General features: G+C 40.1%; 2 protein-coding genes across 6 annotated transcripts; both read right to left on the bottom strand.

The window, feature by feature from the left end:
- Positions 1-849: 849 nt before the first annotated feature.
- Positions 850-4,725, bottom strand: LMOD3 (leiomodin 3). The gene is made up of 2 exons (XM_004419910.3): positions 4,432-4,725; positions 850-2,268 (listed from the first exon to the last, which is right to left on the bottom strand). The coding sequence occupies exons 1-2, from the start codon at positions 4,723-4,725 to the stop codon at positions 850-852; spliced, it is 1,713 nt and encodes a 570-aa protein (XP_004419967.3).
- Positions 4,726-38,654: 33,929 nt separating this feature from the next.
- On the bottom strand, positions 38,655-351,120 carry FRMD4B (FERM domain containing 4B). Of its 5 annotated transcripts, none has more exons than XM_087431319.1 (24): positions 350,702-351,116; positions 260,076-260,203; positions 159,675-159,740; positions 157,536-157,630; positions 151,227-151,319; positions 138,488-138,572; positions 107,924-107,980; positions 107,107-107,129; positions 83,037-83,120; positions 81,215-81,280; positions 79,190-79,247; positions 77,055-77,141; positions 62,980-63,056; positions 60,687-60,825; positions 60,060-60,201; positions 59,107-59,240; positions 58,892-59,011; positions 57,279-57,507; positions 54,382-54,438; positions 53,011-53,158; positions 49,818-49,937; positions 48,118-48,929; positions 44,678-44,810; positions 38,655-40,340 (listed from the first exon to the last, which is right to left on the bottom strand). In XM_087431319.1, the coding sequence occupies exons 3-24, from the start codon at positions 159,738-159,740 to the stop codon at positions 40,220-40,222; spliced, it is 2,946 nt and encodes a 981-aa protein (XP_087287445.1). In that variant the 5' UTR covers positions 260,076-260,203; positions 350,702-351,116; the 3' UTR covers positions 38,655-40,219. The 5 variants fall into 5 exon arrangements, with proteins under 5 accessions (XP_087287445.1, XP_087287446.1, XP_087287448.1 ...); XM_087431320.1 differs by lacking the exon at positions 350,702-351,116 and adding an exon at positions 260,573-260,715; XM_087431322.1 differs by lacking the exons at positions 260,076-260,203; positions 350,702-351,116 and adding exons at positions 41,380-41,471; positions 211,940-212,101.
- Positions 351,121-535,083: the final 183,963 nt, after the last annotated feature.

Here is a 535,083-nt window from a genome sequence, read left to right on the forward strand (position 1 = left end):
TAGTAAAATATTTTAAAACTCCATTAATTCATGGAGACACTAATCTAAAATTTATCATTTGTCTGCCCATCTAAAAAGTGAAGCATATAAATACAATTGTAGGTAGTCCCTCTTCATCTACTAAAAAAGAAGCCCTCAATTATCTACAAGTGACTGGCCTATTTAGGCTTTATTCTTACTTATTCCTACAGCAGGTTCATCAAGATCTCTGACTGGTTGGGATGGTGTGAGTAAAGCTGGTGAATAAAAGCTTGACCCTGGACTCAGAACTGTAACCGAGTATGGATGTCAGCTCTATCACTTCCTAGCTATATCTCCTAGGTCTGTTATTTAACTTCTCTAAGTCTCGGTTCCTTTTTATAAAATGGGGAGAATAACAACACCTACCTTATAGAGTTAAGATGATTATATGAGTTAATTCATGTAATGAATCTGGCCTATGGTAAGTGCTCAGTAAATTTTAGCTGTTAATATTATTGTCACAGAAGATACATAGATATATGTCCTTGGGGATAACCCAGTAATTTAGATCTACTGGTAATGCTCATGGGCTTCCTCCAGTTAGTCACAGTTAGTGTGAATCTCCTTGTGTTAAAACGAACAGGGAGGGCCGGCCCCGTGGCATAGCGGTTAAGTGCGCGCACTCCACTACTGGTGGCCTGGGCTGGGATCCTGGGCGCGCACCAACACACTGCTTCTCCGGCCATGCTGAGGCCACGTCCCACGTACAGCAACTAGAAGGATGTGCAGCTATGACATACAACTATCTACTGGGGCTTTGGGGGAAAAATTAATTAAAAAAAAAAAAAAAAAGGGAATAGAGTTGGGATACATTTATTGTGGTGCTGTTCACCATTTCTCCTTCCCTCTACTTACAGGTTTAAGATAGGCGATGTTGCTGTGACGAATGTCATTCAAGAGCTGATCTCTGGGAGTGATTTCCACCAATGGGGGTGGCCTGTTTCTGGGTACTGGTTTGAGTGTTTTGATCACATCTTTGAGGTTGGTTTTCTCGGGTGGTTCTCTGGCTTCCGGCATCCGAGATTTGCGCTGGATCCTTTTCAGCTTCACCATCCGGAAGGAGTCGGGGTCTGTGCTGTGCTGAGGAGGCTGCGATGGCTTTTTCATCATTTCATTTCGTCTACTCAAGGGGACTGCTTGGGGGTTGGGAGGTCGAGGAGGAGGTTGGAGGAACTCCTGCATTCTGGAATCGGGCATTGGTCCTCCCAACATCTCCCACATCCCAGGTGGCAACCCTAATCCATTCTCCAACATGGCAATTAACTTTCTCTGCTCTTTGAGTTGCTGCTGTTTCTGTTCTTCTTGTCTTTTTTGCCTTTGTTTATCCTGATTCCTGGTGAGCAGATTGGTTACCACCATTCTGGGACCTGGAAGCTCAAAATGGTAGCCCATCTTCAGGAGAGTGTTGTTTGCCTTCAAAAGCCTGGATATTTCCATTTCAGCATGGTGGCCCAGCATGTGCCTTTGATTATGAAACCGAAGTTCAGTTAGTGTCTCATTAAATTGGAGACACCTCATGATGGCCACAATTCCTTTACCTGTGATGAAATTGGACTCGATGTTCAGAGTGGTAATACTCCTGTTTTCACGCAACATGTTAGCCAAGGCAAACGCTACATTCTCATCTGCACCCACATTTGCTAAACTGAAGGTTTTGATGTGTTTGTTTTTCTTCATGGCATTGACAAAGTCCAATAGCATTTCCTTGGGGATGTTTTCAATGTTGTTCAGGTTGAGTTCCTTCATGTCAGGATCATTTTGTCTAACTCGCTTCAAGCTCCCATCCAGGTCTGTTTGGTTTCCTGAAGGCCTTGCACTTACCTTCAAAAAACTGGTATCTAAAGCTAACTTCTTAGGATCTAATTTTGATATTTTTTTCTCACTTTTTTCTTGGGCAGCTCTTTTGTCTTTCTGTCCTTCGAATGCTTTATTAGTCACCTGGGGGCAGTTGTTCTCGCCATTTCTGATTTGCTCCTTTACTTTGCCTTCATCTTCTTTTTTTGTTTTCTCATCACTCTCCTCACTCTCCTCTTCTCCTTCATCGTCTTCATCATCTTCCTCATCTTCATCTTCTTCATCATTATCATCATCTTCATTATTATCATCATTATCCGTTTCTTGGACATTGTTGCTGCCCTTTGATTCTATTTTATACGCAGCAATTTCATTGTTGAGCTTTTCTTTTAAATACTGGGACACATTTTTGTTACCTTTGTCTATTTCTTCATGCTGCTCTTGAGCATTTTCCTAAAAGAGAGGTTTATGAGGGTTAGAATACATAGCAATGAAGAAATATGAAGTAGAGCAATATCGACCGGAGATAATAAAAAGATTTATTATTAAGTGAAAAAAGTAAGCCAATAAACTGTATGTGTACTATTCCATTTGTGTAATATATAATATATAAAATATATAAATATTTAAAATGTATAATATATAAAAGTTTATAAATGTATAGAAAAAAAGTCTATTGTAATGTTTACCAAATTAGTAGTTATCTCTGAGGAAGAGAGGTAACCATTAAGATAACTGAGGAAGGGAAGTATTTGGGATATTTTCACTTTTTACATTATATAACTCTAGAGTGTTTGAGTTTTTTTTTTTTTTTTTTAAGAAAGTACACATATTAGTTTTGTAAGCAAACACAACCAAAATAAAGATAAATTTTTATAGACACACACACACATTTTGGGGCTGTGTTTGTCTCATCCCATATATTAAAATGAAACCTGGTTAATTTTGTTTTCAGATCCTGTATTGTTTTTAAAAATAGTGTTCAATTCCAGAAGCTGTTAAAACTATTTGTTTTGAAAACCTTATGGAGTTATCTATCAATACACTGAAGTCTTTGTTTTGTATATAGCTGAATAGGCATCTTTGTATTCAATGGCCCTGGGTTACACAATAATTTCCTTATTGCCCTAACCAAAATTTACATTCCTAATATGCTTGCTAATCTAGTATAAATAATGTGTATGTGAAGTTTCCCTGAAAACATAATATATGGTGGGGAAAATGAAAGCAGTATGATATTTTGGATATACCTACTCTATGCACAGGCTCACTAAGCCAGTTTCTTTTAAAGGAAAGTGTCTAGGAGGCAGAGCCAGCTGCAAAAGGGGACAGGATTATGCAGCGATTTAGAAACAATTGCTTGGTCTGAGAAGGAAAATGGTAGTCTTCACCAATAATATTTGTTACATTCTTGCCCATCAATTAGTACACTTTCTTATACAATATCTGTACTTCATAGGCATCATTTAGAAAGCTGGTGTAGCAGTTTGAGACACAGGTTCATCCAAGCGAGAACTTGATCTCATTGCTCATAGCATAGTATAGGTTGGAATTGACAGTAATAACATCTTAACCACCTAAAGCCTTCCCCAGTTCATTTCTCATCTCTCCCAGCAGGGGGAGACAACCATTAAGCAGTTTAAATCATACCAAGGGAAGAAAAAGTGTTACAAGTACCCAATTATTTTTTTCCTGACAGTGGTCTTTATACAGAATTGGCTTTTACTACAATTGTATAATATCCGCACATTGTACCTTAAACTCTAACATGATCGAGCCAGTAACTTATTTTCTTAAGGTCAGTACGTGTTGAAACTCTCCTGACCATGAGACCAGTTTATAACTTTCCTTAACTACAGCCAGCATGATAGTAATGTGACAAGATATATCTACATCAGCAGGCATAACTAAAAGAGACTTTACCTGGGGGGATCTCTGTCTTCTTTTTGCTAAGTCATTTTTAAGTGGAACACTAAAGAAAAATTATGCTGATGTACAATAAGTTTATAGATTCAACCACAATTCTAGTTTTCATATAAAAAACATATTTAAGAAAGAATTATCTTTTAAAAAAGCTTAATAGCTATCAATTTCTCAATTCATCACTGATACACAACGCACTGTGGGAATATTGAATATTTTTGGTTTTTTGATTTGATTTAATTACAGGGTGTGTGGCTGGCCTTCAAGGGGACTGTGAGACCCTTGAAACATTGCATATGTATGCACATGCCAGAAGAAGAGGGTACAGAGCTTTCTTCGGCTTCATAAAGGGGCCTGTGAGCCAAAAAAGAGTTAAAGACAACTGTTTCTGGGTTAATGAGTTAATTCACTAAGTATCATGTCGATAGAATACAGGCTCTCCTACACAGCAAACCCAAAAGCAATTTTTTTTGAAGAGGCATTTACAAGAAAAATTACCAACTTTTCTCTTGCAACTAAACAATCTAAGTGTTTCAGAAAGTTTCAGTCTGAAATAGATTTAAATACTATGATTTAATCTTTAAGCGACGAGAAAACAACTCAAAACATGGAGTCTTGAGAAATGACAGTTACAAGACAGACACCTGCCAGCCCAGGCCGCCATTTCTCTGTCATACACAAATCCCTGGTTACCTCAGATGGTACAAAGGTGACAGGAACGCGTTCATCTTCCAGCATGCGTCTGGACGCCTTTTGCCAATACATATAATCGACGAGGGATTTATGGTCGAAGTTTCCTGTCGGTGGCTTATCGGTTTGATCTTTCTGAATCATTCCCACAGGAAGCCTGGGGTCAGGGGCCATGACTTCCATTTCAGATTGCAGTTCCCTTAGCTCTTCGGGGGACAAGTTGGCCAAGATTTTGTCTTCATCAAGCTCCTCATCAAGAAGTTCTTCTTGATCTGAATTCCTGCTGTAGTCTGACATGGTTTTTTTCTGTATTTTTGTATCTTACTAGAAAAGGAGAAATAATCAAAGATGATTAAAAAAAAAACTCTCAAGAAGATCCCCAAGTTAACAAGTGTCCCAGGTCAACACCACCTTGAGAGATTTTCCCCCAAGAACCCCAGTGGTGCTCGCTGAGTAGCTAGAAGTGACTGCAGCTAAGCTCACGCCGTATCTATATTAAGCAGGGCTTGGCTGGACAGAGTCGATTTATGGAACGACTGTGCTGCTCTCTTTTCGGCAACTTGAGTCAGCTGTGCAAATCCATCTGACATTTTAGTACCGCTGCTTAGGTCCGCCAGTGAGTAACAGGTCTATGGAATCTCTGCAGGAATAAAACGAGTTCTGTTCCTATACGCTCTCACATCATCATACACAAATCCACGCAGCCCATACACACATACCTCAATACTACAGGGGAGACGACTTTTTATTTAAATGATTAAAGCAACTTACAATATTTCCAAAAGAAAATGCAAGCAGTGACTTGAGTTCTATTGAAGTGAAAAAATCATTCGGAGATGAAAATCAAGCTCTCAGAGTTGGCCTCTTCACCACAGTGTGACTCTGAAAGCAATAAACCAGCTCGCAGCAGAGCAGAGGTCTGGCTGTGTTACTCACCTGCTCTGTAAGCTGACCCCTTGCAAGATATCCTTATTCGCATCTAGATCCTGTGATCTAACAGATGGGGACAACCAGCACTTGAATTTCCACTGTGAGTGAGGAGTTTAATATTTTAAATAATGTTTTTCTTATTAAGTATCCATTAATCCAGGATAAATTTAAATGGGTCTAAATTGAAATATAAAAAACCCCAAACCATTAAAGTACTGGAAGCATGAGAAGATTTTTTCATAACTTCAGAAGGCAATATCGCAATATTTATCCACATGGCAATATTTATCCAAATGACAAATACACATTTCCTTTGACCCAGCAGTTCCGCTTTTAGAATTTTTTATCCTACTCTTTCTAGGATTTGTTTTAGACGTTTTTATCCATTTTTTTATCCTACAGATAGTCTCACATGGGTGAAATGACAGATGTACGAGATTATTCAATAAAGCAAAGTGCAAAACAGTGTGTATTGTATACCATTATTTGTGTGATAAAGGGTAAAAATAATATATATGTATACAAATTTTATCAACATAACAGATCCTTGGAAAGATGCACAGGAAACCAATAACCTCGGATAATTTTGGAGAGAGGAATGGGTTGCCTGTGAGGGCTGGGAAAAAGATTTTGTTACTGTATACTGTTTCCTAATTGTCAATTTGAACTTTGTGAATGTAGTGTTTATTCAAAAATACACATTTACTGTACAAAAGTTAGGATAATGCATGTAGGCATAAAGAAAATAAAATTTTCCCCTTATCTCACCAGTAAGAGCTACCACTATTAACACTTTGGTTTATCATTCTGTTCCGTTCTTCTAGGCATATGAACTCAATCTTTTGTCATCTGTTTTTTTTGATTTACAGTATCAGGATTTTTTAGGCTATTGTATATTCTACTACTACATAATTTTTAATAGCTCCCTGTTAAGATTCTTTATATTGACATACCATAATTTATGTAAGAAATCCCCAGTTGTTGGATATTTGGACTGTTTTCTTTTTTTTTTAGAAATTTATTTTATTTATTTATTTATTTATTTTTTTGTGTGAGGAAGATCAGCCCTGAGCTAACATCCATGCTAATCCTCCTCTTTTTGCTGAGGAAGACCAGCTCTGAGCTAACATCTATTGCCAATCCTCCTCCTTTTTTTTTTCCCCAAAGCCCCAGTAGATAGTTGTATGTCATAGTTGCACATCCTTCTAGTTTCTGTATGTGGGACGCCGCCTCAGCATGGCCAGAGAAACAGTGCGTCCATGCGCGCCCAGGATCCGAATCCAGGCCTCTGGTAGTGGAGCGTGCGCACTTAACTGCTAAGCCATGGGGCCGGCCCTGGACTGTTTTCAATTCTCACAAGCACAAGCACTTCTTCAATAAACATACCTGTAGCTAAATATTTAAATACATGCTAGGCTATTTCCTCAGGATAAACTGAATACATTCCAAGAAGTAAAACTGCTGGGTCAAAGAATATAAAGAAATTAAAGGCTTTTCACGTGTATTGCTAAGTGACTCCCTCAATATTGTTGCAACCCATCCTCAATACATATTAAAATTATTTACAAATTATATACATTTGTTACTGTTCCAATATTATATATATAATTTATAAATATTATATGTATAATATATAATGTATATTTATTATATTTTATATATTATCAAACAATACATTCTTAAATATATTATATTCATAATATTTATAAACATTTATAAATAAATTTTAATTTTTTGGCATATGTTATGTTATATGGATGTATGCATATATACATTATATATACATATATATCACATAGATATGTATGTGAAAAAAATTAAATGTGAGAAGTTTTAAATGGACATTCTAGTATTTTCTTCCTACCTCAGTGGTTTATCTTGAACACCACAAGGTTGAGAGGCTTTTCGTATATATGGCTAAATTATTCCCCAGAAAGACATTATCACTTTACTTGATTGGTCAAGTTCTTTAAAGTAAAGAACACAGGTACATAGTGGCAACTTACCACTGGCCTCTCACCTGTCAGTTCCTCCATTAGTCTCTGTAACAGTAAGTAAGAGCTTTGCCTCAGTGGGCAGGAAGGTAAACCACTTTGCAGACAACTGCTTTTCAGACCATCATTTCATAGACTTAGTTTGCAGAATAGTGGTCTAAAGAGACTCCACTAAAAAGAGTTTTGTGTTCAAGGAGGTTTGGGAAATGTTATATTCTGCTTTTGTCTTTTAGAGATTTGTAAAGCTCATGAGATTTTAGAGACCCTGAGAAATCATACACGGAAAAAAACCATTTTTTAGCCCAGTATTCCCAATTTTATTTAGTTAATTCATGGTTTTTTTTTTTGCTTTCAAAAATCACTAATATCCTGTGCAAATAACTTTCCAAAATTCATACTTTGGGAAATACTGATCTAAATATAAAAGAGGAGGATCTAGAATCAGTCTGTTGGATTCAAGTCCCAGCTCTACTCTTTAGTAACTGCGTGATATTGGTCAGCTTAGCCCAGTCTCCTCATCTGATAAAAGGGATCTAAGAATAACACTTACATATGCAATTATTGAGAGAATTAAATGAGGTGACAGATATATAGATATACAAATTAGGTACGATGGTGCATGACACAGAGTAAGCCCTCAATAAAAGTTAAATATTACTATTCTCATATTTCATGGATAACCACAGAAACATTTAAAGAAAAGCAAAGGCAATTGTAAAATGTAACACATTTTATAAACCACTTCCGTGATAGAAATGATAGAAACCATTATATTAACGGCAATAAACAAAAAGGCTTTAAAAAAATCTTGCTGCTTTTACAGAAAGGAACTCAGAGACTTGTAGATGGAATTGCGTAGAAAGAAAATAGACAGCCACCACTTGCATGCAAATATGAAGCTCTCCCAAGAAAATAATCTGAATTCTTGCTTATAAGCTTTCAGATTCAAATTCTGTTCTGATGAATGCCTCTTGTTTTAATGTGACTAAATGTTTCTGGCGATCAAGCAGATTTAAGAATTTCTGTAAGAGGCGCTCCTTCAGCTAACTTCCATCTTGCTGAATGAGTTTAGGAAGTGAGTACATCTCTCCCAGCTGCTTCCACTGCGCATTTTATCCACATGCTGACTGGGAGGTTCTGCTGGTGTAATTAGCTTCGTTTGATACACAGATGATTTAGCTGCACTTTCTCTTAATGACGTTCTGCTGCTGCCACCTCAGCAGTTTCTCACATCAGAATCCAGCTCTGATACCCAAAGAAAGTAGCCAGCTGTAGGATAGTCAATTGAATTTTATAACCACGTAGGGCATCACAGATCAGAATCTCTGGTGGAGGTTATTAAGTACATGGATGCCCTTAGGCCCCACACAGAGGCTACTGAATCAGAATTCTCAGTTTGGGTCCAGGAATCTGTATTTTTTGAAAGCTCTCCAGGTGATTCTGATGTGTAAATAAGTGTGGGAATCACAGAGCTATCGCAAGTCACTCATTTTAGAGATCAGGCTCAGAGAGCTTAAGAAACTTTGCATTTGACGAGATTTAGAACATGCTACTCCAAAATATGGCACCTTGACATATTGCATATTTTAAGCTGAAGGAATATGAGAAATGGCAGGTGCAGGAAGGACACTCTGACCTCGCCCTCTCCCCTGAAGCAGGTCATAAAACCCTCACGTGAGAGGTGCCCTTCTTATACCCAGAGGAAAGGTGCATCCTTATCTCTAGACAGAGCGATGACGAGAAGAATCTGAATGAAAAAACCTTGCTAAGTTTCCTCTGGTTTACTAGTTTTGCTCATTCCCTTTTGTCCTGTCACGTTTTTCCATGACTTTCCACTCTTCATCAAACCTAGTATAAAAATACTCAATTTTAATGTTTCATGGGGTCTTCACTTCCTTATGAAGGCTCCTGTATCATGTAAAACTTATATTAAGTAAATTTGTATGCTTTTGTTAATCTGTCCTCTGTCAGTCCAATCTATAGGGGCCCAGTTGGAGAACCCAGGAGGCTAGTAAGAAAACAAGAATTTTTTCCTCCTCTACACTGGGCAAGTCAACCTCCATGCCTCAGTTACTTCATCTGTAAAAGTGGGATAATAAATGTACCTACTTTACAGGATTTTTGAAAATCTAAAAGACAGAATCATTGGTAAATTCTTAGTAAACATTAGTTATTATCATACTTTCACAAATCAATTGTGTGACCCTTTTCTGCTTAGGAAGTGCCTGATACCTAACAAATATTGTTCAGGACTGAAGAACAAATTTTATTTTATTTCTCAATTTTATTCTTTTCAAATTTATTGAATGTTCAATTTTACTCTTTCCAAAGTAGCATGTAGAATATATGTAAAAGAAATGTGTAAAGCTTGATACATTTAAGAAAAGTCCTGATGGTAAGAGGAAGCACTTCTTTCTTGGATCCATTTATTTTTCTATCCCACATTCGTTCAGGTTGGGGAACACCATGGATAAGCCATTTCTTTCTTCAGCCCCAAGCACTAACTGTAATGGACACACTTCCATAAATGGTGTTACTATATAAATCAGTTCTGTCCTGTTGGGGCATGCTATTTCCTTATGCAATTCCATTTGGATCACCAAGACTCTGCTCACTGGCTGCAAACTGCCTGAAGATTTTTTGAGCGTGAAATAAATGCCTCCCTCCCTCCTTGAATTTCCCTTGAGGCTGCGTTGCCTCAAGATGGGCTCTTAAATTTATGAGGCAAGTGCTTCTCCAGAGCCAAAACACCCAGTCAGTCTTGCTTTTATCAGACTGCAGAGTAACTTGAATTACAAGAGGATATTTACTATTTTGTGTTAATCGTTTTATTAGCCATCTCAAAATCCTTAAATAGATTTGATTTGATTTTGGTTTAATTTCAAAGGTAAATTAATTCTACAACTTCTGAAGGGTGTGAGGATGTTATTACACACTACTAATACTGCTCCTACACTTAATATTACTGATACTACCATTACTGCTATTACCACCACCACTACTACTATTGTTGCTACTATTATTAGTAGTAATAGTACTACGATTACTACTGCTACTATTGTTGCTACAATTACTACTACTGTTGCTACTATTATTACTATTACTGTGACAGTCTGCTGCTGCTGCTATTAATTTTAGAGCCACACTCTAACATTTTTCGAGCACTTAACATTGCTAAGCCTGTGATAAGTGCTTTATATATGATTTGTCAATTTCTTCACACAACAATCTCAAAAGATGGATACTTTTACCAACCTCCTTTTTCAGATATTAAAAGCGAGGCGTAAGCATTTGAGCTAAAGACTGATTGCCTCTAAAGTCAGTCCTCTTAATCAGTGTCCTCTATTTCTTCCTATCAGTCCAGCAGAAATGGCATCTCACATACCTAAAAGGTTGGAATCAGCACAGAATGCAATTGCTCTGCTTGTTGGTGCAAATAAAAAATGGTGAAAACTGGCAGATTGCAAGTAACATAATCATCAACAGCAGTGCTATCATCATCAAACACCTATTGAGAATGTTAAGACATTGTAAGAAGGATTCTTGGATCAAAATTCGTCTGGAAGATGCTGGGTCAAAGAAAGCTAGCAATTTTCTTAACCAAAAAGCTTTGAATATGCCAATGAGAATTGTGAATTTCTAAATTGAGAAAATAGTCAGTCTTTTCTGAATTGATGACCACAAAAAGTTTTTTACCACAGGACATATTATAAGACTAATGTTCCTCAGAACACATTTTATGAAATGTTGATCTAAGCAAGTAAAATAAAATAAAGAAAGCAATATATCTTTTGTATTTACACAGAAAAAAAGACTGGAAGGAAGTACTCTAAAATGTTACAACTCCAAGTGGAGGGAATATCAATGATTTTTTCATTTTATTTTTTGACCCAGACTTTTTTCTATTTCCAGAAAAACAAACAAATGCTGGTTACTTTTTAAAACATAGAAAATAACCCCAGATCATTTGAAGTCAATTTTAGAATAACTGCTTTAATTTTATTACTAACTTGGGCTAAGAGAATCCTGCTAAACAGGTGAAAAATAAATACAGGTCTGATCAGATTTGCAGAACAAAATGCTTTAACCCTTAAATCTTCAATGTCTTTTAAAACAACCCAGTCATAGTTTTCTATGACATTTGTAAATACAGCGGGCGCATGTCAAGTTTTTCTTTTTGGATGCCTCAGATATGACCTTTCCCAATTACTTTGACACAAGTCCATGTTCTCAAAGGCAGTGATCCGAAAATACTTAAAAACTGAGAGCAAGCCTAAGATTTCTTGAGGGTTGTCTGCAATACATTTCATCACAAGGAGATTTCTTCATCAAGCTGTGAATTCACATTTTGTTAAAAGCAAGAGTGATTGCAGACCAATGTAAATGTACTTCATACCTCTGAACTGTACATTTAAAAATGGTTAATCTCGTAAATTTTACGTGTATACCACAATAACAAAAAGCAATGGTAATGAAATATGTTTGGGTAACATATTTTATTCTGAAAGATCCTTACAACTTTAGATATTTAAAAATGCGTTCATAACATTGTTTATTATGGTGACCTGGAAACAACCTAAATGCCCAACAATATGGGCTGATCAAATAAACTGTCTTCTACTCCTACCGCCTAATACCACAAAACCTGTTTAAAAAATTCATGTAGTTATACTTATTATTATGGAATGGTATCTATAATTTATCAAGTGAAAAATGCCTGTTATTAAATGGCCTATTTTGTTAAAAAATTTAAAAACATATAAATGTAATCCATATATATATATATATTTACTTTGTATATAAGCACAAAAAAGTCTGAAAGAATCTGTATCAATATGAAACAATGATCTTTGTTTTCTGCTTTAAACATTTCGAGTCAATTGAATATTTTGCAAATGCATATATGATTTTAATGTGAGATAAACCTTAAACCATATTTTAAGTGTAGGTTAATATATAGATAATATCCTCGGAGGGATCATTTTACGTCATTAAAATGTAGGCCATTGTGTATTGGCATTATCTTGGAGAGGCTAGCATGACCTCTGTTTTACTGTCTTTAAATGAAAACTTAAGAATAGAAACAATTGTTTTTCAAGGAGAAGACAATAAGTAAATGGGTCAGAGAGTCAAATTATTTAGGGGGGGAGAAACCACAACCAGCAAAATCAGTATTTTGAACATTTGTTCCCTCCAGATGAAACTAATTTATAGACTTTAAAATAATCATACTTAAGATGTTCAGAAAATAAAGTATAATTTTTATTTAAAAAATAGATTATATTTTAGATAGATTATTAAATAATAGGTAAATGTGAAGAAATAAATGAAAAGTCTTGGAAATAAACAATATAGTTATTGAAATAAACCATGCAATGAACAGAATAAACTCTAGCTGGACAAAGAGTGCATTTTTTAATTGGAACATAGAGCTGAGATGTTCAGAATGTGGTGACGAGGCAACAGGTTGAAAAAGCAATTGAGGTATGGTGAATGATTTTTATGCTCCCACATTTGTTTGATAGGAATTCCAGAATAAGAGAGTGGAGAGAATGGTGGAGAAGCAATATTTGAAGAGAAATTATTGCTAATTTCCCAGAACTGAACAAAGACCTAAGTCCTTAGAGTGAAAGTGTTTTCTGAATACTAAGCAAAATAAATTTTAAAACATTTTAAGCCATCTGCAATTTAACAACATCTATACCTGGCCACACTTAGAGAGTTTGTAGTAAAACTGCAGAACTTCATAAGAAACTACCAGAGAGAAAAAAACATTACAGAATAACAAAAATCAGAGTGACAGCAGAGATCTTATCCAAAATAATAGAGGCAAAAGTCAATAGAATAATATAAAAACATGCATGGGCAACAGAAGCACCAAACTCAGGATAGTGGCTCTCTCTGGGCAGAGAAACAGCGGAATGAAAGGAAAAGGTAGACTAGGACTTCAACTCTCACTACAATATTTGACTCCTTCTAAAAATATTAGAAGCACTGTTGGTGGTAATGTAAAATGGTGCAGCAACTATGGAAAATGAGATGGCAAAACATTAAAAATAGAACTGCCATATCATCCAGCAATCCCACTTCTGGACATATATCCAAAAGAATTGAAAGCAGAGTGTCAAAGAGATATTTGCACATCCCTGTTCATCTCAGCATTATTCACAATAGCCAAGAGGTGGAAGCAACCCAAATGTCCATCGATGTATGAATGGACAAGCAAAACGTGGTACATACATCCAATGGAATATTATTCAGCCTTTAAAAAGAAGGAAATTCTGTCACATGCTAAACATGGATGAACCATGAGGACATTATGCTAAATGAAATAAGCCAGTCACAAAAGACAAACACTATACAATTCCACTTACATGAAATACCTAGAGTAGTCAAATTTATAGAGTCAGAAAATAAAATGGCATGGCCAGGGATTGAGGGGAGGGGAAGTGGGGAGTTGTTTGATGGGTATAGAGTTTCAGTTTTGCAAGATGAAAGTGTTCTGGAGACCCATTGCACAACAATGTTAATATACTTAACACTACTGAATTATACACTTAAAAATGGTTAAGATGATAAATTTTATGCTACTTGCTTTTTTACCGCTACAGTCATGTGCTGCATAATGATGTTTTGGTCAATGACAGACCACATATACCAAAGTGGTCCCAAAAGATTAGTGCCATATGGCCTGGTGTGTAGCAGGCTATACCATCTAGGTTTGTGTAAGTACACCCTATGATGTTCGCACAGTAACAAAATCACCTAACAACACATTTCTCAGAATGTATCCCCATCCTTAACTGAAGCACGACTGCATTTTAAAAATACTTGAAAAAAATGTTGAAATAAAAAAATTTTTGAAGCGAATAATTAGATGATAAAGCTGAATGATGTGTCTACTAGTATATATTATATAAGAGTCTATTCATTTTTTCTGAATTATTTCACAAAATAAAAAGCCACTTTTTGAAGAGTTGATGGTATTGAGTCCACTAAAAGAAGAATGGGTAAACAAATGTGGTACAGGCATGCAAGAGGAGACTACCCAACAATAAAAATGAACTACTGATATACTCAGCAACATGACTGAATTTCAAGAACATTAGGTTGAGTGAAAGAAGCCAGACACAAAAGAGTACATGCAGTAAGATTCCATTTATATGAAGATCACGAACAGGCAGAGCGATACCACGGAGATAGAAATCAAAAGAGCAGTTGCTTAGGGAGGGTGGGGATTGACTGGAAAGTTGGCACTAAGGAACTTTCTGGGGTGACAGCTATATCCTGAATGGGGTGTTGGTTACATGGGTGAATACATGTCTCACAACTTCTCTACTTGTACACCTAAGATTTAGGCATTTCACTCAATGCACATGTTACCTCAATATACAAAAAAAATTTTAAACAAAACATGAAACTAAAAAAAAAATGTAGGCCGTTCACAAGTGGAAAAAAGAACCACAACACTAGTGGCACCAAATGCCTGAGGATACAGGCAAAGGGCACGTCAGTTGGTTGAAATGCAAGGAGAAATTTGGATATCACAATTCTGTTACTCAAGAAGCACTCAGGACATTGGAGAAAAGGCCAGAGCTTCGAGAAACTGGAGAAGCAGAACCTGAAACCATGTTCAGTGTCTCAAGAATTTTATCAAATCTTACCAAAGTACAAACAAGCCTCCTCTTTGGTCCCTTTCCAAAGAAAGGGCTGGAAAATACGGTCGTTGGGAATAAGTTAATTCTTTATCTCTTTTTAAAATAAATGGATTTTAATTATATGTCATATTTGTTCATTATAGAAAAAACGGAAAATATAGATAAGCAGAAAGAAAAAAATGAAATCACAAGTTAACAGATAACCACTCTTAACATGTGGTTTTTTTTTAATGTAACTTTTTAAGATTGTTTCCTATCTTTTCAATTGTGTAAGTGAGATTCTGCAAATCTCACTTTGCAGAAACCTGCAGCTGTTTTTGTTGGGGAGGATCCAACAGTTAGATCTGTAATTAATCATATGTGCCCCTAGACTCATGGTGTGATTTTAAAATGCTTTCCTCAGTTTCTCTTTTTCTAAACATGGGTCTATTGTTGTCAAAGAGAAATTAAATTTGTCTTTCAAATGTTATCATTTCTGACTTGGAACGTGTTCTATAATTTCAAGGTAGTAGTGTTTCTCCATGAATGATTTCTTCCCACAAATATAAAAACACCATTACCCATGCTCATGTATGAAATGTGACCACAAATGGCAATAAAATATGATTTGTAAAAATGAATACATTGGAGTTTACAAATACAAATGAGCCTTTTTCTCTTCTGTAGTCTTTTTGGTAGGATGTATACTTATCCAAATGGTCTGTCATTCATCAAATCATCTTTGCAATGCCTCTTTGAAAGCCGCCTTTAGCCTACGGTGGATTCTGTTAAATAGTCTCAATTTGACTATTCTCTATTAGAATACAAACAATGTCAGATCAGAGACTGTGTTTGTCTCATTTGCTTTGTTATCCCCATTGCCTAGAAGAGATAAGGAGGGGCTCAAAAGTGATATGTTAAATAAATGAATGGTAATAAATTTTCATTCATTGAGGGTCAATAGATTGCTGAAATAATTTATATTCTCCCAAGATGACTATTCTTTTCCATCTCTCCAACCTCTCCTCTCTCTTTCCAGTGTGGCTGGGGGTTAATGAGTGAGGGTGAGAGTGATAAGGAGCAGATCTGAGGAGGTAGGCAGGGGCCAGACAAAGTAAAGCCATGCACGACATGGTAAGAGGTTCATATTTTATTCTAAATGCAACTGGAAGCCACTGCAAGAGAATTGCAAGGGAATAAAATGATTGCACGAGGAGAATAGAACTCATGGGGGCAAAAGCAGAAGCAGGGAGACATTTAGGAAGCCACTGTGGAAACCCAGAAGAGAGGAGAGGGCAATGTGAGCTACAGAGGTCATAACGGCAACGGTGAAATGTGGATTGTTTCTGAATGTCTTTTGGTGGTAGGACAGACAGGGCTCCAGGAATCTAGTTAGCAAGAACTAAGGGTGGGGAGGGGTGTGTTCCAAATGCCTCATAGAGACAAATAAATCCCTATCATTTCAGTCTTCAAATTTCTCAGTTGAAGATTCAAATTCCATCTGATGATTTTAGCTTGGATGCCTGGGAAGGGCGGAGCACCTTGACTGGCCACTCTACAAATACTCCTATCCAATGAGGAAAAGGATGGTGCCCCTAAAATTACTAGGGTGCTGTTATCAGGAGAAGAAATGGTTGCTGGATTGGCAAAAATACAATAGATATCCCTTGCATATGTGCTAAATTTATAATCACATCATTGATTCTTTTTAGAAAAAAATATCATAGCATATCATATTATTGAACACATTAATACTAGTTAATAAAGAAAGCATTACTGCAACACCCAAGTAAAATAGCAGTGTAAAAAATTTAAGATAATCCCTAATATTTTCTCCTTTACCTAAGCTAACTCCAAAATCAAATTCAAATTGGCAACATTTGCTATGTTAATTTTTAAAAATTTGAGTCCCTTCTGTTGCATTTTTAATTCTAATAGGCTTTCCAGAACTCAGATGAAAACTCCTGAGGGTTTCACTGCCAAGTTCAGTGACAAAATCATGTTTGCTTTAGAGCGTTTTAGGAGTTGCTTTCTCCATCTCGTTCTCTTCCTGTTCGCTACTCCCTTAGTCAGCATAATACAGCATTTGGTATTATGCCAGCTAAAACGAAGTGGAGGCGGCTGTGAAGTAGTAGGAAAACCACTTAGTTGGGTATCAGAAGGCTTGAGCCTGTGTCTTACAAGCTCTTTCCTGTGAGCAAATCACTGACCCTCTCTAAGTGAAGTTTCCCCATCTGTGAAATGCTATCAATGTGGATATCTTACAGATTGTTGTCGGAACCGACTGAGAACATCTGTGAAAGCACTTAGACAATTGTGAAGAACTATACAAATACAAGTCATGATTACTAATGTAGGCTATTTCAGCATTAGGAATCCTGATCTCTTTGTATTTCCTATCAAGGTGTCTGTCTCACTCTCTTTTGTTTATACATTTGACTTGGAAAATCATCTGTATCTTATTTTCCTTGCTGATCTCAATCTAAATTTCAAAAAACAGCTTAAATATCACCTCCTCCAAGAACCCTTATCTATTCTTCTCCTGTCTCTGTTAGATGCTTCCTCTTTGGACCCTCAACCACCTGTGCTACCTCTATCAGAACACTAGCACCCTGTACTATTTCATGGATGCAAGGCTCTCTCTTATTAATTCCATTTCCTTGTATTAGTTCTTCCATTTCAGGATCTTGTTGTCTTCCTCTCATGATGTTAGTTTTCTCACCTGTTTGATGATTTTTGTGTGCATTCTCATATTTGCATTTCAGATAAACTGTTAGCCTGTCATGAATGCTAATATCTGCTACTGCAGCGTGACCACAGTGATTGTGAAAAGGGCTGGATGCGCTGCTGAACAGGATAAGCCAGTAGTTAGTTCTCCAAATGGTAATGTATTCAGTTAACATATTTTTTCCCTTTCTTCACTGTGTACAAGGGAGGAGAGATGACATTCTATTGTATAAAATATAAAAGATAACTATTAGTAAAATGCTCTAAAGTTTACTTGGTTATTCCTTGCATTCTTTAGGATGAAACATTTGCCAACATCTCAAGCATCACAAAGCTTTATAAGGACAAGGGCTATATCTGTTCTTTATGTCTTCAGGGCACATAAAAGGTTATCAAGTATTTTGGTTGCATGAATGAATGAGCCACTTAGGTAGTTGGGGAGAAAAGGAAGATATGTATGGTATTTACCACAAATAGTTTGATAAATTTATGAGGTCAATAGGAACACAAAGAAAGCCACAACTCCTGTGTCCCCTTCTCTGCCCTAACATTTGAAAGTAGGCCTTCACATCAGAGTCTCTACTTTCTATTCTTGTAAGCAACAGAGCTTACAAAAGGAGATTTTGCCTCCCACCCAACCAGGACACAGATATCATCATCTTGCAATTGTGTGCAGCCTGGAGAGCAACTAGAGTATCAGTTTACATAATGAGGCTGTTGGAGGTTGTGTGACAATTTAACTAAACAACTTGAACCAAAAATAACCAATCATAGTCCAAAATAGCCAACCATACCCGTAGCTGGTCTTCAAGTTGCAACTGCAAGTCACAATCAGTTCACCTTATGAGCTCTTGTTATTCTAGATTAAATTGTGGAATTAGCAGTGAGAAAATGCCATAGATGATCAGAAGTGAATCAGAGTCCTTGTTTCTCCAGTTTTTAAGGCACAGTCAATATGCAGGACCATTTCAGAACTTTTTGGTTTCACTGGTCCATATTACATTTCTCAGTAAACCATTTCATTGGGCCATGAACACTTTTCAGCAATGGTTTTTACCATTTCGGAATTTCCTATTTGAAAACACATGTTTTCTTCCAGGAGTTCAGAAATTTGACCCATCCAGAACAGAGACACCACCACAAAACTATTAGGAGAATTAGAACTGGAGGTTGATCTGTGGTCACTCCACTACCATCGTTTTTTTTCAGTCACAATGAGGTTGTCTCCCTAATCCTGTGACCAACGTCATTCCTAATGTACTCACATACTTCCTGGGTTCTATTTTTAAATTAATGAAAGTGTCATATGGTAAACACTTCAAAACAAATTTCACACTATTGGCTTCAGTTTTTCCCCCTGATAAATATCACAAAGTGATTGATTTAACCATTGCTCACTGTCTTTGATTGCTGGACAGCCCTTGACATTGCTCAGCAAATGTTTCCATGTAACACAAACTAGCATCACTTTAAAAAATACTTGTAGGTATGATGCAGGCTTCTAAAATTGAAAAAAGTATTTATCTGCCTTGGTCCAACTGCCATCCACTGAAATGCAATCTGGGGATTATAGAGGGTCAGACGGTGCCTTTACAATAACAACCACCCAGCAACTGGAGGAATAAAAGTGCAAGGCTCTGGGAAAGAGGCGAGGCTGTAGGGATACAGTATTTGAATTTTAACAGTTGGTCTAGGCACCAATTTGGGGGAAGAAATTATTCTGCTGTAGTTTTTACTAAAATAATTTTTGAGGCTTTTTATTTGTCATGGCATGCATAATTTCTGTTAACATGATCTTCCCCTTTTTTCAAAATTTATATTTCAGGAATGAAGAGCAATAACATTCCAAAGTTTCATGAAAAAAGAAAAGAGAATCACTGGCGTATTTCGATCTAAAGTAAATTTATATCTTGCGTTCATCCTAATAGATTTTCCATCTTTCTTGGCATCAGAATATATTTTAAAAGTTTAAACACATCTTGAAAGCTCAAATATGTGTGTATAATATGTTCGTTAATCAGTTATTTAAATTAAAATACAATGTTAATTAGTGCAAAATTAGTTCTTGTACATTAGGCAAGCTAGATAAATAGCAAAACTACCCAAGTGCTACCAAGGCATCTGAATAACTTGCCAAGGCCATGACCCAGCAGAAAATTACCACTACTACCACTGGCTGAGGCTTACATTACAGATCAGGAATGACAAATGCATGGCACTTGCATCTCCACTCCCCTGTGTCATGTCCATGGCAGACACTACTAATTGACCATGGCACTCTCTCCAAAGCCCAAGAGCAACCTAAGAATCCTTCACAGAACCCCATGCCAGGCACTATCCATCAAGTAAGTGTCTGAGATGAAACCTATATTCAACCTCATTAAAACCATTTATTGAGCAAGGTGGACAAATAAGATGTCCCTCACTTGTATCTGCCCTCAATAACAGTAATTTGGCATCCATCCACAGACAAAAGTGCCTTTGTAGGAGCTTTGGGATCTAGGTAGGAGACTGTGAAACTCCCGTGCAGTCCAAGACTGAGGAGAGCTGTTTTGAGAAGGCAGGCTCACACCCAGATGGTTGACTCGCAGACCAGGGTCTTAGCCACAGACTCAGAAACAGCTCCATACCCCTGAGAACTTAGCTTAAACCCCATTTGGCTTTTGGTCTGCCACCAGCACCATATGCCAAGGGATCCAGGAGGAGTAATGCCGACCCATACGTCAAACAATAGGTCTACAGACGTCAACACCAGCTGTGGACCCCGAAGTGGACTATGAACCAGCTTCAGCCCTTCTTGGCTGCGGTCTGGGAGCCCCTGGAGTTAGGCCTGACAAACTTGGTTTGACCATAGATTCTGAAAGGGCCTTGAAATAGGGCTTCAGCCTGTCCCAGCCACAGTCTGAGCAGGCCTGCTGGATCAGGGGCCCAGCAGGAGCATTGCTATCTGTGCCACTGGAGGTCCTGAAAGACCCCTACACTTGGTTCCAGCCCCCTCACAGATACAGTCTGCCAGCAGTCAAAATCTGTCACAAGAGACAAAGGTCACTATATAAGGATAAAGGGGTTAATTCATCAAGAGCATATAACAATTGTAAATATAACACACCCAACATTGGAGTACCTAAATATTTATTTATTTATCTATCTATCTATCTATTTATCTATGTATTTATGCATGCATGCTGAGGAAGATTCGCCCTGAGCTAATGTCTGTTGCCAATCTTCCTCTTTTTGTATGTGAGCCACTGCCACAGCATGGCCACTGACAGACAAGTGGTGTAGATCGGCTCCCGGGAATCAAACCCAGGCTGCTGAAGCAGACCATGCTGAACTTAACCACTAGGCCACCTGGGCTGGCCCGTGGAGTACCTAAATATTTAAAGCAAATATTAATAGAACTGAAGGGAGAAATAGACAGCAATACAATAATAGCAGGGGACTTCAATACCCCACTTTCAATATTGGATAGATTATACAGACAGAAAATTATTAATGAAATAGTAGACTGAATAACACGATAGACCAACTGGATCTAACAGACATATATAGAACATTCCATCCAACAGCACCAGAATACACATTTTTCTCAGGCACACACAGAACATTCTCCAAGATAGATCATATGTTGGACCACAACTCAAGTCTTAATAAATTTAAGACAATTGAAAACATATCAAATATCTTTTTTTGTGTGTGAGGAAAGATTTGCCCTGAGCTAACATCTGTTGCCAATCTTCCTCTCTTTTTTTTTCCCTCCCCAAAGCCCCAGTACATAGTTGTATATTCTAGTTGTAAGTACTTCTAGTTCTTCTATGTGAGCTGCCACCACAGCATGGCTACTGACAGACAAGTGGTGTGGTTCTCCACCCAGGAACCAAACCCGGGCCTCCGAAGCAAAGCATGCCAAACTTTAACCACTAGGCCATCAGGGCTGGCTCTCAAATATCTTTTCTGATCACAGTGGTATGAAATTAGAAATCAATAACAAGAGGAAAACTGAAAAATTCACAATACATGCAAATTAAACAACACACTCCTGAACAACCCGTGGGTCAAAGAAGAAATCAAAAAGGAAATCAGAAAGTATCTTGAGACAAATGAAATTGGAAACACAACATATCAAAACTTACGGGATGCAGCCAAAGCAGTTCTAAGAAGGAAGCTAATAACAATAAATGCCTACATTAAGGGGAAAAAAAAAACCCCTCAAACAACCTAACTTTACAGCTCCAAAAGAGAAGCAAAGAATGAATAGGGCAGGTCAAGCTCTAAGGGGGCCCTAAATTAGCTTACTGATTTTATCACATTTCCTTACAAATAATAATACATCTCCTGAGTGCTTACTATGTGGCAGGCACTGTGCTAAACTTGATGTCATCATCCCATTTGATAATCCCAATGCCCCTCTGAGGAAGTTTATCAGTTAGAAATTGTATGGGTGACAGTGTACCAATCCAAGTCCCCCTGGGAAATCAGTGGCACTCTCAAGCCAGAATTGGGGGCAGGGATAAGGGAAACTGTCCAGCAGATATGATGGGTGGGTGTGGAGAGGTTCTTACACTTCTAGACCAGAGGCACAGGGAGTGGAAGTCAATGCAACCTGCAGAAAGAGCTGAAGGAGAGAATCCTCTGGCAGGAGGTGTGGCTTTTGGTGGAAGAATACATCTACTGCCCCATAGCTGGGAGGGAGGGACCTGGGGGAATAAATTCTCCAGCCTCTCTCTTTCCCTCCTTCTCTCCAATTTCCTGCTAGTGTTTCCTGTTGATTGAATCCCTTTGGAAGCCAGAGGCCTTTGTTATACTCCATGAAAGTCAGCCTCCTCTGGGGACACAGCACAGGGCACAGATAAAGCTAGAACTGGAGGGACACACAGAATACGCAGCCCGGGCATGGATATAACATTTTTGGTAAGTGAGACATACTTTTACTAAAAAAATTATCTGCCATTTATCTAAAATTAAAATCCAGTTGAACATCTTATATTTTTACTTGTTAAATCTGACAATCCTAATTTGCACACACTGCCATCCAAACAAAATTGAGGGTTTTAGTATAGAGAAGGGTGGTACAAATACTGGGTACAGAATGAGCTACAGCTGCCATAGATGAGTACTATTATTATTCCCATTTTACAGATTCAGAAGGTAAGGTTTAGAGAAAGGGAGGAATAAGGTTAAAAAGTTAATATGTGTCAAAGCTGGATTAGATTCCATTTAGGCTGAACTCAGTGTCTTTCAGCCTTTACATTATCAGCCTCCATAACTTAAGAAGCTTCAGAAAGCAAAAGAGAGGTCAGGTTAAGAGCGCTTTAACAGTGTCCACCCCACCAGTGAAATGTGGCCCGATGGAGGTCAGATCATTATCATGGAGGTCAGATCGTTACCAACCAGATTAGCAACTCCTCCTCTTAGAGCAGTGGTTCTCTATTGGGGGAGGGTTGTCCCCTCAAGGGACATTTGGCAATGTTTAGAGACATTTTCAGTTGTCATAATTGGGGAGGGGGTGCCACTGGCGTCTAGAGGGTAGAGGCCTGAAATGGTGCTAAACATCCTACAGTGCACAAGACCGTCCCCTACAGCAAAGGAGTATCTGGCTCAAAAGGTCAACAGTGCTGAGTTTGGGAAATCCTGTCCTAGAGGAAAGGATGAGTAGAGAAGTGTGGGAGAGTTCCCACCAGTACACACCCCCCAAGTACAAAGAGGGACTTGGACAAAGACCCATGCGTGAGATATCCCCTAACATCTGTCTTAGAGAACTGCTCACATGCTATTTCCCTTCTTATATTTGTACATTTAACTTTTCCTACAACACAGGAGTAAAAGTGAAGAATATGCCAGGAGAAGACGTTTTTCAACCAGAGAAACCAGGGATTTTAGAATTTGCAATTTTGAGAACAGTTATTAGCACCATAATGGAACTATTTGTTTAAAACAATTGCAGTACGTATCCACGAAATTTAATATCATTTAATTTTTAGCTAAATCCAAGCATAAGTAGTAGTAAATATTCTACTTAAAATCATATTTATAAAACCAAATAGAGATCCTGTTTAGGTTCTTTTGGATCACCAGCACTACTGCTGTCTTCTATATTGGGAAAGAATCTAGAAGATTAGAGTGCACACAAATTTGATCTTCCCAGATTGGCTTTGTTTTTGATCCAAGAACAGCCTATGAGAAAGAATGATTATTGACAAGTGTTGAATCATAGATCTATCTATTTAAATTGACATATATATCTCCTTTCACAAATTATCTTCAAAGAAGGGGAACAGTTGCTTTATTAATGTTGCTAACGGATGACTGAGGGCAGAGAGCTAGAATTGGGCCATTGTTCTACTTATTAAAAATATATTGCTGATCAGAATCTAGGGACTCTGAGTTTGGAACTATTTTCTTTCTCCTCCAAGGTTTATCTGATTATCTCACTAGTCTTACGGCATGGTAACTTTTGATACTGCCCCAACAGCGACACTGGGCTAAAGATGTCTACATCCCTTGAGATTCTTGGTAGATCTCCAGCCCAAACCTTCTTGCTCTGTTGAGACTGTGCCAGCCCTACAGTATATGCCAAGCCAACAGCTTTTGAAAGACAGATTGGACCTTCATTGCTAGTCTAGCATTATTTATGTATCAAATCTATACATCACCATTTGATTTTTGAGGTGCTTGTGTTAGCTGGATCCAGAATTTTAAATTTATTAAAGACATGAATTCCATGAGACTTTTCCACATGGGACTCTAGCCAAAGAGTATTGGTTACTTAAGTAACCAAAGAGGATGGTTGCAGAGAGGGCTCATTTCTAAAGTGGTCCAATGGCATTAATCCCAGGGAGAGGAACCAGCATGTGTAGATCATCTTCTCTGTTAAGTACTAGGCACATATATTTTCTATCCACGACAACAAATCAGCTTCCCCATTTTCATTTGAGGGATAAGGAAATGACCTTGGGCATCTAACCTAATAAGGCATCAGTTTGTTTATTTATCAAATGGGAGCAATGGTAGTACTTACCTTGGGCATATGATGTGAGGATTAAATGGGATAACACATGTGGAACTCAGCTATATGACAGGAGCTTAACCACTGTTAGGTCTTATTATCATTATTTCTACTAATAAGACCACACTAATAAGTGTGAGAAAAGGACCCCAAAGCCTTTGTTCTTTCCACCATACCTCCAAATAACAGGAGCCACAATTTTTTCAGTTATTTACATGTAATCTTAGGGATGGCTCGGATGGACCATACACAATGAGCTTTTCTGTCTCTCAAGTTTAACTTATTGCTTAATTTCCAGAACCCGTGCACCCCTTACAGTCCCTAAAAAAGAAGGAAAAAAACCCATAGATAGCAATTTGTACATGCTGTTCCCTCGTCTTAAGGTAGCCTTTCCTTCAGATTTTAAGAAAATCACAATTATTTTAGGCTGGTGTGCTTGGATTATAGCAAGATAAAGGATCCATTACAGTAAGGATGGTTCCGTAGCTATGGTTCTTGGACAGGAGGAACACATTAATTGGCTGGTGCCCAGCAATGATAATACACAAACTTCTCACTGCTGACTCTGCTCTTGGACGGCTACTACCCAATATTGCCTGAGACTTGATGATGATGATGATTACAAAAGTAATACATCCCTTTTAAAAAAAAATTTAACAAAATAACAGCAATCTTGAACACACACACACACAAACACACACGTCAGAGGTCACTTCCTTCAGGAAGCCTTCCTTGACTCTACCCTCCCCCAGCTGAGTTGACTGCCCACACCCAATTCCCTGTGTGTCCCTGATCATATCACTTTGCATTACATTACAATTACCCATGAACCTGACTGACTCTCTGATTAGACTGCAAACTACTAGGGTTGGAGCCCCTGCCTGAGACTGTGGTATTCTCATTGCCTCACGCATTATAGGGAATAATTTAATAAGATAATTAATAATTTATAAATAATTCATTTAGTAAATAAATGAAGAACACACGAAAAACCAAAATAAGAATGAATACATAGTGCATTTGCACACACTTGCAGGGTGGCACTGGAGAGAATGGGGAGAGTTTGGAATGGATGGATAGTGATCCTTGGAGATTAATTAAGCAGTAAGGTGAGCCAGAATATGTAGACCTTAAGTATTCACACGTGCTGACATGGACAGTAGAGAATCACTTTTTCCTTTTTTTGTTTATTGTGGTAAAAAACGTATTACATAAAATTTGCCATTAAGTATACAATTCAGTGGCACTAATTACATTCACAATGTAGTACAACTATCACTGCTACTTATTTCCAGAACTTTTTCATCACCCCAAACAGAAACTCTGTAACTGTTAAGCAATAACCGCCCATTCTCCCCCTCTCCCCAGCCCCTGGTAACCTCTAATCTACTTTCTGTCTCTATGAATTTGCCTATTCTAGTCATTTCACATAAGTGGAATCATACAGTATTTGTTCTTTTGTATCTGGCTTGTTTCATAGCATTTTCAAGGTTTACCCACGTAGTAGCATGAGAACCATTTTTAAGCAGAGGAGTGGACTAGAGACAGCAATATCTTGTAAAGATGGTGTTAGAATGTGCATATTAGTGAGGTGTGGACTTGTTTATTATTGTGTAGAGCCTTTAATACTTTCAGTGGCTAGAAACCTAAACATTTCACAAGTGTGTCACCTAATTGTGATCTACATATAGAACTTATATTTGCTAGGACTGAAGACACACATGGTTTACAGTGAAATCCCTCAGACAGTGATCCCTGTTACAATGACAGGGCCAAATGTGGGATACAATTGCTGGGAGGAAGGAGAGGAGTGAACGTCCAGCTGGAAGGCAAGTGAAGAGTGTGGTAACGGTGGATGCTTTTAGAGAGGAGCATCGTTATGCTGCAGTAGTGGTCATGTGGTAATTATTGCTGGCTTGTTTACATCTTGTGGAGCCTTTAATACTTTCTGGTGGCTCCCAAAAATGCTAAAATTGGAGAGTATACTATGTATACAAGAGATTTGCAAACCAACATACCTAGAGTCGTAACATGCTCACATTTTAATATGTGAAAATTCAACTCTACATGCCAGGGAGAGACAGAAGGATAGAGATAGAGAGTTAGAGAGAGACAGAGAGAAAAAGAAAGGAAAAATAACTTTAAATTGTGCAAGTGATTCTGATTGCCATTTCACTCAATGAGTGTATGCCCCAGAGTGGACACGAGCTGGGAAAAACACATCTATTTTTTCAGTCTCCACAGTGTGATCTTCTTATTGTGCAAGAACATGCATCTAGGGTTTAAAAATAAGTACTTTTCATACAATGTGGTCATGAGAGAGATGCTACTACTCCATCTGGGGCTCAAGTGAAGAAGTATCAAGGTATTGTAAAGTCAGCTGGGTTGGACTGACTGAAAGACGGTGTATCACTTTCTAAGGTGGCGCATCTCTAATAAATTGTCTGGCACCATTTTGACCAGACACAATTTTCACCTTATGGGCTGATTCTAGAACCTGACCCCTCTTCTGATTCTAGATTTGTCTTCGTTATAGGATGTGGTTGAAAAGCTATAGCATCCTGCAAGATTTCTTGAATACAGTCTGCAGTGCTATTGAGGTTTTGAGGTTGCAAGTAGCAGCAACTCACTAGAGCTAGCTTAAGCTTACAAAAAGATAAGGCATTAGCGGAGGGTATTTTATAAAAATCCGCATTTGTATATGCAGGTATGAAGATGCAAAGGTCACAATGGGTACCTTCCAAGAAGTTAGTAGATTTTCCTCTAAGTGTATCTCAAACTTTAATGTGCACCCTATAAAAAAACCATCCTTATTCAGTAGGTCTGGGATGAAGCCTGAGATTGTGTATCATTTAACAAGCTCCCAGGTGATGCTGATGCTGCTGGTCCTTCTGACAGGTGTTTGAGTAAAAAGATTCAAATGCTGCAATTTTGAGGCCGGCCCCATGGCTTAGGGGTTAAGTGCGCACGCTCCGCTGCTGGCGGCCCAGGTTCGGATCCCAGGTGCGCACCGACACACCACTTCTCCGGCCATGCTGAGGCTGAGTCTCACAGCAACTAGAAGGATATGTAGCTATGACATACAACTATCTACTGGGGCTTTAGGGGGAAAAATAGTAAATAAAATTAAAAAAAAAAAAATGCTGTAATTTTGACACCATCCAGTCTCTGAGGCTTTCACTTCCCAATTCCAGATTCCTAAGAGGGGATGTGATTGCCCTAGCTTGGGTCAGGCATGCACCCCTGGATCCATCATCTACACCTAAGGGGGGCAGGTCATGAAATAGCAAAGTTACCACCACCATCTGTAGCACATAACGAATGTTTCCTTTGGGCCTGTCGCTGTGCTATGCATTTTATACGTTATCTCCCTTAACCTGAACATTGACCCTTTGAAGTGAGGGAGAAAATGGATGCTTAGAGAAGCCAAGAGACTTTTCCAAGGTCACAGGGCTAGCAGGTGTTAGAGCTGGGCTTTGAACCCACACTGCCTGACTCTAGAGCCCCTGTGCTCTATCAACTTGAAGATTTGGTTAAGGGTGGGGTCCCTTGTGATTGTGGGGGAGTAGTTTCCAGGGGAAGAAGAAGGGCTATCACCTGAGCAGCTGTGCCCTAGAAGATTTACTATATAGGCACTACATTAGTATTCGTGAATCGGTATACAGGTGGGGACCAGTTAGGTTACTGGAGCTTTATGGTTTCTGCAATAAAAAAATACCCCTTTTCCCACTCCAGTTCAGAAAAAAGACACAGGTGTCTTACAGGAGGCCAGAGTATGTATCTATGTGTAGTAGATAAAAGCTGGGTCAGCGGGATGGTTTAGATGCCAGCTCCTTTCTACTTAAAGCGTGGGCCATGGACACGAAACATATGCATGCCCTGGGAAAGCGTTAGAAATGCCGGTTCTCAGACCCCACCCCAGATCTCCTGAATCAGAACCTCCGTGTTAGGGTAAAAAGATCCCCAGTGACACATAGGGTTTGGGTTAACCAACACTACCTGGAATTCCACGAGCAGCTGTGGACAATCGCAGGACTTGTTCTCAGCATTCCTGCTCGTAGAAACCACGGTGCTAAGTCTACCCCAGTGCCGGGGAGCTGACTGAATGTCCCCTCTCGAGAGGCAGGCAGACTGAACGAGGAGGAAGAGGATTCCCTGGTAAGGGAAGAAGTGGGGGAGAGGCCAGGTCTAGCTCAGTGGTCCTCACTCCTCACGCCGCATATAAGTATCACCTGAGGACTTAGAAAAAAAACGATTGGGTTCCCTCTCAGAGATTCTGATTTAGTTGGTCCATTCTAAGGCTCGAGCATCAGTATGTCTTTCTAAAGCTTCCTAGATGGGTGTGACATACACGACTCTAGCTGAAGTCCCTCTATGGCAACATAAGGAGTGGGAAGTGACTGTGCCTTCTTAACAATCACTTTATTCTTTCAGCTGTGAAATGAGGGGAACGCAGAGCAGGGCGTCTCAGTCTTGAATGCACCTGAGCCTCAGCTGAGGATCGTGTGCAAATACAGATTTTGATTCAGTTGGGCTGTGCTGATTCTATTCTCAAGTCAACATCCTGATCTGGTTGAGGTATCTTTACTTCAGTGTCATTATTCAGGGTGATTTTCAATGAGAATTTACCTCCCCAAATCCTTCCCTCAAGAACCTCTGCCTAGTAGGGATTTTTAAAACAACTAGAGCCTGTTAGTCTGTAATGTAAATGTTGTTTGAACCTCAAAAACACATCCTTTGGATTCAGGTGATTTTTCTTCTTCATTTGGTATGTGTTATGGGTTGAATTGTGCCTCCCAAAAAAGATACGTTGGAGTCCTTAACTCCCAGCACCTCAGAATGTAACCTTACTTGGAAATTGGGTCTTTATAGATGTAATCAAGTTTAGGTGGGCCCTACACCGATATTACTGGTGTCCTTAGAAAAGGGGGAAATTTGACACAGGGACATGCACATAGGGAGAACGCCGTGTGAAGGTGGAGGCAGAGATCTGGATGATGCTTCTGTAAGCCAAAGTACGCCCAAGATTGCCTGCAAACCTCCAGAAGCCGGGTGAGAGGCATGAAACAGATCCCCTCTCATAGCCCTCAGAGGGAACCAACCCTGCTCACACCTTGATCTCAGATTCCAAAACTATGAGACAATGTGTTTCTCTTGTTTAAGCCACACCGTTTGTGGTTCTTTGTTTACAGCAGCCCTACCAAACTTATACAGCATGTACATAACGTGGCAATTCCACAAGCACTTGCTGGATAAAGAATGGGTTTTAGATTCTAAATGGAACATATTTACATAAAACATGGTCCCTGATTTCTAAGAGCTCACAGACTAGTGGGGGAGGATAGTAAGCGTGCATGCACACACATCTCCCCTCCCCCCACAACCACCAGTAACCCAGAAATTGGCGGATTGTGTGAAGTGTTAGGTAGTGCTCTGGGAAGGATCCATTTACCTGGGAGGCATCTAGACAATTTGCACCGGGTAGGTAGGGTGTGAATTTGAAATGTTCAAATCATGCAATTTCCTAAAAATCCATTGACATGTTTTAATGATTCACTCATATAATTAAAAACCTAATTCCCCAAGTAGTACTTAAAGTTCAGGTTAGCCTTGAAATAGTTTCCCCTTCTGCAGCTGCACACAGCAACACTATTAGAAGAAATAGTTGCTGACAATATATTCAGTTTACTGAACTCCAAGGAGCTGAAATTTGCTAATGTTCCAGTTCCGGGTGGGCAACATGGTTACCAGCATTTTTAAAGAACGAATTTCATATGTTCTGAATCATTTTCATTGCACTGTGAATGTAAGCAAATCATTGGGGTTCAGAATATTGTTCTGCCAAGGAAATAATTTATGTCGCCTGGAGCTGGAGATCTCAAAATAACGAGTAATATTTGCATTTTCTTTATTTTATTTCAACTCAGGCTTGTAACTTCTTATCCCGAAGCATCTCAGTAAAGGCCAACAAAGGGCTTTGGTAAAGCCAGAGGAAGTTCAAACTTTGTCTCAGATACAAAGCCAGTTTTCTTTTTTCTTCCTTTTTTTTGGCCTTGTTACTCTATCAAAGCCATTTACTATTCCCGAACTGTGCTCAGTACCGAAATGGCAGGATTCATCCAGCAGATCTATTCCATTTTGAAATTGTGAGCTCTATTTATTAAAATGTCTGGTTGCCTTGGTGATGGGTTGGGGAGGAAGACTGTCAGATAAAATAAAAGACATACATGGGACACACACATACTAAAAATTTGTTTATCTCAACTTCAAATTTAACCGGGCATCATTTACTTATGTTTGCTAAATCTGGCAACTCTAAACACAGCACAAGTGAAATAACACTCTGGGGTAGAAACACTTGAGCCTGCCTTACTTTGTAAATGGGAGGTATGAACATGATACAAGGGTGAGACATGAGCTTTAGAAGCATTCCAGTCTGGGGTAGATTTCTGGCCCTATACTTGATTATGTGGCCCTGGGCAGTGTATCTGGGTTCCTTTCTTTCATCTGTAAAATGGGTATATATGACACTTGCCTTCTCTGGTTGTTAGGATTAAGTGTCAGCACAGGGCTATGCATCACCAGGCCATATTGGAGGCTGAGATAAAAGGAAAACTTAGTAATACTGAATCTGCTTTTATTTAAAAGTTTGATATTTTGTTAATCGTGGATTTTTTTTTGGATCTTTTGAATTTTTTAAAAGACTGCATTAACTTATTTTTTATCTTGTCAACTGGGTTTTCTCGTGCTCCCTTAAATTTTGCACCTGAGCAAGTACTTCACTCATTTCACCCTAATCCCGGCCCTGGCACTCAATGAATGTGAAATATTATTAATATTTAATATTTTAATTTTATTAATATTAAATATTAGTAATATTAACTCTTTTAAATTCCATGTCCTTTCAGTGTCACATCAGACACAATAATGACAACAAACATTTATAAGGGCTTACTGTGTCCCAGGCACTGTGCTAAGCTCCTGGAGTGCATAGTTTTATTGAATCTTTACAATTCTGTGATATTGTTACAACTATTATTTCTAGTTTTCTAGAAAATATTTTTAAAAATTCAAACAACTTCCCCAAGAAGACAAAGTTAATAAATTGAGGTGTCGGGCATTCAAAATGGAAGATTTTTTTCTGCAGAGATACCGAAACTTGTTTGTACACATGGTATTTGAATTTCGCGTTGCGGGGCCTCCCCATCAGATATCTCCTGCCTGCGATAACCCAAGAAGGCCTCTAGGTGTCCTCGTTGACCAGTTTTGTAAGCACCGGAATTCCAGGCCAGAGAAAACTATGTTCTAGGAAAGGTTTTGCATGCTCCTCCAGAAGACCTTCCACACGTTCTGTGCACGCTTACAGACCAAACTGGGCCTAACCTGGAAGGTTCCTGGTCTGAAGAAAGGCTCTGAGTGGATCAGGACCAAACTCTCCACGGACAGGGAGGCGTGACACCTGTCTCCCTAGTGCATCATCTCTAAGGCCTTCTCAAGCATCTATTATTGTCTCACCTGCCCCTGGGCAGAGGCCTGAAAGATAGAGATGCCAGGTGACCTGTATCTATGGTACATATTCTGTATTTAATGATTTTGTTTGGTGTTCCTTTCTGATTTTTTTTTCCGATAACCTACAAAAATTTAGTGGTTACAGCTATTTTACAAATTTAACTGGGCATCCTGTATTTTCATTTGCTAAATCTGGCCACTCTGCTGGCTGGCTTGTTTGCATTCTTATGCACATGAAAAGGCAGGTGCCAGTCTTGGAGCCAGCAGCAGGGCCACGCCCAGTGCCCAGGGTGAAGCCAGTAAGGCAACTAGGGCACGCAATTTAAGGCCACTCTTACGCTCCTGTAAGTGCACCTTGCCCTTGTCCAGGCCTTGCAGGAGAGCTCTGGCTGAAAGGTTGGGAAAACACCTGAATCGGTTTGACTCCTCGGGTTAAACCTTGTTGCAGCCTCGCTCCACGGTGGACTCCAGAGTGACCCAAATTCGTACTTTACAAAAGTTCTGTTTAATGCATATGGGAACTGCAATCCAGGCCTGGGTACCTTCTAGATATGTAACTTGGGCAAAATCCTTAACCTCCTCAAGCTTTATTTTGGGATTAATAATTGCAAACTTGCTGTGAGGATTAAATAACAAAATATTCCAAGTGCCCACGACACCACCTGAGGCATAATCAGTCCTCGACAATGATGAGTTGTTTCAATAGTGTTGTCATTTCAGAGGCCAAACTAAGGCAGTGCAAATCCTCAGAACCCTAACTTTCTAGATCTCGTTTAATAGTCGTCATGGCTTACCAGCTTTTTTTCAGGAAATGATTTATATTATGAAGCCCCTGCTGGGGACTAGATGTTGTGCTGAGCTGTTCACGTGCATTATCTTGTTCGGCCCACAAACTACCCTTGTGCGATGTGTACTGGAGGGGAAACTGAGGAACAGGGAGGTTAGGAAACTTACCCCAGTTCATACAACCAGCAAGTGGTGAGGCTGAGATTGATTCCAGGTCCTCCTGACTTCAAAGCCCACACATTTAACCACTGCTTTATAAAGATGGTGATGTCTGCCCAGACACCCACTGTCGACTCCCAGACAGGCTTCTTCCTCGATAATTGAAGGGCTGCTGGAAATGCCCTTCCCAGTCTTGGGCTGCCAGTATCCCTGATGAGACCTTTCTCACTCTGGCTTCCCAATCTTTGATCTCATTATGGAGCCATTTTCTTCTGAAAATGAGGAGAGGACAACATAAGGAATGGTTTTCCGGGAAAAGTTATGTGTTTGTGTTGGGAGGGAGCAGGGGTGGGAGGCTGCGATGTTAGTTTAATTCACTACATCAAGAGCCTTTGAGCACATTCCTCAAATGCCTTTACTCCTTTCCTGCACCCTTTTTGCAAAAGTAATTCCTGCCCAGCTGGCTGTTAACTGGCCCTCCATTAGGAGTATCTTCAAGCTACACCCTGACCAGAAGTGTCTGAATTATACACCTTGAAAACCCACAGACTGCAGGCTGCTCTGGACCGGCCTTTGCTCTGGTTATTTTTACCTCACTGATCTGATTTCCACCCTTCCGTTGACCCTCCCTCTTCGTTCCTCCCCACGCCGACGCTTTTGTTTGCTCCATCTCTTACCTTCTCATTTTCTTTGGTCTCCATTTAAGAGAGGTGCTTGGTGAGCAACTGCTTTTTATAATGTCATGGTTAATGAAGAGCATGAGATTTGGAGTCAGACAGACATAAGTTTGAATTTTAGCTTTACAACTTACCGCGTGGTCATGTCACCGAGGCCGTGGTAACCTTTCTGAGCCTCTTTATAGCCTTTTCTGGGATAAGACCACCTTTGTCACACAGTTGTAGGAAGGATTAAATGAAGTAATGTATGCTAGCACATAGCCCAATATTGAGACTATAGTGAAAGCTCAAAAATGGCAGCTTTCTTTCTTATTGCCTATATGGCTTTAATCCGGGCATAATATGTCCTCCTATTCTTTTAGTTTCTAAAACTGGCTAAGCTTCCGCCAGCTTTAGGGCCTTGGTGAAGGCCTTAATGCCATTCTCCCAGCCCTAGGAGAGCTTCTTTTCCTTTTTGCTTAACTGGATCTTCTCTTAGCAATCCCCAAAGGTCCCATTGTGTCCCACCAACCTAGGATATCATCCACATCCCCTTTCGTCTCTCACCACTCTTGGCTCTCATAGGACTAATGATCATGGTAAGTTATTCCAATTGTTCACTTCTGTTTCTCTCTCATTGGACTGTAAGCTTCAGGAAAACACTGCATCCTCACTGCCTAGGACAGTGACTGACTGACACATAGTTGGTGTGCTAATATTTGTTGGATATATGGTTTTTCAAATAACATACAATCTCTCCCCCATCCTCAGAACAATCATCTCCTTTGCTTCCTCCCTTCCTTCTTCTAATTGAGAAATCTCTGCTTTAAACACTGGAAGGCAGCACCCATGAGGTTGATGTAACACCTTTTCCTATATAAGTCACCCAGGGTTTCTCAATGGGGCCACTCTGGGCGGTTTGGATAGAACAACTATTTGTTGTGTGGGATCATCCCATGCCTTGCAGTATGTTTAATGTCCCTGGTTCCTAAATGCCAGTAGTATTTCCAAACCACTGTGAGATTCCAAAACATAGCAAAACATTTCCAAATGTCCCACGGGGTGGTACAGGGCCAGTTGAAAATCACAGATTCTTCATGAGCACTTCATTGGGCACTTCACGAGTGTTACAAGCATCAAGAGGAGATAATTATCTAAAACTCAGAAGTCAGGTCAACTCCCACTCCCCTCCTTGTCCCAGTACACCTGTGCTTGTCAAGGCTGCTGATATTCGAAAGAAAAAAAAATGGAGAAAATGTATTTGTGTATGTTAATATTAAGAATCAGATAAGTATTGCCAAAATAAATCTCATGCATATTTCCTATTTTCTTTTGCAGGGGAGATAGGCTCTTTTAATAAATCATCAAAGGTAGAAAGGTAGACAAGGATGGAAGTGTTTTAAGGACATTATGGTGGTGGGCTCAGATTCCAGTGAGAGATTAATCTTAGATTCACTCTTTCCAAAGAAAATCCAACTGAACCTGAGAGGACTCCTCAGGCATTGGTAGAAGGGCATATAAATTTCTTATTATCATACTGCCCTGAGCCATCAGGAATGGGGACAGATCAATAGATATTTTCAGTGTTACTGATCAATATTTAGTTCATTATGGCTATCTGTGATTGTAACAAATATATTCACTGGTGTGAGTCATTTTTTTTTTGCAAGGAAGATCAGCCCTGAGCTAACATCCATGCTAATCCTCCTCTTTTTGCTGAGGAAGACCAGCTCTGAGCTAACATCTATTGCCAATCCTCCTCCTTTTTTTCCCCAAAGTCCCAGTAGATAGTTGCATGTCATAGTTGCACATCCTTCTAGTTGCTGTATGTTGGACGCGGCCTCAGCATGGCCGGAGAAGCGGTGCGTGGGTGCGCGCCCGGGATCCAAACCCGGGCCGCCAGTAGCGGAGTGTGCGCACTTAACCGCTGAGCCACGGGGCCGGCCCTGAGACATTTTATTGAATAGAAAACAATTTAAGAGATCTTCTTGGTCCACTGATGAGCTCACATGGCAATAAATAATGCAGCCTACTGCGGAGCCACCTAAGACTAGGCAGTATCCTAGATAAGGGTTATCTTGACCTGTGTTTGCACTGAGGCCTGCTCCTTTGCCTTTCTGCCACTGGTAACTGGAAAAAAAAATTAGGTCCATTATCTTTAAGAAGTAATGAGCAAGGAAAGCTGGGCTTAGCATGTATTCACTCAATTTTCATTAATATATTTTTAAAAAATTCTTGTTTCCTTCCCCCACTGTAGAAAAATTGTTCCTGGAACAAGGTGGTAGTAGTTTAGAATTTGAAGTTTGACAAGTCAGGATCTATTTCCTGCTTTTCTCCTAATAGCTGAGTGACTTTTGGCAAATCACTTGACGTTTCTAATTCCCAGATTCTTCATCTGTAAAATGGAGATAATAGCACTACATACGTCATTGTGCTGTTTTGTGGGGATTAAATGAGCAAATAACATGTAAGGCACGTTAGCACAGTGGCCTGGCACACATTGAAGTAGAATTCTACAAATGCTAACTCATTTTTGCAGCAGGATATTCTTTTCCTTTTTCTGCTTCAGGGTGGCACAAGGATGTGGGTGGAGAGGAGGCAGAGTAGTAGGAAAAGACCTATGGGAATGCAGGAGGGGACAGGAATGGAGCGAGAAACATGAGAGAGAAGGGGCTCCACAAACTTTGAGCTGAAAGACGAGTTAAGTTTTGCATCATCTTCTGGGCTCCATGTATGTGTTAAAGGATTCTTCTCTCTGGAAATAAACTGCATCTCCATACCCTGTGGGATAACAGGGGACCACAAATGACTTGCCTTATTAACAAGCACGGATATAGCACCTCCTTTGATATAACGCCAGGTCAGTGCAACTCAAAGGGTACTCTAGAGGCTCTGTTACTGGAACTTGGGACAAGGCAAGCGCAGAGATTGAGAGTCAGTGTTTAGAAACTTTGATTGCAACTTGACAAGTAGTTTTAAGTCTCATGAATCTAATAATAAATAGGAATGTATACATATATATATTTTTTAAGTTATTTATTTTTTTTGTGAGGAAGATCAGCCCTGAGCTAACATCTGTGCTAATCCTCTTCGCTGAGGAAGACAGGCTCTGAGCTAACATCTATTGCCAATCCTCCTCCTTTCCCCCCCCACCCCCAAAGCCCCAGTAGATAGTTGTATGTCATAGTTGCACATCCTTCTAGTTGCTGTATGTGGGAGGCGGCCTCAGCATGGCTGGAGAAGCGGTGCGTTGGTGTGTGCCTGGGATCCGAACCCGAGCTGCCAGTAGCGGAGCGCACGCACTTAGCCGCTAAGCCACGGGGCCGGCCTGGAATGTATATTTTTGTATCTGTTTGTTATTTCACTTATCAATTCATTTTTTTAAATCAACTTTTTTCCTTTGGTAATTCACTTTTATTTTACTTTTTAAAACTATAGGCCCACAATGGTTGGAAATTTTAAAAACTGGGCTTTTGCCACTGATAGTTTGAAAAGCAGTATTCTAGAAAATAATCCAAACTTTTCTAGTGTACTGAAGAAAGTCATTATTCTAATTCTGAAAGCTCTTAAAGACTGACATTGGAGGAAATTCTTTAGTCTGAACCTTTGTTCCTAAGAACAGGCCAAACTACTAGTTAAAAACAATACTGGAATCTTTATTGCTTAAAACATTAAGGTTTTATGAATACAGGGAAGAATTCTGAATAATAGTCTCAATTATAGAAAAAAATTAAACATCAAGGAAGGTGAGGCAATGTCTAAAATCAACCTCGTAAAACATACATCTTTCTGAGGTAGATCAATATATATTGATATGGACTGAGGCCCAAGATGTATTAGGTGAAAAGACAAGTTATAAAACTGTACTTGTAATACGATGCTATATTTTAAACAAAATGACCATATGCACAGAAAAAATCTGAACTAACATACAAAAAATAATTTTTATATCTGGTAATGTTAGGCTTACAGGGCACAAAACTATGTTTTTATGTTATCTATTTGCTTCATGTGTGAATTTAAAATTTTTACTGTGTGTATATGATATTTTGTAATAAAAACATATCAATATGATAGATTGAAAAATTTACCTCTGTGACTTTTTGGTTATTAATAAACATACCAATAATGTGATTGAGAGATGATTTTCAAAAAAGATAGGGGGAAATCATACAGCAGGCCTGCTGCACTTCAATTTCTATATCTTCTTTTTTCCATTTGGGAGCCAAGTTCTATTTGTTCTTTCAAGGTGCACTTGCAATTCTGAGCATACCATTTCTTGAACAGGAAAACGTTCTTTTCATGTAAGGTACTTGCACGGAGATATTAAGGTCTCCCTACATTTCACTTCCCATTCCCCTCTCCCCATTGTGCGGGATAAAACAATGTCCGATGAAATAGTTTCTGGAATTTAAAAGACTTTTTGCCAGTCTGTGAAACTAGGATGAATTACTTGTTACAAATAAACAACCTTCGCAATATTACGAAGCCTAAAAATTCACGTCAGTCTTCCTCAGTGAGGCAATAAAACTACCATATTTCATCAATTCTAAGACAATTTTATAGTGAGACACAGCATTATCTTATGTCTCACTGGAAAAGAAAAAAACACTGCCAAATCAACTAGAACATGCCATCAATCAAAAGATGCACTGTGATTTCAGAGATGTAGACATGAGAAAAAATGTGCATCTTGGAATCAATAAAATACGGTAATACCATGACTAAAAATCTGCAATCTTGTCCAACATGATTATTTGAAGTAGTGCACTTTAAATTGCTTTGTATGGACCCTGAACATAAATGGAAGAATACGTAAACATTTTCAGTAGCACACCTTTAGTTTATTGACCTATGTATAAAAATAATAGGTCTTAAAAAGGCAGAACAGTAAAAGAATATGCAAAAGGGTATTTCTGTTTCTAGAAGGCTATACAAATATGCAAAAAGGAATAAGTTATCTTTTTTGCATGTCTTCTTTTGTTCCAAATTTTTTCCCCAAACTTTATTTTTAATGATACAAATGACTAAGGACCAGTTTAACAAATCATCTTTATGTATATATTACATGCTTTGGAATATAGATAGAAAATGTTCCAAAAAGGTTGTTCAGAAACTTCTCTATTCACAATATGAACAAGAAACCTGTATAAAAGGGGGGGAAGGAGCACCTTTTATGGAATTTTGAAGCAGAGTAAAGATGACAAAAACGATCAATCTGAATATGGAAATATTTGTTTAAAAAAAAAACCTACAATAAACCATAGCTAATTAGTTCTTCCAAGGAAAGTATGAGGTAGTTTTAGCCTCATAATTAAATCTACTGCAGCTTGGAGTCTTTTTTTATGAATAATCTTGTTTTCGTCACTTGGTGACTTAGAACTACCTGTGGAATCCAAACAATATGCTTAATTTTCTAACGTTCACCATTTTAAGGCACGCAATTCATCTAAAATGATGTGTTTCTGTTTTTTTGTTTGTTTTATGTTCTTTCTGTATCACCTTAAAATATTTTTTCAAACTCTTGATTATTAAACTTTCCATATCAAGTCTGCCATTTCAAATGACAGCCAAGTTGGAGAGCTACCAGCCTGAATAATAGCTCGTCATGCCACTGGTGTAGAAAGAAAAAAGGAACGCAGTGATATGTACCTTAGAAAATTCTCCAAGCAGAGTTTGTCAATTATTCAGTGGGCTGCTTCATTTTCCCCAGTCTGCTACCATAAATTTATATTACAGGATGCTACAGCAATAAGTCTTTCTGGAACCCATTTTATGGTGCTTATGAAAACCATCACTCTTTACAATATCCTAAAAACATTTACACTCATTCCAAACTTCATGAAAATCCAACTTTTCTTCAAGTAATTTTCCAATACTGTCTAAATTGTTCGTGTCTGTGTAGAAATAGCATGATATTCTTCACCAGCTCACAAATTCAAACTTGCTGATGGTGAGGAATGACTCAGGAGCTTCTAGTTTCCCTTCTCTCATCGTTCTGAATTGTGCTCTGAAATTTCCCCTCTCCTTCTTTCCTATTGGAGACCCTGAACGCACTTTTCATAGTTTTGAGGTTTGCCTTCAACAACTTTAATCCCTTAAAAAGTGCCTGCTATTGATAAAGGCCTAATCCTCCTTGGCAATGGTTCAACGTGTGGTCCAACCTTGCTTTGTTAGGTTAGCGCCTGGACTTTGAAAGGCAAGTCGTTGTTCAGGGGCTCTGTGAGGCTTAATGTGTGATTCACTTCCAGGGAGAAGTAAGTCCTCTCTTCAACCTCTGATGCCTTTGGGTTTCTAAAGACCAACAGCCTTCTGGGAAGACAAACACATTTTGCAAGGCACACTAGTGTGAGAATGCAGTGCTTGGTCAGGAGGTCCAACTGCAGTTCAGACTAATGTTCCAGGCTTTGAATCTTCATGCCAAAAGAGCCTCTGTTCACTACTCTCCAGGCTGTCTTCCAACCGGTTTCCATCTGTCCTGTCCAGTTGACCGGTCTCTGTGTACTGTCTATTAAAGGAAACCAGGAAAGTTATTACCTGTGGTCATTTTTGTTCCCAGAGTACAAAGATTACTGCACTCAAAGAAGTTAGTAGAAAGCACTGTTAAGAAAATTATCCAAAACTTGGAAATAAGGCCAAGGATGACTGCGTGTTCTTTCAATGCCATACTGGCGCATCATCCAACAGGCCCATGCAAGGATTATTTAATTCTCTAGAGAGAGATACCTTTGACTTACATTTAGCATTGGATTAGGACCCGGATTGTGTTAAGTTGCATGTTAACTTGTGGGTTTTTGTTTGGAAGAAATACAGATAACTTCTGTCTAGTACAAAAGCACAGTTTTATTGCCCTGTAGGACACTAACTGGTTTTGTATCTAATTTAGTAATCTTATTCCAGCATTTTCTCTTTGTGTTGAATTCAATCTCTTGAATTCTCTTTGAACCTGCTTTACCATTCTGTTAGTTCTCTCATTAATGAGTTAAATAAATCTGACACATGCTCATCTCCTTGTGTGAGAGCCATATTTTTAACAACTTAAAAAGTATTTTGATAGCCACATTTTAAGTATTCTTCAAATTAAGGGAATGTACCAGATGTTTTCCTCAGGGACAAATGAATATATTTAGAGGGAGGCAGGCACACCTCCAAGGATATTTTACAATCCTAGGGTGTATGGGTTATGTGTAAATTGGAAACAGCATCACATTTAAAGATCATAGGCATATTTGGATGGTATATCCAAATAAGAGCATCCTATTATACAAACCATGAGCAAAACCTCATTCTTGTAATAGTAGTTTAGGATAGGTTAGATAGTTAGTAGCCTTCTTTTTATTTTAAATTTCAATGTCTTTTTAGTTAAGGTGATAACAAGCCTTTGGAAGAAGAACTTTGGAAATAAATACTATATGAATCCAGATATTTAGTGTTTTCATCTAATATAAAAAACAAAGTCAGATTTCCTTAACTTCACACATCAGTCAGAGCAAGCAAAACTCCTGCTATGGAAGAAGCAACACACAGATTGGAGGGACTGTACTTACTACAGCTGGCTACCCTTAGCAAAAGAGAATTTAAAACTGATCTCATTTCTGGAGACACAACCATTCTCTGGGACAGAAGCCCTCGGTTTTGCCTAGTAACAGGTACAGTGAGAAAAGAAAAAGAAAGAAAAATGGAAAGCAGGAAGTGAAGAAAAAGTTATTTGAAAACCCAGTTTGCAGCAGTAGAGGCAAGAATTTGAATATATTATATACTAGATAACATAAGAGACTTCAACATTTCTAATTTTGGAGAGTTGATATCACTGACAATTATACCAAATCCTACTAGGAAAAAAATTTTTGTTGGTAAATATCTGGAGCTTTCTGTAGTATGAAGACCTGGACACTCTGGGTGAAAGGATTCTCTAAATAATATGCACTTCACTTATTTAAAAAAACACTCATCTATTGCTAAGCATTTCAAATCTTTGACTTAGGGACAGATCTAAAGTTTTTCATTTTTATCTTGGAACCCAATTCCTCTCTTGTTTTAAAAATAATGTTTTCATCAAAAATAACTTATGCAATTTTTAAGCAAATTTCTAAAGCTTTATAGATGATTGTTATTTTACTTGCCTTGTTAATAGGTCAAGTTAAATTGATCAGACTGTATTATAATGAAAAAAATCCTAAATAAACAAATGAATGGAAATAAGCACTCCCATAACTCCATGGCTGGTGGGGTAGGGGGGTAAACTGGAAAATCTTCCTGGGAAGTGTGAGTTAGAAAAAATACACTTTTCAATTTAATCCATTAATTCTACTTATTGGAATGTATCCTAATTCAGACAAATATTTTGCATAAAAGATGTTAACAGCAGCATTACTTAGAATAAAAAAAAAGAAAATCTAAAAACCACTCAAATTCAACATATAGGGAACTGTTAAGGTATGGTATATTTTTGAGTGGAATATCATAGCGATCACATAAAATAAGATTTAAAGAGATTTTTTAAAAAATATATGAACATGTTTATGTTATGATATTAAGTAAAAAAACCAGGATGTAGGGGCCAGCCCAGTGGCGCAAGCGGTTAAGTGCGCGCGCTCCGCTGCGGCGGCCCAGGGTTCGCCGGTTCGGATCCCGGGCGAGCACCAACGCACCGCTTGGCATGCCATGCTGTGGCGGCGTCCCATATAAAGTAGAGGAAGATGGGCATGGACGTTAGCCCAGGGCCAGTCTTCTTCAGCAAAAAAAGAGCAAGATTGGCAGATGTTAGCACAGGGCTGATCTCCTCTCAAAAAAAAAAAAAACAAAGCACCAGGATGTAGAATTTCATATACAACAAAAGATGTAAAATTGTATGTATGATATCATTATGACTACGTTAAAAATGAATACAGAAAGGGCCCAGTCCTGGGGCTGAGTGGTAAAGTTCCACACACTCCGCTTTGGTGGCCCGAGTTCACGGGTTCGGATCCCGGGTGCGGACCTATTCCACTCACTGGCCATGCTGTGGTGGTGTCCCATATACAAAATAGAGGAAGATAGGGACAGATGTGAGCTCAGGGCTAATCTTCCTCAAGCAAAAAAAGAGGAGGACTGGCAACAGATGTAAGCTCAGGGCGAATCTTCCTCAGCAAAAAAAATAAATGAATAAAAAAATAAAAATGGATTCAGAAAAATGGAGGAAATGTACCAAAACGTTAATAGCTGCTATCCCTAGATGGTAGAATTATGGGTAAATTATTTCCTACTTACTTATCCCTTTATTATTTTCCTAATTTTCCACAATGAGCTTATATCATATATGTGCATGCAAGTGCATGCGCGCGTGCGCGCGCACGCGCACACACACACACACACAATAGGGATGTTTAAATAGCTTCTAATTTCCTGTACATTATGCCCCCTCTGATATAGGACTCCCCTATCAAGCCGTCTTGGGCTGGCTGAAATAGATGGTCAGACTTGGTAAAAACATGTTCTCTAAAAATGTTTAGCGCTTCCTGAGTCCAATGAAAGTGGTGTTAAGGATATTAGAACTGTCTTATGCACTGAATGTTTCATATCATTTCTAAATAAGTCAACAAAAAGAAAAGTATAAAAACACAAAAACTATTAGCAAATGTTTTATGCAAAATGATGAAAAAATTGACTCAAAAAAGTTCAGCTCAAATTTTGGGCCAAAGTCATTTTAGTTCTTACTCCTAACTCATTTTCAAGCATAATTTACAGAAGTCCAAGCTATTTGATGTCCTCTGAGGTAAATTTTCATTAAAATTCTATTTTGAGCGCACCCTTTGTTGAGTTGAGACAATTGGCCTAACATTTCAAGCCAAGAAAAACTCCCACGCAATATGGAGAAGAAAAATAAGGTTTTTGGAGTTGAATATCTTCAATTTGCTTATAACACTGAGTGCTTTAATAAGAAACTAATGGCTCAAATTCACCGATACAGACACGTTTATAAGTTATAGTCTGTGTAAGTCTCCTATGCCTGAAGCAATCTGACTTAAAGAAAACAAAATTAAATTTTCTAAAAAAACCAGAAAATGTTCTACTTCTTGGCACCATGGGTGTGGATTATATTCTGTGAGAAAGCGATAGGAAGAAATGACCTCTTTAAACTTAACTCCTCTGTATACAAAAATTGAAAAACATGTCATTCAGAATTTGCAATCTTTTTTTAAATTACATTTTAACGAACTGTTCTTCTATATTTCCTCTAAATGTTTAGAGAGAACTGCTTTTACAGACAAATAGGACAGCTGGCTGAATCTGTTGCTTCTTAATGAACATAGGGTCAGACACAAAAAGGCAGCAAATGTTTGAAATCAAGCCCACCAACTGTCTGGGAGGAATCTTGGTATGAACAGCCTTTTCTGAAATAGAGATATTTTTCCTGCAAGCTTCCAGAAGAATCTTAAACGGATACATCAACAATACAGTTTTAAGTACTACAATAAAAAAAAAAAAAAAACCCTTCAAACACACAATTTAATGTACAGAACTCTAAGAACAGGGTCAAATTCGAATGAGCTAGATTAGGAGTCAACAAACTTTTTCTTAAAGGGCCAGGTATTTTTGGTTTGTTGGTCACACGGTCTCTGTTGCAACTACTCAACTCTGACCTTATAGTGTAAAAACAGCCATAGATAATATATAAATGAATGAGCAGGGTTGTTGTCCAATAAAACTTTATTTACAAAAACAGGCAGTAGCTGGTTTTGGCCTGTAGGCTATCGTTTGCCAACCCTTGAGCTAGATCACTTAGCATTCATAAAGTAAAACAGGATCCCTGAATTCTTTTGACCAAGTATAGGCTACTAGAATTCTCAAGCATTGCTTCCTCACCTGCCTGGAGAGGGCAAAGGATTGTAGATGTTGCCATAGCAGCTGGTGGAAGAAGACCGTGTAGGGGTCTCGTATTCAGATAGCCCTAGGGTTATCTGGGTCCTCCAGTTCCCAGAAGCATTTGTAGAAGACACTAGAAATAAAAATAAAAAGAGATAGAAAGTTAGTGGAAATATTCAAAGCGAAAATTGTTCAGGCCATTTAGATGTACATTATAATCAGCTGTGCGCAGAGCAGAGCTTAAGAGCCAGTGTTTGGAATCAACAGAGTTCCTATTCCAATGTGGTCACTTACTGGCCATGTGACCCTGGGCAAATAGCTTATCTTCTTTAAGCCTCAGGTTCTTCATTTTTAAAGTGGGGATAATAATATAAATATATTACGTATAGGCATGATATGAGAATTAAATAAAGTAATATATGAAAATATTTAAGCACTGTGCCTGGTACAGAGTAAGCACTCAATAAATGATAACTACTAATATTATTATTAACAGGAATAAGGTTAATTAAAAGACACGCTATAAAAAATAACCCAAAAGACAATTCAGAAAAAACAATTCTCATATATTGAGAGGATCGTCCCATTCCGGCCACGGTGGCTGGATACACAAGGCTTCAGTTGTAAAGGTAAGATGATGAGTTTGAATTTCTTGGAGGCCTTTGGGGGAAAAGCATTCCATAAGTTGACTTGTTGAGACTGGACTGTTTACTCAGCCAAAGGCAACACTGGCCACTAGTAGGATCTAGGCAAATTTTCTGCCGTTAAAAAAAAGGTGGGGAGGAGGGGAGGGTAACTAGCATAGGAAGGATTTCAGGAAGAAGAGATTTAGTCCTACTGAGGCACTGAACTGGAACAAGACAAGGGTATAATTTTGGGAGCAAAGCCCCATGAATGCCTCATTGCTGGGCGTTTGCTGTCCTCTCTATAAAACCAGTCCTGCTCCATGCCTAGGATGCACAAGGTGACCACAATGCTATGCTAGTCGTCCAAGACTCAAAAAATCAGCACCGCTCATGGATCATTCCAGCTCTCCTCCACTTCCTGTTCCTAGCAGCCAACTTCCTCCTCCTCTCTCACACCACGAAGCACTTGTGACTAGTGTGGGACAAACACATTTCAAGACTCATCTGTGGCCCTGGGATGCCATGAGGTTTTGACTCAAAGATGTAACAGTCTCACTTTGAGCTCCCAAGAACGTTTCATAACTCTAAGTCAGGGGCTGTGAGGCTTGGTGGTTAAGATGTCAGAGCTGGGACAGAATTCCCACTCCAGCACTTACTAGCTTTGGGGCAGGGTCATTTAAACCCCACAAGCCAGAATTGCGTCAGCTCCAAGATTAGGATAATACTAATAAACATAACAACAACGCTCACCATATAGAACTATTGCGTACATGAAATGAGATAGTGTATGTAAAGTGCTGGGCATGCTGTGTGGCACATAGTAAATGGCTGTCAATACTACTGAAACTGAGTCACCAAAACACTGGAAGTTACTACAAAACCCCTGACTAATTTGGCAAATAACTGGAACCTTATCTCTCCTTGCGAATGGCGCATGCCTGTTGTGATATATTTCTGTAGCCATAAAATGTAGGCAGGAATGAGGAAAATTCCAAAAGGAAATTCTGGGAACACTGATTCCATCCCTCTAATTCCTTAAAAAAAGTGATGCCTTTTGGTCAATGGGGTCAAATCCTACTGGTATCGGCAAGGATCCTACCAGGTCTGAATCAGGAAGTGTTAACTCCATTCTCCCCTTTGCCCCAGACACTGAGCCAACGGCCAGGAATGTTGAGATTGCCGAGTTACACCTGCTTTCTCCCTGGCCTCACAGTGTAACGAGGCATTACCCAGCCCCGTGCCCTGATGACCATCCACGCACATCTCAGCCTTCCTGGTTTGATTCTTTCTCTGTAGCATTATGCCCAAATTTGGTTTCTGAAAGTTGCTCATGCAACGCCCTGAACTTCAGCGTGAAGAAAGGCATTCTTAGATCAGAGCCATAAATAACCAGAAATAACTCCAGGTGCCTTTTCATACGTTAGATGTAGCAATAGATGGGAAGGCCTTATCGGAAGTCCAAAGTTCTACACAAACTTGAACCCAAATAGAAATCTCCATGGAAATGCCTCTTGTCAACAAGCTTATGAAACTTTTAAAGGTACAGTTTTCACTACTACACAATGATTCGGGAATCTCTGTGGATGTCTCACTAGGGTGTCACACTTAAAAGAGGGGACAAGACTCATGACCTCAGGTTTCAAGAATTCATTCATTTCTTAGAGCTTTACTATTGCTTAATTTTCATACCTTCCCCTGGCTGCTAACTAGACTGTGAGCTCACCAAGGCCAGGAACTGGTTCAACACTGGCTCCTCGGCATCTTGGACGTGCCTGCTTGTTTGCTGAACAAATGAAGCCATAGGCAGACATTCCTCTTATGCTCCCATTTCTCTACTTAAAGTACGTAGCACAGCTGGGGGTGTCTAGTAAGTCCTCTACAAACGTTAGTGAATTAGGGGCCAAAGTCAATGCACAAACAGAACATCTCTAATCAAAATTATCTTTGAAAATCCCTTAAATCAACTATAAAGTGGAGTATATATCGAGTCAAGACAATGCAAAGTACTTAGAACAGTAATAGGAACAGTCCTTAATAAACGCCAGCTGCTATCAGGATTATTAGAAGACTTATGCAGGTACCTGAGCATTCAAAACAGCTATTAGATGATCGAATTCCTGGTGGTGAACAGGGAAGGATGTATAACTCGAATGTTTTCTGCTTATTTGAAGGGTTTACTCTATTCTTTTTTTGTTTTGTTTTGTTTTGAGGAAGATTAGCCCTGAGCTAACATCTGCCACCAATCCTCCTTTTTTTTGCTGAGGAAGATTGGCCCTGGGCTAACATCTATGCCCTCTACTTCCTCTACTTTATATGGGACGCTGCCACAGCATGCCTTGATAAATGGTGCGTAGGTCGGCACCCGGGATCCAAACCTGTGAGCCCTGGGCCGCCGAAGCGGAGCGCACAAACTTCACCACTACGCCACCAGGCCGGCCCCTACTCTATTCTTTTAATATATCAAACCTCAATGACCTGAACGCATTTAAGAGATGTGACTGTCAATATGAGACCTGGAAAGACAAAACATGTGAAAGCCTCTAATATAGGGCAGCATACAGAGTAGGTGTCCAATAAATGTTTGTTGGATTTGAATCTACAACTTGCTTCATCAGACTCATGTGGCCCGTGTTCTTTGGAAAGCTGTAGGGAACTGTTTTTAAGTTGGTAATTCTTATTGTGGTTCCACCCAACTGCTACCACTCTCATGACCTTGGGTAATGGGTCTTATGATCCTTGAGGAGAGTGGCTTCCCGTGGACGGAGGACATGGTAAATTAAATCCAGGTATTAAGAGCCTCCGCAGTATTCTTACCTGAAGAGTAGGAAGATGCTCGACTGCTTGGAGAACAGGGTACTTGCAGCCCGGCAAACCCCAGGTATCTCTGTGAGCCCCTGTCTGAGTCAAAGCTAGTCTGTGGGCTGTGCCCCTGCTCCTTTTGCCCAGACGCCCGCTGGTACCAGCCACGTAGGTGCTCTGCAACTAATGCCTTGTGGATGTTTTTGGTGATGTGCTCCGACTTGGCAGCTGCCTTCCTTGGCAGCCGGAGAGTTGCATATGGGTTGTGGGGCGCCCGGTCAACCTCGTCTTCATGAAAGGACCTACTGTAGTCCCTTTGCCGGTCGTATCCATAGTGGGCTGAGGACCGGTAGGAAGGGTTGACACTGTACTGTCCCTCAGTGTCATTCTCATAGACATAGCCACCACTGTAGTAAAGATCACACTCTGCATACGGCGCGTACCCGGCAATATAGTAACTGGAAGAAGGCTGCTCCTGACTCTTTGAGTAGATGCCATTCCTCAAACTATCCTTTTGTGCTAGGTTTGGCATGCTTCCTGAATTTGAAGTGGTAACGTTCTGTTTCTTGGACCTTCTCCGACCCCTGGCACGAGTGTCCAGAGTCTGGGTGGTGTAATAGGGGCCGGCAACTGGCGTCACGCAGTAATACTCTGTGCTTGACTGGCTGGTGTAGGAAGACCCGTCATCGAGGATTTCTGTGCTGCTGCTTCTTTGGGATTTGGAGAGGGAGAAAAATGGCTTATCGTTGTCCATCTCAGAGAGCAGGTGGGACTGGGACTCGAGGCTTCCACTCCGCTGGCGGCAGTGCTGAGATGAAGATTCAGGTCTGAAAGAGGAGAAAGGCAAACTTGTAAAAGAGAAAGAAGGAAAGGAGCACCAAAAGGAGGAAAGAGACCACCACGCTGAATGATTTAACAGCTCTTGAACTGCAATAGGACTTTCAAGGTTTCCAAAGCTGACTGGCACAACAGAAGCCATCGGTTCACATAACCCATTGGTACACACGTAAGTTCATTACCATGGTCAAAATGAGAAAAGAACCAGGTTCCGTCAATTGTGCAATCCACATCCTTTCTTGAGGCTAGGGAAGATAAACTGATGATGTACAACCCGCACCAAAGCCTAAGAAAACCCCACACGTCTTTGGAGAGTCCTCTCTTCCACCAGGAGAGCAGGATACACAGACTAGAGTGGAGGCAGCACTGCACGGTGGAGCAGGGCCTGGGCTCCAATGTTGGAGATATCTGGGTTGAGTCATGGCTCTGCCATTTCCCAGCTGTGTGAGCTTGGGCAAGATATTTAACCTCTCTGAATCTTGCTTCCTCCTCTGTAAAATGGGGACAAACACAGTCTCTAATATCTAAAATTAGGCTTGTTGTGGGGACTAAATAGTATAGTCCCTATAAAATAGTTAGCACAGCCTTCAGCAAACACTTCAAAATGTTGCTATTGCCATTATCTCCATCTTCACCATTGAATAACGCATGGCAATGTCTGGTTGGGAAAATTAAGGTACGAAAATATCCAATATATACCCAAAAAAGTACATTTTATTTGCCGACATATTTGAAACTGTGGGTAGAAAATGTAGATCCATAAAATAGGATCCTGTTGCAGGAAGTACCTTAAAATGATTTAAAAACACAACAACGTGAAACAAAACCTTAAAGCAAAAATCAACAGAGCCAAAGCAACTGGAATGAAGGGCTCTTACTCCAAGTGGCTGCTGCTGTAGGCGTTTCGGGTAAGAACTGGTGTGGTGGGCATGCTTCGTCCTCCCTGGGGCCGCCTCTCCAGGGTTTTGTAAGGGCTGCTATGTGTTGACAGCATTTCTCTGTGACGGGAAAAAGAATTCAGGAAATGATGAGCCTCCCAACATCTCTGGCAAACTTGTCACAAGCTGATTTGAAACTTACTGGAAACTGAAGGAAAGGGAACATAGGGAGAAACTTAGGAAGGGCGACTTTGTGGTTTAGTATTTGGTATGTCCTACATGAGGTTTAGGGGAACATAAGTGGTCTGGCTCTCTGAGTCATGAAAATGAAGGAAAAAAATAAAAGACTTTAAAAATAGAGTGTACTGAATAAAATAGACTGAAAGCAAGTAGAGGAGTGGTCAGTAAACCCTTTTTCTAGAAAGAGTCTAATAGTAAATATTTTTGGCTTCGCGGGCTAGATGATCTCTGTCTCAACTACTCAACGCTGCCCTTAAAGTGCGAAAGCAGTGGAGACAATATGTGGTGAGTGGCGTGGCTGTGTGCCAATCACACTTGACTATCAACACTGAAATCCAAATTTCATATAATTTTCACATCACAAAATATTATTGCTTTTGATTTCTCCTCCAACTATTTAAAAATATAAAAACCATTCTTAGCTCATGGGCCATAGAAAAACAGGTTGCAAGACGGATTTGGCCAGTGGGCCGTCGTTTACTGGTCCCTGGACTAGAAGGAAACATTCTTAGACCACTTTGCCCACTTCCCCACACAGCAAGAACACGATTTGAAGTTAATTTTTTAATTAAAAATGACTTGAATAAATTTTTACATATTACAAAAGCATGCCAAGTTCATTGCAGAAAACAGATAAAAAAGAAAAATTTAAATGTCCATAATCTGATACCTCAGATACAGCCAGTAAATATTAAATGTTTTCAGATATTTTTCCTAAGCTGATACTTTTTTGTGTGTGTGTGAGGAAGATTAGTCCTGAGCTAACATCTGTTGCCAATCCTCCTCTTTTTGCTGAGGGAGATTGGCCCTGGGCTAACATCCTTGCCCATCTTCCTCTACTTTATATGGGACGCTGTCACAGCATGGCTTTACAAGCAGCGCGTTGGTCCTCGCCAGGATCTGAACCTGTGAACCCCGGGCAGCCAAAGTGTAGTGCGCAAACTTAATCGCTACACCACTGGGCCGGCCCCCAAGCTTATACCTTTCAACAACAAAAAATGAGATCTTACTGTATATTTTCTTTCAAACCGCACTTAAAAAAAAACAAAACTTGCATCTAACATTTCATGTTGCTTAATAGGTGTCTACAATGTTATTTTAATGACTGCATAGCATTCCATTGTAAGGACTTACCATAACTTATTTAAACAATCCACTAGTTGAGCATCTGGGTTATTTTCAATTTGTCAGTAGTATAAACCATGTTGTGATGAACATTCTGTAGTTAACTCAATGGGAAAACTTCCCATAAGTGAGATTGCTGGATCAAAGAGCAAACTCATCTTAAGCTATCAGCGATGTGGGCATAATAATTTTTAAGATAATGATTCCCAGTTATAATTCTTCCTTTTGCTGAAAAGGCTTTGTTTTCTCTAATATAATACATATGCTTGTTCAGAGCAATCTAATAGAACTTTCTTCAGTGATGGAAATGGGCTATATCTGTGCTGCCCAATCTTATAGCCACCAGCCACATGCGCCTATTAAGCACTTGAAATGTGGCTAGTATGACTCAGGAACTGAATTTTTTATTTTATTTACTTTTAATTAAATTGGACAGCACAGCTGTAGACACCTGGATCTCTACTGTTTAAGGCAACAGTTCTTAAATGCTAATCCACAAACTGGGGCTGAGAGATGATAATAGTTTTCACTGGTCTTTGACAAATTAGCAATATAAAGTGTTGGTTTTATGTTTAAAAGTGAAAAATTATTTAATCGAAATAATCTTCCTTTCTTTTGAGATTAATTTCCATCTTCACTGAGATGCGGTATAACATATTGACTAAAATTACATCACAGGTTTTGGAGTCAGGCTACCTCGGTTCAAATGCTGATTCCAAAATTTACTAGTTGATGAACCCAACAAGTCATCTGTGCTTTCTGTCCTCAGTGTACTTATATGTAAAGAGTAAGGATAGTATTCTTACCATCAGGATTGTTATGAGGATTAAATTCGTTAATATATATTAAAACACTTTGAACAGTGTCTGGCATATAGTAAGTGCTCAATAAATGTTAACTTCATGTTGTTATTATTATTATGACAATGGATGTATTTTTGATATTTAAATATTTTTTCCCCATGAAATCATGGTGCTGTTCATTCTGATTAGGCAAAGTAAACAGTTGGTAATTCTATCTTGAGTCCTATTTAAAAAAAATAGTATTAATCCATGCAGCCAAATTCTGGGAATCACTGGTCTGTCATCTTTTTTTTTTTTTTGTGAGGAAGATCAGCCCTGAGCTAACATCCGATGCCAATCTTCCTCTTTTTGCTGAGGAAGACTGGCCCTGGGCTAACATCTGTGCCCATCCTTCTCTACTTTATATGGGACACCGCCACAGCATGGCTTGACAAGCGGTGCATCAGTGTGTGCCCAGGATCTGAACCTGCGACTCCTCGGGTCGCTGAAGCGGAGCGTGCGCACTTTAATGGCTGCGCCACCGGGCCAGTCCCTCTGTCATCTTTTTAAAATCTGGTATTATTGCCCTGATAATACTTACCTGAGAAACTTGAGAAAAATGTTGTATTATCTACTTTACAGATGAAAAATGAGTTGAAGTCCCATTTTTATTTGAAAGATCAGAAGTCAGTCTGTCACTTGGTTTGGTAAAATGGTAAATAATGACCGTTTCTGGAGAGCATGCGTTATGAAACTGAATTTTGGACTCTATACCCAAATCCAGATTATAATTGATATCCCTATAATTTAACATAAATCAAACAGACTTTAAAATCAAGGAAACAGCCCAATTTTTTAAACAGAGCTCTTAAAAATACTGCCATTTGCTGTCACCAACAAATACCTGGGCTAGTTTCTATGCTTCCGTTTTACAAAATAACCCCTTCAAAAAGAATAAATAAGATAATACAAAAATGAGTTGACTATCTTGGAGCAAAGATCTGATAGCTGCGAGGCAATCACTTACTGATGAAGTGACTTCTCACCTGGACTGCCTGGTATCCACAAACTGTTCGTTGATGGACGACTTTCTGAAATGGATTCGCTCAATACCCAGAGACTTGGGGGGAAGAATTCTTGGGGAATGAGGTACTGAACTTGATCGCTGCCCAGCAAGAGTGAAGGAGTCATTGGCTAAAATAAGTAAATGAATGAATGAATGAATAAGTATGTAAATAAAGACCTTCCCAATACTTCCTAAAAAAGAAATCAGAAGATCTGGTGAATAAAGTGTTCTTCCAATGATGATGTTTTTAGAAGTACATAACTTGCAGGAAATTTATTTTTATATTGTATATACTAGAAAAAAGAAATTAATGAATACTCTTGTGGGGCCTGACCCAACTTTTGCCAATTCAATAGGTGCCCCTCTGAGCAAAGAAATCACCCAGGTGGAAAGGGTGATACTATAGCTTTTCTAAAGTTATATTACAGAAAAACCCCAGTGTGTAAAGGGCTAAGAGGAAGTTGGCCTGGATCATTTTTGTTCAACTTTCCTTTTAAAGCTCTTAGGCCTCGTTGGCTGAACAAAGGTTCATCGTATCATTGAAAGTGATGAAACTGATGTATGCTGAGTCATTAGAGACTTATGTCTCCCACTGATATTTGTATTTTCAAAGGGGAATGACAAGCATGACTAAACCTCAGCTCAAAGGAAGAATTTTCAAATGGTGGAATTTTATGCACCATAAAACTTAGGGGGAAGGTAAAACAGTAAGAGTTAGTGGCTTCCCTGAATTCTTTAAATAACAGTAGATAGGTAGCCACTCCTCTGCGTAAATGCAAGGAATTACGAGGAAATACTCTATCACTTGATATGAAATCCATTCTATCATGAAATGTGTTGAACAAACACAGGCCACCACAAAAGATATGGCCTACCTCTATGAAACCAACACAATGACATGTAACCCAATTTCTAAAATGTGTATTTCTTACTAAGGAAAATAAAATAAACTCCCGGTTATCCAGAATACAGTGATTATCAAGGTCTACACTATAATTTCCTGGTTCGATATTGGACTCCAAAAAAAATTATAAGATGTCACCATTGAGGAAAGCTGGGTGAAGGACTCTTTGTATTATTTATGCAACTCCTTATGAGTCTATAAGACTGACTTACGTTATGCTAGTCTGATTCCCTAAAGTCATGCAATTTGTAGGATACTGTATTTAATGCTAAGTTAACCTGTGGAGAAGTTAATTGTAATCTCCCTTTTCCAACCATTTTACGTAAATGTAAGTTAGTTGATTCTACTGTTCCCAAAAGAATAACCAATGGGCTTTACTTAACTAAAAAAATTATCTTAATATTTCAGAGTATATAACATTTAAACCAAAAAGGGGGAGCTACTTACGATCATCATAGGTGGTAGTGTCAGACAAGGAGCTGCTCTCTGATGGGATTATGTCTTCTGTGAATAAAAATAAGCGCCATTAGTATAACTGTGCATTTACACACCTATAGTGAGTTTAATAAAGCAATTCTCAGTGGAGCGCATCTTATTTTATTTCCATAAATGTAACTAATTACAGTGCATTAAGAATAATTAACTACTATAAGAACGAACTCATTTACTACTGAAGATATAAACATCTTACATATTGTACAAATATTACATTGGACTATTTCTTAAAATGGAACAAACCTCAAGGTAGCTTTGGTTTTTTTCGTGTGTGTGAGGAAGATCAGCCCTGAGCTAACATCTGCCAATCCTTCTCCTTTTGCTGAGGAAGACTTGCCCTGAGCTAACATCCGTGTCCATTTTCCTCCATTTTATATGGGACGCTGCTACAGCATGGCTTGACAAGCGGAGCAGCAGTGCGCGCCCGGGATCCCAACCCGGGCTGCCAGCAGCGGAGCTCGCGCCCTTAACCCTATGCCACCAGGCCGGCCCCGTAGCTTTGGTTTTCAATCTAGCTTCTACACAGAATAAAATCTTTACTCCATACATTGAGTGCTTACAACCGACAAACTGGAAAGAAAAATCATGCCATTCATGCCATAAATGCTAAATGTTATGTAAAATACACTTGAACTCTCGTTAGAGAATCTGCTGTTAGTATAACTTATTTTTTGACCCCTCTCCTGAAGCAAAGGGCCTTTTCTTAACAGAGTGTGGACACTTTGTAGTGTACGAGCTTTTCAATTAGACCAGGGTTTCTCAACAGTGGCACTACTGACATTTTGGACTGCATAATTCTTTGTTGGGGGAGCTGTCCTTTGTAACGTAGGATCTCCAGCCTCTACCCGCTGGCTATCAGCAGCACCCCCATGCTCAGTTTTGACAACCAAAAATGGCTGCAGACATTGCCAAATGTTCCCTGGGGTGCAAAATTGCCCCTGGTTAAGAACTACTGAATTAGACAGACCTGGGTTCAAATCTTGGTTTTGTCACTTATGGACTATGGGACCTTGGGAAAATCACTTCTCTCTCTGAACATCATTTGGCTCAACTCTAAAATGGGGATAAGAATAACACCTAAAATATAGTACTAAGGTGAGCATTTAATGACATAATGGACGTAAAGCCCTTAGCCCAGCTCCCAGTGCAGGACAAATGCTCAGTAAATGTCAGCTATACTTATTACTTTTATTACCCAGACACAGTGTTCTGGTGAAAGAACTCTGGTGATTGGAAATGCCCATAATGCTCTGAGTATTACTGGTGCCCAATAAATGTTAAAAAAATGTATTTAGTAAAAAGAGACATCTCAGATGTGTTGATCTGCTTTGGCAAATAATTCCATACTCTGTCAAGTACTGATAAGGTTACAGGCAAATACGACACCTCAAGGTAAGCTTCAAAGCCATTATGAAGGGACTCTCCCCCATCCGATCTCAAATGTCAGTCTCTACCAGAGCCAGGCGGACTATCTCTTAATTGGACACACAGTGGAGCTTGGAGGCGAGGTGCCAGTATACTTAGCTGTCAGGCACCCTTAAAAAAAAATCTACCCAATATATGCTCAACCGTTGGCACCATCTGCTGCCCAAATGTCAGTCACTGTAAAGGAGAACACTTGAATCTTGTACAGTTTGGGAATGAACGGGCCATAGCAAATGGTATGAAAGTTAAGTGCACTGCTAATCACCCATCTCTCTAGGTCCAAAATGTAACCACTGCCAAGGCCCACTGGATTTTGCATTCAGAGTCAAAGCCATCCTAAATTCTCCAGCTAACACTCCAGTTACTAACACTTATGTGTTGATGTCTCTGCATTCACTTTCCAAAAGTCGTATCTCTGCTTTGTAAATCATATGCCCTAAACCTGAGTGTCCTTTAAACCTAGTTGCCATATTCTGTCAAATCTAAGATGTATAATTATTTTACGTCCCAGTAAAAAAAAGAAAAAGTACTGCCAACCATAATTGTAGCACACCATCTAGTATAAGATAGTATCCCAATTTCACAGATGTTTAAATGTGGAAAAAAATTAGTCTTGGAATCAAAGAAATATAATTGTATTTCAACCAATAATCAAGGCTGAAAATCATGCTAATAAACGACGTAAAGGCCAACTGGACTTGAAATCTACCTAAATGAGATTTCTCTGCTTCTTGTCCCGAATATGCAAGTCTTAGATACATAACGTTGAGGATTTTGAAAATATAGAGAAGTATTAAAAAGAAAATTAAGCTACTTGAAATTCCACAACGATTAGTATTTTGAAATATTTCCCAACCAGTCTTTATGTGTGCATATTTATACAATGTCAAGATTATGTTGTGGTTACAATTTTGTATGCTGCCTTTCTGCATTTCATGTTATATCATGACTATTTGCCCATATCTTTAAATAGGCTCCATAAATGACAGTAGTTGGCAGAGCACTTTTCTATCCACCAATGTTGGATAGGTCCTTAAAAAAATGTATGGCCTGTTGCATTAAAAACCTTTGAGAAACTAGTGGGGAGAACCCAGCTCTTAATAACCTGTGTCGTCAAATGTATTTCTTGCAGCGACCTCAGGCCAGTTAGAGGTGAATCTGTCTTATTATGAACCAATATTTCTGTGCAAGGTCTTTCATCCTGAAAATTAAAGCAATGGAATAGTATAGTATTACAAGAGTGAGAATGACACTGAAAATCAAGTTTACGTACCCGTAACTGAAATTCCAAACTGTTTTTATCCTGGGAAACTTACTTTTAATCCTGTTCTTTCTTTTATCTCTCACCAAATGAACTGGTTTGGAAACACCACATACATCAAGAGTATCGAGTATGTGACTCAAAAACCTGACTTATTACTAACCTGGTAAAATAACTGTTGCTTTCTGGCTGGGTTTCTTTCCACATCTAATTCGGTATTCATTTATTGCATTTTCAATCTCCTGAAGCTTTTTCACTGCATCCGTGTAATCCTGCTTTCGTTTTTTCTTCACGGTTTTGCAAAGGTCTGGCTCACTGGCAAGTTTCTTTGCAGCTTCAACCAGCTTTTGCTGTATTAAGAAATTGCTCTCCAGTTCTTGCAAAGCAGGATCCTGCATTTATACAATGATACTGTTTTATTTTTATGGACACATACAGTCACTCTCACATGCACTGGATAATAAATAAAACTTCTTGTGCATTCATAGATCAGATGCTTTTTGAGAATAAAATCTTCCTAAGTTTTACTGCATAGGTATCCAAAAAACACTTTCCTAGAAGACAAGACCTCCTTTAACCATTTACTTAAATTTCTCATTAGTCCGAACCTCTTTCCTTTTCAAAGAAGGGAATGTCCTTTCATTCATTCAGTTGGTTGGGAGAAGATCATATTTTTTCAAGAAAGTATTCTTTTTTTTGTTTCTTTTTTGTGAGGAGATCAGCCCTGTGCTAACATCTGCCAATCCTCCTTTTTTTTTTTTTTTGCTGAGGAAGAACTGGCCCTGGGCTAACATCCGTGCCCATTTTCCTCCACTTTATATGGGATGCCGCCACAGCATGGCTCGCCAAGCAGTGCGTCGGTGCACGTCTGGGGTTCTGAACTGGCGAACCCCGGGCTGCCACAGCAGAGCGCGCGCACTTAACTGCTTGCGCCACCGGGCCGGCCCCTCAAGAAAGTATTCTTAACCCAAGATTCACAGATACAGAAAGTTATATTCACGTGCAAAGCTTTAGAGACAGATAAATTTGGGTTTGATTCCTCTTTCTGGTGGTTCCTGGTTGCATGACCCTGGACATACTGCTTAATTTTTTAAGGCTTCAGTTTTTTTCATTTTAAAATGGAGATAACATCTACACATTGCTTAGCTCAGAGCTAGGTATACAGTGAGTACTCAACAAACAGCAAAGCTTATTATTGATGGAAACTGCTATCATTTTCTAAAGGCAAGATGGCTAAATCTCTGCAAGAAACATGAATAGGGTCATACTGTCTGATGACATGCCAAGGAGAAAGTACACTTTATACTGGCTAACAAATCTTTTAATTTTATTATACTTGAGTGCTATACATTTATTACCCCATTGAATACTCCATGTATCCCTGAGAGGGAAGAACAATCATTACCCCCATTTTTAGATGAGGAAACTGGGATCAGAGAAATGAGACTTCAGAGAGGGTTAACTATTTGCCGAAGCCTGCTTAGTTTTAAGTGAAGAGTCTAATGGTGGAGTTCTTAATTCTTATAATAGTATTTCTCAGTTTATAAACATTTGGGGTGCATTTGATGTTCTCTATGTTCGGGGGAGTAAAGTAGCGAGAAATAACTCAATTTTAATTGGACTGTGCATGCAAGAAAGAATTCAATTTGGTCTACACTATCAATTTCAACTGGTGAGATAAAAAGGTATAAAAACCAAAGGAACAAGTCAACCACACTCAACCGACTGCTTTTTTGTCTCATTGTTAACAGAAATGCTCAGAGCTGGCGCACATACCTCTTCACTCGGCAGCAAGTTGTCATCTAATTTGAACGAGGTACCGACACGCCTTCTGATCTGAGGAGGTTTCTCACCTATGTTCAGTGGATACTCCTTTGGTATTTTGCCTGTGAGCTCCTGTAAAACAGGACGGAATCAAGGGGGGATAACTGACACTGGCCGGAGTTGTCAAACACAATTTGAAGAGTCCAAAAAAAGCAGAAGACACTCACAGCCTCCCGCAAACAGATCTTCTTAAGCTCCTCAACTTTTTTCAGGAGTTTTTCTTGCAACAGCTTTTCCTTCTTCTTGAGTTCAAGGATTTTCTCTCTCTTTTGCTCCTCACTAACTTCTGAGTCTTGAGAACCTGGGGGGATAGGAGAGGGGGCAGGGAAGGTTTATACAAAGCATGTTTCCTTCCTTTTCGAAGGACAAAGGATTTTAAAGCCAAATCTGCTATTAAATAATAGTTTATTTCTTTTCTCCTTGTTTCCGAACATAATAAAAGGAAACTGGAGAACATTTTCTCATGCTTCTGGGCATCAAACAGAGCCTAGTAATAAAACGTGCCTTTTGCATTGTGGCTCAGTCATTTTAGAAGCAATGATAAAATGCTTCATGTTTCAGACACACCCAAGGAAAAATTTCATTTTTCGGAGCAGGAGAGAAGGTAAGATGTTGCTTGAGATAGTCATCCAGAATGTTCTTTTAGAAAGCAAGCAAGCAAGGCAAAAGAACGTTCTGTGCTTGAGATGCACAAGTTGACAATGGGATTTAGATGGGAAAATTCATGTTAGTGAAGTTATACGTAGTCATAAGAGATTCCAGAATTTCTACAGAGGAAGGGCTTAGGGGCAGCCATCACACTGAGGTGTGGTGGTTCAAAGTTTGTAGTCATGTTTGACTTTATATCAAATGGAGAATTAGACAACTGTCTGTATCAAAAACTAACTATCAAGGGAAGAACCTGATGGAATTTATGGAGAGAAAATATTCTTTCATCTCTAGGCACTCACTATCTTTGCATCCAGTGTTCCTTATACAACCTGACTATTTATAATTTAATTTTCTTTACACTCTTTTTAAAATTAGTTTAAAATTTGTATTCAAAACTGCTGCATACGATAAAACAAAGTGTGAAATAAAATAAAGATTGCTTATACGTCCTCTAATCCCAAAATGTTACCTGAGGAGATTAAACTGCCATTGCTTGCCATGATAAATTGACTTTTTGCTTCCAATGTCACCGGTTTCGAGACCCTTGGTGTTCCCGTCTCTGTCAAATCCATGGCGATATCGTCCAAACTCCTGGCTGAAGGAATTTTTGCCTAACATTGAACAACATTGAAATGGAATTAATTCGATTAAACCTATTTCAAATTAATAAAAGAATTAAATTACTGTAGAATAAAAATGTCAACACAGAGGACAATTTAGAATTTTTATATAGTAAAGAGACACTCCTCAGAAAAAAAAATACAAGACAAGCCTTGCAGCTAAAATGTTTTAATAACTATGCATGATTGTCTCTCACGGTACAGCTCTATCGTTAACGTTAAAGGGTCACCAGCAACACCACCAGTGTACACACACATGCGTGCCAAAAAGTTGGTAAATCTTACAACTTTTATATCAGGCTATATATTGCCCATCTTTTAAACGGAAGAAAAATTAAAACAGTTGGTAGTAAAGTTAAAAAAAAACTCAACAAAAACCCACGTGCTTGCATCTTTTCTGAGAAAGCTTATCTTCTGAAGAGAAAGCAAACGAGGAACAGGAGTTCGTCCCTCTAGAAATGCTACTAGTTGCTTACTTTGCTTTGCTTCCGGTCCAAGTAGAACTGATGCTGACTAATTGCCATTACCCAGATGGACTTGATGAGGGAAGAGTTTGCGTACCATGTTTGCACAAAGAGGCCACTTTGCCCAAACGTTCTTCTTGACACCGAAATCCTGAAATATTAAGGAAAGTACTCAAATTATTCACCTCTGGGCCAGCGCGACCCAAAATGTACCCAGTGAGTAACGTTGTTAAAAAGCATTCTTTTTCATTGCTATTCTGCTGCCACACTCTTTCTCTATTTTTTAAAATTGAGGTCACATTGGTTTGTAACACTATATAAATTTCAGGTGTACATCATTATATTTCGATTTCTGTATATACTACATAGCGTTCACCATCCAAAGTCTAATTACCATCCGTCACCATACACATGTGTGTGCCCTTTTACCCCCTCAGCCCTCCCCGCTCCCCACTTCCCCTCTGGTAACCACCAATCTAGTCTCTCTATCTATGTGTGTGATTGTTGTTGTTTTTATCTTCCATTTATGAGTGAGATCATACAGTATTTGACTTTCTCCATCTACTCTTATGCTGACAAAGCCCAAGTTTCTGAATTTCTCCTTTTATGACAAAACCAATCACACCTAGGTAACAGCTTTCCATAAAACAAGCATATTAAAAAATGCATACATACACACTCAAAAGCAGATTAAGAATTAGTCAAATTAGAGGCTGTACTAAAAACATTTAGTTAAAAACCACAGGATGTGCAACCATCACAAAAGGTTGGGAATAAAGGTGATAATATTTTAAAAACAGAGCAATGGGGCCGGCCCTGTGGCTTGGTGGTTAAGTGCGTGCGCTCCGCTGCTGGCGGCCCAGGTTCAGATCCTGGGCGCGCACCGACGGACCACTTCTCTGGCCATGCTGAGGTCGCGTCCCATGTACAGCAACTAGAAGGATGTGCATCTATGACATACAACTATCTACTGGGGCTTTGGGGAAAAAAATAAATAAACAAAAACAAAGCAATGAAGGAGGATGAAGGAACTGGATGAAGGCGTCAAAAGGTATAGACCTCCAGTACTAAGATAAATAAATCCTGGGGATGTCAGGTACAACATGATGAGTCTAGTTGATGCTGCCGTATGGTATATTTGAAAGTTGTTAAGAGAGTAGATCCTAAAAGTTTTCATTACACACACAAAAAAGTTTTTTTCTTTTTTTTTGGTATCTGCACAAGATGATGGATGTTAGCTAAACTTATTGTGGTAATCATTTCACAACATATGTAAGTCAAGCCATAATGCTGTACACCTTAAACTTATACAGTGTTGTATGTCAGTTCTATCTCAATAAGAATGAAAGAATAAAATAAAATAAAGACAAAGCAACCAAGACCTGAGGCATCAGCACCTTCGTCAAGGTGAAAGAGCATCTCAGTTCTAGGCAGGCTTGTCGGGCTCCGAAATTATCAGAGAATAAATATAATAATATCGTCTGAAAATATGCAAGTCCAAAACTGGTCCAGAGTACTGCTAATGTACCAGATGAAAAGAGGAGAGAGGGTCAGAGGAAGAGAGAGCATGAGAGAAGGATGGGGGAGAAAGGCAGACAGACACTGTGTGTGGAGGGAGAAAGAGACCAATCAATGTTCTTTGCAGGAATTTAGCTTATCTCTTTGGGTCATCTTTTTGTCACAGCTGTTTCCCCCATCCCTCTGACCTCCAAACATCCATAAATGCATCTGAAAAGCAACCACTGAGGAGTGTTAAAGAATTCCTCTGAAGAGCTTGGAGAGACTACAATCCTGACTTCAATTCATGTTGATAACTTGGCAACTGTTTTTTTTAAGTGATCAGAAACACCAAATTTAAAAATGAGCAAAGGATCTGAGAAGACACTTCTCTAAAGAAGATATACAATGGCCAATAAGCACATGAAAAGATGCTCAGCCATCATTAGTCACGAGGGAAACGCAAATCAAAACCAGAATGAGCTACCACTTCACAGCACCAGAATGGCTATTAAAAAACACATACACACAACTAAAAATAACAAGCGTTAGAGAAGATGTGGAGACTAGAACCACATACACTGCCGGTGGGAATGTAAAATGGTATAGCCCCTTTGGAAAACAGTCTGGCAGTTCCTCAAAAGGTTAAAGAAAGAGTTACCATTTGACTCCCCACTGCTACTCTTAGGTATATACCCAAGAGAAATGAAAACACATGTCCACGCAAAAACTTGCACATGAATGTTAACAGCAGCATTATTCATATAGTCAGCAGGACCATATAGAGAAAAAAGGCTGTGATCCTCACCTCCGTGGATCATGAACTTCAACAGCAAATTTTTTCTCACGGAAGTATAAGTTCTCCAGCTGTTTCCATTGGAATAACTACGAAATTAAGAAAACAGAAAAGCCACACAGCTTTAATTAATGTTAATTTTTACTATATCTAGAAATCAGCTTAATAATCAAATAAGCAAGAAGGTACGCTAAGATTAAGCATGAATATGTGATGTGATCTTTTTACAAATCAACTACAACCTGAAACTATTTTACTCCTTCTTCTGATAGCAATTTTCCCCTCACCAATAAATCTTCCTTGAACAATAAAACCAGGCAACTGTGGGGAACATGCATACTATTTTTCCTCTGACTCAACTAAATAAAAGTTAGTAAGGAAATTCGTAGATTCCAGTAAGCACATGCCTTCTGATCAAAGATGTTGACTTCATATTTAAATGGAAAGATATTCAAAGGGATGTTTCAATGAGACCACAGATTAAATTTCAAAAGAATGCAAAGTGAAAGTAAAACAGAACCCCAAGCAGGGGTGATTCTCCGTGACACTAGTTTCCCCGCCTACAGGAGTTCCCCTAAATTAGACAGAAAACTAGCGCCAGGAATTGGAGGCAGAGGTGAGGTGGGGGTGAAATGCTGGAGCCGCCCTCTTCGTTCCTAAGCTTCCAGTTTTTGTAAATAGATCCCACTTCTATATTCGCGCTGCTAACATTCTAAAGCTGTACTCAGTGTTATTTGTCAGCTGGTTGGAAGAAACAGACTTCACTAGCAATGTCCATTTGAAAACCAAATAATTTGTAAAAAGCAGCTCATTCACAGAACTGAGTGTGCCCTGCTGTATTTTCTGGGCTTATTTGCAACCCCTTATGTGAGACCTTGTAGTAGCCCGAGCCTCAGCTTGTCTCTCAATTTGGACTTGATAGTTGAATTCCTCTTCTCTGTCTCCAGTCTTGATGATTAGGGAAATAATAGCACAATGATTTCATTCCATTACTAGACTTCGACTGGATTTTTAAAATTACGTTCAAAGAATGTTAAAAGAGCATTTTAATTGTCTAAATAATAACTTCTCTGCAATGCTCTCTCAGCAGAACCATTTCCTGAAGTACAGAAACCAAGATTTTTCACAAACATGTAAACCTCATGTAAAGGACCAGCATGAGTTTAAGGTTCCTGCACATGTGCAAGTTAGGAGACAGAAGTGTTCAAATTGGACCCCTAATCCCAAACAGAGTAAAATAAACCAGCCCTTCACGCTAAGAGCCCAGCCCTTCGTGGTCTGACATGTAACTACGACACTCACCCAGGTTGAAAGAGGACTTAGCGAAAGTTGAAAGCTACATACCGAGTTCCTAAAACGTCCGTAGACTTGAGGCTTTCATTCTTTTAATCCAGAGGTTCCAAAAATGGGACAGAAATATGAGGGAAAGCCCCACGGTTCTTCTTACCTCCCCCACTCCCAGACAGCAGCTCCGGTGAGTTCTGAATTGAGTTTCATAAGACACTTAGGTGTAACTGAATTTCACAAACCGAGCCTCCCAAGGCTGACACGCTACTGACATCAGCAACTCGATCGGGTGACACCTCCCCAGTTCCACTCCTTTCTCCGATCAGGGAGAGGAAAGCAAAGTTCTTACTAGCAGATTTTCCCAGAAGAGAGACAAATTTTTAAAGGCGGTACAGTTTGGATTCAGATGATATTTTCCTGGGAAATAAGTTGCTTTGAATCCAGGCACAAATTTCACCCAGGCTGTCTGAGGGAGACATTTCAACCCGGTGTACTCACCCTGGCCACGAACAGGTTCTACAGGAAGAGCCACAATGCAGCTCAGCTGTGTTTTCCTTTGCGTCCATTCCCACACACATAAAAACCAGGGCCGGACTTGAAACATGATCTCTGAAAGCCACCACCTCCCCCTCTTATCACTTACAAACATGCAACACTAGCGCTTTTGCCTCCATTCAGCAATGTCCCTGCATTGAGAGCAAACATGCTCCCTGCAAGCAAAAATCCTATTTAAAAGGTGAAGGGCTTCACTTTATTTAAAGAATTTGAAATAATTAGATGGCAACTGGGTTTGCAAAAGAAGTTACAGAAATAGGACTGAGTTTTTAAGTCTGAAAGGCAAAAAGCCATTTACTCACTTGATATCTTAAAAGTTTATGCAAAATGTGATTTCATTTATGTGTCTGTAACAGTATAAGTGGATTGGAATGACACAAACTTAAATTCGTGACAGTGGTTGCTGCTAGGGTGGGGATGGTAGAATGTACCAGGGGCAAGTGGAATAGAAAACTTCAACATTACCAGTAATGTTTTCTTTCTTTCTTTTTTTTTTTGAGGAAGATCAGCCCTGTGCTAACATCCACCAATCCTTCTCTTTATTTTTTGCTGAGGAAGACTGGTCCTGGGCTAACATCCGTGCCCATCTTCCTCCACTTTATATGGGACGCCGCCACAGCATGGCTTGCCAAGTGATGCATCGGTGCACGCCTGGGATCCGAACTGGCGAACCCCGGGCCGCCGCAGCGGAGCGCAAGCACTTAACTGCTGGCGCCACCGGGCCGGCCCCTCTTTCTTTTTTTTTTTTTTTTAAAGATTTTATTTATTTATTTTTTCCCCCCAAAGCCCCAGTAGACAGTTGTGTGTCACAGCTGCACATCCTTCTAGTTGCTGTATGTGGGACGCGGCCTCAGCATGGCCGGAGAAGCAGCGCGTCGGTGCGTGCCCGGGATCCGAACCCGGGTCGCCAGCAGTGGAGCGCGCTCACTTAACCACCAAGCCACGGGGCCGGCCCTGGCCCCTCTTTCTTTTGTTAATAAAAATAAAACGAAGTAAATACAACAAAATCTTAGTAATTTTCAATTTAAGTGGTTACGTGGGTGTTGTCATATTCTTGGTACTCCTGTATTATTTTAATTGCTCAAAATAAAAATCATAGAAGTTTATATAAAATGAACAAAGGTTGGTCTATTTTATAGAAGAGTGAGATTTCCACCTCCCAACCATTTGGGAGGCCTCTATTATCATTGTGATTCTTATCAATGTTTGGAGTTGCTAGGAAAATACTTCTAATTGTAGTGGCCCTTGATCTAGCTGGCAGCTGGAAATAAGCTATTAATACGTCTGAAATCATTCTTCTATTGTGCTTTTGAATTATTTTGGTGTTCTTGATCTCAGAGAGCCAGGATGAAGCTCTGAAAATGGCAATGGAGCTGAGGTGACGTGGATTCATTTACTGAAAGACCGCTCACGCAACATTCCTAGGACAGCGCCCGGCACACAGCAGGCAATTGATCAATTTTCATTCCGTTCCTTTTTGCCAGCGTTTTCCTTCAAGGATAAATGAGAGGCCCCCCTCTCATGTGGAGATTTCAGCCCAATGGAAGGAGAAGGGGAAATTGGTCAAAGAAATACCCACCAGGTGGACCTGACCTGGGATCTCTACATTAGAAAAATGGTCTGTCATATAAAGAATACTCTAAATCACCTGAAAGAAGAAAAAGAGTTGCAAAGAAGCCATTCTGCATTTGAGGAAAGATATCAAAGTTTAAAGGAAGGCAGAAAGAAGCAAAGCGTGCTTCGCATTTTCTATTATTTGGAGAACACTGAGAGACAGAGAAAACCAAATATAGGTTAGGACTATTACAGATGGGGTGTGATGTCTTATAGGGTGGGACTGTTATATAGATTATATATGTATGGGTGTGTATACACAAACACACTTGTAATTTTCATATTAAAACCGAAAAAAACTGTCCAAGCCAAAATTCTCACTCTTGAAGATGTGGAAAAAAAGAGGAGCTTTATTTGCCTTGCAACATACAGTTAGTTGAGTACAAAACTGGACTGTTTTCTAAAGTGATCATGAAACAAGCATAATAACAATCATTAACTAGCATTTATTGCTGTTTATGTGGCACTCACTAGTAGCTATGAGTTAGAAATTGTGTTGTTTTTGGAATCTATGATGTTAGTGATGAAAGGAAATACTTGTATGGTGAAAATAAAACTATATATTAGGTCTTCTGGATTTCTTTCTACTCTAGACTCATGTAGAATGATTAATTGTGCCCTTAGCATCAAAAAAAAGGAAGTAGATAGCAATAGATAAAATAATCAGATTAACTTTGAGATTGCGAAATAAATAAATAGAGAGATAAAATAGAAAAAGTAAAAGAGGAACAATATAAGCAATGATATTAACAAAAAGATAATCAAAAAATGACACAAGAAGAGAACGTATCCTAAGGTCAGTAATCATCTTGTCTTAAAAAAAAAAACAGTGTCAAAATATTTAAAAACTGACACAGAGAACCAAAGCAGAATCAAACTCTATTTTGAAAGGGAACTTGTGCAAAATATCATAATCAGAATAAATTCCCTTTCTCCTTAGACGTAAAGGAAATTGATGGTTTTAGAATAATTTGCCACACATTATTACATTTTATTTAATGAAACGCAGGGACTGAATATGTAAGCCATTTTGTTGACATCTATAATCAATATTTAGTTAAATCCAACTCACTATTATAGACTTAGAAAGCTAGAAGAAATCACCTCTTCCCCACTCCCACCCCACAATTACAATGGTTCCTAAATACCTGAGGCTACTGTCAAACTATTCCAGGAAAAAAGACTATAAGGAAAAGCAGAGGGACTTTTAGGAAACTGGGTATCACGTACTTTAGCAGCTCTTGGAGTCATTTATTCATTCCTCTTCAGTCAACAAATATCTCTTGCCCACCTTCTATGTGTGAAGTCTTATTCTTGTTGGCAAATAATGGACAGGTCCCCTCCCTCGCAGGGCTTACCTGAACCAACTGGACCAAGTCAGACTGCCTTGGTTTGCATTCTCATTCTACCACTTCTGTTTTATTTGGCAAGTTTCTTAACTTTCCTGAGTCTCAGTTTCCTCATCTGTAAAATGGGACCAACAATGCCTGCCTCAGAGGGTTGTTGAAGGGGTTCAGTGAGATCATGTTTATGAAGCACTCAGCCCAGTGCCTGGCTCAGAATAAACATTCAGTGATAAAGCTAGCTGTATTTGTTATAAAGGACTCTCGGTCCAATTCCCTGATTTTATCATGTCTCTGTGAAGATGGAGGACAGCCACTTAACAGCAGAAACAGAACTAGAAACAGCTCCCTGGATCCCACATCTGTCTTTCCACTGACAGGAAACAGTCAAGTGATTCTGTTGACACATCTGTGTTACTGAGGTTTCCAATTCCGTGTTTTAGCTGCTGTAAAAACTGCTGTATTTCTGTTGATTTCATCGGTGGTTTCCCGATGCACCCTCTAGGTAGGAAATCTGTTCTCTGTTCCAGTATCACGGAGGTCACAGACGAGGACGGACGGGCGGGTTGAGGGCACGCCCACAGGGAGACGCATGGCAGCAAGCTCCCTCCCATCTGGAGTACCCAGAAAAGAAGGAACGTGCCCCAGCACGTACAAAAATGCTGAGGAGTGTGCACCTGCCACGGGCAAGGGGGACCTCCTGGGATAATGAAAGACCAAAGGAAACTCTCAGACAGAAAGGATCAAACTGTCTCTTCGAATCTTGATGAACTGAAAGTAGATGTCACCCAAGGGTTTAACACTAGGTAAGGATAGCAGAGAGATGTCATCAGAGGCTTGTTTTTTTTCTAATAGCATTTATAATTTAGATTAATCTTTAACTGCAAATTCACCTGAAAATGACTAAATTTGGAATAGTCACAGCTGTATCGTATGACTGTACATCAAACAATGACTCACATAGAGTGATCCCCTGCTATAACCAGAAGCAGAACAAAATCATTATATTATTGATCTATTCTGTTTTCATTTTAAAAAAGTGATATTGGGGCCAGCTCAGTGGCATAGTGGTTAAGTTTGCACGCGCTGCTTCGGCAGCCCGGGCTTTGCAGGTTTGAATCCCGGGTGCGGACTGACGCACTGCTCATCAAGACATGCTGTGGTGGCATCCTACATACAAAAAAAAAGACAGAGGAGGATGGGCATGGATGTTAACTCAGCAAAATAAATAAAATAATAAAAAGTGACATTGATGAATATACTGTTAGTACCCATGAACCAGCTAGTGGATCTGTTTTGCCTTCTGAGTACCACAAAAATAAAATTTTGCAAGATTATGGGCTTTTAGAAAGCCAGATTGACCTACCTTCTATCTAGCCAGCCGTCCATCTATCCATCACATGTTTATGTGACTGAGACTGAGTCTTCTCAACAACCCCATGGGAGGTACTACTTTTAGCCCCATTTTGCAAAAGAGAAAACTGAGGCTCAGGGAGGTTTAAGTCAATTAGCCAAGGTCACACAGCTAAATATGGGCAGATCTGGGATTCATACCTAGGCACAACCAGGCTTCACATACCCCCGTGCCTAACCACAGCACACCATCCTGCCTTTCTCACCTGAGAAGAGTGCTCTATGGACATTTGCTATGTTAACCAAAAAAAAAAAAGTAAGAAAGAAGGAAAAAAGGAGCAATTCCTAGTTCTACCTCACCAGGGGAAAAAAAAAGCAGCAATTATGGCAGCCTTTTGCAGGAAAGAACTTTGAGTCCTTCACATTTTACTTAGACTAGTGGTCAACCAACAGTGATTTTGCATCACTCCCCACCCCAACCACAACCTCCAGGACATTTGGTGATGTCTAGAGACATTTTTGGTTATCACACCGGAGGGGAGGAGCTATTAGCATCTTGTGGGTGGAGACCAGGGATGCTGCTGAACATTCTATGCACAGGACAGCACCCCCCCCAACAGAGAATTATCCGGCCCAAAATGTCAATAGTGCAGAGATTGAGAAACCTTGACTTAAAGGATACTATTTGGTGATATAACTAGGCTTTGGTAGGTGGAATGTATCGAGAAGAAGATACAATTTTTGCTCTAAAATAATGAATTCTGGAGTTCTAGTCCTTTCAACTAGGTAATGCCTTTAGGAAAAACAGTTGTTTACACTGTTTTCTAAAAGCAAATGTTACCTACCAGAGGGACTTACAACAATTGATCAGACTACAAGAAGCCCTGCTAACAGTGTCAGGTGTGCTAAAGTAAAATTTCATAACATATCCAGATGGTACACACTCAGGTAGTGAAAATTACCTTTTCAGATGTGATGTCATAACCTCATGCATGTAGAACATCACATCTTAAGTGCAAGGAGTAAAACATTCTGAGTATTTTTGAAAAAGTTTAGATGAAGAAGTTCTGGGTTTCAGGAAATACAGAATATAAAAATCTGACCATCTAAGAGGATGTCATCTCACCCAAATTTCCTCTGTGGCCAAGTCTCTAACCTCCCGAGGTTGATCTAATGACTTCCTGTTAATAGAGCACCACTATGTGTATTTGGTACAACCAGGGCTGACCTGCTGCTCATGGGCACCTGCCTGGCTCTTTTTGGATGCTTACAACTGGCATCCCTTCTCATGGGCTGGTACCTAGTCTGGTTATTAACTATTTTCAATAAAATCCCTAATTTTGAATATAATTCTGTGTTTCCAGATGAACTGTCAGGTCCTTGATGACAGGGACTTGGCTTTTTCCCTAAAGGAGAAAAAGAATATAAAGTACTAGCTCAGGGCCCTTGCAAACAGAATGGGCTCAATAAATTTTTTTTTTTGGAAAAATATAAAATCAGGTACATTGCACTCTCTTGTTAGAAATTTGTTCCTGAAGCATGAATGAGTTAAAAGCAAACCAATCTTTAGCCATAAGTGCAGACTTAAGAAACCTTTACTGTTTATGTCCCTTTGTAGAACAATTTTTCACAATGCTTTGTGTACTAATTGGTTTTCTCTGCATTTGGGCTAGACCATCCTATTAAAGAGCTTTCATTTTTCTATATGTGCCAACCATTCAGCCATTTGGTAAATGCCTAAAAATACAAAGTAATAGATTAAATAATGAAATCTAACAGTTTTGCCTGTGCAGCAGCCATTTGCCTCTTCTTCAAACATCATCTTCACTTTCTACAGGGAACATCCTTACTCTTTGAGCTCTAGCGATAGTGGTCTCCTCTCAGTTTTCATAATGTGCCTACCTCCTTCCCATCAGCATACACCATTCTCTGACTAGAACATGCCAACCCATTCTTCATAAGCCTGACTCCTTCTCACCCTTCAGGTCTCAGCTTAAATGTCACCTCTGGGCCGGCCCCGTGGCTTGGTGGGTAAGTGCACACGCTCCGCTGCTGGCCGCCCGGGTTTGGATCCCGGGCGCGCACCGACGCACCGCTTCTCCGGCCATGCTGAGGTCACGTCCCATGTATAGCAACTAGAAGGATGTGCATCTATGACATATAACTATCTATTGGGGCTTTGGGGGAACAAAAATAAATAAAAAGGAAAAAAAATATAAAAAAGAAAACTGCAGGTCCTTCAGAAACACATTTCAGAAAAAAAAAAAAAAAGATGTCACCTCTCTCAGAGAAGCCTTCCCTGAACACAATATTCCCCACCCATCCCTTTATTGTCCTTCCATCTCATTTGTTTCCATCAGAGACTATTCAAAATTCATAATTATGTCTTTATTTCTTTGCTTACTTGTTTCTCACTAACCATGCCCCTAAAAGACATTAAAGGAAACCAACGTAGTGTGACAAACCGCTTATCATCCTCAAGATCTATTTTTCCTCCTTCCTTTTAGTAACACAGTACCTTGAGTTACGGCTTTGCCCCTGGCCACCCACCTAGAGCCTACACTTCCCAGCCTCCTTTGCAATTAGACTTGGTGACTTTATGAATAATAGGGCTGCCTTGGATTCTTTCCATCTGCTGCCGGTTGTGAAACAGAAATAGAGACTCATTACGCCCAACCAATTCTCTGGGAGTTCCTTGTCTTAGAAGAACTGCTTAAAATTCTATTTGTGATTAACTATAGGAGAGGAAGAGAAATACCTATGTTGTCCAGTACACTTTCTATAAACCAGAGTATGGTGTGAAGGGAAAAGTATATACTCAGTGTAAGAATTCATTAACTCATTGGGTCCTCACAACTATCTGTGAGGCAGAGTAGACAGAATTATTTGAATTTGAGAGTTGAGAAAATAAAGGCCCAAAAAGGTTGAGTGACAGCTCCAGGTCAGCCAACCAGTAAGCAGGAGTGCAGGACTGGTTCTTATTTCAAATCCATGCTATAGGATTTGAGTTTTCCTCCCACTGACCTGGCAGAAGGTTTTAACAATCAGATTGATTATTGGTGTGGCTGGAGCTTAATTATACACTTTACAAACAGGATGGACCGGTCTCTGGTTGACATTCTGTAATTTAATTTTTTTCCTCCACACCATACTTTATATTTTGTATTGATGTAGAAGGTGCGACTGGAGAGCGCACGTTCTCTTCTTCTCCTCCAGGTAACCTCATGTAGAATTTAAGCAGCGTTAGAAGTAGCATCCCAGTGGAGGTCTATGGGGATGTGGGAGTGGTGGAAAAAGCAAGGATGGGTTAGAAATGATCAAGATAGCTGTGCTTAAGCAAGTCACTGAGTTTAAACGAAATGAACCCTGTACTCTTCTGACAAGGAAACAGGAAGACTTTTGTGCTTGTTACTTAATTCACCTGGCTCTAGGCATTTGGGAATTCCAATAGTAAAGGAAAAAAAATCAGTTAACAGAAGGCTAGGAACCTTTTCCCCACCCTGAAATGCCCCGGGGTGATGTTGTGCATCACAAGACTTTCTTAGCATGTTATAATGCAGAAAGATACTAATCTTGAAAGGCATTTTATCCCACTATGGTCTCCTTATGACACCTGGACTAGCACGGCCATTTTTATTTCTCCCATCCCCAATAGGTTCATTCTGGTTTTCCCAGGTAAAATAACTTGCCAGAGGGATACAAACCAGTCATGATATATACTAATACTTTACTCAGCCACTGACCTGCTGTCTACTTCTTTGTAAGGAATAGACATTTTTCCTTGAAATACTAAATGAACAATAAAAACCTAAAGGGAACATAAGTTAGTATTTTTTTTTTTAAAGTAAAATTTCATCATTTTTAGGTTCAAATGTCCTACGATTTGAAATTGAGTTCTGGTATGTTTTCACGTTCCATAAGGAGTTTGCAATGACACATTTCATGCACAAACAGGAGATTAAAAAGAAAAACTGCTTACAACCTGAATTTTTAATATCCTGAATTTTTGTGGTTTGTAACTCAGAATGTTAAAATTTTCTCTTAATTTGCATCATGCCTTAGGGCATTATGATTAATGAATTGAGAGGGATGGAGTGCTTACCAGTGTCTGAAAATAGAAAATTTGAGTGTGAACTCTCAGATGGAACACTGGGGCTATGGGTTTGTAGCCATGTTGGGTCCTTCTCTAACCAAACAGTGATCCAAGAATACTTCTCCCACCCTTCTTTACAGTCTCTCTCCCTCACTACCAGTGAACAACTACCAGTTATCAAGCGATGACTGTGTCTCAGACACAGTGCTAAATATAATCTCATTTAATTCTTATAACTACTCTATGCAGTTGGTGGCATTACCATTGTGCAGACAAGGAAACTGAGTTTAAAGAGAGATTAAACCACACGCCCAAGGTCACACAGCAAACAGACATCAGAGACAGGCTTTAGGTTGCTTCCCAAACTCTTGCCTTGCATCATTATATTATACGGATTGAAAACAACTTGGCACCCATGACTGGCAAAAGCCTTATAGCCAAAATACACGAAGGGCACTTGCTGGGTGTTCTGGGAGGTAAAACAAATACAGTCCCCAACACTCATACGCTCCAACTGACAGACATTATGTGGCAAAGACAGAAGGCCTCAGCCTGTAGGTCTTGGACCAACCCTTTTTCAAAACAGCTTTTTGGCCTTAGTCAGTCTCTCTTATTATTGGCAAATCTTCTTCCTTCTGGCCTGTTTTTAAGCCACATAATTATAACACAGCAGGCATGTGACTCAAGAGGCTGAACATCTAGAAGGCCTCCCATTCCAGCCTTTGTTTCATTTGAGTTTGCCAATCTGACCTTCATTCCTGACCGGCAATTGGTAACTTGCTGTGTGTACAGGTCCGTGCAAACAGCTGAAGCATGATCCTCCTTTTATCAGTCAGTGCTCACAGCCTTTAAATTATGCATTCTTTCATTTATGGGACCCGGGCCAGGAGAGGGACTTGTAGAACATCCTCTCTCCAATTAAACTAAACCCTTAAGTTGCTTGGACATGAAAAAATAAAGATAGAGAAGCAAAATCCAGATTTAACGGAAGAAGACAGGAGGAGGCAGACAATGGTACAGAGTGGACACCTGCTAAAATAACCAAGAAAGAGAAGACAAGGCAGTGATAACACAGATGGCCTGTTTATGATTCTTTCTGAATTGAACAGCATGTCTTAAAACCGAAATAGGAAAACTCTGCAAACTGAAAAAAAGGAAGTGGCTTCTGACTCTTGTCTAGACTCTGGAATGAACAAGCACTTCTGATTATGATCAGTGTCAAACAATATTTACCAATTTCTATGAAACTGTGAATGTAAAGAAAGGCCTGTGAGTCATGAGCAACTGAGAGGAAATTAACTGCACTATTTACTGTGCAGATTCTGATTCACCATTATTTTGGAAGAAAGCCTGGTTGCTTCTAGTGGGTGCATTTACATTCTGTGGGAACCTCAATTTTATTAAGCTACATTAGCTAAGAAATTTCTTATGAGGGGCTGGCCCGGTGGTGTAGTGGTTAAGCGCGCATGCTCCACTTCGGTGGCCCGGGGTTCGAGGGTTCGGATCCCGGGCGTGCACCGATGCACCACTTGTCAAGCCATGCTGTGGCGGCGTCCCATACAAAGTGGAGGAAGATGGGCACAGATGTGATCCCAGGGCCAATCTTCCCCAGCAAAAACAGGAGGATTGGCATCAGATGTTAGCTCAGGGCTAATCTTCCTCACAAAGAAAAAAGAAACAACACAAATTACTTGTGAGTTGATTTAAGTTATATTTCACATGCAAGATTCAGAAAAACCAGCAAGACTCCTGAATGTTATTTATTAAAGTAAAATTCAGGGGATAAATAAATTACCAAAAACTGTTAACACAGGTGAGGTCCACCTTAAGAAAACATGATAGGCAATAATTTGATCTTACAAAATAGATAAACTAGGGGTTATTTGCCTTGGCTAGGATTCATTATGCTCCAGCCCATCCTCCCCACAATGGAAATAACCATAATGTCCATCAAAAGAGAATTGGTTAAATAAATTATATATTTCCACATAATGGAATACTAGGTAGCTTTAAAAAAAATGAAAAGAGATCTGTTTATAAGTGACCTGGACAAATATGACACGGTGTGGAATAGCGTACATAGTAAGATTTCTTTCTCTCTGTAAAAACTTAGCATATACACCGACAAAATCTAAATGAACCAGTATCATTCTCTTGACAGTGCTTATCATGCGGGAGGGGTGGGGATTGCAGAAGGACTTTCTGCCCTAATTGACATGTTTCTGTGGTATTTGGGTTTTTTTGTTTCTTTTACAATGAATATTTACAAACTTTTGATAAAAAATTAAAATATACAACTAAAATGAAAATGATTTTGAAAAATATTTGAAAAAATTATATGCCCATCATTTCTAACATTACTTACTTGGAAATTTGGTCTTAGAAGCAAATTTTCAAGTATAAACAATATTACTCATATTCCTCCTGGAAATTAAGTATTCCTGACTTCAATTGATCTTGGTCACAGGGCTTATAGAGACAGAATTTTAAGTGTATGATGACATACACACTCTCGTACTGTCCCTCACACAGATGGATCTTGGTTGTTAAAAAATGCTTTATTATTTCTATTGATAATTTCCGATTAGAAGCTTCAATGCCCAACTGGTCTGATCCAGGAGAGCTGGATTGGCAGTAGAAGGGGGCTGTGGTTTGCCCTAGGCCACCCTTTGGTGTTGTCCCTGTCTGTTTCACAACCATAAAATGGAGAGAAAAAGGGAGCTTTACTCATCTTTTTAAATCAAAGGAAGAATGTGAGCATTAATTGAAGCTGAGAGGACACTCAGAAGATGAAGAGTGCCGTGAAATGATTACAAGGACCTAACTTTACGAAAATTATGGCTGTTTTTCTAATTCACATTAAAGCAAGCGACAGGCGGAAGTGATAGGAGTTATTCAAGGCTGTGATGTCGGGGTGTGATAACAAGGGCGGCCTGACCATGCTCTGTTATTACAGGCCATCGTTTCACTGCTGTGACTCCCAGGGATGGCATCGGGCACGGGGAGGGTGGCAAAACCTACCAGCATGAGTAAGCCTTTGTATTATTATACTACTGAGTAGGCCAGGGCAGCCGGATGGTTACCAGGGCAGCTGGATGGTTATATGGACTTATCAATTCTTATATAGGTGAAAATGTATTGTATGCTTACGCCTGCATCAAGAGAAACAGCTTCATAATCAAATTTTGAATTGAACATAATGTAACATTAGCTCTGGAAAATCCAAACCCGATAGAGTGGGACCCTTTAATAAACAGCACATAACTTATTTTTCTTTACAAAAAGCAGACATGTTTAGTGTGGAAAATTGTGAAACAAAGATAAGCAAAAATAGCAGCAGTAATAGAAAGAAGATTACTCCTAATATACCACTGAGAGGTAACCAGCACCCAAAATTTTGGCTTCTGTCTTTACAATTCACCCATCTGTTTATCCATTCAATGTAAATATGTGTATGTATGTATATGTGTGTGCATGTGTATATATACTTTATATATACATAAAATTTATTAAACAAACGATATCATCATGTTCATACTAACTTCAAATAGAAACTTAATTGTATGCACTTGTAAACTATGTTGTGATCAACATACTTGCAGTTAAATCTTTGTGCATAACTTTATTTCCTCAGAATAAATGATCAGATGTGGAATTGCTGTGTAAATGTTCATGAATGAGTTATAAAAAGTATTTTACACTTAACCTGAGTCTTCTCTGAACCCATGACTTCACTAACCAAAAGTCATTTGCCCAAGACTGTTTGGTGCCCCTTAAAGCAATGTCGCCAGGTCTAGAACAGCTCAAGGTTCTCCTAAGTGTCTGAAAGGATTCACACTTACTTTCCGAGGTTTCACCTTATCTTGTAAATCATACTGGCCAATTCCTTTATAGCTGATTCCAAGCCACCAAGGAAGTCCTTGTTTATCCTGGAAGATGGAAAAGCATGTGAACCAAGACCTAATTGTTAAGTGTTCTAGAGGTGAAGTAATATTTACCAATTTCATCCTTGAACAAGTATCAGCAAGTCCAAATAAAGCTGTCTTGGTAAACAAAACATTACTTAAAAACCTAACTTGTTATTAAAATGCCTTCTTAGAGTTTCTTCAAATAAGATCTATAAGTCAAAACAGACCAATACTATTAATATGATTAAAAAGAATGAAGCATTACTGTTTTGATTAAACAGTTGGAGAGAAGAAATAAAATGTAAGTAATTCAACTAAGAATTAATCCAGAGTACAAAGCCAATTATACATTAAAAAAAAAAAAAAAGCAAGAAAAAGAAAAAAAGCTCTTTCTTTGTTCTCTTGATATGTAACCAGCTATAAAGGTCACAGAAGTTTCCAGAGAATTACACAGATGAGAAAAGTGGTTCCAAATCCTGATGTTTATAATACACTTAACCATGAACATGGACATACTGAAAAACTGTCTTGGAGAACTGTACAATTCAATGACAGGATGTTTGAATAACGACTTTCAGGTACATAAGGGGAGGGAAGGAATTTTTTTTTTTCATAAATTTATCTTTCAGGCCTTGCCAAAGCCAAGGATGTATTGACATAGAGAAAGAAAAACTTAGGCTTAAACATATACCCATATGCAAACAAATTAAGAATCAATAGAAATTAAAGTTGAATTGGTGCATATTTTTAGTTCAGGGTACCCTCAATTTGCAGGTATTTATTATCCAATTCCCCACCATTTTGAATTGCAAACATTGTCAGAACTTGAAAAATCACTCAAGATTGATCAATTATAAAATTATTCCTTTTTCAAATAAGACTTCCTTCTTTTTTTTTTAAGGTGAATCCCTCCAAATCCCTCTGCATTTTTTTTTTTTTTCACTGAGAAAGATTTGTTTTTTTTTGTTTTTTTTCCCCCCTCCCCAAAGCCCCAGTACATAATTGCATATTCTAGTTGTAAGGCCTGCTGGTTCTTCTATGTGAGCTGCCACCACAGCATGGCTACTTACAGACACGAAGTCTGGTTCCGTGACCAGGAACTGAACCTGGGCTGCTGAAGCGGACCGCGCCAAACTTTAACAACTAGGCCGTCAGGGCTGACTCAAGACTCCCTTCTTAACACTACTTTACCCCTCATCATCTCAAAGTATTTCTTAGTCAATCTCTCCCTGCTTATAAACATCTGAAAATACTTCCCAAATACAAATACAAAACATATCGACTAAAAACTAGTATTGCAAATCCTGCAGAAATTTGAGGATATTATGAAGCTGTTAAAATGACATTGGAAAGTGCACGATTCTCATACAAAGGCACCATCAAATGAATATTGGGTAGCATTACACAGGTGAACAACTGGAACAGAGAAAAATCAGCAAGAATAGCTAAAGGAATACGTGTGCCAAAAGAAAATGACCTGCATATCTTAGGACTAACAGAGGCTTTGGGAAAACATTTGGACACAGCAAGTGTTTTGCAAAAATAATGTGCTTTATAATTTGTTAAAAATGACAAGATATAATCAGGCTTTCATTTTATTTTTTTGTGAGGAAGATCAGCCCTGAGCTAACATCCATGCTAATCCTCCTCTTTTTGCTGAGGAAGACCGGCTCTGAGCTAACATCTATTGCCAATCCTCCTCCTTTTTTTTTTTTTAATCCCCAAAGGCCCAGTAGATAGTTGTATGTCATAGTCGCACATCCTTCTAGTTGCTGTATGTGGGACGCCGCCTCAGCGTGGCTGGAGAAGTGGTGTGTTGGTGCGCGCCGGGGATCTGAACTGGGGCAGCCAGTAGCAGAGCGCGCGCCACTTAACCACTAAGCCACGGGGCTGGCCCCTCAGGCTTTTATTTTTTAAGAAAATCAATCCTATTCTAACTGCTGAAATTTCTAGAGACAATTGATGTACATCAGCATATTGATTTATGTGATTTTAAAAAGCTGGTGTTGTCCACTAACTCACAATATAACACGGACGTTATGAAAACTTTGTTATGTAAAAGTATTTACCTTTACTGCATAGTAATGGACTCCATAAGTCGGTAGAGCTTCTACTATTTTCATATACCTATGGAAAATGAATACATATTATAACCTCTTATTAAAATAGTCAGAGGGTCCTTTTGGGAAAAGCGATTTCAAGAAACAGAGTTTGTATCTACTTTCCTCATTATAACCAGGACTAACGTCATTGACTAAAGTAGAAATAGAATAAATCACTCTAGGGAGGAATATATTATACTTTGTCCAAATATTAGGAGGTTGCTAACAAAATTTCGATTTTAAAAAGCTATAGGAAATGTTATTTTCTGCATATTAAGATTTCTGTGGCTTAGAAACATATTTTACTGTATTACATACCCAAATTGCAAGTACTTTTTAAACTGAGCAGCTAATGATGCAAGCAATGAGAATCAACTTTTGGGTCATGCTCATAATAAGTAAAAAATAAAGCTAGTCCATATATTGAATGTGGTAAATGCTTAGAAATGTATACTTAACTCTTAAGTCAAACCTCTTAGAAATATATACTTAAAAAGGGTGAATTTTATTGTATGTAAACCTAATTTTAAAAAATATGCCCGTCCTCAAAATAAAAATTAAAGCAATGATGTTATTTTTTGCTATTTTTAATTCAACAAGTATCTATTGCATATCTTTAAGGGTTTATGGAATGGATTAAATGGTGTAAGATTGCCTCTCTGCCCACAAGGAATTGAGGTCTCTGTTTCATACAAGAGGACTTTAAAATGACACTTTGAAGATCAATGCTCTGGACTTTGTAATCAATAATTTGATAATTTTTTAAAGTAAATGGCCTACATGTAAATGAATATAAGAGGTGCAATAAACGTGCCAAGGTCATGCAGCAATTACACTGCACAGCCAGGAGTCTAACAAAGCGAGTCAGATTCCACAGTCTAGAGTCTTAACTACCAAGCCAGACAGTCTCTTATTTGGAGCTACAATGATAACGATCAAGGGATGTAAAAGGACTCTGCATTTAAGCAACAACACGTCATAAATGCTCACTGGCCTAACCTCAAATCCTTCAGGGAAATTGTTATTCCTTTTCTTTTTTTCCCCAGTTCAGAAAACAGGCACAATGAGTTAAAATGTCAAGGATTCAACTTCAGGACTGCTAACTTCTGATTTCTGCTTTAAAGACCACAGGTGTGCTATGATAAAAAGGAGATGAGGTAGGGGTGTGGGGGAAATCTATACACTGATCAGGGCAACAGTGATCTCCAAGTCCTTATTTCAGTTCTCATATGCTCTGAGCTACATTTAACAGTTATTTTTTAACTTTCATGGTCATAAAAGTTATTCCACAATTACTATAGCAATAATGCCACATTAGTTTTTATAATCTAAAAATTTCAAATTTAGTTTTTATAATTTTAAAACATTAATATACCTTGTGAACATTTCTTAATAAATGGACGGTAACTCTGTAAGTCTAAAATGCAGAAATATATCACTACGGTCTGTTCTTGGTAGCATGAAGAAACAGATTATCCAACACCAACACTATGTGCCCAACCCAAAGTACAGTCACAAACCATGCAACCAAACACGGCCTCCACATAGGTTTGGTTGGGCTCATATTGTATTAAGATTTTCTTAAAATTACTTTGTCATGTTTAAAATTGCGATTTAAAAATCAGAATTTCCAGCTTTTCTTGGAAAATATCAGAAGATCTGGCAACATTATGCCTGAATTCTGAAGCTGAGTAGCCTTGCCTCTACCCAAAGCAAAAGCTCTCCAGTTTAGCACAGTCTCCACCATTCCCTAATGCCCTACACTTGGCTTACATTTCTCATTTCTGTTACCTGCCTGACACTGGTGGGCATCTAAATTGATGACATCAATGTATGGAATGACCCAAGACATTTTGTAATTCATGGTAAGATATTTCTAACTAGATGAAGACTATATACACACAAACTACACAACTGAAATCATTTCAGGTGACTTCTTCAGACAGAAGACGTTAAAATTATATCTAAGCAAAAGGAAAGAAAGATACTTACTGAACCACAGCTTGACCCCGAGTCAGACCCTTGATCTTCAAATAATGCTCAATTACCCTGTCCTCACTGTAAAACAAGGAAATGAAGAAGTATGGCAATCCATGATTACACGAGATAGAGACTCAATTTCAAAATTCTCAGGTGGCTACTAGAGAAACTTAAGAAAGGCCTTCACCAACTTGTTTAGGAGATAGAAGCTGGCTGGCTTTTGTTTTTGTAGGACATGGATTCCTGAACCTCAGATATTTGACTATCTTGTCACGATTTCTTAATTTATATAATATATATTAATTTTTTGTGTGTGTGAGATCAGCCCTGTGCTAATATCTGCCAATCCTCCTCATTTTTTGCTCAGAAAGACTGGCCCTGGGCTAACATCCATGCCCATCTTCCTCCACTTTATATGTGATGCCGCCACAGCACGGCTTGCCAAGAAGTGTGTTGGTGCGTGCCTGGGATCTGAACCGGCGAACCCGGGCCGCTGCAGTGGAGCGCGCGCACTTAACCACTTGTGCCATTGGGCCGGCCCCTATATTAATATTTTTAAAAACTTAATTCATTGGAAAAGGAAACATAATACCAATTTATCAAATGAAAAACTAATATCCTTTGCCATAACTGAATGGACTATACTAAATACAAAATAATACTATTAAATGCTAGTTAGAGAGCCTTGTTGGGGAAATTAAAAGGGTTAAAAAAGAAAGATTAGCAAGTGTTAGGTATTAAAGCCATTTTCCTTAAATTATTCAGAAAGATTTAGAAAGAATTAAAACCGCTTCTGAGTCTGTGTTCAATCTCAAGTACTCTATTGTCACTACTTGGGGACACACACACTGCTTTAGGTGGACCCTTCATTATTGTCCTAGGATAAAACTTGTTGACTAGAAAGGAGAGAAACTGGCTGAAGTCTGGCAACTTCTGACATCATTCAGCTATTGTACTCTACTTTCAGACAGGCAGTTCTTTTAGTCATATCTCAAGGATAACCTAAAGTAAATGTTTTTATCTCTATACAACCAGTAATCAATGGTAATTGGTGTTTACTTTTTTCTTAAACAACTATCACTTAACAATGATTCGTTTAGAAGGTTCCGGACTCAGGATGCAATGTAGCCTCAGTACTCACTTTCACTATTTATTTGGGAAATGTATTCTAACTTTCATATTAAAGCTATTAATGTTGAATATTTATTTCGTAATCAGTTTTTTAGTGGAAAGGAAAACCATCTTCAGGATTCGAAGCCTTAAACCAAAAAAATATATATTTAAAGGGAATGTAAATAATTCAAAGGGGAAAAAAGGACTTTTCTAGGAAAAATGTCATATGGAAAATGGGTAGTATGGACTCATTAAAATACAAATGAAAAATACAACTCAAAATATACAGTTTTTGGCCATAGAGAAAACCTCTGGTCATTTAGGTCATTTCTGGTCATTAAGAAAACCTCCATCCAGGGAGATCCGTATTTCATAACACTTATACTGCACTTTGCTAGATTAAGGCTGCATTATACAGTGACTGCATATACTAAGCGTTATGTTCACTTAGAAGCACACTCTACAGACCTTTTACGCACTTGAACAAGAAGGCACACAGCCACTCTTGACAAACAACTACAATCTTGGTGCGACGATCTGTAGCGTGCTTTGATAAGATCCTTTCACTGAAAGGATCAAGGTCTACTTATGGTTACTCTTACATATCTGATGGGCAATTTGATATTTTCCTCACTTATATTTCTTTTAATTTCCTGAAGAGCATGCAGTTCTCAAGGGAAGCTATGATAACGGGGTCACCCGTTATCTTGCTTTGGCTTACCAGTAAGCAAGGGATGGGTGCTCCTGAAGAGTTTTGGTTGGAAAGGCTGGTAGCGTCTTTAAATCTTTCCTGGCATTTTCATCACTAAAAAGAAGAGTAATATAGTAATGTCAGTCACTGTTATCTAAAATATTATTCAAGCTAGTCATCACACAAAATCTGAAAAATAACTATAGCACATTGAGCTCTATCAAAATGTCGTCAGCACACATAAGGCTATGGACTCTAACGACAGACAGCCCCCAATTTGACAACACCCCCAAGTCATTTGATATTTTGAAGTTTTTAAAAAGATAAAAAAATTAAAATAATAGTATTAAACTGCCATAATCCCATTTTCCTGACTCTCCTCATAAACTTACAGCCATTTTCATTGTATTTCCTGTATATATCTATTTTATTACATAATTATTATTGTAATTGTGCACATCCCATATTCTATTTCCATACAGCATTCTTCAAATTTCATTATACACTTTCTCCATGTTCCTATAGCACCTTCATAATTATCTTTAGTGGTTATGTAATATGCACCATACATTCACCATGGAATACTGGTTATCATAAAACCATTCATACAGTATCACCAACTTTTCATAATCGATATCACTGCAATAAAAAGGTTTACGTAGATCTTCCTATTACTCATCAGTTATCTGCTTACCACTCTGAAATAAAATGCACCAAGTCAGCCACCTGTGGAAATCACTTGAATAAAGATGACTTGAAAACGTGTTTCTCGTGAAACCCAAGGTACCCCTTAAAAATTGCATCAAGTGAACTAAAATGTACCTCGTGTAGTAAGGTCAGTTATTATCTAATTATCAAATGGCAAAATTCTGGTTGTCAAAAGAGGAGGGTGTGGTCTTTATGGAACTTAACAGAAGGGAGAACAGGTAATACGACCCAGTCATAGCTGGTCCTGCACTGTGTGAGAGAAAATACTCCCTCACTGACCGGAGCGTTTAAGGAGGTAGTCTGTGAGGAAATAGAAATGACTCTCTAGGGTCTATTAAAGCCTAGGATAAGTACATGAAAGAGCTACTCAAAATCCAGATCAAACTGGTGTTCATCAAACAGCATACTGGTAACTCTTTTCCTCGTACTTTCTACCTCTTTCTATCTTTATCACTAGCTACTCTTTGTTGGAGGTTACCAAGAGCCAGGCACCATGCAATGCACTTTTTGAGTATTATTTACCTGATGTAAGTTTCATCAAAACTCTTCCCTTGCGGTAGGTACTACTTTTATCCCCGCTTTACAGGTAAGAGTGTGAAGCTTAGAGAGGCTATGCCCCTTGCTCAATGTCTCAGAGCTACTATGTTGAGGAGGCAGAAGGCAAACCCAGTCTGTTTGGCTTTAAACGCCAAGACCATAACCACTGTATCCTATTACATGATTCCCTGACAGACCACCAGAGCAGTGTCCTAGAGAGTCAACACGAACATTCTCATCTCTGGCAGGGCATGGCTCTCCTTCACCCTCACCCCTAGTTACAAATGGAAACACTAAACCAATTAGTTTCAAAATCCATCATTCATGCATTTTTACATTAGCATCCCTGGGGTTTCTCCCAACATGAATCATGATAGTGAAAGAGATGAACCCTCAACTGGAGGACCAAACATTGAACTCATGGTGAATCTCCTCCCAAAACATTCATTCACCACTTATAGACCAACTATTATAGATCAAACTGGGGAACCAAGCATGGCCTGCAGGCAGGTTTTGTTTGGCCCACATTGCACTGTGCTGTATTAGAAATTGCTCACTCCTGTCATTTGATCTGGTTTGGTATAAGTGGTTCTCCTTCAGAAAGTTTGTTTCCTGGTTCCAACACTGTTTCCTGACCATGCCAGAGGGCAACCAAGTGAAAACACTGAGCAAACTATACATAAACTTACTATCGTTCACTAAGAACAGATAGAGCTGAGTGTCACCTAGGTTGGAGACACTATGATTTGCACCTGTCAACATTACATTTCAAAACCAGGTTTGTGGCCCTTCCTAAAGGCGAAAGATCCGGTTTTACAAATTACTAGAGGAAATAAAAAGTCACTTGGCTCCTGTTCTTACATAAGGACAAATCTCTCTATTCATCTGAAATCTGAGCAGGATAGCTTAACCACATTGACAATCTTGCGAAACTGGTTTGGGCTTCCTGAAAACCAAAATATACCACAATCCAATTTATTCATATTAAAGGTCACCTGTCAACTCCCAGTAATGGTATTTATTTTTCTTAATAATTTCTTTTATGCTCTGTCCTTCAAATCCCATTTCCTTTTCAAGGAAGTTGGCTTGTAAGTTTTTTATGAAGGGCAAATACATGTATATGTTCTAAAATGATAGATTAAGGACAACACTTTTTGTTATTAATCATCACCACCAACCACGTGTGTTATCTTCTGGGTCCACGTGAACTATACGCCATGTTCCAGGAACTCAGCCTAGCATTCACTTATTTCTATGGATTATAGTTAATTTTGTCACAATCAAGACCTCACTAGAGTAGAAGCTGCTGTTTACCATAAATTCATTTATTCATTTAGCAAACATGTATTAAGTATATACTGCACACCTAGCATGTAGAAGCAAGTACCATATGATAGAGTTGCTTTTAACTTATGCAAACATGGTCAGCCAAAAGACACAGGAGAGAGGAGAAAGATGGGAGAAATTTTATCCATCATTCTATTCAATAAGCTCATAGTTGAGAATAACTGTGATACGAGAGGCTTGAAGCTGCCGCCCTTAAAGACGATTTTAGTTCTTGTGTCCTCAAAGCATCAGCATCTCATAACACTGAGATTTTTCTAGCATTTAAGCATTTGATATATGTCCACTAAACACAAGCAGCATACATTTCGTGCCTAACTAAAAAAACAGCTATGTGTTTCAACTGGAGAAAAATACCACCCGTGTTGGACTTTTTGAAAGATAAACTTTGGTCTTTGACATGTCATCTTTCCAAAGGATTTTGAAGAGTAATTGTAATTATACACAATTAGAACCTACTCCAGTTATAAGATGTCATTCATCTGGAAATGGTAGCTGAATAAATCAATAAATTACCAAAGGTTAATCATGAGCCAGCATCCTAAATAACGAATATTCATTCATTAGACTTTTTTTGGGTACTAATCAATCACTGGGAAGTGACTAAAATGTGCATTAATAAGGAAGTGGCTTTAGGCATCATTTTAAGGAGAGTTTAGACTACTTTAAAAAGAGTGTACTTGAATAGGTGAAGCACAAGGGATTCTGGGGGCAGTGAAACTGCTCTGAATAATACCGTAATGATGGATACATGACATTATGCATTTGTCAAAACCTACAGAACTGTACAACCCTAATTTGACTATGCAATTTAGTTAATAATAATGTACCAATATTGATTCATTAATTGTAACAAATGTACCACACTAATGCAAGATGTCAATAATAGGGGAAACTGGGGGTTGGGGTAGAGGGGGAAGGAAAGAAGAGGTATATGGGAACTCTCGGTACTTCCTCCTCAATTTTTCTGTAAACCTAAAACTATTCCAAAAAATAGTCTATTAATTTAAAAGAAAAAAGAAATATACTTTAGATTAATGATTCTTAACATGGGCAATTTTGCTCCTCAGGGGACATTTAGCAATGTCTTCAGACATTTTTGATAGTCACAGTTGGGGAAGGAGGTGTTACTGGCATATACTGAGTAGAAGCCAGGATGCTGTTATACATCCTACAATGCACAGATCAGTCAGTCCCCAACAACAAAGAATTATCTTGCCCAAGATGTCAATAACGTCAAGGTTGAGAAACTCTGACTTGGACTATTATAAAACTCCTGATAATTCAACCCTAAAACTTCTAATTGTATCATTTAGACTTAAAGAATTTTTCTCTTGTGTGAGTCTTAGACCATAAATACTAGAATATAATTATATCTTAGGTGCAAATTCTAACAGAAGCCAAGTGAGAGAGGCATTAGAAATTCAGCTGTCTAAGCTGGCTGAAAAAAGGGAAGTCAAACTCAGCATCAGACATAGGGACACAATGTGGAATGGTGGGGACTAATGAGGAAGAGAAGAGAACATTGCCCATTTGAAGTATTACTTAGGATATAGATTTGACTGTGTGTGACAGAGATCAACATTTTAGTTAATTTCTCTTTACGTAAAAGTCAGAGCTAGAATAGCATAAAGTATTCAGGTGCCCAAACTCTTCTCTTGTTGCTTCGCCATTCCTGGGATGTTGCTATCCTCCACATGGTCCAAGACAGCCCATCACTATGTCCACATTTAAGCCATCAGGTAGGGGAAAAAGAATGAGGAAGGGCAAACCCAGTCCTTTAGCGACAGAACCTGAAAGCTGCCCACTTTCCCTAATCCCATTGGCTAGAACAATCACATGGCTATCCCAAAGTGCAAAAGACACTGGGATATGTAGTCTTTTTTTGGAAAGCCACATACCTAGCTAAAAATTCTACTAATATGGAGGAAAGGGAGATTGGATACTGGAGAACAATCACACTCCACTGCTGATAGGGAACCACCACTCAGATCCAGGTAATTTCTGCCATGTGTGGAAATGTGGATCCACTACTGCCTAATGATTGCCTTTTTACGAAAATAAGGCAAAATCCCACAGTTTTATTAAGATATCTGAATTTTAAAATATTGCCTCAACCAAAAGACAAAAAAAAAAAAACAACCCCAAAATAAAAACTAACATGTTGTGCAGGCCATATAACACATACCAACAGACCATCACCATCGCTTTGACATAAACTATTTCTGACATAATTTCTGACATAAACTATCAGTAAAGAATGGTTAAGGAGATGCCTTCTCAGCTTCTCAACTTGGTTTCCAGTTTTAGAAAATTTATTAACAGTGCAAATGCTCAGTAGTGCGTGAATAAAAGAGACATGTAAGTAATTTTGACAAATGTGGAATCTGGACCATCCCACATGATTACATTCCCAGGAAAGAACACAGCCTTATTTCTTTGTATTAGAAAGCTTTCTACTATTTCTCCAAATCTGGTCATTTGTGCTATTGTAAGACATCCTTTCCTTGTGAATACATAACATGACTTTCCTATAAGAACCCATTATTAACCCATTTCTAACAAGCCATCCCCGATATTGAGGTGACTGAGCTGGGGACCTAGCTATAACATTCAAAGAGAGAACACCAGAGGGATCCAAAAATGGCTGAGACTGGCAGCCTGGCAGAAAAGTGAGTTAAACCTTTCAATAAACAGTGCACAGAAGTGGAAATCCAAATAGCCAATAGACAGAAACAAGTGTTCAGCTTCATAAGTACTCAGGGAAATGCAAATTAAACCCTCAAAACGAATCACCATTACACACCAGACTGCCAAACTCTTAAAATTCTGACAATACCTAGTTGCCATTAAGATGCAGGGCAATAGGAACTCCTATCCCTTGCTAATGAGAATGTCAAGTGGTAAGATCATTTTGGAAATCTGCATACCCTATGACCCAGCAATCCTTTCCTGGGTATATCTCTACAGAAACTTACGCAAAAGAATAAGATTTATAGCAGCATTGTTCACAATAAGACAAACAAAGGAAACAACCCAAATACGCCAAAACAGTAGAAATGATAAAATTATAGTGTATTCATACAACGGAATACCACACAGCAAAGAAAATACTTTATAGCTTCACACAACATGATGAATCTCACAAATATTAAGCAAAAAAGCAAGACCCAAAATAATATATACATCACAATCCCATACATACAAAGTTCTAAAATAAGCAAAATGAAACTAGAGAGAATCATATCACTTTTATAGGTGATAAAAATATGAAACAAAACAACAAAATGTGTACCATAGTCAGAATGCCTCTGGGGAAAGAGAGGATTTTATTGGGGGGGGGGGCACAGGACACAATGGGGGTGAGGTGGGGCCGTGGCAACATTCCTCATTGGGTGTGGTTATATGGCTGAGCATTTTCTAATTTATTCTTTAAACCATACACAAATGTTTTATGCATTCTTCGGTGTGATATAATTCGCATCAAAAACTAAATCAACTATGGCTAGTGGGTGGAAGCAAGGGTGCTGCAGAGCAAGCCTGTTGACCTTTAGAGGGAAGTGCGGCAACACTAACACAAGAGGTTCGAACTTGCCGACCAAAAAATGAAACCACCAGGCTGTCAGAAACACCAGCACATTATTCTCAAGTTCATCCTGATCATTTTCAGTGTTTAGGACCCAGGAGGATTTCACGTCTGAGTGAACTGACAGTAGCTGAGTGTTTATTAGTTTCACCCTCCAAAGAACCCAGGCGGGGAATTTGCCTGGGAGCCGGAGGACACGTGGATCCACTGCGCTTGCAAGGGCAGCCAGGTCTGGCTTCAGCACAGAAGGCCCCTCCCAGCTGGCAGGTAGGCAGGGCAGGAGGCTCAGTTTCTATGAATCAGAATCAGCCTCAGAATCCAGAGGGAGAGCCCGAAAACATCTGGGAGGCGAGCAGGCCTGGGTGGAGATGTCTCTGCCTTTCCCCAGCAGTAAACGCACTCACCCTGTCTGGACATTCTTGACCCTAATGGCAACGGAAATGTTATTTTAAAGATGCACTTGACCAGCATTGCCAAGAGGGATTGGTCTCTCCAGGTCCTAGCCAGAGAATGCTCATAAATCAACAAGACTTGCTACTTCTCAGGGACCAAATCAGAAATTACTTTTCTTCATCATTTCAGCAGGAATTCAGATGTCACAATGAAGAAAATGCTTGGGTTTTATCTGATTATCTAGGCTGAACCCCTCCTTTAGGTATTCCAGACTCCTATTCTGACAGCTTTCTAGAAGGAAGCTGCCCATGAGCCACAATTCATCCACCGCGACTATTTTTCAGGCGATGATTCCTTTTGGCATTCTCAAGCCCCCTTTCACGGACTGTTGTTTTTCTTTACTGACCTCAAAAGCCCTGGAGGAATGTGCCAACCTCACTCATTTTTGAGAAAGCCACGTGGTTGGCAAAACCGAGGCCACCCTTTGTGTGTGCTGGAGCACTTGTGTGGAAACAGCCACCCCCAGCAAATGTGTGCACCTGTTAGCGGCTAATTGGGAACTCGCTCCCAGCAACAATCAGCCACCTGCCATTCTGAGGCTGCAGTGCAAGGGAGTGCAGGCAATTAGCAAACTGTGGGTGCTAGAGCTTCCGCGAGCAAACGAACCACTGTGTTCCCTTGAAGAGGGTAGCTGTCTATGCTTGTGTGGGGGCATCCCCAGGTTTCTAGGACAGTTTGGGGGAAAAAAAAAAAAAAACCCAAGCCCCAAACTTCCCTTTTCTTTTCGATGCTAAAGCTCTTCCATACCTGAAACCCAAAGCAAAGGTGTTTAAAAGGCACATGTTAAATATAATGACCCAGTGGAAAGGTCTATAGAAACTTCACAACATGAAGAAATAAACTAAGCTATTTAAAAAGTAACTTGGGGGCCGGCCCCGTGGCTTAGCGGTTAAGTGCTAGCGCTCCGCTGCTGAGGGCCCGGGTTCGGACCCCGGGCGTGCACCGACGCACCACTTCTCTGGCCATGCTGAGACCGCGTCCCACATACAGCAACTAGAAGGATGTGCAGCTGTGACATACAACTATCTACTGGGGCTTTGGGGGGAAAAAAATAAATAAATAAAATCTTCAAAAAGTAACTTGGGACTCGAGTCCTTTTCCCATCCACACATAAGCATAACTCAAAATCCATATTTCATAAAAATGTATATGCAAATGTAAAAAAAGCTATAGTTAGTGCCTGTTTGAACCCTCAAGATAAAGTCTACCATATAGCCTAAATATTATCAGAAATTAAATAAAGGGTTGTCGGGCTGGCCCAGCGGCTTAGCGGTTAAGTGTGCGCGCTCCGCTGCTGGCGGCCCGGGCTTGGATCCCAGGCGCGCACCGACGCACCGCTTCCCCGGCCATGCTGAGGCCACGTCCCACATACAGCAACTAGAAGGATGTGCAACTACGACATACAACTATCTACTGGGGCTTTGGGGGGAAAATAAATAAAATCTTAAAAAAATAAATTAAATAAATAAATAAATAAAGGGTTGTGAAAAGGGGCCTCCGAGAACTTGGGCAAGTTGTCACAGCTGGGAGCTCTATTTAGCACTGTGTTCCATGCAAACTAAAGATTTACTGTCCTTAGGAATTGTGCTAATTACAAACATTTGCCAGTCTTCTGGAGTTGCCTTGTACAGACCCTGGTGATAAGCCTCTTCCTTATCTACGCTTGCTAGAAACCTGTGGGGACCATCAAAGTTGTGCACTATACTGAAGGAATGGGCCATGGTGATGATTGTGACAGTTAGAAAAAGTGTATTTGCCGTCTATTAAATGGTGTAACAGGTGCCAACTTAAAACTACTAAAGCATTCGAGGTGGATCCAGTGTTCAAGGATGACAGCTTGCTTTAACCCGTCATTATTAAAAGGATCTTGGTTACTGTGTATAAACACTAATTTCCTGGACTAATCTACTGGCATTGATCAACACCTTGTGCTTAGTAGTTTAAGGTATGTTATCAGTTTACCTGGAGCAGTTTTTCACTGGCTGGATTGCCTTCAAATCACCATTTTTAATAAAAAAAATCACATTTCTCTCAGTTATCTGGGAGCTTAGCCTTCAATGATGAATGTAGTTTACTATCTCCTTGACTTAATAACTAGGGAGTTCTAACAGTAAACTTCTTTCTACCAATTCCTAGGTAAAGGAATATTAAAGATGACAAGCACAAGAAAACAACAGTTATCACAGGCCCCTGACAAGCAGCATCAGTATTGTCTGAGAACTTGTTAGAAATGCAAATTCTCGGGTCCCACTCCAGACCTACGGAATCAGAAGGGCTGTAGGTGGGACCCGGTAATCAAATGGTTTGAGAACCACTGCAATAGAATGATAGAATAAACACATCATAAAACACGGGCAGAATTTCAAGAGATAGTAACCAACAATTTAAAATAGGAAAGAAAGTCAAGGAGGCGGAGGACACCCCAGGAGGCCCGTTTCTGGAGGCTCTTGGAGGCTGACCCAGCAGCGAAGCTAAGTGAGCACTGTCATTAGGTCCCCCAAAGAAATGCTTTGAACAACAGCTCACACTTACTGGGCATTACCAGGTGGCAGAGACTGGACATAACTCCTCTCTCTACAGGTGGATTATGCTACTATCACCAGCATCCCCATTTCACAGATGTGAAAACTGTGATTAAAGGCAGATTAATTTAAACTCACACAGCAAGAAGGGAGCAGATGTGACTCCAAACCTGCACTTGAACCAGTTTGCCTCGTTCCTCCAGGATTCCACAGAGAGAGGACAGAAAATGCAGAGGGAAGGGAAGACTTTTGTCAGCTTAACTTGCGGCTTCAGAATTTATAATTATGGTGGCCACTGATGGAGTCTACTAAAACCTTTGTTTCTTGGGTGAGGACAGGCTGCTTTTTAAAACTAGATTAATCTGGATTAGCCAAAAACTGGATTAAACCGCATAAGAGATCTGAACACAGATAACAAGCCTAAATATGTGTCATCATTCAGGGTTCCTTGAATCAAACCAACTACAGTCTATAGTTGTCCTCTAACAGCAAAGATATCAAATGTAGTCTTAAATTTTTTTTTTAAAAGAGCTACAAAATCAGACCCCAGTCATCTTCAGCAGAATTATAAAACGGGGCATCCAAATTCACCTAAGTCTCACGTCAGGTGAGAAGCCCAATGCCCCAACAAAGGCTCCTTTTAAACCACACAAGGTATTCCTGATACCCAATTTTTTAAAACTGAATCAAAAAATTCACAGTAAGATCTCTACCCCTGCCGAGGCCTGGGACAACGAAATGGAGAAAGCAGGAAACCAGCTGACACTTTCATTCATAGTCAATCATATGCAAAGGCAGAAAGTTAGGGCTCAAGCCCACCCAACGTCTGATGCTCACTCCTGATTACCGCAAATAATTAGTTTAGAAAAACTGCTTGCAGACTGAGCTAATGTCATAACAGCTAAAATGAAGTGCCCTCCTCTCTTTCCACCCCTCCAGACCAAACCCCGGCAGTCCGGTAAGCGAGCTAAGTTCATCGGGTCCAACCCCTGAGTTCACAGGTAGGGAAAACACAGCCCATCGACGTTTGAAGACTTACCAGAGGCCTTGTCTGCAGGAAGGTGGCGCTGGATCCAGATGACCAGCGGCTGGTTGGCTAGTTCTCAGGACTGCAAGGCTGGAGCAGCAGAAGGTGAAGAGGAGGAAGAGGAGGTGGAGAGGAGGAGGGGGAGGAGCCGGAAAAGCCAGGCTGGCTGGGCCAGACCTCATCCCCCACCCCCGCCACTCCCAAGTCACAGGATCTTTCCATTCTTGGAATTTCCTCCCTACTCTGTTTAAACATTTCTTTTTTTTTTGGTGAGGAAGATTAGCCCTGAACTAACATCCGTTGCCAATCCTCCTCTTTTTGCTAAGGAGGATTGGCCCTGGACTAACATCTGTGCCCATCTTCCTCTACTTTATATGTGGGACGCCTGCCACAGCGTGGCTTGGTAAGCGGTGTGTAGGTCCTCGCCCAGGATCCGAACCTGTGAACCTCAGGCCGTGGAAGCAGAGTGTGTAAACTTGACCACTGTGCCACCGGGCCGGCCCCTAAACATTTCTTAATCACACCTCAAGCCAAATCAGGTTGTAGCCATTTACAGAGTGGAAAATGAGAACTGAAAGGATTATATAAGCCATTCTCCTGGTCTCCTGCTAAAGCTAGGGTTGTCTCCCACTGCTTCTGGGAAGGGGAGGGGCGGGATCTTTCATCTTGACAAAATAAAGCCCCTTCACTGGGGTTCAGGTGTGAGCACACATTTTTTTTTTTTTTTGGTGAGGAAGATCAGCCCTGAGCTAACCATCCATGCCAATCCTCTTTTTGCTGGGGAAGACCAGCCCTGAGCTAACATCTATTGCCAATCCTCCTCCTTTTTTCTTTTTTTTTTCCCCTTTTTCTCCCCAAAGCCCTAGTAGATAGCTGAATGTCATAGTTGCACATCCTTCTAGTTGCTATACGTGGGACGCTGCCTCAGCATGGCCGGACAAGTGGTGCATTGGTGCACGCCCGGGATCCGAACCCGGGCCGCCAGTAGCGGAGCGCGCGCACTTAACCTCCACGCCATGGGACCAGCCCCTGAGCACGCATTTTTAGGCTGCCTCTGCCTCTCAGCTCCTTCACAGGAAAATAAAAGATACTCTGTGGCTTTAAGGGCCAGCCTCGCCACGGTTCTGTGGCCTGGGGTTCGCAGGTTCAGATCCCGGGTGCGGACCTACTTACCACTTACCAAGCCATGCTGTGGCAGGCGTCCCATATATAAAGTAGAGGAAGATGAGCATGCAAGTTAGCCCAGGGCCAGTCTTCCTCAGCAAAAAGAGGAATATTGGCAACAGATGTTAGCTCAGGGCTAATCTTCCTCACCAAAAAAAAAGAAAGAAACTCTGTGGCTTTAAAGGAGACTGTCCTGGGCACGTGCAGTGTGGTAGAGGAGTGCTCTGCATTTTACTAATAGGAACTCATTTAATCCTCATCGCGAACCTACATGTAGGTGCTGTTTCTAATTTACAGATAAGGAAACTGAGGTTGAGAGGGGTCACTCAGCTAGCAGCCCACTGTCCCACTAGAGCTGGTACCGAGCGGCCAGGATTTAGATGCAGGCTCCTGCAAAGCTTCCACATACTTAGAAATAAATCAACCAACCAGTTGGCCCTAGACCTGTGATTTGCAGTAATGAGGTTTAAACTGAGAACTGGATTCAGTCCCAGGTCTCCAGGTCTTGTAGGAGTTTTGTGGTCTTAGATAAGCTAACCTTTATGAGCCTCGGTTTCTTCATTATAAAAATAAGAATAGTGACCTGTCTTACAGTGTTCTTGGGAAGATGACAATGGACTGCTAAAGGCATCTGCCTATATTCAATAAATGTATTCTTTCCTTTCCGCTCATGGCACATGAAACCAAAGATTTTACCAAATACTTTATTTCAGCCACTTTCGGACCAGGCTGGGAGGGGATTATTACCACTGAGAAGAATCCCCAGTGGGCGATCTAGGTTAGAGCTGCCAGAGTAAATATTTAGGACATACTTACACTAAAAGAATTATCCATTGTTTATCTAAAATTCAAATTTAAGTGGGCATCCAATATTTTTATTTGCTAAATCTGGCAACCCTAAGGGTTGGTAGTAAACCACACAGCAGAACTTTGAAAGCAACTTGCCAAGTCCCAAGTTGTAAGCAGTTTTAGGACTGGGTTCAACAGAATCCGCAGTAACTGGGAGAAGTTCAGCCTTGAAACTTGCTCTTCGATATCATGACCAATCTGTGGAATTTGTCAGACCCTGCTTATCTCAGCACTCTACCAAAGATGCAAGAAATCTGCTTGTGTTCTGGAAAACACAGTGTCCTCTCAGCTAGAATTCCTGTGCTATTAAATTTTTGTCTGTGGCCTCACTTGTAACAGAGGACAAATTATTTCGTCCATCTGCATGCCTGATAGGGATCAACTGTCAAAAACTTTTGTTTTTAAGTCTAAAGTATTTCTAATAATAATGAAAATGTTAAGAGAGATTTTTCTAAATGTTAGCCAGCTCGCTGAGGATGCCAATCCTGTCTACTTTGAACCTTCAACTCTTTTAGAAGAAATACAATCCACAAGAATGACTTAGCCTGGGAAGCAGGTTAACATGAAAATCTGTTAATATTTAAAATAAAAATATTTTACAAATTCATAGAGACAGAAAGGAGAATGGTGGTTGTCAGGAGCTGGGGGGTGGGGAAATGGGGAGCTGTTTAATGGGCATAGAGTTTCAGTTTTGTAAGATGAAGAGTTCTGAAGATTGGTTGCACAACAATATGAATATATTTAATACTACTGAACTACATGTTTAAAAATGGTTAAGATGGTAAATTTTATGTCACGCATATTTTACCACAATTTAAAAAAAATTCTCTCTCATACAAATCTAGAGTTAGAAGAAAGGGCACATGAAAAAAATAATCAATACAGACAGTGTATTCCTACAAAAGAATATAAAGTAAAAGAAATCTGTTCCTCTCCTAGGAAAGATCCTACCAGACAAGTGAAAATTATTTATGGTCAACTGGGATCCCCCAAGCTTTATCCCTTCTTCCTGCATGTGTGACTCACTGTGTCCTTCCTGATCACACAAAAACTGGATTAACCACATCAGCCATTTGAACACAGATAATAAGACTGAATATGTGTTATGTTGCCACTCAGTATTTCTTGAACCAAATCAAAAGGCACTGAAATGTGTATCAGTGAGGGAACATAGAAGTCCTCCCCCAGGGGCCAGCCCTGTGGTGTAGTGGTTAAATCCAGCGTGCTCTGCTTTGGCAGCCTGGGTTCATGGGTTCGGATCCCAGGTGTGGACCTACACCACTCATCAAGCCATGCTGTGGCAGTGACCCACATACAAAATAGAGGAAGACTGGCACAGATGTTAGCTCAGTGACAACCTTCCTCAAGCTAAAAAAAAAGAGGAAGACTGGCAACAGATGTTAGCTCAGAGTGAATCTTCCTCACAACAATAACAACAACAAAAGGCCTTCCCCAAAATGCCATCCCTTAGCTCAGGTAGACTCTGGATGCTTTGATCTTTGAGGAGTAGAAGTTCATGTCGTGTTACTTTCTATTCATACCGAATACCAAACATACAAACGTCTTAACCATCTGCTATCTGAAAAGCCTAATTAGGCTGAGTTTCATCTTAGTACCAAGTAGCAGTGATGGGCATAATTTTTATGGCTCAGTTCACTCCTGGAGAAAGAAAGTGAGAACCCAAATAGGTCAAGAGAGTTACTTCCTGCACAGGATTGATCCTCACTGTGGTGTTAGTAGCTATTTAAGATACATTAAGGTGGAACTTGGGGTTTTTTTGTTTTTATTTACTTGCATCAAGTATTTAAAGTGTGAAATGCAAAGTGTTCTGAAATGCAAAACACTTAAGCTATGAAAGGCAAAGGCCTTGATTCCTAGCCTGATTCTGCCACTAACTGGTGGATCAAGGTCTCAGTTTTCTGTAAAGTGGAGATGAAACTCCTTTCCTCACAGGGTCATCTTAAAGTCTAAACGAGATCATAGTCTGAAAATGAGCTGTGTGAACTGCTAAGAACTATCAAAACAAACAAAAGTACTGTCTTCTATTCAAACACAGGCAAAAGTTTTCTTTTCTGAAAGCTAAAGAGTAAAATAGTTTAACAGTTTGGAATACTTACAACATGCTAGGCACTGAATTAAGCATGTGATGTGGGTTACTTTACATAATCCACATGACAGTCCTTTTGCACAGGTAAGATTACCATCCCCATTTTACAGAGAGAAAAACTGAGACTTAGAGAGGTGATGAGACTTGCAGAACTCCATAACACTCCTCTAGGTTGAGATGGCATTGGAACCCAGCGTGACTCTAGGGTCTGAGCTAGTGCAGATGACATTACATTGCTGCCAGAAACAAGCCATGCAGAATCATCTGGCACGTGGGTCCCGGAGTTCCCCAGTGTCTAACTGTATTTGCATTATCAGCCCAGTCCAGTAGATACCGTTACACATCTTTGGGATTCACTTTTGAGGAATTATCTAGTGGAAAGGCAGAGTGGAAATTCTAAGGATGAGGGTTCAAATCTAAGATCCACCATACGTGGAACAGACACGTGACCTTGGCCACCAGGCCTCAGTCTCCACATCTGCAGAAGGCAGATCTCAACAGCTTCAATTTGAGGATAAAATGATATAAAGAATGTAAGAGTACCTGGCACCTAGTAGATAGTGGTAAGAGCACTGAGCATAATGATGAAGTGACAGCATGAGCCCTACTGTCAGGCCTTGGTTTGAATCCCAGCTCCACATCTTACCAGCTGTGTGACTTGGGCAAATTATGCAACTTCTCTGGGCCTCAGTTTCCTCATCTGTAAAATGAGGATAATAATACTACCTAGCTCATAGAGTTGATACAAGGATTAAGGGACTGAATACTTAGGAAGCGTTTAGAAATGAGTATTCCAGGTGCCAGGCACTGTTCCAACACCTTGACGTGCATGTTCTCTCCCGATTTTCACAACAGCCCTATGAGGTAGAGATTATGTTACTCCCCACACCTCTGACCTGGGAGATCATGCATATTGGAATCAGAAAGGGCTAAGAGATACCCAGACATATATGCAAAACAGCTGGCTTGTAGCATTCTGTGTGGTTCTACCTTTCGCAATGGAGCACCTGTTTAGACTCCTAGAAGAGGACCCCTTCTTTTAACAATGCATTCAACACCCAAGCCTCCTCAATGCCTTACGGTTTTTGACTGCCAGGACCAGCTACACAATTTGCAAGGCCCAGTGAAAAATGTAAATGTGCATCCCCTTGTTAAAAAAACCATTAAGAATTTCAAGATGGTGACAGAAGAGCATCAAACCAAGCCTGGGGCCCTTCTGAGCAGGGGACCCTGTGTGACTGCACAGGTCACATACCCACCAAGTCTGCCCTGCCAACAGCTTTTTCCCTAGTAGGTTTCTACTGTCTTAATTGCTTCCTTTCTGCCTGCCCAGCCTCGGGTGCCTGTGCCCAGAACTGAATGAGCCTGTTCACAAAGGCACACAGGCCCCTGGGAGCCAGCAGGTTCTGGACAGGGCCTCCCACATGCTGGGGGGAATCATGGGCTCGCTGCTCTGGGATGGCAGAGAAAGGCTTTAAGCCTTGGTTTGGGAAGTTGCTGTTAGGCAAAGTGAGTAGTAATCCCCGAATCTTACATTAATTCTGAAAGAGGACACAGTGTGGGAGATCTGTAAGTCACTGCGCTAAGCTCTGAGTTATTTAAAAATACAAAATAATAGTTGAAAAAATTCTGACAAAAGCACTATATTTTCATTGTTGATAAGTGAAAACACACTAACATGCCAAGAAGAAGAAAAACTGTAAACATTTCTATTACCACCATCCTCAGACAACTGTCAGTCATGACAATGATAATTGCTTAACTTTTTCTGCCCCTACCACAAACGAGGCAGTGTGCAAAGCACTATAATATTGTATTGCAGATTTGAAAGTTGTTAAGGGAGTAGATCTTAAATGTCCTCATCACAAGAAAATAAAATTGGTAACTATGTATGTGACTAATGTTAACTAGACTTAGTGTGGTGATCATTTCGCAATATATACAAATATCGAATCATTATGTTGTACACCTGAAATTAATATAATGTTATATGTCAATCATACCTCAATTGAAAAAAATAAGAACTATAATTATCCCTATTTACAGATGAGGAAACTGAGGCTTAGGGATGTTCAGTAACTTCGCTAACTAAGATTGTTCACCAGTGAGAAGCGCAATCTGGAACCAAACGCAGATTTGCCTAACTTTAGAACCCAGTCAATACAGTCTCTATGGTGGGGAGGTCTGTGCATGTGCAGAAAGAAAATATTAGAACTTCTAATGATATCTATTTGTATCCATTCCTTTGAATGTGTTGCTCTATCTCATCCCTTTTGACGTGTTATTCTTTTATGAATATTTTAAAATTTACACCATGTTGGTATAGTTCTACATATGTATAACTGTATAAATAAATAAAAGTAAACATATATTGAGAATGAATGGGGCTGTATGAACAAAAAAATTTAGAGGCCACTGCACTATGCTATAACTTACAGATCAGTTTTTATACGTGTATCATGTGTTTGAATATATTGGTATACACGTTTTTTACAAAAATTAATAATATATATTAGTAATGTTTTTTTACATTTCATATATTGTAATCATCTTTCCATGTCAATAAACATTCACCTACAACAATATTTTTAATGTAAGCACTGGACTCTTTAAGTACTAATTTTGATAGGTAAGATCTGATGATTTAGAACAAAGATTTGACGTCAGTCCTACCTTTTTATGCCTTCTCCCCACCCCTATCCCAATAAATGGTGGAATTTAACTAAGTACCTGGAAGCCAGGGACTCTTCTTAAAAAATGCATCTCTCTTCCCAAAAGAATTGAAATCAGGGTCTCAAAGAGATATTTGCATATCCACGTTCATAGCAGCATTATTCATAAGAGCCAAAAAGTGGCAGTAACCTAAGTGTTCATCCATGGATGAACGCATAAAGGAAATGTGGTCTATACATACAATGGAATATTATTCAGCCTTAAAATACAGGAAATTCTGACGCATGGTACAACATGGATGAACCTTGAGGACATTAACAAGTGAAATAAGCCAGTCATAAAAAGACAAATACCACAGCATTTTACTTATATGAGGTGCCTAGAGTACTCAGATTCATAAAGACAAGGTAGAATGGTGGTTGCTGGAGGTTGGGGGAGGACGGGAGATGTGTTATAGTTTAATGGGCACAGAGTTTCAGTTTTGCAAGACGAAAAGTTCTGGAGATGGATGGTGTTTGATGGTTGCCCAACAACGTCGATGTACTTACTACCACTGAACTGCACACTTAAAAATGGCTAAGATGGTAAAATACAACAACAAAAACGCATCTCATTCTAATGGATGGGACTTGGTGGAAAGCGGAAGCAAACTCCCAGGTACTAAGTCTCCATTATGTACCAGGCACCCTGCAAGGGGCTTTATCTCATTCAATCCTCACAACAAACCTCTTAAGGAAATGGACCTTAGGTTCAGGGGGCTTCACACTGGTTCAAGGTCACACCACCATCAGATGAATGACGGCTTGTCTCAAACTCACGCCTGCCCGTCTGAATGCAGAGCCTATGTCTTTCCCCAGTGTTTCCTATAAACGATGTAGAATGACTGTGGTTCAGTAATAAAAGGAAGACCGGAAACTCAGTCTGCCTCCCTCACCAAGCCCTTGCTTGGTCCAGCGCCTCCCTCACGGTGGGTATTTAATCTACAAGAATAAATGAGGTTGAGCAATGAGAAAAAGGCAAGGTATTCCAAGGGCATTGACGACTGAGTGCTCATTTCCTGCCTTCTCACTCTTAAGCTATCTCCTCAAGTGACTAATATTAGACTCGGGGCCAGTCCAGCGATAACACCACTTACCACAGTATTATCCCTGCTGTCCCTCACTGCCTTCTATCAGGACAGCATGTAGGCCTCCTTACACATGTGTAAGTTAAAATGGTAAATCTGAGATAGTCAGGGAGACCTGTGGACTTTAAGTCTGGTCTTGACTACCTGAATTGTCATGGATGTGTCACTTTTCAGTTCATCAGCTGTAAAATGAGGGTTTACATGCTTGATAGTGGGCAAGCTAACATTCTAGGCTTAGAGCAGATGAAAAAGTGCCCGTTGGATGGGATGGATGGTTCTTTCCAAATTCAGGGCTCTTCAGAAAAAGCAAGTTCAGAACTTGATAAATGTCTACCCTGCTTAAGAGTTAATGGAATTAAAATTGAAGGGAGTAATAAATCCGACAGGGAGTACGAAGAACAGACTTCCCCAAACTGCTTCTCTTTTAAAGACATTTTAATACTGAGCTTTCAGCAAATAAACAAACCTATACTTTACAAAGTGAAGTCCACAGAACACTGGTCTGGCAAGATGCTCACACCTAAGGGACAAATAAGTATGGGAAACACTGCTTATGTGTCTTCTTCTGGGAGATTTGCCATGCATGTGAGCAGACTGGAAACTTACCGAAAAAGACTTGAACTTTGTTTAACTTGTAACCAGGTATTTCTCATACTTATTTGCCCATGGTTCCCTGTTTGTTATTATCTTGTTTGTTTACTCAACATAACATCTCTTAACATCCAGCCAAGCCATTGGGAAATGTTATACCATAATATGGTAATACAAATACAATGCCACACAGTTTTTTAATCTCTCTGTAATGTGGGGATAATATTACACCAACCTCAGAGGGTGGAGATGACAATTAACGAGTTAATGTTTGTAAAACATGTAAAACAGCCTAACACTTAGAAGTATTTACAAATCATTAAAAATAAATAAAATATTAATGCACCAAACTGATTTACAAAGGAATTTGTCTGTATCTTTAAGTCTTAAAATAGAGTCATTTCGCAGGGAGAAAGAAAAGCCACTTCTCAACAGTTTTTTCACAAAAGCATTTTGCTGATTCATGAAAGCCCTGGCCTAAAATAAGACAGAAACATTTAACTTCTGTCAAGTCAGTCTTTATTCTGCCAGCAAGGAAGGTAATGATTCTTACAAGTTGGTCTTGGGATACAAAAAAGGAGACTCCTGATAGCTGTAAAGAGCATGAGCTTGGAGTCTTGATTCTGCTACTCTCTAGCCGTGTGACCTAGACAGTGAGCTACTTACTTGCTCCAAAGCTCAGTTTCCCTATCCGTAAAATGGGGATACTAATAGTGCTTATTGTCAAGAGTTGGTGTGAAGGTAAACATATTAATAATAATAACAATAACAATGCTACGTAATATTTATTGAGACAAAGAAACAGTTCCAGAGAGGTTAGTTACCCACAGTTACATAGCAAGTGCCTGGGCCTGGATTTGAACACATGCAGCTAAATTCCAGAGCTCCTGTCTACACTATTGCCTCCCCACTGACGCCTGTAAGTGCTCAGCACAGCCCTGGGAGCTGCTATTTTTATTACTGTAACTGATTTCAAGGGCCCTGGAAATGGAAAGATATTTTAGAGCTGTAAGTGCTCCAGAGGTGTAAGAACTAGGGGGAGAAGGTCTTCAAAGTCTTTGATTTTTTTCCCCTCCCTTCATTAACTACTCTCAGGCATCCAGAGAAGTTCCTTTCCCATGGGAAATAGCTGCATTGTGTGGCACAGCTGTAAATTGTGAATTATTCCTTCCCAATTCGAAGCTGGGTGACAATACACTCTCATTCTGACCCAGCACTGAATTGTCAATTGTAGTCACTCTTTTTCTTATAAGTAGAAGTGCCCTCATCACATAGTTACTTGGTAACTTCCACCTTCTAGGATCTTAAGGAAAAAAAAATGCTTTGCTGGTTACAAATTCATTTGTGTCTGGCTCAGTGATAAAGCCTTGCCTCCTGGACGTGTTAGCTTTCAGGAATTCTCTGCGTTTGTCTGTGTTGTGTTACCTGAGTAGCTTGTTATCTTTGCAGCTTAAGGGATGACTTGGAAATTTAGGCTGTCAACTATTTAAAGAAAATGGAAGTCCTCACTCCACTATTTTAATTAACTTTCAGAGAGCAGGGTTTCCTACTGGTTATGATAAAGTTAACTTAAAATACTCTTTAGGAAACATGGCAGGAAGCAAAATAAAAAGGGAAGGATTGTTTTTAAAGGCATTCTAGGAAGAAGAGTTTGAGCAAAGCCATGAAGGCAAAATAGTACAGGGTATGTAGAGAAAAGAGAAGAGAGGCATGAACAGATATTAAGGAGTATGAACAGTAGGGTATGGGGGATTAAAATGTATAATGCAGATTAAGTAGAGCCTTAATGCCAGGTTAGGGTGTCCGAGGGTGTGTGTCTGTGCAATGAGAAACTGTAAGAGATTTTGGGAAGTCAAGAACAATGATCAAATCTATGTCTTAGGAAGATAGCTGGGGGCTATGTGCAGGTGGTAGTGTGCGATGGAATCAGAAAAGATCTGGGAACTCAATGGCTATCTGACATGGTCTCTTTCGGCCTAAATTTTCCATCTATTTATTTGTTAAATGGCGATGATAACAATTGTGGTGGAGATTGAATGAAATCAGGCATGGACTTTTTAAATAATGTCAGAGAAAGCACTCAACCCAACAATACACACATACATACTTTTACTGTCAGGTTGAGCAGAGGGGCGTGAGGGCTGAGAAAGTGAGCATTCTGATAAAGAGAAGGAAAGAAGGGAGCTGTTTGACAGATGGAGAAAAAGGGTGAGAAGGGAAAGGGGAAATCCTCAGAAATGATTAAGAGGACGGTGACACCATTTAAGGGGAGACAGTGGAAGAGGAGCTGGTCTGGAGGCTGGGATGCAGGTGAGTTCAGCTTTGGAAATGCTAAATTGGAGAAAGAGGGAGATATTCACACGGAGGGGGTGGACCAGCGCAGCCTTAAGAATTAGGTATTCAATCACTGTTTTAATTGAAAAGCCACATTGCCCTGGTCTAGGAAGGTATCTGGGGACAGTTTTTGGTCCATATTTAAACCTCAGTGAGTAAACTCAGTGAAGTTCTAAAAGCTCAGAGCTGCAGCCATTGACACGTAAACCAACAGAAAAGTGAAATTCAGAATTGCCGCTAAGGTAGCCCTTGATAGAAAGCCAAAGCCCTGGGAAGGAAGGCCTCTGCCTACACATCTCTGCATCCTCAGTGCCTAGACTGACAGGGACACATAGCAGGCATTCAGGAGATGTCACTGAATAAAGCTATGAATTTTGTATTATTTTAATTTAGCGGTATCAAGAATGTGTCAGTTCCATTTTAGCACTTAGCACTTTGCCTCATTTAAGGAATTTCTCTTTGCTTGTTCCCACCAGAGAAAAGTCACTTAAGAAAATAATCTCAGATAACCACAATACAGACTACACAAAGATGTTCATCACAGCATTATTTATATTAGTGAAAAATGGGAAAGAACTCATATTTGAAACAACACGGGAGTGCTAAATTATGTCCCTCAATTTGATGGAATATTAAAGCGTCAATAGCAGGGACTGTTCTAAGCACTTTGTAAATATCAATTCCTTTAATCCTCATAGCAATCCTATGGGGTGTATACTATTAACATAAATTCCATTTTACAGATGAAGAAACTGAAGCTTGGAGAGTTTTAAAAACTTGTTCAAGATTACACAGGTAATAATAGCAGACCTGGGATTTCAGTGAGGCTGTCTGGTTCTAGTGTCTCTCCTCTAACCACTACAACCTTGCCTCATGGTATTTTATTTTGCCTGATCTTCTTAAATTTCTTTTATAACAAAACTTTGGAGGAAAAATATATCCTCTCCACACAGGTGAGAAGGAGATCAGATAGGGAGAGGGTGGTAGCAATGAACCAAAATTCTGCTTCATTGACACTGACATTGACCCAATGACAAAAGTTCACATTTTTTACTCTTTCTTGCACCTTCATCAGCAATAGCTAATGCTTGTAAAACAACTTATAATTTACAAAGTCCTTCCACATTATTCATCTCCTCAAAACCACCCTGCAAAGTCGCTCTTTTCATTAATCCCAATTTACAGATGAGGAAACCAAGGCCAGAAAAGACAAATGGCTCACTCAGGGTCATGTTGCTAGTTTCTTCATTCCCAGTCCCACACTCCTTCTACTACCCAGCATGGTTTAGACAATTTCAAAACAATGTCCTACATTTCTTGAGCCTCGTAATTACTCAGGAAACCACCAGGAACAAGCTGAGGTTAAGGAAAAGGATTGGTTTGGGCTTGGCCAGTCTAACTTACCAACCTTGAAGTCTTAGGGCTAAAAGGTCTGGTCTACCAAACGACTGTCCCTTCTAAGTCTTCTGCTGCTGCAGGTAAGACATCTCCCCTAAGGAAGGTTTGTGGAATCAACCTTTGATTTCTATTGTTTCCTCTACCACGTTGTTACAGCTTCTTCAGATCCACCTTAGTCCCAAAAGTCTCTTCAGAGGTTGCCAAGAGACAAGACAGGATGATTATAATGATGAGGGCAATAATGATACTATAATAATAATAATAATAGCCAAAGTGTATGAAGAGCTTGCTACATGCCAGATACAGCCCTGGGCAATGTTTACATACATTTAATCTCACAACAGTCCTATGGGGTAGATGCCATTTTCCTGATGAGGAAATGAGGCTCAGAGGGTGTCCATCACATGCTTGACCAGGAGAAAGTGGAGGAGGAAGGGTTAGCAGTCCGCAGACTGCAGAGTGTGAGCTTTTGGCCCTGAATCCCTCATATATAAATCAACTTCAGACTCACCCCCCTACATGATGGCATTCCTCGCATATCTGATCTTCCTAGGAAATCTGGCTCCTCCAGGAAAGACAACAGTGGAGAACATAGCAGCTCTTAACGTTAATGACCTAGAAACTAATTTATCCTCTTTTTATCCCCAACATCTTCTTTTAATTAAAAAAAAAATTGATGTTTATTGATTTTTAGGATTCCTTCAAAGCATATTTCCTAACTGAAGAAATTTTTTTTTTACATAATATAGCACAAAACAGAGCTAACAGGAGAGTGTGGTGAGTGGATCATGGCGCGTTAAGCGGGCTCCCAGTCATTCTACCAAACTGAACGGGCAATGAGCTTGGAGTTTCTGAAGAGAAGTATTACTCCACGACTGGAAGTTTTCAAGCTTGGAAGGCATTATTTGGTTATCGGTCCGTTAAAGAACACACTATTCAAAGACTTGGCTGGGAATGAGTACTAGGTGATCTGTAAATAATCTATGGGTAAAGTTTACCAGGAGTGGAACATTAACATGGTAGAGGTGAGGCTTTCAATGGGTCATTGGCCTGTGAGCTGTTTCTAACTGGAGGCCTTGCCTCCAACTTGAACCGTTTCTACTTCTCCAACTACAGCTATTGCCTGAAAAGGACAGAATGGGGCAGGTAAAGGGTGAATTCAAATATAAACACTCTCTGATGAGGTGGCCAGTCAGGCAGTTAGAACCAGTAAGTGCTCAGTGGCAACAATACAACTGTTAGGTCAAGTGTATGGAGGGTGAGGCCCCTTCAGGGCAGCTGCAAAAAGAAAGCCCCTATTAATCCCTTAACTAAGCAGCTGAAGGATTTAATCTTTTTGTGTTTATGGTATAACTCTTCAAACACAGGATTATTATAAATTTTAAAAAATCAGCATAGGCTACCAAAGCTTTTTACAGATTTCTTCATTGACAGAAAATAGAACTTTGGAGGGCTTCTGATTACAATTCACTGTCACTCTGGCTTGAAAAATTGTAAGAAAGCTTCATTCTCGGATTCATTCACAAAAAGAATAGGTCTCTATTTGAAGAAGGAAGAGATCTTGGTCTCTTGCCTTGGGATTTACTTTCTTTTGATTTTGCATCCATTGTTATTTAAAATAGCAAAAAAAAAATTTAGCTAGGATTATTTTGCATAGTAATATCAGAAAAGGAACCATTACCTGGTGTAATCCCCTTTGGCTTCCTGAAATAAAAAACAAAGATAGATAATCAATTTGTATTTATGTTAATCAAGCTGAGTGAATTTTACTCTTGATCGTTTTCCCCAAAGTCCCTGAATTTTGTTTTGAAGAATGTATACACGGAACACTTTCCCTATGACTGTGGAGAAGGATGTGGCATTGATAAGAAAACACTGGTATCCATGAAATAGTTCTTAACAGAAGAGACAAATAGATCTGAAAAAGTACAGACAATTATTTCTCCTTTTATGTTTCTAAGATCACGAGATAAATGCTTGTCTATTCGAGTGGCACACTTTTTAGGCTGGACGCAGACCTTTTAAAACACAACACTGGTAAATCAGCACATACTGTTTGTTTTCTTTTGAAATCAGCGTGGAACACACTTGGTTTTTCAGGCTACTAGTGCCTTTAAGAATTAGAGGGCTCTTTAACTCAACCTCAAGAAAATGTATACAAAAGTTACTAAATTTAAATGAAAATTACAGCTGTTGGAACAACTGCTGCCTCCCAGATTCAAGTAACACAGAGCTCTTTCCCAGGAATATGGTCTTAACTGTTTTCCCCCAGAGCAGTCTAAATTTCCTTTTGCTTTGAGACATACTCATATCACATTATAGCTCATGCGAACCACGCTAAAACAGAAAACAGTGGCTCACACTTTTCATTGGCAAACGACCAGTTGGTTTAAAAATCCATCAGCCACTGGCCCATGCAAAAGTTTCAAAGTTGCAGGCACTTCACAGAAACCAACAAAAAAAAAGGAGCAGGGAAGAGGCAGTTGGTGGATTCTTACCTGTAAAACCAGTGCTGCCAACTTGAAGGTGGTTTCGCTGTCTACTTCGATTTGCCCCTGTGGGAAAAGAAAAGCATCACTGAACACAGGCTGCCTTAGGTTGTAGCAAATGGCTGTGGAGCTGGGGAAGCTGTCACAGCTCGGCACCTCCAGTTTACGATCAAATGCAGATCATACCATTGCAGGGGAAAGGGAAGGGGGCGTGGAGAGACGCATCCAGGGTTGAGGGGAAGCCCCATTGTGCGCGCATGCTTTAACTAGCTGTGGGAAACTTTGTTTAAACAGCAGTATTCTAGAAGAAACATAATGACTTTGAGGCTGGAAATTCAGACAACTTCTAAATGGTTAATTTTTATCTCTACAAGTTCATTTTTAAGCTCTGCTGATTTTCTTAGTTTGTTCAGGGTTTTTCTGAGATATTTTTTTTCTCTGTGTCAGAGCATGGTTATTTCAGTATATACCCAATGCAAACACTATTAAAAATATAAATTCACTTCTGTGTCAATGACACATTATTGAATTAATATATGTACCATTATAGATAAAATGTGAAAGAATTAAGGAACAGTTACAGCAAATGCTTAGAAGACTAAAACTCTGTGGCTTTATATTGAGGTTTGATAAACTCTAATTTATCATTTTTCCATTATTTTATTTTTTTTCATCCTTCAAGATCCCAAGGAAAAATAGGAGTTCTGGGTTAACAGGAATGCTTCTTCAGTGGCCTGGTTGGGGTATATAAGTGTGTGGAGGGGGTATTGCCTCTTTATCAATAATACTCACGTGCCTTCATTTATTTTTTTAAATGTGGTGATGTATGCAAGTACTATTACATTATGTAATATATTACAACAATGAGTGGTATAGAGGGATCTTTATTAAAAAAAATTTCTTTGGTGATATGCTAGCTTAGAAGCATAAATACAGGCAAATATAATTCCACATACCCCCCCCTCCTTGCCCAAGTTCTGTATAATTAATACTTGAAAGTACATAGTGTTTAACAACATGGAACTCATGGGCCTGGAAATTGCCCTCCCCTCTTTCTCCCTTCTACCTGTTGACTCCAGTCTGGAGAGTTTTCGAGTTAAACCAAGAGCATCAGTGGTGAGTAATTAAGTAGTTTTTAAGTAAATGCACACTAGGTAGGTTTACAGAAGCAGTTAGCTCCATGAGGATTTCTGAAAGGATTATGCTTTTCTCTCAAGTTTCCAAGTGATTTGATTGGGGTTCTCAAAAAACACAAACTAATAACAATAATTCTTTTAAAAGCCATGAAATAAAATAAACAAACCAAAACCCCAGAACATTACAATGTCAGCAGTGATAATTATCTGTGTTCCCCTTAATTACAAAATGAAAACAAATTAATTTCATCCTCCAACTTCTAAGTATGCCCGCTGAAACCTGAGGCCCCAGATCTGCTTCAAAGTTTTTTGCTTCAAAAGCTGACAGGCCCAGTGCCTTGGAATTCAAAGCTCGCCTATAATCTCTAGCAACAGATTATAAAATCAAAGAGAAGCCAGGTTGATTGTAGGAATCAATTGGCCTCTGTCTTTCAGGCAAGAGACAGTGGTTTTCTAATCTGGTGAAAGATGATGCAGCGGTTAATCCAACAGGTGAGGTGGGTGTTGATCAAGATTAAATTTTTGAAAGGTTAAATTCCTTACCTTCAAAGAAAAAGAAACTCATGCAGAGGGAGGGGGGCTAAAGGGGGAATTCAAAAACATCTCTGAGTTTGAAGTTAGGCCCAAACTCAAAGTTAAAGTCAAATTTGTCTTAAAATCTTCAAGAAGATAAAAAGTGGATTATTTCGGATATTAAAATAACCAAATCCGAAAATTATTGCCAACTCTTCTGACCCTCCATGACCCCCTTTGCCTCATCAGAACCTTAGATGAGTCATCGGAACAATATGTTAGACAGCAACTTTTCAATTTGGTAAATGGAAGTGGAGCAGATAAAAAGACCTCAAACAGATACTCTTAAGGATGCTGCCAAATAATTCTCTACCTTAGAAGAGTCATTAAATTTTAAAAATGCTGAAATAAGGAGCTGAACATGAAAAGTACCAGGCTCAGACAGCTCCAGAAAACTGGGGAGGCAAATATGCAACTTACCTGTGGACTTTTCACCTACACAAGGGGCCCCAACACCATTCTGGTGGAGGAGGGTGATGGTGGGGTGGAGGGGTGGGGCCTATCAAAATCTTGTTCCAGGGAGACAGGAGAATGCATGGTTTGGCAAAGCCTCACGTTCTTTTATACACCTCAGCCCCCACTTCACCTTCTTGTTAACCACTGTTCTGGAAATCCAAGGTAACATATTTTGAGTTCTAACAGTGATTGCCAAGGTTACTTGACTTTTGCACGGAGTTCACCAAACAATGGATCAACCAAGAATAACACTATTTGCCCGGTTCTCAGCAATTTCGCATGGTGAAATTTAATTGTCTTATAAAGAACTCCAGAATTTCATGCCTGAAGTGTAAAAGTTCTTTAGAAACTGCAGTCTGCCCTAGGATGGAACATTTCTTTTCCTTACAACCATGGCAACAGCGGTAACCTTATAAGTACCAGGCAAGCTAACACTTGAGAGAGGGATCTCCTCAAAGAGAGAGGTAAGGGGATCCCTCCGTGGTTTCCATGACTGTCAAGGATAAACAAAGAGAAGCGGAGAAGTGAGTCAGGTGACGGGGCTGAATGCACAAAGGTAACATGAAACAGTAGAAAGTCCTGGTGCTCCACCCTCACGTCTAATTTAGCTGGATTATGGATTCAGTCGCCAGGTCACTGGGTTCAGACTCCACACTGGACATCTTATTTTTGTCCCTGTCTTGACCTTTGTCCTTGGGTCAGTTGACCAAGACATCATGCTAATGAGGTGAAGTCTAGGTTTTGATTTGCAAGTAAGAGAGCAGAATAAAAGAAAGTTTTAGATCTTGAAAGGGAATTGAGTGAAAATATGATTCCTATTATTTTACAGATGATGGCAGTGAGGACCAGGGAGATGAAGTGTACTACCCAATCCCATAGCAGATGGTGACTCTGGACTCCCTGTTCAGTGCTCTTTCCACTCTACCATGCACTAGTTAATTTTCCACGACTCCAGTGTAAATCTCTCACTAGGCATCTTCCAAAGGCATGATGCTTTTGGTAAGAGCTGGAATCAGGTAAGACTGGAAAAGTGACTCCAAATGCCACCTCCTCTGTTAGTGAGATGGCACGTAATCATCAAACAGACATACTCATGGTGGAATTATTGGAAAATTATTTCTGGAGAGCCGTCCTGCTTTTTCTGTGTCGATGGAGTGCTCCATGGAAACTTACTCTGCACCGTAACAATGGACATGAATAACTTGGTCACAAATACTTAGGACTTAGAACTATTTGACAAATTGTTGGGAGAGCTCAGTTAATTTCCAAGTCTATTACTAATTAGCTATTAATTTTAGGCTTAAGTCTATAAAAAAATTAACTCATAGAACACCAGCAAATTAACGTAGAAGAAATGAAAGAGAGAAAATTGCCATTTGCAAAGATCATAGTACTAACTGATTCAGGCAATAGTCTTCAATAAATAGAAACTATTGGTGAAAGTTAGCTAAGAAACAGGATGGGATATTTTCACAATCACAAAGGATCTCTCCAGAGGGGAAAATTAATTATAAAGGGTAAAATGGTAACTCTTCAATGGAAATAGCTGACAGATAGCATCTGGTGTAAATACTCCTATGATGGCTGATTTCAAGCTACCAATATGACAAAGCAGAGTATGGAGTTGGGAAGAAACATGAGAATCAGCTCTCATAGCTGGTACTAGGGGCTCTCGCATATCACTGGGTAGTATTCCTGCCAAAAATACATCACTAGATCTAATCATGAGGAACCACGAGACAGACCCAAACTGAGGGATACACTATAATACATCTGGCCCACACTCTTCAAAAATGTCAGTGATGAATGCCAAAGAAAGGCTGAGAAACTGTTCCAAAGTAAAGGAGACAAACGAGTCATAACAACTAAATGCAGTATGTTATCCTAGATCCAGAGAAATGTTGTTATAGATGGCATTACTGGTACAACTGGATTGTATATTAGGCAAGAGTATAGGTTCAATGTTAAATGTTCTGAATGTGATCATTGTTATATGGTTATATAAGGGATGTCCTTGATACTGAGAAACATACAGTGAAATATTCAGAGGTAAACAGTGTAACTCACTCTCCAATAGTTCAGAAAAAGATTACACATATTTGGAGGAGAGGGCGGAAGTGCAAATGTGGCAAAATGTTCACAACTGGGAGTTTGGTTTGATAGATCTATTGGCATTTTTTTGTGCGATTCTTGCAACTCTGATGAGTCTGAAATTATTTCAAAATAAAAAGTTTGTAAAAAAATTGACATATTTTCCCGGAGTCCTCTTGACTGCCTAGTATCCCTCCCTTTTTCTGGGAAGAATATCTCATTCTTTTGGAGAATTGCTCCTTCCCCTACTGGCCCTAGTGGAGACACAATCATCCTTCTGTGGGCAAGTGATGGAAGCTGGTCCAAAGACTCTCCCAGGGATTTTCCAAAGTAGAACTAAGGGAAGAAAGCTGGAGACAGAGTTGGAAAGATGTGAACCAGACAGAATCAATGCTCACAGATGGAGAGAAGGAGGCTTCTTGACATTGGTAGTCAATTGTACCCATTGCAGAGCTGGGCCAGACTCCAAAGTCTGGTTAAAATTCAAAAATTGGCAAGAATGATACCTTGCTGCTTAGATGCTCTCACTTTGGTTCACCATTAAGCCTGCAAACAGTGCAAAGAACAGATGTGATAAGGACACAAATGAGCGAGTGGATACAGCTCCCTGGAGCCTCTCTAATTCCTTCTGTGGACACATCTATGTGGAGGGAGGAATCTGCCTGGCCAGAGAAGCCCAGAGCCATGGGCTGACTAGTTTTTATACAATTAGGCTGGTGGAGAGGCCATGTCAACACTTAATACCTACCTGCTGTCTAATAAGGCAATTCTTGCCAGGGTATAGAAACACACTTCCCTGTGCTAGTTCTATTTTCTGGGGGTTATCATGCCCCTAGAAAGCCAGGCCATAACTACCACATCTGCACCCCCTTTTCCTCATGTGTAAATGAGCCAATAGTTTTGCCTTTTTCATCCAAGCTAGTTGTGAGAGGTAATGTTGATGGAGGATGGTCTCAATGATATATTGCCTATTGGTTCTTCCAGATCAGGGTTTTGCAACGTGGGCACAATTGACATTTTGGGTTAGACAATTCTTTATTGTGAAGGGCTGTCCTTTGCATTGTAGGGTGTTAAGCAGCATCTCTGGCCTCTACTCACTAGATTCCAGTAGTAGCCTCCCCCAAGATGTGACAACTAAAAATGTCTCCAGGCATTTCCAAATGGCCCCTGGGGGGCAAAATGGCCCCAGTTGAGAACCACTGCTCTTGAGTCTCTGTTTTATTCTTGGATTAAACTAGAATCATCAGACACCTACAAAACTGAACCCTAAGGTTTGTCCCAGGTAAAACCGCTTTTTTGGCACTGTGTTTTGGCATTACTCTACTGGCTTACGTTGAGAAACAATATAAGAAACAACTCTCAGAAACTCATTATATTAATAACTCTAGGTGTGTTGTGGAGGACATCATTCATTACATCATATAATATCCCTTTATGGGAACCCCGGGGAGAAGTTTCTGATTTTTAGGACCAGTGGTGACTGTGCTCCTTCGAGCAGCAGCTTGGTTTTACCTTAATGACCGCTGTGAGTTATATAAGCGATCCTAACTCCCTCTTTGCTCTGGCTCTTAAGAGAAGTTGAATTTCTTATCCGTGAGCTAAATGCTTTATATTAACCACGCTAAATGTTGTATACTAACCTTAATCTTGGCAGCAACTAATTATTTCTCCCTTTTTTTCCTCAATGACAGATAAACTTGATTTCCTCCTAGTGTATTTCTTGTCTTTTTTATTGAAGTACGTACAGTAAAATGCACAAATCTTAGTGTACTGCTTGATGAATTGCGACATGTGTATTACGCTCCTGTAACCAATCACCCAGATCAAGAAATCAAACATTCTCACTAACTTTTTCATCTTAGGGAAATGTATGTATTTTTATAAACCACATCAAATCAATAAAATGATTTTTGCTGATTAGGAAAGTGTAAAATAATGCTGCAAAATTGTTTCAATTTGTAATTCTTTGATTACTAACCAATTTGAATATTTCCCTTGCGACTGCATATCATTTGCTATTGCCCATGTATGAAATGAGCTTTCTATTTGAGAACTTATGTTTAATTTGAGATACCAAAATTAACCCTTGGTCTCATCTGTTGGGTACAAATTATGTCCTTCGACCTGTTCTCTGACGTGTTCTCCTTCTCTGGGCCTAGGAAGTTAGATTGGACTGGGGCCAAGCTCCCCCACTGACAGAATCTGTGGGGCCTAAGCAAGTTATTTTTTCTGAAACTCAGTTCTCATCTGCAAAACGGGGAGTGATAATATTGAATTTACCGAGTTGTTGAGCGCATTAAATGAAGTACGAATATAAAGCCTTTATCATAAAGTCTAGCCCCCGAAGACGCTCTCAATGTTTTTCTCTCTGCACTAAAGTTTACCAGGTTGCTTCTTACATGCTTACTTATCATTATATCTATGGTTATCTAGTTTGTTCTAGGACACTGTTCAGTTTTTCTGTAGTTCATAACATTTAATCACTGTTCCATTATAATACGTCTCAATATCTAAGATAAATGCTTTAATTTTCCATAATAATCTTTGACATTCTCTTTCATTTATTTTTTAAAGAAATTTTAAAATAATCTTGTCAAGTTTTTAAAAAGATGCAATAAATTGTCTTCATGTTTCTATTGAAATTGCTTCATAGTGATCATCAAGTTTTATGACATACCATAAAGACTAGACACACCCTCTGTTAAGATTAATACTCAGGGGCCGGCCCCGTGGCTTGGCGGTTAATTGCGTGCACTCTGCTGCTGGCAGCCCGGGTTCGGATCCTGGGCGCGCACCGACGCACCGCTTGTCTGGCCATGCTGAGGCCGCGTCCCACGTACAGCAACTAGAAGGATGTGCAGCTATGACATACAACTATCTACTGGGGCTTTGTGGGAAAAAATAAAATTTGTAAAAAAAAAAAAAAAAAAGATTAATACTCAGTATTTTATATTTTCTTATATAAATGGGCCTCTTTTTTCATTCTATTATTTATCTAGTTGTTATCATTATGTAGCTATGTTAAGATTAATACTCAGTATTTCATATTTTGCTATATAAACGGGCCTCTTATTTCATTCTATTATTTATCTAGTTGTTATCATTACGTAGGATTATTATTGTTGGTGTATTTAACTTGTATTCAATTTCTTTACCAAAGCCCACAATGCCAATAAGTTTTAGCTAACTTATTTCCATTTTCTAGAGAGTAGTGAAATTGTCTCCAAATAATATTTTGGTGCAGTTCTTTGGAATGTACATGGTATATCTGATTGCGTTATATGAAGTAGACACTTTACTTAACACCCTCATACACTGCTGGTAGACTATCAGTTAGTTCTGGACCAACTTTTTCACAAGGTCTACTAAAGTTTAACACACATACACTATGGCTCAGCAATTCTGCTCCAGGTACACACCTAACAGACATGTTTAAATGTGCCCACTAAAAGACGGGCACTAGGATCTTCATGGCAGTGCTTTTGTAATAGCCAAATACTGCAAGCTACCCACATGCCCATCACTGGGTAAATGAGCTGCGGTAAATTCCTACTACGGACTGTTAATCAGCAGTGAAAACGAACAAGCTGGCTGAAACTACATACAACAATGGGAATGAATCTCAAAAACATAATTTCAGCAAAATTGGACAGACATTAAAGAGCATATATTGTATGACTCCGGTTATATAAAATACAAAGTTAGCCCAAAACTAATAAATGCTATTAAAAGTCATGGTTGTTGAGGGATTAATGACTGGAAGAGAATATACAGGGGCCTCTCAGGTGCTGGTAATGTTCTGTTTCCTTGATATTGATGTTAATGACACAAAGGTGCTCAATTTGTGAAAGTTCATCCAGCTGCACATTTACATTATATGCACTTTTCTATATGTATGTTATACCTCAATATAAAGCTAAGAAACAAACAGAACTCCTAATCTTCCAGGTAGCCTTTTCCATCTTACTTAATGGAAATTCCATTTTTAGTGCCTTAGATCCAAGACCTCCACGACACCACTGGGTACAGAGTTGGGCAGTGAGCTACCTGTGCAACTGTATTTGGTGACCCTGTTTGCACTTTCTAATACTTTATATACCTTATTTATTTTCTTTATTGTCTTCCTCCCCACCCACCATTGCTCCTGCCTAGCAGTAAGATCCTTAAGGGCACAGGTTTTTAAAAAATCTATTTTGGGGGGGCCACCCTGTGGCCTAGTGGTTAAGTTTGGCCTTCTCTGCTTGAGCAGCCAGGGTTTGGTTCCCGGGCACGGACCTACACCACTCTTTGGTGGCCATGCTGTTGTGGCGACCCACATACAAAATAGAGGAAGACTGGCACAGATGTTAGCTCAGGGCGAATCTTCCTCAGCAAAAAAAAAAAAAAAAAACACCTCTATTTTGGCCCTAGTTATATCTCCAGGACCTACACCACTGCCTGGCACACAGCAGTTGCACAGTAGTATCTGTAGAGTGTGTTTTTGAGATTCATCCCTATTGTATGTAGTTTCAGCCAGCTTGTTCGTTTTCACTGCTGATTAACAGTCCATAGTATGAATTTACCGCAGCTCATTTACCCAGTGATGGGCATGTAGGTAGCTTGCAGTATTTGGTTATTACAAGAGAGTAGTGAAGAAAAGTCAGTGAGAGTATTTATATCTTTTCTTTTAAAAAAGGGAATGCCTCTTGTGTTTCTTGATTCACTATACAGTTGATTTGTCTTGATTTTCAACTCGGAGTAAGGAATCCTAGCTTTCTGAGCCGTGAGAACACAGCCCAGGCTTCCCCAGCTATGGGAACTGTAAGCATAGTACCTAGGGGGCAAGAACTAGAGACACAGACTTAAAACACTGAACACGAAGAGGTGTTAGATGTCAAAAAGTCTTTTACTCTTCCCTCTTCACTTTCTAAAAACGTAAAAGGAAAATGATAATACCTGTCCCACATACTTCATGGAGTTTTGAGGACAAAAAGAAAAACAAGATATAAAGATGCTTTGAAAAAGCAAAAAGCATTACAAGAAGAGCCAACAAGTACAGGTATTTTTGTGGGTGTGTATCAGAGTTTCAAAGACATAAGCATTACGCCCAAAGTATCTGGGCAGACTGCTTCCCAGAAACTTGATCACAATGAAGACAGGAGGCAAGAGAAAGAGAAAGCTTGGAGCATGTGAATTCGTTTGGTTGTGGGAGGATAATACAAATGAACATACGCATACGGAAATGAGAAAGGAGGGAAAACTAACCAGACCATGCTTCCCTGAGGTTCAGTCCAGGTATGGTTTGAGCATTGCATTTTATTTTTAGGTGGACAAGGGGTACATATTTTTGTTCTTGGAAGGAAGTTCCAACCAGTTTAAATAGAAACCAGATCTTGGTTTCTAGATACCATTCTCCACTGAAAGGAAAAACGACTGATTCCAAGGCTATGGCAGTGGGAGCATTTTGAACATCAAAATGAATGACAGAATGGATTATAATACATTGAATAAAAAGGAATCCATGACTCCATGCTGATGTCAAAAAATATTTTTAAAAGCTGGGGAAGGAGGAGAAGGAGAAATTATTTTTTACAGATGACTGCTAAGAAATGTTAAAGGTGATGGAGTTAGAGGATCACCATTTATATCACCATGGTACTGACTTAGGCAAGATCACCACCGGAGGCCAAGACCATCGGGTCAATGACTGTTGGGAAACAGGATGGGCAGACAGCCTCAAAGTGTCAACTCCAGACGGTGACTAATTACAAAGGGGAAAAGATGAAGAGAAATCTGGAAGATGCCACCTTAACCAAAAACAAGGTATACTGACATTGCAAGCCTCTTTGTGAGATACACTGAGAAGGACACATCATCACTTACGTAGTACTGCTGCCACAAGGAAATTATATTAGACTAGTGGCTCTCAACCTTCAGCGTGTAGCAGAATTACCTGGAGAGCTAGTAAAGAATACAGAGGCCTAGGCTCACTGCAGAAGGATAGGATGAAACAGGGCAGGGTGTGGGTCTCTGCATTTTCATCAAGTCCCCAGATGATTCTGAGACATGTCTAACATGACACATGTTTGGAACCACTGAATTAGACAAATCCATATTTCAGAAATTGAGAGACATTCTGCAAGGCAGTTGGCCTATACTCTTCAAAAATACCAGTGTAAGAAAAGCCAAAGAAAGACTGGACACCCGTTTCCAATTATGGAGACTATAGAGTCATGACAACTAAATGCAATATGTGATCCTGGATCGGATCCTGGATCAGAAAAGGGGGGGAGAAAGCTATAAAGAACATTATTGAGACAGTTAGAAAAATCTGAATGAGAACTGTATATTAGATATACACAATTTGTGAAATATGGGATTAATCTCATAGTACTGTAAACTTCACACAGGCAGAGATGTGTTTAACTCACCACTGTATACCCAGCACCTATATAGTGCCCAGCAGATAGTGGACATTCAATAAATATTTTTAAATGAATTAATCTATACTTTAAAAAATACTAAACCTTTCGATGACAATGTTCTACAGGATGATGATGTAAAAGGCATCATCAGGACTATAAGTCTTCCTCCTCCCAATTCTTCTTTTTACTTCCTCCTATTCTGAGACTTTGAGGCTCTGCTTTATTACTTTTAAGTCCAGGAAGAATGAGATTGTCACGTGGTCAAACATCAGCGAGACTGGCTCCACCATCCTTCCAATCCTTTTCATAAACTCTTGCACCAACACAGTTTCAGAGCAAGGGAGTGAATGTTTATGAGACTGCACTGAAAATTAGAGGTGTGGTGATGTACAGCCAAATTGTTACGCGACGCAAGAAAGGCAGGGAACCTAAACAGGTCAGGCTCTGCTAAAAAGCACAGAGGTTCCAAGGCACCCACATCTGATAAATATGAGGGGAGACAATTGGAGAACAGATGAATAACCATCATTAAACGAACACTTAGAACCAAGCTCTCTACTTCTGCACTTACCCTTACGTATTATAAGATTACACACACAGCAGACTTTAATTACAACATTCTAATTGCTTAAATGCACCCTGGCACCAATTTAGGATTACAGTTTGAATCTGTAGCAGCAGAGTGTTCTGATGCAAAACGAGTCATATTAAAAAAAAAAGTGCAAGGTGCTTACAAGATAATCAAGGATGATTAGAGGGAGAAAAGGGTGAATCAGGAGAAAGTTATAGTCATGATGTTAAAATTAAGCTTTTGAAAAAAGAAGCCCTGCTAAAGCTAGTTTCTTATCTGGATTTTTTGTGCATGAGTAAATATGCAATGATACTTTTATTTCCAAGACTATTGTGCATCCATCTGATTGGGCCTCCCATTTATTATTTTTTTTCCAATAGGGCATACTGTGTTTAAAATATTTCACCAGGGCCGGCTCCGTGGCTTAGCGGTTAAGTGAGCGCGCTCTGATGCTGGCGGCCCGGGTTCGGATCCCGGGCAAGCCCCAAGGCGCCACTTCTCCGTCCAACGCGAGGCCGAGTCCCACGTGCAGCAACTAGAAGGATGTGAACCTATGACATACAACTATCTACTGGGGCTTTGGGGGGAAAAAACTGAATAAATAAAATCTTTAAAATATTTCACCAACATTCTCCTTTCTGCCATAATTGTGGTTATTTATGCTCAAATACTTCTTATAAATGAGAACATCTTATAATAATCCTCTTGGGAATTTTAGAATAATATTGTCAATAACAACAACAAAACCAAGAAACATTTAAGCGCTAATTATCCGTTCCAAGAGGTTGACATATATTAATTCACTGAATCCTCAGGACAACCCTGTGAGGAGGTAATGTTATCACCTCACTGCACAGGTGAGGGGACTGAAGCTTAGGAAGATAAAGTAGATCATTGCGTAAGGCTACCCAGCCTGTAAGAGGTGGAGACAGGACTCAACGCTAGACAGTTGGGACTCTCCCTCCGCAGTTCCCCCCGCTTTCCCTTGTCATCACTGAGCCATACTTTGGATGGTCTCTCCAAGGAGTCAACAAACAATCTTGGTTGGTGTCCAACACCCATGAAATACTCACTGACTTCACTTCAGCCGAGATGTAAATTGTACTCCAATAGTATATATTACATGTGTTCTTAGTACATTTAAAATTGTAACTATTTGTGGCCAATTCAGCAGGTTTAACTGAAATGGACATCTTAGTCTGTTTCCTAATGAATCCAAAGAGCAAAATATTAATATTAGTCCTACTTTATTATGAAATATAAGTCTTCCATTCCATTTCTTATTTCTGAAAAATATAAATATAGCTCTTCAAACCTCCTCCTTAGGCCCTTAAGCATGTGCAATACTGCAGAAAGGCAAATTACATCTGCTTCTAGTACGGGTTAAAAAAATATGACAGAGAGATGACAGATGGACAGAAAAATGGATGGATAGAGAGACATAGTTGGTATGGGTAAATTTGTTTTTGGAAGTTTCTTTGCCATATTTTTTTTTTTTTTTTTTTGTGAGGAAGATTGACCCTGAGCTAACATCCATTGCCAATCTTCCTCTTTTTGCTGAGGAAGATGGTCCCTGAGCTAACATCTGTGCCCATCTTCCTCTATTTTGTATATGGGATGCCGCCACAGCATGGCTTGATGAATGGTGTGTAGATCCGCACCTGGGATCCAAACCTGTGAACCCCGGGCTGCTGAAGCAGAGTGCGCAAACTTAACCACTACGCCACCGGGCTGGCCCCACCATATTCCTTTTGAAATACAAGATTTTTGTCTTCAAAGAAGTCAACTTAAGCATTTTCAAAAGCAGAAAACATACAAAGAAATTTGATTTCTAAAATAAATTGAGAAAACATCTTACAGAGTCTTTTCATCCATTCCTAGATTTTAAGATATTGTATTTTCAGCTGAATGGACCATCTATCTCCGTCTTCCTCTGTCCAAGCACTTGTCATACTATTTTTATGACTTTTTGAGTCACGATTTAGCTGTAATGCTCTTTTTATAGCCCATTTCTGAGATCCTGGTTTGATAAAAGTATCAGTACTGGGTTTCCATGTTTTAAGATAATTTATGTTAAACGGCACCATTATGAAATGCAGGTCTTACACAATTGGATTTTTAGTAGTTCCTCTCAATGTATTCAACAAATATTTGAGTGCCTACTTATGCTGGCAATATATCAGTGAACAAATAACTCATTCTTTGTACATTTACCCTGGCTAGTGCCAACTGGAGACCATTTTCCTTGTTCTCTACAACCACGTCCTTTTACCTCTTTGGGCTGTAGTTTTTTTCATCTGAGGACCAAACATCTTCCCCTTTAGCACCTCAGGGAAAGTAAATGATATAGCACATATGGGAAGTTCTTGAATATTAAAACTGGCATGTGTTATAAGCTATTATCATGAAAACTTGGATTCTCACAAATGCACAAGGCAGCCTATATTTGAATTCTCACGGTTTAAGACAAACATAATTTCAGTGTTAGGAAAACAGAAGGAAAACCACATGAAACAAGGAAAGGGGAAATATATTATAAAACTCTCAATAGCCTTTTACAATATGGTATTAGATTTCTTCGTTCCTCGTGGACTGGCTAGTCTTCAAACCAACTCTGTTTAGTTAGTGACTTCACTTGGTAAATATCAATGGCCGGTTATTATGAGAAGGCACGCTCACCTCTCTGTAGACAGAACTTACAGCCTGCGAAATTCAATTTCTGTTACTGATCCTTTAAATTATTACAGCATCTTGAAATGAGCTTGAGGATTAAAATATATACATATATGCATGCACACACACACACATTCACATATGCAAACACTCTCAAATCCCAAATGCTAAAACTCTGCCAGGTCAGCAGATATACCAAATATATTTCGGTTCTTGGTAACTACTCAAATGGTAGTTGTTGAACTACATGGAATAATTTCAGGACAAGAACCATGAATGTGATGCTGACCGTAATGGATTGGTTACAAAGGAATATGCTTCATGTTCTGTCAGGTTAAATCGAGCTGAGATTAATTCCTCTCTCTTAAGGTATTATAAATAGGAATAGTAACAATTTCCATGAGTGTGTACTTAAAAAAAAAAAAGTCTCTTTGCCATGAACAGCCAGCTGGAACAGTACTAAATTATCAAAATATCTTTCTAGGTTTTAGGAGAATGTTTCCCTCTCAAAAAAAGTCACGTTTTGATTATTCAGGAGCCTGTTACTGACTTTTGGGATAGTTCATTTCTCCAGTTTTCCTTCCATCCCTGCTTTGTTGCTGCCTATGTGGGAACTTTGGCTCTAGTAAGAAGGAAAAAGGAAAATCAATGATATTCAAGGTAGTTTGGCTGAATGGTTGGGGTGTGAGATTATATTGGAAGACGTGTCTCAAACGAGGTTTTAGGATTAACTGGACTCCCTCTGCACATCCTCTCAATGCCCGGCTACCCTAGAGGCAGTCAAAAGTTGATGACTTATTTCCTTGGAATTCCAAGAAAAGATGTTTGAATCTAAGAGCAGAGAATTGTGTCCATCTATCCTTGTAGCTGATTTTACAGTGATTCTTCTACATGTTTCCAAAAGGTAGTTACAGCGAATACAGCAACAAAGGTTACAGTACATACGCTGAGACCTCCCGTGCTTTAAAATCCGATCATGCGAGGCCAAAATTGTATTCCAATAGGTTTAGTATATTAAATTTCAAGGTTACAAGTACAATATCAACTCTGGAAAATTGAATTTAGGAGAAGTAGCTCCATCTTAGCAGAAACAAAATAAGATTGAAAGCTGAAAAAGTCTAATTTTATGGTTGTTACTCAGAACTGATTTTCAATTTGGCTTGATCGTTTCACAAGCCCATTTTGCAAAATTTGATCAATTTAGTTGCTAGCGTAAACTCCATTTATTTTGCTCACCTCACAAATATTTGCCGAGGGCCTAGAGTGTATGTCAGGCTCTGTGCCAATGGTTGGGACAGAAAGATGAATAAGAGCTGACCCTGGTCCCAAAGAGTTAGTCCAGTCGCAGGGTGGCAGATATATACACAAAACTCAACACAATGGGAAGAGAGTTAGAAGAAGTATTTAAAGGATATTTTGGAGATTGGAAGAACATAACTCCCTGTAGGAAATGGTGGTGCTGGTGGTGCACATGGGAAGGAAAGAATTGCTTAAGGGCAGGGACTCTGGACCTGAGTTCTAAAGGATGACTGGAGATTTACCAGAGGGAAATGAAGGGAGGGAGAAAGGCATTTGGTAGAGAAACAGGAACATAAAAAAGAGAAAGACATTCAGCAGAGGGATAAGTAGATAAAAAAGGCACCGATGCTTGAGAAAGAGTGAGGAGTTGTTTCAGTGTGACCACAGGGTGAGTGTGGGAAGAGGCCAGAGTGATCAGCCAGGGCTGTATGTCCTAGAAAAGGGCTTGATATGAAATAGTAGCAATAATAGTAAAAATATTAAGAGTGCCAGACACTGTTATATACACCTTGCCTATGTTAACTCTTCCACTGAGATAGGAACTAACTCATCCATTGAGGTAGGAACTAATATTATCCCTACTTAACAGTCGATCCAACTGAAGCTTAACAATGTAAGTAACATGCCCAGGTTAGAGCCAAAGCCATGTTTTGAATCCAGGCTGCCTGTTTTCAATCTAAACTCTCCACCACTGCATCACACAGCCTCTCTAGGTAGCAGGGGCAGGCTAAGATGTTAAGTGTGGGAGGTACTAAGTCTTGTTGATTTTAAGTTTTAAATGCCTCAACCCTGCTATTCATTTGTTCATTCTTTAATCATTCACTTGTTCGCTTATTCATCCATTCAACAACCTTTTACCTAACATCTAGGTCCTAGAGACTCCAACATAAAGAAAACTCAGTGTGCGAGTTTATATTTAATGAAATAAAAATGTGAATTTTCAAAGCATCCCTGCACTCCTTTCCCGTGTTGCATACTGATTCTTAAAACACAACAACATATAAAACAGAAAGAAAAGTGGACCAGATGAGGTCAAAGTAGCCAAAATACATAAAAAGTTAAAAGTAGGATAAAGTGTAAAATGTAGGCAGCAGTTGATCTCAACCAAGAAAAATATATGCTCAAAAGAAAGAAATATGTCAAAATAATACAATTAATGCTCTAGCGTTGGGATTATGGATCAATTCCTTTTTAAATTTTTAGTTCTTTTCTGCATTCTCTAAATTTTCTACAATCAATAAGTATTTTCACAATCAGAAAAACATTCTGGGGGCCAGCCTCATGGCCCAGTGGTTAAGTTCAGTGCGCTCTGCTTCGGCGACCTGGGTTCTGTTCCCGGGCATGGACCTACACCACTCATCAGCGGCCATGCTGTGGTGGTGACCCACATACAAAATACAGGAAGATGGGCACAGATGTTAGCTCAGGGCAAATCTTCCTCAAGCAAAAAGAGGAAGATTGGCAATGGATGTTAGCTTGGGGTGAATCTTCCTCAGAAAAAAAAAGAGGGGCCAGCCCAGTGGTGTAGTGGTTAAGTTTGCACACTCTGCTTCGGCGGCCTGGGGTTCACCTGTTCAGATCCTGGGCACCGACCTATGCACTGCTCATCAAGCCATGCTGAGGTGGTGTCCCACACAGAACAACTAGAAGAATGCACAACAAGTTGTATGTTATAACATACAACTATCTGGTGGGGCTTTGGGGAGAAAAAAGGAAAAAAGGAGGAAAATTGGCAACAGATGTTAGCTCAGGCCCAATCTACCAAAAAAAAAAAAAAAAAAAAAGTGATTCCTTTCCAAGGATTTAAAAAAAGAGAAAAGAAAAATCATTCTGTGTGTTGTCTTTAAGAGTAGACCTTTTGCTTTTCTAGATAAAGCAACTAGGAATTTTCAGCTTCCACTTAGCTTGTCCAGGAAGAAAGATGCCCGAGTGTTTTTCCAATCAAGGGAAAGTGATCAGGAAAATATTTTTATTCTCTCCATATCACTTTAAAGACGTAAAATTTAATGAACGCACTGATTATTCTTATATTTAAAACTAATTCAGGGGCTGGCCTGGTGGTGCAAGTGGTTAAGTGTGCACGCTCCGCTGCAGTGGCCTGGGGTTCGCCTGTTCGAATCCTGGGCGTGCAGTGACGCATTGCTTGGCAAACCATGCTGTGGCGGCGTCCCATATAAAGTGGAGGAAGATGGGCACGGATGTTAGCCCAGGGGCAGTCTTCCTCAGCAAAAACAAAAGAGGAAGATTGGCAGATGTTAGCACAGAGCTGATCTTCCTCGCAAAAAAAATAAATAAAACTAATTCAAGGGGCCAGCCCGGTGGCGCAGGTGGTTAAGTGTGCGCGCTCTGCTGCGGCGGCCCGGGGTTCGCCAGTTCGGATCCCAGGCGCACACCGATGCACCGCTTGTCGAGCCATGCTGTGGCGGCGTCCCATATAAAGTAGAGGAAGATGGGCATGGATGTTAGCTCAGGGCTGATCTTCCTCAGAAAAAAAAAAAGAGGAGGATTGGCATCAGATGTTAGCTCAGGGCTGACCTTCCTCACAAAAAACTAATAATAAAAAAAAATAATAAAACTAATACAAGCTTCTTGTTAAAAAAAATTAGAAAAGCATTACTTAGGGCCGGCCCGTGGCTTAGCGGTTGAGTGCGCACGCTCCGCTGCTGGTGGCCCGGGGTTCGGATCCCGGGCACGCACCAACACACCACTTGTCCAGTCATGCTGAGGCTGCGTCCCACATACAGCAACGAGAAGGATGTGCAGCTATGACATACAACTATCTCCTGGGGCTTTGGGGGAAAAAATAAATAAATAAAAATTATTAAAAAAAAAGAAAAGCATTACTTAGAAAGCAAAAGCTCTTCCATAATCTCGATCCCAAAGATAATACAAATTTACACTATGCTCTAAATTTTTCTGTTTTTTCCTATAAGTACATTTTATATACATAAAAGTAAATAGTAAAGTTAAAAAGTCATACTATATTTGCTGTTCTATAACTTGATTCTTTTTAACTTGAACAATGTAGTTTGGACATGTTTCCATGTCAGTTGAGGAGGACTATTCTACTCTTTTTTTTTTTTTTTGGCCAAGGAAGATTCCCCCTGAGCTAACATCTGTTGCCACTCTTCCTCTATTTGGTATGTGAGCCACCGCCACAGCAGGGCCACTGACAGACGAGTGGTGTAGGTCCGTGCCCAGGGATCGAACCTGGGCCATTGAAGCAGAGCATGCCAAACTTAACCACTAGGCCACTGGGACTGGCCCTATTTTACTCTTGTTAATGGCTGCACAGTATTCTATCACATGAATGATTTGTAATTTATTTAACTAATCCCTGTTGAAGTGTATTTAGGCAGTTTCCAGTTTCCTACTATTATAAATAATAATACAAGATCTTTTTATATTTATCTTTTCATATTTCAGTAACATCTTCCATGGGACAATTCCTGAAGCTGGTGGAATACTGGGTGTAATACGCTTAATTTTAATGGAATGGCCAAAGTGCCCTCCAAAGCCACATGGGCTTTTAAGAGAGCTTTGGCACCTCCAGTTTCACATGCTTAAATGCAAATGGCATTGAGATTCTAAGGACATTATGCACCTCCCACTATCACTCTAAGTGTGGTGAGAGCATGTGGGATGACGGGCTCAGACTCTCACCAAGTCTCCTAATGAAAGGGCACACCTAGCAAGGTCTCAGTCAAGAAATGGGGTAAGAGGCAGGATAAAAATAAACACGATTGGATGGTCTTGCAACAACTATTTTTTAATAGGATTACTAATGTTTGACTCACTTGTATGTCCACATTTATTCAAAGTACAAAGAGATGAGTGCTTATTAGCAAAGAAAAGGGAGCACAATGAAATCTATCAAGGCTTTACTGAGCCATATTCTCCTCCATCTTGATATGTTATCTACTCCTGCTAAGCCTGGAGCAAGGAGGTCTGAACTGCCCTAGTACCCAGGTCAACATCTCTTGACTGACTCCAAAGAAATTTTATTTAAAGAATCAGAATAGACCTAGGTTTTATCCTGTGGCCAGATCTAACCTAGGGTAATAGCCAGGAGGCTTGCAGTTGTCTTTTTTCGCTTTATTATTTAACGGTATGGCATTTATCTAGGACAGCATTTTCAAAAGTGTGCGCAGCAGTCCATTAGTAAGTACTGCTTCAAAGAAGAATTTCATAGGCAAGCAAGTTTGGAAAAAATTAGGTTAAAGAAAATCACACATTTGTGTATTGAAGGACTTCTTGAAGTCTTTAACATGTCAAGGCTTGTAGTGAATTTCCAAGAAAGTGGTCTAATAGTCAAAGTTTCTTAAACTCTTTTTGGTATGAAAATATCTTATGCTCATGAGGCAGATTCTTGAGCTGTAGGTTTAAAGTACAGTATAGGTGTGTGCGTGTGTGTGTCTGTGTGATTACAAAATACTAATTCTGTTTGTGAGATTTCTTCTATCGCAGAGCTAGGAAAACGTCCCAAATTGCTTTTTATATTATTTTAGAAAGGAAATCTGGGTATTCTCAGTCTCTCCAAGATCCCTGGCATCTTCAGAAATATTATGTCTTAGAGAGTATCATCAGACATATTGTCTTTAAAATAAACACAACACACTCCTACACACAAATGTACAAGTAAAAGAATCTTTGAGACTTAGGACAAGCCATGTGAAGGTGCTAGTGCTAAATATTATCCTGATAATGCAGAACTCATCAGAAATCCTGGCCCTTAATAGCAGCACAATAATTTCTTATTGAATGAATGAATGAATGCATGCATGAAGACAAATACTATGGCTTCTGGAGGCAGACTGCCTAGTGATTACTCCACTACTACTGAGCTATTTCACCATGGCCAAACTATTTACCTTATTTATGCTTCCATTTCCTCATTTGTTAAAGTAATAGTAAATAACAGTATCAGTTGTTGTGAGGGTTAAATGAGCTAATACATGAGAAAATCAGTGTCTGCTACTTGGTGAGCCCTCGGTGAAGTCAAGCTGCCATCCTCCTCCTCCTCCCCACCCCTGTCATGATCTCTACCACAGAGCATCTCTTGAGCCCCACTGGCTCTTCCTTTTCTGCCATTTTCTGCCTTTTCATTATTATATAATTTTCTACACACCAAAAGAGACACAGTGGCCAATACTATTTTAATTTTCCAAACATGTCTTCAGATCACTGATTTTAAAAAAGAGGTGATAGTGATAAATGTTGATTTATTACTAAAATCACAGATATGGTCAAGGAGGCCTCCAAAAATAATAACTGGGGGCAAACCTACAGTCCTGTTTCATGCATTTAGGTTTTTCCAGGGGGGCAACAGATTGTCCAAGGTGGACCACAGCCCACTCACTGAGTGCTTCCAGGGCACCCCAGTGTCAGTTTTGGCATTTCCACACCATCACCGCCTGGCACAGGTGGTTGTTTTGCAAAGGCAAGGTGTGCCCCTCTGCATTCTCACTAAGGAAGCCAAACAGGTTCAAGAACCTCACTTGAAAAACAGCTCAGACAACAGCGTTCTCCTGGGGAACACTTGACCTGTATGGGCAGTTCCTAACCTTCTGGCAAGTTCTGTTCCAACAGGAGTGCTAATGCACTTCCGAAACATCCTTTCAGAAGTGCTTTGTCCCCCAGCCCAGACTGAAAAAGCCATTTGGCCCCTAATGTCCAGAGGCCCCCTGTTAACCATCATGGGCTAAGAGCACCAGCATGTACGACAACGTTCAGAGTATCGGAAAGACGGCACTCAAACTCAGGATGCCATGGATACGCCTCCCCCGCGTGCAGTGGGTAGACAACTGCCATCCATCGAGAGGCAGTATGTGTAGTGGTTCCATTCATGGACTCTGGCATCACACTGCCTGGGATGCATCTTGCCTCCTCCACTTATCAGCTATGTGACCTTATGTGTTCTCATCTGTAAAATGAGGGATAATAACAGAACTTACCTAATAGAGTTGGAGTGAGAACTAAATGAATGAATACACACAGTGCCTAGCAAATTACATGTATTCAGTTCTTGTTAGTTGCCAAGACCGCCGTAACAATAGCTCCTGAGTTCTAAGTTATTGAAGACACTTTTATTTCCCCAGAGCAATGACTAAAAGGAATCTGAGACAAATGAGAGGTGCTTCTAAGGGCCAGGGTCTCCTGCTGGTATAACTTGCCAAGGACACTTTTCCCACCAACTAGCTCTGTGGCCTTAAGCAAATTACTTGACCTCTCTGTGCCTCAGTCCTTTTATTTGTAAAAGGGGATCATAAGTTTCCTTCTTCGTGGGCTATAGTGAGGATCAAATGTAATTAACTGTATACCACTCAGCACAGTGCTGGCACAATAATGGACAGAAAAGGTTCTTTGGACATTTCTTGCCTTCCCGTTAGTCTCAGAGCTGGAAATGGATTCATACCTTCCTCTGCTCTCCTGTTCTTGAGGAAAAATGTCTTTTCTTTTTTAACTGCCAGTAAAGAAGAGGAGAAATGAAAAGGCATCCTTCTAGAGTCTTGTCGCTGGACCCTGATTCCTATTTCTCAAAGTGAGGTTTAACACATATTTAACATTCTATATGTTTAACATGCCAAAAACCCAGTGGTTCCTCAACTGAAGTGTTCAGGAGAATTATCTGAAACCTTGATGAAAAGGCTGATTTCCAGTTCCGCTCTCAATTCTAATTCTGTGGCTTGGAGAGGGGAACCGAGGCAGGAACCTGCTCATTAAAAATGAGCATTTGTTATAAATCTGATAAAGGGAGTCAAAGGTCACCCAGTCAGAAATGCTGCCTTAATCTCACCAAATCACTTTGAAATGGGGAAAAACATCTCAGCGAGGTTAAGTACCTTTCCTAAGACCACATAGCTGGTATGGTTCAGAGGTAGCCCTAGCCCTGAGACCTTTCCTTAGGATTACATTTCCTTGTCAAGATCAAAACATAGTATGATTCTTAATGTATTTTCTCATATTGCAAATTACAGCAGGTCATGGTGGATGGAAAACAGAAATACCTAACCATCTGGATTCTTTATAAGGAGAGGCATATATTCAGCCAGATTTTTTATAACTACTGCTAAGGTAGACTTTTTTTCAATGAACAAATTTCATTTACACTGATGTCTAAGTTGGGATTTAAAATACCAGAAGAAAAATCAAGAAATCTTCAGAGCATTTCCAGTTATAAACAGCCTCAAACAGTGGGGCAGGTAGCAGGCACTCAATAAATAATTGCAGAATAAATACTCTGTATGTACTTAGCTCTAGCCCTGGTTGAATTTGGCCTATCCACCAATGGCTTCATAATTGGACTTGACCAGAACTAGTTTTCTATAAGATAACTATTGACCTTTAACTGATATCTAAAAAGATTAGAGAAAAGTCTAATAGGCAATCTAAAAGTCAACATGTGTTTGATTTTTTAAAAAATATTAGACTGTAACTTTTTTTTTTTTTTTTGGTGAGGAAGATTAGCCCTGAGCTAACCTCCGTTGCCAATCCTCTTGTTTTTCCTGAGGAAGACTGGCCCCGAGCTAATATCTGTGCCTATCTTCCTCTGTTTTATACGTGGGACGCCTGCCACAGCATGGCTTGATAAGCGGTGCGTAGGTCTGCACCCAGGATCTGAACCTGCGAACCCTGGGCCGCTGAAGCGGAGCACGCAAACTTAACCACTACGCTACCGGCTGGCCCCGACATTTTTTTAAATATTAGACTGGACATGAAATTTTCTTCTTTACATAATCATTCTCACTCATTCTTTGATGAAAATTGTAATTTGAGTTACTACAGCATTGCTGTTATTCAGTAATACTTGGAAAATGAATTTTTTAGATGTTCAAATTCTTAGTAAATTTAGATGTATTTCATACTCAATATTAGTCAAATTATATATCAGATGAGATGTTTTTGTTTGTCTCTTGACTTCTTGGGAAACAAGAGTTGATCATCAACAGCATCAATTCATTTACTGAGTTGGTCAACAAAAATTCATTGAATGACCTATTTGTACCAGACTGTAACACGGGAGTTTGTTTTGGTGCAAACAAAAGTGAGAAATCTTTATCCCTTTTTCAGACTATCTGGGATACCTAAACTCAGAAATGAGGCACAATATTTCTTTCAACGAATTTAAGTGACGCCAATGGCTTATTCACTACGCAGTATGGGAAATGATATTTACAAAACCATTGGGAACCACCAGTGTTTCAAATGACGTATTTATGAGGCTGAATTTTGTGAACAGAAATCCATATTGACATAGCTATGCAGAGCTTCAGCAACTGTATTAAACCTCATCACGAGTCATATTTCTTACTAACCAAGCATGCAAAAAGATATTGTGGGTTTGTCAGTATTTGCAAATAAGAGCTCTCTTTTCCTGTCTGTTTCTGTCCTCAGTGAAAGGAAGGAACTAGGAGCAGGGGAAAGCTGCCTGGCAGAGGGGAAGAAGTGTGTGTAGGAGGTGATTAGAGGTGCTGAACACATCACTGTGGGAAGAATGTCCCCTGCATAGTGTGGAAGGGAGCCCCGTTCACTCTCAGATCTAGCAGTGAGCCCCGAATTAACAGCAGCTACCACCATCAGTGAACGACTTGCACCAACCAATAATCCACCTACATGTGTTCTGCAGCTGAGGCTTGTTCACACCTGTGGCTGTGATTCAGATGATATTCCTTACATGGAATGTTCTTAAATTATCACACATCTTAAGAAATTACTTGCAAGCTGCTTTACCAACAGCTGCCTGATCCAGTTATCTTATCATTTACTGGATGCTATAACATCTCTTGGGATTGTTTGTTACTAGTCATCTGCATTTTACATAGACAGAAAATATTCAACTCTAAATTCCTACAAATGAATTTTTAAAAAATTATCCCAATAACGGTCATAGGTCATAGTGCCTTATAATATTATTTTTTGTAAAAGTTCTAAATTCTTTGACACATCATGAAACACTCTCATTTTAGAAAGGAGCTCCCAGGAATTGACGTTCATAAGATGGAGCAGAATTTAAAAGAACTCTTCTTTTCATTACTTCCTCAAGACCAACAGAATTTCACATACAAAGCTACAAGAGAAATATCAGGAGTTAAAATTTACAGCCTACCTTTCTTTACGTTAGTAACAGAGCAAACAAGCAATCAAGAAGACTATTTCATTGGACCATGGCCAGCTAGGCAGTGAAAAATATCACAAGGGGTAATTGTATTTCTCCACACAGATGATGACCAACTGTGGTTTATGAAATGTTTTCCTGACTCAGTAAATGCTGCATTTGCTATGTAAGTGTTTACTTATCAGTCAACCCTTGGAGTTCTTAAGGAAGCCCAAGTATCAGAAAAGAGAGGCTGTAATAAAGCCTTTGGTGCCGAAGACATTTGCTTTCCCCATAGAATTAGCCAAAAACTCTGCTTTGAGTACTTCTGCATCTGGCTAAGATGGATTAACAGGGACTGGATTTACTCTCTCACCTGAAAAAAACTAAAAGAAAAACCTAGACAATAAATATGAAATAGCAATTTTCAAAACACTGAACATCAGGCAACAAAGGACTGAACATTGAACGAGGTAAACTGCATGAATGCCCCCACTTACTGCCATGAAAAGGTTTCCAGGCTGTGAAGGGGAAACCCACGTGGAGCACGGTGGACTCTCTGAATTAAGGAGATGGAGCTGAGAGACTGAGGAGACCACAATGGATAGAATTTGCAGAACAGAGTGCTAGAGAACAGAGAGCTGCACAGACAGAGAATCTTGATGATATGCAGAGGGTCTTCTTTGAGTATTTAGCAGAATATTGACCAGAGCATGCATGGAAAGAGACTACCCATGGTTGGGGAAAGAACTATCCAAAAGGGAAGAGTGCCTCATCCTCACACAGGACTGGAAATGGTGCCTATTCTCACCACCCAGACTGGAAAACTCACAATTCATGGAGCATTGAGTAGAGTACTCAGGAAGGTCTTGCCCCAGTAATGGGTAGTAATTAGCTCTAGAATGAGCAGTGCTCTGGGCCAGCGTAACAAATCATGAAAGTAAGACTTGAAAAAAATCAAACTGCATCCAAGGAACTAAACTGCATCCAAAAACAAATGTCAAGAATATTTATAGGAATGTAAAAATATGCAGCACCCAAAAAGATAAAATTAAACAATGTCCAGCATCCAATTGAATATTACCAGGCAAGCAAGTAGGCAGGAAAATATAATCCATAAAAATTAGTCAATCAAAACCATCCAGAACTGACACAGATATTAGAATAAGTGCACAAGTACATTAAAACAATTATTATAACTATATCTCATATTTCAAAAAGGCAAGTAGTCACATGCAAGATGTAAAAAAGATCTAAATCAAATTCCTAAAGATAAAAACTCCAATACACAGGATGGGATAAATGGCAGATTAGATTGCAAAAGAAAAGATGAATGAAATTGAAGACATAGCAATAGAAACTATCCAAAATAAAACACAGAAAAAATAACTAAATAAAAGGAAAAGAGCATCACTGAGCTGTGGGACAACTTCAGGTGGCCCAGTATATGTGTAATGTAATTGGAGTTTACCAGAGAGGCATGGGTGGGGACAGAATAAAAATATGTTAAGAAAAAATGGCTGAGATATTTCTAAATTTGCTGAAGACTATAAACCCACAAGTCCAAGATGCTCAATAAACACCAATCACAAGAAACATGAAGAAAGCTATACCAAAGCACCTCATAATCAAATTGCTCAAAGCAGTGATAAAGAGAAAATCTTAAAAGCAGCCAGAGATAACTGAATGTTTACACGAAAACAATAACAATGTCATGTGCATCTATAACATATCTAAAGGATGACACTGATAGCATAAAGGCTAAGAGGGAAGACATAGAAATATACTATTATGAAGTTCTTGTACTACATGTGAAATGGTCTGTCACTTGAAGGTAGACTTGATAAATTAGAGATGTATACTATAAACCCTAAAGCAACCATGGAAATAGCAAAACAAAGAGTTATAGCTAATAATTCAACAAAGGAGGTAAAATGGAATTATACTCAATAAATCCAAAAGAAGGCAGAAAAAAGGAACAAAGAACAGATGGGACAAATACAAAACAAACAGCAAGACAGACTTAAACTTAACCATGTTAATAATCACATTAAATGTAAATAGTGTAAAAACCAGTTGAAAGACAGAGATTGCCAAAACGGATTAAAAAAATCAAGATGCAAATATACGTTGTCTATAAAAAATGCATTTTAAATATGCAGACACAAATAGTTTTAAATTAAAAGGATGAAAAAATATTTACCAGGCTAACACTAATCAAAAGAAACTTGGAGTGGTTATGTTAATATCAAACAAAGCGGATTTCAGAATAAAGAATACTACCAGGATAAAAGGATCATTTTATAACAATAAGCAAGAGAATATAGCAATCCTAAATATTTATGTCCTAATAACAGAACTTCAAAACACATGAAACAAAAACTGATAGAACTGCAAGGAGAAATAGAAAAATCCACAATGATATCTAAAGATTTCAATACCCCCCGTCAATAATTGACACAAGAAGTAGATACACAATCACAATAGTAGACTTGAACAATACTATTAACCAAGTTGACCTATAATTAATATTTATAGAACATTCTACCCAATGACAGCATAATACACATTCTTCCCAAGTGCACATGGACCATTTACCAAGATGGAGCATATTCTGGACCATAAAACAAGTCTCAATAAATTTAAAAGGATTTAATTCATACAAAGTGTGTTCTTTGACCACAGTGGGATTACATTAGAAATAAATAAAAGATCTCTAAAAATCCCCAAATATTTGGAAACCAAACTGTACTCTTCTGAATAACAATGAGCCCATCAAAAAGGAAATTAGAAAATATTTAGAAGTGAATGAAAATGAAAACACAACATATCAGAATTTGTGGGATACTACAAAATCAGTACTTAGGGAGAAATGTTATAGTACCAAATGCCTGTATTAGAAAAGAAATATCTTTAATCAGTGATCTTAGCTTCTATCTTAAGAAACTAGAATATGAAGAGCAAATTAAACCCAAAGGAAGGAGGAGAAAGAAAATAACAAAGATAAAAGAGAAAAATAATAAAGATCATAGCAGAATCTATGAAATGGAAAACAGAAAAACAACAGAGAAAATCACTGAAACCACAAGCTGGTTCTTTGAGAAGCTCAATAATGATAAACTTCTAGTCAGACTGATGGTAAAAAAAAAAGAGAGAAGACAACAATTATTAATATCAGGATCGAGGAGGTGATATCACTACAAACTGCATATGTTAAAATGATAGTAATGAAATATTATGAACAACTATGTCTATAGATTTGACAACTAATATAAAGGCATGCAGATTGGAAAGGAAGAAGTAAAACTATCATTATTAGCAGATGACATGGTCATCTATAAAGAGAATCTGATGGAATCTACAAAAAAGCTACCAAAAGAGATAAGTGAGCTTAGCAAGGTTGCAGGATTCAAGATCAACATACAAAAGTTAACTGCATTTCTATATACTAGTAATGAACATTCAGAAATTGAAATAAAAAGATACCATTTATAATGGTATCAAATAATATGGAAGACTTCGGGACAAATCTGACAAAAGACATGTATACTGAAAACTACAAAACACTACTGAGAGAAATTAAAGATGATCTAAATAAATGGAGATATCTACCTTGTTCACAGATCTGATAACTCATCAATTCTTCCCACACTGGTCTACAGATTCAGTGCAATCCTAATAAAGTCTCAACAGGTTTGTTTTTTTTTTTTTTGTAGAAATCGACAAGCTGATTCCAAAATTCATATAGAAATGCAAAAAACTTAGAATAAATAAAACAACTTTGAAAAAACAAAGTTGGAGTTTGTTCTGATTTCAAGACACATTATGAAGCTGCAGCAATCAAAACAGTATGTTACTGGCATGAAAGTTGACAAATAGACCAATATGACAGAATAGAGAGTCCAGAAATAAACACACATATACGGACAACTGATTTTTGAAAAAGGCCAATGTAATGGGGAAACAACAGTCTTTTCAACAAATGGTGCTGGAATAATTGAATATCTATATCCAAAAAAAGTGAACTTCAATCCATACTTCGTGCCTTATATAAAAATAAACTCAAAATGGATCATAGACCTAAATGTAAAACCTAAAACTCTAAAACATCTACAAGAAAGCACATGAGAAAATTTTTGTGACCTTGAGTTAGGCCAAGTTTGCTGAGATACAATATCAAAAGCACAATCCATAAAAGAACAAATTGATAAAACGGACTTCATCAAAATAAAAGCCTTGGGGGGGAAAAAAAAAGTCTTTGAAAAACACTGAGAGAATGAAAAGCAAGCCACAGGAAGAAAATATTTGCAATCCTTATAACCAATAAAGTACTTGGATCCAGAATATAAACACTCTGAAAACTCAATACAAGAAAACAAACAGCCCAAAGAAATTGGGCAAAAGATTCAAACATAAAGAAGATATACTGATGGTAAATAAGCACACATCATATGTCATCAGGAAAATCCAAATTAAAACCACCATGAGATACCACTTCACACTTATCAGAATGGCTAAAATGAGAAAAATTAACCATGCCAAGTGCTGAGGGAACTAGAACACTCATAACTGCTGGTGGGAACTTAAAATAGCACAACCACTTTGGAAAACAGTTTGGCAGGACCTTCAAGAGTTAAATTTCTGTACCATATGATCTAGCCATTCTACTTCCAGGTATTTACCCCCCAAAAAGAAAGCATATGTGCATACAATGATTTGTACATGAATGTTCATAGTAGTTTTATCTGTAATAGTCCCCAAATTAGTACAATCCAAATATCCATCGACAGGTGAATGGATCATCATTTCACAATACACACGTGTATCAAATCATCATATCATACACCTTAAATTTACACAATGTTGTATGTCAATCATATCTCAGTAAAGCTGGGAAAAAAATCGAAAAAAAAACAAAAAACCACAGGTGAATGGATAAACAATTTAAGGTATAGCCATACAATGAAATACTACTCAGCAATAAAAAGGAATAAACTATGATACACACAATAACATGGATGAATCTCAAAATAATTATGTTTATTGAAAGAAGACAAAAAGATTATCTACTGTATGATTCCATTTACATAAAACTCTAGAAAATGTAATCTAATCTATTGTGAGAAAAAGCAGATCTGTAGTTGCCTGGTATATTCACTGTCTTGATTGTGGTGCATCATTTCATGGGTATTATGTATATATGTTAAAACTTATAAAATTGTACACCTTAAATATGTACAGTCAATTATATCTCAATAAAGTTGTTAAAAATACCCAACAAAAACTCTGCTCTTTCTGAGTCTTACACCAATTAAAGTTGTGTGTGTGCAGTGGGCCACCTTTAATATTTTGGGGGCCTAGGGGAAGAGTACCAATGTAGGTGTCCTAACCTGTAGCCTGCCCCTTTGTCTTTCTAGGCCAGGCACCATTCAGCTGCCCCTGGCCACCTCTCTGATTTAGGGCGATGTATATGGGCAGAAGGGGCTCCCACTGGTCGTGGAAGCAGGCATGGGATCTGAGATCCTGAACACCGAGACCATAAGCTAGAAGGGAGGAGCTAGGCTCCAGATGCGCATATCTTGGCCCACAGATTCCCTGCCCTTGCTGAGGGTATGGTCTGAGGAGGGCAGAGTGGAGGCCTTTAAAGCAATGCTAGTCGGCAAGGAGATGAGATAAAAATTCAGAATATTTAAAACTTTTATAGCAATTTGACGTGGCTGCAACATCCAAGCATGGGATCGTTTTTCTAGCAATTCATGTTTATTGATTTTTACAAAAGCAATGTGTCCTCTACACGTTGGATACAAATAAAGAATAGTAAAGCAAAAACTGGTCCCTTATCACAGATAACCGAGACACTGCTTTAAAGCATGTAATTCTGAGCAGAGGCTCCGCAATAATACTGGTTTCGAATTATGGTAAATGTAAGGCGTACTCTGTTAAAAAGATTTCTGGCCTGACTTTTGTGAGGTTCCCATCACAATCTGACTGATCCGTCTTTGTGGGTCATTCTGTGTGGACGATTAGCTGCATTTAAAGCAGTGGTGATTGTATATGAGCATGATTCCTCTGCAGATGGCTGTCTTCCTCACTCAGAATTTGAGAAGAGCTGCCATTTTTTTTGTTGTTGTTTTTTTGGTGGGGTAGAAAACATCAACGGAAAAGATTATGGCCATTTTTCTTCATGTGAACATGAAAAGACAGACAACACCGTTGCTCCCTCCAACTCCAGTCCTTCTGGAATCATTCATTGAACATAACAAACAGGCACCTTACCTTGTGCACACAGGACTTTGCATTCAGGAAAAACAGCTCCACGGTGGTTTTATCCTTTAAAAACGATATGCTCTCAATGTAAAACCTGAAACACAGTACAGAGGTTTTTCCTCAGATTTCGTTCCTTCTCTCAGCATGGTTTCATTTTCTCATTTAGGTTCCCCAAAAGCAGAGAGAGAATTTTGAGGAACTAGGGCATGGTTGTGCTTTTTCTTCCCCTGAAAAGAAATCTGCAACACGTATGTATGATGTATGTGTATGTACACACACATGCAGATAAAATCTCTTACGGAAGGTTTTTGTGTGGTCAAAGGTAGGTTAAAGAGAAATCCAAAATGGAATCCAACTGCAGATACAACTGGATCTGTGTTCCTCATTCTTTGACACACATTCTGGGAGTTCATAATACCCCAGACAGCTTCAAAACAAAGCCCAGGTGAGCTCTGTGGGTTGAAAGCAGAAGTTGGCTGAGTAAGCACTATATAATTGAACCTTGAGGCCTGCTTGTGGCTCAGTGGTTTTCAGCCTTGGGCTGGGTGTGAGGGCCCCACGCCTACCTTGCCCTCCTGTACCAGGAGTTTCAATCACACCCTCCTCCTCCGCTCTCATCCTTCCAGGCCCCGGGCTTTCCCTTGGCTGGAAGCCAAACTCTCTGTAGTACTTAATCTTGGTCTTTTCTCATGCAAATCAGAGTATTCTGGGTCTCACTCCCCCACCACCTTTCTGGGCCTTTGCTGTTCAATCTGGGAGGCCACAGATTGCAGGACTCTCTCTTAGTAGAGCTCTGACAGCCCCATGTAGGGACGGGAGGGGAGTCTAACAACCTCTGTTTTCATAATCCCGTAATGATGAAGCTGGCTGGTGATGGCTGGCACTCAGGGGTGGATGAGTGAGCCAGCTGAGGCCCAGAAGTTTTTCTCAAGTGTTGGAACCTTGCTTGATGAATAATGCACGAAGAGACATAATGCCCCAAGACAGCTCACAGCTCATGTCCTGGAAGAGAACTTGCTCTCAAACTGGTGAGAGTCAAGATAAACCAGAACTAAAGTGACACAGTGAGCCTGTCCTTAGTTCTGCAAAATCATCATAGTCCTGGGGCAGTTGCTCTCCCCTCCCACTCCTCTTCAACAACGACAAAACATGTGATAAGTAGGTAAAACTGAAAAATGTCATGAAAGATGTTATCACTGAGATAGTAAAATCATTTCAAAAATTCCACCTCTAATGTTGAATCATCAAGGGAAATTCCAGAAAGAGAATAAATCCTTTATATTTTTACTTACAAGGGTTTATCTCACTTATAAGTGAAGACTGATGAGTGTTAGGTTTGTGAGAAGGGAAGGTTAAGTACTAATGTAGGGAGGGAAATGAAGAGTTGGGGGGAAAGTAGGCTTTGGAATCAGAAAGATCTAGAATATAGAGTCCCACCTCCATCATTTATTAGCTATGTGGCTTTAGGCAAATTAGTTAGCTTCTTTTCTAAAATGGGTGTCACGATTACACTTACCTCACAGGATTTTGGAAGGATTAAATGAGATAATATATGTAAACCACTCAATAAATATTAACAATTGTTAATAAAAATCTATGTTTTGGAATTTAAACCTATGTGGCCTGGGGGATGTGACTTAGGCTTTGAGTCTAAAATCCTTTGTCTAGGGGCTGGCCCTGTGGCTGAGTGGTTCAAGTTCTGTGCATTTCACTTCAGTGGCCTGGGGTTTGCGGGTTCAGACTCTGGGTGCAGACCTACTCCACTTGTCAGCCGTGCTGTGGAGGCATGCCACATACAAAATAGAGGAAGATTGGCACAGATGATAGCTTAGAGCGAATCTTCCACAAGCAAAAAACGAGGAATGTTGCCACTGGATGTTATTAGCTCAGGGCAAATCTCCTTACCAAAAAAACAAAACAAAACAAAAAAACATCCTTTGTCTGTAAAGTGGGGATAATGATGCCTTTATGGGATTTAAATGAGATATATTATACACGAAGTGCCTAGTCCAGTTCCTGGTACATGGTAGGGACTGAAGAAATTCTAACTTGTAGCTCGGTAAACTTTGCATTATGTTAAAAAGGCTTCAAGGACATGACAAGATTTGAACTATATTTGAAGGCTAGGAAAAAATGAGATTCTGTAAAATAAAAAGAAATCCAGGTGGAAAAAACACTGTAAAGAAAGTCTCTTTTGAGTAATGTGATAAACATTCATAATTTGGCTTTCACCAAGACAGAATATGTTATAATCCTGGTATTCTCCCATCAGTTTAGTTTCTCCTACCCTGGCACTGCTGGACAGACCAAGGATAGTCACCAGTGAGTAAGCTGGCCTTAAAATAAGGGCACTTAACCCAAAAGAGGGTCTTTATAAGGGGTAAGGAACGGACAAACCAATCACACATGATGTCTTAGATGGAGAGATGGAGAAACAGGTCAAGAGGGAAACAGTGGTGGCAGAGAGAGGCACTAAGCAGAAGCCATGAGGCAGAGAAAAAACGACACGAGTCAAGAGCAGGGGCTGATGGAGCGGAAGCAGAGAGCAGCGAGTCACAGCGATGGTGGACACAAAGCGAGGAGGCCCCGAGGCTGGCGGCTGCTGTGGAGCTGGGATGACCCATGTTACTAAGTCTCCTTGCATCCTGAAGGACCTTCCAGTTCAGCTAGGTGGTGGGACTGGTTTCCTGCTTTCTTTGCTTTTGCATGTATTTTTATCCCCGTCAACAAAGATAACGTGGGCGGGTTTCCAGCGGGCAGCCCGAAAGGGCAGCAGCAATGTCACAGCTAATGTTTCCTGAGCTCTTACTTTGTGTTGGGCCATGCGCTAAGTACTTTCCATGTGTTCTTTCATTTAATTCTCACAACAACCCTGTGTAAGAGACATCTATCATTACCCCCATTTCACAGATGCAGAAACTGAGTTTTAGAGATCCGCCTATATGGCAGGGCTAGGTCTTGATTTGGGTCCCTTTGACTCTGTGGACAACGCTCTTAAGCAGAACCTCCTCCTGGGCTGTCTCTTCTAGTTCACTCAACCAGCACTTAGGCAGGAAGCTAAGCCTTCAATAACTGCATGCAGCTCAACCATGTTACAAAATAGGCAGAGAAACAAGACTAGTGCAATATTCCCCAAGACGTTAACCTATAAAGAAGTACATTTGTTCTCTATTGCTTCAAAAGCAGAACCAAAAGCAGTGGACAAAAATAAGGTGATAGATTCTGGATTAACCTATGAAACACCTTTTTACAAGTTGGAGTAGTCTCGAAGGGAAAAGTTTTCCCAGAGGAAGTGACCTCCCTGCCCTACAAGAGTCCCAAATCAGATTAGTAGAACTCAGGGTCTGTTTTCTACGCCAAGATTCGGTGATTCTCTTTTCCGTTCACTTTTAATTACTTCAGTATATACGTCTAACAGAGAGAGATCATATTAAAAGCATAACCTCAATGAATTTTCACATTAAAGTCATAATAATTTCTTAATATTTAAAATCCAGTCCTCAAATTTTCCCCTGGTTTCCAAAACATTTTTTTTTTTTTAAATTCTGTGTTTGTGTTACTAAATAAAGCTGCAGTGGTCTACAGCAGGAGTTATATATGCTAAAGCCTTAATGGTCGATGGCTGCACGTAAAACGGTAGAGCACATTCCTTCCTCTCAGCTAGAACTCCCTGTCCACGGTGTGGCCATGTGACCCAAGCTACACCAGTCAGATTCCTTCACCCTGGAATATAAATAAGATTAGAATACCTAAAGATCAAAGATGGTTGGAGCCCATTGTTCTGCCAGCGGTACCCTGATGAAATTGTCCACTGGTTTCTGCTCCCTAGATCCCTGCAGAAGCCTGGATTTCTATCTTTTCTGAGGCTTGTTAGTTCAGTTTTCCTTCAATTCTGTTAGGTAGCCACAATTGGTTTCTGTTGGTTCCACTGGTAACCAAAGAATCCAAATTAATAGAGGGCTTCCCATGTGCTAGGGACAACACAAAGGACTCAACATGCATCATTGCATTTAATCTTCAGGACAACCAGATGCTGTAGATAGCAATTTATGAACCCGTTTTACAGATGAGAAAACTGAGATATAGAGATGTAAAGTCATCTTCCCCAAGCCATACAGGTAGGAAGTGGTGGAACCGTGATATGAACTAAGACCTGTCAGACTTCAAAGTTCATATTCCAAACCAATATAATATAATGCTTTCCTACAATAACAATTACAATGAATATAACATGTACGCAATGCCATGGGGCCCAAGAGGGATGCAATTAACTCAGTTTATGAATCAAGAGGGAAAAGGCTGCCAAACTGAAATTCATAGGACTGTCACAAGACACTAAGTGTCCCCTCAGACAATTGAGCTGAGTCTTAAAGAATGCATGAGTTCACCAGGTAACAAAGGTAGGAAGGGCATTCCAGGGAGAGGACATATTAGCCAGACCAATTCTCTTGCTAGTCTTTGAGGATTTAAGAAACCATATGCAGGGAGCTGGGTGGCTCTGCACCAAATCAATTTGTGGCTTGTCCAACTCTGAACAGATACCTTTGTACTACAAACTGGGTTCACCTTGTTTGTGAAGCCCAGAGCCCTAAAGATACCCTAGTTCCAGTAAACAGGTCCCTATCTTGTTTCCCACTACTTTCTGGCGACCTGCCCTGTTGCCTTCTCCCTTTCTGCCTAGGCATCCGATTACCCGCTTTCTGAATCCACGATCTCATCTCTCCCTCAAGGGGGCCATTGTAACGACTTCATATTTATGGTGTGTATGAAAAGTACATATGGTCCTTCGGGAGAATGGCTCTCCAGGCACACCTATCAACACGTACCGTGAACTGAAAAGAAAATCTAGGGCTTCTTAATGACATGAAACGGACTATCCCAGACTCATAAAGACCTTTTGTTTCAGCCCTTTTTTGGCAAAAGGATACTGTTTCCTTTCTGCATGCTTACTGTGAGTGATTTCACTAAGATTTTGAGAAGTTGAAGCCCATGCTTAAATTTTTAGCCTCAAAATGAACCCAGGCTTTTTGACTAGGCGTATATTTTGAAAACAAACCTCATACAGCCTAACAAGTATCATTTCTTGAGAAGAGGATTTGCTTGGGGTGGTTTTGTATCCACTTTTCGTGCTCCTCCCATGAGCACTTTTTTTCCCTTCTTGATGGGACAAGTGTTCGCCTAACCACTCATCAGTGATAACAGAACATCACACCTCAACAACTTGACAAAGACAGCGTGGAGGGGAGGCAGGCCTGTCAGCCAGATGACAACACAAGCGTGTCAAAAAGCAGAACACTCGGGTTGTTTGGAATGGGCTGGCCTTTACAGTCACTTACACGTAGGTGCCAATATTTTCATCTTGTGGCACATTTATTCATCACGGTCAAAGTCAACACCATGGAGTTGAGGAGACACAAGTTTGAACCATGGCTCCAATATGATGCCTCCTGGGGCCCTGGGCCAGCTGCTCGGCCTCTCTGTTCCTCTCTTGCCTCACTTGTCCCACCCACCAGAGAGATGAGAGACGTTTTAAACGTGCTCAACCCAATGGGTGGCACGTAGTTCAGCAGCCAGTAAGTGGTGGTGATTATTACTGTATTATTATTATTCCTCTACCTACTGGACTATAATAAAAGGCATTGACTTCATTGGGAACCTCTTTAAAATTTTAACTATAAAAACAAGAATAAAAATTCCAGGTATCTTATCTAAGCTCCTTCTCTCAAGGAAGCAAAATGCTACAAAAGTGTCCACTTTGACACCGAATGGGAAAATACTGTGAAACGAATGTTCTTTTGACAAGTTACAACTTTTTCTCCTCAACTGAGCATATTTCTTTGTTTTCCAGGGCCTTGCTATGTCTGAGTTATATCTTCAAAGAAGGAGAATTGGGCAAGAGCTGCCAATTATTTCTCATTCTGAACAATAATGAGTTGGTGACTGGCATCCAGTGAGGGCTAAATCAAAACGCCTCATTCTGGGTTTCATTCAGTTACTGTGGGTAATTTTAGGCACTCACTGCAGCCACCGGCCTAAGTAGTTTCTATCAGATCTTAATCCATATTCTGAGCAGGGAGATCTCTGTTTATGGCTTGTAATGACCCTACAACGTCATAGTCTCAGTTTATAATGCACGCTGAAGACAGCAGTGTAATTTCAGTGTATTTCACTTTCTCCAAGGACATCACTTTTTCCAAGCTATTATGCACTGCTCGTGGGAGTCCCATATGTTTCCTTTCATCTCTGGGAGGGGTGCAGTCTTGGAGAATTCCCCAAGGGAAGCACTATTTGCTTCTACAATGTGTTCTCCTGCCAGGAAACTCTTTCTCACTTCCGAATTTCCAGGCGTCACCAGGAGAACCAGAGACGCCCCTCCAGGTAAGCCTGTAGAAACCTGCCCTGTTGTTCCTCTCCCACAGTGTGACTCTTTCCGAGTTCTCCAGGGAAGGGCTGGAGGCCCAGGAGGGGAAGGGCCTTGCTGTGACCTGTCCGAATGGGGAGGGAGACTTCTGCCCTAGGCAGAAGTGTCAGGGTCACGTGGTGAATTACATGCTTCACTTGGTGAAGTACTTGCTTCTCACCTCAAAACAGCAAAACGGCCTGTCCCGTCCTCCACGAGGAAAGCAGGGATACATACTGGGAGAAGGAGGCAGGAGGGGAGGCAGCAGAGGTAAGCTGAATAGGGAGCTGATGGCTGGGCATGGTGAATGATAAAGACAAACGATGAGATCCGCCACGTAGCGCGAAAGTGAATAGGTCAGACCTAAGCCAGACAGTCCCTAACCTTCCAGATTCAAAGGCCATATATCACATTATGGAATTTTTTACCCACTGAACATGTGATTGAGGTGTCTCTGTTATTTATATCATAACAATAGTTAGCATTTATTGAGAGTCTCCATTACACGCTAACATGTATAATCCTCCAACAACCCCTTGTACTACCACCAGCTCCAGCTCCACCTCATAGGTAAGGAAACAGGCCCAGAGAGGGTGCCAAGAGCCACACAGCCAATAATGGAAGAGTTGGGATTTGAACGCAACAATGATGCTAATGCACTGGTTCTCAACGGGTGGGTGGGGTGCATTTGGCAATGTTGAAGACATTTTCTGATTGTCTTGACCTGGCGGGTGTTACTAGTGCCTAGTGAGTGGAGGCCACTGCTAAACTTCTACAGCACAGCATAGCTCCCCAGAACAAAGAATTACCTGGCCCAAACTGTCAATAGTGCCGCTACTGAGAAACCCTGCACTAAGGCCAAGCTTTTAACTTCTGCACCCTACAGCTTTTTTCACCCTTCATAATACTAATTCTTGCCTCTGCCCTTTTGATGTCACCCTGAGGACAGATTACAGAGAAGAGAGAGCAGATTCCCATAAACGATGTCTGATATTTGATCAAGGAGCACACTGAGAAATAATCCTGTAACAAACTGGAATCACGATTGAGCAGTTTTGAAGCATTCTGTGTCTTTCTAGAACTCTCATATGAACTAGGATGTTGGATCCTCAAAGATGGAGGCCGCTAACCAACTGTCTGGAAGTTCAGAATGGGTTGGGCCACTTTGGAGGTCACGGTTGATATTAAGGCAACTGACAGCCGCATTCCTCAGGTTCTGAAATACTGCACATTCAGATGGGAGTGTGGTGGGTGGGCAAAGGGCTATGGCTGACTCCCACATCCCCCTCAAATAGCCTCCATGGAGCCTACAGTAGGAGGAATCAGTTATTTCTCTGGGCTTTTTAATCACATTCCTCCGTGAAGAGATAAATTTTCCTGTCCTCTCCTTATTGTAAATCACCTACTCTTTGATAGCTTTAAAACAACTCCTGGCTATCCAGTCACAAACAGTTTAACTCTTCTGCCCTTTATCACTCCTTACACTTGCATAAAAAAAAAGTTGCTCAAGTAATACATTCACTGTAGGAAAAAAATATATAGACAAGCAAAAAGAAATGAAAATCATTCCCACAGTCATTCTACCCAGAGATTAACTATAGTTAACATTTTCAACTTTTCTCTATCTATATAAATATTTTACAGAAATGTGATCATATAGCACATATTGTTTCGTGGTCTGCTTCTTTTCCCTAGAATATTTTGGGAGCATCTTTCCACATCAGTAAATCTCTTTCTTCATCACAGCTTTACCTGTTGTGTTGTATTCCATATATTTGGCTCTCTTAAAAAAAAAAAATCTGGGGGCCAGCCCTGTGGCCGACTGGTTAAAGTTACATGTGCTCTGCTTCGGGGGCCCAGGTTCACGGGTTGGATCCTGGGTGCGGACCTACTCTACTCATCAGCCATGCTGTGGCAGTGCCCCACATACAAAATAGAGGAAATTTAGCACAGATGTTAGCTCAGGGCTAATCTTCCTCAGCAAAAAAAAAAAAAAAAAAAATCTGGTGGAATGATGGGACACATGGGTTGTAGTCATGATGCTTCCTTTAGTTAAACTCTTTCTAAAGGCCCAATGTTCCAAACCAGGCCAGGGAGTGCTGAAAAAGCATTCAGCAGTCTTTCCAAGGCTCCGTGTTTGCAGCAACTTTGACAGAAAGGTAGCAGCTTCCCCCCACATTTCCTACAAGAACCCCCCACGAACGCAGTGAGTTCTCAGCCCCGATTGTCACAGACAATGCTTAGGGGTACCTCTGAGTGGGCACTTACAGTCCTAGGGCATAGCAAAGGTGCCTTGGAAAGAGGAGGAGGAAAAGAAGGGATGAGGAGAGAGAAGACTACAAAGAAAAAAAAAATAGCAAGAGGTATTCAGAAGAATAAGGGGGGTGAAAGACACTGAGATCCTGGCTTTGTGTGGAGCTGGGTGGTACCAGCCTGAGCCACCTCTGCTTATCCTCCCCTGAGAGAATGGGAGCTTTTCCAGTGAGGTCAGGCCAAGTCTCTGTTCTCCGATTTAAATGCTTGCTTGCTCACTATCAAGCTTTTCAAATGCTCACATCTGGGCTGCATTACCAAAGAGGCCCATGTGTTTGCTGAAGATAATTTACAGCAGCAGATAAGAACCCCCGGCCTGGAACAGTCCCCCAGCGACCTGGGGGAGTTTGGACTCACATGGATATAGAGAATTGGTTAAATGAATTATGGTGCATAAATAAATTATGGGTCACCTATACACACGTGAGTCACATACATAGTACATATCATCCAGGTTTTATACCTGAAGAAAAGACAAAGGTTTATTTTTGAAGTTCATAAAGGGAAAACTAAGTGCCTTCACCTTAAATGTTTTCTTTCCTCCATGCAGGGGCAGCCTGTGTTTCTGAGCTGCTCCCTGCATTCTGGGGGAGAGTAACCAGGAGAAAGTCTTACCCCCCAAATCCATAGGACCCTAATGCTTAGCTCAGGAATCAATGAGACAATACATGTCAAATATGTAGCCCAGTGCCTGCTACAGGGTTAATGCTACATTTCAAAAGATAGGAAACTTCTTGAGATCAAAACTATATGGTATTTTTCTTCTTCAAAAACACTACAATTAAAAAAACTGATAGTTTCTTATATTTTTATAACACTTTGCAAAATCATTTTGTATCCCCTGATCTCCTTAATTCTCACATCCAACTTGCCCAAGACCACATTCACCATCTCCAGTGCACTGTATCAGAATCTGGGCCAGGAATGAGGGTGAGCCGGGGGACTTGGGGGCTGGAGGACATGGCTAGATAGTTTGAAAAATTTCCTTGGGTGATTCAGATATGCCCCCTCTCCCTTGGAGAAGCCCTGAAATGCAGTGCACTTTTTCATCTAATCTCTTTTATTCAGGTGATCACTGTCCACTGTAACAATGTCATAACTTACCAGACCTATCTTCATTGTTGGCGTTTGGATATTTATAATGGTTTGCGCTAAGAATAAGAGTGATGCACCTCCTTGTAACGTGCTACCACTGTAGGGAATCTCTTCTCATTGTATATTAACTGCTCAGTGACCGCGCACCTCGGTGTCCATGACTGAGGGGCTCCACGTGCCATGTTCCAGTGCGTGAGCCATACATGCTGATGGGAGAGACAATGACCTCGATACCAAAAGAGGTCCTCCGTATTTCCAGAGGCTTCTGTAGTGACCAAATATCCAAACAGAATCAAATGCTGTCTTTGGTTCTATTCTTCAGTGACCAAAATTGCAGTCAACACAGGCAACCTAGAGGGTTGATGGTGGCGTCTTTTGGGATGTATCACCAACAGTCCTGTTTTCGTAAAAGAGGAGGCTATCTTCCGAGAGGTAACAGATTTCACTGTATGGGTGTGTGTGTGTGTGTGTGTGTGTGTGTGTGACAACCCCATTTGCAAGACCCCCAAAGAACTATATTCCACTCAGTGACCTCCGTCAGTTCACTTAACTCTCTGCTGGGTGCTTTTGCTTTATCATTTCTTTAATTAAACTGGAGTGACAACAAGTACTTAATTGGAATAATAACAAAGACTATTATGAACTCACTATACTGTTGGGAGGAAAAAAATTAAGTGAATAATTAAAAACTTGATAAGAGTTTTAAACATGCAAGTAGTTAAGGGAAAGTAAGGCCGAGTGATTACGGGACCCTCTCAAGATAGTCGTCTAAGTTAGTGCTGAAACTCGTGAACAAGCAGCAGGCTATTCCGGCATCTCAGGAACCTGCTTGGAAAAGATAGGGCGGCCTTATGAATGCCTGCACAGACGGGAAGACAGAGTTCTCTCCCCTGGTAGTTTGAGACCAAAAATAGACCCGATATTAGTATCAAAGAACCAGTACACAAATCTAGCTACTAAATAAATGGTACTTCTTAAATTCTCCAAAGACATATGCTTTTGCTAAGTAGTTACGCTACATAAACACTACATGTGCACAAAGATGGAAGTTCAAGGATGGTAACTGCAGACTAAATTTTATTGTGAATAATTGGAAACAGCCTAAATGCTTAATAAGAGACTGGATAACTAAATTCTGGAAGCTGAAAGAAATCAAGTAGATTTTTATATACCCAAGGAAAGCTCTGCAAGTGAAAAAAAAGTAAGTGACCAAACAACTTATCATCCTTATTTTTCTCTCCGAAAGGCAGTGAATTGGGGGTAGAGGTGAGAGAAGAAGGTTGGTGGAGGGTAATTTTTATTTTTCACTCTATTCTTTCATATAGTTTGAAATGTTTACAGTGATAATATAATTCTTTGTGATTTATGTTGAGCTATTTTTTCTACATAATATGAGATTAAAATTTCTCTATTTTCTGACCCCTGCTTAATTACTAATATGCATTTTTTTCCTATTGCTTGCTAGTTCATGTTTGTCTTTTTCTCCATTTCCATGGACACAAGCACTCATGTCACAGTTTTTCCAGGAAACTCGTTTCTATGTTTTTCTGTAGGATTTCTGTGCACTTTTCCACACCAGCTATGCTCCTGGACAAATCACCATTACGCTACCTCCTGCCTGGGTTTTAAAAATATGATTTCTGGTAGTATGAAAGAAATTCTAAACCAGATTTCAGGGCAAAATGCAAAAAACAAATTGGGGGTTGTCAACAACCTTAGTTTATTTACTGAGTAAGGAACAGCTACCATCCACAATCACCATCCAGTCATATAAAAAAAGATTCTTAAAAAATAAAAATGTAGGACATGTTATTACCACACTTTGGATTTCATGATGTATACTGAAGTAAAAAAAAAAAAAAAGTGTGAAAATCAACATGATTTTTCCAGGTAATCATAGTACAAAAACCCCAAAAAAGAAAAATAAGAAGCTTCCACTATCATGTCATAATACAAAGCATATTTCAACATCCAAAAAATAACAGAAGCTCAGAATACCATAGGAACATTCTTTAGGTTGATCTAGCTTTATGAAAACATATTTAGATTTATGGGAAATCTACTACCTTAGCTTATTTTATCATATTTGGCTTCAGACCAGGAAAATACAATTTATCATGAAACTTATCATCAAATTCAGGATAGCGGGGAGAGGAGCTAGTGCATAGGCAGGGGCTTTCAGCAAAGTTGGTAATGTTTTATTTCTTAAGCTAGGTATGGGGAACACCGGTGATACTTTTCATAACTTTTTATTTATCTTAGAGTCTGAATAATTAATGCAAAAAATATTTCCATCATGGGCTGGCTTTAAGAAATCACTGATTCAGTTGAATGCATCCAATTCAGGAGGAAATGACTGACGACCTTACGTATGGTTAAGCAACCTGCCCAAGCAGAGCTCAGAGAACAAGTCAAGGACTTCTTGCATTATTCTCAGCAGTCTCTCTGCATGCAAGCAGAATTCAGATTTCTGTACCGTTAAGATAATTCTTTCCGTGAGCATTTGTTTGCATTTTATCTTCTATTCAAATTAAGGCATGAAATTATATAAAATTCAATTATTTTCAGTCTCTAGAAAACATTATTCCTACATAAAATGTAATAGTAAATGTTTGCCATGTTTCAAATTACAAAAATCCTAAAAGTATGTTGAGTCAGAAACATGCTTATGTATTAAAATATATTACCTATGTTTTTCAGCTTTAAATTGATCCAAGGGGCTTTGAGGAATAAAGGAAAGTGATTCTATCCTTCATCTTCAAAGAAAAACAGTTCTACACAGTATCTATGGTAACTTGGTCCCCAGACTAAAACAGTAGAGAATCTCTTTCACATAGTAGTTGTGATAGGTCGCTTTTTTTCATTCTCTATCTCTGATCACCAGAAATGTTAAAAAAATAGAGAGAGGTGGGGATGCTGGATGTGTCTATGGATACATACCTTACAGCGAAGTGCAAATTGGTTGGGCCTTGTTTCTTGGGCAAATCATGGTCAAGAACTCGGTGATCTAACTGTAGCCAGTTCTGCTGACCTCTGTGAGAGCAAAGAAAAGCAAAAGGATTAAACAGAAAATCAGAGAAAAGTTCGATAATACACAGGGTTGGCAAAGCCACAGAGAAACAGTTACATTGATGGTAGGTGTATGACCTGTCGCAACCAGTAATGAGGCCAATTTAGCAACTTCTATCAAAATTATAAAAGCACCTGCCTCTGAACCAGCATTTCCATTTCCAGGAGTTTATCAAGATAAACTTGCACATGTGAAAAATGGCCTATGTATAAAGGCATTCACTGTAGCACTGTTCGTAATACCAAAAAGGCTCAAAACAAACTAAATGTCCAACAGGGTATCGTTTAAAAAAATGAATTTAAACTGAGCAATGAAATATAATGCAGCCATACAAAAGATTGAGAGCATCTTTAAAAACTTACTTTGAACAATTTCCAAGAAATGATGTTAAATGGAAAAGCAAGATGCATAATGGTGAATACAGTATATATATTTTTTAACTTAAAAATAGATACACATATATGTATATCTATTATATATTATATTATATAATGCATATATTTATATATATAACCTCTGAGAGGATAAACAAGAAACTGATAACACTGATTGCCTTTGGAGGTAAAAAACTAGGCAACATTAATTAATTTTTAAATTCTTATTAAAAATGATATCTGAAATATTTTAGCCAAGAAGGGGAAAACTTCTGGTTTAATGAAATTAGACACAGATAACAATACTGCAGATTTTTTAAAATTACGGGGTTGAATACTCTCTGGATGCCGTTTCTGTATATATATTATGAACTTACTACACAGTCATGCACTGCTTAACGATGGAGATACATTCTGAGAAATGCGTCATTAGGCGATTTTGTCATTGTGCGAACATCATAGAGTGTACTCACACAAACCTAGATGGTATAGCCTACTACACACCTAGACTATGTGGTACCGATCTTATGGGACCACCCTGTATATATAGTCTGTCCTTGCCCAAAATGTCGCTATGCAGTGCATGACTGTATTTAAGCACATATGTATGTATTTATTTACTCAAGAGCCTTACCAAGTTTGTTCATGGGTATAAACAGTTCTCCCTAAATTTTGACCTATGAGGGATTGGAAGGACTGATGGCACAGGCTTGGGATTGTTTACATGACTTTTCCAAGGTTGTCCAACCAGTTGATCTGTTTTAGACTGTAAATTCCCAGAGGGCGTAGACTCCATTTTGCTTGCTTACTGAAAACTTAAAGACATGCTGATAGTGGTGGGGTATCAAATTATAACAAAACTTGTAACGGCCCAGAAGACATATTCCAACCCATTTTGGTCTTTGAGTAAATAATTTTAAAAGGATTCAGAAAAGTCTAAGCTGTATTCATTATAAGTAGATAGGAAAAGTGGGCAAAAAAGGTGGGGAAATAATAATAGTAATAATGATAATAATATCTACTCTTTATTGAACAACTCCTTGGTGCCAACCAAGCTGGAACTTTTTATATATTAATGTTATATTTTACAATAAGGTTGCAAGGAAAGTGGCAGAGCTGGTATTTGAATCCAGGAGACTAGAGGGCTGAATCAGCTTTTATCATAACTGTTGGCTTGATCTCTGTTACTTATTAGTCTTAACACTGGAAAAAGTGTCTTTTTCTGTAATCATAAGATGAGGCTTCTGATAACTGCCCCTCGCTTTCCTTGGAGGAATATTATAAAGATGAATAAGGTGATATAAGTGACTTAAGGATAGGTTGTTAGAACTACTGCTTTTGTGTGTAAAAAAAAATATAAAGATAGGGGACTGGAAGCTAAGGGATTCTTACACTGTATTTCATCAAGTTTAGAATGGCAGATTCAAAGACACGCCAATTTCAGAGATGTTCAAATGTGTTTCTTAAAATACATAAAATATGGCATAGTATCAGGTCTCAAAAGTTTTCTTACAAAAAATGAGACTAATTTGGAATTGTCCTTTTTGCTTTTACGTAGGAAAGGTGTGGCATCATTAAAAGAGCATAATGTATATTCATATGAACTTACATGGAATGACGTCCAAGAATGAATAAAGCAAGTTGTATAATAACATATACAGCATAAATCAATTATACTAACCACAGAAGCACACTCAAAACACTATTATGCATGGATGAAAATTCTTAAATATGGTTCTAGAGAGATACAGAGCAAATTGCTAGAATTAGAGTGGTGAGGTAATTAAAAGGGACTGACCTCATTATGAGATTAAATGTTTTTATAAGAAGATATTCACGTATTGTAATATAAAATAATGTTTTTAAAGGATAAATCAGAAATTAGATTTTAAAAATCCATCCATAATCTCAACAACAGGATAAAGTCAGAAGAACAAAAACGTGAAAATTACCCATAACTCTACCAGTGAGATATAATTAAGGCCAGCATGTTGTTTTATAGTCTTTGAGGCTAAAACGAGATCAAAGAGCACTTATTGCTTATAATCTGATTTTCTCAAGTTTTTCCATCAGCAAATATAATAAATCTAATCACCAGCTCAAAAAGACCGTCGAATCTACACATTCACCTCTACCAAGCTGTGCAGGTAAACCTTAAAGTAAGTTTCCTTTTTGGCTAGAACTGTATCACTCACAAGGTCTACCATCTCAGGCCCATCGGAAGGGGCAGTGATCAAAAGGCCCAATTGTGTTGTAAAACCTATTTATTTCTTCATAAACAGAGCTTATTCAGCAAAACCTTTCAAAACAAGGGAATTAAAAACCCCGAAACGGGTTCAAGGAGATGGGAACCATTATGGGGAACAGAAGGGCCGCTGCCTCAGGAGGGCAGCGACTGCCCTCTAGGGGTGAAAGACTCACCCTGCACACAGGACACCAGAAGGTACTGATGAGGATAATCTTGGGAACTCGACCTCCCTTCCCTCTAATACGGCCATGAATTTGTTTTTGTTGGTCATCATCACTACTTCTATTATGTAACCTCACAATTCTATTTTTCCATTTCTCTTCTTGGCCTGTGGAGTAGGGTATAGACAGTAGCCAGTTTCACTGACAAAATGTCCTGCTCAATTTTGCCTTCCTCTATTTAGAGAAGTTCACCAAAGGCAAACGGCTGATGTGGCATCTAGGCTGGAAAATGCAATTCAGACAGCATCCTGGGAGGGATCCGAGTCAGTGGTTTTATGGGGGGCGGGGGACAGGGAATGCTGAAAGAAAATACTTTCCAAAAATATTTACCAAAGAAAAAGAACTAGGCTTGTGACCAAGACATTCCAAGGAGACACCCTTAGACAGAAGCAATTTTCCAGACCTGTTCCCCAGAAAGGTGGAAATGGCCAATTCCCACTCCCCCACCACCAAAAGCCCAGCTCATACTTCTTCTGAAAATAAACACAGCTACAGCCAGAAGACACCTTCCAAACTGGTCATAACTCAAAAATAGACTCTGCTGTCACTTGCAGGGGAGTACACAGAGGACACTTTGGAGCCAGGCTTCTTGGAAAGACTGCGACCATTGACCACTGTCGCCAAAGGAGATAACCGGAGGAGACGCCTGAGTGAGACATTCTTCCCCTAGTAGAGGATTTAGAAAGACATCCCTGGGCAGACGAGGGGGAAGGTGGCCCAAGTCATTAAAGGAAGTCATTCATATTATTCCTTTTCTTTCTGAAGAGAAGGTCTCACAGTCTGAGTGCCTGATTTATGCACTGTCTGGTTATGCTCACCTGAGCTTGGTGCTTTCCCAGAAGCCTTCCATGTGGCCAAGACCCTCTTTTCCATGTGGCCAGCCCACCATGAACCGTATAGTCTGGGGAACTTGTGATACCACAGTCATAAATCACGTCACTCTGCTGCAAAACATCCTTCAGTGGCCGAGGGGTGCCTCCCCCATCTACGTGACTCCTAGGGCTCACCTATGATCTTGTCCCTCTTATATCTTACTCCACGATCAGGCTGGTCTCCTCACCATTGGGCAAATGTACCATGTTCATTACACGTACATACTGGCAACAAAATGAGTCTACCCAAAGTCTACCTGCCCCTCAGGCCCAACTGTAGTTATCCTCCTGTGTGAATTCCACCCGTCCTTCAGCCTCCTTCTGAACAATATCTTACTGCCAATACTAACAATAGCATGACAGTCCCCTTTTATCGTGTGCCAGTGCTATGGGCTCTGCATACCTTACCTGACTTAATAGTACATAATAGTGCCCTATTATATGTACCTTAGGTAGTACTTATTATACGGGTACTATTATTATGCCCAGTGTACAGATGAGATAACTGGAAGGTCAGAGACGTTAAGTACACTGGCCTAAGATCCCACAGCTACCAAGATTCTATGATGTCTAAGCCCTGCCTCCTTCTCAATCCTTCTCTTCTATCACTTTCCCTCTTACTCTCTCTATTCTATCCAACTGCCTTCTTTTTTCTTTCTAAAAAATAAAAAATAAAATCCCACCTCAGGGCTTTTGCACTGGCTTTTGTCTGGAATGCCTCCCCAGACTTTTGGAGAACAGGTTCTTGGTTTTTATTATATGTCACCTCCTAGAAGCCTTCCTAGCGCATCCTATCTAAAACTGCCCCCAGCTTTTCTGGATCATGTTCTTCAAAGCACTTAATCATTTCTGGTATTTTCTCATTTATCTGTTTGTTTACTTGTTCTGCTAGGCCACACCACTGCAATATAAGCTCCATGAGAGCAAGAACCTCGTCTGTGTTGTGCACAGCTGAATCCCCGGGACCTAGAACAACGACTGGCATTTAGTGGGAACTCAAGAAATATCTGTTGAATGAATAAATTGCTCCAATATTCATGATTTTAGCCTCTACTCTATGTGACCTCTCCCTAAATTACAGTGTTTATGTACTTATGGTTTATACCATATAACTTAGCCATTATGCATTTATGGTTTTATGTCTTATACTGTTTGCTCTTATTTCATTCACACTCAGATGCAACCTATGTACGTGTGTTTGACCACTGATTCACATGAACTAGTCCTGTCTTTCCAACGAGAGCACATGGTCAACGGGCACCTGCATTTCCTATTTTATCCAGCCGAGGACGGAGCATACAGGGTCTCAAAGCGTTGCTCAGTCAAAGACAATTTTGTGATTCAGAGTGAGGTGGGTGATGTTTTTTCTGTTTTGTTGCATCCTATTCAGAAAACATCCTGAGTCTGGAACCCAAGTTTTCAGGTTTATCTACGTCTCCTGACAACTTGGTTGCCTGGCTTTGGCCCAGCCCAAGTCCAGAGCCCGTGGGCATTCCCAGGAGGTCTTAGGCTTGTGGCTCCCCCAGGCTGGAAACAACCAGAAGCCACAAGGTGTAAAAAATAAATTAACTCGTTCTTGAGATTATTTTCTGCCTGGTTAAACTAAAGAACTGAAAAAACAGTTAAATTGGGAGAGTTACGGAAAGAATGCTGGGTGGTTGGCCAATATATTTTGTGTCTGGGGAACACATTTCCTTGAATTTTAATATTTGAAGAGCTCTTTGGAAATTATCCCCAGAAAGGAAAAGAATTCCTCTGATACTGTATCAGGCTGCATATAACGTAGGCAAATTGGGCTGCCATCACACACACACACACACACACACACACACACACACACACACGAAAGAACTGGTAAGACCAAACACATTTGCTTACATGGAATTTTAAATGCTTATGATTTTATTGTTATATACCTACCTCATTTCAGAGAACATTTAAATTGCTGACAAATATATACACTATCCAAGCTAGCATAAAAAATGAAAATAAAAGAAAAAAAAGATAGTAAGGAGGTAACATAAAATAGACCTGAGTGGAAGTGAAAATGTTCATTCCATATTAAACTAAATATATATTTTTCAGGTGGGCCACAAATTTGCCTTTAAACTTTCTTGCCACCAACACCAAAACAGTAATTCAGTTTCAAGATATGAGTGAATGACAATCTAATAGTTCTATCACAGACACATAAGCTAAATAAGCAAGCACAACTTCCTTCAAAGAATAATAAGCTCATTACAACAAATTTCTAAAACCCTTAGCACAATATTTTGATTTCTTAAAATGGTCACTATTCCTTTTTTTCTCACTTTGCAACTGTCCTAGGAGAAAAATCTTGTATTAAAAAAAAATCTTTAAGCAGGACATATTCTAATTCTTGGAGCATTTTACCCCTTTTCTGCTAATTGTGAATGACAGTAAGTAGGTAGTCCAGATCGAAGGTAAAGAAGTGAAAACTTACGTGTCATCTGTAAAGGTTATTCCAAAGTACTCCTTTTCCTTCAGATTGAAATGTGAAGCCACGAGGTCCAGCAACTCTCTTGATAAAAGTTTGGGCTGTCAAGGTAAAAATCTGATTAGAAACAATTGGTGGCCTTTCTCTCTTATTGCTACCACCTTCCTCTGCCTGAAATAGTTTAAAGCAGCTTTTGTTTTTTCAAATACCTGCCCCCTTTTACTGCTTAGGTTAAGCTACTATAGACCATTCTTGAAGAGATTGGGAAGGGGAAGAAATGGGAATAGGAACATCAATGAGATCATTTTCACAGATTTCTAATTCAGTCCAGTACCTTATTTTTTTCCTCTAAGGTAATACTGTGCTTACTAATGTGTTGGTGGTTTGGAAACACACTCTTTTATATGTAGTATGGTACTAGCGACCAAGACAAAGAATATTGAACATCTCACTGCCTGGATTGTAGGAATAATGTTGCTTGGTGGGAGCCAGATGAAGAGGCCCAAGACCCAAGGCTGTAGCACCACAGACAGAACTACTACTACTACGACTACTACGACGACGACGACTACTACTACTACTACTACTACTACTAGTTACCATTTATTGTGCTGAACTCCTTATATCCATTATCTCATTTCATCCTTACAATGAGCCTATGAGGTAGGGGTTCTTATTTCCATTTTATAGATGAGCCAACTGAGGCCAAGAGAAGTTAAGCACCTTGCTTGCTGTTACAGTTAGTAAGGGCAGTTCCATCTGATTCCAAAGGCTAAGCTTTTCCTTTCTCTCTAGGGTTGGAGAGCTGTACCCATGGTACACATCTCCTCACCAGTACTTACTGAGCACCTGGGTAGAGGAAGGATCTAATCTATGAGCTATTGAGAAGCACTGGACCTGGTGGCAAGAAGCATGGTTTGGAATCAGCCAGAAAGTTCAGAGTGATAGCGGCTGCTGGATTTGCAGGGACTGGAGAAGGAAAGGGGGATTTGCAGGATGGCATTCTAGATGGATTCTTTTTGAACTTTGAGCCAAACAGTTTAGGGTTCATTCTGGTGGTTTGAGGGTTGGATGTTTGCTGTTGGGGAAGAGAGAATGGTCATGATTTAAAAAAAAAGAAGGAGGAGGAAAGAAAGAGGCAGAAATCTAGACTAAAAGGTCTACTCTGGTGTGTTGAATGTACTATTTTCATTCTAATTGAAGCTTATGCCTAGTGGGCTAGGAACAAGCCTCAGAAAGGAGAAAAATTTAGGTTTGGTCAAAAGAGAGAATTCTAGCCATAGCTGTAGGTGTGGCTGTCAGTGGGGACCTCCCAATTTTGTGTGTGTGTGTGTGTGTGTGTGAGGAAGATTAGCCCTGAGCTAACATATGTTGCCAATCCTCCTCTTTTTACTGAGGAAGATTGACCCTGGGCTAACATCTGTGCCCATCTTCCTCTACTTTATGAGATGCCGCCACAGCATGGCTTGACAAGCGGTGCGTGGGTCCACACCTGGGATCCGAACCTGCAAACCCCGGAGCATGCGAACTTAACCGCTACGCCACCGGGCTGGCCCCGGGACTTCGCAATTTTTTAAGTCTTGGTGCAGAGTGTTGGATGAATAAAGAGAGAAGCATCAATAATTAAAATATCATCGCCCACATAGTCCCATATATTTTATAAAGACATTTCATTCACATGTATAATCAAGCTTGATTTTAACCATAATTCTGTGAGGCAGACTGGACAATCTCGATCCCAGTTCACAGTTGATGAAACTGGGTATTTAACTTGGACACTGTCATGTAGCAGGAAAGTGGCAGGATGCAGATTTGCAGATCACAATAACCCTTTCAGGGAAGCATCATAGTTCCCAATTTACCAACAAGAGGTTCAGAAAAGTAAAGTGACTTGCCGAGGATCACACAGCTACTCAGCATCAAAGCTGAGATTCGAACCCAAGTGTCTCTGAATCCATGTCACCAGGCTATAATTACGCATACATACAGATGAGGTTTTCTGACTTTGAAGCTGCCTTTTTCCCCTCAACAATCCCGACTCACTGGCTTTGAGGCACAGACAAGCGAGCAGCCTGAACACAGAGCCTGACCGTGAGGCTCTCAGAGGGAGCCAGGATGGGCTGTCCCTGAGTGGGCAACACCTACCTGAACCAGCAGCTCCAGTCTCCTGTCATCTAGGAGGTGCACCTGGCAGTGCCTGCCTTCTGTCATCTGCGAGGACAAGACAGCAAGAGTGGTGTCAGGGCCCAGGCTGGCAAGCAAACCCCGGAACTCAATTTATCATTTATTTCACATGTGATGTGTGCCGCCTAAAAGTGGCTTCAGTTGAGTTAATCAACACACTTGGTCATAAACAGATTTATTAGATGGCATTAGCTCTTGGATTTAAAAGAAGGAAAGAATGAAAAGCAAAGACAACTCAATATATTGAAAAAATAATGCCTATACAGCACACCGAGTTCAAACAACACACACAAGATTATACTATGAAAAGCAGATTTCCTTCCCAGAGGAAACTACTATATTTTCCCTTGAATCAATATTTTATTTTTCAAATGAATATGCCTTTATTCATTGGTGTGTGTGTTTTTTTTTTTTTGTGAGGAAGATCAGCCCTGAGCTAATGTCCAATGCCAATCCTCCTCTTTTTCTTTGCAGAGGAAGAGTGGCCCTGAGCTAACATCTGTGCCCATCTTCCTCCACTTTATATGGGACGCCGCCACAGCATGGCGTGACCAGCAGTGTGTCGGTGTGCGCCCGGGATCTGAACCTGCGAACCCCGGGCCTCTGAAGTGGAGCACGCGCACTTAACCGCTTGCGTCACCAGGGGGGCCCCTGGTGAATTTTAATAAATACAAGACATGCATAATTACAGGAAGAAAAACATATGATACTAAAGTCAAAATTGAAATTCTTCACTGTTGAAACCTCTGCCCCCCTTTATAGTATATCACTACCATAGTTAACATTAATTAAGAACAGTTAAGATACACAGTTAAGAAGTCTGATGTGTAGATTTCTAGTTATATTGAATTTTTATCACCTATAATTGCAATACAGGGAAATATTCTTTGTAAAATATTTAAACAATGCATAGAATGCAAAGATCCCCCTGTATTAATTCATGCTCCAAACCATTTACCTGCAGAAATCACCACCCCGTCAGTTTGAGGAGAATCCTCATAAACCGTCTTTGTGTGTATTTTCAGATATATACATGTACATATTTTAAAAAACATTTTCATATTAAGTGTTCTAATTTAATATTATTATACTGGACATATTGTTCTGAAAATGAAGCAAGTATTCTTTTTTTTTTGGTGAGGAAGATAAGCCCTGAGCTAACATCTGTTGCCAATCCTCCTCTTTTTGCTGAGGAAGATTGGCCCTGGGCTAACATCTGTGCCCATCTTCCTCTACTTTATATGTGGGATGCCTGCCACAGCATAGCTTGATAAGTGGTGCATAGGTCTGCACCTGGGATTCGAACCTGGGAACTCCGGGCTGCCGAAGCGGAATGTGCGAACTTAACCACTATGCCACGGGGCCAGCCCCGCAAGGACTCTTAATGTTTGTGTGTGTGTGTGTGTGTGTGTAACTATCAAGAAATTTTATACGTATATACGTGAATCTCTGTGCGTATGGATGTGTCGGTGGTTTCTGTGTGATGTAGATATTTATATGTATGTATATATATTTTTTCTTTTCCCTCCAATTCCAGTAAAACTCTACTATACTCACTGTTTGGCCTCTCACTTTTTCAATTCAATATTTCTCGGGGATCTTTCCAAAGTCAACACATATAGACCGACCAACGGATCTCATTCTTTTTAAAGGTTTCATAGTATCAAATCATCATGTGGACAAATAACAATTTAATGAGTCTCCTGCTGAGAAACACCTGGGTTGTTTCTAGTCTTTTGCCAACACAAGTAACGTCACAGTGAATTTTGCACACCCAGCTTCGCCCACAGACGTGGAATGGATGGGTCACTTTTGAAAAGCATGGGCAGCGTTTTGTCTTTCTCCTGTTGTACAAAACTATAAGACCCGGAAACTCAGATAACTCACATAAACCCAATTTAAAATGAAAATAGCCTCCGTTACTGAGCACCAACTATATACTTAGCATTGCTCTAGGTGTTTGATATATATCATCTCTGAGCTGCATAGTCACCTTCTGGGACTGGTGTTATCATCCCCAACTTAACAGATGAGGAAATTGAAGCTGAGAGTGGGATAAGCAGCCTGTTTTCGATGTGAAAAATACTAATTATTGCACTTACATTTTTTATTGAGCTCTAATCTAACAGCCTAAAAACTAGCTCTGTTGGTTAGATCACGGTATTATGGAGATTTGGCCCATAGGAACCACTGAAGTTGTGCTAAGAGGTAACTGGGCAAGCTGTACTTTATCCCATGGCCCCTAATTATGTCCTTAAATCTGCAAAGCCAAGGTCAGATACACATCTTTAGTGGCAAAGGCAAAGGGAACAAATCTTTGTTCTAGTCACTAAGCTGGGTACTTTATGTATATTATCTCATTAAAGCTCCAGGGAAATCTATGATATGGTAACATCCCCATTTTACAGACACGGAAACCAAGATACAGAGTTCAAGGTCATTTATTAAAAGTTACCTGGGTAAGAAAAAGCCAAGTGAAGATTTGAATTAAGGTCTAACTGGAAAAAAAAAAGTCATCTTTTTTCTACTCTTGTCTACTATGGGAGGAAATAAATAAATGTGTCAATTTAAATCATTTCACTTCTTTTGTAAAACCCACAGAAGCAAATTCCAAATACATGCCCTATGGAAAGATATAATGAAATAATATTCAAGATCAACTCACACAACACAAATCCATTAAGGAATATGTCAAAGCTCATAACATATTTCAAACTACTCTGTTGTTCCATAATAAAAATGAATTTATTTCCTGATTTTTAAAAAGCACCTTTTTTCTTTCCATTTTGCTTTGGACCGTCCTCAGACTAGTCAATGTTCCTTTTGTCAACACATACTCTTGTCCTAGAAAATGAAATAGTAAATGTTTTTTGGTGTCTGTCCATCTCATGACAAACACAAGCAGTGCTGGCAGCCATATTTCTATAACTTGGTCCTGCCCCTTTGGCCTCAGCTGACTGGACCAGGGAATAGCCAGCTGACCCAAGCTGGGCCAATCAGAACCTCAGCCCAGAGAATCTGGAACTGAGTCTGATGGATGAAAACGTGGTTGCTGCGGGGTAGCCATGGTCTGCTGTGGGTGGAGAAAAAGGAAAGCCATCTGCATAGAGACTGAAAGAGGCATGTAGCTAGAAGGAGGCAAGAGAAATGATGCAGCCTGAGAGAAAAAGCTTGAGAGAGTTGGGGTTTCTAATGTCGGAGTTTCTAATGTCTTTCCAGTCACTTCTAGTCCCTTCCACTGGTCTGGGTGAATTCTTGTCCTTGAGTTCTATGAAATACCCCTGTATTCCTTCAATAAATCCACTTCTCTCTCTCATTGTCTCTTACACTAACTTGAATTGGATTCTGCTTCTTGCAACTAAAAGCATCTTCATATGCTACAACAGGAATCTATATCTAAGCCAAGGCAAACAGTTTCCAAAGGACAGACTCCCCGGATGATGTCATTAATATTGTAAAGTCTTCTACTAATAACCACTGATGCTCCCATCGATGACAATACAACAGCCAAGAGAGAGGTTGACATCTGGGGGGCGTGGGGCTGAACAAACACCTCACTGTGTGAGGTGACAAAATGCCACACAGGGTACAAGCTGGAGAAGGGCAGTGCAGATGAAGTGGGGAGAAAAATCGCTATAGTTTTATGCCCACCCTGGCACAACTGTGTTCAGTATTCACCAAGCCCTTTCCCATATGGGAGGATGGCTCCTTGGCGAGGTCAGAGGGCTGATTTAATCATTGTTAGCAATAGAAAGGCCTGCCCTTGTCACTTACTTAAATCAGAGTTTGAAAGGTGGTGGATGTATTTTGTTTGTCAAAATAATGCTTATGAATAAATTTTAGTTGACAATATTAGAAATCAGGAGATGCCACTTAATAAAAATTTAGATGGTAAGATCTGGAAACACTGGATGGATTTCCTCCATGGCAAAATTGGCCAGCATGGGGCAGAGTGGCTCCCTCTTTAGATGGGGTTTGTGGTCTCCGGCTCACCCAAATTTATTATCTGCCAGGTTCCTGGGAGTCCTGTCATGTGGATGAGCAAACTTTGATTTAAGTTCATGCGGTACCAGGGAAGGGACACAACCAACGTCAAAGGAAGGCCTGCTATGCACCACACACAGTGCTTGACACTTGACCCTTATTAATGTAGTGTTTCAGCCTCCACACAAGCTTATGAAGGGGGCATCCTCATTTTAAGGACCAGGAAACTTAGGACTGAGAAATGATGTAACTTGCACAAGAGTTCAAAGCCAGACTTGGGTCAAAATCATATTTTATCTCTTCTATCTCTGTTACCTTGGAGAAGCTACTTAACCTTTCTGAGCCTCATAATCAATCTCCTGATGGCTTTCAATCTGACACCACTGAGAGTGAAATAAACCACTTCTGAGGGCCACAATTATTATAGTCCTTATTTGCTTGAAAATTAACAAACAGCTAAACCTGCCTGTAATCCACTTATTCTCCTATTAAAAACAAACTCAAAACTTTTCAATGGGAGGAATATTACTAAACCATTTTAAAGAAGGTAAACGACAGGTGTGAAGTTAACAAGCCACTTCACAAGCACATGGTAGAAAAATCCTCCAGAGGTGATGGAGCAGAAAGAAAAAAAGAGAGGAGACCACCAGTCCCTGCGTGCCTTTTGTGTGCCTGGCACCTAGCGAGGCATCTTAATAATAACACTAGTAATACCACTCATGGGCACTTTCTATGTTCAGACATTGCACTAAACACTTTACATATACTAACGTATTCAACACTTGTGATACTCCCAGATGGGTAGTTTTATCTCCCAATATTACAGGTGAATGAGGTTAGAGAGATTATCAACAACAAGATTCATAAATGGCAGAACTAGACCCAAGCCCACAGCCCAAGCTCTTAACCACTTATATATACATGAGGTATTCCACACACTATCAGCGACAAATTGTGGGAAAGCCTTCCCACACAGCCCATTTTCAATGGAGTAGCTGAGCGGGTACAAGAGGAAAAACGAGTATCATACAGCAGGCCTGAAAACTCATTTCAGGTCCAGAGCAAACTTATTTGACTAGAAGTAGTTAGAATTGTAGAATTAAGAATCTTAGAAGGCATTTAATAACCACTGATTACTTGAGATATGGGGAAACTAAGGAACGGACGCCCAAAGCCACACAGCTAGTAATGTGAGACCTGGGATTAAAACTCAGGACCCTGACTTCTAAACCAGAGCATAAGTGGTGTGCACAAGGTTACTCAGCTAATACCACCTTATTCAAGTGATTTTTTTTTTATTTTAAAAAATACTGTAACCACAAAAAGAAAAAAAAAGTCAAACTGGGCATTTATTTATTTATTTTAAAACATGACTCCCACCGATGCTTTATCTTCTAATTTCAACAACAGGAGTTGCATTTGAAGGGAACTGTTCACGGATTCATTATACGATTACAATAATTATATCCAAACAACAGAATCACTTTTTAGAAAAAATAACAAAACTAATTAATTTTATTGAGCCTATTCAATATATTTAATATGTAGTCATTCATTTAAAGTCATGAGGTAAATATCTCTATCATCTTCACTTTACAGTTGAAGAAACTGAGGCACGGAGAGGCCAAGTAACTTGCCCGAGGTCACACAGCTAGTAAGAGGCAGAGCTGGGATTCCACCCTAGGCTCCTGAGCCTATGTTTTTCACTACCCCATTTTACAACGTAATTATTACCCATGGAAGAAATTAAATATATTATATTTCCATTTCACATTCTATTTGATTATCCTGATAATTTGCTTTCCCTACAAAAACAGGAATTTCTAAAGTCCACTTAAAAGAATGAGTAAATAAGCATTTCTCATTACAAACTGCCTTCTCTTAAGATTTAAGGTTCTGTACTCCTCTCTTTAGGTCTTCAATCTGCTCATCTCTAGTCGGCCAAGTTAGGCACAACACTTCATCTAAGAGCGTCCAAAGGAAGCACACATGTCTTTTCATAAGCAAATACGAGGTTAGCAGGCAATACTCTTACGATAGTCTGTGTGAATTATGTTACACAGAATTACTTTTGAACCCCACAGAGACTGACAGAACAGTTTCAGATTTGATCCCAACCCAGTCGCAACTAACAGCAGCAATGCCTCTCACAGAATAAAAAACATAAAAAAATGATCTCTTTGGCAAGTTTCACTTAACACCGCCCCCAGACTTGATACCCTTCCCGCCACCACCTCCTCCATTCAACCCCGGGGGAATATGGAGGTTAGAACTGTGCATGTCGGATTAAAACTCCCACCTCAGTCTGTGGCTGCCCTGCGTTTGCTCCCCAGCTGATAGAGCAGGTCCTCAGAGGCTAAGCTGAGTGCTGGTGGACCGACCTTGCCCATCTGGTCAGTGGTCAAATGAGGAAGATCAGAAGGGAAGTGAGAATCGGCCACCGGCCAGACGTCTAGGTTCATGAAGCGCCCTGATGTGTAGCCCATAGTGGGGGTCCAGTCTGTGTGAAAATACTTGCCCCCTGCCCCCCTGCCAAACGCCAATCCCACTACCTGACTTAGGAGACGAGAGAGAAGAGAGTTGGTAAGAAACCTGAAGGCAAATCAAGACAGAGCAGCGTGGGACCGACCCTTCATACCGACCAGGGTCAGCTTACAAGGCAACAGGAAATGACAACGACAGAAAAACCAGAATGAACCCCAGCCCCCTTGGGCTTTGCTTTAGTAGTTCTTTGGAACACGGAAATACGAAAGCTCGGTGAGGAAGCAACAAGCTTTTTTTTGTATCCTCTCTCTCTCATTCCCTTTTGATCTTTTTCTGTTTTTTTTTTTTTTTATTTTTTTTAAGTGTTTACTTTCATTTATTTTATTTTTTTCCCCTAAAGCCCCAGTAGATAACTGTATGTCATAGCTGCACATCTTTCTAGTTGCTGTATGTGGGACGCGGCCTCAACATGGCCGAACAAGCGGTGCGTCGGCGTGCGCCTGGGATCCGAACCTGGGCCGCCAGCAGCGGAGTGCACGCGCTTAACCGCTAAGCCACGGGGCCGGCCCCTTTTGATCTTCTTCTGAAAGCTTAGCATGAGAGGCCCTGTCTCCTAAAAATGACTCCTCAGGATTTTCTGTGGGGTCTAATCCGCTATCCTCCTTTGCCTGGACGTGTGCAAAACCAGCTATCTAACCAGGCTCCGTGCTTCCAGTTCAGCCCTATGATGGTCCAGTCTCCGCGTGGCATGTGAGTGATGTTTCCAAAACACAGATCAAATTCCTGCTTCCCCGCTTAAAGCTGCCCAATGGCTTCTCATTCAACACGGTGGAGGATCTAACTCCTTACATCCCCGACAGTGTTTACCTGACCCGCCCCCCCTCTGCCCCCGATTTTATTTCCAACTCATCTGCCTTGCCCTGACACACCAGCCACATTGGTCTCCTTTTCACTCTCAACATACAAACGTGTGCCTACTTGGAGGCTTTGCATATGCTATTCCCTTTGTCTGGAATGCCCTTTCCTCAGATCACTGCATGATTGGCTGCTTTCACGTCCTTTAGATCATAAATCAAACGTCACCATCTCTGAGAGGCCTTCCCTGTCCTCAAAGTAAAGTGGAGCCTGGCACTCTCTCTCATATCATACTGCTTTACTTTCTTTATATTTAATATTTCTTATTTATTTGTTTGTTTAGCCTTCTCTGTCGTTCACCATCGGAATGTAAGTTCCATCGGAGAGACACTGATTGACTTGTTCACCACTGTATCTCCAGGCCTAGAACAGTGCCTGGCACAGGGTAAGAGTGTGGTTAATAAGTATCTGCCGAGTGAAGGCAAGCCTTAAGTGGTCAGAACCTAGACACAGCGATGAAACAAATTCACAACTGATTTAAATTTGCAGAGCATAATATAAAGTGAGGATGTTCCAAAACACCTCTCAAGCCTTGGCCCAGACAGACTTACACATAAAAAACAAGCTTTCCACTCAGAGAACAAGGTGTGCTATTAGACTCCCCATCAGATGAGATATTCTGGAGGCACTGGAGAGAGGTAGAAGGGACGTATCTAGGACATTCTTACTTTGGGATCTATTGAGCAGACGGAGTTTTATATTTCGCCCAAATGATGTCAGCCTGAGCTGAACAGGGCCCCTTTATATCATCTCTGGGTGTTGACTGAACATGAGCTACTGACACTCCCGTTCAGAGAATGGCCTAGACTGACACAGATGTCTCCAAACTGAGTCAGCTGTGATTTTCCCTCAAGTTCTTTCAAGACAGTGCCTACCCACCCAATCTGCAATCATTGGGAACTTCTTTTTCAGGATCAATCAACAATTCTCCTTGCTTCTATTAAGCACTTACTACATGTCACATGAGCGCTAAACACTTGACAAGTGCGGTATCTTCTCTCATGCTGCTAACAGCCCTATGAGGTTAGAAGTGTTACTATTTGGATTTTACAGATGACAAAACCGAAGTGCAGAGAGGTTAAGTAACTTGTCTCGGGTCACGTTTCTCTGAACTGGGGTAGGATCTCAGTTTCCGTTAGTTGTATAAAAGTAGGACTCTTGTGCATCCCTGGCGGGTTCACTGGGAGTGGAGGAGGAAAAAGACAGACAGTGAGAAAGGAAGGACGGCAGGTGGCATAAAAGAAGCAAAGGAAGAAAGAAAAATGAGCCAGGGTGGGGAGAGTGATCAAGAAGGGGAGAACTCAGTTTACAAAGACAAAATTGAGTAACTGGGTTAGGCAAAATGTTAACAATAAGTAATGGCTGCTGATGGTGTGTCTGGCACTATCCTGAGTCCTTTCTTTTATTTACATGGGCTGTCTAAATTCATTTTCATAACAACCCTGTGGGGTAGATTCCAATACTAGCTTCACTTTATGGACGAGAAAATTGAGGCTCAGAGAAGGTAAATGACTGACCCCAACCCCCAAAGTCACTAGGAAGAGGTAGAGGAGGACATAAATGCGGGCATTCTGATTGCAGAGTCCATGCTCTTCATTGCTATATTATTTCTGTTATAAAGTATTTCCCATCTAAGAGGTCTTATATATTAAATCACATATAGCTTAGGCATGTAACATATCATCTTGATCACCAAGCATAACACTGTTCTGGAAAAGCTTGATCTAGATTCACCAAACCAGAGTTGTCACTATCTGGATGCAAGACCAGACGAGGAGCAAGGTTTTTGCAATCACCATTTCTTGGCTATCTTCTAGCCTGCACCGAAGAAATATGGGCAGCTGCTAAAAAAGGTCTCTATGTGTTTGCTATCGATTTTCATTAAGCATCAGGATGGAATTAATCCCCACCTGTTGGGCTGCTGGCTTTGTCATGCTTACGTGAGCACTCTGGCTGCAGAATGATATTTATCAGCTACGTGGCCTCCTGGGCCTGACTCCGCATTACTCTGAGCTTAAGATGTAGTCTAGCACACAATGCAATTAATTCAGTGTGGAAAAGCTCTGGATCATGTGTTCATTCATTTACTCAACCAATATCTACTGAGCGTTTTCTAAGTCCAAGCACTAAAAAAAAAAAAAAAAAAAAAAAAAAAAGTTGAATCTAAGTGCAAGCACTGTTCTGAGTACTAATGTAGATCAGCAAATGAGATCCACAAGGTCACTGTTTCTGGAACTTGTCCTAGAGCAGGGTTTCTCAACTTTGGCACTATTGACATTTGTGGCTGGATAATTCTTTGCTGTGGCAGCTGTCCTGCACCTTGTAGGATATTTAGCAGCATCCCGGGCCTCTACCCACTAGATGCCAGTAACACCCCCACCCACCTTGTGACAAACAAATATGTCTCTGCACATTGCCAAATGTCTCTTGGGGTTCAAAATCATCACTGGTTGAGAACAACTGCTCTAGAGGTAGGGAGAAGAGATTATTAATAATTAAACAAATAAGATATTTTCAGATAACAATAAGGACTCTGAAATAGGTCAACTGGCAATGGAATTAAGTTCTGAGCTTGTGCAAAACTCATTTCTTATCCAGGAAGCATGAGAAAGGAGGAAACTGATGGAGAGAACTTATATTGGATCACTGCTCTTGACAAGCGGCTCCCAGCAGAGATTGGAGGGATATCCCAGTTTCTGGACATTAGCATTCAACCGCAAGCTCCTTTCTGCCCAGCAGAGGTTGGAGGAAAGCAAACAAGAAAGGCTGGCCAGGGATAGCCATTGCTGCAGCTCCAGCATCCACCTGGCAAGCAATTTCGGTCAGCTTTGGCAGACACTCCCTGGGGACGGCACGCTCATAAAAGACAATCCTCCATCAGATTACAGCCTGATCTCATAAGGCTTGTGAAAAGAAAGGCCAGAAAGAAAGAAGGAAACAAAACAACTTATTAAGTCTGGAGCTGAAGGCCATCAGGAGACACCAGCCTGGTGTCCATGAGACATGCATAGGATTTAGAATCAGTAGGCTTGGGTTTGTCTCCAGCTTTGGCATTTAAGTAAGAGCATGGCCTGAATATCATGGTATCTCTAAATCTCAATTGCTAACTCTGTGAAATGGGAATGGTAAGAATCAATCCCATTTAGCCTTGTTTAATTGTATTAATGTCTTGTATTAATGCGGATTGAACCTAAACTCTACCTCAAAGGTACAGATGATAATCATATCACTAGCAATACACCCTGTTGGGCACAGATAGGCATTAGGGTCTGTGCGAAGTGCCTGACATGCATTGTCGGCTTTATTCTTATCCCAGTGCAGAGTACTGTTATTTGTGGAAACATTTGTAAGCTGTTGACTGCTATTATGTTAATTGTAAGTGGCTATTTTAAGTTGGTTAAATTGTTATTTTTCTCAAGAAAAAAAAAGCTCTCCTGGATTATTAAGAGGTCAAGCTGTCGTATGTAACTTGAAAATCAATGCACCAGTTAAACCCTGGAGAGAGCAGGCAACTCAATAGCTGAGGATTAATTCCACTTTGATTTCTCAGTGATAATTAACAGACTAACTCAAAACCACTCTTTGTAGCTGCCCGTGTGCCCAAAGCTGGGGAAATTCTTGCACAAACTCTTGCTCTTTATCCGATTGTGACCCAACGGTGACTTGGGCCAGCTGCTTTTGCCTTCAACAACATGAAATGGAAATAGACACGTGCTGACTGCTTTGTCAATGTCATGTGCTTTGACATACATTTCATCCACTGAATTCTCAGAATCACCCTGTGAAGTGGCTATCTTTTGCCCTCCGTTTTACACTGAAGAAGCTGAGACCCCAAGAGGTTGAGAATAACTTGCCAGAGGTTCCTAGTCAGTAAGGGGCTGAGCCAGGCTCAACAAAGAGTCACCAAATGAAGAGTGGGAAAACAGAAGAAATATCCCCACGGAAGCTTCTTCCTGAGAAAGCTGCAGAAAAGCAGGATTCTCTTGATCAATACTCTGCGCTTTTCCAATTAGAAACTCAGATTAGGTACTGATGCAAGACTGTCAAGTGTTTATTTTCAGAAAACCGTTCAGGATATTTCTGCTGTTCCCCTTTACTTTAAACCAGTTGTTAGGCTGTATTTTTAGACATCATGGTACACACGTATCAATGAGTCAAAAAAGAAAAGAAAAAATGGGAGGGCACGGATACCATAAACAAGAAAAGTCATAAAGTGTAACTAAGAAAAGCTGACAGCACAGCCCGTGGGTTGTGGGGGATTTTAGTTCTTGTCTGCAGTTCAGGTTGACCAGAAACGAGGTTCTCCAGTCGCCTTGTAGAAAATGGAAATTTTGGCTTTGGTAATTATGCAAGTAGCAGACAGCCTGTGGTTTGGAAACTTTTTGCTTTGCCAACTGTCAGTTTTCTGTTTTCCCGTGAAAAACAGCCTGTAGGAAGGAGCAAAAGTACTGCGTCTTTCAAAAACTTAGAAGTAAAGACAAGCGTGGCTCGGATGAAAGGATTTTAAAAATAAACTGCAATACTTATAATTCTAGGTACTGTTTCTTCACTGTACGGCACATTTGGAAATCTGGGCTGAATATAAGCCACCCACAGAGCAAACAAATAACGTATATCACCCTAGAAACCTAAAAATAAACAAAAATTAATTAGAAAACCTAAATCAACTTCACACTGATTTTGGAGTATGCACTCATTGTCAGATTTTTCATGTTTCAATTTTTCATCAACCCTGTTAGAAGGTCTCTGATTTATGCTTTTCAAAGTCTCTTTGTTCTTTGTGGTCCATGTATAAGTAGAAGCTGAAATAAGTCCTTCTGGAGTTTATAATTAATACAAACAGATTGTATTAGGTCCGGAGTCCTAGCTTGGTTGGCATAAACGTCATATTTGGGTAGAGGACTGACTGATTGATTTATTTATTTACTTACTATTTACGTATTTACTTATTCAGAAGATTAGCCCTGCGCTAACATCCGTTGCCAATCCTCCTCTTTCTGCTGAGGAAGACTGGCCCTGGGCTAATATCCGTGCCCACCTTCCTCCACTTTATATGGGACGCTGCCACAGCATGGCTCGACAAGTGGTGTGGCAGTGCGCGCCTGGGATCCGAACCCACAAACCCCGGGCCGCCGAAGCGGAGCGCACACACTTAACTGCTAAGCCACCAGGCCCGCCCCTGGGTAGAGGACTGAGAAAAGCATTACCAAATTGTGAAAACAGAAAAGTCAAACTCATTTAGGATGATATAGAAAAATTCTTAATGTTAATATCCAGGACTCATTTTACCGTTGTGGCAGAAACATTCCTTCTCAACCTAGAGGCTCCTAATATCTAGTGATGAAACTTCTTTGTCCCCTAGTGCACGTTGTGTTTTCAAATGGGATTCAGTCTTTTTTGAGGCTAACACAGGATTCAAAGGTTAAAACAAAACAAAAACCGGAAGGCCACAGGTCAGGGAAACGACAGAAATATAAAAAAGGAGCCAAACAAGATTTCTGGACAAGTACTAGGGAACATAATGAAGGGGAAAAAATCCTTTGAGAGAGAGAAAGGTGATATGGAGCCGTCTCACAGCAGCTCATGAGAGCCCCCTGATCCTTTTTCAAGCTGATGTTAAGTACAACTAATATTAAACATTAAAGCATATAAACTTACAATGAAATAAATTACATTAAAAACACAGGTAATAAACGCTTAAAACTCATGACTTTCTGATTATTCTTGAGGTTATGTCTATTGAACCTGTATAGTGGCAATGCTATTTAATGGTGTGTTACTGTTCATCTCTTCCCGACTCAATGATGTCACATTGATAACACAAAATAATGTCAAGATGAGACAGAAACTGGCAAATGCTACAAATCAGAGCCCTCTTCCCCAGATTGCTGGCTGTTAAACACTTACCAGCACACCACTGAAGAAGTTCCATGAGAGGAGGTCTCTGGGAAAGCGTGATGCTCAGAGCATTACGTCAGGATGTCGAGGCCATTGAGAGACCATGTGATAGAGATGAAAGAACAGAGGCTTTGGATTCAGACAGAACTGTGTTCAAAGCCCAGCTCACTCAACTTTTCTAGGATTTGTTTTTTAAAATCTTTTTTTGTGTGTGTGTGAGGAAGATTGGCCCTGAGCTAACATCCATTGCCAATCCTCCTCTTTTTGCTGAGGAAGATTAGCCCTGAGCTCATATCTGTGCCAACCTTCCTCTACTTTATATGGGACACTGCCACAGCATGGCTTGATGAGCAGTGTGTAGGTCCACGCCTGGGATCTGAACCTGGGATCCCTGGGCCGCCAAAGCAGAGCGCGTGAACTTAACCACTACGCCACCTACATCTTTAAAATGAGACTAATAATACCTATCAACAGGGTTGTTGTGCTCACGTATGCCTGGCACAGAGTTTGGCAAACAGGGGCCAACATAAAAGGTGACTGTTATAATTTATTATTATGCTTCAAAAAATCCCCAGTGGGCGAGCTCACTGCTGAGGTTCTCCTGACCTAGGACTGCAACTCTCATCTCAAATGCTCGGCGTCATTTGCCTTCCCTGTCCTTTCACCGCTGGAATGTAAGTTTCATTTACTGGTTTCGTAGTTCCTAAGACAGTGCCTAGGCCATCGTGGGGCTAATAGATATGTATGGAATGAATGAATTTCTCCTCATTTCCATCTCCTGCTCCACCTCTGAGTTTTCTGCACATATCTACTGCTAAGGTCTCATTGGCCACCGAGCGACTCCTTTGCCTCCTAATTGCCAGATTCCAACCAGCTGGGTTGCTGCTATCCTTCTGGAATCTATCAAAGCATTGGAACTCGTCTCCTGCTAAAGGAGGCCGCCGTGACCTTAAAGCATCGGTGAAAGGCGTTTCCAGCTTCTTCATTCACAAGCAGAATCGAACACGTGTCATTATGCTCTGTCGGCAAGTTTCTCCCCCCTTCTATTCCTGCTCTGTTCTAATCTCAGTTCCCGTTCTGCCTCCACCAGAAGGGACGAGTTTTGTGAGAGGAAATCTCACCCAGCACTTGCAGCTGTATCCAGGGAACCAAATATTTTCCCCTGTGGCCCTGCCTCAGCCTTGTTTCTTAGACTCGCTGTTCTGGAGCAGCGTTTCTGAAGCGTGAGGGGCTGGGTCATTTTAAAAAAAGCAAGGGTGCTTCTGGTAAGAGTGGCCTGGAGGGTGGGTTACGCAAACTCATTAAGAGGTCACTAAATTCCGGAATTCCTAGTGCTTTTTCGATCACATTCGCTTTAGGCAGGGGGATAAAGCAGGGCGGAGCTGCCCACTCAGCCATTTGGAGCAGGGCAGCGGTTGGGAGCAGCCTCTCGGAACTCAGATGAGTGTGGCGTCTGATCCTGGCCCTGCCTCTAACTAGCTGGTGACTTTAGGCAAGCCACTTCCCCTCTCTGAGCAGCTGCTGTAAAATGGGAATAGTTTTGCCTCGTGCCTTGTAAGCATTCCATAAGAAGCAGCTATTATTACTTTCTAAAGTACAGTGTATTATTTAAGAAGTATGAGGGTGAAGAGCACAGGCGCTGGAGTCAGAGACTTGGGCTGAAAGCCCAGCTCTGCTTTTAGTACCTGGGTGACCTCGCGCAGGGGACATTTCTTTCGAGCCTTGGTTTTCTCATCTGAAAATGGGAAAATAATTGCACCCACCTCCCAGGGCTGGGAGGGTCACATGAAATAATATATATAAAATGCTCAGCAGAGCACATGCAATTTTTAATAATATTTATTATACTTTTCACTAATAAAAACTAAGCAATTGTTTTAGACTCCTTCAGGGTGGATGTTCTCAAAGGCCATGTTCAGATGCTGAGCAGGTGGTAAGCAGGTTCTACTCTGCCCTTGAACCCGACAGAAGAGAAAGGAGCAAGTAGCTCTGGCCATGGACAAACTCGGTCTGAACGTTATAACTCAGTCTGAATAATATCACCTTGCCTGTCTGGAGTGCTTTCAACTTTCAAAGTGCCTTCACTTCAATTTCTTCTTTTAAATGTTACAAGTTTTTTTTTTTTTTTTTTTTTTGGTGAGGAAGATTAGCCCTGAGCTAACATCTGTTGCCAATCCTCTTTTTGCTGAGGAAGATTGGCCATGGGCTAACATCCGTGCCCATCCTCCTCTACTTTATATGTGGGATGCCTGCCACAGCATGGCTTGATAAGCAATGCCTAGGTCCGCGTGGGTCACCCAAACCAGTGAACCCTGGCCCACTGAAGTGGAGCACATGAACTTACCCACGACGCCACAGGTCCTGCCCCTAAACGTTACAAGTTTTGATGTGCCAGAAGTGTCATGTCCCTATTTTACAGATGAGGCCACTGAGGCCCAGAGAAGGGATGTGACTTCTCTGTGGTCACACAGCTAGACAGAGCCAAGACTCCAGATGTGGAGTTCCTTCTTTCTACTGCCCCAAAGAATCTTCTGACCCTTACAAAAGAATTCATCAAAAAGTAAAGTTAAGAAAAAAACCCTAAAATACAAGCCAGCTACTGAATGTTATGCTTCATCTTGTGCATTTTATGGTGGGAAGGCTTCCATCACATTAAATTAGAATTATAAAAAGAATGCAGCTCTTCCAACCCAGGGAGGCTTTGGGGGATCTGCAATGCTCCATCAGCTTGGTCCTGGCTGCCTCGATTGGTCACTGTGCCAGTCCCTGAAGCCTTTTATCAGACTGAAGTGAATGAAAAGAAATGCGCTTTTGAAAAATTGGAGAATTATACAATAGCCCTGGAGATAAATGTCCTGGTTTTTCTGGCCTGGGAACTATTATTCTAACTACTGTCACCTTTTTCAAGTCCTAGAGGGTTTAATGCACTGGAGCAGGGAAGAGTTTTATCAAAGAAAAGTGATTTATTTAAATAAGAAAAGTGGATCTCGTGGCACACACAAGGACTGAAGGTTGGGGAAGAAGACATGGACCTCTAAGAGTCAAAAGAACCCTGTCCCCCAGATTTCCACAAATATTGTGGCTGAGAATTAGAAATATTTGTAGAACTTCTTGTTTTGTTACATTACAGTGTCTTTTTGTGTTACAAACAATTGAAGTTCTGCTTAGTTCCTACAGAAATTCATATGTGTCTCCTTCCTCCACAAACACAATGGTAAATTATTAACGAAAATTGCACTGAGGACAACCAAGACTATTTTTTTTCCTGTAATTGGATATTCTTCTATTTTACCATTTCTTCCTTCTGATTCTATAATACCCAATTTCCACCAGATTGTGAACACTGTCCATTTTGCTGGCTTCATTCAGTGTTTTGTTTTATTTGCTTTCCAGTGAATGAATATATTCTTTGAGCACCTACCCTGTGTGGCTCTTGGGGATAAGACAGTGACTGCACATTTTTGTTTGGTGGGAGGAGAATTAGACAACTGAATCTTATGCCATAGTGGAAGTGAGCAGAAATTATTTTTCTTTGATTTGTAGATCATGAAATATGTTACTTAAGTGACCTTCCCACTTTCCCAATCAGGATAGGGCAGAGGTGAGGCTAAAAGGGCAAATCCTTTGCATTAATGTCCAATAGACTCTCTGTGATGATGGAAATGTTCTAGAGTGTGTTGGCTGTTGGATGTGGCTGACACTCTAAAGATAATGGAGCTGTGATCAGGTGTGTCAGCCTCAAGGAGAGGTTCCAGAGGAAGAGAAAGAAAAAGGCTCACTTCACAGTCTCTTTAATTACTGGCTCTGTGGCCTGGGGCATTTGATTAAGCTTTCTGAGTCCAGTTTTCTCATGTGTAAAATGGTAGGATAATATGATCCATAATCCTTAGCATAGATCCCCTCACCTCAAACCATTGGGATTTCCATCTCTCTTTTTTTCTTGGTTGTGATAACCATGGGAGAAAATTAAGTGGTGGGACTGAGATTAAGCAATTTTGGAAAAATTTTGCTCCTTCCCCCTGCCTGTTAGGTGACTCATGTAGAGCACAGCAATCTGTAAGGCCCAGCAAATTGTCACAGTACCATTCCTACTAGGTACCTTCACTCAATGATCCTTGAGTTTCAGTAGTGGTTAAACAGGGGTCTGAAGTCTGAACACCTGGGTTCAAATCTCAGCTTGACCACTTTATCAACTGTGTGATGAACATCCATTCAGGTATTCACAAATACTAATCGAGCTCTAATTGTGCGCCAGACTTTATACTAGACTCTGGGTATTCAGCAGTGACAAAACTAGACAGCCAAGGCGCTCCTCTCTTACAGACTCACTAGCGAAGTAGACAGCCAACAAACAAGCGAACCAACCAATACACAGGACAATTTCAGATCATGCTACACCCCATGAAAACAAGAAAACAATAATGATGCAAGAGAGTTGTTACTTTAGAGTAGTCAGGAAAGGGCTATTTGACGAAGTGACTTTTAATCTGAGATGGGAAAGATGAAGAGTCAGCCTTGGGAAGATCTGGGAAAAGAACATTCCAGACAGAGGGCCAACAAGTGCAAAGGCCCTGTGGCAGGAACATGCTTGGTTGCTCGGTTTCTTTAAGATATGTCACACAACTTTCCTTCATTATCAAACTCTTAAGGGGCTTCTCTAGACAGTTTTTTTTTCCTAATGCCCTCCTCTCTCATGAAATTTTAATACCAAAGATACATTGTATATCTGTTGGGTAGAGTTGAGCTTTGGAGGGCCACAAACTACTGTAATATTTAAGGTTTTTTAGCTCCCCAACAACCAATCTCCCCTTGGGAGATTAAGGAAAAAATGCACAGTTTAAGGAAAAAACGGCAGCAAACGTGGCTGGAGCTTTCACCAAAAGGAAAAGTACAAGAGACAAGGTCAGAGAGTTAATGAGGGGCTCATCAGCAGTTCTGAACGTGTGGCCCTGGACCAGCAGCGTCAACTGCAACTTGTTGGAAATGCAGAGTGGTGCCCAGCCATCTGGGTTTTCGCAAGCTTTCCAGCTCACTCTGATGCATACTGAGGTCTGAAAACCACTGGGCTATATCATTCACTGCACTGGGGGCCATGGTAAGCAGTATGGGTTTCATTCCAAATGCAGTGGTAGGCCATTGGTGGCTTTTAGGCATGGAGAAGACATGATCTGGGGACATTTGTGAAGTTTAGCTGCTTACTATAAGGAGATGAGACTGGGGGAGAGGGTGTGGGCAAAATTGGAAGAAAGAGAAACAATCCAGAAGACCTGCGTTGGTCTTCATCTGTAAAATGGAGATATAAATATGACCAACTTCATAAGGTTGTTGTGACAATTAAATGAGTGAATACACGTAAAGAATTTAGCACAGTGCTTGGCACATAGTAAGCACCCAAAAAGTATTCTGTTTTGCCCCTTAATTCTCTCTTCCAAACTCCTACTGGTTAATATCCAAATACCATCACTCTACTCCCTTTAGATCCTTCTCTTTCTGCCAGTGTTACCAATTCAGCTGGTGGGCTGGTAAATCTGTAACATGTTTATAAGGCTGCTTCAGGTCATGTGGAAGGGCCACGGTGTTCTGTTCAGTTTCCTTTCTTTTTCTTTTTTCCTGTGAGATTTAACTGTTGGCTTAAAAAGGAAACAACATAAAACCCGACTTTTAGAATCAGCTCTGTCACTAACTTCGGACAGTTTCGAATCTGTAAAATGGGAAGTGCCATATGCAGGGAGGCAACACTGTGTGGGGTTAAGCATGGACTTTGGCATCAATCAACCCTGGATGCAAGACCTGATTCTGACACTAGCCGGTGGACCTTGGGCAAGTCACTTAACCCCTGTAAATCGGTTTATCGAAAATATGGATAGTAACAGTTCCTACCTCATGGAGTTGAGAATCAAACAGGAGAATGCGTGGAAAACACCCAACACAGTGCCTGCCACTCAGTGTTAGCCATGATGGTGAGGATTATTACTGAACCTGCCACAGGCACAATGTGGCTGCATGAACATTATGGAAAATGTAGTTCTGCAGGCCTCAGAAAAGGCATAAAACATTTTGGCTTGGGAAAGATATCAATGGGACCAGTTGATGACACAGATAAAACATCCCAAGGGCCGGCCCCATGGCTTAGTGGTTAAGTGCGCGTGCTCCGCTGCTGGCAGCCCGGGTTCAGATCCCGGGCACGCACCGACGCACCGCTTCTCCGGCCATGCTGAGGCTGCGTCCCACATACAGCAACTAGAAGGATGTGCAACTATGACATACAACTATCTACTGGGGCTTTGGGGGGGGAAAAAAAAAGGAGGAGGATTGGCAATAGATGTTAGCTCAGAGCCGGTCTTCCTCAGCAAAAAGAGGAGGATTAGCATGGATGTTAGCTCAGGGCTGATCTTCCTCACAAAAAAATAAATAAAACTGTTAAAAAAAAACATCCCAAGAGGGCTGGTTTCCATATACACAATAGTAAATTGGTCTGCAATAATCCAGCCAGCTCAGGAGAACTCCCCTCATTGTTTTCAGGTCACAGGCATGGGAGGCTCCTGAGAGGGTCTTCTTTGAGGGGTTTAGCTTTGGAACTGACCTAATTCAATTAGAAAAAAGCTCTCATCCTTTATGCAGCCCATCAAGCGCTGCACCGCCCGCTGCCTGCCCACCTCTCCTCTAGTCCTGCACTCCTGCACCCCACTCTCTGGGCTCCAGCCACACTGGTCCTCTTCTGGTCCTCTTCTAGTTCTTCCTCTCTATGATCTCCTTCCCACCTCAAAGCAGGAGGGGATGTGGAAAGTGCCTGACTAATCCAATTTATCTTCAAAAACACATTTTCTCATAGAAGCCATTGTGTAGAGGTTATGACCCTGGAGATTGCCCAGGGTTCAAATCCTGGCTGAGATATTTTGCTAGCGGCACAACCATGGGCAAATGACCTCATCTCTTTGTTACTCTGTTTCCTGATCTGCATAATGGAAATCATGCTGGTGCCTTGCTATGAGGTTTAGATGAGTTGATGCACAAACAGTGTCTGAAATAGCTCTGGGCTCCATAACTCTTCTTATGAGCGTTACTTGTTCTTTTAGCTCTCTCTACTTCTCTTTTGCAGCACTTTTCACAATTGTAATTAAGTAATGATGCACTTTGTTATATAATATCTGCCTCCAGGGACCACATCTGTCTTAACCATTGTACCCCCAGCCTGTAGTATGTACCTTGCAAAGGCAGCTGCTCAATAAATATCTACTCAATGAAAAAATAGAGCTGCTTATTCATTTTTTGAAAATCGAGAAAGCAACGTAGTCTTTTTTTTTTCATATAAAATATTTTAAAGTATCATTAGTTGATGAGGAGTTTCTTTCAAACAGAAGGCAAAGAGGATAATGCAAAGCAAGATTTGTGGCATGTTGGACATCAGTTCTTGTTCTAATAAAGAGGGGTGCTTGCCCCTTGAGGTGGGTTCTTGAGGGTGTGCATGGTTACCACACAACACCCTCCTATTGTTCCAACTCAAATAGAGTGGTTACTGTGAAATCTCTGCAGATTGTCAGATGAATCCCTAAAGCCAGATGACTGTTCTAACGGTGAACAGAGCAATTACTTTCAGGTCCCACTAGAGTGACCTTACTCTCAACTCAACACACAGCCAAGTACCGAGAGGGAGCCTGCCTCCTCCACACCCTGGTTGTTGCTAAAGGTATGACTCCTGCTCCCAGCGGAGCCGTACAAACAGCTGCAGAGGAGGACGTGGCAGGACTTGCTCTTAGATGCTCAATACCTTCTTCTTCTTCTTCTTTTTTTTTTTTGTGAGGAAGATCAGCCCTGAGCTAACATCCATGCCAATCCTCCTCTTTTTGCTGAGGAAGACCAGCCCTGAGCTAACATCTATTGCCAATCCTCCTCCTTTTTTTCCCCCTTTTTCTCCCCAAAGCCCCAGTAGATAGTTGTATGTCATAGTTGCACATCCTTCTAGTTGCTGTATGTGGGATGCCGCCTTAGCACGGCCGGAGAAGCGGTGCGTCGGTGCACGCCTGGGATCCGAACCCGGGGCTGCCAGTAGCGGAGCGCGCGCACTTAACTGCTAAGCCACGGGGCTGGCCCCCTCTCAATACCTCCTATGGAGCCCATGTCAGTTCTGGGACACCACACTTCCGGTGGGCTAAAATAAGGTTAGGTGCTAAAGAGTTCCAGAAAAACTCATTTCTTGGGCATCACACACAGAGGCCAGCTAATTTCTCACCATTTCTCTGAAAGACATACACAGTTTACTCCAGCTCTTCAGGTGGAATACACAGACCTCTCTCACAGGTCTATTAATGAGGTTTGAGGGGTTTGCAACATCCCCCCCCCCAAGTATAGGCAAAATGTGTTGGTGAGAATCTGTCCAAGACGACTTTCTATACCTTTCATCAGATTTGTACTGGGGCCACGTCCTGAAAATGGTTTAGAACCAGGTTGTTAAAACAATGAACTTAAACTTAACCTCAAGGCCAAGACCAAAGTCTGCAACGGACATACCGTAATCACTTATTTGTGTCAGCAGGGTCAAGTGACCTCACGTGTCCAAAACTGCAGCAGGCTGATGGATATCCTGACAATGGCAAGATGTGGAGGGATTCAAATGTGGGACAATGAGTAACTGGCTCATACTTATGCTATCATGAACATGAAGGGCCCTGAAAAAAATTCCACTTGCATTACTTTGTACACTCAATATTCCGGTGGTATCTACATATCTTCATGACACCGTTGTCTTTATTTGCTGTACTTGGGATAGATGTATAATAAGAATATTATTAAATAATATTAACTGACATTTATTAGGTATGTTTCAGTGCCGGAGGCTAGCTCTAATCCCCTCAGTGACCTTATAAGGTAATTTTCATTATCCCCATCAGAAGGCCAGAGGGGTCACTAGGTTCATAAGTAGCAAAGCAGGATTTAGATGCTAAGACTTGAAACACTGCATTCTCGCCACCTCTTCTCTCTGTGTTCCATTGGGATAGAGCCTATCAAAACAGAACCTACCAGTGGCCCCCTGAATGCTTCAGGGTGTCGCTGTTTGTTGTAGCTAACATTGTTCAATTTCTACTTAAGTACACCCTGTCAGTTTAATCCTTCGACCTCAAAATCACATTAATTAAATTCCACTCCTCACAGCCATTTCATGCTAACAGAAATGAAATGAACTAAAAGTCAGGCTTGAGCTGCAGAGTCACTGGAGAGCTCCCGCTGGTCAGGGCTTCCTAATGTAGCGGCTGCATCTCATTCACCTTGGTAAGCCCAAGCCTGGCACGTTGCTGGCGCAGCGCACACCCAGGAAATATGTGATGACTTGTAAAGAATTTGGAATCCAAGGAGCTGTGTCAAATTTCAATGCAAGAGTTATCTCTATTACCCACAAGGTCCTGATTTCTTCATAGATAGCATCTCCGTGTCTGATTCCAGTTAGTGGTTTCAGTAATTTCTCCATTTCTAACTTTGCCTTACTCAGTTTGTTCCTATCCATACATTGCCACTGGCTCTAGAGGCATCTGGGTCATTATGGTCCATACCCTGAATTCCTTTCTAGGTGAAAAGGAAAATACCAGTGGGAAGGAAGAAAGGAGGGAGAGAAGAAGGGAAGAGGAAGGGGATAGAGGAATGAAGAGAGGGAGGGAGATGAAGGTAAGCAGAGCGACAGATACAGGTGCAATTTATCTGGGTAACAGGGAAGCAACCACAAATACTTAGAGTTAGAGCATTTCAGCGCTGAAAAGGAGCCCCAGCATTAGTCTGACTACTTCACCCATAAATGCGGATCTGGAGGCCTAGATAGGAAGAATTAGCTCCCAAGGCCACAGAGGTTGTCAGTAAGTGGTCGAGTTAGATCTGGAATCCAGTTCTCTCTCTGTCTACTATGCTTTTCAGCTGTTACACTGCTCCACAGATAAAGATTCTCTATTATGGACGGTCAGCTTCTGGACTAATCCCATTCCTGATCGGAAAACCTGAATATAAAAACATCTAATAGAAAGGGTGGTATAAAGTAAAATCTTGAAAGAACAAGCACAAATTCTGCTGATTTGTTCACTCTAACAAGGAGAGAAGAAAAGAAAACCAAAAGAGAAAATAAACCAAGGGAACAGAAGTGAACATACAGTCCCACTTGCAAAGATTTCCTTTAAAAAAAAAAAAAAAGCATCAGAAATAAACAGAAAATGTGCCCAATACTCCCTTTTCTTAGATTGCTTTTATTGGAATAATAAACTGTTTGCCTCACCTTGCCAGGTTACATTAACATATGTTAACGTATATTTTACCTATACTCAGATTTATCTTTCCAGTTTAGAAAAAGTCTTTCATTTAAACATTTTGTAGTTTTCCAACATTAAGCAAGAAAAAAGTCTTAATTGGAGCTTCATGGAATCCATCTGAGGGACAAACAAAAGTCTCATACTTGAATTAGAATCTTGAGACAGGCCTCTACTAAGAGTTCACTAATAGTTTCAAGTTCCTACAATATTTCCAAAGTAAGGAGAAAGTGTTTTAGTACATTTTTACCTAGTACTACAGCTTGTTGTGACTAGCGACAAGACTGCTGGTTCTTTCCTTTGGGGTCTTGTGTGCACCTGCCCTCTGGTTTCTGCCAGCGGTTGGAAGTATACATAAGAAGCAGAACCTCATTTGGGATGCAGCTCCCATATTTCCATTCCAAGATAGAAGTGCGTGCGTGAGAAGAAATTCATGCTGCATGAAATGCAGAGATGCTGGAAATTAGGCAAAGCAATCAGTTGGTTCTAGAAACAGCATAGTGGTGGACAGATTGCAGAATCAGGACTCAGGAGACATGGACTCTAGGCTGTGCTCTGCCCCTAAGAGGATATGAGATCTTAGGAAAATTCCTTCACTTCTCTGGCTTTTAATCTCCTCAGTTATTGAATGAGGGGATTGGACAAAGTGACTTACAAGGTTTCTTCCATCTCAAATGTTCCATGGTATAAATATATTTAACAATTCAACTCAACCTATGGTATCTGTCCACCACCCATCCCCTCTCTTCTAATAGTTATTGAGCACTCTCTCTGTGGAGAGGTGTAGTACTTGTCTGCAGGAACCTCCATTCCAGTAGTCACCACTTCCCTGTATACTCCAGATGGAGGACCAAATAAATGGTGCACTGAACACACAGAGTATGCTCTTGAGTGGAATTCAGTATGTCTGGGAATATTTTAGATCCTCTGCTAAGAGGTGTTGTTTCTGATTCTTGAAAGGGCTGCATTACAAGATGGTTCTATGGCCTGATTCTTAAGAACAGAATCATCTCACGCGAGGCCCTGGTCACCATAATGCCACTCTGAGAATCCAGGTCAAAGGACTGCATTTTGGATAAGATTATATTTCTTTCCACTCTTTCAGATCATTAGATACCTTGAGACAGGACTGATTTACAGACAATTGATTCATTTCTAAGGCCACACTATTGTGTTATATTATGGCAAGGGGGTACTATCCCAGTTCCTATTGTGATATATTTATTTCCTTGACTTTTCTCTTCTCTACCCAATCCTACCCACTTCCTCCACAGACTTCCTCATATACCCAAGGGCTTTGCAGTCTCCTGGATGAAACAATTTCCTTTGTTTTTCTGAAGTCTACCCAGATTTTCCTCCCCTCCTCCAACTCTGACATCTATCTATTGGGGAAAAAAATGGACACACCGAGTTGACCTTGATGAGTTGACCATAACCACATTACAAGGGAGGAAAGAAAAAAAAAAGCTTCCCTTTAATTAGGATGTAGGACTTCCTCTGACAAATCATAAAAGTTTTATTAACTAATTGATAGCCATCCCCAAAAATGGCATTTCCGAGATTTTTACCTTGAGCTGCTGAATTCTGATCGCATACAGTCTTCACCATAAACTAGACTGGGGGGGGGGGTGGGACAGAATTCAATTTCCCTGTTTCTGTCTAGAGGCAAGACAGGGACATACATTAAGAGGTCCTTTTAGAGAAGCTACTAACGAGTTCTAGGCCTCCCAGGATCTCACTGCCAAGTGGTCACACAAATAGAGAAGGTTCCAAACACACTGTGCTGAGGAGATGGTTGACAACCGCAAATCTAAAAGCATTTTCCTGCTGCTTACTAACACAGTTCCTGCCCTCTCGCTGTCTTTTCCACATCCGTAAACGAGCTAGAGTCTTTACAATTAAAAAAAATAAAGAAAGAAAAGGAAAAGAATGGTAGTGGGGCAGGGGGAGAGCAGAGAGGTGGAATTATACATGTCAACAACAATTACCAAAGTTCCGAAGTAAAAACAAGAAATCAGCCATTTAGGACCTTTCCTAGGGGAGCAGAGAGAGCATTTAAAACGACAGGAAAACCCTCCGAAAGATGGGCGTTAAGGACCATATTCACTTTGGTATCAGACTGGAGCATAGCCAACTCTGTTGTGGAAAGAGTAATTCTTTGAAAAGAGTGAAGATAAATATTTCTTGTAGTTTCCTTTTCTGAAAGATGGGTTCTGGAATATTAGTACTTGGATTAGTCTACTCCAGTATAATATTAAAATCTGCCCACTATTTTGCTAAGAAATGCCAGTAAGAGCACCATTACACTATTTATAGTCAGAAGATTATAAGAGAAACTGTTCTTACCTCCGAACCATGATCTTGGCACATTTAAGGGACTGGAGAGAACGTGCAGAACAAAGGACGCATGTATTAAGCACTTGTGATGTGTGTTTTCTCCAAATACAAGCTGGTGGAAGTAGGGACCTAAAAACCCCGTCGCCTTCCGCTGCCATATAATCGCAAGGAAATGACCTTACCATTTGTTGCTTTGATTAGAAACAAAAGCCTTTCTACATGAGTCAGGAGAGCAATGGGAAAAAAAAACAACAACCACCACCAAAAACTTCTGCTATTTCTTTTGGCCACCTAAAGTCGCTCTTTGTTACATGTTTCAAACGCATGATGAAATGTTGTTTACTGTTTTCTAAACTTCATTGACAATGCGTGATCTAGATTGGATAATTATTCAGAGATGGGCTTTGCCATCTAAGAATCCAAACTTCAGTTTCGCTCTTCAGTCTGTACATATTCTGATCGAGGCAGGGAATTTAATGAATACAAATAGAAAAAATATTTAACTCAACTGTGCAACTCACAGCCTTCATGGCAACAGATTTTATACTCAGAAAGAAACTCAGAATTTCATGGGACAAACTTTGTACTTTGTAATATCAACCAGCCTCAGTGATGCTAGCCACAAACAGAAGAAAATCCCGGCAGGATGATTGTGGCCTCAAAAAAGGATTTATTTCATCATTTGGATTTAACGAAATCATTACTATTGACATTACTGAATGGATAGGGAATAATCAAAATACATTATACTTCAAGGTAAAGCAGAGAGAAAAATATACAGATCCAGGAAAAATAATAAATCCACTTGTTATTTTTAGAATGCCTAAGTATGAGCTTGTGACATAATATCATACTCCTCCCACCTGAAAAAAAGAACCTACTGGAAATTTGTGCAAGTGTGTGGTATGGCTAAGAACATGAGTTCTAGAGTCAGACAAACCTGGTGTTTTGTAGCTGTATGTCCTTGGGAAAATTACTTGACCTCTCTGAGAATCCTTTTCCTCCTTAGCATAATGGGGATAAAAATCCCTATCTCATAAGGGGTTTGGGAGGAATTAAATGAGATAACGCATGCAAAGCACAAAGAATTTGCCTGACAGATAGGCATATACCACATGTATTTAAACAAAGAATGAGGTGCCCTCCCTCTCCCCCACCTCCAAAAAATTTATCCCTCAGACATGAGGGAGCAGCTTTATCTTCAAGTCCTTTCAAAGACTCTAATTACTTTGAACTACAATGTACTGCTTGGGGAAGACACAATAGCCTGAAACAATCTCAGTCAATGCCAAGTCTGGATGCTTATATAGGTCATCTGATGAAATCAGTAGGAAAGGTGGCAAAGAATTTAATATAGATTTAGTAATTATTGTGGGCATGTGACCTCACAATTGGAAGGGTTGGATGTTAGAATAAACAAGTTACTTAAACATCACTTTGAAAGACCATGCAGGAGGTGGTTACGCTGGGAGACCATGTATGTACACCTACAGGATGAATGCAAAAAGGAAAAAAAAGTCATATGATAATATTCCCAGTGAAGTATCATATATGGAGATTCAAAAAGTGCTGTAGCTCAAACAACTTAGGCAGAAGCGAAGATTCTGTGCTTGGGAGAACTCCGAGGACAACTCAAAGAGAGACTTTTGTTTTAGAGTCAACACATGGATGCACGTGAAGAGGCTGAAAAAAATTACTGCATAAAGTGGGAGAGGGCAAAACAGCAATCACTCAAATTATTAATCTATAGGAAAAATCATCTTAAATATTAGAAGCAAATATTCCACTATTTCAACTACATTCCTAAATTTTTATATATTCAAGTTGGCCCAAAACATTTGCTTTAAGTCTTTTCCTTGGGAAAATGGGCAATTACTTTATATTTGGGAGAACTTTCTATTTGGGTATACATAGCAGTAAAATCTCAACAAACGGTGACTTTTCTCACTGGTTTGGACAGTCTCCTGAGAGAACTAGTGTGACATTTCTGATTGGATGGCTCACATTTTTCACTGTTGAAGGACAATTAGAATTTTGATAAGCAGTTTCAGGATCGGGGCAACAGGATGGACTTAACCCAGGAGGCCAGGCCATCTTGACGGGCTTGGTGAAGGCTGACAGACCAAATACAGAGGTGGGCGAGGTCAGCATGTGGCTTTGGGAGCACAAGGGAGGATTAAAACTAGGAGACTTTCAGGGTAAGTGTCTGTTGTTCTTGTCTGTCCAGGGTCTGTTTCATCTTTTTCTAATCACAGATCCCTGCTTTTCTATGAGGGCACTATCCAAATGGTTAGGGTGAGGCTAACCTCATGCCCCCATATCATGGGATGACCATGTGATTCAAGAATAATCAATAAAAACACTCTACCCCCATACTCCCTAGTTATAGGGATTAGGGAAGAAGTGAGTTTGTTTCTGTTTGGTCTGAATCTATAAAACTGCTGGGATGAGAGTCTGGGGGTACCAGGGTGCCTGGTGCCAGACAGAAGAGTGGGAGAGAGACAGACGCCAATGCCCGTCTGAATCACTAGATGCAGCTAAACCTGAAGTCATTCCCTGGACTTTTCAATTATTGAGTCTATAATTTCTGCTTCTGCTTAAGCCAGTTTTCATTTTTTTAAAAATTCATTTGCAAACACAAAGGTCCTATCTAATACTGTTAATTTGTGGGAGAGAGGAGAGCTGGAATCAGATACCCTTCACCAGCTGACCCACACTGTTCAACAAATTGGGTGCTTATCAACCCGGAACTGGGGAGCTTGGTGGGTGGGCTCCAGGTGCGAAGTCACAGGGAGGTGTAGGTGCCAGGCATTCAGTCTTGGGGAAATGCATAGTTCCTGCAGGACTAGGGTATCAGACAGGAGTTTTGCGATCAGTGAATTGGTTAGGAAGTGGTCCTGGAGAGCTGGCACTCAAAGGTCCAGACCGGAATAGCGGCAAAGTTCACTCTACATCCAACCTGAAGCAACGGCTCTTCCAAATGGCTCCTGCCAGGCGGTCAGACCTGGGGCAAGGCTTAACCTGGGATCCAGGAATGTAGACTTAGGGAGCCCGGTTAAGGAGTCCCACCGAAAATGAAATTACCGTGTTTTATTGAGCTTCACTTTATTGTGCTTCATAGATATTGTTTCTTACAAGACCCTCCACCAGCAAAAAGATTATGACTCACTGAAGGCTCAGACGATGGTTACCATTTTTCAGCAATAAAGTATTTTTTAATTAAAGTACATACTTTTTGTTGTTGTTGTTGAGGAAGATTGGCCCTGAGCTAACATCTGTTGCCAATCTTCCTCTTTTTGCTTGAGGAAGATTGTCCCTGAACTAACATCTGTGCCCATCTTCCTCTACTTTGTATGTGGGATGCCGCCACAGTGTGGCTTGATGAGCAGTGTATATGTCTGCGCCCAGGATCAGAACCTGTGAACCCCAAGCCACCAAAGCAGAGCATGAGAACTTAACCGCTACGCCACCAGCCGGCCCCCGTACATCTATTTTTAGACATAATGCTATTGCACACTTAATAGACTATAGTATAGTGTAAACATAACTTTTATATGCCCTGGGAAACCAAAAAATTCGTGTGACTCACTTTATTGCAAGATTCGCTTTATTGCAGTGGCCTGGAACCGAACCCGCAATTTCTCTGGGGTATGCCTGTATACTCTGGAATGGGTCCAAATGAAATATGTGCTCACATGTGAAATTATGCCTATAAAATACAAATTGTGACACAATTGGATGATCGCCTAACTGGTGAACATGGACAAGTGTATTGGTGACTTCCCTGGAAATGGGACAAGGGAAATATGTCCACCAATTTAGGGAAAAATATGTGGAAGCATTGTCCTGATTTTTAAAGGAATATACAGTCTTAGGAATCTTTATGAGAAGCTTTGCATTTATCACAAAACTATCACTTTCATCACAGAACACTTCATATACCGAATGAATGCCAGACACACCATAAAATCCCAACGCAGGCAATGTATTGCACTTTTCCAAAACTCTGATGGCTGAGCATAGCTCTGAACCATTTGTCATAAACTAGAGGACGAACTTTAAGACTGGTTCATGGCCTCCTAAATTTAGTGAGGTTTGCACTAAAGAAAGGACTATTTCCTTCATAATTCCTCATCCTTTCTAATTCCACCTCTAGAACCAATTCAGCTCAGTTCAAATATTCATTGAGCACCACATACGTGCAAGGCCCTGCAAGGGAAGTCAGAGATGAAAACGCTATGGTCCAGGCCATCAAGGATTTGCAGCCTAGACTTGGTGTTTCCCAAGGAGAGCAGAGTGATCATCTTATTTTTCGCCTCACAATCAACCCTGCGGTTGAGGAATTATGCATCCCTTTCACACACATGCATGCTGGTTTCTGTTCTTAATCTTTTATCAATCTATATGTCAGAGCTCCTTTGGTACTTGATGTTTTTTCTCAGATTTGCATTCATTTCAATAACTATTTTTTGGGAGTCCATTAGGTGCTAGGCCTAATAATAATGGGTGTACAACCTGTGTAGTCTAATAGGATCCTATGCTCAGAAGGGTCCCATGCTTGGGTTAATGCTCTACTGTCTTAGAATTCTTTTTTTTTTCCGCTGAGGAAGATTCACCCCAAGCTGACATCTGTTGCCAATTTTCCTCTTTTTGCTTGAGGAAGATTTGCCCTGAGCTAACACCTGTGCCAATCTTCCTCTACTTTGTATGTGGGTCATTGCCACAGCATGGCTACCAATGAGTGGTGTAGGTCTGCGCCCAGGAACTGAACCTGGGCCACCGAAGTGGAGTGCACTGAACTTAACCACTAGGCCACAGGGCTGGCCCCTTAGACTTCTTAATACTTTTTAAACAAGGGGCCCCAAATTTTCATTTTGCACTGGGTCCTGCAAATTATGTAGCTGGTTCTGCTGGGTATTGGGATGAGTGGTGGGGACACAGTGGTAAAAGGGAGAGACATCTAGAGGGGGACGAGAAATAAAAATAAATTCATTAATAAATAAGGTAATGTCAGATAAGGGTAAGACCCATGAAGAAAATAAAGCAAGAGGATAGGATAGAGAGAGACGAAGGGTACTGGGTGTTGACAATGAGCTTCTGGGCCAGGATTGGAGGTCAAGAAGGAGCCAGCCATGTGATAGCTGGGAGCTGAGTTCAGGACCGCTTCTGCCTTATTCAGGGCTATACCACGTGGCACATGGAAATCTCTCAACTAATATTTTCAGTGAATAGAACTTCTGTTTCAAAACGAAGAGCACCAAATACAGAAAACTAATTCATAATTTACTAGATGGGGACGGCCTCGCTGACTGATAAGGAAGATTTGAAGTTTACTTAAGGTCTCCTTCAGGATCACATGTATTAGCAGTTGGAGAGGGTACACCACGTCCAGGAAAAACAACCCCGATGGAAAAGTCCATTACTCATGTTCCTCTCCAGGCAGAAAAAGAGGGAAGTTTCTTGTTCTAGACTGATTCTCTTGCTTTCTTAACCAGAAATGGAAAAACAGAGGTGAAAAAGAGGGTGACAGGCAGGCATTGAGGGGGTTTCCTTTCTGTCTGTTTCACAGGATGAATGTCATGACTTTTGATTTGGTTTTACCATAAGGCACATGCAGTTTTTCAGGTAATGGACATAAACTTTGTAAAATATAATCTCATCTCTGTGTTTAGGAAAATGAACAGAAAAAGGTCCTTTGAGGTTCAGAAGTCATCAAAAATGCTCCAACATTCATTGCAAAGTGCCTATATTCATCATTTTATTTTCTGATTTTAAATGCTACATGCAATAGAATAATAGTCAACAGCCCACATTTATTGAGTATTGACTAGTTCCAGGTACTATGTCCCATGCTTTACATAGATTATCTTCTTTTATCCTGACAAAAACCCTATGAAGTGGGTACTAGTTCATCTCTACTTTACAAAATGAGCAACTGAGGCTCAGAGGATCCGGTAACAAAAGTCCCCCCAGTTAGGTGTAGAACAGGATTTGAACACAGGGCCACATTCTTAAACACAGCCTTTCCATTTGGCTGCTGCAGACAATGAGAAATGCATCCAGGGGTTAACATTCAGGCATGCTGTTAGATTTCCTTCCTGTATTTCTGCAGAACACGGTTTTTAGTTTTGTTTTGTTTTCTCCTTTCTCTCTCCCTTTGTATTACTTTAAAAACAAAACAAAATGAAATTTTTATGGTGCAAAATTTCAAGCACTCACAAAAAGTGACAGGCTGGTGTAATGAATGAACCCCTATGTATTCATCACCCCGTTTCAACAGTTATCAACACGTGGCTAATCTTGTTTCATCAATTTTCTCACCCACTTTCTGTCCTTCTGTGTGTATTATTTTGAAGCAAATCCAAGACTTCAAACAATTTCATCTGTAAATATTTCAATATAAAAGATAAGGACTCTTTTAAAAAACATAACCACAATTACCTAAAAAAAAAGTAACAATAATTACTTAATATCATCAGACACCCAGTTAGGCTCAAATTTCCAATCGTTATTTATTTTTTTTTTTTTAAAGATTTTATTTATTTTATTTTTTCCCCCCAAAGCCCCAGTGGGTAGTTGTATGTCGTAGCTGCACATCCTTCTAGTTGCTGCATGTGGGACTCGGCCTCACGATGAACGGAGAAGTGGTGCCTCGATGCGCACCCGGGATCCGAACCCGGGCCACCAGCATCGCAGCGCGCGCACTTAACCACCAAGCCACAGGGCCGGCCCCTCCAATCGTTATTAATGTATTTTTCATTAATGTATTTTTTTCAAGTTTGAATCGGGATCCAAAAAAAGTCCACATTTTGTAATTTGTTGACATTTCTCTTAGGTCTCTGTTAATCTATAGGTTCCCTTCCATCCATCTCTCTCTTTTTCTCTCCTCTCTGTCTTATTGCAATTTATTTGTTGAAGAAACTGGGCTGTTTATCCTGTGAATTCTCCTACCATCTGAGCTTTGCTGATTACATCTCTATGGTGTCATTTTCCATATTCCTCTGTCCACTGTATTTCCCGTAGGTTGGTCGAGTCTGAGGCCTTAATCAGATTCTGGCTGGATCTCTTTTAGCAAGACTGTCTCATAGGTCATCAACCTGAGTCCTTTCATTAGGAGGGTCCTCTCTTTTTGTGATGTGAGCAGCTGTTGATGCTCAATAACTAGGTCATTTAATCGATTAAGGGTTGCAATATGATGACTTTCCAATTCTATTACCCTTTACTTATTATCTAGAATATTTCCATAATGAGAAATTTTCCTTCATTTACTAATCGGTTTCCAGTGATACAATTCATACAGAAAAGACACAGCAAATCCTTGATTCTTTACATTTAGCAGTTTTCAAAATAATGAGTTGGCACTTCCAATGGTGGCCAAAATGTTTTTTAAGTATTTATAAACACACACACTTAAATATATTTTCTGTGTTTCAATTCATTCAAGTTATTGTCCTTACTGATGCTCAAATTGTCCCATGTTGGCCAATGGGAGCTTCTTCAAGTCAGCTCCTGGGTTCTTTTGACATGACCCTAGTAGTCTTTGATACTTTCCTTGCTACCTGGAATGAAAAGATGCTCATCTTATACATTTACTACCCAAGACCTGTGCGACATCTGTTACTGCTTTTTGTTTCATTTTTTAAAATTGAGTTATGATTTATATATAGTAAATATACATATTTTAAGTATTATAATTTGATCAATTTTGACAAACATATACACCTATGTTATCCACATCCCTACCAAAATATAGACTATTTCTAGAAAGTTACCTCAGCCAATCTTTCCGCATCCCCCATAAGCAACCACTGTTTAGATTTCTATTACCATAGATTAGTTTTTCCTATTCTAGAACTTTATATAAATTGAATTATAAGAGTATGTATTATTTTATGTCTGGCTTCTTTCACCGAGCAATATGTTTCTGAGAGTCATTCATGGTGTTGCATATATTTGCAGTTCATTCATTTTTTATTGCTGAGTAGTATTCTATTGTATGAATATACTACAGTTTGTTTATCTACACTCTTGTTAATGGAAACCGGGGCTATTTCCATTTTGGAGGTCTTGTTTATAAACAAATATCCTACGAACATTCTTTTATAAGGTGGGGGGTGTGTGTGTTCGCGTGTGTATGTGTGTGTCCATACAGTTTCATTTCTCTTGAATAAATATATAGGAGTAGAACTACTAGATCATAGGATGGATGCATGTATAATTTTTTAAGAAATTACCAGTTTTCCAAAAGGCTATACCATTCTACACTCCCACCAGTAATATATGAGAGGTCTTTGCCAATACTTGGTATTATAGATCTTCTTAATTTAGCCACTTTAGTGACTGTGCAGTGGTAGAAGCATCTGTGTATAAGTGACATTTTTTTTTTGCATGAGTATAGGGTTGGATGATAATTATAAACAAATAAGAGCAAACACTTATATAGTACTTAATATACACCAGACCGTGTTCCCATCAAGCATATACTCAATAATATCTTTGAGGAAGGGACTATTATTATTATCTTTATTTTACAGATGAGAAAACTGAAGCACAGAGAGGTTAAGTACCTTACATGAAGTCACACAGCTGGGAAGTAGCAGATGCACGATCTGAACCTCGACAGTTTGGCTCCAGGGTTCAGGCTCCTGACTTGTATGCTCTTCTGCCTCTTGAAATTATTAATTAGAATCTCTTGACTTTCTCTAATGTTTCACTGAGATTCTGGCAAATATTTCCGGTCAAGACTACCATCATATTAATAAAAATACCTCATACTCTTAATGTAAAGCACATTGGTTTTTTTTAGAGTTTCCTTCTACTTCTATCCATCTTACTATAAACTTAAACATTTTTCCTTTTTTTTTTGTGAGGAAGATGGGCCCTGTGCTAACATCTGCCAATCCTCCTCTTTTTTTTTTTTTTTTTTTTGCTGAGGAAGACTGGCCCTGGGCTAACATCCATGCCCATCTTCCTCCACTTTATATGGGACACCGCCACAGCACGGCTTGCCAAGCAGTGCGTCGGTGTGCACCCAGGATCCGAACCGGCCAACCCCGGGCCGCCACAGTGGATTGCACGCACTTAACCACTTGTGCCACCGGGCCAGCCCCTAAACATTTTTCCTTTTATCAGCAAATCTCCAGCTCATTTTCCATTCTTTCTTCAAAAGTTTCTTATTTTGAGCACTTTTTTTGGTTGGACAATTTTTCTATAAGTCCTGGTCTTAAAGTCCTGAGCAGACATGATATCAGAATGCTTTTTGCAGTAAATAACAAACAAACAAAAAGGGAAAATAAATTTAATAATATGGATCTATTATCTCAGTATCCCAAGGTAGGGTAGTTCCAAGGTTGGTGAGGTCCGCAGATTAGCAATGCCATCAAAGTCACAGGTTCCTTCTATTTTTCCACTCAGCATGTTCTCAAGCTAACATTCCCTCATGGTTGCAATATAGCTGCCACTCTTTAGGCATCACATCCCTACTCCAAAGGAAGGACCATCTCTTTTTTCTATGTCTCTTTTTAAAAGTAAAGAGAGCTTTTCAAGAAATGCGTCAGCAAACTGCCCCCATTGGCCAGAGCCGGGTTATATGTTTACCCTAAACCAATCACTAGCAAGAGGAACAAGGTCACCATGATTAGCTTCCCCTACAGCTTCACAACCAATGTGTGGCTATAAAGGGCAATAGTTATCCTGGGCTAACGGTCCTCTCTGCCCTCAAGGCAGCCTGAGACCCTGCAATGGTCACCTCAAGCCCTGAGCAGCCACATATACATTTACCCTGGGTGCCAGACAAACATTATCATTTTGTATGTACGCTGTGACATGAAAAACAGTTGGGAAGCACTGGCTTAGAGACCAATTAGGATATCCCAAATTACATGCAGAGTGATATTGATCCCTGAACCAACTCAGGCCTTTCAGGATGGAAGAAGGAAAAAAATTAGTCTTGGAAGCAGGCTTAGAAAATGAACAGGAAACAAGAGAACCCATAAGGGAGCAAACACAGCCCATATCATGTCATACAACTGTCTTGTCTGTGTCCCACCCCGGCTGCTGCCCTGCTGGCTCTGCCCTCCACATCTTCCCTCCTCCAGCCCAACAGTCAGAGTGCAGGAGCATGCAGGATCCGGCTGGCCAGGTGGAGGCCCTGGGCCTGCCCCCTAGTTGAACCAGGGGGCAGACAGAAGAAGATCTGGCCCCCTTGGCAGCCATGGTAGGAAGTCTCACTGGGACCCTCCTTTTGCCATTTGCCAGGTGGGCATCTCCAAAAGGGAGACGGGGCGCTAACAGGACGCCCAGGGTGAGTGCTGGACAGTTGGAAAATGACAAAAGCCCTCTTTGAGGGGCTTCCTGTAGCACTTCCAGTGTACCTCTGAATTAGGCTGGCCCTGGTGGAAGTCTACATAGAAACAAATCTGCAGGTCAATCCATCCTCCCCCAGGAGGCTACCTCTAGAATGACCATGACGTTAATGGGACCAGCAGTGTCAATCATCCCCCAGTAGTCAGTTCTGGTGCCTCCCCAAGGGAGACAAATGACAGCTTCCTGGTCGCCTGTGGCTATGAAGTCTCATCAGGACAATTCAACTCTGGCTCAATTACATTTAAGTTAATAAATATGGATTTAGAGGACCAAATAAGCTCAAAGGTCTCGGGCATCTAAGACGAAAAAGAGAAAATAAATGGTGCACCTTCTGTTCTCCTGCCCCAAGCTCTATACTCCGTTAAATAAATAAATAAATAGCCTCCATGATCCCTTTCTAGCTATTTAAAGGACATTTAGAACATTCACAGAAGAGATAAAACAAAATTGCTGAAATCCACTAAATAGTAAATGGGGAAACCACAGTATGAAACCAAACAGTGTAGTGACTGTGATAAGCAAGAACGATTCTCAGCTATTTCTAAATCTTAAAATTTTAGTGCATGACAGAGAGACTATATGAAAATACTTGGATGCATGATACTTGGATTTTAACCAGCAATGCTCTACATAAACTTATTTTAACTCTACAAGGAAATTCCATATCACTTTGAGATGACAAACATTTTCTAAGAGACTAAAGTTTGCTCTCCAGTCTGGCTCTGAACACATGCAAACCAATTTATACTGTGATAAAATGTGAAATATGCTTCTCCTGATGTTCTCAGGCAAGAGCAGTTCCAGTGTTCAAGCAACATGGCCCTTAAGAAAGTTATGAAAAATGGACAGCTCTACTAATAAACGAAATAAAATGAAAACAGATATAAAATATAAATTTTTGGCTAGTAGATGTTATAAATCAAAGGTTGTTGGCTGGGGTGTGGAAAAGGATTCTTGTTCACTCAGTGGCAGTATAAACTGGTATAACCTTTTTGGAAATCTGAATTCCTGCCCAACAGGGTATTTATCTTATAGAAATTGTCCCACAAATGTTTTACATATAAGGATGTTCATTGTAGCACTGTCTTAGTAAAAATTGGAAACAACCTAAATGTCCATTGATAGGGGATTGGTGAAATTAATTATGGTACATTCATATCATTGAATACACAACAGTTATGAAAAATAATGAGATAGATCAGTATCTAAGATATGTTAGTAAGTAAATAAATACATTCCAAAATAAGATGTATAGGATGATGTCACCACCTCTGTATAAATTTATATTAACGTAATATGTATGTTACTACATGTTTAGAAAATAACTGGTGAATATATACCCCTGATAAAGTACTTTCACTTTTAAGCCATGTATTTTTAGAATGATTAAATTTATGAACTTATGTTATTTTAAGGATAAAAAACTGTATGGTTCTCAAATGAGCACAAATATCACTTTTTATTTAATAGTGATCACATCACTAATAATTAATGATCATTATTAAATGGACACACTAGACAAACACTCGGAGAGACAGTACCCCACGCTGGGGGCTGTGACACAAAGTCAAACTGGACAGATGCCTGTTCTCCAGAAATACTCTACACAGTAGCCTGGATCAGATGTTTCAAATAGGAAGTTTTACAAAATTACAAAAATTATAGGTATCCTGGCTATAAAAATTTTAAATTCAGAATTATGAAAGTAAAAGAACTAGAAACCTCCCCCTTCATCCATTTACATTTCCCAGGGGTAAAAATTATTAATGGTTTGTTTTCAACCCAATTTCCCCATGTACAGGAACATATACACACACTTCTTGCATATATCTGTATCTATTTATCTCTCTCTATACATATGCATTCTGCATATTGTTCTGTCCTGTTTCTTTTTTACCAAAAAATATATCATTGACAATTTTTGAGGGCTGTGACATATAGCTCTACTTCATTCTTCGTACTCCTCTCAGAGAAGTCCATGGGACAGAGGTCCCATCATTTAATTAATCGTTCTCCTATTCATGTCTCCAATGGTTTGCTTTGCACATATACCGTTACATCAGAATGTCCTTAAGATGATTTCCTGAAATGGAAATGTCTGGTCAAAGAGGGCACACAACTTACATTTTGATTGGCTACCACTAAACTGTCCTACAAAAAGGTTGTAACAATTTGCCAGATCAATTATAATTTAATTCTTCTGCTTCAAAATATCCATCTCCTCTCTTATCCTTATTTTAGGTAACTTTGTCTAGATGAGATAGGCAGAGAGCATCCCATTTCTAAGATGCTTTTCCTTGTCTTTTTGCCTATTTTAGTAGTCAGGGCCTTTTTCTTAAACTACGCTTTATTGAGTTCTTGTCACGTCGCAGGTAGCGGTCTGAGCAGTCACAGGGCATTCTCCCAGTGAAACCTGACAACACTGTGAGGAGATACCATGTTCCCACTTTATAGATGAGGAAACTGAGACTCAAAGAGGTTAGGCATCATGCTCTGGGTCACGCAGCCAGTAAGGGATGAGGCACAGGATTGGAAGGCGCATCTATCTGACTCCAACATCCTTAGCTCCCAAAGGATTTTGCAAATCACCCAAAGGAAATAGATAAACCTGTTCATCTCATTACAATGTCTGTTAAAACAGACTGATGTCATTAGACATCTGTAAATACCGAATGAAGGTGCTTTGGCCGGGGAAGGCACTCTTGTTTCCCAGGCTGCTTCCTCTGTCTTTTTCCTCACAGGTCCCGCAAGCCTATAGCCACCTGCCTTATCCTGCTTCGCGGACCAGGGGTTGCTGGGGAAGGAGAGTGAGCAAGGGCTGCACTGTGAGTAACTCGCTCTCCTGCTCTCTACTTAATACTCAGTACCGCCCAGTGGGGCAGCCCATGGCATGGCCCCATTTCACAGACGAATGAGCCGAGCCAAGCCAGGAGGTGACACAGGAGCTTCAGCATATAACCAGTTCTCTGGCTTTCTATTTTCTTCTTTTTAAACCAGGGGAAACAGATGAAGTTGTTCATCAACGTTCCACTTGCTGAACTTCATCAAAATTGATAGCAACTTCCTAAAGAATACAATCTATTACGGAACCTAACCATATGATTAGTACTGACAACTTGTTTCAGGGTCATAATATAACTTTAGAAGTGATGTTGAAGATTAGGGGGAAAAAGCTATGTTTGGTGAACACATTGGCTCATAGTTTTATTTTCTGAAAAAAACTTCAGATACAGTCATATATATATACATATATAGACCCATATATGTACACGTATTTACACATTTTTTGTATATATGTAAATCTATGTGTATACACACATAGATTTACATATATAAAATTCATTTATTTATACATTTAAACATGACTTATTTAGCTCAGGCAAAATACACCAAAAAAACCAAGAGCAAAGAATAGAAAGAACATAATAAATTTCATTTATTTAGAACGCACAAGATACAACATAAAGGTGTGGCAAGTTTTTGCTGTATTTGTAACCTAACGGAGTGTATGAGCCTGAAAAAAATTAAACTGGTGCAAGTCGGTAGTGAATAAAGGGCACTGTTCAAACTCAGGCACTATCATCTCAAAACAATTTTTTCTGAAACTCAGAGTTGGCTTCTTTAATAAACTCGGAAGTTTATTAAAGGAAAAATACATTTGCTAAAAAAATCTCATTTCCAAAAAGAATTTGAGAGCAAAATCTTATGAGCTGGGCTAGAACTATATCTGGCATCAATACCTAGAAAGATTAATATGTAAAAACCTTAAGGAAGAAAGAATTCCATAAATTTAAATGAGTCGAGAGTTAAGATTCTTTATATCCTGACCAAACTGTCTCAAACTTAAACATTAACTTTGTTTAAAAATTGGTATTAGACTATTTATGAAAAGTAAATGTACTCTCTCTTTAGGAAATATTTGGGAAATACCTAGTATTACTTTGTGCTCTAGAGATTACAATGTTGTCATTATTTGAGGTTGATAATTAAACACAATAACCAGCTCTTGTAACTCAAAGGGTCAAACTCTTTATATTGTCTGCGCTTGCAGAATTTTAAAAACCTTGGACGCAGCCAAAGACTTGGGGAAAGCAAGCTTTTAATTAAACACTAATGAAGACCAGAAAAAATGTTGGGCTTTCTTTTTGGTCCCAGGAATCCAGAAAATCCAAAAGGTCTTTCCATCCTTAACTTCAGTGGATGGGAATGAGCTGAGACAGGGTCAGAAGGATAAGTGACGTCCACAGAATGCCAAAAAGAGAAAGCAAAAAGTCTGAAACATCTATCAGCATTGGTCAGGCCAGACAGGGCACCTTCCAGAGCCCAACCACAGGGCTGGGCTCAGGAAACAGCGATCACTTGACAGTCGGGGCTGACAAGAACTGCCAACTTCCCCACCCTGGGCTGGGCATGGGTGGGGACCTGCAGCTGGCTGTGCACAAAAGCTGGGGTCCTCGGGTGAGTCCGTTTTCACAGGGGCTGGAGGAAATAATCTGCTCTGTTCTCTACAATGCTGCTTCCTTAATGAAATGGCCACCAGAGAACCCAAATGAATGTATTCCCAATCAACTTACACTGGCTTGGGGCTGTTTTCCACAATGAAAACAGACACACACACAAATACGTTTCAACGTGCCTGGCTTTGTTTCTGTATGAGGTTTCCAAAACTTCACAGACCGCAAACATTCTCTTTGGACAGAGTCCCCTTAATGCTGCTTCCTCCTCCTCCAAATCCTCAGTGTCTTCCTCTACCACATGCTGTCACCTCTCTAGCCTAGGTCCCCATCACCTCTCAGCTAGACATCAGAAATGGCCCCCTAACTGCTCTTACCCCTCCCTAGCCATTTCCCCAGAGTGGCCTGAGGAAGCTTCTTAAAGTGTAAAGCAGATTCATTTGCTCATTTAGTCAAATATTTCTGAAGGATGTATTAGGTTCCAGGCACTGAGGATGCTACAGTGAACGAAGCCAAGTTCCTGAATGCCTTCAGCTGACATTCTGGTCGGGGAGACACCATAAGCATATAAACAAATTCCTAACGTCAGGTGGTGATAGGGTTACACAGAAAAGCAGGATAAGAGAATGGTTGGGGTGGCCTCTCTGGTTGGGTGGCATCCAAAGAAAGACCTGTAGGAAGTGAGGGGGGAAGCACACCGTGTGGACTTCTGGGTGACGAGGTTCCAGAAAAACTGGAAAAAACTCCTAGGGCAAAGTCCCTGAAGCTGGAATGTGCTTGGCAGGTCTAAGGGTCAGTAAGGAGGCCAGTGTAGCCGGAGGAGAGTTAGAAGGGGGAAGATGTTGGGAGTTAAGACCAGAGGTTGAGTGTGTTTGTTGGGGGTGGTGGAGAGACCCAGAGAAGGCGGTACCAGTCACACGGGGCCTTGTAGGTACAGTACGTCTGGCTTTTTCTCCGAGTTGGGAAGTCATTGGAGGGTCTGAACAGGAGAATGACATGATCTGACTTACTTTGAGCAAAATCGCTCTGAAGGCTGGGTTGAGAATAGTCTGTAGGGTGAAAACAGCATTAGCCATTTAGTCTCAGTGAGTTTATTAACTCCTGCTATGGCTCAGAGTTAGGTAGAGGGAGAGACTAGAGACTGGGAGAGTGCTAGGAAGGACTTCATGAAGGCAAATGTAGAAAACCAAGAGGCTGAATGGTTTGCAAACGAAGTCCAGTCCATATAATGGCTAAGAGAGTGCATTTGGATTTAGACAGATCAGAGCTGCAATCTTCGCTCTTGGACAAGTTACTTAACAGCTCTAAACAAATCCACATCTGCCAAATGGGTTTAATAATACCTATTCATGTCATTGTTAGGAGAATTAAGTGAAATTGTAAATATAAAGTGCTTAGCACTAGTCTGCCACATAGAAAATGTACATTAAGTAGAAATAACCATAGCTAACACTTTTTAAATGCTTACCCTGAGCCAGGCACCTACTGAGGTCTTTATCTCTGTTAGCTAGCGTTGTCTCCTCAACAGCCCTAGGAGGTAGGCACTATTATCATCCCCATCTCTGAAACTCAAGTAACTAGCCCATGTCACACAGCTATTAAATATGGGTGTTTGGGCTTAAATCCTGGTCAGAGTTTGCACTCATAACTTCTAGCATGATAACTTTTGGCTTAGGATCATGTTTGTGCAAGAGGTCCAAATTTTTACATTTGAAAAGCTATTAATGTTATTTTTAATCTTTATACCAAACTTAAAATGTAGATCTTATTTTATCTTCTGTGTAGCCTGTTAGGCTCACAGCAATTAAGTAGGTTGGCTCAAGGTCGCACAGCTGGTAGATGATGAAGCCAGAATTTAACCTAGCTGACTACAGTCATTCTATTTCCCTATTTTATCAAGGCCCTTTTCTCTCTTGGATAATAAGCATCTAATCACATTTTAATGAGACAAACTAATTTCTGCAAACATGTTTGCTGGCTACATTCCCAAGGGTAGCTTGATGCTTATAATAACTGGGTCTCCCTAGCAGTTGCAAATCTAAGGATCATATTGAAGGAGAGCTTACACAGATGAGAAAGACAGCAGTCAGTGGAGCTCCATAGCCCTCAGGCATGAGAATCTAGGGTTCTCAGTCTGTGGAGTAGGATTCAGGGTTGGGAGCAAGAAAGTTTAATGGCTTCTTGTTGGAGAGACAGAAATAACAGTTGTGAGCATCTTTGATTTCATAGAATAAACCAAGAAGACAATAGCATTAAGATGCCAGAGTCTTCTGATAAAAAGCTGTGCCATAAAATCAGTGGGCACAGTGTCTCCATGCAGTGGTCAGTGGGCCACTTTCCTGCTTGCCTCACTAGACTATAATTCTTAATGGGGGAGGAAGGAGAAGCCAAGGCTTCTGCAGATTTTAGAAGCTCCAAAGGTTACTTATATGCATAAGAAATTGAGAACACTGCACATATAATTATTTTCCATCCATCCAACCATTTGTCCATCCATCCATCCACACATCCATCTAACTGTTGGGTGTTTTTCAGTGCTTTTAAGTCTCTATACATTAAATTTTTATAACAATCCCAGGGGAATAACTCTTTAAGAGAAGTACTATAATTGCTATATTTTACAGCAGAAAAAAATTGAGTCTCAGAGAACTCACATGGCTAACAAAAAGTGTGTTACGATTTGAATTCAGTCAGACTTCATTTTTAAGTGCTAGGCTATGTTTCCACCCAATGTTTGTTGAGTGAATGAATAAGTGAATAAATGATTCCATCTTTATGTGTTATTTACTTTTTAATAAAACAGCAAGTCAGTGGCAAGAGGCTGAGCATGAGAGTCAGCTAGAGCTCTGTCGAAATTCCAGCACCATGACATATTAGCTAATAAGTATATAAAACCAATAAAACGAGGTTCATGATATCATCTTAAAGAGTTGTTATAAGGACAAAGATAAGCCACAACATCTAATAAAGCGAAAAATCTAGCCACTCTGCTTTTCAGTACAGTATATACCCCAGAGAAGCTCTTGCTCATAAGCATAAGGAGACAAGTATAACAACGTTCACTGTCATATTTTGGGACGTTGAAAATTTGGGAACAACCTCAATGTCCATCAACAAGAGACTGATATATTTATGCAATGGAATACACGGGTCAAAATGAATTTAGAGAGAAATCCCAAAAGCTTTTGAGAGAAAAATAAGGCAGCAGAATGACACATCCATAAATAAATTTTACAAACACAAAAATAATGTATATTGTTTATAGATACAAACATATGTGGCAAAATTATAAAAACATGCCTGGGAATGAAAAAACACAAACTTCAGGGTAGGATTATTTTTAGGGAGAGAGAGGAAGTACAAGGGTGGTTTCAACTAAGTCTATAAAATTTTATTACACTACAAAAAATATCTGAAGCAAACATGATAAAATATTAAGATGCCTTAAAACTAAGTGGCAGGTGTATGGGTTTTTATCTATATTGTCTTTTATATTTTTGTATATTGAAATAATCCCAAAAAGTTTTATTTTTTTAAAAAAGATAATACATACAAAGGGCTAAGCACAAGGCCTAGCACACAGCAGCTGTTCAATAATTAGTAGCTATTAGTCAAGTCAAGACAGTGAGACTATATAAAAGCACTAGTTAAGAAGAAAACAGTTACTTAAACAAGAATGTTTGCCCAAACACACAATTCAAGAGACTAAAAAAAATTAGAACATTAGGGGAAAATAGTATTCTTTAATTCACCATATTTGCCAGCCTCTTTCATGGTAAAAGTTTACTTCAAGGATGCCAGAATGTATATCTGTTATGTATGTATATATACACACACACATGTATGTAATTACATATGGAGGCTTAATTTCTGCCTCTTTCCATGCTGTAAGTCATATGGTTTTGTTTATAAAATTTAGAACTACAGATCTTATTTCCCATTCGAATCATTCACACTTTTCCACAACAACCAAATTGGACATCACAAATATAATGTTCAGAATAAACATAAGTAGGAGACGAACAGGAAGTCATTTTATGTGGCAGCCCCACCAAGAAAAGATGGAATGAGAAAAACAAACACCAATTTGAAAAGCCAGGAAAGTCTATTCTTAACTTGGTGTTTTTCAAGCTGTGCAATAAACGTTCAAAAACGCTTTCAAAGATCCTGAGACTAATCTTGTGGATTTTAAATGACACAGGCTTTTCGAAATTTATTTATGTCAAGTGATGGGCTAAAATATTAAGACAATTTTGCTTCCCAGTTTTTGGGTACCTTAGCATCTTAGTTCCCTGCCATCAAATCCCAGTCTTCAGCAACCAGAAAAGGTGGAATATGAATTTTCTCAGTGGTAAGTGGACTCATATTTCATTTATCAGCCAAGTTTTCTCTCCTTTCTGTATGTGTTACTACTAGTTGCTGACTCCATGGCTACCCAATCCCTTGAACAGAGTGTGGGATCCAGTCAGGAGAGCACCCTGATAGGCCATGTTTTAAAGCTAGATTCCACATCCTTCACATCAACGCAATCCTTACTCTCCTCCCCGCTAGCCCTGCCTTAGCTCAGGCTTTGATCCTAGCACCTGTTGGGCAGGCATTTGTAGAAGAGGTGATGTCAGCCCAGACTTATGCCCTTAGCTGTCAGGAGTGTTTTGAGCTGACAGCTCTTTGTCCCCTCTAGGAATTGCCCTCCTTTAAAGGAGCTGCCTACTTCAAGGTCACATCGCTTTCTCAAGGGCAGCCCATCTCCATGATGGGTTGATGAAGGTGGGTGGGGGAGACTCAGCCCTCTTGTTCCATCTGGGGACAACTTTCAGTTTCAGAGCTACCCATGAGGTCAGCTGAGGCCTTTGTTGAGCCTGAATTGTAGCCCAACTTCTCCCTCTGCTCAATCCTACTTCTTGCCAGTCTCTTCTACAGGTGTTGATACTCAGAGCACTCTCTATTAAACCTCCTGCTTGTTAATCTGTTTCAGAGTCTGCTTCCTAAGGAACTAAATCTGCAGCAGCTTTCATGCTGTTCCATGGTAGGATTGCTTTTCCTGGCCCCTGTGGTTGAGTGGGTTACGTGACCAGCACCGAACGATGATGTGTGAGAAGTGACGTGAGCCACTTAAAGGCCAAGCATTAATTGCCAGTGCAAAGCCCTGAAGAGCTCTTCACTCTCTATCATGGCAGCTGGCAATGTTCAGGAACATTCTGTGAGCCTGAGTGACAGTGATGAGCAGAGCTTATAGCTAACCTATGATTGGACAGGTAGTGTGAACCAAAAATAAACTTTCATTTCTTTAAGCCTCCTGGGGCTGTTTGTTGCCATAGCAAAACCTATCCTATGCGGACTACACTACATCATTGCAGCAGCCTCCTCACTTCCCTTCCCTGCCTGCCTCCTCTGTGCCACCCTCTCCCTAATCTATCAGCCTCACTGCTGCCAGGGGTAGTTCTAAATCAACCTCTGCCCTGCCCCCAAAGTGCTGAAGAAAAACATCAACATCCTAATCTTAAAAGATCATTCACATTCAGATGTTATTCTCAATCAAAATCTGTCTGTCTCTGACTCCGACTCTCTCTCTCCCTTCTCATCAGTCTTAAAAAATTCTTTATAATCCCCCCAAAGCCATGATTTCCCATGCCTGAAATGCCCTTCCGCCTTTCTTCATCTAACTCCTACTTGTTCTTTGAAACTCAGCTTGAGAATCACCTCCTCCAGGGAGCTTCCTTGGCTCCCCTCCGCTCCCCATTACTTTACCTTGTCTGATTTAGACTCCCTCCACTGTGCCCCTAGAGCACCCTGGGTAAAGCCCTCCCACAGAGTTTCATCTCCTTAACTGTCTCCCCTACTTGACACGACATTTCTTGAGGGCAGGAAAAATGTCTATTCTGACTTTGTGTTGCTAACACCTTGCCCCTTGATAATTATTTTAGATACGAATAAATGGACAAATGAATGAATCAGTCTATAACTCCAATCATTATGTTCTACAACGAAGGATTTAGCAAATTGAACACTCATCTTGAATATTTGTTTATTAATTTCCTAGTGACTAGGTTTTCCATGAGAAAATTCTTCCATGTTCCTTCAAGTTCTATTTTTCTACAATTGAATTCTGGACTTTTCTTCCTCTAGCATTCTTCACCTAATATATTGCTTTTTTTCTAGTCCAGGGATTGGCAAACTTTCTCTGTAAGGGGCCTGATAGTAAATATTTTCGGCTTTATGGCCAATACAGTCTTTGTATCAACTACTCAACTCTAGGTAGTTGAGTCACAACTATTCAATTCTGCCATTGTAGTGCAAAGGCAGCCACCGACAACATGTAAATGAATGAGCAGGGCTGTGTGCCAATAAAACTTTATTTATAAACACAGGAGCCTGTGTGCCAATAACAAACACAGGAGGCTGGGGGCCAATAAAACTTTATTTACAAAAAGAGGAGGCAGGCCAGTTTTCTCCTGTGGGTTGTAGTCTGTCAGCCCCCCTCTCTAGTCTATATAACTCATAGGAAAGTGGCAAGTGAAGGGTGGGGGCAAGCAAAGTGCATATGGTTTGAAATGCACACAGATCACTGAATGCTCAATGGGGAAGTGTCCTTTGGGCGACTTGGTCTTTTGCAGCCAATGTGGTGGAATGCAAAGTTGAGGTGTTATCAGTTTATGGATCATCAGAGTCTTGGATATAGAGAGATCATTTCCTTAGAGACCCTTGTGTGAGCTGCCTGTGACCTCCTAGATTTTTTGTATGGGTTTAAAGAAAATGTGGGTCTACGTGTGGAACACAAGTCCAAATACCAAGGTCCACCCTACACACGCTGCTCTGGGAAATTTCAGTCTCTTACCGAACATCCTTGCATGTAAAGATGGGAATTCAGTTTCCAGAGAACTAGTCTCACTTATAAAAAGAATAGTAATACTCTTAGCTAGCCTCTGTCAAGTACCTTCTACGGGTCTGATGTTAAGAATTAACATTTATTGAGCATTGGCTTGTGCCAGGCTGGGCGCTCAGTGTTATATACATTATTTCATGAATTGTTCACCGTACCCCACAATGCAGGTACTACAGTTCTCCCCTCTCACCCATGAGGAAATAAGGCTGAGAGAGAGAAAGCCATTTGCTCAAGGTCAAACGATCAAGTTGAGCCTACAGCCGCTGCCATGTTCTGCACTGCATGCTACCCACTCTGTGCCAGCTGCCTGCTTCAGGGGAGCCTCTTCTGGTCACTTAAATATCCCGGATTCTGTCCAAGTTCCCTCCTGCTAGAGGCAATGACTCCATTCAGGGTTTGCAAGAAATTCTACCTTTGAGACATTGGGGATGAGGGGAAAACTTAATCCCAAATAATAAACTGAGGGCTTTGTTAGAACGTGTCACACTTAATAAAAAGCAAAGGGTGTTGATCTTTTTTCAACAACATTCTCTCATCATTTTCCGCCTCAATTGTTTGTTCAACCTAATTAATTGCTATAATGCAACCCATCCAGGCAAGATAGAAGCAGGATAGATATGTAACTGACGAATCAGCTTTTAAAATTTAGCCCAAAATTGAAGGCGAATGTCCCATGTCTGCAACTTTAACCTAATCTAAACTTTCACTCATAAAGTAAGTCTTTGTTAAAAGGCAGCCTCAGTGCAGCCTCAGCCTGTCTTTTATTTAGTCGCATTACTACAGAAGTGCCTTATAGCTAGTATCTCAATTATTCATGGTTCTTGGCAAATTCAGGCACTTGCCTCTCCGATTTAGAGGTGGAGGAAGTGTTCAATTCCAAAGAAATTATGCCTTCCCGGATTTGCTAGTCAGGCAATAATGTTGTTGCCAAATTCCTTATGAATAGGTGGGAGATCTTATTTCACTTATAGTATATGAATAAACAAACACCCCCAAGGGACTGCCAGATATTTCATGTAATGGATATCTCCTGCCCCACCCTATTTCTCTCTAGAGTGATTGAGCCTGGATTTCCTTACAAACAAGACTATTCAAACTAGAAGCAAGGAAAATGACACCTTGTTATCGCCAAGATGATAAAAACTTGAGTTCAGTAAAATATGTAACTCAATGGTGTGTGTTTCCAGAGGTGGACAATACGATGGAACATTCTGCTCTATGGTTTAGAATTCAATTACGGGATAGCAACAGCGTATTCTAATGATGGGCCCCCACTCCCTTAACTCAAATTACTGTGGCAAAAATACTTACAAATGGATTTGTGCATTAATCCTTGTACTTACCCTGAAAAATAACTAATTATTTTATTTAAAGAGCTCTAGATTTGAGATTCTAATAACGCAGGTGCAATGGACATTGCTGATTGCATCTCAACCAAGCACTGACCCTCCCTCATTGTTTGGCAGGTATGTGGTCTGGGGGGCCAACTTCACTCCCAGCTTCAGAAATGGGTCTGTTCCCCCATGGGCCTAAGCCAATCAATTTAATTCAGTGTTTCTCAGCCTTTTTATTCATTATCATCCCCTTAAGGAGCTTTTTAGATTTTTTTTGGTTTTCTAGTCATCGCCTTCCCCCCGAAATTCTAATGCCACATATATACTGTATATATGTTTAGGTATTGTATATCTCTCTGCTTTATACATAAAAAGAATAAGGTTTTTGGCCCCCCTCCTTCTCCCAAGAAACAATTTTTGCCTCTTGGGGGCTATATCACTTCCACTGGGAATACATGTATTATAATCTCATTCTCCGTGCCAATCAGTGCATGCCACTGGGGGTGAACACAGACTCTAAGTTGATCTATCAGAGTGAAACTGGGAATGTTTTTTTGATAGTTGGTAGATATGAGAAATTCTCTTTCTTTCTGGATGGGTTGATATGCGAATCTAAGCCCTGGAACTGCTGCAGCTATCTGCTATCGTGAGGGAAGAAACCAGCTGAGGAAAAAGCCAACACACAAATGAGACAGCACTGAAAGAACCATGGCGAACCAGGATAGTGCCCTGATCAAACCATACCTGAAGTTCATGCTACTGCTAGACTTTTTAGTTGTGTCAAAAGTCCCTTCTTTTTATTCTGTACGTTAGTTTGAGTTGGGTTTCCTATTCTAATAAAATCTTAAGTGACAGAACAGGTAATATTTATGGAATGCTTCCTAAGCTCTAGGCACTGTGCTAAATATCTTACATGTCAATTAATTCTCTTATAAATCTCTGTGATTAGTACTATTATATTTCCCATTTTCTTAATGATGAAACTGAAGCATAGTAAGATCAAGTAACTTACTCATGGCCATACATAGGCAGAGGTAGGATTCACTCCTATGTCTATTTAACTTGGAGCCTAAGGTATTAACCACTTTAGTTTACTGCCTTTCAGTTCTATACAATTTAAGTCACTACTTTCTTGCTTGATATTTGAAAGGCGTTACAGAAAATGGAGTTTCTTTGCTAATAGTTAACTGTGTTGCACAATTAAGAAATCTATGGTTCTCCCAAGTTTCAAAATATTTTTAAAAACCTTATTTCTCTAAAGACACAGGAAACCTCAAACTCAGAGATGATTTTCTACTTCTAACTCAATACTCATAAAAGGGCCATCATGATTTTGATGTTCTTCTTATCATTATGAGAGGGAATTGACTCAGTCACTATCTGTTTTACAGAAGAGAAAACCTATAGTTTAGTAGGTTAGTCCTTCAAGTTGCTGTTCTGCTTAAAAATAATTATTGATCAACCTTATAAAGAACCCATCAGGTCTCAGGTTTCTGGAACCTTCATTTTTGAATAGGTCACTCACAGCAGAAGAGATAAGCCATAAGTCCCCTGAATCCTCGGGGAGAGAGGCATGGAGGCTACAATACTTGTGTTCTCCTTCTGAAAGTTTCTCAAACATTAAAAAGCAAAAACGAAACTATATGAGGGGCACTTCTCCTAAAGACCAAAATGAACAATGATTTCCCAAAAGAGAAAAAGGCTGAGAGGAAGACGCACCTCTGGCTCCAAAAAGTCAAGTGATCTGTGTCATGTGGCCAGATGGCATCTATTCAGTGCTCCATAATACTCTCAACTTCCCACATGCTGCCCTGGGTCTCAACCTGGCTTTTGGATTCTTTCAAAATGCAGGACATCGCAGACATGTTATCCAGAGCAGGCGTCGTGAGAGCACAAAGTGAAATGTTCCTCACATTTTCACCAGGATGACACGATGTCAAAGATAACAAGGGGATGCTGATTCTTTAGATGCCCACAGTTTAACCTCAGGTGCTGGCCTTTTAATTTTGCTTGATTGATGGAAGACTACAGCTTGTCAAAATCAGGTGCTTGACCACATATGGAACATCATACAATGGGATATAAATTATGGTCATTTAGGGAGTGGGGTCAGGGTAGGGGGAATCCAGGAACTGCAACAAAGCTATTTCCATCACAGGAAAGAAAATGTGATGCTATATTCTTATAATAAACACCAGGTATCATCTTCCTAAATACAATGTCAATTGTTTTTAACATCAAAGATATTAACAACCAGGGCCGACCCCGTGGCTGAGCGGTTAAGTGCGCGCGCTCGGCTGCTGGTGGTCCGGGTTCGGATCTCGGGCGCGCACCGACGCACCGCTTCTCCGGCCATGCTGAGGCCGCGTCCCACATACAGCAACTAGAAGGATGTGCAGCTATGACATACAACTATCTACGGGGGCTTTGAGGGAAAAAAAATAAATAAATAAAATTATAAAAAAAAGATATTAACAACCAAAGCACAAGACTTTTAAATCCACAAATGACTGTTAAAAAAAAAAAAAATCCAGGCAAGCTGCAGTCCCAGAGAGGATAAACGGTCTCCTAGTTGAACAAAGTTGCTGCAATTTTTGCCTGCAGGATGGGACCTAGCAGAGAAATAAAGAGGCTGTGTTGTGTGACAGGGAGTAAATCCAAACGTAAGCATTCTAACGCTCAGCCAGCCACCCCTCCCTTCCCCAGCCCGTCATCCTCCTGCAAAGTGTTCACTATTTGCTGCCCTTCCTTCCAAAAGCCAGTAGACACAGCATCAGCTTTTCCTGGCTCTGCCTTGCAAGCTGGGGCTGCCTGATGGAAAATGGAAATAAAATCAAAGTGAAGAATGCAAATCCATGAAGGCCCCTCTGACTGTAAACTGGTGTGAAATCGTTCCTCCTGAAACGCCAGTGAATGCCACGCCAATGAAATAAAAAAGAAGGAATCACCAGAATGTCCAAGTCGCTTCCTGCAGACCCTCTACTGCAAAGCTACAGCTTTCTTAGCTAAGTGCCAGCCAGCACACCATCCCTCTATAACAGATGTCTGCAAATGCTGGGACTAACTCACAAGTGCCCCCCATGCCCAGTGGGAAAAATTCACAAGCTCTGTCAGGCAACAGTTATCCACAGCTGCTGAGCATTTGACCCGAGAGTCAAGCAGCCCGCTAGGAGTTTAAAAAGAAGAGAGGTGGAGGGACAGAGAGAATCAAATCATACAGGTGGAACCGGCTTCCCACGAGCGCCCGGCATCCTGAAAGGGCCCTCGGGCGCCGCGCGCCCTGGCTCACCTGGTACACGTCCCGCAGCCCGCACCACGTCCGCAGCACCTGGTGGCAAGCCCGCAGCCTCTCCGTGTACCATCTCCGCAGCGTGGACACGGTCAAGTTCCACACAAAGCGGCTGCCGCTGAACAGCAGGTCCTCCACTCCACACATGAACACTGAAGCCATGCCTCCTCCTTCCTCGCAACCCGGGGGCGCGCGGCTCCCGCAGCCGCGGCCAGCGAGCCCGAGCACAGCGGCCCGACCGCCTGGGCTCCCGACGCCGGCTTCTGCTGGCAGCCGGGGGGCAAGCCTTCCACCAAACTCGGCTCTCACCGTGCGTCCTGGCCAGGCTCCGGCGGCATGCCCCGGGATTGGGCGCCCGCCAGCCAACGGCTGCGGCTGGCACGCACAGAAGCCCGGTGTCCACCCCCGCCCGCTCGCGGGCAGCGCCCAGCAAGCAGCGCTAAGCTCCGCCAGGCGAGCCCCCGGCGCTCCCGGGGCACGGGAAGCCCTGGCCCGCGAGGACTCCCCCTGGCGCTCCCCGGGTGCGCTGGGCAGGGGGGGAAGCGGAGCAACTCTTTGCAGGCAAAGAAGAGAGCTGCATTTCAGCGCACTTGGCTTGCACGTCCTGCACACACCACACACACGCACAAACACACGCACACACCCCAGCCTGAGTCTCCTGAGCTCTCGGGAGCACCTTACTTTACACTACAGGGTCTTTCCTTGGCATCTTGCTCTGTCCACACTGATAAATACCTCTGGGCAGCCACAGATGCAGGAGGAAAAAAAAAATCCTCCGTAGCATCCCTTTGGACCCCACTCCTGGGGGAACAGCCTTGAATGTTTCCTTGGTGGTGCTGGAGCCAGGAGATGAAGATAGCAGTCTCACAGCAACAGTGTGCACATAGCTCCAGAACCTGCCTTTGCTCCTAACTTGAGGGTCTCCGGGAAAACAACCACCTGCCTGTTGTTGCCAGCCAGAGGGCAGGTTCCCTCACCCCTCACACTGTGCTAATTCCAATACAGCAGTCAGTTCACAAGAAAAACAGAAAAGATTCTTGGTCTCTAGCAAATAGCTTCCAGTTACTATCTGCTGGGAAATAGAAGCTCACAAGGGATTCCTTGGTTTGGGTCTGGAAAATTCAGCCTCTGGACATGTCTACCAGCAGCTGCCAGCACAAACCTGCACAGGTAGTTTATTCTCAACTCAAAACCAAAGGAAACCGTTCCACCACTGGCGAAGTCACCAGATAATTAATGTTTTGTTTTCTTTTAAAGTTCTCTCCCAGGACTTGCTATTGCCTAAGGCATTTGGAAAAGGGAGTCCCCCATACCACTAGTCTCTATTTTCCTTTAGAATGTGTGTAGATTGCAGTCCCTTATACTACTATAACATTTCTCACAGCAAAAGCACTGCACCAAATTTCAGGATATTGCTTTTCCTGACTCTATCTGTAGGACAATTGTCTGTGTTTGATTGGTGGTTTCACACCTGGGCTGTTATCTTTGCTATTAAGTGGCAGAAAGGTAGGGTGCCAAAGCCTTTGTCCTGAACCAGCTCAGAAGGCTTCAGAACAGATTATCAACAAGTAAAGCAGCTTTATTTCAGATTTCAAATGCCTTTGGAATCTTAATTCTGGTGAAACTCAATCAGTCAAAAGAACACAAAAATCTGTCCTCAAAGTGCCTGTTGTTTTCAAAGTGACCATAATCAGGAAACTTTTAAATGATGTTTCTTTGACTACTTTTCACTTCCTTTTACTACTAACAAAATTGCCTAAGAGTTTTTGTTGAGTTAGTTATACAGGACACAAGACCTGATCCAAGATTTGCAAACCCTTCTTCACAGTAAATCTACTCCATGTGCTCATTAGTATCAGCAGTCTGACAATATTCTCTAAGATGATGGTCACAGTGTTTATACAAAATCAGAATATACTGGGTCTTACTGAATCAAAAGAAAATGAACTAAGTATAGTTTGAAAAGGAACTGTCATTCCAATGGAAAACTACTGAGCTTCAAAAATGGCCTATTAGTACGAGTGAATGGTGGTGGTACATTTACTTTTTTTTTTAACGATGCAGTGCGACTGTGTTCTCGGAAATGTCGGGCAGCCAAGGGAATACCAGAATAAAACCTACAACAGGTCAATTATCTCTGTCTCATGACACCATCCTCTCAGAAGAGATGCCCTAGAAATACCATCTATCTGTGCATGGGTCTCAAGTCAGTGGTCAATTCCAACCTCAGTCATTTTCATTCAAGGTTTCCAAAGTCAGTGCTTACACTATTTTCTAGAAAACGAGATGTGGGATGATACAGGTTCTCAAAGTGTGATCCCTGAACCAGCAGCATCACATCACCTGGGAACTTGGCAGAGATGCAAGTTCTCGGGCCCACTCTACAATCAGAAACTATGGGGTTGAGGTCAGTGATCTGAGTTCTCATGTGGCCTCTGGGGGATTCTGACTCCAGGTAAAGTTGGAGAAGCACTGCTCTAGGGCAGAGTAGTTAGGAGCTAAGTCTCCTAAGAGAGACACACCTGACTCAACTCCTGCTCCTTCACATCTGTGGCACCTGGTACAAGCTCCTTACACCCCAAAAGCCTCAATGTCCTCATCTATAAAATGGGGAAAATATCAGAATCCACTGCATAGGGTTTTGGGGAAGACTAAGTAAAATATTCTGCATTTAGCATAGTGGCTGGTAAAGGGTAAGCACCCAAAAAAGACAAACTGCCACCAGCCAAATTAGGAAATGTTTTCATTTTTTGTAGTCAGATAAAACAGTGTAAGTGAATTTTTTTTTTTTTTTTTTTTTTTAAATTTCAACTAATTATCTACCTCTGCTTTCCTATCCCTTTCTGTGTGTTGGAGGTTAAAGTTGGTGGTGGCTTGTTTTCAGGGAGCAGTTCTGCTGCTCTCACTCAAGTTCCCAAAAAGCTTTTTGAAGCTCCATCTTCGCCCCACAGACCACCTTTCCCGGGGACTCAGAGAAGTTAATGCTCAAAGCTGGATGCCAGACAGGAAAAGACATCTTGTTCCCACCAATATAAACACTGATGCTTCTTCTTATCCGAACAGCTTTCCTCTCCCGCAGAAGAAGGTCAAAGCTCCAGGACAAGTGGGATCTTAGAGGGAAGGAAGTGCACGTTCCTCCACACCAGGGTCTGACAGTAGAGGCAATTGAACCCAGATGTGTAGCAGTGGCGAAAAGAGCGACCCAAGTGTGGCATCATCTTTAAAACGGACCAGCCACGTGGGACAAACCAGATCCCAGACACACACCCTTGAAGCTGGTCTAAAATTTCCTGTGGAAAGAGAGCTAAATCAAGCTGGCTTGAAAATTATCTTGCTTTTTCTTTTTTTTTTAATTTAAGAAGAGGATTTTCTTTCCTCTCCAGCATCAGAGCTCCCTGCAATACACTGTAATTTTCTGCAGCTCTCTCTGGAGGCTTGAAAAGATGCTTCAGGTGACAGCATTACTCACACACCTGGGAGTTCTGCTACAGACATAAAAGCGAAATTGTCAGGATCCCCGGGGCTCCTGTAGGTTCTCCTTTGAGCAGTCAGCAGGAAGAAGACCACAATGCTGGGAAGACAGCACAAAATGCCAACCCCTGTCTCTAGAAAGAGGCAGCCAGTTAGTAACACAGCAGCTTCCAGTGGCCCCCTCTGCTCGTCAAAAAGACAGAGTCTACCTAATGCCTCTGGGCATTTTTAAACTGTACTCTCCACACACACCTTTAGTGTGGCTAAATTCTCATAGCCCATGAATGTCTGACCTAGGGCTTGAGGGGGATGAAAACAAGGCCTCGTTCAATGGCTCTCAATCAGGGGCAGTTTTGCACCTCCCCTCCGAGACATCTGGCAATGTCTGGAGACATTTCTGATGGTCACAACTGGAGGGTGCTACTGGCATCTAGCTGGTAGATGCCAGGGATGCTGCTCAACATCCTACAATGCCCGGGACAGCCCCCACGACAAAGAACTCCCTGCCCAAAATGTCAGTGGTACAGAGATTGAGGAACCCTGGTCTACATACTCTGCTCTTCCTCTCACATGACTTTTGTTGTAGGGAAACATTCTTCCCTCTTGGTATTTTCTCCCCCAAAGGCAGATTGGGGAAGAAACGCAACCATCACTCTATAATGGTTTTCACGCTCACACAGAGCTATAATGAACTCGAAGCCTTTCGAGAAAGAACTGGAATGCCATTTCCTATCATTTTCACTTACCTTTTGTTTTGATATTGATCATAGAACTGAGGAATAGTAATTTTCATCATAAGCTATTTATATTTTGGCACCTTAATTTTTGGTTTTATCATTTCATTTAAATTAGAGTCTCCTTAGAAGGGATGAAGCCTTTTTCTGGCACATTTAAAAAAAAATATTCTCCCCACATTGACTCCAAGGTGGAATGCTGATGCCTCCCGTGGGCCGTGCACTGCTATAGAAGTCTCTCATTGCACACATGACAGGATATTGCCCCTTTCAGTCCACTTTTCTCTGTTAAACTGTAAGCTTTATGAGGAATCCCTGCGGGTGAGGTGGAGGTGGGGGTGGCTGGATGGTCCCTCCTTGTGCAGGAGACCTCATGCATTGGAAAATGTTTAGTGACCTTGGGCTCTGCCCACTAAATGCCAGTAGTGCCCCTAATCGTTATGACAGCAACCACGAACAGCACCTCCACACACTTCTGAATGCCCCTAAGTGGGGTGGGAGCTACCCCCCTTCAAAACTGGCGGAAGTAGGGAAAGGGTCTTATTCTTATTTGTTTCCCCAGTGGCTGGCACAGAGCAGGCAATCAATAAACATTTAGTGAACCGACAAATGAATGAATATTTGTCTCAACAGTGAATACAGAAAGAAGTTCATCCATTCCCCAAATACATACTCTTGTTCATTAAAAAATTATGTATTGAGTTTGCACTACGTGCCAGGCAGGGAACTAAGTGCGCAGAATGCACTGTGATAAAACAGAGATGATCTCTGGCTAAGTGGGTCTTAGGGCGAGGAAGGCAGACATTTGAACAAGTAATATAAAGGAGCGGGAACTGCCACTCATAATAGAGATCTGTCATGTAGGATGTGGGGGAGGTTCAGGCAATGCCTCCCTGAGGACGGGACAGTGCTGCTGAGACCTGAAGGCTGAGTAGCAGAGAGCTAGGTGACAGGGAACAGGGAGACAAAGAGCTTTAAGAGCTGTAAGAACTAAGGCTGTATGGCAAGAGGGATCCCATATTTGGAGAACTTGAAGGAAAAGAGCAAGAGGGGGCGCGGAGCAGCAGGGGGCCAGGGAAGCCCAGCTGGGAGGCAGCTGCAGAGTTCTAGGGGTGAGAAGAAAGGGCTCGAGGTGGAGTTGTGGGAATGTCTACATAAGCTGAAGTAGTCAACACATTTCTTGGCTCTCTGGGACCATAAGGCCTTAACACGCAGAATGAGGTGACAGTTTGGTGGGCAAAGGTGCCCCCTTCAAAGAAAGCACCTCTTGTGGCCTCTGGGAGAGCTGCCTAACTGTGCAGAGGCAGCCTCCTCACTCAGGGGTCTGCATGCCCCTCCCCCATTCTACGTCTCGCCCTAAGGGAGAGGGAGGAGGGCTTGAGTGGAGACAAGTTCTGCTGCGATCCCACGTGAGCCAGAGGCTAGGTGGTCATGCTCCTCCCTCCTCTCCTGCTTTCTCTCCTCTTTCCCTTCGGCTGAGAGAGCGAGGAGCCTTCTTCTTGGCCTCAAGCAGAGGCAGTGGAACCCTGTAGGGGAGGGAACCAGCCGTTATCACCCGTAGCCCAAGGCTGACGAGTAGGCTGATTAAATTGTGCAGCTGCCTGCGGGACTTTGAACATCATAAAGGGATAAAAACACTACAAACTAAATAATATCCAGCACTAAGGTATCTATCCAGCTTCTATTCTTTGGCAAACACATTCTACTCCTAGAAGAAAAAAAAAAAGGAAAGAAAGAAAATAAAACAAAACCTTCCCATCGTCCTCAAAAACCTCATCTGTTATTTCATCAAATCAAATTCTCGCTCAAAGGAAAGAGGAGGGATGCTATCTTTATCGTGTGAAGTATAAAAAAGGGAGCAACACGTTAGACTCTGCATTGTATCCCTTTTTACTAGTTAATCCATTGAACAGATATTGGAAATTCTTGCCAGATCAAATTTTGGAAGTCATCTGTATAGAATTGAAAGCACTTGAAGAGGATAATGGTCCCAAGGAAGCCCACGTAGATCAGAGGGAAAGGGCTGACCTTCTTCTGCAAAGAAGAAATAGTACCAATCTTGTGATTTACCTCCCACCCCCATAATTTGTCACCTTTCTTTTACACTTAATTTACATGCACACCAACAATGACAAAAATAAAATAGTAATAAATGGGTCTATATAACACCCATTTTTTCTAAATAAATAAAGGCAGCTCCACATATAGCATCAGTTGATTCTCGCAATATTCTCCCAAGATCAAATGGAGAAAGGCATTGCTGGCCCCATTTCATGGATAAAGAAACTGAGGCATAGAAAAGCTGGGTAATTTGCAGATGATCAGTGGAAAAAGCATAAAAAGCATTTAGTAGCTGCTAATTTTTCAGTCCTTCTGCTTTAATTAAGAAACAAAAGGACAATTTCTTTTCTATTTATAAGTTATCATTTGCTTTGGCTTCATACTAAAATTTACAAGATATGGATGGCTCTAGGACTTACCTCTAGGAACTGCATGTGACAAAATGCCCACCCTTTGAGTTTACCCAATTTAAATGAGAATAAAACAACAGTGAGAAAAAAAGAAAATCTATGATGAAAAGTCACTGAATTTTTTTATGGAAGATAAGAGAGTAGTTACTTGAAACCCAATGAACCTTCACTCCTATACGGTAGCAGAAAGGAAAAAAAAATAGATGAAAAATCTTGACTCTCCAAAGATCAACCATACTATCTACGTGCAGATGATTGCAGTAAAATGAAAAACAGAAATCGGCCAATATCAGTGGCCTGCCAAGCAGTAGAAACTCTCAAGGCCAGGTAGCCTCTAGCCATCAAACAAATACGGGCAAGGGGTTATAAAAACAGATCATTTTTCCATTATTAATAAAAAATACAGAATGATTTGGTAGGATTATTGCTAGGAATTTCAACTATTTGGCCCTTAGCAGCAAGTGCAGAATAAAAGCAAAGTCTAGTATCCGAAAAACAGGGACATAAAAGTATTTCTTGCGTCTTGCTATCCTAAAATTAACTTAAAGTTGACAGTAGCAACATACTGTTCTCAACTACAAAATGGATTGTCTACAAGAAGATAAAGAAGGCAAAGCAGCATGCTACCAGCCTCAAGCCCTACGGATAGTTTATAAAGTTGAGAGAGCAGATGTGTATTCTTCAGACCAAGAGTTCAGAGAGCTGCAGGCAGTACTTGAGAGGAATGAAGAAAAGAAACTACTGCACATGATCTGATCTTGAGTCAATAACAGAAGAAGAAAACAGAGTTTCACTTCTGAAGGAGCTGGAACTAAAGAACTTTAAGGTAGACCTCCTTACCCTAAAAAGTTTCCATTATTATCTCAGTCTGGTGGGCTTACAGGTAACTTTGGTTTATTTTTTGTATGTTTATATATTTAGGCAGATAATGTTGGTTGTGTATCCATCAGCCATTTACCCCCTTTTCAGAGACTCTGATTTTGTGGGTGGCCATTTTCCATGCCTCTGGGATAAACTATGATTGGTCTAAGGGAAGGCATGACACCCCATTCTGGCAATAAGATATAAAGTAAAGCTTTCTAAAGAGTTTTGGAAAAGATTTCCCTCTTTGAAGAGCTGGAACAACATAAGAATTTTGTCAGCACTTTCTTTGATTCTTGCTTTGGAAACTGTTGTGTGAAGACACAATGCTCTGAGCTACAGCAGCCATCTTGTGACCAAGAGGACATGTATTGACAGCAAAGATAGTAGAAAAGAGAATAGTAAAAGCCTGGGTCCTTGATGACATTGTTTAGATGTCAAACCAACTCAGGAGCAGCCTATTTTCAGATGACTTGTAATGAGATGTAAATAATAAATGGCCTTACATAATTTAAGCTGCTTTTAGTTGGATGTTTTGTTACTTTCAATAGATCACATTTCAAACTTACTACAAAGCTACAGTAATCAAGACGATGTGGTACTGGCATAAGGATGGACATATAGATCAAGGGAATAAAATCAAGAGTCCAGAAATAAATCCCCACATTTATGGTCAACTGAATTTTGATAAGTTTTTTGTTTGTTTGTTTTGGTGAGGAAGATTAGCCCTGAGCTAACATCCATTGCCAATCCTCCTCTTTTTTGCTGAGGAAGATTGGCCCGGGGCTAACATCTGTGCCCATCTTCCTCTACTTTATATGGGATGCCTGCCACAGCATGGCTTGATAAGCGGTGTGTAGGTCCATGCCGGGATCTGAACCTGTGAACCCTGGGCCGCCACTGAAGCAGAGCATATGAACTTAATCACTACGCCACGGGGCCGGCCCTCTTGATAAGATTTTTGATAAGAACGCCAACACCATTCAATGGGAAAGCATAGTCTTTTCAGCAAATGGTGCTGGGACAACATTCAAAAGAATGAACTTGAACTCCTACCTCACACCATCTACAAAAATTAACTCAATATAGATCAAAGAACTAAAAGTAAGAGCAAATTTATAAAATTCTTAGAAGAAAACATAATCGTATATCTTTGTGACATTGGATTAGGCAGTGGTTTCTTAGACATGCCATGAAAAGCATAAGTAACAAAAGAAAAAATAGATAAATTGGACTTTATCAAAATTAAAAACTCTTGTGTTCTAAAGTTAGACATGAGGAAAGTGAAAAAACAAGCTACTGACTGGGAGAAAATGTTTGCAAATCTTATATCTGATAAGGAACTTATATCCAGAATATACAACTCAACCATGAAGAGACAAATAACCCAATTTAAAAATGGGCAAAGGATTTGAATAGACATTTCTTTAAAGCAGATCTAGAATGTTTAGTAAGCACATGAAAAGTTGTTAAACATAATTAATCTTTAGGGAAATGCAAATCAAAAACACAACGATATGCCACTTCACACCCACTAGAATGGCTATAATCAAAAAGACAGACAATAACAAGTGTTAGCAAGAATGTGGAGAAATTGTGACCCTCACACATTGCTGGTGTGAACGTAAAATAGTGCAGCCACTGTGGAAAAGATGGGCGATTTCTCAAAAGGTTAATCATAGAATTACAGTATGACCCAGCAATACCACACCTAGGTATAAACCCAAAAGAAGAGAAAAAAATGTGTTAAAAAAAAAAGAAACTTGTACACGAATGTTCATAGCAACACTGTTCATAATAATCAAATGGTGGAAACAACCCACACGTCTATCATCTGATGAAGAGACTAAAAAAAAAGTGACATATACATATAACGTAATATTATTTAGCAATAAAATGGAATAAGGTATATACCCAAGAGAACTGAAAATATACATTTCACACAAAAAGTTGGGTGTGAACGTTCACAGCAGCATTATTCATAAGAGGCAAAAAGTGGAAACAATTCAAGTGTCACTTGATGAGTGGATACACGACATGTGGGATAGCTATATAATGGAATGTTATTCAGCCATAAAAAGGAATGAAGTACTAACACATGCTACAATATAGATGAATCTGGAAAATAGTATGCTAAGTAAAAGAAGCGAGACAAAAAGGCTGTACATCCATAGACACAGAAAGTATATTAGTGGTTGCCAGGGGCTTGAGGGGATAGAATGGGGAGTGACCGCCAATGGGTGTGGAGTTTCTTTTTGGGGTAATGAAAATGATAGTGGTGATAGTTGCACGACCTTGTGAATATACTAAAACCCACTGAATTGTGCACCTTAAAAGGGTAAATTTTGTGGTATGTATTCACATACCACAAAATAAAATAAATAAAATAAATAAATCAAGAATAAATAAAGCAATCAATAAAAAATAACTAAAAAAAGGGAATGAAATACTGATACATGCTACAACATGGATGAATCTCAAAAACACTATGTTAAGTGAAAGAAGCCAGTCACAGAAGACTACATATTTTATGATTCCATTTATAGAAAATGTCCAGATTAGGCAAATCTATAGACACAGAAAGTAGATTAGTGGTTGCCTAGGGCTGAGGGAGTTTGGAGGGAGGGTAGGAGCAAATGGGGAGTGACTGCTAAAGGGCACACGGTTTCTATTTAAGACAATGAAAATGTTCTAAAGTTAGATTATAGTGATGCTTGCACAACTCTGTAAATATTCTGAAAGCTGTTGAATTGTACACTTTCAACAGGTGAGCTTTATGGTATATGAACTAGATCTCAATAAAGCTGTCCCCTCCCTCCAAAAAAGATAAAAAAAATAGAACATATCTTAACTCTTTACTGATATTTGCTAAATATTCTACAATGAACATGCAATACTTATATCTACAGAAAAAGCTGTTCAAATTTCTCAATTGGAAAAAAATGCCTATGATACAAAACAAAGTAAAAATAAAAACAGGAAAAAAGTACTGCACATTAACTCTATATTGCAAAACCGAGCGAATGCATAGCAAAAAAAACTAGAGGAAAATATATCAAATTATTGATAGTAGTGATTTCTGAGTTGGGATCACTGGGTGATTTTTATTTGTTTTTGGAGAGGCTTTCTTTTCCTATATCAGCACACATTACTTTTTAATTTTTAACTTCAAAATGCACATGCAATCATACAAAAGGCTATTCAGCGAATAAAATGTAAGCCGCTCTCTCATCCGTGTTCCCTAGCTCCTCATTTCCAGGGCTGCTATGCAAGATTGTCCAAGTTGTTTACTGCACAGCGGCATCTGGCTGGGGCAGTAAGTGGAGGTTATAATCTAGCCTGGGCTCTGCTAGATAAGCCATAACTCACAGCTCTGAGAGTCCTTTCCATCTAAACCACAGGAAAATACTATGTGAATAAGTGGCAGCCCTGCCCTTCTCCTCTCCACAAAGGCTACCACTATGCCTAGTTTCTCGTATACCCCTCCACAGATGGTCTATGTTATCCAAACATATACATATGCTATATGTATAAAAAAGTTATTTAAAAAGAATAAAGAAATAGAAGAAAAAGGCAATACAATATAATCAGAATTCAAGTACTTCTAGAGAAGTCATTCAAGGTAGCACAGTAAAATTGGATTTCAAGGAAGAAAAACATATTGGAACAAACAAGTCTCAAGGGAAGAATCCTAAGTGCAAAGATCTTTGGGTTGTTTTCCACCTTAGCAGCCCCCAATTCACATACATCGTTTAAGCAGCAAAGGAAATTGGTTGCATCCATTGCCAAGTGGGTTGATATTTGGTACTTCATTTACCACCTCCCCACACACACACAGTTTAGAAGAGCGCGGTGGTGTGGGTGGTCCAGCTTCCACTGCAGAAACCTTTAGGATTTTAATCTGCTGAAAAACCCGAGAATGAGTGTCCCCACGTGAAGCCTGGCACTGCCGTTTCCCTCACTCTAGTGACTTTCGCAACAAGGAGAACTGCTCAAACAGAAATTCTAGGGCACTCTATTAATTTGTACTTGAACATCTCTATATTCATTCAACTGGGCTAAAGCTTCTACTTGTTTAGGGAAAATGATGGTTAAATCAGTAAATAATTCAAATGATGAGATCTGACTACAAGGATTGCTCTGTCACTCTGAATAATCTTTTAAGTTAATTGTCTATATTTCTGTTTCATGTTTGCCTGATTACAGAAGGCCATACTGGTCTTCTTTTGGGTTCCAACTCTTTTGCCTCAGGCTCTTCATATTTGCTGCTCCTTCAGTCCTGAACCCTCTTCTCCACCCTAGGACTTCATCCCTTGAATTCCCAATTATCTTTCAAGCCTTAGCTTGAATGTTGATCCCGTAAAGCAGGGGGCGCCCCATCCCAGCAGCCTGATCTTCCCTTCTCATAACCTCCATCACATTTAAAATCACCTGCTTAATACCTGATTTCACCACCAGACCATAAGCTCCATGAGTGCAGGGACCACGCTTGTCTTGTCACCATTGCATCACCATTGTGCAGCACAGTGCCTGGCTCATCGTAGGTACTCAATAATCCTCTTATTTGAGTTGATAGAAATACAAAAGCTATCCATGGCCCCACAAAAGGAGAGTCTTTCCTTATTTAAAAAAAAAAACTGGGTGAAATTTAAGAGAGAGCTTAGAATTGATTGAGAGCCAAGAATAATGAGGCTTGGAACCTACTCCCTAGGTCTGGAAGCATTTTCCAAGGATGAAGTGGGGAGAAACTTGAGGTTGGTATTGGATTATAGCCAATCACTGGATGAGAAACAACAACAATGGGATAAAATGGTTGATACCAGGAAGGTGATCAGATGCCTTAAGTGTGAGATATTTCTAATACAGTTGGGGACACTATATGTTAAGACAGAGGTGACATGGTAAGATCTCTGGAGCTGAATCATCTTAATTTTAATTTGACCTGATTCAAACAGGTCTTGACAGCAGCAGCAGGGATTATCCTAGACATATTTGTTGTCCTAAGTGGCTTAGTTCTCTAATGCCCCTTTCAGGAGTGCTTTGGGACATTCAGAAACTAGTTCTGTTTCTGTTACTTCAAGTTATGCTAGGAGCAAGATAAGACTTGAACTCATTTGCCTTGTGGATTTGTTCTCTGTTTCTATTTTTAAACAGAATACTTAAGTCAGTTAACTGATTAACTATAAGAGTGCAGAGAATGTCAACAGTTACTGGCATTCTTTATTTCCATTTTGAATGCATTTTCCATTCATGCTACTATATAGTTTTAGAGAGGATAAAGAATTAAAATAAATAATTTAAGATATGCAGCATAGAAAAACATAAAATGCAAACATATGTATATTTACATGATAAAACACAACTACCATAAACATCAGATTATGTTCAAGCTGGAGAAGAATTTTTAAAAGCCCACAAACGTTGAAATGTGGTTGTGTGGAAAGGAGAGCATCCAGATTAATTTAATTTCCTTCTACAACAATGAAAATTTATGGAGAGTGGCCCTCTCCAACTATTCCATCCAAGTAAACTACATGGCAAAGGGGAGGGAATATGTGCCATCAGGGGCCAGGTATATGTCCCAAAGCAATTTTAGCTATCAGAAATTGAATTCATCCATTTTATTTTAAAGATACAAGTGGATTTTGTATTCTTATTCATAATATATCTTTGATTTTCTTCTAAAAATACAGTAAGTAAAACTGATGCTCCAGGAAGATGCACCATGTTTATTTTTGGTTCCCCATAATCTCTTAGGATGCCTCCCAAAACCCTGATGAGGAGAGGGCATTACCCCAGTGTAAGAAGCACAGAGGTAGACATTAGGGGATACAGTCATTATAATCTATACAGACTTCAGAAAAGCTTTCAGTTTAGTAGGAAAAAAAAGTTTTTCATCAATAAATGATTAAATATGGTAGCCTATGTATGGACAATACTTCTGGAATTTCATAGCAACTCCTATTATAGCACATACCACATTATAGTGAATTTCTCATTTCTCATGTCTGTCCAATTGATGTGGTCATGGAACAATTACCCAACATCTATCTACCCAAAATGATCAGCCTAAACCAGTTATGGTAATCCCATTCTCCTTGCCACATGCTTGGATTAGGAAAGGGCATGTGATCTATTCTTGGCCATTAAGACCTAAGGGAAAATCTACTGAGGGGACTTCTGGGAAACTTTGCCTGGAACTGGTACAGCAATCTTGCCGCCAGCTTGAGGCCAAGGCCAATACAGAGATTCGATTTAAGCGAGACAGTTACCAAGCAAAGAAACTGGAGCCTTCAAGCATTGTGCGCAAATTGGAGCTGCCCTACCTCAGGATGCCCACTTCTGAGATCATACATTTCCTTATTAACTAAGCCAGTTAATGTGTGCTTCTCCGTTACTTCAGAAGATCTTTAAGAACATACTTTACGTTAGACTGGAAGCTTTGTCAAGGGCAAGATGTATAATTTCTTTATATTTTAATCCCAGAGCCTAACACAATACCTCATGTATAGTGGGCAACTAATTAATATACGTAAGACTAAATTGAACCAGTTATCAAACTTAAGATGTACCAAGTGAATTTCCCAGTCAACCCTAGGCCTCCTGGACATCTAACATCCAAATGAGCAACCCAGATTACAGACACTATGACAGGAAGGTAGTTGAAGGTTGTTGGCGTCAGGAGATAGTACAACTGACCTCAATGTATTACTTATATTGTACATGACATACAGCAATCAAAAGGGATAAGAAACCAATGAGATACAAGTATGGAAATGGCTGGCTAAAGAACAGTAGAAAAAGATCCCAAGTGATTATTTTGTTTGAAAGAAGCACATGCAGCCCTGGAATGTCATTCAAATGCAGGACGCAGAGAGGAACAGCGCTTGTGTGTCTGTGAAACCTCCAGGAGGACACGCCAGTAGCAGCTGGATGCGTAGACAATCCTGACGATACTGTGTGGAGAACAGAAACCTTTCTAGGTAAGATCTACACCACTTCATTTGTACAAACTTCTTAGGTCACAGAGGTGCTTTGAAGTTTAGCATGAGTTCAGGAGCTTCAAATGGGCACCCAAATATTCCTCAGAAAAGGGAGATTTACTCCTTCCTGCTATTCCTAAGAACAGAAGCTGTGTGTCAGACATTGACTTAGGGGGTTTCACACTCACCAACCCACCCTAATGTCCTCAACAACTCAGAAGTATTATCACCATCTCCATTTCAAAACTGGCCGACCTGGGCAGTTACTTCCATTAACCAAGGACTTCGTTTAATAGTGAATGCAACAGGGAATGTCACGTGACATAGCATTCTACCAGAGGTCTTTTCTTAGCAAAGTAACCGGGTTTAGCGACAAGGATTTCAACAAGGAGGAAGGGAGATAAGTGGAGAAGCAGACCACATTCCTGCCATTACTACTTACACCCAAGACTATGAAAGATCCAGGCACTATTCAAACACAGTCCCAGGATCCTTCACAGAGAGGAGAAACAGGCTTGACAGGTTTTGAAGTGCAGAAACCTTAAATATGCATCTAAGGCACTCAGTTGCAAAATAAAAGAGGCTTAAGGACATGGTCAGACCTTACGAGTTCAAATGTACTCCATTTGCGAAACATAGCATTCTCTATTTCACACGTGTGCATGTATACATGCGCACACACAGACACACATACACACACACACATATAATGGTCTCTTTTTCACACATTTTAATTCTACCTAGAATCAGAGACAAGTCTATTCCCAAGAGTATTTTCTGCTGGGTTCTCTTAAAGAAAAGTCAAATAGGAAATTCAGTGCAAATGTGTTTTTTCCCCATGGGATTCCTGCCCAATAACAGAACTCTGAAAAATTAAAATAAAAAATTTACAAGCTTTCTAATCTAGAAGATCCTTTTCCTAGTAATATTTTCTTTAATACTAAGGATGAAAAAAAAAATGTGATTCTATATTTAAACCTTCTTATTAGAGTCAGAAGTATCAGATAATAACTTCAGCTACTATATATTGATTTCTTGTTATGAAGCACCCATTAAGCATTTAATCTTCACCACGACCTATGTAGAGGTATTATTATTACCTCTGTTTTACAGATGGTGAAACTGAGGCTTAGGAAGCGACAGGTTAGATTCAGAGACTGGAGAGAGCAGACATTGGGGTTCCCAGAGGCCAACAATCAAGGCAGAGCAGTGAATTCAGCACTTGGTACTAGATGGAGTTGGGCACAAAGTAGGTCAAGAAAGACAAAAAGCCAAGCTCATGTGAGCAGCTGGGAACAAGAACACCAACAAAGGAGAACAAGGCATGGGGAAAGGTGAGTCAGGTTGGTTCAGAACCCAAAACTCCACAGGAATGGAAAGAGGGTGCAGAGGTCTTGTTATACCCACGGGTGTCTACCAAGAGGGCAGGGACCATGACTGTCTTCCTCACAGTCGTGCCCTCAGGGCCTATCACAGTGCTGGCATAGTTGCAGGCACTCAAAGAAAGCTTGCTGAAGCAGGCAGGAATGAAAGGGGTTAGAAACGTGGCCCAGCAGCCTAGGAAAGAAATGTGGGGTGCCAGCTACACAGAGGCGGTAATGTCTTCATTCATCAAAGCTCTTTGCTTGCAAACAACAGAAACATAATTCTAACTAATTTAAGCAAAACTGGGAATTTATGGGCTTATATGACCAAATTGGGGAATAGGTAGGGTCAAACCAGCCTACGGATGCCAAGAACTTTTTCTTTCTCCTTGCCCTCGCCACTGATTCCTTTCCATGATTCAACCATTCTCTCGGGTGTGCTCCTTTGCCTGGTTCATTCATTCTCTCAGATGTGCTATCTTGACAGGGTATAAAACCACAACCAAAGGTAGCTCCAGGTACATGTCCTGATAGCCTACTAGTCAGAGAGGAAAGAGAGCTCTCCCCTGCCAGCTCCAGTAGGTTACAACATGAGAAAGGATACTGATTGACTATCATGAGCATTGTGGCCAGGGTGGAGGGATGGGGTGTGTGGTGACTGGCTCAGCCAGAAGCAGAAGCCATCCCAGGGTCCAGGAGGGTAAGATACCATGATTGGCAGCACCCTCCTGGACAACTTGGTTGGAAGTGTGGAAAGAACATTTCCCCCAGTGAAGGCAGTTCCTGCCACCAGAAGAAGGGGGAAAAGGGATGCTGGGCAGCAGAAACAGCAGATGTTCTCTGCAAGGTCTCTTGCCCTTGAGGCAAAACAATATTCAAGCTAAGGTAGGACCATTGCTAAACCACGACATCCTTGCTCTGGAACACACCACAATGTCTGGCTTACTCCGATACCATATTTCCCAGTCCTTCTCTCGTTTGTGCCAGAAATTAAACAATCCATGGTGATCTGCTTTCTGGTCTACAGAAAGGGCCTTCTAGTTCCATAGGCAGCCCATCCAACTGAAATTTAAATTGAACTTGGTCCCTCTTAGTGAAACGATAACCCGGGATACGCACCATATTAATAGTGACAGCCTTTATATTAATGTGATTTCAAAGAATAGTCCTTTGTATTTTCAATGATTTGGTTATATAGTACCTCGGGTATAATACTTATTAGATTCTTCTATCTGTTCCAGAAAGGGAGGCATTGCTTTTTTCATCCAAAGAATATCAATAATACCACATTATTAATGTTATTGGGATCCCATAAATCTAAAAGCTTAAAACATTATTAAAAAGGTCCTCACCATTGCCATCTGGGAGGGTACTTCTTATTCCCTTTCCATAAATCCAACACAAAAAGACACAAGATGCCAAATGCTAAAACCTTTTGCCAAGGTTGGCTTAATATTTTTAATTGGCCAAAGGCAATGCTCGCACTCTCACTGGCTCAACTTTTAAAGCTCCAGGTTCAATGAACAATGGTTTTCGGAAAAACCTGAGCTGGATTCCAGCCGACACTCCACAGCGGTGCATACGATTTTGCTGTCAAGATGCCAACTGTGCAAGGCTCCAACCAGAGTTTCCCAATGCGTCTGGATCCTTCCAGTCAATAGTTATCATTCCTACAGGCTCAGATGCTCCCCAGTCAGTAAGAAGGAGCATCTCTCTCCCGCCAACTGCCCCTTTAAATAGTCTTGCCAGGTTTCCTTTGTAAAATACTCACTTTCCTTCCTGTCCTCTTCTGCAACTACTGGAGGAAAAAAGAAGCAAGAAACTGCTAAGTGATGCTGCCTCCTCATTTGCAACTTACCTATTACCTCCTCGGAGGCCAGTTCAGTCAGTTTTGTGGCAGCAAATACGGCCTTTGAGGCAGGTCCTCACAGCTGTCAATGGATACCTATCTTTAGCCAATTCTTACCTATCATCATTAATGTCAGGTTTTTGAGCAAGTATCTGCACCAGCATTTGAAAAGAGTGTCTTTTGGGGGCTTCCTGAAATTTGAATAAATCAAAACATAGGGCGAGTGTAGTTCGGTTTAAGAAATATAATATATAATCATAATATAATACAATATCATAGATGCCTCCACTCCAGCCCCTGGCAACACTATATATGTGCTTTTACCTGATATGAATTCAACAACAGGAGCTTGGCTAAAAGAAAGAGTAAGAGTCAGCCGTGAGAGAGAAAGAAATAACATAAATAGCATCAGTGATTCCAGCTATGAAGCCACTCAATGAGGGTGACATTGATATGGGACTCTAGAATATTCTCAGTGGGCCTTAGTTCCTGGGTGCCTCTCACAGTGTGAGCATTGCACAGTGTAATGAATCTCCTATTTAAAATGAGGTGGAGTCATTTTTCATACAACATGGTCCCTAATCACAAGCCAACTACTTCATCTGGTGCTTAACTGAAGAAACAGAAACAGAGGATTAAGTTCCAACTCTGGACTTAATAAGAGATGCTATGTCTGTCTCTGACATGGCAACCCAAAGGACACTCAAGGATTATTTATTAAACATGATTTTTGCCTCATGTGATTCTCTGATCTGATGTTGGCCCCTGGATCAGGGATGGAAAATAGTTTTCCACTCAAATGCCACCTCTGATTGATTGGTAGTGTCTGCCTGGGCACTGCGTTGAAGAAGGAATCTGTGGCTCACTGGGAAAGAGTGCTATGATTGATTAGCAATGTCTGCTAGGGGCCCAGAAATAAGGAGTGCCTGCAAAAGTGTCACCCACTTGCTTTCTTTGAGACCGGACTGTGGGTGAGATTGTGTTTTTCCGTTCCAATCATCAGGCATTCGATTTTTTCTTTCTTGTCGGAGCCCAGGCTTTGTGAGGTTTTTATTCCTGGTCATGTGCAGGGAAAAGGAGTTAGGGGGTTGTGGAGGAGTATGTATGGCGCTTACTGACCTAGTTCAAGGTCAGTACATTTTTTTTAAGGGCCAGACAGTAAATATTTTAGGCTTTGCGGGACATATGGGCCTCAGTTGTGACTATTCAACTCTGCCATTGTAGTGCGAAAGTGCCAGAGACGATAAATATACGAATGGGCATCGCTGTGTGCCAATAAAACTTTATTTACAAAAACAGGCCATGGCCTGCTGACCCCTGATCAAGACTGTGAGTAATATGGGTAGGAGAAAATGCACAGATGAAACAGGAAGAGGAAATCGGGAGGAAATTTGTATCTGGAAAGGAATTCAGGAGCAAACCTGAAAAGTTCCCCTTGAAGTCATGGAGAACCTTGTATTTCTGAAACATGAAACTCTCCTTTCAATTAATAGTAATGCAAACGTGGACTGCCCGCTGGGCAAGCAAAAGCCCGCTGCCTCACTAGTGTGGTTCAAGAGCCAAATGCCCCCAAAGGCATCATCTTCCTAGTCTGAAGTTTCCACCTAGTGAGCAAGATACTTTCTCCAGAAGGCCCTTGTTGAAAAGTAGACCTGTCTCCATGGAACACTTAAAATAACAATCCATCAGCTTCAGGGAACATATTAGCTAGCAGACTGCAGGGCTGTGATGAAGGGGGACACGGAGCATGTAAGTTTTGAATGGAAAATGCTGTAAAATAGGGAAATGAAATCAGAAAAGAATCAGGGCTTGATGCACTGGCTGGACAAGGTAGGTCTGCACGGGACAGTAAACAAGACCAGCTCTCCTGAGGCGGAGGCCACCAGCATTTGGAGATACTGGATGGATTTTGGCAGAGGGACAGGGCCACTCTTAGAGCAAGGATGGCCATGGGTGGGGAGAATCTCAATCAGGGAGGGAAAGAAGACTGGAGAGATCGCCCTCAAGTTCCACCTAAGGACCGACTCTCAGTATGTTTACGCAGAGCGACAGCGGTGATTTGAAAGCTCAGTTCTGAAGCCAGATTCTACCTAACCTGGGATAAAAATCCCAGCTCTGCCCCACCCACCCTATGACCTTGGAGGAATTATTTAACCCCTCGAAGGTCTGGTTTGTCATCTGTAAAACAGAGAGAAAACCACCTCCTTCGTAAGATTGTTAATGAGGAATATATGTACAGCGTCTATAGGGACAGTCCCCGGCTCATAGTAGGTTTTCAGTAAAGTAGTGTCTACTGCTCTACCCCTTAGACTGTCTCAGCAGGACACCGGCTCTCACTTGGTTCAGCACTTCTTTATAAAGCAGAGGCCACAAAAGGAAGGAGTAGGTTACTAGCAAATTCTAGCTTAATCATTATCCTGGAGGTAGATGCCTGAACTTCTCTCCTTCAGTTGGAGAGGCAAATCTACTGGGCTGAGGAGAGATTTCAAATAATTTGTAAAAAAGGAACCCAACCAGGGCGATTCTTAGGCACGGCTCCATTTCTCTGTGTCTACCACCGAAAGGCTACAACGACCCGGGAGCAGGGGTATTAGTGTGTCATCCATCTGTCCCAATGAGGTATGAGGAACATAATGAACTACCACCTGATGCCCTTTAGACAGCCAAGGGTTTGGCTGGGTGGTGCCGTGGCACCATCCATCCTCCTTCTTGGTATGAAAATTCCAATTTTTATAATTATCCACCCCCACCCAACCCATGTGCTGACCCCAGTCCCCACTTCAGGGAGAAAACTAATTGACACAAACCAATTAGCATGTAAGTGGACCTGGGACATAAGCCAGTCCATTAGAGACCATCTTAGGACTATTGCTTGGAATTCTGGGATAAAGGTACCCTCTCTTCTCTGTATATGTAAGGCACAGACGTGAAGATTAAACTGTTACAGCCAGTCTTGCTGCTAAAGAAAATGTGACGATAGAGTCCACATGTGGGGAGGGCAGAACAGAGAGAATTCAGAGAACTGTGTCAGCTTCTTGATCAAACCTCACCTGAAATTAGAGCTCTTTGGATTCCTCAGTTACATAAGCCAATAAACACCCCTTATTTTTAAGCCAGTTCAGACTGGGATTGCTATTGCTCATATGGGTTCTTCTGCCTTCAGGTGCACCAGACCCTGCAGCAATGCCAACAAGAACTCCACCCTTTCCTCAAATGGGTCAGATTTCCTGACAACAAATGCAATTTCCCAATACACAGAACAGACCCTGGCTTGCTGCCCTCAGGCTGCACAGCAACAGGACAAAGGATAAAGCTTAACTTTGGCAGCTTCCCACCTTCCTCTCTGAGCCCATCTCCTGCTCCTCACTGTTCTCTCTGTCTTGACATTCCTTTTGGAATGATTTGCCATCAACCAAGTCTGATCAACTTCAAGTTCCAAAAGCAGGTCTGATATCAGCCCTGAAATTCTCATAAGTCTGCACATTCTACTGGCATTCTTGTGCAAAAGAGTGAATATGTGAGTGTATGAGCGAGCATGTGAGTGTATGCATGTGAGTGTGAGTGTGTGGGAGTGTATGCTGTGTGTGTACAAGCTGTTTCTGGATAAGGACTCCACCTAGGGGCGGACTGTCAAACTGATGTTCTCTGATGACACAGGAAGCAGGTATGACCCAGGACTGGCCACTGAGAAGAAGGAAAATAGTGTGACAATTTACCCAGAAGGCACAGCATTGTCTTTTAATAAGAGTCAACGAGAGAAAGCTTGCGGAACAAATAAAAAAGGGATCAATTTTTTTTTTTTTTGAGGAAGATTGGCTCTGAGCTAACATCTCTTGCCAATCTTCCTCCTATATATATATATATTTTTTTTGCTTTTTTCTCCCCAAAGCCTCAGTATGTAGTTGTATATCCTGGTTGTAGGTCCTTCTAGTTCTTCTACATGGGAAGCCATCTCAGCATGGCTTGATGAGTGGTGAGTAGGTCCATGCCCAGGATCTGAACCAGCGAACCCCAGGCCGCCAAAGTAGAACGCATGAACTTAACCTCTGAGCCACTGGGCCCACCCTGGGAACAATATTTTTTATTGTCATAGAAAACTCTACTTTACACAAATCTAACGTTTGAAAATCTGTACTTGGCCTATGGAACAGGGGGCTACAAACCCCAGAGGATTAGCCAGGTGAAATCTATGAGTCCAGCGGGCTGTGAACATCTACAAACTGGAGATGGCATGCTGATTGGAGGGGGACACTGCCATTTAGCTGTGAGTGTTGACAAATGGTAATGATGGCCCAGTGGTGCCAGAACTGTGATTTTAAGACAAAGCACAACAGAACAAGTTATTGGGGTTTATACGTGAACCATCCCAATTTTCTGTATGGTGGCTACTAATTCACATGGTATTCAAACTGTTAGTCACCAGGTGCAACCTATGCTTAATTCTCAGTTGCTTCTTTAGATTCAAGAAGGTTTACCCTAGGACTCCTTTAAATTCGCATTGCCCTGAGAGTACTTACAAACATGACTCAACTCACAGAAAGTACAATTGACCACCCCACCTCAGTCTGAAGCGAGATACACTTGAAGGATTATAAATGCGCCTAAGCAACACCATTCAAACCTAGGATAGAGAGGGAGGAGTTGAGAGCATTGGGTTTCTGAATTCTATTTTTCAACCCACAGGATATGAATCACACAGGGCCCAGTCCCTGGGTAGAGTAAATCTCTTTGTCAGAAGCATGAGGAATTAGAAATGTTCTGTCTCGTTGACTTCACAAAAATATTTGCCTGCTGAACAAAGTCTTCAGTTCCAAAGCTGACCCTCTATTCTTTTCCAGGGGAGCTTTGAAGAAGACCATTGCATAAATTAGTGAGTCATTTACAATGTCCTGGACAACCATCTAGGGACGTGGTTGTGACATAATTCACACTGTAATTCTGGTTAATGATACACTAGTTTCAAATCCTAGTTTCACCACACACTTCTTAAAGTGAAAGACTTCCAAGGGCCACGCTTTTGAACAATCCCGAACAAAGCCCTGACTGAGTGATTTTTAAATTTGATTGTCTTTAAGCCAAGTTGCAGAAACAAGTGGCTGAGTGCTCAGGACACAGTGGGAATATTACCCACTTGCTGATCTAGCTAGAAATTTCACTTCTCTTTAGATGACAATAATAATGGCTAACATTTACTGAGTTCCTCACTATGTGCCAAGCACTACTTTAAGCATTTTTCATCTATTAACTTATTAATGTGCTCCAACAACCCTATGAGGCTGGTACTATTATTATCCCCATTTTTTTCTTCAGATAAGGCAGAGGAGGGTTAAGAAAATTTACACAAAGTTTTCCAGCCAGTAGGTGGTGAAGCCAGGTTTGAAAACCCAGCCTTACTGCCTCATTGGATTGAAATGCAGATTCAAAAGACCTTTTGAATTAGGACAGAGGAAAGATAAATGGAGGACACTGACATCACAGGAAAAGCACACCTGGAAGGTAGAAGAGCTTGTCATTGGACTTAGACTATGTGGTGGGTTGGTCAACTTTCAGGAGGCTGATATTATTTTATTGACTTGTATTTTTTTGATTAACCAAAAGTTAGAGAGATCACAGGGGAATGAAAGTAGGTAGAAGTGGGAGGAGGAAGAGATAAGGGTGGAACGTGGACTGCCTGAAGTAAGCCAGAGAAGTAACATAGCCCTTTGTTCCAAGTTCCTCCCTGTTGAGGCCAAAGAGAAATTCGTGTGGCTGAGCTCCTGTTTAAAGATGGCTGTCATATAATGCAGTGTAAGCTTACGAGGCATTCCTACCTTCCTAACCATGAAATTACTCAAGTTATCTGAGATTCAGAACTTGACATGAGTCTCTCCAAACGAGAGCCCTGGGAGATGGAGGGGAGGCAGAGGATACTTGAGAGAATGCCAACAACAAGCTCCATTTTCTTCCCAGATCATCCAAATTCAGTGGGAAGCTTCAAGCCTCCAGGCACTAAAACATTTTTCGTGGTTCCCTATAGCACAGGTGGGTCTCAGAGTTATCATGGTCTCCTCTTTGGTTCCACCACAGTAGTCTACTCATATCTCTATTACAGGAATTCCCACGGTATCTGAGAGTGGTTCATTACTACATTCTTGACACCTAGCACAGTGCTTAGGGTATACTGGGCACAAGAGTCATGTTTGTTGAGTGACTGGGTTAAAGATGCCCAACTAGACCAACCTATGAAATCAGTCAATAATATCGACAAAGACGATAGCTAATATTCATTGAGCACTAATGAGCCAAGTACTTACAGGTACAATAATTTCATTTAATCTCCCTATTACTCTGATTATCTCCATTTTACAGTTAAGGAAACAGAGGCAGAGAAGGGAAGCAACCTGCTCAAGATCACTTTGCCAGCCTGGACTTGGACAGGTGGTGCCTGGATTTGACCCAAGGCAATCTGATGTAAGAGTCAGATCTCTTAACCTCACGTGTATCTCCCCTAACCTACTGTCCTGCCTGAAGGCAATTAGCCGTCCCATGTTCTCTCACCAAACCTGCTCAAATACTTTCCTACCATACTGCCCCTCTCAAAACTGTACTTATGCATGGTCACAAATCACTGTAACCTCACTTCATATCCAGGCTTCCCCAAATGTCATCTAATTCTAACAGTGGCTTTAAGACAGAGACAAATATGCAAGATGCTTGAAATAGCAAGGTTTCTCCTCTTCTTCTCTTTCACTAGTTTTAGAGTTTGACTTGATTGCATCGTTAATCTTAAGGGAACGTGATGAATTCACTATGCATCCCAAAGATGTGCAGCATTTCGAGAAGCAGCAAAAGGAAGACAATAAAACCCAGCATCTCATACTCTGTGAGCTGCAGAGGAAAGGACAAGAAGAAGAAAACAGTGCAAGCTGCTCCTAGTTATTTCTCAGAGATGTAAGGGAAAAGAAGGGAGAAAAATTTCTATTTGCTTAATTTCTTCTAACTGTTTACACCAATGCCATTCCCCTCCTGGGAAGATTTGGAATCTTCTGGAATTTCTTGATTCTGGCTGTTTTGTTGGGATTTTCATTACACTGAATTTTTTTCTTTTCAAATTTGTTTCTTCCGTGGTCAGTCTTCAACAAGGACAATGTTGGCCTGGGGAAGAGGTATACATATGGAATAGTTTCACCCGTTTCTCATGACATGTATGCTCCTATACCCAAAGGGAGACTAGAAATTATCACATAGCAATATTTCATTCATATAGAGAGGGAATCCAAAGGAGAAAGGTGGTTTCAGGTAACTGATGCATATATGAATAGAACCATCAGATCTTCTTGTGTAAAACACACAACACTCTCCTCAAAAGACTTCAATCAGGAGAAGATAACGCCCCGCTTTAACAATGGAGAGATACACACTAGAACAGGACTGTCCACCAAGCAGGTGAGTAGCACAAACCATTTCTGTGCTAAAAGTATGCCCCCTCCCCTCTAACGAATTTATATTATGTGGCTGAGAACCATGCATCTTAGAAAATAAATGGTTCTTCCTTTCAGCAAGGGAAAATAATGCTTCCTTTTAATTAGAAGGTTTTCCTTCAATGAAAGTCTAGTGGTCCAGGGGCAGAAAAAGTCAATGGTGATCTTAGATCTCCAACAGGGTTAAATCAATAGACCTTGTTTCTTGCTACAGGTTAGCCATTAAGTTGGGTTTCATGTGTAGCATATTTCAAGGGGCTGCATTTCAACACCACCACAAGTGTTCACTTGAGGGGATGTGTCTGGGAAGAAGGCCCAGCTGGCCTTCTGCAGGCAGCTATGTTGTCCTCCAGACGCCCATGGGGACCTCTCGTCCTCTCATTCTAATCTTGGCTTCTACTTAGGCTGAGCTCCACAGCTCACAAACCTCCAAAGAGAAGCAAGGTCACAGGATGCGGTGGATTGGGGAGCAGATTTACACCCCCAATTGTTTTCATTTTAACCACATGTACTTGGCCTTCCTTCAAGAGTCTTCTGTGGTTAGTCTTCATGGTCAGGCCCTGCCTACCTCTCCAGTCCCACCTTGCCCTGCTCCCCAACTTCCCTCTCAGTCCTCGAATGCACCACACCACCTGGTTATACAGCCACTGCACATGTTGTTGCCCCATAGGAACCCTTGGCCTCTTCCCCCTTCTTCTCGTGGAGTCCTACTCAATCTTCAGCTTTCGGCTGAAAAGTCACACCTAGGAGAAAGCCATCCATGATTCCCCAGGTTAGGCAAGGTTCTTTTACTGAATAATCTCCTCCAAATGTGTTTCTTTTCTTCAGACTTACCTTAGTCTGCAATTACACATTTATTCACGGGACTATTTAATTTTCATCTTTTCCATGGGGCTGCGGGTTTTTTGAGAGCAGGAAATATTGTGAGTTTTTGGTCTCTATCCTATCTCCATCCCTCATGGCACATTGTAGGGGTTCAATGAATGTTTGTTGAATGAAGAAATACTCAAAGTATCTGGTTGACATATTAAGGACCAGATAAAGATACCAGTGTCTGTGGCATTAATCACTTATACAAAAGGAAAACTAGACTCCCCCACTGAATAAAGTACCCTGCCCTCCCAGTTAGGAAGATTAAATATGAAAAGTTTTATATTGGGAGAGCACTTTTGCTTTAACCATCAGGTAGCACCAAGAGCTCGAAGCCAAATTTGTGGTCTGCCCTTAATAACTGGCACAGTTTAGCAGGTGGTTCTGAGTAACCCATTTCTAAGCAAGCATCCCAAAAAATGCAAAACAGGTACTCCAATGACCTTGCTGGGAGCAATATTATAGTCACATGCCACATAACGTTTCAGTCAATGACGAACTGCATCTATGATGGTGGTCCCATAAGATTAGTACTGTATAGCCTAGGTGTATAGTAGGCTATACCACTCAGGTTTGTGCAAGTACACTCTAGGATGTTCTCACAACAATGGAATCGCCTAACGATACATTTCTCAGGGTGTATCCCTGTCGTTAAGCGATACATGACTGTATTTTATAAGTTAGATTGAAATCTGGCCAAATTGTCTTCAGGGTCAAAAACCTCAAATGCAAAGCCGATTCTAAATAAGATAGTATGGCCATTATATTAATTTCCTGAGACTGCAGTAACAAATTACCACAACATGAGTGGCTTAAACACAGCAGAAATTTATGGTTTGGGAAGTCAGAAGTCCAAAATCAGTTTCCCTGGGCTGCAATCAAGATATCAGCTGGGCCACACTTCCTCTGGAAGCTCTAGGGGAGAATCCATTCTTGCATCTTCCAGCTTCCGGTGGCTGCCAGCATCCTTTGACTTGTGGCCACATCATTCCAACATCTACCTCCATCTTCCCATCACCTTCTCCTCTGTGTGTCTCTCCTATCTCCCTCTGCCTCTCTCTTACAAGGACATTTGTGATGGCATGTAGGGCCCACCCAGATAATCCAGGATAATTTCCCTTCTCGAGAACCTTAACTTAATTACAGCTGCAAAGTCTTTGCCATATAAGGTAACATTTACAGATTCCAGGGATTAGGATCTAGTATCTTTGGGGGACATTATTCAGCCTACTGCAGCGATCTTTTTCAACCCAATAATGCATACACACACACAGACACACACATATTGTAACTAATAACACGTTTACTAAAAATCTACACTATGTAGACAGAACAACTTTACTAATCAATAAATGTCACTACTCCAAATTGGGTTTAGACCATTTGGTGGGAGATTAACTTGCTGTGGTAAGCAGAATTCTAACACGGCCCCCATGATTCCCACACCCTGGTGTTATGCCCTGTGGAATCTCCTCCCCTTCAGCGTACCTGGAGCTTGTAACCTGCTTCTAGCCAAGAGAATATGGCAAAGACGATGGGATGTCACTCCCCTGATTAGGTTATGCTATACGCCCAAGGTGATGGGTTGTCACCCCCATGATTACTCCATCTTAGGAGACTGGAGAGAAAGATACTCTCCTGCTGTCTCTGAAGAAGGAACTGCCACCCTGTGGAGGGGCCACATGGTGGGGAACTGCAGGTGTCCTCTAGGAGCTGAGGACCTCAGTCCTCCAATTGTAATGAACTGAATTCTGCCAACAGTCAGTGATCTTGGGAGAGGATTCTGACTTTCAGACAAGATCACAGTCCCAGCTGACACCTCAATTTCATTCTGGTGAGACCCTGAGCGGAGGACTCAGTCAAGCTGTGCCCAGACCCCTGATCCACAGAAACCGTGAGGCAACAAATATACATTGTTAAGTCTTTTAATTACTTTGTGGTAATTTGTTATGCAGCAATAGAAAACTAACACACTTGGGTTGCAAAGTGTTTATTATCCAGATCTGAGGTAGGGCATGATAATCACAGATAGCCCAAATGAAAAAAGTCAACTGCACCAAATGTCCAGATAGCAAAGTACACCAGGAAGAAAATGTACATTGCATAGATGAGATGGTTCAGAGCCAGCAAATGGATTTACGTTGGCTCGGAAACATGTTGGGAGACAGGTTTGAGGGAAATTTAGATACGGAAAGGGGAGAGTTGTAACAGAACTCTTTCAGGTACAGGGATAGAAATCCAACTCAAACTGGCCAAAGCAAACATGAATAAATAAATCCAATAAAGCTGAATGTGGGGAGTTTATTGGCTCACATAATTGAAAAGTCCAGAGGCATCTGGCTTCAGGCACTGATGCTCTGGACTCTGTCTCTCAGTTCTCTTTCCTCTGTGTTGATCTCACTCTCACTTCCCAGTGGAGACAAAGGCGGCCATTAGCAGGTCCAAGCTTACATCCGGCTAGTTTAGCAACCCCTGTGGAAAGAGATTCTCTTTCCCAATAATTCCAACAAGAATCTTTCAGTTATTCTTTACCGGCTCTGATGTCCAGACTTGAGTCACATGCCTGACTTTGATACCAGAAAAGGCTGGTGGAGCAGCCTCACTAAGCCAAAGGGCAAGTTGGGTGGGGTTCTCTTACCAGAAGAAGGGGGATTGGACGCTGGGCAGGCAAAAATCACAGATGCCCATCCCCAACATGCAGCATGGCAGAAGTACACAGATACCAGCTCCACTCAGGAAAAGGAGGGAAGAGGCCTTTTCAAGTCAAGAATCAAGTAGTAAATGGAAGTTTCTGTGCAGAATACACAGAGCAGAACTTGCAGATTGAGACATAGGAAGAGATGTTTGCGATTAAAATGGGTCAAGGTAGTTGATCTGCTGGAATTTATAACAAAGTAACCCCGGGGAAGGATCTGAGACAGCATGTGGCCTGATGAAACTGGCAGATCCCCGTCTAGCACAGGCTGTAAGATGTATGGGAAGGGACATGGCAAGATGAATGTTACATCCTTTCCATCTATGGAGCTATCATATGTCACAGGTGCCATGCTTTTTAACTTACATTCATTATCCGATTTATTCCCCACCCACAGCCCTAAGAAGTAGCTACTTTGACACTTGAGGAAATTCAGGCTCAGGAGCTTAAGGGATTTTCACTGAGGTCACTGACTTGGCGACTGGCAGAGCAAGGACACAAATCCAGGTAAGTATGTCCCCATTGTCACTGAGCTAAACTTTCTCTTTATGAATTAGTCTTGACCTGAACGGGGCAAGAGAATGGAGAAATGCCCAATAAAATTTAACTGTCATGCGTGAAAGACTATTTCGAAGCTTTCTTTGCGGACTTAAGTATTTTGGCCCAAGATTCAATTGACTAGGACTTGAAAAGTCAGTCAAAAGGCCTTTGGAGAAAAGAAAAGAGGACCCAAATGAGCAGAGGAACTGCATGAAGCAGAGATACCAGTGTGGATAAGCAGCTCACAATGGGTTACCAGATGCGCCGTCACTGAGAACATTGGAGATGTCAGAGGTAAACAATGAGAGAGGAAGTCAGAGAGGGAAATGGTCAGGGAAAGTCCAGGCCTCTCTCCCTCCCATGCCCTCACTGCCCATTGTGGCTCTCACTGAGTCAGCCCAGATGGGAGGAAAGCAGAGACCTCACTCAACCAATGTCCAACCTACGCATGGCCTGGAAGTAGGGAGGATGAGGCTTGTGAGCGCAGATCAGACACACCCAGGTACTGCGTAATACCACCTCCCCCACCACCCACACACACCCAGAGATTTCAATCGGGGCCCTGGAGTAGAGAGAGCACCAGCTAGGGGATTCTGGTGTGAGCCAAAGTATTAACTACTGGATGACTCTGGGTAAGGTACTTCATATCTCTGTGCTGTAGTTTCTCATATGAAAAGTATAGGGTTGAATTAGAGATTGCACATTAAAATGCCAATAGGGACCAAGCAGATAATGACAATGATGCAGCAGGGTGAGTATAAGACAACAGGGAACAGTGGGGACTACAGATCACCTGTCTTGTTCAGGAAGAGCATCCCTGGTGTCTCCAGATGTTCCAATTTCCCACAAAAAGCCAGAATTCGGACCTTTATATAAAAAATCTCCCAATCTTCAAATGCTGGCAACAAATCCAAACTCCTTAAAAACACTGTGTCAGGCAAACAGGCAAACCTGCATACCAGTTTGCAATCTTGAGTCTAGATATGTCCTGTTCCATAAGGTAGCTATGAGCCACATGTGACTATTTCAACTTAAAATTGAACAAAAATTAAAAATTCAATGCCTCAGTTGCACTAGCCACATTTCATATGCTCAATGGCCACATATATTAGTGGCTACCATATCGGATAACACAGATACAGAACATGTCCAACTTTGCAGAAAATTCTCTTGGATAGCCTTGGTCTAAGTGATTAAGATAACTTTCAGCTATTCAAACTCCAAATAAAGACAAAATGAAATGAACTTTACTTTCTTAATTCATTGGAAACAAAGCTACTGGAATTTCACTGCATAACCCCAAAACAAAAAGTTTGGTGTCGTCATTTTTTCTTCGCCCTGATGAATTCCCTCCAGTTGCATTTAAATTGGTTTCCATGGATTTGTTCATAGAAACAGTCTGATAGTTTCTAATCTGCTTCAACATGCAGAGTAAATTCTTGCGTTATTTAATTCACAGGGACTTGAAATCCAAACTTGTATTAAAAGGAGGAGACGGGGGTCTGGAAGTGAGAAGCCTATTTTATGGTGCCTTGAACTTACCCCTTCCCTGCTAGATGAAGTTTCACCACCACACAGAGCTTTTAATTTCCTGTGCAAGACCCTCCAGTGTGACAACCAGCAATGTTTTAGATCAGGGGTCATCAGATGTTTCAAGAAAGGACCAGATAGTAAATATTTTCAGCTTTGTGGGCACCTCTCTGTGGCACCTACTCATCTCTGCCTCGTTACAGAAAGCAGTCACTGACAATGTGTAAATGAATGGGTGTGGCTGTGTTCCAACACAACTTTACCTATGGCCTTTACCAACATTTAAATTTCATATAATTTTCAAGTGTCATGAAATAGTCTTCATTTGATTTATTTTCCCGTATCCATTCAAAATTCGAAAAATCCTTTCTTTCCTTGGGACCATACCCAAACAGGTAGTGTGTGGGATCTGGCCCACAGGCTGGAGTTTGCTGACCCCTGACTAAGTCCTGCCAGCTCTCTGATGGAGAGACTGTCGGGCTGAGAGCCAGGGAGGGTCGAGCTCTGGCACATGTATACGATTCCCTGGGCATTTATCCAATGTAAGTTCTATACTTAGCTAATGCTGTTCAGGAATGGAGGGACAGACCACACAGGCCTGTTTTTGCGACTATCTTATTTATAAAGTCGATCCTCATTCTTCATGTATTCCATATCTGCAAATTCTTCTACTTGCTAAAATTCACTTGTAACCCCAAAATCAACACTTGTGGTGCATTTGCAGCCTTTCTCAGACATGTGCAGAGGGGCAAAAAATCTGAATCATGCCTTGAGCAAGGCCCTAGCTAAAGTCAAATAAGGCGACATTCTGCTGTCTCGTTTCAGCTCTCGTACATAATAAGTGTCCTTCTCATGGTCTTTTTAGCACAACGTTTTTTTTGCATTTTTGTGCTTTTTGTTGGTGACTTCACTGTTTAAAATGGCCCGCGAGCGTAGTGCTGAAATGCTGTTTAGTGTTCCTAGGCTTAAGAAGGCTGGGATGTGCCTTATGAAGAAAATACGTGTGTTAGCTAAGTTTCGTTCAGGCATGAATTATAATGCTGTTGGCCGTGAGTTCAGTGTTAATAGATCCACAATATATGGAAGTGTCTTTAAACAGAAACACACATAAAACACGTTTATGTTTTGATTAGTTGATGACAATGCTGTGACCAGATTTGCAGGAACCTCACCCTATATTTTCCCTAGGAGCAATGGTTCTGTATTCGCTAATTCTGTGTTTGGGGCAACTTTATAGAATATCACTACTGAAAATAACGAGACTTGACGGTATATATTTTTACTGACATTAAAAAGAAGTTTCTGGGGCCAGCCCCGTGGCACAAGCGGTTAAGTGTGCGCGCTCCGCTGCGGCAGCCCGGGGTTCGCTGGTTTGGATCCTGGGCGCGCACTGATGGACTGCTTGTCCAGCCATGCTGTGGCGGCGTCCCATATAGAGTGGAGGAAGATGGGCACGATGTTAGCCCAGGGCCAGTCTTCCTCAGCAGAAAAAGAGGAGGATTGGCAGGTGTTAGCTCACGGCCAATCTTCCTCATAAAAAAAAAAAAAAAGAAGAAGTTTCTGTATCCTGTATGTTCCCTCTCCTCTACCTTGTAATCTGCATCTAAAGTTTACTGAGGAAGGTTGAAACTATTTTAAATGAAGTTTTGGGATTATTTCATCATTTTAGGTTTCCAGGATTCCCTGGTTTCTGGGTCTCCAGATAAATGCGCTGTTGCCTGGTATATGGCATATAGCTATTTTCAATAAATTCTTCACTTGTAGGTAATTTGCAAGCTCACAAACGGTGCTGTAACTAGTGAAACACTTCAGGCTTAAAATCTCAGCAGGACTCTGCTGGAAACTTGGCTGGGGAACATTTTGCCACGTAAATATTCAGCACAGTTTTGTAGACTATCTGAATAATACTAAATATCAATCATAATTAATAACCCAAGCCTAAGTATTCATTGCGTAAGTCAACCAGGGTTTTATAGGAGACCTGGCACCTTTATTATGTCCTTGGGTGTGATTTTCATTTGCAAACATTGCATAAAATGCACTGGCTTTGTCCTTTGGAAATACATCATGTGAGGTGGTCCAGGAGGGGAAGTTATTTGGAAACGGAAGAGGATGCTGGGGAGCTGATATATCTGAGAGCTGAAGTTCAGGCAGAGCCAAAAAAAATAAAATGTTTCAAATGCATTTAAAAGAATATCAACGAGTAAGCTGATGTGTCTTAGGGACACACACACATGCTTTTTTGGTTAATGACTAATTTCTCTTGACCAAGTACCATCTTTCTGTGATTACTGATGCAATCATTGGCATTGAGTGAGCTCTTCATCATGGCCTTGGCCTCTTCCCCAAGCATTTCTAAATATTAGATGACATTATAGTGCTTACTATATGCCAGGTACTGTTCTAGGCTCTTGAATATATTCACCCATTTAATCTTCAAATAATTTTATGAGGTAGGCACAGTTATCATCCTTTTCATTTTATAGACGATGAAACTGAGACACAGAGATGTCATGTAACTTGTCCTAGGTCCCACAGTAAATAACTAGCAGAGCCAGGATTTAAACTCGGGGAGTCGTTCCAGAGTCCTTTCCCTTGACGGCTATTGTTACATTGACTCGCAATAAAGCACTGGATCATTATGGAAGAAACCCAGCGCCAATACAAAAGGAAGTTTTACAGTGGCTGCCTCTATTAGCAGCAATATTCAACTCATCTTTCTCTCTCTCTCACACACACATGCTCTCTTTTTCTCTCCATCTCTCTCTTCCTCCTTCCCTCCTTTCTTTCTTCTTTCTTCCTTCCTACCTCCCTCCTTCTCTCTCTCTCTCTCTTTCAGTTCTAATCTGCATGCCATGAAACTTCCCATTTTTGACAAACGTATACAGTCACGTAACCATCATCACAATCAAGATTGAACAGTTCTATCACCTCAGAGAATTCCTCCATGCCCCTTTGTAGTCGACCCCTGCCCCGACCCCAGCCCAGAGACCAGGGAATTTTAGTCAGGACTTCATGACCCCCAAGGGATCTTTGCATAGATTTCAAGAATAGAACTTGGATTAGTGTAAAACTTACATCTTTAAAAATAATTATCACTAACTTTTCATTAAAATTTAGCATTCCTTCAGTTACAAATACAGGTAACAAACTACAGAAATATCAGCAGTACCTGTCACTCAGTCTCCAATAGAAATCACAGATATTCTTATATCACATTACAGTGGTTGTCTGTATTGCAAAATACTGCTTACATTCCTGACTACTCTGAAATTATGCTACACTAGATCGTGTTATTTAATGCATTAATAAATAAGCCCCAGGCCGGCCCCGTGGCTTAGCGGTTAAGTGCACGCGCTCTGCTACTGGCGGCCCTGGTTCGGATCCCAGGCGCGCACCGACGCACCGCTTCTCCGGCCATGCTGAGGCCGCGTCCCACATACAGCAACTAGAAGGATGTGCAACTATGACATACAACTATCTACTGGGGCTTTGGGGAAAAAAAGGAGGAGGACTGGCAATAGATGTTAGCTCAGAGCCGGTGTTCCTCAGCAAAAAGAGGAGGATTAGCACTGATGTTAGCTCAGGGCTGATCTCCCTCAAAAAAAAAAAAAAAAAAAAAGCCCCTTTGGTATTATATCACAGATGTTTTAATAACTGTATTTAAATATAATTTAACTTAAATTTAATTTTAAAACATTTTTCTCTGAGATTCAACTTACTGAAGGGGTCCCCTTTCCAGAAGCATAGTGCTAGGAGAAACCATATTTTGGCAAATGAAGTCACTCATAACTTATTCCACCTTCCTGGGCAACAAAGAAACAAGCAAGCAAGAAACACTTTTGCAACTCATCCCCACCGACATTTGCCCAGAGTGCAAGATACAGAAACGAATGAGGTTCAGTCGCTGCCCAGACTGACGGAGGAATTATGCGTCTCCTTTTCTTAAAACTGATGGTGGCAGCGGAGCTGTACTCCTTCGCAGCCAAATGCCGCTGCTGCCTTCTGTCGAGGAGGATTGTCAAACAGCACCACCTGCCTCCTGCATCAGACTCCCGCGTGAGCTGCAAAGACGCCTGCTCCCCCCGCCCTCTGCAACCTGCCACAGGGCCGACAGAGACCACACACACCTCGGAAAGAGACACCAGCCATCTGTGAGCTCAAGACTGACTCCAAGAGAGTGTGAGACGTGGAGACACAACATCAACTACAAAGGTGAGGCAGAAGCTGAAAATTCACATTTTGCAATTATGTGGAGCTGCTTTGCGATCAGTACTGTATTATTAAGACACATTGCTTGTACTTTGGTCTGTCACCTCCGAATCAATTATTTCTTTCTTAATTTATTAATGTAATAAACAAATCAATAGAAAAAGAAAGGAACAGACATTTTCATAAGAAATACAAATGGCCAATAAATATAAGAAAAAACCCTGACTTCACTGATATCAAAAATACATATTAAATGAATGATATACAATTTTTCTCTTATCAAATTGTCAGAAGCTGAATGTAAGACATATGTTGACTACCTTAAATCCTAAGGTAGTTGAAATTCATAGTTGAAATCAAAGCAACTTTTTGAAATTGAAAACATGAATTTGAAATTTGCTTATGTGGACTGGGTTATTTTCTGAAGCTAATTTCAAGACAAAAGGCTGAAAGAATGAAGGCAAGATTCTAAATCACATATTAAATACAGAAGCCATATAAAAAATCATAGATGCTGTTGATTTTAACTTTACCTTTTGGTAATCAGGACTTGGAGCATAACAGCCTTTATATCTACCTACCCCTAGGCTTCTGTCTTTACCTACCTTTTGCCCCTCCCCCTCTCCCTTCCACTGTGACTGGACTGTGACTTAGGCCAATAAGTGGGAGACGTGCCAGTGCTTAAAAGATTTCCTATTTTTCACAGCTTTTCATAGTGTTATCATCTCTCTTCACTAATTTCTCATTTATAGTATTTCCAAAATGCTTTCTTAACAATTCCCCATGTATCGGTGTCACCTCCTTCCACTGTAATGTCCTCAAGCACATCTTTTTCATTTCAAAAGTGTGTTGGTCAGAGAGGACATTTAATAAATGTTAATCAACTCTGCTGCCATAGAATATGGGTGGAGTTAAATTTAACGGGAAACAGAAGCTGGAGAATTAACAGCAAAGTTGAACTCGCTGCTCATCCTTTTCAGTCACACTCCTCTGAGGTAGAGTGACATTGTCACCTGAAACCTGCTTTGGAAGCAGTTATTCTGTTCACACAGCACACCCCACTGGCCACTGGGGAAAGTGCACCTCCAATGCACAATTTAAAAATTAAATATTGCCTCTGCTGGTCTACCACCTAAATCTCACCTCTGATGGATTTGGAATTCAAGAACGCGCATGGCCTTCTTTCGCCCTCACCTTTCACGATGGCTTCAGCTGAAACATAAGAGTACTTTAAAGATTTTATTTATTCATTTTTTTCCCCCCAAAGCCGCAGTAGATAGTTGTATGTCATAGGTTCACATCCTTCTAGTTGCTGTACGTGGGACTCGGCCTCGCGTTGGACGGAGAAGTGGTACCTCGGGGCGCGCCCGGGATCCGAACCCGGGCCGCCAGCATCAGAGCGCGCGCACTTAACCGCTAAGCCACGGAGCCGGCCCACAAGAGTACTTTAAAAGAGGAATAATAATAGTATCATTCCGGTACTAGGTGAACTAAATGCCTCATTCCATCCAGTCCTCCCAGTGATGTTTAATACTTGCTACAAGGTAGATGCACAATAATGTTTCTTTTATAAATGAACCACAAGGAGATAAGTACTATTATTATCTTTATTTTTGAGAAGGCGAGGAGGGGTTGAGTAGTGACTTACCAAAGTCTCCCAAGCAAGTTAGCGGAGGAGCAAAGAGTTGAACCCCATCCAACTCCAGAGGTCACATTTAATGACTACATTATACTGCCCCCTTTATTAATTATTAATTGTTTATATTACTACAAATTAAATGTAATAATATAATAAATATAAATTTTAATTGAGTTTATTAAAATGAACTTTCAGCATTAAAAAACCACCTGTCAGATGATAATTAGTTTCCAAGCCACCATAATAGGGTAGGCTTTTTTATCCCTGACACAGCTTTTGCTCAAGTCTGACAAAGAGCACAGGCTGTTTCCTGAGCGGCTCGTACAAAGGCAACTCCGAGGACACGCTAATTAAAGTGGGGCCTGTGCCACATGCTATCAATAACAATCAGAAGTTAAACAACATGGGCCGGCTCCGTGGCTTAGCGGTTAGGTGCGCGCGCTCTGATGCTGGCAGCCCGGGTTCGGATCCCGGGAGCGCCCCGAGGCACCACTTCTCCCTCCAACACGAGGCCGAGTCCCACGTACAGCAACTAGAAGGATGTGAACCTATGACATACAACTATCTACTGGGGCTTTGGGGGGAAAAAACTGAATAAATAAAATCTTTAAAAAAAAAAAAAAAAAAAAAGAAGTTAAACAACAGAACGGGCAAAGTTTGGAGCCTCTGGCATAGGTTGGGATGTAACACCTCCCTCTTCCAGTCAGGTGCAGCACTGTACAGTGGGCTATACATACGAGATAGACACGGAGATGACAGGGCTGTAATGGAGACTTTCATTATGGTGGCTCTAAAATAGATTTTTTAAAACCTGTGTGTGTGTGTTTGGGTACCAGGGAGATTACAATCACCTGAGAGAGTCACCACAGAAGGTTCCAGAGGTGGCTGGAATTTATATCCTAGGCTTGGGTGAGAGAATTTCCCCACTCACATTAATATCTATTAATGTGATCTATTGGTAAATGCCTGCCTGGAGCCCAGTGTCAGGAAGGACTCTGAGGTGGGTTCTGAGTTCTCCAAAGAAAGCATGCTATGCTGATTGATAATGTCTGCCCTGGTGTGGGAAGTAAGGGTGGCACATTTATTGCATATTTAATCAGGACTAGAACATTCATGGGACCGCCCTCTCTGTTCATCTCAGAGTTGCCAACCAGGACTGCGAGGAAAGATCACAGTGCAGACCTGGGAAATTTAATCAGAAGAGAATCTGAGCAGTGAAAACACAAGGGTCTGTGAGATTTATCCTCAGTTGCGATAAGATAAGCCCACAGATGCTCTTGGGGGCCGAGATGACAGAAAAGCCACTTGGCTGAGAAAGAGGAGGCAAAAAAGCCAAGCAATATGGCTGAGAATTTGTATTCTGTACTGGCCCAGAGAGCTTGGCAGATTTGCTATTTCTTCTGCTCAGTCTCATGGATTTTGGAAATGTGACTCTTTATTTCTTTTTCTTATTTCTTTTCTTCATCATTTGAAAGTTTTTAGCAAAGTCTGCTTGAAAATGTCAGCCTGTCTCAGGCGCGCTGAGGGAAAATAAAGTAAGTTTGGGTCAATGTTTAAATCAGAATATAAAGGCAGGCGGGGTTTGGGGAGAACACTGCCCCCTGGTGGTAGATTGGAAAATCCCTAGTAAGAGATTCCCAGAAGTGTGCCAGGAAGCAGTAACCTCTCATGATTTTCCACAGAAGTACTCTGTGGTAAAATAACTCTGGGAAACAATTTTATAGTATAGAATATATACTCATATATTATTCATTATATTATACATATTATATCCCTTTCTTGGCAATTCACAGTATTTATTAGTATGTTGTTAAGTCCCTAAAACATCCTGCAATAAAGAAACTAACTTCTTTTAATTCAGCATTTCCTAAATTTATTTAAACATAGAAATGAAAACTTTTTTAAAAAATTAACCTAAAATTTTGGGATCCATGGATCTTATGAGGAAGGAAAGACTTTGAGGTAATGTTTTCTCCTACCAATATGGAATTTTCTTTCCAGAGCTTTTCCCTGAAAAAACTTAGAAAACTTGCAATTTTTTTTTTTTTTTTGGTGAGGAAGACCAGCCCTGAGCTAACATCCGATGCCAATCCTCCTCTTTTTTGCTGAGGAAGACTGGCCCTGGGCTAACATCCGTGCCCATCTTCCTCTACTTTATGTGGGATGTTGCCACAGCATGGCTTGATAAGCAGTGAGTCGGTGTGCGCCCCGGATCCAAACCTCCGAACCCCGGACTGCCCAAGCGGAACGTTTCTACTTAACTGCTGCATCACTAGGCTGGCCCCTGAAAACCTGCATTTTATGTAGAGCATTCCCTTGTGTCTCCTTCATGACTGGCATTAGTAAAAAGCTGGGTAAACGTTAAAAAATAATTTCCAGCCGGAGACAATTCGTTTATATTTTCAGGTCACAGGCTGCTGCTGAAGAGAAGCTAATAGCATATCAATACACTCAAGCTTTTCAGTTATAACTGTCCAGTAGAAATCCTAGAAGTTTATAGACAGCTCTCCTGACACTAAAGCTCTTCAGAGTTGGGAAGTGGGAAAACTTAGTGGCTCGGAGTGCTGTGGGCTCTGGAGCCATATTTCTAGTATTTGATGACTAGCTCCACCTCTCACCAGCTGTGTAACCTTGGGCATATTACATAACCTTCCTGTTCTCAATGTCCTCATCTGGGTAACAGAAATAACAGTATTTCCTAGTCTGTTGAGGATTAAATGAGTTAATACAGGTAAAATCCTAAAAGAGTGCCCGGCAGTTGGCTAGTAATTTGTCGTTTCTGAATTTGCACTACTAAAGTCAGGAGGGGTATGAAGCATCCTCCTAATGTTATTAGGTTTTCCTTTTAAAAATATTGTACTTTGGTTTTAGGCCATGAGGGCATTAAGAAATTTTGGCTTACTATCACTAAAATGTATTAGGGTGATATTTTAAACTATTAACTTTTTTTATTTGGAAACACTTGGGAATTCTTCCTCTTTTTAACATTTTTTTAAATTGTGGTAAAATATATATAAGATAAAATTTACCATTTTAACCATTTTTAAGTGTACAGTTCTGTGGCATTAAGTACATTCATATTGTTGTACAACCATTGTAACCACAGGCCCTCCAGGACCAGATCAACTGACCCCATCTCTTATCAACAGAGTGATTAAGAACTGTCTTTCAGAAAAACTGCAGTCATGTAGCCAGAGCATGCGTAAAAGAAGAAATCGTGACCTGAAATGACCTCGAAACTAAAGATCCTTCTTTCCACGGAACCTAAGGACCGGTACGTGACCAGAACTTGAAAGTCAGACTCTTATCAGAAGCGAGCAGTCCCTCATTCAGGAAGATCCGGTGTAAAAATTCCTTCTCCACTTCATCAAAAATGTTTAGCACCTCATCGTAAATGTTTAGAACCCTTTCATAAATGTTTAAAATCTTACCATAAATGCTTGAAGCCCACCAATCAAAACCTGTCCCACCAGCGTTTCCACGTGCTAGCCTGTTCTCCTAACCTCTTAAATTTTGCCCCAAATCCTGAATCAGGGAGACAGATCTGAGGGCACATGCCCCCTGTCTCCCTGCAGATAGATCTCACAGAAGAAAAGTTGATTTCTCCCCCAAGAGGCTGATGCCATAATTAATGGGCTTGTTTATGTGCATCAGGCAGAGAACTCCAATTTTGTGCAGTAACATCATCACCACCATTCATCTCCAAAACATTTTCATCGTCCCAAATTGACACTCTGTATCCATTACACAGTAGCCCCTCATTTCTCCCTCCCCTTAGCCCCTAGCAACCCCCCATTCTACTTTCTGTCTCTACGAATTTGACTACTCTAGGTACCTCAAATAAGCGGAATCATACAATATTTGTCCTTTTGTGTCTGGCTTATTTCACTTAGCATGGTGTCTTCAAGGTTCAACCATATTGTACCATAGGTCAGAATTTCATTCTTTTTTAAAGTTAAATAATATTCCATTGTATGTATATACCACATTTTGTTTATCCATTCATCTGCCAACGGACACTTGGGCTGTTTCCACTTTTGACTATTGTGAATAATGCTGCTAAGAACACTGGTGTACAAATATCTGTTCAAGTCTCTGCTTTCAATTCTTTTGAGTACATACTCAGAAGTGGAACTCGCAGATCATATGGTAATTCTATTTAATTTTTTAAGGAATCGCCATCCTGTTTTCCACAGTGTCTGCACCACTTTACATGCCCACCAACAGTAGACAAGAATTACAATTTCTCCACAGCCTCACCAACACTTTTTAAAAAAAATATAGATAGCCATCCTAATGGATATGAAGTGGTATCTCATTGTGGTTTTGATTTGCATTTTCCTAATGATTAGTGATGTTGAGCACTTAACATTTTTTAGTGGTTTTCAAGCAGACTTCCATAGGAAGAGGTACACATTAATCCTTAGCACTCATTTGACATTGAGATTTTCCTGTATTCATATGCATCTTTGATGATTTTACCATTATTCCTTGCTTTGAAGGGAAAAAAAGGACACGTCTGTTGTCTTTCTATTTATTTTAATTAAAGAAAATGTTTAACAGTTAACTTAGAGGAGTGGATAATGAGAGCTTTAAAATTTCAACATCATGAAATACTCAGTTTGAATATTTTTCCAAAATTAGGCATTAATTTTGAAATGAAAAAAAATTTTAAAAATAAGAAAAACTTGGGGCTGGCCCCGTGGCGTAGTGAAGTTCAACATGCTCTGCTTCAGCAGTCTGGGTTCGCAGGTTCAGATCCTGGGTGTGGATCTGAACACCACTCATCAGCCATGCTATGGCGGTGACCCACACATAAAGTGGAGGAAGATCCGCACAAATGTTAGCTCAGGGCTAATCTTCCTCATCAAAAAAAAGAAAGAAAAAGAAACACTTAAAAATAAAAGCCATAATTTTGTGAGACCTCAGAGCCTAAGGAGAGCTTGTTTTAATCAAACTTCAGCAGGAAATTCAGGTACCAGCAGAAACACATTAAATTCCTCAACATTTAGTGTTCTAAATGCCAGTCCAGTCTCCAAGTATCTGTTCCAAACCCTATTACTCACACCTAATGATTGTCTATTAAATGCTCAGAAAGATGTTTAAATTATTTGTGTTTTCTTTTTAGTTTATGAATTAGTATATTTTTCCTTAAATGTATTTTAACCAACTGTTGTATCCTAAGTCTAGGAGCTACATGTTTTTCAGGGGCCTAGAAAAATTATTCTAGAGCTAAAAAACAAGCAACAAACTTACTGGTTCTAAATATGAAAAGAACACTACCCAATCTAAAGTAATAAATATTTAACTTAATATCTACAAAAGTTAACCTATCGTCAATTTCATTAGTTGATAAGTGTAGTATTCGTTAAATTGTATTATGTTTTTAAATGATTTTTAGGTTAGATTTTTTACTTGGCATGAATCATCAAGAATGCATGATGAGTCCTGAAAAATTATCATCAATAATAAATGAAATAAGTTTCATATAACAAACAATTTTAATAGCAAAATTATAGGGTCTTTAAAAAATGTATAGTGTAAGAAATTATTTTTAATGTGGAATACATGTACATTTTAATATGCTTGTTATCATGTGAGGTGGATATCTAAATGTAGGAATTCCTAGGGCAGCTGACAAATATTTTAAAATATCCCTCACTTTGTAATAGTTCAAATTAAAACAAACACATTAAAAACTTTTGCTCTTCAAAAGTCACTGTTGAGAAAAAGAGGAAACAAGCTAGAGGCTTGGAGAAAATATTTGCAAAGCATACATCTGATAAAGGACTTGTACTCAGAATACATAAATAACCCTCAAAATTCAATAAGAAAACAAACAACCTAATAAAAAATGCACAAAAAATTGGGTTAGACAACTCACGAAGAAGATATACAGATGGCAAATGGGAACATTAAAAGATATTCCACAGATTCATTATCTGTTATTGGAGAAATTCAGGACAAACCACAATGAGTTACTACTACATACCTCTTAGCATGGATAAAATGAAAAAGACTGATCATATTGACAAGGATGTGGAGGAACTGGAAATCTCTTTCAGTGCTGCTGGGGATGTAAAATGATACAGCCACTTTGGAAAACAGTTTGGCAAGTTCTTAAAAAGTTAAACATACACCTACCATATGATCTAGCCATTCCACTCCTAGGTATTTATCAAAGAGAAATGAAAGCATATGTCCGTATGAAGACTTGTACATGAATGTTCACAGTAGCATTATTCATAATATGAAAAACTGGAAACAACTCAAATGCCCATCAAAGGTGAATAAAGAAACAAACAGGGTTTATTTATATAAACTCTGAGTGAAAGATGCCAGACAGAAAGATTATGTACTGTATGACTCCATGACTGTATGATGTATGATGATGTATGGGTGTATACCTACATCAAAACTCATCAAATTGTACACTTTTAAATATGTGCAGTTTCTTGTAGGTCAGTTATACCTCAATAAAGCTATTAAGAAAAGTTCTTAATTGGAACAATTCAACAACACAGTTATATAAAAAAATGTAAATAATCTCCTTTCATCCGATACCATCCTTGAGGTTACCAACATGAATAGCCTCGTGTGCACATCCTTCCACACTTTCCCTTTACTTACACAAACTTATGGCCACATTATAAGGTTTAAACTTTTTGTAAAATGGGTAACCCATTAAAATGGAGTTTTTCTCTGCAACTTTATCAGGGTTTTAAAAAAAAATCTCTTATTATGGGGCCAGCGCAGTGGTGTAGCGGTTAAGTTTGCGTGCTCTGCTTCAGCAGCCCAGGGTTCGCCGGTTTCGATCCTGGGCGTGGACCAACACACCGCTCCTCAAGCCATGCTGAGGCGGCGTCCCACATAGAGCAACTAGAAGGATGTACAACTACGACATGCAACTATCTACTGGGGCTTTGGGAAGAAAAAAGGAAAAAAGGAGGAAGATTGGCAACAGATATTAGGTCAGGGCCAATCTTCCTCAAAAAAAGAAAATGCTCCACCTTTAAAAAAAGAAAATATCTTATTATGCATAAAGATTTCTAGGTATTCCGATATCGTGGCTCATTTTTTATAACCAACATGCTTTAGATACTTTATACCAAAGAAACGGACGTGAAACTACAAATAGAAGCATCTTGCTTTGCGGTAAATTACTAGAAAGAGGAGTCAGTCTTCATTGATGGAGGGATAAGACCAAATTCTTTCTGTAGGGAAAGACTGTTTTTCCACAAGGTATAATTTAATCTAGAAAAGAAAAAACTATTTTGTGCTTTAAACTAGAATTACATTCTCACGTCAGGTTAAACATGGCACAGGGATGTCAGATGTCAGCAAGTTCAAGTGCAAACAGACCTTCCAAGATTGCTTCAGTTGCACAAACTAGAAAATTGTACCAACTCCAAAGTTTTACCACAGATCAGGTTGACTTAAAAAAAAAAACTTTAAAAAGTTATGAAATATGTGCTCGCTATGAAGAAGGCAAAAAACCACAAGTATTTTTCTCTCCTGCTCTTCCCCTAATTCCATGTGTCAGACATAACCACTATCAACACTTTGAAGGTATCTTTCCAGACTATACGGTGTGCGTGGGCGCACACGCATGAGTCTTCCTGTTTTTATTTTTTGTTGCTCATTTGCTTTTTCTGTAAAGTTTTTTAAAAAATTGTGATAAAATATATATGACATAAAATCTTCAATTTTAACCATTTTTAAGTGTACAATTCAGTGACATTCATTACATTCACAATATTGTGCAGCCATCACCACTATCTATTTGCGAAACTTTTTCATCACTCCAATCAGTACCCATTGATCAATAACTCCCCATTCCTCCCTCGTCCCAGCTCCTGGTAATCTCTAATCTACCTTCTCTCTCTATAAATTGGCCTATTCTAGATATTTCATAGAAAGATATTCTAGATATTTCTAGATCAATGATATATCTAGATAATTCATACATATTCTAGATATTTCATACAATATTTTTGCATCAAATATTTCATAAAATATTTGTGTCACTTAGCATAATATTTTCAAGGTTCATCCATGTTGTAGCAGGTATCAGAACTTCATTCCTTGTTATGGCTGAGTAATATTCCACTGTATACCAAATTTTGCTTATCCATTCATCTGTTGGTGGACACTTGGCTTGTGTTCATTTGCTTTTTTTTTTTTTATAATTTTATGTATTTATTTATTTTTCCCCCAAAGCCCCAGTAGATAGTTGTATGTCATAGCTGCACATCCTTCTAGTTGCTGTATGTGGGACGCGGCCTCAGCATGGCCGGAGAAGCGGTGCACCCGGGATCCGAACCCGGGCCGCCAGCAGCGGAGCACATGCACTTAACCACTAAGCCACAGGGCCGGCCCTCGCTTTTTAACAAATATGATCATAATGTACACAATTTCAGCAGCTTTTCCCCTTTCTCTTAATATATTTTAGAGGTCTATCCTAACACTTTTAAGGGCCACAGGGTATTCTATTAGATAGAAGTACCATCATTTATTTACTACTCTTCTACTATTAATAGATATATAGACTGCTGCCATATTTTTGCTATTAAAACAGTGCTAGAGTGAACATATTTGTAAATACTTGGTTTTGTATTTGTACCATTTTGTCTGGAAGATAAACTTCTAAAAGTTCTATTACCTGGTCAATAGGAATGTGCATTTAACTTTTAATGAATACTGCCAAGTTAGCTTCCAAAAATATTACCCCTACTGACATTCTCATCAACAGTGACTATAAGAGCATTTTTGTCCATATGCTTCCCATGAGGAGTATTAGAATTTCTTCCATCCTTGCCAGTCTGACAGGTGATGAGCTTGGTTATTTAAGGTGGACATAAGGGAGGATGTGCAGGCATGCAATGCGGGCAGAGAGTTCTCAGGGGTAAAATTGGAGGGTGCCAGAATCCTCCAGACCTATCTGGATGATTCTTCTTATGGATCCAAGGCAGAGAACAGGATCCCAGTACAAACAGGACCAGAAGGGGTTCCACTTGGTATTGTACTCAGGGCTGATAATCAGCAGGAATGCATTCATGCGGCTGCGCTTCACGTTAAAATACTGAAATTTCCTCCACAGTGGTTGCCAGTTGATCACTGCCCTGAGCCTCACCCTCGAATCCTACCACCTCCCCACAGTCCAGCAACTGAAGAGTAAACCCTGCCCAGCACTATGGCCGATGCCTGATCACATTGACTGGTTATTAATATTTTGAACATTGCTCCTGCCTACATGAGTCTAATTTTTTGGGAGATCCATTGATTCCCTCTTCCCTCTATTTGTGAACCTCGAGCACTGTAAAGCAATCATCTATCTCAACTACAAGACCTGGCTTGCGAGGGCAGGGACTCTGTGTTTCTCATTCATTCTTTCACTCCCAAAATGTTTATCAAGTGCCACATATATGGCAGTTGCTGGACCAGGAGCCCAGAATATTACTGTGAAAAGGCAAACACTGTCCCGGGCCTCATGGAACTAACATACCAGTAAGGAAGGCAGGTGAAAAATAGCTGAAGAGACAAATAAAGAAAATAATTCCCACCAGTAATGAGTGCTATAAAGGAAACAGACTCTGAAGATGAGCTAACGAACAATTAACTTCTGCTCTCAATGCGCATCTGTGCATCCTCTCTTTATACCCACTTTAAACAAGCAAACTCATCATCAGTCAGACTGACAAGGATGAAACACATTCTGAATACGCCTTGTCGCAAGGATATGAATAAGAAGGCGCTTTCAGTTACTGTTGATGAGAATGTCAGTAAGGGCGATATTTTTCGAAGATAAGTCACAAAGGGGGCTGCTCTTTAGTAGAGAAGCCAGAGAAACTTCAGTCTGAGATTGGAAGGAAAAGGCAAAGGAGTCAGGTCCAAGGGAGAGAGAGCACCCAGGCTGCATTGGGTAGTGAGTGTGTGCAAAGGCTCCAAGAGGAAAAGAGCTGGTGTGATTGAGAGGGTCTGGAAGGAGGTCAGAGTGACCATGGAGAGCTAAGGGGGTGAGGCTGGAGAAAATGGCTGGGGCCAGGTCACACCAAGCCTTACAGACTATGGCAAAGAGTGTGAGACGATCTGATTTGTAATTTAAGAACATCCTGCATCATTTAAGTCTATATTCTCAATATTTCTCAAAGTATCTAAATCGGTAAGAGTCTGAGAAATGCACTGAGTCCCCTGGAGCTTTCTTTTATCTCTGCCTGGTGCCCATGGGTTCCTGTGCCAGCCACTCGGACAGTGCAAATAGGCCCAGGGTTAGAAATATTACCCTCCACTTCCCAGAATTTTTTGGGTTCTTCCATATCTCTACTCCCAAAAAAATAACAACTGAAATTTCCATCCCTGAAGTACACTTGACTTTATGCAATGATAAAATCAGCTAATAATTATCGAGCATTTTTTATGTGCTCGGCATTCTTCCCAGTGCTTTGCATATATTAACTAATTTCTTCTATATTCATCCTCATCTACTCAAGGAAACTGAGGCAAAGGAAGATTAACCATTTTGACCACAGTTATACAAGTGGTAAGTGGCAGAGCAAGAAATCTCCAGAGTCCATGTTCTTGACTGCTACTAATAGTCCCCTCCAGCAGGGGCCGGCATGCAGAAATTGCATTCTACCATTTATCTCACTCGAGGAAGCATTCTGAGAAGACTGTGTAAATGCTGTGTAAACTGTCGTACGTTTTACTTGTGCACAATTCATACTTTTGCACGTTGTACATCAATACCCTTCAGACCACCTTTGCCTGTCAGATATGAACTTCTGAGATCAGCTAACGAAACGTCTTGAGAGATCATATGGTAGTGCCAATAAACATCATTATGGCACTGCTTGGGCAACCACTGAAATATTTCATTTCCCCTCTTATTATATTTTAAAAAGCAGTTGAAAATGGAAAAAAATCCCAAAGTATTGATACTAAAGATACAAAGCACACCTTTACTACAACTAAGCTAAGGACGAAACTCATTGCATGTATAAAAATAATCAACCGTTAGCTTGCTCAATCGTCCACTGGACTTAAGCTGGTCAAGTGTTCCACCGCAAATAAAAAGAAAATAATTTTACAAATGTGTGTATAAAATATTGGAAATATATTGCAGGGAATGTGTCTACCACATAGTACAGTTAGTACATTTTTTTGTTTTTTGTTGGTTCTGCTCTCTGGGAAGAGAACCTCTTTATAAAATCTAAGTCTATTATTCAACTTTTGGGCATTTAGCTTTTATTTGAGAGTAGGGGACTAATTGTATGTCCTAGTTTTCTTCCTCATTGCTAGAAACACAAATATTTTGATGGTAGATCATATCATACATCATCTCATATCCTAACCTATCCCCACTTGACAAGTCAATGTATACTCGCATACGAACATGCATGAACTCACTTTCCTGTTCTAACATATCAGAGTTCAGCATTTACAGAGATGTCCACTTACCTTTAACTAGTAAGTATTGTCTTGCCTTCCTTTTGTTTTCACTGTATTAATCCTTGGATTTTCTTTTCCATGCACAGATGTCATCTTTTTCTTTCACACATTCTTTCTTCTAGATTTTTCATCAAAGCCTGTAACACAGAGGAGAGAAGCTCCTTACTTTCTGTAGGCACATAGGAAAGAACTAGAAATCTCAAGTCAGTAACACTTCTAATTTACTTCTAATTTTCCCCTGGCTGGCTACAGTTTAATCACAGTTTAAAAAACTCACCTAATTAGATAAGATTTAGAATAGAGCTATCCCAAAACACAAATGAACTATTATCCTAAACAACTAAAGATTTAATACTGATTTGGCTTCTTACGTAATGCCTTTCATGGAATATATGGTGCTAGACTTCTACTGTCTCGGTAGGAGGAGATTCTGAAGCACTAAAAGTTATCTGCAGTCAGTTGTAAAATCAGGGTTGTCAAAGCAGGAGAAATCAATAAAACATCACCTTAGAATCCATGTTTCAGAATTACAGAAACCAGGATGGCACTGCCGAATCTTGTTTTCAACAGATGTCAGTTGTGGAGAGAATGAAATGCATGTCATAAATACTGATGAAATTTGGTGTGTATATTGCGCCATAAGATACTCATTTATATGTATTTGTCATTCTTCCTATAAAAGAAAAGGAAACAGCTTTTCTCCAGAAGCTCTTCTTAAGTCAGGAAGCACAGTCCTCCCTTGTCAACTGTGGGTCCAAACTGTTTCACACACATAAGTGTATAAAAACTGGACAAGAAGAAGAGGGTGGAAGCAGCAAATGTGGTATTCATTGTTCTGCCATGAGGTTAAATGAAACTACTGTCACGCCATCCCCTCCGCACCTCCCATCCCATCTGGCCCGCAACTCTTCCCTGATGTGGACGCAGGCGAGAGGCGGAAGATAGCAGCAGGAAGCAGGAAGAACCATACGATTTGTTCACAAGCGCCTTTGCCCGCTCTCTCCTAACTGATGCCATATGACAAATCCGTCTTTTCTAACAGGAACTAGATATTCAAGGAGTTCAACTACAAGGAGAGCATGGTGTGGGTTGGAAGCTTCTTGTAGGCAACATTTTTCAGTATCTTTTTAGGACAAAAATAGACTGTTTTAGGAAACAAAATCGTTCGCTTATCTTTGAATTCTTAAAGCTAATAAAAGGCTAATTTTATGTTAGGTGTTTTAAATTAAACATTAAAATCCTAACAAAATTAAATTTAAATAGGGAAATCTGTTGTTGCTAGAGTGTAGTCATGGGGATGGGGTAATGGTTTGAGTAGTACCAAATCAGGATGAAGACCTCTCACACCCAGTCACCCCCATGGTCCCCACGACTTTTAGGTAATACCTTGAGCTTACGAAGAATACACTAGATGTACGTTGTAGTCCAAGCCCCCACTTTACAGATAAGATAAATGAGGCTCAGAGAGAAAGAAAGCGACTTGCAAAAGGTTATACAGGGAGGACTGGCACTGGAATGACTCAGTACGTTTTCTGCTTTAGTTCACTCTCCCCACAACTGTCCTGGGTCCACCAGGTGACAAAAGTTCCTTGAGGGGCAAAGCCTTGTAAATAATGACATAACAAGCAGCATCTATCATCATGTGTAAGGAACTAGTCAAGTCCCTTACTTCTTTAGCTGTGTTAACAAAGACTACACAGCTGATGTCAGCTCAGATCACAAGGGCAAAAAAAAGAGAAATAAACAGATACTTCCTGATTGCCCAGAAAAGCTACCATTTATTGAGTGCTCACCATAAGCCAGAGTGTGTCAGGCACATCACTTACATTGCCGCTAATGCTTCTAGGAAACAATATAGATATCATTATACCATAAAGATGAGGAAACTGAGTCAGGGAAATATGATACCTTGTCTGAGTTACACACAGCTAGTAGGTTCCCTGATTCCATGGCCCCATGCACACTGATTGCCTGAGTGCAATAAGCAGTACTGTAAAACAAGGAAATATGCATCTATTTGAAAACTCCAGAGCTCAGGAATAGAAACAGAGTGGACAGGATTTGTAAGGAGACTAAAGAGAGGAAGAGAGGAAACTGAGCTAAGAGCATTATGGGAATATATTCTACAATGACTCTTAACATGCATGTGGGATATCTCTTAAGATCTTTGAATATAACAAATATGCAAATGCAATTAGAGCATATCATATAACTTCACCCATACAATTCAGTGAAAGATACTTGTGATATCAGGTACCTGAGGATAAGCAAAGAAGTTCAAGGTCTCAATGAGTTAGGGTGGATGAGTTATGATCACCCCACTCTATTAGTTTGCTTGGGTGGCCATAACAAAATACCACAGACTGGGTGGCTTAAACAACAGACATTTATTTTCTCACGTTCTGGAGGCTGGAAGTCCAGGATCAAGGTGCTGACAGGGTTGGTTTCTCCTGAGGCCTCTCTCCTTGGCTTACAGATGGTCACCCTCTTGGTGCCTTTTCACATGGTCTTTTCTCTGTGTGTGCACAACCTTGGTGAATCTTTCTGTGTCCAAATTTCCTCTTCTTATAAGGACACCAGTCAGATTGGATTAGGGCCCACGCTAACAGCCTAATTTTAACTTAATCACCTCTTCAAAGGCCCTGTCTCCAAATATAGTCACATTCTGAGGTATTAGGGGTTAGAGCTTCAGCATATTAATTTTGGGAGGACACAATTCAGCCCATAATGCCCACTATATAAGTAGTTCTGGTGCCACAGTAATGAAAATCTAGGTACTAGAAAAGTGACAACCAGCTACATGCCATCAACCTTCAGTGTCACTCATGAAGAGTTGAAGCCCTCTAGTATTTGAATTAAAAAATCCAAAGGTCTACTATAGGTTTTAGGCTTAAAAAAAATGAAGGAAGGACCATAATCAAATAAACTTTGGTCATGATGGTCTAAACCAGGGGTCAGACAACTACTGCCTGTGAGTCAAATCTAGCCTGCTGCCTGATTTTGTAAATCAAGTTTTATTGGCACACAGCCACGTCCATTCATTTCCGGATTGTCTATGGTTGCTATGGAGCTACAACTGCACAGCTGAATAGTTGTGACAGAGACACAAGGCCAAAAGTATTTACTATCTTGCACTTCACAGAGACAGTTTGCCAATTCCTGGTTTAAACTATGTTAATTGAGTTTCTTTATTGTATCTTTAAATAACAGAATCACTCTCAGCATGGGGAGATACCTGAAGGAACTGAGACCAACCAGGAAATGGGAGATTCAGGATACCATCTCACGCTCACGTCTGGAATTCGCCAAAGTGAAATATGAACTTGATCTGACTTTGCTGGAGTTTGCATTGTTTCTCAACTTATTTAACCACAGAGCCACCTTCTCCCATTTTTGCCCCCACAGAAGCCTCTAGTAGGACCTATGTTCCATGTAGCACATTTTGGGAAATGCTGAAATACTCAAAAACAGGGGTATTATGGATCAATCAGTTGGACAAAAGACACGTACAATGCTTTCTTAACACTAGTTATGAGTGTAGGACAAAGGCACAATGAGATCCCATTTCACACTCGTTAGGTTGGCTATCAAAAAATGGAAGACAACAAGTGTTGGTGAAAATGTGGAAAAATTGGAACCCTTGTGCAGTGCTGATGGGAATGTAAAATGGTGCAGCCACTGTGAAAAACAGTTTGGCAGTTCATTAAAAAATTAAACATAGAATTACCATATGATCCAGCAAGTCCACTTTTGGATATATACCCCAAAGAATTGAAAGCAGGGACTGGAATAGATATTTGTACACCATGTTCATAGCTGCTTTATATGTTATATCGTTCACAATAGCCAAAAGGCAGAAAAACCCAAGTATCCATTGACAGATGAATGGATAAACAAAATGTGGTATATACATGCAATGGAATAGTATTCATTCTTAAAAAGAATGAAATTCTGATACATGCTATGATGTGGATGAATCTTGAAAACATTATGCTAAGTGGAATAAGCCAGCTGCAAAAGGACAAATATTGCATGATTCCACTTGCATGAGGTACCTAGAGTGGTCAAATTCATAGAGACAGAAAGCAGCACAGAGGTTATCAGGGGATGAGGGGACCGGGGAATGGGAAGTTATTGTTTAATGGGCATAGAGTTTCAGTTTGGGATGATGAAAAAAGGTTCTAGAGATGGATGGTGGTGATGGCTGTACAACATTGTGAATTTCTTAATGCTGCTGAAATGTACATTTAAAAATAGTTATAATGGTAAATTTTATGTTATGCATATTTTGCCAGAATAAAAAAATGCTCAGAAAAGAAAAAAATAAAAGAAGTGTAGGAGCATATTTGCAGGGATGGGGATGGGGAGGACTTAAATTGTTTAGACATCAGTTGAATGTCTCATTCTGCTAAAAAACTGAGCAGCTGACAAATTCCTGGCGTGCTTAGGGGACAATATCATAACTTGGAAGACAGCAGAAGCAACAAGGGGAAGTGTTATCCTAGGAAGAACTTCTGGGTCATAAGAGAAATGAAGCAAAAAAGTGGTCACATCCTTTTGCAGTTCAAAGCAGTATTGGCAGGGATACTGGGGTCCTCACTTGGTTCCTCCGATGCCAGACTCTGCCTCCAGCACTGCCTCGCACCCCCATGCTCACCCTTCCACTCACCCCCATCCGCTCTCCACTCAACAGCCCAAGTAGGGGCGAAAATACAGCAATACACAAAGGATAATGTGACAAACTTCTGTCCATGTACCCATTGTTCAAAACGAACAAATGCTGTTGTTTTTCATATTTATTTCACATCCTGCCTTTACTCTTTTAAGAGACAGAGCCACACAGAATTTAAATCTCCTATGTTAATGCTACTTTCTCAAGTCCAATTCTTCCTTCCTCTTCAAAGGCAACCACTATTACGAATTTGGTGGATATCCAGTTCATGCATGTGTGTGTGTATGTATCAAAAACAATGTATCTTATAGTCTTGTGGTTTTAAAACTTTTTATAAAATGTATCACGCTGTATATTACATTATAATTTTCTCACCATTTTTTGAGATATTTTCATTTTGCTCCATACAAATCTAATCATATAGTGCTCTATCTTAGGACCATATCACAGTTTAATTTTCCTTTTCTGGAATGAGGGCTATTTGGCAGTGTTCACTTTTGGTCATAATTAAGGATGCTCCAGGGCACATCCTTCACAGTTCTCCTTCCACGCCCAGGTCTCTCCGTTCAGCTGCAGAGGTTGTCCAGGCATTCGTATGTGGCAGCACTGTGTGCGCATGTGCAGGATTCTCTCCTGGTGGGTGTCACCTGGGGCAGTCCAGCTCTCCGAGGGGGTATTTGGAAATGAGGGAGAGTTTTTTTGTGAGTTGGGGGTGGGGCAGGGCAAGGATGCTAGATAATCTACAGTGCAGGGAGTCCTGAATGACAGACTCGTCCCACACAAAATATCAAGAGCCCCTCCTTTGAGAAACACTGCTGATGTCTGTCTCCAGGAGAATCTCTGTGTTGTAGAATATATGCATTTTTAAGTCTAACTAGGGAACGACAACTTGCTCTCCAAAGTGCATGTTTAGCTCCATTCCTTGCCAAGTCTCACTGTGAGCCTTTTGAATTTCTGCTACTCAGACAGGCGCGAAATGCCATCTCATTGTGATTTTAAACTTGCATTTCCTGATTTTATTAGTGATGTGGAAAACCTCTTCAAATTTGTATTGCTCATTCATGTCTCCTCCTCAGGCGAGTGCCTGTTAATAAACTATCCGTTTTTCTTCTGGGTAGTTTGAGTTTTCCTTACTGATTTGTAGGAGTTTGCTACAGATTCTATGAACTTAGCTTTCGTTATTTGGGGCTGCAAATACCTTCTATCAGTTTGTCGCTAGCCTTTTAATTTTATGGTGCCATTTTGTGCAGTAATACATTTTAATATGGTGAAATCCATCAAGGTTGTCATTCTCAAGCGTGATTTTTGGGTCTCTAGCTTACAAAATGTACTCCATCCCAGAGCGTAAAGATACCCTCTTTTTTCCTCCCTAAAGGTTTTAAATTTTTACATTTTATATTTACATTTTTAATTCATCTCACCATTTATTTTTGTACAAAGTGTGAATTAGGAATCTGATTATTTTTTTCTTATGGAAAATCAGTTGTTCCAACACCATTTACTTCTGATACGTCATATTTCCCACTTTGACTTCCAACGCCTCCTGTATCGTACAGAAAGGTCCACATTTGTTCAGTCCATCCTTGGGCTCTCTATTCTGTCCCACTGTTCTATTGTTCAGTAGCCCTTCACCAATAACACAGTGTCTTAACTGCTATTATAATACATTTATAAAAATTTTGATAGTTAGGAGAAGTCTTCATTCCTTTTTCTTCTTTTTCAAAACCTCCTTATTAAATTCTTGAATTTTTATATTGCCGTTCAAACTGGAGAATGCTATTGGATTTTTGTTTAGAACTGCAATGAATTTATAAATACTTTTTTGTAAAAATCAACATTTTATGATATTTCTCTTCCCCTTCCGTGTAGATGGTATATCTTGCCCTTTCTTTAGTTCTTTTACGGTTTTCAATAACATTGTCTCCTGAAGTAGTTGCCTATCTTTTTAAAACTTACTCTAAGTTTCTATGTAATTTTGAGTGCTTAAGTGATTTAAAAAAAACCCCCACAAATCTGAAGATATCAGCTCATCCCTCCCTGAATATAGCTCTGCTAAGGCTTTTTATTACATTTAGCGTGATATTTGAACTTACCGTGGCGTGATTACGCTATGTGGCTTGGCCCTGTCTTCCTCTTGAACTTTATCTTGCATCTTCTGTTAGTCACTAAGCTTTAGCCATACTGGTTTTATGTACCCAAAATATACCAAGCTAATCCATCTTGAGACTCTTGTCCTTACAGCTTCCTTTTTCTGGAAACTTGTTCCCCAGATATGCAGATGGCTGGTTTCTTCTTGCCATTAGTGTCTCAACTCAGATGTCATCTCTCAGAAAGACCATCCCTACCAAGCAGAGAATGGCTCTCATATCAGTCATGATAGCATGGCCCCTTTATTTCTTCACAGCCCTCGTCACCATTTAAAATTGTCCTGTTTAACTCTTTACTGGTGTTTCTTCATAATAAATCATAAGCTGTACACAAGAGGGGATTCTGCTGACTTGTTCTCTCCTGCATCCTCAGCACCTCAAACAATTCCTGGCACACACTAGGTGTTCAATGAATATTTGTTGAATAAATAAGTGAGTGAATAAATGAACTAGAATCTCCCCTGATCCCCCTTGCTCCTTCTGTGACCTCTTATATCAACAAAGGAGTATTCCCTTTCTCCCACTGGCCATACACACATGAGCAAATACTATTATACAGACACTTTTAATCTCTCAAAAAAATAGCTTAACTGCAGGAATACTTATAACAAGAATTCTCAACACATCCATGTTCTGCACACAAGTTTCTAAGTAGCTTAGAACAGTGAAAGCCCCACTCCCCCATTCACCTCATTTCTACTCCCAAGAGATAACCATTAACAGTTTCTTTGCATGGAGCCAGAAACTTTTTATCCATTTACAGACATCTACCTTTCTACCTATCTACCTATCTACCTATCTATCTATCTATCTATCTATCCATCAATCCATCTATCCATCCATCCATCATAGATTAGACAATTTGAATGATTCAATACAAGAAGTTTTACTCCTATTGACAAAAGTATTATTTTGCAATGGATCTGAGTTTGTTAAGAAGGTAGATTCCCACCCCCACCCCCCCACCCCCCGCCAGAGGTTCTGATTCTACAAACCTGGGGTGGAGCATAGGAGTCTTCATTTTCAACAAGCACCCTAGATGATTCTGATGCAGGTGGTCCAAAAACCATTCTTCGAGAAATACTCACCTAGGTCAAGGGCAATTTAATGCCATCCTTATTTAAGACCATGCAGCTTCCCACACACTAGGGGGCAGATGGAGCCACGTGTAAGCCCAGTGAAAAGCTACGTCACAGTCTCCTTGCTGAAGAGGGTGTAGCAGATCCTTGTGCTTCCACGGAGACCCCAAGAATCTGAAGTGCTTATGAGGCCATATAAACAATCAGGGAAACATTTCAAAACTGGTAGTGAGGAAACCTGGGTTCTAGACTCCGCACTTCCCTGGGCCTCAGTTTCTTCATATGCAAAATAAGATGTTGGACCAGACAATTGAACAAGCCCCCTCCAGCTCTTATATTTTATGAGAAACTTCAACATCTCATGGATTTCTTTGTGATTAGGCTATGGCTGATTTTTATCCCGTATCTTCCAAATTTTCTAGAATGAGCTTATATTATTTTTATAATGGAAAAGAAAATAATCCAAAACATTGAAAAAGATAACATTTCTTATTGTTACTCAAACAGGGTTTTCACAGGCTGAGATGCTTCTGTTCCAGTGCTAAGTTCACTACTCCACTCTCTACAAACATAAAAGAAACAACAAAATTTCAACACATACTTATCCAACAGATTGTTTCAAACAAATTTAAAATTTACTTGAATAGGCAAAATTGGATCTGTGACTCTACATAAGATGGTAAACATGGAACTAAACAGCCCGAAGATCCAATCTCAGCCAAAATCTCATACCACATGGAGAAATTAGCAATACTTAAATATTTAATAATACCTTGTAATTTTTTTTTAGACTACTGGGTTTCAAAATTTCTGACAAAGTAATTCCCAAGCCATAATTAACAAAAATAGGCAAGCTTCCAAAAAGTCTCGCAGAGCAAAAGTAAACTCCTCAGAGACTCTCCCTGCAGTGAGCGTGTTACGGTGACATACCAGCAATAAACAACAGAAGCCAGAAAGGGCTTGGATCTTGCCCTGAACTGGTGTCTACCGAAAATGGCTTTAGGAAAAGAAGGTTGTGATTAGAAGATCATGACATTTCCAGCAGCCACTTATTAGCATGTCTGAAGAATCACAGAAGGGTCTTTTACAACCAGAATTCCCATCACAGGATATTTACCAATACTTACTGCTATTCTAATCTTCAAAGTAATTCAGTCACCACTCTAAAGGCATGCAGACACCCTCACCAATCACTCCAGGTGGTCTCCTAAGAAAGACTCCCACCACCTCTTGGTTGCTCAGGCCATAAAACTACATATCCTTTTTCTTCATCACCCACTTTCCATTCATCAAACTCTGGCAGCACTACCTCTAAAACATGTCCCTCAGTTTATTCATATCTCCTTATTTCCAATGTCATCATCCTAGTCCAAGCCACTATGATCTTTCCTTTAGACTACTTCAGTAGCCTTCTCACTAATTTCCCCACATGACCCCTGACACAATCCCTTCTTCACATGGTGGCCATATTTATATATTAGATAATCTCTCTCCCCTGCTTAAAACTGTTCAGTGTCTTCTGATTTGCATAGAATAAAACTTAAACTCCATCCGCTCTCCACCTCTCAAACCTCATTTCATGATAGTCTTCCCTTCAATCTTGATGCTTCCCACATTGGCCTCCTTTTCCTTCCTTCCTTTGCCAAGCCCACTCTCACTTGCTGTCCCCACTGCTTAGATCCATTTCTCCACAGTGTCACATAGCTGGTTCCATCTCATCATTCCAACTCAAAACACATAACCTTCCCTGACCACTGTATCAACCTGCATTTGTGTTATTCTCTATCCCCATCTATTTCTGTATGATCCTGAAATTACACTGTTTATTTGATTGCTGTTTCCTCCCTGCACTAGAATATAAGCTCCCTATTCACTGCCAAATCCCCAGAGCCTAGAACAATGCACATAGTAGATACTAGTGACTTTTTGTCAAATGAATGCATGTGTTGTTTTAGATTAAATCAGGACCCAATTTTCAATGCTCCCTGTCAATTCAGAGTCAAAATTCAATTTCCTGCCTGGAAGACAAATCGTTAATTTGCAGAAGAGACATATCTCTCTCTATGAATATCTTCATCATTACCCCACAACTAGGTTAGCGTCTCTGACATAAAGCTCATTGCTCTGAAAACAGAAGATTCTTTGGAGATGTCAAATGAAATCTGAACCCCGTAGACAAGCTAAGATGACTTGTAGAACGTGACTTAGGGGAACAACTGTGTAGGCTGTCACTGCTGGAAGTGAAGGGCTTAGAGTCTGAGTGGGTTGATTGGTATGTCACATGGACTGAGGCAGGTGGATTTCTTTTTCTTTTTTTTTGTGAGGAAGATTAGCCCTGAGCTAACATCCGTTGCCATCTTCTTTTTGCTGAGGAAGATTGGCCCTGGGCTAACATCTGCGCCCTCTACTTCCTCTACTTTATATGGGACGCCGCCACAGCATGGCTTGACAAGCAGTACGGCGGTCCGCGCCCAGAATCCGAACCCGTGAACCCCAGGCCACCAAAGCAGAGTGTGTGAACTTAACCTCTATGCCACCAGGGCCCCCTCCCGCCACCCACACTTTTTAAAGTGCTAAGGAAATTTGCTAGGATACGCTGTGCTCTAGCCAGGCCTTCAATGTGGGGAGAGTTCATTTGGGGCTCAGATAAGAGGATCAACTAAATGAAATTTTAAATGGGCCCCATCTCAAGGTAATTTCACTCTGACTTGCAGAGTGAACTGCAGAGTGGTAGTGACAGCCAATTTTTTGCACAGTATCATGATTAATAATTTACTTTTACATATTCATCATTTCTCTTGTTTCTCAGGGCAATTCCAAAAGGTTGGCCATATGTGGTTATCATACCTCTTTTATATACGTAAGTACGAGACTCACAATCTCACAATGAGGAAATACCAAAACTTGATTTGGAATCAAGATCTTAGAAGATCAGCTTCCAGAAATGCTAATGAACCAACAAGAGAGATATTGCAAAAGGCATTTTAAAAATCAAGTCTATTGAGATATAATTTACATACAATAACATACTCCTATTTTAAGTGTTCAGTTCATCGGATTTTGACAAATATACACACTCCTGTACCTACCGCCACAATCAAGATATAGAACATTTCTATTTCCTGAAATGCTCCTTCATGTCCCTTTGCACTCAACCCTCCCCCCCCCCCACCTCTGCCCCAGGCAACCACTGATCTGCTTTTTGTCACGATATATTAGTGTGCTTTTCTCTAGAATTTCATATGAATTGAATCATACAATCTAAACTTTTTTTCCATCTGGCTCATTCCGCTCAGCATAATGGTTTTGAGATACATCTATGTTGTTGAATATATTCGCAGTTTCTTCTTTTTTTTTATTCTTTGGTTTTATTTTACAGTATTCTGTTGTATGGCTCTACCCCAATTTGTTTATCCATTCATCTGCTGATGAATATCTGGATTGTTTCCAGTTTGAGGTTATCATGAATGCAGCTACATGAATATTTCAGTACATGTCTTTGTATGGACATACATTTTCATTTCTCTTCTATAAGTACCTTGGAGTAGAACGGCTAGATTCTATGATAAGGCTATTTTTAGTTTCATAAAAAGTGAAAACTGTATTCCAAAGTGATTTTACCATTTATATTCCCACCAGTAGTGTATGAGAGTTCCAGTTGCTCCATATCCTCACCAACACCTGGTATTGTCAGTCTTTTAATTTTAGCCTTTTCAATAGGTATGAGGTGGTATCTCATTGTGGTTTGAATATGCATTTCCTTGATGCTAATAATGTTAAGCATCTTTTTACATGTTTATTGCCCATTTTCATAACTTTTGCAAAGGGCAACTTGAGAGGTAAGAGATACAAGTAATTTTATTTCTCATGTGCAAGAACTTGCTTTATTTTAGAAGCAATTTTGAAAAATGTAAGCTGGAAAAGGATTTATAAAGTATTCAGACTATAAAGATCAAATATATTTGGAGGCTAAACTAAAAATAATGGAAACAATAGGGTAGAAAATATTCACATTTTATTAGCTCTGTATTCTTTAGTATACAGTCATCTAATGCTCTAAGAAACTAGGGGGCCCAAATTTGCAGCAATGGGCTGGGATTGAATTAACTAGATCTTGGCAAAGAAGGAAAAAGTTTTGTTCTCTTCATTTCCAATTACTCTCTCTTCCCTAGACTTCATTTTATAGATCATGGGCTCAATTATTCCCAGTATCTTTTTATATCTAGTCTTGTAACACTGCAAGGTGAATCATTACAAAATTAATATTCAACAGGCTTTATATAACTCTGCTTAATGCAATGCATAACTCAGATTTTTATCACCCCAAGGCTTCTCAAGATCTATAAATGCAGCCAACTTAACAAAACACCATGTATTTTAACTCTAACATTACCTTCACAACCTCAACACCACAAAACCAATCAATTTAGACTAGACAACCAGACAGACATGGATGACAGAAATGGACTATACATAAGAGGCCAAGCTATGCATGAAGACTCCCGTTAGAAACCAAGATTGTGTTCTAACACATTAGTCTTGAGAAACTCATGGTTCTAATAAAAGGAGCTTATTTTGCTCCCAGAACACTCACACAGGAATCACTATGAGTTTTTTATATGAGTTTCATGTGGTCCCAAAAGAGTTTCTACACTTAAATAATCATCACCTCCCAGAAGGAAAAGAAGCTGACAAATGCATCTACTAGATCCTACCCCCTAACCCCCACCCAAATAAATGTATACAGTTTCCAACCTAGAAGGAATCTTATGGATCTTTCAGTCCACAGATCACATTTTCTAGAAAAGGAAACCAAGACCCAGATGGGTGAAATTACCATCCTAAGGTCAGACAACCAGTTAAAAAGAGCTGGGTATTAAATTCAGATCTTCTAATTCAGACTCCAGAGTCTTAGTTTTGTGATTTTTCTTCCTTTTTAAGATTTTTTTTTCCTGATTTCAGTAGTTATACAAGTGGAAACTAGACTTTTGGTGGTAAACATGATGTAGTCTGTACAGAAGTTGAAATTCAGTGATGTATGTCTGAAATTTATATAATGTTATAAACCAATATTTAAATTTAATAAAAAGAAGAAAAATAGTTATACAAGATATATGTAGAAATTTTGGAAAATTCAGAAAAGCACAAAGAAAAAATATTGTTGAATCCCCTCTAAAGACTGAGATAATCGCTCTCAAACTTTGGGTGGGGCAGAAGGATGTAGAAGCTAAGATGGCCGCTTTTGGAGTCATACATTCAGCTTCATATCCTGGCTATGCTTGACAAGCTTGTGATCATGAGAAAGTTACTAACCCTCCCTCAGCCTCAGTTCCCTCGTCAGTAAAATGGGGAAAATAGGAGCACTCATCTCTTAAGGTTGCTATGAGAATGAGGTGGGATGGAATTTCCAAAGCATTTCACACAGTGCCTGGCAGCTAGCAGACACTCAATGAACATTACCATTCATGATTATATCCTTTCAGACACTCATCTACGCATACGTTTTTATTCTTTAAAAAAAGCAAACCAGTTCTGTGGCTTTTTTTCATCTAACAGTACATCCGCCATGAAAAGTCCTTCACAGTGGCCTTTTCACTAAACCACTCTAGCCCAGAGAAATCCAAATTTAAACAGCTATCTGGAGAGGCACATTCTGCAGTTCTAACTACTACGAAGAAATCCCCACAGTCTAGAAAATATCTCAGAGTTTTGGGTAATATCCCGAAAAACAAGGCTGTAACCCTCTCCCCCACCAGGTCCTGATGATGACTCTCTAGTGGATCTTCAGAAAGAATATGACTCCTGGCCAGTTAGTTCCCTGAAAGTCTCAGGCCATTCAAAACTCTGCCACCTCAGTGTTGCCAGGAACCAGAGGGGCTCCAGTGACCTTTCTATACCAGGGTCATCTCAGAAGATGATTTGTGATGTCATCATGACAAGGGTGGTGATTTCTGGGTAATGCAAGAAAGGCTACTGTGATCTCTTCTTCCTACCCTGCACAAAAAAGGCAAGAACTGTTGGCCTGGCAATGGTCAGTGGCTGATGGGTGATAGCTATAGGGAGTGCCGTGATAAGGTTTATGAAGCTGCACCCTGGATCAATGGGAAAGTATATTGGGATTGATTAGCAACGTCTGCAATGGAAGATGGCAACAGCAGGGTGGTATGTATGCCATGCTGCTGTCTTTTCTGATCTATTTGAATGTCTTCAATTTTATAGATATGAAAACTAAGGTTAACAACAATGAGGAATCATGGCTCCTCCAAGGTTGCAGACAGTAAGTGGCAAAGCTGAGACCAGTAAGCACTCCTTATGGTTTGTAGCTCAGGGCTCCTCTCTCCATACCAGGCTGCTTTATTTCTCTGGTGGGCAGGATGGTTTCCTGTCTTATAACCATTAGGTGGTCTTGGCACCTTACCATCCATTCAGACGCTTCCATAATGAATAAGTTATGCCAAGATAATTCAAAAAGACCACCAGTCCTAGGTTTGTACCAAGGGCCTGGCAATAGCTAGCACACAGCTGCTATGAGGATGCATACTCTATTTTGACAAAAGACAGGTGGCTGGTTTTTGTCATATTGGTCTGAGATAACATAATGTGCAGAAAGAGACCAGCAGGGAAGGAGAGATTTCTTCCCCAGAGGCTCACATAAATGGATTTCTGCTTTGCATAATGGAGCCCTAAATAAATAAAATACAAAATGAATGTTTACAATATTACAGTTGTTGAGAAAATGGCTATAGGGTTTTATTCCAATTTGTATCCTCTCCAGGAAAAGGGAATTCAACATGAATGTTATAATGGTGTGAGGATGAAGGCACCATCATTTATTTCTTCAGATGTTCAACAGATATTTACCAAGTGCTAACTAGGTGCTAGGCATGTGCAAGGTAACGGATACAAAAGTGATCAGAAGAGAAATAGTTTCTGTCCTCCCATGAAGTCTATTGGGAAAGACGGACTACTAACAAGCATTGTAATAAGTGCGTATATACAGATTAAGAAGACAGGATTTAAGGAGCAGCTGGGCTGGGGGAAAGGATTATCAACAGGATCAGCAAGCTAAAGTGGAAAGGGCACAGGATTTGGAGCCAGTCAAAAGAGTGGTGGAATCTTGTTTCCTGCCACTTACCTCATGGGTGACCTTGAGCAAGTCACTTAAACTTTCTACCCCAATTTCCTCATCTGTGAAACAAAGCTAATAATTCCTACCCTGTAGGGATTATGCCAGGTATTGAGTTAAAGTTTATCAAGTTCCTAGGGGAGCCTGGCACAGAGTAAAGGTTCAATATATATTTGTCAAGTGAATGAAAAAGTCATTATCAAACACAGATTGGATCTCTAATCGCAAAAGGGGCACTTGGGTACAGAGTGATGAAACACAGTAACGAGACATAAGTCCTGTCTTATATCTAGTTAGAGAGGCTGAGAATGTGTGTATGTGTGTGTGTGTAACAAATATATAGCAAAGTCATAAAGAAGCACATTTGACATGGCTGGGTCAGCGAGGGCTCTGCAACGGGACTGTCTAATAGAAATACAACATAATCCACACAGGAGAGGCACATACGTAATTTTCAAATTTCTAGTAGCCACATTAATAAAAGCAAAAAGAAACAGATAGACTACGTTTAATAATATATTGAACCCAATATAGCCAAAATATTATCATTTCAACATGCAACCAATATGAGTTTATTAATGTGACATTTTGCATTCTATTTGTTTTGTACTATGTCTTCAAACCCTGTATTTTACACTTATATTACATCTCAATTTGGTCTGGCTACATTGCAGATGCTCAGTAGCCATATGTGGCTAATGGCTTCCATACTGGACAGTGCAGTTCCAGAAGTCTGGAGATAGGAGAGTTTGTTGAAGACAGAGGCAGTCAGGTGGGCTTATGGAGGAAGAGGGGCTTGAATGGGATGGGCATTAAGACCTGACTTGGTGTTTTGAACAGCTCTCTCTGGGCACAGAGGCTTGGGTTGCAACACCTTTATAGAAGCCTCCTTCACCTGGCTCATTCTGCCTCAGGGAGCCCCTGAATCTGCTCCCTGCTGGTACAGGGGCCACACTCGGATTTGGTTCTTACTCTTCGCTGACACCTTCAGACTCTCAGATTGTCTTTCCGTCTTGGCACCCCCAAATGTGGCACAGTCCTTGGTGTACGTGAAGCACATACATGTAAAAGCAATTTCTTCTCTGCACAATACAGCTTTAAATAAAGAAAACACCAAGTGAAGCACTGAGATAGCCAAGCTTTGGCTCCCAAAGACACTAGGCCCGTCAGAGTCCCAGCTTGCCCTCTAGCCACAGAGAGTTATGAGCTAAGCACGTCAGAACCATTCTCAGCAGAGACCCATCTGCACATGGGCTCCGAGTAGGGGAGAGATGGGCACATGGCCTGGCCGGGGACGTGGCATTTGGCAGAGATGAACTAGGAATAGGAGGAGACAACAGCTTGACCCTTGGTCCTGGCCAAGGCCATTTTCTAAAGTGAGATGGAGTGGAGAGACCCAAGTGACCAAGAAGTGTGCGGTGACATGTACTAAAAAGAAATTTAGACAATGAATAAAGCAAAAATGAGAAAGATGGACGTAAAAGGAGAGGGGCAGAAGCTCAGAAACCAAGAGTAATTTTACAGGCTATCCTTGCAACAGCTTGGTATACCCTCCCCTAAGCAAGCATTTGAAGTGTCTCCTTCGGTAGTGCCCATGCGGGGTCACAGTGGTGGGCTGGACCTACACCTGCCTCCTTCTCCTCAGGGCTGTCTCATCTCATAGCCCAGTGGTTAACAGAGGGGCAAAAAACTCAGGCAAGCAAATAAATAAGAGAAGTGGATTGGATGAGGGGGACGTGCATTCTCCCCACAGTTCCCTGCTGTGTCCCAAAAATAACGTTACTATTGGCTTAAAGGAGGATGAATTTCTGAATGGTCGCTAATCTTAGCTCAATAATATCATACCACAACACATGTCCTCTGTGTAGGAGGAGCCTCCCTCCAACCCACCCAACTGTCAGCAAGTGGGAATGTGACCCCACTGTGCCTAGATCTTGTGATTTTTCCAAATTTTTAAGCATGGATTTTATGTGACATTTTCCAGTTTTTAAATGTTTGGAACTACGTCGATAAATTTTTAAACATTGTGCTGGCCCACACTGTGTCAGCCAAAGAAAACAGAGCCCAGGGCTGCCAGCTTGAGATTTCTACTCTAGGTCAAAAAGACACGGTCACAGTCCTGTTGCACCATTATTGGGCCACTTGTAGTTTCTCAGTTTCATTTTGGTCTGAGGCTTAATTCAGATCATGCACATGAAGGGCTTAACGTAGTTTCTGGCACACAGTGAAGGCAGTTAATAACTGGTGTCAGCTAGTTCTAAAGTACTTCTGAGATTTATTTCTAACTATTATCTCGGGATCAAATCACAAGATGCCCCGAGAAACAAAACATCTGAAAGAGGTCTTCTCTCCCACAAAAGATTCCCTACCTCTTCATTTCTGTTTCATGGCTTAGATTTATGCCACTTTCATTTTACTTTGTCAGTTCATGAAACTCAATTTGGCTGCACACAGAAAGTAAGGAAAAAAAAGTCAGACCAGATGGAAGTTTAAGTCGGTATAAGTTTTCTAGAAAGCAGTTTGGCAATGCCTAGACCAAAAAATTTGTGTCTTTTGACTCCACAATTTCATTTTAAGGAATTTAGCCTAAGTGAAAAATGATGGTTTTCATAAAGATTTAATCCCAAGAAAGTTTATGGCAGTGTAGTCTATAACAGAAACAACTAAGGAAATTAAACGCCCATAAATAGGGAATTGGTTGCAAAAGTTATAATACACCACAACACTGATTTTTGTCTATCACAGCCCCCGCAACCTTCAGAGTTCTTATTATACTCATTGTGTGTCTCCTGCAGTAAACACTATGAGAGCAGGGGCCTTGTCAGTCTTGTTCACCACTGTGTGCACCACTGTATATGAGCTGGCACATCAGAGGTGCCAATAAATATTTAAATACATACAAGACAGCTTATGTAGTATGATTCCATTTGTGTAAAAATATATATATACATGTATTTCTGAAAGTATATTATTAGTGCTTTTCCCTATATCAGGGGTCAGCAAACTACAGTCCCTGGGCTGGCTGCCTATTTTCATAAATAAAGCTGTATTGGAACACAGCCACGCTCATTCTTTTACTTATTGTCTATGGCTGCTTTTGCACTATAATGCAGAGTTGAATTATTGCAACAGAGGCTGCATGGCCTTCGAGGTTGAAAATATTCACTATCTGGCCCTTTAGAGAAAAAGTTTGCTGACTCCTGCTCTAGATGGTACAAATTCTTTCTGAGTGATCTAATAGACACACACACACACATATGCACAGATACATGTATATGTACACCTGTGTGTGTGTTTATACATATATACCTAATTTTTTTACAGTGAACGTGTATTACTTTTTTAACTAGACAAATGTAGTCTGAGATGATTCAGCATGAGTTCTTTTGAGAAGACAACATTCAAACTGGGCCCTAAAGTAGGAGTTCACCACGGAGTGGGGCAAGGCTATGATGTGTCCTCCACGGACAAAGACTGAGCAAGGAAGGTGCATATTTGATGGGCTGGCTAACCATGTTAAAGGTTTGATGATTTCAAAAAATGTATGGTCAGCAGACATTCTCCTTTTTCATCTCACATGGGTTAAACATCCCAAGAGCTGAACAAGTGCTTGGACACTTTCAGGGTATTAATTACTGAGAGGACCAAAGTTGGCCGTTAAGCTTTAAACACAGCCTGGAGAAGCATCCTTGCAGTCAGACAGTGCCCCTGCTGGATTCTGTTCTTGCTAACTGGGGAGAGCGTGGCTCTTCTACCAAGTGACAAAAAGCACTCTAACATGTTTCAAAGACCCACAGCATCGGGTTCACAAAGATCTCACTTTAAATTGGTTTGAAGAGCGCCCGCCTACTGATTCCCCCAAAGTAGCCTCGGAAGAATTGATCCTTTCAAACCTCTAGGGCACAGACACTACCTGAGAATCTGAATCAGCTTAACTTCTTCCTAAACACATGCGTACTTTTGCACAATGCTTTATAGGCTAAGAAAATGCAACAAATACATCTTCAGGGCTTCTATGTTTATGATGGATTGCCTTTTTTCTTGTAGCAATCTTGCAAGAGTTTGACTTCTTATTTTTATTATTCTCACTGCATACTAATACTTCAAACATTTTAGTAAATTATGGTTCTCTGGTTCCTACTCCAGAATCATTTAACTGATTTAATGAGCTCTGTCTAATTATTACATTTCACCTTTCATATGAAAGTGCAGCAATGTTTTGGCTGAAATAGCTGGTAATAGCTCAAACACTCAGAAAGGAAAAAAACGAGGATGGATAATGCAGGACTCACAACAATTCATTTTATGCCAGATATAATTCTTAAGAATATAGGTATATAGATATATGTATACTTCCATTAATTAATTCATTCATACATTCATTATGTATGTACCAGATATTGCAAAAGCCACCAGATCAGCTAAAATGGTGCTTTCTTAGGACTGCATCCCTCTATTGGGGGCATAAAACACAGTGGTTAAGGACTCTTGAGCTAGACTGTGCATATTTAAATCCTGGCTTCACCCCTTCTTAGCCATGTGACCTTGGGCAAGCCAATTAACCAATCTGTGCCTCGGTTTCCCCATCTGTAAAGTGGGGGTTATTATAGCAACTACCACCACAGGCCTATTGTGAACATTAAATAAGTCAGTACATATAAAACATGTAAAAGTGTGCCCAGGGCATAACAGGCACTCGGTAATTGTTGCCTCGTGTTTGTTACTATTGTATTGTGTCTTGTCTATAACACTCATGGCAACTGCAGTTGTCTCTCTCTCTATCTACTTACCTATTTAATAGTTATCTATTACTTATTGTTTGCTTGTTGGCCTCCTTCACCAAATTACAGGATCCATGAGGACAGAGACTAAATTCCCTGTGCCTGCCATTGTGCTTGGCTTATAGGCAGGACCTAGAACATATTTGTTGAATGAAGGAACCAACGAATAAACGATTCTCCTTGGGGATGCATGACCCCTCTCATTCTCGACAAGACTTTCACTTCTGAGATTTCCAAGGCACATGTCTATCAAATGCCATTTGTTGGAAATTCCACATGGTTTTCTATCCAGATGGTGCCAGTGACAAAGAGAAGGCGCTCTGGCATGCAGGAAAGTTACGATGCCAGATGACGAGCCAATTCACTGTATTATTCATCATCAAATGTTGTTGGCCAGGGAACTGATTGCTGTCAGCTGAGCCCACAGTGGTCAACGAAGAGGCTGATTTTTGACAGAAGCTAGGATCATCATTAGAGAGGGTGCTGTGGTAGGAAGACGTTGGTCAAAAAGTGAGAAGTTTCTCGTCTCGTCTTGGCTTTGCAACCTTGGGCAAGTCACTTCACCTCTCTGGGCCCCTCGGCTTACTGTTTTTATAAATAAAGGGCACAAATTGTCACTAGTAATTCCCAAACATGACTGTGCACCAGAATCTTCTGAAAAGCTTTTTAAAATACAGATTCCTCTAGGCCAGCAGTCAGCACACTTCTATAAAGGGCCAGACAGCAAATATTTTAGGTTCTGCATGCTATACGATCTCTGTTGCAACTGCTCATACTCAAGTCTCCCATTGTGTAGTCAAAGCAGCCAGAGACAATGTGTCCATGAATGACCGTGGCTGCATTTGGCCAGCTGGCCTGGGGGGCCATGGTTTGCTGACCCCTGTTCTAGGCCAAGTGTGGCCTCCCTGGGGAAGGACCAGTTTTCTGCATGTTTACAAAGCTCCTCCAGATGATCTGGAGAGGCAGGGACATTTTGGAACCACGAGATTAGATGCTATAAGGCTCCTTCCAGCTCTTACTGGAGCTGTAATTCTACGTTTCTTATCTCATTGTGAGAAGTGGCTACTCTCAGTCAACACTATTTAGATGGTAATCTTAATATTCTTTCAAACGCATCACATTTGGGTATTAGCTTTCTACATCTGAAGTTTTTACTCTTCTCAAAATTCAATTCTCTACTCTACCAGGAGAAGTTTGAAGGGTTCTTTTCATTGTGTGTAGATCTAGAGTACTTCTCTGTGTGTGTGATGTCCCTTGTCAGTTCTTTGTGACAATTTCACTGCTAACTTGAAAATGAGAAGTTTAATATTATCCCTGTTAGGCACTAAAGTGATACAATATAGGTGAGCCTCCACTTAAAGAAAGGATAATACACGAAACAGTTAAGAGGTGTTTATAGTGTTTGGGCTAGAATTTCCTTTGTATAGAGAATTCCTTTTCTACTGAAGTCATGACTACTGGATGACAATACATCCTGGTTTTCTAGGGATAGTCCCAGTTTCCACCTGTTGTCCATGAGTAATTAATAGCACCCATTTTCATTCTCAAAAGTGTCCAAATTGGATGATAAATTACATGGCTATTCTTATAGGCGACCTTGAGGGGAAATAGTCAAAATGACTGCTCCATTTACGTTGTACTTACTTTCAGGCGGGCACTGCTCTGAGGGCTTTATCTATATTATTCTAATTAATTATCACAATATTTTGCTAATGGTTGATGTCCTTAGGTTGGGTTTCCCCAAAAGCAGACCCTGAGACAAGGATTTGGGGACAAGTAGTTTTTTGGGGAAATGTTCCCAGGAAGCATAAATAGGGGAGTGAGGAAGCAAGACAGGGAAAGGAAGGAAGCCAGTAGAGTACATTTGTGAGTCGCTTACAGCTGTGAATAACCGGGGCTCACTCTCACTGGGAACCCTCTCAGAGATTGCATAAGCGTGCCTCAGAATTTTCCCACAGAGGGGCAAGGAAGCTTCAGGTTTATTCCACAGCTCCCATCCCTTGCTGGTTGAGGGTCACTCCTGGAGATGTTCATTCTCCCTCCTACATGTATGGCCTGTCCCACGGTTAGAAGGAGCTCACTCCTGTGGCTAGAGAATGAATGTCCTCAGGAGAAAGACACAAAGAGCCTTGTCAGCATGTACGAGAACTATCTGCACAACCTCCAAGGTAGGCCCAGGGGCACCAACAGTTTCCTGTGTTTGAATCCTAGTTCTACCATTACCAGCAATGTGATCATGGGCAAGTCACTTGACCTCTTAAGCCTCAGTTTTTTCATCCATAAAATGGGGTAATAATAGTATGTGTCTAGGGTTTTTATGAGGGGTAAATGTGATAATATAAGCACAACGGTCATCTGTTATTTTTGCCTGCCCAATATCCATGCTGGCTGCCCTTTGCACAGTTCCTCGATTCTCTTAGAAGAATCAGCCTTTCCTAGTCCATGGTGTTTGAAAGAGACAGAGACTACTCTCACCTCCAGTGGTACAATATGACCGGTCCCTCAGAGCACCACATTCTCCTGGTCATGATCAGTTTAGATATGGGTACAGGAACCACCCTGGGTCAATGGGATCCTGGCAGAGGACTTACTGCTGCAATTACTAAAAAGGAGAGTGCTCTTTCCTCTGGGACGTTGAAGAAGTGGGAGCGAGGAAGGAGCTGTTAGGCCACTGCACAAAACAAGCGCACCACTGTGGAAGAAAGCACACCCAAAAGATGCACACCTAGGCCTGAAGCTACCTCTGAAAGTTTTAGTCACACCAGCAAGTAAATTCTGTTGGCCTAAAGCCATTCTGAACTGATTAACTGAGTTCCTGGCAAAGAGCAAATGCTCGATAAATGATAGCTAACATTATGGCTTACATGAAAACAGACCAAATTTCTCCTGCTACTTTTTCTTCTGTTGCTTTGCTTGTATTATTTATTTATTTAAAGTTTTTTTTAATTACAGATAATTTCAAGTAGGTGTAAAAGCGGAGAGAAAAGTATAACAAATCCCATGAACTCCAACAATTATCAATTCACGGATAGCCTTGTTTTGTCTATACCCCACCCACTTCCCATTTCCCATCTTATTTTGAAGCAAATCTCTAATATATACTTTTTCAATCATATTTTTTTCAGATCCTTTTATAATGTTTCCTTTTGTAGTAGACACTGTTGGTGGTCTACCCATCACCCATTTCCTCAATTATTCCACCCAGTATTGTTCATTTCTCAACTTCTGCCCTACGTAGCCAGAGATACAGACATTACTGAAGGCCCATTGGTGGATGCATTTGGCCTAGGAGTAATTGCATTCTTCTTGTCAGTAACAGGGTCAGGAATGCAACTCAATATTGGTCATTGAAACATGAATGGAATACTGCTGGGGAAGCAAGATACATCTGGGAAATTTTCTGCTCTCCTAAGAGGCAGCCACAGAAAAGACGGTCTTTTTCCTATGAATGTTGTGGCGTCTGGAGGTGATGCTCAGAACTGAAGTACCCATATTTGCTACTGGCCTGAAGATGAAGTAATACCAAGGATGCAGAGAACAGGCGGAAGGAAGCTGAGTTGTTAATGATATTATTGAGTTGCTTAATCAGGCAACCCAAAAGCCTGCCCCACCTCTGGACTTGCTGTTCTGAGAGTTAAAAATTTGCTTCATTGTTTATGCCTGTGTGCATCCAGGTATCTATTATTTGCTGCTGAAAGCATCCAACTTTGCCATCAGTACAGAGCTATGACTTGTATAGTCTGGGTTTCAAAAGCCGAGTAAGTAATCAGATTAGGATTGTGTAACAAAGATGCCCTAAAAGAGAGTAGCTTATCCCAGAAAGAAGTTGATTTCTTCCTCCTAGAAGAGTTTGCATAGGTTGTCCTGGACAGGTTAAGGTGCTTCTACAATCATCAGGACCAAGTTTCTCCTGCCATCCTTAGCATACAGCTTCCATCTTCTCATCTCAGCCAGCTGCTCTGACTTCACCCGCACATACACACTCTGGGAAGAAGACAGAGATGACGCAGACACCAATGCCTTTAGGGATACAACCCAGAAATTCATCACACACGTCACATCTCACTGGCCAGAACTTAGTCACATGGCAACCACCAACTGCAAGGAAGCTGAGAATACATTTATTATTCTGGGTGGCCATATGTCCAGTTCTATTACAGCTAGAAAAAAGGAAAAATAAATCCTGGGACACAGCTAGCTGCCTCCGCTAGAGAAGAAGCAGGGAGGGTTAATTTGATTTTGTTTAACTGACAATTTTTAATTAAAACAACTTCAGAATGTAAACAAGACTTAAAAGCAATGTTCTTAAGCACTCCTCCAAATGATTTAACAGAGCCTATTTTCTTAGAAATAGATAAAACTATACATCCTTTACATCTCTTCTTTCTAGGTGGATCTCAGAAGAACTCCAACAATTGGTAATCCCGTGTTAGCCCAGGTTATTACCTTGTGTACATGAAATTAATAAGTGAACTTCACTGATTTCCTTTAATTCCAAATGTCTTTTCCTCAATTATGACTATGGTTTAATTATATTCTGCTTGATAGTCACAAGAATCCCATAACAAGCTCCTATTGCATAATCCTATTATTAATCAGAGTAATCCAATTTATGAAAAAATAAAGACAGACAAATAGAGAAAAATGACAGAACCGGCAAGAAGCACAGTATTCTGTAGCCAGCTGAAATGGCTGTCAATAAAGGGTTTATATAGTTAAGGTATAAGCGAGACTTTGATTCAGCGGCAGCAGGTTTTAAATGATGCATGAGAAGCCACCAAAGCAAATCCCTTTCTCCATGGTCCCCTCAGGGTCAAGTACCATGTTTCAATTACAATTTCACCAAATTGCTGTGATGCGGCAAATGTTTCAGATTAATAGCAGTACAGCACGATTCTCTGCGGGACAGAATCAAAAAATCTAGTTCTGAGGTTTGTTGAAATATACCCTAAGACACTCAGCTGCAAAACACATTAAAGACTCCAAGATGATGGGAATATTTCTGATCTGTATTCCCCAAAGAGGTTACTTTTGCAGAAAACAAGTTTATTATTTATGGTATCAAATAAAATTTCTCAGTGCAGCCAAGGAGGCTTCTTGCAATTACATTAGGAAGGCACCACCGTGCAGTACATTATGGAAATCATATTTACATTAATAGAGAAGGCTATTGTTTTGCCAAGATGCATATTTCTTTCTAGAGCATGCTCATGATGAGCTTGCAAGAGATACTAAATAGCTTAGTTTGGCTTTTCACTTCAAATGGCTCTATTTCTTGGAAAAGGATTTTGTATAGCTAGATTATTTTGCAAGTTCTACTTCAAATCACCAGTCAAGTTTTAAGAGGATGTCTCCTAACAGCTTGCCGTGGGTCAAATGGCCATGGCATTGTCATATTGGGCATATTGGGAGTAGAGCTCCAAAGGACTGTGAGTTTTGTCCATACTAGTCGCTTATTAGCATTTTTAAGCCCTGAAGTGAGTCTTTGGGGAACTGTAGTTTTGGCTAATTCCCTCTGCATACATTATCTTAAACAAGTAAGAGCAATTTGGGATCTACCTTCCACATTAAGGGGTGGTGCTTACTAACTCTACTTATGATTCTAAGTAGAGGAGAAAGGACCTTCCCTAAAAGAGATGAAGGTTGGAGGAAAAACTTTTGGACCTTTTCTCCAGGAGTAATTTACCTGATAAGAATGGGAGAAGACCAATTATTAATACACAGCCTCTGCTTTCTTTGACCTGTTCTCTTCCTAAACTGCGTACCTATAGCAAGCGTACACATTGTCCCTGCCCTACTCTTGGGCTTCACAGGGGCGAGGCGAGTTGCAATATTCCATCCAACTAGTGGGTAAATGTCCACTATACTATATCAACTCTTCCCAAGTTTGGGCCCCCAAGTCCAGATATGGAGATGGAACATAATGAAGACCATTTTGGCTTCAAGTCCACAATGTGCCTTCACCATCAGCAGAGCTCATATCTTAATATCCATCTCACTCCTCATTCTGAACTTGGAGAGATAGGAATATGATTATCTCTTGCAAACCCAAATGCCTGGTATGGCTTTCATAGATCCATCTTGCATTTAACCTTAATTTGCCTCTCTAGCCATATCTATCTTCTTCCCTATAGGCATCTAAGAAATAGCCATTTCTCCAACATCCTTATGTTTTTGCATCTGTTGAAAATCCAAGTGGTGGTTTATAATCCATCTGCATGGGCATACAGATTATTTTTTAATATTGAGTTTAATACAACTAATGTGATTTATCAAAATTTGCCATTGTTGAATGTGACATGAAAATTTAGGTGAAAAAAACAAATTAGCTTTAGGCAAGAGGTTTGAAGGAGTGATCCTATACCACGTTTTGTCAAGAGCGAGAAAGCCTGTTCAATTCAATAAGAGAAGGCTGCTCACACTATTGTCACCACCAGAAAAATATTATTGATCTTTCAAGCCTTAGCTCTTAGGCCATCTTCTCTCCCTAGCCTTCTCTCATCCTGCCACACAACTTCTCTTCTTCTTTTCCAACCTTCCCTACACAATTCAAAAATTAGAGATTCACTTCAGCTGTCCAAGTTCTCGTCTAAAATGTAAATGCCCAAAGGATGGTAAAGACCCACAGTAATTTATACAATGGTCTGAATTACTTGCTTTCCTCTTGCTTTCTCATCTTTAGTCTGGTCTTGGCTCATATACCTGTTATGGACTACTGAGTACATGTGACAGAAACCTGTTCCAGCAAACTGAAGTTAAAAAGAAAGGAAGAGGGCCGGCTCCATGGCTTAGCGGTTAAGTGCGCGCGCTCTGATGCTGGCGGCCCGGGTTCGGATCCCGGGCGCGCCCCGAGGCACCACTTCTCCGTCCAACGCGAGGCCGAGTCCCACGTACAGCAACTAGAAGGATGTGAACCTATGACATACAACTATCTACTGCGGCTTTGGGGGACAGAAAAATGAATAAATAAAATCTAAAAAAAAAAAAAAAAAAAAAAAAGAAAGGAAGAAAGAAAGGTGGTTCCTGGTACCTTATCTACAAGCATTTCTATCCCCAAAGCTACAAGTTTAACTACTATATATATGATTACAATAGCAAATGTTCAACACAGCAAAAACCAAAGAATTACAACTGAAAGATACATTCCAATACTATATAGCTCAATTGCCTTAAACACCAGAACATTGCTGCAGACCCCATGTGCTATTTTATTCGTGCATCTAGTCACCATTTAGTCATATTAAGCATATGCCACATGAGAGGCAATAATGAACAAGATAGACAGGGTTCCTGCCTATACAGAGGCTTCTATCTGGTGGGGCAGATGGACTGTTTAACAAGCACTTAAGTCAGGAATGAAATGCTATGCACAGAGAAAGAAAGGATGGTAGGAAAGCCTATAGCAAAAGCAATTCATCTACTCTAGGGATTAGAAAGGTTTTGCGGAGGAAGTAGCTTTTAAGCTTAGACCAAAAGGATGTATTTGAAGGAAAAAGCAAGCATCTTGGTGTTGGGAGATAAATTCAAGTTACAGGATTGCAGTACAATAGCTATGTGACCTTGGGCAGGTACCTTGTCTCTAGGGCTACAGTTCCTCATCTGTAAATAAGTGAGGGTTTGCAGCTTATTCTGGAAGGTTCCTTCCATCTTTATAAATTCTATAATCCTCGAAGAGATTGCCAATCAGTTTAGTCCATCTTCAACCCATCCTTTGCCACAAAAGGCAACTAACACAAATAAGAGAAAATCAAAGAAATATCAGTTGGGAAGTTACAATGCTGAAATTGAGAAAACAAACTTTGTAGTCAGACCATCATAGGTTCAAATCTTGGTTCTGCCCCTTCCTAGCTGGGTAACTCTGGGAATATTTCTTAACTTCTCAGAGCCTCACTCTCCTAATCTGTAAAATGGGGAAAGACTATTACTTACTTCATAGCATTGTTCTGAGGACCAGAGTCTGAGATATTGTAAGTCAGTTCCCTGGCCCATGTTTATATTTTTTTCCCTGCTCATAATAGTGTTGGTTACTGATTGAGACTTGACTGTTTAACGATCACTTGTCACCTATTAGGTCTTTTTGTGGTTACAGATGAATAAATCCCAATATGAAATACCCTAAGCAAAAAGGGGAAATTTAGAGAATGCTATTCTGATATTTTACATACCAGTTAGACCACAGGAAGGGCAGGACGGATCTCAGGGTCTCAGGAAGGACATAATCACGGGTCCAAATGCAACCAGAATGCTAACTGTCTCAGTCTCCACGTCAATGTCAGTCTTCTGGTTCACTGCTTTTGTCTACAGAGAGGACAAGTTGGCCACCACAGCTCCCAAGCTTCACGTTTTACAACTTCAGTCCCCAGAGAGAGAAAACCTCTACCTTCAGGCTCCCAAGTTCAAGGATCCCAGGGAGAGCTCCAGTTGGCCTGGCTGGAGTCAGGTGCCTGGACAAACCAGCAGTCAACAGAGAGCAGGGTCCTGGTGTATAAAATGGCTGCTCCTCTAGCAATCAGGGAGGTACGGCTTGACTGGGAATTCCCAAAAGAAGGAGACTGAAGTAGAGCTGAGCAGAAAATCCCACAAATGTTGACTAAATTTTATGCAAGCTGCTTCCCTAAAATGACACGAAAGACATAAATAATTGAACAAATGAAACAAACAAATTCTTTTAAAAGCCGAAATTCTGCTTGAGGAAAAAAAATCACCACTTGGGTCTCAGAAATCACTGAGTATGCATTCATTGGCTTTGTTCATGCCAAGATTTTCTCATGAACCTGTAGTTCACCGCCCAAGGGCAGTTTCCTTAGACTTGAGTTAGCTTTCTGAGGGGTTGGTGGGTAAAAGCTGCAGTAAGACACAGCACTTTAAAAATGCCCTCAACAAGCCTTGTGGCTGAGAACTTTTCTGCGGCTCTAGCCAAGAATATCACAGAACTGGGTAAACTGGGAATTACAGGTCATACCCTGCAGACATCTGCAGCGTATCTGCTCCTGCACTTAATGATCAAAAACACGCTCCCACAGGTGACTGTCCTGCGAAGATGACTAACAAGGAGTGAGGAGGAGGAGCAGAAAGACGGAGAGGAGAAAGAGGGAAAGGAAAGGGAGGAGGGGGCAAAATGAAGGAGAGAGACAGGAAAATTAAGCCAGTCTGACCTGGGGCACCGCTGTAACATCTTTCTCAAAAAAGCAACTTGCATGCAAGCATTTCACACAGTGGAGATTTTTCTGGGAGCTCAGTCACACCCATTTTCCTCTAACTAAAGGACCAAATTTTTCACCAACATTTTCCGAAATATTTTGGATATGGGTCAGGAAGTGCCAAATCAGTCCAGGGATCGCCCAAGTGTGGGGCTTCTGCTACTTCTTGAGATGACCTTGTGGGATCCCCTAGAGGGGCCCCTAAATAATATTGCATCCCAGGGTAAAAAGTTATCTCTTTTTGGTTCTCTTTTAATTCCTCTGAATAGCCCTCAGAGAGTCTTGGTTTGGTGCTCTTACATATTTAGCACCTCTCTAAAGCCAGTGCTATCCCCTGTTGTACAGAGAGAAAGCAGAGTCTTTGGCAGGCAGCAGGAGCTAGGTAAAACTGAAAAACACTGGTGTTGTTTTCATTGCATTTAATATCCCATTAATGTTCAATTTTAGGCTAGGAATATTGGTCTTCCTTCTATAGTAGGCATATAAAGTTACCCTAAAAAATTTTTTTTTAATTTAAAAAAGGCAGCAAATTTAAAGAAAAATATCAAGAGTGGTGGTATCAGACGTAGCAAAGATATGGGAAGTACTCTCTTAGTAAGCACGTATGACTGTGATGTTCATGGGTCAACAGGAGAACCCATGTTCCCAGCCCATGTCAGTGTGGCAGTAACAGTGAAACATTTTAGGTGGGAAAGAGCGCCAATGTATTCTAAGACCTAGGCCAGAGCTTCATGTATTTTAAAATGAGTCTTAAGAGTTTCTTCTTTCCTTCAGTGCAACATTTTCCCTTACGAAGTGCTTATATTGGTGACAGTAATGATTATAACAATTTAGAATCCTACAGAGATTTCCTCTTAAAATATTTAGTCTAAGAAGATACTGTGAAGTCCATGATAGAAGGAAAGTATGCCAAGGTTCAGTATTTGACTAATGGAAAGCTTAAAATGGATTGCAGAGCTGCTTCACCTCATATTAATGGTAAAACACTGAAAAATATGGGACTGTCTTGGGAAATGGCCACCAGGGGACATTTCCCTGCATTTCATGCTGGGAAACTTCATGAGGAGGAGAAGACACAGAAAACCTGGAAACTGCTGGTGGAAAAACAGTGACGATCTCTTTGCCAACTCCTAAAAATAAAAGCAATAAATGTTAACCAACTGTGGACCCATATAGTTATTTTTTGAATCAACAGAAATAAAAACGGAAGACTTAATTTCCATTATGATGACCTTACCAAAAGCCCCACATTGATTATCTCATTTGAAAGAAAATGTCATTTAAAAATAAAAACCAGTTACATCCAACAAATGAATAATGAAACCAGAACATTGCTCAGTAAGGCTTTTGTGGGTTCAGTTGGCAGATTTGGTTCTCCTTGAAATAAAACATATTTTAGCTTTCTTTTCCCTTTATACATGAAATCATGCCCACCACATTTATTACATTCTGCTTGTTTCTTTGGTCCTGGTTCTTTATTTGAATTTTTCTTCTGTTTCCTTGTGGTACAGGTCTTTTAAAAATACTACCTGAAACCCTTTTAAGCAAGGGGTGGGATATTTTGAGCAAGGAGTGGGAGGTTATTCACCTTCGTGCATTTATTTAATATGTTACAAATAAAAGATCTTATGGGAGGTATCATAGAAGGAAAATTTCAGTTTAGTGGTGATCCAGGACAAACACACAAAAAGCGAAGAGCAAAGGAAGAATGATTGAACAGTTCAAGACAACAAAGAAGAGAGAATCATAGGACCTTACAGGATTAACTGCCAGCTCAGATTCCTGCAGGGGCTGGATGGGGAATGTACTTGAATGAAGGAGAGTGCAAGGCTGGTGCACACACATACACCTTGGCTAAATGGGCAGCTCAATAGAGTAATCACATGTAGTTGCCATATGGAAATACAGAGCACAGCTTCGAATTTTTCCAAGTTGGCTGGAAATCTCTTTTTTTTTTTTTAAGTGAAACTTCAGGTTTGTAACTGTTGGCAACAAACTCAAAAAATTTTCAAAAACACTATGTGGACTAAAGAAAACATATCTGCAAGCTGGATTCAGCTCATGGATTGCCAGTTTGCAATCTCTATCATGTAACTAAGCTGTTAAGGCTTGGGACATAAATCCATTACTTCACTCTGGAGTAAACAGAGGGAACAGATTTATATTGAGTCTTGAAAGAACGGGGTGATTTTTATAAGGAGAAGGGAAGGAGAGTGGCAGACATACTACATGGGGAGCATAGGGTAAATGAAGCCCTAAAGCAGGAAGGCTCAAGGCATGTCCAGGAAACACTCAACAGCTAGTTTGGTTAGAAGAGAAACTCATGTATGGAGGAAGTCAGAGAAAAGGCTTGGAAAGCAAATGAAAGACCAGGTGGACAAGGATCTTGAATATCAAGCTAAGAAGTTTAGGTTTTATCCTATAGACAGTAAAGATTGTGCGGTCTAGAGATTGATGTAACCAGGGAGGTTTTCCATCAAAATTAACCCAATCTATCTGGAAGAGAAAGAGACTGCAGGGGAAGAGACTGGTCGGGAGGTTTCTGCACTATTTCAGGAGAATCAGTTGGAGGCAGGAGGAATGAAAAGCTAGCAGGTGAGACAAGACCGTGGCAATGGATAAATCCACAGGACTGATAAACTGTTTCCTCGTAGAAGATGTCAGAGATAACTTTTGTGTGAGGCCTTCAGTATTAGCAGGCGTCCTGGTGCAAATATCCAGTAGGACCTTTGGAACTTGAGTTTAGGAGACTGTCCAGGGATGCGGATGTAATTTGGAGTGTTATCCACATAAGGACAGTCCAGGGAGAAACTTTCAGAAGGAAAGGCTTTAGGGAGAAGAAGCATGAATCTTGGAGGATGAATGCCCAATGTCTATGTTTCTTACAGCTTACACCAAAAACGTTCCTAAATTGAGAAATCATTACCCTTGAATTTACATGATTAAGCCATCTCATATAACCATACATTCTATTCTAGTCACATTATTGTATGTGTCATCTAATTTACATGTGCCCCTTGTATCACAACTGTAACTCTCATCTCTTCAACCCAGCTTATATTTTAACAGTAAAAAAGAAAGAAGAGGGGCTGGCCTGGTGGTGTAGTGGTTAAGGTTGTGCACTCTGCTTTGGCGGCCTGGGGTTTGCGGGTTCAGATCTCGGGTGTGGACCTACACACTGCTTATCAAGCCATTCTGTGGTGGCATCCCACAAACAAAATAGAGGAAGACAGGATGTCAGCTCAGGGTGAATCTTCCTCAGCAAAAAGAGGAAGATTGGCAACAGATGTTAGCTCAGGGCCAATCTTCCTCACCAAAAAAAAAAGAAGAAGAAGAAGAAAAAAAGGGAGCTTTAGAATAGACATTGCCATGTGAAGGACAGTTAAGATGGAGCCCTATTAAGGGTCTGAGAATTGCCTGAAGATTCTTTTCAGTACTGTAAGTAAATAACACCAGAGCCTTCATCCACATAAATTCTTTTCATAGCCAGAGAAAATGAAGCCTCTTCAATCCAGAATCTACCTGACAGCTATCAGCTGCTTTACTACCCAGTCAGAGCTCGGCTCTCTGAAGCCTTCACATCATGTTAGAAAGATGCCACCAATTAAAAATGCATCCTCCTGAGAGCCCAGAAATAAACTCGAATGTTCATAGTGAATTGATTTTTTACAGAGGGGCCAATACAATTCAATAGGAGAAGAATAGTCTTTCAACAAATCTTACTGGGACGACTGGATAGCTGCATGAAAAAGAAGGAAGTTCAACATCCAACTCACAGCCTAAACAAACAAAATAACTACAAGTGTATCAGAGACCTAAATATAAGTGCTAAAACTATAAAACTCTTAGAATAAAACACAGTGGTAAATCTCTGACCTCAGAATTTCTTAGATGTGACACCAAAAACACAAGCAAAAAAAAGACAAGGCTGATAAATTAAGGATTTCACTAAAATTAAAAATATTGTGTCTCAGTGGAAACCATCAAGAAAGTGAAACGACAACCCACTGTCCAGGGAGAAATATTTGCAAATCATATATCTTACAAGGAGCTTACCTCCAGAATATAAAAAAGAACTCCTGTAACTCAATAATAAAAAGACAAATAGCCCAATTAAAATATAGGCAAAGGATTTGAATAGACATTTCTCTAAAGAAAATATATGAATGGCTAATGAGTACATGAAAAAATGCTCATTGCTACTAGTCATTAGGAAAATGCAAATCAAAACCACAATGAGATACCACTTCACGCCCATTAGAATGGCTAATCAAAAAGACAGACAATAACAAGTGTTAGCAAGGATGTGGAGAAATTGTAACCATCACACATTGCTGGTGTGAATGTAAAAGAGTGCAGCCACTGTGGAAAACAATTTGGTAGTTCCTCAGAATGTTAAACATTGAGTTGCCATACAACCCAGAAATTCTACTCCTAGGTATCTACCCAAGAGAAATGAAAACATATGCCCACAGAAAAACTTATACACAAATGTTCATAGCAGCATTATTCATAATAGCCAAAAAGTAGAAACAGCCCAAATGTCCATCAACTGATGAATGGATAAATAAAATGTGGTAAATCCACACAATGGAATATTATTTGGCAATAAAAAAGAATGAAACACTGATAATGCTACAACATAGAAGAACCTCAAAAACTTTATTCTAGGGCAGTCATAAAAAACCACGTGTTGTATGATCCCACGATATATGAAATGTCCAGAATAGGCAAATCTGCAGAGACAGAAAGTAGTTAGTGGTTGCCTAGGTCTGGGAGGGGAGCGGTTAGGGGCATGGGAAGTGCTAATGGGCACAGGGTTTCTTTTTGGGATGATGAAAATGTTCCAAAGTCAGATTATGGTGATGGTTGCCCAATTCTGTAAATAAACTAAACGCCATTGAACTGTACATTTTAAATGGGTAACATTTTAAATGGACAAACATTTTTCACGGGATGTTGGTCTGTAAATTACATCTCACTAAAGCTATTTAAAAACTACGTCTAAACCATATACTCCATGAGGTTTTCAGCACCAGCCAGACCCCGCCTGATACTCTTTAGTTTCTTTTCCTTAGGACCTTTGCACCAGTTCTTCCCTTCATCAGGAATCATCAGGAATGCCTTGATTCTGTTGACCACAACTGGCTCCTCTTAGCTTTCAGAACAGATAAATGTTCCTGTCTCTCAAAGATGCCAGGCTTGTTCCTGCCTCAGGCATTTGCAGTGGAGCTTCCTTCTACTTGCAAAGCTTTTCTCCCAGACCTTTGCATGATTGTCTCCCTCTCATCATTTTGGTTCAATGCAAAAGAGAAGACCTGGATTTCTGCAGCTCAAGCAGTGCACAGTCACTACCTACCACTCACTGTACTTGCTTCACAGCATGCGTTAACATTAGCTTCTGTGTTTATTTCCATACTCATATTTGTGTATGTGTGTTTGCCTGCTTATGGATTTACTGCCTGTCTTCCTCACCAGACCATACACTCCCTGAGGCAGGAGCTCTGCCTTAGCTGTTCCCACCACACTGGGCCTGTAATCAAGAGTTGTTGGCTGACCAACTTTTAGGTTGAATGGAGCACAAGATAAGATTGCCTGCTTCTGCCCTTGTAACGGGGTGAAAAAAGGAGAGCTTTATTCCTCTCCAAAACTCTACGTTCATTCACCCCCATTCACCCCAAAAAGAAGCAAGAATTTCCTCAACAACAATGCTAAAAACCTCTCCCCAAGAGACAGATTTCAGGAAAACAGATTCCTCTTCACCTGACAGTCCAGCCTGGCTCCATGAAAATTACGTTTCAGTAAAACTAGAGTCTGGAGCAAGATCAATGAGAGGAAAGAGAGAAAAGCAAAGGACAGAGGCTAGCTTGCTTCTAATGAAAGGAAAATCAAAGCGAGCTCAAACAACAGGTGTCGGGAAGCCATGCAGCGTTGCCCTGTGTTTCTCCTTTCAGTGAGGCATCCTCCAGTTACTGATTACCCAGACAAAATGACGATCGCTCCGGAAAACAAAGAGGGGAATGAAGCATGGCTTACTGTGGAGTTGCTCCTCAAATTTATAGCTGCCTCTGTGCGGCTAGTCGCAAGCATCGAGCCCTTCAATCCTTAAAAAAGAAAGAAAAAGAGAAAGAGGGACAGAGAGAGAGAGAGAAAGAGAGGAAGAAAGGAAGAAAAAAGAAAGAAAGAGAGAAAGAAAGAGAGAGAGAAAGAAAGGACAAAGGAAAAGACAAAAAAGTAAGAACAGCAAGAGCATATCCCCACCTAATATCCTCCAGGTAATAAGAGAATCAAAAGAAAGGAAATGATCCCTATTTGGAAGTAAAGACACTTTACGTAAAAGCAACATATCTTTTTCCAGGTCCTGAACTATTTATTTCTCTTCTGGAAAAAAGAAAGAAAAAGAAACAGAGCTAAAGTTATGAAAACAAAGCCATTCAACTGATGCTTGATTGCTTTTTAACCTAAGACAGTGTTAGTGAACAGCACAGTCAATAAGAAAAATGTCAGAAGCCCTTCATAATGTACCTGACATAGTATATTGAGAGACATCACATCCAAATAACTTGCTGATACACAAGCCTCAAGCCAGATTCAGGAGAGAAATGAAAACTGAGTTCAGTTACAGCAAAACAACTCATACCACTGTAACTGTGTCTCTGGGCCTGAAGATTTGAAGACCATGAAGACCACCATATCTGGAAGACAGCTAAATATTTAGGACCATCATTCAGGAAATGTTCTCAGGCTCAAACAAGAGGAGATCAGAGATTACAAAAGGATCCTTGCACCTAAGCCGCCTATCCCCCCTCCTCCGCCCTACCCCCACACTTCCCAAGATGTTCTGCCAAGAACAAGTTTAGTATCAGCTTATCATAGGCTCTAGACTTAGCCCTGCAATTACATCCTGCCCTGGCAGGAAACTGACCCTGGCAATCCAGACTCCCTCTCCTCTCTGATGTCTACATCTTGCCTGTTTGGGGAGGCGGCAGAGCATGTGGAATGACCGCGTGTAGAGGTGAGAGTTTGCAAGATCTGCCTTAGAAACCTGGTTTGGGCACTTCACAGAGTGAGCTTGGGCAGCTGGCTGTTTGTCATCGGTAAAACAGTGCCAGCAATTCCTCTTTATAGAGATATGGAGCACCTAATATTTCCCAGCGCCCAGTAACCATTCAATAGGGGTTAGTTCTCTTTATATAAGGTTTCTGAGATTTTCCAGCAGTAGATGGGTTTATACCGCCTAGAGGAGAACTGTAAAGACCAGATGCCCACAGCACAGCAGTGGAATCAAATTAGACCTGCATTTCTGGGAATCCTTTAGTCAATATCCTCTTTATGACCTAAAGACACCCTAATACTCAGGATTTATCTAATGACAGTCTTCCAGCCCCTTGACAAAAGGAGGAAATCAAAATTTGTTGTCACACTGGGCTCTGTGTGTCACTAACCAGAAGACCACTTTTACATATTACAACACAGGGAAGAAATGGTTAATGTTTGTAAAATTTCCCCAGGGAAAATTCTTATGAATGTTTCTATTACACCTGCCCATTCAACTGGCTTCAAGTAAGGACAGAGAATTATGATTTGATGTCACTGCAGGTAATCACTTCTGTCCCAGGGGAGATAATAAAAGGGTCAGAGCATCTCCTTCCTTGAAAGAGTCACCTGTGTCATTGAGTTTGTTCCATCCTCTGGCCTAGAAAGCTATGCCAACTCTGGAGCATAAAGCTTGGCACTCTCCTAAAGGATGACCAGACAATGAAAATACACTTAAATAATCTGATGTCCCAATAGTAATTTGGTCTCAAGGAAATTTGCCCAGTCTGCTCTGAGATTGAACCCTATCGATCAAATTGATTTAAAAAAAAAGGGAGACATTATCAATAAAACTATATAACAAAATATGGAAAGACTTCTTTCTACCAAGTTCTATAGTTGAATTCCAACCAGACAATGACATCTTTTTAAAACAGAAAAGTTTTATTTCATGTTACATAAAGAGTTACTCTGTTATTTTTTTCTATTCAGTACACAAAATGGAAAAGGGAGAAATATATTCAAGAGAAAAAACAAGTTTTAAAGGCTTAGAGTCAGTTAAATGCTATTTGGCAGAAATGAAATGCAGTACAAGATAGTGAGGAAGTGAACGCATTGCTTCTGGACCAGGGCGAATACAGCAGTTTGCTTTAAGTTTTGAATTGAGAATCAAAGGTTATTCATGTGGGAAATCCCTGTTCTTAGAGGTTTCATGCCTTAAGTTTCATTTTGCCATGAGCAGGAACACACATTTTGGACTGTCTCATCATAGCATTACCAGGAACCAAAGCCAACTTGACAGCACGTAACAACAAGGAACACACATACCTTTATTAACTCCAAACCTCTTTATTTCCTAAGAGAAATAGGATTTTTTTAAAACCATTTAAAAATATCTTTCTTTTTGTTTTTTTTTTAATGAGGACCATTGGCCCTGAGCTAACATCTATTGCCAATCTTTCTCTTTTTGCTTGAGGAAGATTGTCACTGAACTAACATCTGTGTCCATCTTCCTCTATTTTTGCATGTGGGACACTGCCACGCATGGCTTGATGAGCGGTGTGTAGGTCTGCACCCAGGATCTGAACCGGTGAACCCCGGGCCGCAAAAGTGGAGCACGCAAACTTAACCACTTTGCCACGGGGCCACCCCCAAAAACCCCTAATTTTTCTTATCTCTGAAAAAATAATCTATACTTTCCCTCTATTTTAAACAACTTCTGATAATATATTTTTTTAGGACTCAGATCTAAAGTTCTCCAGAACTCTAAATTCTCTAAATATCTCTGGATCAAGCCATACCATAAAAAGGCTGCGAACTTGGGCCATTCTTGACTTCGCAGAGTCATATTATTATGCCCTTGGTTTTTATCAAAGGCCAATGCAAGCAACACCATGATGACAAAGACAAATGTACAAGGGTGCCCAATGCAGCACTGTCTATAGTAGTAAAAGATTAGAAACGTTCTAAATGTCCATCAGTAGGGTACTGCTTAAATGGATTATGACACATCCATACAATAGAATACTATGTGGATATTAAAACAAATGACACAGCTTTTTATGTACTGATATGGAGTGACTTCTAAAATATATTAAGTAAAAAAAAAGCAAGATACAGAACAATGCATATGGTGTGCTCAAAATTTAAACACACACACATACTTACACATATATGCACATACACACACACAAACATGGTAGCACATGCATGGTTGCACATCTCAGACCTTGAAATCAATGGCTATCTCTCAAGAGAGACTATCAGAGGCAAAGGTTAAAGGGCGACACACTTTTTCACTGAATATTTTTGTGTACTCTGAGTCCCATATGTATATATGACCTATTAAAAAATTAAACCCCAAAACAATAGCTGTTATGAAGTTCATTCTGGCTCTGTGTGTGTCACACACACAAAAAGTACTCTTTAAAATGTGTCCCACAAAAAAAGCATTTATGCTTTACCTACCTTGGGGTTTCACAATGCACATTCCTATATTAGAGTCCCTGAGAAGGTCTGCAATCAAAATATTGTGCAACTTAATTTAACCCAACGTTTCTCAAATTTCTTGATCATAGAACCTCTGCCTTTTTTTGAGGGTCATTGTCTCTGAACACCACACCTTGGCAAGTACAACATTGCAGTATTTATTTTTAAAGGGCTTTGGCTATTGCGGCATGCACTGTCTCTAACTGACAGGTAAGAATTTAGCAGTAGGGTTACCTTTGTTTATTCTTAGGAATTAATGTACTTCCTATGCTGAAATCATAAGAAGTCTGTATTTTAATTAGAATTGTTTTACACTTCGGCTGCCGGAAGGCACCGAGCAACTACGCCTCAACTTGCCCTGCCTTAGAAATGGACATAACAGCACGTACTCCTTGCGTGGTGGTGAGGTTGAAATTGGATATCCTGTATAAAAATGTTTCTCATAAGTGACACATAAGAGACGTCCTGCACTTTTTTGTCCTTGCCAGACTTTCTTCTCATCTAGACAGTGGTTTCATAAATGTACGCTGTTGTTCCCAACAGGCATAGTAAAGTTCTAAGCAAACCCATCAGCACCACCAATGACAACAGTGGGGAGCCTCGGTGAATGCAATGGATGGTCTCTGTACAAAAAACAGAGTATTTTAATCACCTTTGTTGGTTGTGACCAAAAGGTCAGCGGAGGAAGAGTCTCCAGGGGTGAAGGTGAGGGCACAAGAAGCTGTCCTATTCACCACCAGTCAACGAATCTTTTCCAGGCTCTGGAAAGATTAAATGCATTTGTAAATGAGGCAGCTCGCTTATCTGCTGCTAGTTGTTGCCTCAGAGACCATTCTATTTGTAAACATTATCCAGGATTCACACCGACTAGGGCTTAAGCTTGGTGTTTACTCACCAGCTGCCTTCCCTGCAGGATCCTTTCATATAATAAAGAAAAAGTGTGAGTAGATTTTACCCAGGAGGCCACCCCAAGAGTTTAATAGCTATGCTGGATTAAAAACCACAGCATGTAGAAAACAAATTTTCATTTACCTTCAAATTTTTAAAAGAGGAGAAAAGTCAGTTTATCTATAACATTTTAGATAAATAAGATTATGAGACTAATGATACTTAGCTGCCTATGTGCTGTGAAATCTCGGGTCAAAATTCCAGTGCCACAAGAAATTATTTTTCTGGATATCAACCACTTTCAAGAGGTTGGCAGTCAGAAATATGTACTTAAAAGGACAAAGTGAGACAATTTAAAGAGACTATCTATCTGCCACTTACAAGCCTCCATTGATTTTCATTAACACCAGACTACAGGAGGTTTCTAGTTGAAAGTGATAAAGGCTGATACAAGTAAATACAATTTGTTCCCTTTAGCAATATCACTGTCCTAGAATATCAGAGTCTCTGACACCCAAAATAGGATAGAATCCCCAAGGGATGGGTTCTTTAGAGGATTAGAAATCGCAAATTATTCTCCAGGTGTTATAAGAAACACCAAAGAAAAATTTTGTAATTCATAGGACGAAGAGCAGTGACCTTTCAGATGACAAAGGAAGTAATTATTGTGCTCAAACGAGAGATCAAGATTGGATTAGAAGTATTTGATATTCAAAAGTCTAGAAATTCTGTGCATAATCTGTGATCCACCATTTTCATGTCTAGGAATGCATTCAAAGGAAATAATTAAGATGTGTGTGAAAATTAATCTATAAGGTTATTCATCATGGAAACAACCCAAATAACCATCACTGACGAATGGATGAATAAAATGTAGTATATCCACACCATGGGCTATTCAGCAATAAAAACGAATAATGTACTTGATAGTGCTACAACATGGGTGAACCTCAGAAACCTTACGTAAAGTTAGAGAAGCCAGTCCCAAAATACAATTTATCGTATCATCCCATTTATATGAAATATCCAGAGCAGACAAATCTAGAGACAGAAAGTAGATTAATGATTGCCTGGGTTTGGGAGGATGGGGGATGGGAATGACTATAAAGGGTACAGTTTTCTTTGTGGAGTGACAAAAATGTTCTAAAATTAGATTATGGTGATGGTTACACAACTCTGAATACACTAAAAATCACTGAATTGTATACTTTAAGTGGGTGATTTGTATAATTCATAAATTATATCCCAATAAAGCTGTTAAAAAAGATTATTTATCACAGTGTTGTTTAAAAAAGAAAAACATAAATGACCAACAATAGGGTCATTATTCTGAGCCTGTAAGATGTTATGCTCTACAGCCACTAAAAACTGGTCCATAACAGAATATACAATATGATTCCAATTATGCAAAATATGTTTGTGTATATAAAAGCTTTAGGAAAAGGTCTAAAAATATGCCAACATATTTTTTTACCGTGATCACGTATGATCCTGTAGGATTACGGATGATTTTTTTTTCTCTTTGCTAATTTAAATACAGTGACTGTTACTTTTGAGACAACAATCACATGTCACATTTTACCGAGTACTGATGATGTGCCGGGCAGGGCCTGGGCTAAGTGTTTGAACGGATGTAGTGCTTCATCCTCCCACAACCCCAGAAGGCAGGCACTATTAACTGTTGTCATCTTACAGATGAGGGCGGCGAGGCTGAGAGAGGTGAATTTACTCATGGTAGCCCAGTTTGCCCGGTAGCAAATATTAAGTCTTAACTGATAGTCTCCAAAGTGGGGAGTATACATCCCCAAGGAGGTGTGCAAAGTGGGGTATGGGAAAATATATTAAACTTCTATTTATAGATTTTTATCTCATCCTTAAAACTTGCATTTGGGGGTTTTTTATACTGCAATCTAACCCACGTTCTTCTGACTTCACGTCAGGCATTGTTCTAAGGGCTTTACAGATATTCATTTAATTCTCACAACAACCCTATGGCGAAACTGAGGTACAGAATCCATGCTCTTCCCCACTACGCTATACTGTGCACAGTATATTAGTATGGTAATACACACATATTATATGCAATTTATAAATAAATAAATATGCAAATTTTGGTTTGCCTGATTTTTTTTTACTGATAAGCTACATAACCCAAAACAGGACTGTGTCTTAAACATACACAACACTACCTCCTGAGTAATTATAAAAAATACAAAGCTGCATTTCTGCAGTTTCTGGCAAAATGTCTTCTCCCAAGGCATTGGCCACCAGCTCACCCAGGGCTCCCTTCCAGTTCTCCCTTTTCTGAGAGAAATGTTAAGAGCACCACTGTCCCCCCTTATGCTCTGCTTGATCTCCAAACCAGATATTTTGCTGTAACGTTTTCCACTGCCTTTCTCTGAAGGGTGAGCTGCCATTTTAGAAACCAGATAAGATACAAACTTGGAGGCTTTAAATCAAACAGCCTCCAACCCACTTCCTGTGTAGGGATATGAGTCTTTGAAGCTCTCACTTCCACCCCTACTCTGCATGGAAAATGTACTGTGACCCCTCCACTCTGTCCTGCCCCCCACTGCCCTCGTCTTTGGCGTGAGGTGTTTTCTAGTTCACTCTGGGCCCCTCTCCCCCTCTGCCAACCAACTCCCAACCAGCAATAAGGGTCCAAGCCAGGGCCTCTTATCCACACTCCCTGCCTCCATTCCCCGAAGGAATACCAGGATTCCCCACGCTGTCCACATACTGTAGCATTCATTCTCCATCTCCCTCACCTTCTTACCTGTGGTAGTTTATGGGTGTGATAAGGTTTTTAAGATTATTATAAATCAGTAAAAAGAAAAAAGGAGAGGAGGGGTGTGTGTGTGTTTAAAGACAACACTGATACTACGATTTGGAGTGAAGAATGACATTCTCTTTTATGCTGGCGGTTCTTTATTTGCCCCGCCTGCTCCATCCTCCTCCCTATCCTCCTCCTCTCTCCCCGGTAGACAGGCAGGAGATGAGAGAGAGAGGGGGTGGGTAATCCTTCTTTGCTCCCTCCCTCTTCTGAGCCACTTCTCTGGCAGTGACTGCTTCCACCAGGACTCAGGGTCTGTGGTTCCAGGTCTCACCTGGCTCAGGTAACCATAGTTCTGCCCTTTCTCCCCTTTGGCCCTCAGGGTGGTAACAGCTTGCCCTGCTGCTAGCCTCTGGGTGGCTCCCCAGCCTCTGTTTGTCCCCTTAGCCCTGCCCACACCTCTGCAACTAGTTCCTTCATTAATTCTCTTCATCTGAACCATCAGAGGTGAATCTTGTTTCCCGCCAGGATCCTTACTGACTGACACTCTGGTCTATGCTCAAGCAAGAGACTTGACAAAGTCTCAAGGGGTAAGGATGACCTACTCAGTGTCAGAGTCCAGATCGCCATCTGCAGTAAGAATATATCCTAGGGACCCTCCATGCATCTTCAACCAAGAAATGATCATTGCCAAGCACAGCTGAAGTTATAAAATCTATTTTCATAAATCCTGATGTGATTTCTGCCAGGAACATATGTGTAATTTCGACCACATGCCTGACCTTAGTCTCTTGTCCAAAGCCAACTCTGGAGCAGCCTGGGGACAGCTCGCCCTACTCTGTTCTTTGTCCAAACCACAGTGGTGATCCAGCTCCACCTCACCGTTGAGTTTTGGGACCTGCTCTGACTGTAGAAAGCAGGGAGCCAAAGGGGCCAGGCTGTCATCCTCTGGCCTCTGGGAACCATCAGACACCCTTGACCATAGTCCAGATTCCTTTCTGGAATCCAATCTGTCATCACATGCTGGCAGGCATGTCCACAAAGTCTTCTTGGCCAAGTCATGACACTGGACGCAGGAAGTAGGCTGCAGACAAAGGTCAACACTGAGCAGCAAGAAGGCCAGTCAGGCTGACATTGTCAGCCTCTTCGTCTTCTGTTCTAAGGAACTGGACACCAAGGCAGACACCGTCACTGAGAGCCAATGCCCACAGCTATGCCTAACCTAGTCAGAAGGCTTGGAGCAGACTTCTGGGGCAGGCAAACCTGAATTTAAATGCACCCTATAAATATCAATCTCTCTCTATCTCCTGCTTCTTGTAGACAGAATAATAAGATGAGACTTCAAAAGGAAGAATTCCTCACTGGAACAGGCAATTGAATATTTGCCTTTCAAAAGAGATTGCTGGGATATTAAGGAAATCTGGGTTGAATCCTCGGTATAGAGTTTTATGATTTAATTGCTTTGGTCAAAAACCTAGAAGTTGCCCTTGTTTCTGTTTTTTTCTTTATTTCCTACATCTAATCCACCAGCAAACACCGTCAGCTCACATCCAAAAGACATCGCAAATTCACCCACTTCTCTGTATCTCTATTCCTACAATGATGGTCCAAACCACCAGCCTTTCTCCTCAGCTGACTTTCTTCTTACACTCTGGTGTACCTACCTCGTCCCTTCTCCACCCAGGAACTAGAATGATCTTCTTAAATCCTACACAGATCATGTGACTTTGCTGCTTAAAACCCTCCAACAGCTTCCCATTGCATTTAAAATAAAATCCAAGCTCTTTACCGTGGCACTAAAGAGTCTCTAATCTCTCGGTCCCCAAATATACTTCTTTCCCAAGTTCATGACATTCCTTCCATGTGGCTTTCTCTTTCCTGTTGTAAAATCTGCCAAGCTGGTTCCTGCCTCAGGACCCTTGCACTTGCTGTTCCCCCTGGAATGTTTTTTCCCCCAGAATTCTTTCTCATCAATCCTGTCTCAGCTCAAATATCTGCCCTTTACAAAGGATTTCTTGGACCAAGCACGCTTTTTAATGAGGCTCATCACATTCTACCCCTTGCCGTGCTTTATTCTTCATAATATTAAATGAAATTATATTATTTGTTTTTTTGCTTAGTTAACTTCCCAAAAAGAACATGAACTCTATGAGGACATTTATTATATTATGTTACTTACTTGGAAATAGTCCTGGCATACAGTAAATAATATTTGCTGAAGGAACAAGTCCTGGGTATAAATATAAGCTTTGAACAATAATGAGTACCCATGAGTCCATAAGTTAGTTAATATTTGTCTCAGTTTTCTCATTTATAAGTGATACTAATAAGTGCCTACTAAGTGTTTACTCTTATAAGAGTTTACCCTTATAAGAGTTATGTTATATATTGCAGAGTTATGTTATATAACTTATATAAGTGTATGCTTTTATAGCTAAGCCATAACTCTAATGCAGTCTGAGAAATAATAAACACTGAGCACAGCTGAAGCCATAAAAAGTTTCTCTTCATTAAGTTGCAAAGCTAATTCCTTGAAGAGCATGCTGTTACATGACACCCCTCAGGCTTTGCAAACAGCTCTGACAAGTAAAGAACATCAAGCATTTGGGAGTAGGGGAAGGGATGGGATGGAGACATCATAAGACCACACAACAGGTTGGCTTCACAGTTAGGCCTGGGGCTGGAATATTCAAATTGTGTCCTCAAGTGGGACATTATTGGCTTTGCCATGTTGGCAAGGCAACAAATACATTATACTCTAACCTTCTTCAAACACTGGGCTCTTAGGGAAATCAGCTCAAGGATCAGTGATGGGACATTTTATCCAGTTCCATTTATCTCTGCCATAACTTTGCTTATACTGGGGCATACACTTCGTTTTATTTTCTCTGATGCTTTTGTGAGGTCCTGGAGGCCAGGGAGGGAGGCTTAAAACCCAGAAGTCATTCTTGACATCACTTCCCTCTTCTCTGTCATCCAGTTCTTCACCAAGTTCCATTGAGTTTACCTTCTGAAGATGTCTGAAATTGGACCACTTCTGTCTCCATTACCACCATTACCACCTCCCTGGTCTAAGCCATCCATGTTTCTTGTTGGGATCCTTGCAGTAGCCTTCCAACTGGTTCTCTGTACACATTATTGAATCTTCATTTCAACACTGAAGCCACAATAGTCTTTTCAAAATACAAATCTGACCATGTCATGTCCCTGACACCAGCAGACAAGGTGATACCCCTTTGGTAAACATCCTCATGGTTCTTGTAACTTTCCTTCCTTGGACTTATCCTCACTGTAATTTTTTATTTATTTACGTGATGATTTCATCATCTCTGTTCTTTCTTAGATTGTAAGCTCCATGAGGGTCACAGATGATGTCTGATTTCACTCACTATGCATCCCCAGGAGCCTAGCACAGAGCCTGGCACACTGTAGGTGCTGAGTAAATATCTGCTGCATGGAAGAGGGAATGAATGAGTCCCTCTGTCCTTAGCCCCTAACACGATATCTGAACACAATACCTGAGAGAGGAATCTTTATTGAAAAAAAGAAGACTGGAACTATCCAAAATTCCCAGAAAATAGTTCTAAGCCCAAAGCCTCCTTTCGCCCTACTGGTGTCATATTCTGATCCTTTCAGAATGTCACACACACACACACACACACAGAGCTGTCAATCCAAATCATTCAAAAGACTTACTTTTCATTATTCAGAGATATTTGTCCCAAGAAGTATTTCTGTCATAAAATCTCCTTACCCCTTTTCCAAGAATATTAAACAATAAGTTCAGTTGATGTAACCTTTGCCCTTTAGCAAAACGAATTTGCCAAATGCCACTTGTACATAAAGAAGAATGTTCAATGACACCAACTAGATTCTAGTGTCCTTCTGAGTTCTGACTTGAGGACCAACTCTGCAGGCATCATTTAGCTTCAGAGTACAAAGAAATTCCGAGGATAAATGGCTATGCTACTTCTCAGTATATTCCCTCAACTCCCATCCAACTTTCTTGGCAGCATTCTCCCCAGTTACTGTTTCCTGGAATGGTATAGATGTAATTTTAAAAGTAATGTCTTGGGAGTCTCCCCAGAATGCCATCTGTTAGGGAGTGGTGTTTAATATTGGTTAGGCTTACCTCGAACCCCACCCAAGGGGGTTTGTTACTGGAAGTCTCAAAAAGAGTGCATCAGCGCACTTTCTTTTGTAATGGTGACAATAATAGTTACTATTTACTGAGTGTTTTACTATGCGCCTGCACTGTGTTTAACTCTATATGTATAAAAATGCTAGGAAGAAGATAGTATTATTATAAAGAAGACAATGAGACTCAGAGAAGTTCAGTGGCTTACCAGTTATTAAACCACGCAGACAAAGCCCATGTTCTCAACAACCACTGCATATAACAAGGCTATGAACACCAAAAAATGAGAAGCAGAGAGTCATCCCAAATTCATTTTTGGTAACTTGTAGGATATAAATTACAAACAACATTATAGGTGCTCTAGGTTTATACTCGACTATAAACTTTGACAAGCATTCCAAAGACAGCAAGTATATTAGTCAGCTCTTGCTAGGTTACGCTTCAGTAACAACACCACGAAAATATCAATGGTTTACAACAAAATTAATTTATTTCTTGCTCATGTTACTTGTCAGCTGTGGGTCAGCTGAGGCTCTGCTCCAAATATCTTCTCCATTCTGGAATCCATCCTGGGATTTGATGGCCACTTGGCGGAGAAAAGAAAACGGAAAATGGCAGAACCATGTGATCACCCTTAAAGCTTCTGCATGGATATGGCTTATGCCATTTCTTCCCACATCCTACTGACCAAAGCAAGTCACATGGCCAGACTTGACATCAATGGATTAAAGAAGCATTCTCCTCCCACAGGGTAGGCAATACTAGTCTCACAGAAATGGATGGGCATGGAAGCTCATTACTGGGAGAGGAGCAAATAATCAGTGATAATAATGTAATCTACCATAACAAATGAAGACGTAAACTCCTAGGGATGAGACACAATCAACATAATCTCACCTATGTGTTACTTGAAAGTAGATATAAGTGACAGAAAACTCAATCCAACTGCCTTAAGCAAAAATGGTGACTTTATTGGCTTGGGTTAATGAAAAGTCCATGGAGCTATACGTACGACTTGATAACTTGGCCCAGAAACACAAATGATGTCATTAGAACCCAATCTCCCTCTCTCTCTCTCCCGCTTTCTCTCTCTATCTCTATTTCCATCTTTCATCTATGCACTTCTTTATGCTGGCTTCAATCTTAAGTAAGATGGCTGCCCACAGCTCATGGCTTATAGCCTTGTAACTCCAAACCAACCAAAAAACAGCATGTCTCTTCTGACAGATCCTGAACAAGTCCCAGGATTGACTCTAATTGGACCAGCTTGGGTATCTAGCCCATCTCTAAATCTATCAGTAGGGCCAGAGAGTTCAGTGTTTTAATTGTCCTGCTCTTGGTGACTCCCAGAGGCCAAGGTGGGTTCTCCTGAACCCCACACACTGACAGTATTGATTCCTTCTCTCTAAAATTCCTGAAATAACAAAATCCCTGAAGAATTTCAATATTAACCAATTTCAAAGCATTTGCAGTAACTTGCATCGTCAAACAGATTTGAGAGTCTGGCATTTTTACAATATTTACTAAAGCTACCATCTGTAACAATTTTTCTTCTCTTACTTTACAAATCTGACTTGTCTTCTTTACAAGCAATAACCAATAAGATGATGTGAAAGATTAACTTAACATTTATTGACTAAAACAGAGGAAATACTAAAGAAAATAAATTTTGAGTTGAAACATACCCTAACCTACTTATTAAGGTCAGACCCAAAATATTTTCCACCCAGGATACAAACCAAATACTCATAGTCCATTCTCACGCCATAAAATCACTGCATCCTGACTTGAGTGATTTTTAATTAGGGCAATCTGTGCTGTGAATTACCGGCAAATTTTAAGTAAAACAATGGTCCGCAGTTTAATATTTCAACCTAGGCAGACAGCAATAAAATATATTGTATGTTCATTTCATGAGATAAATAATCATAATTCTTTTAGCACATTTCTCTTCTTATATTACTTAAGGCAATGCTAGTTGCTGTCACAAACAGATCCCAAATTTCAATGGTTTAACACAACAGAGGTTTATTTTTCATTCAGATAACTCTCCAAGGTGGGTGTTCCAGGTCGACAGGATGCTCTCCTTGATGCAGTGATTCAGGGACCCAGGCCTCTTTCATCTCTTAGCCTTGGGGCTCTCCATCCTCTAGGGTAGGGTATTTTAATCTTGACACCATTCGGACCAGATAATTCTTTGTTGTTGGGGGGTGTCTTGTACATCGTAGGATGTTTAACAGCACCCCTAGTCTCTAATTACTAGATTCCGATAACTCCTTGACCCAAGTTGTGACAACCAGAAATAGCCTCAGATTTTGCCAAATGCTCACTGTGGGGTAAAAATGCCCCCTGGTTAAGAACCACTGGTCAAATATGAGAACTTAAGATTACCAGGTGATTCCAATGTGTAATAAACATTAAGAACTAATGTCCTCATTGTTAACTATGTCCAGGGGAATGTATGCAGAAAAAACAACCACTTCTTAAAAGCCTTGGCTTAGGAGTATCACACATTACTTCCACTCACATGACATGGGTAAGAACTAGTCATACGTATGCCCTCTTGCCCTCCCATCTCCCATACAGGGGAGGAAGAGTGCTGGGAAATACAGTTCCTAGCTGGGCAGCCACTTCCTAGCAATAACTCTATGTGGATGGGGAGGGCAAATTTTGGTGGACAGAAGCATCTCTGCCTCATCTCTCAATTTCCCCCTTTTTGATAGGAGACCCCACCCCTCACATGGACGGTACCTCTGTCACAGGCTGAGCTAATAAGACTCCTTCCTAGAGATGTTGTCTTTAACTAGAACTGGCAGTTAATCATTCTCCACCCTCTGGCATTAGGACTGTTGGGTTATGAGCCAGAGCTGCTGGGAGCCAACAACAACACAGTACTTTCTACGTACCAGCCACCATTCTAAGTGATTTACATTTATGTACTCATTTAATCCTCGTAACAATCTATGATGTAGGTGCTATTAATTATGCCCATTTTACAGATGAAGAATTTGTCTAAGGGCAAGGGGCAGAGGTGGGATTCACCTTTGTTCATGCTCTTGACCGCTAGGTTTCACGATTCTCTATGGGGAAAGATGAGAGAGTGAAGCCACAACACAGAGCAGCACAGGCAGAGGGAGCATAAACCCCAACGCCAGCTCCGCTCCTGCCTTCTCATGGTGTGATTATCTGAGCCAATCAATTCTTCCTTCTCACTTAAGTTAGTTTGAATGATCTTTCTGTCACGTATAACCAGAGTCCCGACTGCTAAATCACACAGGTTTAACCCACACAGGTTCTCTTGTTCTGGAAATTAAACATTCCAGAATCATACTCACTTGGGACAAAAGGTAGGATTGGGAACGCTTCTCTCTATAGCCAAGGGTACTGATCTTCGCCCCTCGGTTACTGGCACTAATGTGTCCTTTAGTAGGGGTGGAATTTATTAGGGAACTCAACACCAAACAACACTAGTGTTGGTGTGGGCCTGACCTGGCCTTCGGCGACTGTTCTGCATCAATGCTGAGGCTGAGTCTACACTTTGCAACCATTTCTGAAATTTTAAAATCCTAAATCCATTTTGGATGCCCAGATAGTTTCTTAGTGCCTTATCCCCTTGGGACTTTCTCTCACCATTCCTATTCTTACCACATGTGTGAACTCAGCCTTCAGCCCCTGTGGATTGAGTTCTATCATCAGTTGGCTTACTTGAGGCAGACTGCAGACTTTTATCTGGGCACACAGATCCTTCCTGGATTTCCTATTTTTATCTATCATCAGACATCCCTGATGCCAGCAACTTGCCCAGATTACTTGTCATGCCTTACCAGTATCCATAAAACTTGCTATTTTCTGTCTTACTGAACTTCCTTGCAGAGCTGGTCTAGTGCCCAAGCATCTCCCCAGCCTAGTGACCACATCTATTTCTAGCCCTTGGCCCCACCCAATGTAAACCACTTCCCTGTGGTTAACCATTCGTGGTGGACCATGATCACCAACAATTTCATTCAACAAATACTTACTGCATCACTACTATTGTACTAAGTGCTGGGGGTACCAGGATGAAAAAGATATATCACATAATGATAAGACATATCACACTCTTTGCTTCATCCCCTCAATGATTTTTATGAGGACCAATTATGTGTCTGGCCCTGGCTAGTGCCAGTAATCACAACCACGATCAAGATAAATGCAGTTCCTGCTTTCATGAAGCTTAAAGTTGACAGAGATTATAAACAAGTAAACAGATAAAAAAGAAAACTAATTACACACACTGTGATAAGTGCTAGGAAAGGGAATAAAGGGAGTATTGGAATCGAAAATAAAAGAAGAGATCTATTTGGATACAGTGGTCAAACTTCTGAGACCCGAAAATGTTTCCCTACCTTGTACTAATCTTCCATTCCAGTAACTAGAAATTTTCAAATGGCAGCCAGTCCTAGTCTAAATGTAGCCCTCAGTGTATTTTGTTTGGCCAACATAATATTTTTAAAAAAGTAATTCAAGGGGGCATGGTTATCCAGTTTGCCCTAGGCCCCACCTCTCCTCATTGCTTCTACTCAGACTTGATTATACACTTATTTAATCTGCTTTATTGGGCCCTTACCAGCATTTTAAGTTTGTAACTCTTGATTCAATCTTTAAAATACTTAAGGCAATAGATTAGATCTCCCTCCACTCCCACAATCCTATAATTTGATAAATTCACAAGTTTATTTGGCCAACACTCCTCCTCTTCTAAATGTTAAACAGGAAACTAAGTTAAAAATCACATGTGTGAATGTGAGTTTGTGCTCTTGAGTGTGTATAAAAGAAAGCACATTGTTGGCTACTTACAAGAGAGAAGAATTTAAATTTCCCAACTCTTCAGGTAATACCTCTTGCTATGATACTGACTTCAGCCAGTCACTTAAGAATCCTAATGGAGCATCTGAGACTGAAGACACAGAGGTGGCTACTCCAAAACATCTCTCATCCTCGAAACACTCATACACAAAGCATAGAATTTATGTCACATTTAGAAGACCAAGGCAGCTGAAATGTATCTGGGAATATTTACCTGCCGTGAAGTGGTGAAGGTCTACTCAGAAAGCTTGTAAGTAACTAAGCAGACACATAAGACATTTCAGACATGCTAGAAGATTAGGTTGCCAAGCATCAGAGTTTGTAACAAATCATGGCTGGCTAAATGGAGCAGAGTAATTACAGTTGAGCCCTCACTTTATGAAACTCTGAAATTACAAGTCAGGTAAATTAGGAGAGTGGTTCCTTGACAAAATGATTTTTTCAAGAGTCACAGAAGGGCAGACCATGTATTTATTCACAGCAAGGTCCTTGGGCCCCTTCAAATATGTATGTTTGTATGGGATCCATCTCATGCTTTATTCTAGAAGGATTTACAAATAGCCTATAATAATCCATAAAATACAGTCAGATAATGTAAAATAAAGAGCTTCTTTCCTGTCAAATCAGAAAGAACCTGGCCAGGTAAGAATGCCAGTTTTCTATTTAGTTAATATTATACCTCCCAAGGTCTCCATTGCCTCCTATATAAAAAGAGTGGAATAATTTTGCCTACTCCAAGGGGTGGTTGTGGGATTAAATTATACAAGCCCCATAAAGCATGAAGTACACAAATAACAAAAATAGCTATTAGATTAGAATTCTTAAAAAATTTAAACAGATGATAATATCATAACATAAAATGATAGCGTCAGAAGCCACGACCAAATAACGATGAGAAATGAAGTCAGTCCAGAAATCTCTATACAAAACGTTAAGCAGTTTCTCTCATGGTGGTAGAATCACAGATGTTTTATTTTCCCCCTTGATAGAGAATTGCCTTAATATTACTTTTATTATCAGATAAAACAATAAAGTAGTTTCCACTTAGAGTGAAGAAGCTTAAATGAAGTTCAAGCATATCTGAAACGACAAATCAAGGATAAAATTGGATTCTACTTGCAAACTCTTGATTTCACGCACCCTCAGAGGAAACCAACCCAGCACCATGAGTGCACTGGTAAATTACAGATCTAAATTTACACATGGAGGGCTTCTGAGCTCAAGGAGGCAACTGGAAAGCAAAAGGTGTTGACGACCACAGCGGGCAGGCTCACGCTTAGTAATGCCATTGGGGCCCTAAACTCCCACACATTACACGATAAGCAAAGACCACCCACATTTACACCAACAGGTCAACATACAGGGTAAGGCAAGAATTTTCATGAAGTCCTGTCATGGTGCCCAGATTTCACGCCTGCCCTTTCCTGACGCTTCCTCTCTGCCTAACTTCAAAGCAGTGAGCATGGGAGAATTATCGACATTTTTATAGTTGACCAAGAAATCTGCCCAGTTTTTTCCCCCTGTAGACCAATAAAGCATTATATTATAATATGGGGTCATTTATAAATAGAGTACTTTATTAAACAAACACCATCTTTCTAAGTACAATGAATAAATTCTTGGGTTTAAGATTTGCTTGAGATTACGTATTTCTAGCACTTGACCTGATAGACTGCCATAAGGACATTTATTTCATTAAATTCCATCTAATAGAGATTTTCAGGTTGATGCTGTCATTGCTATACAACCATCATTGCAGACTGCATTTATTTTGAATTTCATTTTTTTCCCTCTAGGGCACATTCCTCTTTAAATCAGGTGGAAGAAAAATTTTTAAATAAAAATCTTTTTAAAATTTAAAAGAATTTAAAATTAATTTTGAAAAAATGTTCAGGTTGCCTTTGTTTAAAATGTACCAGACACTGTGCTAGGCCCTGGGGATACCATGCAAAACACACACAGAGCTTAGAGTACAGAGAGGAAAGAGCAAGAAGGATACAGTGCCTGTATAATCACACATACCTGTATAATCATAGACATGGGGCTCAGAGAGCCTATGTGGAGGCCTTGACAATGCACCATTTGCATCTCTGACGTCAGGGAGCATAGCTGATGACAGCCCCAGCTGCTGTTCCTCTTGACTGCTTGCGCTGCTCCTAGCCAGTAGCTGAGCGTGATGGGGCCCATTCTTGTGGGAAGCTGGATCCCTCTAATGGGCAACATGGGCTTGAAGACACCCCACTGGCTTCACTGAAATGTTCTTGGAGCTGCACAGAACCTGAGACTCTTCCTACTCACTCCGCCTTCCTCCCCCTTCACCTTTCACAGGGGCCAGACCTGCATCCTGGTCTGAAGGCTCTCCCCGTCTACTCCCGCTCCTCCCAACTCCTCTCCTCCACCCTTTATCCTACATAAATTTTTTCTCGAAAAAATGCCTTACATATCTAATCCCTTTTTGGTATCTGCTTCAGAGAGGACCTGAACAAATAAAACATATAAGAGAGGAACACAACTTAGTTTGAGGAGTCAGGGAAGACTTCTTGGGGGAGGTGATAACTGAGCTGAGATAGCAGCACAAGTAGAAGGCGATGAAGCCAAGAGGAAGAGAAGAACATTCCAGATCCATAAATTAGCATGTGCAAAGATCCTCCAGTCATAGGAGAGAGTGTGTCCAGTTGAAGGGAAAAGAAGAGAGAAAGAAGAGAGCTTTATGTACTTTACCTAGAATAAAAAGCAAAGAGAGAGAGCAAGAAGGTGCAGAGGTATCAAGGATCAGAGAAAGAGAAAAATAAAACTATCCATTCCTGCTCACCATAGTGAGGCATTACATGGTCTGGAGTTAAGAGGAAATATCCTATGTAGACCTCAGCTCTATTTTAATTTTTCATAACAATTTATTGACTCATTTAGTTTTAATGTCTTAATAAGGAAGCCAGCAAAGAAGAAAGCCAACACTGTATAATTCCTGGGGTCAATGTAGCACTTTTGGTAAAGTTAAAGTATTAATATGGTACAGGCTAAGCTGCTACCACAAAGAGACTCCAAGATACAATGATTTAATTGAGATAAATATGTACTTCTCTTTTAAGTAATGGTCCAAATAGAAGCAGGTAGTCTAGGGCAGGTAGAGAGTTCTGATCTGTAGGACCACACAGGGATCCATGATGGTGAGTTAGCTCCGCCATCTTTCACACATGGCTTCCAACATGACTGCTCCAGATGTTGCCATTTTCCCAATTCTCCACCAGTGAGAACGGGGAGAAGAGGGATGAGAGCATCCAATTACGCCAAACTTTGATGCATAGATACAGCTACCTGTAAAGCAGGCTGGAAAAAGTAGTCTGTAGTTGGGCACCCATGTGCCCAGATAAAACATGGAGAAGTATTCTATTATTAAAAAGACAAAAGGTAAACAAACAATGGGCCAAAGAAGAAATCACAAGGGAAACTAAGAAAATACCTTGAGACATATGAAAACAAAGACATAACGTACCAAAACTTATGGAATGCAGGGAAAGCAGTGCTAAGAGGAAATGTTACAGTCGTAAACACTTATATTAAAAAAAAAGAAAGATCTTAAATCAACAATCTAACTTGACACCTCAAGAAACAAAAAAAGAAAAACAAACGAAACCCAAAGCAAACAGAAGAAAGGAAATAAAGATTATTCAGAGGTAACTGAAAGAAAAAACAAAAGAAAAAAAATCAATGAAACTAAGAGTTTGTTTTTTGAAAGATCAATAAGAACGATAAAATTTTAGTTAGATTAACTAAGAAAAAAAGACAAGACTCAACTAAAATCAAAAATGAAAGGGGAAACATTACAACAAATGCCACAGAAATAAAAACGATTATAAGAGACTACTATGAACAAATGTATACCAATAAATTGGATGATGTAGAAGAAATGGATAAATTCCTAGAAACACAGAACCAACCAAGACTGAATCATAAAGAAATAGAGAATCTGAACAGATCAATAACTAGTAAGGAGACTGAATCAGTAATCAAAAACCTCCCAACAAAGAAAAGCCCAGGACCAGATGGCTTCACTGGAGAGAATTCTGCCAAACATTTACAAAACAATTAACACCAATCCTCCCCTAAACTCTTCCAAAAAATTGAAGAGGAAAGAACACTTCCAAACTCATTCTATGAGGCCACCATTACCCTGATACCAAAACCAGACAAAGATACTACAAGAAAACTACAGACCAATATCCCTGATGAATATGGATACAAAAACCTCAACAAAATACTAGCAAACCAAATTCTATAACACATTAAAAGGGTAATCCCACCATGACCAAGTAGGATTTGTTCCTGGAATACAAGGATGGTTCAACATATAAAAATCAATTAATATAATACACCATATTAACAGAGTGAAAGACAAAAATCACTTGATCTTCTCAAACAATGCACAAAAGGTATTTGACAAAATTTAACACCCTTTCATGATAAAAACACTCAACAAACTAGAAATAGAAGGAAACTACCTTAAAATAATAAAGCCATATATGAAAAGCCCACAGCTAACATCATAATAGTGAAAGACAAAGCATTTCTTCTAAGATCAGGAACAAAACAATGACGCCTGCTCTAATTAACATAGTATTGGAAGTCCTGGCCAGAGCAATTAGGTAAGAAAAAGAAATAAAAGGCATTCAAATTGAAAGGGAAGAAGTAAAATTATCTCTGTTCACAGATGACATGATCTTGTATGTAGAAAATGCTAAAGATTACACACATACACACTCACACAAAACTGTTAGAACTAATAAATAAATTTAGCAAAGTTGCAGGTTACAAAATCAACACACAAAAATCAATTGCATTGCTATAAACTAACAATGAACAATCCAAAATGGAAATTAAGAAAAAAATTCCATCTACAATAGCATCGAAAAGAATAAAGTTTATTCCTAAAAGAATAAGTTTATTCCTAATACTTAGGAGGTGAAAGACTTATACATTGAAAACTACGAAACATTGCTGGAAAAAATTAAAGAAGACACAAATTAATGGAAAGACAAACCTATGTTCACGTCCTGGAAGACATAACATTGTTAGGATGTCAATATTACCCAAAGTAATTTACAGATTCAACACAATCCCTATCAAAATCCCAAAGGAATTTTTTGAAGAAATAAAAAAATCCATCCTAAAACACATATGCAATCTTAAGGGACCCTGAATGACCAAAACAATTTTCAAAAAGAAGAACAAAGTTGGAGAAAACTCATTTCTTGATTTCAAGATGTATTACAAAGCTATAGTAATCAAAACAGTGTGGTAATGGCATAAAGACAGGCATATAGACCAATGGAATAGAATAGAGAGCTCAGAAATAACCTTTGCATATATGATCAAATGATTTTCAATAAGGGAGCCAAGACCACTCAATGGGGAAAGGACAGTCTCTTCAACAAATGATGTTGGGAAAACTGGATATCCACATGAAAAAGAATGAATTTGGACCATTATCTTATATCATATACAAAACAAAATCAATACTTGATATGGATCAAAGACCTAAACATAAGACCCCAAACTATAAAACTCCTAAGATAAAAACATATGGGAAAAGTTTCATAATTTTGAACTTGACAATGATTTCTTGGACAGGAAACCAAAAGCAAAGGCATCAAAAGCAAAAATAGACAAACGGGACTACATAAAATATACAGCCTTTTGTTCATCAAAGGGCACAATCAAGAGTGAAGAGGCAACCTATGGAATGGGGAAAAAATTTTGTCAATCATATATCTGACAAGGGGTTAATATCTAGAATATACACAGATTTCCATCAAGTCAACAACAAAAAATCAAATAACCTGATTTAAAAATGGGCAAAGGACTTGAATAAACATTTCACCAAAGATGATATATGAATTGCCAACAAACATATAAAAGATGCTTAGTATCATTAATCATCAGAGTAATGCAAATCAAAATCACCATGAGGTATCACTTCGCACCCATTAGGATGGCTACTGTAAAAAGAAAAAGTAAAAGAAAATAACAAGGGTTGGCAAAGATGTGGAGAAATTGGAACCCTTGTGCACCATTGGTGGGATTGTAAAATGGCGCAACTGCTATGGAGAACAGTATGGCAGTTTCTCAAAAAATTAAAAATAAAACTACCATATGATCCAGCAATCCCCTCTCTGGGTATATATCCCAAAGAATTGAAAGTAGGGTCTTGAAAAGATATTTTCACATGCATGTTCGCAGCAGCATGATTCACAACAGCCAAGAGGAGGAAGAAACTCTAATGTTCATTGACAGATACACAGATAAACAAAATGTGGTATATACATACACTGGAAATTCAGCCTTTAAAAGGAAGGAAATTCTGACACATGCTACAATATGGATGAACCTTGAGGACATTATGCTAAGAGAAATAAGCCAGTGACAAAAACTACATGATTCCACTTATATTAGGTATTTAGGGTAACCAAATTCATAGAACAGAAAGTAGAATGGTGGTTGCCAGGGACTGGGAGAAGAGGCGAACAGGGAGTTGCTGTTTAATGGGTATGGAGTTTCACTTTTGCAAGATGAAAAAGTGCTGGAGATGGGTTGCACAAAAATGTGAATATACTTAACACTACTGAACTGCACACTTAAAAATGGTTAAGATGATAAATTTTATGTTATGTATTTTTTACCACAATTTTTTTAAGAAGCTATAAAATGGGGAGGGGGATCATAGAATAGTATCAGACCCAGGATACTGACATTAATCTCAATTATTTATTGACCAATCTTTTTCAGATTTCTCTATTTTTATTCATAGTCGTGTGTGTGTGTGTGTAAAATTAAAGTTTTAAGAGCTTCACCCCCCAAAACAGGACAAAATGGAGAGCAGCTACAAGGGGACACTCAGCAGGGCACAGTGACACTTTCTTCATTCATTCCTTGTTTATTGTGTGCCCACTCCAAGTTAGACATGGTGCCAGACACTGGGATACAACAGGGAACATAATACAGTCTCTTCCCTTATGTAGCTTACATTCTATTGTGGAGACAGACTATTACAACCCAATATGATAAGTGAAATTCAGCAAAGTGCAAAGGCTGTGGAACCAAATGAAAGTATCACTCATCCCAGGTGTGGGAGAGGGGAATGGTCAGGGGATGCTTTCTGCAAGAAGTGCTGTGTAAACTGTGACATGAGAGAGAAGCAGCAATTTGCCAGGTGAAGACAGGCAAGAGCATTCCAGGCAAATGTCTTGAAGCAAGAAAGTGCCTGATGCCTTCTGGAGAGCTTGAAATAGTTAAACATGGCAAGAGTTTAGAGTAAGATGGGGCGTGCTGAGAAATATCCCTGCAGATGGGTCCGATCATAAAAGGGCTCTCCCTAGGCTAAGGAGTTTATCAATTCCTAGGAGCAGTGGCATGTGTCCGCCCTAAGAAGATGCTGCCTTTAACTGTACACCAAGTAGCATGCTGTGAACTTGACTTTCATTATCACATTTCAGCTTCCTCACAACAAAATCCACTGAGGTAACTGCTATCTTCTTCATTTTACAGATGAGGAAATTGAAGATAATCATGTTCATGTAGTCTGCCCAAGGTCACACAGTAGCTCGTAAGTAACAGAGCTAGGGTATGACCCAAATTTTTCTGATTCTGAAGCCCATAGTATGAACCACTATATAACAGCAATAATAGGATTGGCTTCAGGCTTAGCAGCTCTGGAATCAGGCAGCAAAAGTCTGAATCCTGACTCCAACTCTTATTAGCTATGTGACCTTTGGCAAGTTATTCTCTGAGCTTCAATTTCTTTTTTTCAGCACGATAAGTACAATTCAGGGAATACAGGAGCTGTGAGATTTCAATTTTTCAACTTCAATTGTAAAAATGAGATGATAATAATAGCTAACACACAATAAGCACTCTAAAATTATTAGCTATTATTATAATTATTTTATACTTCTTCCCAATCTAAATATCATCTCGAAGAGAAGCTACTGGAAAGAAAGAGAAAGGCAAAAGAGGATGAGTATAAATTGTATAGGGTTCTATAGAAACAGTGCTCCGATAGAGCGTTGGGGGTCTCAGTTCCATCTGACCACTCACTCAGGGTCTATGTTTAATCTCTCATAAGTGGGGTTACCAATATCTGAACAATCGAAACCACAGGGTTACCGAGAGCATCAAGAGGGATAATGAACGTCAAAGTACTGTAAAAGTACAAAGCACAGTACACACGCCTCATATTATTATTAAAATGTCACATGGATTCAGTCATTTGACATATTTTTATGAAATGTCTACTATACTCTTGGCACTGTGCTAAGGCTATGAAGGCTCTTAAAATGTAGGTGAAATATTATGTACTTATTCATGCTTGTGACTTTCTTGGAACTGGCACCATAACTTTTATCAGATCCTGCAAAGGATGCATGACCCAAAAAAGATTAAGTACTCTGCCAGATACTATGAATAAAAAGAGGAAGCAATCGCCTTTACAATCAGGAACAAGACAAAGATATCTGCTCTGATCCCTTTTATTCAATGTTGTGTTAGAAGTTCTAACCAGGGAAACTAAGCAAGGAAAAAAAAGCATCCAGCTTGGAAAGGAAGAAGAAAAATTATCTCTATTTGTAGATGACATGATCTTGTATATAAGAAATCCTAAGGAATCAAAAAAAAAAAAAAAAAGCTCTTAGAGCTAATAAACAAATTCAGCAAGGTTGCAGGATACAAAAAGACAAAATCAATATATAAAAATCAGGACATGTTTCTATACACTAGCAATGAATAATCCAAAAATTAAATTAAAAGAAAACAGTTCCATTTACAATAGTATCAAAAAGAATAAAATACTTAAGGAATAAGTTTAACAAATGTAGTGAAAGACTTGTACTCTGAAAACTACAAAACATTGTTGAAGGCAATTAAAGAAGACCTACATAAATGGAATGACATCCCATGTTCATGGATTGGAACACTTAACATTGTTAAGATGGCAATACTCCCCAAATTGATCTACAGATTCAATATAGTCCCTATCAGATTACCAGCTTCCCTTTTTACAGAAATTAAATCTGATTTTAACATTGATATGGAAATACAAGAGACCCACAATAGCCAAAACAATCTTGAAAAAGAAGAACAAAGTTGGAGGGTTCACACTTCCCAATTTCAAAATTTATTACAAAACTACAGTAAACAAAACTATGTAGAATTTGGATAAGGATAAACACATAGATCAATGGAATTGAAATAAACCCATTTACCTATAGTTACTTATCTTTGATAAAGGGCGTCCAGACCATTAAATGGAGAAAAAACAGTCTTCAACAAATGGTGCCAGGAAAACTGGATTATCTGCATGCCAAAGAATGAATTTGTACCATTATCTCATGTCATACAAAAAACAAACTCAAAATGGATCAAAGATCTAAATGTAAGAGCTAAACTATGAAAGTCTTAAAAGAAAACATAGTGGGGACGGGCCGGGTGGCGTAGCGGTTAAGTGGCACACTCTGCTTCAGCGGCCCGGGGTTCGCAGGTTCAGATCCTGGGCGCGCACCGACACACTGCTTGTCAAGCCATGCTGTGGCAGCGTCCCATATAAAGTCGAGGAAGATGGGCACGGATGTTAGCCCAGGGCCAATCTTCCTCAGCAAAAAAGAGGAGGATTGGCAACAGATGTTAGCTCAGAACTAATCTTCCTCACAAAAAAAAAAAAAAGAAAAGAAAACATAGTGGTATATCTTTGTGACCTTGAATTGAGCCATGATTTCTTAGATATGACATCTAAAGCACAAGCAACCAGAAAAAATTGCATAAAATGGATTTCATCAAAATTAAAAGCTTTTGTGCTTCAAAGAACACTATCAAGAAAGTGAAAAAACAATCCGCTGACTGGAAGAAATAGTTGAAAATCATATACCTAATAAGGATTAGTATCCAGAATATATAAAGAACATTTACAACTCAGCAATAAAAAGACAAATAATCCAATTTAAAAATGGGCAAAGAGTTTGAATAGACATTTCTCCAAAGAAGATATACAAACGGCCCATAATCATATGAAAAGATGCTCACCATCATTACTCATTAGGAAAATACAAATCAAAATCACATTAAAATACCACTTCACACACACTAGATGGCTATAATAAGAAAGACAGAAAATAACAAGTATTGGTGGGGATGTAGAGAAATTGAAACCCTCAGACACTGCCGGTAGGAATGTAAAATGGTTCAGTCACTTTGGAAAACAATTTGATAATTCCTGAAGAGTTTAAACATAGAGTTAACATATGACCCACTGATTCCACTCCTAGGTATATACTCAAGAGAACTGAAAACACATGTTCACACAAAGACCTGTACATGGATGTCCACAGCAGCAATATCCATAATAGTCAAAAGTGGAAAAATCCAAATATCCATCAATGAATAAATGGATAAGCAAAATGTGGTATATCCATACAATAGAATATTATTCAGCCATAAAAAGGAATGAAGTACTGCTACATGTTACAACATGGATGAAACTTGAAAACATTATGCCAAGTTGAAAACATTAAAGCCAACCTTAAAACATTAAACCAGACACATGGGGCTACGTATTTTATGACTCCATTTATACGAAATGTCCAGAATAAGCAAATCTATAGAGACAGAAAGTAGAGTAGTGGTTGCCAGGGGTTGGGGGAAGGGGTACTGTTATGGGTACAAAGTTTCTTTCTAGGGTGATGAAAATGTTCTGGAATTTGATAGTGGTGATGGTTGCACAACCTTGTGAATATGCTAAGAAAACATTGAATTGGACACTTTAAAAGGATGAGTTCTGTGGTATGTGATATATAATCTCAAATTTTTAAAAAATTAATATTTATAGCTACCATCATCACATAGCTTATACTTTAATCTGAAGCTGCAAACTCAAATATCTATGAGAGCTAGGCGAGTTAGAAATACGTTGTGGTTGGTGAGTGTAAAAAACTAAGTGCAGAAGTGCTTGTATGATGGGCTGGCACAACACCTACCTCTTAAAGCAACAACTGGCCCAAAGACCACAGCCAATCAATAAATGTCTGCCAGTCATATTTGGTCCTGAAGCTACCTGTTTGCAACCTCTAAAATTATTTTGGGAGGAACCAGTAAAATAAAATTGGGAAATGTCATTGCTGCAAACTATGAAGGGGAAAGAGGAGGAAAGAAAGGTCATCTGACTTTAAAAAGGTGGGCCTTAAATTCACCTAGAGTAGGTCGCCAGCCCGGTGGCACAAGCAGTGAAGGTTGTGCGCTCCGCTGCGGCGGCCTGGGGTTCGCCGGTTCAGATCCCAGCTGCGCACCGACGCACCACTTGTCGAGCCACGCTGTGGCCGTGTCCCATATAAAGTAGAGGAAGATGGGCACTGATGTTAGCTCAGGGCCAATCCTCCTCAGCAAAAAGAGGAGGATTGCTATCAGATGTTAGCTCAGGGCTGATCTTCCTCACAAAAAATAAAAAACAGAAAATTCACCTAGAGTAATAGGGAAAGAGAAAAGATCATTTGGGTGAAATATAATATTTTTAAATAAAATTTTTATTTTAGAACAGTTCTAGAATTACAGAAAAAACTGTGAAGATAGTACAGAGTTCCCAGACACCCCATACAAAGTGTCCCTTATATTAACTTCTTACATTATCATGGTACATTTGTTACAATTAATGAACCAATATTGATACATTATTTTTATCAACAAAGTCCAGACTTTATTCAGATTTCCTTAGGTTTAGGTTTTTTTTTTTTTTTTGTGAGGAAGATCAGCCCTGAGCTAACATCCATGCTAATCCTCCTCTTTTTGCTGAGGAAGACCGGCTCTGAGCTAACATCTATTGCCAATCCTCCTCCTTTTTTTTTTCCCCCCAAAGCCCCAGTAGATAGTTGTATGTCGTAGCTGCACATCCTTCTAGTTGCTGTATGTGGGACGCGGCCTCAGCATGGCCGGAGAAGCGGTGTGTCAGTGCGCGCCTGGGATCCGAATCCCGGCCGCCAGAAGCAGAGCGTGCGCACTTAACCGCTAAGCCACGGGGCGGCCCCAGATTTCCTTAGTTTTTACCTGACGTCCATTTTCTTCTGCTCTAGTTTTCCATCTGAGCTACCACTTTACATTAGTTGTCATGTCTCCTTAGGCTCCTCTGGGCTGTGACAGTTTCTTGGACTTTCCTTGTTTTTGATGACTTTGACAGTTTTTGAGAAGTAGAGTCAGGCATTTTGTAGAAGGTCCCTCATCTGAGGTTTGTTTCCTAATGTTTTTCTCATGATTAGACTGGGGTTATGTGTTTTGGAAGGAAGATCACAGAGTGTCATTCTCCACACATTATATCATGGGTATGTACTATCAAAGACTCATCACTATTGATGTTGACCTTGATCACCTGGCTGAGGTAGTGTTGCCATGTTGCTCCACTGTAGTTACTCACTTCCTCCCCTTTCCAGACTGTCCTCTTAGGAAGAAAGTCACCGTGTACAGCCCACACTTAAGGAGTGAGGAGTTAGGCTCCCTCTCCTTGAGGGTGGAGTATCTACATGAATTATTTGGAATTCCTCTGTAAGGGAGATTTGTCTATTCTCCTTCATTTATTTATTTAGTGAGTAATTTATTTCTATCAGTATAGACTCATGAGTATTTTAATTTTTTTCCAACTTTATTGATATATAATTGACATATGCCATTGTGTAAGTTTAAAGTGCACAATGTGACGATTTGATTCCTTAATATAGCATTGTGAAATGATTACTGCAGTAGGGATAGTTAACATCTCCATCACCTTGCGTAATTACCATTTCTTTTTTGTGGTTAGAAAATTTAAGATTTACTTTCTTAGCTATTTTCATGTATATAATACAGTATTGTTAACTATAATCACCATGCTGTATATTAGATCCCCAGAACTTATCCATGTTATAACTGGAAATTTGTACCCTTTGACTAACATCATCTCATTTCCAGCCCTGCCCCCGCCCCCTCCAGCCCCTGGCAACCACCATTCTACTGTGTTTCTATAATTTTGGCTTGTTTAGATTCTACATGTGATATCCTAACAGTATTTGTCTTTCTTTGACTTATCTCACTTAGCATGATGCCCTCAATCTTCATCCTGTTGTTGCAAATAGCAGAATGTTCCTCTTTCCCATGGCTAAGTAATATTCCATTGTAAATATATACCACATCTTCTTTACCCATTCATCTGTTAATGGACACTTAGGGTATTTCCATGTCTTGGCTATTGCGAATAATGCTGCAATAAACCATGGGAGTGAAGACATCTCTTTGATATTCTGGATATATACCCAGAAGTGGGATTGTTGGATCATATGGTAGTTCTATTTTTCATTTTTTGAGGACCTTCCATACTGTTTCTCATAGTGGCTGTGCCAATCCACATTCACACCCAACACTGCACAACAGTTCCCTTTTCTCCAAATTCTTGAGGAAGATTGGCCCTGGGTTAACATCTGTGCCAGTCTTCCTTTATTTTGTATGTGGGACACCACCACAGCATGGCTTGATGAGCAGTGCATAGGTCCGCGCCAAGGACCCGAACCCGTGAACCCTGGGCTGCCAAAGCAGAGTGCTCGAACTTAACCACTAGACCACCAGGCTAGCCCCTATCTCTTGTCTTTTTGATAATAGGCATTAGAACAGGTCTAAGGTGATGTCTCACGGTGACTTTGATTTGCATTTCCCTGATGATTAGTGACGTTGGCATCTTTTTATATACCTCTTGGCCATCTGTATGTCTTCTTTGGAAAAATGTCTATTGAGGTCCTCTGCCCATTTTGTAATTGAAATTGGGGTTTTTGTTTGTTTGTTTGTTTTGCTATTGAGTTGTAAGATTTCCTTATGAATTTTGGATATTAAACCCTTATCAGATATATGATTTGCAAATATTTTCTCTCATTTCATAGGTAGCCTTTTTGTTTTGTTGCTTCTTTTGCTGTACAGAAGCTTTTTTATCTGATGTGGACCCACTTGTTTATTTTTGCTTTTGTTGCTTGTACTTTTGATGCCATATCCAAAAAATATCATTGCCAAGACCAACGTTAAAGAACTTTTCCCCTATGTTTTCTTCTAGGAATTTTACAGTTTCAGGCCTTATGTTTAAGTCTTTAATCCATTTCAAGTTAATTTTTGTGGGTGGTGTAAGATAGGGGTCCAATTTCATTCTTCTGCATGTGTTTATCTAACTCTCCCAACACCATTTATTATAGAGACTGTCCTTTCTCCATTGAGTATTCTTGGCTTCCTTGTCAAATATTAATTGACTGCATACATGGGGGTTTATTTCTGGGCTGTTGATTCCGTTCCCTTGGTCTGTGTGTCTGTTTTTATGTCAGTACCATACTATTTTGATTACTATAGCTTTGTAATATCGTTTGAAATCAGAAAGCATGATACCTCCAGCTTTGTTCTTCTTTCTCAGGATTGCTTTGGCTATTTGGGGTCTTTTGTGTTCCATATGAATTTTAGTATTGTTTCTTTTCTATTTCTGTGAAAAATGCCACTGGAATTTTCACAGAGATTGCACTGCACCTATGGATGGCCTTGGGTAATATGGACATTTTAACAATATTATTTCTTCATGAACACGGGATATCTTTCCATTTATTTGTGTCTTCAGTTTCTTTCATCGAAGTCTTATAGTTCTCAATGTACAGATCTTTCATCTCCTCGGTTAAATTTATTCCTAAGTATTTTATTGGTTTTGATGCTATTGTTAATGGGCCTATTTTCTTTATTTCTTTTTCAGATATTTTGTTGTTAGCGTATAGAAACACAATTGATTTCCATATGTTGATTTTGTATTCTGCAACTTGATTGAATTTGTTGACTAGTTTTAACGGTTTTTTGGTGGAATCTCTAGGATTTTCTATATATAAGATGATTATCATCTTCAAACAAAGACAATTTTACTTCTTCCTTTCTGACTTGGATGTCTTTTATTTCTTTTTCTTACTTGATTACTCTGGCTAGGACTTCTAGTAGTACATTGAATAAGAGTGGTGAGAGTGGGCACCTTTGTCTTGTTTCTGATCTTAGAGGAAAAGCTTTCAACCTTTCACCAATGAGTATGATGATAGCTGTGGGCTTGTCATATATGGCCTTTATTATGTTGAGGTATCTTCCTTCTATACCCAATTTGTTCAGTTTTTATCATAAAGGATTTTGTATTTTGTCAAATGCTTTTTCTGCATATATTGAGACAATCATATAATTTTTATCTTTCATTCTATTAATGTGGTGTATCACATCTATTGATTTGCATATGTTGAACCATCCTTGCATGCCAAAAATAAATCCCACTTGATCATGGTGTATGATCCTTTTAACGCGCTGTTTAATTCAGTTTGCCGGTATTTTGTCGAGAATTTTTACATTTATATTCACCAGGGATATTGGCCTGTAGTTTTCTTTTCTTGTACTGTCCTTATTTGGCTTCAGTATCAGAATAATGCTGGCCTTGTAAAATGAGTTCGGGAGTCTTCCCTCCTCTTCAATTTTCTGGAAGTGTTTGAGAAGGTTTGGCATTAATTCTTCTTTAAATGTTTGGTAGAATTCACCAGGAAAACCACCTGGTCCTCGGCTTCTCTTTGCTGGGAGGTTTTTGATCACTGATTCAATCTCCTTACTCATTATTGGTCTGTTCAGATTTTCTATTTCTTCATGATTCAGTTTTGGTAGATTGTATGTTTCTAAAAATTGATCCATTTCTTCTAGTTTATCCAATTGTTGGCATATAATTGTTCATAGTAGTCTCTTGTGATCTTTTGTATTTCTGTGGTATCAGTTGTACTGTCCTCTTTCATTTCTGATTACACTTATTTGAGTCTTCTCTCTTTTTTCCTTAGTTTAGCTAAAAGTTTGCCAATTTTGTTTATCTTTTTAAAAAACTAGCTCTTAATTCTGTTGATCTTTTTGATTGTTTTGCTGGTCTCTATTTCATTTATGTCTGCTCTGCTCTTTATTTCCTTCCTTCTGCTAACTTTGGGCTTAGTTTATTCCTCTTTTTCTATACCTTGAGGTGTAAAGTTAGGTTGTTTATTTTAGATCTTTCTTTTTTTCTTAACGCAGGCATTTGTCACTATCAACCTCCTTCTTAGAACTGCTTTTGCTGCATCTCATAAGTTTTACTATGTTGTGTTTCCATTTTCATTTGTTTCAAGATAGTTTTGATTTTCCTTTTAGTTCTTCTTTGACCCACTGATTACTTGAGTGTATTGTTTAATTTCCATATATTTGTGAATTTTCCAGTTTTCCTCCTGCTATTGATTTCTAGTTTCATACCACTGTGGTCAGAAAAGATAGGTGGTATGATATCAATCTTCTTAAATTTACTAAGACTTGTTTTATGACCTATCGTATGATTTATCCTGGAGAATCATCCATGAGCATTTGAGAAGAATGTGTATTCTGCTCCTGTTGGATAGAATGTTATGTATAAAGTATAGTTCTAAAGTATAGTTCAATTCCAACATTTCCTTATTGATTTTCTGCCTGGATTACCTATCCAGTGTTGAAAGTGGGGTATGGAAGTCCCCTACTATTATTGTATTGTTGTCTATTTCTCCCTGCAGATCTGTTAGTATTTGCTTAAAATATTTAGGTGCTCTGATATTGGGTGCATATATATTTATGATTGTTATATACTCTTTATGAATTAACCCCTTTATCCTTATATAATGACCTTCTTTGTCTCTTGTACAAAAGTCTGTCTCTTGTTTGTCTTAAAGTTTGTCTCTTCTTTGCCTTAAAGTCTATTTTGTAAATATAGCTACCCCTGCTCTCTTTTGGTTTCCACTTGTATGGGATATCTTTTTCCATCTCTTGACTTTGAGAGCATGTGTGGCCTTAAAGCTGAAGTGAGTCTCTTATATGCAGCATATAGTTGGGTCTTGTTTTTTTTAATCCATCCAACCACTCTATGCCTTTTGATTGGAGAATTTAATCCATTTATATTAAGAGTAATTATTGATAGGTAATGACTACTAATGCCATCTAATTAATTGTTTTCTGGCTGTTTTATAGTTCCCTTGTTCCTTTCTCCCTCTCTTGCTGCCTTCCTTTGTGAATTGATGATTTTCCATAGTGGTATGTTTTGATTCCATTCTCTTTATTCTTTGTGTATCTACTCTAGGTTTTGCTTTGTGGTTACCATAAAACATCTTATAGACAGTAAACAGTCTATTTTATATTGATTACAACTTAACTTTGATGACATACAAAAACTCTACCCTTTTATTCCCCCCCTTTTATGTTTTTAATATCACAATTTACCTCTTTTTATGTTGTGTATTCATTAACAAATTATTGTAGCTATAGTTATTTTTAATACTTTTGTCCTTTAACCTTTATACTAGAGTCAAGTGGTTAACACACCACCATATTACAGTATAAGAGTATACTGAATTTGACTATATATTACCTTTACTTGTATATTTTCATATATTCATGTTACTAATTAGTGTCTTTTCATTTCAGCTTGAAGAACTCCTTCCAGCATTTCTTGTAAGGCACATCTAGTGGTGATGAACTCGCTCAGCTTTTATTTGTCTGAGGAAGTCTTTATCTCTCCTTCATATCTGAAGGTCAACTTTGTCATATAGAATATTCTTGGTTGGCAGTTTTTTTCTTTCAGCACTTTGAATATGTCATCCCACTCTCTCTTGGTCTGCAAGGTTTCTAGTGAGAAATCTGCTGACAGTCTTACAGTGTTCTCTTGTAAGTTATGAGCTTCTTTTCTCTTGCTGCTTTTAAGATTCGCTTTGTCTTTGATTTTGACAGCTTTATTATAATGTATCTTGGAGAGGATCTTTTTAAGTTTAAGTTGTTTGGTAACCTATGAGCTTCATGAACTTGGATATTCAAATCTCTCCCCAGATATGGGAAGTTCTCAGCCATTATTTCTTTAAACAGGCTTTCTACCCCCTTCTTCCTCTATTCTCCTTCTGAAACTCCAATAATTTGCCAATTGTTTTGCTTGTTGGTATCTGATAGATCATGTAGGCTTTCTTCACTCTTTTTCATTCTTCCTTTTTTTTTTTGTTCTCCTTGGACTGGATAATTTCAAAGTTTCTGTCTTCTAACTCACAGATTCTTTTTTGGCTTAATCCATTCTGCTCTTGATTCCCTGTACTGCATTTTTCATTTCATTCATTGTATTCTTCAGTTCCAGAATTTCCTATTTGGTTCTTTTGTATGATTTGTATCTCTTTGTTAAATTTCCAATCTTGTTCATGTATAGTTTTCCTGATGTTGTTGAATTGTCTTTTGGTGTTTTCTTACAGCTCATTGAGCTTCCTTAAAACAGCTATTTTGAATCCTTTATTGGGTAAATTGCAGATCTCCATGTCTTTGGGGTTGTTTACTAAAAGATTATTGTGACCCTTTGGTGGTGTCATCTTTCCTTGATTTTTCATGTTCCCTGAAGTTTTGTGTTGCTGTCTTTACATCCGTAGGATCAGTCAACTCCTCCAGTCTTTACTAACTGACTTTGGAAGAGAAATACCTACTGTCAGTCCTGCTAGGGATTCTGAGGCTTTCTCAAATCTTCTATGGATTTGCCTGTTCCACACTTCTTGCTCTTTCTTGTGGTAGAAATCTTAAGTTTGTATGCCTTCTCTCAATCTGGCAGTACTCCAGGCTGAGTGCTGACAGTTTCCCTTTTGCTTTCCCAAGGACAGAGCTAAAGCTCAAATTTGTGGTCTCTCTCAGGCTCACAGCTTCAGGCTAGCTTTCTGAGCATGCTCACTAGCCATCTGCCAAAGCTCACTCTCATCACTGTCAGAAGCAAAGAAAGAAAGCCAGACACAGCGGAGGGGTGTAAAGGGGGGGGGGGTGGTGGTGTGCAGAGTGCTGGGGTGCCCATGGGCCAGTTGAGGGTATCTGTGGGTGAGGTGTCCCCAGTGGCTCATGGGTAGATTTCTTGATGGAGTCTATGACACACTAGCAGGATCTGCATCCCTTTAATGTCCTCTGAGAGTCCTATCTGCCACTCTCCCAACCTCTTCCTACCCCTAGTCATGCACCTCATGACTCAGTACACTGGATGGGGAGAGAGAGAAATGGTCCTCTTTGGCAACATCCCACACAGCTGGGGAAGCTGGGTGCTCCCTGACACTTCCCCTGAGGGAGAAATCAGCCTTCCCCTAAGGCTGAGAAGGTCTTGCTTGGCACTGAGCTGTGCTGCCTTGGGGAGGAGTGACACAAGTAGTCACATTGTTCTTCTTATCCTTTCCAATGCAGCCAAACTCACAATTTTTTGCTCCAACAGTACGCTAGAACTTCTCTCCTGGAATCTTGGATTTCCACAAAGACTCTCTTATCCGTGGATAATTGTCTAAAACTGTGTTTTCCAGGGGCTCCTGGGCCATAGCCAAGAGGGGCTAGAGTCTGTTTATGGGCTTCTGCAGGGTCCACAGCTGGGATCAATAGATCTGTCTGCCTATTACCCGACATATGGGTGGGCAAGACTCTCCTGGGACCCTTGGTATATGGTGCTGTAACCCACAGCTCCCTCAAGGGCACTTTTGTCTATGGATGGATTCCAAATTGTTGCTGAGGAGAGGACACAAGTGAGGGACGTTTTATTCAGCCATGTTGATTACATCACTGACTTATGGGTATTTTACACTTTGGGTTATAATCCAATTCTACTTTATTTATTTTGTTGCTCAAATTATTCCACCTTTGGCCATTAGGTGCTCTGTCTGTTGGCTCCTGTGTACCTTTGACATACACCATCATTGTGGTCAGGTACAATTTTCAAAACATTAAAAACATAATTCCCTTACACATACATAGAGAACATGCATCAAAAGGTTTATTAAATTTATGAGGAAACCAGAAGGATAACAAAGATAGTTCAAAGGAGAATACAAGGCACTGATGCATACACACAAATGTATATATAACTGACTCTGATCCTCTTGCCTTCTTCATGTACACATAACACATATATACATACACATATGTATACACTATACATACATACACATGTACATATATATACATACTCATATACACGCATATACATATATATTTATATTCAAAGTGGAAAGAATAATGCTGAAGTAAGATTGCTAAATTAGGTACAAAACTGGTTAATGTCACACAGTGCATTAAACCATAACTTTTAGGGTTAACTTTTCTCATGAATGAAGTCATTTGCATCTTTGTGGTAAGCAGAATAATGGCCCCCTAAAGATATCCATGTCCTAATCCTTGGAACCTATAAATATGTTACCTCACATGGCAAAAGGGTCTTTGCAGATGTGATTAAATTATGGATCTTGTGATGGCGAGATTATCCTGGATTATCCAGGTGGGCCCAATGTAATCATAAAAATCCTTATACGAGAAAGAGGAAGGCAAGAGGATCAGAGCCAGAGAGATGGTAACATGCTACACTGCTGGCTTTGAGGATGGAGAAAGTGACTGAGAGCCAAGGAATGTAGGTAGGCCCTAGAAGCTGGAAAACACAATAGAATGGATTCTTCTCTAGAACCTCCAAAAGAAATGTAGCCCTGCCAACATCTTGATTTTAGCCCAGGGAATTCTGACTTCCAGAATTACGAGATAATAAATTTGTGCTGTGTTAAGGCACTAAATTTGTGGTAATTTGTTAACAGCAGCAATAGGAAACTAATATAATCTCTACTAGACAGAATGCATTTGGATCTTAGTTTCCCACAAGTTAACATTTAACTTTACAGAATCTGGGCTCTAATCAATAGTTAATCATGAGTCAAAGTTACCTTCCCCTGGAGAGCTGCACAACCCCTGGGTGGGGTTGATTGAATAGTGTTCTAGGATCGTGTTGAAAGACACAGAGTAATCTTTTTGCTTTATTTCCAAGTTTTAAATAACCTTTCTTAACATCTATTTGCTCTGCCCATATTTCTCTCTGAAACACTCACGTACTTCCAACCTTCGCCTCCCTCCAATTCTATTGATCGACCAAGTCTGCACATCAACCAGAACTGTTCCTGAAGCTAGAATTTGTAAGTGCATATTTCTTGTTTTTTCAAGTAGCACCAGCACCTTTAACACACTCTCTTCGTTCCACTTTTCCTCGGTGATGACTCATCCGGCTACTACCCTATGTCAGGCTGATCTGTTCAGCCCAGCAACCTTGTGGGAAAAGAGCAGAGTCACACACATAAACTTTAAAAATGAACCTCATAAAAGCTAAGAAAGAGTTGAATAGAGCAAAGAAAATTTTAAATGAAAGTAGCACTAGAATCAGACATATGACCTGAATCTTTCCAGAGGGCAGGAAACCTGCCCAGCCATCATATCTCATCATAAGATAATGTCCTTTGAAAGGCTTCATTGCATAAGGAGTCCCAAACTACCAAAGGCCCCGAGTAATGGAGTAACATGCTCCTGTACATTTGCAGTAACAATGGGATCTTGCAGAGCCGTGCTGCAAAAACAGCCAGTATTTCTGACTTCAACCTTGTGCTTTCAAATCCACCTGCGGGCCCCATCTAGACTTTCCTTCAGTAAACACCTTATCAGCTCACGCAGTAGTTGTGCCTCCTTTGATTCCAGTGCAGGCTCTCAAGCACCTCGATCATCCATCTGGCTCCACTCTAGCTGCTCATTTTTAAGAAACCCCAGTTGACCTAGTCCAGTGGTTTTTGTACTTAAGCATTTGTCAACATCACCTGGAGGGCTCCTTAAAATACAGACTGCTGGGCCCCACCCCTAGAGTTTCTGATTCTGTAGGTCAGGGGTGGGGCCCAAGAATCTGCATTTCTAACAAGTTCCCAGGAGGTGTTGAGGCTGCTGGTTCAGAGACCACACTTTGAGAACCATCACCAGAATCTGATCTCTGGACTACTCTCTTCTTAAGCAAATTTAGAGGAATTAAAAAATGGCCCCTTGCGAGAAGAGATTTTTGGGGTGATGAAAATGTTCTGTATCTTGATTGGCACATGGTTACACTGGTGCATCCATCTGTCAAACTCATCAGTTGCCCACTTAAAATGGGTGCATTTTATCACATGTAAACACAACGCCTTAATAAAATTGATTTAAAACTTTTAGAAAATAAGGGAACGATCTGCTCCTACACATTTCCAGTGACATATCCGGTCAATCATCATTCAGTAACCACTTAATGAGCCCTTCTTGGTGACAAGCAGTCTGGTAAGGTCTGGGAATATAAGGGTGGATCAGATGGTGGTCTTGTCTTGAAATTTCTCGCAGTCTAATGGTGGATACTGAGAAGTATACCGCCAATTATTATATTACATAGTCAATGGCAGGATAGGAGAAGCTCAAAGCCCCAGAGGACATTGTACTGGAGATGACAATTTCTCCCAACCGCTATTCTTTTTCTTAAAAAACTACCTGGTCCACAGTCATGGCAGAGAATGGAACAACAGGTACCATCTACTCTTTCATCCCCTGGGCCACAGCTGGCTGGAGCAAGGTGACCCAAGCTGGATCAATCAAGGTGTCTGGGACAGGATTCTGCAGCTGAGCCAGGTAGCTGTGGGAGCTATAGAGATTAGGACTGAGGGAGCCGAGTGTAAGCAACAGAGGGTAACTCAGGAGACCAGCGGGGAAACTAGAGACCAAGCTCCTGCAGGTCTAGGGAGATGCCTGACAAAATTCTGGTTCCTCTGGCTGTGTGTACTTTTTGCAAAGAGCATTGGGAGAGTCTCCTGGAGCGGCGGTTCTCAAATATGTATGTGCAGAAGAATCATCTGGGCTGCTTGTTTCTGTGCCAGTTCCTCAGATTCCTGGTAGAGCAGGTGTGAGCATGGCGCAGGAATGGGTACTTACGACAAGCACCCTCGTGATCCTAATGTGAGTAGTCTGTGGATTACATTCTGAGAAACACTATTCTATATCCGCTTGTTTGTTTTTAACTCAAACCTCTTTGAGTGGAGGGCTGGTTCTTAGAATCAAAAAGCGCTAATTAAGACAGTGCATATTGCCAAATTTGGGGACTTAAGGAAAGCCATCAGATAAAATGAGATATGGATCTTCAGGGATGAGTGAGAATTAGCCACGTAAAGTGGGTATGTGCGCATAGCTGGGAGGGGGCAGGAGAAGAGGTTGTGCAAAAGACCTAAGTCAAGAGAGTCTGGCATATTTTGGGATCCAAGTCTTTCAATGTGGCTAGTGCAGTGTGTGTGTGTGTGTGTGTGTGAGAGAGAGAGAGAGAGACACACACAGAGACAGAGACAGAGAGTGAGAGAGAGAGAGCACACTGGCCAACAATCAGAAAACCCTCTGGTGAACAACAGTTACTTCTTACTTCTTCCCACAGGCAACCTTCCATTCCTCCTCATGCCTCAGGGATCTCGCTGGCTCTTAGGCTGCCATCTTCTGTTTTCCCTACCTAGACCATTTTTCTCTCTAGCTAGCTTCTCTGACATTTCTAGAATCAAAACCCAGCATTTTCAAAGAGTATTTAACACAAAAGCCTACAGGGAAAAAGCTTTGGGCTTTCTGGCCTGGGGCTTGGCGTGGGATGCCTGCCAGGAGCCACTGAGTGTGAGACATGAGCAAACCTGGAAATGTGAAGGAACTGACACCCATGAAGCAACCTTGACCAAGAGGGGGACAGGAGCCCATGGAAAATACTCCCCTTTTCCTCCCCTTGTGTAGAAAATTCTAAGGTACATTTTACATGGTGTCTCAGAGCATCCCCAGGGGGGACTGAGGTCCAGTTGCCCACCAGTGGTGATCTGCACCCTTCTTCCCTGTTTACACAATCCCACTCCTGCTCCTTGGGATTTCTTCCCAAAATAAACCATGGGCACCCAAGCCCTTGTCTCCAGCTCTACTGTAGGAGGAAGCTCAAGCTAAGACAACAATAATGAAGAAAGGGAAGAATTAAGGTCAGAAAAATATTAGGAAGGCTTATTTATCCCTCCTGGTCTTACCTGGAATGTAAATGGGGCTTGTTCAGACCTCTAGTACTCTCACTTTTTTTGCTTCGTTCTGCATTTTCCCATGAGAATACCCTTAGTTCTGTCTGGAGTGAGCACATATTTTACCAGCACTTCCAGTTTGGATTAAGTTTCTCTGAGGTAGCTTGACAGAGACGACTTAGATGAAAATGCTGCTGGTTGTATGGGAAGGCCAGCTCCTCTCCATACCTATTACCTAATTCTCTGACGGGCAGTGAGCAGGACCCAGTGGAGGCTGCGCCATCCTCTCGCGTAGCAGACACTCACCCACTCTTGGGGTCTCGCCAGGCCCTACGGCTGAGGAAAGCAGGCTGATTTCTGCCTCTGAGGAGACCCTGAGTGGGCTTCATGACACAATGAACTTCCTGGCAGCCTCTTCCATCAGTCATTATGTTGTTTTCTTTGGCCCTCAGGATTCTTGTCCTCTTCCCTCTGTCTGTATCTATCTTAATTGCTTTGCCCAAAGCATGTTTTTCCTAGTTCAAGCTACCATCACCACTTGCCTGAAGCATGGTTACAGTTTCCTAGCTAACTGCTGCTTTTATTTGATATTCCCCACCTAGTAAATATTCCACGTGACTTTTTTTAAAAACGTAAATCAGATCATGTAGTCTTTTAGCAAAGCACACTACTACCTCAAATAAAATTGGGGTTCTGTTACTAAGAATGGAGAAAGTGGTAGGCCACTAGTAGTTGGCACAGACACTAAGGATGTGGCTTCCCAGGTTAGCCAGGGAAAAGTGCTGCTGATGAAGATATTCAGCTCTCCCCTGACTAGCTGGGTCCCCTACCCTCACATCCCAACCCAGATTGTGCTTCTGTGAGTGATCAGAAGGCATGACCCCGGGGAGCCTGTCTACTTTATCATCAGACATATCCTTTGCCCCACTAATTTGACTATATCCTTTACCTGAGGTAAGCAAATGCTTGCTACTCACAGTGGTCTGAGGGAACATATGGTTTCTGCTGGCCTGCTAATTTACCATGGATCACCCAAACCGTTCAGAAATTAGTAAAACTAATTCCAGACCTCAGAGCCAGTCGGTATAAGGTTACTAATACTGCCTGACTTGGTCAGTAACAACTCAGCATTGTGAATGATTAATAATGATATGAATAACATCAATAGCTATCTTTCATTGATTGTTGATTATGTACCAAGCATTGTGCCAGGCATTTTACCCCAGAGGCCAGCTTCAGAGTATTAAATATGGTTATACACATAGTCTCAGAAGAGGTTTAGACTAGTTTCTTATTCAACATCATCCAGTTAGCAAGTGGTAAAGCTAGGATTAAACCCAGGTCTTCCTGGCTCCAACTCTCATGATCCTTCTAGTAACTCCCAATTGGCTGAGGCTAAGTCATGCATTAAACCTTTACACAGTTAGCATATAGGTTCTTGGTTTTAACAGAGACCAAGTAAGAGTGCTTTAGATTAGTTCTGTCATGAGTACAAGTCCAAGTAGAGGGTGGTCTGGCAGGGGGCAGGGGCTAGAACAGCTCTGCTCCACACAGAGGTAGAGGGACCCAGACTCCTTCCACCTTGATGCTCTGCAATCCCTTAGTGTTGGTTGGAGGAGGTCATTGAGGAGACATGACTGCTGGTTGACCCACGAGCTGAACCAGGGCAATCAGAGGCTCCTGACCCCTCTCCCCTGTCCTTGGCATGTACGTTCCACCTACCATTCCCACACCAGGAGCCATTTCAAGGATGCAGCCATGAGAGAGTAATGTGCTGTTGAAACTCTCTGGACTGGATATGTGACTGAACTCCCTTAAGGCCTCTATATAAACTTTTAAGATTCTGGCAAATGGGTGACGAGATCTATTCCTCTTGCAGCTGCCCTTGCTTGTTAAACCTGCCACCTACCAATCTGGAGTGGTCAGCCTATGCTGGTTCCCAGGTCTCCCCAGTGGGATGAAGCTCTACTAGCCTATTTGGTAGCTGGATTGAGAATAACCTTTTTGGGGGCTCCCTTCCATTCCTTATCATCTCCATTTTATGAATGAGGAAAACTGAGGTTCAGGTAGTTTTCCTGATTTGTACAAGGTTACAAATGTTAAGTGACAGATCTTAGATTCAAACACAAATATCTTTCTGGTTCCAAATCTACTTATAACTTTTCTATTGAGCCCCACCTATTTATTCCAGGGTCTAAATTACCTGGTTTGATACACAAAATCATTTTAAACTTCAAATTCCCAGGTCTTCCTTTCACATTGTGCTATGTAGACACGTCTGGTTTCTGACTCTCAGAGATTCCCACATTCTGGTGCCATTCACACTCTTTGCTATTTATGTCCTCAGTCCTGGGGCACGGCTCTCTGTCTCCGTCATCCAGCTGTGACACACTCTTCTGATTGGGTGCAAAGTCTTCACAAATTCATCTCTGACTAAAACACAATGTCACTAAAAATAGAGGAGCACTCAGGAGAAGAAAAATGACAGGTAACCCAGGGCAGAGAAAACGCACATTTAAGGGTTTTACCCTTGAACACAGGTGAGGCATCCTTTCTCGTTTCCCTGCTCACCTTTAAGGAGAGCACTCAGAGCTTCAAATGTGGGGTACAACTCTGCTGAGCCCCTGCTCCATTGACTGAGTGGAGCCATGAAAAGGAAGAGGTATTGAACGTTTCCAAATTCATTCCCTTAACTAAGAGTGTTGTGTTAGCCCACAGCCAGCCAAGTCCAAACAGCAGCAAAACAGAAGCTCAGACTAAAAGGAAAACCGAAGTCACGCTATTAAACTTACTCAGACTTTTGTAATTAGAAATCTAGAAAGAAGCTATTTTATTTCAGTATGCATTTAAGTTTGGGGTCATTTTAAAAATATAATTTTATTTTGAAATACATATATATCGGGAGGACATAATCTTTCAGGGGTTGGACTTTGAAAGGTCCTATGTGGGACCTGCATCTATAGTAGGGTGACCAACTCATCCTGGTTGGCCGGGGATTTTCCTCGTTTTAGTACCGAGTCCTTCATCTCAGGAAACTTCTCAGCCCTGGGCAAACCAGGATGGTTGGTCATCCTATTAGAAAACAAATTTCATTCTCAAATCTCCTCTTTTAAAATACAAGTCTCCTAAGCAGGTTAAAACAATCCACCAATCACACTGTAGGGATTTTGACTGCTTCTCACAAAATACTCCCCTAAAATAGTCTCCAATTTAAGAATCCATAAGGATCTTCTATTGAGGAATCATCAATTCAGACACCTATAGAGACAACACTTCAATAAGTGAGGAAGGTCATCTGCACAAAAGTTTTCCCTCTATTCTTTACTTTCACAAAGAAATATACTCCCATCCTTCTAGAAACCCACAGCCCACTCAGTTCTTTACCTTACCTCTTTTGATAGACATGGGACAGACAAGTATTTCTCCACCTAAGAAAAACTGCCCAAGCATGATGAAAAACAAGGGCAATTCTCAGCGGTCCTCAGGGGTAGGGACTATGGTTTTCTTAGTCTGATTTCCTCCAGAAGCTGACCTTGGAGAAGGATTCAAGTGTAAGGCATTTATCTGAGAGGACATCCCAGGGAACACCAGTAGGAGAGCAGGAAATGGGACATGGAAATAAAGGCCACCAAAAAAAGAGTGTCCTATTAAGTCAACTATCATTGTGGGTGATTGGAGTTTAATCCCATGGGGAAACTCTTGAAAATGGTGTAGAATATACACCTTAGTTACCCCACCAGATGGGTAAGGGAGCTTAAGCATCCATATACTAAACCGTCATCAGTGGAGGGCTGGGTGTTAATTCCCCAGCACTTCCAACCCACCACTTCCACAGTCAGAGAAAATCCTCAGACAAATGAACGCAGGCGCTGGCAGAGGAAGTCAAGTTGACTTGCACTGGAGGGGCAAGGGCAAGAAAATATGGGCTGGGGACCAGTAGCATCTGCTACAGCAGTCAATGATAGAGCCTATGGGCTGCCACCACTCAGCCCTAGTCAACTGTGGCCATGTGGGAGTGCTGCCAGTGTTGTTAGAGCTTCTGAATGTTTAACAGAACCCAGGAGTCCAGAACTTTTCTGGAATTTCCTGATTCATAATTGCTGATGATTAATTCAAATATTTAAAAATACTCTAGGGACTAATCGAGCTCTCTGGAGGCAGAATTCAGTTCACAAACAACTAGTTTGTATCCACTAATCTAGGTGAACCCCTTTATTTTATAGATGGGGAAACCAAGGCCCTAGAAGGAAGTGACTTGCCTAAGAGTGCTCTGCAAGCTACCGGCTGTCTGAGCTGTTAAACCCAGTTCCCCATAACTCCCAGGCCAGGGCCCTTCCTACCCGCCATGCTGCCTTCAGTAACAAACCTCTCTCCTCCACCACACATCCATCTATAACACTGCCCTCCACTTCACTCAGAGCAAAGGGAGTCTTGGTGCTCTCCATCAATGCATTGCAATATTTTGTCTCACTGGAAACTGGATTTGTTACAATTCTTAATGTCACAAAAAGTTACATAGTACTTATTTTGTCCTGAGCACCCTTCTAAGTACTTTACAAACAGTTCCTTTAATTCTCAAAACAACCCTATGAGGTAAAGACTATTATTTTCCCAATCTTAAAGACAGAAAACTGAGGCACAAGAGTTAAGATACTTGCCTAAGTTAGAGTAGTTAGTGGCAGAGCTAGGAGACAAATCCAGGCAGTTGTCTCCAGAGGTCAGGGGCCTAACCACTACTCAGCACTGCCTCGGAACTAACTACCTAGTTAGGCTTTTTAAATATCTTGATTGGTCCTTTTTTTCCCATTATAACAGGAATTGGCAAAAATAGGCTGGTGGGCAATTCCTGCCCACTGCTTGTTTTTGTAAATAAAGTTTTACTGGAATACAGCCTTATCCATTATTTTATGTATTATCTGTGGCTGCTCTTGCCCTACAAAGACAGAGTTGAGTAGTTGCAACACAGACCCTATGGCCCGCAAAGCCTAATATCTTTAGTATCTGGCCCTTCCCGGGAAAAGTTTGCTGACCCCTGCATTATAGACTTGCCAAGCATTCCTCTGATTGCAGGTTTCTTGATTATGCTACTTACTCATAACACAGAAAATCTTATAATCCCCCCAAAGCTCTAGCATACACAGTGATGAATTCACAGGTTAGACTTCCAGAAACTACAACTGTGTAGAAGATGTCTGGAATCAGCAAAAAAAAAACCCTCAGAACCCCACTTAAGGAAAAAGATACCAAAACATGTTCCATAAAAGAGGCACAGACTTTTTTTTTTTTTTGTGAGGAAGATCAGCCCTGAGCTAACATCCGTGCTAATCCTCCTCTTTTTGCTGTGGAAGACCGGCTCTGAGCTAACATCTATTGCCAATCCTCCTCCTTTTTTTCCCCAAAGCCCCAGTAGATAGTTGTATGTTATAGTTGCACATCCTTCTAGTTGCTGTATGTGGGACGCAGCCTCAGCATGGCTGGAGAAGCGGTGCGTCAGTGCATGCCTGGGATCCGAACCCAGGCCACCAGTAGTGGAGCGCATGCACTTAACTGCTAAGCCATGGGGCCAGCCCAAGAGGCACAGACTTAATCTTGCACCCTTATCTGGGTGAAGGTTTTTAAAGCAAGGGGATACAGAGAAATATGCAGAGAGGAGAAACAGAGCAAGAAGAGGCAACTCTTGTAATAGCTATCAACAGGCACCTTGCAGTTAGAGACCCAGGTTCGAATCCCAGCTCTACCACTTATAACTAATTTCTTAAACCTCAACTTTCTCACCTGTAAAATAGAAGGAATAATCTCATTTCTTGGGGGGGGCAGGGTTGGGCAGATTAGCTAAGATTATAATGTATATGAAGTTCTTAGCACTCTGCCTGGGATTTGCTAACTACTCAGAGGAGCCCTATTATTAGGAATAATGGTAACTACAAAAGAATAAAAATCTGTGATTATTTGGACAGAGGCCCTCAGCCCCACACAACTCAGCTGTCAAAGAGTAACAGGATGATGGCAAGGAACAAAAAGTGATGTTTATGATAAGGAGCCCAAGTCAAGGCAAGATGTAACCACATTTATATACTCCCTGTAAAAAAGTAAAGAAGCGTGTGCCATGTTTTCATCCAAGATAACTCAAGCAAAAAATAATGTGGATAGGCAGAGGTAAGCTTTAATCACCTGGAAAAAATCACTTAAGTGAAACAAATTTTTTATTCCTCGATAATGCTATATAAATGAGCCTGTATAAGGAGTGGAAAACAGGTTTGCATTGTATTCTTTGAAAGAAGACAAATAGTTACATTTCTCCCTCTTATTATATAGTGAAAGTATCAATCAAATAACATGAACACTTGCTGACAAACTGTCAATTTTTAAATACCTTTTATCTTTATCATTTTTTTTTTTTTTTAATTTTTTGTTTATTGCAGTAACATTGGTTTATAACATTGTAAAAATTTCAGGTGTACATCATTGTACTTCTATTTCTGCATGGACTACATCATGTAGCCTTTGAAGTTAAGTAGTCCCAGTTCAGGAATCTTTCCAACAAGAAATATCTGAGACTTTCCATTTTCAATATCTCTGCCCCAATTCAAGCTTTCGTTATTAACTTCCCTCTGCATTTTATTGTTAGTTTTTTAGAAAAATAACATTCTTTTAATAAAAATTATAAATACTCAATTTATATAATGTAAGGAATATGGAAAAGATGAAACCCTCTCCAAAAAATTACTCTCAATATCTTTATCATTTTCACAGCTTTTCTCTGAGATCTAAAAAGGAGCAACGATAGTCTTCCAGTATGCTTTTCCAAGTGTCATTAAACTCGGTGCTAGAAAGGACAATGAGAACCACTCATGATTTGAACTGTTTAAAGCAGCTGAATCATTGCAAAAAACGATGTCTTAATTTGTTTGAATCAAACGTTTGACCTCTAGTAAACTGGACAGCCCATTCTTTTAGGCAGTGAAAGTGCAGCTAGACTGGGAACATGGAGGTATATAAAACAGCACACTTCTTTTTTCTTTTCAAAATACAAATTGAATTAATTTAACACAGTTGGAGCAAATTACCATGATATGTCCTCAATCTAAGTCTTACGGCCCCAGTGGGATGGGGCTCTATGGTCCCAGTCTAGGGGCACATGGTTTTCATTACTTAATCAGGATCCTGCATTTCAACTGGCACATTTAAATGGATGCAATCAGTCCATTTGTGGTGGCCTCAAATAGCCTTATCTTTCCTGATTTATCAAAAAAACCCACACTATCCTGTTTTACGATTTGTCTAAATACTGAAAGGTTACTTGATATGACAAGTTACACCAAATATGATTTTTACTGCACAGCAAATAATTTTACTGAAACGTTCCACTGACACACTACTGATAAGGAAGGCTTTTTAAATGCATTTATTTATCTGAGACTTTTTTAAAAAGTTAAAGTGAGAATCATGCAACAGGTACAGATAAAGTTCAGGGTGCACACTTCTGGTTGTTCATAGCACAAATAAAGGGTTAGAGGTGGAAGGAACCTCAAGTGTCACCACCCACTTGACAATCCAGAGAGCGAATGGACAGGGCTCAGGTCAGTGGGCTGCTGAGATAGGATCAGAAATCAGCCTTCTTGATTCTCCACCTCTTTCTCCTCAGCTCTTCCTTTATCTGGCAGAACCCTGCCAGAGCATTCAACTTGGATGAACTTCGGGCAGAGCTGGCTCTGTGGGCTCTGCGCCTGTGTCAGGTCACAGATGGTACCCCTGCTCTCTTGCAATGACTGAATTGATGGGATGGGCTCAGTCAGGTGCAATAAGAGACGCCTGAAAACAATCCTCAGGCTGCATCCGTTGTTGGGTCCCCTACCGACGCTGTCGGCTGTTATAAGCACCAGCTGGAAGATGGATGCTGGTATTCCAGAAAGACCTTTTGAATCAGGAGGCGCAGTGACAGACCCCATGCCGTGGCGGAGGCATAATTATTTTCAATAACTGTCTGTCTAGGCCAGTTGGTGATTTCCAAAGGAAAGCACTTCATCACTGCAACAAAACATTCAGTGCTTATTTGGGGGTTTGGGGGACAGTTTTGAACTTATTTCTTACGTAAGGTCACAATGCCGAAAACTCCAGTCTGTTAATAGTTTATTTAGCAAGGCAGAAAGGAATATAATCTTTCATAAGTCATGATGAAGGACAAATTAATGGACAACTTTGGGTGTTTGCTCAGGATCTGTTTTAGGGGCAATATCCTCATTAGAAACAAGATGGGCCATTAGAAGCTCCTGTGAGGTGTGCTCTCTGGAGAGAAGGCCAAACCTCTCAGGCTGTGACTGTCGGGGATAAAAAGAGCAGTCTCTTGCAGGGTGGTGTGAAGAGCACAGACTCGGTTCTGAGTTTGAATTCCAGGTCTGTCACTAGCTGTGGGCTTGTTCACATGGCCTCTCCAAGTCTCAGTTTCCCCCTCCGTAAAGTGTGGGTTATTGTAGGTCATTGTGGAGACAGAATGAAATTCTGTATGGAAAGCAGTTGGCAAGTGCCTGGCACTTACAGGGACTCAATAAACCAGGACTATTATTACCACGCAATGGGGCTTGTTCTTTGAAGAGGGAGGTTATTCTAACCGAATGTTCCAGACTGATTCTCTGTGTTGATCAGATTGTTGCTGAAATCTCCACTTTGCACGTGCAGGCATTTTTTTTTTTTAATCTTCCCTGTTACTTGTACTCTTTCTCCTGCTCATCAAGCCTGTCCTGGAACTCTCCCCTTGCTGCTACAAACCTTTCAGGCCCAAGTGAAACCTCACCGCCACACCCACACCCCCACCCCCATCCCGCTGCAGCAGCTCTGGGGTAGATCACTGCACTTTCTCTGGATGGAGGAGTCCACCTCCCACGTTCACGTACATCTGCTCTCTCCAACTACATTACGCTTCTGGGACACAGGGGATTACCTTACACTTTTTGTATCCTCCACAGCACCCAGCACATGTCCAAGAATCTTCTAGGTTCTCTGATCCCTTGCTAGGCAAAGTGTGGTCCACAGACCAGCATCATGGGCGTCACCTGGGAGCTTGTGAGGAACACAGACTCTCAGGCTCTGCCCCAGATCTACTGAACCAGAATCCAATCCCTGAGGGATGCAAGTGCACAAAATTCAAGAAACATCGTTCATTCCAGTATTTCCAGTACATTCCAGTATTTCCCAGACTTCAGTCATTCACATCTTCCCTTCATAGGTTTAGCCTTTTTCAATACACCCCATACTATGTTTTACCTAATATAGATTTTTAAATGAACATTGATACTATGTCCTTCTTAGCCTCACCCTAAGCAATAACATCCAGTCTTTCAATAGTTTATTTGGCAAGGCAGAAAAGAATATATTCTTTAGTAAGACTTGAAAGTCTAAGTGAAAAAAAAACCGGGGATACACATTCAAATAAATAAAAAACCATTAGAGTAAAATGATTCTCCATTTATCATCTAAAATCAACTCATGTACCACCAGGAGTTCACCTACCCCACTTTAGTAAACACAGCTCTAGACTTTTTGTAGCTGGGTTAGAAGACATCTCCCCATCTCCTGATCCAGTGTTCCCGGTGTGGGCCTGCTCCCACCCAGCACAGTTGTCCTGCGGGGTACATGCATTTGTCCTAAAACATAGATGTCGGTGTAGGCAGACCACCTCGGTTCTGGCCCTGCACCATCCCTTAATAACCTACCAAGTCACATCGCCTCTTAAGGGCTCATTTTGTGGGGTAGCTGACCTCAGGCTCCCTTCCAAGTCCAACAATATGATGTAATAAATGACAGCGGGGGCTCTGAAGTCAGAATGACTTGGGGTTGAAATTAAGGCTCCATTAGTTGCTAATTTCATTAAGTCTCAGTTTTCCTCATCTGTAAAATAGGGATAATAATAACAATAAATGGAAATACTCATATCACAGGATTTATAAGAATAAATAAAAGGATAACTGAAAAATGCTTAGATTAAAATCAGGCACATAGTCAGTGTTCAATAAATAATATAGCTATTATTTTTTTCCTAGCCTCCACAAACAATAATAGCTAACATTTATGGAGTCTTTAATACATAGCAGGCACTATGTCAAACACCTTACATTCTGTCATTTAATCCTCACAATAATCTGATGAGGTGGGAACTCTTATTCTCCCCATTTCATTGACAAGGAAACTGAGGCACAAAAATGGTTAAGCCACTTGCTCAAATTCACACACTTAGTAAGTGGTGCATTTGGATTTGAGGTCACGTCATCTGACTCCAGAGTCAGTGATCATAACCAGGACCCATTCTGCCTTTCCAGAAAATACCAGTCAACTGCAGACTTTACCAACTCAACAAGTATTATGTGATCTTGGCAGAATAATTCTCAGCACAAGTGAGCACTTGGTGAACGTGAGCTGCTCTTGTTACCATTAGTTCTACCATCCTTTGTTGAGCCTTCACATCTGAACAAGACACTACTAGGCATCAGGAGTTTCATCCTTCAGTTATGCTGAGGACTTCTTTACTTTTTTTTAACGCTTTTTTAAGCATAACATATATTAAAATATAAATATACAGCTCAATAATTATCTCCAAATTAACTGCCATGTATCCATCGCTGGGTCACCCCAGTAAAGCTCCTAAACACTTTTCCTCCCTCCTCTTCAAATGTAACCACTGCCCCAGGGTTTCCGGACCTTGGCACTATTGACATGTGGGGCTGACCATTCTTTGCTGTGGGGGCTGTCCTGTGCATTGTAGGATGTTTACCAGCATCTCTGGCCTTTACCCACTAGATGCCAGTAGCATTCTCCTCCAAGTGGTAACAACCAACAATTTCCCTAGACATTGACAAGTGTCCCTGGGGAGACAAAGTCACCCACGGCTGACCTTTTTGGTAATCACTTTCTTGCTTTCCTTTACACTTTTACCGATGAGGGTGCATCCTTAAACGTTATCATTTAGTCTCGCCTGGTAAAAAGAATTCTTTGTACTTTAATCTATTAAATAGACCCTTAATCATTGCCCCCTGAAATAGCCTTCATAGATGGGGTGACCATGTAATTTATCATCCAAACTCGAGGCACAGACATTGCCCGAGACTGACCTGAGCCAGCCAGCATGATCACCCTACTTCTAGGGAACTCCACTGTTAGTGAACATTATCCTCACAGCCCCACACAACCAGGGCCCCCTTCCCCACTGGACAATTGTACATGAAGTGACAGAGGACAATTAAAGGCAGCACATGCCCAGAGACAAAATAACATAGACCCAGATAAACACCTCAAAGCCGAAGAGTTGCAAGGAGAGAACCCATTTGCCTTGGGCCTTCAGGAGGTGTATTCTTCAAATAATCTGTTCTAAGACACCATTTAAATAACTAGTTTCACCACATTAGCACAACAAATTGATTAAAATAAATGCCTTCCAAGATTTGCACATAAATGCAAAAAAAAAAAAAAAAACAATCACCATCACCCTTTGTAAGAGGTTTAGGGTCTGTAGTGGGTTTTCAATCAATATATCTGCCTTTTTGCCCCTCACTGGCATTGGAAAGTTGAGCAACCACTACCAATTTGACTTGCTCTGCATTTTGATCTCGTAAGTCCTTCTATTGACGATGTTAAAAGTGACAGCTAAAGCTTTCCTTACAGACATGAGAAATCACATTGATAACCTATTTGTCTGAATATAATTCTGTTGGGCATCAAAGAGAACAAAAATCAGCCTTCATTGAGATAGGCACTTGTACATTGTGGTGAACATTTATTCGATTTCCTCAGCATCCATTTCTTCTTTTTCCAGCAACTGAATTCATCTGGAGGCTCAGCCCTCTGGTGTCCACAGTCCACGTGGTCTGGGGGGACTCCACCACTGGGGCAAAGCCCTGGACCTCTGCAGAAGTCATTGGGCACAGGGGTTCCTCCAGCCAAGCCAATGGGGCCAGGCAGAACTGGTTTTGAGACTTTTTGTTCAACAACTGGGGAAGGGGGTTTAGTCTTTTTTATTAGACTTGAACCTGGAATTGTGTAAACTGGCAACTACTACAGTCATCTCACCACCCAGTGAGAAACCCAACACACAGAGGAAGGAAAAGAAAGGCAGGGCTGAAGATGAAGAGAAAGAAATCAGACCCTAAAGTCATTGTTCAGGCCTGAGCAAGATGCTCTTGAAGCCATTCCCACGTATGTAACTTGAACCTATATATATGAAAAAAAATTGTATACGTATATATACACATATCCTAACTCCATTTAAATCAGGTGTTTATAGAACACCTTATTATCAAACATACTTATTATAAAAATATACCCTGTGGCAGTGGCCTTCAAACATTTTTGACAGCGACTCACAGCAAAAATTACATTTTATACTGCAACCCAGAATGTGTACACAGTCCCAGATAAAGAACTGACTCAAAGTTTCATGAAACTACGGAACCCTTAATAACAAATGATAATGCTGATATTTTCTGTCCTGTTATACTTAAAAAAAAAAAATACTGGTTGCAACCCACTAAATTGATTTCATGACTTTTATTTTGAAAAACACTGCCTTATGAGATTAGGTTAAAAATTGATTTCACCAGGAAGAATGAGATAAGAAATGACATGATAATTTCAGTGAATCCAGTTATTGTGGAAAAAAGGAGATTTGGCCCCTAAATCAAGCATCTAGCAACAGAAAACTGCCATTTTACCATTTCTCTCTGACTGCCCATGACACATTTACCAGAAGAGGAGAAAAAAATCTTAATGACCTAGAAACAAATGAATTACCAAAAAAAAAAAAAGATAAGTGCCTTCTAAAACAAAATAAAAACCACATCTAAAAGGAAAGAGAGATACCTAAGTAAAGAGAGAGAGACACCTAAGTAAAGAGAGAGACATCTAAGTCCTGCTGATGAGCTGAATTACATGATTTATTTATATATAGGCTGAAGATAGTAATTTCAGTGAACCTCCGCAGTCGCTGAGTATGTAAAAATAGTGCCTTCCAGATAAGATCAGATCTCTGGGCAGATCTGGAGGGAGGGAAGAGGAGAGATGGGGAGGGAAGGAGGGAGGAGGAGAGATGGGGAGGGAGGGAGGGAGGCAAAGAGAAGGGAGGGAGGGAGAGAAAGGAAGACGGAGAGAGATCACTTGCAGTATAAGCCTCAAGCTTTCACTTATGTGTGTAAAATAACTGAAGAGTTCCTAAAATTTTAGACAATTACTGTGGGCTGGATAAGGCAGTCAGGGTATTTTTAACTGTTTTCCATGTACCTTATTTGCATTGTCGGTTAGCCAAAACTTCCTTTTTGTCTGCTCAAAAGCACTGCAGAGTCTTAATGAAATCTGTGGAATCAAAGAGAGAACTAGGATTCTCAGCCTTGCTGGAAATAGAGGGCAGTGACAGTAAACAATACTGAGAAAACTTGAAGTGCTTTTATGCTCTGGAGTGGCTGTGGAATAAATTCCTCCCATGCTTTTCTAGATTGTTAGCCTCAAGCACAGTTGCTGCCTGTTTAAGAAGCCCCTGAACTTTTCTGCCACTAAGACGGAAATTTATTAATTTCAAAACAGAGTGAAGTTGAAGACAATCACTTGCACACCCAGGAGAAGTGACTTCTGAGAACTTTTCCAGTGTTGATGAAAACCAAACCTCACCATAATGGTATTATAGGTAGATTTCTTCATTTGTCATCATCATCTTGTTCAAATACATTCCACCTGCATTACTGAATTTAAGCAAATAAAGTGTTTGATTAATACTTGCAGATGTCATCAAGAAGTGATAAACCTCTCCTGTTCAAGTCCTTGGAATTGCCCGAATTTTTCCGGCCTTCTTTTAGGAAACGTAAGCACTGTTCAAAAGGTATGTGTGCCCGCGCTTTACTTTTTATTTCAAAATTTTCAGATATACAAAAAAGAACGAATCATAGAATCATCAGTATACCCATCACCTAGTTTGTGACATTCAGTTTAGAGAGCAAAATATATACTGATGGTTTACTCTGGGTCAGTCATTCTTTTAAACATCATCTTACTTAATTCTATGAAAAAATATATGAGGTATTATTGATTGTTATTATTTTCTTCATCATCATTAATAACACCAGAGCACTTCCCTTTTAGAGGCACTGTCACGGTTAAGAGCCTGGCATCTGCAATCAGACCTCGTATAAACCCCAGACTACCACTGTGACTTATGGCAAGTTACTTAACCTCCCTCTAGGGCTCAGTTTACCACTCCATGGACTGCATATGATGCCCAAAAAGTGCCTACTGGGGTGTCTCACACAGTAAGCTCTCTCAACCTCATTCTTAACAGCCTGTATGGCGCATGAAAGAGCAGTCTGATGAGGTTAAATAAGGCCAAGCCGCTTTTCTTGCCCTCCAGACATTTGATGTGGAAGTTCCACAGATCCATTCTCTTTAGGACAGGAAACAGCATGTCAGGGATTGTGCTAAAATCTCATACGCATCCTCCAAATTGGAGGGTAAGTTTCTGGGGCAAACACTAGCTAACCTTTAAGGATCAACCAGCTTTCCGGAAAGACTGCTGCTGTCAGCACTCCGCAGTCTTTCTTCCCCGAAGGGGCCACCTTCCAGACGCAACCGTCTGGGTACCAAGCAGCAGACCAAGTCGGTTCGCAAAGTTCAGAGGAGTTAGCTCTGGTATGTTTACAAGTCCTAGCAGATCGCAGGAATGTTCAGGATAATTATTACCCCACCCAGGAGCGCCCAGCCCAACCCTCACACATCTGGAAGGAAGCGTCCACACAAAGGAGGGCGAGAGAGACCTCCTCCTGCGGCTGCTTTCCCAGGCCCGGGGAAGACTTAATACAAGCTCTCACCCCTTTTGTGAACAAGACGAGGCACTGCTCAGTAGTATCGTACGGAGCACAGTACATGCAATGCAAAGGAAGAGTTTATCCTCTAGTCCAAACCAAATGGCATTTCTCAAAATATCACCTTTGTTTTTCCCACCCCAGATGAAAGTGAAAAGTGAAATAACTCCAGGAAATAGAAAGGGAGCAATCCACACACACACAGCCTCTCCAACGTAGGAGCGGCTCTGACACACCTATTTAAAAAGGACAGCCAAACCCAACCCATAGTATCCTCCGCTAACGCACGGAATTTCTCCCCACTCCTTTCGCTGCCTTTTGAAAGTATCTCTGGGAAGCCAGATCTGGGACGCATCAGCATTTCTCCCCACCTCCCACGAACGCACGGCAACCAAAGCACATGGTCCCTTGTCGGCATGTTTGCAAACCCCACCAGCGGCACTGCCTCGAAACCGCCAAACTTCCCGTCGCCACACCACCAAAGCAACCGAAGCGGCGCGCCAAGTGCCCGAGGGACTCCAGCGGAGGCTGCAGGCAGCTCCGGAGCCGAGGGGCGGGGTTTCCTGCTCGCAGGAGCGCCGGAGACCCGCACCTCCACTGGGGGTCTCCAGACGTGCGCGCTGCGCCCGGGGCGCATGGGAGCGCCGGCTGTGGCCGCGTCTCCCGGCCCGCCCCCGTAGCGCGCTCGAGGCACCCGGGGCAGACGCCTACCTACCTGCTCTGCCGCCTTCTCCCTCGGGCGCTCGGCGGCTGTCGACCGCTACTTTATTGTCTCGGCTGCTCACCGCGCGGGACCTGAGGACCCGACTCTGCGCCAGCCCTGCAACTCCGCTCAGCGCAGCGCCTTCCCCGGCGGCTGCCTTCCTCTTCCTCCTCCTCTCTGCCCAAGCTCCTGCTCAGCACGTGAGCCGCGCAGCCCGACTCCCCGGCTCGCTGGGCAGCCAGCGCCCGCCGCATCCCCCGGCCCGGGGCTGCTCGTCGCCCCCGCCGCCGCTCGCCGCGCCTCCTCGCTTGGACCCACACTTGCAGCTGTGCCCCGGGCCGCCTTCCTCGCGTCCTTCCTGCCTCCTCTCGCTGTCAGCCCCGGCTCTGGGCTCCTCTCTCCCCACTGCCCCCGCCCGCCGCCTCTCCGGGGGCTGGGGCGGCCGCTGCCAATGAGACTCGGCTGATGCGCTGTTCCGGCCCAGTCATTGTATCGGGAGGGGAGGAAGGGGAGGGGGAGCGGGAGGAAGGGAGGGGGCGCCCTCAGCCCCCGCCGCGCGGCTGCGGGCTGGGCTCGCCTTCCCCGACAGAGAAAAGGCGCCGGTGCCAAGGGGCGCGGAGCGGCTGGCGCTGCCAGGAGTGGGGGAAACGGAGGGAGTCACATGCCCGCTCCTGTCCGTCTCTCCCTCCGACTCAGAAAAGCGCTGGGAGGGACTTGATTCCGCCTCCCAGGCTTCAAGCATCCCAAGACCGGACTGCCCTTAGAATAAAGGGAATGAGGCACCGGCGGCTGCGGGAGGCACAGAATCTAGCCAGCGATGGGAGTGGGTCTGGCTAATGACTTGATCTGAGATTCCGCAAACCTGGTGTCTCTGCACTTGAAAGAAAGAGAGAGAAAGAGGAAGGAAGGAAAGATAGTAGGAGAGAAAGAAAGAAAAGAGAGTAAGAAAGAACGAGAGAGAGAAAAAGAGAGAGTTAGAGAGAGAAAAGAAAGAAGAGAAAAAAAGAGTTAGAGCCTACCCCGTGAGAGGCATTTATCCTCCAGAACAGTTCTGTGATTCAGGAGTGTTTTATTGTGCTTTCTTTACCGACGAGGAAACTCCAGAGGTTAACTCAAAATAGCTAATAAGTGGCAGGGCAGAAATTCCAACTTGATCTGATGCTGAGTGTAGTACAGCAAATGAGAGAGGAAGGGAGGACCATTCAGGAAGGACCTCCTATTGAGATTTTCATATTCTCTCCAAATAAGTTGACAAGTAGAGCGCCAGAGGGACTCGGACAGGGCGGAGAGAAACTATTTCCCAAACAGCTTTAAATGTGTGTTCCACTACGGGACCCACTGCTCTAAACACTATGAATTAATTCGCTTAAAAACTAAACCCATTTTTAAAAACAATTATCTTGAGACTATACATTATTATTGTTATTATATGGATCTGTATTTTGGTGAAAGTTTGGTTGATTCATCCAATGCCAGTATTTGAAGGAGACCACAGTTTCTGTAACCCTGGTATTGGCATTTCTCTTTCTCCTCCTCATCCTCCTCCATCTTTTCGTTCTTTTCTTCTCCTTTTCCTTCTTCTGACAGATCCCCAGTCTACAAGAAAGGTTTGGATTGGAGGAGTGAGGGCTCTTGATGTCCCAGGCCCTGGCGTAGCTGCGACTGCCATGAAGTAGAAAGCAAGATCTGACATGGTAAAGGCTTGAGAAGGAATGATGTATAATGTTATATCTGTGTGGTGTGAGGTTTAATTAAATCTTCTTCTGGTGTCGAATGGGCTGCTTAGTTTTAATTAAACAGAACATATTGAATGACTAGCTAGCATTTATCAAGTGGCTATTACATGCCCCTCAGACCTGAGCTAAGTAAGCACTTCACTTGGTATCATCTCATTTAGTTCTCCTGGGAGAAAGGGGATGGGCAGGAAGCCCCATGAGGCCACAGTCTACCTTTGCTTTGTTCAGCCCCTGGAACATAGCAGTGGCTCATTCAATGTAAGTTGAGTTAATGGACCCCCATTTTGCAGAGGAGGAACATGAGGCTCAGAGAAGTTAATTGACCTGCCCGAGAATATGAAACTAGAAAGTAACGGTGCCTATCTTTAACATCAGGTCTGACAACTCCCTAACCACTGCACAATACTGTCTCTTCAACATGAACAGCAGCATAAGGACCCCAGGTAAGGGGGCAGTGCAAAAGTAATAGCTTGCTTGGCCCTCATAAATGCATTTAATTTCTTTGGAGAAAAAGCCGGTACGTGTGGCACAGTCACTAGAGAACATCACAGGGAGTGCAGGGCAAAGCTGAGTAACGCAGGGGAGATGAGTGGCACAAGCCTGGGCATCTAAAAAGTGCTTAGTATATGTTTGGGGGAAAAACTAGACACAGACTGTATATTAAAAAATGCAATGAAAGATGTCAGTAAGGTTGATCTGGATCAGAGTAGTCCAGAAGAATTTTCTGGAAGATGTGGGATGTTTACTGCATCTCTGGCCTGACAATAGGAGCTCCATGGCTGTTGTATCTGGGTTCGAAGCCCAGCTTTTCTAATTACTCAACCTAAAATAGGGATAATAATAATGCCAACTTTACAGGGTTATTGTAAGGACTTAATTAGTTAATGCTTAGAAAGCATTTGGAACAGTGCCCAACCCATGGTAAATGCTTAATACATATTAGCTCTTCTTATTATTAAAGGGGGAGAGGACACTTTCTTTCCACCTTTAATCTTCTGATAAATATTTGTAAAATATCAAAACGGCTAAATAAAAAAAAAACAATGGAACAAAGAAAACTTTTTTCTTTATTCTTACTATAGTACAGAATTGTCACTTCTGGCTGCATATTAAGGGGGGAGAGTTTTTGTTTTTAATACTTGAGACAACCTCGAGGGTGGTGTTAGGCTCCATAGGTGAAATCAATATACAGTCAGGATTGAGAACCCGTGAGATGCTGGTGTTCACAGGAACTGCCTGTAGAGCTTGATGCAACCTCAGATTCCTGGACCTCGGGTCTGGAAGGCTCATGGACCAGAAATCTGCATTTTTAATGAGCTTTTCAGGGATTCACTTGAGAAACACTGCTTTGCCCTTCCCTCTACACCCCTTGTTGCCTACCCCACCTCACTGACCCACAGATTTTTTCCCACCTTAAATTGCTAAACTCTTGTGATGAATCCAATGCTGTGTGTTCATTCCTATTTAATTCATTGCACACTTATTAAGCACCAATTTTGTACAAATCACTATAATTGGAATCTAAAAATGAGTAAAACCCTTCATGCTAGCAAGGAGTTTATAATCCGGAAGAAAAGATGGAACATGGATAGCTGTAATAATAAGGCTACAATGTTTTGAGCACTTTCAATGGTCAAGGCCCTGTGACAAGTGCTTTACCTGTAGACAAGGTGGAAAGCAATATATAAGAGAAATTCCAAGGGTGCATCTGGGGGAGGGAAACCAGAAATGGCTTCACGAAGGAGGCAGCATTTCCAAGCTGCGTTCCTGAAAGGAATCATTCCAGTTATAGGAAAGCATGGTCAGAAGCCCAGCTAGAATATGGACAAAGCAGTGAAGCCCCAGAAACTGTCAGTTTGAAGAATCAACCAGAGAACTTCTCAGAAGTGACAAACCCAGGGACCAAGTAAGTAACATAAATTAGTGAACTAAACAGGTGTGAAACAATGGGGAGTGGTGGGGACTGCAGCAAACTGGAGAACATATTCCTCTTCTAAAGAAGGCAGACTGTCATTCCTAGCACACAGTTGCCATGTGGGAATGTTGATCTGATGGATCAGATGTTTTGATTTTTCAAGAAAAGCTGGAAATCTGGATTTTGGTATGAAATCTCCCGATGTCAAAAAATCTTGGCAAACAACTAAAAATTTTAAAATATTCTATACACAAAAAGAAATATGTCTGCAGGCCAAATTCACCTATGGACTGCCCATTTACAATTTCTATGAAGGGCTTTGCTGGAAGAACCACACCCAGACTAAAAAACAACTAACAATTCTTATACTTGTTGGATGACTAGTAAATACTTAATGTCGGGCTGGGCACTAGGCAGAAATACTGCAACAAGCAAGATAAAAGAAATGGGTCTTGCCTTTTGGAAACTCATAATTTAGTTGATGAGATGAGCAAAATACGTTAGCAAAATAACGACAGTAAGCAGCAGGAGGAAATAATTCTGTCCTGAAATGTGGAATTTCCAGGTGAAAAATGAGGGCCTTGCCAATTGCTCTGTACATAATATAGTGTTAGAGGTTGAGCTTATTGATGCAAAATGGTGCTAGAAATTCCCTGGACTCCCACTTTCAAGCTCTTCATCTCAGTTCTGTGCAGTATAAAGTAGTGTGTTTTGGTATGTGTATCATGAGATTCAGTTACTGAATAAGAACATGCTTCATAAATATTTTATTTCCAAATTAGAACAGATTTATTTATGTGTGTATTTACATATTTGTGCTAAAGTTAGATATACGCTCATTGGGCAAGTGTTTGACAGTCCAAAAAATATGTAAAATAAAAACTGAAAATTACCCACAAGTTCACCACCCTGAATGAGCACGTTTAACATATGTAGTCTTAGACTTTTAAAAATGTACCTGGATTCCAGCCAACTCTCCATTCCTCTACCCCCAACCCAATGTAATTCTTTCCTTGGGGAAATTCCACTAAATAAAGTACGTTTCCCAGACTCCTTTACAACTAAATGTGGCAGAGCCAACTTTGGCCTATGATACCTCAGCATACTTCTGGGAGGTTTGGCTTTCTCTGCCTTCCTCGTTGCTTCTCTCCTGTTCTCTTTCTGTCTAACTAGGACACAGCTGTGGGACTGGAGCAGCCTCATTGGGACCACAAAATCACCATGTAAATGAGACCCAAACAAAGATAACCCGATAACAGAGCAGAAAGATAGAGCCCTGGATGTCGATACCACGGACCTGCTGTGCCAGCCTGGAATAGGTTTCTTTCGACTTCTTTTTAAATAAACTCATGCTTGGTTAAGGCACCTTTGGCTGGTTTCTGTTACATGCAACCAAATGCAATTCCTAACTGATACACCAGTTGTTGCAAAAAAAAAAAAAACTATATATATATAAATATATATATATATGTTTATATGTGCCAACACACATACAGATCAGCTATTATATTGATGTAGCATAATTTATTCACCCAATCCCCTATTGTTGGATTGGTGTTCCATTGGGCTTTTTTGGTTTTTTTGTTTTATGTACAGTTTTAAAAGCAAAGTTAAAGGGAGGTCACACCATCCCTGCAGCACTGTGGTCCTCCTAGGTTCAGCGAGTTTGTGCTTTCCAAAGATTTCCTGTTGATGACTCAGATTTGGTGTAAGAACATATATACTGCTTGCATATCTTATAGCTAAAGGTGAGTGGGCAAATGTTCATTAATTTGTAATAAGAAGAACACATGCTCATGTTCATTGAGTACTTTATGTGTGTGGTCTTATTTAATTAGTACTCCTATGGAGTAAGAACTCTTGTTCTCTCCATTCTACACATGAGGAAACTGAGGCCTAAAGAGGCAAAATGATTTGCTTAAAATTATATACCTAGTAAGCTAGGAGCTAAGGTTTGATCCCAGGTCTTTCTGCCTCTGGAAATGGACGTCTCGCCCACTATGACAGGAGACCCAGCCTTTCTTGATATTTTTGTTATTAATGTAACCACTTAGGTAGATCACTCTGATTTCTGAGTTCTCAATAGGGACTTAAAAAAAATCAAATAGCAATAATGTTAGACATATGAAAAACCATAATTGTAGCTATTTTGTCACTCAAGGTCAAATGTATTTTCTTTCTAAAGCACTCGTTAGATAACTAAGAACCCCATTAATGAGAATCACAGCCATCTGTTGTTATACTCAAAGATACTTTGCCCCTTCTTAAAGGGCACCATTGTGTCATGCATTTCTGTGTAAGCCCTAGACATACTGTGTACTCCGAAGGCACTTAACATACACGGTGAATAACAAAAGGATGACCTGTTACTTTATGCCTCCGTGGGGAGTGTTTGTTGTAATTGATGCCTCACCTTTCCATTTAACCCCAGGGCCTTTTCACATACATTGAGATGAAATTAAAGCCTCTCCTTTCACTAACCTAACCAAAGCTGTTGTGTTTTTAAAATCAAATGTAGCACAAAAATGTTAGGTCATTGTCTCTAATCTTTGAATGTCACATGATGTAAATAAATAGAAATAAGTGCTTTGTTTTAAGTGTGCTAATTATGATGCCCTGAAATTAAAAAATAAGAAAACTTAAATAATTACATTTAAACACAGGCTGATAGTAGGTTAAATCACAGGAAATTGCCTTTTTGTGGTTAAAGGTCAAATATCAGCAATTTCATAGGGTTCAACCTAATATGAAGCTGTTGCTGATGATTAGCTGTGAATATGAACTTGTGTCACTAGGCTAACTGTGGTTTGCACTTGCTTCCAGATTACAGAAGTAATATAATTGAGTGGGAACCTCACAATAATGCATGCATAACTGTCTTTTGAGGGTCTATCACTAAGCCCTTTTTAGATGTGAAAATGCTTTTTAATAACGTTCTTTTGGCATTTCACTGGCTGAAACACCTTGGAGAGAGGCCAGCACTGCAGTCCAGCTCCTCAGCGAATAGCGTAAGCACTGGGGTCCAGTGGAACCTTAAATCAGAATGTTCAGAGAGTATCATCTTTCCTTCCAAAGGGCAAGGACACTCCATGGGAAATAAAACAAATGTTCTTTAGTTATTTTGCAGTCATGTTACTTAATCACAAAGATCCTAATCTCGTTAGAGTAAATAATTTGGTAATGACTTTGGAAAGGACTCTTTTTTACTGGAGAGGTTGCAAACTGGCATGTGTTTTGGCCTGTGTGGTGTTTTCTAAGTTGCTGGAGGCTAAAATGTGGAAATTTTAACTTAAACATCTGGATTTGTGTGTGGATGTACCTGAGTGTATTTGGAGGGAAGATTCAAAATCCAGACTGTTCAATTTGATGTTTTTCCATTATTTCTAAAAGGAGATTATTTTTAATGTTATTCTAGATATGCTAATTTTCTATAAACAGGCCATTCTTTAATAATTAGACTTCCTGTTCATACTTCTAGGATTATTTCATCAAAAACTCATGATTCATTATTTCCTTTAAAAATGAATAAAACAGGGAAACAGAAGTTCCATTAACTCATTAGCTCAACATAGTTTCCCTTCCCACTTCAGAAATGAAGAGAAGGTCTCTCCCAGTTTCCTGGGGGCCTTGCTTCATTTTCCCTCATGTGTGTTTCAGTTTGGGGATCTTGTTGACATGTTGCCATCCCTTTTGCTCTTAGCATCAAGAAATGATAAAAACTCAAAGGAATTTAGAGAACCTCTGGTCCAAGTGTTACAAATTCAAATGCTTAGAGGGGCCAGGCGAGAACATAAATAAGTGCAATGGGTTAAGTGTGTGACTACAGGGAATAGCGGAGACTGTGGCGAATTAGAAAGCATATGTCCCGTCTATAGGGGCCCCACTACTCAGTAACAACCCATTGTTGAGAAATAGTGTGGCCAGATTTGCTTTCCAGGAGAAGCCAGAATTCTGTATTTTTATTAAAATCTCTTGATTATTAAATGTTGACAACTAATTTGAAATCATTTTACACAGTTAGCCAAACAAAAACACATCTGCAGGCCTGATATGACTCAAGGACCACCAGTGAGGGTCCAAGATGGCAGCATAGGAAGACCCTGAACTCACTTCCTCCCATGGACACACCGAATCTACTCCTATGTATAGAGCAGTTCCTCCCAAAGAAGTGAGGGCTGATTGAACAGCTTCTCCTCAACAAATGATAGAAGGATCACATAGAGACAGGTAGCATAGAGACAGGTAGGAGAGACAGAGACATGGTATCGACAGGAACCCCAGCTCCTATGCAGTGACCTGCAGCAGGGAGGGATATCACTGAGGGGCCCATGCACAGGCTTGCCTGCCCTGGGGCACAGTGAAAAAACACCAGTTTAAAGGGCACCTAGTCTATACGGGAAAGAAATCCATTTACTAATCATAGAGCATCTGCCAAACAGGTGGGGAACTGCGGGAACTCTCTCCAGGGTCAAAGGCACCAGTGGGTGCCATTTTTTATATTCCCCCACCACCTTGATAAGGTGAGGGTGAGCACAGTCCAGACACTCTAGCTGGCCTGCGAAGGCCACTCCAGCACACCCTGCAGCCCCTGGCCCACACCAACCATTCTATCAAGGCAGCCCAAGCGCAGTGCACCCCAGGACCCTTGGCCCATGTGCACCCCAGCTCTAGCCTGCCTGCCAAAGCCACCCGGCACACATAGTCTATACAGGGGACGCTCCTACACAAGGCCATTTCTTCAACGCCTCTTCAAGAGGTAGCTGTTTTGCCTAATTCATAGAAACAAACATAGAAAGTCAAACAAAATGAGGAGACAGAGGAATATATTCTAAGTGGAAGACCAAGATAAAATCCCAGAAAAAAAACCTAATGAAACAGAAACAATTAATTTACCTGATAAAGAGTTCAAAGTAATGGTCATAAAGATGCTCACTGAACGTAGGATAAGAATGGAGGAACACAGTGAGAACTGCTATAAAGATTTAGAAAATATAAGAAAACCAATCAGAGCTGAAGAACACAATAACTGAAATGAAAAATACACTAGAAGAAATCAATAGCAGATTAGATGATACAGAAAAATAGATTAGTGATCTAAAAGACAAAATAGTGGAAATCACCCAATCAGAACAGCAAAGAGAAAAAAGAATTTTAAAAAATGAGGATAGTTTAAGGGAACTCTAGGATAACATCAAGTGTCTTAACATTTGCATTATAGATGTCCCAGAGGAAGAAGAGAGACAGAGAGGTGAGAAAACTTATTTGAAGAAATAATGGCTGAAATAACAAATAATGGCTAAAAGAAATAATGGCTAACCTGGGGAAGGAAAAAGAAACCCAGGTCCAGGAAGCACAGAGAGTCCCAACAAGATGAACCCAAAGAGATCCACACCAAAACATATTATAATTAAAATGGCAAAAGTTAAAGATAAAGAGAGAATCTTAAAGGCAGCAAGAGAAAAACAGTAAGTCACATACAAAGGAACCCCCATAAGACTATCTGCTAAGTTTTCAGCAGAAACTTTGCAGGCCAGAAGGAAGTGGCATGATATATTTAAAGGGCTGAAAGGGAAAAACTTACAACCAAGAATACTCTACCTAGCAAGGTTATCATTCAGAATTGAAGAAGAGATAAAGAGTTTCCTGGACAAGCAAAAATTAAAGGAGTCCATTACCACTAAACCAGCCTTACAAGAAATGTTAAAGAGTCTTCTTAAAGCAGAAAAGAAAATGCCATAATTAGAAATAAGAAAATATATGAATGAAAAAATTTCACTGGTAAAGGCAAATATTTATTAAAGGCAATGGATCAGCCACTCGAAAAACTAGTAAGAAGGTTAAAAGACAAAAGTAGTAAAATCAACTATAACTACAATAAGTAGTTAAGGGATATGCAAAATAAAAAGATGTAAAACATGATGTCAAAATCATAAAACTTGGGGAAGGGGGAGTAAAAATGTAGTGCTTTTAGAATGCATTTGAACTTAAGCGACTATCACCTTAAAATAGACTGTTATATATATAGATCCATATATGTGAACCTCATGGTAACCACAAACCAGAAACCTACAATAGATACATAAAAAATAAAGAGAAAGGAATCCAGACATAGCACAAAAGAAAACCATCAAACCACATGGGAAGAGACCAAGAGAAGAAGAAAGAAACAGAGAAGAATTACAAAAACAACCAGAAAACAACTAACAAAATGGTAATAAGTACATACCTATCAATAATTACTTTAAATATAAATGGACTAAATGCTCCAATCAAGACATAGGGTGGCTGAATGGATAAAAAAGCAAGACCCATCTATATGCTGCCTAGAAGAGCCTCACTTCAGATCTAAAGACACACACAGACTGAAAGTGAAGGGATGGAAAAAGATTTCCCATGCAAATGGAAACAAAAAGAAAGCTAGAGTAGCAATACTCGTATCAGACAAAATAGACTTTAAAACAAAGATTGTAACAAAAGACAAAGAAGGGCATTACATAATGATAAAGTGGCCCATGTAAGAAGAGGATATAACATTTGTAAATATTTATACACCTAACATACAAGCACCTGAATATATAAAGCCAATATTAACAGACATAAAGGGAGAATTTGACAGTTATACAATAATAGTAGGGAACTTTAATATCCCATTTACATCAATGGATAGATCATCCAGACAGAAAATCAATGAGGAAACATTGGCCTTAAACAACACATTAGACCAGATGGACTTAATATATACAGAACAATCCATCCAAAAACTGCAGAATACACACTGAATATTCTCCAGGGTAGATCACATGTTAGGCCACAAAACAAGTCTCAATAAATGTAAGAAAATTGAAATCACATCAAGCATCTTTTCCAACCACAATGTTATGAAACTAGAAATCAATTACAAAAAGAAAATTGGAAAAGCACAAATACATGGAGACTAAAGAACATGGTAGTAAACAACCAATGGGTCAATGAAGAAACCAAAGAGGAAATCAAAAAATACCTTGAGACAAATAAAAATGGAAACACAACTTTCCCAAATCTATAGGACACAGCAAAAGCAGTTCTAAGAGGAAAGTTCATAGTGATACAGGCCTACTTCAAGAAACAAGAAAGGGCCGGCTCCGTGGCTTAGCGGTTAAGTGCGCGCGCTCTGATGCTGGCGGCCGGGGTTCGGATCCCGGGCACGCCCCAAGGCACCACTTCTCCGTCCAACCCGAGGCCGAGTCCCACGTACAGCAACTAGAAGGATGTGAACCTATGACATACAACTATCTACTGGGGCTTTGGGGGGAAAAAATGAATAAATAAAATCTTTAAAAAAAAAAAAAAAAAAAAGAAACAAGAAAAATATCACATAAACAATCTACCTTTACACCTAAAGGAATTAGAAAGAGAAGAACAAAAAAGCCCAAAGTTCATAGAAGGAAGGAAATAATAATGATCAGAGCAGAAATAAATGAAATAGATACTAAAAAACAATAGAAAAGAGCAATGAAACTAAAAGCTGGTTCTTTGAAAAGATAAACAAAATGATAAACCTTTAGCCAGACTCATCAAGAAAAAAAGAGAGAGGGCCCAAATAAATAAAATCATAAATGAAAGAGGTGTTACAGCTGACACCACAGAAATACAAAGGATCATAAGAGACTACTACAAACAATTATATGCCTACAAATTGGAAAATACAAAATATATAGATAAATTCCTAGAAACACACAACCACCCAAGGCTGAATCATGAAGAAATAGAAAATCTGAATAGACTGATTACAAGTAATGATATAATGATATTGAGTAAGTAATTTAAAAACTCCCAATAAACAAAAGTCCAGGACCAGATGGCTTCACAGGTAAATCCTACCAAACATTTAAAGAATAGTTAATACTTATCCTTCTCAACTTATTTCAAAAAATTGAAGAGGAAGGAATGCTTACAAACTCATTTTATGAGGCCAGCTTTACCCTAATACCAAAACCAGACAAAGACACCACAAAAAAAAGAAAATTACAGGCCAATATCCCTGATGAACGTAGATGTGAAAATCTTCAACAAAATATTAGCAAACCGAATTCAACAGTGTATTAAAAGAATCATACACCATAGTTGAATGGGTTTTATTCCAGGGATGCAAGGATGGTTCAACATCTACAAATCAATGTGATATACCACAGTAACAAAACAAAGGAAAAAACCATGTCATCTCAATAGATGCAGAAGAAGCATTTGACAAAATTCAACATCCTTTTATGATAAAAACTCTCAACAAACTGGGTATAGAAGGAACATATCTCAATATATAAAGGCCCTATATGAAAACCCCACAGCTAACATCATAGTCAATGGTGAAAAGCTGAAAGTTTTTCCTCTAAGTTCAGGAATAAGACAAGGATGCCCACTCGCCACTTTTATTCAACATAGTATTGGAAGTCCTAGCCAAAGCATTTAGGCAAGAAAAAGAAATAAAAGGCATCCAAATTGGGAAGGAAGAAGTAAAACTGTCACTATTTGCAGATGACATGATATTGTATATAGAAAACCCTAAAGACTCCACCAAAAAACTATTAGAACTAATAAATGAGTTCAGTAAAGTTGCAGGATACAAAATTAATATATAGAAATCAGTTGCATTTCTATACACTAATAATGAGCTATCAGAAAAAGAAATTAAGTAAACAACCCCATTTACAACTGCATCAAAAAGAATAAAATGCCTAGAAATAAATTTAACCAAGGAGGTGAAAGATCTGTACTCTGAAAACTATAAGACATTGATGAAAGAAATTGAAGATGACATAAATAAATGGAAAGATATACTGTGTTCATGAATTGAAAGAATTAATACTGTTAAAATGTCCACACTGCCCAAAGCAATCTACAGATTTAATGCAATCCCCATCAAAATACCAATGGCATTTTTCACAGAACTACAACGAAGAATCCCAAAACTTGTATGGAACTACGAAAGATCCTGAATAGCTAAAGCAATCTTGAGAAAGAAGAAAAAAGCTGAAGGTATCATACACCTTGATTTAAAACTATACCACAAAGCTGTAGTAATCAAAACAGTGTGGTACTGGCATGAAAACACACACATAGATCAATGGAATAGAATAGAGAGCCCAGAAATAAACCTATGCATATATGGTCAATTAATCTACAACAAGGAGGCAAGCATATACAACGGGGAAAAGACAGTCTCTTCAATAAATGGTGTTGGGAAAACTTGGCAGCTACATGGAAGAGAATGAAACTGGACAACTATCTTACACCATATACAAAAATAAACTCAAAATGGACTAAAGACTTGAATGTAAAACCTGAAATGATAAAACTCCTAGAAGAAAACAAGGGCAATTTGATGTAAGTCTTAGCAATATTTTTTTGGACCAGTCTCCTCAGACAAGGGCAATGAAAGCAAAAATAAACAAATGGGACTACATCAAATTAAAAAGCTTTTGCCCAGTGAAGGAAACCATCAAAAAAAGGTAACCTACAGAATAGAAGATAACTGCAAATCATACACCCAATAACGAGTTAATATCCAAAATATATAAAGAATCTACACAACTTAATATCAAAAAAACAAACAACCTGATTAAAAAATGGGCAGAGGATTTGAATAGACATTTTTCCAAGGAAGACATACAGATGGCCAACAGGCACACGAAAAGATGCTGAATATCGCTAATCATCAGGGAAATGCAAATCAAAACTACAACGAGCCACCACCTCACACCTGTCAGAATGGCTATTATCAAAAAGACAAAAAAATAACAAGCGTTGCCAAGAATATGGAGAAAAGGGAACTATTGTACACTCTTGGTTGTAATGTAAATTGGTGCAAGTACTGTGAAAAACAGTATGGAGCTTCCTAAAAAATTTAAATATAGAACTACCATAGAATCCAGCTATTCCACTTCTGGGTATTTATCTGAAGAAAATGTAAATACTAATTCGAAGAGATATGTGCACCCCAATGTTCATTACAGCATTATTTACAATAGGCAGGACATGGAAGCAACTTAAGTGTTCATGGGTAGATGAATGGATAAAGAAGATGTGGTATATATATACAAGGGAATATTACTCAGCCATAAAAAAGAATGAAATCTTGACATTTGCAACAACATGGATGGACCTAGAGGATATCATGCTAAGTGAAATAACTCAGACAGAGAAAGACAAACACCATATGATTTCACTTATATGTGGAATCTTAAAAACCAAACCAAACAAAAAAGAAACAGACTCATACATACAGGAAGCAAATTGGTGGTTACTAGATGTGGGAGCAGTAGGGGGGCACGCGAAATTGGTGAAGGGGATTAAGAGGTACAAACTTCCAGTTGTAAAATAAATAAGTCATGGGGATGTAATGTACAGCATTGGGAATTTAGTCAGTAATATTGTACTAACTTTCTATGGTGACAGATGGTAATGAGACTTATCGTGGTGATCATTTCATAATGTATATAAATATCAAATCACTGTGATGTACACCTGAAACTAATAGGATATTGTATGTCAATTAAAAAAAAAGGGCCCCTAGTTTGTGACTGTTGATTCACTCCATCTCCCTCATTTTACAGATCAGGAAACTGAGGCCCAGAGAATGAAGGTGACTTGCCCAAGAGCACACAGCTATTAAATAAGGAACAGGAAGTGGAATCTTGGCTGCTTGGCTTCTAGTCTAGGGCTTTTCCAGTACAAACATCTGCTTCTATTTTCTTGCTAAGATTTAAATGATGTTCCTAATTACATGATTTCAAATGTTGTACGTTGTTAAAAAAAAATAATGATGACGGTATTCGCTGGCTTTGGAGCACATCATTTGCTATAAATGGCTTTTCAGTCACATGATCACATAACCTAAATTGGTTCTAACATTTGTAAGACCAGTATAATTCTACTTTCATTCATGTACTAAGAAAACTTTCTGCATCTCTACTCCCCTACACATTCCTTCCCTTCATCTCTTTACTAAACCTGGCCAAACACAGAGAAAAGGTAAAATATTTAAGAGGAACCGTGTTGACTTCTGTACCGTGAATAAGAACTAGGTGGGCAGGAAAAGAAAAATACACTTGTGAATCAGCAACTGTAAAAGCTAAGCCATGCGTACAAAGCAATGCAGGGCAGTGAGCTTGTTTTGCCAAAGCAAACACAATACACAGTAAACTTGTAAGGACTCCAGTACACTTTGGAGAAGGAGTGGAGATAACTTTTCTAAGAGTTTCAGTAACTGAAAACCCCCATTATATATCTGAGATTTTTTTTTCTTTTTCCTTTTTTAGAGATTTTTTAAAAATACAGAATAATTCAGAATATAGTACAGTCATGCATCACATAACGATGTTTCAGTCAATAATGGACCACATATGTGACGGTGTTCCCATAAGATTAGTACCATATAGACTAGGTATGTAGTAGGTTATACCATCTAGGTTTGTGTAAGTATACTCTATGATGTTCGCACAATGACAAAATTGCTTAACCGATGCATTTCTCAGAACGTATTTCTGTTGTTAAGCGACACATGACTGTATAACAAACATCTTTACAGCTACTAGTCAGGATTGGAAATTTTAGCATGTTTATCCATTGTTCTTTGTTTTTAATCAGAAGATATAAACGCTTACAGAAAAGTTGAAGTTCCCTTTGCCTCCTATTCCCAATCTTATTCTTATCTCCAACTCCCCAGAAGCAACTACTATCACGAATTTTATATGAATTCTTCCAAACTTCCATATAGGTGTATGTATCTATGAATATTATATAGTACTGTTTTATCTGTGTTTTTAAACTTATGTATGTGATGTCACACCATATGTAAGATACTATTGCCTGTGAGTTTCATTTAATAACAAGTTTTTTAAAAGAATCAATCCAAGTTGATGGATATGGATCCAGTTCATTTTTTTTAACCATTGTATGATATTCTACATTTTACTTGTTCATTTCAGTAGATGGCTATTTGGCCATTTCCAGTACATGAATCATTTTAAGATACTTAAAGTAGGAACCAGTTTTCCTGAAAAGAATGACAACCAGCATTGAACCAGTAGTTTTCTATACTATCCAAAGGGTGAGCAGGAGTAGAAAATATGCTACACTTTTTTCTAGATCCAGAACTCCTGACCTCTCTAGTATATCAGGGAGTCCATTGGCCCTACTGAAAGTCCATTGGCCCTACTGAAAGTACCATCATGAATGGTACTTTTGTGAAGAAATCATCCATACCTCTTATAAGATTTGCAAAGTTATCTGTGCCCCCAAAAGGTTAAAGTACTGTTATTTTAAAATGTCTCCTTCTTACCATGGTAAGTCATCATTGACCTTCTGCCTCTCACCACCATTTTTTGAAGCAATTTCCTTCTTTCCTTGTGGCTTAAACATTAAATTAAATTCAACAGTTGAATATTGAGAATGCACTGAATACCAGTAGCCTGGACAAGTTGCCGGTAGCAGGGACAGGAATAAGTCAGGGAAAGCCCTGGCACTCACTGACCTGAAAGTTTAATGAGAAAGGCACGCCAAAGCCCAGGGCATCACTTCTCAACTGTGGCACTACTGACATTCTGATTGGATAATTCTGTGCTGTGAGAGATTTCCTGTGCATTATACAATGTTTAGCAGCATCCCAGGCCTCTACCCACTAGATGCTAGTAGACCTCCCCCCACAGGTTGTGATAACCAAAATGTCTCCAGACATTGCCAAATGTCGCCTGGGGGGCAAATCTACCCAGGTGAATAGCATTGGTTTAATGTGATGAGCAGCACCAAAGGGAAGCATGGATTTTAGTTCTTAAGATGCTTCCTTTAATGAGCAATCTGTGCAAAATGGAGACGTGAATTCATGCAGGGCAATAAAAATTGACTGGAATACTCGGAGAAGGATATTCTTGTCTTGGCAATGTTACAAATTATTTTATGACCTTGGGCAAGTCATTCAACTTTTCTGAGCCTCAGTTCATTTCTTTGTAAAACAGGATGGTTGGATACTTCTAGCTCTAAAATTGGATAGTATCCTCCACATCTGAATCCTTGGGGAATGATCAGGATGGGGGTGGGGAACTTGCATTTGGAAGTTGCTGCTACTTTGGGAAAAATAAACAGAGAGAAAGTGCTCTGCTAAATATTGTATGTCATCGAAAGCAACCTTTTTATTAGAAAACATAGCCTCTGGATGCATTTGCCACATTACTTCTTTTTAAGTGATCTTGTCAATTGCCTTCCTCATTATAAAGCAATCCTGTAGACTCTATTAACAGGAATTGCAGGCTGTTTTTCTCTCTTGTAAATTTTGTCTTCTGGAAAGGGGGCCAGATTTATAGCCAACGACATTTCGAGAGTTCTTTCTCTTAGCCACAGAACAGATAGAGCCAATGAAAGCCTCTCCAGACCACTTAGACCATGTGATCTTGGATGAATTTTCCTTAAAAATACAGTAATGCCAGTTCCACTAACAATTTATCTCTGATTTCTACATTGCCAGTGGTGACACGGGCACAAGTCCATTTGTACCTGAATGGACACCAGAAATAGGTATCGTTAAAGCAACTGTTTAGCTATTAAACAGCTCTGGCTTTCAGTTTTTTAATCTTATGGTCAGGATTCCAAATGGATGGAGAGGAGATTTGGTAGTGGACGTTCTCAGACTCTCCTCTATTGGTAACTGTGCGCATGCTGCTATCCCTGCCTAGAATTCACTTCCTCCAGGTCTTTGCTTGGCTGGCTCCTTTTCACTATTCAGGGACAGGCTAAAAGTTCGGTGTAGTGGTTAAGTTTGTGCTCTCTGCTTCAGCGGCCTGGGGTTTGCAAGTTCGGGTCCCGGGCGCAGACATATGCACTGCTCATCAAGCCATGCTGTAGCAGATGTCCCACATATAAAGTAGAGGAAGATGGGCACGGATGTTAGCTCAGAGCCAATCTTCCTCAGCAGAAAGAGGAGGATTGGCAACAGATGCTAGCTCAGGGCTAATCTCCCTCACAAACACACAAAAAAACTCACCTCTTTGGAGAGTATTTCTCTGCCCACTCTAGGTAAAGTAGTTCTCTACATTCTCTATCTTATCGCTTACCTGTTTATTACCTTTTACCTGTTTATTACCTGTCTTTCTTTACTACAAGGGAAGCTCCATAAGCATAGGACTAATTTTGACTTATTTATTGCTATATCACCAGCACTTAGAACATAATTGGCACACAGCAGAGATTCACTAAGTACTGCTTTTTAAAAATTTTTTTATCATGCTTTTGGTGTAATGTTTAAGATCTCTTTGTCCAACTCTGTGTCATGAAGATTTGACTCCATGTTTTCTTTTAAATGTTTTATAGTTTTTCATTTGACATTTAGATTTACGATACATTTTGAGTTAATTTTTGTATAAAATGTGAGGTTTAGGTAAGAGGTTCATTTTTTTACCATATGGACGTCTAATTGTTCCAATACCACTTATTGAAAAGGCTAACATTTCTCAGCTGAATTGTCTTAGTCCTTTGCAAAAACTCCATGGACCATTTTCATGTGAGTATTTCTGGACTCTTCATTTGGTTCTATTGAAGTATGTGTATATCCCTTAGCTAATACCACACTGTCTTGGTTACTACAGCTTTACAGTAAATCTTAAAATCAGGTAGTGTGGTTCCTCCAACTTTGTTTTACTTTTTAAGTACTTCTTTTTTTTTTTTTATAATTTTATTTATTTATTTTTTTTCCCCCAAAGTCCCAGTAGATAGTTGTATGTCATAGCTGCACATCCTTCTAGTCGCTGTATGTGGGACGCGGCCTCAGCATGGCCGGAGAAGCAGTGCGTCAGCGTGCGCCCGGGATCCCAACCCAGGCTGCCAGCAGCAGAGCGCATGCACCTAACCACTAAGCCACGGGGCCGGCCGTTAAGTACTTCTTGAATGAATGAATGAATGAATGAATAATAAATGAATTAAATGCTTTCCTCTCCCTCTTTGCTTTGTTAACTCCTATTAATCATTGGGATCTTAGCTCAGACATCATAGCCTCAGGGAAATCTTTCCGGATGATTCAGGCTGTGTCACATCACTGACTGTACACTGAATAATACCATGAATCTCTCTCTCCACTTGGCACCCTCTTGGTTCTCACTTGGGGGTGATTTGGCAATGTCTAGAGACATTTTTGGTGGGCACATTTAGAGATGACAAATGTGGAGGTCCCCTAGTGTGTAGAAGCCAGGGATGCTACTGCACATCCTATGATGCATAGGTCAGCTACTCAACAACAAGGAATTATCCACTCCAAAATGAGTACTGAGGCTGAGAAACCCTGCTCAAAACATATTCGTAATTTTACATTTACTCACACAATTCTTTGCTAAATGCCTGTCTTCCCGACTAGACTATAAAATAATGACTGGAACTTGGGATTTGAAACCCATGAAACCTTATCCAGCCACTCTACAATTAGGACCACCAGGCAGCTCACTTAGCTGTTGACTTTGCCAGTTCCTAGATGGCGTTGATAATGAATTATATTAGACACAAGCCGAACATTAGTTCTCCTTGGTAGGAACACAGCAGAGTAGATACTTAACCATTTAACCAAGCATAACAGAGCCTGAGAAGCCAGCCCCAAAATGTAAAGAGCCAAACACTGGAGAGTATTCCAGTATTAATATATAAAACGGTCAACCACAGGAATACATGAAAGAATTTTGCTGTGCCCTTATTATAAATAAGATGTGCCATACCTGAAGCTTTGGCTATTGACGGGGGGATAAGTAAATTGACTTCAGAAGGACCTAAGCATAAGATATATAAAAACAGCATCCCCTCCATTTGAAAGAGTAAAACATAGTCATCTCCTCCATTTGAGAGAAGAATAGAGTTCAACAAAGAAGGAGAATGAGTGCTCATATCCACCTACAATGAAGAAAAGACAGAGAGAATGGCTATGCAGTCGTCAAAAGAAAGACTTATTAGAAAAATGGTAGCTCTTTAATACCTGTAATGATGAGTGAAAGCTTCCTACTCTTTTTTTTTTTTTTGTGAGGAAGATTAGCCCTAAGCTAACATCTGTTGCTGATCCTCCTCTTTTTGCTGAGGAAGATTGGCCCTGGGCTGACATCTGTGCCCATCTTCCTCTGCTTTATATGGGATGCTGCCACAGCATGGCCTGACAAGCAGTGCATTGGTCCGCACCCGGGGTTCCGAACTGGAGAACTCCAGGCTGCGGAAGTGGAGTGCACGAACTTAACTGCTATACCACCGGGCCGGCCCCAAAAGCTACCTCCTCTTCAACTAATTTCTGATGAGTCCAAAGAGAAGGATCTAGTTTATTTTTTATACCATTAAATAGATCAAAATAAAGGAAAGTTCATGTGTTCTTCAGGTCGTTTTCTAAAATTTTTAATGAGAATCCAAGATATCCAAGGATTCATTTTTGGCTTCTACGCTTTTCACTAACAGATTCTATCTAAGTTGATGAAGGCCTGATGTAGCATAGACTGTTTGGCAGTCAAGGTACTTCACCCAAATGTATACATGACCAAGAGACTGGAAATATATGCTTTGCATTGGATTTAAAACAAAAAGGATTTAGTGTAATCTTCATGGCCTTTAACGTTATCCACAAAGGCCCCTTTACTGGCTTACTTTAGGGATTCAAAGACTTAAAATTTCTGTCCTTCTCTGAAACTGCAATAATCTGAAGTGAGAGACCATTAGGAAACAGATGGTAAAAAACTTCTGCTTATTTTCTTCTTTTTGATTTTAATCTTTTCAAGTTTCCAAGGACTCAAAACAGATGTTTGTGACCTGCTTTTTTTAAGGCAGTAAAGAAAAGCTGACCCAAAAGTGTTAGGGAGAAATCTGTTTAATCAGCGGTTAGATTTGATCTACCGAGTTCCCAGATAGTCTTTTAATCATTCAGGACAAAACTTGACACACATTTTTAAACAATCTTCTTTACTATGTGAACCTCTTTTCTAAAGAAGGACACTGTGTAAAATGCTCTGTACTGGTCTTGAAGTAGACCTCAACTATGCACTTTGGTGCCAATTCATAGAGAGAGTTCTATTTATAATCTCCAAGATCCAGATAACATCTTTTATCCTTTACAATTACACTTACAGGAACAGAAATAAGAGTGTTCTTTTGACACCCACTCTCCCACCCCTGAACCTCAAATCTCTGGCTTTAATTTCCCTGGAATATACCATCTATGATCAGTGGTCCTCACCCAGGAACAGTTTTGCCCCTGAACATTTGACAATGCCTGGAGATATTTTTGGTTGTCACAACTGGCCGGGGTAGGGGTGGAGGCTGTGCTCCTGGCATCTGGTGGGTAGAGGCCAGGGGTGCTGCTAAATATCCTACAATGCACAAGACAGCCCCCATAACAGAGAACTATCTGGCCCCAAATGTCAATAATGCCAATGTTGAGAAACTCTGATCTGCGATTTTTATCACTAGCATTAATGGAATCAAATGCGTACATGCCTGATAGACGGTTTTTAGTGGAGTATTTTTAAAACAAGATTAGCCTTTACTTTCTTATCTTTCAAGCAGGTTAAAATATTAATGGGGAAATCAATGAGTTCCTCAATTAAGACTCCCAACATCAAGACTCCATTACTGACCTTTCAAAATAACTCGTCTATTTCGGTACCTGGGAAAACCATGTAATTATAGCTAGTGAAAGTTCCACCAGAAGAGTCAAACAAGGAAATCCGGAGTTGGCACCTTCTCTAGGACTTCAGAGAAAAGGCTATTGATTTTCTGGAGTCCTTTATTTTTTTTTAATGGGCTACACACTGTTGTGGTAAGTTTTTATTCTAAAAGTGCCAAAATAAGTAAGTGCTGGCTCAAATGGCATCACTGAGGGTCCAATATTTTTAGAACTGCACTGTCCCTAAAGATGTGGGCCAAAGGGAATGAAGCACAAGTCAACTTACTCCCTGGTGTTACCCAGTAATGATGTTCTGTCTACAGGAGGTGCTCAATAAACGCTCACCCGCCAATTTTTCTTAGAATGGATTCTCCCTGAGCCAAGAATCTGGTTTTCCTATGAGACACAGCTGAGGGAATGGGGTAAAAACAGCAAGAAAGGGAAAAGGCCAGGAAAGAGTGAGATCTCAGGTCCAGCCTCAGCCTCAGCGTGACCCCACAGGGAGCTCTGAAGCAGAAATTACACCTCAGACCTTATCCCACCTGGAGGCAAAGGAGCTGGGTTTTCATACTTCTACACTGGTCAGTCATTGGTTTCTCTGGGTGAAGGGAGGAAACTCCCAGGCACTTTGGCTTTCCATCCAGGGCGGAGGCTGCAGTTCCCAAAGGCAATCATCTGAAGAAGATCCCACATGGGAGCAGTTAAGAGTCAAGAAGCAGACACTGGTGGTAATGGGGATCTGAGAGGATCTGTGACTTTCGCTGCTTCACAGTCTTGATGTGTGATAGCGCATGCAGTTTATGGAATCAGAAACCTTCATTCATTCAATCAATCATTCATTCAGTGAATACTTTTTGAATTTCCACTGTGTGCCATGAACTATGCTATGAGCTGGAAATAAATGGCATACATGTAGTGTTTACGGCAAACAGGCAACTGCAACACAGTGCTGGAGTGGGGAGTGAAGCCTGCTGTGGGAGGGACACCTAATCAGCCTGGGAGAAACGATCCTGGAGGAGGCAACATTGAGTTTGAGACTTGAAAGATAAGGAGGAGTTAGCCTGGTGAAACACCTAGAGTTCAGGGTTGGCCAGCAGAGTCATGCAGGTTCTCCTAGGCACAGGGACCAAGGTGGACAACATTCCGGATGACACTTTGGGAACTGAAAATAGTGGAAGAAAAGGAAGCAAAATAGAAGCATGTGTCTAAATTGTGAGTCTTTAAGAAAATACTCATAGGCTCTTTCCTCTTTGAAGCCCGAGACATCACTGGAATATTTCCTGGGGACACCATCTTTGTGGGAGGAGTTTATACTTTTCCCAGCATGTGTGCCAATGAGGACCAGGAAGCTCTTGAGAGCTGTTAGGATGGAGGGTTGGGACCAGCTGGGGCACCATGGGTTTCATTATCGGTGTGGAATATTGCCAGAGATGAGATATCTCAGAGAGGCAGAAATAAGGACAAACATAGACTACCCAACCTGCCACTCTCAACTTACCAGATGAATGGTGTTTATGGGCACCTAGCATGGCAGCAATGTCCTAAAGCCTTCAGCTAGGCCTGCCATCAACCTTAGTCACTGGGTCCCAGGGAATGGCTGCAGTGGTTGTGGGCAGTGGAGGATATAGAAAGACGGGGGACAACGGCTTTTTACCAACTAGTATGGAGGTACTTCACTATTTTAAAAACTAGTAGTGCCCCATAGGTGTGTATCAGCTGAATATCTTGTGAATGAAGGAAGACGCATATAAAATTTTAAAAAACCTTAAATTGCATAGCCATTTCTATTCCCTGCTTTGGGTAGAACATGGGTACAGGGAACATTTTATTTTTCTCTTTACTGTAAGAAAAGTCATAATATAGTGTAACAATAGTGTTACATATATAATAATAATCTGGAAAGGTAACAATCGTGTTATGTATATAATATAACTGTAACAAAGAGGAAAACAGGAAGTCCTAGAGATGGTGGCAAACTGGAGAAGTCAGTGTGCCTGTCCGACGGGAGCAAATGCCACTCAGCTGAAGCCAATTGGGAACCATGTGGGAATGCATGCCTGGTATTGCCAAAACTTCTGATTTTTCAAGGGAAGCCAGGAACTACAAAATTTAAAAGATATCTCCTGATTTTTAAAGGTTGACAGCCAATTAAAAGAAATTTTTTTAACACTGTGTGAACCAAATGAAATATGTCTGTGGGCTGGATTTGGCCTATGAGCCACCAGTTTGCAAGGCTCTGCCTCTCCAAAGAGCGTTCATCATTGTCGGTCTTGCTGCCATTCTACTCTCTCCCTTCAATTCCTAGAATTCGCAGGAGCTGATGGACCAGAGTGGCCAGTTCCCCATAGTTGAGACAATCCATTGTTTCTTACAGTGGTGGTCACAGCTGACACAGGTGCCAGGTGACATTCTAGATATGTTATTTGCGTGGTAGAGATGATTAAGTCTGCTCATGTTGACGTTCTTGAGAGGGAAAAGTCCAGGGTTAGTAGGAATCTCAGAGCTGAGCTTAAGACAAGGACAGTCAATCATGGTTGCTTCACAAAACTGGAAAATCTGTCATTTGAAGTTCTTGGGAATAGTAACAAAATACCCAAGTGTCCTATGAATGGAAATGTAGCTTCCTACCGACCTTGATTTATCAACTGTCTCTGTCAGATATTTCACTCTTTTATGAGCCATCTCTGCTCTGTGTGCAGAGACCACAACTTGCTTCCAAGTCAGCTTTCAAAGAAACAAGAGCTATAAAACAGTGGAATCACATCTCACATGTGCTCAACATACTCAAATTCAACTATGTGAGCTTGGCCAAAAGAAAAACATCCTTTGATTTACTCCTTCTCCTTTCTATCCTTCAAACTAGACTCTGGCCTCTACTGCTTCAGGAAGAGAGAAGCCACAGCCAAAATGCAAAAGAAACATAAACAAGTTAATTCTTGGTTTTTGATCTTCCTGGAGTCTGAGCGCTGTTGATTTAAGGACAGTTAATCAATCTTCAAGGGAAATTTTGAATATATACGACTTTTTTTGCTTATTTCCTGACTTTCAAAGCTGATCTCTTCATAAGATGAAATGTAACAATCATCATAATAATAATCACTATAGTAATAATAGTTATTATTTATTGACTACCTTCTATGTGCCAAGCACTAAGCTAAACACGTTATAATGTAAAACTTATATGCATTAGCTTATTTAATTTTCCCAGCAATTCTTTAGTGCCAGGCTAAATAAAATAAAATAAAATAAAATATTCTTATTTTACAGATGAGGAAATGGAGGCCCATATACATATATAGTAATCAGTCTTAGGTCACATGACTATAAATGACAGAGCCAAAATGCAAACTCATCCATTTGACTTAAAAGCATACATTCTTTGAAGGGAATATTAATAGTTATCCCCTTATCAATGGTGGTAAAGATTCATTATGTGTTCAATAATAATAATAATCATTATAACAAGCTCTTACTAGGAACAATGTTTCTGGCAGTGAACTAGGTGGTGAAGTACAGTCTTGCCACCTTAGAGTCTTCAGGCTGGTTGAAAAAAACAGATATGAATAAATGATTAAAGTACAAGATGAGAGCTATAATAGAAGTCACCCCAGAACAGTAACTCTGAGTTTCTTTTCCACGTGTAATGTCATCAATCCCAGCCCTCAGCTGTTGGCCAGTTGGAAACTCCTAGGTAACTCCTCAAATCTCTGGGTAAAGAATCTCATTGGCAAGTATGCCTCTGAGCAAGCCAAGTAGCATCTACTCACCCTTGTTAATTAGTTTTCCTGAGCTTGTTAATAATCGTGGAGTCTGCAACTTTTAATATCTAATTGTTCTGACATCATCCACAGAGATTTCCTCCTGGGGCTTGATTTCCTAATGTCCTCACAGTTCGATTTATACTTTTGTTACTGAGAAGGCTGCCAAGCATTAGGCAACAGTCAGACCACTCAGAGGCTACAATACAGTGGTTCTCCTTTCTCTCTGGAGTCTTGCTAATAGTCCAACACAATGGAGCAGGCCTGGAAGGAATGTACCATCAAAACCACTACAAAATCATGAAGCTAAGCAGAGGAACCCTCTCATCCATTTCAGGGCTTTGGGGCTTAGATTTCATGAGCCTAAGAAGATACAGATTGACCTTTGGCTGCAAAACAAATAAGTTTATTACTGAGCAAAGATAAGTTTAAGCAATGATGATTATTCTATCTGACATATTTGCTGAGAGTATTTTTTCTCTTGAATTTTACAAATACGCTGAGTATTGCAAAGAAGAACAGCAATGTTGCTAATATTCTTTAGAGAATATGGTTTCCTGGGAAGCAATATCTCCAGAGAGATTGCTAGAGAGTTTCTGGTCTGTTGTAAAATTGCCTTCATAAAGATATGGGAGCAAGGCAATAAAACACAGAAGGCAGGCACGTCTCCAGATGTCTCACGACACTCAGTGCTCCACAGAATTAGCCTTTTAAATCTCCATGTATCTTATTAACATTTATTATAATAGCCATAATTTATTATGCACCTAGACTGTTCCAGGCATTGAACAATAAGATTTATATCTATTATCTCTAATTGCAAAGTGAGGCAAAAATGTCAGAACTCAATCTGTATTGTGAGTCTTTTTAAAACATGCATTCTCAACAGGAATAATATCATCTGCAAAGAGGCAAAAGTTGGTTTTGGGTGGGGGTGGAACTTAACTTTTTTTTTTGTTCTGGTTTGTTTTTCTAGCTTTATTGACATATAATGGACACATAACATTGTATTAGTTTTAGGTGTAGAACATGATGATTTGATATACGTATATACTACAAAATGATTACCATAGTAAGGTTAGTTAATACAATTGTCACCTCACATACTTACCATTTTTTGTGTGATGAGAACTTTCAAGATCTACTCACTTAGCAACTTTCTAGTAAACAATACAGTATTGTTAATTATACTCATCATGCTGTACATTAGATCCCCAGAACTTATTCATTTTCTAACTGGACATCTGTACCCTTTTTCCTAACCCCACTGCCCCTGGTAACCACTAATCTACTCTCTGTTTCTACGAGTTTGGCTTTTTTTAGATTCCACATATAAGTGAGTTCATAACAGTGTTTGTCTTTCTCTGTCTTATTTATTTCACTTAGAGTAATGCCCTCAAGGTCCATTCATGTTGCCACAAATGGCAGGATTTCCTTCTTTTTTATAGCTGAATAATATTCCATTATATATCTATATCTATACCTGTCTATCTACACATATGTATATATATAGCTCAGTTTTCTTTATCTATTCACACATCAGTGGACACTTAGGTTGTTTCCACCTCTTGGCTATTACAAATAATGTTGCAGAGAACATGGGCGTGTAGATATTTCTTCAAAATAGTGATTTTATTGCCTTCAGATATATACCCAGATGTGGGATTGCTGGATCATATGGTAATTCTATTTTTAATTTTTTGAGGAACCTCCATACTGTTTTCCATAGTGGCTGCACCAATTCATATTCTCGCCAACAGTGCACAAGGGTTCCCCTTTCTGCACATCCTCACCAACACTTATCTCTTGTCTTTTTTTTTTTTTGATAATAATCATTCTAACAGGTGTGAGGTGATATCTCATTGTGGTTTTGATTTGCATTTTCTTGAGGATTAATGATGTTGAGCACGTTTTTGTGTACCTGTTGGCCATTTATATGTCTTCTTTGGGAAAATGTCTATTCAGGTCCTTTGCTCATTTTCAAATTGGATTATTGGTTTTTTACTATCGAGTTGTGTGAGTTCCTTATGTATTTTTGATATTAACTATTTAACAAATACATTTCTCCCATTCCATATGTTGCCTTTTCATTTTATTGTTTGTTTTGCTGTGCAGAAAGAAGCTTTTTAGTATGTAGTCCCACTTATTTATTTTTGCTTTTGCTGCTTATGTTTTTGGTGTCATATCCTAAAAGTCATTGCCAAGCCCTATGTTAAGGAGATTTTCCCTATGTTTTCTTCTAGGAGTTTTACAGTTTTGGGTCATATATTTATGTCTTTAATTCATTTGGAGTTAATTTTTGTGAGTGGTGTAAGATAGGGGACCGGTTTCATTCTTTTGCATGTGACTATCCAGTTTTCCCAGCATCGTTTATTAAGAGACTATCTTTCCTCCATTGAGTCTGCTTGACTGCCCTGTCAAACATTAGCTGACCATGTACGCCTGGGTTTATTTCTGGGCTCTTGCTTCTGTTCCATTGGTCTATGTGTCTGTTTTTACGCCAGTAGCATACTGTTTTGATTACCATGGCTTTTAGTACAGTTTGAAATCAGAGAGCATGATACCTCCAGTTTTGTTCTTTTTTCTCAAGATTGCTTTGGCTTTTTGGGGTCTTTTGTGGTTCCATACAAATTTTAGGCTTGTTTTTTCTATTTCTGTAAAAAAAAATTGCCATTGGAATTTTGATGGGAATTGCATTGAATCTATAGATAGCTTTGGGTAGTATGGACTTAACAATATTAATTCTTCCAATCCATTAAGAAACTTACTCTTTTTTGTGTATAAAGCACAGGTACACATACAGTATATAAACAGTTATGCAGTGTTATCTGTGGTATTAAATTTTTATGTGGGTGGTGATTAGGCAAACAAGTGTCTAAAAAGTCTCCTTAGTGGGGGCAATAATGAAAAAAATGGTTGAGAAACACCACTTTAAGAGAGACCAGGCTCTTAGTTTTGTTTTGGTTTTTGGGGGAATGAATTTTGTTGTTTTTACGTTCTAATGTGACAAAATTTTTGAGCTCTTTTTACCGTTACCTGGTAAATTATGACACAGAATTTCCCATTCATATATCTTATATCGTATACTCTCGTGTTTAAAGTTCTTTCCTGTTTTGAAATTTTAAAAGAATACTTCTTTCCTTGGATTCACAGGCCTATACCATAGGTTGGGGGAACTTGATGACACATATGGAGTGGTCACACTCTCCCCTTCCTCTGTTTTGTAACCCATGCTCCTGGATGCTGTGCTTATGTATAATTCTCATAACAACCAGCAAAGGAATATGTTATCATTCTTCTTTTATAGATAAGGTAACTAATGTTTTGAAAGATTAAGTCGTTCGTTTCCCCATGGCCTTATAGCTGGTTTGTGGTGGATGGGATTAAAACTCAGTTCTAGAAGGGTCCAACGCCTACGTATATTTGATCCATACCCCAGAATTCTCAAAATGGTAGCCCATGGGCCATATCTAGCCCACTGACATGTTTTATTTGTCTAACTTATTATGTTTAAAATATTTGAATTTGTTTTCAACATTTAAAAATTGAGAGACTTTTACATGAAAAAGTCTGCATTTCCAACTTCTCTTTAAAGGATTAGAGGCTGTGGGCTTATATTCTACACGGCAACGTGACTGAAACTGAGCAGTGGACACTTTTTAAAATATGGTACTCACATTCCTGTTTGCCTGAGTCTCCCGGCCCCCCTATCATCTTACACCCAAACTCCTTCATTCAAAGGCCCTGTCGACATTTGGCTCTGTGACTCCCGATACGTGGTGTGTCTGATTCCTTTGACTCTCAATGTTTACTAACATCCTTGTGTATTTCTTCAGTACCTTTCCTTTTTACTCATTCATGCAATAATTTTAAAGAGTGATTTATGAATCCAGTTTAATTTACTACTTTATTTTTTTTATTTTCTAGATCTCTCTAGCAGACTACTTGACTCACTTTCTACAAAAATGAAACCAATTTTCTTTTTCTTTTTCCAATAGCTTTGTTATATTTCATCTGAAAACCCTCTTAATTCATTTCTTATTTCCTTAGGGTCTCCATTTCTGAAATTCATATGCTGCTAAGGCTTAAAATATTCAGTCTCTCCCAGCCTGTAGTTTTGAGCTATGCTGCCAGAGCATATCAATTGTACTTCACAGCTCAGAGTTCTGATTAGTGATTATGTGAGGACTCTTTTCCTCCTTTGACCTTTTATGGGTTAAACTGAGCTGAGGGGTCTATATAAAGCTCTTTCCTTCTTGAATTCTTTCCTGACAAGTATCTTTATTTTGACTTGTGGTACTTGGTAGATTAAGTGCTTGAAAAAGAAGTGGTCTGCATGCCAACTGTAAATGAAACTCAAGAACTCAAGAACTTGATCAGGGAGAAGAAGGAAACACTCAAGGAGAATAATTGGTTGGGGCGTTCCAGTCTGTCGACAGCTCCATCTCTATGAAGGAACAAATGCAAAGTAAAGACAGCAGCAGATAAGAGGAGCCATTTCCATCCTGGAAGCAAATGTCTGCGTTCTCACATGGGAGTTTTATACTGTTTCATTTGTTACTGTGGTGATGCACTTTTTACGGACAACAGCTGGCTCTCCAGCAATGATCTAACTAACTGAAGAAAACACAAACGCTACCAGAAAACAAGCGCTGTATTTTGATACATCCAACATAACTCTTTCTTTTGTGCAGTTGCTTTAAATATTTTATTTGTGTGTAAATCTACTTTTAAAACATAAATCAGAGTACGGAATTTAACATTTTTGCCCCAATTTATTATAAATGTATTGTATTCATCGTACAGTTCTCTCACTTACTCATTTGTCTGTTTGTTCATTCATTCATTCTACAATTAGTGAGCTTTTTACCTTCCACTGTGCAGCTTTTAAAAATACAGATGCCAGGGCCCCAGGTTCAGAGATTCTGATTCAGTTGGTGCACAGTGGGACCCTGGCACTGGCATTTCTAAAAATATCCCTAGGTATTTCTACTGTTTAAGGACCCGTAAGGGAGTCTTTTGTCATGGTTTTTTTCAACAGAAGTGATTATTTGACATTATTGTGGAAGATTTTTTTAGATTAAGGGTGGACACACCTTGGGATAAATAATAATAATGTGCCTTAATAACTAATAATGATGATAGTTAACATTCACTGAGTGCCATAGGTACTGGGCTAGGTAATTCATATTTGGGGACACTTTATTTAATGTCCACATTAGCCCGGTAAGCTAGATATTATTCTTGTTTTGTGTTGAGGAAGATATTCAGAGAGCGTGCCTAAGGTCACACAGCTAGAAGGGGTTTAGCTGTTGGAATTTGACGTCCATATATTTGACTCCTAAGTTATGTTCTTTCTAATCTGTCCACTCATTCAGAAGTTTTGTTTCGACATACCTGTATTCATAAGAATAACTGACATTTTTTTCACAGAGCATTTTCAGTTTTCAGACATTATCTTGTTTGATAGTGCTGATTGCACAGAGAGCTTAAGCATGGCATAGCAGAGGCACTAGGGCTCTGAGAAAAGGAGCACACCATTGAAAACCACTCAGCCAGGGGACTGGCCCCGTGGCTTAGTGGTTAAGTGCGCGTGCTCCGCTGCTGGCGGCCTGGGTTCAGATCCCTGGTGCGCACCGACGCACCGCTTCTCCGGCCATGCTGAGGCAGTGTCCCACATACAGCAACTAGAAGGATGTGCAACTATGACATACAACTATCTACTGGGGCTTTGGGGAGAAAAAGGGAAAAAAAGGAGGAGTATTGGCAACAGGTGTTAGCTTAGGGCCGGTCTTCCTCAGCAAAAAGAGGAGGATTGGCACGGCTGTTAGCTCAGGGCTGATGTTCCTCACAAAAAAAAAAAAAAAAGAAAGAAAGAAAGCCAGTCTACCTAGAATTTGAGTTACAAATCCTAGGCTTTTCCCATTGTGCCTCCTCATGTCTTTTTCACTCTCCAGTGCTGTAGATTTAGGGAGTAAAAACTGCTTTGGCCCTTTGGGCAATTGAGCCAGTAACCTGTCCTTTTTCCACAGCTGATTGGATCAAAGGTGGACACCTATACTTGGTTAGGCTAATCAAATTCATTCTCTCTCTCTTTCTCGCCCGCCCCCTTGACCCCCCCCACTACCCCCCACCCCTAGGTATTTAGAATTGGTACTTGAAAAGACTGGGTCAGTTACCTGTTGGTGTGGAACTGATATATGTACATCAATAATGAATGAAATCACATTAGGATGGTTTCTTAGGGCCCAGGTAAACTGAGAATGGAACAGATGTTCGTGGAGCAATAGAGACAGCCTGTGAACCCTGAAAGAGATAGAAGGAGAGACAGTAGGTCTCTTGGCTCCTGCTGACTTTCTAGAGGTCATTTATTCCTCATTGTGATACCTGACCTTAATTTCTGCCCTTGGGTTTTGTGAGTGTCCCTTAACTTGATACAATAAACTCCTCTGTATTTGAGAAAATAGAGTGTTTCCCCTGCTTTAAACCAAACAACGTTTGACTAAGTTAATGACCATATTTTGGAACACATACAAAATTTATAATTTTGGGCTACCTTAGAGCGAGTTACATTCCATTCCCAAATATCCCTGGCTTGATCTATCCATCTAGACTATTTTGATTGCAAATGGCAGAAGCAAAATCAAACCAGCTTCAGGGAAAAAGGGAAATTTCTTTGGTTGTTGTAAGTGAAATATCAGGGCTTGCTTCTGGCATGGCTGGATCTAGTGACTTAAATGATGTCATCAGGAATGTGCCTCTGCTCTCTCTCTTGGTTCCACTATCCTCTCTGAAAACTTCATTCTCAGGTAGCCACAGAGTGGCAAATATAGTCACCAGTGGCTCCTTGAATACACTGTATTGGTTTAGCAATCCCAGGGAAGGAAAGTGGCTCTTTCCAGTCAGTGCCAGGGAAACACCCAAGCCTGATTCTCATTGGCACACGCTGGGTCAGGAGCCATCCCTGAACCAATCATTGTGGAGCAGAAAAGGAGAACTCTCCTTGGGTGGGAGTTGGAAATGTCTCCACCTAGACCTGCGGATGGCATCTGTTTCTCCTGAACCACAAGAACTCAAAAAAGGGTAGCTCCCCAGTGGGAAGGTTTGGGATTTATTTGGTGGGAGGGGCGGTATTCTGGGCAAGCAAAAGAAAGATTATTCATAAACTCATCTACTTGCTAATATTCCAACCTCTTTCTTTATCAGTATTTTGCTTTTTATCTTAATTTTTTCAACCTTATTCATGAGTGCATTCTCAATTTTGATTGTTTCCTTGTTCTCCAGAAATTGGCTGCTAGTAGCACACAGGTTCATTGCTAAGCTTGTTTATACCAACTGCTTCTTTTATTTTTAAGTAGTATTTTTTTTTTAAATATTGTTTTGGGCAAGTCATGTTTTCTTTGTATGAGGTATCTATCACATCTACTTGGATAATAATTTTAACACTAATCCAAATATGATTCAAGTCCTTGATCCATTCACTAATCCAGGTTGTTTTAGTATCATTTGTGGTACTCTTTGAATGTTTCTGATGAATGGCAATGAATAAATCTCATGACCCTATAAACCTAAAGATCAACAAGTAAGTTCAGGAATCTAGACAGAAATTATAGGGGAAAATTTCACCCAACCTTTCCTCTAAGAAAATCCAATCTTTCCTCTCTGGAAAATTCTCTAGCTTTACCAAATCATCCCAATTGCCAAATCCAAAGGACATTTGTTCAGTCCTTAATACTCTGAAGTTTTTGCTGCTTTGGAAATATTTGTTGATCCACCTTGCCTTCTTGAAATTCTTTACTTCTTTGGCTTCCATGAAAATATGTGGCTAGTCCTCCTCTAAACTCTTTGCCCATTCATTCTCTTCTCCTTTGTGATTTCCTCATCCTTCTCTAGCACTTTAAATATTGTGATCCCCAAGATTCTGCTCATGACCCTCTGACCGCCTCACTTCCCTGGCATATTTAATCCAGATGATCTCATCTGCTTGCGTATTTCCAGTCCCCACCCACTTGCTGATGCCTCCTAAGACTCGAGCTCAGCCCTGACATCTCTTCAGAGCACTTCAGATTTATATAGGCAACAGCTGGTGGACTTGTCCATGCTGATGTCCCCAGGCATGGCCAGGGTAACACATCCAAGACTGAACTAAAGATCCTTTGCAGAAATCCACTTCTCTCTACTTTCTCTCTACCTTAATGAAGACGTGTCTCATCTCTCACCTCAACAGCCTTCCAACTCGCTCCCTGACTCCAGTCATATTTCCCAAGCTCATTCCCAAGCCTATGTCCCCTCTATGGCTTCCTATCACTTTCATGGTATATTCTAGTCCAGGAAACTTTTTCTTAAAGGCCAGATAACAAATATTTTCAGCTTTGCAGGTCTAGGCAAAATTGAGGATATTATTTAGATACTTATATAAATATTTTTAAAACAATTATTTAATATGGTAAAAACCATTTTTAAATTGTAGGTTATACAAAAACCAATAACGGGCCAGATTGGGCCAGCAGGCCCTGGTTTGCCATCCCTTGGTCTAGTCTATTCTCCCCACAGGGTGCATAAGGTCCAGCTTGATTTGGCCCCTCCATTCCTCTCTATTCTCATTTCTCACCGTTATTCTCCCACTTTGCACTTCAGCAAAGCTGCATGGCTTGTAGGGTCAGGCCCCATGCTGTTTCCGGCTTCCTGGCTTTGCTCATGCTGTTCCCTCTGTCTGGCGTGTTTCCTCTCTCTTCAACTCCTCTACAGACCAATTCCTAGGCATTTGTTACTACTCAGCTCAAGGATCCTTTCCTCTAGGAAGAATTCTTGTACTCTCTCCCATCTCTTGGCTAACTTAGAGCTTCCCTTCTGAGCTCTCACAATTCCCTGTGCCTGTTCCCATCATCACTATCACCATATGGCAGCATAATTATTTGTTTTTATGTCTGTATCAAGTACTAGACTATGAGTTCCTTGATGAGCAGAACTGGATCCTATTCATCCTATATCCTCAGTGCTTAGCACAGGGCTTGGCACAAAGCACGCATTCGGTAAATGCCCGTTGGTACTTAATTCTGGCACTATCTACTCTTCTTCAGTGGAGGAAGAGTACTGTATCATAAATAACTGCTTTGAAACACCTGTATTGCAGCCCACCACCTACAGTGTCAGTGGCCTATTTCTAGCTGAGGGAGATCTATTCAATTTTAATAGTTTGAAAGTCGTTTATGGATGGCTAGTTCCTTTGGGTGGTGCATGGCCCTAATAACACGAAGGCCAGGGATTCAATAGCTATTTAGTTGCGAGTGCTTTGCTCCGTCGAGTGACCACAGGCTATATCTCTAACCCAGCTGGCTGTTTTTCAGACTCCTGCCATTTGTCACAAGGAACTGTAGACTCCAGACTCAGAAATCCATCACCCGTGGATAGGGAAAACTGTTCAAAGCACATGCCTGTGATTAGAAAATAGGACATGTTCCTTGTAGGAAATGAAAAGCGTATAAAAAGAATATTTAATATGTCGAATAGCATAGAAAAAGAATAAACATAGAGAAGTAAAGAAAATGGTTCAGCCATAATTCCACCAACAAGAGGCAACTACTGTTAAAACGTGAACTCTAATCTTTTTTTCTATAATTTTAATTGTTGCTGTGATTCTGTTTACACAATTTAGTTTCCTGTTCTTTTCTCCACTTAACATTATATCTAGAGTATTCTCCCAAGCCCCTAAAACTCTTTGTGAATATCATTTTTAATTATTGCTTAATATCCCATCATATGTCCATACAATGATTTATATCATCACTGCTCACTTATGGAAATATCATGGTATGTCAAATAAAAGAACATAACATAAAAGTTTCTCTTTGTTCTAACCTCCCAATTCAGGTTCAAATATTCGTCAAAACTATTTCTTTTTCTACCTAAATAAGCAAAAGATAGCCAGCATGTAGAATGGGCATTGGGGCTGAAACAAATGAGGAGATAATTCCCTTCCTCCCCTTGTTTTACAGATCAGAAAACAGAGATGCAAAGAATTTATGATTTAGTCTGGAGGCCACCACCAGGGCAAGAACTCCCCTGCAAACAATTCAGGATTCTTTCCAAGAAATGTGGTTCAGGGTCATGCTGGCTCAGAGAGAAATGAAGCAACTGAGATGGCGATCTTTCCTTGTGAGCATATCAATGCCAAGTGTGTGCTGTTTATACCTCTAATAGCAGAAGGTGATCCCCGTGGGTTCAATGGTATCTCCTATACTCTCTTCTCCCTGTGACCTGCCATCCCCGCCCATTCCCCATCATAAAAACGATTATAATCTGTGTACAAAAGGGTGAAGATAAACATGCATGCAACAAATATTATTTTATTCCACTCATTTATGGGAACAGAAATACTCCATTAAACCCAGCTCATCAGTACATGGATTTGGTCATATTTTACCAGCAAATGAAACTCAGGCATGCATTTCATGATGTTTTCTGCAAAGAATCTTCAGAGACAGAATAGCATGAATGAGAAATAAAGCTCAGATAAGAGAAAAAGTTCACCTGGGTTGGGGCACTCATGAGCAAAAATACAGGATTGTAGCATTCACATCCTATTTGAGAATCATAAGCATGGAAATAGCGAAAAATAGCAGCCTTCATATATTACTGGCAGACATCATGTTCACATTTATTTGTCTTGGCCGTCAGGTTTTTCTGAGTGGGAATGTGACCATATGCTTCCTTTTCGAGGAACACAACCATTCCTAGTCAATATGCTAGGTAGGTAGCAAAATATAGCTTTATGGCATATTTAATTCCATCCTTCACTTTGAAATGAAAATTGATGTCAGTTCCCCCCACCCCATCAAGCTGTTTTCCAAATGCTAAGCTTCTCTGTCTTTCATCAGAATTCTCCCTATCTCATTTGTCAATGTCCTTTTACTTTTACAAATATTTCCTACTAACCTTAAGATTAAAATGAACTCCTTTCTGTCTTAGCTGCTGACTCCTCATAGTAATACTCTCCTGGCTCTTAGAAACCTAGGACTAGAAGGCCTCAGAAGAATTCCCAAGGAAGACAGTGTCAGCCCCTTTGTCTTAGGGAGACTCCATGGAAAGAGAAAGAGACGTGTCCCACTTACCTTCCATCGGCATGTCCCCAGGAAGGGAGAATATGAGTTACTCCAATAAAGAGGAAACTTCGGCATTTCAAGTTCAAAAGCTTTACTTTCCATGACCTCCAATGTAATTTCCTTGGAAAGTGGCCAGAGAATGAAGCAGGAGTGAAGCATTTAAGAATCAAGCTAGGATTGGGGCCGGCCTGGCAGTGTAGTGGTTAAGTTTGCATGCTCCACTTCGTCGGCCTAGGGTTCACAGGTTTGGATCCCAGGCGTGGATCTTCGCACTGCTCATCAAACCGTGCTGTGGCGGCATCCCACACAAAATAGAGGAAGACTGGCACGGATGTTAGCACAGGGCCAATCTTCCTCACCAAGAAAAAAAAAAGAATCAAGCTAGGATAAAGCCAAGCCCACAGTCCTAACTTATTGAGCATTTACTGTATGCCATTCAATTAGCTAATTTTTTCACATATCTTACTTGGATCTTTATGATAACCTTAGAGTTAAAGGTGTTAGTATTATCTTCTTTTAGATAAGATGACTGAAGTTCAAAGAGGTTAAAACGCTTGCCCAAGCTCGCATAGGTAGTAAGTGGCACACCAGGATCAAATCCAGATTTCATTTGATCTCGGAGCCCTTGCTTTTAACTACCGAGTAATATGCGTTTCTGGTAAAGCATCCACGAAAGAGGCTGAACCAAGAAGTGGAAAGCAGGTTGAAGGATACAAGGTTGGAACATGAGACAAAAGGAAACTGCAGGGATTACTCAGGGAGAGTGGAAAGTGGTCACCTCACCTTGGGTGGGTGGAGAAGATTCAGAAACATATGCCAGACAGAATTCTGCTGGCAGAAGGTTAGTCCCAAATGGTCTTGCCCCTAGGCTTAAACTGTGCTTCACTCTTGCTGAGGGCTTGCTCTTCTCAGACTCTCCCTCTGTTGTCATCTCTGCCCACAATCTCCCAGTCTTCTATTACCAGCTCTCTCCCACCGTAACTCCAGCCAGACTGAACTTGGCGCCGTGTGCTCTCCCAACTCCAGCACTTTGCAACTGCTGTTCCCTGTGCCTGGAATCCTCTTTATCCCTCTTCCCTTAGCCTGATTAATTTCTCCTGGGAGGCTGCATTGCATCCTGGTCTCAGATGTGGACTCTAGAACCAGGTTATTTAGATTCAGCCCCTAAATCTATTTCTTACTTGTGTGTGTGACCTTGGCCAAGGGATCTAACATCTCTGTTTCCTCAGCTAAAGGTTGTTGTGAGGAGGATTGAGTTAAAACATGTAAAGTGCTTAGCACAGTGCCTGGCGCAGAGTAAGAGCTCACTATGTGTTGGCTGTCATTGTTCCTCATCCGTCAAACTTAGTTTCCCCTCGTCTGGGCTGAAGCTGGGAGCCCCTCTCGAGGGCATTCTGACATGGTGTTTTCACTGCTATATTGTAATGGCCTCTGTCCTCATCTGTCTCTTCTGATGGACTTTAAGCCTCTTGATGGTTAGAACCACATTTGTCCTGTTTGTGACTATTCCTCTAGCACCTAGTTAAGTGTTTAGCACATGGTAGGACTCAATAAATACATGTGGAATTGCAGCTTTGCCTGACCCCTCAAATTCTGCATTTGATTGTTGGTTCCTGACTCCGATTCCAAGGTCAGTTCACTCCATCAGGTATCACATCTATCTACGAATACATCTATCATTGATAATTTTTGTTTGGGAGAAGCTGCCTCAGGATCCTCTTCCTTGAGTGCTAATTGGCAAGCAGCGTTTTCTGGGTTAAGCATTATTCTGACCAAAAGATCCCCCCAAACCTCAAACACTCATGTTCTCAAATCACATGACGTGAAGGAAGAGAAGAGTTCTAAAAATAGGCAAAGGAAACCAGCATACATTGTTCTTATTTAAAACATTATATTATGGAGAATTCCAATCATATTTCAAAGTAGATAGAGTATATCCTGAATCCCTGTGCCTCTATAACCCCGCTTCAACAATGACCAACTCGGGGCCAATCTTGTCTTATCTAGATCTCCATCTACTTCTCCCTTTCTACTATTTTGAAGTAAATTGTATTTATCATATCATTTATTTATTTTATAATTGATGAAAGTGAGGTTTGGACAGGTTAAGTAATTTCGGACAAAGTTAAAGTGCTCAATCATTTTCATTTCTCCGCTCATTCAAACAAACACATGTTTATTGAGTATCTACTATGTGACCAGCACTGGAAAGTGAGAAGTAATGAATAGGACACAGAGTGTCCCTGCTTTCATGGAACTTACCTTCTTGGAATAGAGAGAGGAAGGAACCAGACAGAAAACAATTGAACAAATACACGAAGGAGAAAATTTTAGATAATGGGTAAGTGCTGAGAAGACAACAAAAGAGAGGAATGGGTAGAGATGAGGCATGGGAGTGGTAGCGGAAAATCTTTCTGAAGAGGTGACATTTGAGCTAATCCCTGACTAAAGAGAAGTCAGCAATGGGACGATCTTAGACCAGGGAATTTAGGACAAAGGGAACAACTACAGAGATTCCCTGGTGGGAACAAACTAGAATATTTGAGAAAAAAGGAGACCCAAGTGACTGGAATGGAGGGTTAAAAAATAATTTTCAAAAAAGGGTTAAATCATGACTCTCGCACAAATATAAAATAAACATTTGGTAAGGATTTTATTTAATTTATTAATCAATGATAAACCTGGCAGATGTTATCAATGTTTCAAAGAGGAAGTCACAACAGCACAAATTTATATGGAGCAAAGGAATATTGAAATGAATGTGTCAAGGGAGGCAACTCTAGCTTCTTCCACAGGTGGGGAGGGAAGTCAATCAAACTTCTACTGGACAAGACAGATTTGCATGTTTAGAGACAGGAATTATTTTGCACTGCCAAATTACAGAGTTGCGAAATAGCTTCCACAGAACCAGAATCAGATATCCTGGAGGGACGTCCTCCTGAGTCTAGATAATATATAGTTTTCCACAGAAGCACATTTTTTTTGCTGCGGTCTGATTGAGGGGGATAATAATAGAAGATGAGTTAGAAGTAGTCAGGACCCAGATCCTGCATGGCCTCTAGAAAAAGTAGTGACTTTAGATTTTATTTTAAGGGGACTAGGAGACCAGAAGAGGGTTTTAAATCCAGGGAGAGGCATGCTCTGTTTACCCATTTGATAAGGACCACTTGGGCTTGCTGGGTGAAGAACGAACTGTAATGCGGTGTAGAGACAACTAAGTGACTGGGATGTAGTGTTAAAAAGTAATTTTCAAAAAAGGGTAAAATCATGACTCTCATACAGATATAAAATAAACACTTGTTAAAGATTTTATTTAATTCATCTATCAATGAGGGAACCTAGCAGTTGACCCAATGAGAGATGATGATCTCTTAGACTAGGAGGTGGCAGTGAAGATTGAGAGAAGTGAATGGATTCAGGATGAGTTAGAGCTGAAAGAACCGGCTCTTGTTTGCACTTGGAGTCTTGTTGCTGAGAGAAAAGGCCTTGAGAGCTCCAGGGCTGTAAAAGGAGGGTAAGGAAGAGAAGACCTTCGTCTTGGACAGACGGTTGGGTGAATCAGCAAGAAAGAACAGAGCTGGAGGCTGGAGGCACCAATTTTTCGATGGGAGTGAAACAGAAGCTAAACAACACAGATCTCTGAAACTGTTACCCGTACCATGTGAGATTGTGGTTGATAGTCATCCTTATCCATACTGAACTGCTCACCTGGAAACTCCCTCACACTTAGCCAAAACAATGGTGAATTCTGCTCTGCAGGGGAAATAGGACAAGAAGGTACCCACCAGAAAGAGAAAAGGGGCCGAGGTTACAATTCTCAATGGTTTATCTGTGGAATGGAAATGTACCCCCACCCACCCCTTCCTCATCACTCGCGGCCCTGTGATCCAGAAATTTACCCGGTATAAGTGGCAGCAGGAGGCCAATTATGGAAGTCTTGTTTGGGGGCTGCCTGAGGGGACTTATTCCATGACAATTACCAAGCCCTTGTTTGACAGATGGGAAAATCAAGTCCCAAAAAGGCTAAAAGATCTGCCTGATGCCGCAAAGAGGTGGTGTTGCCACTGGAAACTGGAGCCTCTTGAGTCTCATCAGTGCTTCCTCACTGCACCACAGTGCTGATTAGTTTCAAACAACATCCAGCTCAATTCTCTGTATCAGCACTGCCCAAAAGCACTTTCTGCAATGATGGAAATGTTACGTTAACTACGCTGTCCAGCATATTAGCCACTAGTCACACGTGGCAATGGGCCACTTGAAATGTGTCAGTGAGATGGAGGAACTGAATTTTTAATTTAATTTAATTTAATTTAATTTAAATTTAAATAGCCACATGTGGCTAGTGGCTATTGTCTTGGACCACGCACTTCTATACCATAACAAACTGTACATTTCTTTATAGAGCTGAGTTGTGGATATTTGTCAATTGCTTTTTGCCACTGCTAATGTTTGAATGCTTTTCCTGTGTTTGAGGAATATTCTACTTTATGGGTTTGCATCTCTCCAAAGCAGAAGCCAGAAATACACTTTCCCAACCTCCCTTGTATCTCAACGGCATATGCTCAAAGGCATATGAAGTAGGCTCTGTCAACCAGGTTCAGGCACCTGGTAGATTTTATTCTGGTGAGACGGTGGCAGATAATTCCAGCTAGCAGAAGCAGGAAGGGTAGAGGGCCTAGTCAAATTGTCTGGATCAGGGTCAAACATAGGCAGTGCAAACTACAAATCCTATGCCCAGAGGCATCAGCTGTGTTGCCTCCACTGAAGCTGGCGTGCAAAAATAGTTTGGTCATTGTTCCTGGATGAGTAGACCCAGCTTTACTACTGGGCCAATCAGAGATGTAGTGAGCCAACTAATATCTTTCAACAAACTACATCCCTGGGTAAACTAAATAGAGATATTTCTGATGTTTACAACTAAGAACTCTAACTGCTAACAGCAAAAAGCTGCCCATGAATTTTTAGCCAAGAGGGAAGGTGTGTGTATTAGGCAGGTAGGCTAGGTTTAGCTGCAGTAACAAACAATCCAAAGTCTCAGTGACTTAAACCATCCAAGTTTATTTCTCACTCGTGCTGCACTCATGGCTGTTGTTGGTTGGCTGCATGTTCCAGGTTTGTCTTCACTCCCAGATTCAGGTTCCTGGAACAGGTCCTATCCGACACATTGCTGGTGTCATGGGAGAGACAAAGAGAAAAACAGTGAATCATGAGCTGGCTCTTAAAGCATCTTCTGGGAAATGATAGTTCTATCCATGATTCCAGGGCAGAAGCAAGTCATTTGGTCACTCTTGAGTTTAACAGGGCTGAGATATACAAACCTCCCCGGGAAGATATATGGGATATTTTGAACGATAATATATTCCACAACCCCTACAAATAGATAACATTTACTGTGCGCTTATTTTACACCAGCTAATAGGCTAAGCCCTTTATATACATGATCTTAATTAAGTTTTATAATGATCCAGTTTTGCTATTCTCCCCATTTTAAGGTTCGAAAACGGAGGCTTAGTAAGATTAAGTGTGTTGCTCTGAGTCACTAGTTAATAACTAGTGAAGGCAGGATTTGATATTAGTTATCTTTGACTCCAAACCCCATGAATGCTTCCCTTTAAATTACTGCACCGCTTTTGATGTAAGAGGAATATTTCTGAAAGAGGTGGGGAAAATAAACTAGATTTCTGAAAAAACAAACTTTTCTTCAAGTGTGCAGTTTAACACTCTTGCAACTGAATAGCCCCATCTTCCTAAGATTTTCTCAAAATTATGAAATCCAAATCACTTTTCTCTACAATTCCTTTGCTGCAAAATGTGTTAGGACTCTAGCTTAACCATCAAAACAATGTTTTGCAATAATAAAATTCTTCAGCTAATTAAAAAAATGTATTCTTCTCTAATTTATTTTTAAAATTTTGGTGTAATATCACAAATAAAAGCCTTCCCTCCCCTCCCCTAACATCAATTGCTTCTCCCAGGGGAAACACCAAAATAGTAGGCTGTTACCCTCCAGACTTTATTTGATACATTTATAAACATGTGCACACTCTGTATAAAGTTTTTAATAATATGATTTTACACAAATGGGACTATGTTATGCCTATTGCTCTGTTCCTTGTTCTTTTATCATATCATGGATAGCTTTCCATGGCGGTATGTATAGAACTACTTCATTCTTTTTAACAATCCACTCTATTTGTAAAGCAGAGTTTAAATCGTGATTGTAATAGATTGCATTCTTCTTTTTCCCCAGCCGACCAAACACTTATACAGTCTCATAAAAAGAATGCTGGGTCTGAAGTTCTTGAAAATGAGCACTGGTCTATTTCCCCTCCTGGTATAACTCTAGTGGAAATAATTTTTCTTGTGCATACATTTTATTAACTGGAGTGCTTCATTTCCTCCTGCCTGGAGCTGGTCTTCAGTGTACAAGAAGCTTTTTTGCTGTCAATTGGTCTGTAAAAGAAAAAACAAAAGTGGGGTCCCAGATGGATGAACCAGCAATGTCTTCCAGTAAACTCTTTCAAAATGACCATTTGCAATCACCTTTGTCCATGAGTATTCTACGAGGAACAGATAATTTAATACGAGTTGGGGCCTCCCCGCCTCCCAGTTTTGTGCATGTAAAAGACAGTAATGAACAAGCAGATTAGTATTTAATGCACTAATGTGTGCAATGCTCTCCTCAATACCGCTTTAATTATTTAGATGATCTTGAAGGCAGCCAACACGCTTCATACACTGCACAGCGCAATGCGCAAATCTCCGGAGCAAGGGAAATTACAAGTCAAAGGAAAATGAATGGTCAGCTCACAGTCAGAGCCTATCAGGTCCTCCACAATTCCACTTGATTTTGAGCTGAATAATTTCACTGGGCAGCAGCACTGAAGCTTTCAGGTTGTATGTGCAAGGAGCTTTTAAAAATCATGTACATTCTGAGCATTTAATTTTAAAGGTCCCCATGGGGGGTGGCCTCTGTGAGCTTCACTAAACTGAAATGTTCTGGTTCAAGATGGAAGAGAGACATGGGGGAGGGGTCATAAACCAAGCTCCTGGAAAGCCCCCGGGGTTACGTCTTCAGGGACCAAACCGGCTGAGGCTTTCTGTCGCGGTTCCAGAATGAATAACTCACACAACTAATTAAGAGTAGTCTCGAATAATTAACATCTGTGCAACCAGACAGTTTTGCCTCGGGACCATTAAGAAGCAAATCCAAAAGTGAATGGTACACAATGAGCGATGGGTGCTTCGGGAGAAATACGTCCCTCTTTTGTCCCCCTGGACAGACGGTTTCCAGTTGCTTTTCCTAAGGCTCCTCGGAAGGTCCCGGAGGCCCCCACAATAGTCACCCAGAGCAGGGGCTTTACATTGTCTGTCCCACCTTCTCTCTGTCACACTCGCTGTCTCTCACTTCTGTTCCCTGGGGTCACCTCCCACATAAACCACTTGTGCACGCGCACGGGCGCACCACATACACACACACACACACACTCTCTCTCTCTCTCTCACACACATACTGAATGGCATGGTTTGGAAGCACAGACGTCGCTTGGGAGAAGGTAAGGGAGAGGGAGCCACATAGAGGATGGAAAAGATCTCTGTAATTGATATCATGAGAGTTGAAATTAAGTTGGGATATATCAAAATAGAATGAATTCAGGCTAAGCGATCCGCTGTGATATAAATCCTATACTAATCAGACTAGATTAATTAGAGTGCTTAACAATTCAATATATAAATAAATTTTAAGTCATTTCTGTTTTACCTCCTCTGTTTCAAAAATTAACTATTTTTTCTGTTTATGTGGAAATATATATACATAAAATATAAAATAAACATATAAATATATGTAACATATAAAATAATATGTATATACTATTTATATTACGTGTTATATATATTACAGCTTAAGTCTGAAAAGATACACAAAATGCTGGTAACAGTGGCTTCCTCTGGGGTCCGGGTTAGAAAGTGGGTCCTCTACAGACAGGAAAGTGAACAGAGGCTCATTTCTCTTTACAAATTCTTTTGTATCTTTTCAATTTTATATCATGTGCCTATAGTATCTAAGCAAAAATTTAATTTAAAAAACATGCTTTTTGTAACAACAATGTACAACCGTATGATGACAGAATTTGGTCAAACATTTCTCCTCTCCAGGCCTCCTACCCAGCAGTAAACACTGCTGATGGTTTGGTGTGTATTCTTCTGGATCAATGGTTCTTAACCTGGCTCTGTATTGGAAATATGTGTGTATATAAGCTCAATAAATATTTGCAGACTATTTTTTACTGGTCATCTAGGTTGCCTTTTTTGACTTCTTTTAGTGACAGAGTACTAGATTTTAGGTTTCACTTTGGCTGAATTAGTATCCCTGATTCTAAATTTGCTCCTCCCATAGAAATGCTTAACAGGAATCTCTCTCTCTCTCTCTCTCTAGGTAGTTCATTTTATTGAAGTATAATTGATGTATAATATTATATTGGTTTCAGGTATAGAGCATAGTGATTTGATATTTTTATATATTATGAAATGATCACATACGCTGTAACGCTAGTTACAATCTATCACCATACAACTTTATTACGATATTATTGGCTATATTCTCTATGCTATACATTATATTCCCATGACTTATTTATTTTATTACTGCACGTTTGTATCTCGTGATCCTCTTCACCCATTTTGCCCATCCCCTTAATCCCCTCCTCTCTGGAAAACACTAGTTAGTTCTCTGTATCTAGGAATCTGTTTCTCTTTTATTTGTTTGTTTGTTTTTTTAGATTCCACATATAAGTGAAATTATATGGTATTTGTCTTTCTCTGACTTATTTCACTTAGCATAGTACCCTCTAGGTCTATCCATGTGGTTGCAAATGTGGCAAGATTTCATTCTTTTTTATGGCTGACTAATATTCCATTGTATATTTATACCACATCTCCTTTATCCATTCTTCTATTGATAGACACTTAGGTTGCTTCCATATTTGGCTATTGTAAATAATGATGCAATGAACATTGGGGTGCGTATATTTCTTTGAATTAGTGTTTTTGTTTTCTTTAATTAAATACCCAAAAGTAGAATTGCTGAATCATATGACAGTTCTATTTTTAATTTTTTGAAGAACCTCCATAGTGTTTTCTATAGTGGCTGTACAAATTTACATTCCCACCAACAGTGTGTGAGCATTCCCTTCTCCACATCCTCGCCAACACTTGTTATTTATCGTCTTTTGGTAATAGCCATTCTGACAGGTGTGAGGTGGTATCCCATTGTGGTTTTGATTTGCATTTCCCTGATGATTAGTGATATTGAGCATCTTTTCATGTGCCATCTATATGTCTTTTTGGAAAAATGTCTATTCAGGTCCTCTGCCCACTTTTAATCAGATTGTTTTTTTGATATGGAGTTACATGAGTTCTTTGTATATATTGGATATCAACCCCTTATCAGATATAATGTTTGCAAATATCTTCTCCCATTTGGTAAGTTACCTTTTCATTTTGTTGATGGTTTTTTCCACTGGGCAAAAGCTTTTTAGTTTGATGTTGTCCCATTTGTTTATTTTTGCTTTTATTGCCCTTGCCTGAGGAGACTAGTCCAAAAATATATTGGTAAGACTGATGTCAAAGAGCTGACTGTCTATGTTTTCTTCTAGGTGTTTTACAGTTTCAAGTCTTGCATTTAAATCTTTAATCCATTTTAAGTTTTGTGTAAGAAAAAATAGCCCAGTTTCATTCTTTTGCATGTATCTGTCTAGTTTTCCCAACACCATTTATTGAAGAGACTGTCTTTTCCCCATTGTATATTCTTCCCTCCTTTGTCATAGATTAATCAACCATATAATCATAGGTTATTTCTGGGCTCTCTGTTCTGTTTTCTTGATCTATGTGTCTGTTTTCCTGCCAGTATCCACACTGTTTTGATTACTACAGCTTTGTAGTATAGCTTGAAATCAGGGAGTGTGACACTTCTAGCTTTGTTCTTCTTTCTCAGTATTGGTTTGGCTATTCAAGGTCTGTCATGGTTCCATAAAAATTTTAGGATTCTTTGCTCTAGTTATGTGAAAACTGCTATTGGTATTTTGATAGGGATTGCATTGAATCTGTAAATTGCTTTGAGTAGTATAGATATTTTAACAACATTAATTCTTCCAATCCATGAACACAGTATATCTTTCCATTTATTTGTGTCATTTTCAGTTTCTTTCATCAATGTCTTACATTTTTCAAAGTATAGGTCTTTCACTTCCTTGGTTAAATTTATTTCTAGATTTTTTATTCTTTTTGATGGGATTGCTGTCTTAATTTCTCTTTCTGATAGTTCATTATTAGTGTATAGAAATGCAACCAATTTCTGTATATTAATTTTGTATCCTGCTACTGTAATGAACTCATTTATTAGTTGTAACAGTTTTTTGTTGGAGTATTTAGGATTTTTTATACATAGTATCATGTCATCTGCAAATAGTGACAGCTTTACTTCTTCCTTTCTAATTTGCATGCCTTTTATTTTTCATGTCTGATTACTGTAGCTAGGATTTCCAGTACTATGTTGAATAAAAGGGGTGAGAGTGGGCATCCTTGTCTTGTTTCTGATCTCAGAAGAAAAGCTTTCAGCTTTTCACCACTGAGTATGATGCTAGCTAAGTGTTTGCCGCATATGGCCTTCATTATGATGTTGAGGTATATTCCCTCTATATTTCCTTTGTTGAGAGTTTTATCATAAAAAGCTGTTGAATTTTGTCAAATGGTTTTCCTGCATCTATTGAGATGATCATATGGTTTTTATCCTTTGTTTTATCAATGTAGTGTACCACGTTGATTGATTTGTGCATATTGAACCATCCTTGCATCCCTGGAATTAATTCCACTTGATCATGGTGTATGATGCTTTTAATGTATTATTGAATTTGGTTTGCTAGTATTTTGTTGAGGATTTTTGCATCTATGTTCTTCAGGTATATTGGCTTGTAATTTTCTTTTTTTTTTTTTGTGGTGTCTTTGGTTTTGGTATCATTTTGTAGAATGAGTTTGGAAGTGTTCCTTCCTCTTCAATTTTTTGGAATAGTTTGAGAAGGAAAGGTATTAACTCTTCTTTAAATATTTGTAGAATTCACCTGTGAGGCTCTCTGGTCCTGGACTTTTCTTTGTTGGAAGTTTTTGATTACTGATTCAATTTCATTGCTAGTGATTAATCTGTTCAGATATTCTATTTCTTCCTGGTTCAGTCTTTGAAGATTATATGTTTCTAGGAATTTAGCCATTTCTTCTAGGTCGTCCAATTTGTTGACTTATAATTATAGTTGTCTTTTGTAATCCTTTGTATTACTGTGGTTTCAGTTGTTACTTTTCCCCTTTCATTTCTGATTTTATTTATTTGGCCCTTTCTCTTTTTCTTGATGAGTCAGACTAAAGCTTTATCAATTTTATTTATCTTTTCAAACATCCAGCTCTTAGCTTCATTGATTTTTTTTATTGTATTTTTTTGTTTGTTTCTATTTCATTTATTTCTACTCTGATCTTTATTATTTTCTTCCTTCTGCTAACTTTGTGTTTTGTTTGTTCTTATTTTTCTAGTTCCTTTAGGTGTAAAGTTAGATTGTTTATTTGAGATTTTTTCTTGTTTCTTGAGGTGGGCCTGTATTGCTATGAACTTCCCTCTTAGAACTGCTTTTGCTCCATCCCACAAATTTTGGAAAGCTGTGTTTCCATTTTCAATTGCCTCAAAGTATTTTTTTTATTTCCTCTTTGATTTCTTTATTTTGTTTGTTTGTTTTTAATAATAAGTGTCTTCTACCAGTGGTATAAATCTTCCACTTCTGTAAAGTGATTCGGGGACTTAGGCTCCTTCTAGCTAATGGCTCCATTGGGTCTTGATCTTCTGCTGGATTCTGTTCATTGGCCAGTCAATGAGCAAAGAAAGAGAGAGTCTGCAAGGGCCAGTGGGAGAATTAGGAAGCCATATCTGGAAGTTGTGTACATCCATTCTATCCATAGTCCATTGGCTGGGACTCAATCACATGGTATGATTTAAGTGTGGAGAAGGCTGGGAAATGTAGCCTAACTGCGTGCCCAGGAATAAGAGTAGAACATGGGTACTGGTAAGCACTAGCCACTTCTGTCATAAGCAGGAAATGTAGGCTGAACTAAACAAAAAATTGGGTAATGTTTAGGAACCCTATCAACTATGTTTTCTCTCTTTTCTCTCTCTGGAGTCACATCATCTGTCTTTGTTTCTCCCTGCACAACTATATCATTCTTTTCTACTCTCCCCTCCCCTCCCATTTCCTCCTTTTCCCTCTCTCCCTCTCTCTCTATCTCCATCTCTCTTTCCTCTCCAGGGAGACTTGAGAGAACATCTTTTCTTTTGTCTGCTAGGCAATGTGCCTGCTCTCAAAATGAATACCTAGTTCTAGTCATAAGTGCTACCAAATAAAAGTTCAGTTTTCAACGAGAGTCTATGATGGGGGATTCTGACTTAGTTGAGGCAGGTTTCTCTGAGGGCGTAACACTTCAGCTGATCTGAGGAATGAGGAGGGATAATGGGGGGCAGGCAGGGGAATGGTAGAGAGCCCCAGGCAGCGGAAACAGCATTCTTTACACAGGTTGTCAAGGAGAGGCAAATGGAGCTACCCAGGCTGGTCTGGGAGCAAGTAGGAACTTCTAGATTACCATAAAAGTTTTGGAATTCTTTACCTCACAACATGAAAAGTCAATCCCTTCTCTTTAAATGTTTATTCTTTAGGACCACTCTAACTCTCAGGCTTTTTCTTCAAAAATTAGCAAGAGTAGCATAACTGATGGGGCAGGGTGGTTTTGACCACATGTTTGACTATAGCCATAAGGAGTGGAAAACCCAGCCATGACCAAGCTATTTGTTAATGCACACTAACTACACAGCCCCCCCTTCTTCTGATTAGCTAATCTGTGCCATCAGGAATCTGAAATGAAGTCATTAAGAGTTAAAGTCCTGGAAATGATTTTTTATAATATATAATTGGCTGAAAATTGATAAATGTAGCAATTACAGGCAAAGATTGAGCTGAGACATGCCTATTCCATTTATGCTAAGATTTTGTTTATAGTGTGTTTTATATAGCTACTCATTGGTTGAAACATTAGCGACATTGATTCTCTCTGTACAGTAATCACCACAACACATATTTCCTTGTTCTGGATGGAAAGTCAGTGGGCATAAATGTGCTGTTAATGATGTGTTGGCATGGCATTTCCTATATTACGAAACACAGCCTGAAATATTAAAATATCCTCTTATCAAGTGCAAAGTTAAATTAAACAAAGTTGTTCTACTAAATGAGTATAAATTTCTTAATGCTGAGAGTAATATTACAGATGTATTAAGAGGAAATGCATCCATGACTATATAAACACTGACTAACTTGATATCATTTTACAAATATTCAGTGAGAAAAAGAAATAAAACTAACAATATTTTTACAGACTAAGTACTGAATTAAATATAAATATCTTATAAAATAAAAAGAGCTTTAAATTATCCTGAAAATTATACTCTTCTTAGTTTTCTAGCAATCATTATTCATATGCAATCCCTGCTGTAGTATTTACTAGGTATGTGATCTTAGGCAATTTGTTTAATCTATCTGAGCCTCGGTTTTTCTCATCTGTAAAATGGTTATCTTTTTTTTTTTTTTTTGTGAGGAAGATCAGCCCTGAGCTAACACCTGCCAATCCTCCTCTTTTTGCTAAGGAAGACTGGCCCTGGGCTAACATCCGTGCCCATCTTCCTCCACTTTATATGGGATGCCACCACAGCATGGCTTGACAAGTGGTGTGTCGGTGCGCACCCAGGGTCTGAACCAGCGAACCCCGGGCTGCCACAGCGGAGTGCGCACACTTAACCGCTTGCAACACCGGGCCAGCCCCCTGTAAAATGGTTATCTTACTTAGATCATATTCTATAAGTTTGTTTGAGGACTGAGATACTCTACCCAAAGCAAGTAGCATAATTCCTAGCACTTAATAAAAGTCAGCACTCAATAAAAGATAATTCTTATCTATAAAAGAATTCATAACAACTCTTCAAAATCAAATCTTCCATGTGTTCACGCAATAAAATAGCGTTTTGCGCTACTACTAGATATTTGGAGGCAGATACCCAAAGAAATACAAACCTCATTGTCCCTACCTTTCAAGAATTTATAGTACTTCTGTGGGGCGCATCACTAGTGACGTTAAATACACCACCAGGAAATATGTGATTAAGTGATACATTAATGTCACAGAACTCAATTTCCTAAAACAAGATCTCTTTTAAAGAAAAGTGCTCTCTCAAACTCCCAGGATTGACTTGAATTCTTTTTACTATAATGCTATTTAAATATGTACAAACATAAAAGCATGTTATAAGCTCTTTATTGCTCTTAGGTAACTATAAAACAAAAGCAAATAACCAAATTAAATAAAGCTACTGAGTCAATAAAATTCAAATTAACAGCATTTAATGTGTGCAATAATGTTTCCTGAAACCAAATGGTGTCTTAAAAGTTTTTGGTTCAGGGAGGTTGGGAGGGAGATGTCGGACAAGGCTTTCTGGTAAAGGTAGGATTTGAGATAGCAAAGAAGGTGAAGAGGAATAATATATGCATGGTCTCTTTAGAGAGTAAGCCAGCTGCCTGGGAACCTGAATAGATAGTTTACTAGAGAATTTTGATAAAAGGAAGGAAAAAACATAAGATGAGAAGTGAAGGTTACAAAGTTAAGACATTTTTCTTTCAAGCTGGGGGATAGCTGTGCTTATTGGAAGACACAAAGAAGGAACCGATTGAAAGGGAGATACTTAGATGATGCAAAGAAACAAATGAGAGACCATTGAGGAAAAGCCAGGAGGGAAGCCTGTGTCAGATCACTGCAGTACTACTCTCATCCATCCAGCACATTTTCTCCCCTTTCCTCCAGTAACAGACCCCGACCTTCACCCCACTCCACTGTGATTGGTCTGTAGAGGGGCCTCTGAATCAAGTTTACCCAATCAGATTGTTCTTCTGAGATTTTGAAACTTGAGCAGAGACTCAGAGTGTTGAAAGGAGTCTGGCACTATCATCTTACGGCACTATTTCAGAGGAAAGAACCACAGCCTCTACCGCCAAGGTCCTTACTAGGTCTTGTTTTTAACTTTCTTGGATAAATCAGTCTTTGCCTAAATTACCCAGAAGCACATTAAATTAAATGCAACTAAAAGAATGTTAATTGATACATAAGTGGTGACTCTATATGTTGATATAGAGACCCACTCTCCTTTCCTTGGGACTTAAGGGAAGCATGAGAGATAGGTGTTAGTCACAGGTTGACAGACAGGTAGATGAAGCGGTTCAGGTCAAATAACATCAAGCTTCCTTTTTTTTTTTTTTTTCCTGAGGAAGATGTGCCCTGAGCTAACATTTGTTGCCAATCTTCCTCTATTTTGTATGTGAGCCACTGTCACAGCATGGCCACTGATAGACGAGTGGTGTAGGTTCGCACCCAGGAACTGAACCCGGGCTGCAGAAGCAGAGCACACTGAACTTAACCACTAGGCCCACTGGGCTGGCCCTCAAGCTTCTTAACAAAGTAAGAAGTTGGAATGTCTGCCAAGTGTAAGGTGGTGGAATGTGATTATAAAAAGAGCTTAACATTCAAAGACATTTTTATCTCCTTAGCTCGACGTAAAAAATCTCTGTAGAGAGAGATCCAACATTGTTTTGAAGCTGTTTTGGCCAAACCAATTGCAAGCCTATGGGACCTAAGTTTAGAGTTTGAGTCCACTTTTCATGAGGGAAAGGGAAGCTAGTCTGCATAATTAAGGGAAGGAAGAAACTGAATCTGTTTTATGCTGAGGACGAGTAGAGAGAATCTTACGGAGATAGTAATAAAACTGAGCACTATATAGAGGAAAGGTGAGGGCAACAGACCCCCCCTGCCGTCACCAAACCAAAATGGGAATTTGATGAGACTAGAAATGACTAGTGAATGAGGATTTATTATGTTCTTTTGCTGAGTGGTGTGTGATTTAAAAAAGAAACCCTCTTCACAATCTTCTCTAAGAAAGCTTCCATAAGTGTTCCATCACTCTTTTCTGCTTTGGGGAAAGTAGACATTTGTTTGTGCAGAGAAAGCAGGAAAGGGTAGACTAAAAGAGTTGGACAAGATACAGCTCTCATATGGGTTACACAACAAATCACTTGGGAATCGACAAGAGATAATAAAATGTTTTCAAGCAGGAATCTGCAGTAGAAAACGTTGTTGGTGTCCCAGGACTTGCTCTGATAATGCCATGGTTTGAGGATCCTGGAAGAAAAAAACAAAAAGCATATGGAGATGGAGGTGGTGTAGATTCCGGCCATGAAGGAGTAAGGAAGCCACCAAATCGTCTCTTCAAAAAACAACTATAAAACTGGACAAAATGGTCAAAAACAATCATTTCAGGGCTCTGGAAATGGACCAAAAGGAAACAACAAACCGAGAAGCATATACTCATGAAAAACTGCTGAACTTCGGGTAAGAACAGTAGGAGTCTGTGGCTTTCTTGCCTGTGGCTGCTCCCACACCCCACCCCACCCCGTCTTGGTTGGCACGGTATTCCTATCAGACAGGACTGACCATGAAAACGAGCAGCTTTGTTGTTGGGGGGGCAGGGTGCAGGGCGGGTAACCTTTTTTTGGGCAGTGAATGGAAAATCTGTGACCAGTAATGAATGGGAAAAGCCTGCAGCAATCTAAGCCTGAGATTTCAGTCCCTATGGGGGTGAGTGGCAGACTGAAGGACTATCAAGAACTTTAATAGGGAAATGAGTTAGCCTTTGAAAGGCTTAATAAGCATTCCACAGATCCCTGGCTGTCTGGGAGCCTATGCTCGTGCACAATGGAGCACGGAGAGAGCCCAGTGGAAAGTAAATGCTAGGACAGACTTGAAAACTGCCCAAACTATGAATGCTTTCCTCAAATCAAACATAGATCCACCAGCAGAGGGTAGAAGCCTTTTGGGCTGAAGGTATTTGTGCACAACCACTGACCAATCATTGGTTGACCACTAGGCTATGCAGCTACAGGCTAGAAAATGAAAATAAAATTAAATAAAAAAGGTGCAGAGACATCAGAGGTTGCATACCAAGGGTGACAATCTGATTCTGCAGACTAAGCACAGGCAAATTACTTAAAACAACAACAAACAAAAACTGCAACGATAAAAACTATCATGGGAAAAAAAGAGAAATTAGAATCCAGCATTGCTATAATATATTATCTAAAATATCCAGTTTTCAACAAAAAATTATAAGAGCTGTAAAAACAGGAGGGGGTGACCCATATTCAACAAAAATAGTAGTCAATCGAAATTGTCTCTGCACAGGATTGAACAGAAAAGACCTCAAAGATGCTATTATAAATATGTTCAAATAGTTGAAAGAAACCATGTTTAAAGTACAAAAGAAAACATGATGACAATAACTCAACAAGTAGGTAATATTGAGAAAGAAATAGAATCTATTAAAAAGAAACGAATGGAAATTTTAAGGTTGAAAAACACAATAATTGTAATGAAAAATTCACCAGATGGACTCAATAGCAGAACTGAGGAGGCAGAAGAAAGGAATAAGCGAACTTGAAGATAAATCAGTAGAACCGATTCAATCTGGAGGACAGAGAGAATAAAGACTGAAGAAAAATGAAAGCCACAGAGATCTGTGGGACAACATCAAGTGTATTAACACATGTTACCTCAGAGAGAGAGGAGGAGAAAGGAGCAGAAAAGACATTTGAAAAAGTAATGGCCTAAGACTTCCCAAATTTGATGAAAAGTATTAATCTACAGATCCAAGAAGTTCAATGAACTCTACATAGATAAACACAGAAATTCTCACCTAGACACATCATAGGCAATTTGTTGAAAGTCAAAGAAGAGATCTTGAAAGCAACAAGAACAAAATGACTGATTACATACAGTGGAACAACAACACAGTCATGTGTCACTTGACGACAGGGATATATTCTAAGAAATGTGTCCTTAGGCAATTTTGTCATTATACAAACATCATAGACTGTACTCACACAAACCTAGATGGTATAGCCTACTGCACACCTAGGCTATATGGTACTAATCTTATGAGACCACTGTCATATATGTGGTCCGGCAATGATTGAAATGTGGTTATGCAGTGCATGACTGTACAATTAATTGTTGACTTCTTATCAGATACAATGGAGGCCAGAAGGCCTCTCTTAGAATGGCTGAAAGAAGATCAACTATCAACCAGGAATTTTATATCCATCAAAACTATTCTTAAAAAATGAAGGCAAAACAGACCATGTTCAGATGAGCAAAGGCAGAGAGAATTCATTGCCAGAAGACTGCCTTACAAGATATACTAAAGAAAGCGTTTCAGGCTGAACAGAAATATATCCAGGCAGTAACTCAAATCCATGAGAAGAAAAGAAGAGCACAAGAAATGATAAATACATTGGTAAATATTAAAAAACTGTATGGGGGCTGGCCCTGTGGCGTAGCGGTTAAGTGCGCATGCTCCACTGCTGGTGGCCTGGGTTCAGATCCCGGGCATGCACTGAGGCACCACTTGTCAGGCCACGCTGTGGCGGCGTCCCAGATAAAGTGGAGGAAGATAGGCACAGATGTTAGCCCAGGGCCAGTCTTCCTCAGCAAAAAGAGGAGGATTGGCATGGATGTTAGCTCAGGGCTGATCTTCCTCACACAAAAAAATAAAAACAAAATAAAACTGTATGGATATATTTTTCTCTTTTCTACTCTTAATTTCTTAAATGATATAAGATTGGGTAAAGCAATAATTATAACACTATATGCAAACAGTAACCATAAGAAAACTGGAGTAACAATATTAATATCAGACAAATAGACTTTAAGACAAGGAATATTACTGGAGACAAAGAAAGAGATTTGATAATGTTAAAATGGTCAATATATCAAGAAGATATTATAATTATAAATATATATGCACATAAAAAAAATCCCCAAAATATATGTAATGAAAACTGACAGAATTGAAAGGAGAAATAGAAAATTCAAAAATTATAGTTAGAGATTTTAATATCCTATTGTAAATAATTAATAGAATAACAAGACAGAAAGTCTTGTTAGCAAGAATAATGAAGACTTAAACACTTTCAACTACTTGACCTAACTAACATTTACAAAACATTCTAGCCAATGACAACAGAATACACATTCTTTTCAAGTGCACATGTAACATTCTGTGGTATAGACCATATGCCAACCCATAAAACAGTTTTGATAAATTCAAAATTTTAGAAATCATTCAAAGTACATTCTCTGACCACGAAAGAATTTCATCAGAATTCAACAATAGAAAGAAATTTTAGGAATCTCCAAATATTGGAAAATTAAACAGTATACTTCTAAATAACCCATGAGAAATTATAAAATCTTTTTAGCAATGAAAATGAAAGTATACAAAGAAAAAATTGGGGGATACAGATAAAGTAGGACTTAGAGGGAGATTTATAGCATTGAATGCTTATAATAGAACAGGAAAAAATTTCTCAAACCAATAATATGTTTCCATCTTAAGAAACTAAAAACAAACAAACAAACAAAAAAACCTGAGCAGAAATCAATGAAATAGAAAACAGAAAGATAATAGAGAAGTTCAACAAAACCAAAGCTTTGTGTTTTAGAAAGATCAACAAAATCGATAAGCTGTTAGCTAGACTGACCAAGAAACGAAGAGAGAAGACAAAAATTATGAAAATAAGATATCAAAGAGGTCATTACTACCAACTCTTCAGAAATTAAAAGGCTATAAGAGAATATACAACTCTACTAGACATCCTAGAGGAAATGGGTGAATTCTTAGACAGATACAAGTTATGATAACTGACTCAAGAAGAAAAAGAAAATCTGAATAGATCTATATAAAGTACAAAAATCAAATTAGTAAATAAAAATCTTCCCACATAGAAAAGCCCAAGGCCAGAAGACTTTACTGGTGCCTTCTGTGAAATCTTTAAAGAAAAAGATACCAATTATCCCAAAACTTTTTCAGAAAGTAGAGATGGGGGGAATACTTCCCAACTCATTTTATGAAGTTAGTATTACTCTGATAGCAAATCCAGACAAAGATATCATGAGAAAAGAAAACTACAGGCCAATAGTTATCATAAATACAGATATAAAAATCCTTAACAAAATATTAACAAACTGAATCCAGCAACATATAAAAATAATTACACACCAAGTGGGAATTACCCCAGGAATGCAAGGTTGGTTTAACATTAGAGTGCAGCATGGAGTCTGCCACCAGCTCAGCTTAATCTGGTTTGCTTAGGCAGAGAATAAGTTTGCTGGAAAGATAGGTAGGTCATTGAATTAATAGGGAGGGATCAGGTACAAGAAACAGGCTCAGCAACTCAATGAACTCTGTGGCCTGAACCACAGTCAAAATCAGAGCACAGCGTCAATTTGATTAGCCTGCTGCTTGTCCTTGGTCTAGTTCCCAAAGTGCCTGAATTCTGTTGCTGCTCTTATGAGAGTCACTATTAACTTTCACGTTACTGGCTCCAGAACCAAGGCCAAAGAGGGAGCATTCGATTGACGGCTTCTGCTACCAGAGTGTGAAGACAGAAAATCTCACGTCTTTGTGCTGAAAACATTGAGGCAGCAGAAAACATGCTTTGGGGTGTATAATACAAAAAAGAGAATCATCTTCCCACACTTCCACACCAAATGAGCTGTTGGAACTTGTGTACGTCAGAGTTCTCCAAAGAAACAACCAATAGGAAATACAGGCATACCTTGGAGATATTGTGAGTTTGGTTCCAGACCACTGCAATAAAGAGAATATCATGAGAAAGTGAGTCATACACATTTTTTGGTTTCCCAGTGCATGTAGAAGTTATGTTTACACTGTACTATAGTCTATTAAGTGTGCAATAGCATTATGTCTAAAAAAACAATGTACATGCCTTACTTAAAGAATACTTTATTGGTAAAAAATGCTAACCATCATCTGAGCCTTCAACGAGTTGTATCTTTTTGCTGGTGAAGAATCTTGTAAAAAATGCAATATCTGTGAAATGCAATAGAGCAAAGTGCCATAAACTGAGGTATGCCTGTACATGTATAAGAGGAGATTTATTATAAGAATTGGCTCATGCAGTTATGGAGGCCCAGAAGTCCCACAATCTGCCCTCTGCAAGTTGAGAACACCAGGAAAACCAGTGGTGTCATACACTGATTCAGAAAGCCCAAGAAGCAGGAGTGCCAATGTCCAGGGACAGGAGAAGATAAACGTCTCAGCTCAGGCAGAGAAAAAGAATTCTATTATTCTCCACTTTTTTGTTCTATTTGGGCCCTCAAATAGGGATTGGATGATACACGTCCATGTTTAGGAGGGCCATCTACTTTACTAAGTTCACCTATTCAAATGCTCATCTCTTTCAGAAACACCCTCACAGATATACCCAGAAATAATGTTTTACCTCCCATCTGGGCATCCCTTAGCTAGTCAAGTTGACACACAAAATTAACCATCACAGAACTGTTAGGAAAATAAAGGTCATTCTCTTCAAGAAGTCAAAAGCTTTCTCCTCTCCACCCTTTCCCTCATCTTCTTCCTTCAGGGGAAGGTTGAACAATTCTGTGAAATAGCATTTCACCTATATATCTCTAGAGTCACAAAGACAACTTGAAGGAATGATTAACAAAGATGTATATTACCCCTTTGGGTCCAATTTTGTATCACAATGTTTTCCCCATAAAATGCTACAGACATTGATATTTACTGCTTGACTGCTGGAGAGAAGTCTGATGTTGAATTCGATTTTTGTTACTTTGTACTTTCCCCGCTACATCCTCCCCACCAACCACCATTCTAGGCCGTTTTAGGATTTATATATTTATTCTTGCAACTCACAAAGTCTTCCGGAATATGCTAAGTTTTTCGCTGATTAGTTTAAACAATAGCAAACCATTAACAGCTGTATACACGGGGTTTCTTACTGATTGTTTTGTTTTTGTTATAGAAGGTTTACTCTGTTAACTGATTGAGGATTCTGTTCAAAATAGTCTGGTTCTTTCCTCAGAAGTACTTACTAGTGACTAAGTATAATCTCCATTTCAAATCCATTGAGTTGTCTTATTATCTTTGTCCTTTGCTTCCGAGACTGGAAGAGCCTCTTAACTTCATCTTCCACAGCAGTGATTTAATTTTCAACAGTGACTATTTTGTCTCTCTCTTGATCCTCTATGAAGTTTTTAATTCTCCACTGCAATTTTGATTTTCTTATGATCCCTCCTTAGCCCATTAATCTCATTTCTCATTTTATTCCATTTTATTTTCATTCCAATTTGATTCCCTTAACGGCAACCTTCTTTCTCTATCTCTTTGCATTCAATTAAGGACCACTCTTTTCTAATTTTTCCCCTGTTTTTGTGGTAAATCGTTTTCAGAGGCTAGTTGTTCTAAATCTTCAGGCTAATTATTCCTTTCCTTTTTCTGCTGTATTTTTCATAAATTCCTGTTGGAATTTTTCCTGCTTATTCATCTAAAAGAGTGACAGAGTCCATCTGATCTCTTGTTTGTTAACAAGGTGTAAGGATGACCAATGAATCCATGCGTTGTCCTCTTGGTTGCATACGCTCTTAATGTTAGCATCTTAAAGGAGGCTCTTATTTGGCGCAAAGCAGTCTCGAAAAATGACTAAGGTATAACCTTGGAAAACAAATTCACGTGGATAGCGCCCATCTCCATTCTCAGTGTCTCGCATGGATTCTTTGAGTGCAGCTCTGTTGGCCTAATGTAATCATATCCTCTTACCACTTATCTTTATTTCATGAAACGAATGAAAAACTACAATTCCCAGCTAGTACCAGGGACGTTTCCTGTGTCTTGTCTTTTCATTCCTCTCAGCTTCCTGTCTATTTGATTTCTGGGAACTTTGGTCTCTTATTAGATGTAAAAAAGAGAGATCTTGCTGGAGTAGGGAGGGAGTGAGGATGAATGGAAAAGAAACGACATCAATATGACTGCTTCAAAAAAAACGCACCTATAGGGTAGGGGGGCACAGCCTAGTTTACTAGTAAATCTAATTTGGTATTTCGGAGAGGTCTTACAGATAAAGGGTCTTCCACTTCCTGTTAAATAGCCACTATAGTAAGTGGAAATTCATACAACATATTGGCTCTAGATTGACCATCCATCCTCGTTTGGGTTATTACTCTGATTTTTCACCTTGCACCATGTCTTCGTATGTATTTTAATGGGAAGTTGTGAGAGCGTGAATCAGGGGCTGCTAATCAGATGCTGTTCTAAATCTGACACCACAAGGGAAAATTTTAACTGAGCACTTACCCAAATGATGGTAAATGTCAAGTTAGTGGAGTCTGAAACAAGGAGATCTGACTGTATGAGAGCAGAAAATACATCTTTTCTCGTTAAACAAGCGTCTCAGTTTGACTGCACTTATTGTTTTCCTTTTGTTAGAGAAAAAATAAAATTCTGTCTATAATAGATCTAATAGTGTTTTTAAAGTGGAAGAAACCTCATTTTCGTTTTGTATTTTACTGCACTGCAGCCCTTCTATAAATGAGAAATGATCATGATGCTATGAGAATTTATTGACACCATAAACATGGTAAGATTATTTTATAATAGTATTATTCATTCCTCTTCCATAAACGCTTATGTTCCATATTTCTGATTCTGTAGAGGCGACAAAGGATGATTCTAGCACCTCACATTTTAATGAATTTATTTGTACATATTTTAAGAAAAACGGTCAATATTTCTTTCTTCTCATGAAAACATAATAAACTCATTAACTAGTCTTAATCACAAAGCATCTTTTTCTATTGTTGAATATTGCATTTCACAGAGTAGAGTCCAATTTTGTTTGAACCTTTCATGATTTTAGTGAAAACACCATTTTTAAATGCTTATTTTAAAGTCGGGAACAGACCAACAGTTTCTGTGACAGGCAAAACAGGCTTTTGCTGGGATTGATGAAAGATAACTAGATTGTACATGCTATTAACATATGAGCTTCTTAAAGGAGGCTTTTTGTAATGTAACAAGCAATCTCAAAAAAGTATTCAGTGCCATTGTTAAAATACCAGCATTTACACTTGTCAGGAGAATAAAGAAGCATCAGGCTGCTATTTTTCAAATTATGCAGCATCGATTCAGTATAGACTACCATGGAACATTCTTCATATACTTGCTATGTAAAAATGTAAATTCTTAATTTAATAATTTTTCTCCAGGCTCCTCCCAGCCTCGCTTTGTCTTCATTTCTCCAATTCTTTGTAGGAAATTAGGGGACTCATTATTCATGGGTCAGGAAGAATTCAATGGATCATGGAGAAAAGGTAATTTATGAAGGCAAGTCACTTTCTCATCTTCAATGTGCATAAATAATAATAATTTATTGTCACGATACAATGACCTGTTTCTATTTATAGCTTTAGCCTTGAGAAAAATTAAGTGCAACATAATTTCCATGTAAAAAGATCAATTTATGAGCCACTTGTCTATCAGAGGCGAGCTCATTTGGAAGCAATGAGTACGCCAGTGAATTGCATTGTTTCTTTTGGAAACGATACAGTGAATTCCATTGTTTGTTTTGGAAACGATACAAGCTCGGTTGTGACATTCGCTCCTGCTCTTTGACAAAGAAAATGATTCTAGGAGTGAACACTAAATTATTTATTTCAAAGCCAAGTCCTTTTTGGTCATTATATATTGGTTTGGCTCTATAATGTTCCTAAAAATGTGTATATATATATTTTTCCAAAGTGTATGTATCTAAATCATGTGATACTCTCCTGCCAGGGATGCAATCCATGACGTGGTTTTTAGCTGAAGTTTAATAAAGCAATTTGCTTCTTGGTACTATTAGAAGCTACAGCATCAGTTTAGTTGGGTCAACTTTTTGGTCAAATCTTCTTTTTGTCAGCTTAGCTAAAAAAAGTTTTTTAAATTAAGGTATAACACACAGACAGCAATACGTACAAATTCTAAGGGTACAGCTTGATGAATATTTACATATGTCTACTCCCGTGTAACCTTTATCCAGATCAAGATACAGAGCACTTCCGGCCACCCAGAAGGCTCCCTCATGCCCTTCCTCAAGATACAGCCAATGCTTGTACCTATTTCACCATATATTAGTTTTTCCTGGTGTCGAACTCCTTATAAATAGAATCCACAGCATGAACACTTAACTTTTACCTTGTCAAAAGAGCCAAACGTAAGACTGATTTCTTTTCGCTCAATTGTTCTTTGACTGAATTGGTCCAAATTGCTAGTTTCTCTGATTTTTTTAGAGATCCAAGAGCAGTCTCATTTTTGAAAATAATAACATATTTCTTCCTCAGAGGGCTTTGGGTGGAGTTTTGTCCTCTTTGGAGAAAGAAGCTTTCATTCATTCATTCGTTCATTCACAAAATATGTATTAAGCATCTACCATGTGCCAGGCGCAGTGCCAGGGGAGTTGGGAGGATGAAGAATAAAATAGATATAGTGACCAGTCTCGGGAGTTTACGGTCCAATGGGGGAGACAGACAGAAAACCAAGTACATGTACAAATGCTGGTAAGTGCTGTGAAGTAACGGTAAAGGAGATTATAAAAGAGAATAACAGGGGAGTCTTACTTCAGAGGAGCTGGTCAGGGAGGGCCTCTGAGAAAGTGATATTTAAGCTGAAGCCTGGAGGATGAGAAGAAGCCAGCCAGAGAGCGGAGAGTCGGGGAAGAGCAACTGAGGCCAAAAGAACAGCATGTGTAAAGGCCTGAGGTGGGAGAGGACAAAACGTGTGGAAACTTAGGGAAGGCCATGTGCCCGCAAAGTACTGAGGGAAGGAGGAGAGGGTGTGGGATGAGATTGGAGAGTGGGTAGAGGAGATATACTAAGGGATTTTCTGCAGTTTGTACCTGAAACTTGACACTGATTTCAATCCTGAGTCTCTTGCCATCTGGAGTTCCCACTTACAGTGAGTCAGCACAGCAAGGGGGTCTTGAGGCCGTCAGAGGAGGGTGGGCCTGTGAGGAACAGAGAAGGTCCTCAATATAAATGTTGACACAGCGATGTTATACAAATATTGAGCATTATTACCATTATTTTGAGTCATCTAAAGGAAGAACTGAAGGAAGTGATTTTATACCCAAGTCAGGGGGATCATGGTGGGATGGAATCTAGGAGTTCTGCTACCATTTCAAACTCTAGGATATCAATTCAGTTCCAAGTACTCTTTATTTTGAAGTAGTGGCTGGAGGAGTATTTTATCACTGACATTGTTTAAGAGCATGGTCTTAATAAAAAGTAAGCAGACTTTTTGTTGATTTTATTTTTATTTTAAAATTCCCTACAGAAAATGAACTCATTTATTGCCCATATTTGGGCTTAATGTACCCACTTTGACACAACTCTGTTTTGAAACACTTATCTTGGGAAATTTTTATTTCAGCCATGAGAGTAGTTTAAAATTTAGAGCCTGAGAAGAAGTTAAGAAAGGGCTCTCTATTCTCCAAAATTCACAAGTTCTGAGATTTACAGGAAAAATATATATAATTAAATATAAAGGAAAATTACAAATCCTCACTAAAATCTAATGGAACACTTCTACTTTGCATGAGATGGTAATAAGGTATCTGATTTATGTAAAATATTTATAAAAATTATTTGTGCTAGGGGCCAGCCCCATGGCATAGCGGTGCGTGTGCTCCGCTACTGGCGGCCTGGGTTCAGATCCTGGGCACACACTGATGCACTGCTTGTCAGGCCATGCTGTGGCAGCGTCCCATATAAAGTAGAGGAAGATGGGCACACAGATGTTAGCCCAGGGCCAGTCTTCCTCAGCAAAAAGAGGAGGACTGGCATAGATGTTAGCTCAGGGCTGATCTTCCTCACAAAAAAAAAAAAAGAAAGAAAAAATTACTTGTGCTAGATAAAAAATATCTCTGCCAGTGCTGTGAGCATTTTGAATCATAAAGCATAGCTTAGAGCACTGGTTCTCAAACTTTTTGCTCTCAAGACCCCTTTACACTCTAATATTGAGAACCTCAAAGAGTTTGCTTTAGAAAATTCTAGAAAACACTAGAACACAGAAGCACATATTCCTTTAACCATCAGAGAATTGACATCATCACAAGAAATGAAGCCTCTGGAAAACTCCACTGTGCTGTCAAAGGAGAATGAGAGTAGAAAAGACAAATAATGTCTTAGTATTATATGAGAATAGTTTTGGCTTTTCAGATCCCTCGAAAGAGTCATGTGGACCCCCCTCAGGGGTTCCCAGACCACACTTTGAGAAATACTGGCATAGAGGTTAATAATATGAGCTTTAGACAACTTAAGTTCACCTCCCAGCTGCTCCGTTACTGATATGCTCTCTCTGAGAGTTGACATCTCTTTAGCTGTAAAATGGATACAATAACACTTACCTCACAAGCTTATGGTGAGAGAAATATGGTAAATTATAGACAGCATATCAGCTAGGAATCTTGGGTCGCAAACAACAGGAAATTCAACCCAACTTAGCTTAAGAAAGACAGGGATATTTAATTGCTCACTTATCTTAAAAGGTCCAGAGGAGTTTTGGCTTCAGTGACTGTTTGATCCAGAGTTCATGGAGTCATGAGAGATCTAGCTCTGTATCTCAGCCCTCCTCTATATTCTTTCTGGCTTTGTCACCTCATCATGCAACAATGGCTCCAGAAGTTCTAGGCCACACATCCTCATACCACACCCTCCAGCTAAAGGGACGTTATCCTTCTGGTGGCTTCCACGGAAGAGGGAGACAGCTTCTATTCCCAGTACCTGGAATCAGTGTGTTTTATTTACATGCCCATTCCCAAATCCATCACTGTAGTCAGAGGAAAGAAATATATTTATTAAAAGCAATGGGAGGGCCGGCCCTGTGGCTTGGTGGTTAAGTGTGCGCGCTGCGATGCTGGCGGCCCGGGTTCGGATCCCGGGTGCACATCGAGGCACCACTTCTCCGTTCATCCTGAGGCCGAGTCCCACATGCAGCAACTAGAAGGATGTGCAGCTACGACACACAACTATCCACTGGGGCTTTGGGGGGAAAAAATAAAATAAATAAAATCTTTAAAAAAAAAAAAAAAAAAAAAAAAGCAATGGGAGCCCATCTCCAGAAAGGTGAAGTCAATCCTACCTAAACTTCATGGCTGCAGATATGGAGTATTGATTTCCCAGAAGAAAACTGGATGCTTTTGGTGGTAGAAGGGAGAGATAGATGCCAGGAGAAAACAAACAAATGGCCACAACGGTATGTAAAGTCTAGTATATAGTAGCTATTCAGAAATACCAATAACTTTCTCTAATTGAGAAATCCTTTCATGGTCCTCACTTCTGGGATCACCACCCTGGTGAACAGCGTGAAACCTCTCTGACCATATAATTGTGTGTGGTGACAGTCATGGGGGAGACACTTGACTCAGTCAAACCAGCCTGAAAGCCTGTCTCCTACAGGCTGTCAATCTCAATAAACATCATCTTAAGCTTTGAGGTGTTTTGTAGTCTAATAGTGCTGAAATGGCCAAAGAGAACATCTCTAAAGGGAAATGAAAACTCCATGAGAGAACAACAAATAGCCTGTCGGGGGAAAAAAAGATGGGAGTTCAGATAGTTTTGTATGCCAGGCTGAAATTCTGACAATCAAATGCTGAAGCTGAAAATCCTGGAGCTCAACTTCCATAAATAAGCTGTGGCCCCAGGGAAGACCTGTGTGCCTGCATCAAAGGAGGCCGTATTTTGTAATCAGTATCACTCTTACATAAAAATTCCTAGCTGAGTTGTTTTTCTATAAAGTAGCGTTCATTTTGGTGCAAAGAGTCAAACACTTAAAAGGCGCACATCAGGAAATGGCGCTATTTTGAGCAGGTTGACTGATTCCGTGTGTGAGGGAACAGGATTTTGTCATGTTACAGGTACCTGAATATCAGCATGAGTTATAAAACCATTAGAGAGATCAGTTGATACGATGTCTCTAACTATCATTATTTATCAACAAGTAGAAAGAGGAGCATAAAGCCTTTTCCTTGCTGCATTTTTCTTCTCAAGTTTTTATTTTAGGATTTTATGGTAGCAACCCCCAACATTTTCTTCTTGCCAGCGGTTTTATTTATAGTCTAGCCCATTCTATTTCACTTCTTCTTAAAAGACGTTAAGGCCTAAAGAAAGAAAATTTATGAGATCTGAGAGACTCAAGAGCTGTCCCAACTGAAGCTTTGCCTTCTGCCTGTCTAATGGCTTCTGCTCACTTACAGCATCCGCAATAGGTAGATACAAACAGCTGTTAAAATGGGAAATCCAAAAAGAATTAATCCAGCCATCCATTGATTAGGATTGATTAACTGATTAGGTCAGCAAACTTATTATGACTTTTTGGACAGATTTTGTAAATATTGCATCCTTTTTATAGAAACTTGGAAAATACAGCAAAGTATAGTTTAAGTAAGAACTACCCATAATCCCACAAAGCAGAGACAATTAGTGTTTTTACTAAATAGAGTTTTGTTCTGCTTTGCTCACTTAACATTATATTAGGAACATTTTCCCACGGCAGTAGAAAACTTCAAAAAAATTGTTGAAAGTAAATAGAGCACCAATTCCTTGTTCTGAAAATTGTCAATTTCAGAGAAAGAAATGAGGATTTGTCATGTTTCTTGGGTAAACTCTATTTCAGGGTAATGAAATAGCCATGATCAATATGTGAAAGGGGCTGTTTATAGAAGAATTCTAGCTGAAAATGTGGAGAGAATGACAGAATTTTTTAAATTACCATTTTGTACTCCTTAACGAAATAATTTATTTAGTCAAAGACCATCAGTAGATGAACCAATCGATGAAATGTTGGAAGGATCAGGCTTTTGCCATCTGAACTTACTGATCACCTTTAGCTTATTAAGAATGGAACAGCCAGACATGTGCCAAGATGTGAAGCAATGTGAAGAACACAGCACCACCCATGAAATATTCTCTCTTTAAAAAGAAAAATTCACAACCACTAGACTGGCTAAAATTTAAAAAACTGACAATACAAAGTGTTGATGAAGATGTAAAGCAACTTCGCCTCTCATACCTGGCTGGTGGAAACGTAAATTAGTCAAATATTTTGGAAAAACGTTTGGCATTTTCTTATAAAGTGCAGTATACTCTTACCATACAATCTAGCAATTTCATTCTTAGGTATTTACCTAAAAGAAATCAAACAAGTGTTCACACAAAAATCTGTTCAAGAATATTCATAACAGCTTTATTTGTAATGGCCCTAAACTGGAAAACAACCCAAATGCCCATCAACAGATTAATGGATAAACAATTTGTGGCATAGTCATGCGATGGAATATTACTTGGCAACTAAAAGAAAGGACTGCTAATGTACACAATAAAGTAGATGAATCTCAAAAACGTCAAACTAGTGAAAGACGTCACATATAAAAGAGAATATACTGTATGATTCCATTAAAAGAAATTCTAGAATTTCCAGAAAATGTGCAACAATTTGCATAGCCATCAGCAATGTTTGAAAGACCCCATCTCAGTGTACTCATACCATCACTTAGGCTCATCAGTTTCTAAAGTCTATTAACTTGATGGGTAAAAAGACTTCCCCTTGTTTGAATTTACATTTCCTTGTTTCCTGGTAAAATCAAGTCTTTTTTCATTTTCATGGGGCTTTTTCTTCTTGGAAATTATTGTTCAATTTTTTTTCTATTTTTCTGTTACCAACGTGCTGTTTTCCTTATTGACTTATAACAGCTCTTTATATATTAAGGATATGAGCACTTTGTAATATTTGTGGCAAGTATTTTTTCTCAATTTTCCTTTTCATTTTATTTATGTTTTGAAGAACAGAGCCTTTTTCTGTTATAATAGCCAAATTTATTGCTCTCTTCCTTTGAGATTTATTCCACTTTTTTATCTCCACAGACAGAGATACAAAAATATCTGCCTAAATTTTCTTGTAATTTTTTATAATTTAACTTTTGTATAAAAATTCACATTCATCTAGATTTACTTTTGTATTTGGTGTCAGATATGAAACTTCTTAATCCTTCTCCGTATATAGACAATTTGGCAACACCTTTTTTATAATCCATTCTTCTTTGTCTTTTATCATATGTCCATCATATACTAAGAACTTATATGTAGTAGGGTCTATTATGGACTAGTTACTTATTACATAGAGCTATACGTCTGTCATTATGTGAGTACCACACGGGTTAGACACTTGTTGCTATATATTTCAATATTTAATATGGCTTGTATTTCTACCCACTTATTTTTGAGAAGTTCCTTAGCTTTTATCATCCATTTCATTCTCCAGTTATTGACTATATTCTGTTTGCCAGGTACTTTGCTATGAAGTGGAGATAAAAGTCGGAAAGGGTAGACAGGCATTGAATTTTCTTGTAGAAATGTATGAGTGCCATAACAGCGGTAAATCACTAAAATAGCTAACACTTAGTGCTTCCAATGGGCCAGGCACTATTTAAGTGTTTTACATATACTAACACATTTAATCCTCGAAATAATCACATGAGGTAGGTGCTATTCTATTCTTCTTTATTTATGATGGAAATTGGGCACAGAGAGTAGCTTGGGCTCAAGGCTGCATAGTTAGTAAGTAGCAGAGCCTGGATTCAAAACTGGGCAGATCTAGAAATTGGAGCTCTCTTACATTGCTTGTGGAAATGTAAACTGATGCAACCATTGTGGAAAACAGTTGAATGATTCCCCAAAAAGTTAAACATAGAATTACCATATGGCCTGGCAACTCTACTCCTAGATGTATACTCAAAATTATTGACAATAGGTATTCAAACAAATACTTGTACCTGAATGTTCATAGCCGCACTGTTTACAATAGCCAAAAGGTGGAAACAACCCAAATGTCCATCAACAAATGTATACATAAACAAAATGTAGTATATCCATACAATAGAATATTCTTCGGCCATTAAAAAGAATGAAATACTGATACATGCTACAACATAGGTGGACCTCGAAAACATGCCAAATGAAAGAAGCCAGTCACAAATTGATATAACTCTATTTGTATGAAATTTCCAGGATAAGTAAACTCAGAGAAAGCAGTTAGTAGTTTCTAGGGGCTGATGGGAGGAGGGAATAGGAGAATGACTGCTTAACAGGGACAGGGTTTCCTTTTAGGGTATTGAAAATGTTTTGGAACTAGATAGAGGTGATGGTTGCAAAACCTTGTAAATGCACTAAATGCCACTGAATCGTACATTTTAAGGTAGCTAATTTTATGTTATATATATTTTACCTCAATAGAAAAGGGAGGCAGTTTGTCTTTAGAGTTCTTGCTTTTAACTACCCACTATACTGCCACGTAAAATCTAGAGTAGTAAACCCAATTTTATCCAATCCTGAGGGTCAGGGATTGCCTTACAGAGGAGCTGATGCTTGAGCTGGCTTTGGAAGAATGAGTAGGGGCTCACCAGACAGATTGTGTGTGTGTGTGTGAGTGTGTGCGCGTGTATTAGAGAGAGAGAGAAAGAGAGAGAGCATGTAGAGAGACACAGGTAGTAGCCTTCCAGCAGACAGGTAGAAAAGTTTATGAAAATTCATGGGCATGAAACAGAAGAAGTGAAGGTAGTTTGGTGACGATGGCATACAGGGCTTTAGTGGGAAAGAGGAAATGTCAGAGGTGAGGTTGAAGCATGATATTAAATCAACACATATTTACCAACTGCACATTTTAAAGGACAAAAATTGGAAATCTCAAGACCTATTTGTGGGTAGCAAGATAAACTCATGTTGGCTTAGGACACTTATTATTACAGCAGTGTCCAAACATATTTAGCTGCTAAACCCAGTATGTAAGGATGAGTTGCTTATGCATCTCTAGTTGTAGTCTTCAAGCCAACTCTAAACAACCTCAAACACATTTCCTACAAAAGTATTCGCTCACCATTCACGCCTCTACACACATACCAATTTAATTTTCACTTGTCTGTAGCGGACGTTGTCAGTGCCCTGCACATGTCCCTTTGGTACTGACCATTTCTGGGCCTGTCGGCCTGACTTCCAAATGCCAATGCCTGAGTCTCCTTGCCTGTGGTCTTCCTTTGCCACAAGAGCCCACACTTGCCGCATGTACAGCAGACAGAAACGCTAGGGAATTACACTCCTCAGAAGCAGCCTTCAACAAATGGCTGTTGGGAGTTGTTGGATACATACCTTAATACCCTCTCCTCTTGGATGAAATAATTCTGTGGTCCATTTTCAACAGTCTCCCAGAATCCCAGGCAGAATTAGGCTCCAGCTGCTCGAGGTGGTAACTTGCTTGATAACACACCGTTTATTCACTTCCTTCTCTCCATTGTCTTACTTCTCTACTCTCCTACTTGTCTTCAAATCCTTGTCCCAGGGTTTTGTCTGCTTGAGGAGAAACCCAAACTAAGACACTCACAGATTTCAATTCAAATGTACTTCCTCAGTACGCCATTCAGAGTCAAGTCAGGAAAAGAGTACTTACCCTAGGTATTTCAAACACAGAGTGTTTAATACAAGGACTTGGTTACCAAGACAGAAGGGGCGATACCCAGTTATCAGAAGCTGCTTTTCCCTCTAGCTTGACACCAGTAGCCTATACTGGAGCAGAGACAAATAATACTCAGGGAAGTCTTTACTGACCCCCAGACAAGGTAGCACCTCTTATTATCTGCTTTCATAGTTCACCACTGCATTAGTTTAACTTTTATATCTGTGAATATTTGATTCATGTCTATCATCCCCATGAGATTACAAATCAAGGGAGTAGGAACGGCATCTGTGTTTTGCTCGCTATTGTAGCCCCAGAGCCTAGCGCAATATCTGGCATGGTATAAGGGCTCACTAAACATCTGGTTGAAGGAATGACAGAATCAGTGGTGTGCTGAAGCCTGCTTGTACCAGCTTGTGAAAGCCAATTGTGCAATTCTCTTTCTAACTCCATATTCAACTCCATATCCGTGACGTCAGGTCAGCAGTTTAAAACTGACCATTGTGGGCATAGAAATTGGTAAACACTATAAATAATGACTGTTTTATTTGGAGAACTGGTTGTTGAACGTTTACCAGCATACCACTAACTGAATTCTATCTAACAATACGACATACACCAGCATCCATTTCCATAGCTCAATTATTATAACTTTCCATGAAGGTCTTAGCATCTGGCTGCATTTGTGCAAAGGGAAAGAAATTTTCAAGGAGTTTTTCTCCTAGGCATGATTGGCTCATATAACTTCAAGGATATCTGCTATAGATTTTTACTGTTCCATTATTTAACAAGTAGAAAGAAGAATCAGAAATAGCAAGTTGCGGGGACAACACGCTCATCACTTCCAGCATTCATGGACACAGGCAGTTCTGGCCCCGCAGCCTGCTCAGCAACATGCAGGACTCAGAGAGGCCTCCAGCCAAGCTGTCTTTCAAACCTCTGCAAGCCCAGGAGCATGCTCATGTGACTGTAATCTTTCTCTAGAGTCAATATTTTAATGTGGATTTCTTTTTGTGCATAGGGAAGTAAATGCTTTCCATGGGATGCTCAGGTTCTGCCCTGGAGCCTTATCTAAGCACCAAGGTATACTGCAGAGAAAATGGTAGCTTCACCTACAAGGAGAAAATTGAACTTGCTTTTACGGAAGAGGGAGGTTTGTGAGCATCAGAACATCTCCCAAGACTGTTCTTTGAACCAGTCACTGCAGTTACGTTTTAGAAGAATATTTTAGAATGTGAGGAAATGGTTTACTATATATTAAATTTAAAAGCAGGTATCTTTTTTCATCTCCAATCCATAGAAAAACTGGAAAAATACACATAAAATTTTTCTCTTGTGATCTCTGTGTGTGGTAAGATTACAGGTTGTTTTCATTTTCTTCCTTATTTTTTTTGTATTAAATGGTATATGTATTAGTTTTGTAATCCGTAAAAGCATATTATGAATTAAAATGCAGGGGACATTTTTTCTTTAGCACCCACTTTCACTCCATGTAAAACTGGAAGGGTAGTCACCAGTGTGGTCTATTCTACCTCTGCCTTTAGAGCTGAGCACGTATTCAAGTCTGGGCCAATCACAGAACCACGTCCTCCTAAATTTGGCGATTTGCCCAGGGGTAGGCATGTGAGCCCTGGAAAGCATCAATAAAAGTCCTTCCATGTTACTTGACAAATGAGTGTTGGGAGAGAAAAGTTATGTCTTTCTCTTTTGAATTATGAGCTGTAGGGATATAGATTTGGGCTACTGGAAGTTTTCTTCCCTTACTTGTGAAAGGACTCTTTCTGGAAATAAAATTAAAATAACCAGAGAAGAGAAATGAGACCTGAACAGCAGCAGTGTCTGGCAACATTGTTTGCTCTCTTGGATCCACCTGTTCCCAAGGTCAGACCCATCACTGGGCTTACAGTTAAATGAGCCAATGAACTCACATGTGGCTTAGTCTAGTTTCAACTGGGATTCTCTCATTGGTAATTGGAACCATTTTTACTAAAAATAAAACAGAAAGATTGTGTGTTATGGTCAAGATTAAACTGATAGAACTCAGAATATTCCACATGATCTGCAGCAAAAAATATGGTCATTTTAATTGAGCCTTGATTTTCGTGTCAGTGTATAGAAGCAATTCTTTATTACCAAATCTTGAATCCAATACAACCAATCAGTTATTGAGTATCAATTTGCTCTAGTTAGTACACGCTGGGATACACATAGATGAATATGAAGGTTTCCAGCTTCACGGAACTTATAATTAAGTGGGATGGTGGTACAAGAAGGATGAGAATGAGGAGAGAGAGAGGGAAGGCACTCTATAGTAGTGGAAGCCAGGAGATTTACACACTAATTCTACCTTTGGAACTAATGTGGATCAGCACCTTTTATGTGTGTCTCTTTTTCTGTCTCCAAAATAGAAAATGAAAGGGTTCAGTAGTTCTCCAAGTGTAGTCTACAGTCTTCTAGATTCCCCACGACCCTTTCAGAGAGTCTATGAGGTCAAAACTACTTTCATAATAATATGAAAACATATTTGCCTTTTACAATCATTCTCTCACAAATATAATAGTTTTCCAAACTACATGAGGAGTGATGACATCATGACTCTTAACAGATAATGGAATACATGCTTGTATATTCTTGTGCTGTCTACACTGTTCAAAGGTAGGAGGGTTAAGGGATAAGTATATATCTTTTCAGAGATGAACTCGGTTTGTTCTCAATATTTCTACTGTGCTCTCACTAGCTATCACAACCTCGCTGACATCCAATAAATTACTTTGAAATCTCTAAATTTTCCTTGTACACACATGAAGATACAACTAGAAGTGAGTACATTTTATCTTATTTTGTAATATTACTATGATTTTTTTCAAAATTCCTCAATTTAAAATTTTATCTAAATTATTTTAGAATTTATATTTTGTCCTAAAATGAAAGAAAATTTGTTTATATTTTTGTTATATTTAAAGATGGATCATTGGCTTATAAAAGGCGAATTGGTGGGCTGGCCCAGTGGCAGAGAGGTTAAGTTCGGCGTGCTCCACTTTGGCAGCCCAGGGTTCACGGGTTTGGATCTTGGGCGCGGACCTACACCACTCATCAAGCCATGCTATGGTGGCAACCTACATAGCACAGATGTTAGCTCAGAGCCAATATTACACAAAAAGAGGAGGATTGACAACAGATGTTAGCCCAGGGCCAGTCTTCCTCACCAAAAAAAAGGGAAATTAGAAGATTGGTTTTCTGAACCCACAACCATACTGTGTATGTCTAAAGATGCTGAAAAAGATGAAACTGATGCATCAGAGAATTTCTGTCTCAGAGAAGGGAAAGAAAAGAAACCAGACAAAGCCAGAAATACGAAACAAAAATATAATGTAAGCCAGCTTTATAGGTGTGAACAATTTACCTTATTGTGGTTTATATAACAGAATGTCTTCAAGTAGTATTTTGGTGCCAGTTGAGACATCACTTTGAGAACAATCATTAAAAGTTTAAAGAAATAGGAATTGAATATTTTAACCATAGATGCGATGAGCTCATTAAAAGCCAAAAGTTGTTTGTTACAGATTTTCAAGCTGGAAATGAAACAGCTATTGAAGCTGGGTAAATATTTCATTCATTGGAGAAGCACACACACAACAGCTGATAAACTGATAAATCCTGTACAGTTGACATTGCTGAATGCCTGCTGCACGAAAAGTCAGGAATAGCAGCAGTGCCATTTTCCAATGATACAGTAACTCATCAATTTAAAAATTTAGCTGAAAACATAAAGATTGCATTAATATCTCAGCTGCAAAATTTTCTCATATCTTATAAGCGGATAAGTTTAAAGATGAGCTGGGTTTTCTGTTTTGCTTGCATTTGTCTGCTATCAGCATTAAATCATCATTACATAATATCTTTTTTGTGACTGTTCAACAAATAATGCAAAAAGATGCTAAAATATTCAAATTTTGAATAATTTTTTGAATTTCATGGTTTAGCCCTAGAACAATGGTTTTGACATTTGCACGTCTGGTGCAAAAGCAATGATGGGCCAAGCTGCTGGGCCCTGGCATGAATCAAGGCAGTGGCACCAAACCTCCAGCCATCATTATATTCTTCACTGCCATGCACTCACAGGAACAAATAACAATAATTTAAAAATAAAAATAATAAATGGCAGTTTTACATGAGTGTCCTTGATGAAGCAAATTATTAATTTTATTAAATACCAACCCTCAGTATTCTGTATGGCAAATGGGAAGTATGCACGAAGCATTTTTGCTGCATTTTGATGTGCTGTGGTTGACTTGAGGGAAAGCACTTGTGCAATTGAGTTATGAGCTGGACTAACTGCTTTTTTCATGGAACAGGGTCTCTGAAAATCTACTGACAGACAAAAACTATGGTTATTCAGACTTGGATATTTGGCAGACAATTTCTTGAAAATAAACAAAATGAGACTGTCACTTCAAGGAAAACAGCTGACGCTATTTGCTGCCAATGACAAAATTTGAGGTTTCAAATGAAAATGAGAATTTTGGAAAATTTTATAAGCACCACTGTGAGCTTGACACCATAAGTTGGACACTGTGAGTTATTCTCATGAGATTGGCGGTACTATTTACATAGGTGATTTTTTGGTATTTTAATGAAATGTGCAACTTTTGGAAGATCTCCATAACTCAGTGAACCAGTATTTTCCAAATAATTTATCCATGATGTTATAAAATCACACATGGCTAAAAGATCCTTTCAAAGTTTAAGTTAGACAAATGGGTTTTAATGAAAAAGAATACAAAAAGCTCATTGATAAGGTTTCAGATTCCACATATTGAAATTAATCTTTAAGAAACCACCTCTTGTCTTCCCATGGTGACAGCAGAGTGAGAGCAAGCCCAGTACTCCAAGACCATTCAAGCTTTTTCTTGCATCATGCCTGCTAAAATCCCATCAGAAAAACAAATCACACAGCAGAGCCCAAATTCAGAGTCGGGGAAGGAGAGGGGAGCGCTACAAAGTTACAAAACAAAGTGTGCATATAGGGTGGGGTCATGAATCAAGGCCATTTTTGCAATCAATCAGAGCTATAATGATGCCACTGAGCCTGTCATTCTCTGCTAGGTGGTTTGCATAAATTAGATCAAGTTCTGAAAATAACTCTATAATGTGAGTATTTGTGTAAACAAGGATTCTTGACTGCAAGTGACAGAATCCCCACGCAAACTAGTTTAAGTGAGTGTATTTATGGGCTCGCTTAACTGGGAAGTGAACCAGCTAGGATTACTCAACATGTCTGGGTTATGGCATGGCTGGGTCTAGCGGCCTGAATGAGGTCTTTGATGTCTGTCTGTCTACAGCACTCAGTTTTGGTTTCCTCTATATGTTGGATCCATTCTGCAGATGACATTTTCTCTGAAGCCCAAAGATGTATCTCACGGCAACTCCAGGTTTACGTGATGCTCACTTTGCAATCCTGGAGGAAGACAGGGCATCTTTCCCACTAGATTTGTTCACAAAGCCCCTTGGAGGCCCTCACTGGCCTGGTATAGATTATTTGTTTGTGCCTGAAAAGGAGTCCTGAGGCCAAGAGTTTTGAGAACTACTGAACTAGGTCACCTCTAAGGTCCCTTCAGTTCTAAAACTCTAAAATTACTTCTGTATGATTTGTTATCTCCTGGTTGAATTATAGTAGACTTCACATTTGGAAATAGTAGGATCTGAACCATTACAGTATATTTTATCACATCTCACAAGGAGCTGAGATAAGTACACTTAATAATCCAGGATCACTTGGAAGCCAGCTACAGTAGGAGACTGCACAAAGCAGAGTCCACAGTTCCTCTAACCTTATCATGTTTCTACAAAAGAAACAGCAAAACTAAAAGAAAATCTATCTTGTAATAGAACTGTATTGCCAGCAGAATTACATTTTATGCAGGAAATCTAAGTTCACCAATTGGTTTTACTATGCACACTTAGATCATTTCTAATTTGTCTATCCTAAAAGGAAATTGTAGCTTAGAGAGGGTAAATAGGTTCATCTTTTATGCCAAATCCAGCCAATTGGTAGTAGCTGCCTGGATTGCCAGACTGTGAAGGATCTTGAAGCCAGAGAGAGATCGGTGTTGACAGAGTTGTCTGCCAGAGATACCGAAGGGAGGAATGGTATATGTGTGCCATTCTTGGCTTAGCTTGTTTATGCCTTCAGGATCTAGTAAAAAACTAGACATCTTGCACGTAAGACACATCATTGGAAGAGGTGTAAGTATTTAATGAGTCTCCTAGAGGCAACTACACAAAATATGATTTAATAATTTAAGCAATAATAAGCAGCACTTATGGAACTAACTTTGTAAACTCAAACCAAACAGGCACAAATGTCTCATTCATTCATTCGTTCATTCTATAAACGTTTATCAGGAGCCTACCTTGGTCATGCACTATACCAGGTCCTAGGGAAACCAAGAATTATAAAATTTGCTCCATGTCCCCAGATGCCATACAGTCTAAGCTCAAAAAGCCTAAAACTTTCCGTTTTCTGTAAAAGGGATAGCCCTGGTCTTAGGTAAGTTTTCAAGGGCGTGTTATATGTTATTACTGCTAAGCAATGAAGCTGACCCAATAGAATTAATATTATTAAATTATCTAACCTAAAAGCAACATTTTAACCTCATCCACAATACCTTTCTATTCCAAGACTTTGCATCCCTTTGGCACAGGCTCTGAAGGAAATTGTATGCACACACTCAATTACCTTTATAGGCACAAATTATCCATTGCTGCTTTCTTTAATGAGAATATGACTTATGTTTACTTGCCTGAAATGACACCCATTGTACTCTACAGCAGACATGTAGCTGGATGGGTTAGCACCAGCTCTTCAGCTCTGACGGTTTTTATTCTTCTGTTTTGACATGTCTCACGGCTGCACGTTACAAACAGAAGGAGTACCCGTGGTAGTCTTCACGCTGCTTGTGCAATATGTGGTGGGTGATTTCTACACTGTAATTAATATTTTGGATCTTAACTCATTGATTTGGCAAAGAAAAAATAGGGGTCCATATTTGACAGTTGGAATCCTGACTGGCCAAGCTAATTATGTTGGAAGGGAATACTCGTTCCCCAAAGTCTGTCCTGGTGACACAGGTCATGATGAGGTCTTTACCTCCCCATTGTACCATGGCATGTGTTATCTCACCTTTGGAGTGGTCTTGAAGAAACCCATTGCAAAATAGTGAACAAACACAACAAAAAGCTTCCAGAATGTTCTCAATTGAGCCAGCTGTGTTTGCCTATGTAGTACTGTTTAGCAATCACAGGGACGGGGATATAAATAAGCAGTAGGAAAGATAACAATCCATTGCAATAACAAATCACCTTGACTCTTGTGTTGTATTTTCTGTTAAAATTTCCCTAATGGTCTTTGTGTCTGGCAGGCTGCGTGCTTAGAGGAAAGATCATAGGCTTTGTGGTCAAGCAAACATGGATTCAAATTCTAGCTCTCTGTTTACTAACTGTGTGCTCTTAGGCAGGATTTTTAACCTGTGTGTTTCTCGTCTATAAAATTGTGGTAGTGCTACTTACGGCATGAGGTTGTTGTAAAGGTTAAATTAAATACTAGATATAATGTGATTGGCCCCAAGCTGGTGCTCATTAGACGCTTTTCTCCTTCTTGTTGGATCTATATCACTTTATAGAACTCTCATGTTGAGGGGCATTTTTTTTGGCTCACCAGCTTTTTATAGTTTTTTCAATGCCTTTAATAACTAAAGGCTGGTGGTTTTTTGTACAAGTACAGGGTAAAACACTGATGTGGAATGTTTAAGTGTTTTACTCTATTATTGTTAACATTATATCCGCAACAATTATTTTTCCTCTCTCTTGCCACTCTTTGCTCTTTTAAGTAGACAAACCCTCAAACCATAGCTATTTATCTTCTCCTTTGCTGCTGGTGCGGGGACTTGCTCTATGTGCAGTTGAGACTGAAAAGAACAATGGCCTGTCATGCCTTTCACCCAGCTTAGGAGGCTCGTCTGTCTTTTTGGCCACTGACTCCAGCTGCTGCTTTCAAGTCATTGCTGGGCAGAGCAGCAGTGGTTTTAGGACCCGCCGGGGACATGAAGACCATTTGTCTTTTTCTGCTAGTTCTCTCATAGAGCCCCGGCCATTTGTACTCTAGCAAAACAGCATTGCGGGGATTTGAGCTATGTGGTGTTTCTCCAGCGCTGCCAGCCTCTGCGGTGCACATACCACCAGCTGTCGGCTCTGGCTGTTGCTTGTCTCTCAGAAGGGCCAAAAGAGTCATTTTAGGCAAAGACACTAGAGATGTCCATGAAGACCGGACGTGGAGAGTCCTAGTTTCTCTTAATCTAAGCTATAGAACTCTCCTCTTCTGTGCTCCCTAAACAGGGGATGATCCATAGTACCTCAGTACACAAAAGGAATTGATTGAGGCTCGGTGTGGCCAATGGCTACTCTGGGGTCCTAGTGAGGGGGGTGGTTTTTAAAGTGTCAGGAGCCAATGGGAACTTGGGGGTGGCTCAAATGTGTCCGGTGGCAATCCTTCTCAGTCTCCCTTATTGGGTATGAGGGTGGGCAGGGGAGGGAAAATTTTCCTGGCACCTCTGCACAAACTGGAAAATAACCTAACAACTTCAAGTTGTCCAACCAGTTGTTCAGGTTTCAGCAAAAAGAATTCTTAAGCTGTTCAGTGAGTTGTTTATATTTTGGCAGAAAGAATTCTTGGGGAGAAATCCCCCCACCCTGAAGCGACCTTTATTTCTGTGTTTTCCCCCAGTGAATTGGAAAGTAGGGTATTTATAGTTTCTCATTATTTCAATAAGTATAGTTTTGTTTTTTAAGTGCTGCACTGGGCTTTCAGAAAGGTTGTAATATGATTGCGGTAGGCAAGCAGCCCTGGGCAGTGGAAAGAGCGTGGACTTGAAAGCCAGAAAGATCGTGGTTCAAACCCTGGCTCGGCTAGTCTCTTTGTTATGTGACCTTGGCAAGTCACTCAACCTCTCAGAGATTCTATTTTCCAGAGATTCTATTCCGTCATCCGGAGAATGGGGACAACAATATTCAAATGACTTACATTGTATGTCCTGGATCCTTTCCTCTGGGTATCTGTCTCCTCCATCCACTTTCATAAGATTCAGAAAGAGTTAATCCCGCAACGGATTGGAAAATGACCTAATCTTGGCCAGAAGCTTCATCTCTCTGACCATGATCATTAGTTCAAGAATGGACATATGACCTAGATGAGGCCAATGAGAGTCCACCAAGGGACTTTTCTGCCAATTCCATTGGGAAAATGCCCTCTCTTCCTCTCAGATTGCAAGTAGGATGACCAATTCATCTGTATTTGCTGTATTTTCTGGGACCACCAATTCATCTGTATTTGCTCAGTTTTAGCACTGAATGTCCACATCTCAGGAAACCTCTCAAGCCTAGACACACCAGGATGGTTGGTTACTCAAATTGCAAGCTGCGAGAGTGATTTAAACCTGGAGTTGTTACAAGGGTCTTCCTGGGAAAAGTTGCCTCCACAATGGATGCAACTCACAGTGGAAAACAGCTGCGAGATGGAGAAAGACAGAGCATCAAAGATCACATTTGGGCCCCCATATATAACCCGGCCATAATTCAGACATGTTAAGTAACCTTGACTGGTTTACTTCCTAGGTAAATAGACTTTTGCTTGAAATTGTTTGTATGAGGACTCTGTCACTTGCAATCAAGAATCTTTATTATCATAGTAATGGATTATTGTCAAGATTTAACCTGATTTATGCAAAACACCTAGCACAGACAGAGAGAGGCTCTAAGATTACCATCATAGCTCCGGTTAATGGCAAAAGTGGCCCTGAATTATCATCCCTCCCTTATCCATGCCCTTTACTGTGTAGCTCTAGTTACCTCCTACTCTGACTTGTCATCTCCTTGGGCCGATGGGATGTTAGGAGCCATGATGCTTGGGAGACCGAACTTGCTCTGGCTCTCTTTTTTTTTTTTGTGAGGAAGATCAGCCCTGTGCTAACATCTGCCAATCCTCCTCTTTTTTTTGCTGAGGAAGACTGGCCCTGGACTAATATCTGTGCCCATCTTCCTCCACTTTATATGGGATGCAGCCACAGCATGGCTTGCCAAGCGGTGCGTTGGTGCACACCTGGGATCCAAACCGGCGAACCCCAGGCCACCGCAGTGGAGCGCACGCACTTAATCACTTGCACCACCAGGCCGGCCCCTGGCTCTCTTTTTTTATCACCATGAGAAGGACACGCCTGAGCTCTTCTGTTAGGGGGTGAGACCCAATGAGCAGAGCCAATCAGCCAACAGCCAGCTGAACCCCAGCGACTCCTGAGATAAATAAATTTCCCTTAGAGTTTGAGAATGATTTATGTAGCGTTATTGTGACCATAGGTAACTGACAAAAGGGCTAACATTTATGGAATGCTTACTATGTGCTGGGTACTTTTCCAGGAGCTTTTCACATATAATATCATTTAATCTTCAGAACTTCCTGAGATATTACTAATTCCACTTTACAGACAAAAAAACTGAGGCACGGTGAAGTCAAGAAGCTTGCTTATATGCAGAAGAGCCGGGACTCAAATGTAGGCAGTCTGACTCCAGAGCACTTTTCTTTTCCTTTTTTTTTTTTTTGTAGTTTTGATTATTTTAAGAAAGTAAAAATATATGTTAATTACCTATTCTGTTTCATTATCTGTGGCACATTTTAATTTTAAGCATCTTTTTTCCTCCTACCCCCCAAATTTCCACCCAGAGCACTTTTAAGCACCATGCCATAATCTTCGTCTTCACTACTCTGCTCATCCTATGCATATTATATGTAAAATCAGTATTTGAGACTGCAGGCCGCGATTCACTAGTGGTCATGAAATCAGTGGATTGGGTCATAACCAACATTCTAAGAACAGAATAGAATAGAAAATATTAAAGTATTGTTTCATGATACTGAGGTTTGTTTTACATTATTCATATTTGCGTTTGTACATCCTGAGCTGCCGTGTAAAATGTATTTCTCACTGTGAATCACAGTCAAAAAGCTTGAAAGCCACTGCAATAAATGTTAGCTGTTCCTATTGTTATTTGTAAATGCTATTAATTAGCTAAATGTTGTTTATGCCAAGTTTGTTTTTATTCCACTCCCTACCTATTCGCCACTGGTTCTTATTCCAGTATTTAAAGAGCAGTTTCCTGATCTCGCTAGAACAGAGGTGGCGGTGTTGTCACGGCCCTTTAGAGCTGTCATATTTCAGATGTCACCATCTGAACCTGCTTTTTCTCCTCTAAGGAGACAGGAAATCCTGTCACTGTGTGAGCCCAGGAGATTCCTTTGTACTAAATGAATATTCTCCAACAGGCCCAGTCAGATCCACAACCATAAACCAGGCAGGGTAACTCCACCCCAAAAAGACCGTGTATTAGCTAGGGAGATGGACTTTTAAATTGAATTGAAGTTTTTAGGCTGCCGTTTTCTCTCAAGAGGGCTCTGGTGGCTTAAATGTGTTAATCAATCTGGGAGCACTGTAACTAAAATTTATATCAAGTCATCCACACTCTGAGGAGTCATTAAAATCAATGTTGTAATTGATAGGCAGTGAAGGGCCATTTTTGGGCACATAATTTCATAATTTTGTCCATTTACTCTCTGTTAAATAGTGCCAATCAAGCAGAAAAGATAGGAAAAGTTGTGAAAAGTAAAAATTATGACATAATTCTTCTCTGCAATCTTGGTGTCTGCTATTCCCTGGACCCAAAGGGCTATAGCCAGCACTTTTTATTTTCGTGGATACTGAATCCTCTCATGTAGATGGGCCCGTTTAACAATTATATTTTGAAGTTCCATTTAGACCAGTATAATGAGTATATGATAGAAAATGTAGAATACTGTCAGGGTGATGGCTACGTATTGCATCTTCGTGTGGAAAGCAATCAGGGAACCAAATTAAAGGAAATTGACTTTGCTTTCTATGAGGAGTGTTTTGACATTTACATTGACAGTTACGTAATGAAATGGTGGTATTTTGGTGATGATCGGGGGTACCCTGCACCATGGGTGCTTTGGTTTTGCTCACCTAAGAGGATTATTCCTCTGCTCTCCTCTGTGTGGTAATGGGACTGTCTTCATTCAGGTGCATATCCTCTATAGCTTTCTCAACAGTCACAAGAGGGTGCTAAAAGGACCCTTCCTCCAGTTAGGTTTCCCCTGAGTCATTCAGGTCTGAGTTTATCCAGAAATAGAACAGCTGCTTTCTGGGCCAGCAGATAAGATCCCATTCAGTATTCTCTGTCTTCTTTCTAGTATGTGGAATCATATCTTAAGCAGAACTGAAAAAAAATTGTGTAAAGTCAAAATCTCCTCGAAAAAAATCCCTTAAGTTAACCATAAGGTACAGTGTTATTCTAGCCATCGTTAAGGCCAACAGTTTCTCCTCCAGCCGTGGAACAGACGGCTGGTTCTGTGGTTGACACCAGATGAAGTAGTTGGCTTGCACTGAGGAGCCATGTCGTTCGAGAAATACATCACTTTATATGCCAGAATCACACCTCAGGACAAGAAGATTCTCACTCTCTGAGAAGCATGACAGACGTGAAACCAACTGAAGGTCACAGATTCGTGTCTACCCACTTAGGCTTATCGTGGAGTATGTGTCCATTTAGTAAACTGCTCACTGTTTTTAAATTGTTTTCTCTCTCTCATCTTTCTTTAGTCCAGTGGAGACCTCACTGGCATAGAAATTTTGGCAGCCTACTTAAAGGAAATGAGCAGACTCAAAATGATACTAAACAAGTCAAGAACAATCAACACACTGTCACCGCTACAGCACAACCTCATCTTACAGTGTAGAGAAGGGTCTCCAGTTAGCACGCTATTCACTTTATCATCCCTCTGCGCTCTCTAGCAATTTGGTTAGACCCGTCGTCAGCTCTCAACGCGCTCTTTGAAGAGACACATTTCTCACTCAGTCTTTATGTTTCCCAGGCTTCATCATAAGTTATAGCCAGTGGTGTACTGGTAAATTGACTGTTCGAGGGAGAAACAAAGCCCTCATTTTTAGTGTTTGCTAATTTCCATAGTGTAAATACTCCCACTAAGGCTGATTTTAAGCTACCAACATGAAGTCACTGAACATGAACTTGGAAAGAGATGGGCATAACCCACTCTCTTGTGCTGGCTGCAGCCGCCACTGGCTCCTCTTTCGTCCAGTCTTGCAGTAAATTGTACCTCCCTCTACATGACGTCTTTAAGATCCCACTCAGCTCACCGTTCAGTTGCCATAACCGCATGTAATATCGTTCTAGATATGGGACACAATTTCACAGCACTCCCATGGAAGCTTTTCCGCACACGAGTGCGTCTGATACACTGGCGGAGAGTCATGGCTCTCGGTAGTTGCCAGAGAATATAACCATTTGCTCTCCCAGATATTCTAAAATCTACTTTGGATCAAGCCAGAACAGCAGACAGCCGGGCACCTGCTGTCGCTGACAGCCCTTGTCTGTGAGCCATCAGTGTATACTGTGCGAGAGCTCTCAGAAACAACCTCGTGAAACATGATTGCACGTATTTTGTGAAAGTTGTTTTGGTGGTAGCTGCTGGCATCTGGTAGTACACTCCTTATGGAGATGCCTCGGGGAAATTTTCTTCAGTTCTCAATACCAGGAGTGATTGCACTTCTTCTGAGCAATTTGTTTTTTAATGTTATAGATCCGGATTTGTTTAATTGATCAGGTCCCTTTTTTTATTGGCTGCTTTGAAATATGGTCTCAAATTTTCACTCTACTCGTAATAAATGCATCAGTTCATTATGACATTTTTTTCTTATCTTTATTTCTGTGTCCTCTTTCATGCGTGCATGCATTCATTCAACAAATATTTGAGTATCTGTGTGTCTAATACTGCACTAGAGGCTTAGGATGATCTTAAAAATGATTCCTTATCCCTTGATACCTTTGGACTAGTAGTCAGGCATTAAATAAATTGTGATGCAAATAAATATATACTTCTAAATGGTACTAAGTGCTCTGAATTAAAAAACGCAAGAATGCTGACTTAGATTGGGTTGTCACATTGTGCCACTAATCTTGTTTTTTTTCCTTTTATCTCAATTTTGAACTATCCCATCATGTATTTTATGTGTTCTTAAGAACGAATAGCTTTAAGAGATTTTTTAAAAAACGAATGAATGACTAGATAACCAATGATAAGTTTTTCCACTCAGACTATAACAGCAGTTGCCATTTAAGTGCAAAGCATGCTCTTGGAAACTCAATATGCATTAAATGAATTATAATAAAAATAAATTACAATAATAACCATATACCAGACATTGTTTTTAAGGTGTCACGTATTTTAGTAGTTGGTGTGCTGTGTGGCCCTGACTCCCCCTCTAGGACTGTTACTGGCTGACAGCTCTCACCAGGAATTTCCCTTGGTTGGAGAATCTCGCCTTGCCCCAGGCCAAGCCCCTTCCGGAAACAGCCTGGATCCAAAGACTGCGGGATGCAAGAGTATTAACTTCTGGCATCCGACCACAACCTGGGATGCTTTTAAAGGGCCATCCAAGTTGCAGAGCTGAGGTCTTATTGTAATTGTCTTGCAGCTTGCTTTCTCTTTTGCCCATTCTGTTACACTCACTCCCTGACACAGCTGACCCTGAGAGCACTACCTAATAAACTTCCTGCCTCTGGATTTTTCGGAATCTGTCTCCCCAGACACCTAACTTGCAACACACAATTTGCATGGAACCCTCAAATTATTACCCCATTTCACAGATGAGGAAATGGAAGCCCTTATGGACCTGGTGGTGGGTTCAATCACACCCAAGCAACATGGCTACCTACCAGACATCTAACAGTGGACACCACAGCAGTGATTTAATTCTACCTGTTGCCTTTGGCAACAATCTTTTGCTTTGGCTTTTATTTGAGTATTTCTAGGGACAAGGAACTCACTATTTAAAAAAATAGTCCATTTCATTATTAGTCAAATCTAATGATTAGAACTTTTTTGTCATAGAAAGCCAAAATCCATCTTTCTTTAACTCCTGCCCATTGGTCTAGCTTCTGCACTTTCTCATAATGCAACAAAATTCTGCAAATATTTGGAGGAAATCACCATGACTCATTTATTCTTTCCTTAAATCTAGGCCAGTGCTACTCAAAGTGTGGTCCCTGGACCAGCAGCGTTAGCATTACCTGGGAGCTTGCTAGAAATGAAAATTCTTGGGTCCACTAGAGACGGACTGCATCAGAATGTCTTGGGCGGGATCCAGAGCTCTGTGGTTGCACAAGTCCTCCAGGTGATTCTGATGCATGCCGTCAGAAGAAGTTTGAGAAGCATTATTCTCAGCCACACATTGCCCAACGACTTATACGTGAGGTACTTGGAATTCTCAAAACATTCAGGAGCTAGTTATCTTACCTTTGGGATGAACCACAGCCAAGCATTACAAAACTGCCTATTTTTTAACTGTTCACACACTTGCCTTTTGAGCAGTTTTGATCCTCCCAACTTTAAATCAAATGAATCATCCACCAGGTTTTGACCCTAGAGCCTGATCTAAGAGGTGATACTGGTGGATGGCTACTAATCATGCAGTTGTGTAGACAGATGGTAGCTGATTGGATCTATCAAAAGTTACAGTTCTTTCATGATCTTACTACTATGCCGGTTTAGTCAATCCTAAAAACACCTGCTGAAGGGCTCCCAATCCCACCTAGATAAACTGTTTTTGATAGTCCACATTATTAGACTATGTTAGACTTTGGACTAGTTCTTATAAAGAAAGCAATTGAAAGTGTTGAGCTCTTACTGGGTGACTGACCTAGTGCTCAGCCTTGACAGGTGCAATCTCATTGGGCCTTCACAACGACAAATGATGAAACTGAAGCCTAAAGAGATTTTGCTGTTGTCTAAGGTCACAAGGGGCAGACCTAGGACTTGAAGCAGGTCTGTCTTTTCCAGAGCCCATGCCCTCCCCCACAGTGCCATGGCTCTCAGATTTTAAGTTTTGTATTAGTTATCCACTGTGGAATAACAAATTACCACAAATTTAGCAGCTTAAAACAATACATGTTGATTATCTCGCAGTTTCTGCATCAGGAATCCGGGCAGGCCTCACTGGGTTTTCTGCTTCAGAGTCTCAGCAGGCTGCAATAGAGGTGTCAGCTGGGCTTCATTCTTATCTAGAGGCTCCACTGGGGAAAGATCCTCTTCCAAGCTCCCTCAAGTTGTTGGCAGAATTCATCTCCTTGAGGTTGTAGGACTGAGACACTGGTTTTCTTGTTGGCTGTTAGCCAGGGCCACTTTCAGTATCAAGAGACTGCCGCAGTTCTTGCCATGTAGCCTCTCACAAGCCCCCTCACAAGAGAGTCTCTCCCTCCGCCTAAAGTGGAGTCTAAGGAAACATAACATAATCACGGGAAGTGGCAGCCTATCACCTTTACCCTGTTCCATCTGTTAGAAGCAAGTCACAGATCCTGCCAGCACTCAAAGGGAGGGGATTCCACAAAGGTGTGGACACCATAAGGTGGGAAATCATTGGGATTCACCTTAGGGTCTGTCCATACAGGTGTGCATAAAATTTTGTTTTTTTAAATTCAGATTTCTAAACCTCAACCCCAGAGAGTCTGAGTCACAAAATTGATGGTAAGGTGCAAGAACCAGCATTTCTAAGGAGTCCCCATCGTTGATTATGGTCCGGGTGGGCAGGAGCCTACATCTAGAGAAACAAGGCTTGCCCTAAATCACACCTGCAGCGATTAACCATTTTCTCTTTCCTTTGCCTTAGGGATGTTTCAAAGCAGCTGATTATTGTTTATTAAAAATCATACTATTATGTCTTTCTCCTTCGTCTTTCTTGGGAAATAAGTCTTGCTTTCAAGTTTAACCAATGGCAGTTCACAGCAATCTACTAAATTTACTGCTCTGTTGATATCTCTCCAGGCTCATTTTGCCTGAGAGATTTGGGAGTATTCTCTCTCTAGGAAAGAGTTTGAAGAGGACAACTCTTCCTGAGGTGGTGCTCTGAAACTGACAGACTGAATGAGAGAGACCAACCAACCCTGTTTGCCTGGAACTGCCAGGTTGTCTGGAACGTGGGAGTTTCATTGCTAAACTCAGAAAGTCCCAGGTAAACTGAGACACCTGGCCACCCTACCTTTGTTGCTAGCACAAGGAAGAGTTTAAGGAGCAAACAAACAAGTCCAAGTTTGTTTGGGACTGAGGCGGTTCCTGGAGCATAAGACTTACAGTGCCAAAACCAGGATAAGTCTTGGTCACTATGTTAGGTGGAAAAATGGAGACCACCCCCCAAATATCTACCTCCTAATCCCTGGCCCCTGGAACCTGTAAATATTACCTTATTTGGAAAAAAAGATATTTGTCAATGTGATTAAATTGAAGATCTAGAGATGAAGACATTATCCTAGATTGTCCTGGTGGGCCTTAGAATCTGCCCTTACAAGAGTGAGGCAGGGCAGATATACACACAGAAGAGGAGGCAATGTTACCATGGAGGTGGAGATTAGATTGACGCAGCCACAAGTCGAGGAATGCCAGTGGCCACCAGAATCTGGACAAGGCAAGGAAAAGTTTCTCCCCTAGAGACTCCAAAAGGAGCATGATCCTGCTGAAACCTTGATTTCATTCCAGTAATATTGATTTTGGACTTATGGCTTCCAGAACTGTGAGAGAATGAATTTCTGTTATTTTAAGCCATCAAATTTGTGGTAATTTGTTACAGCAGCCATAGGAAACTAATGCAGTCATCCTACCAAGGTTCCCTCACTCCCTAAACATCAGTTAGGGTCTTTGGTCTAACTCTGGCTGACTTAAACAAAACAAACAACTTGTTAAACAGGTAAGCAAAATGGAAAGATATGGGGTGATTTTGAAGCAAACACTGAAGAATCAGTCTTGGGGAAGGAACCAGGGCAGAAACTAATGGGTAATCTCTGTGGGAATTGGCCAACGGATGAATAAAATCAGCTTCTTTTAGTCTTTGGTTCATTCTGGAACCAAATTCCACAATAAGACAGCATATCTGATGAGCCTAGCTGGGGTAAAGGGAGGGTGAGACACCTTGATTGACAGTTCCTCCACGACTGTATCCAATAGCAGAAAAGGAGTTCACTGGAGCCCAAAATCAGAGGTTGTAACAGGAAGAATAGGCAGGAAAAGCAGCAGATATCCACTATACTTGGTTCTCATGTGTGATTCCCACAACCAGCAGCATCAGTACCACCTGAGAACTTGTAAATTCTGAGAAATGTAAATTCTTGGGCTCCACCCCAGATCTACAGAATCAGAAACTCTGGGGGTGGGGCCCAGAAATCTGTGTGTTAACAAGCCCACCAGGTGATTCTGATGCATGCTAAAGTTTGAGAATCATTTCTTGAATTCAAGTCTTGCTTATCTTGACCTAAATACTATGTTTAAGAAATCTTTCCCCTCTTTTTGTTGTTCTTCTGCCATCCTAGTTTAAGATAAGCCTTCGGTACCTCTTGCCTGGATGATTTCAGTAGTGTTCTAATTGGTTTGTCTGCTCTTGTCTTAACCTCCACAAATTCATTTCCCACTCAGGGTGCAGAATAAACTATTTAACATACATATATGACCATATTATTTCCCCTGATTAAAATCCTTTAGTGGTTTCCTTTTATTTCCAATATTGGCAGTTCATCTGGAAAACTAAGGAACTTTTTTTGTGTGTGTGAGGAAGATTAGCTCTGAGCTAACATCTGATGCCAATCCTCCTGTTTTTTCTGAGGAAGATTGGCCCTGGGCTAACATCCATGCCCATCTTCCTCTACTTTATATGGGACACCACCACAGTATGGCTTGACAAGTGGTGCATCTGGGCGTGCCTGGGATCCAAACCTGCGAACCCCTGGCCACCAAAGCGGAGCACGCACACTTAAACACTACGCCACTGGGCCAGCCCCTGAGGAACTTTTTATAATACAAACTTCCGGGCCTTATCCCAAAACTACCAAACCAGAATGAATAGGGGCAGAACTCAGGAATCTTAAGATTATAATGCTGCCAATCAAGACTGGTATAGACTGGTACTTGACAGCTAGTTTCTACAGATTAAGTGTAAAACCCACTATAACTTGGCTCTTAATCTACTTCAGAAGTTTGTCTCCCACTAATTTTTGCCTTGTATCATGTGTTTTGGTAATACTGAATAGTTTCTGTTTCTCTGTTACCTAGTGTGTGGTCAATAGCTATAAAACATTCCACATGAGCTGAAAATGTATATCATCTACTTGCTGTTAATAACAGCCTATGTAATTGTGTTGTCCCAATCAGCCTTATCCTTAATACATTTTTTTTTTTTTTTTGGTGAGGAAGATTGGCTCTGAGCTAATGTCTGTTGCCAATCCTCCTCTTTTTGCTGAGGAAGATTAGCCCTGAGCTAACATCTGTGCCCATCTTCCTCTATTTTGTATATGGGACACCGCTACACCTGGCTTGATGAGCGGCGTGTAGCTCCGCACCCAGGATTCGAACCTGAGTACCCCAGGCCGCCAAAGCAGAGCTCACGAACTTTAACCACTATGCCACTGGGCCGGCCCCCTTAATACATTTTTGTGTACTTATCTATCAGTTTCTGATAGAAGTATGTTAAATTCTCCCATGGATTTGTCCATTTATGCTTATAATACATCAGTTTTTCCTTTCTGTGTTTTTGAGGATACATTGTTAAGTGCATACAAGTTTCTGATTGCTTTATCTCATAGACGGGCTGTTTCCTTTATTATTATGCAATATCTCTATTCATCCTAATTAATGTGTTCACACCAAATTATTTATTCTTTTTATGGCATTAAAATTACTATACTAGCTTTTTTTTTAAGTTTTTCTTGATGTGATAGGTAGAATAATGGCCCCCACCAAATATGTTTACATTCTAATCTCTGAAACCTGTAAACATGTTACCTTACATGGCAAAAGGAACATTACAGAAATGATTAAGTTAAGGATCTTGAGATGGGAAGATTATGCTGTATTATCCCAGGGGTCCCAATATAATCACAAGGGTCCTTAGAAGGGGAAGGCAGGAGAGTCAGAGTCGGAGAAGATGTGATGATCAAAGTGGAGGTTGGAGTGATGTGATTGCTGGAAGGGGGCCATGAGCCAAGGAATGTGGGCAGATTCTAAATCTGAAAAAGACAAGGAATGAGTTCTCCCCTATAGCCTCCAGAGGGAATGCAACCCAACAACCTCTTTTAGTACAAGACTCATTTTAAACTTCTGACCTCCAGAATTGTAAGATAATAAAGTTCTATTGTTTTAAGTCACTAAGCCTGTGGTAATTTGTTACAACAGCAATAGGAAACAAATACTTGGTATATATTTTTCTATTCCTTTATTTTCAATCCTTACTTATTGTTTCATTTAGGTATGCTCTGACAAAGAACATATGGGTGGATTATATTTTTTTATTCAATCTGATATTCTCTATCTTTTAATAGGTGAGTTTAAATTATCTTTATTTATTTTGATTGTTAGATCTGTATTAATCTTTGCAATTGTATTTTGTGATTCCTGTTTACCATACTTCTTTTTGTTCTTTTTTTTGCCTTTACTGCCTTCTTTTTAAAGTATCTTTTACTTTTTTAAAGTAAAAAAAACTTTTTTTAATGCAATACAACATACATTCTGAAAAGTACACACAGTTTAAATGCACAACTTAACAGATAGGAGTGAAGCAACCATCTTTGAAACCCACACATGGGTCAAGAACTAAAACATTGTCAGCAACCCAGAAGTTCATCATCTATCTGTTCCCAGTTACAACTCCTCCTTCCTATCTGGAGTTAGTGATACATATATCTTTACTCTGTTTTTTCATCCTGTGCTAGTTTGGAAGCTATAGAAAATATTTCCATTTTTAGTGTTTACTTGTAATTTTAAACATATAAAACAAGCTGTAAAATTCCCGAAGTATAAGGTTATCTAGCATCTCCATCTTCCTACTGAACAAAAAAGAATACCTCCCATTCTTCCTTGTTATTCTTACCCATTTTTTATACAAAAAAAGATAAGCTTTTTAAAAAGCCAATAATTCACTAAACTTACCAGCATATTTATACAATTTCTGCATTTACCGTCGTTTTATGTAGCCCACTCCTTCCCTCTGAAGTTAATGTCTTTCTTCCTCAAGTTCACTTTCAATGGGGGTCTGTGGATAGTAAATTCTTCCTGTCTTTGAAAGTCTTTACTTGACTCAATCTTGCTTGAAAGATGTTCTAGATGTTCTATACTCATATGCCATTCTAGGCGGACAGTTATTTCTCTTAGCTCTATAGAGTACTTCCTCCATTGACTTCTGAAATCTACGATTGATAGGAAATCTACTCATCCTAATTAGAATTCCTTCTTAGAAAATAGCCTTTTCTTTCTGCTACTTTTAAGATTTTCTCTTCGTTGTTGTTCTCCAGATTTACCAGTGTTGCTTTACTAGTGTTGCTAGTATGGATTTATTTTTATTTAACACTTCTTTCCTCCCGATCTGCTTTCAATGTGAAGACTCAGTTCTAAGCCACTGTCTTTTAACATACTGCTTCTCCTTCATCCTTTCTTCTGGTATTTGTATTAGTTTTTATTGAACTACCTCAATCTATTCTCTGTGCGTCAACTTCTCTTTCGCGGTATTTGTCTCTATGTTGCATTTTCTGTGAAATTCTACTGCTACCTTTGAATTTACAAATGTTCTTGTTGACTATAGAGACACTGAGGTTATTTTTTATTTCAATGATTATATTTTCATTTGCAGGATTTCTAGGTTTTCAAAGCCTCCTTTTGTTATTCCAGGTATTTATTTCATAATTTCTTGTACTTTTTTCTGGATGTTATTTTCTTAGAGAATCCTGAACAGTTTTTTTAAAGTTGGTTACAGATTTCTTCATCATTTTCATTTTGTATGGAGTGAATTCTTCTCCCAGTTGTTGATTTTGTTGGCTGTCTTAGTCTTCTCTTTCTTCCTATGTTTTGGAATTTTGATCTTTGAGATGTATCTTAAGTGGGAGATTTTGTTTGTCTGATCTCTCTCTTTCTCTTTCTGTCTGTCTGTCCTCCTCCCATTTGCCCTTGCCTCTATGCAGCAACCCGAGTTTGTCTAGCCCAGACCGTACTTATGTTATCTCATGCTTCTTGCCCCATTCTCAACCTTGTCTCAGGTTCTGTCTCTAAGGCTGAGTCCACTTTCTTCCTCCTCCTGGGTTTTCCTCTTCCTATAAGGTAAAGACTGAAACCAGTCATCCTTTTCCCCATGAAGTCTTCCAAACCTGACAGACTGGCTTAAGTGCCCCTCATCTGTCCTCCCCTAGTGCACTATTTTATTATTTACCACAGCATTTTGAAAATAACTGTTCATGTGACTGTCTCCCCTACTAGCCAGTAAACTTCTTGAGGATGGGGACTGTGACTCATTCATGTGTCCCCTGAATATCTTACACAAATGAACCAATCAAAATATACTTGATGGAATAAAAAGTGTACAAATAAATATGATTCTTACTGTTTTGTGAATAGGCATTATGAACAGTATATTTAGAAACTAAAATGTGACTTCAATGTTACAAAATGTCAACCTCCCTAACTTTCTTACCACTTTGCAAGGCTGCTGTGCATCAGATTTAGAATATACCATTATTCTTTAGTTTTACAGCATATTACCAAGTGAGTTGGTGTTAGCTTTTTCATTGTTTCATGAGATTTCTAGATTTGGTAAGGCCAGGATATGGCAGATAATTAAATGTTGCCAATGGAATAAAACCCAAATAGAAGCTTAGTTTTGTGAAAATAGATTAGTAGAGGAGAGCAGCTCATAGACTTGTCCAGGACATTTTGAGTAGGACTGAACTCCACGATTTTCCTAAATTTCATTTAAATAGCAGAGAAAACACTCTCTTATCTAGCCAGACTTGCCATTACAGCTATAGGATGTTTAAGTGTCTTTGGCAAAGTTCCAAAAAACACAAGTGCTTAGATCTTCCCAGAAATCGTGCATGTGAATGAAATCACCGCCAAATCTGAGAATGTCAGCCATGAGCTTTTTACACCAAAGACGTTCAAAGTATGGGATATCTTCACTCTTCTGTCTTTCCTTTAAACTGAGCCTCTAATAACTTTTCTACCACCAGGGTCACATTATTAGTTAACAATAGAATTAAAGGTGAGGACTGTTTTGCTATTTATTTATTTACATCCTGTACTTTTTAGTTAAGAATTTGACGTTTAACAATAAAGAGTGCTTTGCTGGAAATTTGGGGAATAGAGAAAAAGATTAAAGAAACTACAAGGAAACAATCTCACAAATACAGAACGTGAGACCTTCAACAAAGCAATTTGCTTAGTCTCTTCAAAAAGTCCATGTCATTAAAAAAAATTGGCGGAAGAAACTGGCCTAGAGTAAAAAGACATAACAACCAGATGCAAAGTATGAAATTTGATTTGTGTTTGCAAAATATAGCCATAAAAAGCATTCGGGGGACAATTTAGGAAATTTTAATATAAACTGAGTATGAGATGATACTAGGAAATTATTGATAGTTGTCTTAGGTTTGATCATGGTATTGTGTTTATGCAGGAGGATGTCCTTATGCTTAGGAGATGTAAGCTGGAGCATTTGTTGCTAAAACGTGTGCTTTACTTTGAATTAACTTTGAAACAGTCCAACTAGAGAGATGAAAGAAAGAAGGCAGGCAGGGAAATGAAGAAAAGAAAGTTAAAAATGTCAAATCTATGTGACGAGTAAATGAGTGTTCACTGTGTTATTTTTTTCACCTGTTGTATGTGTTTGAAAAGTGATAATAAATGTGGGGAAAAAAGAGCGAGGGGGCCGGCCCCGTGGCTTGGCGGTTGAGTGCGCGCGCTCTGATGCTGGCGGCCCGGGTTCGGATCCCGGGAGCGCCCCGAGGCACCACTTCTCCGTCCAACGCGAGGCCGAGTCCCACGTACAGTAACTAGAAGGATGTGAACCTATGACATACAGCTGTCTACTGGGGCTTTGGGGGGAAAAAATGAATAAATAAAATCTTTAAAAAAAAAAAAAAAAAAAAAAAAAAAAAAAAAGAGCGAGGACTTGGGAGTTAAGCCTGCCTGCCAGCTCTGCCACTCATTAGCTTGATAAGTTATTACAGTTCTCGGAACTGCGGTTTTCTCATCTGTAAAAGAGTTAATAATATTTCTTATTCCATAGAATTTTTATAAAATGTACACGAGATGACATGTCAAGTTACGCGTACTTTACACATGTACTTCATTCTTTGCTATTATTGTCATTGTAATCATTACAAAGGTAAATATTATTACCTATTACTAGGTATTTAATACATCTTACTGTAGGTATTATTATGTAATATTATCAGTTTTTAAGGTGCAATTGTGGCTTTTCAAAGCACTTTCATAAATATCTTCTTTGAAATTCACACTAAGCCTATGATATAAGCAAAAATGAGAAAATATTTATCATATTATTTACCACTTAATACATATTACCTAAAATTTTCTATGTATTACACTTATTACGTTAGAATTATTGGAAACAAAAATGTACTAGAATGAAATGAAAACCATTACGGTTTTACTTTTCGAAAATAAACACCTGATCTTTAAAATAAAGCCGTTGGAAATGCTCTGAAAATATGAATATTTTAAACAAACATTTTAAGCAATTAAATATTTTAGTGTTAATTCTTGTGAACTAGTCACTTGATTTAAGAGAGACCATCATTCTATCTGCTTTTCTTTAAAATAGTTTGAATTTGATGGTGACTGTGGCTTATCAAAGGATAAACAATTCCATTGTATCCTGTTTACAAGACATGAACATCAGATGTAGGGTATACTTATAAATCAAGATAACGTCAATACAATTGAAGGTCCTATTGGTTTTCAGTGTCCTTCTAAGAGATGCAAAATATTGTTATCATTAAAAGTCTGGGTGGGGAAAGAATAAGAAAAGTTTAAGAGTCAACCATTGGCTTTGGTCATGTTAATAATAATAATAATAATAGCAGCACCCATTGATTGAAGGCTTACTATGTGCCAAGCATTATCTAAGTTACATTTCTTATGTTACTCTGGGCAAGTATTTCTGAGCCTAATTTTTCTTTTCTGATAAAGCTGAGTTGTTAATAACCACCCACCTGCTCCCTGCTATGTGAGGGCCAAATGAGAGAAGATAAGTAAATGTGCTTTAAAAATTGTTAAGTGCTCTACAAATGCAGTGTCATTAGTTTCCGTTGAAATATCAACCAGGAGGAAGCAGAGGGAAGGACGGTTTCATTCCCCGCTGGAAGCTTTTGCTGGGGCACCCTGTGAGCTCAGAAGTGCTGCAAACGTGTATTTGGAAGACAAAATGCATTTCTCTGGTAAAATTGGAAAGGACAGGTTGCTTATTGCTTCCCAACCTCCCAGAATTTGAATTTTCTTTGCCTTCATTCTTTTCATTGTGCGCTCATCATTTGCAATTTTATGGAAGCCCGTTGTGCTTCTCCTGAGAGAGTGTCAAGGAAGAAGAATATATACCACCCAGGACCGGGCCCGAAGTGGAAATTTGTCAACAATAAAAATGCTATATTAGCATTTCAGATAAAGCATTATTGATCTTTTTTCAATATTGAAATGTACTGGCTTGTTATATGATGCCAAACCATTGAATTAATCTCTTAGGAAAACACACGATTTGGAAATTAAAATTTTTCTGCTCTTCAGTTTTTGGAACATTTCAAATACCATTGATATTCTACTCATGCCTAAACACCGAAGGGTGAATGTAATTTAAATGTAATGAGACAGTGTGCGTCAAATAAAAAATGTTCTTCACCCACGTGTCTCTAGTACATCTGTGCTGTGTGTCACCCCAGAGCGGAGAATCATTGAGAATTTTGCTTTTTATGCGGTGATACTGAGTTAATAAAGCAAGAAAGACTTTCAAGTAATAGTTGATTCATTCTAAAATTTAAGGCATCAATGAGGCCGTGGGATGTGGTGTTTTTTCCTGTTTATGATAGGGCAATAATGATTGTCTGTATACTTGAAGAGCTGGACTTCTGAGGAGGTCCACGGAGAATTTATTTCTATCCCAGGTGTCACAGTGAACAGTCTGAGAATAACTGACTGGTTTTTTCTAGAAACAAAGATGACAGTGCAAATACATAAGATAGCTCACAGCAGCAACTTGGATTTTTTTTTAAGTTTTAAATGTCATCAGTCAGCAGGGGTAGTTTCTTCCTAGATTGCAATGACATCTGTCAATTGTGTTATCCTGGGATCCCAGTATGAATCTCTGCAGGTGCCAGAAACAGTATTTCAAAGTCAGGCTATTGAGTTAATCCAACCTGCAAACTGTTACTCCCTTAGGAGACTTGAACTGGGAGCCGAGTAGGCCAGATAGAAATGAGCTAAATCCTCAGGCCTGTTGGGATTTGTGCCCTCTGACATTGTTCACCTAGGAAACTCGTATTAAAATGTTTCAGAGGTTTGTTAACCCTCTGCTGTTTACCACAAACCAGGAAGAATTGGAAGCTCTCCTACACTGTCGTTGGGAAAACCAATTACGTAGATATGAAGACCCTACTTATGAATCAAAATGTAAAATGTGTATATCCTTTGGTTTAGCAATTCCAATTTCAGGAGTTTACCCTAAGGAGGTAATCAGGGGAGTACTCAGAGGATTATGTCCAAGTGGTCCACCAAATTTTTTATGATATTAAAAAAAAGGAAAATAGCACACTGTCCATCAATGGGGGATTGGTTAAATAAATTGTGGTTAACTGAACTATGCAGATATTAAAAACAATGATATAGATTAATTTGTATTTTAATTAATTATTATTACTAATTAGTATCAACATTAATATTAATAAATTAATATCATTGAGTGAAAAACACATTACAGAACTGTAGAATTCCATGTCAGTAAAGTGTGTGTTTGGGTGTGTGTAAGCACACAACTGAAAGGCTGATCACCAAGATGTTATCAATGTCCCTCTCTGGGTTACAGAGATGTGATTTTTATTTTCTCCTTTATGTTTCACCATTTGGTTAGTCATTTTATAGAGATCATGTGTCATTTTTATCACTGAAAATCATTTTTACTCAGAAAAATTATTCTCTCTGCAAAATCCACACTAATTCTTAGTTATTTGCTAACATGAGGACATGATTTCCTCCACTTGGTAAGGGATTTATTGATTTGTGGAGAGAAGCCTACGAAACTCGACAGTGTGTGTGCTGGAACAACATCCCAGGACTTGGGAGCCATGAGACTCAAGCGTTAAGCCACAACTTTGTTGTCACTATGTCAAAGACATGTCTGCTTTTTCATCTACAAAATGAAGGTTGTAATCATTGCCTTACTCATATCAGGAGACGTCAATAATATCCTAAAGTGCTAGTGCATTTCATTTTCATATTGTCCAGATGCTCACCAGTAGCCGGTAGGAAATAGTATCTCTGTTTCTTCACCTATTAAATGTGAATAAATATCATACCTACTTCAAAGGGTTCTTAGGAAAAGTAAATGAATTAATACACGTGAAGTGCTTGAAACAGGGCTTGGCACATAATGAACCCTCAATCATCTTAGCTGTTTTTCCTATTATCATTGATATCATCATTATTATTAAGCAGCTCAAATAGTTTCACAGAGCTCAGATGATTATCATCTTTTCAAGTCATCTGTTGAAAATCTCTTTGCAACGGCAAAGCTGTACCCACTCAACCGCAAAGCTGAGAGTCCTGTGGTAGGGCCACTTCAGAGGCGAAGTAACTTATTAAAAGGTTCGTTAGATGATTAGGCCAGTAAAACTCCTGGAGAGGTATAAAACAATGTATCTTTTATACTGAATCTGTACTGATCTATAGAGAAAAGTAATCTAGCAAAAATAATGTCTGCTTTTTCTCTATTTGAAATGAAAACAAATCCTTACGTGAGGTGCATATGGCTAAGCACTTAGCAGCCTTAATAACATTTGTTCTTGCTTGCTAAGAAAAAGCAATAGGATTAAGAAGACATAAATTATACTGTCAATTACATTATCTGTACAATGGCGTTCTGTGCCACGCTTTAATCTCATATTTTAGGAGAATATTATTGATACAAGAAAATGTTCACAGTCTATATTACAATTAAAAGTTGGCGGGGGCCGGCACAGTGGCCTAGCGGTTGGGTTTGTGCGCTCGGCTTCGGTGGCCGGGGGTTTGCTAGTTCGGACCCTGGGCGCGGACCTACTCACCGCTCATCAAGCCATGCTGAGGCAGCATCCCACAAAGAAGAACTACAACTCTACAACTATGATACACAACTATGTACTGGGGCTTTGTGAAGAAAAAAAAAAGGAGGAAGATTGGCAACAGATGTTAGCGCAGGGCCAATCTTCCTCAAAAAATAAAATTGGCAGGCTACAGAGCAGTGTATAATTAAATAAAAATAATAATAGGAATAAATAATAGTAGTATTTGTTGAGCATTTCCCCTGTGACAGGCACTGTGCTAAGCACGGTATGTACATTTTCTTATTCGCAACCCAAAACAACCGGAGGAGGTAGGAACTGTTATATTATTCCCATTTTGCATCTGAGCAAAGTGAAGCATAAATAATTTTTTAGGTTTCAGCTGGGGTTAGAATCCAGGTGTGTTGGAATCCGAAGTTCAGGCTTTTAACCACTATGGGGTGTGAGTGTGTGTGTAGAAGAAAGGAGGAAGAATGAGGAGGAAAGAGTTGAGGGGGAGAGGAGGAGAAAGGGAAGAGGAAGAGACACAGGAAGATGACGATGTATTTTTAAGGATGCGTCAATCTTCCCGAGGGTGACAGGTCTTTTAGTGGCATGACCTGCTCTGCCATTTGCAACAGTAGGAATCATAGTAAGAGGTAAAAACACTTTGCATTACGGTCTTTCAAAGGTCTCTGGTCATTGTAAAGTCAGATTGACGCAAAACAAGCCCTTGAGATCAACCTCCTGAGTTTCAGAAAAAGATATTCTCCCCTGAAATTGGAGTGACATTTCCCATGGGCTGTCCTGGGAGCCAAGTCCTCCCCTGTGGCTGACCAGCGGAGATCCGCCATCCCCCGCCAGGCGGCTGATGGACCTTAGCCACCTGTCGCCAGAGCAGCGGGAGGGCGGAGAGAAGGGAGTGGCTCCAGAGGGTGACCTCTGGGCAACACACATGAGCGTTTAAATGGAAATGTTCGCGTTGACCTAATGTTATCTGTGACCCCAGTATCAACTGTACAGAATTTTCCAGTCACTCTACCTGGGGTCCTGCGCTCTGTGAACGTCTTTAGACCAACCCCCAGTTATCAATAGTTTGCAGCTACTGTCTCCAGAACGTGTGACAAATGTTGTTCAAGTACAAGTCACCCTCCAATGCATTTACTCAAATTTTGACTGAATCCTAGAATATTTTGAGGGGAAATGAAGGCCTACAATAATCTCTGATCCCCATAATAACTATTAGCCATGCAGTAGTACTGGTTCCTCATTATGGTCTAAGGTAATTAGAAGCAATGTAAGTTCCGTGTGCATTTCCCAGTTCTGGCTATGTTATCTGTTTTCCCACTCCAGACAGCATATCAGGATACAGGACAGTTATATTACTGTGGGGACAACCTTGAAGCTCTTCTACTTTATATTGTAAAATTAATTTGTTTGCCAATGTTACTGTTTTAAGTGTTACAGCGGCATTCACATTACACGTGCATTTAACTTATGCAAATTCAAATATACATTGGTATAGCAAAAGTACTGCAAAATTACATTTTAATATGTGCCCCTTTAGAAACCTTATTGTGTTCAGATTGCATTTATAAATAATACTCCAGATCTGTAGCGTTTGTGTGTACTGTGCTTTATGGGTGACCTAAGGAATTTCCAAGAGCAATTTTGGCCATAACCACTTTTTGCTTTAGGCAACATCTCCCCTCTGCCTCCCACCACCACCACCACCATCTTAAACTGAAATTCCACTGTGTTTATAACAAATTACTTTTGACACTTTTCAATGGTGGCCCCAGAATCCACCAAGTGCTATCGGCTAGTGTTTAACTCTAAATACTATTCATAGCTAGGTCAAGGTAGCAGCTGTTTTTCCTTGGTTCAAATTTGTGAAGCTCCCATCATCATCTGTGAATATTGCATGTCCATCCCCACTGGGTACCAGACAGTGCATTACTCGAAAAATATATTTCCTTTTCCATTGGGCTTTGTGAGTAGTCTGAAAACTGATTTGACTGCACGCTTTTATTTTTTGTGTCACTAGCAGCAGAAAATTGAGTATGATAATAGTTTCGTTGACATCAGGGAGGCCTGGGTTTGTTTTTCCTATACAGATCAGAGAATAATCTTTATACAACATAAATCTGATTTTGTTACTCCTCCATCTTTAAAATCCTTACGGAGCTCCCCATTACTCACAGGATGAAGTCCAGACTTCCTGTCAGCATGACTTACAAAATCTGCATGTTCTTCTCCTCACATTTCTCTCCCTTATATACCCTGTGTTCTAGCCAACCAAACTCTTAGTATAGCTCAGTCATGCCGGAACTTTTCACAACTCTAAGCTTTGGCCGTGCTGTTCTCTCTGCCAGGAATACCTGACATCGCTCCCACTCCCTTGTTGGGTTTACACATCTTGAACACTGTGCTCAAATAGCACTTCCTCAGTAGCGCCTTCCTGGACTTCCTGACCACACTTAGTCACGCCTTCCTCTTACATACCCTCAGTGTATTTTTATACCTCTATTGAGGCGGTTGTCACACATCATCACCCTCTAACAGGCTGTGAATGGATCAAAAGCAGAGGCAACGCTTTCTTTACCTTTGCAATCCCAGGACCTCGCATGGTGCTTGGAACACAGTGGTTCTGTAAATCTTGAATGAATGAATGAATGAATGAATGAGTTTTAGGCAGAGACACAATCATAGAAATCAATTGGTATAGGTGTTTTTGACCGGGATCCACAGATAAACTGCAGGGGTTCAATGAATTTCCTCTAAAATGAATGCTAAATTGCCACTGAATCTGTATGTGGATATTTGAGCACATTTTTATCTGAGGAGCTGGTCCGTCACGTCCATCATACTCCTAAAGGAATTTATGACATAATAATAAAGTTTCAAATTATTGATACAATTCAATCTCTTCAGAAAACTAATGTCCATCTTTTCTCTGCTGCATGACAAAAACAAACAAAAAACAAAGCCAAGGGGAATAGGAGATTTCAAGAGAAATAAACGTGGGCATGACGGTCCCTGAAGAATGAAGTCAACAGGATTGTCTTGTTTCAGTCTTAAGAGGGGGGAATACTCAAAATATCAGTGCTTGGAAGGATTTGGACCTAAGTGGCACGGAGTGCAAGCCCCAAGCTTAGCTGATTCTCTCTCTCACCATTGTGAAATTATCGAATGATGGGGTGTGGGTGGTGACAAGTGAGGTGGATTCTTCCCGTTTTCCTGTTGAGTCATTCCTCCAAACAGTCTCTCCATGAGGCTTGGGGGGCCAGAGGAAGTGACATTAGTTTGTGGATTCCTTTTTATTTGAACTCTGTAGCTAGATTACAGCGCCACTCCTTGCGGCTTCTTTTCTTTCTTTCTTTCTGGCTTCATACATTTCCCTTACATTTTCAACTGGGTGAGTTATATGCCATTTGCTTTCATAATCTGGTGTTTGTGCAGTGGCACTGGCAGAAGTTAATATGTGCTTCTTGTTACTCCAGGGATTCCTGCAGCCCCATAATGATGGAATTAATCTATAAATGTGGTCTCTAAAAGCACCTCTGGGCCTGACTCTTTAAATGAAAGGCAGAGTGGAATGGAAGGGATCTGTTGGCCTCATCATCATTATCTAAATGGATGCAAATGCAGCAGATTGAAAACACTCATCCTCACCAGAAATGATAAGAATAAAAAGGCCTGCTATTTGCATGTTTAACTGTAACGGTGCATTGAGACCAAATTACCGAGTAGGGGCTATGAGCACTTCACAGAAAGTAACGGGCCCCTATATTTACTTTTGCCATCTTGATGGGTATTAGAAGGCGGCTAGGCTTTCTAAACATTTGTGCACTTCCAACTTGGGAGAATATTTCAGCACGTTAGGAAAACATGGCATAAGTTCAAATGAGCCGAGTTACATTAGCCTCCTTTCTGGTTAGTTCGGGTCAAATGGCGAACTGTCTCTGCAGTGCATTCTGGCTAACTTTTACTGAAAACAAACTATGTTTCAGGCACAGTGCTAAGCTCTTGACATACATTATTTCATTTAACTCTCATATCCCTATGAGGTAGATTCTGTTATTATTCCCATTTTACGTATAGGGAATCTGAGACAGAGAGAAATCAAGTAACTTAGCTAAGTTCACATAGTAAATGGTTAAGTGAAGATATAAACACGTGTTTGTCCGACTCTAAAGCCAGGGTTGTTGATATGTGAAATAATGTCTTTTTCTACCACCACAGCATTCATTTATCAGCTCATTGAGTCATTCAACAAATATTTATTGAGCAGCTACTATATGCTAGTTGCAGTACAAAGAACAAAATGAAAGCAAACCAGACATTGTCCCTGCCTTCAAGGACTTGCAGTCTCTAGGGAACATGCTAGAAATAACCATAAATGAAATTTTGCTCTTTCTTATGAAAACATCAGCAGCATCATTCTTGCCATCTTCCTCCTCCTCAACATCATCATCATCAGAGTTACTATTTATTGAGCCCTTAATATATGCCGGTGCTATATTAGGCACCATTTACCTCTAATGACCTTTTGAGATAAGTCATTAACCCCCCAATATGGTTAAAGAAACTACAGCTCACAGAGCCTGAATGACTTTGCCCATTTCACCCAGCTAGTAAGTGGCAGCGCCAGCATGGAAACACTGATTATAATGCCTCTTTTTTTTTTTTTTTTTGGTGAGGAAGATTGGCCCTGAACTAACACCTTTTGCCAATCTTCCTCTTTTTGCTTGAGGAAGATTGTTGCTGAGCTAACATCTGTGCCAATCTTCCTCTATTTTGTATGTGGGACACTGCCACAGTGTGGCTTGATGAGCAGTACATAGGTCTGCGCCCGGGATCCGAACCTGTGAACCCAAGGTCGCCGAAGCAGAGTGCACAAGCTTAACCACTATGCCACCCGGCTGGCCCCTAATGCCTCATATTTTTATAGCAATATCAACTGAGGATTCTGAGGTCACTCTAAAAAGAAATGTCACCTGAGGATATTTTAGAAGCTGATCAGAAAATAATGGGGATAAAAAGCTTAATGAATAATAAAAGCTACTATGTATTGAGTGCTTACTCTCCACCAGGCACTGTGCTAGGAGCTGTTCACATATGTTCTCCTTTAAGCATCTCAATATGCTGCAAGTGGATCTTGTCAGCGCTATTTTTCTATTTTGCAGATGAGGAAACTGAGGCTCAGAGAGATGAAGTAACTTGCCCAAGGTCCACACAGTAGGAATGATATATAAGCCCAGATCTGATTGGCTCTAAAGCCCCATATTTTACTAACAACGTCACCGAGACAATTCCTGGGAAACACTCATTTTCAGAAAGAGGCCAAATAAAATCTTTCAAAAAGCAACCGCAAAATTGCCTGAAGGATACAGACTGCTGGTCAGGCTCCATCTTAACAAAAACCTCTCCTTCCCCAAGACACATGTGACATTTTTTTCCCTTCTTGCTTGATAGGAGGATGGTATGTGTGTGTTTGGGGGCTGGAGTAATGAAAAGAGGAGAAGGACCCTTAGAGATAAGGAATTGTAGAGAACTCAGGAAACCCACATTCATCTAAAGGCTCCGGGGCCTGGCCTCCTGCAATCTTGCTTTATCTGCTGCTAACAGCTCACCTCTGAAGGGCCAATGGGGAGAAGACGTCATTTTTAAAGAGAAGGAGAGCCCCTGGCTGAGGTTAATTAAACCCTTTCTCCTTATACAGTAAGGGGCAAGAATCCCGCTTCTCACAGTTTTCCCTAGAATGTGGCTGGGTTTTGAATTCTAATTCAACTTCAGATGGTTGGGATTCACAGGGAACATTAGAAAGATTACATGATAAAAACAAGATCACGTATTAAGCACCTATGATAATAGTGAATACTTTGCATTCATTACCTCATTTAACCTTTTCACCTGCCCTGCAGAGGAGGCATTTTTATGTCCTTTTTACAGACTAGGAGATTGTAGTGCAGAGACAGAACTTTTCCCAGGGTTGTACAGGTAGTCTGAGACAGACCTGGGATTCAGATCTAAGATCAGATTTTAAGCACAACTTCTCTCTTTGGTGGCCAGAGACCAGCGCCTGCAGTTTCTGGTTAAACGTGGCTGCTGTCTGACACCCTTATCTAGGTCACTGACCCGTGAGTTTTTCTCCCTCCTTAGGCCTCCACCTCTCCTTTTTTTTGGCCCCTTTTTCTTGACAATCTGTATTGGACTTGCAGGAAAGGATGTCTGCCCTGCCATCTCTCCCTTCTAGGGGATCCCCATTCCTAGCCATTCCTTACGCGTGAGTTCAAAATCATATTACAACCAGATAATCTCAACCACGGACTGGGAATGGACAGTACAACCAATAGGAGAACCCATAGGTTGGCTAGTTACCTGTGAGGTGAGCTGCAATGAAAGCGTCATCCAGACAAGCATGATGGTTACTCATAAGTCTCATTCTCTTTCTTTTTCTCTCCAATGCCTCACCCTCAGAGTGCAAATGATGTCAAGTACTAAGACGCAGCGAGAGAGCTGGTAGTTACTTTTAGGAGCAGAAGCTGCAGAGATGTCCAGAGAGAGACCGTAAAAATCTGCGGTCATAAGAGAAGCAAAGGTATGAGTTAGCAGAGAAGCTAGGGAGTGATGGAAATAGAGAGAAGCTCAGCAAAAAGGCAGGGGATCCGTGAGTTCCCATCGCTGATGGTACAGCCGACTGCTTTAGATCCTAAACTAGCTCTCCACGAGACCCAGGAAATCCTATTCCGTTTTTGGGATTCCTACCTCTTTTGGTGCTTAACTTTATTTCCATTTAAACCCAATTATATTTGGAGTAACGTGCTGAGTCTCTGGTGCTTGCATTCAAAGATCAGAACAGACATGAAACTTCAAGGAGAAATCCAGTGCAGAATGAAGGGGACTCCCAGCTTGAGAAAAATTTGGAATTCTTTCCATTCAGCTCTATTAAGAATGCTAAAATGTAAATATAAATCTGGATACAGAGACATTTTATTACATTGTCAAATAAACCCCTGAAATTCGCAGGGAACTTATCATCAAGCCACACGAACTCTTTACCTAATCCATGATTCCCATAGAAACATACCCAAGTAGAAGTCTTATCTGTGTTTGAATACTTCACCAATGTGGATCTCACTACTCTGATGTAATTGTCTGGAGATCTGAATACCTAAAACTTTCACATACCAAGTAACTAGGACATAAGCACCACGTAAAACAGAGTAACATATTTCTAGTACTTATATTCCAATTATAAACATTTATTCACTGTGCTAGGCATGGGAATGAACAAAACAAGTGAGATCCCTGCCTCTATGGAGTTTATATTCTGTTTTCGATTTTTATTATGAACAATTTCAAACACACAAAATAGTAGAAGGAATAGTATAATGAACACCTATGTGCCATTACCCAGTTTAACAACTGAGAACATGTAGCCCTTTTTGTTTCATATGTATCCCTTTCCCCGAAGGCTCTCTACCACTCTGTTGGATTATTTTAAAATAAATCCCAGATGTCATATCATTTCAGATATGTCTCTCTTTTTTTAGTACATAACCACAATGTCATTCACACCTAAGAACATTTAATAATTTCTTAATATCATCTAATTTCCAGTCAGTTTTTTTCTTCAAATTTTCCTGTTTGTATTATAAATGTCTTTTTACACTTGATTTGTTTGAAGTTTTAGATTCTAACGGGACATGTTCTTGGAACATAAATACAGCTGAATCTTGATATTTTACCCACATAGAAGAGTATTGATTCATTAAAATGCATAGTTTTAAATAAAATCACTAGTTACCCTTTATTTTTAATTTTTATTTGTTCTTTTTCTTTCTCTTAGAAATTTATCATCTAGAAATTGTTATAAACATGAGATATAAACAACTCTTAGAAATTTATCATCTAGAAATTGTTATAAACATGAGATATAAACAACTCTTCTGTTGTCACCAAAATGGTTTTCTTTTTTTTCCACATGGCTTTCTTAGTTAACGAAGCACAGGTGGTGGTCACGATGCGCTACTCCTGCTCCTTGGAAAGCCTGTTACTGTGAAGGTCTGTCATCCTCAGCAAACATTTATTGAAAGTCCACCAGAAAAATAGAATGGTAGAGCTGTTGATCCAGCGATCCTACTTCTAGGACCTAATACAAAAGAAAACATGACAAGAGCAGAAATATATTTATAGGTTATATGTTATATAATCGTGTAAGTTGCTAAAATTTTTAGTTACAAAGAACAATGAGATACACATCATTATATAGTATATATTATTATCATAATGTATTATACATTAAACATAAAACTTAATATATTAAACATATAGATTGATATATTTTTATATATTTACATATTATATATTATATATTATGTATAACAATGTCTCATTGTTAATTATAACATCGAAATTTTTAACATCCATTGATTGGGATTGGTTAAAGAAATTAAGGTCCACCGGCACAATGAAATACTACGAAACAATTAAAAATTATTATGTGGAAATCTATATTAATATGGAAAGATAAATGAAATATTTTTAGATGAAAAGTAAGCTACGAAACAATATATAGTATTATTATGCAAGATCTCCAAGATATATTAATTTTTAAAAGACAAAAAAGAAAGACTTAAAAAATTATATATGTATATATACATTTATATAACTTATGTATATGTATGTGTATAATTTATACATATAATAATATATATACATATACATATATAATTTGTATATGTACGTATACCTATATACGAAAGAGTGCACATAACGTGGTCCCATTTTTGATTACTCTGTTTATGCCCTGACACCCAAAATGTGTGTATGTATGAATAGAATAGTTTGGATGGCTATATGCCAAAATGGTAACAGTGATTCTCTCTGGGTAATAGGTTTACTTGAATAAATACTTGTTAAGATTTTCTGAAATTTTTAATAATATACATTATTTTTATATTATAGAAAATATTTTTAAAGAATGTTAGAGCTAGAAAATACCTTCAAATTATCATATTCAAATTCTTCATTTCAGAGAAAGCAAAAGTGACTGGCTTAAGATTACAGATAGTTAATATCAAGCCAAGACCCAAACTCAAACTCACCTTTGAGAACCATGATACTTGTTCCTTCTCTATTTAGGGCAAATTTACTGGCAGGAAGTGTCTTAGTCACCCATGTAAATAGGGTTCTGTTAGGTCTGTCCTACAAAGTCTCCAAACTTGGACCTGGCACACCTGAATCACAGCCTTGGCCTGAGCTTGGACCATCACCACCACGTAGGTTTAAAGTTAAACACAAATACAAGGTAATTTGTGCTATCTTGGGCAGTAGTGCTGTAGGACATGAGGTGTGAGTGCTCTAGGAAGGCTTCCTGGAAAGGCCAGGTGAGAAGAGCACACACACGTACACACTCACAAACAGGCAATAGGTGCTCGACAAATGTCAAAGGCATTGAGAGGAAAGAATAATGATCAACGTCAGGGCCACTGTGTGCAGCTGTGCAGGTTGAGCTCTACACAGCTTCCAGGGTTTGAGGGGGCCATTTACATTAGAGACTTAAAAGACGTTATGTGAATGATGCCTCCCTGATGATGCACAGTGCCCAATCTGTACAACTGTACCTAAAGGTGCTGGGTTCCATTGGAATCAGGGTAAACTTCACGGTAAGGGAGTGACCTTGAAATCATCATTTCAGAACTAATCCATTTTTTAGTTGTTTACTAATATTGCTGTGCTAATATTCCAATAAAATTTTATAATATCTACAGTGAATGTGTATAAGAAAAGATTAAAAACTACGATTACAGATTTTCATACTCCTCGCTCAAATAAAAGGAGCTCTCTTTAGCAAAAAAAAAAAAAAGAAATTTCAATGAATCCTTAGTGTACTCTGGGGCATATCAGGTTTATTTCTGTTGAAATTAATCTGATTTTCTCAAAGTATTTCCTGGGAAATGTGAAACCAATTATACATATGCTGATGAAAATGTCTTTCCCACATTGGCTGACATGAGTCAGTTTTCTCTTTCACTTCATTGCTTAAGATAATTACTTGTGTTTGTGAAGAATGCCTCTGTTACTTAGAAATTTCCAAGGCAGAATTTTGAACTGGGTAAGATAGAATTACCCTCAAGTTTCATACAGAACTGTAGGACTTGTTAAGTTTGAATTTAAGAAACTAGAACTCAGTATTTGTTTTTAAATAAAAAGAGGAATTGCTTCCCTTCCTATTTTCCTTCCTCTATCCTCTCTCTTTCCTTTCCTCTTGCTTCCCTCTGTGGCTTGAAGTCAGCATGGTAGCTGAGAAAATAAATAATTAAGTTTATTGGGGGTAACGGGAGCCAAGTTTCTCGCTGCCAGAGAAGATATTTACAAATGTGGAAGGAGGAGAGCTAGAAAGAACCCCTCAGTGTTGGATTGGAATTAAAGATAGCAGTATAAACTCATGGTTTTATAATATATATACAGACAGTGACATAAATTTTTATAAATGTGTGTGTTTATACACTTATGTGTGTGTGTATACATGCATATATTTTCTAGCTCTGTCTATTGAGAGCCAAGAAGCAATGACAGCCCCGTAGCATTGAGCACAGTGAATGTTCAGGTCTTGGTTTCTAAGTACCACCCTTTCTAAAATGAACCAGAGCTTCTTAGAGGAATGGCTGGTTCCAGGGTTTTGGGACAGGGAAAATTCAACACGAACCTGGAATGTCTTATTGTGCCAGAACGTAAGGAAATGCTCAATGAATAATGGATTAAAGGATACAAGAGCCAGCTTGAAGGATCCCCCACTTACCAAATAGGGGAAATTTTGAGGATCAGAATAAATAAAGATGGTAACAGATTACAAGCCACTGAATAAAATGGAAATCTATGACTCAATACTGACATGAATAATAAATGACAGAATAGAAGTGGTAGACTCAGGGGGGAATCATTAATGGATGCTAATGCTGGTGACTGGAGATTTGATAAGAAACAGAATTCAGTTTTTCAAAACTAGATTTTCAAAAACCTCCCCACAAAATGCTAACCAATTACAAAGAGAAAATAGTGAATTTAAGGCGTAAAAACCATAGACACCAACTTGATCAGATGATCAAAGTTAGCATCATTAGTAAGGCGACAAACAGACAACCTGCACCTCCTTTTGTGACTCACAGAAAAGAGCACAGCATCATTTCTGGGGTACTCCTGCCAAGAATGTATGGCCAGAGTTTGATCATGAGAAAACATTGAGCAGTCCCAGATTGAAGGTCTTTCTACAGAACGAAAAACCTACAATCCTTAAAAGTGTAGAGGACACGAAATACAGGGAAAGGCAGAGGGACTGTTCTAAATTGGAGGAGTCTGAAGTGACAATTAAATGATAACTAAATGCAAAACATATCCCTGGACCAGAAACAAAAAAAAAAGAGATATTATTGTAAAGCTGGTAAATTTGAAAGGGATCTGTGCATTGGATCTGTGTTGTGGTGATTGGGAGGGTTAGGTGCTGATTTTGCAGGAGAATGTCCTTGTGTTTGGAAACACACTGGAGTGTTTAAGGATAATAGAACACCATGTCTATCATTATCATGACTAATCATGATAGAAACATGTATAGAGAGTGTGGACAATGTGGTAAATACATGATGTTAACAATTAGGAAATCTAAGACAAGGAAATTCAAGGCATTTTTGTACTATTCTGGCAATTTTCCCATAAGTTTGCAATTATCTTTTTAAAATATTATTTTTTAAAAGCTTAAATAAATAAATACAGGAAACTGAGAATGGTTTTTTTCACTTTATGAAAAATGGTGAAATAAATAGCAATATTACCTTCCACTCATTAAGTGCCAAGCACTGTACGTACCTTATCTCTTATCCATAGAGGAATCATCTAGAGAGGTATTCTTGTCCCCTTTTTAAAAAGGACATAACAGAGGCTGACAGAGATTAAGGTACTTGCCTAAGGTCACTCTGCTAGTTAGGAGCAGAGACCAGATTCAAACCTGGGCAACCTGATCCCTAAGCCCACACTCTCAGCTCCCATGCCATGCTGCCTCTGCGTGGAATGATCAAAAAGGGCACTGCGTTACTAGCATTATTATTAAGCACGTTTTATGAACCAGACACTGTTCTAGGTGCTCTTACATGCATTCTCTCATCTAAACTCTCAACTTTGTGACCTCAATTTTACATTTGATTCAGTGAAGCCAAGACAAGTTTGGTTCACACAGCTGGAAAGTGTGGGAGCTTTTGGAACCTGATGCTATCTGGCTACAAAGATCCTGCTCGTTACACCAAGAAAAGAGAAACTTCCTGCTGAATGGTGATAGTGAAAAAGTCAGAGATGGGGCCTGCATGTCATACTTGGTGAAAGAATGAATTATGGATGGGTTTGCTCAGGATAGATTGCATTAAGATCTACTGCGAGGAGCAAATTGTATTGTATTGACTTCATGAAGTTGAAAATGATTAGCTATGCTGTGGAAAAAAAATATTCAGTCCATGGGGACAAGATATTAAAGTCATATCTCAAAGCAGCAACAAGATAAAGCCAATAACGGACTTGGATTTGGCAGATGTCCTTTGATTGTGTTTTTTTGTGTCATGAGCTATCCTCCTGCAGATCTTTTAGTCTTTGTGTGTGACAATACCATGTTAATGTCAAATTTTATGCGATTTCACTAGCTAGCAATTGACTGTTTAACCACATGAAAGGAGTGGATGAGGATTTTTCTTTAATTGTGCAGGATTCTCTGTCAGAATACATTTTATTTTATTTATATTCCCTCAACCAAACTATTTTCAGCCAAAAGGGAAGTTATTGAATCGTGTAACTCAAAGGACCAAGGTTAGTCTGTCTGCAGGCATGGCTTGTTCAGGCCTTAAACAAAATGAACAGGATGTAGTTCCTTTCCATCTCTCAGCTTGGCTTAACTGTCCTCTGTGTGTTACTTTCTTTCTCAGGCTACACGAGATGGCAAGATGGTGAACAGCAATTCCAAATGCAGAAGAAAGAAAGAATTTCCCAATATTCCCATAAAACTCACAGGATTCACTGTGTGGATCAGCTTGGGGGATATGCCCACCCCTGATCACTGTGTCCAGTGCTCATTGGCTGAGGTCTGGGTTATAAATTCTGCCCAGCCTGTGATTGAGGGAGAACGCAATGAAAAGTGAAGGTAAGTAAAAGCTATCAATAAAATCGAAAAAAACAGAAGTCTGTATACACCCCTGGAGCTATGACTTCAGCCTCTAGTGATATATTCCTGGACATATAGAAGAGGTGGTCTGTCTTCGTGTTAGGGACCCAAGCTCTAAAATCAGAGTGCCTGGAGTACTTCCTTACATGTTGGGCAAGTAATTTAACCATTCTATTCCTTAGTTTCCTCCTCTGTGAAATTAGAATGATAACAGCATTTTCCTCATGCTGCTTTACATGAGTCCAAATAAGTACCTGGCATATAATCAACATTCAATAAAAGGTAAATTAGATTGCTGCTATTTTTAACCCTGAGGCAGAGCACAGAATTTGCAAATCACCACCATAATTACTAAAATATAAGAAAATGTTCTGTAATCATAAAAAACATTAAAAATTATTTTCATTACACTCAAAGTCAAAAGAGATGATTCTTTAATAAATAATTTGTGAGGGGGAAAAAAAGATGGGGAGAAACTGTAGATATTTAAAAACTTAGACTTATTTACCAAACTTAATATGTGGATTACATTTGGATCCTTATTCAAAGTTTTAAAAAATATTACTGTCAGAGGTTGGCCTGGTGGAGTAATGGTGAAGTTCGTGACCTCTGCTTCGGCAGCCTGGGGTTTGCAGGTTTAGATCCCGGGCGCGGACCTACACACTGCTTATCAGGCCATGCTGTGGCAGGCATCCCACATATAAAAAAAATAGAAGAAGATGGGCACAGATGTTAGCTCAGGGCTAATCTTCCTCACCAAAAAAATATATATATATATATTACTGTCATGGGACCAGTGGAAATTTTAACATTGACTATATATTTGATGATATTAAGGAATTATTGTTAATTTTATTATTGAGGTAATGCCATTGAAATTGTGTATTTAAAAGTCCTTGTCATTACAGATAGATACTGTAATATTTATGAAGTCATGTGATATGATGTGTGGGATTTACTTTAAAATTATAACAAAATAAAGTAATACTGTAGAAACTGGGTGATGGGAACATGGGCTTTCATTAAACTATTCTGCCAACTTTTGTTTTTATTCAAAATTCTTCATTATAAAAAGTTAAAAAGCAAAAAGGGAAGTGCAAAGTTAAGGCCAAGAGAAACTCAAAGACCCAACTCCTCCAGACTTTAATCTGTCTCCGGTAATCTCAATCTTAATCCTTAATTTTAATCTTCAGCACCTTAATCTGAGCATCATGTGACCAGGGCAGGAGGTCAGTTGGGAAGTGAAAAGAACTCTCCACTGGGCACAAGGCATTCATGAGTCATAAATTCTAGCTTTATCTGAGCGAGCTGTGACTCAGAAACGTTCTCCTTCATGTACTGTTTCTTCGCTTGTAAGACGAGGGAGTTATGCTAGACCAGTGGTTTTTCAAACTTTAAAAAATTTTAGTAACAGAAAATACTTTTTTTCAAATGAACTCTTCTACAGAAGTCCAATATCTGAAACAGATATAAGCAGAGTTGCATAGTTTGAAAGGGAAGATTAAAGACAGCAGTGAGCCCCCCTAGCCAGAGAGGTATTCGAGGAGGGTGGGGTAATCTTCCCTCTGAGGTCTCTGAGTTCCTGGTAACCCGGGAAAAAAGCCACTGAACTGAATGATGATGATGATGTTAACAATTTATGGAGTGCTTAGTATCATTAGGCACTGTTAGGCATATCATATATATATTAATATCATTTACTCCTCACAATAACCCTAGGAGGAAGATGTGGTTTTCATACCCATATTATAGATGAGCAGCCTAAGGCCTATAGAGATTCTGTGTCCAATATCACCCAGTTAGCAATGTGGCAGAGCCATGAAATCAAACTCAGCCCACTGTACCATGTTGGCTTCAAATCCTCCCTCCTTGCCCAACCTCCAGCAGTTTACATTTTCACTTTTTCTGCTTTATTTTCTAGGCCGTTTGCTCCAGGAAAACAGAAAATGACATGATGTTTTGCAATATAGTGTCAACTCTACCCCCAATTAAAAATAAATAGATAAAACAGACCTCCTGCCCCAGGGTGTTCAGACTCCTAACACCTACAAAGTAGGCTTTCAGCAGACCCATTGATCAAGACAGCAGAAGCCATTGTTTCTTCCTCCTGTTTTCATTAGACCATCACTTGATGAGAATAAACAACATGATTATATAAACTCCAGCAGCTGTCTGATAGAAACCAGGAGACATCAAAGTCTCTCATGAAGGTTACTAAGCAGGTCCAAGAAGTCGCTTTATGCCAATATCATTCCATTATTTTCAAACACCATTGCTCCTGAGTGTGAATGCAGGAAAATTGAATTAACTTCAAAACAAAACAAAACAATCTTTATGTATCTAAATATTGGCATCTTTTTAAAATGTGTCTTGCCCGATGAAAGTCTTCTCAATGATGCTTTCTTGGGTATAAGCTGGTAGCTCAAGTTGGCTTACGGTCTCTTTTCCCGGGGTGCAAAGAAGTCACCATAATTGCCATTTACTGCAAGGGACAGCCGTCCTCAACTGGTTTGCCGTAGTTTCCTTTTCTTTCAAATGTTTGTACAGATGTATCCACATACATCTGGGCAAGCTTTTCCATTCACTCGAGATTTCGAAACTGAAGTCTCAAAATAACTCCACATTCTCCCAGCAAGTTTCCAATCAAGAGAACCACAAGATACCAACGTAGACCCCTGCTAATCTGTAGTCCCCATTTTTTTACAGATCCCACGCCCCCATCCCAAAATGTCTTTTATTTTTTTTCCTCTATACTCTCCTGGGAACTACTTAGATACTCACTTGAACAACCCCTTCTCCCCCACCGCTTTTTTTTAAGTAAATAACTTTGTCCAGGAGTTTTAAAAATTCAAATCTAGGGGCCTGCTGGTGGCATAGTGGTTACGTTTGTGCACTCTACTTTGGCGGCCCGGGATTTGCAGGTTCAGATCCCAGGCGCAGACTTGTACACTGCTCATCAAGCCATGCTGTGGTGGCATTCCATACAGAAAATAAAGGAAGATTGGCACAGATGTTAGCTCAGCAACAATCTTCCTCAGACAAAAAGAGGACAATTGGCAACAGATGTTAGCTTCATCACCAAAAAAAAAAGAAAAAAGAATTCAAATCTAGTCCCTCTCTTCACTTTAAAATCTATCACAATTTCATGATATCACCTGGTTAATACTCACCTTCCCCTTAGAGGCTTTAAGCTTCTACATTAAGAGAATGATCTCTTGTGCAGCTTCATTCCAGAGCCCACAACAGTATGTTTACTTTTTCAGGCCCTTGGATAAATATTTGGTCAGTTCCTATTCAGAGTCAGTAAAGAGTTAAAAACATAGACTGAAAATTGCTTGAGAGCTTTTGTTATTTATATATTTTACTATATCTATATTTGGTTATTTACACACACACAGAATTCTTAGCATAGGCAACTGATATTCAAAAGCTACATATAAAAGGCATTGTTATTATCTCTAGGCACTAAATCTTCCTTTTCTGGGGTCTATGTTAAAATTCTAAATAGAATTGGAGGAAAATCAACACATCGAGTAGAGTTTTAAAGTATCAGCAATTATTCTTACTGTGTTGCACAAGTCCATATGTATTGACTGACTTCTATTTGCAAGGATTTAACAATGTTGTTAAGGAAATCTAAAGTCTTGTCTTTGTTATAGAAAACCTACAGAACCTTTATGCCATTAGCTCATGGAAGCTGCCCCTTAATGTCAGCCTGGACCAGTGATTCCCAGACATATGTGTTTGGACCAGTTATGACACTTCCTATATTTGAGGGCTGACATGAGGCTGTCAAGTAAAGACATTACACACACATACACGCTGTTTATTATGATCATTACTTCATAAAAGTAAGGACATCTTAGTATCAAAAATAAAGGAATAAAGGACAATGCTTTCAATGGACTAAATTTTGACTTATGGAAAATTCATCATGTTGAGGTTTTTTCCTTTCCCAGTTCACTGGGAAGTGACAGAAATTCTGCTACCAGTCCCTGCCTGGAAGTCCCTGGTGCGCCTTTGTGAGGGCTTTCAGTGTGTGAAGTGCTTGTTTGTATTGCGTCTGAGGGAGACAGTGAGCAGCTTGGCAGCTGTAGGGATGGTAATCAAGATCTAGTGCACTCGGGAGCTTTCTGTCTGCTCCCCGGAGCTAGTTTCAGAGCAAACATCAGGGCTATTTGCCTCTGGCTCTTGGGAAATGAGGACACATTGCAGGAAGGAGGTGAGGTTGGCTGTCACCTGCCCATTGGCACTGTAGGAAGTTTGTTGGGTGTGGAGAGGAAATGGTGTGAATTGCAGGAAAGTATAAATCCTGATAATGCCCTAGGGTGGGGTAACGCTCTCCGGGCTTCCCTGCTCATTGACACAGCCTTCACTTACATTCCTGGGCTGGGGGATTAGCCAGAAAGAGGCAGTAAGACCCCAAATGCTACCTAATTATAAACCGATATTCCACATCTCACTCAAATATTGTTTGGTCTGGCATAGATACTGAGCTGAAAGGATTGATTCTGGTGTGGTATTGCCCACGGTTAGGAGCTCAGGATGCCAGAAAGCTTTCTGGAAGTTTGCTAGACCTTTTGGAAGGTTCCAGATCCAGAGATTTCTCACACATATGCTACACCTCAGGGTCAAGATCTGCTGAGGTAGCATAGGCAGATTCCAAATCAGGAAATGGGGTTATTCTTTCCACATTATTTTTTACTGCTGAACAGAAACTGAGAGGAAGAACCAGAACTGAGAGTGCCATGGATGTACATGAGAGAGAACATCAACGTATAAAGTGGCGAGCGGGCTGTCCAACAGAAATAGAACACGAGCCACGTACGTCATTGTAAACGTTCTAGTAGCCACACTAAACAACCTAAAAAGAAACAGGGTGAAATTAATATTAGTAATACATTAATAATATGTGATATGTTATTTAACCCAGAGAAACAGAGCGAAACTAATTTTAATAATATATTATTTAACCCAAAATATCAAAAAAATTATTTCGTCATGTAATCAATGTAAAAAACTATTAATGAGATATTTTACATCCTTTTTTTGTACCAAGTCTTTGGAATTCAGAGTGTATTTGACACAGCACATTTCAATTCAGACTAGCCGCATTTCAAGTGCTCAATCGCCCCACGTGGCCATCGTATTGGCCAGTGCAGGTCAAGAGGTTTAACAAGCACCTTATCATCATTTTTTATTTCAAAATCTTTTATTTTTTCTTTACTACAAAAGAAGAAAGATTTCAAAATATAAAAAGTTTTTAAAAATAGGTTACAAAATAGTATTGAACTTTTGCTTTTATTTTTAATATGTGGATATATGCATAGAAAAAGGTTGAGAAAGTTATGTGCCAAAATAAAAACAATAGTTACATATGAGAAGTTTGATTAAAGTGGATTTTTTTCCTTTTAATTTTTCTTCTTGATTTTCTATATTTTCTTCTTTTTTCCTATAATGAACGTGTAATATTTGTATAATGGAGAAATACTGCGCAGGGTTTTAATATGCTAAAATGCACTGGGAATCTGCAACAAAGGATATAACAGGAAGTGTTTTTGCCATCCTTTCTCTACTCAGAAGTTAGCGACTAGTGCTCTACCCAACACACTTTGGGAAACACTATTCTATATTTCGAACAACTATGTCAATTGTATAATGCTTTGAAAAGCCAGAGCTCATGTCACTCAAAGTCCTGGTGATCTCAGGTTCATTTGTCTCCATATCTGTATTTGGAAAATCTTGTCCAATGGTACTACTCTCCTCCCTAGAATACAGTGAATTTTTTATTTGTTAGGTGACGTCTGGGCCTTTCTACCTGAGGATTGTGGGGTTGTACTCAAGCAGCAAGAGATACAGACAAGGTTGGGATGAGGCTACAAGAACCTGGGACATTTCCTGAACATTAGTGTATGTATTTGTTTTCTATGCTGTATAATTAATTACCACAAATTTGAGGCTTAAAACAACACACTTTGTTATCTCATCATTTCTGTGTGTCAAAACTTACCGAGTTCTCTGCTGTTGTGCAATCCAGGGGTTGGCTAGGGCTGAGATCTCATCAGAGGCTCAACTGGGAAAGAAATCACATCCAAGCTTATTCAGACTGTTGGCAGAATTCATTTCTTTGTAGCTGTAGAAATCATGGCAGCTTGCTTCTTTGAGGCCAATGGGAGAATCTCTACCCATCCTGCTAAGCTAGACTTGTATAAGGAAATGTAATCACAGGAGTGACAGCCCATCACCTTTGTCATAATCTGTCGGTTAGAAGCAAGTCACAGGTCCTGGACTTGCTCAAGAAGAAGGGATTACACAAGATGTGCATCACTGGAGATCACTTTAGGGTGTGTCCACCAGAGTACATTTCTAAAATCCTGGATGGGCCATTGCTTTCTTTGGCAGAGCCCTAATCTGATTAATTGATGGTTGCATCTGGTTAATCCAGTTATTTCTTTATGTCATGTGAATCAACTGATATATACTAGTTTTTATTCAAATTGTTCCTTTTTTCTGAATCTCTCATTTATTCAATTAGATTTTTAAAACTAAAAGGCAAGGATAGCATTTCTTAGTGTTCTTCATTGCTATTGGTGCAGATGTCAAAGTAGGCTTTCGGTAAATGCTTGTCGCATACATGAGTGAAGCTCTTGGCCTACATTAGGCCATTCCTTCCTAGCTGGATGATCTTTAGCAAATTGTTTAATCACTCTAAGCCTCAATTTCTTCAACTATAAAATGGGGATAACGATACTTCATGGAGAAATCTCATAAAAGGGTAACTCAGACCCTATCACTCCCTGGCTTTAAACCTTCAATGGCTCCTCATGCACTTAAAATTGACCTTGATCTCCAGGCCGTCCATGATCTGGCCTCAGCTCCCTCCTCAACTCCATCTCCTGTCACTCTCCCACTCTATTTGCTGAATCATATACGCCTCATAACAGTGTTCAATTACACCCAGTTCTTTCCTGCTTCATGCACCTGCATTTGCTGTTCCTCAGTCTGGAATGTTCTTCCCCCAGATCATATCACCAGTTTCTCCTTCTCATTATTCAGGGCTCAACTCAAAAGCTGACAACTTGACGGGGCTTTGCCAGACCACCTCCATTTGCCGCTATGCATTTCTTTACCCTGCTTTATTTCTCTGTTCCAGTTCTCACTTCTGAAACTTGTTGATATTTGTATACACGTTAATTATTTGCCTCTGCTCACCAGAATGCAAGCTTCAGAGAGGAAGGACTTTGTCTGGCTTATTTACCACTGTATCCTCAATTCCTAGCACAGTACCTGGCATATTTGTTGAATAAAATAGCGTCCTTTTGTAAAATATGTATAGCTATAGATATAGATATAGAGCAAAGCACAGTTTCTGAGATACAGTTTAAAATAGACAGACAGAGAGACGTATGGAAAAAAGTAGTAATAGTAAAATGACATTTACTGTTAAGTAAAACAGGAGTTCTAACCAGCAGACTCTAAATTCCAAATTCCTTCCTCCTAACCCTTGATTATTATTTTTCTGTTTATTATTTCTTGGTACTTACAAGAAAGGGAGCTGTCTAGCAGATTGATTGTCATTTAATGCCTGGCACACATTAATAGTAAATTGAATTGAAATAATAGCAAAATCTAATGATATTGTTATTGGAAATTTACAAGGCCAAAAAAAAACCCAAAAAACCATAGAACACCCCCTTAAATCAGTATATAAAAAAATCATTCTCATTGATGCAAATTCATTTATATTACCATATATTAATCTCACAATTATGGTATTGATTTCTTGAAATAAATTGAACTCATTATTTGGGATATTTAGAGAAAGGATTCAAATAATTATTTTATTTTACTTTTCCAAAGGAATGAAATTATTGGTTTCAGCTGTAGTGTGCAGTTGCAAGGTGCGAACATTGCCTATATTTTTGCATATATTTGCCATGGCTTTTGAAAACAACTTTTGGCAAGGTGGGGGGAGGGGAAGATAAATATCAAAACTCTTTGTCTGACACTGCCATCTGCTGGTAAATTTCCAAAATGCAACCTTGGATTCATGTCTCCTCAAAAATATAATTCAGTGCTCCAAATTCCTGTTACTCAAATTCATGTAAATTTGTAAAACCAAATTAGAGTTATGTTTGAATATTAAAGTAGTACAAATAAAATTTCAAGCCATCAAAACAAGTGAGTGGATAGTTTCCCTATAATGCTGAAGAAATGCCCATCTCAGACTAAAAAAAAAAGATTCCCATAAAAAAACTATCATCATTATCCTTTAACCATCTTCATGGGGCTAAATCAGCAAATTAAAGAGCTCAGAGCCCTAGCCTCTCTGCAATTTACTAGATTAGATCTAAATTAGTTTAATTGTCTTGGTCAAGTGCCCATCACAGCACTCCCTCTTCATTCTACATGGAGATAATACAAACTCACAAGTCTAAAATAAGAGACTTGTCTTTGCTCTGCCTGATCTGGAGCCAATTGGTAACTATAGTCTTTAGTGTGTCCTATTCTGCATCTGCCTCAGACGCAGTCATCAGCAGCTCTGCACTTTGTGTTCAGGACACGAGGAATTGAGTTGGTCGATATCAAAGGGAGTTGGCTGTTCCTGGTCCACAGACTGGTGAGGCAAAGCCGGGATGTGCCCAACGGCCAAGTAGACTGTTCTGCTGTGGGATGCCCCCCTGCCAAATGGGGTTTCGCTTTCAAATCCTTCCTGAGTTGGAAGGCAAATGCACTTTCGCCAAGGTTAATGAAGTATTATTAACAGTCGTGGTGATCTTTCTTAGAGATAATATTCTGCAATCTTGACACCAGCATGCTATCCAGTTTAATCTAAATGTGCTTGGGTTTGAATTGACTGTCACCACTCAGGAAACTACTTTGAAGCAGTCTCTGGTTAAACAGATGTGAGTTCCAACGTGCCTAGCTCCTTAATCATTAGGTGGCCCCTTGCAAATTACTGTTGCTGGTGGCTCTCTGAGCCTGAGATTCCTACAAAGGGTTTCTTAACTTCAAGTTGATATATAACTTCATATTTGGACTTATGGGGTTCCATGAACACCCCCTGAAAGTACAGGTGTTGTGAGTGTGTGTGTCATGTGATCGTATACATTTTTGTTTCCAAAGCATCCGTAAGCTTTCATCAGATTTTCAGAGTGGCTTATAACTTCTCTTCACCCGCCAAACACTTACGACTTTCTGTGGTCTTGCTATTAAATGAAGATTTTCATGGTACACACTCACAAGGTTGCTGTGGGGATGGATTACGGTAGTTAAGAATCACAGCCAGAGTGCCTGGTGCCTGTAAATGTTACCCTGGATGAGGAGATCAGAATAGGGATCAAAACCATTAATAAAAATAAGAGCCAGACTAAATGTAATTTGGATCTGTGGACTTCTTTTGAATTGCTTAATGACTGGCAGCATCCTCCTGCTCTGGCTACACTGGGCCTCCTCTAATTGGTCTGATGATGTTACTGCCATTATCATAACCAGGCCTGATTTGAATGAAGGGAACTGAGCTGTGACCTTTGAAGAGGTGAATTGTTGTTGTTGTTTTTTTACCAGCAATCCTAGATGACCAGCAGGAGAAAGTGCTTCTACGTCAAATAAAGGGCTTCCAGATTACTCTCAGGGTTTTAGAGTACATGTTCCATTATGTGATTAGGGAGGAAATCAAATAAAGCCGAGGTAGACGCTTAGTAAACATTAGTTCCCATCCCCTATTTAATCTAGGAAAAACACAGTTTAATAAAAGGAATTCAGCTCCTGCTGAATTAATCAGGTTTTACTTGATGGCTAGTGTTGTCCAAAGTTCTATTTCATTACTCCTTGAAAGCAAGTGGAATAGAGTGAAAAAAGGCATTGACTTGGGGATACGAAAGACTTGATTTTAAATTTTACTACTTGGAGATGATCCTGGGGTAGGATCTTGGGGAATCAACAAACTGCCTAGGACTCCAATTCTTCATCTATACAATGGGAATTTTTAAAATTAACCTTTGGATTTTATTAAAAAAAGAAATTAATTTAATAGAAATAGCATTGGTCTTCTTCCACTTTTCTCTATATTAGTTTGATAAAGATTAGGATGAGGTGTAATTACCGGCAACTTACCTTGAAATTCTAATTTATTTTTCCAGAATAAAGTATAGTAGATAACACTTTGAGGGTATTTCAGAATAGCAAAGGTTAAATAGTACTGAGATGATTTCTCACAAAATGGTGATTTTAATCTCTGAGTTATAAAGAGTCATTGAAAGAACCAGTGCTCACAGGAGTCATTCAATAGATGGTAACTGGATATGTGAAGTCAGAAAAAGTCCGTGCCCTCCCAGTACTTACATTCCTGTGGGAGGAGATAGAGGTGTGTAGAATACCTGCCAGAATGACTGTTTGAGGGATGGGGAGCATTTATCAACCAGCTCCGGACTCCAGGGGCATTAACTCCTCGCACGTTGGGTCTGTGCTTGGACACTGGCTGAGGGGGCTCCCACAGAGTCAGAGGTGGCCCTGAAACAGAAAGAGGAAGGAGAGACTGGGAGCTTGGGGCAGATGCTACAAGCACAAAGTGAATTCGAGCTCACAGACATGTCCACAGCAGCCAAGGCTGAAGGCAGAGGTGGGCTGAGGGGACGGGAAGCAGAGCATGGTAGGTTTCTGCTACACTGGGGCCAGGGTATTTTATAAAAAGAGAGTGGTCAGAGATCGTCTCCTGGAGGAGGAGATTTTGAAGGATGATGAGAAAGGACCACTTATGGGAGATCTTGGGGAAAGAGTTCCATGCAGAGGGAACATGAAAAGGTCATGAGGCAGAAACAAATTTTATGTTTAGGGTGTAGTGGGAACGGAGGGGACAGGTGGAAAACCTGGCAATTTGCACCTGCCCTTCCCTTGTCTGGAAAGCAATCCCCCTGGATCTCCATAGCTGCTCCTCATCTTCACTGAGCTCTTGTCCCAACCACCTTCTCTAAGACTGCCTGCCTTATGCTGGACCCCATCACTCGGTTGCTATTTTCCACCGATTCTGTCTTCTAAGTTGCCCTCCTAAATAGGACAGGAAGAATGCCTGTGCTACTTTGTGGATGAAGCTTGACTCAAAATGAAATCATACATCAGGCAGGATTAAATCAGGAAAACAGCAAACACACTAGGTATTTTAACAGAGGAGATTTAGTATAGGGTATTAGTACATTAGATGTTGGAAGGCCTAAAGAGCAAAAAAAAAAAAAGAAGTATGCACCGAGGTAATCCAGTTTTTGCCCTCAGAATTGGTGAATCAAAGGGGAAGAGTTTGAGGTTATCACAATTTAAGGAGTTCAGAGGTAGAGCCTTGAAGAGCTCTGAGGAAGGGCACAACCTGGTTCCTGTTGGCTTCTCTGGAGAGCAAGAGGCTGGTCCTGGAAATGCCAGAAAGAACGGAGGCTGGAACCAGCTGCTGCTCTGGGCTGAAGCACCATGCTGGGTCAACTTTGACAGGAACAGTAAGCAAATAGGGAGAAGGAAGTCCCTTGTTTGGGACCTCCTACTTCCTTCTCCCTTCCCCCTGTCTTCCAAGCTCCCTCTATGCTTCTTGTTAACAGAATTTAAAGGAAGCCACCTGGCAAAGCCATCTGGGAAATGTAGTTTGTGCATAACCAGAGGACAGAATATAGAGAGATGGATTTGGAGCTCAGAGATAATAGCTTGATAACTAACATAAACAGTCATTGTGTGCTTTTTGGCCTGGCATCAAAAAACATAAGAAGGATTAATCATTTGCAGGTCTATGCATATATGTAATTATTTAACCAATCATGCGTGTAATCTTTTGCCTAATGTCTGTCTTCCTTACTAGACTTCAAACTCCATGAAGGAGTCTATTGTCTATTTTCTCCCTGCGGTGTCCCCAGGGTCTAGAACAGTGACCATGATGGAGCTGGCATTTCTAAAAAGTTGTTAACTGCCTGCCTGTTTTCCTGGATTTTTATCTCACTTGATTTAATGTTTCTGAAGGACCACACTATCCTTTATGTCATAATGAAAAGTCTTCTCTCCTTGTATAAACATGACATAGCCCTTACTCTTTAGCGCTATTATCTCAGAGGCAGGACGGTGAGTGAAGGGGAAAGTTGGCAGGAGGCCACTCTGGAGTCTAAATTACCTCACTGAGCTGTCTGCATCAGACCAATTATTGTCAAATCTCCAATGTCTGCTTCTATTTGTTTCATGTCGACACAATCATGGACTCCTTCAAGCCAGCTTTGTTTTGGGAAATTACTTTACAGTCTGTCTTTATGAAAACTCAAAACTGATCGTTTTCCCTCTGAATAATGTGAATATGATTTAGTACATGGTTCTTTTTTTTGAGGAAGATCACCGTGAGCTAACATCCATGCCAATCCTCCTCTTTTAGCTGAGGAAGACCAGCCCTGAGCTAACATCTATCGCCAATCCTCCTCCTTTTTTTTCCCCCAAAGCCCCAGTAGATAGTTGTATGTCATAGTTGCACATCCCTCTAGTTGGTGTATGTGGGACACGGCCTCAGCATGGCCGGAGAAGCAGTGCGTCGGTGCGCGCCTGGGATCCGAACCCGGGCCGCCAGTAGCAGAGTGCGCGCACTTAACCGCTAAGCCACGGGGCCGGCCCTAGTACATGGTTGTTAACCAGGAATGATTTTTCCCCCCAGGGGACTTTGGCAATGTCTGTAAACATTTTTGGTTATCCTAACTGGGGGACTATATGGGTAAACTGGCATCTAGTAGGTAGAGGCCGGAGAAGCTGCAGAACATCGCACGCTGTGCAGGACAGTCCCCACAACAAAGAATTATCTGGTCCAAAATGTCAATGATGTCAATCAAGAAATTCTGACCTCGTTTAAAATACATTTTTTATTCATTACTCTGTGAAAGCAAGTATAATAGAGCAGAAAAAGATCAGCGTGGAAATCCCAAAGATCTGACTTGAAATCTTTTTCCTCGTATCTGCTGTATGATATTAGAGAATTAGCAAGATGCTGACTACTTCAATTCCTCATCTATCACATGGGGGACTTAAATACCGGTTTGTTGCATTAGTATGAGGGCTGCTTGAATTAACTGATGTACGGTGCCTGGCACACTGGAATCCCCCAATAAATAACTGCTGGAAATATGAAGAAACCATATGCATTCAGATGCACTTAATGATGAAATAGACTACCCAAAAAGTACTTCTTAAAGTTCTTAATTGCTTTTTCCCCTCAAGGAATAGAAATCTCAGAGAGAAAGTGTAAGGCACACATTTCCCAGAGCAAATTTTTCATTAATGGTGTTTATTTTAACAAGACCTTGGTCTACACAGTCTAATTTATTCTAAGGGTTTTAATTGGAGTAACCACATTCTTCAAATCAGTAATCTCATAAGAATCAGAGTTAGAAGAGGTCAAAGTATGAATATATGGGGACAATAAAAACAAATGTTTGTAATGGAGACATATCAATGCCATAGTTAGGAGACACTTTCAAAGAGTTTTAAATGTTAAAAAAAACATATAGTCATTAGAGAGTTAGACTGCACGAAACAAAAAGTCCACTTAAAACGTTCACCCTTGCTTACGAAAGATTCTCTTAATATAAAAAATGTCCACTTAGCTATACCACAAATTAATTGGATTTTTGCTCTCTCTCTAGCTTGTCTAAGAGAATATATTTATAAAATTTAATTTTTCTAACTATTAAAGCAATGCAAGCTCATTCTAGAAAACTTAGAAAATATAAGAAAGTAAAAAGAAGAGAATGATAAAAGTGACCCATAATCCAATAAACTAGAGAGAGATACTCTTAACATTTCAGCATATTTCCCTTCTTCTGGTCACTAAAGGAATATTCTTGAGGGCTGGGGCTTCTGCTCCAGATTCGTCCTAGACTGGGTAAGCCCTCCTAGGTCTGTATTCTTAACACTTTGCACCATACCTAGCACATTTTGGGGGCACTTCTTCCCCAAAACATTTGTTGATTGGTTGAATGGATCCTTAATTAAATATATGTGTTAGGCTGTAAAATTATATGAAAATAGCACACCCACTGAAGACTTAAAATCAAAAGTTACCTTTTATATCTGCTTATGTATTAGGTTGTACCATATGAAATGGCCTATATGTACCAAATTCTGACCTAAAAGGTGGCAATTTAATTGCAGCTTCTATTATATCACAAGTTTTTGATGGCTGAAATTGATTATTATTCCTCTTTTATAACACCTGCAAAGCTTGGGTGAGAGCTTCAAAGAAGGAAGATGTTTAAACACTAAACACTGCACTGTGCATATGTGTGTGCCCTATGAGGCCCCCCAAAGCCTCTATACAAAGCCAAAATTCCACAAAGTCTTTCGTGAGATTGTGTATTTTATCAATATTTCCTTATATTTAAATTATAACCATGTTTCTACAATACTGGTAGAAATGTAAAATGGTGCAGTCACTGTGGAAATAGTTTGACAGTTCTTCAGTAAGTTAAACACAGAATTGCCGTATAACCCAGCAATTCCACTCCAGGTATATACCCAAGAGAATTGAAAACAGGTGTTCAAACAAATATGTGTACATGAATGATCATAGCACTATTCACGAGAGCCAAGAGGTGGAAACAACCCAAATGTCCACCAACTGATGAATGTATAAAGAAGATGTGGTATATCCATACAATGGAATATTATTCAGACATAGAAAAGGATGAAGTACTGATACATACAACATGGATGAACCCTGAAAACACTACACTAAATGAAAGAAACCAAATATTAAAAGCCACACATCATATGATTCCATTTATATGAAATATCCAGAATAGCCAAATCCATAGAGACATAAAGGAAATGAGTGGTTGCCAGGGGCTAGGGGGAGGGGGGAATGGGGATTTATTGTTTAATGGATGCAGAGTTTCCTTCTGGGTTGATGAAAATATTCTGGAACTAAATAGTGTGATGGTCGCACAACATTGTGAGGGTACTAAATGTCACTAATACGTCTTATGTTATGTGTATTTTTTCACAATAGAAAACAAAAGAAAACTCATATTTGTTAGCTGAATTAGTCTGGATTCTTTTGTGTGCAAGGGACCGAATCAAATCAAATCGGCTTAAGAAAGGGGAGTTGTGGGGGAGAGAATTCATTACATCACCAAACCCAAGAGCCCAGTGGTAGAGAACTCAGACAATGTCATCAGGATACATTCTCTCTCTCTCTTTTCCTCCCTCCCTCATCTTCCTCCCACTTTTGCTCTCCTCTGAATGGTTGCCTCCCTCTCTCCTAGTAGAGGTGGTCTTCCACTGTGTGGCAGGAGAAGGCAGCACACAGCCTCCCATAGACTTAGGCTGCCACCACCAGCTGAGGGGCCCCGGATGAAAGAGGAAGTTTTTAAACTGGCCGGGCAGTATTGGGTATGATAAGAAGAAAGACCTCCCAGCACTCCCACTTTACCAGCTGTGTGATCTTGAGCAAGCTACTTAACCTCTTTGAGCTTCAGTTTCCTCGTCTGTAAGATAGGAGTAATCGTAGTATCTACCTCCTTGGGTTGTCTTGAGGGCCAAATGAGTTACACATAAAGTGCTTAGAACTGGGCTTGGCTCATAGTAAGTGCTTTTTATAAGAGTTGGCTATCGTAATCCTCACTGTCATCTCTTTCTCATTATCTATTTGTAAAATCCAGGGGAAGGACTTGGCTAGCCAGGCAGGGGTCGTTGAACTCCCCTGTGCCCAGGGTGCTGGGGTGGGCAGGCCAGAGGCCCAGAGTTCTCACAAAGGATGAAGTCATTACCGGAAAACCGGGGTAAGGGAGCTGAGCCGACATAAACACCTATGGCTACCTGGTAGCCTGCTACTGCTACAGAGTTTCCAACTCCCCGCTTCCTGTGGTATAAATACATACACGTTTGTTCCCTGTGTGCCAAGCCGTGTTTTCAGTCGTTTATGTTTGTTATGTCATTTGTTCCTCCAAAGACCCTGTAAGATAAAATATCACTATCATCACAGATGAGGCAACCACAGAGGTGAAAGAACTTGCCTAATGGTGCCAGGCCCAGGTAGGATTTCAGACAGTCTGTCTCCGAAGCCTGAATTCTCAGCCATTCGGCTCTATTGCCTTCTGCTTAACAGCAGTTAAAAACAAGTTAATGAAAAGATAAGAAAAGAGTTGGGCAATTTGCACAGGTGGCATTTGTGTTGGCCAAAAGAAAAGGGCTTGTTTTTTTAAGAGTACGAGAATGTAACAGGTTCCGCCTTAAAGACAACATGAAGAAAGTTCTGTTTGCAGTCTCGTTGTGAAGAATAAATGTTTGTCAGCTTGAATAAATAGCTGTACTTGCCTAAGTTTAAATCCCTCCGTCCCACTGAAAACTCTGAGAGGTTTGGAGGCGGGAATCTTTGAGGAAACCCTGGACTATCAATTCTCACATATTTGTGATCTTCCAGGGGCCATCTCTTCCTAACAGGCTTAACCCAGCACCTCCAGTTAAGCAAACAGGTCTTTCTCCGGACAATGGAAGGATAAACCCAAGCCTGTGGCATGAATGAGTTAATTGTCGTCCACTATGAGTTTTGCTCAAAGCACCTCTGGGTGAGAAACAGTTTTAAGACAAAGAAAGTGCCACAGCTGGCAGTTAAATAAAGTTAAATTTGCTTGTTTTGGCCAAATATCTCATACTACTGGATAAAGAAGGAAAAACAATGTTTAAATAAGCAAATAAGAAGAATGGGGAGGACTGGACCCATTCCTGCATGTGACAAAAGAGAGGCTCTGCTTTATATTTTGAGAACTGAGATAGATTGAAGTCAAGCATATTTATTTAATAACAGAGTAAAAAAAGAACAGCTGTGGAAAATATTTAGAAGATGATACATAGAGAATCACACACACAGATATAGTTAAACCTCAGACAAAACACTGGTGCCAGGATATCAGACGGCACCATTTTTCTTTTTTTTAATCTTATTTCCCTGAAATTAAAAAAACGAAACAACTTTGTGATTTAAATGATGCAATTAATAAATGCCATCTATAGAAGATTCAAATAGCCAGAAATGTGATAACACCTATCACTTTTGAGTACCTGCTATGTGCCAAGTAATATTCTAAGCATATTAATTTATTCAATTCTCTGAGTTCTATGGATGTGGTTATTATTGTTAACGCAGTTTGAGCAGATGGGGTAACTGATGCCCAGAGGTGGGAAGTGCCTTGGGCAAGCTTACCTAGAGTCTAAGCTGGACCTAGGCAGTTGGATTCAAGGCTATGTGCACAATTACTGGAACTTTCTGAAGTCTATGGAGGTTGTTTAAGGAAAAAAGCAGAAGGCCACAGTTCTGCCCCCATCGCCCCTCACCCACCCCGCCTCCAATCCCATCACTGCCCCAATCCCACGAGGCAAGTGACCAACTCGTCCCTATTTGCCAGAGTCTTTCCCAATTTTAAAACCTAAAGTCCTGTTTCCCAGGAACCAGCAAACTGGGATGGTTGTGCCCTAGCCAGAGGGCACATCCCAGAGAGGGGTTTTAGTATCTTTTCTATGAATATATAAATGTACTTTCATAGCTTTGTTCACACACACACACGCTCCTCTGTGACCTGCTTTTCTTATGTCTCAATGTAGTAAGCAGTCCCTCTCCTTCCCTCTCTTTTTAATGACTGTATATGCTTTCATTGTAAAGTTGTACAGTCGCTCATAAAGCCACCCCCTCCAGATGCTGTGTTAGAGTGAGACAAAAAGTATTACCAACAAAGGAATAATGGTGATATTTGAGGAAGAAGCCAACACTTGAAGGACAAAAAAAGGAAAGGAGGGATAGTAAGAATAAGAAGAAAAAAATCTCCAAGAAGAAGAAACAAGGAAGAAAAGGTGCGTTGGAAGAGTAATGAGAACAATTTTATTTTCAGAGGAAGGAAAGTCTCAGTAGATGAATGTCAGGAAGTCAGGAATCCAGCTCTGGAGAGCTGTGTCACCCTGGATGAAACTCTCCACCTCAGTGTTCACATCTGTAAAATGGGAACAGTAAGTTCCGCCCAGCCAACTGGAGAGGACACCTGTGAGGAACGAGTATAAAGCACTTTGATGAATTGTACAAATATAAGGCATCGTTATTGGTATCCTAGTTAAAGAATTAGCCAACAGGTTTCACTGTGATCACTGAAGTATTGTTCCAAGGAAGCGATCACAGGGTGAGGAAAGAGTCTAAGGTGGCAATTCTCACGTGTGTAAGATTCACCCAGGGAGTTGTTAAAAAATGACAATCAGAAGCCCCCCCCAGAATTATTGAATTAGATTCCCCAGGAGTGGAACTTGTGTATTTGTCACTTTAATGAGTTCACCCAGGGAATTCTGCTGCGAACCATCCAAATTTGTGAACCAGGGGCCAGGGTGCCACACAAAACAGGGGGTGCCATTCACTTGTTTGGTAACACGCATGGCAGCAGCTGGAACCATGCAGTGCCCAGCCTGGGAAGGCAAACCTGGCCTTGTGACAATCAGGACCCATTGAAGACTATCAGAAATGGCCCTTGACCCTTTGCTAATGACAGAGACAGGGCCACGATTCTGCCGAACACCTGCTGTGCATTAGAACTTTTCACATACATTATCTTCTTTTAAAGTTATTTTTTTATTCTGGTGAATCAACTTAACATAAAATCAACCATTTTAAAGTCTGCAACTCAGTGGCATTTAGCACATTCACAACGTAGTGCAACCACCACCTCTATCTAGTTCCACAAATATGTTATCTTATTTATCCTCACAGCATTCCGAAAGGTCAGATGTTTGATACCTGCATTTTCAAGTGGCAGAAGAAAGGCCAGAAGAGCTTTAGTAATTTGTCCAAGATTGGACAATTAGTAAGGGATGAAGCTGGGATTCAAATCCATGTCAACCATCCGAAACACTTTCAAATACGTGAGCAGAGGGAGGGACCCCAGGATTCCCTATTTTCAAGGAAAATATGGAAACAGAACTTAGGACGTTGCATCTTTAATTTCATAATATTAGTCTTAAATAAATCAATAGGTGTAATGATGTATCTCTCTCTACCTTTTCCCATTTCCCACCTCCAATCAGTTACTATCCTTTCTTGAGGACATGTTCTGCATGGATGCCCAGCTGCAAATTTAAATTTAACCACAAGGTAAGTCAACAACTTTATCCTGATATATAACCTCAGGAAAAGAAAGGGAACTTGCCCAGACTGCAGGGAAACTCATGGACAATAACATAAGATAGGCTGTGTCTTCTGTCCCAGGACCCATAGGATCCAAGTATATTCAACTCTGGTCTGCTGACTAAAGAGGAGCAAACACACTTTCAGATAGGATGACCGTGTAATTTATCACCCAACTGAAAAATCTTCAAAAGGATACTTGTACTGGACACCAGAACAACAGGCCAGACAGACACTATCCAAGACAAATGAGGATATATGGTCACCCCACTTGTAGAACCTCTTACCAGAAGGCTGAAAAGCCATCCCTCCTCAGCAATGTCCAAAAGCAAGAGAGGAACAAAAAAAAGTATGTTAAGAAATAAACACTTAGAAAACAGTAAAACTCAAGAAGGGAAAACCAAGCCAAGTGAAATATCCATGAAGATTTACAGTTAGTTGATTGCAAAACAATAGGGGGGAGAGGAGTGAAAAATTAAAAAGTACGCCAGAAAATATGGACCTGGCCAAGCCAAATGAATCTCAAAAACCCAGCACCTATAAAACAAGCAGAAACATAAAACTTCAGTGAGAGCCTGGACCAGACCAATTAAGTCCAACTATAATGGTTGTAAAAGAAAATGCATCTTGAAGCTGGAGCAGAAGCTAAATGGAAATCAGATGACTGAGGAGAAGAAAAGCCAGCAAATGACTCATAAAAAATATCGCTTGAAAAGGAAAGTTAACAGAAAAACAGAGAAACATCCAAATAAAATGAATTCTACTAGTTCAGGGTCTGGTCCAGCAGGCTTCTCATGGCCTCTCAAGTCACAACCACAGGAGTGAAGGGTGAATCCTGCTTCTAGCACAGCTCACTCCATTGGGTGGGCAAGGTTGGGCAGATGGCTGGAGTGTGTGTGTGTGTGTGTGTGTGTGTGTGTGTGTGTGTGTGTGTGTGTGTGTGTGTGTGTGTGTGTGTGTATAGAGCTGAGCAAGACAAATGTGGAGCTGCCCAAAGCTTAGCAAATGAGTTATCCAGCTCCCTGCCTCCCAATTCTCAGGCCATCTGCCTGCTGGGCCCTTCCTGGACCCCCACAGCGTAGAGGGCTTCAGGTCTGTGTGGGCTTAGAGTAAATATCACCTGTTTCTTGGCTGCAGGTGTTGCAAGTAGCAAAGATGGACTGAGGCCTGAGCAGGGTATTTAATAAGGAAGGAGGAAAAAAAGAAGGGGCGGGCGGGATTTACTGAGCACAGCCACAAGCCTTTCACCTTTTCGAGAGGACTTTTGCTTGCCTTGCGCTGCAGTGTTCTGGAAGTGTTGCCCTTTATGATTGGATTGTGATTGTTTTCCTCATCTTGTCTTGGGTGATGGAGGAGCAAAGATTTGGGAATTTTGAAGGCCGAGACTCAAAGCTGAATTTTATCAAATGACCTCGGGCATATCCCTTTTGCCCTCCTGGTCTTAGTTTTCCTGTCTGTAGATAGAGAAAAATATCACTTCTCTTAGTACTTGTGAAGATGGAGATGAGCCTGGGGAATTCCCAGGGGATCTGTCTGGCACACGGTACCTGCACAATAAAGGTCCTTCTTTCCTCTTTCCCAGAATAGAAAAGAAATGGCTAAAGGCACAGAAGACTTAAGTTCTTACTCAAACAATATTTAGTAGCCATGTCAGGACTGAGATGCAGTGCTTTGGCTTCCCCCCAGCATAGATGCTGTTCTCAGCCCACTCACCTCCCTGCCGCCCACCTGTGTGTTCACCCGCAGCTGGGTAGATGGAAATGCAGGGTGGGAGGGGGGCTAATGTGCCCCAGAGGCAAACCTCAACCAATGAAGGTCAGGGGTCAGTGGACACATGGCCCCCAGCCTCCCTGTCCTGGTTCCTCTGGTATGATTGTACCCCGTTTGCCTAGAGCGGTAACCTGCTATTCTACACCCATTATTAGCTTTTCACTCTTTCCCTGTCTCACTCTCCCCACTCCCTCCCCCTGTTTCCTAGCTCCCAAATAAGCCTTCTGCACCCAAGTCCTTGTCTCAGGCCCTGCTTTAGGGAAACCCAACTAAGACATCATCCATTTTCTCCGTCTTAGGTGGGGACCCTACGTGGCTTTGCTTTCTGCCTTCTGCTCGTAGAACTGCAAATATCTCACCCCGAGAAGAGCCTCATAATACAGCCTCCTGTTTATTGAGCGTGTATGCCAGGCAATGGGCAGAGGCGGAAGATGTTAGTGTAACAAGTCTAATATAACAACAACAAAGAATCTTTCTTCTAATGGCGTTAGCGCAAGTTATATCAGTGTGGGGACAAATATTCGTAGTTCCTCCTTCCTCACACAGAGGGCAAAGGGAATAATGAGCCAAACCTGAGATTTTTTTAAATCATGTTCAAGAACAGATGTATGTCGTAGGTTCTGTGGCTGCCTTGCCACGCCAGAGGGTGAAGGTCCTCTGTGAGGTGGCATCTTCTAGAGCAGAGCACCTTAATGGGCTTTCAGAAATGCAGAAATAGGCACAGTGTTAGTTTGAGGTGGAGACTGAAGAGCTAAAAACACAAAAATTTAGGAAGAGGTTAAAGGCGACTATGAGCAAGAAAAAATGGGCGAGGCCTGGGAGTGTGGCAAGGGGGAGGTTCCCAGCAGTGACACATCCAGGGACAGATTTCCATGGGGGAATGTTTCAGAATGTTAAATGTTTAAGAACAGGTAAGTTTATTCGACTGCTATATTGTGCTAGGAGATAAGTCTCCTTTGCTGCTCCGAACCTTTATTGGGCACGGGCCACACAATTGCCTTGTGCGAACCGAACCAACTCTTCCTGGGGCCGGGTAACAAAATACTATTCCACATTTCCTTCAACGTGGGGCAGAGAAGGGGAAGCAGCAGGGAAGGATAAGTTACAATTCAGAGGGGAAAGGAAATCAGAGTAAGAAGCTACTAGGAGAAAAGTAACCATGCCCTCAACCTGAAGACTACCTAGGGACTCTGGATTTCACAGTGTAGATGGGAAGATGGAGTGAGCCAGGATTTTTTATAAGGGAAAGTGACTCCAAGAGCTGAGTTTTGGGGTTTGGGGGACACCAAATGGTTGACTTATAAATTCATTATCTCACTTAATTCTCAGTAATTAAATGGTGATACCCATTTGATGGAGGAGGACATTGAGGCGCAGGGGAGTTAAAATGACTTGTCTGAGGTGTCAAAGGTGGGTTAGAACCCAGCTCTGACTTTGAAGCCTTACATTACATACATCCTGGACTCGACTTGTGTTAGACGAGAAAGGGATTCAGATCTCACTCAGATCTGCCCGTCCCATTTTGGACTGTGCTTTTTAAAACCCTAGCTTAAAACGTTTTCACATTGGCTAAAAGTATAAGACAAAGATCTTGAAGATTCGTCAGATTCCTTCTTCTCTGTTTTTACCCTCTAATCATCAAAGAAGCAATTAGTTCTCCCTTCCACATTTTATTCATCTTCAAAATCCTGCACGGGTCACACAGGCACGCACACGCACACACCACAGTCTACTTGGGATGGTGCAAATCAAAGTTGCATATGTGGCCCTGCATTTCTTTTGCTGATCAAGTACTGCAGACGTTTGCTTGGGTTCTCTGTGCAGGACCCGGAGACCAAGTTGCTGAAATGATTCCTGTTACAGAGTGTGAATTGCATTAGGAAGGAGAAACATCTGACACCATGGACTGTGGCTTTCCATGCATATATTTAGTGCAACCAAAAATCCAATATCTTCAAGATTCCCAAGCATCTCATGTCATGTTATAGGCAAAAGCATTCATTCATTTGTTCATTCAGGAAATACGTACTGAGTTTCTTCTATGTATCAGGCACTGTTTATAGGCACTTGAAATCAAATTAGACCAAAAAAGAGGTAACTGTTTCCCTTATGAGGTAATAGGAAAAGACAGAAAATGAATAATAAGCCTAAGAATAAATAAGTCATATAGTATATGAGAAGGTGATAAATACAGGGAAAAAGAAAAACTCTAGAGCAGCATGAAAGGGATTGGGAGCAGGTGGGGTGTGAGTTGCCTTTTTAAATAGAGTAGCCTAGATAGGACTCATGGAGAAGGTGACAACTGGGTAAAGATTTCAATATTAATAATCCACGAACAATTAGGAAGCCCAGGGAAGCTTTCTGAGAATGGCTTGGCAATAAAATTCTGGCCTGGAAGTTGCATGACTGTGTCTCTGCAATTCCACAGGGAGGCAGCAGATCCTAGTGATGACTGCAGCCTTGGGGAATTTGGATGGTGAAGGCCTTGTGCTTCAATTGCAGAGGAGGGTCTCAAGGGATCTGTCTTTGGCCTGAATACTTGTCAAGGCATCTCTCCCTTTCCTTATTCAAGATGTCAGCTGGATATGGCTGCACGGCTGTTTGTAACAATAACGGCAACAGCAATAGCTTTCACATATTGAGACTTTACTATGTGCCATGCACTAGATGCAGTATTGCATTTATGATCTCTGAGCTAGATCTTGTTATTGTCCCCATGTCTCAGATGAGGATGCTGAGGCTCAGAATCTCATCACAAGTGAAGGTGGGAACCAGGATTTGCCATAAAGTCTTTGGAAAATCTCTGGACCCTGAGTTGATAGAGAGAAGGAATTTTTTTAGACTGATTTGTGAAACCCACTTGTTTCAGGTGGGATGTGAGGCACGCTCTTTAAGCTAGAAGCTTAAAGATCAGCAATATCAAGATGATAGTTATAACCAGTGTTTATTGAGCAGCACCAAGTACCGTGCTAAATGCTTTACATACATTGTGACATTTAATCCTTAACCACTATACTGAACTGCTACGAGGGGAAGAAGTCATCAAGCTGTTTTCAATCCATGCCAGGCACTGTGTGTATTGTTATGTCAATTTCCCTCCCCAAATAACTTTATTCATAAATGTCATACATGATCAACATAAATATTCAAACAAACCAAAGGTATCTGAGGTGAAACCAAAACATAACTTCTTCCCCCTCTGTCAACCAACGTGAGAATCTACATGTTCTCTTTCCATAATTAAAAATGTACCTATATCTGAAGCTATGTAAACATAATATCTGAACACTGTAAATTTTTATTAAACAGTGTAGAATAATATAGTGTGAAAATTGCATCTTCTGGAGTCCTACTACCTAGGAAGAATTGCCTATAGTATATTTGGTTTTTCTCCCAGCAGTTACCATCATAGCTTTATATATTTGCACTGTTGATTCTTGCTTTCGCAACTTCAGAGCATAGCTGTGGTCTCCTTGCTAGCTCGATATTACCCAACAAACTCCCAATTTCTGTTAATTCAATTTTTTCAGTTCTTTCTACTGATTAATTTTAAGGCTTTGGATAATATGTGTAAATTTCTATTTTTAATATATAAAGTTTAGAACATGTCTGTTAACTTTTTCATACTCAAAAGAAGAGAAATTCATGCACTGATGTGTATTGCATCTCTTTAGTCTAGCTTCCTCCTGGCTCTGATCACTCACTGGTCAAGGTTTGCCCCAGTGCTGGTTATATCATCCAGCCCTTCTGGGGGAAGCCAGAACCCACACCATTTCCAGAAGTGGTGGGAGGAGCCAGAACCTATGGGGTGTATCCGGTTGGCCTCCGTAGCTGCTGTTTTAGGTGAGCTGAGGCCCAGCATGCCTTGTGTTTCTGTGAAATGGTGAGCCGCAGAGAATCTGAGGTCATACATTAGTCGTGTTAGTTGTATCTAATACCATCTCATTGTCCTGTTTAATGTGTTAATATCTTGTTTTATGTATATTTTCTTGAACATTATTAAGGCTGTTTATTAAAATTTGTTAATCTCTTCTATTCCCTGATTCTCTAAATGTCTCCTGGAGATTCAGTTGTTCTGTTTGTTTAATTTGGCCCTTTCACTTATTGGTTTTCTTCAGATAGCTAAGGTTTAGGTTGTTGTTTATTTCAATAATTGTAGAATGGTTATGACAACAGCAGTATCAATAACGAACACTGAATGCTTACCACCTGCTGGGAACTATTGAGTGCACTTTTTAGTATCAACTCCTTGAATTGTCACATCACATAAGGCAACGGAGTTGCTCAGTGGATAATACAGGATTCAAACCCCAGCCCTCTGACCCGAGAGCTTGAGCTCTTCATCACCACACAACACAGGGGGTTTTATTTGGTTTGCATTTAGATTTTACTTTGATTAAAGTGTCAGAACTTGAAAGTAGTCCAGAAGTCAAATAGCATTTGTGGGAGCAGCTGCTAGTTGATCCCGTATCCAATCTCCTGTTCTTCTATAGTAGGAAGTCTGTCAGCTAGGCAATGGTCTGTCCCAAATCAACACTATGCTTCCAAGCTTCCTTTGCACCTAAATGTGGGCATGTGATAAGTTCTGGCCAATGGGATGCAAGTGGGAGTGTTGAATGGCTGTTTGAAGGAGCCTTCCTAAATAGCCTGCTAGCCCCAGCCTGACATGCTTTCTTCTTAGTCCTTTCTCCATCTTGTTGAGAGGAGGGTGGCTTTGGACTGTGAGGATGGCTGCTTCGTAGGGGTGGTGAGCTGGGAGGAGTTTTGTTCTCCTGAGTTTTGTTCATGGAATGGAGCTGCCATACCAGAATTGCGCTACCCCCTATGGACTTTCACCTGAGCAAGGACTAAACTTTCTCGTATTTAAGCAATTGTTATTTGTGTACATTTTGGTCCTGTTGTTGTTACTTGCAGCCCAGTACAGTCCTAACTAATACAGTGCTGAAAGGCCTATAACAAAAAAATAGCAGTTGCCTTGCCCATGTTCAGCCCCCCAGCCATGTGTAACACTTCTCGCTGTTTCTTCCCATATTTGCATCTACATTTTGAAATGATATGTTTTTGCTGCTTTTTCTTGATTAATGAATTTTGGCAATATTTATTGACTGCCTTTTATGGTAGATGTGAACTTTACTCTCTTAAATCTTTCCTTCTTCTTCCCTCCCATCCTCCCAATAAAGATCTATTACAATATACTTAGTTAAATTGATATTCTCTAATTATGTTGACATGACTAAGTGAATATTATTTACTGATGAGGTAAATTGTTAATTTTGCTTACATTTTTTCTTCTTTTTTGGTATAATTTTCCTTTTGTAAGTGGAGGTTTTCTCCACAATTGTGAAATTTTCCTTTAATCCTCCTATTGGACTGGTTTTTAATTTCCATTTTATAGTTGAAGGCTTTGAGGCCCTTTTTTTTTTCACTGTAGTGATGATAGCAAACATTTATTGGGTGTGTACATTATACCAAATACTGAGCTCGATGCTCATTTAATGTTCCCTATTGCCTACTATTGTTCCCCTGCTACAGAGCATGAAGTTAAGACAAAAGAGCTTAAGTAACTTGCCCAAGATCACAGAGCTGGTGGGGGCAGAGTCAGGACTCAGACCCAGGTCTTTCTGACCCCAGAGCTCACATACACCTTAACCCTCTTAATTAGGGAGGAGGAGGAGGAGGAGGAGGAGAGGGACATCGCCAAAATATTTGAAATTCAGTACTGTGTGAGAATGAGCAGACAGAACAGACAATAGCCTGACCAGAAAGGAAGACAGTTGTTATTAACCAGTGCAAACCAGATAAATATCAGCCCTGTTGTAACTAACAACTCCTGACTCAGAACTGAGTTGGAAGCACAGCATTTTGTTTTTGTTTTTTACCACAGGTCTATAGATGAACCTGGAGATTTTGCTTTAAAATAGAAAAAGGGCAAACGGCAGGGGCCTACAGACCTTCATTTTCCAGATAGAAAACTTGAATTAAGCAACTTGCCTGTAGTCCCACAGCTAAACGGTAAAGGGAGGATCACTCTGGCTCCTCAGGATCCAGAACACAGACTCTCCGCACACTGTGACATCGTTCATGGCTGCGCTCTCAAATTTACTGCCTCGACTATCTATGGGGCTTGGCGAGGACATTTACCCAATAGAAATTCACGTACACACGATGAAAAGATGACTGGGCCACGTGTGTGTGCCAATGTAGACCTGGGAGATGACTTGGGATGCTCTAATACTGGCACGTCCTTGAGAGAGATTTTGATGATTTGAGGGAGAACATGATAGGATCTTTAAAATTGGAGCTGTCCCAGAAAATCTGGGGACCTGTCACCAGAATAGAGATATTGGAAGTAATGAGATTCATAATGAGACATTAATGAAGTAATGGCCTAACTCCTGCCCGTCGAGTCAGCACCTTCCTGTGTGTAAATAAATAATGAATTACAGGAATAAGATTACCTGAGATTCAGAACATCTCCCAGCTGTTGGAAAAGCTGTCTCTCCCTGAGGATCAGTCAGAGGAAGATTTTTTTTTAATTATCTTGAATTACTAAGATTACCATTTAGTAGTGAATAATCATTTCCTACTGGACTCTCAAAAGTGCTTAATTATACATAGAGAATAATTTGCTCCAGTTTTAAAAATAAACATGGATATTGCCTAAGTCCCTTTTTAAAAATCCCTGTGGGAATATACTACTAATATAAATGAAATCAATGTCTATGCAATTCCCAGAGTAGTGTGTATCCTTACTCCAGTCTATAAAATTAGTATTATATTGCTTACCTCTTGGGGTTGTGGTGAAGGCTGAGTGATGATGATCAGCGACTGGCTACATACCAGGTTGTTCCAAATGCTTTATATTTGTTAACTCATTATCCTTACGATAACCGTATGAGGTGGGTACCAGTGTTATCTTTATATGTGGGGATAGTGAGGTACAGAGAGGTTGAGTAACTTGCCTAAATCACACAGCCAGTAAAGAATAGATCTGGGGTTTTAACTCAGAGTGTCCGAATGCAGAGCTCATGCTTTGGGAAACAAAAAAGAGGTTGGATTGGTACAGATGGTGTATGATAAAATCTCATGGGAGGCAAAAGCAGTCAGCTAGAGCAGGAGAGAATTGTTAGGCCATGGCTAACTGTTGACGCTAGGTGGTAGGTGTCTTTAGAAAATGGAAACTGAGAAGGAATAGTGTTCTCAGCATTAGGAAAGGACTAGGGGTCTGTATGCCCCACCCGTATCTCGAGGACCCACACTCACTGGCTGGCCATGCCTTAGGTGGGGAATGTGGGGCTGGCAAGACCTCAGAAGAGAATGGCTTTAGGGGGCACCAGGGAGGCAGCACCCAGACACTTGGCCTTGGAGCTCTGGCCACAGCAATGATTCCTCTGCCCAGCAACATGGCAGGGAAGCAGAAAGCCTTTGACTTCAACCGATCAATTTCTGTCAATGGGAAGCTGTGTAGTAACCAGCGTGGAACAAACACAGAAGGTACCTCCTCAAATATTTCACTCCGTACAAGACCCCAGGACCTTTGAACAACCCAAGGAGAGGAACTTAATTTCTGATAGTCTCACCTGGTGGGGTTAGCAGTTGGATTTAACTAATTTTTTAAAGGAAGAAATGTACTATTTATGATGGGAGTATAAGTGAAACGTGATTGGCTATCAGTTGATAATTTTTGAAGCTGGGTGAGAAGTACATAGAGGTTCATTATACCGTTTCATCTGCTTTTGCTTCAGTTTTACATTCTCCATAATAAGAAAATTAAAAAGAGTAAATGTATTATTTCTTGCACACCTGAGACTGTGGCGGCACATTCTTACCTGCTACTCATAGACACACCAAAACCAAAAGGAACCTGTAATCTGAGTTGTGTATGTTTGATTTCAAGAGAGAGAGATACTCAGTTAAATACTTATAAACCCACAGAAGCTAAAAATTTCTCTGCAAAGTGAAGATGCCCTCCTTTGCTTACCTTCAATAGCTAACATTTGCAGTAGCACTTCTTAGGGCTCTAACATAACCTCACCCTGATTTTCACAACTCACCTGTGACGTGTGAAAAACGTATGTTATTATCCCAATTTTTCAAGATAAAAAATCCAGACTGAGAGCGATTATGATTTTTCCAAACCCCTATGGAAAGCAAAAGAGACCCAGGAATCAAGTCTCTAAAAGCTAAGCCACAGAGATGCTTTCATTAGCATCTCCCAGAGGGCTTTGGGCAAAATTGGGGCCGTGATAGGCCCTTAAGTCATTATTGATTAGCTGACCTCAGTTGCCATGGAGAATTTATTTGGACATAAGTGAATGTAAATAGATTTAAACGAGCATCACATTTCATGTTTTCTTTTTTTTTTCAAAATTATTTCAGTTCGCTTAAAGACACACTCTTCAAAGCTAAGTCCTGTTTGCTGAGGTACAGAGAAAGGGAAAGCACTGAAAGAATGTGTTGAAAGAAACACCACTAATGGTGGGTCTGGAAGTCACTGGGGATCTGACAGCCAGTTCCAGTCATGGCGTGAAACTTACACCAACGGTTTCCTCGTGCTTCCGAGTGTGATGATGGAGCAAGAAAGGACTTGGCCGCTGTCAGAGTCCCTTTGATTATCAGAGCAAATAGTATCTAGTGTTTGAATTTGAAATCTCATTCTTAGCTCTGCCAAATGTAAGAAGAGGAGGTGTCTCTGTGTGCATATTTGAAAATAGATATAATAGATGGTTTCCATCTTTTTAATGTTATTTTCTTTCCTCTGGGAATCTTAGGAAGTTTTTCTCCTTAAACAGAGCTTTTGCAAAACAGAAGAATAAAATGTTTCTTCCCACTTTACTCTTCCGTTCTTTTCCTCTCCCACAGAAATATGGTGCCCATCACATATTCATCTACGCCATAGAGATGGAGGAATGAGGGGAGATATTGCTTCCTGAGACCTCTCATGGGGTCTTTTCACAAAAAAGCCCCTGGGGCCAAGGCTTTAGGATGCTTGATTACCTCTCTGTGCTAGTGGAGGAGTATTTGCATTTGGTCCATGGAGTACTCTTTACATCCTGCAAACTTCTGTGAAGCAAAGAATGTTCCTTGGACTTTGGACTGAAGTGGTTACATGGATTTGTCATTGATGAGCTACGTGAATCTGAGTTGATTTCCCTCCTCTCCCTCTTTCTCCTCCCACTTCCTCTCCTCTTCCTCCCCCTCCTGCTTTATCTCCTCCTCCTCCTTTTTCTACTCTTTCTCCATCTTTTCCTTTATTTTTAAATAAATCCACATAATTTTCAGAAAGAACATGGAGTTTGCTATCATCAGGTTTCTCGTTAACTTGCTCAACAGCTGGGAATTGAGTAATTACATCTACAACAGTGAATTAAAAATGAATTTGAGTTGGTTGGCCTAAATTGTAGAGTTGGCCTGACTTTTGTTGGTGTCTGAAAGAGACCAATGAATAGCACTACATTCCTCCCCCTACACCCCAATTCATAGCCAAATGAAAGACGGATTCACATAGACAGAAGAAGACCAAAATACAGATTCTTTTGTCAGTAAAAGTTAGTTGAAGAAAGTAGCCTGATCTGCAGCTACTTCTGCACCTTGTAAGTATTTTGCCCAAGTCCAGAGTCGAGCAAGAATTTATATTCATGGAATCACTGCCTTACCCTCTGCTTGGAACACAGAAAGAAAGTGAACTTTGGAACCTGATCCTTGAAGAAAGTTCTGGGTTCAACTCTTGTATCCTTAGTATTGTACTTCTGTAGGAACAGAGCATAAAACACCCACTTCATCCCAAGTGCAAGGACATCCAGCACCAGAAGGAAAAAGGTCAAGCAGCATGCTGCTCCGCTCCTCCTCCCAAGTTTCATTGAGTGCTTTCTGAGTGCCAGTCAACCTTCCAAATGCTTACGTGAATTAATTCATTTAATCCTTGCAATGAGTGAATGAGACAGGTGCAATTATCACCATCTCTATTCTTGCCGCTTAGGAAACTCAGGCACAGAGAGATTACACACTTTGCTGGCAAATGGTGGACTTGAACTTTGAACCCAGTCTGGCTCCAGGCCCCTCACACTTAACCATTCCCCAAAACTACTTCAGAAATGTCACCCGTTTCTTGGGGAGGAGGGTAGAAGGGCTGGATGTGTTACTTCAATACTGTTGCTAATAAATATGAGGAGGGGAGATTAACATTCCCGTTATCATCATTGATTGTGGGGCCAAGAAAGATCTAGTCACTTCTCTCTTGTTCTCAGTTTTCTTGTTTGTAAGGCAAAGAAGTTGGATTATAACAGAGTGCTATAACTGTGACATGCGTGCGGACACTCTCTCCCCTCTTGCCATGAAACAACATTGATGATCAATCACACCCAAGATTTGTGGGGCCTGAGACATTTACAGTTTGGGGGACTCATTTAAGGAAAAGAATACAAAATCACACATACAAAAATTCTGTATGAAAGTGAATATATACATAGAATGAGAAGAGGGGAGTTTGGGCTTCAAATTGTAATATTCCTTTTCCTGCATGCTGGGCTTCTCTGGATGTTTTCTCTCAAAGCTTGTTTTGTTCCCCTCCTGCAGATGTACTAGGCCTTGTAGATCAAGTACCATCCAGTCAGTTAGCATCTCTCTTGTACCTACATATTAGACAAGGTGGGTCCCCTCTGAGCCTCCACCTGTCATGCAACCGGAGTTTAAGACAAACTCTATGGTTTAAGGAATAGCCTTTGGAGAAAGGGGAAACTTACACAGGCCAAGATCAGCAAGAGAAGAGAAGGCATGGGTCCCCCGTCCTCTCATTATTCCACAAATGTTCACAGCAGATGTAGGCATTCTGCTGCATTCTCTCCTGTGGGTGCAATTTTAGGCTTCTTGGTACCAGGAAGTCTGGATTTGGGGATCAGCTATTCAGAAGGCATTTTCTGGCAATACCGGCTGCCCAGCACCTGGAGACCTTGGAACCTATGGGATGTTGCAACCATTCCAATAAGGGAAAGGGAGCCCCTGGTCCCATGGGAAACTGAGCTTGAATGCTCCTCATAGAGGGAAAGGGCACCTCTGATCTGATCCCAGCCAGCCTGTTGTCCACTTAATCTGGAGAGAATACACAGGATCACCTCCAGACATTTTGGCTCATTGTGACACATATCTAGGTTCACGTAACTGAAGCTTTACAGTGGTTCAGTAATAGTCTACCATTTATTGAGTACTTACTATATGCTCATCAAAAAGCCGATATCTTATATAATCCTACCAACTCTGTGGGCTAGGTACTATTACTATCTCCATTTTATCAAGAAAGAAACAGAGGCCTAGAGAGGTTGTGCAATTCACCATTGTCACACCTAGCACATGGCAGGTGTGGGAATCTGATTCTGACACCAGAACCAGTGTCCAGAAACCTTTTGCCATAATGCTTCCCAGCATGACAGGGAGGGAAAACCCAGGGTTTGGAAAATCGAGCTCTCAGTTCTTGGACTTGCTCTGCCAGTCTTCAGTGTGCACTTGTGGACGAGTCATGTCCAGCTCTAGAGCTGGCCTTAGAGTTAGCCTCATACATGGGGGCATGAGAACATGACCCACGTGCCAGGGTTGGGGAATGGATTAAAGACGATAATTTTCTAAATGGTAGCACTATAAAAATGTTAATGAAGCAGAGTCTGTGTCTTCTTCATTTTTGGATCTTTGGTGTCTGCTGGGTACAATGATAGATGTTAAATGAATTAATAAAATGAGAATTCCTATTGGATCAAGACCTAGAATTTTGATATGAGTTGGAAAACAAAAGGCATAAAGGAACAGTTAAAGCGAACTCAGTAATATCTGATTTTAGTTCACATCTTTGATAATAAGCCATCGAGGAGAACACACACAACACTCACACACACGCACACACGTATACACAGAGACATCACACCCCACACACCATACACTGCAAATGATTCCCGAAGCTAAGTGTGACTAGATTATCTGGTGAAGCTTTCAGTGAGACTCAAGGGCTTTCTTTCAAATTGCCGTTGACATCTACCACTACCAGATTAATTTTTTAATTGATCTGTCTTGGGTGTATCTCGGAGGTAAAAATGAAGAACCACATTCCTTTCTTTTTCACCTTTCTAGCGTTACTTTCAGGTACAAATATAGATTGAAGTGTTGCTGTTGTTGAAATGACACACTTTTTCACTTAGGCTAAGATTAGAGAATTTCAGAAGAGAAATTCACAAGCTTGTGATCTAGCCCAGGAGCCTCTCATTATTGATTTTCCAAAGCAGTAAGAAATCATTCAGCTCACCTGAGTTTACTGAGCCCTACTGTGTGCTGTGGATGAGCCAAAGGAACGTTGTCACGATGCTCCTGTCTTAATGTATTTGCAATGTGGTTGAAGAGGCAGGGCATAAATATAGGCAATTTTACTAATAGTGCAGTTAGTGTATACGAATTAGGACTCATAACAAATTTTATAACTAATAGAGGCTTACATAGTAAAATAATGTAATTAACTACATATCAAGATGTCTGGGGATTAGCAGTCTTCGAGTTGCTTGAGTGGTTAAAACTCTCAATCCAGAAACCATTTCAGGGCTCTGGGTAGATGTCTTTGAGATAGTCCTGGTAATTCCCTCATGGTCTCAAGACAGCTGCTGCACATTTAGATAAGACATTCTCACATGGCTGTGTCCAAAGGCAAGGGAATATCTAGTGAGAGAGATCTCCTTGCGTACTTCTCTCTTTTATTAGATAAAAGAACTTTTGCCCCGAAACCCTCCCAACAAGCCTACTCATATTTATATTGCGTTGGCTGGATCTGGGCCACAAGGATGAGCCTACCTGCAAGGGAGTCTAGAAATAGAAGTATCTGGGATTTTTAGGATCTGTAATAGGAGACAACAAAGGAGCAAGGGAGTTGAGAATTGGCTATTAAAAAGCCAACTCAAAGTGAGAAACAATGGTCAACTGCCAAGTAAGCGGCACAGACTTAGCTTTCCAATAGAATTTTCTGCAATGATGGAAATACTCTATCTCTGTGCTGTCCACACACAGCAGCCCCTAGTCACTGTGGCTACTGGGCACTAGAAATGCCGCTAGTGTGACTGAGAAACTGAATTTTAGTTTTATTCAGATTTAAATAGCCACATGAGGCTGGTAACTACCTTTCCGGACAGTGTAGAATTATAAACAATATCTTCTTGGAGGTCAGAGGCAAAACAGGGGCATCACTATGAGCTAGAATAATCTGGTAGCCTTCATGGAGGATGAGGAACTCAAAGTGGATTCAAAGGCTATTTGGGGGGTTTGGAAGTTTTCTAAGAGAATGGGCTTGCCCTAAGGCAAGAAGGCAGAAAATATAAGCCATTCTTAGGAGATGCTAAGCAGGTCAGTTGGGCAGAACTATGTTTTCGTGAAGGAGTGGGCAACCAGCTGAAAAACAGGTTCAAATCAGATTGCAGGAATTTTTAGATGCCACCTTGGACTGTGTGCAATAGGCAACTTATGTTATTGAGAGAAGGGTGAAATATGAAGTGGTTTCTTAAGTGGTTTCCTAAGTGAGAAGCCATTAACCTAGTGATGGTAAGAAAGATGCACAGAAAGCAGGAGGTTCGGTTACGACAGAGTTTTTCCATATTATGGCACATACGAAAAATGATGTATGTATCGCTCACTGGGGCAAATGGACAAGACAGCTCCTGACCAGGAGTTACCAGCCCGGAGACTCTCTAGGCATGCACCCAAAAATCCTCAAATGATGCTCACCATCTCCTCATACTTTTTACAGCATAGTAGTGAGCACCAGCACACAGCTGGGATCCTCTAAGTCAGCAAACTGTCCTGAACTAAACAGGTAGTGGTGTACATGAAAAGGGAAGAACGTGAAATTTTACAGAAGGAATTGAAAAAAATTGGGAACTAATTAGATATAGTTAGAATAGATTTTAGAGTCGACAATAACTCCTACTTTTTGAGAATGATGATACCAGGAATAGAAATACCAACGTGAGATTGTTTTGAAGGCACCTGGTGATTTCAGTTTAAAATATGGAGGTGAAAACTGGAGCCCCATGGTGGACTGTCTCATTGGTGGCCCCTGGTGATCCATGGCTCTAACAATCACACTCCAGTATGGTTCCCTCCCATATTGACTCCCATATTGACATAATAAGTCACATGTTTGGGCATGTGACTTATTTGGCCAATGAGACATTAACACGATGCAGGCAGAGACTTGATGAGCGTTTGTGCATTGAGGCTTGTCCTCTTGGAACCAGCCACTATGCTGTAAGGAAGCCCAGGCTAGACAGCTGAGAGGTCATGGGCAGAGAGAGGCAGGACTATGAGAGTCTATCTTTCATGTTCCAGCCCCAGCCAAACTCCTAACTAAGTGCAAGCATGGGAAAAACTTCAGCAGAAGAATCACTCAGCTGAGCTCAGTCAATCCAAAAATTGATGAGAAACAATAAACACTGTTATTTTAAGCCACTAAGCTTTGGATACTTTGTTAGGCAGCAATAGATAACAGAAACGATATCCAAACGAAAATGTTCTATAGGTCCTTGGTGATATGGCCTGGAGCTCAGACAAGAGATCTGGACCTTAGATGTAATTTTGCAATATATGCGCGCTTCTGTCATAGTAATTATATTGTAATTAAATTGACTACTTGTCTCCCTCATTAGACAGTGAGCTCTTTGAAGACAGGGACTGAGTCTTTTGTGATTTCTCACAAACTATGCCTGGTTCAAAACAGGTGCTCAAGAGAGCTGTGCTAAATAATTGAAGAAGAGAATGAATATAGTGAAGTGTAGTAGAAAGGGAATGGACCTTGGAATCAGAGAGACCAGGCTTGAGCTCCAACCCTCCTAATTACTAGATGTGTGACCTTTAGTAAGTCATCACTCCTGACTATAAAATATAGGTAATGTCAGCTACCTCTCAGAGACATTGAGAGGAGCCAATATAGGGTAGATACTCAATAAACTGTAGCTTTTATTATTGAGGATGAATGAAGTGATCATTGGAACATGAGAACGAATGAAATCAATAAGGGAGTAAATGTAGAAAGAAAAGAGCTGTGAGCCTGGGGAAGACAAGCGAGGAGTAGAAGAAAGAAAACGATTGAGAGCAAGATAGAAAGCAAGTGGGAGAGCATGCGAAAGGAAGAATGGGACCAAATGGAAGGACAGGAAAGAACCAAAAAAGGGCAGAGATTTTTAAGACTCAAGTCAACATGCTACCATGAATGGTTATAGTTTATGAGGTATACTTTTGCGTGTGTATTAAGTCTCAGACACTCATCCAGGACTTTTTTTTTGAAGAAAAAGATTAGGCCGTCTCGAATGACATCATTGTATCCTAATTAAAGACAGGAGATAAGACAGCATTCTGAGGTCTCTTCTACTCTTTACCATGTGGACTGAGATCCTGGTGGCTGATAAGAAAATTTAAACTTTATGTGGTTGGGCTTTCAGCATCTAGTAGAATCCTTGGAAGCAAGGAATTTGTGAGAACAAAGAAATGGTACAAGAAAGGCCTAATGCGGATATAGTCCTCTTGGGAGAGATCAAACCTCAGAGATCCAGTTTTTGGACGTCATTTCTCTCTGGAGAGACAAACAACATAAAGACTAAAAAGATACAATTCTCTGAAACATTGCAAAACACCCAATAAAACCAACAGCTACAAAAACAGACTCATCAGTTATGCAAGTGTCTCTCATTCCATTGCCCTGAACTTGGAAAGAAATTAGGCCAGACTCTTTTTGGTTTTTTTTTTTGGTGAGGAAGATCAGCCCTGAGCTAACATCCATGCCAATCCTCATCTTTTTGCTGAGAAAGGCTGGCCCTGGGCTAACATTCGTGCCCATATTCCTCCACTTTATGTGGGACACTGCCACAGCATGGCCTGACAAGTGGTGCATCAGTGCATGCCAGGATCCGAACCCCAGCCACCAGCAGCGGAGAGCATGCACTTAACCTCTATGCCACAGGGCTGGCCCTCTAGGCCAGACTCTTAATGATATAAGATTTTGTGCGTAAGAACCCTGAAGTTTACTTTTATGAGTTTTGCTGCCCACTGTCCGTTCCGTCCTTTTCAGATAACAGCATCCTGGTTTTGTTTGGGGAGACCATCATTTCCCATTCTTAGCTCATATCTTTGGATGGAATTGATTTCACCTTCCCTCCTCACACCTTCCCTCCTCCCACCTTCCCATGGAGGACGTAAAGCTCCAGGAGTAGATGTGTGACAAAGCCCTAGGCAGCAGAATATCACATCCATACAAATACGGTGATGAGTTCAGAGGTGAATATTTACCCTAAGCCACGCCAATCCGGTCCAATCAGAGCTAATTCTGACATTTTGCTTGAGCACCTGAAAAAGAGATAGGCCCCCTTTCTGTTGAACACAAACTTGAGATGATGTAAGCCTGGAGCTGCCAAGTGCCATCACTGGAAGAGAGGCTGTCTGAGAATGTAGTCAACAAGGTGGGAAACAGCATGGAGGGACGGAGGGGGATCTCCTCCCAGTGACAATGCCTAAACCTCTGGATGCAACTATGCCTGAGCTTTTCAGCTGTATAAGCTATCAAATATTCTTTATTGTCAAAGCCAGTGTGAATTAGTTTTTTTATTTCTTGCAACTGAAAGAATCCTGACTAATAAAACTCTAACAAAATGTAAATGTACTAGTGTAAGGAGAGGGAAACATACTAGACATTTATTTTTCAATGTAATTCTTAAACAGCTTTGTTATATGGGGCCCACTAACCACTCCATCTTAAAGATGAGAACTCTAAAGCTAAGAGAGTTGAATAACTTTGTCCAATTCAAAAGGGGGAAAAAGTGTCATTTAAACTAGATGGCAGAGGAGCAGTCAACAAATTACTGCAGGATGGCCTAATCCAGCCCACTACTTGTTTTTGTATGTCATATAAGTTAAAAATGATCTTTTACATTATTAAATGGTAGAAAACAATTGAAAAGAATATGATTTCATAATACATGCAAATTATATGAAGTTGCCACTTCAAAAGACAGTTTGGTGGTTTCGTATGAAACTAAACGTATTCTTACCATACGATCCAGCAATCACACTCCTTTGTATTTACCCAAGGGAGCAGAAAACTTATGTTCACACAAAAACCTGCACACAGATGTTTATAGCAGTTCTATTTGTAATTGTCAAAAATTGGAAGGAGCCAAGATATCCTCCTATAGGTGAATAGATAAATAAACTGTGGTACATCCAGACAATGGAATATTATTTCAGCACTGAAAAAGAAATGAGCTTTCAAACCATGAAAAGACATAGAGGAACCTTAAATGCATATTACTGAGTGGAAGAAGTCAATCTGAAAATGTTACTTACTGTATGATTCCAATTCTATGATATTCTGGAAAAGGCAAAATTATGGAGACAGTAAAAAGATCAGTGATTGCCAGGGCTGGGGGTGGTAAGATGAATAGCTAGAGCACAGAGGATTTTTTAGGGCAGTGAAAATACTCAGTATGAGATTATAATGATGGATATATGTCATTATACATGTTATACATTTGTCCAAACCCATAGAATGTATAACACCAAGAGTGAACCCTAAGGTAAACCATGGAGTTTAAGTAATTATGATGTGTCAATGTAGGTTCATCCTTGGTAAAAAACGTACCACTCTGGTGGGGGATGTTGGTAATGGGAGAGGCTATGCAGGAGTAGGGGCAGGGGGGATATGGGAAATCTTTGTATCTTCTCTCAATTTTCCTGTAAACCTAAAACTGCTCTAAAAAATAAAGTTTTTAAAAAGTTACATGACCTTCAAATTTCAGTGTCCATAAGCAATATTTTATTGGCACACAGCCATGCCCATTTATTTACATATTGTTTATGACTTCTTTCACACTACAATGGCAGAGTTGAGTAGATGAGGCAGAGACTATATGATCTGCAAAGTTTAAATTATTTACTCTCTTGCCCTTTGTGGAAAAAGTTTACTGTCCTTTGTGGTGGAGGATATATACATGAAGAAATCTCAGCTCCTATAGCAGGATATCTCCATGTGTGTTATCATCTGGTTATACATGTGTTCATACGTGCACATGTATTTATGCATACTTGTGTTTGGGAGAATAAGGGTAGAAAGGAAAAAACTGGCTTTTTGTCCACCTGGGGCTGGACCACTGCTTGGAAGAGATGCTATAGAAATATTTTCCTTCAAATGGAAAAGTAATTTTCAAATATTTTTAGCAGCAGAATCCTCTTATCAAAGGAAATTTCCAGTAATCTCCCAAAATGTATAATAGTTGAAAGCAGGACTTTTTCGTGTGTCTCCAGTCTTGTCGTCTAACTGCTGCCCTTGGCCTCGCAGCCAATTTCCCCCAGCTGCTGCCACCCTTGTCAATTCCAACTATGGGCCCCAGACACTGCTGTGATGCCTTAAGATATTTTGAATAGCTTAGTTTGGAAAACATTGAGAGATTTTTGCCCTAGGCCAGTGGTTTCCAAATCTGTCTGCACATCAGAAAGCAAGGATGTTGCTTTTAAATGTGGATTCCTCGTCTGCTCACCTTCTGCAACACACCTCAATTCCTTATCAGCAGCTCTGGGATAGCATCCCAGAATCTGTATGTTTAACAAGCTCTCCAGGTGATTCTGATACGTGACTAGAGTTGAAGTTCCTGTTAGAGGTGATCTTAAATTTCTTGCCAACTCTGAAATTCCTCAACTCCAGGGTCTCCCAGAACTTTCAAAAAGCTTCCTGAAGAGAGAGAGAGAAATTCTACAAATCATCTCAGCACTCCTTTTCCTCTTTCTTTCTCTTTTAAATAACACATGCATGTATTTGTAAAAATTCAAACTCTGCAAAGAGAAGTTTCCCTCTGGCTCATGACTCAAGTCCTCCAATTGCCTCCCCAGAGGTGTGCAGAGTTGCCAGGTTGCCAGTTTTTGGTACATCCTTCCAAAGATAGCATATACAAGTATTTGTGTCCATCTATCCTTTTCTTTTTTATACCAAAACTAGAAAACCATACATACTTTCTATTTCTCATTTAACAATATTATCTTTGAGATCATATCATATGACACCTGAATATACAGTATTATCTAGTTTTATTTCCATACAGTATTATTCACACACAGTACTCCTTCAGAGTATTATTCCTCTGGAAGGATGGTTAGGTTACTAATCTATTATGTGATATGCATGTGTGTGTGTGTCACACACACATACACACTTGGACTTAAATATTTGCTAGCATATGCAAATGTATCTGAGAGATGCATTTCAGAGAGCTTTAAATTAATTTCTTATGATAGTGATGGGAACTTGAATTTAGCATTCTCTTCAGGTATTTTGTTTTCTTCAAGTTTACTTGTGTGAGTTTGGAGTGGCAACAAGGCATAAGAAAAAGAAGTGCCGGAAAATTTTATTCTTAAAAATCTAAGAAGAGTTCTACTTTTTTTAATTAAAAAAATTACTGACTGGCTACTATGGGCAGCCACTATGCCCATATGGTTTTATCTAATTTACCTGATTTAAACCTCTGTGAAGTAGATGTTCTTTTCTTTGTTTTACAGATGAGGAAACTGAGTCTCTGAGTCTCTGACACAAGGCTCTCACGTTCAATGCATTGTAAGTAGCAGGACTGGATTTGAAACTTTGTCTTTCATTTTGAAAACCCAAATTCATTTCATAAGACATGGCACTTGAGCCTTAAAAACTAATCTAGTGAGATTTTATCTACATGATTTCAGGTTTAGATTTTTAAAACCCTCCAGTGAGGAGCCGAAATAATATTCTACAAACTTCTCTTGTTACCAACACACCACTGAAGTCACAGGAGGAAGGATAAACCCCCCTTTCTTCCAACATGTGAACAGAGAGATGGAAGATTCGTTATGTAAGAGGGCTAGGAACAGAAACAATAGAAAATAGTCATGCTAACTGAATTCAATATCTGCTTATTATCTAGGTCTTTCTAAATTTCTCTCCTTGACAGTACCAATTAGCTACATCTCACGAAGAGATTTATAATCTGACAAGTCTGAAACCCTGGTAATTAAGAAACTCCTCATTATCACTCATCTTTTGAACAGTGCAGACTGGCAGGCACTTTTGGTCAAGCTTTAAATCGGCCAAGGATTCCTGAAGCCTCTCCCTTGCGTCAGGAGGAGAAGAGAAAAAAGCTGCAGAATTTGGGGCCCCTTTCTTGCACTCATGGAAACAGGGGATTCAAGCAAAATAAGGGGGTCATCTTACTCGCTGGGGCGAAAAATCTAGTCTGACTTCCGACATCCATGGTTTTTTAATTGGTAGTCTCCTTATAACAGCCTGAATTTTCCAGTTTATATCACTCGTGTCTTGTCTTAATAGGTAACAAATTACTCACCATATTGTAATTGTGAAGCAAAAATGGCAGCCACGCTCTTAATTAATAATAATGGTAATTAATATTTATCGAACATTTGTCTTCTCATTAAGCACTGTCTGAAGATCTTTTACATGGATTTCTTCACATAACTTGAGCAACAATTCTCTAAGATAGGTTCTCTTAACTATTCCCATTTTACAGATGAGAAAGCTGAAGCCCAGGAAAACTAATAGCTGTCCCAAGGGGACACTGTGAGGAAGTGACAGAGCTGGGATTTGAACCCGTCACTAACTGACTTCGCAGTCATTGGTTGTAAATGTTAAGCTCTAGTACACAGAAAAACAAATACTGTAATTACAAATCTCCCAAACGGAGCAATTTTCTGTTTGCAGGGGATGGACACTTGATGTTACTTTGGGGCTAAGTGTCCTTTGGTGAGGGGAAAGCATTGATTACACAAATGTGACAGAAGACCCTTTTCTGGTGCAACTGTGGTTTGAGGAGGTTATTCTGCAGAAGAACATATCAGACTATTTTATTCAGTGAAAACCTTCATCTCTGCAGGCTATGATTCCTGTGGTGTCTATACATTATTGCTTGGTTTTGGAGGGAAGTATGTGTACGTGCGTGTGTGTGTGTGTGTGTGTGTGTTATTATTATTTAAATAGTTTCTCCTGCTGGAGAAAGAGAGCCAAGAGCTGTCAGGAGGGATGTGCAGACCTGATTGTCAAAATGAACCAGAGGAATCCCTGGGTTGTCTGTGCTTTCCCTGGACTGAACTGTTGATGTCTGACAGTGGTTCTGTGGAAGACTTCCTGAGATCAACATTGGAAAAGACACGGCCCTGTTGAAGGCCATAGAGCTATGGAGAGAAGGGAAATTCCTATCACCAGTCAGCCGGAGAAAAGGCCAGTCCTAGGTTAAAAATAAGACTTTAGGGGTAAAAGGAGACCTTCATTTCTTTGGTTTTTGTAGACACATGCAGAATAGATGTATTCAAGGGTCCCCAAATGAGGAGATGTGAGCTGTGACCTTAAATATGAGGCAAGGTTTGGATTAATTAAACACCTAACTGATGCCTCTTGAAACAAATTGGACTTGTAGACTCTGAGAGGAGTCAAATTTAACATCTAATTTAAAATTCTTCTGTGTGGTAATGCATTTCCATTACTCTGAGATGGTAAAGTCTTGCTGAGCATTATAGGCTGGTCTCAGCTTTCACTCTGAGTTGAGTTGATTCTCTGTGATTACACTTGGAGTAGAGTGATTCAAAGAGGAGCAGCGAGAGACGAAAGACAGTCTGTACCTGATGTTTCCTGGTTCAAAATGTCAAATAGATAACATGCGTTTATATAGTCTCCTCCCCAAAATCCCCAAAATGACACCAAATGGATAAGTAAGTTATCAATCCACATAGCATTTGCTGTTGGTGCCCCACTCATCTCTCTCAGACTCACCACGTCATTAGATGACCACAGCAAGCACACTGGAAAATAAGGTTGATGAAACATCTTGGAATATAAATTGAAAAGATCAAAAGATGGTCAATAGAAGAAGAATGATAAGATTAGAAGGTCAATCCTGCAGGAACAAAATAAGATTCACAGAAAAATAAAGAAGAACGTAAGAAAAAGGAAGAGAGGAGATTATCAAAGAACGAACACCAGAAAATTTCCCAAAATTGGGAGGACATAACTATTCAGGCTGAATAAGTCCAGCAAGACCTCAGCACAATGATTAAACTAAGACCCATATTATAGGTGATACTGTTGTGTGCCACCCAGATTTCCGTACAGGACTGAGATACTCATTCTCCCACGTCCAGCACATGTTGGTGGCTGATGGTTCTCAGATGATTCTATCTTGGGCAATTAACATTGACTCGAGAGCACTGCCTCACCCAACGTCAGTCCCTGCTTGGGAATGGCCCACATCCATCACTGGTCAACAGGGAAGTGGGCATAAAGGCCCAGCCCACCTGCTAAGGTGGGACAACTCTGGAGTGGTGTTCCAGTTCCAGAACTTGCTATGGGATTGGCTGAAATCTCTGTTGCAACGGCATCACAGTTGAATTTCTTTCTTTGCCCAATACTGCTTTCCTTGTCCCTTAAAAGTGTTGTTTTCAAGAGCAGTCTCCAATTAACTTTCTGTATAACTATCTCTGTCTCTGAACCCACACTAAGACCATACGAAGGCATATTGCAGTGAAATTTCAGAGCTCAAAGAATAAAAATAAGATTCTAAAGATTTGTAGGGAGGAAAGACAATACAACAACTGTAAAAAAAAAAACTGGAAACAGAACGGTATTAGATTTCTCAACAGCAACATTGGAATCTAGAAAAGGGTCTTTTAAATATGAGGGGACAATATTTTCATCCTAGATTTAGATTTAATCTTAGACTATAGATTTCATCCTAGAAATGTATAACTATCTAAATTAATGCAAGGATGGCATAAAGACATTTTCATATGGGCAAATACTCAATAAATCTACATCTTTCTCTGGAAAATACGGAGTAAAATAATACAAGGAAGAACGGCAGCAGACTGAGTATAGACAGTCTACCAAAATCAAAGCGTAAACCAAGAGAGAGGCAGAAGTGAGATGTAGGAAAATATGGGATGTTATCCAGAAGACTGGCAAATGGACAGCCCTAGGAATGCAGACTTTCAGCCAGCTAAGAGAAAAATCATCCCAGGTAGGATCAGGATGGAGGGCTCCAGGAGGGAGGGTCCTAGGTACCAAGAAGATTACTAATAATAATCAATAAAGTAACTATTAACTCCAGCAGAAATATATGTTTGAATATGAAAAGAGGCATAATTCTAGTGAGTTGAATAATATTTGTATAATCATAAAAATGTAAACATTGACTATTGATTTAGTAAAACATATGACTAGGTTAGAGTGTGGAGAAAAAGGAAAATGGTGGGACACGGTGATGAACTAAGCCCCTGTGTAGTGAAGTCAATGGATACCTTCTTAAATTGATGATGAAATAGCAATATACACAAAATTTTGGAAATATGGAAGTAAATACTAGGGGATGTAGCTAGAAGAGTTAAGGGGGAGGGTTGATCCTGGGGAGCAGACATGAAGGACAATACAAGGAATGACTGTTTTTCACTATAAACCTTTAAGTACTATCTATGTTAGACTGTTTTCTTTAATTATTTTTATTTTTATTTTGTAAATAATCTATATTTTGTTTAACCCAATACATCTAAAATATTAGCATTTTAATATGTAATCAATTTTAAAAATTATTGAGATATTGTACATTTTTTGCATACTAAATCTTCTAAATCTAGTGTGTATTTTACACTTTTAAGCACTTCTCAGTTCAAACTAGCCACATGGTACGTGCTCATAACACGTGGTTATTAGTCACCATATCGGACAAGGCAGCTCTAGAACCTTGTTACTCCACATGGGGTCTGCAGACCAGCAGTATCAATACCGTTTGGGAACTTGTTAGAAATGCAGAAGTCTCATACCTGACCCCTGACCTACTGAATCATAGTCTGAATGTTAATAAGATTCCCTATGTGATTTGTGTGCATGTTTACGTTTGAGAATCGCTGTCTTCCAGAACAACGGTTCTTAAGATGTGATCTTTGGACCAGTACCAGCAGTTTCAGCATCACTTGGGAAGTTCTCGGGGTCCAACACAGACCTGTTTGAATTGGAAACTCTGGGGCTAGAAATCTGACTTCCAACAAGTTTTCCGGGGATTCTGATGCACATTCAAGTTTGAGAACTGTTATACTAGAACAACTTTCTCTAGCAAAGATAGCATTATAGTTTTTCCCAGGGGCCTTATATTTTATTATTATTTTTTAAAATTATTTTATTGAGGTCATATTGGCTTATAACATTGTATAAATTTCAGGTGTCTATTATTCATTATTATATTTTAGTTTCTGTATAGACTGCATTGTGTTCACCACCAGTAGTCTAGTTTTTATCCGTTACTATATACATGTGCCCCTTTACTCCTTTCACACTCCCCCACCCACTTCCCCTCTGGTAACCACCAATCTATCCTCCTTATTTTTGTTTGTTTTGTTTGTTTGTTTATCTTCCACATATTTGTCTTTCTCTGTCTGACTTATTTCGCTTAGCATAATACCCTCAATGTCCATTCATGTTGTTGCAAATGGCACAATTTTGCCTTTTTTATTGCTGAGTATTATTCCATTGTACATATATATACCACATCTTTATGCATTCATTTGTTGATGGGCACTTGGGTTGCTTCAACATTTTGACTATTGTGAATAATGCTGTGATGAACATAGGGGTGCATATATCTTTTTTTTTTTTTAAGATTTTATTTATTTATTCCCCCCCCCAAAGCCCCAGTAGATAGTTTTTTATGTCATAGCTGCACATCCTTCTAGTTGCTGTATGTGGCACGCGGCCTCAGCATGGCCGGAGAAGCGGTGCACGCCCGGGATCCGAACTGGGGCCGCCAGCATCGGAGGGCGCACACTTAACCGCTAAGCCACAGGGCCGGCCCCATATATCTTTTTAAATTATTGATTTCGTGTTCTTTGTATAAATGCCGAGTAATGGAATAGTCAGATCATATGGTATTTCTATTTTTAATTTTTTGAGAAATTTCCTTACTGTTTTCCATAGTGGCTGCCCAAGTTTGCATTCCTACCAGCGGTGTATGAGGGTTCCCTTTTCTCTACTTCCTCTCCAACACTTGTTATTTCTTGTCTTGTTAATTATTTTAGATTCTTAAAGTCATGTGTATGCATTTCTTTGATAAAAAATTTTAAAACTTACTTAATAAAAAAATTCAGAAGTGGTAGAAAATGGACTGCTGTGTAGTGATAGTGATAAGTGGGAGGTGCAAAGATACAAAGCTGGATGACTGATAGGGATGGCATGCATCAACCAGCACAGAGTCACAGAACATGCAAGCATTCCCTGGAAGTTGCTAGAAAAACTTGACAAAGGAATCCTGGTAAAGGACTGAACTTTCTAAAATCAAAACATCATAATATACCACTTTCGCGTTTTGGTTCTGAAACATAGTGGCAAGTGCCTGGCATCCATTCTATCATAACCACTTGTACCCATGGCAGATATTGCTAACTCAGCGCTTCTCTGTTTCATACATAAGTATAATCAATTAGCAGTATCTATCATGGGCACAGAAAAGAGGAATGGCAACACATTTTCTAAAACCCTGTGACTTTAGAATTCTTCTCAACACAAGGCTCTAAGAACCATACTATTGGGACAATGGGACAACTCTGACGGGCTGTTCAAGTTGTAAACCTCCTTATAGGATTGGCATCCCTATATACAATTTGCCATCCTTAGTATAAAAGCCCACCTTCCATATGTTAGCTTGGCTCCTTTCAGAAACAGATGCTAAGATAGGACCAAATGTATAAGAGTTTACTAGGGGAAATGGCTACGAGAGTTAACGGAGGGGCTGGGAGAGCTGTCAGACCTCATTGCAAATCTGTCCCCAGTGAAGGAGAGAGGGAAGTTGTAAGTACAGTTCTAAGGAGACTTTGGCAAGACCAGTGGGGAGTCTTCAAGCCAAAGTCACCCATCAGAGGAGTCCTGTGCCTTCCAGTATCCCCGCCATGCTCAGTCATGGGAAGTGTGGCCTCAGCCCAAGCACAGTGATGCACTTCAGAGCATAGCAGCTGGGGCTTGGTCAATAATTCTCCCTGTAGTTGGAGGCCTGTGGTTCAGATTCCCATGATCACCACATCCCACCTTGGCAAATGAAGAAACCTGAGCAGGTTTCCTCCTGGCCTATGGAACTAGATCCCTGAAATCATAGGTGTGACCATAGAGTCACAAGGGAAGATTGAAGAATTGGAGTGCAGGCCAGACCAGACTTGAGGCAGCAGCAGACAGACTAGGTTGTTGGTATCTGCTTCTCAACGGGCTCATGATGGCCACATCTGCATAGGGAGAGTAGGATAGGAACTTTGTTAGCCTGAATCTGGGCAATGAGATGAGGGAAGGAATCAGAATCAAGAGCTAGGAAGATTCTAATAGGAATCCTCCTATGTACTTGTCAAGGATTGCAGAGCACTGACCCGACATATTTCTGTTCTCTTCAATGGCTCAGACGAAGCTGTTTTAATCAGTAATTACATTAGAAGTTACAATTAGTTATGGTACTAACAATAAAACCCATTAATAAGCACCCACTAAGTACTTATTCCTATGCAGCGGGAACACAGTTCCTGACCTCCAGGTGCTTATCGCGGAGTTCTAACATAAGCAAATTCAACCAGCGTGTGCTGCAAACACACACACATACACCCAAAAAACAGAAAATGAGCAACTCTCTTTACTTCAAAAAGAGACATTTGTTCAAAATAGCCTCTAAAAGTCTGTTACTTCATCTGCTATGCCATCAAAGAAACAGAGATTTGTTTCCAATGTTAGATAATGTATTTTTAGACTGTAGTTACTGTTTTCCCCAAATCCGTGACATAAAAAGCTTCCTATTTGGAACTCATTTGTGTCATCATGTCTACAGAACTACAAGGGGCTAATCACTTAGATTATTGAAAAGCATCGTTTGTTCCATTTAGGACAAACATTGGTCACTTAGACATAGCTGTTATAGATGATTCCCACTAATGGCTAGTGCCATTGATGCAATTGTCAAACATGTAAGACTATAAACAGCCATCTTAGTTTGAGGTGCTTACAAAATGCTTAAGATTCTCTGTCCTCTACCTCAGTAGGCGGTGAGTTGTGTCTTTCCCTGCTTCCAAATCTGAATATCTAAGTAATAAACAGTACCAGGACAACTCCAGGTTTGGTTTATGTATACTAACTAATTAAACTTCAATACTCTGTGAGGTATGAATTTGTTACCCATTGCACAGATAAGAAAGCCGTGTTAGAGAAGTTATTTGAGGTCGCGCCATGAGTCATGAGGCCTTATCAGAACACGAACACTTGGCTTAATCTGTACTTTTGCGTCCCATCATATGTTTTATTTAGTCCAACCTCGTGTTGCCAGCAGCGGTCTCCATCAATCTGGACTCCAGTGATCAATCAAAGTACTTGGCAGAAGAGTCATCTTTGTCATCAAATTTCTAAAGCAAAGTCCAAATGACTCTGCCATTGGTTACTTAATGACACCACATGTTTTTTTCCGAACCCACCTTCTGAATCTAAAAGGAATACGGAAACGACTTGAGGACCTTCCAGTTTTTTCCCCCAGCTGGGTAGTTATAGTGAAATAATCTACCATTTTATCTATCTGTAAAGAAGTATTCTGCTTTCAAAAAGGTGGCATGAAGATCAACTAAAAATGACAGGAAGACAGTCTTTGAAAAAGAAGAGGTCTCCAACGACAAATGCTAAAAGTGTTGATCACTCAGATGCTGATTGGCCTCCCCAAACAATCTAACACCTCAAAAGCTGCACATTTATGACGTGCTTTAGCCACATCCCTCCCATTGGTGCTAATGAACATCTCAGGGACCTGCTTGGCCACATTCCCATCATATATACTGAGCTAAAGGCATAGACCCCTTTGGAAATGCAGTCTTTCCCTCCCCTGGGAGTTGTTTCACCACGTTTCGTTTGGAGTGTATTCCTAACTCTATAGTAATAGAAAAACAGTTGAGGTAATAACATTCTGCATTTGAGAAGATGATTCAGGATTCAGTGCTTTGGGGTTTTTTGTTTAAATGCTAAAAAGAAGGAACATTTGGCAGAAACTCAGCTCCTGAAGATGTTGTATTATTCTAACCATTACATATAAGGAAGTTCAATATATGCTATTTAATTATTATTTTTGTCAAATATGTAACTCCTGAAATGTCCCCCGTTAGCCTTAACTATATTGATATTAATTTTACCACAGCTACAAAAGCAGAAAGAAAATCATGCTACAATTCCTACTTTCTCCAAGCAGTTGTTGTTTGGTTCATCTTTAGAGTTAAGAAAAAACATATTAAAAATGTAAAGTATTCATCTAAAGAATGTAAGGAGATGAAATCAAATAACGTTTTACCTTAGAGATTATGATCAGGGGAAAACCAACACATTTCAGTTTTGCTTTAAAAAAATTCTATTGACAGTTTCTAGCCTGCATACGAACTCTCGGAAGCAGCCTACATACCCTCACACCACACATCCTCACCCATACACACCCACACGTACTCTCGGACAGCACACATGTACCTGCATATGTACGTTCCCTCATCCTCACACCCTCACCATGTTATCTAGATTCTACTGCATATGTTGATATCTAAGCAGTGATTTGCTTTTGGATTGGTCCCCAAAAAAGTGATTTTTTAACAAATATTTTCAGGAGGACTAATTCTGTGGGATTTAAATAGGTGTTCCAAAATCAGTGTGTGGGGCTGGCCCCGTGGCTTGGTGGTTAAGCGAGCGCGCTCCACTGCTGGCGACCCGGGTTCGGATCCCGGGCTCGCACCGACGTGCTGCTTCTCCGGCCATGCTGAGGCCGCGTCCCACATACAGCAACTAGAAGGATGTGCAGCTATGACACACAACTATCTACTGGGGCTTTGGGGGGAAAAATAAATAAATAAAAAATCTTAAAAAAAAAACAAAAAAAAAAAACAAAATCAGTGTGTGTGTGTTCCATGGTCAAACAGGTTTGAGCAATTCTGAGGTAAAGAAAGTTAAGCAGATCTTCTTAGGATAGAACTTCTCAGAGCCTTTAATGAACTAATCTGTTCTATGCAGCCCTAAGAGAGGTATATCGTATATAGAGCTGTGCTGTGCGATTGGTAGCCACTTGTCGCATGGCTATTGAGCCCTTGATATGTGGCTGGTCTGAACTGAAATATGCTGAAAGTGTAAAATAGTGTGGTACAGAAAAAAAAAGTAAACCACCTCATTAATAAATGTTTTGTGTTGATTATAACTCGAAATGATTTTAGATATATTGGACTGAATAAATATATTATTAAAATTAATTTCACCTGTTTCTTTTTACCTTTCTTAATGTGACTACCAGAAAACTTAAAATTACGTATGTGGCTTGCATTATATTTCTATTGCACTGTGCTAGTACAGAGCATTTTTCAAATTTATTTGACCATGAGAATGAATTTTTGCATAGTATCTTATTGATGTAGTCTAGTAGACCTTGAATTCTGAGATGACACTGTCTACCATTAAAATGGAGGAGATCAACCTTCCCATCAAAAGTGATGGTTGTTTTGCACTGGTGAGACTGAGAATGAATGTCATGTCTAAAAGTATTTTCCAGAGATCTTATACGTGCCAGGCACAGAGGATAGGTCAGCGAATCATATGTCTAGTGCTCAAAACATAGCAATAGAGACCAGCAAATACCTACATTGTGCTTTTTGATGCTTACAATGCAGGTTCCTGGGCACCACCTCAGACCTACTGAATGAGCTCTCTGGGAGTGGGGCATTTTCAACAAGCACTCCCTTTGCTTCTGAGACACATTAAAGTTTGAGAACAACTGTGCTAGGTGGATGGATAAACACGAATAAAAGATCTTCATCTGTCAACCTCTTGGTTGCAACCAACAGACACGGACATGAAGTAAAAAGGGAATCAGTTGGAAGGATATATAGGGCTTACAGAACTGAAAGCAGGCTGGAGAAAAAGGCTTGAAAAAGACAAAGCAAGGAAATCTCAAAGGCTCGGCAGCAGGAACCGTAGCTTAGGTCTGGTTAAGATACCACCAAATTTTCAACTTCCAAAGGTTTCTGCCATCTTTGCATCATGCGTGTGAGATTCAAAGTGTGAGATAGGCCTCATGGTCATGTGTATGTTGGGGTGAGGGCAAGATTTGACCTCCTCTTCTGTTTCTGTTATAGGAAACAGCAATGAGAGGTAACTTCTGGAAATAGCCATTCCTTTCCACCACCCCATGTTTACGAATAATGGAGAATTCCCCCACAAGGTAAGTCAAAATACTACTCAGAAAATGTGTGTGACGAAGTGGGAGAGGGACGGATTGAATGCTCAACAGCTCCCAAATAACCCTTGTCCACTGTAAGATCCGATAACAACATGATCTCCAAAGTGGAAAATCTAGTGGAGAGGAGTTAGTTGAGGGGGGAATATCAATATATTTTATTTGGAATTCTTCTGTAAGGAAGATGTGTTTCTTCTCCCCCATTTATCTATTTATTCCATCATTTATTTATATCAGTATGGACACATAAATATTTATTTTATCCTTTGGGTTATAATCCAATACTATTGTTATTTATTTTGTTGCTCAAATTGTTCCAATAGATTGGCTCCTGTGTCCTCTCTCAAAACTAGTCTCTGGACTAGACTAGGATTCTTGAAGCCTGGGACTGTGTCTCATTTGACTTTGCAAAATAGAAAATACTTTATCCACAGATGTCACTGGACTGGAAGTTAAAAATCCAAGTTATTCTTCTGCCATGGCAGATACTCTTGAGTGTGAGGTTGCGCAACAAACAGCTTTTCTCTAGGACAGTACTGAACATGCACGGAGTGTTTAACAATTTCTAAAGCATGTCTCGTTGCATGAGGCTAATTCATTTCTGTAAAGGTGACGTTCAAAATACTTAATAACCAGTATTGGTGTGAGAACCACTGACCAGTCAGAGCCCACACTGGGCCTTGGGAGTTGAGCAGCGTCTCAGGGGCCCTCTGCAGGGTTAGGTTTCTACTCCTTAGCTGGTAGAGAGGTCTAGATCCAGGCCAGGGTGTCTACGGCAGCAGTTAGAGGACAGTTATCAGGCATGAGGTCAAGGGATACAGCTCTGTATCAACCACTGCATAAATATCTAAATATTTTAACATTTGGTACAGCCATATTGGTGCATACCAGCATATACTGACTGAAAACTTTCCCTGTCTGTAAGGCAAGGATTAACATGCCTATTTTATAAATTGACATCAAATAATGTGCCCAAGGCTGCAGAGTTGGAGATAAGTCTAGATTTTCCAGTAGTGTTGTGTTCACAACACCATGAATTTTGGAAATTACAGAAATGAATTTGAATTTTGAAACTTAACCAGATTCAGACGCACTTTCGATCTTTTCTCAGAATTGCTCCTCCTGTATGGTATGGTATCCTGGTATGAAATGGCACATTATTGCATTCAAAATCTAAACCAAGGATGCTGAAATTGACGCTGACACTTTGATAAGACTTCCTGTTTACGGGGGAAGAAGAGACACTTTTTCTTGTGTTTTTTGATACACATCAAATATGAAATCATGCTTTTCTATTTTCCAACCTTGGACCCCATCCTTCTGCAGGAGTGCTCTGCTACAAGGAACTCCAGGACTCTGAAGGGCTAATGTCAGCCATGGCCGCATGGCTTCTTCCTCCTTAATCTGCTTCACTGGGCTGCCTGTAGTTCTGCACAGCTGGCGTTGACAAGAGGCTGCTGTTCTCTCTGGGCAGTACTCTTTAAATCCTTCGTTTCATCCTTCATTCTCCAGACCAGATCCGCATCCCTGGGTAGAGGTGCAGGTTTGCATTTTCTGCCTTCCAAGAAGGGAATGAAGTCGATGCATCCATTGTGTAGATGGATATGTGCATGTGGGGGAGGGAGTGTGGATTGTGGGCTCAATTTTGCTTTTTGCTGACTCTTTCAAAACCCCAGAGGTCTTTACTTTGAACAGGTGCAATTAAAAAAAACCAAAAACCTTAGCAGGTATCTGTATATGAAGACAATATTATTTACCACTCTGTGTGAGAATTGGACATTTACTCTTTTCAACATAACATGGAGGACAGATCACTGCAATGCACTGGGCTGTGGTTAGGGCATGCAGTAAAAATAACCTGAATTGTTTTTCTATATATTTTATGTGGAAGTGGATGGTAATGATGTTTACTTTGGGTGGGTGTGATTATTCAGTTTCTAAATCTAGCAACTCTGCTTTTTTTTGAAATGATAGGAATTATAAATGGGCTTCAAATAACAGTGCTTATATGGAGACTGTGAACACAATATTGATACTGTGTTTATTTTAAACAAGAGAAAGTCTTTGGATCTTCCTAGAAGTAGCCCAAGGCTTTTCTTAGAAAAAATTCAAACTGAATCAACTGCTGTTAGCTACAAAGGTTATGTTTTATATTATCATTCCCTTAATGGATAATCTAATGGACATTTAAATGTAGCTCCTAGCCCTGATTCACAAGACCTTCCATAGCCTGGCTCCCTCCTATGGCTCTTCCACTCTTCTCAATATCTACTAGAATCTTCAATCCCTGGGTCTTCTAGGAGGAACCAGGCCACTGAAGATGCAATCCTCACGGAAGATGCAGCAGTAGGGAACATGTTCAGAGACAGAATATTTAATTTCTAGGTCTTAAATTCTGCATCTTAAAAATAGAGATAATAGTGGCGCCTACCTTATGAAGTTGTTTCATAAAATAAATGAGATAACTGATTACAGGTTCCTTACCACACAGTTAATGTGTGGACAGTTAATGTCCAGTTAATGTCAGCTATCATTATTGTTGTGTTCAGTCCTTTCAGGGCCAGGGCTGACTGGACCATAAGTGAGGGAAACCAGTGAATAGACTAACCAGCATCCTATGCCAAGAATGGCATAACTTAATAAATCTTCAGAAATTTGATTGGTTAACACTAAAAGGAAAAGGCTATTATTTATAGAAACTGAAAGTGAAAGGTCATGATGTAGAAGAAAGGTCACACTAGGAACCATGATAAACCATAGGAAAGCTCAATTTCTAGGCTTCTCTGATTTCTGCCTTCTATGAACACTTCTTGGACTATCCAGTTTACTTATTTAGTCATATAATTTTGTTACTTTTGACTTTTAAAATGCATGTGTACTGGTTTTGTGTCCCTGTGTCATTTGGGGTCTAGACAAGAAAACTGCAATTATTCTAGGTATCTCAAACAGAGAGGATTTAATATAGGGAATTGGTTACACAGCAGATGAAAGAGCTGAAAGTGAAACAGAGGACATGAGATTAGCAATAGTGGGAAGCTAGTACCAGCCCTAGGACTGGAGAGAGAAAGGGTATAAGTTAGCAAAGCCCAGGATTTGGGGCCATCTGCTGGAAGCTGGAATCGTAATAGGCTGCCAGGCGGGAACTGGGATCAGGGAGAGAGGGGCTGTCCTGCAGAAAGGCAGCTGTAAAGGAGATAAGCCGTGTCAGGGGTACCCTGTGAGGCAGAGAGCAGAGGAGAAGTACTCCAGCTTCTGACCTCCTCTTGTCCTTCAGTGTTGCACCAGTGCCTCCCATTGGCCAAACTACCTGAAAGCTAGAGGGCAACAGAGCCTGAGGAATGGACCTCCCTAAGGAATGAAGCTGAGAAGAAAAAGGCACATGAGGAGCAAGGGCCCAACTATGTAGGCTGTTCAATGTCATCTATGGCATCTCCTGGGTGTTTAGGTGGTAAAGCATTATTCTGGTGATAGACATGTATTAATGCCTCTGTTTGGGGTGTGATTCTCTCTCTAAAGATAAGAGCTATAAGGGGAGTACTGAAATTCCATAGTCAAATTCAGGAGAATATGTTTAAAAGTAAAAAGGATATTTTTAATCTCATAGAACTATTCAGCTCGTGTCTAATGTTTTTCAGCTACAACCTGATGACTCAGAAGACTTTTCTTGGGTTTTGTTTTAGCAAATCTTGATTATCAATGTGATCAGCCCTCTCTCCCAGATCTGGAGGGAATGATTAGCAGGAGGCTAGCTGTGAACTGAACTAGATAACTTTGCACTTGAAAGGGATTCATTTTGCATCCTTAATCTCAAGGATATTTTAAATAGCATTGAAATAAATGTTAGCACTTGACCTATGTTGGTGACGGATTCTAAAGTTTGGATAATATTTTATGTATGACTTTACTACCTTCACAGTCACTCTGATATATGATATTGCATGTGTGTGTGTTTTAATTGCATCTTGATTAAAATATCAAAGCAATTGAAAATCCAAAGCAGTTCTTACACTGTAAAAGCTAATTTTAGTTCATCTATGCGGTGTCAGAAATTGTATCAACGTATAGAGTGTTACTGTGTGACACAGGTTTTGCCATTCCTTTGCCTCATGGCAGAGAGGTAGATCTCAACAAGATTGGCCATTAATATCCTGCTATTGCTGGACACCAACTAGTAAAGTGAGCCAGACATCTTCAACATCTGGAAACCTTAAGGGAACTCCTCCCAAGCCTAGTATTAACTCATCCTGACACTTGTTCCTTTGTTCAAGCTCTGCCTCAAGGAGTTCACCCACAGTATATTTGTTTTTAAACCAATCCTTGCAAGAGCTATCACCTTACCGACAAACAAATAAAAAGACCTACTGGATCCCAGGCTGAAAATATCCCCGAATGTCTATTGAGACTGGGATTTCGTAGTCGTGAACTCCACTGTAACATAACTGGTTGCATTTCACACATTTGTCTCTGAGGTCACCCCTTGTTTGTAAAAATATTATCTTTCCTGCCATTTATAGGTGGAGTCAATCCAGCCAATTAGATGTAGGTGTAGCCTGTTTTGGAAGACCCTGACGAGGTCCCCCAACTCTCCACACTTTCCATCTCACTGTTAGTTCCTGAATATGGGGTCCAGCAAGAAACTTATGTCTCATCTTTCACTCCTTTGAGCATGTCAGGCATGTAGAATTGGATGCTGATGGCGTGTCTGCCACACCCATGTTAACCCTCTACCTCTGAGAATTGCCCCTCTCCATACACACAGAAAATCGGATCCCAAGCAGTCATGTTTATACAGCTTGACTTCATCCATGCTAATTGGACCAGAGTGGTCAGTTGCATGACCCTTTCAGGGCTAATCAGTTTCTCTCTCCCTAGAATTTACACCTGAGAGACTGCTATTCAGGGTAGTCTGATGCCTTGAACCTAAGGAGATGTTACCTGGGAAGATATAAGTAGCAATTTCAGCCAAGGGTATGAAGTTCAGGAGGAATTACATGCAAAGAGAGGAAAGAACAAAGCAGCCATGGAGAGAAAAGCCAAAGAAAAAGAAGCGAAAGGACTGCCTGGTAAATTAGTTATCTATTGCTGTACAACAAATTATCCAAAACATAGCAGTTTGAAATGTACAACATTTATCAGCTCACATAGTTTCTGAGCATCAGGAATCTGGGACCAGCTCAGCGGGTATTTGTGGCTCAGTGTCTCTCAGGAGTGTGCAGTCAAGAAGTCGGCTGGGGCTGCAGAATGCACTTCCAAATTCACTCAAGTGGCTGTTGGCAGGAGGGTTCTGTTCCTTGCCATATGACCCTCTCCATTGGGTTGCTTACATGACATGCCGGCTGACATCCCCCAGAGCTGAGAGAGAGAGAGAACACCCAAGATGGTGACGGAGCTTGCTTCTTCTCCTCTTAAGTGTGTGCTGGCCTTAGTGACTCTTCTAAAGCAAAAATATGGAAAGGGAAAAATAGTAACTATATAGCGGAGAAACACGGCAGATACCAGCTTTACCAATAATCAAGGTTTAACATGACCAGTGATAAGTCGTGTTGATATTATATACTCTTGATACGATGTGATGAAAAGGGTATCTCACCTTGTGATATTCTTCTTCCAAATCAGTAATCCCAGATGAGTTCTGAGATAACAGCAGACAAATCCAAATTGAGTGATATTCTGCAAAATACCTGACCAGTACTCTTCGAAAGTTTTAAGATCCTTAAAAAAAAAGACTTAGAAACTGTCACAGATCGTAAGAGATTAAGGATACTTGATGAATAAATGCAGTGCGGCATCCTGGATTAGATCCTGGAACAAAAAAAGGACATTAGTAGGAAAATGAATGAAATCTGAATAAAGTCTAGGTTTAATTAATAGTATTGCGCCAATGTTAATTTCTTAGTTTTGACAAACGTACCATAGCTATGTTAACATAGGGGAAGCTAGGTGAGTGGGATATGGAAATTCTCTGTGCTGCCCTTGCAACTTTTCTGTAAATCTATAAGTATCCCAAAATAAAAAAAATTGAAAAACATAACAAAGACCCCAAAATCAACCAAACAAAACCAACGATATGCAAAGCGACAAGCCCTGAGAGGGACGAGACCCCTTAGGAAGGAGATCTATGTTAGACTTGTATGTGGGTGGATAGGATAGTCCAAGAAGGCTTCTCAGAGAAAATAAGGTCCAGTTGCATGTAAAAGAAAGTGAAAAATATAGCTGTAGCGTTATCAGTATCATGATATATCCAAGTAACTTCTAACAGAATTGTATGGGCTCAACCAGATGGGGTGAGGGTGGTGGTGGTGCATGGGATGAGAGAGAGAGTAGCATGAACAATGCTGGAGAAATAGTCCTGGGCTCTTTGGACAACACTGACACAGCACCGACTTTTGTAGGGGATTGTATTAGTCTTCTCAGACTGCCATAACCAAATGCCAGAGACTGGGTGGCTTCAACAATAAAAATTTATTTCTTACAGTCCAGGAGTCTGGGAAGTCCAAAATCAGGGTGCCAGCATGGTTGGGCTCCAATGAGGACTCTTTTCCTGGCTTGCAGATGGTCACCTCTCACCGCGTCCTCATATGGTGAAGAAAGATGAAGAAAGAGCTCTCTGGTATCTCTTCTAATAAAGGCACTAATTCCGTCACGAGGCCCCCACTCTCATAACCTCATCTAAACCTAATTATCTCCCAAAGGCCCCATCTCCAGATATACATCCCGTGGAGTTAGAGCATCAACATATGAATTTGAGGGGCAGACACAAACATTCAGTTCATAACAGAGATCTTATGAGACAATACTGTATCTTCCAGCTCTGGAGTAGATATACCCCATGATAGACTTGGTATGCTGAGGTTATAAAAATACATATCCATAAATTTCAGTAGCTTAAATAAAGGTTTATTTATCACTTATGCTGCACGTCCATCATGGGTTGGTGGGGGGCTATGTTTCTGTCATCTTCACGCAGAGACCGGGCCATAAGTATCAGAGATTACTGTAGACAAGGGAAGAGAATGTGACAAATCACCTTGACTGTTAAAGGATTCTGCCTGAATGTGACATGCGTTGCTTTCATTCATGTTTCATTGGTCAAAGTAAGATACACGGCCAGGTCCAGCTTCAAGGGTGTTGGAAGTTCAATCTTACCATGTGTCTGGAAGGAGGAAAATGGAATATTGGTGAACAGTCCTGAGGATCACTGTAATAAGGAATCCATGGCAGAGTGCCACTAGGAGTGTCACTGCCCTTCTGCCTCCTCATCTCTTTCCATTTCCTTCTTGTTACTCCCTTCCTTCTTATTTTTATATCTTTTTCATTTTTTTCTCTCTTTCTTTTCAGTCCTTCTCTCTCCTTAATTTAAACGATTACTTTCTAACTTAAACTGCAAAAAATTCAAATAACACTGAAACATAAAAAAATTGCCCATTTCTTTTCTCCTGCCAGAGACAACCACTCTTAACAGGTGGAGTGGGGAACATAATTCCAGATCTTTTTTTTTTTTTTTGGGTGAGGAAGATTGTCGATGAGCTAACATCTGTGCCAATCTTCTTCTATTTTGTATGTGGGAGGCCGCTACAGCATGGCTTGATGAGCAGTGTGTAAGTCTGCACCAGGGATCTGAACCCGCAAACCCCAGGCCATCAAAGTGGAGTGTGCAAACTTAACCGCTACACCACTGGGCTGGCCCCTCCAGATAATTTTTTACACAATGCATTTATAAATATTATAGTACAATTTAAAATTACAAAAATAGGATCACACAATACATAGTATTTTGCAACCTGCTTTTTTATTTAACAGCATATCTTGGACACATCTCCTTGTTTTTAAGTAAGGAAAAAACAACAACTTTATTAAACACCTATGTTGTGCCCCTCACTGTTTTAGGGAAGGGGTACTCACCGTGAAACATGACAGTGTTTTTGTCCTTAAGATTTTATATTCTATCGAGGAGAGATCTTTGTCTGGTTCTGCCTCTATCACCAATAGTTGTGAGTCCTTAGCCAGATATCTCAGCATAATTGGGCCTGTGTGTTTTTGCTTTTGTTTCAACTACAACAAAAATCAAGAGGTGGGCCATATATTCTCACTGTACCGATGGGTCTAATTCTAACTGTATTAAGATTCGTTTTGTTATTGTTGCAAAAAACAGACGCTGACTTTGACTAACTGAAGCAAGAAGAAGGAATTAATTGGAAATGTTGTGTAGTCAGAGACCAGAAGGAAGAGTTGGACAATCACGTCTGGGAAGGGCAGGAACCAGGAGTCCTTGGGGGATCTCCGCAGCGGGAACTCATGGGTTGATTTTGTAAGGTGTTGCTGTTGGATGACTCAGCTCCAGTGGCCTTCCCTCCTAGGGCTTCTCCGTAGGAGATTCTGCTTTCTGGGAGAAAGAAGCTTCTTGGTCTAGCTTGGGTCAGCAGCTACTCCTCTGACCAGAGGGAGCTGGGTACTGTTGATTGCCAGCTGTACCAATACCACCTGTGGTGGAGGTGGGGCAGTCCCCCAAAGGCAAAGGGAGGTGCTCTGAGGAGAAGGAGGAAAAAAGGAAGGAAGCCCGACTAATCAAAAACAGAAGTTCACTGCACTAATTTCCTCTTTTTTCCTCATTCTGTCCCATCTTTCTCTCTCTCTTACTTTCTATTATGAATTTTCTCAATTTTCTGCCTTTCTTGTGCCTGTCAGTATCTCAGGTTTGGCAGCCAATGACAGGGTTTGTTTAATTGAGCTGTTGGGGTTTCAGTGTCCAAGGGTTTCTAATCTCTTCTTTGACGCCTCGAAGAGAATGTCTCCTAGACAGATGGTTGAACTACAGCACATTCACATGTTTTTCAACATATGGAGACACAATGATATTTCAGTACTTCGTGCCTTTCATGTTTTTCTGAACAGCTAAATTGAAAACTCCTATTTGAAAACTCCTACATTTACTTGTGGTACTGTTTATAATAGTGAAAATTGGAAACAAACAGGATGATCAAGTAGGGATTGGTTAGATAATGGTTGGATAAGTCAGGCCGTCTCTTCCACAGCTGTATCCTCCAGTGACTCAACTCTTTTTTTCTACTTCTTTAATTATTATTTAATGCTCAGAGAATCTGAGGAGAGTTATGGACACCCTTTCTAGAAAAATATACATACATTTTGCATACTATTTCTCATAAATGTTTTGAGTATTTGCAAACCCAATAAAAGTTCACCTATAAATCCAGGAGTGGTTCATACTCACTTTATATACTCTTGATGTGGAATACTGAATAGGCTTAATCATTTTGATAAGTATATTTTTAATATGAAAAACTGTTCAGAATATATTATGTAAAGAAAAATCGGTTACAAAAGAAGAGAACAATTTATGTGTGTGTGTGTGTGTGTGTGTGTGTGTGTGTGTGTAGTAACATTAGGAATAAGTTTGGATGGCTGTCCAGAAAAATAGTAAAAGCATTTCTCTCTGGCAGGTCAATTACAGATAATTTTTTTCTTTTTGTTTATTGTGGTATTTTCCAATTCTTCTAAAATGAACACATGTTATTCGTGAAATTTTTAAGAAGAATAAGAGAGTGATAAAGGAAATACATGCTTTAGTCACTTATGGCTCAGTTTTCTATGCTGTCTGGGTTTCGTAGCTCTTTGCTTAATGGTAGAAATAATTGAGAAGAGGGATAAAAGAAGGTCCTATGTCAAGCACTAAAGAGAATTTTAAGGGTTAAATCTATAATTTATCATTTTTTCTCATCATAATCATTGCCATTCTTATCACTGACCCAAATGGCAAATTAAAAAATTACCATTCTCCCCCTTGCTTTCAAGAGCCATATGTACACGTTATAACAAAATAGAACATTGCAAAATGTGTGTTCTTTGAAAGTGAAATTTCTTTATAATTCCTCCTACAGCCCCAATAATAGCTGTTAATGGTTTAATCTGTATATACCTTTACACACACGCACACATGCAGTTTGTTTCTTAAATGAAAGTAGACTTGACATACATTGTTTGCAACGTGCTTTTTTTTCACGTAAAATTTATTTTGGACGTCTTTCTATGTCCACTCATAGAGCTCAGTCTCATTGTTTTCAACATTTGCGTAGAATTCAGCTGTAAGGATGCATCGTAATTTATCTCCAGCCCCTATGCCATGGACCCAGTTTTTCAAAATAATAAAAAATATTGCAATGAAAATTCTTGTATATCCATCCTCACACCTTTGTGGGAATGTTTCTGTAGTACAGATTCCTAGAAATGGAATCCTTGTTCTTAATCTTTCACCACGTAACTGATTTGCAGTCCCCATTTCTTAGTTAATCTGTATATCCTACTGAAGCAGCGGCAGAGTGCAAGAAGCTGAGCTGTCCAGCTGGCTGTGGACTGAAGATGCTCAAGATTCCTGCTTGACTGAACAGCTTAAACGTTAAGAAAATACGACTTTCTGAATCTGCAGCAGGCAGCGTGTTTGCTTTGGTTTAATTGTCAGTAGAGGAAAACATATCCAGGAGACACTGTATTTCTCCATCCCAACCTCTCTTCTAGGCTCTATTTGAGAGGTAGGGAAGTCCGGTGACTATTTGAGTCGACATGAAGGACTAGTAAGGTTGTCACTCAGGATGACTATGTTGACAGTGAAAAGTAAGGATCATTCCAAAGCTTATTTTTGGTTATTCAAGATATTTGGACTATTAAAATACTAATGGCAAATTTGGCCTCAGTGGTGTCAAATGCTCTTTATCCTCCCCTCCCACATCTGCAGAGAGCTGCTCCCGAATCAAAAAGCACCCTTTCTCAAGCCCTACAGTTTAAGAATTTCCCTATAGACAGAAAAGTTTATAAAAATCAAACCAAAATGTATCCGTACAATGGAATGCTACACATTACTAACAATAAATAAACTAAGCTATACACAGTACCATAGATGAATCTTTTAAACATGTTGAGTAATAGAATCAAGATACAAAAGAATTCATGTAGTATAATTACTGACTATTTATCTATTGTTGCATAACAAATTACTCCAAAGTTTCTCGGTTTAATTCAACAGAAATCATTTGTTATTTCTTATGGTTTCTGAGGGTCAGATATTTGGGAGTGGCTTGGAACAATTCTGCCTCAGGGTTGCTCAGGAGGTTGCCGTTAAATGCCTTCTTGGTCTACAGTCATCTGAAGGCTTGACTTGGGCTGGGGGGATCCACTTCTAAGGTGGCTCAATCACAAGACTGGCAAGTTGATGCTGGCTGTTGGTGGGAGGCCTCAGTGCCCGTCACATGGGCCTCTTCACAGGACTGCTTGTGTTTCCTTATGCTCTTCCCAGAGTGAATGATCTGAGACAACTAGGCAGAAACTACAATAAACTTTCATGACAGCCTTAGAAGTTGGTCACACAGACCAGCCCTGATTCAATGTAGGAAGAGACCACCAGGAGACCAGCATAATTGGGGCCCAACTTGGAAGCTGGCTACCATGGTTTCATTTATCTAAAGTCCAAAAATAGGCAAAAATAAGCTATATTGCTTAGGGAAGCATACTTAGGTGTTAAAACTATAGAAGGAAATGATTACCATAAAAGTGGTCACCTCTTAGAAGGAAGAAGGTGTGAGTGGACAAGAATCATTATTTGTAAAAGACTACATTTATGCTTCTGCACTTCTCTGAAGTGTATTATATTTCATAATTGAAACAAAAGGTTCTTTTCTTCTTGTTTTTGGTGAGGAAGATTAGCTCTGAGCTAACATCTGTTGCCAATCCTCCTCTTTTTGCTGAGGAAGATTGGCCCTGGGCTAACATCCATACCCATCTCCTTCTACTTTTTACATGGGATGCCGCCACAGCGTAGCTTGATAAGCAGTGCATAGGTCTGCCCCTGGGATCCGAACCTGTGAACCCTGGGCTGCCAAAGCATTAACTTAACCACTACGCCACCTGGCCAGCCCCAAGAAAAGGTTCTTTTAAAAAAATTAAACCAAAAGAGAATTAAAATGAGAAACAGAAAGTGTTCTTTTCTCTTTTATGCCTCAAACATAGATCAATGGATTCCTAAAGGCCAACTTAAGGTATGGTCAAAAGAAGAACAACAATAATGGCAACATTAACACTAATAGTAACATAACATTAGCCAATAGTCCTTATGATTTCCTTATTTAATCCTCACAACAACCAATTTGGTTCTATTACCCCATTTTTACAAATAAGGAAATTGAATTAGAGTGACTTAGAATTCTCGCCCAATGTCACACAGCCAGTAAGTGGTAGAGCCAGAGTTTGAATGAAGCCAGCCAGTGTGCCCTTCTCATGCAGAAAAGGTCAGACTATTGGTATACATTTTAATTCTCTCTATTTTTGCCTAAATTGAACAAACTTTATAAACACTTAGCCAGATCAATTAATCTTTTTCAGTGTAGCAGTGGCACAAAGTAAGGAATAAACAGATATTTTTTAAATGAATAAAAAAGTAAAGATTTATTTATTTTATAAAAATCTTGTATGGAGCGTATCATAAGTCAAGCACTGGTTTATGGTCTATGTGTTTTGCAAGTATTAATTCCTTTACAGTTCTCTGACCATCCGCTGATGTCCACTCTAATTCGTCTCCAAGAGATTAGTCCCTGGGGACCTTGCCTTCTATGCTTGCTCTGAGGCAGGCGGGAAGTTTTCTGTTTTTCTAACTCGTTGAACTTTGACCCTTGAGGCTTGATATTTTAGCGTATTACTTTGGCAAATCAATCCAACAGCAGTACATTGAGTCCCTACTCCTATTGGGTTCTAGGGGAAAAAAAGATGAATATATTTTCGTCTGTAACCTGACAAATGAGTCCTTGTGTTTTAAAACTTCTTGACAACTGTTTGTGTTAATATGGATGGGAACATCAAATCCCTTGAGGTTTACCCCTGTAACCCGCACGACAGGAAATGTGCGTGCATCTTGGTTCATTTTGGTGTCTGATTTTAGTTCCTTTAATAAGTGCTAAATATGATTCATTCAGTTATTTTCCAGCCTGATATTTCTCCAAATCACCCACTAGCAAGTCTGAACATGTCTGCTTGTTGTTCGAATGAAGAGATCTCAGCCTCCTTATCAGCAATGCCACTGGGACACAGGCTAAATTCTACTTTGATACATCAATTCAGACTAGGATAGAGCCCTAGTGATGGAGAAGTTATTTTGTTCAATCAATATTTGCTTGATGTACAAATGGACACTGTGGAAAACCTAGTAAAAATCCCATTTTCCTTTGCATTATCACTACAAAAAGGAACAATGTGAGTTTGCTAGAAAACGTGTTTTCTTTTACTTGATGGCTAATCCATTAATTTATTCAACAGAAAGTTATTGGATACCTATTGTGAGCATAGTCCCAGCCCTCAAGGAGCTCACAGTCTGGGACAGGGTAGAGGTGCGTTGGGTGTGTGTGTGCGGTGGTGATGGTGGTGGGGGTAGCGGTGGTGAGGGTGGTGGTGGATGTGTGTACAAAGTGGAGCAGATGATTACAACACAGTGTATTGCAGATAGTGTATTTGGGAAACTTAGGGATGGAGCCTCTAAACCAATCTGGGGACCTGGTGAAGGCTGGCAGGGTACAGCAAGGCTTTCTGGAGAAAGTAACACTTGAGCTAAGTCTTAAAGGCTGAAGAAGAGTGTCAGGCAAAAGGGGAAGAGAAAGGTACTCTAGACAGAGAGAAACAGCCTGGCATATTCCAGGAACTTTAAGCAGTTTCAGGATTACTGGAGCTACTTAATATGGAAGTCAGGGAGTGATCTGAGAGGAGGTCGAGAGGGATCAGAGGATCCAGGACGTGGAGAGCTGGGTATCCAATGTTAAAGAACCTGGTCTTTACTCTGTAGCAATGGGGATCCTGAAAGGGTTTAAAATAGGGAAAAGACGAGAAGAGATTTGTGTCCTAGAAATGTCCCTCTTGGCAAAATTTCAAAAACATGCATGCTCTTTGGCCTAGCAATTTAATTTCTAGGCAATTATTGTGGATGGGAGCAAAGACTTAGCCAGTAGGATAGTAGTGAAATTATCTTTACCTATAGTAGTGAAAAACTGAAAACAATCTAAAGGTCCAACAGTACAGAGATTAAAAAAATAAATTTTAGTAAATTTATGTAATGGAAAGTACATTTTAGAAACATTAAAATGATATGTAGACAAGGAAAGCTACTCATAATACATGAAAGGGAAAAGTAGATGACAAAGCAGTATATTCATCATGATTTCCTTTTGAATACTTCTTGAGACATATGTGTATATATATATATAGAGAGAGAGAGAGAATGACATATACTTATGTATGAATATATTATGGGTATTTAAAATTTTTTTTCTTTTGCTTATCCACATTTTTTAATTTTTAAATAATAAATACTACTTTTCTAATAAGAAGATAAATCCATTTTAAATATCTTACACAAGAGCCAATAAGCTCCCTTTGGTAGCTGTTTAGAGGAAAACAGAGAAGCAGAAATGCCCACTTTGGAGTGTATATTCCTTCTTTTTGTTATATTATCTCCTGGAATGTTTTGTGTTTTCCTTCTTACTCCAATTCCTGTGACCTCAGACACCTTGGAACAAGAATGAAAACATGATCTTCGTTGATTGCTCTGCATTGGGTTTGGAGTCACAAAGTTCACACCAGGGTCAACCCACTCTTCCTCCATTGCCTTGGTAGCTGTGGAGTGACAGCCACGTGCTGCCATTGCCCTGCCTTTGTGGTTCATGTGCTACAAAAGGCACTTCTTTGATTTGAGTCTCTCCTTGACCAAACTTTAGTCAATCTCCTCTGAATCCTCTTCCCAACCAGGCCTTGACTTTTGCACTTGTACTTGCATTGACCGATTTTAGCAAAAATCCTGTCAAGTCAGTTTAGCCAGCATCCCCCACCATCCATATCTAATCACCTTCCTCATCCCCCAGCATCCTCCCGGTAATATCTGATTGCCCTAGTCTGCCTTCAGCAAGAATCCTGTTAGGTCAGTTTAGCAAAGAATTACACTACTCTTTCAGTAATTTTCTACCCACAGATCACCTTCCATCCCCCACCCCCCCGACACACACATTCTGCTTCTTGGCTATAAATCTTCAACTTTTCCTTGTTGTATTCAGAGTTGAGCCCAATCTCTCTCCTCTACTATAAAACTCCATTGCAGTAGTTCTACACCTATCGCAATAGTCCCCCTGAATAAAGTTGGCCTTACTGTTCTTTACACGTGTCAGAATAATTTTTCCTTTAACATCTTTTAACAATGTAAAGCCATCCTTAAACCCACTGCTCAGCTCTTAACCCTGGTGACTCTTCAATTGCACAACTGCAATCAGCTTTTCTTGAGACTCATCAGATTTCTATTCCTAAAGTCATTTATTTATTACTATTCTCTCTTTTTTTTTATTGAGGTGATAGTGGCTTATAACATTGTGTAAATTTCAGGTGTACATTATATTTCAGTTTCTGTACAGACTGCACTGTGTTCACCACCAATAGTCTGGCTTTTATCCATCACCATACATATGTGCCCTGTTACCCCTTTTGCTCTCCCCCTCCCCCGTCCCCCTTTGGTAACCACCAATCTGTTCTCCTTATCCATGTGCTTGTTTATCTTCCACATGTGAGTTAAATCATATGGTGTTTGTCTTTCTCTGTCTGACTTATTTTGCCTAGCATAATACCCTCAAGGTCCATCCATGTTGTCACAAGTGGCATGATTTTGTCTTTTTTTATGACTGAGTAGTATTCCATTGTGTGTGTATATATATATATATATATATACACACACCACATCTTCTTTATCCATTCATCCATTGATGGGCACTTGGGTTGCTTCCATGTCTTGGCTATTGTGAATAATCCTGTGATGAACATAGGGATGCATAAATGTCTCTGAATTGTTGATTTCATGTTCTTTGGGAACATAGGGATGCATAAATCTCTCTGAATTGTTGATTTCATGTTCTTTGGTCATTTAAATCACCCTCTAGATCACAGCCAGCTCTTTCCTAATCCCTTTATATTGCCTTTTATATTCATATCCAAGCTTCACAGATTTTACATTGGATTATTTATTAACCATTTTGGTACCCTTCTTTTTGTGTGCTACCTTTCAGCCTGGCTTGATGTCATTCCTTAAAGTAGTGGTTCTAAAATTTCCACGCGCATAAGAACTAGTTGGGGAGTTTGCTAAAATTGCAGATTCTCAATCCTCACCCCTTCAAGATTCCGACTGAGAAGTTCTGATTCTGGGCTTGGAAATCTGCACTTTAGTTGGCTCCCCAAGTAATTCTGATGGACATGGTTCATGGACAACACACCGAGAAAGGTGCACCACTTTCCTCTCCTGATTTACACTACATAGCACTCTTCCTCCTCCCCTTTCCCCTCTCCAGTGCTCTAGAAAACTGCATTATACAGCACTGTAAGAATAATAAATTTAGAAGGCCAGGATCCACGGACTCCTAGAGGAGCAATAGATGACCACAGGGTGGTCCATGGCACCTCTGAAGTTGCAAATGGCATTTTGAATATGCTCTTTTTTCTGGTAAAAAGGTCTACAACTTACATCAGATTCTCAAAGAAATCCACTATCCAAAAAGTTAAAGAACCCTACAAAGCCACTAAGCAGATTTATACCTTGAAAATTAATTGCCTTCCTGCTTGATATGTTTCATGTCTGAATTTTGTCTGTGTAGCTTACATTGTTTTCTTGAGGCAGGCCCATGCCTGGGCATATTCCACTGCCTTGGCTCATATGGGAAGAACATACACTAGGAGGATGGTGCAGAGAGCTTGCATATTTACTGCCTGCTCTCCCCACCCCATCATCCTCTTCCCTTAGCAATTTCTGTTATTTACATTGTTCTTCATCTGGGCCTCTCTCCCCTTCTTTTTAGGTAACTGAATATCCTCATTGCTGTTCGATCCTGTGCTTAATAGAATAATTTCAAATAAGAGAAACAAAAATTGAATTACATTATGTTAAAAACGGGGGAAGCTTTATGGGTTTCTATACATGGAACCGAATTTATTGCTTCCAGGGAGACTGCAAAATAGTTTTTTATTGTAAGTTTCTCAAATAGTGACAGAAAGAGGGTACTGAATGGCTTTGGGTAGCTAGCATCCCTTGCTGTCAGAGTTTGGGCACAAAACCTAGATCATCTATCCATCCAATAGATGGCCCCTGTAATCCCTCTTCATTAATGAACTGAACCCTAGGAAGAGATACTGCTTCTAAAAGGTAATAAAAGTCAATAGCTCCATACATTTCAACCAAGGACAGCATCCTGTGGCCAGTGTCAGAGGCGCAAGCTGTGATGTTTAGTGACACAGTTGGCGTGCTGGTGGTGCCTTTGCTAGTCCAGTTCTATGGCATAGATTTGGAGTTGTTCCTTGATGCGTAGCTTCTGTGCCAGGTTCTGCTGCCCTTCCTGAGGGTCTGTAGCTACTCAGAACACTTTCAATAAATTCTTTTCTGAATCGGCTTCTATTGACTCTTTCCTCCAAATATACCACGCGCAACCCTGCTTCCACATCTTCCTCATGTCCGTTTCCTCCTTTGAATGACATGCCTTTTTATCTAATTTTATCAGAAATTGTACCCCATCTAAAACAAGGCATTATGACGGTATCTCTCTTTCTCTCTCACTATTTTTATGTTTTATTTTTCAACATGGAAATTTTCAAATGTACACAAAAGCAGAGAGAGTAGTATACTAAACTTCCATAACACATTATTCGATTTCATCATTCATGTTTCATCTTTCCTTTCCCAGACATTTTTGGGGACAGAAGAGAGGAAATGGAGTATTTTACGGCAACTCCGAGAAATCATGTCATCTCACCCATAAATACTTTATACGTATGCCTAACTAACAGATAAGAACTTAAAACAATAAGATAAGCACAATACCACTATCACACCTAATAAAATTAACAATAATTCTTTTTTTTTTTAAAGATTTTATTTATTTATTTTTCCCCCAAAGCCCCAGTAGATAGTTGTCTGTCCTAGCTGCACATCCTTCTAGTTGCTGTATGTGGGACGCGGCCTCAGCAGCGGTGCGTCAGTGCGGTCCCGGGATCCAAACCCCGGCCGCCAGCAGCGGAACGTGCACACTTAACCGCTAAGCCACGGGGCCAGCCCCTCAATAATTCTTCAATATCATCCAATTCCAGCCCATGTTCAAACACTCCCAGTTTTCTCCAAAATGAATTTTTACAATTGGTTTGTTTGAATCAGGCTCCAGATAGTCTACACAAGAGTGATCCGTCTTTTTTTTCCAATTCACTTTTTTAATTGTGATGTAATTCACGCACCTAACATGTCTCTTAAATCTTTAAAAATCTATAGCAGTTTCTCCTTCCCCTTTATTTCATGCTCTTTGTTTTTTGAAGAATTTCTCAACGTCTTGTAGAATTTCTCAATTTCTGGGTTTGTCTTATTGCATCCTTGTGGTACTATTAACGTGTTTCTGTCTCATTTTTTGTTTTTTTTCCTGTAAGTTGGTAGTTAGTTCTAGGGGCTTGATCAGATTTAGTTTTCACATTTTATACGCTAGATTTTTCCTTTCTTTTTTTTTATTTTTTGAAGACTAGCTTAGTCACATTTCCAAGAATCCTTTCTCTCTGTCCCCTGCCCTCAGTGGTTGCTCCTTTCTCAGACGCTTGTAGCATGTACCTCTCTGTCACTCTATTTATCCATTAAATCATTTTCGTTCCTATTCCTAAAAAGGCAGGGACTATGTCCTGAGTGTGGGGAATACACGTCTCATCACTGCTATTTCCCCCTTATCTAGCACATAATGTGGCTGGTACAGAGTAGGTGCTCCATAAATAGTTGTTGAGCTAAATAGATATGAAAGTACGATCAAACACCAATTATCTGCTGCTTAGCATTTGCTACCTTATGTGTGGTTTCTCATTGTGTTCCAAGCCTTGACTCAACTCCTGGACTGCGAGCCTCTTGAGGGCAGGGAGGAAATCAAATACATTCTTGTAGTCTGGTTACCTAACACAATGCCATGTCCATAACTAATGCATGTTCAATGCGTATTAAAACGGGGACCCTTGCCCATGCATCTCTGATGGATTTTTATGAGCTCAACAAGAGGTGCATGTGACATGCATGTGTAAAAAAGTAAACTATTACCTAAATATAGGTCATATTATTAATGACAATAATTAATTATAATCTTTAGCCATTGCTTTTGTACTTTTAATAGGCATAGTTCTTGGTTGAAATATGTGGAGCTATTGACTTTTATTATCTTTTTTTGTGTGTGTGTGAGGAAGATTAGCCCTGAGCTAACATCCGTTGCCAATCCTCCTCTTTTTGCTGAGGAAGACTGGCCCTGGGCTAACATCCATGCCCATCTTTCTCTAACTTTATATGGGACGCCTCCACGGCATGGTTTGACAAAGGGTGCTTCGGTCGGCGTCCTGGATCCGAACCTGCCAACCCTGGGCCGCCGACCCCTGGCCTTGGAAGTGGAGTGTGCAAACGTAACCGCTACACCACCGGGCCAGCCCCGTATTACCTTTTTCTAAGTGGTAGCTACTCCTAGGGTTCAATTCACTAATGAAGAGGGATTACAGGGGCTATCCAGCAGGTGGCCAACTTTTTGTTTGTGGATTAATGGTATAGCAGTCCATAGAAAATTGTCCATTTAAAGGAGTGAAAGGTTTTTAGGGTGATTACTCAAATCTCTTTTGGTTGCAAGTGCCAAAAAGCTAAACCAAATAGTTCTGGCAAAAAGAAAAATTTTTTTGTGGTTCATATACCTAGAAAGTCCAAGGATATCTGACTTCAGGTATGGTTGGAACATGAAACTGGAACAATGTTATGGTAGTTTTCTATTTCTCAGTTTTGCTTGTTTCTGCTTCTCTTTGATTGTTGATCTTATCTCAGCCTCTCTTGTTTTTGATCAGCTTTGTTATGTGGCCATAAGTAGTTAGGTCTAGGTTTCCTTTCTTCTAACACTTTGCTTCCAAAAATCAGACAGTCAGTTGCCCTCGCAGAGAAGTCCCAAGGAGGACTTCCAGTCATGGTAGGGTCCTGTGTTCATCCATAAAGGAATCACTGTGGCTAAGGAAATGGGCCCACCTATTGGTCAGGATTAGGTCACATACCCACTCCCATTGGGTTGCTGATGGCGCTGTGATGGATAACCTTGCCATATGTGACAGAAGTTTTCCTGAAGCAAGAGTAGGATGAGACCAGAAGAAAAAATGTAGGGGAAAAGAAATAGCAGCTATCGGGCCGGCCGGTGGCTCAAGCGGTTAAGTGCGTGCGCTCCGCTGTGGCGGCCCAGGGTTCGCCGCCCCGTGATCCTGGGTGTGCACCGAGGCACCGCTTGGCAAGCCATGCTGTAGCGGTGTCCCATATAAAGTGGAGAAAGATGGGCACGGATGTTAGCCCAGGGCCAGTCTTCCTCAGCAAAAAAGAGGTGGACTGGCATTGGATGTTAGCTCAGGGCTGGTCTTCCTCACAAGAAAAAAAAAAGAAAAAAAATAGCAGCTATCTGTGTCTACTCAGGGCAACCTCATCTCAGAGCTTTGCACCCTAGGGATCTCTCTGGAAGGTGCCCTTAGTTGGAGGTAAGTTCAGAGGTCTTAGCTTTCTTGACAGTTTTTTCCCCTTCAGGTTTGGTCCTTTAGGTCTAGTAGGTCACTGTTTGATATAATGAATGATGAAACGGACTGTTTCATTACAGTTCTAAAGAGGTTATAAACTGTAGTTCTAACATGAATCCTTGATGGTCTTTAAAGGTCAACAGGCCAAAATTATGCACAGAATCTTGTTTATATCTATATTTTCTGGGGAGAAGGTCCATAGCTTTCCTCAGATTAAAAAGCTTCTGGTGAACCAAAAGATTATGAAGAGTCTAATGTTTCTCCATGGGGGTACCACCGATATTTGGACAAGAGAGTCTGTCATTGTATAGCATCTCTGACCCATACCCCTTAAATGCCTGTAATACTCCCAAGCTATTAACGATGATCAACCCCTCCTCCCACATTCCAAGCATTCTACAGTTGAGAATCAAGATGTGACTAGGAGTCTAGGCTGAATGTTCCCTTCATGTTTTACCTTTCCTCTTCCTTCTGGTAGAGAGTAACACTTTACTTTTAACATCTGATTTCTAGCAGTCCGGCGATCAAGGAACGTGGGATACCACATTCATGAGCACAAAAAGCCCACTTTCCTCAAGAGTGTTCAGGTTCTGTCATAGTTTAATGGTATGGACCAAACGTGAAATTAAAATGATTCATTGTGAGGCAAAACGTGCAAAGGGCAAGTCCTGAGAGATGTCCAGTCGTTAGTCTAACCTCCTCAGAGTTTTCTCCCAGGATGATCATTTAGTTTATTACTTCTGAAAGGACAAAATCACAGATGAAATGTTGGTCTGCAAGGAATATCTTCAAGATCTAATAAATAAAACAATGACCATTGAGCATCATTTTTACAGACTACAAATCACTTTCTCTTGCATTTGACCTTGCAACATCTTCTACAACAGGTTTGCCAATCTCCTCTTTCAGAGATGAAGAAATCGAGGCTTCTAGGAATCAAGTGACATGCTCACCATTACACAGCGCTTTAGAGAAGGACTTGGGATTTCAACTCTGGGTCTTGTAACTTTAAACACCACCCTCTAACTCTCTACCGCCTCCCTGATGCCTCAAGACTTTTAAAAGAAGGAACACATCCTACTGGAACTAATCAGAGAGCAGAACTGGAAGTACAAATGAGCCATACCAGACCCTGTTATTCTGGTCCCTAAGTGAATGCCGGGAAGCTCAGGGGAGGGTTGACGCTTGTACAGTTTATGTACCCCACAATTTCACTCCTGAAATGTTAGGACAATCTCGTTTGAACTCCCGGCCAACTGAGAAATTAAAAGCAGACAGTGATGACGCTGTTTTGTTAACTTTGTGCCTTTAAAAATTCACCGAACCTTTGAAGTGTTGCTTTAGATTAGAAGTGGCTAATTGGATAGAGCGGATAGAGCCACTCAGCTAGATGAATAGTATTTTACAAGCCCAG

Source organism: Ceratotherium simum, chromosome 5 (genome assembly GCF_057802395.1).
Source record: "Ceratotherium simum simum isolate JZ-2026a chromosome 5, ASM5780239v1, whole genome shotgun sequence".
Classification (NCBI taxonomy): Eukaryota; Metazoa; Chordata; class Mammalia; order Perissodactyla; family Rhinocerotidae; genus Ceratotherium; species Ceratotherium simum.

Bases quoted from the DNA above. Each gene is read 5' to 3' on its own strand.
- FRMD4B (XM_087431322.1), bottom strand. From the start codon at position 212,101: ATGGCTTCAGTGTTCATGTGTGGAGTGGAGGACCTGCTGTTCAGCGGC. The intron at 63,057-77,054 runs GTAAGTGTGAAT...TTAATTTCGTAG, and splicing joins ATAAGGTGAAACCTCGGAAA to TTATTCCAATGGAAACAGCT. The intron at 49,938-53,010 runs GTGAGAAGTCAC...TTCCCGTCACAG, and splicing joins GTGGATACCAGGCAGTCCAG to AGAAATGCTGTCAACACATA.
- LMOD3 (XM_004419910.3), bottom strand. From the start codon at position 4,725: ATGTCAGACTACAGCAGGAATTCAGATCAAGAAGAACTTCTTGATGAG. The intron at 2,269-4,431 runs GTAACCAGGGAT...CCTCTCTTTTAG, and splicing joins TCACCTTTGTACCATCTGAG to GAAAATGCTCAAGAGCAGCA.